The sequence below is a fragment of the Eurosta solidaginis genome, chromosome 5, assembly GCF_040869045.1.
Source record: "Eurosta solidaginis isolate ZX-2024a chromosome 5, ASM4086904v1, whole genome shotgun sequence".
Classification (NCBI taxonomy): domain Eukaryota; kingdom Metazoa; phylum Arthropoda; class Insecta; order Diptera; family Tephritidae; genus Eurosta; species Eurosta solidaginis.
The window spans coordinates 207,882,365-208,385,729 of NC_090323.1; the positions used below are offsets into that span (position 1 = coordinate 207,882,365).

Consider the following 503,365-nt stretch of genomic DNA (forward strand, 5'->3'; position numbering starts at 1 on the left):
CTGCGTATAAAATATAGAAAAATATCAGATATCAAATGACAAAAATTTCGACATAGTATCGCATTGTATCGATCTGTTTCAGGCAGTAAACATCGCATGATTTCCTTATTATATTCTAACAATCTTATCATTGCTTGTTTAGGTCGCTCTGCTGACACTGTGCACCACTGATCTAAGTCAAATTGCTTTTCTCATAAATAAAAATGTTATCCATTCAAACATTGTAAATTCGAGATCGAAGTCTCTAAACATATACATACAACATACATTTATGGCGTTTTACATTATTGAAAGCGAAGTAAGTAACGCCTTTCATTCAATTAAGTCTTACTTGTGATAAAGAAAAGACGTTCGTTGCCGTCATATTTTACGTCTCAGCACCCGGAAGCCATACAAAATTTATCTACTTTTTAAGTGGCGCAACGCTTAATCGCTTTTAAGCTTACTTTACTAAAGTTGCCACACTTGAGATTTCGTCAACATTTTTTCATAATTTTTTATACTCCGCTGAGCAGAGCTCACAGAGTATATTAATGTTGTCCGCATAACGGTAATCCGTAACGGCATAAACTAATCGAGATAGATATAGACTTCTATATATCAAAATGATCTGGGCGAAAAAAGAAATTTATTTAGCCATGTCCGTCCGTCCGTCAATGCGATAACTTGAGTAAATTATGAGGTATCTTGATGAAATTCGGTATGTAGATTCCTGGGCACTCATCTCGGATCGCTATGTAAAATGAACGAAATCAGACTATAAAACCACGCTCACTTTTGTGATATCGAAAATTTCGAAAAACCGAAAAAGTGCGATAATTCATTACCAAAGACGGATAAAGCGACGAAACTTGGTAGGTGGGTTGATCTTATGACGCAGAATAGAAAATTAGTAAAATTTTGGACAATGGGTGTGGCACCGCCCACTTTAAAAAGAAGGTAATTTAAAAGTTTTGCAATTTGGCAGTCATTGTGACTCAAAAATATAAAATAACAGTCGTTGAAGATATCATGATGAAATTTGGCAGGAACGTTCCTCCTATATGTGTGCTAAATAAAAATTAGCGAAATCGGATGACGAACACGTCCACTTTAAAAAAAAGATTTAAAAGTCAAATTTTAACAAAAAATTTAATATTTTTACAGTATATAAGTAAATTATGTCAACATTCAACTTCAGTAATGATATGGTGCAACAAAATACAAAAATAAAAGATGTATATTGGAACGATTTTCCGTCATCCCTCGTCAAATTTGGGTTTGAGACAAACCTGTTTCGGCGTTGTGCCATCATTAGTGTCGATTTTCGTTCTCGAACGACATTTATCCACCCTGTCGGAAAATCAACAAAACAAAATAAGTCACAAAAATAAAAGAAAATTTCAAAATGGGCGTGGCTCCGTCTAGTCTAGAATACTTTTAATGCCATAAGTCGAACAAAAACTTATCAATCCTTGTGAAATTTGGTAGGGGAATAGATTATATGACGATAACTGTTTTCTATGAAAATGAGCGAAATCGGTTGTAGCCACGCCCAGTTTTTATACACAGTAAACCGTCTGTCCTTCCACTCGGCCGTTAACACGATAACTTGAGCAAAAATCGATATATCTTTACTAAACTTAGTTCACGTACTTATATGAACTCACTTAATTTTGGTATAAAAAATGGCCGAAATCCGACTATGACCACGGCCACTTTTTCGTTATCGAAAACTTCGAAAAAAAAAAAAAATGCCATAATTCTATACCAAATGCGGAAAAAGGGATGAAACGTGGTGATAGGATTGGTTTTTTGACGCAAAATATAGCTTTGGAAAAAACTTTGTAAAATGGGTATGACACCTTAAGCGCCGAGATCCAAAACCGCTCAGCTACAGAGAAACTCATCAGCTGAGAAATATAGATTCACAAAATACAATAGACTAAAAGTATAAACATTATTTTTTAATTATTAAGAGAAGATAGAACCGTCTTTTTTATGGCAAAGAGCGAGTCCGAGACATCAATTATTCTCCAGTGAGAGTTATAATCTTCACACAAACATAGAAAAGGTTCGTGTAGTTGGAAATTGCTTCTGCATTGTTTAAGAATTATAGGTTTATAATGCCTTGAAACTCGGCATGGAACATTCAAGTTTACTTCGTTCAATAGAAATGGGCTTGAAATTGATCCATTTAAAAGTCTAACCATAGAATTTGATAACGCGGATTCCAAATTATCGATCCATATTCTATCATATTAAGTAGAAGAAAATGAAAAAGTTCTGTAGGGCGACATCAAAAGCCCTTGGAATCTTGGCAGGAATCCTGTTCGTGGTATTACATATATTAATAAATTAACGGTACCCGACAGATGATGTTCTGGGTAACCCTGGTCCACATTTTGGTCGATATCTCGAAAACGCCTTCACATATACAACTAAGGTCCACTCCCTTTTAAAACCCTCATTAATACCTTTAATTTGATACCCATATCGTGCAAACCCATTCTAGAGTCACCCCTGGTCCACCTTTATGGCGATATCTCGAAAAGGCATCCACCAATAGAACTAAGGCCCACTCCCTTTTAAAATACTCTTTAATACCTTCCATTTGATACCCATGACATACCAACACATTCCAGGGTTACCTTAGGTTCATTTTCCTACATGGTGATTTTCCCTTATTTGGTCTCCAAAGCTCTCAGCTGAGTATGTAATGTTCGGTTACACCCGAACTTAGCCTTCCTTACTTCTTTTCTTTACCAGCTGCAAGACGCAGTCATGCTCTTGGAATAATGTACAACTCATAAACATAGCAATACTCCCAGCGATAGGTGTCGTCATGAATTTCACAAATTCTTTATAACACTTTTTATAAAAAAAATATTTTTTTCTGTTTATTGCTGCACAAAAAGTTTTTTATTTTGATAAGAAAGCCATAAGCGCTTGCATTGTTGCAATGTAAAGTGTTTGTGTTTTTGTTTTTGTATTTTAATCACTGCTCTGTTGTTAAGTGCTGCATTCCTTAATACCTCTTGTTAATCTTGTTTGTTTTGTTTTTCGTTTTTTTTTTTTTTTTGTTGTGCACATTGTCACACTTCCTCATAAACTCAACCTTTTCATAGATTTTGCAATCATTTACTTCTTCAAGCTTGAGACTTGACGCATTGACTTGGCTTAGCTTGAAATTATCGCTACCTGCAATGCATACAAATTATTGAATTGCGTTTATTAAATAACAATAACAAAAACGTTATTGAATGAGTTCCATCATTACTCTGTTACCAACTGTATGCAAACAAAAAAAGTTTACTGCAACGCATATTCTTATCTTTCTTTTATGAGCAGCTGCTGTCTCAAGAAGTGCTTGGTGTTGTCTTCGCTGCATTTGCAATGAGTTTGAAAATCACGTGCGTATGTATTATAGTTTTGTACGTATGTATGTAATACATGTGCTTTTGCACAGTATCATTTACTAAAGGCGGTGACACAATGACATTTTTCATATAGATGCGTTTAACACAAGCTTATGCATTCCAATAACATCGCCACAATCAACCAACATGTTGCGTTTGTAAATATGGAGGAACTTCAGACTTGGCAATTAAAGTTTATTACGCCTTGCCGATTCACATACAAAATTTCGCGAAGTACTGTTGTAAACATTCTCCCTATACCACAAAAATACTTGCTAACATATTTTGTGTCGTATTCGATTGTTATACTGCAGTTTTTAATTGTGAAAAATGTTAGAAAATTTACCAACCAGTGGGAAAAATAATTTCACTTGCAAAGTGTGCCAACACCCTTAGCCAAAGCAAATGTCAAATTCTTCTTCTTATGATTTCCTTGGAACAAAATTGGGGAATTGGCTACTTTTTAATATCAGATGGCGCTAGTGTCGCTCATTCTACCATTCTCCGAAAAAATACATGCAATCTACTCATAATGCATAAGCATGTGTTAAACTCATTTATATGAAAAACTGCTTATGTGTCGGAGCTGTAAGCATGTATTTCCTTCATATTCCTGATTTGGTCCTCTTTCCTCTTCAAACATTCGCAAACAATTTCAGTTGCTGTTGGCTTTTTGCTAAATTTGTAGCTTCAATTTTATTTGCTTCAGTTTATGGCTTTAAGAGCTTAAGTTTTGGTCACTTTTCTAAAGCAATTTTCCGATAAATAGCACTTTAAACATTTTATTTGAGATTTTCCAGGATTGAAGGTCAGGGTAGATAACATAATTTCTGGCCTAGAAGGTTTTTTATTTAAAATGTAAATATTTCGCAAACCAAAATGCAACGTTGTACACTCTGTTTTTAAACTATCAGATAAAACGGACATCGAGTTCTTGTAAAATTTTCTCAAAATTTCTAATTTTTTCGAAAACGGTTTTAAATCTCGTTTGCATAGTTTTAGTTACAAAATCTACAGGGTCCCGCCCATTTTCAAAATTTTTTTAAGTTTTGTTCTTAGCTCAACCATACCACTACTAAGGCAGAATGTCAGCCAAATGTAGTTAAATACCATAGAGTTATTGCAAACTTTGTTAAGGTTGGAACCTTAGAAAAAGTGGGCGTGGTCTTCTATATGGTCAGTCTATATACATAATTTGGCAAGGATAGTGTCTCTGCCAAATTTCAGTGTAATAGCTTTTACGGCTTTTGATGTACGGCTTGTTAAACTAAAAAATTGTATTCTCCAAAAAGGGGATGGTGACACGCCCATATTCCAATTTTTTCTTATAATTTGTGTTAGCTTAGCGGAAATCGTTTTTTAATTTTCTAAATTTTCGATATCGAAAAAGTGGGCCGATTTCGCTCATTTTCAATACCAATCTATTCTGGCCCTTATAACGAATTTGGTAAAGAAATTTCAATGTTTGCTGAATTTGTCGTGTTAAAGGATGAACCGACGGTCATCGCTTGATCAAATTATTTTTCCATACTGATGGTTTTGATATATGTAAGTCTATATTTATCTCGATTCCTTTATACTGTTATAGCCGTTATCCAATCAAAGAATACCCTGTGTACAAGTACAGCTGGGTATAAAAGATAGCAAATACCAGGCGCGATATACCTCTGAAGGGATTTGAGCCGAGCTTCTTTTCCAATTTGCGTCGGGCTCGTTTTAATTTTTCCTCCAAATTGGCGGTAGGTGGTAGGTCCCATATATGTTTCACGGCGACTCCAAACGGCATCTGCAAAGCTGATGAGTTTTTATTGAAAAGCTTTTCATGGCAGAAATACTCCCGCAGTGTTTGCCAAATAACTGCTTAGAAAAACTTTTTTCAAATTGAAAAGACAGATTACTAAATTTTGATATTACTTTGACTGAGACCCACTCTTCTAAGCACGCTACCACTATACCACGGCGGCATGGTTGCGGCTAATACCTTTCATTATTCGCATGGAAAGGTAAACATAAGCGCTTTTACTATATCCCTTATCACGAACCCTAACCAAAATATATTGCCGCGTTCCCTACAATGCCCTACAGGGCTTCAGCATTACAATCAATAGCAAGATGGCTGTTGTTCCAATCGATGATGGCAACCAGAGCTACCGTTCCACTTATTCAGTAATCTTACAGTGCTAGCTGTGTCCACTCCGTTCCAGGAGACAAGAGTCCCATAGAAGAGTATCGACTTGACCACGAGTTCATAGAGCCAAAGTAAAATTCTGGACGAAAGTCAGCAGCTCTTGTCGGTGACATCCCTAACTCGGTACAAGGCCCTATCCTCCACGAGAAAAGGTTGCAGTCCTGTATAATTCCGAGATGTTTAAACCTACCAGTCGATACCAGTAGTACTCGTCCAATCTACAGCTGGCTAAACGAAGGGATATTATATCTTTTAGGAATAAATCAAAAGTTAATTTTTCAGGATTTGCTGCCAGTGCACTGCTCCGCCTAGCCATCATAGTTTGACGAGTCCATCCCTGGAATTAAGTGTGTTGTGCTACAAAGGTTAGGTTCAAGTGGCTGCCGTCCGCATCGAAGCCGCACACCTACGCCTTTATACCACACGGAGTTGTTCCTACTCTCCTAATCAAACCACTTCGTTGAGTTTGTGGAGCTAACTAAGCGTCGTGTATTGACCTTAGCTATATCAGTCAGATCTACGAGAAACATCTTGCACATAAAACGTTGCGTTCTTCTATCGAGCGCTGGACATTCGCAGAGTAGATGCCTAACAGCTTCAGGCTCTTCTTCGTTGCCGCAGCTTCTACAATAATCATTAAATGGAGCGCCAATCCTTTCTGCATGCGGTCCAATACAAACGTGACCAGTGAGAAGACCTACAACATAGGAGAGATCCCTCTTACGGAGGGTGAGAAGCTCTCGCGATGTCTTCTCATTCCATTCCGGCCATGGGAGTTTTGCCGTATGGCATCTATCATGATACCTCCACCTGGCTTCCGCTTCCATCAGTAGAGCCTCTTTTATCTTGTGCTACAAAAAAAAAAAAAAGCAAAAAAATTTAAAACCGTATATTTGAACTTTTTTTGCACAAATCAATCCACATACCCCACAGTACACCAGTGGTCAACTAGATATAGTTGACTTCTCGTGTTTAGTCGCTTGACAACTTGTGCAGCTGTAAATAAATTTTTTCCACCAGCAACATTCTTGCCACTCCATAAACTGGTTGAGCGACTCTTAAGCGCATGTTGCAGGTTACAGGTTGTTGCTTGCAACGTTGATCGTGCCGTTGACGGCTTTGATTGTTATGGTAGCACTGTTGGTTGTGGTTTTTGACTTAACGACTTGGCTTGCTTATCTTAAAGCTTGTGGTGCGTGTCTGCATGCGTGCGTCTGCGCACTATTTACTGTTCAGCCTTAACAATTTTTAACAACTGACTGGCTGACAGACTCTAGACTACCGGTTTAATATATAAATGGCGTCTATTTGTCGTGGCTTCGATTGGTTTTAGATTTGAGAGTTGGTTATTTTTGTTCGATTTTTTTCTTTTGGCTTGATTGTTCTTTTTTGTCCATAGAAATTGTGGTACAAAACTAAATTTTGTTCGTACAAAATGTAACAAATTGCTGTTATGTAATTGCTTCATATAGCTTTCTATTCTGCAATCTAGTTGATGTAAATAGTAGTTTGTTAATATAAGACCGTTATATTGGATAGTTACTTAAATCAAGCTAATGTTACTCAAATCATGCCAATGTTCGCACAAGACCGTTAAATTTTTGTTTAAAGTTTTATTTTTTTTCGCTGAACTGATTTTCAGAAGTCGAGCTTTTCTTAACATGCTTCTTGTGTTCACTTTTTTCACTGTTTAAATTTTGAACTTACAAGATTGGGTCACAGTTATGTTGTAAGGGAATTAGGGGTAATATATAATCAGTTCGCTGACCTTAGGCTTTAATATTAAGCAGGCAGATTCCATGGTAGCTGGAGCAGTTTGCAGGATCGCTTTCCTTATAGGCAGGGCACACTGAAGTTGTTGCCTCCTTCATTATTTCCTATAATGAAGCGAACTACCAGAGCATTTAAATTTAGAAAATACATACAGCTCTTTTTGTAAACTATTGGTTTAATAAATAACTTACAGCTTATTAGCAAAGTTTTCCCAGATATAGGAAACAACTGACTGAAAAACATTATACATCAAGCGTGCCCAGGAAACGAACTAAGGGTGCCCTACAACAAAGAAGTTATCTCCAAAACCCTATGCCAAACAAAAAAGTGTACGAAAAACAAGATGAAATAAATAAATACAACATGTCAAGTTGTGAAGCTTACCACAAGGTCTCGGTGCATATTGAGAGTTTTTATTTGTAATTGTTCCACTTGAAGCTAGGAACCTCTGTATATGCACCACTGGGACCGTTTGACATAACGGTGTAACGCAGGGTTTGTCAACCCTAAAGAAGGAAAGGGAGAGAACATGGCAAACAACACGGACATGACAAATGTCGACCATATTGGACATCCACGTCGATGCTATAACGCTACCGACTGTCTTACACCCAAAAATATGACTGGGTATGACGTTCGATCAGGATATGCATTTTGACGAGCATACAACCGCAATTGTATTTGAAATCCAGAGCCGTAATAAAATCCTCAAATCTGTAACCGGCAGCACTGGGGCATGCAGACAAAGAGACGCTAATTACCACTTACAAAGCAATTTACAGCCGCTTGCATGCTACGCGTCCCCGATATGGTCGGCAAACCTAAAGGTTACTCACTGCAAGAAAATACAGGCCTGCCACAATACCGCCCTCAGAACCGCCACGGGTTGTCTTCTTATGTCCCTAGAACATCATCTACATAATGAGGCGAGAATACTCCCCATTAGGGAGAGAAATGAAATGCTAAACAAACAGTTTCTGCTGAATACCCAGAAACCTGGGCATCCCAACAGACATCTGACTGAAGAGGCCCCGCCGCTCAGGCGCTTAAGACGTCATCTCCGAAAGCATTGTGAGGAAATACGGCACCTAAGAACACAGCCGTGTGTAGAAGAACAGCACAAACGGGTCCTCCGTGATATCCACAAAAAGTCGTCGGACCTCTATGCCATGAATTGTCCGGCGAACCCTGTTCTTATAGATAAATACCCTGAACTCGCAGAAGAAGAAAGCATTCTCCATATGGAGACGAGCGTCACTCTAGCTCAACTTCGACCTGAATACTGTAGCAGGTTAAACTCTTACCTGCCCAAAATAAACTCCGCCATACATAATGTATGTCCTGCTTGCAGCGTGTTCGCACATGATACCAACCTGGCCCTAAAAACACATGGTCGCCTGGTCCTAAAAACACATACCGGAAAAGGCTGCAGAACTGTCAAAATGCTGCAACCACAACTGCCACGGGATGTCTTCTTATGACCCCCGAACACCACCTACATAGTGAGGCCAAAAGAGCTCAACATTATAGAGCACAACGAAATGCTGAACAGTCAGTTTTTGCTAAACTGTCACAAACCGGGCATCCTAGAAAAAAACTGCTTGATCTAGCCTAACCTCCACGGGAGTTAAGGGAACATCTCTATAAGTACAATGCGATATCTGGCACCTGCCAACGCAGCTGTTTGATCCAGACAAGCATAAGCAGGCCCTAAGACAAATCCACATAGAATCGGTAGACGCTTTTGCTAGGATGCGCCTGGTGAACGCTGCTATCAATATACATTATCCTACCCTTGCAGAAGAAGAAAGCACACTACCAAGGGAGACACCAGTCATCCTGGCCCAACTTCGTTCTGAATACTGCAAGAGATTAAACTCTTAACTTGTCCAGAGTCAACCTCGACATACGGTATGACATGACACCAATCATATTTTCAATTGTAATGCGGCACCTACGCCTCTTAACACCAAACTCCCTATGGTCCGCCTCTGTTGAAACTGCCAGTTTCCTTGGACCACAGTTAGAGGACTTTGATAACAATTTGTGAGGGGTTGTGCCCATTGAATGAGGCGAAGCACTGTTAACACAACAACAACAACACCAAACATTTTTTGAACTGCAATGTGGAACCAACGTCTCTAACACCCCTCTCACTCTGGTCCATCCGTGTGGAAACTGCAAGTTTCCTTCAACTCCCGTTAGAGGGTATTGATGACCTGCTACAACAACAACAACATGACAAACGGAAAGAGAGAGAAAAGGCGTAAGGACTGGCATTTAAACAAAAACTAAATAAGGGGTGAGCCATGACGATCAAGATGGTACAAATAACTTAAGTCCACCTCACGCAAGATTAGAATATGTGATCTGTAGTGTCATCGTGCACTTTCATGTTCATTGGCAGCCCTGTCCTCTCACTTCTATTATTATCTACTCATTCATTCTTTATATTCATTCTCTCTTTACTTTGTACTGAAATATTATTCCGAGCTTAAGTTATATCATTTTATGAAATGTAAATGAAGTCATTCGTTAAACTGAATTCAATAAAGTTGGTCATCCAAAACTGTTGTAGTGACAGTATTTAATGCTGGTAAAATTGTTCTAATTGCGAGAATATTTTCGAACTCGTCCCAACCACATCTGTCAAGTCTGTAAATAAGTAATAAACGTTTCCGCCGTGATAACACATCACCTGGAGTAGTAGCAAATGCAAATCTTTGGTTTTTACGCTTCACTCACTCAAATCACTTTTTAAATTTATTACCATACACCTGCTCACTGCTGCGAAGACGCTTGAGAACTGCCAATTTGCATTCTACTTTGGCACATAATTTCAACAAAACTGTCTACCATTTCAACTTAAGACATTCATTCATCCACTAGAATATATACATATATATAACATTTCACATGTTAAACTGATATACATACATACGTACATATCAACTTTAATACACTATTACACTTTAAATGCCATCCCAAGGTACACACATGTTCTCACGGCTGTGCTGTGCTGTTTTCTATTTTCATTTCTGCGATTTAACCAGAAGTTATTTAAAGTCAAAGCCAATTGCGCTGTGATTACGAGGTCGAAATCGCTCGTTGCATTGATGGAATTTATTGTATAGCGGAAGACCATACAACGAACAGACCATCTGACCCATCAAGTGATTTCTTGACTTTGTACTGAAATGAAGATATTTAACTTGGTACGTGTTATTCTCTTTTAGTTTAATTGCATGGCTTTAACTAATTAAAATCTGCATTCCATCACATTCAGCTGACGGTGGAAGTTGTGCGCTTTGCTATATTTAATTACTTTTGTTAACGACCTTACAAGTAATTGTGAATAATTTTTTCTTGTGATTTTAAAACATTTTTCTATATCCAATTGATGTGATTATCGCACATTTTGTAATTTCGAATAACTCAATTAAATCGGTGAAATAGTTCTTGCTAATGAAAGAATTCCATATTTTACTTGCGAAATTGTATCCACTCTTCGAAGGCTGGACGAACATACCAAGGGATTTTACAGATATGTTTTATCAGGAATTTTGGGTGAGTGAAGAAACAAAAAAAAAAAAACACGAAAAAAATTTTTTTTATGTAAATGTGTTAAATTCAGAGCTGGGCGTAAGGGATTATCATTACCAGTAGTAACCCTTAATTGACCGAACTATGATCACGATTACAGCAATTGTTATGTGATTTATCTGTTAAGCTTACTTGAACCTTGATCATATTCCAAAAGCATGGACGGATAATAAAGTAGTCTTTATCCTTAACGGGAAAGGTGTCATAACGCGAACTCAAAGCATTTGAGGTCGGTATGTTCCACCTCGGCTCGCTACAAAAGATGTAAAGTACATCACAAAAACCGTTCCAAATGGCAGAATGAAAAAAACTAAACAAAATTCGGCGGAAACTGCGCTGCACGTCATCATAATTGAGATAAAAAGGTTCGCTTTTAACGACTACGTTGACATATAGGGAACCTGTTTACCGTTCTACCAACGGCAGTGGTCGTATCTCTGATATGATGGCAGAGATACACTACCAGATGTGCTTCTAGAGAAGGGGTCTGCATTGCATGGCACAATTGTGCTCACATTGGGTGTGCGAAAGAGTAATCACTTTAGAGGTACTTCTCATGGGGATGCTCCTCTTCTGACTCTGAAACGCTGCACGCCTCGGTCAAAAAACAGTTGATTACTTAGAAAGGCAGCCATAGGTGGGCCAAGACACATTTAGCCACACACCGTTCTCTTTTTGACTCTAGTAGATAAGAGTGTCTATAAAATGTGTGTTAGGTAAAGCGATAGACTGCTATGCTCCCAATAGGAGCTCCCTTGCAACAATTAGAAAATCTCTTGAAGTTATAGTAAATCTTCTCTAAAAAGGCCAAGACAGGCCCAGCGCCGATAAGAAGGGCATCAAAATAAAAAAAAAAAAACGTTCACCACCTTGATCAAATGATACTGATCAGATGTTGTAATACATTTCTGTCAAATAGAGTTCCTGGGATGGGCAAAGGAAAAACGTCGAAAAACTGAACCCACATTCCGTTGCAATATTTTTTTTTAACGTATATGGTAATCACAAAAAAAGAAGCCGCTGGATAGTTACCCTCACAAAACGTACTCTCCACCACAATCTACTCTGTAAGCTCTGGAAACCAGGCTGCTATCAAAGCACTACAGGGAAAAACCACTTCTTCTATGGTAGTAAACAACAGATGTGGTGGGTGTCTCCAGACAGAATGACTTTACTGACTGGTTTATCAAATGGTTACCAAAAATCAGTAAATTGACGCCTGTAAGCACACCCGTCTGTGTCTACTCATCTGTAAACACAAGCCAGATGGGAACTTCTACGGACAGACTACGGAGGTACATGCACAGACAGATATATTGGTTTGTTAGCGGCATGTTATCGGGTTATTATTGACAGATTACGGATGTGTCATCGATTTTATATTGAAGTTTTGTCGGTATCTGATTCAGAACAAACTTATCTGTTGACTTTTGATAACAATAGATAACACGTCGATAACAAATTTGTCACACTTCGATAACAAAACAAAAACTTCGTTAACGAATCGAAAATAAATCGATATTTTTCGATTTCATATCGATAACACGCGGCTAACAAATTGATAATACTCTAATATCAAATCGATAACTTTTCCAGAACAAATCGATAAGCGTTGTTATCAATAGAAAATTTGTAATACTTTGATAACTCGGCTATGTCTCGTTGATCACAAACCGATAACTCGTCGATTACAAACCGTTACTATACCTATAACGTTACGCTACACTGTAGTGACTATACTAACGACTACGTTCTGTATACCCCCATTCAGCTTACCAGTACTACCAACACTACGCCACACTCACAGTCTATATTCACCCCTGTAGCATACATCTTTCAAAGTCTATACTTTCGCTTACACTTATCTTCTGCCAACATTATGGATTACCCCATACCGTAAGCAATAATTACATAAAATTGTGTTCGTACTAAATGGGGAGCTTACAAAATATGACTTCAGCCGCAGCTGAAGAGATCAAGATGCGATGTGTAGGATACTTTCCTTCTCAAGTCATCCATTTCATTAGTTGGACGTCAATGCACACTTACATTTTCGAACCATGGGCCGAATCTTAACATACGATCCGTGATCGAATGCTCTTTTTTAAATCACAATAGCTCCGAAATGGTGTATCGGATTAATGATTTTGAAAGCGAACTAGGGACAACGCGTACTCTCTAGATCCATAATATATTTTTTTTTTGGATAGCCCAATTTTTATCAATTTAGTGAAAATAGTTTTCGATCCGTGATCGTTTGTTACGATTCCATAGTAGTTTTAAAGTAGTTAGAGGGTGAGAGAATGCTCCAAGTGCAGCCGGCTAATCCCACTGATGCACATTCTCAATCCACTGAAATGCAGAAACCCTGAAGTATACTCCCAAAGAAAAAAATTAACAGCCTCATTCTGTTTGGCGAACGAGACTCTTGACGAACGAGAGTCTTGACGAACGATACCTGCGTTGGCGATATCGTCTGCTAATGGTAATTTGAAGCTTACGTCGCTTTGGACACGATATCTTCAAAGGTAATGAGGCGGTATGTTCGTCATCATTATCTTCAACAGACACCCCAGCGCCTGATCCAAAGTCATTTGCGTGCAACCCATCTCAATATTTGGTTTACGTCGCTCATATAAAGTGGAGAAACACCTGTGTTTTTAAATTTTCGGCTCAACCTGAGACTTCCACAGAATTTGAACCAGTACAATTTATTTAGGGATGATGTTGGTTGCACCCAATTAAAACGATATAAGTTATTTTCCTTCGACTAGTTCTTCTACCCGCCGCTGGGACAGGGATAGGAATAGCGAAGCGCAACAAATCAAAATCAAGTCGAATGTGCTTGATATTACAGTTTGGTGCTGACTGACATTAGGTAGGTAGGTAGGTGAAATAGCTGCGACCCTGGTCGCCCAAGCAGCTATTTAAAGCCGTTTTGATGCCATGTAACTCGTCTAAAAACCTACGGAATGTTACGCTCAATGTATTACAACCAGCCAGAGTTGTTGATAAAATTAAGAATGTTCGGGATTGCACAGATAACCCTCTGAGGTCTTCTAGAAACGGGTTTCCAAGGAACCTTAGCCGGGCTCTAGCTAGAGCCGGGCATTTACACATAAAGTATTCTACTGTCTCCCTGACATTAGTAGCTCCATTAAACCTTTGAATACAACCAATTTCAATTACATAAATCTACTTGATTACGAAAGGAATTCAAAAACTGCAATTTACTTACTGATATTATAAAATTTGTACATGAACCTACCCCGAAAAAGGGAAACCAACAAATTAGCTCGAGGTTATTTATGAAATTTAAATGAAAGTGTATGACAAAACCAATTCAATGTTATAAATTTGAAGTTGCATTTACCGGATGTATTGTGCATGACGCATGCGTGTGGTCATGTTTCAATTTGTTGTTGTTATCATCGTGCTGCGTCCACTGCACCGCAACCACTTTAAAATGGAACAAATTGCATACAACAATCTATATAATATAACTTATCTTTGTTGCATTATCAGCGCGACTTCGTATTTAGCTAGTCAATACATGACAAACAAAAAAACCTCACAACGGATAGTCAATTAATGTCATTACAAAGTATGCTTATGAGTACATCATAACCTTACTTTTTCGTTTGGTTTTGTTGCATTTGGATTATATTCGGTTTTTTTGTGCGCTCTTGCTTTATTGTTGCACCACCCTGACAGTGACACACGCCAATTATTTGAATTTTTTTTGTATATTTTTTTTTTCGCTCGATAAAGTTGTCATCCTTCCTACGGCCGGAAGTTTCTATGTATGATGTATGCTTCATAAATACATCATATTTCGCATGCCACAAGGTTTGTGTTCGAAACACACCCATTTTCTGAGGTAGTTCGTAATAATGATTCAAACCACCGTTGAACTTGTGCCACATGAGCCAGGGACACACAATTTCCTCTTCCCATTCTCTTTGCCTACATGTGCTTCTTTTATACCCAGTAGAGGTGTAGAAGCAGAGTTGGGCAAAATTTTTTCAAATGGCGAATGAAATATAAAAAATATTTGTGTCTTATAATTAAATTAAAGTAGTACAGACGGCCATTATGTTAAGAAACTGTTGTATTGTTTGATCCTTGAATTGTCTACATCGCCTAAATAAAACTTACCGTGTATAGTGGGTACTCTTCCCCTCTCCTTATTGCTACGCCCCTTAACTTATCGAATTATATTCTTGTCATTAGTTCTTGATAGATAAATAATTTTTAAAACAAATTTTACAATTAAAAACAGAGCGCCTCGCCTCCCCTTCTCAGCGCTGTGCTATCTCGGCGGCCAGCCAGTTCGATAACGCCGTATCCCAGGATTTTTTTTTTAAAAATGCCATATGATATGTCCCATATCTAACGTTACAATGTATTGAATTTAAGCTCAGCTATCAAGATCGGACAATTTTGAACAATGGTGTTCTCGGAAAAAATATTGTAGTCAGGCATTTTTTGAAAGTTTTCCCAGATCACCGCTTAAAAGGTCTACCGACCAAACGAGTTTTCCTCCTTGCAACCTTAGACACTTTCGACAGTGCGAGCTGGGCAGAAATGCTGTCTATCTTAGAGCAACGCTTCTAAATGCCATGCTTTCTACGGCGCGTCATCAAAAGCTATCTCATCCTTGCCTGCGGACAGTGAAAGTCACATGCATCGCAGCACAGAGAGAACACACACTTTTGAATAAGAACCGCTGTAAATAAACATCTAACATCTGTACAGAGAAACCACTGCATATCACTGTATCAGGACCAGAAACCACATTGACCTATCAGCGTATGAAAGTCTCTAGCAAAGGGCAAAGAAAAGCTTAGGCTGTTGCAAGAACTCTGTGAAATGAATAATGAGGCGTTCATCTGCTTCTGCAAAACCAATGAAAGATTTCAAAGCATGGATCTTCAGAAGCTTTGGCGAAGTAAATTACTACGTTACCCAAATGCTCTTGAACATGGGTACTATAAAATACAGAATAAAAAAAGCAGAAATGCCTATGTGCGTTTACGAGACATTGCTAAAAGTACATTCTTCAAATGTTCGTGAAGGAGAGGACCGACAACTGTACGCAGAAACAACAGAAAGCTCTTAAAAACGAGATGAATGAAACGCCACTCTGAAGTAATACGAAAGCGGTTTTGGGTTGGAGGAGGGTTCTAAATGGAATGCTTTTTAGTCCACTCGCAAACGGCTACTGCGACGGCGGTAATTATGCGGCATTGGACATTTCCCATCCCAAGCAGCAAAAGAAAAAAATTTTTACATCGAATCCGCCTTAACATCATCGAAGATGTAATGCCCCAAGTTATAGTTACTATTGTCTTTTTATGTTACCGAAAGTGAAATTATTGCAGTTTTAGGCCAAAAATCGGTTGTTATCGACGGGTTACGATGATTACTTATCGATAAATAACCGATATTTTTTAGATTCAAATCCATAACTTTTCGATAACAAATCGTTAACTTTTTGATAAAAAATATATAGCTTTCTGATGAAGTATCGATAATTTTTTTATGAAATATCGACAACTTATTTATGACAGATAACTTTTCAATAATAAATCGAAAGGTTTTCAATATCAAATGGATACATTTACTTTGAAACGCCATAACAAATTGATAAATCCCCGATAACAAATCGATAACTTTTCGATAATAAATCGATAACATTTCGATAATAAATCGATAACTTTTTGTTAACATATCGCTACTTTTTCCTTTAATAGTCGATAACTTTTCGTAAATAAGTCGACAATATGTCAGTAACTTTTCGACAACAAGTCGATAACTGGTATAATAAAAATGTATAAGTCATCGAAAACCTTTGTTATGGCATATTTATCACACTTCGATAACAAAACTCGTCTACACCTCGTCGATAACACACCTATAGTAAACCTTTCATCTCCTTTCCTTGCCTTTGATTTGCTGTCTGATTTCGCTGATATCAACTCTACCACGTTTATTACTCCTACGCTTAGGTACCGTGAGCAAAGATGTTGGAACATCAAAAAACCATCTACAATATACCTTTTTATCAAAGACTTCAAGCGCAATCTCAACTGTCCTTTCGATTCCGATATTATTCACTATTGGCTATATTATGTTGACTTTCCACCTACATTTTGCTACTGCTTAATTTTTTTGTTGCTGTTTTTCTGCAAACAATGCCATGCAATAAGGCAAACGCTGATTCATACAACAAAGCTTATGATAACTTTCTTTACTTTTTTCATGCTTCCTTTGCTCCCATTTTTAATTGCCTTCAGCATTTCACTGTTACTCCAATGCATTAAACGCTTAACCACCCACCAGCTGGTTTGTAACTGCTTGCTTCGTCTCCGCATCGGAAGTACATGTGCATGTATGACGGTGGTGGTCGGAGGCCCTTCAGCTGCACACTCCTTTTTGTCTGCGGTCATTTGGTCGTATGTTGTAGCGTTGCTGCGCGTTTATTTGCTCTGTTCGTTGTCGCTACTTCGTTCATAAATATTTCAATTCCAATTCCAATCTAATTGCTTGGCGCTGCTGGGGCGCATTTATGGTATGGGCTGTTGGGCGTTGTTGCTGCTGCTGGTTTGGCCTTTAATGAATGCCCATATGCAGATCTATGTATATATAGCGCTAGTTCAGCCACTCGGTACACTAAGTGGTTTCCATGCAATTATGCCAAGCAGCGTGCAGTAAAATGTTTGTATGTAATTAAGCTACTCTGCTTCAGCAGTGCCAAGGGGCAATCGTCACAAAAATGTGTGGTTGCTGCAAGGAGGGGAAATGCTGGTGGGAACTTGCAGTTGCATGCTTGCCTAGCCGATGTCGATGAACTTGTTGAACATATTTTTTGTAATATGACTGTTTTTAATTTTTTTATTTCACTTTTACTTATACTAAATGGCTTTTACTTTTTTTTCATCATTTTTTTTTTTGTAAGTACATATTTTTGTTTTATCGACTGTCATGCGAAAATTTCTTCTAACGGTCAATTAAAGTATCTACGGATGATATGTTAGCAGTCTGCGACCAGCTGGAAGTTCAATAAACCTTCTTGAACGTAAAATGTAGTAGGGAAAATCGTAAAAATTATTCGGTGCGAAATGTATTTGGATTGTGGGTTCGCGAGGCTAGAGCAAACGCAGTTTTGTTGTGGTTTCACATTTATTCTTGAGTACACATTTTTCTGAACACGTTTACATGACTAAAGAAAGTGAACTTAAATCCCCAATAACCTCGTAACTTCATCAACTTCAAAAAAGCTTGCTGGATGAACTGCAAGGCTCCCACGCCGCACCCGCACTTTTACTGATGCCCGTCAAACAGAAAACTTTCGTAAGACCAATACTGCTTAGGGTCGTTGCGTACAAAATGGCAGACTTTCTTAAACTTCCTTAGTCTTTGCAGGATAAATTGATCTCGACCCAGGGTTCACTAAATAAATTACTTCTTTATAGAGATCATGGACACAAGTAGACTAAATCTGAAAAAAAACTTTTAAATCAACTACAGCTCGCCCCGGGGTTGCAACTAAACCACAACAGAGGCAACTTTACAAAAAAACAAATAATTTGGGGTTGAAAAGAGATCTTTTCTTCTTATTGGTGACAACCTAAGTATGCCGACAAGTTATTGTGCTATTAACGGTTTGTTATCGACAGGCTACAGATGATTCATGAAGTCATATTGAAGATTTATCGGTATTGTTTCATAACAAACCGATGTGTCGTCAATAACACGTCGATACAAAATCGATAACTTTTCTATCTTTTTTTAATACAAATTGATAACTTTTCTAACAAAATTGGTAACAAATCAATAATTTTTTGTTAACTTTTCGATAAACAGTTGATAACTCTCTGATAATTAAAGAATAACTTTTCACAATGAATAGATACATTTTTGGTAAAAATCCATAACTCTTAAATGGCAAATCGATAACTTTTTGTTGAATAATCGATATTTTTTCGATAATTTTTCGATAACAAATAGATAACTCGTCTGTATAGGCAACAATAATTTTTGTTGCTAATGCAAAATACCGACAACGATGTTAATAATTACGATAATTTAAGTTGTTGTTAGGAACTCAATAAGAAAAAACGATGCGCTGCTGGTTGTGGCTTACGATTCAATGATATTATGATCATTTCTTATCTTTTCTCTCTAATCTTAGCACTAATTACAGTACTGCTTACTAACTAATATATTCAAATAGATATTTGTAATAAGGACAGTACGAGTAATTAGTATATGGAATATACAGCGACGTTTACTTAAAAACTATTAAGTAAAATTCAATTGTGACCGAACATCTCGTCGATAACACGCACCTATGAAAACATTTCCTTGCACTTCCTTTCTTCCCTTTCCTTTCCTTTCTTTTCCTTTCCTTTCCTTTCCCTTCCTTCCCTTGCATTTTCTTTCCTTTCCTTTCCTTTCCTTTCCTTTCCTTTCTTTTCCTTTCCTTTCATTTCTTTTCCTTTACTTTCCTTTCGTTTCCTTTCATTTCTTTCCTTTCCTTTCCTTTCCTTTCCTTTCCTTTCCTTTCCCTTCCTTTCCTTCGTTTCCTTTCCTTTCCTTTCCTTTCCTTTCCTTTTCTTTTCTTTTCTTTTCTTTTCTTTTCTTTTCTTTTCTTTTCTTTTCTTTTCTTTTCTTTCCTTTCCTTTACCTATATTAACTATACCAAGAACGCTACCACAATATAGTGCTTGTGGCGCGGGATCTGTGAAAAGCTTTTGACAGGGACAACCTTAATACGCTATTACACGACATTGAATAATTCGCCAGTAAAAAAAGCAGATTTTGGTTCAAGTACCGCATATATGTATTTTAGGATTTCTTTGAGCATAAATTCAATCAGGTTATGAAAAAATTTCTAAAGTAGATCGTCCTTGAAGCGAATTCTTAGTTAGGGTGATTTGAAACAAATTCTGAAACGGGGCGTTTTCCAAAAGTGTTCTGAAGAAGATTGCTTTCGAAGTGGCCGCCAAGATAGAGGGGTGTGTGTGTTAGGGCTGCAGGACTGCCTACTGAAAAAAATCTAAAAAACTCTAAATACAAGGGTCGAATCTTTCGTAAAATTTTCTTGAACTAAAAAATTTTTTCGAGATTGGTTTGCAAAGGTATACCTACAAAATTCATACATAGGATTTTTTCCTAAACTATCGAAAATAAAAACAGAAGAACTTAATTGACGAAATTTGCGAGAGATTGGCTATGTTGTTTTTCTGTTCGCTCCTGAATAGCTCATACTTAAGCGCTGTTGGTACAAGTGTGGCTGCCAACTGTACCACTGTGCATCTGATTAGAACCAGTTGGAAATTAGTGATTAAACTGCCTCTCCTTTTTTTTGGAATATTATCCTTTTTCTTTTTCCCAGCTTCGTCAGAAATTTATGTGTTAATTTCACCAAGTATTTGGCTCTGAATAAGCTAAACAATACCAATAACTACAAGTTCAGCCATTTTGCCGAGCGCAAAACACTAGTGCAACATTTGTTCCAGAATAGAAAACGCCATCATTGAATTATATGTCAATATTTGCTTATTTTAGTTTTTTTCTTAGTTTTTTTCTTATTTGCTTTTGAACATTTGTTTCTATTTACTACTAATTTACTTTTCTACATTTGACGCTAATTTGTTTATTCATTTCTTAGCTTGTTGCTTTGTTTACTTGCACTTTGCGTGTTCACCGAGTCATACTTATAAGTACTCGTCATTTATTTTACCCTACCTGGCACATGGCAGACTTATGTTCTTTTTTGAGACAATGTCAGAAACTAGCACACTAACCCTTATTACAGGCCGTTTACCTACTGTATGTGTGCTCCTAACTGGCAGTAACAACGAATATTGATTTAATAGAAATGGCACATAAGTAACTATTTACCATATATATGTAAGTATCTGCGTAGCTCTAGCGGTAGTCTGGAAGGAGTGCCTTAAAGCATATCGATAAATTAGACAAGAAGATTCACTCTTTTTCAGATTTTCTGCATAACGAAAACAAGATATTTCCATTTGCTTACAAAATGATTTTCATATAGGCACACTTTGTATGAGGTCAATTGACAACTATTGTAAAAGTGGATAAGTTCTTGGTTGGGGCTGAAAATTGTTTTAATGAAACTGTCATGTGTGTATGTTCGCTGTCAACCATTCAGCGAAACCAATTCCTCACATCAAAATGTTGAATTAGATCAAATGTATTACCTATACCAATACATGTAAGTATGTATGCATTTTCATTTCATTCGCTCTTTAAATAATTCCAGAATGTGTAACTTGGTCTCATAAGTTCGTTACTTGAAAAATTTCACAAAACATCATACAAAAGTGCCCTTTATTTTATGCCTTTACAACCCAGTTCCGTAAACGCCGAGACTAACCGTGACAGTTTCTTCTGGATTGTTGGTGTTGATAGCGCTATGATTTTTAGGTAAAGGCACTATTGAAAAACAACGCCTGAGATTTGAAAAGTACTTACGTAAGTTTTATAGTTAGTTGCTGTGCTGCCCGGTCGGAGAGGCTGGGTCCAAGTATCACTTTAGGCACCATTTTGATGTGTTAATCACACCATCTACCTCATTGTTTTGACTCAAAAATTAAACTACCCCTTTCTCATTTTTATACCTTTATATTAAGTCGCGTTCATGTTTGTCCCCTCATTTCCATACGAAGTTTTGACCCACGGAAAAGTATTTTTCGGTAACTTCCCGTTGAGCTAGACACTTGGTACTTAGAACATAGTTCAGATCTGAGAGACATTACATTGCAAGTGAAGACAAAATCCGCTAGGTGGTGCACTGATTGAGATATACAGAAAATTACTTTTAAAATGGAAATTTTGCGATCAACTTTTAACTAACTTCTCGGTGATCCGGAGACTTGAAACTCAGCACATAGTTTGCGAGACGATTGCACTACAATTCGTGGAAAACAAAATGCCGCCAGGTGGCAGATGAATCGAGATAAACGAAACTCCCTGAAAATCCCTGAAAAACGCAGGGAATCTTGCGATCGATTTTTAAGTAACTTCCCGGTGAGCTAGAGACTGGAAACTTCGGCCGTGAGTCAGAACCCGGTGACAATGCAATATTTGATCAAAAAAATTTCGCTAGGTGGCGCTTGGATCAAGATATTAAGAAAATTTTGTTGTTTTTGCGGTCAGTTTTAATTAAATATTAGTAAGGGTCGTAGGCTACTTAGACCTAATTATGTTTGGTGCAAATAAACGCTTTATTTCACCTTCTTGCCCAACGTTTCGCTGAATATTCCAGCATCATCAGGGGCTACATTATTTATTTTTCATAAAAGATAACAAACATTATTGTATATGTATAAACATTCATAACATTTAACATGTAGAACAACCAATTTGACTTACAATAACAATAAACAGTATGAACACTTAAAGATTAATCATCCGTACCACCTTGCGTGGTAGTTTTGTCAATACTAAAATTATTACTTAAACATAACATGTATGCAGCGCCTATGCAGTCGTAGTCTTCTTTTTTGTTGATCGTCTTTTCTCTATTTCTCAATATGTGCAAGCTTTCCAATCTGTATCTGGTCAATTCTCTTTTTTCCTTATCAATAATTTTGGTGTTGTTAAAATCAGCTGTATGGCCACTGCTTATTATGTGTTGGGAGAGCGCAGTGCTTGGCTTTTGTTTTTTCACGTCTGCTTTGTGTTCGGCTATTCGTATACCAAGCTCTCGTTTTGTAGTTCCGATATAAATCTTATCACAGTTTTCGTTCTCTTTTCCATTGCATTCTATTTTGTATATCACATTGTTTTGTTGTAGCTTGTCTATTGGATCTTTTGTTCTTGTGTAAATTTTGGATAATGTGTTGTTGGATTTGTAGGCTAAGGTGATGTTTTGTTCTTTTAGTATGTTGTGGTCTATTGTACTAAGCTTTGGGATATATGTGACGCTGTAATATTTCTTTATTTCTGTTGTTGCATTTTGTGGTTTATTGTGGGGGTTGCTATTTTTCATGATTTCCTGGTTTATTAGTTCATGTATCAAGTGGTCGGGGTAATTATTATTTTTCAAGATTGTGTGTATTTTTTCTATATTAGTTTCATGGAATTTTTCGTGGCTAATCGTCATTATTTTTCGTATCAGATTCTTCGCTGTATTGATTTTATACTTTCTTGGTTGGGAGGATAAAAAATTAATCAGGCGACCAGAAGATGTTGGCTTCGAGTACCAATTTAAAATAATACTATTGTTGGCTTTGTGTATGCGAACATCTAGAAAAGGGATGCTCTCATTTTCTTCCATTTCTATTGTAAATTGTAGTTTGTGGTGGTATTTGTTTAGTGTCTCGAGGATTATATTCACGTCTTTGCGTTTCACTATTGCAAAAATGTCGTCTACATATTTGGTGATAAATTTAATGTCAATACCATGTTGTTGTTTTAGCTCCGAGATGGTGTTGTCAATTAGGTCGTCCATGACAATATCGGCTATTGTTGGTGAGAGCGGATTTCCCATGGGCATTCCAAAAGTTTGAGTGTATAGTTTATTATTGCACATGAAATAATTGTTTTCTCTGAGGCAGAAGTCAAGTATTTGTTGGAATTTTGCTTTTGTGATGTTAGTTGTGTGTTGAATTTTGTCCCATTTTCTCATTATTATTCTAATTGCTAACATTATAGGTATATTTGTAAACAACGACACGACATCAAACGAAACTAGTATATCTTCTTCACAAACATTAGTATTGCTTAATCTATCTTTCAAAATGTATGCATTTTCCACATTATAATTATCAGATATAAGTTGCTTAAGAGTTTTTCCGATAAATTTTGATAGGTTGTAACAGGGCACCATAACTGAGGAGGAAATGGGTCGTAAGGGCATATGCGGCTTATGAATTTTCGGCAGTCCATATAATCTTGGTGCCGCGGCGGCTGTGCAAGTTAGTTGCTGTTTCTCTCTTTTGCTGATTTGTTTTGTTTTGTAAAGCTCTTCGACTATTTTGTTGTTTTTTCGCTGTAGTGTGTTGGTTGGGTCTGTTCTTGTGATTTTGTATGTTTTTTTGTCTTCCAATAATGTGTTCATTTTTTCTTTGTATTGCGATTCGTACATTGCTACTGTCTTGTTACCTTTGTCCGCGTCTGTTATTATAATATTGGTATGGGATTTCAGAAATGATTTGGTTTGATTAAATGCTGCTAATTCTTATTCTTATTAGCAGCATTTAATCAAACCAAATCATTTCTGAAATCCCATACCAATATTATAATAACAGACGCGGACAAAGGTAACAAGACAGTAGCAATGTACGAATCGCAATACAAAGAAAAAATGAACACATTATTGGAAGACAAAAAAACATACAAAATCACAAGAACAGACCCAACCAACACACTACAGCGAAAAAACAACAAAATAGTCGAAGAGCTTTACAAAACAAAACAAATCAGCAAAAGAGAGAAACAGCAACTAACTTGCACAGCCGCCGCGGCACCAAGATTATATGGACTGCCGAAAATTCATAAGCCGCATATGCCCTTACGACCCATTTCCTCCTCAGTTATGGTGCCCTGTTACAACCTATCAAAATTTATCGGAAAAACTCTTAAGCAACTTATATCTGATAATTATAATGTGGAAAATGCATACATTTTGAAAGATAGATTAAGCAATATTAATGTTTGTGAAGAAGATATACTAGTTTCGTTTGATGTCGTGTCGTTGTTTACAAATATACCTATAATGTTAGCAATTAGAATAATAATGAGAAAATGGGACAAAATTCAACACACAACTAACATCACAAAAGCAAAATTCCAACAAATACTTGACTTCTGCCTCAGAGAAAACAATTATTTCATGTGCAATAATAAACTATACACTCAAACTTTTGGAATGCCCATGGGAAATCCGCTCTCACCAACAATAGCCGATATTGTCATGGACGACCTAATTGACAACACCATCTCGGAGCTAAAACAACAACATGGTATTGACATTAAATTTATCACCAAATATGTAGACGACATTTTTGCAATAGTGAAACGCAAAGACGTGAATATAATCCTCGAGACACTAAACAAATACCACCACAAACTACAATTTACAATAGAAATGGAAGAAAATGAGAGCATCCCTTTTCTAGATGTTCGCATACACAAAGCCAACAATAGTATTATTTTAAATTGGTACTCGAAGCCAACATCTTCGGGTCGCCTGATTAATTTTTTATCCTCCCAACCAAGAAAGTATAAAATCAATACAGCGAAGAATCTGATACGAAAAATAATGACGATTAGCCACGAAAAATTCCATGAAACTAATATAGAAAAAATACACACAATCTTGAAAAATAATAATTACCCCGACCACTTGATACATGAACTAATAAACCAGGAAATCATGAAAAATAGCAACCCCACAATAAACCACAAAATGCAACAACAGAAGTAAAGAAATATTACAGCGTCACATATATCCCAAAGCTTAGTACAATAGACCACAACATACTAAAAGAACAAAACATCACCTTAGCCTACAAATCCAACAACACATTATCCAAAATTTACACAAGAACAAAAGATCCAATAGACAAGCTACAACAAAACAATGTGATATACAAAATAGAATGCAATGGAAAAGAGAACGAAAACTGTGATAAGATTTATATCGGAACTACAAAACGAGAGCTTGGTATACGAATAGCCGAACACAAAGCAGACGTGAAAAAACAAAAGCCAAGCACTGCGCTCTCCCAACACATAATAAGCAGTGGCCATACAGCTGATTTTAACAACACCAAAATTATTGATAAGGAAAAAAGAGAATTGACCAGATACAGATTGGAAAGCTTGCACATATTGAGAAATAGAGAAAAGACGATCAGCAAAAAAGAAGACTACGACTGCATAGGCGCTGCATACATGTTATGTTTAAGTAATAATTTTAGTATTGACAAAACTACCACGCAAGGTGGTACGGATGATTAATCTTTAAGTGTTCATACTGTTTATTGTTATTGTAAGTCAAATTGGTTGTTCTACATGTTAAATGTTATGAATGTTTATACATATACAATAATGTTTGTTATCTTTTATGAAAAATAAATAGTGTAGCCCCTGATGATGCTGGAATATTCAGCGAAACGTTGGGCAAGAAGGTGAAATAAAGCGTTTATTTGCACCAAACATAATTAGGTCTAACTAGCCTACGACCCTTACTAATATTTAAGAAAATTAGTTTTGATTTGGGAATCTTTCAATCAATTTTTAACTAACTTCCCGGTGACCTAGAGACTTGAAACCTGGAACACAGTTCGAGGCTTCGTGACAATACAATATACAGAAAACTGCTAGGTGGCGCGCTAAGTGAGATAACTACAAATCCTTGAAAAACGAGCGCTAAGTGAGATAACTACAAATCCTTGAAAAACGAGGGGAATCTTGCAATCGATTTGTGAGTAACTTCCCGGTGAGCTGGAGATATGAAACTTGAGCAGTAAATCAGAACCCGGTGACAATGCAATATTTTATCAAAAAAACTCCGCTATGTGGCGCATGGAACGAGATATTAGGAAAATTAATTATAATTTGGGAATATTTCAATCCATTTTTAACTAACTTCCCGGTTACCTATAGACTTGTAACTTAGCACATAGTTCGAGAGCCAGTGACAATACAATTTATAGAAAACAAAGTTCCGCTAGGTGGCGTGCTAATTGTGATAACTACAAATCCCTGAAAAACGAGGGGAGTCTTGCGATCGATTTTTTGAGTAACTTGCCGGTGAGCTAGAGACTTGAAACTTTGGCAGTGGGTCAGAACCCGGTGACAATGCAATAGTTGATCAAAAAAAATTCGCTAGGTGGCACACGGTAGAATTCCACCTCGTTGAAGGCCCAACTCAATGCACGTCCTTGCATACTTTTAGTCGTACGCGACATTCACCACGATTATTTTAGACTTTCAGGCGTATGCGAATTTCACCACGATTTTCAGCTGTGCAAATTAAGTAGCTGACAAACGAGATGGAATTCTCTTGTTATGATGTGAGGTGGAATTCTGTTGTTTTTGAACAAATAAATAAAGATAGGAATTTACACTTAGGAATTACTTAAATTACTAATCAAAGTTGCAATCGCCTTTTTGTAGGCAGTACTAAAAAATTGAAAATAAAAAGATGATGCAAAAATTTTAAGGACTACCTTTATATAAATGAACCACAAAATAGAAGGCAATTTTTCCTTTAATACAGACATAGTCTTGTTGAATTCTGGCTAAAAAACTTTAACAATAGCTCTTGTAAAAGGATTTTGTGATTTAAAATTATAAAGGTAGAGCGCGTGTTTAAATTTTAAATAACACTACTCGAGAAAAAAATCTTCAAAAATAAAATAGGCCTTTCCTAAAGTAAAATTTTCTCCTGGTTCCGAATGTGACTTCCATTTTCCTGTGGCAGATCTAGTTTCCGAGATATCGGCGAAAATATGAAAATTCCCATTTTTGCAGAACACTACTTAATATAGGTAGGGCAAAAATTTGTAGTTTTAATTTTTTCGTTTTAAACTGTTGAATTATACATTATACTAATTCCCATAAACTTTTCTTGCCTTCAGCTCCTTTCAGTATCTTTAGTAGTTTGGCCACTATGCCAAAAAACTTTGAAAAAATTTTGAGAAACAAAATTTTTTTTTTACAAAATTGCAGATTTAACCACTTTAAAATCGGAAAAATTCTATGGGCGAAAAAAAGTTAGCCCTCCTATGTTGTAGGTAATTTAACTACGAAAATTTTAAGCTTACCAGTACAACAATCGGACGTGCCGTTGAGGCTATAGCCCGTTAACTTGCAATCGTCTATCCTAAAATTTTAGTATTACTTTGATAAAATTGGCGAGACATTTCATTTGGTTACTCTACCTTAGGGTCTAATAAATTTAAAAAGACATCAAGTGTTTAATTGTCACTACTGTTTGTTGTAAATTTTGTTTTGCAAATTGTAGTGCAAATTTATACATACTATATCGGTAGATGTGTTTACGAAATGGCTTGTTGCAAAAAAGATTTTAAATGTAAAAATAAGCCGGATGGTTTTTGCTTTATTTGCGGACATTATATTTTCGGAAACTCATCTCGAAAAATAACTAATTCTGTCAAAAATGCATGCTTTCATTATTTCGCTTTCCGTGTAAAAAATCTCGATATATCTTGGACACCTCATTTTATTTGCGCCTCCTGTAGATTAACTTTAATGAGATGGGTATCGGGTAAAGGTCATACCATGAAGTTTGGTGTTCCAATGATGTGGACTGAATGAACCCTGTAACCACGACCAGTGCTATTTTTGCGTGATAGACCTTAAAGGTAAAACGAGAAAAAAGAGGAAAGAAAGTTATCCAAATGTGGCATCAGCTAAAAAAACAAAAAAAGGTGCCTTCAATATCGCAAACCCGCCTTTAGTAAATCCCGAACTAGTTATTTTGCCAGTACTTCACATCAAATTAGGAGTAATGAAAAAGTTTGTAAAGGCTTTAAATAAGGGCGCGCCATCCTTCCAGTACCCATCGAAATTTTTCCCTAAAAAAACTCAAGCCAAATTAAAAGAAGGTATATTTGTTGGTCCGCAAATTAGAAAGTTGCTGAAAGACGAAAATTTTGCGAATCATTTATCATCAGTAGAAGCAGCGGCTTGGGACAGCTTTAAGCAAGTCGTTAGTGGATATCTTGGCAACAACAAAGATCCCAACTATAGAGAGATGGTCAAAGCCTTGTTGAAAAACTACAGTGCTATGAAATGCAACATGTCCCTCAAAATGCATTTTTTGCATTCACATTTGGATAATTTTCCCGCAAACCAGGTGCTGAAAGTGATGAACAGGGTGAAAGGTTTCACCAAGACCTCATGATTTTTGAAAAGCGTTACCAAGGTTTTTGGAATGAAGAAATGGTGGGAGATTATTGCTGGACAATAATACGGGAGACAAACCCAGAAAATTATAAACGGGTAGTTAAAAGTACCCACGTCCCTCACTATTGACCACCACGGTAAAATCGCTCAATTTGACTTTTTTTAGATGTAGATATGTATGTATTTAATGTTGTTGTCGTTGTTGCTTTTTACTGAATTGCTGATTTATACTCATATTACTCAATTGAATACAGTTTAACATGCAAACATATGTCTATAATAAAACGTTATAAAAAAATAAAACCGTAGTTTGAATAAAAATTGTCTCTATAAAAAATTGTAAGATAGACCCTTGCAAGTTAACGGGACTATAGTCTCAACGGCACGTCTGATTGTTGTATTAGTTTGCTTAAAATTTTCGTTATTAAATTACCTACAACATAGGAGGGCTAACTTTTTTTCGTCAGTAGAATTTTTCCGATTTTAAAGTGGTTAAATCTGAAATTTTGTAAAAAATTTCGTTTTTTTCAACATTTTTTGAACGTTTTTTGGCATAAGGGCCAAACTACTGAAGATACTTAAGGGAAGTGAAGGCAAGAAATTTTTATGGGAATTAGTGTAATGTATAATTCAACAGTTTAAAACGAAAAAAAAATGAAAAATACAAATTTTTGCCGTACCTATATGAAGTAGTGTTCTGCAAAAATGGGAATTTTCATATTTTCGCCGATATCTCGGAAATTAGATCTGCTACAGGAAAATGGAAGTCATATTCGGAATCAGGAGAAAATTTCACTTCAGGAAAGGCCTATTTTATTCTTGGGGACTAAAGTTGATCAAAATTTGTTGAGTAGTGTAATCAATTAGTTAATCCCAAGTAATTGGTTTGCCTTAAATTGAAAGATTGCGCTCCAACTTTTTTGGTTTTAAATCCCAAAATTCTTTTACAAGAGCTATCGTTAAAGTTTTTTAGTCAAAATTCAACAAGACTATGGCTGTATTAAAGACAAAATTGCCTTCTGTTTTTTGGTTCATTTAATAAAGGTAGTCCTTAAAGTTTTTTTATCATCTTTTTTGTAAATTTATTTTGATTGCTTTTTCTTTAGTAGTAATTTGATATTTATTCTCTACTTTGACTATTTCTTTGTTGTGGTCAGTTAAGACCATTATGGCTTACTTTTGTGTTTTGTGTTGACCCGCAATACAAAAGTGTGTCTAAAAATTACAATTACCGCTTCCTATTTTCTGTTTTAGTTTGGTGTTACCCCCATACAGCTTATCATATGGCTTCGTGTTTTACACGCTTTCAATTGTGTCGAAAATTTAAATAGATTACCTGGCTTTTGAGTGTTAAAAAGGAATACAATAACCACTAAACTACAATATGTTGTACTCACTTATTTCCTGCCAATTGCTGCTTGAATAGCCAACATATGGTTCTTTTATAAACTTTAGGGTGGGCTGACTTTCTTTAAAAGAATTTTTGTGGAGTGATGTAGAAATATGTAAGTTGTCGATTTTTTGTAATATTTCTCAGCTACAACTACGTAAATACTAGGTAAATCACGTACTTCTTGAACCCATAACCAAAATCTATCTCTGTCTAATATTTGATCCTGGAATACATATTAACCATTTGGTAGTGTGGTCCCGAAATTGTCCCTAAACAGTGCCAAAGTTATAGCAGAAATTGTTTCGAAATTTTCCGCATATATCATAAAATGATCAAAAGATGGTTTCAAAATTATTCCAGGACAGGCTCCGAAATAGTAGCAAAATGATCTCTAAAAATCCCGTAATAAGCTTTAAACAAAATCGAATTGTACCTTAGCAGTTATATAATGATAAAAAAAATCCCGACATGGTTCTTTAAAATATCCCGAAAACGATTCCGTAGATTTACTAAAATAGTCGTGAATAATTTATCTCTAAAATAATAAGAAATTATGCCTAAACAATTCTGAAACCATCCCAAAATTATCTCAAAAACAATCCTGAAATAGTCCCAAGATCATCTTTAAAACAGTTATGAGTAGTGTACGTGAATTAAAGGATTCTGTATTTGTATAGCATTGGCAATTTCTATCAAGTTGCGCGATTTAAATTCTCTTTTTTTTTTTTTGATATTTTAAGAAAAGCTTTGAATTTTTTAACTGAAACTTTGCAAACCAATTTCAAAATTGCTTTCGAAAAATCAAGAAAATTTTACGAAAATTTCAATGTTTTTATTTGGAGTTCTCTGCATTTTTTTTGAGTAGAAAGTTTTGTAGCCCCACCAGTTTTAGTCTAACAAAGTATAGGTATCTCAAAATACGAATCGATTTAAAAAAATTTTTTAACGTAGGACATTTGAGATTTTTTTCATACAAAGTGTGAAAAATGGTTTTTATATGGAAGAAAGTATGAAACACCCTTCGGAAAAGAAAAATCAATCCCTTTCTTCGCTGTTCTCTACGTTTCTTTCTCTCCATCCCTCTCTTCTATCTCCTCTCTATCACTCTGTCTCTATATTTCTCCTTTATTTGTTATTACTTTCTCACGTCTCTTTTTCCAAATTTCTATCAACCTGCTTCCAAAAAAAAAACATGCGATCATTAATTAGATTTTTTCGCACCAAATAGTCCCTAGTCTAAAAAAAAAAATAATAAATCGAAGGCGCGATAACCCCCCAACAGATTTTAGGCCGAGCTTCTCTTCCAACTTGCGTCGTGCTCCTTTTAATTTTTTGGGACGGGACCGGCATGTTTTACGTCGACTCTGAACGGCATCTGCAAGGCAAATGATTTTTCACTGGCAAATTTTCATGGCGGGAATACTGCCGAGGGACGACCCCGCTTAGAACGACTTTTCTAATTGAAAAAACTTGTTCCTAAATTTTTGATGTTGCTTAGTCCGCGGCTTGAACTCACGATCCACGGCGGCCGCAAGTCCCTAGTCTACTTCCCAGAAAATTAGTGTCCTAAGCACCTCATACTGTAGACAAGAAGCAGATACATCATAAATATGATTTTTTTAGAATTTGGTCCGCTTCCCAAAAAAATAAAAATAACTTAACAAGAACTCTTAGAGTGTGTATGTTTCTGTTTTGGAAGTTCTAACCAAATCGGTGGACTTAATATTGTATTTTACAAATCAGCATAAAAATTGGCTTTGCGCCTGGTGGACTGTTTGTTTCACAGCGAACATACACACAAACTGTGTTAAAGTTAAATTTCCAGTACGATATATTTCAATCGTGTTTCGTTTTTGATTTCATGCTCTGTAAACTAAAACCAATAAGTTGGATCAAATCGCAGCTATTCGCTACACTCAAACAAGTGAACCTTATCATTTGTGTACTACCAGATTTCCTAAAAGCCATATTTTCCACAACAAACCACAGCCTTTGACCTACCGCACATTCAACGCGCTATTTTTGGTGTTTAACTGTTGGTGTGACCGAATTTGTTAACGAGTTACGTTGCTGCTGCTACAGTCCGCTATTTATCGATTTTTTATCGCCGGTGTAATACATTACGCTCTCTATGTAGTAACAACAATTACATACAACCAGTGAAGCAAATGCAATACTGGTGAGTGACGCCTATCACCCACGATGTAAATAGACACATATGTTTCGCAGCGAAATAAACAAATATGTAAGTAACTTTAGATACATACATATCTATTTACATTTATGCATATGTGTTTAACAAACATAACAATGTGCAGTACTTTGCTAAGAGTTCATTCAGTCGGTATATATTTTGACAGCTGCCATTTGTTACCATCCAATGCTGCCCCAATAATATTGCATGTTGCACGTACTTTTTGTTGTATGCAGCACGTTTTAAGCACTGTAAATTACGACTTTGCCACTTTGTAATCAGTGTGTAAGACTTGTTTTTTATTTTACTCTAGTTTATTTTTCGTTTTTGTGTGAGTTCGTTTGCTCTATTTTCCAGTAGCGTTGAAAGTATCAAACATTTCGCCTCCGCTGCCTTACACTGTTTTTTGGCGCATGTTTTCCTTTCTTTTTTATAATTTCTATTTTAGTGATACAGATTTGCAACACAATGTAGTGCGGCAACCCTACAGCTGTTGTCTTCATAGCATGCAGCTGTAGCAGAGAACGGCGTCGTGTGGTCTACGCCTCTGTCTACACAAACGTACTGTCAGTGTACGGCACAATTGCTCTGACTAACTCCATTTTTGCCTAATTTCGTATACTGTATTTTTTTATTTTTGAAACTTTTTTTATGTGGTAAGTGTATGATTCTGTTCTATTGACTTGGAGCATTTTGTTGTACCGCAATTTTCTGCATTATTTTATTTCCTGCATGGTTTGTTTTTTGTGAAGCAAAATTGCGGTAAAACATACCTACACACGCTGAGATAAAAAAAGTAGCAAAAATTATAAACAAATTTTATCAGTTATTTTTTATTTTATTAATTTAATTGATTTTAGAAAAAAGTAAATGGGTATGTAAACGAAATGTAATCTCGCAAACGTCTTCGAAAAAACTCGAAAATCTAAATTTTGTGAAAAATCTGCTAATTTGAGAAAACGTTTTTAATTTCTCTTATAACGAAAAATAATTTTAAAATCTTTTTCGAAAAAGCTCCAGCATTGAAGATATTTTATTTCATTTGACTGGCTTGTTTGTTGTGCAGAAAAATTGCGGTATAACTACGCATAGTACATATCACAAACCTACACACGCTGCGATAAAAATAGCAGCAAAAATTATTTACAAATTTTATCAGTTTACGTGTTTTTTATTAATTTCATGGATTTTAGAAAACGTTTTCGAAAAAATTCGAAAATCTAAATTTTGTTAAAACCGGTTAATTTAAGGAAACATTTCATTTTAATTTCTCCCATAACGAAGAATAATTTCAAAAACTTTTTCGAAAAAACTCCAAAATTGAAGAAATTTTTAAAAATCTTCATAAACATTTCAAAATGTATACTTGTAGTCAAACCAAACCCGAATTGTGTTACAGACATACACCAGTAAGCATGAAAATACAGTAGACTCGCGAAAAAGTTAACCAAAATGTCCCAAGGGTAGTTTACTTTTCCGAAATATTAACTTTAACAAGCGGTTTCCAAATTTGAAAAAATGCTGTAATAAACAAAGTTTTATTCAAATGGCTTTGTTTTAATCATTACAGAGCATAAACTTAGATTTAATTTGTACTGGCTGATTTCAAGTCCACAGAACATATATACATATTAATTTATTCACATTGTAAATATCGATATGCCATATGAAAACTAACACTTTAAAATTTTTTTACAAGAAATCCTATGAAAAAAATTTTGTAAGTGTTACTTTTCGTATGGAACGTCGATATGCACTTATTAATTTGTAAGAGCTGGTTTAAAGAAGCATTCGAGATTTCTTTGTTTTTTCCTTTGTGTAATAGCTTTTGACAATTTTCGCCCGCATATTAATATGATCTGATTTGTATCATTATTGTTCTCATACCACTTTATCAAGGATTCATGCATCCAACTGCTTCCGAAAAACACACGTTCTGTTGTTGCATATCTTGCTCGATAACTGATTCTTCGTTATCATTATCGGACTTTGCAATCTTCGTCATCTTCCGTAATTTGAACGTCGTTCCAATTTTCAATGTCGTCAATACTGACGTCAACGCCACCCACCTTTGACAATAATACAGAAATAGGGGAATACCCGCACTTGTTTTTATTGCCAAACAAACTTTTGAATTTAAAAAAAGCTCAGAAAAGTTAACCAGTGGTGATTAACTTTTTAGAGCGCTACGTGGACGCTCAAGATCGGTCAACTTAGCCGAGCGTTTAACTTTCTCGAGAGTTAACTTTTTCGCGATTCTAATGTCGTAACAATTATTATTAACAAAATGTATCAGTTATTTTTTTCTATTATCTAATTTCATTGATTTTAGAAAAAATTTTATGATTTTTAAAGTAAAATTTTGGAAACATTTTCGAAAAAATTCGAAAATTTGAAAATTTTGTTAAAATATTTTAATTTGAGAAAAATATTTTAACTGCTTTTACAACGAATATTAACTTCAAAAACTTCTTTGACAAATTCAAACACTGAAGAAATTTTTAAAAATCCTCATAAAATTTTCAAGTTCTGTAAACGAAATGTAGTTTCGAAAACATTTTCAAAAAAATTTTAAAACTTTTTTATATCTTTAATTTTGAGAAAAACATATCTTATTTTGTAACGGAAAAAATTTCAAAAACTTTTTCGTAAAATTCGAAAACTTCAAAGTTATTAAGAATTATTAAAAATTTTCATAAACCAAACACACAAATAGTTTCTGAACGCTTAAATAAAAATTTGGAAAATTTTATGAATTTTTTCAAAAACTCAGGTAATTTTGCGAGGGATGCAAATACTTTTTAAATTTTTTGGAATCCGTGGAAAAAATCACTTTAAAAATACTTGTATAAACTGTCCTAAATATTACATTCTACAATTTCTTTGCACACAACTGTACTCTTAATTTTCTAGTGAGTCAATGTGCTGGAGTAGGCCCAGCAAAAGTTTATTTCCTTTTTGCTGGTGCGTGTTTTCACTTTGTTATTGTTGTGGCTGCCAAGCTGCAATCATCATTTGGCATTGTTTTGTGCAAAGTAAGCACGTTTCAGAAGGTTTTAAGCATAATAGTTATGATGTAATATTAGTATTCAAGTAGATCCTCAGAAAGCTTTCTGAATCTTTGCTAAGTTCTTTTACATTTAATTTCCGGTTATATGAATGAAGAAGAAATAACTGTGTACATGAATCCAAACTTAATTTAACTATGCTTACAAAAGTCAAAAGGTTGGAAAACTTATGTATTTTTTCTTTTCTTTCATTGCAGGTAAGAAGCGATTAATGATGTGGACTAAAAAAATATGCACTGCCATCGCCTATTCCTAGGGCTTAGCAGGTTTGAGGCGAGAAACAAAAACTTTAACATAATATCAGGAAATTGTATACATAACACTCAGTAAAGTTATAACCCGTCAAGGCCCACAAGTCAGTGAAGTTAAGATGGATTAGAGGAAGATAAGATAACTGTTTCCATTTTCTAAGGTCTGACGTTGGAGGCCGATTACTCACGAAACATTGGAGCAATACAGCGTTCCTAAAGAAAATTGGAACTTATTCTCAAATCGAGACAATTTTACTTCACTGATCCAAATCTAATGTATTTCTTTGATGATATTCTGAAGTGAAATGAATTCCCTTTGTTGAGAGTTAAATTTTTTATCGAAACGAAATGACACTAATTTCCAATCAAAAGAAGTACTCTGCACCATAGAATGCTGCTAGAGAACCCTGCTTGGTGGCTAGGCAGTCTGCCTGTTAATTACCTTCATGTCCCTGATGCCCGCAAACCTATCTTAATAAAACTTTGTTTTTGGCTCCCAGTTCATTGAGGACTCCAATGCACTCATCTGCTAGCATAGAGGTAGTTGTGTAGGACTGCAAGGCACGCAAGGCTGCCTGGCTGTCTAACATAAGAAGGGTACTCCTCCAGGGTAAGCCTTTCCTTAGACAATCTCTACCGCAAACTTCCATTGCATAGATTTCTGCATGACATATAAAGAGGTGGCATGCCAATGGTATCGATTTCCTGAAGTTAGATACCAACTCCCATTTTTCAGCCATCAAAATTCGATCCATCCTTTAACCAGACCTCTGAATCAGCGTCAGTATATGTATTCTCTATTTCCTGAAAAAAGGTTCTGTCCACAATGGACACCTCAAAGTTCCGTGAGAATCTGAGCGTATAGGCCATTGCATCATGTAGTTCTAATAAGCGATTTTAAAAGAATTTTGTTTCATTTTATTAACAGTACAACAAGAGGATGTCTGAGCGAGCAAAAAACCATATTCAATCTGGTAGGTGTTTCAAAACGTGCCAAATTCTTCAAAAGTTTGTCGCCTGTTTTGATCGAATAGATTACGTTGCCGCTGACCCTTTCGAGCAACGTTTGAGTCGAAGCCATCGAAGAAATTCGCAAATTGAACATCAAAACAAAACGAGGTGTCGCATTCAAAAAAATAAATTTATGGGTCTCAGCCGATCCGAGGGAAGCCCTAGATTTCGAGTTAGGTGATAGAAACTCTTACAAATCGCTTAAGCCCGCAATTCACACAAACTTTTAGGGGCGTGCGAGGCAAATGGACCCCACAGATTATTTCGGGATTATTTTCGATACTATCCGGATCATTATGGTTTAATTTCGGGACTACCTTCCCATTATTTCGGGAGTGATTTAAGGATCGAATCACAGCTAGTCTTGGTTCGTTTCGCAACTATTTCTGTATAATTTCAAGACTATCTCCGGCTTATTTCCGCACGGCTGACGTTATTCGGTTATTTGAATTCAATTCAAATTCTAATAAAAATGTTTAATTACTTTCAGAATAATTTAGCGACTATCTTCATATAATTTCAGGATGTTTTTCGAAATCATTTCTCGAACTTTTCGTGATCATTTTCGGCACATTTTGTGATTGTTATGGGGTGATTTCGGGACTGTCTTAAGGATCAAATCGGGACTATTTCTAGGTTGTTTTTATAATCTTTTGATATGAGGATTGGCTCTGAACTATTCATAAATGTACTTCTCAAATACTCAAACTGCAGTTTAGTTACACTTGAAAGGCATCACGCAATCTCTTCGCTTCTTATTTGTTTTTTAAACTAGTGTTTATTTTCACTATATTCCCTTTCCCAATATTCCTAAAACTCTCCCCTTGCCTTTCTCTTTATTAGCAAATAACGATATTCATTGATAAATAATTTAGGAAGAATTACTGCTATTAGCAAGCTAATGAATTAGTTATACAACTTTAATGTCGCAAGCATCATAAAATTCAGTTTTTAAATTGTGCCATCATTCAATTGATTCCACTGCAGAGCAAACAAATGAAAGTGTTAATAATTAATTTTATTTTCCTCTTTCATTCATTCGTTCTATTTTTATTAACTCGTTTATTTCGTATTGCTTTATTAATCGATTAACTATTTTATTTTATTGCTAATTTTTATACGAGAAAGTGAATATGTCTCTCTATTTGTACTCATTCAGCTCCTCACTCAGGCATTTGTGCGCCGCATCAGAAAAATCTTCATTAACCGTTAAATACACGCCTTCTTCGCATCGGTCATTTGTTTTTGTGTAGTACATAAATTTGTCAATAACGCTGTCACAAACGCTCTTTATCCCCTAACTTTCCTGCTTAGGGTGTGTTTCAGCTTATGCATTCAATCAGTTAAGCAAGCAATTAGAATTGCACGTTACAACTACAAAGTATTTACTCATTTAGCTGTATGGTATGTGTCATCTGGGGAAAATTTATGGCTTTCCTGTGCTGCAGCAACACGTGTTTGACCGCAAACCCCTCTAGAGCTGTTAGTTTTATAGCTACAGTTAATTGAAAAAATGGGTTTTTCAAATTTTAGGTTCTTTTACTGCCTCCACATTTTCCCTTTTTGTCACAGCATTTTAGTCTCAAACCCAGGGTCAATTGAAGTGTTGTGACTGCTGTTGCAATAAGTTTTAATTGATATTGATTGATTGAATAGTGCATAATTGAAACTTTTGACAAATTATAAGCCCGTAGAAGTCTGCGTTCATATAAATTTAATAAATTTTATGCTATTGATATTAGAGGAAAATTACATAGCTATACCCCATGATAGTTGCTAGGACATTTTTCAATCGCTGATTCCTCAACCGCTAAATTTCCGCGTACCATAAGACAGCGGTATAAGCGCGCCTAAAAGTATTCCCCATAATTTGTGTTCTACACATTATTAACAACACTACTTTGGTAGTATTAAATTACTCGCGTACTTTACGCAAAGCGGGTTAAAATCAAACTAATTGATTATTCCTCAGCTTGCGCTCCTTTTATACTCTCTGTTGCCTCGTTCACAATTTTTCCAAGAGTCTAGTTTTTTCATAAACAGCCTTCTCGAACATCTGCTTATTTATTTCCCATTCCTGCATCTGATATTCCGGTTCTCTTCTAGTTATTTCTGTGAGTAATACCTTCTGCTAGGTTATGATTATATGATGCGTGATTATTTATCTTTTTTCCTCGCTCTTAGTTTCTGACTACATGTGTTTATGTGAAATGATCTCTTCGCTCTTAGCTGTTTACATGTATGTGTGGCTGCTTGCTTTGCATTTGTGTTGTGTACTTATTAACAGCATAGTGATGTATCTAAATGCTTATATACGCCATAATATGTACTTAAGGTATGATGATCTCATGTTATTTGCGGCCATGTTTGAATAGGCAAGGAACAAGCTTCCTCCTCATACCAAACAAATCTGCTATAAAATTATATACGGACATCATCAAAGTCACTTTGCTATTGCACCGATGCTCCGAAGATGGCGGATACCAACAAAGCTCCTTCTGCAGAGGTTGTCAGGATGAAGAAGAAAATGAGTAGATTCGTCACTCTCTCTATCGATGCTAAGGCCTGCAAACAAGACGACTAAGATTTTTATGCACACGGTCTTTCGACTTTCTGAAGGAGGTAGGAAAATTGGATGTTTCGCTCCTACTTAGGTACACAAGGGAAGTTGAGGGTTATTTATGAAATATCTGGTTAGAGAAATTTTCCCCCAACCGGAACATACCGAGGTTATTTATAATGTACAAAACGTTTCCGAGCTAAAGTGCAGGGAAGTTTCCCATTCCCGTTCTCAACCTAACCCAACCTTCCCTGATCCCAAATTAGGTATCACTGGTATAGGTAAAACTGCAGTCGATGTGAGCTGTTTGAATAACATGCTAGGTAGAGTTCTACAAGCTGCCTGTGGTGCTATCACTTTGGCGATCGGACAATGCTCTACAGCAGCTCCAATCAAAAGTGTTTTTCGCTTGTGTGAACTTCTAACACAGTCCGATCCTCCGTCATACATAAATACTTCAATAGATTACTGCAAACTCTCTCGGCAAATGAATCAAGAGTTGGAGAAAAAACAACAACAAAACATTAAATTTGGAAAAAAAGTGGAAAAGACGACGTCAAAAAACTTGTTCCACGTGATGATGCTAAACAAGCGCATCTTCACGACATGAAATGACTTAAAAGTAAATGCTAACGAATGGATATGAGTAAAAACTTGTGTTAAACGTGAATAAATGTACATATACTCATATACATATGTATATTGTCCCCATATTTGTACAAAGTCAAAATATGTAATATGGCAACCTTGACCTTACCGACAGCAAGGAGGGCGAGCAGGGAGGAGTCAATACAATATGTTGTGTAGCACGATAACACAACGAACCCCATGTAAGGGATTGTCATGGTGATGCTGCAAATTTGAGTTTTACCTTGGAGTTGGGAATTGTACGAACAAGAAAGATAGGGAAGTTTAGAAGCAAGAAATAGTTGTGCAGCAAAATAAATTTGTGGAATACAAGATTTTTAGAAAAAAATTTTACCCAAACCTTACGTATCTCGCAGTATGAAAAGAAAAAAACATAGAAGGAATGAAAATATATATACGGATTTATACAGGGTGCGTAATTAAGCTTTTTAAAAGTATCAAAGGGGAATATAATAGGCGTAAAACAAGTTTATATCGATGCTATTTAACTTCTAAAGTTTTTTTATACCAAGAAAATGAATAAACAACAAATTTTTGAGATAGGGAGAGGTAGAGAAAGAAAGTGAAGGTGGGAGTGGTAGGGAGATAGAGGGAAAGGGTGTGAGGGAGGAAAAGTCAGGGTGAGAGATATAGAGAGGAGGGAGGGAAGGAGGGTGGAAGGGAGAGAGAGCGATAGAAAAGCAAGGAGAGCGGGAGAGGGAGAGAGAAGAAAAAGGAACAGAAGGGGGGGGGGGGGGGGTGATGGGAAGGGGAAAAAGCAGACAAATGAAAGAAGGGAGAGGGAGGGAAAACGAGAGAGAGTGAGGGACAAATAGTGCGAGGCAGGGTGAGTGATGAAGAGAGAGTGAGCAGGAGTCGTGGAGAGAGTGAGATAGGGAACGGAATGGAGAAGGGGAGGTAAGGCGAGGAAGAGAGATATATTGTGAGAAAGAGGAGAGGGAGAGAAAAAAGGGAGAGAGTGGTACGGAGGGAGAGGAAGAGACTGCGCGAGAGCAATTGGGAGAAGAGGGAGAGCGAAGTAGATATAAATAAAGTGATCGAAGGAGAGAGCGAGGGAGAAAAAGAGGTAGAGAGATAAAAAAGGTAAGGATAGAGGAATGAGGAACAGGTGACAGGAGGTTGCAAGGAAAATTTTTTAAATATATGAAAACCAAAGTTCAGACAAATTAAAGTCTGCCGGTTCCGCTAGTTCTACAATAAAGTAGGTGAAGATATTTTATTAAGAGTTTGATCTGAACTCAAAAAAAGCTATTAACCTAGAACTATTAGAACCTCATCACTATCAATAATTGGGGCCTAAACTCCTAGAAGATTTTAGACGTTTCGAAACAAGTCACGTCAACTATCCCAGTTTCTCGATAACTGACATCACCTGGGAGCACCAAGGGAGATCAAGCCTTCCTTTATCTGCCCCACCCAACTCAGTAGCCCCTTTCCTGTGCTTCCATACAAAGATGTCAACTGGAATAATTTGGTTTTATCGATACGAGTAATAGGACAGGGATGACTGCTAAAGAGCAAATACACGGATTTTTTTGGATGACAGCAAGTACTTCGTCTTGTCATCTTAACGTCTACATCTATTATTATACTCAGTTGAGCAGAGCTCACAGAGTATATTAATTTTGATTGGATAACGGTTGGTTGTACAGGTATAAAGGAATCGAGATAGATATAGACTTCCATATATCAAAATCATCAGTATCGAAAAAAAATTTGAATGAGGCATGTCCGTCCGTCTGTCCGTTAACACGATAACTTGAGTAAATTTTGAGGTATCTTGATGAAATTTGGTATGTAGATTCCTGGGCACTCATCTCAGATCGCTATTTAAAATGAACGATATCGGACTATAACCACGCCCACTTTTTCGATATCGAAAATTTCGAAAAACCGAAAAAATGCGATAATTCATTGCCAAAGGCGGTTAAAGCGATGAAACTTGGTAGATGGGTTGACGTTATGACGCAGAATAGAAAATTAGTAAGATTTTGGACAATGGGCGTGGCACCGCCCACTTTTACAAGAATGTAATTAAAAAGTTTTGCAAGCTGTAATTTGGCAGTCGTTAAAGATATCATGATGAAATTTGGCAGGAACGTTACTACTATTACTATATGTACGCTTAATAAAAATTAGCAAAATTGGATGAAGAACACGCCCACTTTTTAAAAAAAAAATTTTTAAAATTCAAATTTTAACAAAAAATTTAATATCTTTACTGTATATACATATGTAAGTAAATTAAGTCAAAATTCAACTCCAGTAATGATATGATGCAACAAAATACAAAAATAAAAGAAAATTTCAAAATGGGCGTGGCTCCGCCCATTTTCATTTAGTTTGTCTAGAATACTTTTAATGCCATAAGTCGAACAAAAATTTACCAATCCTTCTCAAATTTGGTAGGGGCATAGATTCTATGACGGTAACTGTTCTCTGTGAAAATGGGCGAAATCTGTTAAAGCCACGCCCAGTTTTTATACACAGACCACCGTCTGTCCTTCAGCTCGGCCGTTAACACAATAACTTGAGCAAAAACCGATATATCTTTACTAAACTTAGCCCACGTACTTATCTGAACTCACTTTATCTTGGTATAAAAAATGGCCGAAATCCGACCATAACCACGCCCACTTTATCGATATCGAAAATTACGAAAAATGAAAAAAATGCCATAATTCTATACCAAATACGAAAAAAGGGATGAAACATGGTAACTGGATTGGTTTATTGACGCAAAATATAACTTTGGAAAAAACTTTGTAAAATGGGTGTGACACCTACCATATTAAGTAGAAGAAAATGAAAAAGTTCTACAAGGCGAAATCAACAGCCCTTGGAATCTTGGTTATTCGTATTGCATATATAAATAAATTAGCAGTACCCGACAGATGATTTTCTGGATCACCTGGTCCACATTTTGGTCGATATCGCGAGAACGCCTTCACATATACATATAAGGGCCACTCGCTTTTAAAACCCTCATTAATACCTTTAATTTGATATCCATATCGTATCATTCTAGAGTCACCCCTGGCCCACCCTAATGGCGATATCTCGAAAAGGCGTCCACCTATAGACCTAATGCCCACTCCCTCTTAAAATGCTCAGTAACACCTTTCGTTTGATATCCTTATCGTACAAACATTCTAGAGTCACCCCTGGCCCACCCTAATGGCGATATCTCGAAAAGGCGTCCACCTATAGACCTAATGTTCACTCCCTCTCAAAATGCTCAGTAACACCTTTCGTTTGATACCCATATCGTACAAACATTCTAGAGTCAGCCCTGGCCCACCCTAATGGCGATATCTCGAAAAGGCGTCCACCTATAGACCTAATGCCCACTCCCTCTTAAAATGCTCAGTAACACCTTTCGTTTGATACCCATATCGTACAAACATTCTAGAGTCACCCTTGGTCCACCTTTATGGCGATATCTTGAAAAGGCGTCCACCTATAGAACTAAGGATTACTCCCTTTTAAAATACTCATTACCACCTTTCATTTGATACCCATATCGTACAAACACATTCTAGAGTCACCCTGGCCCACCCTAATGGCGATATCTCGAAAAGGCGTCCACCTATAGACCTAATGCCCACTCTCTCTTAAAATGCTCAGTAACACCTTTCGTTTGATACCCATATCGTACAAACATTCTAGAGTCACCCTTGGTCCACCTTTATGGCGATATCTTGAAAAGGCGTCCACCTATAGAACTAAGGATTACTCCCTTTTAAAATACTCATTACCACCTTTCGTTTGATACCCTTATCGTACAAACATTCTAGAGTCACCCCTGGCCCACCCTAATGACGATATCTCGAAAAGGCGTCCACCTATAGACCTCATGCCCACTCCCTACTAAAATGCTCAGTAACACCTTTCGTTTGATACCCATATCGTACAAACATTCTAGAGTCACCCTTGGTCCACCTTTATGGCGATTTCTCGAAAAGACGTTCACCTATAGAACTAAAGCCCATTCCCTTTTAAAATACTCATTACCACCTTTCATTTGATACCCATATCGTACAAACACATTCTAGAGTCAGCCCAGGTCCACCTTTATGGCGATATCCCTAAATGGCGTCCATCCATAGAACTATGGCCTACTCTCTCTTAAAATACTCTTTAATACCTTCCATTTGATACACATGTCATACAACCACATTCCAGGGTTACCCTAGGTTCATTTTCCTACATGGTGATTTTCCTTATTTTGTCTCCATAGCTCTCAACTGAGTATGTAATGTTCGGTTACACCCGAACTTAGCCTTCCTTACTTGTTTTTCTTTTTCTTTTACGGAATATCGCGTTTGTCTGTCGTACATAGAAATGAATAATGCAGCCGCATTAATAATTTACAAAATAATGATGTTCCATAGTTTAGCTCAACACACTGTAAGTAAATACATATATTGATGCCTGCATGCGTTACGGAGCGCTGAATTGCCGTGGGACCCTCTCAAGTGCGAGCAGCAGAAGAGCCATTTATTTTAAGGAAAATACAGCAGATACGCAGCCTATAGGATAACAACATTTTCTACAAACTTAATAAAAATATGCAACGATTTGAAGAAGAGCTACAATAAAAAAAAACAAGTAAGGAAGGCTAAGTTCGGGTGTAACCGAACATAACATACTCAGTTGAGAGCTATGGAGACAAAATAAGGAAAATCAATCTGGGGTAACCCTGGAATGTGGTTGTATAACATGTGTATCAAATGAAAGGTATTAAAGAGTATTTTAAGAGAGAATAGGCCATAGTTCTATGGATGAACGCCATTTAGGGATATCGCCATAAAGGTAGACCAGGGCTGACTCTAGAATTTGTTTGTACGATATGGGTATCAAATGAAAGGTGTTACTGAGCATTTTAAGAGGGAGTGGGCCTTAGGTCTATCGGTGGACGCCTTTTCGAGATGTCCCCATTAAGGTGGACCAGAGGTGATTCTATAATGTGTTTGTACGATATGGGTATCAAATGAAAGCTGTTAATGAGTATTTTGAAAAGGAGTGATCCTTAGTTCCATAGGTGGACGCCGTTTCGAGATATCGCCATAAAGGTGGACCAGGGGTGTCTCTAGAATGTGTTTGTACGATATGGGAATCAAATGAAAGGTGTTACTGAGCATTTTAAGAGGGAGTGGGCATTAGGTCTATAGGTGGACGCCTTTTCGAGATATCGCCATTAGGGTGGGCCAGGGGTGACTCTAGAATGTTTGTACGGTATGGGTATCAAACGAAAGGTGTTACTGAGCATTTTAAGAGGGAGTGGGCATGAGGTCTATAGGTGGACGCCTTTTCGAGATATCGTCATTAGGGTGGGCCAGGGGTGACTCTAGAATGTGTTTGTACGATATGTGCATCAAACGAAAGGTGTTACTGAGCATTTTAAGAGGGAGTGGGCATTAGGTCTATAGGTGGACGCCCTTTCGAGATATCGCCATTAGGGTGGGCCAGGGGTGACTCTAGAATGTTTGTACGATATGGGTATCAAACGAAAGGTGTTACTGAGCATTTTAAGAGGGAGTGGGCATTAGGTCTATAGGTGGACGCCTTTTCGAGATATCGCCATTAGGGTGGGCCAGGGGTGACTCTAGAATGTGTTTGTACGATATGGGTATCAAATGAATGGTGGTAAGGAGTATTTTAAAAGGGAGTAATCCTTAGTTCTATAGGTGGACGCCTTTTCGAGATATCGCCATAAAGGTGGACCAAGGGTGACTCTAGAATGTTTGTACGATATGGGTATCAAACGAAAGGTGTTACTGAGCATTTTAAGAGGGAGTGGGCATTAGGTCTATAGGTGGACGCCTTTTCGAGATATCGCCATTAGGGTGGGCCAGGGTGACTCTAGAATGTGTTTGTACGATATGGGTATCAAATGAAAGGTGGTAATGAGTATTTTAAAAGGGAGTAATCCTTAGTTCTATAGGTGGACGCCTTTTCGAGATGTCGCCATAAAGCTGGACCAAGGGTGACTCTAGAATGTTTGTACGGTATGGGTATCAAACGAAAGGTGTTACTGAGCATTTTAAGAGGGAGTGGGCATTAGGTCTATAGGTGGACGCCTTTTCGAGAAATCGCCATTAGGGTGGGCCAGGTGGACTCTAGAATGTGTTTGTACGATATGGGTATCAAATGAAAGGTGGTAATGAGTATTTTAAAAGGGAGTAATCCTTAGTTCTATAGGTGGACGCCTTTTCGAGATATCGCCATTAGGGTGGGCCAGGTGTGACTCTAGAATGTTTGTACGATATGGGTATCAAACGAAAGGTGTTACTGAGCATTTTAAGAGGGAGTGGGCATTAGGTCTATAGGTGGACGCCTTTTCGAGATATCGCCATTAGGGTGGGACAGGGGTGACTCTAGAATGTTTGTACGATATGGGTATCAAACGAAAGGTGTTACTGAGCATTTTAAGAGGGAGTGTACATTAGGTCTATAGGTGGACGCCTTTTCGAGATATCGCCATTAGGGTGGGCCAGGGGTGACTCTAGAATGTTTGTAGGATATGGGTATCAAACGAAAGGTGTTACTGAGCATTTTAAGAGGGAGTGGACATTAGGTCTATAGGTGGACGCCTTTTCGAGATATCGCCATTTGGGTGGGCCAGGGTGACTCTAGAATGTGTTTGTACGATATGGGTATCAAATGAAAGGTGGTAATGAGTATTTTAAAAGGGAGTAATCCTTAGTTCTATAGGTGGATGCCTTTTCGAAATATCGCCATTAGGGTGGGCCAGGTGTGACTCTAGAATGTTTGTACGATATGGGTATCAAACGAAAGCTGTTACTGAGCATTTTAAGAGGGAGTGGGCATTAGGTGTATAGGTGGACGCCTTTTCGAGATATTGCCATTAGGGTGGGCCAGGGGTGACTCTAGAATGTTTGTACGATATGGGTATCAAACGAAAGGTGTTACTGAGCATTTTAAGAGGGAGTGGACACTAGGTCTATAGGTGGACGCCTTTTCGAGATATCGCCATTAGGGTGGGCCAGGGGTTACTCTAGAATGTTTGTACGATATGGGTATCAAACGAAAGGTGTTACTAGCATTTTAAGAGAGAGGGGGCATTAGTTCTATAGGTGGACGCCTTTTCGAGATATCGCCATTAGGGTGGGACAGGGGTGACTCTGGTATGTTTTTGTACGATATGGATATCAAATTAAAGGTATTAATGAGGGTTTTAAAAGCGAGTGGCCCTTAGATGTATATGTGAAGGCGTTCTCGTGATATCCACCAAAATGTGGACCAGGTGATCCAGAAAATCATCTGTCGGGTACTGCTAATTTATTTATATATGCAATACCACTAACAGTATTCCTGCCAAGATTCCAAGGGCTGTTGATTTCGCCTTGTAGAACTTTTTCATTTTCTTCTACTTAATATGGTAGGTGTCACACCCATTTTACAAAGATTTTTCCAAAGTTATATTTTGCGTCAACAAACCAATCCAGTTACCATGTTTCATCCCTTTTTTCGTATTTGGTATAGAATTATGGCATTTTTTTCATTTTTCGTAATTTTCGATATCGATAAAGTGGGCGTGGTTATGGCCAGATTTCGCCCATTTTTTATACCAAGAAAAAGTGAGCTCAGGTAAGTACGTGGGCTAAGTTTAGTAAAGATATATCGGATTTTGCTCAAGTTATTGTGTTAATGGCCGAGCGGAAGGACAGACGGTGGACTGTGTATAAAAACTGGGCGTGGCTTCCACCGATTTCGCCCATTTTCACAGAGAACAGTTACCGTCATAGAATCTATGCTCCTACCAAATCTGAGAAGGATTGGTAAATTTTTGTTCGACTTATGGCAATAAAAGTATTCTAGACAAACTAAATAAAAATGCGCGGAGCCACGCCCATTTTGAAATTTTCTTTTATTTTTGTATTTTGTTGCATCATATCATTACTGGAGTTGAATTTTGACTTAATTTACTTATATACAGTAAAGATATTAAATTTTTTGTTAAAATTTGAATTAAAAAAAATTTTTTTTTAAAAAGCGGGCGTGTTCTTAATCCAATTTTGCTAATTTTTATTTAGCACATGTAGAGTAATAGTAGTAACGTTCCTGCCAAATTTCATCATGATATCTTCAACGACTGCCAAATTACAGCTTGCAAAACTTTTAAATTACCTTCTTGTAAAAGTGGGCGGGGCCACGCCCATTGTCCAAAATCTTACTAATTTTCTATTCTGCGTCATAACGTCAACCCATCTACCAAGTTTCGTCGCTTTATCTGTCTTTTGTAATGAGTTATCGCACTTTTTCGGTTTTTCGAAATTTTCGATATCGAAAAAGTGGGCGTGGTTATAGTCCGATATCGTTCATTTTAAATAGCGATCTGAGATGAGTGCTCAGGAACCTACATACCAAATTTCATCAAGATACCTCAAAATTTACTCAAGTTATCGTGTTAACGGACGGACGGACGGACGGACGGACATGGCTCAATCAAATTTTTTTTCGATCCTGATTATTTTGATATATGGAAGTCTATATCTATCTCGATTCCTTTATATATGTACAACCAACCGTTATCCAATCAAACTTAATATACTCTGTGAGCTCTGCTCAACTGAGTATAAAAAAACAAGTAAGGAAGGCTAAGTTCAGGTGTAACCGAACATTACATACTCATCTGAGAGCTTTGGAGACAAAATAAGGGAAAATCACAATGTAGGAAAATGAACCTAGGGTAAACCTGGAATGTGTTTGTGTAATATGGGTATCAAATGGAAGGAATTAAAGAGTATTTTAAAAGGGAGTGGGCCTTAGTTCTATAGGTGGACGCCATTTTGGACAGGGGTGACTCTGGAATGCGTTTGTACGATATGGGTATCAAATGAAAGGTGTTAATGATTATTTAAAAGGAAGTGGGCCTTAGTTCTATAGGTGGATGCCTTTCCGAGATATCGTCATAAAGGTTGACCAGGGGTTATTGTAGAATGTGTTTGTACGATATGGGTATCAAATGAAAGGTGTTTATGAGTATTTTCAGAGGGAGTGGGCATAGTTCTATAGGTGGACGCCTTTTCGCGATATCGCCGTAAAGGTGGACCAGGGGTGACTCCACAATGCGCGTGTACGATATGGGTATCAAATGAAAGGTGCTTATGAGTATTTTCAAAGGGAGTGGGCCTTAGTTGTATAGGTGGACGCCTTTTCGAGATATCGCAATAAGGGTGGACCAGGGGTGAGTCTAGAATGTGTTTTTACGATATAGTTATCAAATTAAAGGTATTAATGAGGGTTTAAAAGGGAGTGGCCCTTAGTTGTATATGTGAAAGCGTTTTCGAGATAATGGCAAAAATGTGGCCCAGGTGACCCAGAACATCATCTGTCGGGTACCGCTAATTTATTTATATATGTCATACCACGAAGAGTATTCCTGCCAAGAATCCAAGGGCTTTTGATTTCGCCCTCCAGAACTTTTTCGTTTTCTTCTACTTAATATGGTAGGTGTCACATCCATTTTACAAAGTTTTTTCTAAAGTTATATTTTGCGTCAATAAACCAATCCAATTACCGTGTTTCATCTCTTTTTTCATATTTGGTACAGAATTATAGAATTTTTTTCATTTTTCGTAATTTTCGATATCGAAAAAGTGGGCGTGGTCATAGTCGGATTTCGGTCATTTTTTACACCAAGATAAAGTGAGTTCGGCGGCCACCGTGGTGTGATGGTAGCGTGCTCCGCCTACCACACCGGATGCCCTGGGTTCAAACCCCGGGCAAAGCAACATCAAAAATTTTAGAAATAAGGTTTTTCAATTAGAAGAAAATTTTTCTAAGCGGGGTCGTCCCTCGGCAGTGTTTGGTAAGCGCTCCGGGTGTATTTCTGCCATGAAAAGCTCTCAGTGAAAACTCATCTGCCTTGCAGATGCCGTTCGGAGTCGGCATAAAATCATGTAGGTCCCGTCCGGCCAATTTGTAGGGAAAATCAAGAGGAGCACGACGCAAATTGGAAGAGAAGCTCGGCCTCAGATCTCTTCGGATGTTATCGCGCTTTACATTTATTTATTTTTATAAAGTGAGTTCAGATAAGTACGTGAACTAAGTTTAGTAAAGATATATCGATGTTTGCTCAAGTTATGGTGGTAAAGGCCGAGCGGAAGGACAGACGGTCGAAATTTTCAATATCGAGTGGGCGTGGTTGTAGTCCGATTTCGTTCATTTTAAATAGCGATCTGAAATGAGCGCCCAGGAACCTACATCCCAAATTTCATCAAAATACATCAAAATTTACTCAAGTTATCGTGTTTACGGACGGACGGACGGACGGACATGGCTAAATGAATTTCTTTTTTCGCCCAGATCATTTTGATATATATAAGTCTATATCTGTCTCGATTAGTTTATGCCGTTACGGATTACCGTTATGCGAACAAAGTTAATATGCTCTGTGAGCTCTGCTCAGCTGAGTATAAAAACAGAATACTGTGGCTACGCACGCGCAGCACTAATGAAAATGCGACGCGCGTTGGGAAGTCAATTAGCAAATTTTTTGAGCTGCTCATACTGTGTCAATGTTGCAAATATTATTGAAAGCAAAAAAAAAAATGTCAGCAATGTGCCGGCACTTGGGCGGAGGTTGTTGACGATAAATAAATTCCAAACACCGCGATGGCAATGGCGCATGCGCACAATTTGATGAGTCTTAATTTTTTTTTAAATAAATGCAAAGCGCAAACTTGTCTTGTGACTTGTTAGGCGCAAATATGTGCATGTAGATATGTATATTATTTACATATGCAGTATATACCATTTTTTGATGTACATAACTCCGCGCGTTGTTTAATGAATTTTTTCTCGTTAAATAAAAAAGGAAAAACATAAATGGAAAAATGGTTACTAAATAAATTTAAGTTGAAGTGTAAAAAGAAACAAAAAATGCAGTTTTGGATGACGCAGTTGATCTCTTTGTATGAAGTTGCAAAAAATGTCTTTTTGGAAATAATAAATCAAATAAAGCATTTATAATTATGTGTGCAATAAAATAGGGGAAATTTAACGACTGCGTGTCATTGAAAAATTCACATTTTGTTGCATCCGTCCTCAACAAAGTTCATTCTGTTTATGGTTTCACTGAATTGGAGTTTTATTTGCGGGTGGTTATACATATATCAGCAAGAACTAAAAGAAAGTAACAAAAATATAAATACTTATTCTTTTTTAAAGGTTTAGTAAAGTTCGTTTTGCTGATTCGAGTCCTTTCAGGAACATACAGTTGTAAACACGAAAAAAGAAGAGGCTTTTGTTTTTTAAATTTAGTCAATTAATTTCCTCTGTTTTTAATTACGATAATTTAACAAAAAACTTACATAAAATTTGTAGTTGTTTGCAAAAAAAAAAAAAAAATTATTCATGAAAATTTTACGAAAATTTCTAAATCTTTATTTAGAGTTTTTCGAATTTCTATGAATATGCAGTTTTTTATCCCAAAAAAGTACAAGTTATAGGTCCCTCAAAACTCATCGGAATTTTTAACAATTTTTTCCGAAGCGTATTTCAAATTAACATCCATAGGAAGCTTTATTTTTTTATGAATGAAAATTTAAAAGAATTTGTTAGACACAAACTGATCAGACCAGAAAACTGCTTTCTCAACAAATGTTAGAAAACTCTCAATATAAAGCTAAACTTTTTCGAAGATGTTTCTCGAACTTTCGGAAACGTTTTTACGATTGGTTTGCATAGTTTCAGCTATATTATTTAAAAGAACACAATAAACAAAAACAAAAACAAATTCAATACTAAAACTTTCCATCGAACTAGTATAGCTAATCTTCTTACAGAATCAATTTTTTATTCCTTGTGTTTTGCTGATTTTAAATAGAAAATTGAAGTGTATTGGAATAATTCTCTATTACCCCTTGCCTTATTTAGTTTGGAGAGAAACTGCAACTCTATGTCATCTGCAGTGTCACAACAAAAAAATTACACTGAGGATGGCACACCGCCGTAACCTATTCGCCTCCAAGCCATGTTTGATAAGCGATGACAAAGCATCTAAAGAATAACTTGAAACGGAGAAAGAAAAATGGTAATATTTACGTCGAGAGGCTTCGAAATGGTGTCTAGGCTTTGTGAAACGAAATATTCGTCAACATTTAAAGACCGCTTCTTAATCGTTTTCGCAATCATTTCATCATTCTTTCTAGTCATCTATGGATTGTTTCAGGATCACTTCTGGATAGTTTTCGGGATTATTTCAGGAAGATTGTCGAATTACCTGCGGGATTGTTTTGAGATCATTCTCAGTACCAATGCAGGACTATATCTGGAATACTTTGAGGTTATTTCTTAATCATTTTGGGTCAATTTCGTTATTTTTAAACGGTTTTATTTAGCTTGACTTGACAGGATATTTCTATTGATAGTCATAAATAAGACCAACTGAACCTTAATCAGGTTATGCTACGGCTCACATTTTTAGAAATTTCACGCGCCCAATGCTTTTATTTAATTGTCTGATCAACGCCCTAGATTGATGAGGAGTGTGATAACTAGTACCTAGGACCTACCTAATTATTTTCTAGCTTTTAGTATTATTATTACTTCATGTAAGTATTGTTTTCAATAAAACCGTTTAACTTAAAAAATTTGTTTACATTATTTTATTTAGATAATTTTTGGGATCAATGCAGTTATTTCAGGATTGTTTCTGAAATAATTTCGGGTTATTTCGGACTGCCTTGGCATCACTGCCGGGTCTCGTCTGGACTATTTCCAAGATTTTTTTAGGTTAATCATATTCGGGATCGATGCAAAATTATTTCAGTATTAGTTTCGGAATGATTTCAAGTTATTTCTTGATCATTTCGGGCTGTTTTGGCATAACTGTGGAGACCTTTGTATACTGTTTTCCGGGATTATTGACATAATTTTCAGGATCAATGCAGAACTATTTCAAGATTTTATACAGGACAATTTTGTTTTTGTAATAATTTGATGCTATTGCTTAATCATATCAGGCTATTTTGGTATCATGGCTTCGCCTTTTCAGAATGTTTCTTAGATAGTGTCGGGATCGAAGCAGATTTGTTTCAGGATTGCTTTTGAAATAATTTTGGTTTAGTTCTTGGCTGATATGGCATCAATGGAGGGCATTTTGGGGACTGTATTGTGGGCTTCTTTTAGATCATTTTTGGGATCAATGCAGAATTATTTCATGATTAGTTCACGATTGTTTTTGGAACAATTTCGAGTTATTTCTTAATAATTGCGGAATGTTTTGGCGTCATTGCGGTACCTTTTAGGGATTTTATTCCCCATCCCGAAGCATTCAGGGATAACACTGGAACTGCCTGAGGAATAATTCGTGATAACTTTGGGAACATTTCGCCATTTTTGGGGGTTATTTGGGATTATTCCAGATCGGAATCAGTGGTAGGATCATTACTAATTGCGCAATCGTACTAGCATTCGGCTTAAAAGTGGGCTAGCTTCAATTTTTTCGCACCCTCACTTCAAACTTTGTTAGAAATCATGAATAGATCCCACATGAAATAGTAATTTTTTAAAATTTTGAAAATCGTACTTTTTTATCCCTTAAATTTATTTATGCTAATAGTAGAGTGACTACGTCACTGATTACGATTCATACCCGCAATAAAAAAGATAATTTCACTGAAACTTAATCACTTGTTGAGGAAATTACATAAGCAAATAAGTTGAAACCTAATCGTTGCCGCGAATCTCATAAAGCTAACGTAACAACCTAATAAACCAACATCAGTTGAATAAAAAATGAGAAATTTAGAAAATTGCCCAGCTACCGAACGTATCGTAAATCTAAGGCACGTCATAGCGATTGCGCAATTTCCCCCCTCAATTAACCAACGTAAGACAGTAAAACAAAAAAACTGGAGTATTTGATTAATGAATATTGAGTAGTGAATAAAATTATATTAAATATTGACAGATAGTTAACGGCACGACTAGTGAGAATGTGGTACACAGGAGTATTCGATGAAAACAAAAAAAAAGTGGGAAGTGTTGAAAGAAAGGCTAGGACGCTACAGCAGCGATAACTGCGAAAATGTGGTTCAAATATATTCGTTTAAGCATAACAACCACAAACCTCAAACAACTTAATATGTAATTTACTAGAAATCTTGTAGCAAGAAATTGAAAAAAATTGTGTCAAAGCTGCGTGCAACATTTGTCGGAAGGCGATAATTTTTTGTGATGGTGTTGTAATGCAATAAATCGAACGCTGCTGCTTCAACAATAAAAGCGGCCAGTAGTGCATGAAATAATGGTAAAGTACGGAAAGTACAACACTAATAACAATGACAACGACTAACAACGAAAATATCAGTAGCGGTAATAAAAAGTTAGAAAAAAACGGTCTAATTTCAAATTTCAAGCACGGCATGAGTGCATAAAACAGCTAGGAAAATACAGGGTGTTTTAGGAAAGCATTATCGCTCCGAATTTGAAATCAAACTTTTCCATAACAAAAGTTGGTGTATGTATAATGCTAAAATTGTAAACACTCTGAGATCCATGCTTGTTTATCTCACTTAGAGTCATTAATAACCTTGAGAGTCTAGTAGTCAAGACAAAAGAGGGTCAGGAGGCCGTTATGAATGTAATATTATACTTTTTAAAGTATATGAACAATGCAAACATACACATATGTATATGTCCGCTTACATAGCAGCTGACCCAAATCACAAAGAAACATAGAGAACTTATGTTACAAGTCAACCCTGGAATAATATTGGAAGAAATTAATATCAAGATTTGGCAATCTCTTCACATTAAAAATTAACTGCGGTGATTATCTTATTGTCGTATTGCGGATTATCGTAGTGGTATTAACGGAACCGATTGACTTTTGGCGAACGTTATTTTATTGGCTGATCTCATCTTTCTGCTTGTGGAGGTGCCTCGGAGGCGCCTTTTCTTCTAGCGCATGTCTTAGGTGTTTCCCCGAACTCCGACAGCCAAGCCTCTTTATAGCAGGGATATCTTCTCTGAGTTGAGAGTACAGGCGGAGTGAGACTTCGAATTTATGTACCGAGCAACCAAACTACTGTTTTAATAAGAACAACAACCACGTCTCGTATCACTAAGCAGCTTTGATGCGCACAAAGTACGAAAATTTTGGATCAAATGAACTTATTTTTAAGATTTTAAGTTACCCTTTCTAAACTAGTTCGTAGACATTTCTCAGAATTGTCCTAAGGTGAGAAGTTCCACTACGCGTTTCTATGGTATACAACTAAATTTAAACTTTTATTACCCAACAAGCGGAAAATGTTGAGCAGTGATAAAATTAGGAAGGAATAAGGGAGGTGTGGAGCAACTGTTGTACCTTAGAATGTATTCAGTTCGGGGCGGACACATGTGGCTCTAAGGTATTGGTTAACTCATTTTGCTGTAAAAACCCCTTTTTTCTTGATAATAAAGCTTAACTTTGTCTTCAGAATATTTCACCAACCAGTTGAAAATTACAAGCGAGCTCAATAGTCAATGAATGGAACGAAAGAAAAATGTTCATACCTTGAAACGCTTAAACACAAAGCATTCCCTAGACATTTGTCATTTGATAAGAAATCGATAACTTTGCGATTGCAAATCGATTAATTTTCGAACAGAAATCGATACATATTCGGTAACAAATATATAAATCTCCTATAGCAAATATTAAACTTTTCGATAATAAATCAGTACATTTTCGAAAAAATACCGATAACTTTTCGATAACAAACCATAGTTCATCGATAACATTTGTTTACCTTATTTAATCTGTAACAATTCCATAGCAAATTTATAACCATTCCATAACAAGTTAATAATAATTCAATAACAAATTTCTAACGAAGCAATAACTTTTCGATGACAAAACAATAATTCATCGATAACATTTGCTTTCGATAACCAATTTGTAAAACCTCACACCTTTCGATAAGAAATGTGTAACAATTCGATGACAAGTCGATAACTCGTCTGTTCCTCATCGATAACACGCCAATATCTGTAACAATTCAACGATACTGCAAAATTGACAAGATCTCTTCAAATATTTATTCCTCTTTCCCAAAAAAATATCATTAGAAACCACGTAGTGTAAAAAGAATAAATGGTATCTAATCAATATTGGATCATGCCGGTTCGCAATTCTTGATACTATTGTCATTGTATTGACGGGTTGTCTTCCCAATATGGTCCCACGCTTACTTCGTGACCCTTCTTCTTCGTCTTCTTCTTTATCTTGCTGTAGCGATAAGGAGCCTATTCGAGATTTAAGGAGTTATATCGAAGTAGATGATCTTTTGCCATATATTGATGCGGTACGTTTTGTTTAATAGCACCAATATGATACTAGCCCGATCTACTCGGGAACGATTTTAAATAAGCACGTTGAGCCTTTATTTTGTCATCCAACCAACCCCTTCCTGAGGAACTTGGGGTCGCCAGAGCCTCACCTGCCAAATAAACATGATTCGCCACGGATAGGTGAAGTTGACAATTGGGTTGGAGAAGCTAAAAGTTGAGCTTTGAAAGGTTTGTGGTATGCAACCCCTGCAATCCTGCTTCGTGGTTTTGTTATAAAGTTATGCGCTGTGATGTATACCATTATCAGATATTATTTTGTTGTAAAGAAGTCCAGGCTCTATGTCATTTTCGAAATGGGCTGTAAACTTCATATTTTGATGAATGAAGCGCTTGATGGATTTTGTGTGTTGGCCCTCTTCTCATCAAAAAAAAAAAACAAAATTATTACAACAGTGTTTTGTTAGCACATTTTTTTTATCAAACACCCTGTATATATACGAAAGTTTACATGCGCTTTATTGTCTATATAGTATGTGCTTGTGTCTTCGAGTGTAAGTGTTCAATGTGGGAACACTCACAGATATAGAGCAAATAAGTAACAAAATGAAACAAAGTGACAGACATGAGATCGCATACGGTGGCTGGGGTTAAAAGGGGGAGAAAATATGGCGCAAAAATTGTAGTTAAATGCTTCAAAGTGAAGCTGTCTAGCGTGGAGATCCGGCATATTTCGCGGATCAATTTGATTTTGTTACGTATATCTCATTCATAAACATTTTCGTTTTTTTCTCCTCCATTTGTATATTGCTAACTTTGTTTTTATTATTGCATTGATCTCTTTTTATCGAGTATTGGAGTATTACGTTAGTCTGCATGCAGCTAAATACTTTGTTTGCTATGGGTCGTTGCGCTTTGTTGCCCCGCGACAACACTAACTTAGAATAGTTGTGGCTAAAATATGCAAAACGTAGTGGAGGAGGAGGTTTATTGGAGGCTTGCCACATGCAGTAGCACAAGGTGGTTCAGACTGTATGGAAATGTAATCGTCATGTTATTCAATTGTTTTAACGCATATTAAACACGAATAGTGATTTGCAAAATTTAAGTGGCTCAACTATGTGTGCGCTTGTGTATCTAGCCGCCATAAAAGTTATGTAGCAATGTATAGACAAACTTTCATACACATTTGACAAGATATCGCATGTGGGTTGTTGATTGATTACTTAGGTGTTCCGCTGCCAACTGTTGAGCTATTTATTTTTTAAAAACACAGAAGCGATGTCTAGATAGTGCATTTAATATTTGTTATAAATATTTTAAGAATTTATTGCTGTTAGATCAGCAGCTTTTATAGGTTGAGAATAGCGAATTTTTTAAACGCCTCAAAACGTAGACAGGTGTCGGTACTTATTCATGAGGAGCTAAACATTAGGACTGGAAAGGTTTTTTTTGTTTGGGTCCACAGTTACGAAAGTGTTAGATGGGTATCATTCACGGTGCAGTGAAGAGGTGGATATTCCACATCGAAGTTGGGGAGACTGTCTCTCTCGGCAATCCAGAACATGAAATCATGGAAGGTATAGAGAGCAGATGAGATGACTGAGCTGATGGTATGAGCTTTACGTAGATATGAAGATAATGCAAAAAATAAAAGCCCAAAGGTTTCGCCGGCTATGTAGTTTTATGCGGTTGGACGAAGGCGCTCCGGCTAAGAAAGTCGATCGACAACCGCATTTGAAAGCAGAGCAAGGGAGACCTCCACTAAGTTGAAAGAGGCAGGTGGATTGGTGCTACCAATTGACGTCAGGTATCGCGTTACCAAGCGGCCAAAATAGCTTAGGCAACTAAGCACCAATTAATGGTGATGGCGTTATTTCCTCCTCCATATTAAGAAATTGACTAAAGTCGATTGAACGATTATTTTATGCACAGCCAGATCTCATCGACCTACTCCGGGTTGTGCATCCTCACTTAAGAAACGGTTACATTTTAATTTGCTTGAAAAGGGCGGCTAAGACGGACTTTAAACTTGTTCCATGGCATTTACATACTAATCAGACTGTAAAAATTTATGTACCAAAGATTTTTTTGCATAGAGTATGACTGTAGGTACTGAGGTTCGGAATACATTGCCTGAAAAGGTAGCTCATCAAGAATTGGTAGTACCGTATGTAGTATCAACAACAAATTTATTTAAATAATGAGCGTGGCGGTTAGGCTAAGTTGCACTGGCCGGTCAATAAAAACCTCACATAGACTGAATGTGGTCATAGTGTTACCAGAATCAGGTACCAGGACTTATGTTATAGAACAACTCCGTCCTCCAAATTCATGGAGTTTTCTATGACCTAGCTTAAATGCGGCCTCGAGATCTGGGAACCCCTAAATCTGGAGCCTTGACCTAGCGAGCACAGGACCTGAACTTGGCGGAAATCAAAAATATTCTTAGAAGAGGGTTCGCTCTTTTCAAACTATTTCAATGAAATTGGAGTTTTTAAACCTCTGAAAACCTCTTCTTTAAAAAAAAAAAAAAATCGGGTAAAATAAACCAAATTAAAGGTCAATTCAGCCAAATTTTTTGCCGATTTCTATCAATCGCAACTAGCTGTAGAAGTAACTGAGGACCAATTGGTGATTTTTAATTATCCGTCAATCAACAAAAAAAAAAAAAGGCGTGAGTACTCGTAAGGTTCGATGTGTTAACATGCAGGTGTATGTCTAGAAAACTTGTAATTTTAAATTAAGTAGAGCTCGCCCAGGAGTTAACCAGGGGCATTAATTTCGGAAAAAATGTATATCTAAAAGTTATTCTTTTACTACTGGCCTATTTTCGATAGCGAACTATTAGCGCCGTGTTAGCTATCAGCTTGTTATCAGGCTGCCGATATGGCGGTAGCGCGCTCCGCCTACCACACCGAAGATTCTGGGTCCACGCCCCGGGCAAAACTTCAGAAAAAAACTTTTCTATTAGAAGAAATTCGGCATAAAACAAGTAGGTCGCGTCCCACCAATTTGTAGGAAAAATTAAAAGGAGCACGATGCTAATTTGGAGAGAAGCTGGGCCTAAAATTTCTTCAGAGGTTATCGCGCCTTATATTTATTTATTTTCATCAGCTTGCCATCGCTGGTTTCTTATCAAGTTTTATCGGTGGCTGTTTCATAACAATCCGATGAGTCGTTGTTAACAAATCGATAAGACGCCGATAACAAACTGACAAATTCTGATAACAAATCGAAAATTTTGACAAAAAAATCTGTAAATGTTCAGTAACAAATTGGTATCACACATATAACTAACCGATAACTTTTAGATCCCTATCGGTAAATTTTTGATAACATATCCTTGTTTCTTCGTTAATAGATCAATAACACTTTGATAACCATTCGATAACTTCTCATAACATATCGGTAGTTTCTCGATTACTTTTTGTCATTATTTCGATAAGCTTTTGACAAATAATCGATACATTTTTTGATAACTAATATATATCTCATAGCTTTTGTTCTCGATAGCAAAAACTAACACTTCGATAACAAACCGATAACTTTTTTTTTATAATTTATTTAATAATTTGGGAAAAATTTAAACAACGTGACATCAGGACGGACAAGGCGACAGCTGTTTCGATTATACCTTGTAAATCTCTTCAAAGCCTTTTCTCCCGGGAGTTGGAGTCGAACCCGCACTCCTACGATAGTTGAAATGGTTATAAACGCATTCAGCTACGTCATGCCTTAGTTGTTGTAAAGTTTTTCCCAATTGCCTTCTTTTTTGCATATTTTAATCTTTTACACATTGCATACTTCGTATGCAATTATGTGTTAAAGCTATGCTTGGTACGGCGGTTTTCAAAGAAACTTTGTTTTTTATACTCAGTTGAGCAGAGCTCACAGAGTATATTAACTTTGATTGGAAAACGGTTGGTTGTATAGATATAAAGGAATCGAGATAGATATATACTTCCATTTATCAAAATCATCAGTATCGAAAAAAAATTCGATTGAGCCATGTCCGTCCGTCCGTCTGTCCGTTAACACGATAACTTGAGTAAATTTTGAGTTATCCTGATGAAATTTGGTATGTAGGTTCCTGGGCACTCATCTCAGATCGATATTTAAAATGAACGATATCGGACAATAACCACGCCCACTTTTTCGATATCGAAAATTTCGAAAAATCGAAAAAGTGCGATAATTCATTACCAAATACGGATTAAGCGATGAAACTTGGTAGGTGAGTTGAACTTATGACGCAGAATAGAAAACTAGTAAAATTTTGGACAATGGGCGTGGCACCGCCCACTTTTAAAAGAAAGTAATTTAGAAGTTTTGCAAGCTGTAATTTCGCAGTCGTTGAAGATATCATGATGAAATTTGGCAGGAACGTTACTCTTATGACTATATGTCTGCTTAATAAAAATTAGCAAAACCGGAGAACGACCACGCCCACTTTTAAAAAAAATTTTTTTTTTAATTCAAATTTTAAAAGAAAAGTTAATATCTTTACAGTATATAAGTAAATTATGTCAACATTCAACTCCAGTAATGATATGTTGCAACAAAATACAAAAATAAAAAAAATTTCAAAATGGGCGTGGCTCCGCCCTTTTTCATTTAATTTGTCTAGGATACTTTTAATGCCATAAGTCGAACAAAAATTTACCAATCATTGTGAAATTTGGTAGAGGCTTAGATTCTAGGACGATAACTGTTTTCTGTGAAAAAGGGCGAAATCGGTTGAAGCCACGCCCAGTTTTTATACACAGTCGACCGTCTGTCCTTCCGCTCGGCCGTTAACACAATAACTTGAGCAAAAATCGATATATCTTTACTAAACTCAGTTCACGTACTTATCTGAACGCACTTTTTATTGGTGTAAAAAATGACCGAAATCCGACTATGACCACGCCCACTTTTTCGATATCGAAAATTACGACAAAATGAAAAAAATGCCATAATAATATACCAAATACGAAAAAAGGGATGAAACATGGTAATTGTATTGGTCTATTGACGCAAAATATAACTTTAGAAAAAACTTGGTAAAATGCGTGTGACACCTACCATATTAAGTAGAAGAAAATGAAAAAGTTTTGCAGGGCGAAATCAAAAGCCCTTGGAATCTTGGAAGGAATACTGCTCGTGATATTACATATATAAATAAATTAGCGGTACCCGACAGATGATGTTCTGGATCACCCCTGGTCGATATCTCGAAAACGCCTTCACATATACAACTAAGGGCCACTCCCTTTTAAAACCCTCATTAATAACTTTAATTTGAAACCCATATCGTACAAACACCTTCTAGAGTCACTCCTGGTCCACTTTTATGGCGATATCTCGAAAAGGCGTCCACATATAGAACTAAGGCCCACTTTTTTTTCAAATATCCATTAACACCTTTCATTTGATACCCATATCGTACAAAACCAATTCTAGAGTCACCCCTGGCCCAACTTTATGGCGATATCTCGAAAAGGTATCCACCTATAGAACTAAGGCCCACTCCCTTTTAAAATACTCATTAACACCTTTCATTTGATACCCATATCGTACAAACCAATTCTAGAGTCACCCCTGGCCCACCTTTATGGCGATATCTCGAAAAGGTATCCACCTATAGAACTAAGGGCCACTCCCTTTTAAAATACTCATTAACACCTTTCATTTGATACCCATATCGTACAAACCAATTCTAGAGTCACCCCTTGTCCACCTTTATGGCGATATCCCGAAAAGGCGTCCACCCATAGAACTAAGGCCCACGCCCTTTTAAAATACTCATTAACGCCTCTCATTTGATACCCATATTGTACAAACAAATTCTAGAGTCACCCCTGGCCACGTTTATGGCGATATCCCGAAAAGGCGTCCACCCATAGAACTAAGGCCCACTCCCTTTTAAAACACTTATTAACACCTTTCGTTTGATACCCATATTGTACAAACAAATTCTAGAGTCACCCCTGGTCCTCCTTTATGGCGATATCTCGAAAAGGCGTCCACCTATAGAACTAAGGCCCACGCCCTTTTAAAATACTCATTAACACCTTTCATTTGATACCCATATTGTACAAACGCATTCTAGAGTCACCCCTGGTCCACGTTTATGGCGATATCCCGAAAAGGCGTCCACCCATAGAACTAAGGCCCACTCCCATTTAAAACACTTATTAACACATTTCATTTGATACCCATATTGTACAAACGCATTCTAGAGTCAAACCTGGTCCACTTTTATAACGATATACCGAAAAGGCGTCCACCTATAGAACTAAGGCCCACTCCCTTTTAAAATACTCATTAACACCTTTCATTTGATACCCATATAGTACAAGCAAATTCTAGAGTCACGCCTGGTCCACCTTTATGGCGATATCTCGAAAAGGCGTCCACCTATAGAACTAAGGCCCACTCCCTTTTAAAATTATCATTAACACATTTCATTTGATACCAATATCGTACAAACAAATTCTAGAGTCAGGCCTGGTCCACCTTTATGGCGATATCCCTAAATGGCGTCCATCTATAGAACTATGGCCCACTTCCTCTTAAAATACTCTTTAATACCTTCCATTTGATACACATGTCATACAAACACATTCCCGGGTTACCCTAAACATGGTGATTTTTCCTTACTTTGTCTCCACAGCTCTCAACTGAGTACGTAATGTTCAGTTACACCCGAACTTAGCCTTCCTTTCTTGCTGTTGCTATTTTTGTTCTATTTATAGAACTACAACGAATTAACCAATTTTGTCTGTTTGTATGATTTAATAATCGGGGATTGCCCGTATTGCTTTTTTTTTTAAATGTATGAAAACATTTATGTATTTGAAGCAATTTTAAAAATTTTTTTTTTATAATTTATTTAATAATTTGGGAAAAATTTAAACAACGTGACATCAGGACGGACAAGGCGACAGCTGTTTCGATTATACCTTGTAAATCTCTTCAAAGCCTTTTCTCCCGGGAGTGGGAGTCGAACCCGCACTCCTACGATAGTTGAAATGGTTATAAACGCATTCAGCTACGTTTAGCTTGTTTACACCTTATCGATAACAGACCTATAACAAACTTATCTTCGCCTTGCCTTGCACTGTTACCATATTATACTATTGTGTAGTGACTAGATTTACGCTTATTTTTACGCAATCCCACACACTACACACTATGCTTACATTCTATACTCCCCCATACAGCATACCCATACCACACACAACGCATTTACATTCTACATATATATATATCCCGTATAACATTCAACTTACAAAGGCTACGCTTTTGGTAACACTTACGCTTACGTTCAGGGCTCACCCATACCGTGACTAAAGATGATTACACATCAAAAATTTGATCATACGTTAGCCATAGCTCTGTTAACTTAACAATTCTAACTTTCGCAAGAGTACTAATGAGAACTGTTCAATTAAAAGTTTTTCTACTATATTAGAATAACGGCGAAGGCTGTTGGTATGACAGATTTCTGCGGCACCGCGGCCATAAGGCTGACGACAGAGCTATAAGCTATTCCAGGCGAGGAGCAACTGTATTTCTATATATTTTACAAGCCTGAAACGTTTCTGGCACTCTGACATCTTTTTAAATTTTCCATTAGGAATAATTTTTATAGCTTTCTATCTTTATTATTATTCAACGCTTTTCCCTTCCATTCTGTTGCCAGCCTAAGAGATTGGTAGGGAGCGCCGTGAGCGTATGTTTCTCTGATGCTTTTGCATAATATTATTTCATTCATTGACTAATGAAATCAGAAAAATAAGTTAGATTGATTTAGAATCACAAATTTCTACAGAATATTGCTTCTTAATTTAGCAACAGTTTCTTTTCTGTTGAAATAACCAAACAGATTTGTTCTTTTCAATTTTACCGAATGTCTGTTAATCCAGGAATAAACCTTATTCGTTGATTTTACTAGCGTCATTTCCTTCGGTGTTGTAGGAGTTTAGCTGCACAAATGAAAGTGCCTAGAAGTTAGGATGCTGTTAGCTAAATTATATTTGTAACTTGATCACGCTTCATGGTTGCCTGCGGGAGCTGATGGAGCCAATCATTTCAGTCACACTTAGGCTTCCTGATTTTTGCTTTGTGTATAGCCAACCAGATAACTGAGAAGCTCTTAGTTCGAGCGCAGTTTGTTCTTTCTAATTGCGGACTTTGGTGAATGCAATTAAAAAGTAAAAGTCTCGGCAAACGAAAATCATGCTCTACAAGTCACTTAACGTACACGTCCTGCTATATGGTGCAGAAGCATGGACCGTGACAACATCAGATGAAGCGACTTTGGGAGTGTTCGAGAGAAAAGATCTTCGAAAGATTTACGGACATTTACGCTTTAGCGATGGCGAGTACCGAAGAAGATTTAATGATGAGCTGTACGAGTTTTACGCAAACATCAACATAGTCAAGCGAATTAAAGCGCAGCGACTACGCTGGCTAGGTCATGTTATGCGAATGAAATATGACGCTCCGGCTAACAAAGTATTTTTGTATAGTATATATATAGTAGTATATCAGAGAAAGAGCGCGACTTCTACTCCGCTGGAAAAACCAGGTGGAAAACGATGTAAACTCCCTTTGGTGTGACCGATTGGCGCCAGTTGGCAGAGCGAAGAAGCGACTGGCGCACATTGTTGGACGGCCATAACCCTTTAAACAGTTAAGCGCGAATTAAGTAAGTAAGTAATTCCGTGTAAGCCTCCTACTAGAAGCTGTGAAGCCAAACATCTCGTTGAAATGAAATGACTGAATGCTTGTTTATAAATTCAACACATATTTCATTATTTGGTAAAAGTGCTTTCACAGGACGGTGATGTTGCAACATTTAAAGAAGAAAATTTAGAAACGAAATCGGGGCCCTGCAAATTATGCATTCCCATCACATACTTATTTCTGTTCGCTTACCTGTCTTACGCACCTTCAAATATTTATTTACATACCCAGCAATTACATTGTAAACATGCCTTAAGTACATTGTTTGCATTTAAATGTAAATATTAGTATTAGAATCTCATAAACAAAGAAATGTTGCAACCGCGTTGGCGGCATTACGTCAAACTTTCACTGAAAACCACAACACTCAGTAGGCTTTTGCACCATGAACGTGTCTAAAAAAACAATAAGCAAGTATGCAAATGAGATTAAGTAAAAGCGCAGTGTAAACAAATCGCTCTTACTGCGCATGCCCAAAAGCCAAGGTGAGGTGCTGCGTACGCGTATGAGCATGCGTGTTGGCGCATTTCTATTTGGCTTTTGGCATTTATTTGTTTGTGTTAACGCCGTCAAAGGTGAAAAGACTGTGACACCTGTTAGTTGACTGCTGATAAAATAGACAATAAAATAGAAATTAAAGATAAGTGTTAAGGCGTTTAGTTGCCACTAGCTGTCCCTTTCAATACATAATTTATAATTAAATTACTCAAAAGCAGTTTTTTTGTTATATTTTTTAAAGAGTGTTTAAAATAAAATAAAAATAATTATAAATCACAAAATACGAAAGTCGTAATTAAGTTGCGTTGATGACAAATGTTACTTAAAAGTTTTACTAAATGTTAGAGCTATTCATTATTGCATTTGGTGAAAATAAATTTAACAAACAAAAAAAAAAAAAAACAAGAAGCACATTGTAACCCAGCAAAAAAAGAAGAAAACTTTCAAATTTAAATTTGTGTAAATGCCACAAGACACTGTGCAGTCTTATGCCACTAACGAATTTCTATGACACCATAAGGGTAATAAAAAAATACAATTAAAATTTTCGTTGCAAATGAAGTCAACAAGTGTGAGCACTTAAATTTGTTTTTATTACTGCAACAATATTGGGAATATGTATATCAAAAGGTTATTGAACTATTTACTGCATTCTATAAATGGTGTTGCCACTTTATTACTTTAAAAATATAGCTCAAATAAAAATAAAATAATTTAGAAAAATTTTTTAAGTTAAACGGTTTTATTGAAAACAATACTTACAGTACTACTAATAATACTTAAAGCTAGAAAATACTTAATTAGGTAGGTCCTAGGTACTAGTCATTCCACTCCTCATCAAGCTAGGCGTTGACCAGGCAAATAAATAAAGGCGTGCGCCACGTCAAATTTGTATTGATAGTCAACCGCTCATTACTTTACAAATGATATTTTCATATATGTGACCCGGTCTATGAAAAGGTGGCTTATGTCTAAAAAAAAAATTACTACTACTAAGAAACTGAAGAAATGCATGGTTTATCTTTAACAGCTGTTTCTCGTAATTTTTTTTTGAGTCATAAGCCACCTTTTCATTGACCGGGTCACATATGTACAAGTAAGACGAACTGAACCTTATTCAGGTCATGCTACGTCGTTTTTAGAAATTTCACGCACCCAATGCTTTTATTTATTTGTCTGATCAACACCCTAGATTGATGAGGAGTGTGATGACTAGTACCTAGGTTCTACTTAATTATTTTCTATCTTTTTGTATTAGTATTACTTAATGTAAGTAAATAAAAAATAAATAAATGTAAGGCGCGATAACCTCAAGAGATCTAAGGCCGAGCTTCTCGTCCAATTTGCGTCGTGCTCCTCTTGATTTTCCTACAAATTGGCCGAACGGGACCTACATGTTTTATGCCAACTCCGAACGGCATCTGCAAGGCAGATGAGTTTTCACTGAGAGCTTTTCATGGCAGAAATACACTCGGAGCGCTTGTCAAACAGTGCCGGGGCGGCGACCCCGCTTAGAAAAATGTTGTTCTAATTGAAAAACCTTATTTCTAAAATTTTGATGTTGCTTTGCCCGGGTTGTGAACTCAGGGCATACGGTGTCGTAGGCGGAACACGCTACCATCAAACCAGCGCGCCCGCCCGCTATAGTAAAACCGCTAAACGGTTTTTTTTTATTATTTTATTTGAAGGTTTTTACTTTTGATTCAAATGCCTATTATTTCTCATTATGTTCAGTTCATTTAGTGCCTCATTATTACAAGCACTCTTTCCTGACAATTTGTTACAATCTTACTCCTCAATACATAATCCTTCTAAAGACTACTCGACTCAGCTCCACCCAAATCGGACCACAAATACGAGTTTTTTTTGAATATCTTGATCCTTGCGCCGCCTAGCGGCGAATTTATTTCATAGGTCGCTTTCTATTCCTCTATGTAATATGTGTTTCAAATATGAGCCAAATCGTACCACATACGATTTTTTGAAATACCTATATCAATCCATGCGCCACCTAGCGGATTTTTTTCGATCCGTGCGCCTCCAAGCGAAAATTTATGTCATCGGTTTTGCACTCCATTTGAAAGTATTTTATCGGTGCTCTTAACTGTGTGTGAGGTTTTAAGTTTGAAGCTAAACAGCAAGTCTCTCAAGACTTATAGCATTTTTTTTTCTGAAATAAATTGTTGCCTAAGTAAATGGTAAAGCCTTAATAGAGTTACTCCTATCCCAGAAAATTTTGAACATTTATAGTGCATACAAAGAACATAAATGGCTACCCCGTGTATTAACTGATTTTCACAAACGATAATAAAAATTCATTAGCAATTGTTTCCTTCATTTCAATTTTCTTTGCCTAAAAATATGTGAAGTTGCGAAAATAAATTGTCACGATCAGCTAGTTTATCAGAGTTGCACTGGCACACCGCCATTTTATGCAGGATAAAAGTATAACGCTTTGCGTTGCGAGCAGGCAACAGATTTCACAAAAGAACGAAATACCCCGTAAAGGCGTTACCTGCTTTTTAGAACAGAACAAAATATATTTACAACCCTTGCGCGGCGTACAAAAAGCGTAACACTTTTGCCAGAAAATAAAACGCTATTAATTGCAATATTTCCCCGTTTAGTACTAAATTTCGAATAATCGCGCTGCGAGCGCTACATATCGGAAATATTTTTTTATATGCATTGTCATCGAGTTTTCAAGATTTCATCCGATCCGTATGACTTTCGTAGAAGTTTCCTCAAAACCGATCCCATCATTCTTAATCTCGTATGAATGTTTTAATCGGTGGTTTTGCCCTGAACTACACTGATAGAAAAATACTGGTGAGGTCAACCGAAATACGGGTCAATTCAACTGAAATTTCTGTAAATTTTTATCCATCGCAACAAGATAAGTAAAACTTTTGCAACAAGAGGGCGCAATTTTGCATTTCGCTTGGACGAGAAGTTGCAAAATTGTACCCTATAAATAGGTGTCCCGGTATCCCATAATTTTTGCGCAGTAAATTCAAAAAAGGGTTTTTTGTTTTGTATTGATAACTGAAAAACTAGTTTTTTATTGTTTTACAATTTTGTGTGTTTTTTCGATTTGATGGTTTTCTTATTTTGGTGTTTTTTTTTTACCAAGTGGCACCATCGTCATAAGTACAAAGTAGAGAGCGCAGTGAGCGTAAAATTCCCTTTGAAATTTGCTCATGTATTGACAGTTGATCGCCGTTGAAATGACCTGTAAGATCAGTTGTGTTAACAAAAAAAATAGATTGATTAGGAATCTGTCAATTTTACAAAATTTTGTTAACTTAAGAGCGACAATTTCTCTTCTGTTGAAATGACTAAACTAATTTGTTCGCTTGACAAGGAACTCGGTCGAATTAACCATAATTCGATCAATTTCACCGAATCTCCGTTAAGTCAAGAACACCACAACCGATTTGTTGATTTTACTGGCACCATTTCTTTCAGTGTACATATGTGTAAGTTTTCTAAGGCCATAAACATATCGATGAATGCCTTTTATCCTAAACGTCGTGTTCCATGCTCCACACCAGGACTAAGCAAAAATTCAGCTTCATAGAAGCCGTTTACACACGAAGACTCGAACTCGGCAAAGAAGCAAGTCAATTTAATCCTATAAAAGAGACATATACATCAACTGTTATCCAAAATCTTACAAGTGAAAATGAGAGAAAACATCACAGATATTGAGAGTGCGCGCTCTCTTTGCGGAGGTTATTATATTTTTCCCGACCTTCTCACAAAATTAACCAACTCTGCCGTATGACTCCTAATCAAGGTTATAGTCAAGTTTTTTCAGTTTTGAAACTAATCAATTAACCCGTGCTATTCTTACTTGGTTCTTTCCTCGTGTAAACAGCGGCATAAGAACTAATGGGATTTGATGGCCGGCTTCAGCATCTATACCGTAGGGGGTGTCAAATGGTGGTCTATGCTGATGACCTGGCAATATTTGTCAGAGGAAAAAAAGGATGTTTCACACTTGGGCAATTTGATAAGTGAATGAATCATTCGGATTGGCTGTGAACCCTAGTTAAACGGAGCTGTCTGTGTTCTTTCTTGAGCTTTGTGTTAGATGGTTATTTAGGTTGTCCGATCACTACAGGGCCTTCCAGGAAGACGTCAGATAGTTTAGCAGCTATCAAAGCACTAAGTTCTGCCACCGTAAGGCAACCGGTTCTTTGTACCGGAGTGACTGGAAGGAGGTTTTCCCGATCAAATACGCTCCAAACTGAACTTCGGTTTGGGGATTTTTATAAACATTTTTGAGGTCAAGGGCTTTCTGGAATGCTTGACCTTAATCGCAGTGATATCGAAGTACATTTTGATAAAAATTATCTAGGTGCTAGGGCATAAGAAAATCCCTGGAAAGTGCCACTCTGAAGGCTAGACCCGAGCAGGCACTTGTAAGATGAATGTGCCATCTGATGAGAACTTTGCGATTCCCCTTAGCGCTTGATGTCTGCATCTAGACAGGTAGCCTGTTAGTTAGAAAAGCAAGTCTTGGACCGACTCCACGATTTCGAGCTATTTCTGCCCAACACACAAAATGTAGTGTTAACAGGGCCTGCCCAATGGTCGTGCAACCGGTGTGCCTTATTATGATGGACAGTCCCAATTGTCTATTATAGCGACGAGTTGAAATAATATAGTCACTTTTTAGAAAAAAAATCATATCACAAGACGTGTTCAAAGCCGTGCTTTTTGCTTTTGATGTTACCTTGGTGAATATGTACTTCAACTCTAATATCTATTTCACGTTTTTCTGCATTTTTCTGAATGCTTTAATATTGCAGCACCCACAACAAAAGCGGCTCGAAGTGACATAACATATATGTAAACAATTACCTACTATATATACAGCAGCGAACAGAAAAATAACAGTGTAATTTTTTTTTTAATTTCGTCAATTAAGTTTTCCCGTTTTATTTTCGTTATTTTTTGAAAAAAATTCCATTAATTTTGTTACTGAAACTCAACCTCAAAAATGTTTTCGAAAAATTTCGAAAGCTCGAAAACATTTCACGACAGTTTCGAACTTTTTATTTAGAACTTTCAGAGCTTTTTTGAGTATGCCGTTTTGTAGCTCAATAGATTTTAGTCTAACAAAGTATAAACTAAGGTCTTTCAAAATCCTCATTGATTTCGACAATTTTTTTCCAAACGGTGTTTTACATTTTTTGACATACAAAAATAATTGTGACACTCTGTATGAAAAAAAGATATACGAATTTCGAGATACCTATAACTTGTACTTTGTTAGACTAAATGTAAACATTTCTAAATTTTCGTAAACATTTCTCGAATTTTCGAAAAAGTTTTCGAGATTGGTTTTCATAGTTTTAATTACAAGATTCATAGAAGTTGCTTTTTCTAAAATATCGAAAAAAAAAGAATTTAATTGACGAAATTTGATAAATAAGTCCGCTGCTATTTCTTTGTTTGCCACTGTACACCGTAATGCCGCTGCATAACTTTGTGCAGAAGAATTGTGTGAAGTGTGGTACATAAGAAGAGACACAAGTCTGCTGTGCCAAATTCGAAGCACTTTTTTCTTTTTTCAAAAGTTTTTTTTTTCTCTCATCATAATTTTGAACAATGCCTGTATTTGTTTAAATACTTTTGCTGTCAACTTCTGTGCAGCAGCATTACCTCCTTTTTCATTCATATTCACTAAATTCATTACAAATACACTTCCGCTCGGTCTTTTGCACATGCTCTACTTTTAGTTTCTTTGCGGCTTTTGTAGGCCTTCACATGAGTGCGCATAAAGTGTGTCTGTAGTGTGCTTCGCCTGCTTCCCTTGCCTGCCCGCCTCCTCATGCAATTGCGTACCTTCACCTCTTGATCTAAAAACGTTACATGCTGTCGATGAGTTTTTATTTTGATATGCCGTAGTTTTCTGCAATTTTTCGTCTATTCAACAAACGAATGTTGTTTTTATGCCTTTCATGAACATGAAATGGTATATTTAACTTTGGTCCGATGTTTGTAACGTTGAGAAATATAGAAGATAGACTCACCATTAAGTATATCGAATTGATAAGGGCGACGAACTGAGTTGATATAGCCATGTCCGTCTGTCCGTCCGTCCGTCTGTCTGTTTGAACGCAAACTAGTTCCTCAAATTTTGAGATATCTCAATGAAATTTGGAACAAGGATGTATTTTTGTATTATATTAGACATTTGTCAGATCCGGTAGAATCGGACCACTATAACATATATCTCCCATACAACCGATAGTTCAGATAAGACGATTTTGGTCATTCCTGCCGCAATTTAAAAAGTATAAACGTGAAACTCGGTGATATATATATTCTAATATATCATAGAAGATATCCTGAAAAAATCACTTTGATCGGAGTTATATATAGTATATATCCCATACAACCGATCGTTCAGATAGAAAGATTTTTGGCCATTTCTCCCTTAGTTTCCAATATAAAAACGTGAAACTTGGTGATATATATTCTAATATATCATAGAAGATTTGCTGTAAAAATCATTTCGATCGGAGCTATTATATATAATATATATCCCATACAACCGATCGTTCAGATAAGGGGGTTTTTTGCCATTTTTTTATATTTATCTTAAAATCGTTAAGGTATGTACATCTGTTCACTATATACATATTTCTTATATTATACAGCGCATTATTTGGAGATTACAAATGGGATAAGATTATTGTTCAGCCCCATTCATGAAGGGTATGAAGTCTTCGGCACAGCCGGAGAGTGTCCCGTCCTTACTTGTTTTTGGTTGTTTATCTGTCAATTTTGACACGCACAGAAAGCGAACCAAAAGCGATTATTTGATATGCTGCTTGAGAGCACCGTCAACAAGTGAATACTTAAATGCTTTGCGCGCATGAAAGCGTAATAAAAACGCCCACCAATTGCTATTCACAGCGACCAAAAATAAATGTAAAAGTAAAAAAATTTTAAAAATCTTTGAATAAAAATACCAAAATAAAAATGTAGTTAAACAACGTTGACACGCTGAGACGCATTGACTTCGTCAATAAGTGGTCTTGGACATGCGCGAAACTAATATACAGTCACTCACCATCAAAATGGGATCACCATGGAATTTGTTGTCATACTTTTGTTGAAACAAAAAAATTTTAAATAAATTAAAGTTCATTCTGTTAGTCATTAATAAAGTTAAGTGTTTATAATAAATTGATAACCTCGATAAAAAATTGATATCCCGCCTATAATAAAATAAAAACGCTCATATAGTAAATCGATATTTTCCCGATAGCAAATCGATAACTTTTCTATACAAATTGGTAACATTACGATAACAAATCGACAACTTTTTGATAACGCATCGATCGCAATCGAATATTTTTCGAAAATAGATCGGTTACTTTTTGATACCAAAGTGATAACTTGTCAAAAAAAAAAAGATAAAAAGACATCTCGTCGATAACTTCTCTTCTCAATCGCAAGTTATAAAATTTCTATAACAAATCGATAATTCGCCTATACCTCGTCGATAACAAAGCAGCGAACAAGAAAATAGCAATGGCAGTTTTTATCAAATTTACTCAGCTAAATTCGTTTTTTTTTTAGTTGCGATGATTTGATTAAAATTTTCATAAATTTTGTAAGTGGAGTTATGCAAACCAAAAACTGTTTCGATAAATTTCGAAAATTCGAGAAAAATGTATGAACATTACGAAATTGTTATCTAAATTTTTTTGAAATTTTTTGATTATGCCGCTTTTGTAGCACAGCCCTATCAATTTTACTCGAACAGAGTATCCAAAAGCGTATACCTTCGTATACCTTTCACATTTTTCTAGACTTAAATTGAGGTTGACTAAATTTATTAACTAAACAAAAACTTTACGGTAAAAACACACTGTTCCATTTTGTCTATGATTAACTACGATTACCTTGTCTCTTACACACATGTGCGATAGCGTGTTGTACACGGTCAAATTCCTATACCGCTTTTTTCTTTTTTTGTAGATAAAAAGCCACTTGTTGGTATTATCTTTCCGATGGGATTGCCTCATCATCGATGATTTTGTAATTTAACTAAGTTGGCCGCAAACACAACGTTAATGAGGTCTTGAGTTTTGTTGTTGCTATTACTGCCGCGGTTACAAATTTAATTGTCTTCAAATTAAGCGTATAATTTGTGTCCTCCACTCGATTTCTGGTGTTTTTGACTTTCTGTTTTTGTTGTTGACATAATTTGCTGCAAATAAACAGTCTTTAAAATGAAAAAAAAATAAAAAATAAAAAACCAAATTTCGCATAAAACATAATGATAAATCTTCATAAATTTTTATTTAAAACAGTACTCATAGCTTGAATTTCCTCGGCCACGCTTCTGTTAGACAGACCATGAGAAACATATAGACCGATATACACCCATATATCTTTTCACCAGCCTTCATGATATTAGCCAAATTATTGTTCTCTTACTATAACGCTACTTTTTATACTCAGCTGAGCAGAGCTCACAGAGTATATTAACTTTGTTCGCATAACGGTAACCCGTAACGGCATAAACTAGTGGAGGTAGATATATACTTCTATATATCAAAATTATCTGGGCGAAAAAAGAAATTCATTTAGCCATGTCCGTCCGTCTGTCCGTCCGCTCGTCCGTCCGTCTGTCCGTCCGCCCGTCCGTCCGTAAACACGATAACTTGAGTAAATTTTGAGGTATCTTGATGAAATTTGGTATGTGGGTTCCTGGGCGCTCATCTGAGATCGCTATTTGAAATGAACGAACTCGGACTACAACCACGCCCACTTTTTCGATATCGAAAATTTCGAAAAACCGAAAAAGTGCGATAATTCATTGCCAAAGACGGATAAAGCGATGAATCTTGGTAGGTGCGTTGACCTTATGACGCAAAATAGAAAATTAGTAAATTTTTTGACAATGGGCGTGGCACCGCCCACTTTTAAAGGAAGGTAATTTAAAAGTTTTGCAACCTGTAATTTCGCAATCGTTGAAGATATCATGATGAAATTTGGCAGGCACGTTACTCCTATTACTATATGTGTGCTAAATAAAAATTAGCAAAATCGGATGACGAACACGCCCACTTTTAAAAAAATTTTTTTTTAAGTCAAATTTTAACAAAAAATTTAATATATTTACAGTATATAAGTAAATTATGTCAACATTCCACTCTAGTAATAAAGATATGGTGCAGCAAAATACAAAAATAAAAGAAAACTTCAAAATGGGTGTGGCTCCGCCCTTTTTCATTTAATTCGTCCAGAATACTTTTAAGGCCATAAGTCGAACACAAATATACCAATCCTTGTGAAATTTAGTAGGTGCATGGATTCTATGACGAGAACTGTTTTCTGTGAAAATGGTCGAAATCGGTTGAAGCCACGCCCAGTTTTTATACACAGTCGCCGGTCTGTCCTTCCGCTCGGCCGTTAACACGATAACTTGAGCAAAAATCGATATATCTTTACTAAACTTGGTTCACGTACTTATATGAACTCACTTTATCTTGGTATAAAAAATGGCCGAAATCCGACTATGACCACGCCCACTTTTTCGATATCGAAAATTGCGAAAAATGAAAAATGCCATAATTCTGTACCAAATATTAAAAAAGAGATGAAACATGGTAATTGGATTGGTTTATTGACGCAAAATATAACTTTAGAAAAATCTTTGTAAAATGGGTGTGTCACCTACCATATTAAGTGGAAGAAAATGAAAAAGTTCTGCAGGACTAAATCAAAAGCCCTTGGAATCTTGGCAGGAATACTGTTCGTGGTATTACATATATAAATAAATTAGCGGTACCCGACAGATAATGTTCTGGGTCACCCTGATCGACATTTGGGTCGATATCTCGAAAACGCCTTCACATATACAACTAAGGGCCACCTTCCTTTTAAAATACTCATTGACACCTTTCATTTGATATCCATATCGTACAAACGCATTCCAGGGTTACTCTAGGTTCAGTTTGCTAAATGTTGATTTTCCCTTATTTTGTCTCTCAGCTGAGTATGTAATGTTCGGTTACACCCGAACTTAGCCTTCTTTACTTGTTTATTCTTAAATCATTCTCTGAGATAGAGTTATTTCGAACTGGCAGCATAGATAAGGCGATATCCAATCAACATTTTCGCTACTCTGACCCATCTACTCTGCTATGCCCATTCCATATTTTTACAATTTAATTATTTATACAATCAATATAAATTTTCCTCACATTTCAGTGTTAACAGACAGCAATGGTTATTTTATTATTTATGAATTCCAGCACGAATTCCAATTTTATATGCAATTATTCATATTTATATACATACATAGTATATACACATAAATAAATTTTCTATAGATAAATTTGGCAGAAAATTGTACGATTTATGAAAGTTAATTGAATTTATGTGACACATGCATACAAACTCGTACATATACATATGTATATTCGATTATTTACCTTGTCTATATCATAAGCAAATGCCTGAAGTTGTATTAGGGCAAAGAAAATGGTAAATATTAAATTAAAATTCAAGTATTTCTTCAGTAGCGATTACCTTGAAAAAAATTTAAATTTTAAAACCATAAATTTCCCAAAATTGAGCTCTCTATGTTTTAAACGAGTGAATTCGTTTGACCTACGAAGGTAGCGTGCTTCGCCTACCACACCAAAGATCCTGTGTTCACGCCCCGGACAAAGCAACATCAAAATTTTAGAAACAAGTTTTTTCGATTAGAATAAAATTCTTCCAAGCGGTGATCGCCCCTCGGCAGTGATTTGGCAAGCATTCGGCGTGTATTTTACGAAAAGCTCTCAATGAAAATTCAGGACTGGAAAAAGGACTGGACCAACATGTTTTATGTAGGTCCAGTTCTGCCAATTTGTAGGACAAATGTAAAAGGCGCACGACATAAATTGGAAGAAAAGCTCTGCCTAAAATCTCTTCAGAGGCTATCGCGCCTTACATTCATTTATTTTTATCTAAGAATAAGACTTAAGCCAGCAGACACTCACTTTTCTCGGAGCCGGACGCAGCTATAAATTGCCAATAAATGAGATATAAATTATTTAATATATAATATTGTTGTTTACTATAGTGTGTCTGCCACCTTAATACGACCCTTTGACCACATTATAACTGTACAAAATTCAATTAAATTAATTTGGGCAATTGGGAAAAACTTAACAACAACTAAGGCGTGATGTAGCTGAATGCTTTTATAACCATTTCAACTATCGTAGGAGTGCGGGTTCGACTCCCACTCCCGGGAGAAAAGGCTTTGAATAGATTTACAAGGTATAATCGAAACAGCTATCGCCTTGTCCGTCCTGATGTCACGTTGTTTAAATTTTTCCCAAATTATTAAATAAATTGTTAAATAAAAAATTGATTGAAATAAATGTTTTCATACATTTAAAGCGATACGGGCAATCCCCGGTTAACTCATACAAGTAGACAACATTTGGTTAATTCGTTGTAGTTCTATAAATAGAACAAAAACAACAACAAATACCAAGTTTCTCTGAAAACCGCCTTACAAACAGGCATAACTTCAACACATAACTACATACGAATTATGTGATGTGTGGAAGATAATATATGCGAAAAGAAGGCAATTGGGAAAAAATTTACAACAACTAAGGCATGACATAGCTGAATGCGTTTATAACCATTTCAACTATCGTAGGATTGTGGGTTCGACTCCCACTCCCGGGAGAAAAGGCTTTGAAGAGATTTACAAGGTATAATCGAAACAGCTGTCGCCTTGTCCGGCCTGATGTCACGTTGTTTAAATTTTTCCCAAATTATTAAATTAAATTAAATGAAATGAAAAAAAAAATTAAGTAAAGAAATAAATTAAATTAAATTAAATTTAATAAAACAAAAAAAAAATAAAATAAAATAATTAAATAAAATAAAACCCAGTAAAATAAAGTAAAAAGATTACATTAAATAAAATACAATTAAATTAATTTATTTTTGTTATTGATGTTAGAGAAAAATTACAAAGTTTGTAGCGTTGGTTACTAAGACATATTTCTGAATTTCACTTCATGTCCTGGTAACCACCGCCGTTTGTAATTTTTTTCTAATATCTATAACAAAAACAATTGAATAAAGCAATATGAGCATGTCTCGCTCATTAAATACAGATATTAATATTGATACGATCCGGATCCTTGCGCATCTTGCGCAACCAATATAAAAGTCGAAATCAGTTGTTCTATCAATCAATTAAAACTTACAGCTTGCGCTGCTATCTGGCGTATGGTAGCAACTGTCGGTAATGCAGTTCACTATTCACAATAGTGCCATAGTACAAATAGATTTCTTTGTGTGCTCACAATCGTTTATTTTTAACAAATTATTTTAATAAAATATAGCTAAACAAACGCACTACGACCAAAATTTCCCAAAGCTCTCTAATATCCCGAATCTCCATCTTTACAACCAAAACATTATTTATAGATTTGGATTCCAGATAAGAGCGAAAAGGAGACGCGTACATAAAAATAGCAATTAGAAATAATATATATGATAATAGTAACCAGCGAAAGTACTGCTTATAAAAGCAGTGCTATAAACCCAATGTTACTAAGCTTTCGATAGCGTGCCTATAAGTATTCCACACAATTAGAATTAAAAACATATAGAATTAAAATGCCAATGGTGTAAAAGAATAGCAACAAAAAGCCAATACTTAGAGACCAACCTTTGTAATTTTTTCCTAATATCAATAACAGAAACAATTGTGTAAAAATGAACATGTTTCGCTAAATAAATACGTATTAATTTAAATTAAGTTTAATTTAATTAAGTTTTGGATAATCATCGAAAAATTATCAACATGATGTCGATTGATTGTCGTTTTGCTATCGGATTGTTACCAATTTCTTATCGAAGTGTTATCTAAAAGCTTTTTGGTTTCACAGGATGATAATTATAACTAATAATATGCACAATACATGTCCCATTTGCGCAGCAGAATACGCTAGAAGTATGAAGGCTATAGTGTGTGTGAAAACTAATACAATTGTTGTTCTCAGTTTGTCCGCTTCAATATTCTATTTTAAATTTTAAATTAAATTATTATCTAAATAAATATCTTAGTTAGTTTAGACTGTGCGTCAGCTGCATATTTTGCTTCAGTCATATTTATTTTTATATACCATATATATGATCAACATTCTGTTTTTAAATTTAATTTTTCAAATCACACTTGTGTATCTAATTAAGTAATTAACGTAACTATTTAAATTTATTAACTTATTTTTATGTTTTTATTTACAGGACCAGTATGAAAATATATCGTTACAGACGAATAAAGGCATTGAATTTCTGGAAAAATATTGCAGTTTCATACAAGATCGTTTAACGATAGAAAAAGAATATGCCTCCAAATTGCGGTAAGTTTTAGAAAAATAATATTCCGTATTATTAACCAGGAAATATTAGGATATGAAATGACGTCACAAAATATCTATGATTTATACTCCATGTGGAAGAGAGAACGAAGAGAGCCTCTGGGACTGTATGCATGCTCTCCCAAACTCTAATTGGGTATTGTCAAGCCCATACTTTACTACGGGGTACTGGTTTGGTGGAAAAAAGTACGTATATCGAAAAACTAGAGAGGTATGCAGGTTATCAATGCTAAGCCAAAAACTACCCCGACGGTAGCATTGCATGCCATTCTGCATATCGCACCCGCAGCGCCAATGTCCAAAAATATAGTGTTAGCCTAAGCTTGGAGGGGTAATCCTGCAAGAAAAATATAGCACAAAGTATCTAGGCGTCATACTAGATAGTAAGTTGTCGTGGAAACTCTATGTGGCAGAAAGAGCGAAGAAAGCCTCCGCGGTATTGTATGTATCTGCATAACGCGCCTGCAGCTCCAATGTTCAAAAATATAGCGTTTGCATCTGCAAAAAGGTTTAAAAAAAAAACTAGTAAAAACTGCTATTTATAACTTTGGTACATCACTAACCACTGTTTTCTCGCCGGAATAATCTTAGTAAGAAAATGTCAACAGCGTGTGTGGGTCAGATGTGTAGTTTGTATTTGCGGGCCGAACGCGATGAAATGCGCTGAAATTAGTAATTTCGGAACCGCGATTTGTGTGAGGAAATGTATCGCATTTGGAATTTTTGTCCAAAATGACGCAGTGTAAATGTCATATTAGGGTTTCAAGGCAGCTTGAGCGCAAGCCGTATTGCCATAGCAGTATAGCCCCATTAAATAGAGGTTGAACGGACTACACGGTTTCGTGCCTGAGCTTCGAAAAATATCATGGGGTCACAATAGAGTGGCGCAAGGGTGGGGAAATGGCAGAACACGTGTATACCGATGGTTCCAAATTAACAGAAGATGGCGCGGCTGCTCTTTACTGTATCGTTCTAAAAATAAGCATATCCTCAAGGCTGCCAGATCACTGCAGTGTCTTAAGCGAATATTGTTGCCATGAAAAGAGCACCATTAATTCTTGAGGAAGCGTGCTTAAGCTGCAGTCGCGTCAATATATATAATGATTGTCAGGCGGCGATAAAGGCAATAATCACAAACAGTACTTCTTCAAGAAGTGTCTGAGAATGCAAAGAAACATTAGATATATTTCGCTCAGGCCGGACTACATATCTATACTGGGGTCACGGTCATAAAGCTATAGAAAGTAATGAAAAGGCCGATGAGTTGGCAAAGGAGAGTGCAGCACTCCATGAATCGATGGACGGATTGGACCGTTTGGGAGAAATCAAAAGGAGACAGAAGTTGCTCATGATCCATCAAGCAGGAAAGGCGTGAACCGAAGCACGGTGCTGCAAAATTTCTAAGATCATGTGAAAATCTTACGACGTTGGACTAAAAAAATTGGTCATATTTCTAAAGCGACAATACTTTAAGCTTCCGATGAGCACACTAACTGGACACTGCCTTATGGCGTCACATGCTTATAAGTGTGCTCTAATTCAGGACAGAGTAATTCTACGTATAGCATAAGTCCTGTTACCTGGTGATAACATTTTGAATACATTCGTTCTATGTGAGGCCCTTATTGACCGGCCTGTTCAACCTAACCTTATTTTACTTCAATTCGCGTTCGATTTTCCCAATACGCAGTAATAAGAAAAGTTTTAAAAAATCTAGCATTTACATAAATTGTGTCACCCTGTAAGTAATATTTCTATTTGTAATGGTCACGATGCTTAATTACCTTTGTTTGTCGTTGGCATTTATGCTACATGCCACTCCCTTCCCCACAAGTTGTATTGTAGTGTAATTGATTTGGCGACATTATTGACCAAAGCATGTGATTTAACGACTCTTTTTGATTGGGTTTTTGTGTTATTGCTCAATCTGCCACAAACCCGAAAGCCGTTAAATTTGGCAACAAAATTCAAAGCTTCGAAAAACATAAAAAAAATCGATCAATAATGCCTTAAAATGAAATTAATATAATTTACTGACAATGATAATTAAATAAAAAAAAAAGTATTAAAAAAACAACCAAAAAATAAATAAATTAAGCTCAGCTTAACCATGGACAGTTGCGACCAGGGTTGGGGTTATCGAAGTTGTTAAGAATGTTATTGCGACGCTGAGCTGCTTATGCACCGCGCTCATTTTTACTTCAAATAAATAGTTAAACGTGAGCAAAAGGAAAACAAAAAAGTCAATAAAGCATGGCTGCAACATACCTAAGTGTGGCTTAATCGCCACCTGGATGCTGTGAATAGCCACAGTATGTTATATCGCTTCGGAGTATCTATAAAAATATGTTCTCAGCATTCATTCCTACAAATAATTCTAAAGCTTTTAGAAAATATGAGAAATTTCATGCTATATTTTTATGTTAATGGTGTAAAGTTGACTTTATACTTTTACGATCTTAGCCCCTTTTTCTCCTTAAAATAAATATACTGGTCCTTCTTGTTTAGTAGTTCCTTATTTTGTAGGCAACTTTAATCATTGTCCTATATGTATCGGGCTAGGTTGAATTGTCCAGCCAATGAAGACCTCACTTAGGATGAATTGGTTCATAGTGTTACTAGAATTTTTTTAACGGCCAAATCAACAAACAAAATTAAAAATACAGAACGAAAATTTCCCCTGAAGATGGAACGCCGGAATCGGAGCAGTTCAGGAAAGTGTGGCTTAATCTGGCAACGACACAGCATGACCACAATTTGTGCCCCACCATATCTTCCTGCAGCTCGCATTTTCAAAATCTGTAGTCATCATCAACATCCAATTTATATAGTGTGATGCCAAAAGGTAATGAACCTAGTAGAACTTTCATTATAAACCTTCTCTCTTTAGCACAAGACTAACCTTGTTACTTCAATGTCTAAAAACTTGCATGACTTGTCTTCTGCGTTTAGTTCCACGCCTTTTCGAATATGGGAGTGGCACAACCCACATTTGGAAGAAGAAAATTTGGCAGCTTAATAAGCCGTCAAAGATACTACATTGAAATTTGGCAGATACTATCCTTGCCAAACTAGACTGAGTGAAGATAATCAAAATAGGTTAAACACCAAGCCCACTTTTCATAAAAGTCTAACCTTAACAAAGTTTGCAATAACTATATGGTATGTAACTACATTTTACTGATATTCTACCAACAACAGCGTTTCAAGTACACATCTGGGTATTTAATGTTCGGTTTCACCCGAACTTAGCCTTTCTGACTTGTTTTTTGTTAATTTGTTATCTAAATAACTTCATTGGTGCTTCAAATTCCCCCTTGGCATTCACCAATAATTTATCGTTAATTCACTAATTATTCTTCTAAAATTAAGTAACCAAAAAATTAAAAAAAAAAAAAACAAAAAAAAAAATACACAATAATATCATTTGAAATTCTCAGTCAATAGAAGACAACAAAACATGACAGCTTTGGTGGCGATTGGTACAAAATAAAAAATTGTAAATATTTTATTTGAAACAAAACGCAAAACGAAAGAATAAACCGAGCTCACACAGTTAAGCAACCGAAATCACCAAAATTGGCACTTCGTTCCAATGCAAATACGGCATTCTATTTTATGGTGCGCCACTGAGCGCGGTTGATGAATTCATCGATCGGCAATTCAAGCTACCAAATTAGTTTAACCGGCAAAGCTGACGACTGGCGGGCTTGAAAGGTGGACCAAGCGTTTTTATATGTGAAACAATTACTTGTTTATATTTAGTTGTAAATACTTAGCAGTAAATGTGTGAGTCGAGTTTTGCTATTTTGCTTGTCGTAAAAGCACCAATTGAATTGAAAATATGTAAGTGACGGACAGCTAATTTGAAGGTCAACAGCATATTAAGTTGGTCTTTTACATTGACTTGTACAAGTATACACTTACGTATGGCATGTTTGTTTAATTTTGGCTTTAAAGCACTTCGCGTTATGCACTGTAAGTTGTATGTTGACTGTGAGATTTTCGCTAAATGCTGTGGAACATAATTGCTATTGAAAGATCTCACTAAATTTAATTTGCACTAAGGGGAATGGTGGAATGATTATTATTTGAATGGCTGAAATCAAAGTTTTTTTAATTGAGAGAGTTTTGGTAACTGACGTAAAGAATGTGCTTAAGTTGTGGAGGGAACACTTCTCATTGCCAGCTAGCGAGGAAGAAGACGAACGCGATACCCCAATCGCCCATAATGAAAAACGCGTTCCGGCATCCGACTATGACAAAGTGAGAATGGCAATAACCCGGCTAAAAAATCACAAGACGCCAGGAAATGACGGAATACCCGCCGATCTGTTCAAAAGCGGTTTCCGCGGTAACTCATTCATTCCAAGTCTGTTTTAAGTCCTTCTTCTCTCATATACAAAAAGCCTATAGTCCTCATATTTTTCATCATCGTTATTTGAGAATTTTTTTATTACCTTCATCCTGTGTCTGGCAACCATCGTGGTGTGAAGTTTTCTTTGTGCGCTCGCCCTTCGAGAGTGATTTGGCAAAAACTCCATGAAATGCTTCTAAGCAAATTGTAGTATTCCTTACGGGTCCTGTCCTGCCAAGTTGTAGGAAAAATTAAAATTGTAGTACAACGAAATTCGGAAGAGAATTCGGCATAAAATCTCATAGTTATACTATATTACTACTCCAGGCTTCGTCCGCATGAAGAATTCATAATTCAGAACTGCGTTGACTTCGACCTGTTTCGGATCCACTTACCACATATTAATGATAAAAATGCTTTTTCAAAGCGGGTACTAAATTGGGTAAATAGTCCCGATATTATGCTGAAAATAATCGTGAAAAGCTCCTCAAACTATCCCAAAATACTCCCAATAATATCCTGCAATAGTTCCAAAACAGTATTGAAAATAGTAATCTTCGAAATGATCTCTAAATAGGCCCGAAATGATTTATAAAATAGTACCCAAACCCTCCATTGATAATCCTAACATGATCCGAAGATGTTTTCGCAATGGCCTCGAAAATAATTTAGAAACTATCACGTGTGATCCCGAAAATAATTACAAAATGATGCGAAAATAGTCCACAACTGAACTAGACATCGTCTCGAAGTGATCCCGAAATATCTCCAAAAAGATACCGAAACACAATTTTAAATGATCCGGGAATAGTCTCTTAATTATCACGAATCACGAAACTATCCCCAAAATATACCGATAATATCCTGAAATTGTCCCGAAAGTATACTGCAGTTTCATAACAGTCCCAACAAGATCCTGATAACAGTCGCAAAATGATACGAAAATAGTATACAAATAAACTAGACATCGTCTGGAAGTGATCCCGAAATAACCCCCAAAAGAAATACCCAAACCAAAGTCAAAATGTTCAGAAGATTGTCTCTTAATTGTCACGAATCATTCTTGAAATGTACCTCTAAATACACCGATATTATTTGAAATAGTCCCGAAAGTATACTGAAAATAGTTCCGAAAAGATCGTCCCGAAATGATTGCAAAACTCATCCAGCAAAGATCCAGAGGTATTTCCGAAATGATATCGAAGTGGCTACGAAATGATTCCGAAACTATCCTGAAAACAATTCCGATATTATACTGTTCTAAACCCGAAATTTGCTTGAAATCAATCCAGAAATTTATCTGGAAATGGTAACGAAATTATCATAAGCACGTCCCGAAAGAAACCCGAACTTATCCTAAAACAATTGTTGAAGCATACTCTACCCACTTTTCCAAAATTGCTTCAGTATGCTTCTCCACTTCTAACTACAATTTGGAAATATCTGTAGTTTCCATAACGGCTCAGAAAGTCTGCATCGAACTTTGAGGTTTTTGAACCGTTTGTCTTGAATGATTGAGTTTGAACTGGAATAACTTTTGAATTTTTGAAAAAAGCCAACTTTCGACGAAGGAACAACATTCTTTTTTGAAACAGTCAAATGTTATAGATTGTACATATTTCCATCTTATAAGAAATAACTATCTTTCTGCAGTAGAATTAGAACAAAATACTAAATTCTACTTAGTTTCTTTTGCTCCCACCTAGAATTAACCTACATCCCAGTAATATTTGCATGTATACCCAAATGTAAATAATAACAAAAACAGAATGAAAACCAAAACAAACATCCAATAATTGCTGACCATCTAAGTGACACCACCAATTCGTGGTTGTTGGTTGCTACAAAAACAATTTGCTGTTGACAAACGCAATCGTGACTATTCTATTTGTTTATTCATTTGTTTTATTTATTACATTCAACCGCACGTAAGCTTTGTAAAGCGAATCCCCAATGTAATCACATTACAGCACCGCAATGATAAAACATACAAACATATGAAAACTGAAAGGGTTGGATAATATTGTTGAAGCAAGGAGATGGAATGACGCTGAGAGTAGGATTGTGGCGCTATCAAATTTACATGATTAATATCGCATGTGTGAAGTGTGGCCAGCACATAAAATTGAACCATGAAAATGGGTACGGCACCCCATATTAAGATTTGTATGTTCAAAAAATTTAGAGGACATGCTGCCTTAACTAACATAGTTTCGAACCTTTTATCTATGTACGCAGGTGTTAAAAAGTGCACTCTGCCTGATCCACAAGAAAGGCGAACCCACAAACCGCGCCAATCAGCCAACTTAATATCGCGTAAAAGGTTATATTTAGCGTAATGTGCGAAAGACTGAAGCCCATAGTCAATAAACTGATTGAACCTCATCAGTGCGGCTTCCCACCTGGTACATCTACTATCCACCAGACCGATCTTCACGATACGCCTGATCCTGGAGAAGACACACGATAAGAGAATCGACACTCACCATATTTTCATCGACTTCAATGCAGCATTTGAAACCGCGAAGCAGCAGCTATGTCTAAACCTAAGTTCCCTACAAAATGAATAAAGCTCTGCCAAATGACATTGAGCAACATCAAAAGCCCCGTAAGGATTAAGCAGAACTGCTCCGAGCCATTCGAAAGAAAACGGGGTTTCAGAAAAATCGACTCCCTTTCATGCGATTTCTTTGACATAATGCTGGAGAAGATAATTCTAGCTACAGAACTAACTCGTGTTAAAAGAGTGTGCAATTACTGGCGTATGCTGATGATATTGATATAATTGGCCTGAACGAACGCGCTGTGAGTTCTTCCTTCGCGAGATTAGATGAAGAGCCAACAAAAAATTGGTCTTGCCGTAAATAAAGACGAGACGAAGTACTTCCTGCATCCAAAGAAGAATCGGAGCATTTGCGCATTGTCAGCTCCATCACGTATATTTTGGGAGCCAGCATTAACAGAAAAAACAATGTCAGCGTAGAAATCGAACGGAGAAAAACTCTTGCCAACAAATGCAACTTCGGACGGAGTTGGCAACTGAAAAGTAAAGTCATCTCCCGACGATCGAAAATCCTGCTCTACAAGTCGCTCATTATACCTGTCCTGATGTATGGCTAATAAATGGTGTCGAGAAAAGATGAGATAACTCTTCGAGTGTTCGAGATAAAAGTTATCGGAAGATGTATGGTCCTGTCCGTGATACCAACGGGGAGTCGAAGGAGGTATAATGATAACCCCCATGCAGATATGACGATAGTGCAGCGAATAAAACCCAAAGGCTCTGCTGACTAGATAATGTTATGCGAATGAACGACGGCAGTCCGGCTGAGAAAGTATCTTAATCGACACCACAGATTGGAAGCAGAGAAAGGGGATTACCTCCATTGAGGAGGGAGAGGCAAGTGAGACTTGAACCTCCCTCGGTGCTCCCAATTGGTGGAAGTTATTGCGAAATAGGGATGGGATAGTCAGTTGAGCGCTAATTAATGTTGTAAATAAGTGTCATATGCTTGAGTTAAAATAAACTCTGTAATTTGTGATAACCAATAATTATAAAATTTATCAAAGAATCGATCAAAATTAATAAAAACAAGTAAGAACGGGACTGTCTTCGGCTGTGCCGAAGACTTCATACCTTTCATGAATGGGACTGAACAATAATCTTATCCCGTTCGTAATCTCCGATTAATCGGATGTATAAGATAAGAAATATATAGTGAACAGATCTGCATACCTTAACGATTTTTAAGATAAATATAAAATAAAAAACAGGTAGGTACTTTGTGTGAGGATGCAAAGTTTCTGGTTTTTTGTGGTCTGCGTGTAAAAACTATGACTACGAATCACGTATTTCAACAATATATGACGTAAACGTAATTATTTGATGAAATTTGATGAATTTTGAAGCTTCTAGCCGTAAAAAGGGGGCAAAAATTAGAGTTTATATGGGGTATATAATATATATACCACCGATCTCTATGATTTTTTCAGACAACAATATATGCTATATATGTAAGCATATGGTGAAATTTGAAGCGTCTAGCTGTTAAAAAGGGGCAGAAATTGCGCAAAGTTTCTTAACTGAACAATCGGTTGTATGAGATATATACTATATATACCATCGATCTCAATGATTTTTTCAGACAACAATATATGTTATACACGTAAGCATTTGGTGAAATTTGAAGCTTCTAGCTGTTAAAATGGGGAAGAAATTGCGCAAATTTTCTTATCTAAACAATCGGTTGTATGGGATATATACTATATATACCACCGGTATCTATGATTTTCTCAGACAATAATATATGCTATACATGTAAGCATTTAGTGAAATTTGAACATATCTAAACGATTTTTAAGATAAATATAAAATAAAAAATAGGTAGGTAATCTGTGTGAGGATGCAAAGCTTCACGTTTTTTGTGGTCTGCATGTAAAAACTATGACTACGAATCACGTATTTCAAAAATATATGACGTAAACGTAACTATTTGATGAAATTTGATGAATTTTGAAGCTTCTAGCCGTAAAAAAGGGGCAAAAATGACAGTTTATATGAAGTATATAATATATATACCACCGATCTCTATGATTTTTTCAGACAACAATGTATGCTATATATGTAAGCATATGGTGAAATTTGAAGCGTCTAGCTGTTAAAAAGGGGCAGAAATTGCGCAAAGTTTCTTAACTGAACAATCGGTTGTATGAGATATATACTATATATACCATCGATCTCAATGATTTTTTCAGACAACAATATAATTTATACACGTAAGCATTTGGTGAAAGTTGAAGCTTCTAGCTGTTAAAACGGGGAAGAAATTGCGCAAAGTTTCTTATCTGAACAATCGGTTGTATGGGATATATACTATATATACCACCGGTATCTATGATTTTTTCAGACAACAATATATGCTATACACGTAAGCATTTAATGAAATTTGAACATATCTAAACGATTTTTAAGATAAATATAAAATAAAAAATAGGTAGGTAATCTGTGTGAGGATGCAAAGCTTCACGTTTTTTGTGGTCTGCATGTAAAAACTATGACTACGAATCACGTATTTCAAAAATATATGACGTAAACGTAACTATTTGATGAAATTTGATGAATTTTGAAGCTTCTAGCCGTAAAAAAGGGGCAAAAATGACAGTTTGTATGAAGTGTATAATATATATACCACCGATCTCTATAATTTTTTCAGACAACAATATATGCTATATCCGTAAGCATTTTGTGAAATTTGAAGCTTCTAGCTGTTAAAACGGGGCAGAAATTGCGCAAAGTTTCTTATCTGAACAATCGGTTGTATGAGATATATACTATATATACCACCGATCTCTATGATTTTTTCAGACAACAATATATGCTATATACGTAAGCAATCGGTGAAATTTGAAGCTTCTAGCTGTTAAAATGGGGTAGAAATTGCCAAAAGTTTCTTATCTGAACAATCGGTTGTATGAGATATATACTATATATACAACCGATCTCTATGATTTTTTCAGACAACAATATATGCTATATACGCAAGCAATCGGTGAAATTTGAAGCTTATAGCTGTTAAAATGGGGTAGAAATTGCGAAAAGTTTCTTATCTGAACAATCGGTTGTATGAGATATATACTATATATACAACCGATCTCTATGATTTTTTCAGACAACAATATATGCTATATACGTAAGCAATCGGTGAAATTTGAAGCGTATAGCTGTTAAAATGGGGTAGAAATTGCGAAAAGTTTCTTATCTGAACAATCGGTTGTATGAGATATATACTATATATACAACCGATCTCTATGATTTTTTCAGACAACAATATATGCTATATACGTAAGTATTCGGTGAAATTTGAAGCTTCTAGCTGTTAAAATGGGGCTAAAATTTGCCAAAAAAATATATATATATATACTTTATATATATACTATATATATATACTATATATATATACTATATATACCACCATATATATACTATATATACCACCGATCTTTATGATTTTTTCAGACAACAATATATGCTATATACCTAAGCATTCGTTGAAATTTGAAGCCTCTAGCTCTTAAAATGCGGCAGTAATTACGAAAAGTTCCTTATCTGAACAATCGGTTGTGGGGGATATATACTATATATACGACCGATCTCATCAATTTTTTCAGGCAACAATATGTGCAATATACGAAAGTATATGGTGAAGTTTGAAGCTTCAATCTGTTAAATTGGGTAAGATATTACAAAAATCCTGTTTTTCTGAAAAATCGGTTGTATGGAGGATATATGCTATAGTGGTCCGATCCGGTCGGTTCCGATAAATGTCTAATCGGACACCCAAATACACCCGCTCACCAAATTTTATCAAGATATCTCAAAAATTGAGGGACTAGTTTGCATACAAACAGACAGACGGACAGACGGACATGGCTAAATCAACTCAGCTCTTCAACCTGATTATTTCGGTATACTTAATGGTGGGTCTATCTATTTTCCTTTAAGGACTTATAATTTTTGGTTTCGTGACGAAATTAATATACCATTTCATTTTCATGAAAGGTATAATTAGGGCTCCTTATGCATATTTTAAACGGTATGGGGGTGTATATTTCTTCCACAAAATGGTAGTCAGACAAAATTCATCCAGATTAATTCATAGATAAAAACGAATATATTGTTACGAATATTAGCAAAACTAAGGGGTGCTGCCAACTCTAAGCTAAACAGTGATATCATGCACATCCATAGATCAATCATTATGTATCTACTACATAAACGAATCAATAATTGCGTCTACACATATATACGTATACGAGCAGCGGAGAAGCAATGCACAAACACATGCATATATCTTATCTGAATTGCTCGCAAGAGAGGGCAATAATTTGTGCAAGTATTTTTCAAATGAGAAGTTATAAACGTAGTTGTGGCTGGTGATTTTGTAGCTGAAACTAACTAGTAAGTTCTGGAATGGAAAAGCCTGGAAGTATGCAATGAGAAATCAAAAAGTATAAAAGGCGCGACAGTAGAGGCGAAGAGTGAGTTTTATTTGAGCTATCAATCAGTTTGGTTGTTAAGGAAGCTAGTTGCAAAGTATAAGTGTTATTGTGAAGTACTTTAATAAAGGCCATTTTTCCATTATTCAATATTGGAGTTGTTTATTCAACAGTTTAGTGATTCGAAATTAGCAGAAGGGCAAATAAGAGGATTTGCAAGTAAATTCGTTACAATATGTAGAAATGCACATATAAAACATATAGAAGCTAATGCCACATGACTGGGAGCTAAAACGTGTTTAGCATATAAAAACTGACCTTGATCAAGATTGCAAATAACTGATTGCAGAGCAGAGTGCAAGTCAAGTTGAAGTTGAAAAGGGAAGAAGTGGATGGCGCAGTCGAAGTGGAGTTTATGTAGCAAAGCAGTAGAAGTAGCAAGAAATTGGTATTGGAAAGGATGTTAAATTATATTTGTTGAAAGGAAATTACAAATGGGAGTTGGAGTGTTACGATAAGAAAGGTGTGACAATACAATGTAAATTGGGGTGAATAACACCTGACGTTTAGTTAAAGTATTTGATTTCTCAGTTTGTGCACAAGTTTAGCGCAGAGCAGTGTGTGTGTGTAGGATGGGGGTGTGTAAGATGAGTAAATTAATGACTCTTAATGAGTGGAAAAGTGCAAAAATTCTATCTAAATTTATTTTTAGGGTTACTTCAAAAGACGATGATCAAAGAAAATATAAAAACTGAGCAAAGTTTAAGTCATACCAAATTTTAGTTGATATAATACTATTATGTAACCCTGCAGGGAATATGGGAGACAGTCACACAGTACTGCAGTCTGAGATTAATGTACTTTAACTAGTTAATCATATTTCAGAATCACATACAGCTGAACCAGTTAAAAACGCATTCAAAAGTTCTGCGAAGAGGGGCAATTGCCATTTCATAGGACATGACAATGTTAGAAGTGTCCGTTGTGTCAGAACTAATACCGTTTCTTAAAGAGATAGTTTTGCTCTTGTTCGGAACTAGTGCGACTCGCTGCAGGGTATTATTCACTTAACACCGATTTTCTCACAATACTGGTATTCAGAGCGTTTTTAGAAGCCAGTAATGTGATCCAGAGGTGAAAGGACTTGAGACTAACGTGTTTCTGGAGGTCACAACCTATAAAAAAGCAGTCTTACTGTTTGCTACTCCATCAAAGAAACAAAACCTGGATTAAGGCATGTTGGTTATTTTGTGAGAAGCATAGCTATATAAGTAGAGGAGAGCGTTTTAGAGTTCTGTAGTCCTACTTCGCTACCTATTTTAGACTCGACCAAGAAAATGCAGTATCAACTCTCTGAGTTAATTTCGTTTTATAGGCAAATTGGTTCCGGCGTTGAGCCATTTTCAGTTTACATAGTTTGGTAAACTGTTACTTTTTTGTTTAAAAATTCTTGCTGCAAACTTGTTTTTATTATCTACTTACGCTGTACATCAAACTGTGTGTGACCCGATTAATATAAAAACAATTTATTTTATACATTTAAATTTTTATTTCTTTTAATCTTTGGGTTTTTCATTTATACTTATAAACTTGGCAACTTCATTTCTTTCTTAACTTACTTTCATAATTTCTTTTTATTTATTACTAGCTTATGCCCGTGGGTTTTACCCCACGTTTCTATAAAAATATGCAGGCTATGCGTAACTGGCTATGGGTAAAACATGAGTTGGTAAGATTGACTTCTGCTAGAGCTAATGACTGTTGTTGTATGATATATTCATATTTGTAACAGGATTCCCCTCGCTTAGGTGAGGTTGACAATGGAATTGCAGAAGCTCTGAAGCTTTAAGGGTTTGTATTGCGCTCATCAATCCCTTGATTCGCAGCTAATGATCGTACTTGAGCTTCATTGAATAGAAAATTTAAGGCGTTTAAAATTGAAAACACCAATCTATCGATATCAATGGAATCCTTGGTTTTAAACTTTTTTGTTTTCGAAATTTTCCGATAAATGAATTGCTTTTACATGCGTAAAAGTTTTGTGATGAAAATCCTTGTCCTTCCGAATACATAAGCGTGGGGAATCGAAATAACGAAGCATAAATATTGTGATATTATGGGCCTTTTTTAAGGATCAATCGATGAGGAGATGTTTCTGATGGCTCAAAAGAGCGAATAAACTCAATCGGATAAGCACACCTTGGGACTCTTCCACGACTTTGTTAATATAATGATAATTTGTATTGGTTGTAGTGATATTAACATCCTCATTTTAAGGTGCCTAAAATGCCTTTTCTCAAAACCATTTATAGTTTGGCGGCCACCGTGGTGTGATGGTAGCGTGCTCCGCCTACCACACCGGATGCCCTGGGTTCAGACCCCGGGCAAAGCAATATCAAAATTTTTTAGAAATAAGGTTTTTCAATTAGAAGAAAATTTTTCTAAGCGGGGTCGCCCCTCGGCAGTGTTTGGCAAGCGCTCCGGGTGTATTTATGCCATGAAAAGCTCTCAATGAAAACTCATCTGCCTTGCAGATGCCGTTCGGAGTCGGCATAAAATCATGTAGGTCCCGTCCGGCCAATTTGTAGGGAAAATCAAGAGGAGCACGACGCAAATTGGAAGAGAAGATCGGCCTTAGATCTCTTCGGAGATTATCGCGCCTTACATTTATTTTTTTTATTTATAGTTTGTAAATATAGATTCAATATTTGGAAGAAACATTAGCTATTAAAGCTTCAGGTGATGCCATAACTTCTCAAACACTTGCAGGAAAAGAAATCAAATCTGTTGGTAAAGAAATAGGAATTTTGCCATAATTAATTTCAGGAAGTTGGTTCGCAAAAGCTGCTGCTGAAGTGTTTCCGCCAAAATGCCGTCTATAGACGAAAAAGCACGCATTTACTTCAACTGCGGCTGTTCCAGCAAGTAACAGGAAAGCACCACCTTTGGGACGATCATTACACCTTAAATTCTTAAGGGTTCGGTCTAAAACTTGCAGCGACTGTTTATGAGTCATGGTGCACACATCGCACACCCCCACTTTCGCCTGACCGTTTGCTTATATTGCACATCGGTGTATCAGATGTTTGCAGACAGTGGTCATTCAAATGCCGAGTTGTACATCCACTACACAAAGGGTATCCGCCGTATCTGAGAAAGCAACTGCCATACTGATTTATCTTTTTGCTCTTACATCAATTAATATCAAATTACACAAAAATGTTTTTTTCCGGTTCCTCCAGGCGTCTCAAAAAATATCAACCCTAAAGATAACATAAAAGAATACTAAAGGAATAACAGCCAACCCCAACTCTGCAATCAAACTTTACGTGTTGATAATTATGGTACAAAATACATTATAATTGTTTCTATGCATGCACTTGCTAAGGTTTATATTTACGTTCATAACATTTCTGCATCTATTTGCAAATTTAATTGGGCCAAGAACGTGTGAACATACATACATACCTAAATTTATCATATGTGCTACCAAACACCAGTATTTGCGATGTCATTTGATTCAATTATTGCGAAGGTTATAAAATTATCTTTTATATGTACATTAGAGTGTTTCAATTAAAACATTTCTCGTATTTTTGATATACCTCAAGGCTTTGAGGAGATCCGAACTTCTCTTCTAATTGGCGTCGTGCTAACAGAATAAAATAATTCACAGTAAAAAGCGTGGGTGCTTGATATTGAATGTCACAATCATTCTATTGGCAACTATCTGAAAGGAAAGATATTAAATGTAGTCAAATGCACCCACGCTTTTTACTGTGAATTATTTTATTCTGTTAATAACTTAAATTTTATTATAATTTTATTTTGAGGTGATTAACTATAAATGATTGTTTGACCTTCTACTACTGTTATATAAACTCTTTTTAACTGAAAATTATTTTCTATTTTTTAGTTCGGTTAGCTATAAAAGCCTGTTTTTTTTTTAGTTTTTTAAAACTATTATTTATTTTTAATTTTTTAGTTCAAGTAATTTTAAAAGTTTTAGTCGAGAGTGATGAATCCTCGAAACGCCAGCGGTCCATGGATGAATCCAACCCCACGGCACCGAAAAGGGCCAAGACGCAGGGGGGCTGGACGCGTCTTTCGCAGAAATTGCCAACGGTCGGCAGATCATTGGCATTATAGACGAGAGCAGCGAAGATGGCAGGATACCGAAACAACAGTGTAAGTGGATCGAGGCCGCGCTCACTACGGTGGCCGTTAAGGTTAAAAATACAACCCTGGTCCACCGCCATCTTACACCGATGCAGGGTGGTTTCAGGGCAATGTCAAGCTAATTGCCTGTGACGACGCCAGGTGGGTCAACCCCTATAAGGCCGCCGTCACGCTGATAGGGGTGGTATATCCGGGCGCGCGCCTCAAGGTAGTGGCGGCGCGTGATATCCCCTCACGACCAAGGGCTAGAGCCTGGGTTCCAGTGACGCCAACGGACCCAGCTGACATCCTGGCGCTGCTCCAGGAGTACAACCCGCCACAGGTTTGGAAGTCAACCCGGATAAAACCGAGCTTGTATTCTTCACGAGGAGGTACAAAGTACCAAATCTTACACCGCCAAGAATTTGGTGTACGTTCTTAGCGTTTAGCGATCAAGTCAAGTATTTGGGAGTCATTCTGGATAGGAAGCTATTATGGAGTGACCATATAGTGGAGCGATCCAAGAAGGCAGCAGCAGATCTGTTCACCTGCAAGAGGGCAATTGGCACCTCCTGGGGATTCTCCCCTAAGGTGACCTACTGGATTTACACAGCCATTGTGCGCCCGATTCTTCTTTATGGTGCCTTGGTCTGGTGTCCTGCACTAGCTAAAAGTACCTATCTTAAAATGCTTCAAAGGGTGCAACGGAGCTCGGAGCTCTGCATTACCGGGGCTCTCGGCTCCACTCCACATTCCGTTACATACATACATGGATACATAGATACATAGATAGATACAGGCCAAGCTAATAAAAGCGTGTTAAAAAGGGCTCCAGTATGCTTCTTCGCATTATGTGCAAAATTTCAAATCTATGGCCATTTGGGGTGGTCATAAGTTCAATTGACCTTATGTCCGTTAACCTGACACAACCCACCATCACATTATTGCATTGTCATTGAGCCTTGATACGTGTGCAAAGTTTCAATCAAACGTATGGCCATTCAAAGTGGTAATAAGGCCAATTGATCTTATGGCCGTTGACCTTATGTCACCACACCATCACATTAATGCATTGCCATAGAGCCCTGATACGTGTGCAAAGTTTCAATCAAACTTATGGCCATTCAAAGTGGTAATAACGCCAATTGACCTTATGGCCGTTGACCTTATGTCTCCACACCATCACATTAATGCATTGTCATCGCGCCGTGATACGTGTGCAAAGTTTCAATCAAACTTATGGCCATTAAAAGTGGTAATAAGGCCAATTGACCTTATGGCCGTTGACCTCATGTCACCGCACCATCACATAAATGCATTGTCATCGAGCCTTGATACGTGTGCAAAGTTTCAATCAAACTTATGGCCATTCAAAGTGATAATAAGACAATTGACCTTATGGCCGTTGACCTTATGTCAGCACACCATCACATTAATGCATTGCCATCGAGCCTTGATACGTGTGCAAAGTTTCAATCAAACTTGTTGCCATTCAAAGTGGTAATAAGGCCAATTGACCTTATGGCCGTTGACCTTATGTCACCGCACCATCACATTAAAAAGTATTTTGGAAAGAGTAACAAAAAAGGGGCGGGTCAAGCACATTTTCAAAATTAGTTTTGTTCTTAGCTCAGCCATACCACTACTGAAGTAGAAAATCAGTCAAATGTAGTTAAATACCATAGAGTTATTGAAAACTTTGTTAAGGTTAGGCCTTTAGGAAAAGTGGGCGTGGTTTTTAACCGATTTTGATAATCTTCACTCAGTGTATATAATTTGGCAAGGATAGTGTCTTGGCCAAATTTCAATGTAATATCTTTAACGGCTTTTGATTTACGGCTTGTTAAACTTCCAAATTTTCTTCTTCTAAATGTGGTTGGTGCCACGCCATATTCCAAACTTTTTGGAATTTATGTTTTGCATTTAAAACCAATCCACCTACCAAATATCATTACCTTACCGGTATTCGTTTTCGAATTCTCTAACTTTTTCCATTTTTCTATATTTCGATAGCGAAAAAGTGGGGGTGGTTATCGTGCGATGTCGCTCATTTTCAGATCCAATTTATTCTGGATCCAGATAAGCCCTTATACCGAATTTGGTGAAGATATCTGAATATTTGCTCAAGACGGACATGGCTTAATCAAATTTTTTTTTCGTCATTGATGATTTTTTTTTTATATGGAAGTCTATATCTATCTCGATTCCTTTATACCTGTACAACCAACCGTTATCCAATTAAAGTTATAATACCTTGTGTACAAGTACAGATTGGTATAATAATGAAATATAACATGTTTCCAAACTCCAAACCAATTTGAATTATGATAGTCAAACAAAATCAATACATCCGCTTCTCACCATTCACCTTCGATTTTTTTTTTTTGGATTGTTGCCTCTAGCCATCATACAGACTTTCATTCACCAACATTTTAATGCAGTAGCTCAAGTTGTCAATCATCTCAGCATTGATTATGAGAATTTCTCAAGCGGTAAAAATTTATTTTAAAATACATGCTGTTATTGTAGCAGTAATTTTAAAAGTGTTTTAAAATACATATTTGTTTCTCTTAGTCATCTTTATTATTGAACGTTTTTTAACATGCGATTAAGTAAAAGTTTCACTATATTTTAGAATAAAAGGCATAAACAATTGAGATATTTTTACCAAATTCGGTATATGCGCTTATCTGGACCCATATAGGTTTGGTATTGAAAATGAGCGAGATAGGACGATAACAATGCCCACCTTTTCGATATCAAAATTTAGAAAAAGGAAAAAATTAGATAATTCCAAAAAGAATACCGGTAAGCTAATGAAATTTGGTTTGCTTATAAATTCCAAAAATTTTTGGTATATAGGCGTGTGCACTGTAGGGAAAAGATTTCTTACAATAATTTTTATTGACATATTTTCCCAAATATCAATTCTTTGATATTTAAATTAAAATCATATTTAAAACTCATTTTAATAAATCATTAACATCACACGAATCAATAACAATTTCATATCTTACTTACTTACTTAATTGGCGCTTAACCGTCTAAACGGCTATGGCCATCCAACAAGGCGCGCCAGTCGCTCCTTCGCTCCGCCAACCGGCGCCAATTGGTCACACAAGGGAGTTTTAGTCGTTTTCCACCTGGTCCTTCCAACGGAGCGGGGTTCGCCCTCTACCTCTGATTCCATAGGCGGGTTCCGATAGAAACACTTTCTTGGCCGGAGCATCATCTTTCATTCGCATAACATGGCCTAGCCAGCGCAGCCGCTGCGTTTTAATTCGCTGGACTATGTGGATGTCTGCGTAGAGCTGGTACAGCTCATCATTAAATCTTCTTCGGTACTCGCCATCGCCAACGCGTAGAGGTGCATAAATCTTTCGAAGAACTTTTCTCTCGAACACTCCCAAAGCCGCTTCATCTGCTGTTGTCATTGTCCATGCCTCTGCCCCATATAGCAGAACGGGTACGATAAGTGACTTGTATAGTATGATTTTCGTTCGCCGAGAGAGGACTTTACTTTTCAATTACCTGCCTAGTCCAGAGTAGCATTTATTGGCAAGATTGATTCTTCGCTGGATTTCAGTGTTGCTAGTGTTGATGCTGGTTCCCAAATAAACGAAGTCTTTTACTATTTCGAAATTATGGCTGCCAACAGTAGCGTGGTTGCCAAGGCGCATATGCGCTGACTCTTTGCTCGATGACAGCAGGTACTTCGTTTTGTCCTCATTCACCATCAAACCCATCTTTACCGCTTCTTTTTCCAGTTTGGAGTAAGCAGAACTAACAGCGCGGTTGTTTAGCCCGATGATATCAATGTCATCAGCATATGCCAGTAATTGCACGCTTTTATAAAATATTGTTCCAGTGCGGTTAAGTTCTGCAGCTAGTATAATTTTCTCCAGCATCAAATTAAAGAAATCGCACGATAGGGGGTCACCCTGTCTGAAACCTCGTTTAGTTTCAAACGGCTCTGAGAGGTCCTTCCCAATTCTGACTGAGCTGATGGTGTTGCTCAGCGTAATTTTGCACAGCCGTATAAGGTTTGTGGGGAAACCAAATTCAGACATAGCGGCATATAGGCAGCTCCTTTTCGTGCTGTCGAAGGCGGCTTTAAAATCGACGGAGAGGTGATGTGTGTCGATTCTCTTTTCACGGGTTTTTTCCAAGATTTGTCGCATTGTGAAAATCTGCTAGATGGTAGATTTACCAGGTCTGAAGCCGCAGGTCAGTTCAATCTTTCGCACAATACACTTGAAAGGACCTTATATGCGATATTAAGAAAGCTGATTCCACGATAGTTGGTGCATTTTGCAGTATCCCCCTTCTTGTGGACTGGGCAAAGAACACTTAGATTCCAATCGTCGGGCATGCAATCGCCCGCCCATATTTTGCTAAGAAGCTGCTGCATGCACCTTACCAACTCCTCGCCGCCGTACTTGAATAGCTCCGCAGGCAATTCATCAGCGCCCACGGCCTTGTTGTTTTTCAATCTGGTTATTGCTATTCTAACTTCGTCATAATCGGGCGGGGGGACATATATTCCATCATCATCGATTGCGGGATCGGGTTCGTCATCTCTGCGCGATGAAACGCCGCCTCCATTTAGAAGAGCAGAGAAGTGTTCTATCCATAATTTAAGCACTCTCTGGACGTCAGTTACAAGGTCGGCGTTTTCGTTCCTACAAGAGTTTGCCCCGGTCTTAGAACCTTCCGTCTGTCGCCGTATTTTTTGGTAAAATTTTCGGGCGTTATTCCTGGTGGCTAGCAGCTCAAGCTCCTAGCACTCACGCCTTTATGCTTCTGCTTTTTGCTTCCTGAAAAGGCGTCTCGCTTCCCTTTTCAACTCACGAAGCGTTCACACACTCCTCTTGTTGCGCTCGCTTTTAACGTAGCCCTGTAGGCAGCATCTTTTCTTTCGATTACAACTCGGCATTCTTCATCGTACCAGTTGTTTTTTCGCGGCCGCCGGTAACCAATTTTTTCCTCGGCGGTAGTACGAAGTGCTTTGGAGATATGCTTCCACTGCTCCTGTATTCCTTCAGGCTGAGTTGTGCTCTCAGAGAGCAGGTGTGAGAGTCGTGTTGCGAAATCATTGGCAGTCTGTTGTGATTGAAGCTTTTCGACGTCTAGCTTTCCTTGTATTTTTTGTTCCTTGGTTTTAGCCGCGCTGAGGCGGGTGCGTATTTTGGCTGCAACGAGATAATGGTCCGAGTCGATGTTAGGTCCTCGGATCGTACGCACATCTAAAACACTGGAGGCATGCCATCCGTGTATCACAACGTGATCGATCTGATTGCGAGTATTTCAATCAGGAGACAGCCATGTAGCTTGTTGTATCTTTTTATGCATGAACCTCGTGCTGGATATGACCATGTTTCGAGCGCCGGCAAAGTCAATCAGCCTCAGTCCGTTAGGAGAAGTTTCATTGTGTAGGCTGAACTTTCCGACTGTAGGGCCAAAAACACCTTCTTTGCCCACCCTGGCGTTAAAGTCTCCAAGCGCGACTTTTATATCATGACGCGGACAGCGCTCGTATGTGCGTTCTAATTGTTCATAAAAAGTGTCTTTCACCTCATCGTCTTTCTCCTCTGACGGCGCATGGGCGCAGATGAATGATATATTAAAAAAATTTTGCTTTTATTCGGATAGTGGCGAGACGCTCGTCCACAGGCGTGAACGCCAGAACTTGGTGACAGTCTCTCTCCCACCACGAATCCGACGCCGAAACTGCGCTACAATTTCATATCACCCTCAAGCAAATAAAGGAATCAACTTTTCATTCCTTATCAACAACTTGGACATATGTACATTAGGCAGAGTACAATTATATATTGAACATATATTCTGCAGAATACAAATTTTTTAATTTTTTAATGATTATGCACAAAAACTTGCAATCTATTATCATTCAACCTCATCCTATGTTCTTCAGTCGCATTATTATAAATAACTAATATTAATTCACATTAAACTACTACATGCACCACCCACATTTAGAAGAAAAAAATTTGGAACTTTACCAAGTCGTAAATCTAGAACCGTTAAAAATTTTACATTGATATTTGGCAGAAACGCTATCCTTGCCAAATTATATAGACTGAGTGGAGATAATCAAAATCGGTTAAACACCACGCCCAACACTATGGCATTACTGATATTCTACCTCAGTAGTGGTATAGTTGAGCCAAGAACAAAACTTACACAAATTAGGAAAATGGGCGTAATGCGCCTCTTTTTTTGTTACTCTTTCCAAAATACTTTAAATGCCATAAGTCGAACAAAAGTTTTCCAATCCGAACGAAATTTGGCATAAACATTTTTTTCATAGCTACAATTGTTAATCTGCAGTTTTACCCTCTCAAGTTTATTAGCGGTAGACTCTGTATCCTTTTTACTTCTTTTGAACGAAAATGAGTTCAGAATGGAATCATATATGTATTATTGCGCAGCCTTATAACACTATTAACCACACAAAGTAAACAACAACAGCATTTCAAGTGCACAGCTGGGTATGTAATGTTCGGTTTCACCCCGAACTTAGACTTTCTTACTTGTTTATTTAGAGTTTAAGAAGTATGCAGTTTTGTAGCACAATCAGTTTTGGCTTAACATAGACGAAATTATAGGTCTTTTGAAATTCGCGTTGTGTTTTGATAGTTTTTCCGAAGGGCGTTTCATGTAAATTTCTTCCATACGAAGAGCGCATAGCTTGTAAGAAATTCGAAATTTTCATGCAGACATCTAGAATTTTTGAAATTTTTTGAAAACGCTTTTGAAATTGGCTTGCGTAGTTTTACACTAAAAGAAATCGTGCTAGTAAAATCAACAAATCGGTTCTGTTGTTCTTGACTTAACGGAGATTCGGTGAAATTGATCGAATTATGGTTAATTCGACCGAGTTCTTTGTCAAGCGAACAAATTAGTTTAGTCATTTCACCAGAAGAGAAATTGTCGCTCTTAAGTTAACAAAATTCTGTAAAATTGACAGATTCCTAATCAATCTAACTGATTTTTTTGTTAACACAACTGATCTCACTGGTCATTTCAACAGCGATCAACAGTCAATACATGAGCAAATTTCAAAGAGAATTTTACGCTCACTGCGCTCTCTACTTTGTACTTATGTATGCTGTGCACTATGTGTATGCACATATTTACGTATGCATATGGCGGCCGCCGTGGTGTGATGGTAGCGTGCTCCGTCTACCACACCGAGGACCCTGGGTAAAGCGACATAAAAATTTTAGAAATAAGGTTTTTCAATTAGAAGAAAAATTTCCTAAGCGGGGTCGCCCCTCGGCACTGTTCGGCAAACACTCCGAGTGTATTTCTGCCACGAAAAGATCTCAGTGAACATTCATCTGCCTTGCAAATGCCGCAACATAGGTACTTTCGTACAAAGCTGTCGCAACAACTTCTATTGTTCATTTCACTACTAAAACGGTCAATTACGAATCAACGATTTGTGCGCAGTTGATTCAACATCTTTTGTTGCGATGGATAAAAATTGTCAGACATTTCGGTGGATTTTACCAGTTTTTTTCTTTCAGTGTAGTTACCCAATTCAATCAATCTTTTCTTTAAATTATCGAAAACAAAAAAGAATGTAATTGATATAATTTTCTAAAAATTGTTACTGCTATTTTCGTGTTCGCTACTGTATGCATATATGTGTGTATATAAATTTGCTTATGTTGTATTTGCGCAATGCTTATTCATAGCTTGATGTGAGAAGCATTCCAACGTTGCGATATTATCGCTGTTACCGTCTTTTTGTTGCCTTGACTTGTGACATGTCTATGATTTGAATTGTGCATTGTTTTTATGCATCTCTTTAGCTACTTTATTTCTGTGACTGTTTTTCTCACGCAAAATATGCAGATTAGATGTGTTTTTTTTTTTTTTTAAATGATTCCCATGATTATCTTATGGTGAGCATTTGTCCCAAACCACACTCCAACCACAACATCAAAGTCACAACTGAACGCATTTGAACTCTTTAACTGCGGATTAGATAAATATTTTTGATTTTTAAAGTTGAATGTTGGCATTTGCTAAAATGTTCTTGACTCGTTTTAAAATATTTTTTTTAATAAATAATGAAAGTGCGGGTTCTAATTGAATAGATTACAAGGTATAATCAAGACAGCTGTCGACTTGTTTGTCCTAATGTCACGTTGTTTAAACTTTTCCTAAATTATTAAATAAAAAAAAAAAACATGACTTTTCCACCATTTGCGACCTCCACTCTTAAAGAAGCAAGAGAGGAACAGTTGGGATAAACTGCAAATATGTTTTGACATGATTTTCCTTCTTCCTTGTCAAAATTTGTTTGGAGGGTAACTTCTTTCCACGTTGTGCCATCTTCAGTGATACTTTTCGTTTTATCAAATAAATCTCCAACCGAATCCGTTCTCTCAACGCTATGAAATGAGGAACTGAAACCAAGTTTAAGAAGTCTAAGTAGGCTTGTATATAAGTATCTAAGAAGAAGCTCAAGAAGATCGAAAGAGTGCTTTGAAAGAAAAGTCATATATCTGCATATCTACAGGTATCGTAATTTTTGTCAATAGTCCCTGCCGTTTTCAAGACAACAGCTTCACTAACCTCTTTAATGGTACAGTCATAGCAGACATTCATTTTATTTGAACCCTCATTTAGTTGATCGGTCTTATTCGAAGCTTTCTCGATTGTATTTCCCAAATCGATTTGGCCGTTAACTGCATTTCACTTGGAAAATATTTAGTTCAAGAGGTATAGAAATAGAAGCAATACAATCTGACATCAATACAATCTGACAGAGTGCCATACTTTTGTTATTGGTCCATCATCAGTCTTAATAAAAACCCCAAACCCTCCACACTCTAGACGGGCTTTCTTCTTTACTTTGTTATTGCCATTTGACAGTGAAAATAATTTGCTGAATTAAATCACGATTTTGGCTTCTTTGCCAATTCTGCAACAACTCGCTAATCATCCAACCAAATAAACACGAACCATCCATCCACTGCCAAATATTCACTCAGTTCGATTGCTTACTCGTTCAAGCATTTACCATCCATCATTAACTGATTTATATTGATGTCTATGCATATCTGGTTATTGTTAAGATTCATGTCATGCGGGCGCGCGCATGCGCACAGCGAATAGCGCTACTGATGCTCATCAACAACACACAACACAATTGGCGCCACGCATGCGCATGCACATTTGCTTTTTGCAAGTTAACTTATGATTTTTTGTGGTATATGCTAAGGCATTAGAAAATATATGGAAATATGTATATAAATTTGCATAAATTAATCAAGATAACGCACAATTAAATATGTATGCACATTAGGGTGAAACTCTTTTTTTACGCCTTTGTCCTACGAAGCAAGACACATTCGAAATGTTAGTTTGTCAATAATGTGATCTGCAGTTCAACTTTAGTAGAAAAGAATCACTAAAGAGGAGCTCCAAACCAATAGCCAATAATTAAAATCGGACAGGATCGAGAAAATTAAGAAAATATAATCAAAAAATGTTATGTATTAGTACAAACACAACTTTTAAATGTGAGTTTTAACTAGTTTAGACTAATCATCCTTATACTTTTCAGTTGCTATCTTGAAGATACTGAAAGGGGAATGTGAATTTATCAGAACCCGAAAAAAATTGTATGTGTACTTATTGCGTTTTGATAAGAAACACTTCAAATGAACTTTTTTCACAAATTTACACTTAAAGATCAACGCGCAATACTTCCCCGCTTATGCTTGTATGCCGCCTTCTATAGTCTGGCAGAGCTACAGTAATTTTTACTTTAAGCTTTTACACATTTATGGGTTGGTTGGTTGGAGCGGCGAGTCCCAATTTACTCCAATTAGCGCTCATGCGCCGTTTTGATACCACAACTCGTGTGTTAACCAATGAAAGCGTGTTGCAAGAAGACTGATAAGAATTTTCAAGCGCTTCAGGGAAACGCGCCCCCCTATATCCATCCCGTAGAGTTTATAAATTTGAGAAGCTCTGCCGGCCTAACAACCTTGAGTTCTGGGAGGCTTTCGAAAACGGGCTTTCCAAGAAACTTTATTCTGCTTCGACAGTGTGCTGGGCATTCGCACAACATATGCTCAACCGTTTCCTCCGCTTCCGGACGCTTCCAGCTGCGACAGGTTTGTGGGTTATTTGGCCATCGCATTTTAAAGGGCGATCCAATATAGCCTTTAAATATTTTCCCATATATTCCTAGTACAAAACGAACACATAATATTATTTAAATTTTTTGAGATTCGTGCAACTTTTTCCAGAAATCGGCGTTCAGAGCTCCCAAGGCAGCCAATTGTCACTCATACCCTCTCGATCGATTGCGAGCGCATTTTTCATCGCAAAAGTATCAGATATGGCAAGTTTGAAAAGGCCTTTGCATTTCTGGAACTAACGGCATTCTTTAGCTTCATAAATGAAGTTAAGGTCTGACTTTCCCAACGTGCCATATCTTTCTACGATAAAAAAATACGCTCGAAGTCGACCGAGATGTGGTTTTTCACAATCGCCTGAGGTTTGAGCAACGATTTCTCGTAAAACTTGCAGGCAGTAGGCTGAAGCATATAGAGTTTATCAAGACCAAAAACCAACATATCAGTTTTGAAAATCGGATGTCAAATAACTAGTTACCATCAAAAAACAATCGCAAGGATAAACGAAAGAACATTTATTTTTTTCAAGACCCTCATATTTAGGGAAGGTCTTTTACAACTTTTTCTTCGATCCACTCTATTGTGGAAGTTGGCAGAAAAGGTAAATGCTTATAACAATTTTTTGATGATGAGCACACGAGTTGCGTTTTTTTGCATACAAATTTCACTTGAATTTTTCTTACTTAAAAAAAAAATATTTTCTCTATTACAAACAATTAAAATAAATTTGTATTAAACATGTTTTACAGCAATTTATTCCGCTGAGTATTCAAATATATTTCTTTTTCATTTTACTTGCAGCCGCTTAGCGAAAAATTACCAGCCCAAAAAGAAGGAGGAGGAAGATAATGAGTAAGTTTATATGTATTTTAACATTTTCACCATCAACTTGTATTACTAACACATATTTTATAAATAAAGAAATTTATTTAATTTATTTAGTTAGCTTTAATCAAAGTGATCTTAAACACGAAAACTTTACATTGTTATGTGGAAATATGAAATACGAAAAAAAAAATATGAAAGTCAAGTAAAATTGCAACCTTGGTGGCGCACAGTGGTTAGGGCGTATATGAATAAAATTAAAATAAAACAAGTAAGGAAGGCTAAGGTCGGGTGTAACCGAACATTACATACTCAGTTGAGAGCTATGGAGACAAAATAAGGAAAATCACCATGTAGGAAAATGAACCTATGGTAACCCTGGAATGTGGTTGTATGACATGTGTATCAAATGGAAGGTATTAAAGAGTATTTTAAGAGAGAGTAGGCCATAGTTCTATGGATGGACGCCATTTAGGGATATCGCCATAAAGGTGGACCAGGGCTGACCCTAGAATTTGTTTGTACGATATGGGTATCAAATGAAAGGTGTTACTGAGCATTTTAAGAGGGAGTGGGCCTTAGGTCTATCGGTGGACGCCTTTTCGAGATATCGCCTTTAAGGTGGACCAGGGGTGACTTTAGAATGTGTTTGTACGATATGGGTATCAAATGAAAGGTGGTAATGAGTATTTTAAAAGGGAATGGGCTTTAGTTCTATAGGTGAACGCCTTTTCGAGAAATCGCCATAAAGGTGGACCAGGGGTGACTCTAGAATATGTTTGTGCGATATGGGAATCAAATGAAAGCTGGTAATGAGTATTTTGAAAAGGAGTGATCCTTGGTTCCATAGGTGGACACCGTTTCGAGATATCGCCATAAAGGTGGACCAGGGGTGTCTCTAGAATGTGTTTGTACGATATGAGAATCAAATGAAAGGTGTTACTGAGCATTTTAAGAGGGAGTGGGCATTAGGTCTATAGGTGGACGCCTTTTCGAGATATCACCATTAGGGTGGGCCAGGGGTGACTCTAGAATGTTTGTACGATATGGGTATCAAACGAAAAGTGTTACTGAGCATTTTAAGAGGGAGTGGGCATAAGGTCTATAAGTCGACGCCTTTTCGAAATGTCGCCATTAGGGTGGGCCAGGGGTGACTCTAGAATGTGTTTGTATGATATGGGTATCAAATGAAAGATGGTAATGAGTATTTTAAAAGGGAGTAATCCTTAGTTCTATAGGTGGACGCCTTTTCGAGATATCGCCATTAGGGTGGGCCAGGGGTGAATCTAAAATGTTTGTACGATATGGGTATCAAACGAAAGGTGTTACTGAGCATTTTAAGAGGGAGTGGACATTAGGTCTATAGGTGGACGCCTTTTCGAAATATCGCCATTAGGGTGGGCCAGGGGTGGCTCTAGAATGTTTGTACGATATGGGTATCAAAAGAAAGATGTTACTGAGCATTTTAAGAGGGAGTGGGCATTAGGTCTATAGGTGGACGCCTTTTCGAGATATCGCCATTAGGGTGGGCCAGGGGTGACTCTAGAATGTGTTTGTACGATATGGACATCAAATTAAAGGTATTAATGAGGGTTTTAAAAGCGAGTGGCCCTTAGATGTATATGTGAAGGCGTTCTCGCGATATCGACCAAAATGTGGACCAGGTGATCCAGAAAATCATCTGTCGGGTACTGCTAATTTATTTATTGCATCACTAACAGTATTCCTGCCAAGATTCCAAGGGCTGTTGATTTCGCCTTGTAGAACTTTTTCATTTTCTTCTACTTAATATGGTAGGTGTCACACCCATTTTACAAAGTTTTTTCCAAATTTATATTTTGCGTCAATAAATCAATCAAGTTACCATGTTTCATCCCTTTTTTCGTATTTGGTATAGAATTATGGCATTTTTTTCATTTTTCGTAATTTTCGATATCGATAAAGTGGGCGTGGTTATGGTCGGATTTCGGCCATTTTTTATACCAAGATAAAGTGAGTTTAGATAAGTACGTGGGCTAAGTTTAGTAAAGATATATCGGTTTTTGCTCAAGTTGTGTTAACGGCCGAGCGGAAGGACAGACGGTGGACTGTGTATAAAAACTGGGCGTGGCTTCCACCGATTTCGCCCATTTTCATAGAGAACAGTTACCGTTATAGAATCTATGCCCCTACCAAATTTGAGAAGGATTGGTAAATTTTTGTTCGACTTATGGCATTAAAAGTATTCTAGACAAACTAAATGAAAATGGGCGGAGCCACGCCCATTTTGAAATTTTCTTTTATTTTTGTATTTTGTTGCATCATATCATTACTGGAGTTGAATTTTGACTTAATTTACTTATATACAGTAAAGATATTAAATTTTTTGTTAAAATTTGAATTAAAAAAATTTTTTTTTTAAAAAGTGGGCGTGTTCTTCATCCAATTTTGCTAGTTTAGCACATATATAGTAATAGTAGTAACGTTCCTGCCAAATTTCATCATGATATCTTCAACGACTGCCAAATTACAGCTTGCAAAACTTTTAAATTACCTTCTTGTAAAAGTGGGCGGTGCCACGCCCTTTGTCCAAAATCTTACCAATTTTCTATTCTGCGTTATAACGTCAACCCATCTACCAATGGCAATGAATTATCGCATTTTTTCGGTTTTTCGAAAAAGTGGGCGTGGTTATAGTCCGATATCGTTCATTTTAAATAGCGATCTGAGATGAGTGCCCAGGAATCTACAAACCAAATTTCATCAAGATACCTCAAAATTTACTCAAGTTATCGTGTTAACGGACAGACGGACGGACGGACGGACGGACGGACATGGCTCAATCAAATTTTTTTCAATACTGATGATTTTGATATATGGAAGTCTATATCTATCTCGATTCCTTTATACCTGTACAACCAACCGTTATCCAATCAAAGTTAATATACTCTGTGAGCTCTGCTCAACTGAGTATAAACAGTCTACAGTTTTCTTCGTGGCATGCTCTTAAATAAAGCCTGTACCTTTACTGAGTACATTTGAACAATCTCTAATTAAAAAAAAAAAAACCAAAAAAAAAAAAAAATAAAACAAAAACAAGTCTAGGTCCTGTCTAGAGGAGGTCTTCTTTGATTTTTAAGAAAATTCTTATACAGCAATTGTTCTTATAGCTCAGACAAAAATTAGGCGCCACAGCGGATTAAGCAGACTAGAATATTGCCGGGTCGATAGAGGCGACTAAACAGTCACTAAGTGATCCAAAAATGGCCCCGTATTGTTCCAAACCATGCACTAGAGAAAAACGCCGTTCTAAAATCCAGCACCACAGGACTCAATTCAAGATTTTCATGTTCTTACTTTTTTGTTCTTGAAAAAACGACCGACCTGTTCTCAAAACAAAAAGAACTGAACTGACAACCATTTCTTGAAAAAAGAACGGCTGGTCTTAAAATATGAACAAATGTTCTCTTAATGAGAACAATGTTCTTAAATTAACAAAAGAAACGATACAATTCGTGTGTACTACAATGTTAAATACAACATTTGGCGAAAGCTATCAAGCAGCTGTAGTGGCCCAGAGCTCACAGAGTATATTGATTTTGTTCGCATAACGGTAATCAGTAATGGCATAAACTAATCGAGATAGATATAGACTTCTATATATAAAAATGATCTGGGCGAAAAAAGAAATTCATTTAGCCATGCCCTTCGTCCGTCCGTCCATCTGTCCGTAAACACGATAACTTGAGTAAATTTTGAGGAATCTTGATGAAATTTGGTACGTATGTTCCTGGGCACTCATCTCATATCGCTATTTAAAATGAATGAAATCGGACTATAACCACGCCCACTTTTTCGATATCGAAAAATCCAAAAACCGAATAAGTGCGATAATTCATTACCAAAGACTGATAAAGCGATGAAACTTCGTAGGTGGGTTGCCCTTATAACGCAGAATAGAATATTAGTACAATTTTGGACAATGTGCGTGGCACCGCCCACTTTTAAAGGAAGGTAATTTAAAAGTTTTGCAAGCTGTAATTTGGCAGTCGTTGGCAGACGATAACTTGAGCAAAAATCGATATATCGTTACGTTTCACGTACTTATCCGAATTCACTTTATCTTGGTATAAAAAATGGCCGAAATCCGACTATGACCACGCCCACTTTTTCGATATCGAAAATTACGAAAAATGAAAAAAATGCCTTATTCAATAACAAATACGAAAAAAGGGATGAAACATGTTGATAGGATTGGTTTATTGACGCAAAATATAACTTAAGAAAAAAGTTTGTAAAACGGGTGTGGCACCTACCATATTAAGTAGAAGAAAATGAAAAAGTTATGCAGGGAGAAATCAAAAGCCCTTGGAATCTTGGCAGGAATACTGTTCGTGGTATTACATATATAAATAAATTAGCGGTACCCGACAGATGATGTTCTGGGTTACCCTGGTCCACATTTTGGTAGATATCTTGAAAACGCCTTCACATATACAACTATGGGCCACTCCCTTTTAAAACCCTCATTAATGCCTTTAATTTGATACCCATATCGTACAAACACATTATAGAGTTACCCCTGGTCCATCTTTATGGCGTTATCTCGAAAAGGCGTCCACCTATAGAACTAAAGCCCACTCCCTTTTAAAATACTCTTTAATACCTCCCATTTGATACACATGTCATACAAACACTTTTCAGGGTTACCCTAGGTTCATTTTCCTACATCGTGATTTTCCCTTATTTTGTCTCCAAACCTCTCAGCTGAGTATGTAATGTTCGGTTACACCCGAACTTAGCCTTACCTGCTTGCTTTAACTTTTATTTTTCGTTCAGTTCTATTCACATATGCACAGGTAATTCTCAAACTTCTTACGAAATATTTTAAATATATATTCTGATTGCATCATCAATAAGAAGAATTTCTCAATAAGAGAAATATATTAAAAAATTCATACAATGCGTTTTTTCTAATCTTTTGGGCTTAGTAATAGTTTTTTTTTTGTTATTAATATTTTTTATTAATGACAAACAAATTATTTATTAATAAAAATATATAAATGGTACTTTCCCACTCCCACCAATGATCAAGCCGTTCTTAAATTGAGACCGAAAATTGTTAAATCGACGATCGAGCGTGAGAACGAAAAATCATAAATCAAGCCCAAGTGGTGCTTGAAATGAACACAGAAGGTTCCCACATCAATACCAAAGTAGTCATAAAATAAGAGCGGTGTGCTTGGGAAAACTGTTCTTAAAACAAGCCCATCGGTCACGAGCTAAGAAAAACGTACTTAGCAGACTTTTGTCAACGAATTTTCTTAAATTTGAACTTGTTTCGTTCGTTTTAGAACGATTTTTTCTCTGAGTGTACGATATAGAACATGGTGGGTGTCACCAAAGACCCCAAGTAGTCTTAGAAGAAACCCAACTGCAAATCGCCACTTCATTTACATATGTTAGTTTAACTTCAATCCGTATGATGGATTAATGGTCTAGAAATGGGGGTAGGGCTAGTATGCATACTAAGTACATGGATAAATTGACACAGCTCGTCGTTCTGATCATTTCGATACACTTATTGTTTGACCCTTTTTTTCTTCTTCTAGTACTTACAATTTTCGTCCAATTACTTTTTAACTTTGGTTGAACATCAGACTACTGGCCCGTGTAAAATATCCTTAACAAGCCATTCCATGTTCGCGAATGGGACAAGAAATTAGTAGATAGGTTATTTACTTACTTACTTAATTGGCGCTTAACCGTTTAAATGGTTATGGTCGTCCAACAAGGCGCGCCAGTCACTTCTTCACTTTGCCAACTGGCGCCAATTGGTCACACCAAGGGAGTTTAAATCGTTCTCCACCTGGTGCTTCCAGTGGAGTGGGGCCGCCCTCTTTTTCTGCTTCCTTAGGCGGATTCCGATAGAAACACTTTCTTAGCCGGAGCGTCGTCTTTAATTTGCATACCGTAGTCTAGCCAGGTAGCAGCTGTGTTTAAATTCGCTGGACTATGTTTATGTCTGCGTAAAGCTCATATTGCCATCTCCAACGCGATGTCCATAAATCTTTCGAAGAACTTTTCTCTCGACCACTCACAGAGCCGCTTCATCTGATGTTGTCATGGTCCATGCTTCTGCGCCATATAGGAGGACGGCTACGATAAGTGACTTGTAGGGCATTATTTTCATTTGCCGAGAGAGGACTTTACTTTTCAATTGCCTACCTAGTCCAAAGTAACATTTATTGGCAAGATTGGAGATAGGTTATTTAGGGTCCTAAGAAAACTTCCTTTGTTCAAACTTAACGCTTTTCCTTTTTTAGTTCGTAAGTATAACTTAGACCACTGTGTGGCGTGCAAACTTCGTCTCAGATGGCTGCTCGTGTCTTCTCTTTCTTATAATTCGTTTTATTATGCTTCACTTTAGTTACTATTACTATTTTTTTGTGTTAACTGTTTTCATTTTAGCTATTAGACGAAGCAGTTTTATGCTCTAATTGCATTGGCTAGCACCATACATTTTTTCCACAGTCATGATTATTTAAATAAGTTTACTTTTGTTTGATGGCCATCTTATTTACATGTAATAAATAAATTTTGAAGATAGTTTTTAAGTGCTGAGATTTGTTCACAAAAAGTGTGCCTGCCAAAATTACTTCGCTATAGTCATATTTCTTGTCATATGTCTGATCAGAGATATTATCTATTAAAAAAGACCGAATCCCACCGGAGCACTGAGTGCATCGGGAGAATGCCTTTAATTGCTTTAGCGTCCTTGCTGACAGCAAGAGGAAGATCTAACATAGATAATTTTATATTGGAACGGTTTCGACGTTGTGCCATCATCAGCAACGTCATCAGTGCAAGCTTTTTTACAACCAAAGGTTAATGAGGAAGAATACCCAGAAGTTTTCCGTTTTGAATTTATGAAACTGTAAAACTTTTTTGGATTTTCAAAAAATTTAGCTTTACAACAACTTAAGTAATCTTTATAACAAAGCTGATTAGGACGGTGAAAGTTAGAACGAGCTATTAGGTATTTAGAGAAGTTTGCAGATGTTCCAGTTTTCTTGAATCTCTTATAAAGCTTAGATTTTATGTTATTAAGTCTGAGGCGGCTTATTCGAACGCAGGGTATAGCGAGTAGGAATACAGGTATCAAAAAAGCTGTGACGTGTACTGTAAAATATGGAGATTGCCGAATCGACATCAGTGCAAGCATAGAGATCCGACCAATCATGGGAAGCCAACAGATCATTAAGCATAATGAAATTCGCTTTGTAGAAACATCTAGAACGGGGTCGATCCTGTACTTGAATCCTGCGGGGTAGACTGATATCTAGTGATATCTCAAGCGTAGTGTGCAGAGGGTCTTCTGGAAGGGATAAAGGTGGAATCTGAGTAAGGGCAGTACCCACCGAGCCATCCACAAATACTAAATCCAGCATTTTGTTTATACTATTTGGAACGTTGTTAATCTGAAGAAGAGATGAGTCTAACAGGCAATTGAGAAAATCGTGTTGAGCAGTGGGAGTTAAAAAGTTTGAATCACTCATATTAACCCAACTAACTGCTGGCAAGTTAAAATCTCCAACAACAACAAGTCGATCATTATCACCTAACTGCGAATGCAAATCGAAGATGGCCGAGCTATGACTAGCATAAACATCCATATCCGAACAAGGTGGAATGTACGAACAGCAAACAATTACGCTAGAGGTACCGAATGAAAGCCTAACTGCTATAAATTCGATATGAGAGATATTGTCCAGCAAAATCAACTCAGATGAGAGGTTAGAATCAACAGCAATAAGGACACCTCCCGCTCTAGAAATATGGTCACGCCTATAAACAGCATATTTATTTGGAAATACCTCACAGTTGAAATTATCAGGCTTAAGCCAGGTATCCGTAAAGGCGACTACTTGTGCCGTAAAAGTGAAGCTATTAAGGAAAAAAGGGGCGAGTTTTGATCGTAGGCCACGAACATTTTGGTAATTAATGATGAGATGGGAACAATCAATAATTACCTTTGTGTTGTTGTTTCTGTGTTCGACATTACGTTTAGCAGACAAGAAAATAGTTAATAATACAAAATACAAGAGGGAAAGGGTTAGCGTTAGGGACGGCTATGGGAATATATATATCCCATCGCCTTTGCTACATACGTGATTTTAAGGAATTTAGTGTGATGAGACGAATCATATGTCCCGAAAGATCATCATCATCGTACATTCATCCACTTAAAAGTGATGTCTAGAAGATCTTGGTTAGCAGACGAAAACACATGTCTCAAAAGTTCGGCCTAGTAGCTACTCATACGATAGCACCAATATTAAGGCGAGAATATATTCATAACTTGCAAAAGCCTTGGCTGATTACCATGAAATGTAGAGGTAGAGGTACTGATAGAGTAAGAGGTAGAGGCTGACGAAGACGGGGCTGGAAATGGCTAGCAATAAGACAGAAGTGGTTTTGGTGAGCTCAAACTGGACTGTGGATAAGTTAGTCCTAACCATAACAGCCTGTCAAATAAATTCAAAGCTTTTTTTGAAATATTTAGGAGTAAACACTGACTCAAAACTAAACTTTTAAGGAGCTCTTCAGGGCGGTGGGCGAGAACGTCTCTAGAGTAAGTGGAGCCCTAACGCGAATAATGCCCAACATCGGCGAAACTACCCGTTAGATTTTGTCCAACAGTTTACTGTCAAGTGAAATTACCGATCTGTATGGCATTGGAATCGGCCGACCATATGAAGATGCCAAGAAAAGTGCAAGGTCACGAACAATAGTTAGGTGGGACGCCTCGAATAAAGGGCGCTAGACATTCATGCTAGTTCGGAATATAGCGGAATGGTACGAGTGGAAACACGGCGAACTAAACTACCACCTCACACAGATATTTAGCGGACACGGTAGCATCAAGGAATATCTATATAAGCGTAGTATATAGGAGGATCCTTTCTGTACACATCATCCCACCGAATTGGAAAACGCAGAATACGTCATGTTTCACTGCACTCGTTTTGACGTCAAAACAATCTGTACACAGAGTTTTTGGAGAGGAGCCTTCCATTAGGAAAGTAGTTCCCTAAATGTGCAGACAAATAGATTGTTGGAATGCTGTGAGATGGCCTTTCTAGTTATGACGCAATTGATGCGTGCTGAAAGGGAGGGCAGAGAAATGCGCACGCGAAGCAGTGGCGACCAAATCGCCTTTCCCCCAGTGACAGGATTAGCCTGGTTTCATTTAGGCACTTGAAGGCAGTGCGCTACCCCAGCGTGCAATAAAATAAAAAAGGGAAAGGCAGAGGCATAGGTAGACGTAGGTATTGTGGTAGAGATGAGTTGGTAGTTGAGGTAGAGGCACCGGTAGAGTTAGGAGGAAACTCTCCTAGAAAGACTGAGCGAGTTGGAATAAGAGGGGATTAAGAAGAGAATGAGGGAGAGGGTTATAGGCCAAGAAAGAGGAGCTGGTGAGGGGAAGATAGATAGATAGATGTTGTGAGGTTAAGCACTGCGACCTATTGGTCTATTGTGCCCTCATTCTCTTTACAACACCTCATCGAAGTTTAGTTCTCTGAGAAAATCCAGAATGGTTCTCGGCTTGAGAGAGCGTATGTGACCATTTTCTAATTTGGATGATCCTAGGATCCTAAGTCTTCGTCTCGCGACTGCATCACATTCCTTCAGGATGTGTTCTGCAGACTCATCTTCGACATCACAGAATGGACAGAAGCTACTAGACGATATGCCCAATTTATGCATATGGCTCTTCAGCCTACAGTGACCTGTGAGTTTATCTGTTGAGGGGAAAAAATCAACTGTAAAAGAAGGGGAAATGGGCGCTGAGCGCTGAGGGGCGAGAAACAGGAACAGATAGAACCTTGTGAAATTTTTTTAAAATTATACGTGAGAACCATACATCGTGCGAAACAACTTTTGAAGTCTACTACTGCTTTTATTAAACTATTCCAAACTCACGCCAGTGTAGAGACATGCAGATTAAACTTTAGTTGGATGAAAAAAATCTGCATCTCTGCATATATTTGCGCTTCTATAAATCCTCTTGCAGAAAAATTGGGATTCGGTTCTTATCGGATGCAAAGCAGCGCAGCTGGCAGTCATGGCTGGTGTGCACACTTTTACAAACAGCGCTATAGTTTGAACTATATGTATTAAAATTAATTAACGAAAGGGAGCGATTAGCTCAAAACCATCTACGACTGAAGCAGTTAAGAACGCGTTCAAAAGGATTATAAAGGGTGACAATCGCTATTTCGTAGGACGTCACAGTGTTAGAAGTGTAAGTTAATAACACTGCGAGGAGACAAAACTAGAAATAGGTTTCCTAACGCGATAGTTTCGCGCTCTCTCACGCTCGGGGCTGTTAAGATTTTTAGTAAGTTTGGATAGGACTCAAAAAAAGTGTTGTTGATGTTGTTGTGGCGATAAGGACACTCACCGAAGGGCTTGGGGAGTGTTATCGATGTTGATGGTCTTTTGTCGGATGCAGATACGGTACGTCCCGTAACAATCACCATTAAGGCACCATCCCGACCATCTCGGGAACGATTTATTATGACCACATAAAACCTTCAAGGCCATACCGCCCTCCCACCCCCTAGATCCATGAGGAACTTGGGGTCACCAGTGCCTCGGCTGTTAAAGTAACAGGACTCGCCACGGGTAGGTAAGGTTGGTAATTGGGTTGGAGAAGCTATATTTTGCGCTGGCAACACCTTGAAAGGCTTGCGCTAGATAACCCCTTAAATCAATTTGGTATTTTAGTCGCCTCTTACGACAAGCATACCTGCCGCGGGTATATTCTAAGCTACTAACCCGCTGGGGGTCAATAAATGTGTGTAAAGGCGTGGTGCCAAAGTGTTGGGAGGGTTTTCACCAAAAGGTGCATACTCAAAGAAAATGATTCATTCTTATGTGGTTAAATCCGATGAATTGGTGGAAGAATTGAGTAATCGCAGCTATTTCAAAAGCAATCCAATTTCGATTTGATAGCCTTTATGTATATCTGAACTGCTTATTCATGATTATAGTGCCCACTCTCTAATTTGATTCCCACTATATTTTTTCAGTCAGAAGGAAAGTTCAGATATTGACAGTACAAGGTACAAGATTATCAAATGCGGGTATCACCAGTGCCTACCACACCGAAGATCTTGGTTTCAAGCAAAGCAAAATCGAACACTTAGAAAAAAAATTTCACTAGAAAAAAGTTTTTCTAAGCGGGGTCGGCTTTCGTCAGAGATTTGGCAAACACTGCGAGTGTATTTCTGCCATGAAAAACTTCTCAGTGAAAGTTCATCGGCTTTGCAGATGCCGTCCGGAGTCGGCATAAAACATGTTTGTATGTCCCGTCCCGCATATTTGTATGAAAAATTAAAATGACCAAGACGCATATTGGAAGAGAAGCAGATTATCGTGCTAATTTTTATATTGACAGTCAAGCAGCAGTTAAGGCAATAATCTCGCATACCACAGCATCTAAATGCGTGTTAGAGTGTAAGCAGTCCCTGGAGAGAATCGGGACAGGGAGAAGCATACATCTATATTGGGTCCCAGGGCATATGGGAATAGATGGGAATGAAAAAGCGGATGAATTAGCTAAAAAGGGTGCATCCCTTGAAGCTTGCTCCGTAGACGTCCCAATTAGACTGGGCGAAATTAAGCGAAGGCGAGAGGTGCACATGATCGACCAAGCAGGAAAGGCGTGGGTTCAAGCGCGGGGCTAACAAAGTTGCTTCTATCATTATAAAGAGAGGACTGTAGACTCATGACGGGTATTCTGACTGGACACTGCCTTCTGGCGTTACATGCCTTTAAATTAGGCTTGGTCAGTGATAGCAGATGTAGGAAGTGCGGGTTGGAGGAGGAAACGATCGAGCACGTTCTGTGCACTTGCCCTGCTCTTGCCAGGCTAAAACTCCAGCTATTAGGAGTGAAACAGCTGTCGGATCTAGAAGCAGCAAGTGGCTTAAATCCTAGGAAGCTTCTAGTATTTGCCAAGAGGACGGAGTTATTTTATAACATAGGTCCTGGTTTTTGATAGGGTTTTTCAGTTTGGTCGTTAAAACAAACTTCTGGTAACACTATGGACTTATTCAGTCTGTGTGAGGTCCTCGTGGACCGGCCAGTTCAACCTAACCTAACCTCGCGCCCTGCATTTCTTTATCTATGTAATTAGAATAACCTGCTAGAACTTTTTCCTTCTAGATTTGATAAAAATATTCCTTGCATATTTCATATATTACCTTTGTCATTTAAATAAATAAATGTAAGGCGCGATAACCTCCGAAGAGATCTAAGGCCAACCTTCTCTTCCAATTTGCGTCGTGCTCCTCTTGATTTTCCCTACAAATTGGCCGGACCGGACCTACATGTCTTATGCCGACTCCGAACGGCATCTGCAAGGCAGATGAGTTTTCACTGAGAGCTTTTCATGGCACAAATACACTCGGAGCGCTTGCCAAACACTGCCGAGGGGCGACCCCGCTTAGAAAAATTTTCTTTTAATTGAAAAACCTTGTTTCTAAAATTTTGATGTTGCTTTGCCCGGGGTTCGAACCCAGGGCATACGGTGTGGTAGGCGGAGCGCGCTACCATTAAACCACGGTGGCCGCCTTTGTCATTTATTCATGCATATTTGCAATAAGAGAAACAAATATTGCTACTTCTATTCTAATCACTCAAAAAGGTTACATGAATATGACAGCGCGGCTTTTGAATGCAAATTAAATGTGTGCTAATTTGTCACGCTTAAGTCATTCGCAAAGTGAGGCGTATTCTCATGTCAATTGTAATTGTGACAAGCCAACCCCATATATGGTGTAAGTTGAAGAACGCACACGACTTGTATAATTAAGTAGAGGCGGCATGCATTCCTATATGTAAGTGCATTACATAGAACAAATATACATACAAACGAATGTACATACCTATATGCACAAATCAAGTAAGGAAAGAATTAAAGATGCGCTGGCGTATGAGTAATGTGACGTCAGAGACCTCGATGGCAAAAGCTACCGAACTGTGGGTAAAGCATATGGCGCCATGTGTAAATGACAAGTGCATATTAAGTGAAAATACATACATACATACATACATAAATACATTTTCAATAAAAAATTATGTATTTGTAGAAATATATGTAAACTATCCAGCAAAAAATAGTGCGACTAATCCCTAAAGAGCGCGGTCTCCGATTGATCTCGTTTGTTGTCCACATTGCGGCATAATTGATCCCCTCTAGTTCCTTTTGGGATTAGTAAGGTTGAAATCTATGTAGCCCATTTGAAGATACGTAAAAAAGTGCCAACGAAGTGAATTATTTAAAATAAATGCAGAGCCCTATTCCGAGCCTAAATGACTTGGACCATATGTTCCATTATCGTCGGCCCATATCTCTTGGAATGAGTTGGCGACTTAATAATTTTTTTTTACATAGATGTATCTAAGAATTTTTTGCAAGCTTTAATATTGCCTTTAAAATGTACTTAACCTCGTATCATACGAAAACTAACGCTTTTTGATGATAAAAGCGATTAGTCTTCATTCGTTCCCATATGGGTACAAAGTGGATTGGTGCTATCATTTCCGTTCGGGTATAAATGGAAGCAATTAGTCTCTTTATAGGACATGCTCAAAAAAAAAAAAAAGGGAACAGTTCAACGCATACAAAGAGATCAAAACTGGCATTAGTTGCATACTCCTTTGCGACTCATCCCGGACTCACTCTAGACTAATCGAATTTTTTCAGGGTAGTTTATTGCGAATCTGTGCATCATGAAAAATGTAGAATTTAAATAGTTAGTAGGAGGATGACAAAAAAATGTGTTAAATTGTTTTGAATTATACAAAATTTGTATAATGAATGTTCAAAGAAGGCGCCTAAAATAATAAAGTTTTAACAAAAAAATGTTTATAAAGTTTTTATGTGTTCTATTTTTATACCCAGCTGTACTTGTACACAGGGTATTATAACTTTGGTGGGATAACGGTTGGTTGTACAGGTATAAAGGAATCGAGATAAATATATACTTCCATATATCAAAATCATCAGTAACGAAAAAAAGTTTTATTATGTCATGCCCGTCCTTCCGTCTGTCCATTAACACGATAACTTGAGCCAATATTGATATATCTTCACGAAATTCGGTATACGGTCTTATGTGGACCCATAATATTTATGTATTGAAAATGAGCCAAATCGGACGTACCGAAAATTTAGAAAAATGGAAAAAATGAGATAAATCAAAAACGAATAGCGCTAAGGTAACGAAATTTGGTAGGTTGATTGGTTTTATAACGCAAAACATATATATTCCAAAAAATTTTGGAATATGGGCGTGCCACCATCCATATTTAGAAGAAGAAAATTTGGAAATTTAACAAGCCGTAAATCAAAAGCCATTAAGGATATTACATTGAAATTTGGCAGAGACACTATCGTTGCCAAATTATATAGACGTGAAGCTAATCAAAATCGGTTAAAGATCACCCCCACTTTTCCTAAAGGCCTAACCTCAACAAAGTTTGCCATAACTCTATGGTATTTAACCACAGTTGAGTGATATTCTACCTCAATAGTGGCGTGGATGAGCTAAGAACAAACCTTAAACAAATTTTGAAAATGGACACGACCCCCCCCCTCCCCCCTTTTTTTTTTTTTTTTGTGTTTTGTTTTACTTTCCAAAACACTTCAAATCTGAACGAAATTTGGCATAACAATTTTTTCATAGCTACAACTGTTAATCTGCATTTTTACCCGCTCAATTTCATTAGTGGTAGCCTCTGTATCTATTAACCACACAAAGCCAACAACAACAGTGTTTCAAGTGCACAGCTGGGTGTGTAATGTTCGGTCTCACCCGAACTTAGACTTTCTTACTTGTTAAATTAGCAAATTACACCTACAACGAAATGTTTTACCAGCGGAAAATGGACTAAATTGCTTGTCATGTTTTATGCGTTTGATGAGTATAATTTGGCTTAGAGTATATTTATATTATTATTTCGCATAAATATATTCCTAATAAAATTTCACAACCGCATAAAAGTTTAATTTTGTTTTCAAGTAGCAAAAGCCCACGCAGGAGACCGGCAATTACGTACAAGTGATGGCTGTGCAAAAGTTTTGCATATATGAATACAGTGGAAAATGTAGCATGTTGTTGTTGTAGCAGTGCTTCGTCCCCATCCAATAGGTGCGATCACTAACAAACTGTCATCAATATCCTCTTACAGGAGTCCAGGGCTGGACCAAAGTGAGAGTGCTGTAAGAGGCGTTGGTTCCACATTGCCATTAAAAAGATGGCGGTGTGACACCTCCCAGTTGAAAAGGTTGGCCGCATCCCTAGAGTGTGGCAATACAAGTCTGAAATTGCAGAATGATCTTAAAACAAACTGATTGAAATTTGAGCGATTATATAAACAAAGATGGTTTGTGTCATGTTAGAACATACATTATGTGTGTCGGAGTTGATTCAGGAGAGGTAAGATTTTAACCTATTACAGTATCCAGAACGAAGTTGACCTATAGCGACGCGCGTCTCCCTAGGGAGAATGTTTTCCTATTCTGCGAGTTCAGGGTATTTATATTCATGAACGGGGCTCACCAGACAATTCCTGGCATAGAGGTCCGACGCCTTTTTGTGGATATCACTAAGGACCTGTTTGTGTTTTTCTTCTACATACGGCTGTGTTCATAGGTGTCGTATTTCCTCATAATGCTTTCGAAGATGACTTCTTAAGCCCGCGGGAGGCGGGGCGTCCTCAATAAGATGTCTATTGGGATGCTTAGGTTTTTTGGTACTAAACAAAAACTGGTTTGTCAGTATTTCCCAATAGGGAGTACTCTCGCCTCACTGTGTAGGTGGTATTCTGGGGACATAAGAAGACAGCTTGTACTGATTCTGGTATCAGTATTTTGGCAAGCCTGTATTTTCTTGCAGTGAGTAACCTTTAGGCTTACCGACCATATCGGTGACGCGTAGCATGCACGCGGCCGGCTAATTGCTTTTTAAGTGATAATGGACGTCTCTTTATCCTTACCCCAAGTTCTGTCGGCAAGAGATTTGAGGATTTTATTACGGCCCTGGATGTTGGGTACAATTACTGTTGCATGCATGTGGCATCATCAAGATCATTATTGGCGCTTAATGGGGTAAGCGATTTTACTCGTTTCGTCCCAGGTCACCTCAGCGACTCATGTTACGAGATAACTGACGCCAATTGGATGCACCAAGGGAGGTCAAGTCGGCCTGTACTTGCCTCTCCCAACTCAGCGCAGATCACTCTTTGCATGTGCTTCAAAATGGCGGTGTCGATTGAAATACTTTCTTGGCAGGACCACTTTCGTCCATTCAGCGAAGCCTTTGAGCTCTTTTATTCGTTGCACTGTCTTCATATCTGCGTAAAGGTTTTATAGCTCATCATTATACCTCCTTCGATAATCGCTGTCGGTATCACCGAAAGTCCGAACACTCCAAAAGCAATCTAAGTCGCCGCTTGGCAGTGATTTGGCAAACACCTTGTATTTCTGCCATGAAAAGCTTCTCAGTGAAAATTCATCTGCCTCGCAGATGCCATTCAAAGTCGGCATAAAACATGTAGGTCTCCGTCCCGTCAATTTTGTAAGGAAAATTATAAGGAGCATGACGCAAATTAGAAGAGACGCTTGGCCTTCATCTTCTCGAAGGTAAATCGCTCCAACTATTTATTTTATTTATATATTAAGGGATTTTGGTTTTCCGGCTTCTTAAAACCAAGTCGAATAATGCTGTCAACCGGGTTGGTATTAAGAATTTTTAATAAATACATGCAACAGTTTGGGTAAAATGCATTTGTATAGTACAAAGTCGAGGTCAATTGAACTCAACATTGAGTTCACCTCACAGTTTTTGGCATGGTTTACGTTAAGTAAAAAATTCACCATACATATGTGGTAGCCCCAGTTCGCCGTTTTTTTCATTCTGTACTTATTTGAACAGGTGTAAGGCGCTTGCTTATTTTTGAGATTAAATATATATGTATGTACACTAGGCTGGGTCGATTTATTAATCGATATCGCGCCATCGATTTTTCGATAGAATTTGGGCTGAGGAAAAAAAGTTCCCCTACGCATACCCAAAAAAAAAATTTTCGAGCCTGCGAAAAAAAAATTGGCGAAAGGGTAAAATTTTCGACCAAAACACTCCCCAAAACCCAAAAAATATTTTTTTTTTCAAAAACTGTTATCGCCAACGTTTTTACAACAGTTGTTAAAAAAAAAAATATTTTTTGGGTTTTGGGGAGTGTTTTGGTCGAAAAATTGACCCTTTCGCCATTTTTTTTTCGCAGGCTCCAAAATTATATTTTTTGGGTATGCGTAGAGGAACTTTTTTTCCTGAGCCCAAATCCTATCGAAAAATCGATGGAGCTATATCGGTTAACTTTCGTCTATACAAATCGACCCAGGTTAATGTACATATTTATAGATAAACGAATGTCTTATTTTGTGTGATTTGCTGCTAAAATATATAATTTTTATATTTCTATTATTAACGATAGAGCTTATGGAAAGTACGAATAAATTGGATTATGGCCAATAAGTTCAGAATAAATAAAAATGTGTCTTTAATAATAGATACAAATATGTATGTACAGCAACTGAAGGCCGCATGATATAGACGTAGACTGGTCTACCATACCGAAGGTGCTACGGTCAAATCCCGGGAAAAGTTAAATTAGAAAATTCCTCCCAGGGATATAACTGACATGAAAAGCTTCTCAGCATAATTCATCTGTCTAGCACATTTTGCTCGGAGTTGGAAGTATATGGCGCCAAGCTATTATTATTCAAGCCAGAGAAAATAGAAATTATGAAATAAAAAATCACAGGTTGGCGAGTCGCTTTTTCTGAAGTCTTGTTTGGCTACGAGCGGCCCGAGAAGCTCCTTCTGTAGTAAATCCGGGATATTCGCGTTGTCGGTTGGCGCAACGTATATTCCGTCGTCAGGGATAGACGTATCGGGTTCGATATATACTGAGTTTTGGCTTCCATACGCATCGTGGCCTCATAGGCAGCACCGTCTTCAGAAGTAGCGCGACGTTCCCCATCGATAGGTTGAATATTGCTTTCAGCTGACCTTGGAGCGGAATGGAACCATTAGTCTGTTCCGTATGCAGCTTCTCAATAGCAATGGAGGGCTGCAACGAGGTAATGGCCACAGTTGATATTTGATGCTCATAAAGTACAAACATCCAGAACACTGGCGCTTTCGAAGTCAATCAACCTCAGCCCGTTTGGTTGGATGTTTTATCCTCGAGTCTGAATGTTCTGACTGTGAAACCAAAGACCGATTCGGTTTGGTTTATTGAATTTTAAACAGGCTGGATAATTGATATATATTGGAACGATTTTCCGTCCCCCTTGTCAAATTTGGTTTGCAAACAAATCGGTTTCGGCGTTGCACCATCATTCGTTTTATTTGTCGCCAAATTTGACACGAGATTACGGAAAAACGTTCCAATTTTCGGAAAATGCCATTGCTGATAGCGCAAGGCCGAAACCGGTTTGTCTCCAAACCAAATTTGGCAAGCTATGACGAAAAATCGCTCCAATATAGACTAAAGACGCCTTCCTCGCCTATGCTGGCATGATTATGGCTAACACCTTGTTAGTCTTTTTGAGTTTTATATTGAAATGGTTTTTATTGACAGCAGCCGGTTCATATAATGGTGCGTAGGCGCAGATAAATGTAGAATATCAACCAGCCGAACAGCGATAGCTTCTCTTTAAAAATGTCCGGCATGCCCGTAAATTAAAGTACTTACAACGTTTGTGACGGTCGTCATCACAAACAAGAGTTGTGATGTGCTTTGCACACAGAGTATATTAACTTTGATTGGATAACGGTTGGTTGTACAGGTATAAAGGAATCGAGATAGATAGACTTCCATATATCAAAATCATCAGTATCGAAAAAACATTTGATTGAGCCATGTCCGTCCGTCCGGTAGCACGATAACTTGAGTAAATATTGAGATATCTTCACCAAATTTGGTACACTAGCTTATCTGGACCCAGAATAGATTGGTATTGAAAATGAGTGAAATCGGATGATAACCACGCCCACTTTTCATATATATAAAATTTTGGAAAACACAAAAAACCTGATAATTTAGTAAATAATACACCTAGAATGTTGAAATTTGACATGTGAACTGATATTGAGACTTTTGATAAAAATTTGGAAACATTTTTTAAATTTGGGCGTGGCCCACCCATTTGTGATAAAATCAATTTTACAAATATTATTAATCATAAATCAAAAACCGTTAAACATATCGTAACAAAATTCGGCAGAGCGGTTGCCTTTACTATAGGAAATGCTTTGAAGAAAAATTTACGAAATCGGTTAAGGACCACGCCCATTTTTATATAAAATATTTTTAAAAGGGTCGTGGACGAATAAAATAAGCTATATCTTTGCAAAAAAGAGCTTTATATCAATTGTATTTCATTTCCCAAGTGTATTTATAACAATAAATAGGAAAACTTCAAATTTTAAAAAATGGGCGTGGCACCTCCCCCTTTATGACTAAGCAATTTTCTATGTTTCGGGAGCCATAACTCGAAGAAAAATTAACGGATCGTAATAAAATTGGGTACACAAATTTTTCCTATAGCAGGAAATAGTTATGGAAAAAATGGACGAGATCGGTTGAAGGCCACGCCCACTTTTATATAAAAGATTTTTAAAAGGGTCGTGGACGAATAAATTAAGCTATATCTTTGCAAAAAAGAGCTTTATATCAATGGTATTTCATTTCCCAAGTGGATTTATAACAATAAATAGGAAAACTTTAAATTTAAAAAAAATGGGCGTGGCACCTCCCCTTTATGACTAAGCAATTTTCTATGTTTCGGAAACCATAACTCGAAGAAAAATTAACGAATCATAATAAAATTGGGTACACACAGTTTCCCAATAGCAGGAAATATTTCTAGGAAAAATGGACGAGATCGGTTAAAGACCACGCCCACTTTTATATAAAAGATTAAAAGGGTCGTAGACGAAAATAATAAGCTATATCTTAGCGAAAAAGAGCTTTGTGTCAATAGAATTTTACTTTCTAAATTGAATTATAATCTTAAATTGGAAAACACTAAAATTTTTGAAAATGGGCGTGGCACCGCCCCTTTTATGACTAAGCAATTTTCTATGTTTCGGGAGCCATAACTTGAAGAAAAATTAACACATCGTAATGAAATTGTGTACACGCATTTTCCTTATTTCTAGTAAAAATGGACGGGATCGGTTAAAGAGCACAGCAAATTAGATATATGTACATAAAACTAGTTTAGAAGGGTCGTAGACTAGAATAATAAGCTATAACTTAGCAAGAAATAGGTTTTTTTTTTGTTTCTTTATTGATAACAGCATTCAGAGTGAATCAATAATATTTCTCTTATCAAGTTTTACTGTAAGAGGAAATGGGGAGACATTTTTTTTTTTTTTTTGTAAATGGGCGGCGCCACGTGTTATGTAGAAAAGTAAATTTATCTGAAATGAAATGTACAATTGAAGCTCACGCTGAGTATATAATGTTCGGTTACACCCGAACTTAGACACCTTTACTTGTTTTGTTTACTTTTTAGCAATTTGCCACGCCCTTATATTATATACCTTTAAATTATATTGCAAATGTCCATCTCACGTAGCTAAGCTTTCAAATGCAAAAAAACCGTTTTAAAATCGGAGCATTCTGTCTGAAGTGATGGGCGTTCAATAGTTTTTAGCGACTTTATCTTATAAGATTTAAAAATTTTATTGGCCTCATAATTAGGCTATGAGTGCAACTATGGTGTAACCCGTTACTAAAAAAATGCTATGTCCTCTGCCTCTCTTGGTCTACCACTGTCGTTTTTAAAAAAAGTGGATTCCTCCTCAATTGGATTGGAACTTCACACCATAAAGAGAACTAAAACGGGTATAAATTGCGGGTTACACCAATTTTGCGTTGATAGCCTCAAACATCTTGTTTCTGTTTCATAAATATGTCAAAATTTATTCTTGTTTTTCTTTCAGATTTTCATCCTGCCAAGCCTTTCGCAATGTTCTAAAAGAAATCAACGATTTAGCGGGTCAACGTGAAGTAGTTGCGGAATCACTCGAACAACGTATCGCACAAGGCATTCAAGTGCTGTCCAAAACGTTACGAGATGAACGAAAAGTAAGCATTTACATAGATAAATTATACCTTACTGAAAATAATGAGTGATTCTACATTCGATTTCTTAATAGCGCTGTCTAAATGAAGGCACATCCCTACAACAGACACTCACCGCACAGTTGGGCGCATTAGATCGCGCTAAACGCAATTATGAGAAAGCTTTTCGTGAATCGGAAAAAGCTGTTGACAATTACAAGAAGGCTGATATGGATCTAAATCTGAGTCGCGCCGAGGTGGAACGTTATAAGAATATAATGACTGCAAAAATACAGCAATCGGACGATGCGAAAAACGAATATGCTAATCAATTGCAGAAGACTAATAATTTACAACAACAACATTATAGTACACTGTTGCCAACGGTTTGTAAAAATTGTTTTTAACCTTTTGCCATCAGATCAATTTTAAAAAAATTCGGCCGTATAATATTTTGCAACCACTAAATATTTGTAATTTTTAGGTTTTCAATCGCCTGCAAGAATTAGATGAAAAACGCACAGGTGGCATTCGTGAATTCATTATTGGTACCGCAGAGGTTGAATCGGCGGTGGCGCCCATTATTGCACGATGTATGGAGGGTATTGTTAAGGCGGGCGAGTCAATAAATGAAAAGGAAGATTCATTTAAAGTCATAGAAAGGTTCGTTACTGTTATTAAATACTAGCAACGCAAAAGTGGCTTAACTACGGCATAAAAAAACTTTTAAGATCGCGGGTTTGAATCGAGCTCAAGGCCTAACAATATTTATTTTATCATTACACTATGCGACAAAATCAACTTTTTTTCTGGGTATTGGACCAAACCAACTTTTTTGAGGAGATTGAGGCTTAAGTATAAAAAGTACTATCTCCGTTTTCGAAGTTAGCCTCCAAAAAATAGATATCGGCTTTCGAAGTTCGAAATTCTACATTTCGAAATTTAATTTTTTTTTTTTTTGTTAAGGCGTTCAGCAAATTAAAAAAGTAAAGAAAGCTAAGTTCGGGTGTAACCGAACATTACATACTCAGCTGAGAGCTTTGGAGACAAAATAATGGAAAATATGAATTTAGGAAAATTAACCTAGGGTAACCCTGGAATGTGTTTGTATGACATGGGTATCAAATGGAAGGTATTAAAGAGTATTTTAAAAGGGAGTGGGCCATAGTTCTATAGGTGGACGCCTTTCGAGATATCGCCATAAAGCTGTACCGGGGGTGACTCTAGAATGTGTTTGTACGATATGGATATCAAATGAAAGGTGTTAATGAGGGTTTTAAAAGAGAGTGACCCTCAATTTTATATGTGAAGGCGTTTTCGAGATATCGACCAAAATGTGGACCAGGGTGACCCAGAACATCATCTATCGGGTATCGCTAATTTATTTATATATGTAATACCACGAACAGTATTCCTGCCATGATTCCAAGGGCTTCTGATTTCGCCCTGCAGAACTTTTTCATTTTCTTCTACTTAATATGGTAGGTGTCACACCCAAGTTTTTTCTAAAGTTATATTTTGCGTCAAAAAATCAATCCAATTACCATGTTTCATCCCTTTTTTCGTATTTGGTATAGAATTATGACATTTTTCGAAATTTTCGATATCGAAAAAGTGGGCGTGGTCATTGTCGGATTTCGCCCATTTTTAATACCAAGATAAAATGAGTTTATATAATTACGTGAACAAAGTTCAGTAAAGATATATCGATTATTGTTCAAGTTATCATGTCAACGGCCGAGCGGAAGAACAGACGGTAGACTGTGTATAAAAACTGGACGTGGCTTCAACCGATTTCAACCCATTTTCACAGAGAACAGTTATCGTCATAGAAGCTATGCCCCTACAAAATTTCACAAGGATTGGTAAATTTTTGTTCGACTTATAGCATTAAAATTGTTCTAGACAAATTAAATGAAAAAGGGCGGAGCCACGCCCATTTTGAGACTTTCTTTTATTTTTGTATTTGGTTGCACCATATCATTACTGGCGTTGAATGTATATACAATTTTTGTTAAAATTTGATTTAAAAAAATTTTTTTTAAAGAGTGGGCGTGTTCCTCATCCAATTTTGCTAATTCTTATTTAGAACACATATAGTAATAGGAGTAATGTTCCTACCAAATTACAGCTTGCAAAACTTTTAAAGTACCTTCTTTTTTTTCTTTGCCACGCCCATGGTCAAAAATTTTACTAATTTTCTATTCTGCGTCATAAGGTCAACCCACCTACCAAGTTGCATCGCTTTATCCGTCCTTGGTAATGAATTATCGCACTTTTTCGGTTTTCCGAAATTTTCGATATCGAGTATAGTCCGATTTCGTTCATTTTAAATAGCGACCTGAGATGAGTGCCCAGGAACCTACATACCAAATTTCATTAAGATACCTAAAAATTTACTCAAGTTATCGTGTGCACGGACAGACAGGCGGACGGACGGACATGGCTAAATGAATTTCTTTTTTCGCCCAGATCATTTTGATATTTTGAAGTCTATATCTATCTCGATTAGTTTATGCCGTTACAGGGTACCGTTATGCGAACAAAATTAATATACTCTGTGAGCTCTGCTAAGCTGAGTATAAAAATTAAAAATGTGGTCATGGTCCGCTCTTTTGCCTTATTTGAAGGGTTGAAGTCTTTTTTTTAAGAAATTTAGTATAACAGCTGTTATACGAGGTGGAAAGTCAGATAGTCCCATAATAGTGGCTATTACGAAAACGAAAATGTCAAGTGATGCTATCTGTTAGATTGCTAAATCTTACTTAAAAAGAGACGGTGAAAAGAGCCCTAAGAGTCACTTTTTTATGCATGCCAAGTAAGTTTCTTTGTGTAAGAATGAACATATTTTTGGATTGCTCACGTTTGCTCAGATAGCCTTAATTATTTAAAATTTTTGTTCTTGCATTCGAGTTGTATTAACCAATTTCATATTTTTCAGATATCAATCGGGCTTCACACCACCGACTGACATACCATTCGATGATTTGTCAAAACAAAATCCTGATTCATCACAGGATTCCCGTGTACTCTCAAGTCATTTTACAGTGAAGGGTACCATTAGCACGAGGGTCAAGAAACGCCCAGCGATCTTTAGCTTCTTCGGCAGCAATAAGGTATGTGCGAAATTTACAATAAAAAGCGACGACCAATGTATATTTAGGTTGTTTGAAGATTGATGAAGATTTTTTTTATATTGGAAATACCTCATAAAGCTCGCAGCTAGAACTAATTTCCACATTCAACTCGATGCGAATTGGGGTTCATAAACTCGATTCCAAAAAACATAACATAACTATGGATATTAAAAACTATCAACTAGAAAATACTAGTATATAATAGCAAAATTAGCGATATGGCACCGCATCGTATCGAAACATGTGCCCCTCTCTGAGATAATACATTTCAAATTGACATTTCTGGGGATGTTGTTAGCTTTTCGATGCCTTATTTTATCCTTCGAGATATTTAATATGATTTTATGTAATAAACATCCTGTGTCGATCGTTTTTCAAACTTCAATCTTGGTTCGTTACTCCTTTTGACTATTTAACCGGTCAGGTTAGGTTGGACTGGCCTGCTACATATTTTGAATGTGTGCAGAATATTACCAGAAATATGTTGACGGCCATGTGGCGAAACCCTATCCTTTTTCAGAATTATGTTGAACTGTTAATATGGCTAGCGCAGGACATGAACGGAGAACTTGCGCAATTTTTTTCCCCTGCAACCTCAACTTACAGTTGACGAGGTTTGATTTTTAATCGCGTGACGCCAGAACACTCATAATGAGTGTTAAGTCCTCTTATTATGATTTTTTTGTTGAAATTATGTTTTAGGAGTCATAAGTGTTCTTCGCAACTTTGCAGAACCACACTTCGTTCCGCGCCTTTCTTAAAACTCTTCTCTTCTTTTTAATGTGCTACATCTGATTGCGTCAACCACTATATATGCGTCAAGGGCCGTGTATTTTTTCTCTAGCTCATCATCAATTTGCCTATAGATGTAAGTTTCTCCCTGTTCAGATTTTGTCTGGTACTTCTATTAGCCTTTTAAGGGTTCAAAGCGGAAAAGATGTTAGGGTAATGGCGGTCTTTGACTGATCTTTCTAACCTTTTGTAGAGAGATTACGCGAGCTGTCTTCCGAGAGTGCGACACATGCTTCAATCTTGTGCACTCATAAAAAATTATGTTGGACCATTCTATGATCGTTCTCCTCGACATTTATAGCATGGTAGGAAATTAACCATCTTGGCTTGGAGATTTAAACCTAGACTGAGTTTTTACAGCACACTAACATTGTCAGTACACGTTCTGAGCTTTGAATGTAAAAACACTATCCGCTTCTTCGAATCATAATCAAGGGTGTTATGGAATCCAATTGCTGTCGGAATAGGATTTCAAACCATTAAATATATCTGCCGTGGAGTTAAAACTTTTCCCATTGTTGTTGAAATTAGATTTATAGAGCAAAGTTTGTATACTCTTATTATATTAATATTCATTTGTTTCAAATCCGTGATACCCCTGAATAATAACTTGGCGCGATATACATCCGAGGGTATTAGTTCCACGGTTATCTTCCAGTTTCTGTGTGTTACCCTTTAATGTTTTCTGAATATTGGATACATACATACTTCCGCATAATTCCAAGCTCTTTCTCCACCATGGCGACTTTACTTTACACGCTGTTCTCCTTAGAGAGTAGGATTAACTCTACGTATTTTCAATCGTCTTGTTACCGTTATTGCTCGATTCTTCCATTTGCATTGCAGCGGTAACCTCCATAAGTTGTCCACGTTTCTTGTGTCTATACCTTGTTCAATTCATTCCAGCCCGTTGCTCTAAGATATCTAAAGACTTTGCCATTTTCCAAGTAGACGCTGGAGCTGATATGTGCTTAGTACCCTCAAGTCATACCTAAGTACATTATGCTAGAAGCTAAACGTAATATTAATACTTCAGATGGCTACTCGTAAATGACTTTAATTATATAACCAAACATTGCCTAGTCTCTATGGTTTGCTTCACCACCTCCTCACACGTTTTGATGCGCATTGCATCAGCGCGTAGCCTTTTGAACTCATCTAGTGGAACCACCACGTTGTCAGCCATGTGAAAGGATGTCAAGATAAGGGTTGAATCTTTTGATCCCAGCAACCTTTCCTTCAGATATGAGCAGGACTCCTGAAGAGGCAAGAATCGTTCGCTTGATACCTTTTTACTAAGCTAAACTGGGATTCGTTTCTATAGTTTGCATCACCACGCGTTGCGATGCCGACTCGCATCGGCACGTAGCTTTTTGAATTCTTGTTGACGCCACAACAACAACAATCTCAACGTTGTAACCTAAGTAGTAGAATGTCAAGGTAATGACTAATTTTCTTTCTGCTAGCTAGCTTCTGTCGCTTAAAAGTAATTTCTTAACATATGTTTGTCCAGTTCTCACATTTTCGCGTTATAGCTTGTATATCTGCTGTCGGAATCAAAAACCTTTCCTCCAGATGAGAACGACGGCTAGTGGATCAGCTTCATATCGGACAAATACTCCTCGCGACTCAGGAGGAGTTCCCTTGAGGTCTTTTTACTGTGCAGGTGCCATCCGTTACATCATTCAGCTGTTTGTCTCCCTCGGTCGTTCCCTATCGGCGAGTTGACACATCTAATTTGTAGACTCCTTAGATAGGCTCAATATTTGGCGGAAGCGATTATTCCGCTTTTTAAGTATCAATCATGTCACCAAAATAATATTTTAGTGATATATGAGATGATGCTATGTTAGGTCAAAGAACGTAGCTCGAGACGAGTCGTGAACTCGTGTTATCATGCTATCTGTTCGCAAGTAGTGAAAGGCATTTCCTTTCCACGTGGTAAAATTTTGGTATTTTGTACAAAGTTATGTAATTCCATCGATTTGTATATAAATAGCCGGAAATTAAGGTCTTCGTTTCAGAAAGTACACTCCCCTAGTTATGACAATTTAAAACTTAAGACCCCTGCTTAAGACTTTGATTGCGAAAATCCAAAATATTAATTAATTCTTAAAACTTGACCAAACTCTCAAAGGGGAGTGCGTTTGAGAGATCATTCACTTTGCAGACGTTATGTAAATACCCATCTGTTATACATATTTAAAAATGTAGTTAAGTTTATTACCGTTGTCTTGTAGCGATTTCCAAACATAATGTTAGTGTACAAACTCCTCATACAAGCATATTGCGCCTCCTCAGCCAAATGTCTACCCGTTCAAAAGCATACTTGTCATCATTTGTACAGTGACGGACTGAAGTATACATACACCCCCTACTAGAAAAGAAAAAAAAACATTGCGGAAAAATGTGCACATGCAGTTTTGTTTTAATTCTTTTTATACTCAGCCGAGCAGAGCTTACAGATGATATTAATTTTGTTCGCATAACGGTACGCCGTAACGGCATAAACTAATCGAGATAGATATATACTTCTGTATATCAAAATGATCTGGGCGAAAAAAGAAATTCATTTAGGCATGTCCGCCCGTCCGTACGTCTGTCCGTGAACACGATAACTTGAGAAAGTTTTGAGGTATCTTAATGAAATTTGGTATGTAAGTTCCTGGCCACTCATCTCAAATCGCTATTTAAAATGAACGAAATCGGATTATAACCACGTCCACTTTTTCGATATCGAAAATTTCGAAAAACCGAAAAAGTGCGATAATTCTTTACCAAAGACGGATAAAGCGATGAAACTTGGTAGGTGGGTTGACTTTATGACGCAGAATTTAGAACTAGTAAAATTTTGGGAAATGGGCGCGGCACCGCCTACTTTTGAAAGAAGGTAATTTAAAAGTTTTGCAAACTGTAATTTGGCAGTCGTTGAAGATATCATAATGAAATTTGGCAGGAACGTTACTCCTATTACTATATGTGTTCTAAACAAAAATTAACAAAATCAGAATACGGACACTTTTCCAAAAAAAAAACTTATTCAAATTAAAAAAAAAAAAAATTTATTCAAATTAAAAAAAAAAAATAATTATGTCAACATTCAACACCAACATTTGTTGCCATAGCTCTTAGCTGAGTATGTAATGTTCGGTTACACCCGAACTTAGCCTTCTTTGAAAGAAATGGACAAAAATCAAGAAGTTTCTGCCCAAAAACCAGGCTTCTAGCACGCTGTTCTAAAAGAACGTATCATAGAAGCTTGGAATAGTATAACACCTGCAGAGTTAACAAATTTAGTAGCTTCAATGCCACGACAGCTTGGAGCTGTTATTGATGCTAATGGTGAACCCAATAAATACTAAGGCCCGGTTTTTCAGCACAAGTTCAACTCAGTTTGTCAGTTAAACTACGCTTAAACATTTTCTGCAGTTTTTCAGTCTACTTTAACTGAAGTATAAGCTGAGCTTAAGTTGCCGATCTGGCAGGATTAACCTATAGTTAACCTATCGGTAATTTGCGTTCGTTCGAAATGGCGTCGAATATAACCAACAAGCATTAGGGCTTGAGTACCATTGGAGCTCATTTTGATAACTAGCATACCTCTAAAACCTCAAGAGTTGTCACGAAACAGTGGCTCAACTTGAGAATCATAGTGTACTCAGCAAAAGAGGGAATTTATTATAAAGCGAAAAATGATATTAGTTGATAAAATTATATTTCCGAACTTGTGGTTCTTTGACTGGACTCCAGTGGAAGATTCCAATACTACAGTAATTTCACGAAAATAAAACAAAATATATATAATTTCTTTTTGATAACTTACGTTTCATTACCGCTGTCACTCAAGTGTTTATTTCTCACAATAAATTGTTCTTGGTTTTGGTGGTTCCACCTTGGAGATTTTCTTTCAAATTCACCTCAACTCGATATGCAGTGTAGGATATAAACTGGAGAAACGTGTTGAATATTCATTTCAGAAATGCGCATTTCTCAAAATCTCTCAAAGGTTGGTTTATCATTTGAAAATGCGTTGGAGATCAACTCGAGAACTACAGATTTTACAAAAATTCTCAAAGGTTGGATAGTGATTGGAGAATGAAGTTGTGTATCAACTTGACAACTATCTGGTTTAAGAATAACTAGATAATGATGTTGGATACCACCTCCGGAACTAGATATATATTTCGCTGGAGAAATATATTTTAAATGTTTGTTGGGTAAGCAAAATCCAGCTGGTGTCGTATCTACAAATTATCTAGATAATTAAAAACCAATGTTGCCGTACAAAAAACTCTACACCAACGGCGGCCTTAAACTGTGACTGAAAAACCGATCAGTAGTTTAACTGGAGTTCAGATTTGACTAGAGTTTAAGCAAACGTAGTTTCAGCTTAGCTTAACCAACTACTGAAAAACCGGGCCTAAAAATATAAATGTAGTTAAACAAAACTAAAAAAACACGCAAACATGGTGCGGTTTTAGTATCTACAATCCACTTAGATATTTGATGTTGATAGCACCGTAGCACAGAGATTCGTATCTCCGCTATTTAGCACAACTAATTGCCGCTAGATGTGTCTAGCTCTCCTTTGTGCGCCTAGCCTAGAGAGTTACATACAAGCATACCTACAAGTGAAGCTAATATAAGCGCGTTAAAAACAATATTATTTAGTGTTACGTGAAGATGTCATACTAAAACAGGTTATTTGTGTACTGTATGTAGACTTTTTCCAACGTTCTTTTTACGCTTCTTTCCCATAACTTTGCTGTTTTATATAAATGTAAGAATTTATTGAAGTTTATTATGATTATAAAAAGGTTTAAAATAAAAGGTTTAATCATATTTTTCAGATAAGTTATTAATCTTTCAATCCAGCGGAAATAGGGGTGTATGTAGACTTTTGTTGCCCACTGTATGTCTTCCTTGTTCTTGTATCCGTTTTCATCTTTGTACCGCTTCCCTTGCTCACCTATACTGTATCTTGTAATATAGTACATACATCCATAACTACATACAAATATTGTAAATTTAATTATTCATTCAATTTGCATCTAAGTTTTCTAAATTTTTGTTTAATTTCTTCACTTTCACGCTTTGGTTAATATGATGAGCTTAAAATTTTATTTATCTTATAATGCTTTTGTCTCTCTTTATTCCTTTTGTGTTCAAATATTACCGTATTGGGTTCGCATTTCAATTTCTACAAATATAAAAAAATATATAAAATTATTTTTGCTAATTTATGGAAAAAATTTAAATAATTGGATATGCCATGCGTTAACATTCCATATTCCATACAAAAAACGCCGTAAAAATGTAAGTAAAAAATGTGTGTACAAAAGTCTAACTTCATAGATTAGGTTATCATCATACATACATACATACATACGTGTTCTCTACAGTCAATTAAATTGTTTTAAAATATCTATCACTAAATTATTGGTATCCATAGCTCATAAGGTTTCTTTCATATTTCATGTTATTCATCAAATCATCAACTTTCGGAAATTAGTTAAAAAAACTACATCCACTTGTCATTTGTGTGTATGTATGTTGATAACACTTTGTGCAGTTATTGAACCGTCTTCACTTTCTAATCAATTATTGTTTGTTCGTCTTTAACATATTTCTATGTTGTTTGTGTTTTTATGTTATTATTTATCTTCATTTTATATTTTATATTGTTTGTAGCTTGATTTATATGCCCTTAGCAGATTTTTAGTAGCTTTGAATAAAATAAAGGGAAATGAAAATAGTCTTGATATATCCATTTTGAAGAAGCTTTTTGTAACAATAGCCGTGCTGCTGCCCATTTATCCAAATATGTATTCAACTGTATCTGTAGGATGCATACACCCAACACTATTGTTTCGAACTTCGGGTATAGGTTTTAACGAATTAAGTCTCTATATTTCCTGAAAGCCGTTGAGCGCAAACGTTGATCAATTACTGGTTTAAATTGGTAATTGGTACAAGTTTCCATTGTGGTGAGGTAGTCAGTCTTTCGTCAGTTTTCTAAGCAGTGCGCCTCTGAGCTTATTGCTCTAGGTTTGTAATAAGTTGCTCCCTTTTATGAAGTTTTATACCAGCTTACTTACTTATTTACTTACTTAATTGGCGTTTAACCGTTTAAACAGTTACGGTCGTCGATAAGGCGCACCAGTTGCTTCTTTTGAGGGTTAACCGGCGCCAATCGGTCACATCAAGGGAATTTAGTTTATAGACCAATTGGTCACACCAAGGGAATTTACACCTCGTTTTTTCAGCGGAGTAGAATTTATTGGCAAGCATGATTCTTTGCTGGATTACAGAAAAGATGTTTTGCTTGTGTTAATGCTGGTTCCCAAATAAACGAAGTCTTTTACTATTTCGAAGTTATTGCTGCCAACAGTGGCGTAGTTGCCAAGGCGCAAATGCGCTAACTCTTTGCTCGATTACAGCAGGTACTTCGTTTTGTCCTCATTTATACCCGCTTACGTTGAAAAAACTGAATACTTTTATTTTCTGTTATTCTAGCTAAGCATATAGCGTGAGATGTGTAGCTAAAAGATTCAAAGTTCGCATGAACCTTATGATGTGTTAAAGGCTGAGGTAGCAAGCACTAAGTCAAACAAGGTTAAATTAGAGGCCCACAAGCCCCCACAGAATAGAAACATAGTAGAAGCCCAGCAGATTTTCGTACCAACAAAGTGGGCAGCGAGAGAGCGAGTTGGTCTAACATTACAATATGCGACAGACAAAACAGTTGTGGCAGAACCGACAAGGGTCGTATCAACCACGGAGGGTTTCATGACTGCAACAACTGGGCGGCGCTATTTTAGCTGACGAATAACGATCGTCATAGCATTATTTATCCTGTGCAATGGCCGCTCCTCCAAGCGTAGTCGTGTTAGGCCGGGTAGTGATCTACAAAAAAACTAGGAGGGATCGCATTAGTGCTGACACCCTGGCAGGGCACCTCACTCGCAACGGCCGGCTTACGGCCGAAGTAGAACTAAGAAGGTCACCTGGTGTTATGGGCGGCGACTCCTTCTCATCAAAGTTTGTGGCAAGTAGCCTAAGATTCGCTTGTAGGTCTTAGCTATGTGACAGATGACCCGTGCCATGACAAGCGGGCTCTTCCCCACCCACTGTTTTCCTTACTAAATTAGCGCTAACCGTTTAAATGGTTATAGACGTCCAACAAAACGAGCCACTCGCTTCTTCGCTCTGCTAACTGGCGCCAATTGTTAACATCGAGGGAAGTTAACTCGTTTTCCACCTAATCCCGGACAACAGGCGATGTAAAAACTCAAAAGCTGTCCCCCTGTCCTTACCAAAGTGTAGGATGACAAGCGCAATAACAATAGACCATCCACGTAGTAAGCTAGCAGGAGCAGTGATAACTTATGCTTTAAAACGCGTCCCCTCACTTGATGTAGAGAAATAAAATTCACTTCATCGAAATGTGTTCGCCTGTGGGTCGTCGCCTCATGCTTGCTTAGTTATTGTTTGCCGCTTGTTGCCCATCTTGTCTATGTTCGCCTCTTGCTATATTGCAGCAGAGTTTCAGGCGCAGGTGAAGTTACAGTAGGGTTCGTACTTATGTAATGCTACTTTACAACATCTATCATTCTATACGAGGAAAATGTTCGATGCTTATTGATTTGCTCTGGTTTTCCAGTGCTCAAACTATATCGTATTTATATCAGAAGTTATGTAGGGTGAGATATCGTGATTCTGCCCGAATGGCTTTAGTAGTGTCGCAGAAATGCAGGTGTTGGACGCTGCAACGTGTGTGCTTGTCGAATGTGGCAACCTTGTAAGTTGGCAGCTTAACTTGAGTTTATAGTTCAATGGTTTTCTAGTTTTCCGTAGCTACTAGAACTGGACTCGATTCGATTCTCAAAAAAAAAAAAAAAAAAAAAAAAAACAATCTATTAAATGGAGTCGAAAAAAGTTGATGTCTGCTTAATTGTTTACACGATTTTGATCGTTGGTCGTCCCATCGGAGTGGGATTCATACTGAAATATCATAATCTTTGTGTTTTCTTTTTTTTTCAAATTTATTTATAACAGTAGTAGAGGAACCGACCTCGAGTACCTAGGAGCATGAACAATTTTTGTTTAAGATATTCCAATTTTTTTGCGGAAAAATTTCTTCAGTAAGTTCTGCCTTCCTTGCAATGTTGTAATCATACCTGTTTTTATTTATGAGTCAGAATCATAGATAGGATGGCGTACACTGGGTACGAGATAAAAGTCCTGCAGCCGATTTATGATCTTTTCCATGAGGCCAACCGCTAAGTCATATTAAGACAATGCACCAAGATGCTCTGGCACAGATAGTATACCTATCGGCACCCTTAGTTGGGAATAGACGATAATATTTATTGATCAAAAAGGGGAAAATTATATTTATTATGATTTTTTATTAAAAATGGTTTCGACTTAATTTAGAACCATAGTTTATAATGATGAGCCATTCTTCATTATTTAAACAAATGATCAATTCAAAATCGAAATGGAATCCAGCTCTAGTAGCTACAATCGCTTTGAGATATACATACGTATGTACCACAAAGGTATATATGTATAATTATTTTCAAATTATTATAAAATATAAATATCATATACATAATAATATAATTTTTGCTGTTGTATATTTTCTTCTCTCTCTTTTTTACCCTTACACTTTTATTATTTTTCTTGTGTTTCTGTGTTTTTTTTTTTATTGTTTTGAATGCGGCTTTACTTTTGTTTTGTAATTTCGCAAAACTTTCAATTGTACGCAAATAAAAATATTGAAATTATTTTTTACGCAATAAAATTAATAATTTTCTTACTCTTTTTACTAAAACCCAAACTTTCGATATCACACATATTATGTTGAATACTGCAAAACACTACAACTACAAAAACACTTTTATACCACATGCGTTTTAAAACATCACCGCAAAATGCCACAACCACAACGTAACGCTTAAAAATTATACAAAAAAAACTAAAATAAAAACAAAAAAAATAAATATCGACTAAAAATAAATTGTGATACAATTTCAAAAAATTATCTGTCAATAGCCACAGAAGATTTATGAAGCCTGTATCACCATGAAGGTATGAATGATTTTACGCTGCTTTTTCTAACATTTCTAATAAGCAAAATTAACCATTTAACAATAACATTCACTGTAACCTACTTTTAAGCGTATTTCCATTTTATTAATCTCAACATTTAGCGCTAATAACCTACTAATTGTTTCAAAAAAAAAAAAAAAACAACTGTATCTTATAAAGTTTAACAAAATTAATAAATTAATTAAAAAAATATTTCCGAAAAAATTTATAAAAAAACTAAAAAAGTTGGAAAACTAAAACTATTGCAAAACTGTAACAAAGAGAAGAAAAAATTAGTTTAATTACCACTAATTTAGTTCTCTGCTATAACTTTGTCACTAGCCACTACTGTAGTTTTGTTGAAATTGCATTCAAACATTAACACTTATCAATTGTGTACTCACATAGCTTCGCACAGTTTTTATACATTAATATCGAATAGTTAGAAATAATTTCTATATGTATGTGTGGACTAGACTGGTTCGATTTATTAACCTATATCGCGCCATCGATTTTTCGATAGGATTTGGGCTCAGGAAAAAAAACTTCCATTACGCATACCCAAAAAAATAATTTTTGAGCCTACAAAATTTCAACGATTTTTTATGCATTTTTTCATTTTTAAGGCTCCAAATCATTTTTTATGTATTTTATTTCGTGTCAGTTGACAAATGCAAAATTGGTAAATGTAGTTTTTTGAAAAAAAAAAAATCTTTTATGGAGATTTAGAAGAGTTTTGATCGAAAAATCGATTTTTTTGCAGGCTCGAAAATTATTTTTTTTGGGTATGCGTAGTGGAACTTTTTTTTCCTGAGCCCAAATCCTATCGAAAAATTCGATGGCGCGATAGAGGTTAACTTTCGTCCATACAAATCGACCCAGGTTAATGTATACCCAGTAGTTTTAACAGTAATTGAATTATAACGTGGCTTCAAAACTCGTAGAGAAATCGACATACATATGTATCATTAGTAGATGGCAGCCTAAATTTTAAACCATTTAAACACTTTCAAACATTCTTCACCTACATTTGAAACCTCTCAATTATCTGCTCTGTTTCGTAATTTTTTTCAGCTTAAATCTTAAACTTAACTGAAAAATATTGTTTTAAAAACAAACCAAACAAGTAAGGAATATACTGTGCCGAAGACCTCTTACCTTTCATGAATGAAGCTGAACAATAATGTGTTGAAATTTCAAAAATTTATAAAATCTGAACAATCAGTTGTATGTAGGGCTGTGAACTGCATCCGGATTTTTCAACTATACGAACAAACCGGATATTCGAATAACCGAATAGCTAAGCAAAAATCCGGCTATCCGGATATCCGGATTCATAAACGGGAAATCCGGATATCCGCTGTTCGGCTATCCGGATACGTAAACGGAAAATCCGGATATCCGTATGTCCGGATACTGGAATATAAAAGTCGAATATCTGCATATCAGAATTGAACGAAGCAAACATCGAAAAATTATTCACAAAATATGTTTGTAGATTATTAAATTAACGTCAAAAATTAAAAAGCTACAATTTTACAAACAAGTGAAACTAAGAACAGTGCCATTTGTTTATATTGTGAAGAAAACGCTGTTGATTAATTTAAATGCCCCACGAATTTATTTTTATTGATGTGAAGTAAACATACATGGTACATCAATTTTTTGCTTTCACTGGATATCCAAAACTACGGTTATTAACCTGATCTTCATAAATCCGGATATCCGGATAGTTTCACAAATGAATATTAACCGGATTTTATCCGTGTCAACGGATATCCGTATGGATATCCGGATATTCGAATATACGGATAGTCCCAGCCCTAGTTGTATGGGATATTTATTATACTAGAAGACCCGGCAGACGTTGTCCTGCCCTTAATTTGGCCTATCTGCATACATTTTAATAAGCTTTTTCCGTCTGACTCTGCCCTCCCCCTCTTTACTTTTTCCTAATCCTTTTATTCACTCCTCCCTCCGTCTTTTTCGCTTCATCTATCTCCATCTTCGTCTCATTCTATCTCTTTCTAATCACCTTCTCTCTTTTCTCTTCTCTCAATTCCTTCTCATTCTTCTGCATCCCTTATTGCCTGTCCCAGAGGGTGGTATGTATTTTATTCCAGTCCCAGTCCCAGTCCCACTCCGAGTCAGTTTAATATACATATATAGATTTTTATTTTTCACACTTCACTATAATATTAAAACGAAATGCAGATATTCGTTGCTTTTGAAATTCTCTTAAATTTTGCACAATTTGCTTAAAAATTGCACATAGAACAACTAAAGACTCTCCTGAATTAAAAAAAAAATGTCTTAGAAACCCCGGGCCCCCGTCTCGCCGGCTCTAGTGATGTGCTATATATATATATATATATATATATTATATGTATGTAAAGTTAAATAAGCACGTGTACAAATATATCCATACCAACTGAAAAGAGGTGCACCACTGCGTATACGTAACATTTTATTATTACGTATAAACAAATAAAAAAAATTTGCAATAAAATAATATTGCGCCTATAAACTGAGATATAACCTATCCTATATTTCAAGTTACATCAAACTACACACGGGGTGCAAAACAAATTTAAAATCGGTTCAGTAGTTTAGGAGTCCATAGGCCTCAAAGGTGTGACACGTGTTTTTATATATTAAGATATACTACCGACCTTGACGATTTTTCCAGACAACAATGTATGCCTTATATGTAAACAGCCTGTGAAATTTCATGCTTCTAGCTGTTAAAATGAGGAAGAAATTACGTTAAACCTCTTATGTGCACATTCCGTTGTATGGGATATAATTTTATATATGACCGATCTAAACGATTTTTGAACAAAAAAAAAAAAAATGTCAAGCTTCTAGCGGCTAAAATGAGGAAAAAATTACGTCCAACCTCTTATCTGAACAATCGTTTGTGTTGGATATACATATGTATATAGTATACATATATGACCGATCTTCACAATGTTTTCCGACAGTAATGTGTGCCTTATATGTAAACATCCCATGAAATTTCAATCTTCTCGCTGTTCAAATGAGGAATACATGACGAAAAATCTCTATTGCGAAAAATCGTTTGTATGAGAAATATATGCTATAGTGATCCGATCCGATCGATTCCGACAACATCCAGACGTCCATATGTACCCTATCACCAAATTTCATCAAGATATCTTTAAAATTGAGGAACAAGTTTGCGTTCAAATAGGCAGAGAGACGGATATGGCTAAATCAACTCAGCTCGTCATCTCGATCATTTCCTTATACTTATTGGTGGGTCTACCTCTTCTCCTTTAAGGACTTACAATTTTGAGATTCGTGCTGAACTAAATATAAAATTTCATTTTCATGAAAGGTATACAAATTTTAAAACCATAAATAGGTTCTTGAAGAAGAAAGGTATGCTTCTGGTTATAAGTAGTAAAATTCGAAAATCTAACAATAGAAACCTTTATTCCCCTCTGATTTGACAAAACCAAAAAGTTTAAACTTACGGTTGAAAATCTTAAAATTACATTTTTTTTGTAAAAACTGCTGCAAGTCAGATTTTTTCCATAACATTTTGTTGCGCAGCGCACGCCTCTGATCCAAAGCACTCGAAACCTGAAGACTTCTTCTGGTTTAAAATCCAAACTTTTCGCACTCATTGTCAATGTCATATGAGCTGCTTTAAAGGGAGCGATATCTTCTTATGTTTTCCTCCTTCTTTTCCCAAATACGGGTGTCGATAGAAATACATTCTGGGTGTTCTATGCGGCAAGCTCTTGTCTTGTATAAGTCATGCGGAGGGTTTTGTCGAAAGCTGAAGTAACAGTCAATCCACTTTCAAGTAAAGATCATAAAAACCCCAACCCCACAGTATTTAAGTGCTAAGATCGAATACATACAAACAGACGGCTGCAAGTGCCAGCTCGGACTTTGTGATGCGTGGGCTGCGGGGCATCAGCACCATGATTCATGCTTCGTAGAACCTCTTGGCATTAGTGATTTAACAGCTCAGTGAGAAGTCTGGCGCTACGCGACGCCTTTTCATTCATTTGAAGGATTTTTTTTTTACTTTTTTAAAATTATAACGGGATATTTTAGTCACTACCTTCGAAATGCATATGCGTAACTTTTTTTTAATGTTTGGCATAAAAAAGGAGAGTTGCATATATACAAATATACAAGTAAATCTAGTATATATAATAAAGCGTGTTAAAAAAGTTACTAAATCGATGAGGAATGTTGGTGTATAGAATTTTTGTAAAACAAGAGCTTTTGTGTCTTCCAATAATATGATAACCAAAAATTACTACTGGGTATATGTATCGGTATTGCTCGGTAGGCCTGACCCACTTTATCACTGGTTTGATTTTATTTTATTAGCAACTATTTCACGACTAAAAACATAATCACACATAAAAACGTGCTTTGAAAACACTTGCACAATATTTTGATTTATTGATTGCATAATTCTAGGCGCCTTTTTATTTAATTTTAACTTTTATGCATGTTACATATATATTCGATTTTTTCCCTACATTTGTACAAATAAAAATGATCACCATCAATCACATCCTGGAAACATATTTACCTTGATTAAATCGAAAAAAAAAAAAAATTGCGCAAAACTGGGCTATAATGAGGGGGTCTCATTTATTTGGTCTCGGAAAGCTCTTTAATTTGTTCTGAAGACGTTTACGCACAGTTTTGGCTGCCAACCGAGTTGTAGTCCCATAAAGTATGCTTCTTGCTTTTCACCAAACTGTGAAAAAGAAATATACCAAAACAACTACAGAGCTCGATGGTACATTAGAAGGAATTGTAGATTCTCAAGACCACATAAATGACAACAATTTTGAAAATCAAATCGTAAAGTTGCAATAAAAACACACACTCACACAGTTTAAACTGGTTTGGAATGTTAAAAAAATTGTTTGTTCTGAGATCTAACATAAACCTCAAATTCAGGGGCGCCCTTTGCAATTTTTTATACTCAGTTGAGCAGAGCTCACAGAGTATAACGGTTGGTTGTACAGGTATAAAGGAATCGAGATAGATATAGACTTATAGACTATAGACTATAGATCAAAATCATCAGTATCGAAAAAAAATTTGATTGAGCCATGTCCGTCCGTCCGTCTGTCCGTTAACACGATAACTTGAGTAAATTTTGAGGTGTCTTGATGAAATTTGGTATGTAGGTTCCTGGGCACTCATCTCAGATCGCTATTTAAAATGAATGATATCGGACTATAACCACGCCCACTTTTTCGATATCGATAATTTCGAAAAACCGAAAAAATGCGATAGTTCATTGCCAAAGAAGGATAAAGCGATGAAACTTGGTAGGTGGGTTGACCTTATGACGCAGAATAGAAAATTAGTAAAATTTTGGACAATGGGCGTGGCACCGCCCACTTTTAAAAGAAAGTAATTTAAAAGTTTTGCAAGCTTTAATTTGGCAGTCATTGAAGATATAATGATGAAATTTGGCAGGAACGTTACTACTATTACTATATATGTGCTATATAAAAATTAGAAAAATCGGATGAAGAACACGCCCACTTTAAAAAATTTTTTTTAAAGTAAAATTTTAACAAAAAATTGAATATCTTTACTGTATATAAGTAAATTATGTCAACACTCAACTCCAGTAATGATATGGTGCAACAAAATACAAAAATAAAAGAAAATTTCAAAATGGGCGTGGTTCCGCCCTTTTTCATTTAGTTTGTCTAGAATACTTTTAATGCCATAAGTCGAACAAAAATTTACCAACCCTTCTGAAATTTGGTAGAGGACTCTATGACAGTAACTGTTTTCTGTGAAAATGGGCGAAATCGGTTGAAGCCACGCCCAGTTTTTATACACAGCCGACCGTCTGTCCTTCCGCTCGGCCGTTAAAACGATAACTTAAGCAAAAACCGGATATATCTTTAATAAACTCAGTTCGCGTACTTATCTGAACTCACTTTATCTTGGTACAAAAAATGGCCGAAATCCGACTATAACCGCGCCCACTTTTTCGAAATCGAAAATTACGAAAAATGAAAAAAATGCCATAATTCTATACCAAATATGAAAAAAGGGATGAAACATGGAAATTTTATTGGTTTATTGACGCAAAAAATAACTTTAGAAAAAACTTTATAAAGTGGGTGTGACACCTACCATATTAAGTAGAAAAAAATGAAAAAGTTCTGCAGGGCGCAATCAAAAGCCCTTGGAATCTTGGCAGGAATACCGTTCGTGGTATTACATATATAAAAAAATTAGCGGTACCCAACAGATGATGTTCTGGGTCACCCTGGTCCACATTTTGGTCGATATCTCGAAAACGCCTTCACATATACAACTAAGGGCCACTTCCTTTTAAAACCCTCATTAATACCTTTAATTTGATATCCATATCGTACAAACACATTCTAGAGTCACCCCTGGTCCACCTTTAGAACTATGGCCGACTCCCTTTTAAAATATTCTTTAATACCTTCCATTTGATACCCATGTCATACAAACACATTCCAGGGTTACCCTAGATTCATTTTCCTATATGGTGATTTCCCCTTATTTTGTCTCCAAAGCTCTCAGCTGAGTATGTAATGTTCGGTTACACCCGAACTTAGCCTTCTTTACTTGTTTTAATTTGGTTTTAGGATCCAGTCCCGTTCATTATCCATCGACAAAGGTGATGTCTATGCAAAACAAAAAACCTTTTAAGTTTAAGTTGTTCCTTATTTCGTTGTTTAGTGTTTGTTTTTGTGTACCTTTTGTTTCGTTCAATCACGAGTTTATTGTTCCAATATATCTACATAAATGAAACCCCATACGCACTTATGAGTTCTGTTAAAAGATGAGAGTACTTCATAAAATAATGTTTATCGCCCACATACATAATTTTTGTCAATTTAACTTATTTATACATTCCCCTTAGAACTCACTAACGGCGGACGGACAAAAGGAAGACTTCAGCGATTTACCACCAAGTCAACGACGTAAAAAATTACAAGCTAAAGTTTCCGAGTTACAACATAAACTCAATCAGGAAATTGCCACACGTGATGGTCTCATGAAAATGAAAATGGTGTATGAGTCAAATTCTTCCCTGGGTAATCCAATGACAGTTGAAGGTCAACTAAATGAGTCGGAACATAAAATGGAGAAACTGCGTATGGATCTGAAAAAGTTTCAAGGTTATTTGGAGAGTGCGAATCAAATACCATTGGCGAGTAATAGCCCGCAAGCAAGTCGTAATTATATACAAAATGGACACCGAACATCAAGGTCAGTACTAAGCAGTAATGTAGAGCGAAAAACTTGATTATCAACTTTCAATTTGCTCTGCAGACATTCCAATGGCAGTGCCGAGGATCATAATGATGATGGCGAAGATCATCCCGATGATGGTGGCAGCTTAAGCAGGTCAGGTTCTGAGGATAATGTGGCGCAAATACAAAATGGGCATAATAATAACAATAACGGGTACACTCATAAGTCTATGTTGAATAGCTTTGTAGAATATTTGCCATTTCATTGCCTCAAAACACACAACTTCTTTTTGAAGCGTTCCTTTTTTCCATTCTTTGTCCATGCTTACTTATATTTGTTGTATACAAAAATTAAATTTTTCTGTGGCAAATTTCATCAATTTTATGTTTCTGATTTTCTTTAATTTAAATAAATTTGAATGTATTGTATAATGAAATCTATGTTAACCAATTACTGCAAAGTTTTCGAAAAATTTCGAAAGTTCAAGAAATTTTTAAAACTCTTGATGAAAATTTACAGATTTTTATTTGAAATTTTAGGAATCTTGAGCATGCAATCTTATAGTACAGTTCTTTTAGTCCCAAATGGTGCAAACAAGTAATTTCGCCTTTTTTCAATGTTAGCCTCCGAAACATTGAAATTATTTTTCGATGTTCGAAATTGGACTCATTCCAATAACCTTTTTGATTTATTTTGTTAAAAAATTAAAAAAAACCAATATAGAGCTATTCTTTTTCTATTTGAGCCGTATAATTTTTTTTTTTTGCTTTTTAAGCTTACATAACAAATCCGAATCCGCCCTAACCTCAATAGTAGGCAAACAAATTTTGGCAATTAGTGCTTAAAGGTTAGGACAGAACAGTGGCCGGCTAGGCTAACTCTGATAACAGATTCTGATTCAGCTCTTCAACATGCATGGGAATACAGGTGTGGGATTACCAAATCCGCCAATTTTTTTAGGTGGTTGTGTAATTTATCGCTTTTAATATTTTCGAAAATCTGTTTATTAAATCTCTATACCTGCTGTCTAATGGCGTTTTTTTCTACATGCTTCCACTTGTTGCATATTATTTTAAGAAAAGAAAATGAAGGGGTCAGCCCACATTTTTTGTTATAAATAAAAAAATGTAATTGGATGGCTCGAAATGTTTAGAGTCAACCCGAATTTCAAAACATTTGAAACTTGTACTTCGTCAGATAAAAATAATCGGAATACACAACAGCATACTTCAAATTTTACTCATGAAAGTTGGCAAAACATTTTCGAGTTTGGTTTACATAGCTTTGTATACAATTTACTAACTTTTGTTAACTAACGAAAACAGAAAAAAAAAACGATACAATTTGCAATTTATTTTGACAAATAATTTTCACACGCAGGTGTACTTTTAGTTTAGTTATTTTTTGTAGTGACCAATATAAACTTCCTTTTTTCCCGTGTATAGCTTTTTAAGAACTTCCAAAAACAGATTTTTTTTAAACTTGGTGTTGACAAACTTTGTTGTTGTTGTTGTTGCGATAAAAACGCTCCCCGAAGGCTTTAGGGAATGTTATCGATATTGATACTCCTTTGCCTGATATAGATCCGGTACGTACTGGTAACAAGCATCATTAAGGTACAAGCCCGACCATCTCGAGAACGATTTAATAAGATCAAATTGAATCTTCTAGGCCATCCCGCCCCGCACCTCTTACTTCCATGGGAACTTGGGGTTGCTAGAGCCTCGACTGCTAAATAAACAGGATTCGCCATGTATATTTGAGGTTGACGATTGGGCTGGCAGCCCCTTGAAAGGGTTGGGCTTCACAACCCCTTGAATAATTTGGGTGTTTTAGTCGCCTCTTGTTTTTTTTTTTTTTTTTTTGCTGGGAGGCTGAAAAATGCCTAATGCACCATAATTGCTGCCGTCGCAGCAACCGTGTGTCCGTAGACTAAAAAACAGCCCCGTTTTGGAACCGTCGCCTACCCCGGCACCACTTTCGCATTACTTCAGGGTGGCGTTCCATATTTCTCATTTTTTAAGAGCCTACTGTTGTCCCTGCGTCCAGGTTCCCGCTATTTGCTCTGAGTGTCCATTTAATCGCCACTGCTTCGCATTTCTCTGCGCTCCCTCTCAGCATCCATCAGGCGTGTCATTACTATAAATGCCATTTTGCTCACTGCAGTCCAGCACTCTTTCCTGTTGCACATATGTGATACTAAATTTCTCGTGGTAGGTTCCTCCCCAAAGACTCCATGCAAGGCGAGTCTTTCTTCGTGGAAACGGGGGCAGTGGAACATGACGTGTTCTGCGTTTTCTAACTCCGTGGTACACATTGGGCAATGAGGATCTTCCTCTATCCTACGCTTCCATAAATACTTTTTGAAACCGCCATGTCCACTCATTATCTGCGTGAGATGGTAGTTCAGTTCGCCGTGCTTCCACTCATTCCATTGAGCTACGTTCTAAACTAGCGTGAAAATCCAACGCCCTTTACTCGAGGCCTCCCACCGTTCTTGCCACTTAGCTATTGTTTGTGTCATTGCTCTTTTCTTGTCTTCTTCAGATGGTCGCTCGATATTAGTGTTATACAGATCGGCCATTTCGCTTGTCAGTAAGTCCACTGGGATTTTCCGGGTTAGAACCAGGATCGCGTCGTCGGACACCGTCCGATAAGCACTTGCTATTCTTAAAGAAGCAAGTCGGTACGCAGCTAATATATATTTTTGATGGGTCTGTTTAGATCCATACCACACTGGTGCTGCGTATAGTATTATTGAGCTGGTTACTGTGGACAATAGCTGACGTGTAGCTTCGCTCGGACCACCAATGTTAGGCATTATTCGCATAAGTGATCCATTAACTTTAGTAATTTTCTCCCCCACCGCTCTGAAGTGCTCTTTGAAAGTTAACTTAGAGTCAATGTGCAGTCCTAAGTATTTTAAGGAATCCTTTGAAGTGATTTGATGATCCCCGACAGTTAAGACTAACTCGATCGCCGACCGTTTGGAGCTTACTAATACCACTTCCGTCTTTTGGCTAGCCAACTCCAGTCCCATATTGGTCAGCCATTCCTTTTTTCTTGCTATGGCGTCATTACATAATGCTTGAAGCAGGTCCAGTTTCTTGGCCACTACTACCACTGCAATATCGTCAGCATATCCCACAATTTGCGTGTTTTCTGGTAGATCAATCTTTAGCACCCCGTCATACATTACATTCCAAAGCGTTGGACCGAGAACAGATCCCTGTGGGACGCCTCCTGTGATTTTGTACTCTTTTGCTCCTTGATCCGTGTCAAAAAGAAGTACTCTGTCTTTAAGATAGCTACCTATTATTCTGCGTAAGTAAGCTGGAGTGCCGAAGCTTTGCAGCGCTGCCATTATCTGCATCCAGTTCGCAGTGTTAAAAGCATTATTGATGTCCAACATAATCAGTGCACAGAACTTCCTTTTATTTTGTCCTCCAGACATAGCTTCTCTAGCTATATTGACAACTTTTTGTATTGCATCTACGGTGGATCCTGATTTGCGAAATCCATATTGACTATTCGATAAGCCACCTGGTCTTTCTAGAGTCAGCTGTAGGCGCTCACTAATTATACGCTCGAAAATCTTCCCTAGGGAATCCAGCATACAAAGTGGCCTATATGAGGATGGTTGGTCCGGCTGTTTACCACGTTTCAGCAATAGGACAAGTCTTTGTCGTTTCCACGGGCGAGGGAACACGCCTTCTTGCATACAGGCATTAAAAAGATCAGTAAATAATGTAGCCCTAGTTGTGATTAGTCGCCTCTTACGACAGGCATACCTGCCGCAGGTATATTTTAAGCCCCTAACCCGCAGGACAAACTTTGTAATTTCCAATTCTTAACCAGAAGCAAAAAATGTATTAAACGTTTTTTTCTGTTAAAATATTTTTGATTGAGGTTGAACTGCACTTCAGTTCTATGAGTCCTTTAAGCGTGCTGGCCTATTAATTGTAAAGCACGTGCTCAAGGAAAATTTTATCTCCGACATTGGACATCAAATTCCAGAACCAAAAAAAATTAGTGAAGATGACAACAGATGATAAAAAATAGTTTCAATCTACATTTACTATCCAAAATTAATCATTTGTTGTTGTTGTTCTTGTTGTTGTTGTAAAAAGACAGCCCGTGGCGGTTCTGAGAGCAGTATTTTGGCAGGCCTGTATTAATCAGTATTCCAGTTCTATATGAGCTGCCTATATATAATGAGGTGTTAATCAATTCATGCCTCATTATTTTATTTTATTCCAATCCCTATTCTTATCCCTATTCCCATCTCTCTTTCACTATACCTTTCGCTATTGTTCTCTGGTCGCAGGCGCTTTCATGGCAAACAGTCTGGTAATATGTGGTTTTATTGGCACATTTAATATATATTTGAATTTCACTTTAAAGGTCTCTCTATACCATTCAGGGGAACTAACATGTTATTTTAAAATTTAAATAATGGAAATCCACCCAGTAGTTTGGCTGATTTGAGTATTTCAATTTTGTATGTAGTAAGAATTTTAAAAATTCCAAATACGCTTAGAAGCAACAAAAGTGTTTGTGAGCATTTTTTAGTTATGCTGATACTTTTTATTTATTATTTCCATCTCACAATTTTCACCAACTAACCAAATCTCGAAATTTTTCCTTATCCTCCTTTTGACCATTAATTTCATATGTCATGTATTCTTTCATGTATTTTCCACCATGCCTTTGCACAAATGCAATTATTATTAATTGTTTTCATATAATTTTGCTACTTATGTATATTTTGAAATTTGTTTAGCTGCCACATTTTCTAAAATATTTTTTTTTTCAAATACAAAAAAAATATATATAACTTAACTAATTTTCGAACTACATCCAATCATTATAAATTTCAAACTAAATCTTCTTTTCGTTTTTCCATCTGTTCTTTTGTTTCGTTTCATTTATGGCACTTTATTGCTTATTGCTGCCTCCACAACAAAAAACAAAAACAAATCAAAATCAAAATCATACGAAATGCTACACAAATTTACTCTTTTGCATGCGCGGCCTACAAAATCAGCAGTTCGGCTAGTCCCGAAAGTGGATTGGGTACATCGCACACCTCACTGCCGGGCTCAGGACAAGGTAGTGCGAATGATAATCCCATCGGTGAAGATGGTTATGATGATACAGAACCAGAGGTATTGCAGCCGCTAGGCACATGTCGAGCGCTCTATCCATTCGAAGGTAAATTAGTATTTGTAGTGATTTTTGTTTTTTCAACAAACATTAACTTATATACATACATAATTCTACTTTGCTTATTTTAGCGACAAGCGAAGGTAGCATACCAATGATTGAAGGCGAAGAACTGCAAGTTATTGAAATCGATCAGGGTGATGGTTGGACGCGCGTTCGCCGTGCTAATGCCATAAATGGTGGCTGGGATGAAGGATTTGTGCCGACTAGTTATATTGAATGTACACTGTATGCATAAGTCAATTAATTAATTTCATTATTCAAATTTAAAAAAATATATATATTTATTTTAATTAATTAATTTGCCTTAATTTAAGTTTGAAGCAATTAATGCTTCAATTAGTTTGTTAATAATCGTACAAGTACTATACTATATTGGAAGTTTGTTGGACTTAAAAGTTTTGATTTCGTAATTTTGCTTTTGAATTGATTTGCAAAAACATATGTATGTCTTTTTATAAATGCATATGTAGCATAATAATTTAATTGCTCTGTAAAAAGTGACTTACTAATTTAAAATTCTATATATATATACGACATACCTACCATTTATGCTACATACAAACATGATCATCTATATCGTTGTCTCAACTTTAATGTACATACAACAAATAACAACAACAATCAATTTTAGTCCATACATACATTTTATTGAAAGCATGGCATTCATTTATAAAAGTTCCAGTTCAGAAAAAAGTTTGGTGGACGTTGGCGAAGGTGTTGCTGAGTCAAGTTCAAGCACAGCAACTATTGAATTATTTGAAAAAGAAAACAGTAATGTGGCTTAATGTGTGAAAATATCTGATCCTTTGTTCACTTTGCTTTCTATGGATCAAACAAAGCGTAATTGCCGTAAGTTTTGAAGCGTGGAATAAAATTAATTAGTTTGTATTGCGTAATGTATTTAATTTTAATACTTTATTTGTAGTTTAACTTTTGGTAATACTTCTATATAATTAACTTAAAATGCTGTGAAAAAATAAAATAATGGACAGTGATAGTTATCATTTTATAATTGTATAATCGCAAATATATATGTTAATGTAATATAAATAACATGAACTGCAGTTAATTTGAGTAAAATTTTCGATTTAGTATTTAAAATGTGTGTAAAATTCATTGGAGATGAATAAATGCAATTACAAGCTTCAACTATTGTAAATACTAATCAGTTTCTTTGGACTATAGCAACTAGCTTGTGACTTTTCAATTCTCTATTAGTAACTCCACAATTATTTTTTTGTAGAATCCATTCTAAGGATGTACAATTATTTTCTAATTGATATGGCTATGTGTTATTCTTGAAGGTTTTACTAAAATTAAAGAGTATCTAAAAAGTATGTGCTTGAACTTTTTGTAAAACAAACATCACATACTATTTTTCCATGAATACACGCAACAAGTAAGCAAGGCGAATAATTGACTACTAACACAAGAAAAATCATAAACATTTATAAAAATGCGTTCTTTTTTTTTAATTAGAAACAGAATTAAAATATATAACGCCAAACTCATATACAGATAACCTTCACATTCACAAAGTGAAGCCTCGATGCAGTGAACATGAAAAAATATATAAATTAATTAAATCTAGTTTTTTTTATGTGCACTGAAAAAGTTAACCATACGAATATGATTGATCTTTAGATATAGAAAAAGAGCAACAAATTGCGAGCACTTCATAATCCCGCCAAAAGACTTGGGCAAATTATGTATAACGCAACGAGTCATTTCTTCTCGTGTGAACCAAAATATCTGTGCTATAAGAGCATTCATTCATTTTAGTGAGTGACAGTAAATCTGAATGAAATTATGAAATTTTTGTATTATAAGTGACTGCGACGCAAAGTGTCACGCTGTCATACATAATTTGGCCCTTAATCCCTTGAAGACCGATCTAAAACTCGGCCATAACATATCCCTTTTTTTAGTAAAGTGTTCTAAAATAAATCGATAATTTTATGATTTGTTTAGCTATCTATTGTTAAGACTGCCTGGTCGGCAGGAAGAGCCGGCACAAAGTTAAGTCCAGATTTTATGGATGGTCTCTTGAATTTCGGTGTTGTGAAAGCAGGAACAACTATAACATACATCCGAGAACTATATTTCTTTTTGCTTAGTTGCTGAAATTTTCCTGTTTTGGTAATTTTGGCTACAGCGAGGTTTCACTTCAAACAACAAAAAATATATATATTCACTAACTTACATCACAATAAAACATTTAATTTTCACAAAATCAAAAAGGCACCCAAACGGCACCATCAAATACTATTAAAATATGCAAATATCTTATTGAACCTATTCTCAATTTTGACGTAACCAACAAAATTATTGACTGCATTGTTTTTTTTTTGCTATAAGATGAACGTCATTAAATTAAGTTAGAATTTTTCTTCACATAAAAATTTTTCAAAAATGTTTTTATATTATGAAACTTACTTAAACTCCGTTTTGAAGTAAACAGAATTGACGTCAGAACTCATATATAAATTTTACAGTTTAAATATTTTTTATTAAAAATGTTGCGAATTTTTATTTGTTGGTTACTTTAAACTTGTCGTAAGTGCACGATATTGTCGTAAAAACAATATAAGGCATAAACATAAAAAAATAAAATATTTCTATAGAGATATGTAACTCATTATTATCCATCAATTGCAAAAAGCATTGAAAATTAAAATGGACTAAATTTAACTATTAAATACAAAAAACTTAAATTTTAAAATTAAACTATTCATAGGGTGTGGTAAAACTAGAATGAAAAAGTGGAGTGAGTGATTTACAAAGCGCGAGAGCAGATTAAAAAAAAAGTTTAATAAAAAGTAATTCATTTAATTCAAAATAATTTGCAAAGAATCAAATATTTTGTATTGCTTCCGTTATTTGATGACTACTTTGGGTTTTTATTTATGATATTGATAGGTTTTAACTTTTTGGATATTGAAAACATGATTTGGATATTTTTTGTTTTTGGATTCAAGGCTTATAGCTTTATAGCTTCAGAGCTTCCGCAACCTGATTGATAACCCCATATAGCCGAGACGAATCCTGTTACAAATATGAATGTATCACACACAAATTCGGTAGACGAAGCTCTGGCAACCCCGAATTCCGCATGGAACTAGTTTGAGGGGGGGGGGGGGGGGGGGGGGGGGGCGGCATGACCCAGAAGGTTCAATGTGGTCATAATAAATCGTTATCGAGATATCTTTAGAATCTTTTATAAGCGTATTAAAGACGCTTCGATGGTTTTTTCGGGATATTTTCGTGTTAACTTCGTACCTTTTCGAAACAACTATGAAAAAATTATATTAAAGCTTTCTAAAGTTCACTTCTTTACCATTTCAAACTATTAAAACAAAAACACAAATCGGATTTCAGAAAGGATAAAGGTAATTTTTTTTAACGTTTTTCAAAACTCAATTGATATCACTAAAATCAATATGAGATTTTCTAGAATGCAATCGATTTTTTATAAAATCAGTTCGTTTTTCCAAAAAACATTTCTAGAGTGCAACTGAAGGTTTGGGTTTTATCGGAATGACCTTTTGGCGGTGATTAACACGGTAACGAGTTATTCCGGAAAAATCCCGAGCTGAACTTGGCAATAGTTTGACATCCCGAAGCATGTGAAATAATAATGCATAAAAAATATCTCCATACATTGATCGTACACCTATATCGGTGATATAATCAAAAAGGCTGATGAGTTAACAAAAAGCGTGAAGCACTCAATGCATATGCGGCAGGATCCTAAGGCATTTGAGCGAAATAAGGAGAAGTTACAAATTGTAATTGATAAGCGACACGAAGTGAGGTAGACTGCAGTTATAACTGTTCAACGCGTTCTGTGTTCGTGTCTGGGCTCACGAGGTTAACGCTTCGCCTACTAGAGACGGTATAGCTATTATTAAGTAAGCTGACCCTAACATCTTCGAGTACAGAGTAGAGAGTCTCAAACATTTTCGGTACGGTTTGAGTACAAGTACATAATCAAAATGAGCCACAGTCGCCGTATGAACTTTGCAAGATTTGCAATAATTTTACGATCTTTAATGAGCTGCGGTTTAAGTTTTTTCAATTAATTAAACAGTTTTTAACATTATTTTACAATTTCATTCGCTAAACATATAAATGGGTGCTTTAAGGAGCTTTTAAGCTGATCTTTGGTACTTTTTTTACGCGTTTCGACACAATTTTGCGACTACAGTCTTCCTGATGAAGGCTTGAGCCTTGCGTCGGAATGCGTAGATGAAAATCAAATTTTCTTTATTCCAAAAATCGGCCTAAAAGTTTCAAAACCAACGCACTTCAAATAAAAAAAAAAATATATATATATAAAATTATCTTAATTAAATGTTCTTAATTTGTATGGCATTCAATAAGCTTTTGTACAGTTTCATTTAGCGCTTAGTTAAAATTGAATGTTGAAGCATAAAAATAAATTGATTTTAACTTAAGTCTTTTTTTTTTAATTATATATATTGTATACAATACAACTAAAGATGCGACTATATTTGAAATCAGGCGATAAAAAGTATTATAAAAATATCCATAAAAGTGCGGTAAAAAAATAAAAAGGCAGTAAAAGCTGGACTTAGCATTTTTTCCCTTAAAATATGGACTTATCATTCTTTTTTATATGAAGCAGACATACCGGATCATTCAATTCAGAACGATTTCAGGATCACTTGGGGACTGTATTAGGTATCATTTCAGGATAACTTCAAAACCATTTCGAGACTGTTTCGTAACAATTTTCGGGCAGTCGAAGCATCCTTACGGCTACACTTCGGGATCATTTTTGAAATCATTTCGAAACTATCTCGGGACAAATTCGGAATATCTTCAGGACAATAGGATCATAAAAAATAACTCAAAACTATCTTGAAATGGCTTCCAATTGGTCCCAAAATAGCCTCAAAATGATTCCTAAATGATCCTGTCACTGCCCGGAATGGTTACGAAATAGTCTTGAAGTTATCTTGAAGTTGTTCGGAAATGATACCCAAAAAACCTGAAGTGTACCCGAAAGAATGCTTCAACTGCCCCAAAATTGTACCGAAAGAGTCTCGAAAAGGTTTGAAGTTATCTCAAAACGATACCTAAAATAGACCCAAAGTGGTCCTGAAATTGTTCCGAATTCAATGATCCGGTATGTCTGCTCCTTATGGAAAAGAAGGATAAGTCCATATTGTAAGGGAAAAATTTATAAGTCCAGCTTTAACTGTCGTTTTATTTTTCACTTTAAATAAATGCACTTTTTATCGCAGCCCTTTCATATAAGTGATTTTGAATTTTCAAGATTAAGAGGAGAAATTCCAAAAAAAAAATTTTAAAATATGCAAGAAAGAAGCAATTAACCACAACAGAGCGCTGAGCTAAAATCTATAATAACAAGCGCTTTATTAAATATATTTTTTAAGTTGTAAGCTATGTAATTTATATTTTAAATAAGAAGTTAATTAAAAACAAAACATCACCGGAGTTAGACAAATCAACTGAAAATAAAAACTTTACATATATCAAATACATAAAAACTATATATTATAAGTCAAACACGTATTTACGCTCCCACACTACACTACATACATACAGCTGCGGTCAAAATCTTAGTAGTGGACATACTTAAAAAATAATGGATTAAAAAAGTACCGTAATCGCATGTATAAAAAAATGTAATTTTCCCTCAGATAGTCCAAATATCCCACAAATTAAATCGTAACACAATTTCAATCTTAATCTTATTTTAATAAGATAAAAAAATATTTAGAAAAATTGCAGCGAACTTCGTGCGGTCAAAAACTTGTAAGTAAAATGTTGACATAAGTTTTATATAAGGGTGTTTTTTTTATATAGGGTGTTGGCTAATATTCAAGCCAGTATTTAGTTGCACCCTAATTCTTCAGAGATACAGCACAGCGACGTGGCATTGAGTCATTAAGTTGTTGGCATCTTTAAACTGAACGACTCTCATTCGCTTTTCTCAGCTTCCTATAGTTTCGGCAACTGCCTTCTTGACATCAACGCACAAATTTTCAATGGGGTTTATGTCTGGTGACTGTGACGGCCATTCCATGACGTTGATATGGCTTTCCTCAAATCATCTTTTTGCTATTTTGCTCGTGTATTTCGGGTCGCTGTCGTGCTGGAACGTGCAAACAAGTGGCATTTGGTCTCTGGCATATGGCAGTATAAAGTCCTAGAGTATATCAACATATGAAGCGCCATTCATAATTTCCCTAACCCAATGAATGTGTCAAACGTCTAGCCAAGAAAAACATGCCAAGACCATAATACTGGAAACTTCATGCTTTACGGTTTTTGTTGTATACTTTGGATGGTATTCGGTATTAGGTGGCCGTCTTATAAATTGGCGTGATCCCTTTGCACCATGTTTGACAATCTTCGACTCGTCCCATCATAAAATGTTTCGCCATTTGGTCGAAGGCCAATTCAAATATTCTTTTGCAAATGGATGTCTCTTTTGTATATGCGTTTAAGTCAACAACGGTACTTTGCTTGAACTGCGGACATCCAGGTTCGTGCTCGCGCAAACGCCGAAGAACAGTCTCAACGCTTAAAGCCATTATTAAGGGACCTTTGATCTCAGTAGCTGATGTAAATGGAAACTGCTTTGAGTATCTGACAAGGGATTTAACTTCTCTTACCGACATTACTGGCTTTCTTCCACGCCTTTTTGCCACTTGGTTGGTACTTGATGGCATTACGTAACATTGTTGGTGAGCAAACTAATGATATTGTGACGAATATTGGCATCACTAAGCTGATACTAGCATCACTAAGCAGCCACTCGTATGTACGTAAACAAATCAATCATCATTTACACACATGCATACAAGGCAACGAAGAGATACTCACAAACACATGTAATCATCAGCCGAAGTAGTACTCACGCATACACCCGCATATGGCTATAAGATAAACATAAACTACAAATGTAAATGTATATAGAAATTAGCAAGTAGGAGATACAACTATTCTTGAAGGCGAAACGTTTAGACCTTAGTAGAAATATGCAGACGAGCCAACAGAGAGTATAAAAGCCGCTCAACCTGAGGTATGACTAATCAGTTTGATTTAAGCACGCTGTTGTGAAGTATAATTGTACTATTCCCAAAGTAGGCTAAATAAATACCATATTGCAAAACTGAATATTGGAGTGCTTTATTCAGCAGTTTAGCGATTCTAACGTTAGCAGAAGGTTTTGAATAAGCGGAATTTCCCAAAACTCGTTCCAATATTGTGCACTTCCTCATAAGTTTTGCCATCAATTTTTTATAAGAGCGCGCTGCGCAGGTTGCAATCTTCTTTTTCATTGCTGAATAAGGATGCGAAAAATTTGGTCATCTCACCGTTCCTTTTGAATTCTTTTACAAAAATAGTCGCAATAATATAAATTTTGTATACAAAACAAAGAAACTTAAGTTTCATACAAATTTAACAAAACAAACATGTTTGTTGTTGTAGCGATAAGGACACCCCGTGAAGGTTTTGGGGAGTGTTATCAATGTTAATGGTCCTTTGGCGGATATAGATCCGGTACGTTCCGGTAACAAGCACCATTAAGTTACTAGCCCGATCATCTCGGAAATGATTTAATATGATCACATTGAACCCTCTAGGCCAACCCTCAGAGGAATTTTGGGCCGCCAGAGCCTCGCTTGCTAAATATGTGTATGATACATGCGTAGGTGGAATTGACAATTGGGTTGCGGAAGCTATAAATTGCGCTTATCAACCTCAATTGATTGCACGTTTGAAGCCGACTTCTTCGTCTCATGAATTTTACAGTGCATACCGAAACATTTTTGCAATGAAAAAAAACCTTGGCCACTTAAATGAAATGAGCCGTAAGTACTACTAAAATTTCGACCGCAACTGTACATAAAAAATAAAAAAAATATTAAAATTAAAATAATAAAAATCGCGATTAGATGATCAGAATGAACGAAACTAAATTTATATATGTGTACTATAATGGTCCCACGCCCTCACATTGAATTCAACTTGTATAGAAATTATATAATTTATAATTATATTTAACACTACAAATAAATAAGGTTAGTTAAGCATTCAAGCTATAATTTTATACAAATAAATATGAATACATATGTATGTAATTATCAGTTATTTGAACTTACGCTCTTGTGTGTGTCTTTGGTTTGCCTGCGCGCCGCTTTGCGTTTATAAATAATTTAGTTCTAATTTTATAAATATTTATATTAAGTGCCGCATAAGTTAAGCCGTATTTTATGTGAAAAAGCGAAAAGTTCATTATAAGTCAGCTACGAATGAGCATTATTTTTTTATCTTACCTTTTTGAGTTTTTAAATTCATAGTTATTATATAAATAATCTAAACATCAGTTATAATGCAATCCAAAATGCAAAAGAAAAAAACTTTTACTAAAAAACTGACTAAGCAAAGTTGGCGTAGTAACCATAAAAAATAATGAAGTGCAAAGTAAAAGCAGAAAATTCCAAAATTTTTAAAAGAAATGCAAAATTTAAATGTATCACCTATACATGCATACTTACATACTTATAAATATAATAAATTAGTATAAAAAAGAAAATGGAAATAAAATATATTAATAAAACTAAATACGAAAATTGTATTAAAAAACCGAATATTCATTGTTTGCTTTTCAAAAGTTTGGTTACTTGCAAATTTAACATTTAAACGAATACGCACGGTATATGAACGAGTAAGAAGCATCTATATCTTATCTATCTATCCATCTGTAAATCTTATAAAATAAAGTCGCTAAATGCACATAACTTCGCACAGAATGCTCCGATTTTAAAACGGTTTTTCACATTTGAAAGCTTAGCTACGTGAGATGGTACAGTTAATATAATTTGAAGGTATATATTATAGGGGCGTGGCAAATTGCCAAAATGTAGTGGTAAATCATAAAATTTTTGTTTACACAGCTATAACTCATAAAAGGATGGATGGATTTAAAAAATTTTACTTTTCAGTAAAACTTTGAAATAAAATAAAAAAAAAAATAATAATTGATTCCTTTCTTATATCAGCCAAATTGTTTAAACAAAAGTAACATTTTTACCAAAAAATTGCTTTTGAGTGCGGCAGGCGACATATATGTAGCATTCGCTGCGTTATTTAACTTCGGGAGTACATTTATATGTATGAATTTTTGTATGCATTTTCATATCATACAGGCATGCTTAACGAACGAAACGATATCATTTCGTTACGATAATCAACGCTAATAAACGAAAGTCACTTCGTTTCGTTTATTAGCGTTGATTATCGTAACGAAATGATATCGTTTCGTTCGTTAAGCATGCCTGATATCATATCAGCTTGACATATGTATGTACATACATATTTATGCGTTGTTGCCAACTTAATGCAACATAAATGGTTAAGAATGCAAACATCTCTTGAAAAATACTCTTTCGTTAAAAATATTGAGCATTTTCTTAAAATTCTTAAACAAACGTTTTATTTTTTGGTATTTTTGCATGTATATGCCAATATTTGTGCACTAAGGAAATTTAATTCTTCAATATATTTTTTATGCTAAGGTAATCCTGGGATGTGTTTGTACAATATGGCTATCAAATGGAAGCTGTTTATGAGTACTTTGATACGGGGAATTTTTCGTACCCCTTGGTGACTAGGGTCTCTAGATATAGGCCAAAACGTGTACCCGGGTAACACTACAATGTGTTTTTACATTATGAGCATCTAATTGAAGCTGTTGATGAGTGCTTTAGTACAGGGTAGTTTTCATACCTATTGGTGACTATGGTCTCGAGATATAGGCCAAAACGTGGACCCGGATACCCCTAGAATGTGTGTGTAATATGGATATCAAATGATAGCTGTTGCTGAGAGCTTTAAAGTAATTTTCATTGTGATATTCGATTTAGTCGCATCAACCTGGCAATACTGATAAATATGCATGCGAAGCCGAAATAAAGACATGAATTAATAATACCCACATACCTATTTGCAGACGTGCTATTAGATTTGCCTGAAATTTGGCATATAAATTTGCCTATATTAGTATTTACGATCCTTTTTTCCGGGAAGTAGACCCCAGACGGACTGGGACTGGGTTTAGGACTAGGGCAGGGACTGGGACTCGGAATGGAACTGGAACAAAACAGATACCGCCCTCTGGGACTGGCAATAAGGGATGAAGAAGAACTTGAGAGAAGAGAAAAGAGGGAAGGAGAAGGAGACTGAGAAAGAGATAGAGTGAGACCAAGATAGAGATAGATGAAGCGAAAAAGACGGAGGGAGGAGTGATTAAAAGAACAATGTCTGCCGGGTCTGCTATCTTAAATATATTTAAAAAAAAAAACAAAAATTCTTGATATTAATTTTTTGTTTTAATTTCAGATTTCAACAAATTTGTAAAAATTATACATTTCTTACTCAAATCAAGGCAAAGTCAGTACCATAGTACAGGTTTACAAGTATGATATGTGTGAGAAGGAAACAATTCCTTTCTCTTTCTAACACACTGCAGTTTGAGACTTCGGTCAGTGTCAAACTAGCGTGGAACCCAGTGGAACTTGCGTGGAACATGCGTTTGACACTGAACGAAGTGTCAAAGTTACCGGGGTTGCTGTCGTGGAAAGCGACACAGGGAAACAAAAAACGGAGCGGAATATCAGATATGGGTTGCTGTGATGGTACATTTTTTTGAACGAATTTAGTATGAAAATGTAGTGCACCTATATGGGTCCTACAGAAAATTATACAAAAGTCTTGAATTGGGGTATCTGAGGACTCGCGGTTATTCCAGTATTAAGAATACAAACACGGGTGCTAAGTTTTTCAACCCGTTCAAAAGTTCTCCGCGAAAAACGGTTTGAAACGCAGGTCGATTTCAATAACCCGTCCCTAAATGTGGAAAGAGAAATGAAAAGACACGTTTTGCTCTGTTATGAATAGTCCAAAGGCGAAAAAGTATTCGAGTTATTGGAAGTGAGGCAAAAACGCGTCTATTAATACCTCCCCCGACGGTTTTGGTCGTGTTTTAGCAATCGTCTCCGGTAATAAAGTATCACAATTTGTTAATTAAAATTGTCCAAAATATATGTAAGATGTAATTAAGTGCTCGTTTTAAAGTAAATGAGGATATTTCTTTGTAATTTTACAATAAAAATTTTACGCAATTTTCGATAGCAGCTAATATAAATTTTTTTGGTCGTAAGAAGTACAACAGTGCCAAATAGCATCAAAAAAAAAAAAAAAAACGAACTAGAACAAGCATTTTATCCGGTGAGCGTGGCTGTGTATGTGCGTGCTGCTACATATCCTACTTGTAGACCTTTACAGTGGTTAGTACCAGGTGTTGTTATTCCAATAGCTGATTGCTTCTTCTTGATTATTTTCCATACAACGCCTCGTACTACAATATGTCAGCCAATGAAAATTTTCATTTGATTTGAAATTCTTCTGCACGGGGATTTGTTTGGAATCGCTTTGCCATCACCGTGTATAGATTCGCTTTAGGTTGAGTATAGAAAATGCAGAAACCGTAGAAAATTGTTCACAAATGTATTTCGTTGTTGCGTGTAGAAAATGTTGGATAGTAAAATATAAAACTTTCTACGTTTTCTGTGGATTCTAGACAGAGAGAATACCCCAATTGTTTTCATTTTTACTACTCAGGAATTGCGTAGCTCCAAATCAAAACGCAATAATTATAATCGATCACTTCCGGGAAAATTGAGAAAACGTAATCAGAGAATGTACGGTCTCAGTACAAATACACATTTTTAATAAGACCTTACCTTACATTTTTATGAACAGTCTGGAAGATATTGAAAATTAGAAATGGTTATATCATATATTAGTACCTGGGCGACCGAGCTTTGCTCGGCAATCTTCGAGTATGCCGCATAACTTACTTTGTTCTACATGTCATTATTAATCAAACTCTACTTTTTTATATGCACATATATTATCTTTTTTTACTTACCAATATTTGATTTCCTTAAAAATAGATTTCAAAAACATATCAAACATATCAAATACTAACCTTGCGGAACTGGGATGAAAAATTTGAAATGGGTAATTCCAACCTATAGTATAAGGGATTGTTATGACAGTTAGTGAAATCGATAACTAATTTATTTAGGTCGAATATCTTCATGCGCCGAATTATTAATTTTAAACATTTTTTAGTTATACACTATGAAAGTCTCACAATTGTATTACATTCCAAAAACTTGTAAATTTCACGAATGACAACTATCAGTTATGACAACTATCAGTTAGTTTAATTAAATGTCAACTTATTTCCCTAAGCGCCATCTGTTGGTAAGTAGGTAAATGGTTAGATGTCGTTTTCAAATTGAACATATGCCTCTAGTGTTCAACGGTAGAAAATTACCTTGGTGTGATATCTTTTTGCTACGGCGAGAAATCTTTCTAATAGTAATCTGTGAGAAATTGCAATTATTCATTTCATATTTGCCAAAAATATACATTTAAATATATTTTCCTAGAATTTGCCACGGTGCCTTGATATTGTATTTAAATTTTATTAGCGTGTATGAAATTTAGAAAATTAAGTCGAATCATGTGTAAGATTTTTTTACGAAGATTTTTAACTTTAATGTTCCCCTTTGGAGCTTTAATAGAATATGAGTAAGTAAAATACTACTTCGTCTAACTACCCCAACCCTAAATGGTAACCCTACTAAAAAATTTCCCTATTGTAATGTGTAGTGAAATACCTTTCGTTTGATACCCATATCGGCATATCTCATGCAATTTTTTTTTATTTAGAATAGGTGGCAACCCAAAATGGCAACCCTACTCAAAAATTACCCTATTGTAATGTGGAGTGAAATACCTTTCGTTTGTTACCCTTATCGGCATATCTCATGATTTTTTTTTAATTTCGAATAGGTGGCAACCCTAAATGGCAACCCCATTCAAAAATGTCCCTATTGTAATGCGGAGTGAAATACCTTTCGTTTGATACCCATATCGGCATCTCATGCAATTTTTTTTTAATTTCCAGTAGGTGGCAATCCTAAATGGCAACCCAACTCAAAAATTTCCCTATTGCAATGCGGAGTGAAATACCTTTCGTTTGATACCCATATCGGCATATTTCATGCAATTTTTTTTTAATTTCGAATAGGTGGCAACCCTAAATGGCAGCCCCACTCAAACTTGTCCCTATTGTAATGCGGAGCGAAATACCTTTCGTTTGATACCCATATCGGCATATCTCATGCAATTTCTTTTTAATTTCCAGTAGGTGGCAACCCTAAATGGCAACCCCACTCAAAAATGTTCCTATTGTAAGGCGGAGTGAAATACCTTTCGGTTGATACCCATATCGGCATATCTCATGCAATTTTTTTTTATTTCGAATAGGTGGCAACCCTAAATGGCAACACCACTCAAAAATATCCCTATTGTAATGCAGAGTGAAACACCTTTCGTTTGATACCCGATACCGGCATATCTCATGCAATTTTTTTTTAATTTCGAATAGGTGGCAACCTTGTGCAACATTCTGAGTGGCAACACCTAGGTAGAAAGTCTTAGAAGGTGATACATTATCTCCGTGCCAAATTTCATTTAAATCGGTTGAGCCGTTCCCGAGATCGTTCCGCTATACAAACAAACAAGAATTGCTCGTTTAAAGTTATAAGATATCTGAAAAAAATTGTATGTACACTTGTTGTGTTTTGATTTGAACTCCACAATTATAATAGAGTTTTAGGTGTTTTGGCACACCATGTACAGTGGCTGTTGTGGCTTATGGCTAAAACAACAACAACAACATTCATAGTATTCGATTCGACCGCGCTAGCGTCAAAAAAAGAAGATAAAGCAATTTATAAACTTCCCTTTTTATAAATGGTTCAAAGCACAGCAGACAACTTGTTCTTAAACACAGAAATAGGGTATATTTGAGCCGCCAAATAATAACAGCAGTATTGTTTAAGTGCTACTTTATTGCTACAATCTTACTTATATTCAAGCTTATAATGTGCTGCAATAGCATTTGATTTGCTGTTGATAATCAATAAATGGACAGTCAACATTTCACGAACGCGCGACGGTGCCACAGCTGGTCAAACTTTACCGCAGGTCATAATGCTTTGTCATAAAAAGTAACACTTCTGCAACAACTTCAGCTTGAACACAACCACCCTAGTGCGTAAGTACACGCTGGCTATTAAAATTTAAGTACAGTTGGTTGTAATATAATAAAAAACATTTCATGGTCAGCGTCGGATTTTGGTATATTTTTTTTGTTGTTTGACTTTCAACCAGCTGTTCCAGGCAGGTTTGAACGCAACACCCCTCCAAGAACATACAAGACCTGCATCTCCTTCGTACTATGCATATTGGGGCGTAGTATACATAAATTGTACCTAGCACATTAACTTTGAATCGACTAAAGGTTTAAAATATTTAAATGAAGGAAGAACCTGAAACACTACCGCACACTCTACTTGACAGATCATTGAAAGATTTCTGTTCAATATAAATAGCGTAACCACAGTTTGAGAAAATGGCCTTAAGTCTCTAAAGCTGTTGAGGTTCGCAATTCAAAAGTCGTAACGTTTACTGAGCTACGTGGGTTAATCGGTTTATGGATAACTAATGATCTTGCTTGGTTCAAGAAATATGGGGGAATTTAGATCCCGGGTCATTTGTGTGCCGTTGAACTCACATTTTTGCCTTGAAGGGTTAATGATGAAACTTCATATCAAATTGTAGATTAATCTAGAAGTGGGTAGCTATATAAAACAAGAAAAAGGTTCCGAAAATCTTGCTCGGTTCAAGAGATATACACGATAATCAGTGTATCGACAACTACTGAAGACCAAACCGATTATTGTGTATATCTCTTGAGCCGGGCAAAATTGCAAACTTTTTTTGTTCCATTATATAGGTACTCACTCACGTTCAATAAAGATTGCAAATTGTTTCACACAATTTCTAGAATACCCGACGGTAGTAAAATCCTTCAAATAGGGCTTGTTTCGTTTTTTTCTGGCAGTGACAAGGAGCCTGACAGATCCAAAATTTACTTGGAAGTTGAAAACAGTTGGAAATTTTGCAAATCTTTTATATTCTAATAGGAGTTCAGAAACTCTGAACAAGCGGCAGCGGTAGCAATGCCATTGTAATATGCTCCTAAAAGTATGCTACATATTAACAACATAAAACGGAATCGATTCCATTGTATGTCTTATTAAATATCATACTGCGACAGCTGAACACAATCAGCCCAATTCTAAACAAAAATTCCGTGCGAGTATTTTCCCTTCTCCCGTTCCTGGTATTCTAAATAAAAATCCCTTGTGAGTTTTTTCACTTATCCCTTTCCTCCTATTCTGAATAATGTTCGAAAAAGCGGAAGCCGGTTATTGGAGAAAAGTAGGTATTCAGCCCATTTCTAAACAAAAATTCCGTGCGAGTATTTTCCCTTCTCCCATTCCTAGTATTCTAAAGAAAAATTCCTTGTGAGTTTTTTCACTTCTCCCCTTCCTCCTGTTCTGAACAATGTTCGAAAAAGCAGACACCGGTTATGGGAGAAAAGTAGGTATTATTAATGTGAGTGAGAGGGAGATTTCTCTGCCATTTCATAGGAGTTTTTTCACTTGTTTAATTAAAGGGAATGCATCAAAATAATTACAGGAAATTGGTTCTTTTAAGAAAGAACACTTACTTGTACAAATCTGTGCTAAAATACGTACATTCTACCACAATATTCTTTATTTTAAGTCAAAAAGTATATCATAAGCAACGGAAGAGCTCTTGGTATATTTGATGCAGCCATCCAGAAATTGCGCAAGCATTTTTTAAGAAGGCTTAAATAGATTTTGGAATATGACGAAACACGAATTCAACTCGACTTGGCCCCCAGAAAATTGCTTTGCTGAATGGCAGGAGGCAACTCCGGCGGATATGTGTTAACCCGCCGTCTTCTTCTTATGTACCTCTGTTGATGTTGCTGTGGCACCAACTCATTACTCACATGTGCATTGTTTATATTTTATTTTTTAATTACAAACAAATTTGCAACAATAATTAAACTTTTCAATTTTTTAAACAAAATAAGAAATGCGCAACGAAATTTCCATTCAGATAAATTGCCGATAAAAATTAGAAAGTTAATCAATTTGAACTGGCAAGTTCCCAGAAACCTGCTCCTCAAAACAGGCAACTGATGAATGCAGCCTCGTCACTCAGGTCAATAAGGCTTTATGTCCGTAAACAAAATGAAGTGCGCTATCCAAGAACTAATCCCATTAATATGAAAGATAATAAAAAGGCTCCCAGCCTTATCTATGCACCGTCGGCGAATTCTTATGGCGAATTAAGCCCTGCAAGCCATCTCCATAGAGTTTACTACCCATTTCTTACATAAGAGGAATCGCGTGTCACACTGGCCCAATTTCGATCTTAATATTGGAACATGTTAAACTCTTATTTATGCAGAATCAGCCCCGGCATGCGGAGGAGGCAATACCTGATAAATCGGGTGATCTGAACGCCAGTAAAAATCATAACACTGATGCGCCCCAGAATATTCCATGTTCTTAGAGAGCAAATTGATTCATGCTTGTAATTTTTTTACTTACAAATGACACCATTCATATTCTTTTTTAATTACACGCATGGCGGAACTATACAAAGTGGCAGCATGATGACATACCTACAAACATAAATAAAAGTTCCATGCACTTTGTTTTTGTAAATTCGATGGACTAATGTCAAATTCGTACTGCGCCGGAAGTTGATGTATCAAATCAAATAAAAAGAGTACACAATCAGCTGTCCCGTGCTGCCCACCTTTTATGATTATATCAGCGGATGGTTCTTTTACTGAAATACTGAACAATTGTAACAGGCACTCAGATACGAACAACAAGGGGCACCGGAAATAATATTGTAACGAATTTCCTGCAAATCCTCTTAAAATCAAAAGTACCTGCGAGAGAAACACTGGCATTGACAAAACCTAAAAGACGCAGGAAAATGAAGCAACGAATTTTCGAGAAGGAATGCGAGGGTAGTTTCAATCCAGAGCGCACTACTGTGGGGAAACGTGGGAACGATACTGATTATGCAAAGCAAATCCGTCCAGCGCAAGCTCTACGAAGTAGTTCATCGGCCAAACAACAGAGTGTAAAGGAACGAACCAGGGTATTGAGTGGTACGATGAAACACAGGTACCATGAGAACAATAATTCGGAAAGTTTCTTGGCGGGAGATTTGGTACTGTTATACAACCCTCACCGGCGGAAAGTTGTTCCATCCAAATTTCGGTGCAGTTGGGAAGGCCCGTACAAGATTGTGAAGAAGCTCAGTGATACCATCTACCGCATACAAAGCATTGAGAAACCACGGAGTAGAAGAGTGGTACATTTGGCAATGCTAGCAGCGTTTAGATCAAGAGATTTGTCTGATCGGGACGATCAGACTTAGGTGGAGGGCAGTGTTACGAATATTAGCAAAACTAAGGAGTGCTGCCAGCTCTAAGCCGATCTAAGCAGTGACGTGAATGCACATCAATAATTCAATCATTATGTATCTATATAAACGAATAAATAATTGCGTCTACACATATGTACACATTCCGACGAGCAACATTTACATACAAGGCAGCAAGAGATGAGATGTCACACACCGATGAATTTACTTATACGCTTATGTGTGTGCGGGAGACTGTAAACTACAAACACATGCATATACCTTATCTGAGTTGTCACAAGAGAGCATGGCGCAACGATACAAGGTGGCAGCATGGGACAGCTGATTTTAAGCTTTTTTTATTTGATTTGATACATCAAAATACGGCGCAGTACGATTTTGACATTTGTCCATCGAATTTACAAAAACAAAGTACTTGAAATTTTTATTTATGTTTGTAGGTATGTCACCATGCTGCCACCTTGTATCGTTCCGCTATGCAAGAGAGAGCAATAATTTATTCGTTTATATAGATACATAATGATTGAATTATTGATGTGCATTCACGTCACTGCTTAGATCGGCTTAGAGCTGGCAGCACTCCTTAGTTTTGCTAATATTCGTAACAATATGTTATTCTTTACTCCTAAAAGTATGCTAAGCATTTTCAAAAACTGAAGTATGTGAGTAAAGGTGCGTATTTAATTGTGTAGCAAAAGCGGCCAAGCCACCTTTTCGTTAAAACTTCGTGTATGAGCAAATGCTCGCTTTATTTTTCTTGAGAAGAATGTGCGGCTATCCAGATTTCTAAATCTACATATGCCAGATGAACCTTGGGGAAAATTAAGTAAAGGTGTGAAGAACTTTGACCTCCCATAGAGATACTCACGTTTTGTTATTGAAGGGCAACAGCAACGACATATCCTACAATAATGACGGAGGGGTTACTATCAGCATCGTAGAATTCCTATTGCACATCCGCACAGGACAGGTCATTGGCTCTCCGTTCTACCTTAAAATGACTGTATTGCTCCCTATAGCAACACGAATTTGCTCAGGGCGACTTTCAATACATCTAGGAGGCGTGTGCTAGCATTATAAGAGTCGAAATGCGCAAAGGCTAGTAAGTGTGCTGTCACAAAGGCTAGAGGCTATGACGCTATGATATGTATTGCTTTCTGACTTAGAGCACTCCAGCATTCCTATCAGCTACTTCTTTATTCTAAGTAAGGCAGATGCTACACTCCCTCTGGTAAACTAGTTCACGGTTAGATCGAAGTTGGAATGAAAATTGGTAGCAAATTTTCTGTGAGGAGGACACAAGTTAGAATATTAATTAATTAAAACTGTAAAGGTCTTCAAATCAACTGGTTGATGGAGCCTCGCATACAAGGAAAATAAGGTGACATGTCCGTAAACACTGTGAAAGAGATCGGCATCCAAAAGTGCATACGATTAATCTTACGACTTTGAAAACACCATAGAAAGAAGTCAGCACCTGGAATCGGATGATATGAACGCCAGTGCAAATCATCATAACGCAGGCAGTGTGAAACGTACCGGAATATTCCATGTAATTGACTTATTCTACGTTTTTACAAATGAAGATTTCCCGTTCGTTGGTTGTCTGTCTCTTTCAGTCACGGTCCATAATGAATTGCGGACGACCCTTTTAGTAAAGACTTATACTGTTATCACACAGACGGCTTATTGAATAATAAAGGCAGTTTTCTACATTAAGACGCTTATTGAGCTCAACCTTCCCTACAAAATTCGAATCTATTATTATTTCATTAGTAGCTAATCGAATGCCTAATGAAGTCAAAAGCACAATGCAACTCTGTTGGCAGCGTTCCGCTTCCGTTTCCGCTTCTTAGTTTTCAAAGCAAATGTCATTGTCTGCATGGCGGAACGATACAAGGTGGCCGCATCGAACAGCTGATTATAACCTTTTTTATTTGATTTGAAACATCAACTACCGGCGCAGTACGAGTTTGACATTTGTCCATCGAATTTACAAGTACATGGTATGTCACCATGCTCCCACCTTGTATCGTTCCGCCATGATTGTCTGTCTCATCCTTCATACTAATCGAGCAGTTACTTCTGTGTGAAAGCAAAAAATTTACGATTTCATTAGCAGGTGAAATGAGATCATTAAGTTTCTGTGTGAAAACAGTATTACCATTGTAACAGGTACTCAAATACGAACAACAAGCAACACCGGAAACAAAATGTTATACATTGCTCCTAAAAGTATGCTACGTTATAACAAAATGTTGCATTTCATCTTGCCGTGTGTATTATTGGCCTTCCATATAAAAATCAAGCATTTTCTCAGACTCGAGTGCGTGAGTAAAAGGTGCGTATATTGTTTGTGTATCAAAAACAAGTGAAACTACCTTCAATATTTATACAGATGTGTGTATATGCGGCTAAAGTGACTTGATGGAGACAACCTCGATTTTTTTTTAGTCCACTAAATGTCAAGCTTATATGTTATTTACTACATCTTCTAATAGCAATAAAATAAATTTAATTTTTCATAATTTCTTTATTTAATATATTTTTTTAATAATTTATGTAACTTACATTTTTTATGTATGTATGTCTTAAATCCAATTACACATATTCCTCAATACTTAATTTTTGTTTAATTATAATTATAACACAATTATTTATACATAAATAAATTTTTATTTTAAAGTATTGTAGGTAAGAGTATTTTTTATATGCTTTTTTTATTAGTTGTTTTAGTTTTTTTTTTTGCATGTGAGTCACACTTAAGAATACTAGTACTTTTTTGTTTTAGATTTACTTTTTAAATATTTTTTTTTTTGTGCAATATTTTTGAGACACCATTTTCTCAATAATTATGTAGTTCGTACTTGTTTATTGTATATTTCACCTCACTTGGCTACAAACAAACTAATAGCCTTTAATATGGTGTTATTTTTACAGTATCAACTTTTTGTTCAAATGTGATTAATTGATTTTTGTATATCGCATGATTTTTTAGATTGTTTCTTACTATTTTCAAAGAAACACTAAAGATTTCCCGTAAACTCACATGGATAAATTTTATAGCTATTTTGTATTAAATTGGGGAACAAAACAATTGTAATTTTAGTATAAGTTGATACATTAAAACCAATAGAAAATTATACGTTGCACAGTGGGTCGTATAAATATTCTAGGTGAACATTTTGAGTCTTCTTAATCTATGAGTTTGGATAGTTTTAAAATATGTATTAACCGTTTCCAATTGGGACCGAAATTTATATGTGTTATCGCCAACTAAAGCGTTATCTATTTGGAGTATAAAAATTTTAAGCTCAAATTTAAATTGTTTGAGCCTTCATAGAGCAATCATCAGTAACCCATATGCGACAGCCCTTAAACGTCACAAATCTGTATCAAAATTATATGTGATATTTTTTATCTAGGTAATACCGTCCGAAGAGGTGAGACCACCCTTATATATATATACGTATATGTTTCATTATAAGGTTGGGCGTGATCGAGCAGCCAAATAACAACAAAAGTGTTGCTAAGGAATTGATGGAATGTTGCTGATACTCAAGTTAATAATGTGCTATGCTAAATAACATAGTGAAAATCCTTATGTTGTGGTCGATTTTCGGGTGATGAGCAATAGATTGTTAACATTTCGTTTAACGAACGCGCGACGTTGGCACAGCTGCTCCAACTTTGCTGAAGAACAAGGAGTGTGATTGTGTGAGTCGTAAATCAACTGTTCTTTGTTTATTCCGCTAATGAATTGGTTTGTTGTGTACGTTGTTCATTTCACCATACATGTAACGCCTTATATCTTTTCATATAGGTACAAGCAAAATAACAAAATTAAAAATTCAGAGCGCAACTGGGCTGAAACATATGGATGATGAAACATTTTGAACGTAAACTATGACAAACCGCATTAATCCATGAATTATGATTACGCGTATTGTATAATGGTAAGAGAAGAAGTTCATTTAATACTGTAAAGAATTTAGTGAAATTCCTCTTATTTGCAACCTTCTACTAACGTTCGTATCGCCAAACAGTTGAATAAATAATTCCAATATTCAATGATGCAAAATGGCCTTTATTAAAGTACTTCATAATAACACTAATACTTCACAACCAATAGCTTGCTTAAATCAAACTGAGTCGTCGTGCCTCAGCTGGTGCTGCTTTTATGCTCATCGATTTTTTCGTTGGCATATTTCTAGGCGTTTCTATTTCTAGAATTTACTAATTGTTTACCAGCTATAAACTCACCAGCTATAAACTACAGATGCACGTTTATAGCTTCTCATATGCGTGTGTATATGTGAGGGATACTTGCACAAATGATTGCCTACTTTTGTGAGCATCTCAGATATATGCATGTGTATGTGTGAGAAATACTTTGCAGATTGCATACTTTTGTGAGCATCTCTCCGCTTCTGGCATGTACATATGTGTAGACATAATGATTGATTTGTTTATGTACATACAAGTCACTGCTTAGTATCGGCTTAGAGATGATAGTATCCCTTTGTGTTGCTAATATTTGTCACAATACGATATTGCGGTTTGTGATGCTAACTAATCAATACTTGGTTGATTTAAATGATGGAAATATATACTAGGCTAATAATAATTAAGAAAGAAAAATGTTTTACTTCAAAACTCTAGCCTTAAGAAAAAGCTATGTACGCTAGGACAAGATTAATTTTCGAGCTTTGAATTTGAGACTTTCGTCTACCTAGAATGTTCAACCGGTTTCACTGTGCGATGTCTGTTACTTCTCAAAAATATCAAGTGCTATCGTAAACAGTAGCATAATCTTCGTTACATGTTTATGCATACATATATATTTGAAATAAATTTGTTAGCACATAAGGCTATGTATTTGATAGTTCTTGGCATATCTATAGATATAAATTTAAAAAAATCTTGTTTTTTTTTTCTTCAAAAAAGAATTCAATATATGATTTTAGCATTTAATATTTACTGTACAAAGATATCTAACACTTTAAAAGCTAAGTATAGAAGAAGGTATATATGTGAGTTAGTCTAAGTACATATGTAGAATGTGAACTTGCATTGACACAACACTTGTTTTCTCGCAAGCTCCTAGTTTAAGTTCTAAATAGAATTTTTGTTTTTAGCACAACCATATTCGTGTTTGAAACGTTTCTTGCTTTACTGGTTTGAAAGAGAAAACGTTTCGTAAAATTTTACAAAATCAATATTAACAACTTAGCTTATAACTAGAGCGTATAGTATAGTTCATACAAATAATATATGTAGCTATTAGCTTATTATTTTCTGATTCTTAAAGTACTGTCTACCATCTACTTAGTATCTTCAAACTTTTGACTTGACTTTTATTTCGAACTTAGATCTTAATTTGTAGGAATATGTATATTAGAATGTGATATATAACGCAGGCCGATAAAATTTGAATAAAAAGTTCAGACCCAGAAATAAGCTAATATTTTTCACAAGGTCAAGGGTTCACTGAGTTTAAAAATTACGTTTTTTGTTCCTTTCTATACGTACTTTTGCCCCGAAAAGCAAATGTCATTAAAAATCTACATATCGCCGGCTTATATTCAATATCCTCAATCAACAAAACCCCAGTTTTTCAGAAGAGAAGAAAACCCGTTTTGACAGTTTTATTGTGAATTGATATTAATAACGAAGTACCCAATGAGTTATAACAAGTCCCGTTATGTATTCAAATCAGTTTTTTGCTCTAAATTTATTTTAAAATTCAGATAGAAGTGGCCAAATAAAAATTATTTTTATAAAAAACTATCAGACCCGGCAGACGGTGTTCTGCCCTAAATTTTGTCTATCTGCATACGTTTTAATAGGCTTTTTCCGTCTAACTCTGCCCTCGCCTCTCTACACTTTTTTCTAATCTTTGTATTCACACCTCCCCCCGTATTTTTCTCTTCATCTATCTCCATCTTCGTCTCATTCTATCTCTTTCTCATTCTCCTTCCCTTTTTCTCTTTTCTCTTCTCTCAAGTTTTTCTCATTCTTCTTTATATCTTATTTCCAGTCCCAGAGGGTGGTATTTATTTTGTTCCAGTCCCATTCCGAGTCTCACTCGAGTCTCAGCCTCAGTCTCTGTCCCAGTCCTAGTCCTAATCGCAGTCCCAGTTCGTCTCTGGTCTACTTCCCCGAAAAAAGCATCGTAAATACTAATATAGGCAAATTTATATACCAAATTTCAGGAAAATCGAATAGGAAGTATGTAAATAGGTATGTGGGTATTATTAATTCATGTCTTTATTTCGGCTTCGCATGCATATTTATCCGTTTTGCCAAATTGATGCGACTAAATCGGATATCATAATAAATTTTAGAGCTCTCAGCAACAGCTTTCATTTGATATCCATAATACACACACATTCGGGTATCCGGGTCCATGTTTTGGCCTATATCTCGAGACCCTAGTCACCCAGCGGTGCAAAACTTACTCTGTACTAAAGCATACAGCAACAGCTTCAATTTGATACCCATAATGTAAAAACACTATCTAGGCGTTCACGGGCCCACGTTTTGGCCTATATCTCGAGACTCTAGTCACCCACGGCTATGAAAATTACCCTCCACTAAAGCACTCATCAACAGCTTTCATTTGTTATGCATATTCTATAAACACATTCTAGGAGTACCCAGGCCCACGTTTTGGCCTATATCTCGAGACCCTAGTCACCCAGGGGTATGAAAATTACCCTCTACTAAAGCACTCATCAACAGCTTTCATTTGTTATCCATATTCTATAAACATATTCTAGGGGTACCCGGGTCCACGTTTTGGCCTATATCTCAAGACCCTGTCCGTCGATCCTGAATTTTTGCTATAAACCTCACGGAGCCCGAGACCTTTACAACGAATGCAAAACCGTGGAAATCGGTTAGTGCGTTCTGGAGTTATAGCGGAAGGAAGGAAAATCCGACTTATTTTTATATTATAGACTAGCAGTCCTGGCTGACGTTGTTCTGAATTAACTTTGGTCTAGCTTTTAAGAAGTTTTTACCTCTTACTTTCCCGCCCCTCCCACCTCCTTTTCCTTTTATTCACTCCTCGCTCGGCCTTTCTCCTTCTCTGCTCCGCTTTCTCACTTTCCGTGTTTTGCTTCACTTTTACTCCGCTCTATCAATATCTCTCTCTTTCGTTGTCTAACTCTATCTCTTTCTAAGACTCTTTCCTTTCTCCTTCCCTGATTTTGCTATTGGATTTGCTATTGATACACAAAAAAAAAAAAAAAAAAAAAAAAAAAAAAAAAAAAAAAAAAAAAAACAATTATTCCTGAGAAATTTGGTAAACAAGAATTAATACCATTTGAGCTAAGTTTCAAAGCTGGCAATAATGCCAGAGATGAAAGTTGAGACATATAATGTTTTGCTATCTAAAACTCGTTTTCGTCAAAATTGCTGATGGTATTGAATATAAGCCGACGACGCGAAAAAGCTTCGAAAATGCCAGGAAATCGTTTTTTAGCACTTTTTGGTACAAATATCTCGAAAGCCAGACCCAATTCTGACTCCGTGTTCAGATTCAAAGTACTGAAGGTCTTAAGCCAATTTCTGAGTCTAAAATTTGTCGGCCTCTGTAGTTTTATAGGTTTTGTTAAGCTGTGTGCATTTTGGATCACGTAAGGGGACTTTGGCTAAATTAATATTTTTTTCAAAGTTCAGGTAATGTAAACGGTTCGCTTCGACCCAAATTTATTCAAAAATTTGCAAATAATTTTTCAGATCTAGGCTTGGTTGGTTTTTTTATTGATATAGCATGGAACTTAGCAAATTTTTATTATAACCTAATGATGGAACTTTACGCAGCAACGGAACAAATTCTAAGCTGAATTCGTAAGTTCTGCTGTTATTTACTGCTATATTTTGCAATAAGCTGACTATTTGTTTGTAATATAGCAGTTTCTGTGACAAGAGCTGTGAATGCGTCTATGATTGCCATTATTGGTAATGGGTCGAAATGCATAGGCCGTTGCAGCCCGTAAGTTACAGCGATTTATTAGCTGTCACTGTGATTTACTTTGATAATTTATTCGTAAAATTTAATGAGTTTTAGACGTATAGCAAAATAATTTGTTTACAATTGAAAAGATTAAACATACTGGTGGCTGATTTTATAGCTATTTCAGCCCTACCAAAGATCTCTTCGGATTTATTCCCAGTCGTGAAGCTTCTAATCCTGCATATCGAACAATCATAATCCAAATCTCGACCATTCGCATTCCTAACAAGACTGAATACGGAAAAATATAGCAACAAAAACCTCGACCAGGGAGGAAAATTCTTGATCTGTGATATGGTGAATGAAAACGTAGTAAACAATTACAGCAAAGCAAAATACGGGTACCTGTGCGTATACGTAACTTTTTTTTTAAATCAGAGTGGTAAAACCAGCTTCAATTTTTACACCACGGTATATGTTCCGTTATTAGTAGAGCTTTAGATTTTCTTCGCACATTTTCAAGCAGCCCGAGCATTCGAGCAACGAGCACTCGTCCACTTGCTCAATGCTTATTACTCGAAAATTGTCGAGCTTGAGCTCGAACATATAGAACTTTATCGAAAACTTCGAGCAATGCTTCTTTGACTTAATTGTCAGAAGTTTATACTAAATTACTAAAAATTATCTTAAGACAGTATAAAAATTGTTGGAAAGTTAAGTGGTCGACTAATATATTTAAAGAAGGACAAGAAAATGTACTGATTCTCTAGGATTAGCCAATAAAAGTTGGAGAGTTAGCAGCTGTGTATGTAAGAGTGGTTAGAATTGTATGGAAAATGGTTTCATGTTGAGATTCCCAACACACAAGCAAAAATTGCTTGCATATGGAACTATTTCCTAATTCATAAATCAAAGATAGTCTGCATAAGAGATTAATAGGCACTCCGTGTAGGTTATGGATTAGTTAACTTGTAGTGTGCTGCTTTTTTAACCATTAAATTTCCTGAGTCGAAAAGATGTAATTTAATGCCTAATGCTTTGTTCATTTCCAATAACGCCAGTCCTTCTCTGGCTGGGTATTGCTTTTAAGCGGCTTTTTACTATTTTGTTACTAATATTAGAGAACAATTACCAAATTTGTACAAGGCGATGGTAACTAGGAAATGTTTCTAAATTTTACTTCCCCGTCATCTAGCTTATCGGGAGCTGAATTTTGAACTCGAAATCTACAATATCCATACTAGTGTAAAGGGAAAAAGAAGCGATAAAGATGGGTTTGATGGTGAATGAGGACAAAACGAAGTACCTGCTGTCATCGAGCAAAGAGTCAGCGCATATGCGCCTTGGCAACCACACTACTGTTAGCAGCCATGGTTTCGAAATAGTAAAATACTTCGTTTATTTGGGAACCAGCATCAACACTAGCAACAACATCAGCACTGAAATCCAGCGAAGAATCAATCTTGCCAATAAATGCTACTTTGGACTAGGTAGGCAATTGAAAATAAAGTCCTCTCTCGGCGAACGAAAATCATACTCTACAAGTCACTTATCGTACCCGTCCTGCTAAAGGGGGCGGAAGCATGGACCATGACAACAGCAGACGAAGCGGCTTTGGGAGTGTTCGAGAGAAAAGTTCTTCGAAAGATTTATGGACCTCTACGCGTTGGCGATGGCGAGTACTGAAGAAGATTTAATGATGAGCTGTACGAGCTATACGCAGACATCAACATAGTCCAGCGAATTAAAACGCAGCGGCTACGCTGGCTAGGCCATGTTATGCGAATGAAAGACGATGCTCCGGCCAAGAAAGTGTTTCTATCGGAACCCGCTTATGGAAGCAGAGGTAGAGGGCGGCCCCCACTCCGTTGGAAGGACCAGGTGGAAAACGATTTAAACTCCCTTGGTGTGACCAATTGGCGCCGGTTGGCGGAGCGAAGGAGCGACTGGCGCGCCTTGTTGGACGGCCATAACCGTTTAGACGGTTAAGCGCCAATTAAGTAAGTAAGTAAGTAAAGGGAAATGCTTTGTATTGCTTTTTGTTGCTATTACTTTTACACACTGTCTATCTACATATGTATACTATACGTTTTTAACCCTAACCTTTTAATCCAATATGTATGGAATATTTTCAGGCGCGTTCAATAGACCCATTTGTAACAGTGGATGCTTAGCAATGCGTTATAAAGAATGTTTCTGCAATTTCGCTGGCTTGTCCTATGTTTATCGCGATCGTTGTACTTAATGTTAGTCGCATAGTCTTAAACGGAGCAACTCAGAAGTTTTAAGCTATCGCTTGTAATTTTAAAATACCTTGAGGTGTTAAAGTGAAATGCGTAAATTTTAAAAAGATTTGTTGTTTATTAATAAAAAACAAAAAAAAAAAAAAAAACAATATTTAAAGAGAAGCTGAAAATATGGCAAATGAACCTTCCAATTTTTATTTGGCAGCTCGAATTGTTCAAGATGTCGTAAATTTTGAGCAAAAATTTGGGTAGTTGAGCAAGTTTCAAATGAATATCGAGCTACTGAATCTGTTCGATTTCCGGGTTTCTAGAGCACTAGAGTTTTGTCCGGATTGTGTCTCGACGAAATTTGCACTGTCGGGTTTTTGTTATGACCGGCCTGTCTGGATTATCATATCGGAGTTTGAAATTTGAAATTTTTCGCGATTCTGAAAGTCGAAATTATGAGTTGCACTCAGATTTTTTGTAATAAACATTTAACTATACGTTTAATACATTTATACATTTAATACATAGAATTTTCTTTTTGTTTTTAAAGTGGCAAGTGTTTTATGTTTTTCTTTAAAATTATTAGCTTAGTTTTGATGGTTTTTTCTTACTTATTTGTATACAAGGAATTATTGGGAATTTTTTTTTAGGCTTCTTGTTTTTGTTGTATCGTTTAGATATGACTATTATAAATGTGGTATTCAAAGGATTGTATTATTATATTCTATTAATTTTAGTTCTAAATTTATGTAAACAATTGTTTAGTATACGTACATATGATTTTTGACAGCCATTGAAAGTGAAGGTGTTTTCCTTCTTATTCTTATAGATATTAGTAAACATAAGTGGCGATTTCGAGTTGGATATAAAATTTCACTACACTCTGTGATTTTCATACAGAAACCATTGATCTCTTTGCTAAGGAAATAATAATGTCTATTTTGCTATAACTTAAAACTGTTAGAAGCAGGTATGTGAACCGGGTCGGAAATGAGCTGAAAATCATATTTTACAAAGTTATTTAATACGAACAATAAAACTCAATCATTTTTGGAATATGATCTGATGGACTTCACATCTGCCTTTTGGTATTGCATGCCTTCGAACTGATGAGAGAAAGCAAGGGTGATTTGTATGGTGTCTCCCTAGGAAGAAATCTTGAACCTGTTTTATTCTTGTTGTTTATTAAAGATCTTCAGTTATTCTAAGGCCCGGGTTTTAAAGCCAGTTTTAGCTAGTGTGAGTTAAATCACACATTAACCTTGCCAATTTGGCAGTTTGTATTGAATTTTACTGCTCATATTAGTTTAAGCACCAAAAAGTGGGCCTAAGCCATAAACGTACGAGGACTATCTTAAACTATTGATACCTATCCGTACGACAGGGGATCAATTATGTCTTCGGACTGACCTAAAAATACTGTAAATACTTAAGTTTATTAGGAATTTGTCCATATTCATAACTATCTTTTACTCTCGGCGCCATCTGCACGTAGAAAATATAATGCAAAATTATTGCGATACATGCATATATCCCCGATATAATCCTGAAAACAGTTCAGAAGCAGTCCTGAAAGGATCTCGGAATTACGACACAAACAATCGTGAAACAGTCCAGAGATAAACTCCGAATGATGACAAATTAATGCGCAATTATTAAAAAATCAATCGCAAAAATTAACCGTTGATAGTCCTGAAATAGTGAAATGCTAAGATTTATGGGTGCCAGTCAACACGGCTTTAGAAACTTTAATAGCTACTTGCTATATATTATGGGCGCCTAGTACACAAGCAAGGATGGTCGGTCAGTACGACTTTACTTTAGCAACGTCCCCAGTTACCTGCTGCGTTTTGTGGGCGCCTTGTCCACAAGCACGGATGGTTGGTCGCTATGTAGAAAATAAAGGGTAGTCGGTCAATACGATTTAATTTAGTAATGCTCCCAGCTACCTACTTCATTTTATGGGCCCCTGGTCCAATAGCAAGGATGGTAAGTCGGTCGATATTGCTTTAGCAACTTTACGAGCTACGTGCTATATTTTATGGGTGACTAGTAGTACACAATAGAGGTTGGTCGATCAATACGACTTTACTTTAGCAGCGCTACCAGATACTAGATACGTTTTATGGGCGCCTAGTCTACAAGCAAGGATGATCAGTCAAAACCACTTAATTTTAGCAACGCTCCCAGCTACCTACTACGTTTTATTGAAATTCCCTATGTGACAAAAAAACAGTTGCTAAATTATCCAAAATACTCGTAATCCTTGAGTCGTACTTGATGTTACACTGCTCGTTTTTCCACAAGTCATAGCTTTAATCTAAGTGACATAAATACCAAAAATGTATAGACCATGAGTAATGCGGCCTATCTACCAAATATTATGGGTCTGACGTATGTACATATATGAATTCAGAGCTATAGCGATTTAAAAAAGGTTACTGGTGGTTGGGAGGGGGAAGGAAGCGTCCACGCCATTTCTGGCCTGTATATCAAATATTATAAGTCTGAGGGCATTCAAAGTTAGGCGATTTCTAAAAAGGTTTCACGTCTATTAAAAATTGTTAAAAGGGGAGAGAAGGGCTTTTCGGAGGCGTGTACGTTAAATATTAGCCGTGCTTTTTTTTTTTTACACGCGTATACGTTTACGTTTGCGCGTAAAATAAAACGTTATCCTCGCTTATACAATGCTTAGGAGACCCATCTAGCGGCAGTGGTTAAATAACTATCTACAGAACAGTGTGTACCTAAAATCGGAGACACAAACCTCTGGTGGCCATAATGTATAACATATAGCTGAAACAGTTGCGATGAATAGTGGACACGCATAGAATACATTGAATTAGTTTAGAGGGTGAAACATAGACACATATTTCAGTTACATCTGAGTATAATGCGTATTGAAATTTAGTAGTACAAATTTTATGCGCAGCAATTTCAGAGGTGTATTTAAAGTTTGACGCTTAGCAGTCCATATAAAGTTTAAGCGGAAACGTCTATAAATGTAAAAAAAAACACAGTTATTATTGGTGTAGGACAAATAAAGGTAGAATTATAGCAAAATAATTAAAAAGTTACTAAAATGTTACTATTCCAAAATCATATAGGACTTTACTCCCTCTTTTTCAAAAAATATAGCCAGTAGATTCCACGCTAAACATTTTATTAAAAGCAAGAGACCGTTAAGTTGAAGGTCTAGACCATTACTGTAACCATACTAGAGTCGTCTGAAACTTATACACCCACCCATCTTACGGTGTCGGCGTGAAAAATTCATGCAGTTCTATTCATACAAAATTTACCAGAGGAGTGGTGATTTGACTGGTTTTGCTACGTGGAATTATGTTTCGCGTTTACTTCAGGCATTCTAGACTTTTTCAATAACTTTCCGTAATCACATGTAAATCAAAGTTTTATATAAACAAATTTTTTTTAACAATTGTTTTTGTTTTTATCGGCCTATTGATAAATGATTCAAGGCTGGATTCGAGTTCAAGGCCAGAACAATAATTTTTTTTTTTTTCTAATGATAATTATTGTTTATAAGTGGTTATTTGGTGACCTTTTACTTTATAAATATGTTTTTTAGCTGGCTTGAGGTCCGGCGATGATAAATTAAAACGCAACGTTTTTATCGAAATGGATCTATCTGCGCAGCTATGGCAGCTTGTCTGAAAAATTTTATACTTACTATTCCAAAACCAAATACAATTTTTCAAATTTAGAAAAATTAAAAAATAACAATAATTATCATTAGAAAAAAAAAATTATCTTTCTGGCATTGAGCTCGAATCGAATCTTGAATCATTTATCAATAGGCCGATAAAAACAAAAACAATTGTTAATAAACCATGAGCACTTGGAACTGTCAAACAAAGTAATTGACAATAAACAAATCCAGCATTATCAGTGATTTGCAACAGATGGCGCAACACTGAATAATTATAGCTGATAAGAAGGAATAGAAGTAGTAAATGGTTAGCGCAAAGTGTCTAAAGCGTACTGATGATGAAGGCTTTGCACCCTTCGAAATGGATCTATCTGCGCAGCTATGACAGGTTGTCTGAAAAATTTGCTACTTACTATTCCAAAACCAAATACAATTTTTCAAATTTAGAAAAATTAAAAAATAACAATAATTATCATTAGAAAAAAAATTATTGTTCTGACCTTGAGCTCGAATCGAACCTTGAATAAAATTTTTTTAGTACATTCAACGGTTCATATTCCTGCTCAAATACATAAGTAGATAGAATAGCAAATCAATACTTAATATAGTGATTACTTTAAGTAAAATAAATTATTTTTATGTGGTGAGTGTTTCCTTACTTCATCTTCTGCTCTCAACAAGCTAGTATTATACAAATCTATTTAAATTTATAAATTGAAATACGCATATTTAATCTTATTTTATATATATAATTAATTTAAATATATATGTATTAGCAAAGAAACAGCCTCAGAGTATTTGAAGATCCCATGGAAATTCAAGATAACAGCAATAAATTGATCTTAATTAGTAAATAGTTGCATAGAGTTAAACTTCTAAGTCTAGAATGTAGAAAGAATCGATTAAGATTGTCAATTTTGAATATAATTTCCTAATTATTTCGGAATTTATGCACATATTTCGCATTATCGTATAGACTGTTTTGTAGTTTTTATAAACTTTTGGTTTTATTTAAATATTTATTTTTTTTTTTAGATATAGCTAAGTATGTATATGTAAATTTATATTGTGTATGCTTTTATGCAGATATTTTTTTTTATCTTGTACATATATATACATTTATTTTGGTTACGTACATTTGCATTCCCAGAGCATTTTTGATATCAATATAGTTAAGTTTGTTAGTTTAGTTATATATTAACAAATATTTGGATTTTTACGAAAGTTCTATTTCGTGTGAAAAATTTATATACCATTTTAGTTTATTTTGGTTTTTAGGCTCAAAAATTGTTTGAAGTGCTTCAAAGGCCGAAAACATAAACTATTTCTATAACTCTATGACTTTACAACCTTTGTGGCGCCCTTTCAAGCCTCCCAATACTTTTTGAATTGAGATGGATTTATGTTATTTCTTTAATATGAAAAAGTATAGAAGATTTCTCATTTAAAATTAAAGGGAATATTCAGGGCTGTCATGGAATTCAGTTGTTGTCGGAATCGGATTTAAAAACGACAAAATATTTACTTTGGTGTTATGAAATCCACTGTTATCGGTTTAATGTTCGAATTGGAATTAGTGTCGGTTTTAGGTGTCACAGAATCCAATAATATCGATTTTGCAATTGGAAACAATCCAATCAGTTAAATGCTGTTGGATTTAATTTTTTTCTTGTTGTATTTCTCTTGCAGTTGAGTATTTTCTAAAAATGTAAGTAAATAAAGGTTTATTTTATAAAAATAAATGTAAATTTACATATATCTTCATTCTTAATAGGGAAAATATATAAATTCAATTCAAAACAGTATTTTGACTGAATTTATAGAGAAACATCCAGATATTGCGAAGGGCTTCACGAAGCACATCATCTAAAATCGTTGACACCGTGCTTTTACCTACACTCATGCTAGAATAATTGCTAATTGACCTTTGTTAGGGTCCTTCAGCTAAAAATCGTAACGTAGCTGTTAGTTGCAGCACTGGCAGTATTTTCGAGCGAGTTAAGCGTACTTCAATGGTGTCCAATACCATTCGAAAAGCCTCTTTGTTTATGCGATAGTATGAAATGTAACTGCAAATACACTATAAATATTTAGAAACCAACATTAAGAAATATTTTTAATTACGCTGTCTCTGGAAACTCAAATGGATTGCTGCGATCTCTTAAAATTTTCCTTTTGACCTTCTTGGAATTTTCTTCTTCCAATAATATAAATGCTACAACTGCTGATGCCATTTTAATGTGAATAAATTTGTTTATTTCTGTTTAAATGCACAAAACAACTATTTTATAAAATTTTTCCAAAAAAATTAACATCAAAATTGTCGGTGCACCGCAAAACAGCTGATTCGAACATCGGTTTTATTTGCATTCGAAAAGAGCAAAACCAATACGGTTTTATGACACCAATTTAAATCAATATTGGCTTGTAATTCCGACAAAACGCAAAACCGACTTGGATTCCACGACGGCCCTAATTAATTACAGACGGCGTATTCATATTTGAAATTTAATACGTACTTAAAATTGTTCGCACCCCTTTGCGCCATTTAGTTCAAAGGATAATTCCATAATTATTTCACTGTAACTAAGTAAATACATATATTACACTTAGCGATGCGCTTCATTTTCAAATAAAACATTTGTAAACTACATATATTTGATACTACTTTGTGAAAGTACTTACAATCAAACACTTAGTTTTTATTTTCAATATCCTAAGAAAAGCTTGTATGCATTTTGTAACTGAAACTACGCCAACCCGTCTCGAAAACGTTTTCGAAAATATACGCAGTTTTTTTTTTGGGACCCGTAAGATCGCAACAGCAGGTCCTTGCCACAAACAGGGCAGGACGTTTTTCATTGCTGATGTCTTCCCACATCGTAGCTTAAAGACCTGGAAAGTGACAGAACCGAAAAAGGACGCGGTTTTAACATTTATACCGCCGAGCGATTTAGTTGCAACTCCTGGATACGACCTCTCAAAGAGTCAACTTCGGTCTCTATTTTTGCCTTAAACTGCATTATTTTATCGTCCGCACGTGCGCCGAGCTTTAATGATATACGAACTTCGTAGTTAGTCCTCTAGCTGTGCAGCGATTGAGCAGACATTTCGTATATACTTTCCTTTTGCGCTTTCGGTTGAGATGTTATACGTGTCTTCTCCTCGTCTTCAATCTAGGATGTTATTTGTGATGACCACTTCTGAAATACTTGTCTCCTATGCTTTCGTCTGCGAAGAAATTGTGGACGCTTGCGCAGATATTGCAGCCGATATCAAGTCTTTGCTGGTCATCGTCTGCAGTGTTTCGTTTTTTTCTTCTATTTAACTTGTTGCTTCTTCCCCATTAGGATGAAAGACGATTGTACTTTTTTAAATTCATTTCTTATGCCTCAATAAGATGTCGTAGTCGTGTTTGAAGCTCGGATTTATATCCGGTTTTTTTCAATCCACAGTTCTTCAACTCCTTTTTCAGTTGCTTCATCTTCAATTGACTCAACTTGGTCACGTCCTTGTTGTGATCTGAAGCTGTGGAAGTTTTTTAACAATTACTCTTCTCACAGTAATTGTAGCGAGATAAATTATCGATAAATCTGCGCCTTCTGTTATCGTTCGAGTCACTGAACGGTAGAATAAATAAAGTCAAAAAATCTGTACATAAAATAGTCTTTATTTGCAGCACTACTATGGTTGTAGACCTTCACAATGTATTCGCGTACTTCACTAATAATGCGTTACAATAAAACTGAGCATCACTTAGACTGCGCTGCTTTTATACTCTTTTTTAGATTTTTCGCGAACAGTCTCATCGATTACTTGCTTATTTACTTTTCTCGTCTAATGCCTCTCTCTTATTCGCTGTTGCCTTCTGTATTATGTGTTAGCAATGTCGCCTACACTCGCAGCTGTTTTTACATGTGTGCGTTTGTTGTCTCAGCTGCTTACATTGCACTGTGGTTATGCAGCATTCACTTATTAGAGGCATAGTGACGTGTCGAAACTGCTAATATTTCCCACATTATTTTAGGCAATTTTTTCCGAAGGGTGTATTGAGTTTTATATATGGCAGAAAATCTGAAACATGCTTCGGAAAAATCGTCATAAATCAATGTGAATTTTGAGAGACCTATTACCTGTACTTTCTTAGACTAAAATTGACTTAATTTAAACCTACATATTCAAAAAAATTCAGAGAAATTTAAATTCGAAAAATTAAAAAAAAAATTTTTTTTCGAACACGTTTTTGTGATTGTTTTCCTTAGTTTCAGGTACGAAATTCATAAAAGTGTTATCTTAAAATATCAAAAATATAAATAGGAATTTAACTGACGGAAATGGAAGAAAAATTTCACTGCTATATTTCTTTTCGCTGCTGTATTGGCCAACAGAATTCTATGCTAAAGTCTCTATTTTTGATTGTTTTGTTAATTTCTGCTTTCAAAACTAACCACAAATCTTAAATATTTTAAATTTCTATCTCTTATCAGCATAGCAGCTTATTAAATTATATCAGGTTGTTTTAATACAAATATTCAGAGTTATTTTGCTATTTTTAGCATTGACGTTCATATTTACATATATATTTCTGTTAATTAAAGTACAACAAACTTTTTCTGATAAAAGGGTTTATTTTTTATGTATACGAATAGCTGTATTTTAATCACAATTCTTTGCAACAACTGCCACCCACTCACTTAGTTTGTTATATAAACTTTTTAGTAGCAACAGCATTAACATCAATTAAGCGTATGTATGCATGTAAGTATATTTGTGTGTGTAAAGTGTTCATTAAAATCACATGCAATTCATCAAAACTTTTGCTCAGCCCACTCACTATCTAATAAGGTTTAAAGCGCCTAAAAATATACTTTGAAACGTTTTTATATATCTTTCATATTTCTCTCACTCAAATGTTTAACTTTACTTGTGTATTTTCATTTAAGCTTAAAAAAAAATTTGCTAAAATATATTTTTATACATTTGTATGTGTTATGTAAGCTTTGGTGTGTATTAACGGTGCTTTCGCTGGTGTTTTAGTTTTTCATTTGCTTTTGTTGCTTTTTGTTGTACTGCTGTAATCTGTGCTTCAGTGCTCTAAGGTACGCAACATTCCTGATAATTTAATTTATATTTTTTGCTTATGCTTTTATTGTATACACATTTAACCTTTTAACTTTTTACTTTGAACAAGCCATACTTATTTATAAACGTACAACATTATTTATTTTGTTTTGATGTATATGTATGTATGCGTTTAGTATGTATGTAATTAAGTAACAATTTTTATAGATAAGCGTAAAATTAAATAAATATATATAAGCATTCTGGATCAGAAAAAGTTAATTGAAAAATTTTATTTAATATAACAGTACATCACTTTTGGGGCGGAGTGATACTAGGAACTTTATCTAAAATGGTGCAGAGCATATGGGGTATTCCATCCCATTTCGACCAATTTTGAACCCGACCCCTTTAGAATTGGCTGAAAGTTTTTCTTCTTTTTCTAGCTTACGAAAGACGTTTTTCAGAATTTTTTCATCCAACTCAAAAAAAGTTATGAATTTAAAAAAAAAATACCGTTTTTGTTTTCAAAATGCTATAACTTTTTCAAAAATTGACCGTTTGGGATATTTTTTATTTTTTTTAATTTGTTTTTAAATGTACTTTTCGGAAAAAATTCTAAAAAAATTGCGAGACATTGACTTTAAATTTAGATGCGGTCCGTCACTATAACAATAACCTGCTAGATCAGTCAAATCCAAAGACGTGCTTTAAATCTTATAACCTTCGCAAGAAAAGAACCCTGTAGTCTCCACTCTGGGTCATGGTGGTCAGAGTTGAACTCTTTGAAACTGTGTCTGCCGAATGTTTGGCACAGTTGAATAGAAACACTGGCAGAAAAAGTTATCTAGATAATTTGGTAAGGTACGGAGAGTGTGGCTCATTAAGTGTCTTTTTGTCGTGGATGGATTGCTATTTAGTTTTTATGTGTTAAGGTTCTGAGTTCGTTAATACGTTTTTGACCGAATAAATGTATGTGAACCGTACTACCTGGCTATAAGGCACAAGAAGCCCATGTGAAGATGGATTTCCCACTTCTGATCTCTATCTCTTCCTTGAGCCCTACGGGGACTTGCTGAAGCCGATAATATTATACCTCTTCATCGCATGAATTTTTCAGGGTATAAAAACCGTATAGCCGTTATTGCATGTTGTACCTCCCTGAACTCCTCACATGTGAGATACAGTGACATTTTGATATTAAGTTTCACAGTGAAAGCAGATATCAGTAATTTTTTGCTTGCAGTAAGAAAGGGTGCGATATAACTCAACTGGTTTATCTCGGTCTATTAGTAATTTTCCTCGCTAGTTCGTTGGCAGCGTAAATATCAAATGCTCTCCGTGATGAATTTTAGTGCTGGCTAAAATACAGTACATTAGCTCGGCTGCCTTATACTTTAGAATTGCGAAATATCGGGCAACATTTCATATAAGTTTTGAGCCATCCGCGAAGAGGGTCATAGACTGTGCGTCTAGAGTAGCGATATCGTCTGACTTGTAGGTCTACTGGCATAAGATTAGGCGCTACCTTATTAACTTCGTTGGAAATGAAATTCCACATTTTAGAATTCAAAAAAAAAAAAAAAAAAATTTAGATACATTTTTATCCTGTTATCACTACTCCGCTCCCAAATGATAGTACAGGTTTACAAGTATGATATTTATGAGAAGGAAACAATTCCTTTCTCTTTCCGTTTGACACTTCGGTCAGTGTCAAACTATTGTGGAACTCAGTGGAACCTGCGTGGAACATGCAAATATAAACCGATTCCCCAAATTCTTAAATGGGGACGAATTTTCCGAACATACGGAATGAATATGTTAACATGCTCAATGAGTACATTTCGTTATGGCATCTCCGATATTTACTAATTACATTTTTATTTAAATCGATTTACTAGTCGAGTTTTTGATGTTAAACGATGAATTTTGAAGTGGTTTAGGTTTCGTGTGTTCATAGGATTACGAAAGGGCACGATTCCTTAATGTCCGTACTTTTCAAAAAATTACCTATGTTCAACCACACTAATAGATCTTGGGATAGTTAATAAATTCATCATAAAATTAAAATAAATGTTCTAAGGAATTATGCAGTTCATTACTTATCGGGGATTTGTGAACTGATTGCTTCCTATTTCTACTACTAATATTTTTCGAAAAATTGCAAAGAAACAACACAGTTAACGGATGTCAATTCGATTTGGGAGCAAAATGGCTGCAATTGTCAAAAAATTCGTCTGTCGAGCAAACCTCTTCTGATTGAATCATGGACCTGTACTATGCTCCCAAATAACGAATTTAATAGACCGGAAAATTTATTGCACAATGTTCAGTGTTGTTTTGTTTTGAAAGAATTCTAAGAATTGATTTTTAAGTTCGCTTTCCCATGCATGCGTAAAAACTTGTGTATGTATTAGTGTTTATGCTGCAATTGTTGCTTTTATCAATAACCATCCAAAAAATTTTTTAAATAAATTATTTGCTACTTATTTTCCAATTATGTACTGAATTGAAGAGTATTTTTGTATATTATTTCATGATTCTGTATTTTATAAAAACAATTTGCCTTTTCCTACCCGCCCCACTAAGCCCTAGGGACTTTTGTCAGTTTCTGTGCCACTACCGCATTTAATAGTTTTTGTTTATTAATAATTAATTGTAATTGTAATATTTTAATAGCTGCCATTTGAAGCCATTCAATGTCATTAGTGTGCCTTTGAGCATTTGCTATTGATAAATTATGATAAATAATTAAATTAAATTTATTATTATAATTATAATTATTACTTTTCTTAATGTTGAATAAATTGTTTATTGGTGTTTTAATTGTATTAGTTAATTTGCTTCTTTTTGCATTGTTTATTGTTTCAATATTATTTTTTGTGGTGTCGTTTTTATTGTTCATTGTTGCTGTTGTTGCTGTTGATTGACGCGTGATCGGTCAAGGAGAATTATCCGAATCAGAGCCGCCAAGCGAATGCATCGGAAATAGCGGATACCAACCACCGATTCGTTGGGATGCATTGATTTTATCCAGATTGACTTCGGTACCGCCGAGACCTTGATTATGTTCGAAGCCAACACAACGTTGCCAGACCATAATGACAATGTTGCGGCCAAAAACATCTGCACTCTGGAAAAGAAAAAAATATTAAAACAAAAATTTTGTAAAGTACATTTTTATTTAATTTACCACAAAACCTTAAAATAAAAAAAGAGACAAAAATAGTGAACCTTCCTTTTATATATTAAAGATATTGAAGATCTATAAAATGCCCCCTCGCGGAACTTTGGGGTGACACCCTTTAGGCTCTGTAATATTTTTTTAAATTTTAACTCTCCAGGAAGTTACACAATATTATTGGAAATATTCCAAATCTCTTAGGATTCTTTTTATTCTTCGACTCGTGCGCCATCTAGCGGAATGTTTTCACCTTTTGTTTCATTTCCTTGGTTCTCAGCGCTATGTGTGAGGTTGCAAGTTTTTAGCTCAGCGGAAAGTTTATTTAAACTTAACTTGAAAAGTTTCACGACTCTAACTTATCCGGAAGCTAGTCTCATATTGAATTTTCTATATCTCCGCCATCTAACGGGGCTTTTTAATTTTTTTTTGCATTGTCGCGGTGCTCTTAGCTGTGTGTGAAGTTTCATGTTTGTAGCTCACTGGCATTATTCTGCATTAAATAATTTTTCCAAATACCTTGCACCTTCTAAATGAAGTTTTTGTTATAGGTATTGCGCCTCTTTAGCGGCCGCCGTGGTGTAGTTTTCTAAGCGGGGTCGCCCCTCAGTGATTTGGCAAACACTCAGAGTGTATTTCTCTCATTAAAAGATATAGGTACCGCCCGCCAATTTGGGAACATTTTTGGAAAAATTTAAAAGAGCACGACGCAAATTGGACGAGAAGCTCGGCCTTCGGATGTAATCGCGCCTTGTTTTTTTATTGCAGTCCGTTTGGCCCCTAAAATATTTTTGAAACATCGAGCCTCTTCCTTTACAAGAAGTTAAACAAAAATCGATGGAAAGATATTTTATCTTGTACGATTTTCTTATTTTCTCAAATCGTGCACCACCTAGCGGAATTTTTTTGCCTTTTGTTGCAATGTCTGAGTCCTCAGAAATATGCGTGAGATTGCAAATTTGTAGTTCAAAAGTTTCTTAAAACTTAATCACAAAACTCTTCCGTTTGGTAAACAATTTCCAAACTCCTCACCACGGGTGCCCCATATATCAGTTTTTCCCCTTAGTTTATGTATTGTCAACGAGTTCGCAACAAGGTACTTTTTATAAAGTTTTTTAGCTAAGCGGAAAGTCACTACAAAATGCATCGCATGATTCCATCCGATCAGTACGCATTTTAAAATTTTCTAAATACGTGCCATTGAACTCTGAACCACAGTTTAAATAGCAGGTCTCTAGCTCACAGTGTCACAGTGCACATTTACTTATAAACCGATCTCCAAGTTTCAAACCTAGTAAAAATCTTCTGCATATCTTGACCCATGCGCAGCCTAGTGGAGCTACTTTCATCTTTCCTTTCTAGCCAAAAGTTAACTTAAAATCGCTGTCAATATTCCACATGCTTATAATGGATTTTCTAAAAATCTTTAAATATTTCTACATTCTCCCTCGACCCACCTAAATAATTTTTTATACGAAATACTAGCAGACCCGGCAGACGTTGTTCTGCCCTAAATTTGGCCTATTTGCATACATTTTAATAAGCTTTTTCCATCTAACTCTGCCCTCCCCCTCTTCAATTTTTCCTAATCCTTTCTTTCCCTCCACCCTCCGTCTTTATAGCTTCATCTATGTCCCTCTTCATCTCATTCTATCACTTTCTCAGTCTCCTTCTCTCTTTTCCCTTGTCTCAAGTTCTTCTCCTTATTCTTCATCCCTTATTGCCTGTCCCAGAGGGCGGTATGTATTTTGTTCCAGTCCCACTCCGAGTCTCAGTCCGTCTCTGGTCTACATCCCGGAAAAAGGATCGTAAATACTAATATAGGCAAATTTATATACCAGATTTCAGGCAAATCGAATAGGACGTATGTAAATAGGTATGTGGGTATTATTAATTCATGTCTTTATTTCGGCTTCGCAAGCATATTTATCAGTGTTCCAGGTTGATGCGGCTAAATCGAATATCACAATGAAAATTACTTTAGAGCTCTCAGCAACAGATTTGATTTGATATCCATATTACCCACACATTCTAGGGGTATCCGAGCCCACGTTTTGGCCTATATCTCGAGACCCTAATCACCCAGCGGTATAATATATTACTCTCTAGTAAAGCATTCATCAACAGCTTTCATTTGATATCCATATCGTATAAACACTGTCTAGGCATTCACGGGCCCACCTTTTGGCATATATCTCGAGATCCTGTACGTCCAAGCCTATGTAATAACCACCACGTGAGGTAAACGCCACTTGTGTGAGAGCTGGAACAAAATCGACCGACGCATTTCTTCAAACACCGGCGACCAACTAACACAACTTTAGCCTTTCTTTTTATATAATATTAAAGCGAAATACAGATATCAGTTGCTTTTGAAATTCGGCTTAAAAATTGCACCAGGAACAACTAGAGACTCTCCTGAATTAAAAAAATGTCTTAGCACCTATAAATCGCGGGCCTCCTCAGAAACCCCGGGCCCTGGGATTTACGCGTAAAATCAAAATACATTCAAGTAAAGGGCCGGTATTATCCACCTTTTGTATTCGTATGGGGGCTGACCCAATCTAATGGACAACCAGGCCTATCGAAAGCGAAAAATTATCACCAGTAAATTTTTTGAAAACTGCAGAATATAAGAGGATATTTTGCACGAGTGTGAGTGTTTGTATGCACTTTTATGTGTGTTTAAAATTAACCAACCAAAAGCTGGCAAGCCCATTTTTCACTCTCCCGCTCACGCACTTTAAGTACTTGCAATAAATGTCCCTTTATGGTAGCTTTACAAGTGGCAATAGTGACCTACATTTGTGATTTCATAAAACACTGCAATTAAAGCTACGTTTGGCCAACCTACGGGCACTTATTTGAGGGTAAGTTGTATGCCCTCGAGTGCCACCTACAGTTGATGAGTTACCTCATTGTGAATTCACTCAATAATTCAATTACATACAAACTTACTTACCTGATACTTGAGTGTCTGTTTGTAGAATGGTTCTGCCGAATGCTTCACTACACGCGTTTTTTTCTTATGCCTCAGTCGATCACCATCTCTAACGTAGCATTTTACGTATGTGTCCGGTGGCGTTTCGCAATCTACGGCTACAATGTTTCGTGCGCACATTACCTGCAATTACAAAAAAAACAAAACACACAAAATATGAACGTCGGCTGTAGTTGAGAGCAAAATTTGAAATAAATGAAATGGTAATATAATGCGGTAAAATTATCATTAATGAGCATGTTCAGGGTTCTTTGTTTCAATGGACAATACTTATTGATGGATGATATCCCGGCAGGTGAGGACACACTTCTAAAAATATTCAAGACGCATATACAGATATTAAAAGCTGATTGTTTTTGTTTTTTTGGCAGACAATAGAAGAGGTAAAATATGCATTGCCTAAAAATCGGAAGATTCAAACAAACTGTGGAGCCTGATGGAAAAGGAAACATCTCTAAGAAAGGAGTTGGCTTACTTGGAAAGAGGAAGAAGCGCAAATACCAAGTTTCAAGTATAAAGTCGCTATCTAGTTTTATTGATTTCATTAAGGCTTATCTCTCAAGGAAGGTTCTATCAATGGCTCATCCAATATCTACAGCCAAAAAGGCTGCATTCTTAAAATGTGTTGCCGAGTGTGTGCTGCTCTGAGTGAAGTGTTTTGGCAGGCCTCCAGATTTCTCTAGTGTGTGTCACTTACGTTGAGATATCTGATTATTTTGTTAAGGATTTGAACTGTAAACTGAGACTTTTATCGACCAGTCCTAATACTATCTAAACCATGTTCCGCTTCCTAGGGGAATAGGGGCTGCCCTATTTGCTGCTTCTTCCAAAGGCGGATTTTTATAAGTTATCCTTCTTGAATGGATCATCTTTTATTTCCCTAACATAGTCTTACCAGCGTTGCCGCTGAGTTTTAACTAACTGGACTATGTTGTTGTCAGCGTAAAGCTCTTAAAGCTCCACTTTAAATATTTTTCGGTACTCGATGTCGCCCTATGCGCTGGCACGTAAAGCTTTAGAAGAATACTTCCAGAATCGCACCATGTTTCTGTGTTAAGAATACCTTTTTCCGGTGAAACTCCTCTCCTGAGCCGGGGCTAGGTACGATACCTTCCTGAAACAAAAAGTCATGGAACAGTCCCGCTAAAAGGCGCTATTCTGTGGATGACAATTTTGTTTCGGTATATAACAATTAGTTTCGGGAAAAGGCGTGATACCGGAATAGCTTAAGTATCTAGTTATTAGTTCACATTGTCATCTCTAACCTGAACCTAAAATTATGTCCAGTACCTTGTGTGTTGTAGCGTGTTACATGTACCATGTATTTGTTGCATGCTGCATTCAGCAAAAAGTTAATTGGGCATGCAACTGCACACAAAATTTCATTTATATTCCATGAGCTCTTATCATTTTCAAACGCCACAAAAGCGCTATAGGGGAGCTGAGTAGTCAATGTAAGTACTTGTTTGAGCTTGATTTGCACACAATGACCTACTTATATACATATGTATGTAACACTGCGAAAACACGCAAATACCTACACAAAAGAACGGACATTTTCATGGTATTCTTTTAATTTGCATTTACCTCCACCTCTACAACGCCTTTAATTTTTGCAAATCCCATCTTAAGTTCACCATGCCGCACCGTCGTCAAGCGATAACCCTTTGGATGTATTTGGCCTGGTCCCATTTTCAAACCATAATCCGTGTCGATGCCAGTTGTGGCAATTGTTGTTACTGTTGTGGATGTCAAACTGCTTAGACTGCCAGAATTGTTGACATGACTCAAGCTCTTTGTGCTCGCATTGTGTGGTGCCACACTTTGTTTGCGTTGCATAGATGGGCTATCACTGTTGTTCACATTCAACATGCTACCCTTACGCAGTGTAGGCGATTCAGTGTCCCCGCCTATCGTCCAACCACCACCACCACTACCACTACCTGTGCCTGGATAAACGCTGCCTTTGCGTTGTAGTGAGCCGCTGCCAATATTGCTGCCCGTAGTCCCATGTTCCGCTGTATTATGCCCATAAACGCTTCCTTTGCGCTGCAACGCTGTATTTTCGTTATTGCCAGCAGCTGTCTTTAAATTAATCATGCTACCTTTGCGCATTTGCTTGGGGCTGTCAGTGCCACCCACGCTAAGTATACTACCACTGGTGCTACCACTATGCCCTTGCATGGCTACATTTGTCGCAGATGAAGCTTGCTTTAGCGCAGATAATGCTTGTTTAGCATTTTGTGGACGTAAGTTACTAACCGAGTCTTTCCATTGTGGAGTGAATTGTTTATTTTCTTCATCCGAGGGTGGGCTGGTGGCTGCATTACCAACACCCATTGGTAACTGTGGGATTTGATGTTGTTGAGGATGCTGTTGCAGATGTTGTTGTTGTTGCTGTTGAAAGTGTTGATGGTGTGTTTGTTGTTGCAGTTGCTGTTGGGACTGTTGCTGGAATTGATGTTGCTGCTGCTGTTGTTGCTGTGCGATATCAAGTATGGAGCCTTTGCGACTACTCGGATTGCTTGGTAAACCAGCGCGACTAGCTCCTAAATGAGTATGCATTTGAATTGTGGTGAAAAATATGAAAAATAGAAAATATTAAATTCGTAGTTCTCAATACGGCAAAGTCTGACAGACAAGTTAATGCCACTCAAGGTAGTTCTCTGTGGTACTTAGTGTACTCCTGAACGTTGTAGAATACTCTTAAACGCAAACAATTTTAATACACATACATATATTAGATTAGTATAAATAAACTTTAGTTAAAGATTTTTTTTTAAATAAGCATAAATTTTAAAAAACCCAAAAGCCAAGAAGTGAACTTGAAATACAGAATTCAATTAAAACTGATTTTGTTGCATAAAGTTTTTGAAAATGCATAGAAGTTGGTAGGCCAGTTTAGTATGTACATATTCATATGTGTAATAGAAACAAACAAATTTACAATAGTTTGAATATATGTAAGTAACAATATATAAAAACATGCAAATTTATAGTACCTAAATGCGAATTTTATTAGTAGACTAAAGTGCATGCTATGGTGAAATGTGCAGGTGCTTCAAAAGTTTTATGCAGGGACCTTAGCGATTCAAATCAATTTCTATTATAGTTACACTGTTCAGCAAAATGTAAAATTTTTGATTCAACTGAGTAGCTGTTGTAATTTTCATAAGCCGGACTTTCCAAAGATCATTTTTATATTTATTTTTTCTAAATGAGCGCACTGCCCTCAAGTGGCCCAATGAAACCACGCTAATCCAGTTCACGGGATCGATTTACATCTTTATATATCACCCGTCACATTGTTTGTCCACGATGGACTCCTAAACTATTGAACCGATTTTGAATTTGTTTTGCACCCCGTGTGTAGTTTGATCTAACTTGAAATATAGGATAGGTTATATCTCAGTTTATAGTCGCAATATTATTTTATTGCAATTTTTTTTATATGTTTGTACGTAATAATAAAATGTTACGTATACGCACCGGCACTCATATTTTCAGGTGGTGCGGATATATTTCCGTGTAATTGGTTGGTGTTTAATTTAACAACGTGCTTATCAATAAAAAATATTATAGCGAATGATATCAAGTATAGCACATCACCAGGCCCGGCGGGAGGGGGCGAATGGGGGGATTACCCCCGGACCCTGGGTATATGAGGGGGTCCGTGATTTAGAAGTACTAAGACATTTTTTTTAATTCAGGAGAGTCTTTAGTTGTTCCATGTGCAATTTTTAAGCCGAGTTTCAAAAGCAACTGATATCTGCATTTCGCTTTAATATTATAGTGAAGTGTGAAAAATAAAAGTCTATATATATAAAAGGAAAGGCTAAAATGTGTGTTAGTTGGTCTGGTGTTTGAAGAGATGCGCCAGTCGATTTTGTTCAAACGTGGATCAGGCTACCCCTAGAATGTATTTATATAATACGGATATCAAATGAAAGTTGTTGATGAGTGCTTTAAAAGAGAGTAATATATTATACCGCTTGGTGACTAGGGTCTCAAGATATAGGCCAAAACGCAGACCCGGATACCCCTACAATGTGTGGGTAATATGGATATTAAATGAAAGCTGTTGCTGAGATAGCTCTAAAGTAATTTTCATTGTGATATTCGATTTAGTCGCATCAACCTGGCAAAACTGATAAATATGCTTGCGAAGCCGAAATAGGTACATGAGTTAATAATACTCACATACCTATTTACATACGTCAAATTCGATTTGCCTGAAATTTGGTATATTGCCTATATTAGTATTTACGATCATTTTTTCCGGGAAGTAGACCAGAGGCGGACTGGGACTGGAATTAGGACAAGGACTGGGACTGAGATTGGGACTGGGGCTGGAACAAAATACATACCACACTCTGGGACAGGCAATAAGGGATGAAGAAGAATGGGAAGAACGTGAGAGAAGAGGAAATAGAGAAGGAGACTGAGAAAGAAATAGAATGAGTCGAATATGGAGATAGATGAAGCGAAAAAGGCGGAGGGAGGATTGAATAAAAGGATCAGGAAAACGTGAAGAGGGGTGGGGGGAGGGCAGAGTTAGACGGAAAAAGCTAGGCCAAATTTAGGGCAGAACAACGTCTGCCGGGTCTGCTAGTATATGTATATAATAACTTTGTTTTTTTTTTTTTTTGCCGAGTCTTTGATCTGAGACTGCTCAGCTACAGAGGAGGTATCATCAGCGAAGCGAAATTCGTTCTACATTGTTTCAGCAGAAGAGTTTTGAAGTGTCTCGAAGTCCGAGAGAGAAAACAGAAAAGCTCACGTCGTTCAGAAGGAAAGAACATACCTGACAGTCCAGCACATCTGCGTTCTTTTTTCTTTACCCCTAAAGATTACGGATGACAAGGGGTCTTTGGTCAAGTTTTAAAATAATATATAAGAGTTAAAGCTTTGGTGTCCTGAAAAGTATTACTCCTTGTACGGTGCTTAACATTTCATAGTAACACTTAAATTCCACACGACTAGTCCTTCCTTACTCTTTTTAACCCAGAATTGAAAATGTGTAGTAAGTATTAAACAACATGTTGCGTCGACACGTAACAAATTTCTAATGTCTCCGGGAAATTTGTGAAAATGTGGTGAAAGGAGTAAAGATGAAATTTCCATGTATTAGTAAGATTTACTAAATATACTTTAAAGTTTAACATTCCTGAGGAACTAAAGCTCAAACTCTTCACAATTCTGCACATATAGCCTGAGAAATCCGAGTGACCAGTTTAACCTGAAAATGCAAATCAAAAGTAAACTAGATAAGCTGCGCTAAAAGTTTGTGCAGTAAAATTTATTTGTGAGCTGCCACGTTTCAGATAAATTTAATTTGTTGCAAAGTTACTGTGTTACAGTATATTATTTACTGTATATATTTACTGTGTTTAGTCTTGTACTGTAAAAACATAGCTATTGTTGAGTTCTTCATTAAAAAGTTTGAAAGACAAGTCTCGAAAACCGAAGTTGTGCAAAAACAGTCTTGAAGATCGATTTTGCACATTCCGTCCGGTCCGGTTTCTCAGTAGTTGGTTAAGCTAAGCTTAAAATAAGTTTGCTTAGACTCTAGTCAATTTCAAACTCCAGTGAAAGTACTGAGCAGTTTTCAGTCACGGAGGTGATATCCAACATCATTAGCTGTGTTTTTTTCACATCTATATATGTTTACGCTTAAGCTTTATATGGACTGCTAAGCGACAAACTTTAAATACTCCTCTGTAATATCTACGCATAAAATTAGTACTACTAAATTTCAATACGCATTATACTCAGATGTAACTGAAATATGTGTCTATGTTTCACCCTCTGCATTAATTCTATGTATTCTATGTGCGTTCACAACTGATTCAGCTACATACTATACACAGAAATACAACAGATGGTTGTGTCTCCGCTTTTCAGTACACCCTGTGCTGTAGCTAGTTGTTTAACCACTGCCGCTAGATGGGTCTCCTAAGCATTATCTAAGCGAGGATAGGCGTTTTTTTCACCCGCAAACGAAACGTATACGCGTGTAAAAAAACACGGCTATTATTTAATTATTCTTAAACCAGATAGTTCTCTAGTTGATATCCAACTTCGTTCAACAATCACTATCCAGCCTTCGAGAAATTTTGTAAAATTTAGAGTTCTCGAGTTGATCTCTTACGTTATTATCCTTATCAAACTATTATCCAACCTTTGAGAGATTTTAAGAAATGTACAGTTCTTAAATGAATAATCAACACATTTTTCCAGTTGATATCCTACATTGGATATCGAGTTAAGGTGGAGTTGAAAAAAATCTCCAAGGTGGTACCACCAAAACCACAGCTGTTGGTTCCTGTAAAAAATAAACACCTGGTAGTATGGAACGTAATTAATCAAAAAAAAAAAATAAATATATATATATATATATATATTTTGATATATTAAAAAAATACTGTAGTATGAAATCTTACATTTGAGTCCAGTTAGAGAACCACAATTTGGGAATTAAATTTTTTCAATTTAGTAATAGCATTTTTTGCTTTATAAAAAACTCCCTCTTTTGCTGGGTACGCTATGGTTCTCGAATTGAGCCACTGTTTCGAAAAGACTCTTTAAAATTTAGAAGTATGCCTAGTTATCAACATGAGCTCTAATGGTACTCAAGCCCAAATGCTTGTTGGGTATATTCGACGTCATTTCGAACGAACGCTGATAACTGATAGGTTAACTAGAGATAAGCCTACCAGATCGGCAGCTTAAACTCAGCGTAAACTTGAGTTAAAGTAAACTGAAAAACTGCAGAATAACTTTAAGCGTAGTGCAAACTGCGTTGACCTTGAAATAACATAAATATAGTTTAAGATAAAATAGTTAAAATTTTTTTTAAGTAAAACGGTGTTATTGAATAAAATACTTACATTAAGTAGCAATAATACTAAAAGCTTGAAAACAATTAGGTAGGTCCTAGGTAGTGGTCATCACATTCACCAATCTAGGGCGTTGATCATACAATTAAATAAAAGCATTGCACGCGTCAAATTTCTATGGATAGTCATAAGAAAGACCAACTGAACCTTAATCAGGTTATGCTACGCCTCATATTTTAAGAAATTTCACGCGCCCAACGCTTTTACTTAATTTTCTGATGAACGCCCTATATTAATGAGGAATGTTTATTTTCTAGCTTTTAGTATTATTATTACTTAATGTAAGTATTGTATTCAATAAAACCGCTTAACTAAAAAAATTTTTATACTCAGTTGAGCAGAGCTCACAGAGTATACTAACTTCGGTTGGATAACGGTTGGTTGTACAGTAGGCCGGGTCGATTTGTGGGGAGGCAAAAAAATCGCCCATTGCTCTCTGAAAATCATATTCTAGGGATCAAAATAAGAAACTTTGCCGAAGGAACCATACCTCTAAAACGAATTCTGGTATCCCCCAATTTGGGTCGAACTTTTCGGTAGGGGAAAATTTTGAAAAATCCCACTTTGACCCATTTAGAGTGATCCAATCGAGTCCAAATGTCTGACCGACCCCCACTAACTTTGGAGGCCCGACCCACCGATGCCAGTGACACACCCCCTGGAACCCCTCGGGGTTTACCATACAAACATTTCAACGATTTGATTTTTTCATGTAAAGTGCAAAACCGGCGATTTTTTGAAATGTTTGTATGGTGAACCCCGAGAGGTTCCAGGGGATGTGTCACTGGCATCGGTGGGTCGGGCCTCCAAAGTTAGTGGGGGTCGGTCATACATTTGGACTCGATTGGATCACTCTAAATGGGTCAAAGTGGGATTTTTCAAAATTTGCCCCTACCCAAAAGTTCGACCCAAATTGGGGGACACCAGAATTCGTTTTAGAGGTATGGTTCCTTCGGCAAAGTTTCTTATTTTGATCCCTAGAATACGATTTTCACAGAGCAATGAGCGATTTTTAAATCGACCCGCCCTATTGTACAGGTATAAAGGAATCGAGATAGATATAGACTTCCATATATCAAAATCATCAGTATCGAAAAAAAATTTGATTGAGCCATGTCCGTCCAGTCCGTCTGTCCGTCTGTCAGTTAACACGATAACTTGAGTAAATTTTGAGGTATCTTGATGAAATTTGGTATGTAGGTTCCTGGACACTCATCTTAGATCGCTATTTAAAATGAACGATATCGGACTATAACCACGTCCACTTTTTCGATATCGAAAATTTCGAAAAACAGAAAAAGTGCGATAATTCATTACCAAAGACGGATAAAGCGATGAAACTTGGTAGGTGAGTTGAACTTATAACGCAAAATAAAAATTAGCAAAGTTTTGGACAATGGGCGTGGCAACGCCCACTTTTAAAAGAAGGTAATTTAAAAGTTTTGCAAGCTGTAATTTGGCAGTCGTTGAAGACTAAGTAAATTATGTCAACATTCCACTCCAGTAATGATGTGGTGCAGCAAAATACAATAATAAAAGAAAATTTCAAAATGGGCGTGGCTCCGCCCTTTTTCATTTAATTTGTCTAGGATACTTTTAATGCCATAAGTCAAATAAAAATTTAACAATCCCTGTGAAATTTGGTGGGGGCTTAGATTCTAGGACGATAACTGTTTTCTGTGAAAATGGGTGAAATCGGTTGAAGCCACGCCCAGCTTTTATAAACAGTCGACCGTCTGTCCTTCCGCTCGGCTCTTAACACGTTAACTTGAGCAAAAATCGATATATCTTTACTAAACTTAGTTCACGTACTTATCTGAATTCACTTTGCATTGGTACAAAAAATGGCCGAAATCCGACTATCACGCCCACTTTTTCGATATCGAAAATTACGAAAAATGAATTGGATTGGTGTGTTGACGCAAAATATAACTTTAGAAAAAAACTTTGTAAAATGTGTGTGACATCTACCATATTAAGTAGAAGAAAAGGAGAAAGTTCTGCGGGGCGAAATCAAAATCCCTTGGAATCTTGGAAAGAATACTGTTCGTGGTATTACATATATAAATAAATTAGCGGTACCCGACAGATGATGTTCTGGGTCACCCTGGTCCACATTTTGCTCGATATCTCGAGAACGCCTTCACATATACAACTACCACCACTCCCTTTTAAAACCGTCATTAATACCTTTAATTTGATACCCATATCGTACAAACGCATTATGGTCAACGCTGGTCCACCTTTATAACGATATCTCGAAAAGGCGTCCACCTTTAGAACTAAGGTCCACTCCCTTTTAAAATACTCATTAACACCTTTCATTTGATACCCATATCGTACAAACAAATTTTAGAGTCACCCCTGGTCCACCTTTATGGCGATATCTAGAAAAGGCGTCCACCTATAGAACTAAGGCCCACGCCCTTTTAAAATACTCATTAACAACTTTCATTTAATAGCCATATCGTAAAAACGAATTCTAGAATAACCCCTGGTCCACATTTATGGCGATATCTCGAAAAGGTGTCCACCTATAGAACGAAGACTCACTCCCTTTTAAAATATTCATTAACACCTTTCATTTGATACCCATATCGTACAAACAAATTCTAGAGTCAGCCTGGTCCACCTTTATGGCGATATCCCTAAAAGGCGTCCACCTGTAAAACTATGGCCTACTCCCTCTTAAAATACTATTTAATACCTTCCATTTTATACGCATGTCATACAAACACATTCCAGGGTTACCCTAGGTTCATTTTCCTACATGGTGATTTTCCCTTATTTTGTCTCCATAGCTCTCACCAGAGTATGTAATGTTCGGTTACACCCGAACATAACCTTCCTTACTTGTTTAAAATTATTTTATTACTGTTTTATCTATCAAAATTTTTAATTCTTTTATATTAGGTCGGTTAAATGTTTGTCGTCTTTTTATATAAATCTTGCAATCGATTTTTAAGTAACTTCTCATTGAGCTACAAACGTGAAACTTTACACATAGGTTAGAACACCGTGACAATGCAACAAAAGGAAAAAAATCCGTTAGGTGGCGCACGGATCGAAATGATTAGATAAGAATTTGAAAATTTTCAAACCAGCATTTAAGTATCTTCTCGATGAGCTAGATACATGAAATTTCAAACTTAATTCAGAGGTCGATGACGCGATACAAAAAGATTCGCTAAGGGGCGCACGGGATGAGATATTTAGAAAAATTGTACGAAACGGAGGGAAATTTGGGATTGATTTTTATGTAAGTTCTCATTGAGCTACCAGCGTAAAACCTCACAGATAGGTTAAGACACCAAGGGCCGTGGAGAGGGGGGGGGGGGGAAGGGTTTTGGGGGCCCGGCAACGCAAAGCAGTATTGACAGTACTCTAACTAGGATTTCATAGATACGTACATATTTTGTTGCTACAGAAAATTGTTTTAAAATTGAAAATCACTAAACTAAAATCACAAGCGTCTTAGTCAAATAAAATGTGATTTTAAGTTAGATAACGTTTTTGACACAATTTTATAAGCGCTATCTGTCAAAAATGCTTCAACTAACTTAAAATCACATTTTATTTCGACTATAACTATGCCCCTATCGGTTTGGTCGTATTGCTTTTTCATTTTTGTAAAAGCCAGCGACATCTGTAAATACAGGCTGATAATAAACTAGAGCGTTAATTTGAAAAAATTAGTACACTTGACTTGTTTTCGAAGCGCAAATTTGTGCAAACATATGAGGACGCCGTGGATAAGTTTACATAGCACATAGGTCATTGATGAGTTGAAGAAGTTCAGGGATCAATGGTCGATCATACTTCAAGAATGTAAGGTTCAGGGAGTATAGGAGTTGTGAATACCTTCGCAGAGAAAAGAAGGAAGATAAGAAAGCGCTAGTTCGATGAATTACCTGGCGAATCACCTGAGTGTGACTCAATTCAAACAGCAAGTTTTTTAAGTTCTTTTGGACTGCTTGATTGGTAACATGGCAAGATGTTTCGAAGCCGTAAATGACATTGCGCTTAAATTAAGTTTTTTGTGGAAGTATCACGATCTGACGGAAGAAGAGCTCAGAGAAAAGGCAGCGGCATTCTGCACGATTTATGGCATCGATATTTCTACGGATCTGATAGATGAAATCATTCATCTCAAAGCCATCTACTTAGCAAATTTGGGATGGGATTCGCTACCACCATTTCAACTTCTGAACAAATTTCGTGACTTGAAGATGGAAGTATTATTTCCTAACATCTGTATAGCATTAAGAATATTTTGCACATTTCTAGTCAGTGCGGCTGAAGGGGAGCATTCTTTTAGTCTATTGTCTCGCGTGAAAAATTTGTTACGTTCTACTATGAGCCAAAATCGCTTGATAAGCCTCGGAACATTGGCATTGGAGTCCGGCCTTGCTCGCAGCATTAGTTTTGAATCGGTAATTTCCATATTCGCAGATCAAAAAGCACGGAAGATTTCCTTGGCTGCTTCAAGCTCTTAAAATGTACATATTTAGAAAAAGTTAATGTAAGCAATCAAACAATGAAATCTATCATTTCATTTATGTAAGTGTTCCAGTAAATCTTATTTTATATGAAATAAAACTGAAAATGTGAATTGAAAAATTAATGTATGTTACGTTATTTTTTTACTGGATTGAGTTTATTTTTTAGGGGGGCCCGTGAACGCGAACTGTCCCAGGGGCCCGGATCAGCTCTCTGCGGCCCTGAAGACACCTAGAAAATGTAAGAAAAGGAGAAAATAAAATTAAAATAAAAAAAGATGGAGCGCAATTGATTGACTTATAATATTTCCTTTCCTACCAACTTTCCAATCCAAGTAATGTGTGCTCCACTTTTACATTTTTACTTGTCATAAATATTTTTACAATTTCTATGTCTAAATTTAAAAATCAAACTTTAGCAAGAATATGTCTTTTTATAAGGAGATATTTTTCGCTGATTTTTGTCCATTTATATAAAGGAAGTGCTTAAATTTTTTTATTTTATTTTATTATTTTTTTGAGTTGTTTCTTTGGGTAATAATTTTATTGAAACTGCTATAATAATCTTGTATGTTATGAGCTTCGAAACCAGTTTAAGGAAAACTTGCATTGATGATTTGGATATGCACCAACTTAAACCCCGTAAAGGCGTTACCTGCTTTTTAGAATAGAACAAAATATATTTACAACCCTTGCGCGGCGTACAAAAAGCGTAACACAATCACCTTTTTAACCAATTTGCTAACAATATTTACACACACACAAATCTATAATTCAACAAATACACAAATGTGAGTTATTCTCTCCTTATAAATCTATTATTTTTGATTGCATCTTCTTAGCTGCTTTGTGGTTATTAACAATTCAACGAATGTATGTATGTATGTAATACTCTGTGTCTAAGTACATACATATGTATGTATGCATGTCATCTATTAACCACAAGGCTTTCAGATTGCTGCTTCACTGAACTACTAACACCATTACATTGCTATTCAGAATTTCATTTTGATAATTTTAACCTGGAAGCCATCACTTTGTCCGACAATTATCTACTTTAAAGTCGATTGAAGGTGAATTGTATGTCATATTGGAACAAGTACAACGAGATGAGCATATTAAGAGATACTGATATTAAATGATTTTGAATTTAATTGGTAAATATGCACTTATGTATATGAAATGATTTAAAACTAGAACATTTGTGACGAGGGTTTCACGATTGTTGTCGGCTATATATAGTCGCCCACTAACCAGAAGCATGAATGTGCAATTTTTCCGATTTTGTGTTATAGGCCTCGTTATATTACCCTTTAGATTATCTAGGTTCTATTTAAATCTAGAGCTTCCTACGCACGTGGAAACTCCAATAATTTGCAGTGCCATTTTCATGAATGTACAATTCAATCACACAAAGTTGAGCCAGAAAAATGAATGTAGCACATTCATATAGCACATTCATGTTTCTGGCTGACAACAAGGTAATGATTTTCCTGTTTGTATGACAAATTCGTGTATATAGCTCAGCAATTTTTGAAAAAAAGTGAGAACAGCACACACTCGTATGTTCGAATGTTCCGGTATACGTGCCTGAATGTTGGGCACCAATTCGTAACTCACCAAAACTTTTCGAGGTTCACACACAATTGTGTGACGACTTCTTTATTTATAATTATTTTACTCAGGGAGCTATAAAACTACCCATGCGATATATATGGGGTATTCCATCCCATTTCGACCAATTTTGAACCCGACCCCTTTAGAATTGGCTGAAAGTTTTTCTTCCTTTTCTAGCTTACGAAAGACGTTTTTCAGAGGTTTTTCAAACTTTTTCATCCAACTCAAAAAAAGTTATGAATTTAAAAAAAAACACCGTTTTTGTTTTCAAAATGCAATAAGTTTTTCAAAAATTGACCGTTTGGGATCTTTTTTTTTTTTACAAAAATTTGTTTTTAAATGTAATTTTCGGAAAAAAGTCAAAAAAATTTTTAAAGTTTTTTTTTTGTAATTTTTCAGTTTTTCGAGATTTATCGAATTTCGCCCTTTTTTTTCTCATAAGAAACTTCAATCAATTCTGCAATCATCCCCACTAATCCCGGTGTGGGCGGAGAATTTTTTTTTATTTAATTGAAAAAAAAAACTTTACAATTTTTTTTGTATTTTTTCCGAAAAGTATATTTAAAAACGTATTTAAAAAAAAAAATGATCCCAAACGGTCAATTTTTGAAAAAGTTATAGCATTTTGAAAAAAACACCGTTTTTTTTCAAAATATTTAAAACTTATTTTGAGTTGGAAAACGGTGTTTTTTTAAAATGTTATAACTTTTTCAAAAATTTACCGTTTGGGATCATTTTTTTTTTAAATATGTTTTTAAATGTACTTTTCGGAAAAAATACAAACTTTTTTTTTCAATTAATGGGGATGATTGCAGAATTGATTGAAGTTTTTTATAAGAACAAAAAAAAAAAAAACAGGCGAAATTCGAAAAATCTCCAAAAACTAAAAAATTACAAAAAAAAACTTTAAAAATTTTTTTGAATTTTTTCCGAAAATTACATTTAAAAATAAATTTAAAAAAAAAAAGATCCCAAACGGTCAATTTTTGAAAAAGTTATAGCATTTTGAAAACAAAAACGGTGTTTTTTTTAAAACTTCATAACTTTTTTTGAGTTGGATGAAAAAATTCGAAAAACCTCTGAAAAACGCCTTTCGTAAGCTAGAAAAGGAAGAAAAACTTTCAGCCAATTCTAAAGGGGTCGGGTTCAAAATTGGTCAAAATGGGATGGAATACCCCATATGCTAGTTGAGATACACAAACGATGAGCTGTATAAGGTATTCTTCATAAAATATTATACCGACGAAGAATTTTGAATAGCTTAATATCCGAAAAAAGATAGTTGTTTAATTGAAGACAAACCGATTTATTCGAAGCCGTTGCCTCTTCTCGAATCAAAAATAAAATACTTGAACAAATTGTGTGAAAAACTGGTTATATAAAAAGAATATCATTCTTTTTATAAAAATCTTGAGGGCAACGCTTTACCCAAACCCAATATTTAAGAAGATTCTGATTCTGATGAGAATAAGAACTATTTCTAAGTTTACAATAATATCTTAAATAAAAACACATTAGTGTATATGAAATTGAATTGAATGTATAACTTTTTCATTTACATACATACTTTCGATAAGTCAAAGCCGCAGATCTTTTCCCAGGTACTGTGATGCTCCGAATCCCAATCTACCAACAGAATTGGCCTAGCAGGTATTGGCTTGGCCCTAACATTATTTAAAAATAAATCTGCAGTGATTTTTTTTACGTGTTTTGAGGTTAAGGTCATACCATGACCACTTTGGTCAAATTTTATAGCGTATTTGGATTCAGCGCATCAAAATGTATAGAAAACATGAGTCGCATTACCTGATCCGATTACTTTTAATTTTTTTGTATAGCTGTGTTAACAAAAAATTAGATCAGTTTTTAAAATTTTTGTTGTGCCAGAAAAATGAATGTGCTAAATCTCGGAAAATAGAAAGAATGCGAGCAGAGCAATTTTATCAGTTGAAAGAGCATAGTGTGAGTATAATATGTAGATACACTTTTACATAAGAAACTAATTCTTCTAATTTTGAGGGAGCAATAAACTTTGAAACTCGATTTCCCAACATATTCATTTTGGCACATTAATGCTTCTGACAAGCGGGCGACGATATGGTGCTTCATCGCAAAGTCGAATTAGATAATTTTGGGCGTCGAACGAAAAACTTTCTGAGTCGGAGCGTCTCAACCATTAGCATAACATGACCTAGCTATCGAAGCTTATGGGCTTTTATTCATACAGATGCCATGTTGACATTAAAGGAAGTACAATATATCTCTCCGTGAACATTTACCTTGAATATTTCTTCCTTACCCTCCTTGATTCTGAGCCATACATCAGCACCTATGTATATAATTAGTGATTATGGAGCGTAATTTTTGTTCACCAAAAGAAAACTTTGCTTTACAATTGCATGTATTATGTGGACCTCCGCAAACTTCTTGATAGTCAATGGTTTGTAAATTGTGTTACTTCACACCTTACGCGTTTCAAATAAACGTTTCGTTATCAGTTTAGTCAGGAACTTTTCCAAATTTAGAAATGAGTTTGCATGTTTATAATGTTATGTATGATAATATGATATTATCATAACAAAAATATACAATCACTATAATCCAATGTATTAAGGTTTATAAGTGAAATTCATATGAAATTCAATTTCCTTCTTCTGCCCACATTACAGTTGCAAAGCAAAATATCAGCGAGCCAAAAGGTCAACAAAAAACATAACAATCAATCAATCAATTGAGTAGAAAACTTATATGAGTGTAATGAAAAACAAAAAAATTTTCCTAAAATCAAAACAAAGCAAAATCAACCGAGCATTAAACTGAAAATTGCACAACCTCAAATTATCTAATACACGCACGCACGTACATATATTTTCGAAAGTTTTGTAAATAATGGTATTGTTGCAAAAACAAACCGATAGACGCATACCTCCTATCAAATAGGAAGCATTGCCAGGGTAAAGAGCAATTAACTTCAAATAAACATTTGGACATTAAAGCTCAAAAAACTTTTTAATACACACAGATTTTTAGTTATTGGTTTCTAGGCAATATCTTATTAAGTTTTCATTAAAAAATCATATTCTCATACTTATTGAAATACTCATTTGCAAACCTTGTTCCTTGTTCTCTGTTGATTCGTAATAGACAACGGACGTAATTAAAATTGTGCCCAACGTGGAGCTTATGGGCACAAAGACCAGCTTCTAACTGACAGTTTTATAGATACATAGATCCAGCTGCGTCAGTAAACAATTTGAAATACAGCAAAAGTTCTTAGAGAAAACGAAATATTATATTAATGGCGTAAAGCTCTATATATTTCAAACTCATTCACGGAGCTCGTGAGGAGTTGTTCCTGAACACTTTTTTGTTGAATATTTCTTTGCGTGGCTACTATGCGGTCGTGGTATGGCTTCGTCTCCATATGAGGTATCTTTAAGGGAATATCTCGAAAAAACGCTGAATCTTAGTGACAAGACATATACATATATCGACTGCAGAGTGAAGTATCATCCTATCTTGGCCATTGATACCAAAAAGGCCCAATCCCAGCAAACTTTTGAACAACGCCCTATTTTAGAACTTTTCCCTCATCCTCATTTCCAAACCGTCCTATCACAGCATAATTAAATTCGCGTCCACCTCTAATTGTCTTGTGTGCTTGAAATTATTTTTCTCCGGTGAATACTGTTTTTGTGCTGTACTGTTTAAAAAATATAAGCACACTAGCCAGCGCGTTACTGCAGAAGGAAAAACACTTTCAGGCATTTTAAATTTTTTGTAAAAAGCTATTTTTTTGTTGTGCCTTATTGTTGCTATTACATTTCGCACTCTTACTCTTCTTTTTCGCTCTCTTTTCACTCACTATTTTTCTAGCCTTTTCTTCGTCCCTTTTCCTCGCCTTCTCCTCTCCCCTTCCTCTCAATATTTGTTGACACCTACATCTGGTTCGAGCAATTCCTTGTCCTGTCCCATACCCCATCGCTGCTCTCCCTGCGCTCTATCTCCTTTCAATACTTTTTCCCTCATCCCACTCAATTATCCCCTCCCTATACCCCTATCCCTCACTAACCATAAGTATTCCCAATACTGAACTAGTAAAGAAGTAAATCACATCTTACAGAAAATAATATTGCTGCCTGGGTAGCCTCCCAGAGTTTTTACAGTGCCCAAGAACTGCTATGGCTAGCAACTACTTTGCAAGAACGGTTGCGTTCGCTCTCTTTCCGGCCAATTGGTAAAAGAGAAGTTTGTTGCAGGCAATTTGTATGTATCAAGAGCGTGATTGAATGCTCTGCTATGAGAAGAGAATAAGGCCGAACTGCTCTTCCTATTTGCGTCGTGCTCCTTGCAATTTATTCTATGAATTGGCTGGACAAGATCTACATAGTTGATGTCGACTGCGAACGGCAGCTGCAAGGCAGATGAATCTTCACTAAGAAGCTTTTTATGGTAGGAGTGTTTGCCAAATTACTGCCGAGAGACGACCTCGTTTAGAAAACATTTTTTCTAATCGAAGAAAATGTTTGCATAGTTGGCAAGCAGTTGTTTTAATATGTCTTTATTAAAATTACTTATAGAAATACTTCTAAATCGATTGGGGGCAGAAATATGTATTTTAAGACTTAAATTATGAAAGTCAGTCCAGTTGATCGGTGGTTTTGCTCGAAGGTATATATGGTCTTCAATTTTATGTGTAGCATAGGAATGCAAAAAAGCTAATAAACAGAGTCACGCGAATAAACTAAATGTATTTTGAGCCGAAATACGGATTAAATGAAGAAAATTCTGAAGTGGGGTGTTCTTCAACCGAATTCAGGGCCTTAATTGCCTTTTACGATTGGCGACTGAAAACTATTTTCACTAAAAAGATAGATAAGCACCTGTCAAACTACTACTTTTAAAATTATAATAAGTTATGAATCTAACGAGTACTAGAGTACTTATTTTTTCCTAGTTCACATATGTCATTAATCCGATCCACCATTTCAGAGGTCTTGTGTTTTGAAAAATGAGTTTCGGTTACGGATCGTAAAACGTAATACGGGTCCATCTTCATTTTAAAGATAAATCTTTACTTGTGGCAATGCTGCTCAAGGTTAGGTTAGGTTGAACTGGCCGGTCCATGAGGACCTCACATAGACTGATTGAGTCCGTAGTGTTACCAGAAGTTTGTTTTAATGACCAAACTGAAAACCCCTATCAAAAACCAGGACCTATGTTATAAAATAACTCCGTCCTCTTGGCAAATACTAGAAGCTTTATAGGACTTAAGCTACTTGCTGCTTCTAGATCTGGCAGCTGTATCACTCCTAATAGCTGGAGTCTTAGCCTGGCAAGCGCAGGACACGAGCACAGAACGTGCTCGATCGTGTCCTCCTCCAGACCGCACTTTCTACATCTGCTTTTACTTACCAAGCCTAATTTAAAGAAATGTGACGCCAGAAGGCAGTGTCCAGTCAGAATATCCATCATGAGTCTACAGTCCTCTCTTTTTGATGATAGAAGCAACTTTGTTAGTCTAAGGTTGTAAGACATACACATAATCTTCGACACTTTACAGCCCCGCGCTTGAACCCACGCCTTTCCTGCTTGGTCGCTCATCTGCACCTCTCGCCTTCGTTTAATCTCGCCCAGTCTAATTGGGACGTCTACGGAGCAAGCATCAAGAGATGCGCCCCTTTTTTAGCTAGTTCATCCGCTTTTTCATTCCCATCTATTCCCATATGCCCTGCGACCCAATATACATGTATGCTTATCTCTGTCCCGATTCTCTCCAGAGACTGTTTATACTCTAACACGCATTTAGATGCTGTGCTATGCGAGATTATTGCCTTAATTGTTGCTTGACTGTCAACATAAAAGTTAACACGGTTGCAGCTTAAGCTATTTTCTTCCAGGGTTTCTACCGCTTTGGTTACGGCTAATATTTCCGCTTGGAAAACGCTACAGTAATCCGGCAGCCTGTAGGATCTGTTTATTTCCGGATCAGCACAGTACTCCTCCCATTACTTTGGAACCATCTGTGTACACATGTATCGCCTCGTCCGTCATTTGAGCACCCTTGCGCCAACCGTCCACCTCTATTGTGGCCTTAAGATCGCCCTCGAAGCGCAGATAGGGAATCAGGTAGTCTGTTCGTCTTGTGATTGATGACGCTATACTACTATGGCCGTATGGTCGGCGCTCAAGCTGCCCCGAGGCACCGAGCCTGGTTGCAGTTGTTGCTGCTCAAAGGCAGAAAAACAAAAATTAATCTTGCAGATTTCTCTCATTGTACAAGTGTAAGAGTAATTTGTGAAGTATTCATTAGGTCGAAAATGATTGAATGAATGAATGATGAGTTAAAATTAGTGGCAAATCAACCTGAACTTAGTTTCAAGAATTTATGTGTGTACGAATGCGTAAGAACACTTAAGTGTAGTGGTTGAAGACAGATAAATTGGGCATTGATTTGTGGTCGAACTTAAGCAGCTTAGAAGTTTGCCAAATAAGCAACAAGTAGATATATTTGAGTACTTCAATTGGGAATATGTTGAGATTACTTAAGTCTAAAGATATTGCTTCTGCTTTTCAACTTTATGACTTCCATTATTAAGAGGGTTTAAGAATAAGAAAAATAAATAAAAGAAAATGGATTCCGTACAATTTATCTATATAGTTATATCTTCTAATTCTAATTAATATATCACGCAATGTGAAAATATTGCACGTGCTCAAAGTTTGATGAAGAGCATTATTAAAAGTTTGTGCGAAACTTAGTAATTTTTGGGTGTTGAGCTCTTACTGCCACTTGATGAAAAATCTTTTCGCTGAGACCCTTAAAGTTTTTTCATATTTGCATATATTATTGCTTCTTTGTTTGCTTTTTATACTCAGTTGAGCAGAGCTCACAGAGTATGTTAAGTTTGATTGGATAACGGTTGGTTGTACATATATAAAGGAATCGAGATAGATATAGACTTCCATATATCAAAATAATCAGGATCGAAAAAAAATTTGATTGAGCCATGTCCGTCCGTCCGTTAACACGATAACTTGAGTAAATTTTGAAGTATCTTGATGCAATTTGGTATGTAGGTTCCTGAGCACTCATCTCAGATCGCTATTTAAAATGAACGATATCGGACTATAACCACGCCCACTTTTTCGATATCGAAAATTTCGAAAAACCGAAAAAGTGCGATAATTCATTACAAAAGACAGATAAAGCGACGAAACTTGGTAGATAAGTTGAACTTATGACGCAGAATAGAAAATTAGTAAAATTTTGGACAATGCGCGTGGCACCGCCCACTTTTAAAAGAAGGTAATTTAAAACTTTTGCAAGCTGTAATTTGGCAGTCGTTGAAGATATCATGATGAAATTTGGCAGGAACGTTACTCCTATTACTATATGTACGCTTAATAAAAATTAGCAAAATCGGAGAAGGACCACGCCCACTTTTAAAAAAAAATTTTTTAAAGTAAAATTTTAACAAAAAATTTAATATCTTTACAGTATATAAGTAAATTATGTCAACATTCAACTCCAGTAATGATGTGGTGCAACAAAATACAAAAATAACAGAAAATTTCAAAATGGGCGTGGATCCGCCCTTTTTCATTTAATTTGTCTAGGATACTTTTAACGCCATAAGTTGAACAAAAAAATCCTTTTGAAATTTGGTAGGGGCATAGATTTTATGACGTTAACTGTTTTCTGTGAAAGTGGGCGGAATCGGCTAATGCCACGCCCAGTTTTTATACACAGTCGCCCGTCTGTCCTTCCGCATGGCCGTTAACACGATAACTTGAGCAAAAATCGACATATCTTTAATGAACTTAGTTCACGTGCTTACTTGAACTCACTTTATCTTGGTATGAAAAATGAACGAAATCCGACTATGACCACGCCCACTTTTTCGATATCGAAAATTACGAAAAATGACAAAAAATGCCATAATTCTATACCAAATACAAAAAAGGGATGAAACATGGTAAGGTAATTGGATTGTTTTATTGACGCGAAATATAACTTTAGAAAAAAACTATATAAAATGGTTGTGACACCTACCATATTATGTAGAAGAAAATGAAAAAGTTCTGCAGGGCGAAATAAAAAACCCTTAAAATCTTGGCAGGTATTACATATATAAATAAATTAGCGGTATCCAACAGATAATGTTCTGGGTCACCCTGGTCCACATTTTGGTCGATATTTGGAAAACGCCTTCACATATACAACTACCACCACTCCCTTTTAAAACTCTCATTAATGCCTTTAATTTGATACCCATATCGTACAAACTCATTCTAGAGTCACCCCTGGTCCACCTTTATGGCGATATCTCGAAAAGGCGTCCACCTATAGAACTAAGCCCCACGCCCTTTTAAAATACTCATTAACACCTTTCTTTTGATACCCATATCGTACAAACATATTCTAAAGTCACCCCTGGTCCACCTTTATGGCGATATCTCGAAAAGGCGAACACCTATAGAACGAAGGCCCACTCCCTTTTAAAAATACTCATTAACACCTTTCATTTGATACCCATATCGCACAAACAAAGTCTAGAGTCACCCCTGGTCCACCTTTATTGCGATACCTCGAAAAGGCGTCCACCTATAGAACTAAGGCCCAATCCCTTTTAAAATACTCATTAACTCCTTTCGTTTGATACCCATATTGCACAAACGAATTCTAGTCACCCCTGGCCCACCTTTATGGCGATATCTCGAAACGGCGTCCACCTATGGAACTAAGGATTACTCCCTTTTAAAAAAACTCATTAACACCTTTCTTTTGGTACCCATATTGTACAAACGCATTCTAGAGTCAACCCTGATCCACCTTTATGGCTATATCCCTAAATGGCGTCCAACTATAGAGCTATGGCCCACTCCCTCATAAAATACTCTTTAATGCCTTTCATTTGATACGCATGTCATACAAACACATTCCAGGGTTTCCCTCGGTTCATTTTCCTACATGGTGATTTTCCTTATGTTGTCACCATAGCTCTCAACTGTGTATGTAATGTTCGGTTACACCCGAACTTAACCTTCCTTACTTGTTATCCATAATATTGTTGTGCAAGGGAGAGTGACTTCAAAAGTTAATTTCAAGGTTGACCAGGTTTTTATTTTATTATCAATCGATAGGAAAAACTAAGACTACATACATATATTTCATCTCCCCTTTTCAACAAATAACATTTTGCTTCTTTTTTGCCATTTTTATAACCAGCTGTACTTGTATACAGGGTATTAGAACTTTGATTGGATAACGGTTGGTTGTACAGGTATAAAGGAATCGAGATAGATATAGACATGCATACATCAAAATCCTTAGTATCGACAAAAAAATTTGATTAAGCCATGTTCGTCCGTCCGTCTGTCAGTCTGTCCGTATGTTAATACGATAACTTGAGTAAATATTGAGATATCTTCACCAAATTCGTTATATGCGCTTATCTGGACCCAGAGCAGATTGGTATTGAAAATGTGCGAAATCGGATGATAACCACGCCCACTTTTTCGATATCGAAAATTTAGAAAAATGGTAAAGATGATATAATGAAAAAACGAATACCGCTAAGCTAATGAAATTTGGATTGTATTTGTGACGCAAAAGATAAATTCCAAAAAAATTTGGAATATGGGCGTGGTGTGACCAACATTTAGAAAAAAAATTTTAAGTTTAAAAATCCGTTAAAGATATTACATTGAAATTTGACAGGGACACTAGCCTTGCCAAATTATATAGACTGAGTGAAGATAATCAAAATCGGTTAAAGACCACGCGCACTTTTCCTAAAGGTCTAACCTTAACAAAGTTTGCAATAACTCTATGCTATTTAACTAAGTTTGACTGATATTCTACCTCAGTAGTCCTATGGTTGAGCTAAGAACAAAATTTAAAGGAGGCGTGACCCACCCCATTTTTTGATACTCTTTCCAAAATACCTTTAATGCCATAAGTCGAACAAAAATCTCCCTATAGAAACAAAATTTTCCATAAAATTTTTTTTCGTAACTACAACTGTTAAACTGCATTTCTACCCTTTCAAGTTCATTATTGGCAGCCTTTGTATTTACCCTGCAGTCAAAAGCCCAAGTAGTCAGAAAACATTCTAGTGCATTGACTGGAATTTTGTGAGGTTATTCAACTATTTAAATAATTAATTCGACTAGAATTTCGTCTGTCGGACACGAGGAAATGTGTACTTCAGTTGACAATGCTAGATATCGTCCAAACCAATGGGCACATAAACACAAGCATGACGGGTGGACCCTCACCGTTATCTTAACAGAGGTTAAACAAGCCATTGAAAAGGCCACGCCTTCCATATCAATCGTCCCGGACGGAAAACCTATACCGATGACAAAACATCTTGGCCATGAGGGCATCAGCAGACTAGCACATTGTTTCTACTTGTCGTTAAAAGCCTTTGCCATTCCGGAATAACAGAGAAAGATGTGGAACCCAGCCAGTATCTACCGATATTATCCCTTTAGTCAGTGACGAAAACATTTAAAGCCGTGAGGATTCCCTCAATTAAAAGGAATTCTTCGGTTATCCAGCCATCACATGAGTTCCTTAAAGTGCATATCACTACCACCATTCTGAACTCCATTAGCACTTATCATAGGAGGGTGGTAGTGCAGTATGGCCTGTTTTGACACAGTCAACCACTACTGTTTTGTTCCTTCTTCGTTAAATAGGTAGATAATTTATTGAGGATTCCACTGCGACCATTGGTCGGTTGCGCCCTTACATTCTTCACACCACCCCATCCAAGCTGACTTCCTCGATGAACTCTAGCAGTTCTCTTGGCTGGAGGGATTTAATGTGGGAATGTTCTGGTCATGGTGAACCAAATAAACTTAGCCCTGCGTCTTGAGATTGTGCCACATTCCAGGAGGATATGGTCCGCCGTCTCCGCTGGTCGATCACAAAATCGGCATGTGTTATTCCGTTACTTTTTAATTTTTATATATATTTACGTATTTTTAAGTATAATGTATTGAAGTGATACATTTTAAAGTTATATGTATACGTATCTGTGTTTAATTGGCGAGATAAGCTCATATTGCTTTATACAATTGTTTGTGTTATTCATATTAAAGAAAAATCGCATATATGTGTATATACATTACTGTGGGTCGATTTGTATGGACGAAAGTTAACCGATATCGTGCCATCGACCATTGTGGATAAAACAAGTGTCATAACTTCTGCATAGACGTCAAAATTACTAAATAGAATGGACCACCTGATTTGTAGTTGACTATCGCTGTTTCATTCTGTATCTCTTTCTATCACCCGCTGATGATAGCCGGCCCTATGCGCCGCCATATTGAACACCCTGTCAAAACTCTAAAAAGTAGCCACATTGAACACCCTGTCAGGCAGTTGACAGATAAGATATCACACTTGTTTTATCCACAATGTCATCGACTTTTCGATAGGATTTGGGCTAAGGAAAGAAAGTTCCACTACGCATACCCAAAAAAATAATTTTCGAGGCTGCGAAATTTCATTTTTTTTTTTTTACTTTTTTTTCGACTTTGATTTTTAAGGTTTTTGTCATGACTTACTAAACCTTTATTTATTTTTTTTTTTAAAAAACTGTTATCGACAACGTTTTAGCGGACATTTTTGTGTCGGACAGGGTATACACGGAAATTTTACAATCAAATGAAAATTTTTTTAGTAGGTCATGAAAAAAACCTTAAAAATTAAAGTCGAAAAAAAGTAAAAAAAAAAAAATTTTATTTGACAGGCTCAAAAAATATTATTTGGGTATGCGTTGTGGAACTTTTTTTCATGAGCCCAAATTCTATCGAAAAATCGATGGAGCGATATCGGTTAATAAATCGACCCAGTCTAATATACATACTTTTTATGTATATGAAATATAATGAATAAAATAAATTTGAGCTAATTTATTAATTTTTAAGAAATTGTTCAACCCGATGGGACTAGTATATTAACTAGTAGGCTGCTGATGCAAATATCGACTAGTATATCTACTGGTGTGTTAAAATGATGCATAGACTGTGTAGTATGCCAACTGGTATGTTTATGTTGAATACAGTAGCTATTATGTCAATTGGTAAGATATTGATGTATATAATAATTAGTACGCCAACTGGTATAATGCTGGGGCAAAGGCTTACTAGTATGTTAATTGGTATGACCCTGATGGATATGCTGACTAGTATGGCATCTGGTACGATGTTGGTGTATATAATGACTAGTTTGTCAACTGGTATGATGCTGATGCAGAGACTGGCAATTGATATTTCGTTCGGCATCGCCTTGTTACAAATACCAGTTGCTATTATGGAAAAATTACAGAACTCATACTAATTGGGATTTTTGGCAAACTAGTATTCGTCTAGTATACAACTAGTTGGTTTGACTGCAGGGTATTAACCACACAAAGCAAACAGCAAAGGCGTTTCAAGTGCATAGCTGGATATGTAATGTTAAGTTTCACCCGAACTTACACTTCCTTACTTGTTTTAAAGTTGAATTAAGAAAATCTGTTTTGCCTTAGAAATTATAAATGCTATAGATTTTGGTAGAGTATAAATGAACCGTTTAAATGTTGATAGCTTTTCTCTATGCTGAAGTTTAGTATGATTTGTAAGAATATGCAACTTTCACGACAATCTTCATCACAAAACAGCAAGTCAATGAACAAAAAACATACCAAAGGAGTTCAGAATTTTATGTATTTGATGTTGGAAACGTTGCTAGAGCAAATTAAAGTTACGGATTGTGAACAACTGGTTTTCATTTTCAATTTTTTCTTTCCATATTTTGTTTTGCTTTGACAGTTGTTGATTTGCTATACAAAATTGAAAAAATAAACTACGGTTTTTGATGTTGCGTATTTGCCATGACGTAGCAAATGCATAGCCATGTATTTTGTTAGTGTATTGTAAAAAAAGTGCTACACAAATTTGTAATACAAAGGTGCCAGACCATTTGCACAAAATCCTGAACTCCCTTATTGATTGAAATAACTTGTAAAACAAATTATAAAAGCTGAAGCGGCTTGAAACTTAGTTCTCACCATAAAACTGATATAACAGGAGCATATACATATGTATTATTTGAGTATATGGTTATTTTTACACAAGTATGTACATATGTATGTAAAATATGTACGTATGTAAAAAAAATGTCAAAAACCAACTTCTTCGGGCATTAGCAAAACAGAACAAAACTCTCAACAAACCAATAAAACAAAAAAACTTTTATGTAGGTTTGTATTTTCTTACCAGTTTGTTCACTTGTTGAGGATGTCAATTCTATTGAATCTTTGTTTGGTTTTGTGTTAATTTGTTATTATTTTCGTTTTATTGTTTTTAAATTGAAAATTTTGCCAATTTTAGTTATGTGAATTAAAATTTTTTTGTTGGTAATTTTACTCACTCAACAAATTATTGTATAGTGTTTTTGTTGCAATAATTTGATAGTTATTGTTGCTATCATTGTATTAGATTTGCATGAGCCTTTTGTCAATTATTTATATGTATATGTATGTTAATAAGTATTTGAAATGTGCTTGATATGTATACAGTAGGGTTCGTAAAATTATTCGATTAATCGACTAACTGGTTAACTGATTATTTGGCCTTAAACCGTTAGCATGCTTACTAATCGGTTAGCGGTATTCGAATAGTCGCCTAGCTTCGACCAATCGAAGAGTCGCTTTCCTTCGACTATTTGAGTCTGAAACCGTCTTTGAAATTTTTGTAACATATGTAAAAAAAAATTGAATACACAAACAACAGCTGATTGCTTTTTCTTGCTTATTTATGATACAACACCTTGTAAAACAGTATGACAGTTAATCGAAATCAATGAAAATTTTCTTTTGACTTCACATTCTTCTGCACGGCGAATTTGGTGAATTCCCTTTACCTTCACTTTGCACGGATTCACCTTGTAACAAATGTAAACTATTTTGTATACATTCAAAAATATACATAAATACGGAAGAAAAAAAGCAGCGAAATGTGGTGGCATCTTGTGCAATAATTTGGTGTGGAAAGTCGCCCACGTATTCGCGTCAATTAGAGCTTCTGAATTAATCAATAAAAAAGTTAGAAGAAATTTGTAGCTGCTCAATGACGTATTGAGTTTTAATTCCATCAGTGGCTCATAAGCGCCAATTGTGAAAATCTGGGATTAAAATACACTCGTTGAGTTTAGAAGGCGCGTATGAATGGACCTGGCTAGGGTAGTCGCAAAGACTCCTGCTCTCACACCACAAAAGTTCAAATTTCTGAGTAAACTCTACGTATTTCCAACCAGTGAAGATTTGAATTTAATGTTTTGAGCCTCTAATTGCACTTTAACTGCATTCCTCTATCCGCCGTTGTTTAAAAAAAAAAAAAAAAATCTGCGTTGCCAGAGTCCGACCTATATATACCCTATAAAGTTGAATGAAGCGAGAAGCTCTCATAAGTTATGAATCGCTCTCCGTGAAATTTAATTATATTTCAGCAATGTGATTTTATATTTCAGTCTTCTTCATGTCGTCACGTACCAAAAGCCTAATACTTGGTAAATACCGCAGTAATCCTTCACATATCCCTACTATCCATCATAATAATGGTTATTTCGTTATAAAAGGTCACCGATTTCTACAGACTATACAGGACTACAATCTTTTCTACTTATTACTAGTTATAAAAAAAAGAGATTTTGATAAAACAGAAAACCCGAGCATGCTCAGCTGCCATCTCATGTCCGCGTATATTGTAATACGTAATACTACTGCACCAAAATTAAGGGAAAGCCTTGTCGACTAGCCAAATCTTTATATATTTTTCTGTGCATAGTTTCTAGACCGGACAACCACCTTTGAAATCCATTTGGATAAGTTGTAATGAAACTGCCCCCCAAAGTTCCAATATTTAACAAATAATATGCAGAGTTAATTAGGAAATAATTTGATGTTAGTGCAGTTACATTTCTAAATGTAAAAATCTAACTAAATATATATTCGATTAAAAGAAAATAAACGGTTAACCGAATAATCGAAAGTGAATGGTTCGCCGAGTAGTCGACAGCTTTTAACTACTCGAATATTGTTAACAGAAAGCATTAGGCGACTTCTGTCACAATCGAATAAATCAGGTAATCGATTAACCGATAAGTGCGAGCTCCCGAGTATGCAAATCAATAGGCATGTAATAGACAATCATACAAATTTGTTGGTAAATACATAAAGGTATATACTGTGCTCTATTGTGATTTTAGTGACTAACAATAAAGTTGAAATTTAGCAGCAAAATAATAATATTTGAGTCAGTGTTGTTAAGGAATGCATTCGATTTGAATAATCATTTCTTTGATTGATTGATTAATTTTTGTTAGGCCGAAATAATGAATTAAAAATTTTAGGCTTATTCTTTTATGCATTCCGGACTAATTGCTCTTTTTTATTTCCCTTATTTATTCCATGGATTGCATTAAATGGACTGCAATACACGGAGGAATGCATTCTGTAATCATTTTCCATTCCTTTTGCTTTTCAATATTATTATTCATTTGCGTAAGTTAATTTTGTTGTTCCATAAGAGGAAACCTTTTAAATTTTATTAATCTTCATAAGGAATGCAAACAGGAATATTTAGTACGACTAACGAAAACGAATTATGACTAAAAAAATGTAATCATTATCAAAAAAAAAAAAAAAAAAAAGGAATAAATGCCGAAATCCAAAAGTGCTAATTCGGGAATGGGATTGCATGTGCTGCATTCAGGCGGGATTGCATTCCTTAACAACTCTGATTTGATTGCAGTGAGTACTTTGACATTTGTGTGATACACTCATTTAATTCTACAGAATTTAATTTTTTATTTTAATATTTTACAGAATTATTATTTAGCACTTTTTTTATTAATTTACTTTTTGTTTAATCAAATATTAATGTTGTTGTTTTAGAAACTAACATTGTACTAATTTCGATAATGCGCATTCATTTAGTGCACGTCCAAGTGTAAGGCGTATCTAAGCTTTGATAATGCGACACCGTTATTGAGGCTAAATAAATTAAAAAAATTTAAGGTGTTTACCAAAAGAAAAGAAGTCAGCAAAGTAGTTGAAATAATTTTGAGAGGAGCATTTGTTGATAGTTGAGTTGAAAGTGAAAGCAGGTGCGCAAAAAAAGAAAAAGATAAAGAGAGATAAGAGCATATTGCATGGAAGCACGGAAAGAGAGAGAAAGAAATAATTTGTAGAATTAGCAATTAGTAGTAAAAATAAAATAATTTTTTTAATGGAAATTTTCAACAAAAAAAAAAAAAAAAAATTTAATCATGTTGATACATAGCATAAAAAAGCAAAGGTGTTTAAGAAAATCAACAGAGAGAAATACAAGAAAAAATTACATTTTTAGTGTTAAAAAAAATGATAAAAGCTTAAAGTTGCATTAAATAAAACAAAAAAAAATCAATTGCACTTAGTGTCAGTATAGCATAAATATAAGATAGCGAGGGAATTGAGAGAAATATACATTCTAAAACATTGAACCTTTTTTTTCACGTAATGATCCATGAAGTATACTAATTGCGTTGTCTCGAAACTGATTTGGATTCTTACTGTGGTCATGTCCGAGTTACTCTTTTTTTGCTCTTGCTTGAGGTTTCTCCTAGGTATCAAAACAATACTGTAAATAATGTGACAATTTCTCGATTTAGCAGCCCAAGCGCACGACTAAACATTGGGGTACCTATTTATCCGGTTGGAGCCAGATACCGAACGTGCCACGCAAAACATTTACATGTAACGCATACAAAGACGATTTTCGGAATCAGTACTGCAGGATTCCCGATGAACAACAAACAGTACCAACGCGGCAGATGAGACGTCTGAATAGACATTGCGATGATTATGTTACGCTTGCAATGCTTCTAAGTCACGCAGAGTAACGTTGAGGGGAGAAAGGCAAGTATACTATTAGAAGAATGAAATCGCAGAGCTGCGTAAAATATGCCACAAGTCGCAAAGGGTAGCACAGCGTGGTTGGCCTGAGGCTATGAAAAAGTCGAAAGCGTACAAAGGAGTGAAGAAAGCTCTCGGTAATGTCAGCACGCACCCCTTGACCTATAAAAGACCCCCAGCGTATTAGGGGACTTAGAATGTACCTGCGGTAAGAATGCCTAACGTAAAAGGCGTCTAAAATACCTAAATGATCAAAGCGGTTGCCAGCGCAATTAATTTTCTCCAACTAAATATTCAAATTCACCTACCAGTGGCGAATCCAGTTTCTTCCGCAGGCGAGGCTCGGTTGACGCCAAGCTCCTCATAGAACAAAGTGGTTGGAGGCGGCATGGCCTAGAAGGCTGCATGTGGTCATTTTAAGTCGTCCCATAGATGGTTGGGCTAGTACCTTAATGGTGCTTATTGCCGGAACATACTGGAACTACATATATCCGATCAACATCGATAACACTCCCCGAAGGTTTTGGCTACAAAAACAACCACAACAAATCTTGAAAAGCGAAGCGATCGGGATAGCTGCTAATAATTGCCCAGATAGACATAGATTGCATATGAACAAAAAATGTATCGAAGCTAGAACATTTGTCAGCAGGTAAAAGACAACACTGGTAGTTCTCAATCTAAAAGCGAGCGGAGACCTCAACTCCACATAGTCTTTAAGCCCACTGTACATTTTGGGCATTGAAACAGTGCCTCACGGTAGCAATATAGGACGGGGCGGCTGTCCAAGCGACCTAGGGTTTCCGGATAAGGCAGTTCACAATATAGATGCTAAAGCAGAAAAGATAGACTCCGCTAAGAAAGCAAAACAGTACACCATGAAGCAAGACGATGATGTGCGTAGGTCAAGCTGGATGTCAAAAATGCTTTTAACTCAGGCAAGTGCGACGACATGCTTGAGGTACTAGAACCTTATTAGAAAGTACCGCAACGTCTGCCAGAAATCTTGAGGGACTGCTTGAGAGAACAGTATCGAATTTACCAATGCGCTAACAGTCAAAAAAAAAGAAAGGACAACAGACATAGTAGCCCGGGATTCGGTAACAGGTCCCGATATCTGCAATATTACTTCCGACAGCCTCATTCGGTGGGATGCCAGAAAGCACCTTCCTTGTCTCTTTCTAGACGATGTGGCAGCTGTCATAATACACCGAGCTGTGGGTTGACGCAGCTTAAACTTCACCAAGATATTTGCTGGCTGATCACGGTCTTAAGCTGGCAATAGCAAAAACGGAAATCGTAATTGTAACGGAAATGCGGATCCCTACTGTCACTAACATGACGGTTGCGGACTAGCAAATATAAACACATATTTCCACGAAGTATTTTGGTGAGATATCTGCGCAGATGCAATGAAAAATCTGAAAAAAACGGAAACGCCCCTACCTCAGATCAACGAAGAGAGGCGCTGCTAATAGCTCTGGATTACCGCATGGTATGGGATATCTCTTCAAACGTGGAAGATAGTGGGGCTTAAAACATCTCGATAAGTGCATAAAGCATTTCTTTTTTCCACGAAGCTAAAAAAACACTTCAGCTTATTAACGAATTTTACTTGTGTGACCTCCCTCTTTTATAGTCAGGAATTATACGTCTCTGGATTGTTCGCCATGTTTCAAATATTGCGGTTACTTCCTTTCTGCACACACGTGAATGTGCAGTCTTCGTTATCCCCATTCTGTTATAGGTTTTTTTTTTGTTGCTGTAGCAGTTTTTGTTAATTAAGTGCGGAGGTAAGAATAAAATAAATCTCCGTGGACCGACGGGCACTAGACACAAATATCATGTCCAACACTAATTTCAAAGCAAAGACGTCGCCGCAGAAGCGGGAACTACACTGGTATAAGTCGTATTTAACACGGCTCTGACCTTTTATTTTAGTATGACCCTGTTTGGGTTGTCAATTTCTGTTTCCGAGTGAATTCTCAGATAAGAGGTATGACATGTGATCTTCAAGTAACCCATTAAGTTTAAGTTAACAGAAGATTTATATCATTCTCAATTCCCTCGCTTGCCATTTTTTCGAAGTGACAAACTTTTTCACGGCTCATACTTCAACTCGTTCATAAGCATATACTACACTTATATGCACTCACACATACATACAAATACATGTACACATGTAAGTATGTATATAATAATATACATATGACATGCACATTTTCATTTACACAAAACCCATATATATTTACAAATGTACTTACGTCTTGATCCTGCTCTCTTTTGTTGTTCTGTACCCAAACTCATTGCACGACCAAGTTCTCCTCTCACTTGTTTCAATGATTTCAAAATTTCATCTGGATCACGACGTGCCACCGATGAACGTCTTCTACCCACATAATATGATGACGGCGGCGTTTGTATTGCATCTTCTTCGCGTATCTTATCAGGATCTTGAAATGACGAACGTCGCGATCCGGGCAATGAACGTGAAAAATCTTTACCCAATTGATACACCTCCACTTCGAGCGTTTCCGACTGCGAGGAACCACGCCTTGAGCCAGCCACCCAGGCGGCATCGGGATGCAGCAGCGAAGTGCCATCGCCGATCGAATCGACATCATCCGATATGGAACGTTGCATATTGTAATCGCGCCTTAATAAACGTGACACATCACCGCCCGGACAGCCGGCGGCAATGGAGCCGCGCGGTGAGACGCTTGGCGATTTGGACATGCTAATGCCGCGCAGCCCCTTCGGATCGTCTAGTCGACACCAAATGGCGCGATCATCGATAAATGCTTGCTGTAATTCGACTGTACATTCGCCAAGAAATATAGATTCAGTGTGGGGCACAAGATCCCATAATTGTACGTCTATGTAGCGATCCATGAGGCTGTCGGCATTCATATGTGAAAAGGATAGCGTTGCATTCCAGATCGGATTTTGTGTGGGACGACTGACTTCGGTTTGTTGATAACTGCCGTCGCCACTGTAAAAGAATAAATGAAAGGTGGGTAGTAATTTTTTGCGGCAAGAAGCGGCAAAGAAGATTAATAGCTTTATGGTTTGGAATTTTAAAAGTGTAGAACCCGAAAATATTGTACCATTTTCATTTCGTCTCAAAGGGACATATTTTGTTAAAGTGCATTATAGGTTTTCTATGCAATAAGATTCAGGTTGATATTTACTATTCGAAATTCATATAATTTTTATAATAAAAATTAAAATTTCTGTGCGTATGCCCATTATGAGCTTCCACAAGCTTCAGTTGATCTCCGTGAAATTCTTAAGTTTGTTGTTGTATAGTTTAATACTGTTCGCTATGTTTGGGACTAGAAACGAAAACACAAGTTTCATTGAAAGGTGGAAACAAGCCAACGAAGGAACCAACCCTTTCCAATGATGACCTTGAAAACATTCCAAAGACTATTTATAGTGTCAGGGTATGGACCTATTATGCCTAGACCCTTAATGAAAAGTAGTATGTTGTTGATGGGAAGGTGCATACCAGAAATGCGATGATTATACCAAAATTTCAAAACTGTCAGGTCCTGCGGAGATTATGGAATTACTGTGCACAGAGCTAATGAAAACAGACTCCGCCTGCAACTACTATCGGTATGAGTTGTCAACAAGGGCCATTTTTAGATCAGCCCCAAAACTATGGTCTACAAAACATTATTCATTTGCGCTTTGAATATAAGAAGGAGTGTAAGTATTCGAACTACGAATGTAGCGGAGCATATTTTTCACTTATTCTGATTTGCCGCTAAGCAGCTTATAGGCCCACGAAAATTATCGTGACACCAAGAGACAAGAAAGACGCCTGTTCGAACAAAGAAAAAAAAAAAAACAATTTTGAGTTCCTGCTCGAACAGCATTGCCGATGACTTGAACGACGCATAGAGCGTTCTGAAATTATGGATAGATCACTTCTCATTGATTCAAATTGAAGGGAATAGTAATCTTGAAATGTCACGAAGTTACGATGTATGGTAACTAGTTTCGACTATCGAATAACGCGCTCCACCATTTTCTTGGTACAGTACAACTTTGGTAATGCGTACAGGCGCTCTTGTCTTTGTGCCTCTCTGGCTTTGCGGAAGAGGACGACAGCCCTTGGAATTTATAACTAGCATGTGTCAGTAAACGTTAAGAAAAATTAACTTACACGCTTTTTTGAATTCGGTGAGGTTAGAAGGGTCTAGTAGCAAAATATATAAGAATAATTTCGGGATTGTCTCGGAAAAGTTTACGGCAATATTTGCTAGATAAAATAAACTTTCTTCCGAGGCTGCAAGTGATATTTTGGGACAATGTAAGGCTTTGCTTCGGTTTCATATCGTATATTGCACAGACTGTTGCCATTTTTAGATCAGCCCCAAAACTATGGTCTACAAAACATTATTCATTTGCGCTTTGAATATAAGAAGGAGTGTAAGTATTCGAACTACGAATGTAGCGGAGCATATTTTTCACTTATTCTGATTTGCCGCTAAGCAGCTTATAGGCCCACGAAAATTATCGTGACACCAAGAGACAAGAAAGACGCCTGTTCGAACAAAGAAAAAAAAAAAAAAACAATTTTGAGTTCCTGCTCGAACAGCATTGCCGATGACTTGAACGACGCATAGAGCGTTCTGAAATTATGGATAGATCACTTCTCATTGATTCAAATTGAAGGGAATAGTAATCTTGAAATGTCACGAAGTTACGATGTATGGTAACTAGTTTCGACTATCGAATAACACGCTCCACCATTTTCTTGGTACAGTACAACTTTGGTAATGCGTACAGGCGCTCTTGTCTTTGTGCCTCTCTGGCTTTGCGGAAGAGGACGACAGCCCTTGGAATTTATAACTAGCATGTGTCAGTAAACGTTAAGAAAAATTAACTTACACGCTTTTTTGAATTCGGTGAGGTTAGAAGGGTCTAGTAGCAAAATATATAAGAATAATTTCGGGATTGTCTCGGAAAAGTTTACGGCAATATTTGCTAGATAAAATAAACTTTCTTCCGAGGCTGCAAGTGATATTTTGGGACAATGTAAGGCTTTGCTTCGGTTTCATATCGTATATTGCACAGACTGTTGCCAGATCATTCTAGAATCACTTTTGAGTTCGGCCTATTTCTAAAACATTTCGGCATTGCTTCCGGAGCTATTTAGAATCATTAAGAATTTATTCAGAATTACAAAATATGAGAAAGGGAAGAATAAATTCCAGTCAATTTGTTTTTTTTTTTTGATGAGTCGGATCTGACATGCATAACATTGAAGAAGTTTCAAAAGGTGGCGTTATATATTCAATTTTAAAGCAGTTAATATCCCAATTCAATGACAGCGGAGTTATCTGCTGTCTTCTGCTATGTATAGTACTATTTTTTAGAGTTCTTTTCCTTTCACACAATACTACATGTGTATTAATAAGAAATGAAGGGCTTCATTCTGTATTGCGAACGATAGCTTTGACGAACTATTCGCCGCCAAACGATTTCGTCTAGCAATTGTATTTTCTATCATTTTCGTTCGAGCTTTACGTTTTTTACTTTATGTCAAACATGAAGGCGAGAAAGCAAGGGTCAAATGATATGTTTTCATCGTTTACATAGTGCAAATATACTAGCGATTCGTGTTTGATGCGAAACGAACGTTCGTTTCGTAACATAGAATGAGGCCCTAATTGAGCATCAAAGTAAAAACACAAACTTACCATTTGGGTAAAATTCGCACTTTAGCATACGCCTCTGGTAGATTGCCATGTCCATAAGCCTCATCGCGTAACGCCAAATCATCAGCAGCCATAAGTGAAACCACCAATTCATTGCGATCATTGTTATACCAAACTTGTAGTTGTACACGACCAGTTACTTGCTTTTCACGTGCAATTTGTTCCTGTACACATACGTTGACGTGAGAACGAAAGTTGCAGGAAAAAAATATATTTCAAGAAAAACAGTTTATGAAAACTTAAAGAAAAATTGATGCAAAATAATGTAATATTGTTTAAATAATTAGTGCTGGATAAGTAACGTAGGATCTAATTTTTGGAATGGAATATTTAAAAAAGATTAAACTAAGCTTTAATATATGATTATAACAGTAAAGGCGCCTACCTACGTATATATTTAGCTATTTAAATAAGTTACTCTCTTCAACAGCTTACTTAACAAGGTGGATAAATTCTGGTTGATTTGATAGCATTCAATTCCTCTTTTGCTGGTAATCTTTAAGCAAAAAATCTACGTAATCCAATACGATTACTTTAAGGAGATTTGCACTAAGCAAAACAATGGTTGTTGTTTTATTGTGTGTGAGTTTATGTATCTACGTTTGTTTATATGGTGTATAGTTTGGCGTGTAAAGGATTAAATGAAGTTTTTTTGTGTGTAATAGTAAAGAAAAATACAATGTTAAATAATAGTAAAATAAATTGGCAAATTAGTGAAAATAAATCAACAAAAAAAATTAAGTTAGAAAAAAATCAAGAAAAAAACTTAAACTAAAATACAGCAAATATTGACTCCTACATTCATTCATGGTGACATACTACGTTCGTGTATAAAATTAACATAGCGGATCTATTAATTAAGCATAAAAACATGCACTATGACTAAATGGAAACAGTTACATATACATATACATATATACTTATATACAATTTTTATATTGTTATTTTATATAAATTTGTATGGCAACAAGTTTTGGAAAACAAAAAAATTGGAACAAAAATAGAGAACATATCCCCTACTAGCTGGAATATCATCCGTTCTCACAAGCTAGTTTGAAAAAGCTTTATCTGAGATCTTTATAGACAAGTTGTCGGTTTGTTATCGAAAAGTTATCGATTTTTTAACGATTAGTTATCGAAAATTGATTGATTTGTTTTCATGATCAAGTGTCAAGAGTAAAATTAAAAGTTTATGATTTGAAATCGACTAGTTTTCAAAAAATTGTCGATTCACTGTCAAAAAAATATCGACTATTTATCGAAAAGTCGTAGATAGACATGCATAAGTTATTGATTTTTTACTGATTTGTAATCGGAGTGTTACAAGTTATAGTTGTTATCAATGTGTTATCAATAGGTATTTGATTTGGTTTAAAACGTTATCGATTTGTTATCGACTTATTATAGAAAAGTTATAGATTAGTTACTGAAAAGTGATTGATTTTTTTTTTCAAAGTGTTGTTGATTACACTGGATCACAAATTCCAATTTTTTTTCTGCACAATTTTTATAGCAAATTTTATTACCTCTTAAAAGCTTCAAACCGTTTTGGAATTGCTCAATTCGTTCTTGAGATATATATGATTAAGTGGACCCAATTTTTTTTTTTTGGAAAAAAAACGTTATTCGTAAATATCTCAAAAACGTTACCATGGAATTAAAAATAACCTTGATTTTCGAAATCAGGGGATGATTTTACATAGGAATTTCATAATGGCGTCTCTGGTGAATTTTGGCTGTAAACCAGTGTTATCTATTAAAAAGTTGCCGATTTGGAATCGACTAGTTTTCCACAAATTATCGATTTTCTGTCAAAAAATATCGATGATTTATCGAAAAAATTATTTGCAATCGGAATTTTAAAAAATTGTTATCAACGTGTTCGATTTGCTTTTAAAAAGTTATCGATTTGTTATCGAAAATTATCGATTTAACGTAAGAAATTTACCAATTTGCTATCAGCATGTAATCGGTGCTCTAACTATGACGCATCGCTTTGTTCTGACTATACATGCCATGACAGACTATAACATGCCGGTAAGCAACCAGAAATAAACCGATGACCGGGCGATAACAAATCGATAGCAAATCAATATCTCGACGATTATTACTCCCTCTCTATAATAAGACGATGATAAAACAATGATTTATCGGCATCGCTTGTTATCGATAAGAATACGACGAAGCGCGTCACGAAAAGCCCGATATTATTTGTTTATGGTAAAGTTACCTCTGTCGTAGTTTTACCCTCAAACGCCGTGCGAATTCTCGCTAATTTTACAACAATATTCTTTTAGGTGTACGCCTAAATGTTTACATATCGCACTTCACAAGCACTTGGTATTCACGCTCTTTTTTAAACAAGCGACCTAAAAGTTTCAACGTGGTCATATCAAATGGTTATGGTCAGGTTGGTACCTTAATGATGCTATTTTCCTGAGCGGATCAATATGAGGCAAGGGACCATCAATATCGATAAAACTCCCTAAAATCTCGGGTGAGTCTCCTCATCATTACAAGAAGAAGAATGAGAAAACAAGGAAGAAGAAGTAGCAGTATCATTTTGGAAATCAAACGGACAAAAACTCTTGCCAACAAATCCTCCAATTCGAACAGAGTAGAAGAGTAAAGTTAGAGTAAGAGTAAAGTATTCTCTCGGCTAACAAATATCACGTTCTTTTAGTCCCCCAGCACGCGTGTATCTCTCGGAATTATGGACCATGCCAAGAAACAATGGGTTAGTCTTGTTTCACATATTATCACTTCGTGTGTTTCTATATATATATTGGGTCTACCTCTAGGACATTATTATATTTAACGACTACATCTGGATAACAAGAGAGAGTGAGAAGTCGCACAAAACTTGCAGACAAGAAAGCAGCAACAACAAAAACATGTTATCCATTTTACAGTTTGATACATTCTGCGATAAATATTGTGCACTTGCAGTTTTAATTAAACTCTAGTCAAGTAGTTAAATACAAAAAAAGTATTCATATTAAATTTAGAAAAAAGGAGCAATAGGAAGTATGTGTTACTGTTTGCAATGCGATTCGTACTACCCTCATGTTATATTTATTTTTAATTTCTATGCTAAAGTGAACATTTCTACAAACTCTATGTATTTACTGTCATAAGGATAACAGTAAGCTTAAAATTTATGCAGAAGTATGTATGCTCTTATAAGCCCGTTGTTATATTAAGTTAATGATTTTGTTAGCACAGCTGCCCAGTAGTTAAATATACAAATACACAAATACATTTGGCACAATAATAGGCTTATATGTACTATGAGCTTGATAGTGAAAGCCTGCTGCAGTTTATTACCATTTTCTTTTGTGTTCCGATACAGTAAATGTATGTCCACATATACATACACAAGTATGAGTCCTTTTGCCACTTTATGGTGCTGCTGTATTATTTATCTACATGCTTATGTAATGCTTTTTTAGTACATGTTGGCACGGAGTTTTGTATATTTTCATTTAAGCTTGAATTTACTCAATGATTATTGTGCTTGCTTTTCGCAGGCGAATTTATATTTGTTTATATCGCACGCTTCATGGTAATAATACTTGGAATAAATATGATGAGGCTGGTTGGTGGATGCTGAGGCACTCGTACTTGCATTTAAATGTACATGTGAATTGTTATTATAGTAGAAATTCTTTAACTGAGTACGTAGCTTATAAAATCATCTTTACTTTGTATGTATGTGGATCACACTTCACGTGACTGTTAGCCTTAAGGGCTTCTATACACACATGGCTTATTTCCATATTCTTATATTGTCAATTTCGGCTCGTGCATCAATAATAAACAAACTAGGTTTACGTGTTATTGTTTGAAATACAAGATGTGGACGTGATGTTATCATATGTATGTTATTACTCCAATTTACTTATAGAGCAGCGAACAGAAAAATATCAATGGAAATTCTTCTATTTTATATTTTCGATATTTTAAGAAAAATGTTTTATGAATACTTTAACCAGTGCTGCTCAAAATTTTTTATATTGAAGTGGAAATCGCAATACATGTACAAAATTGTATATAAACTGACATTTTTTTGGACATATAAAAAATTTAACAATTTCGTAAAATTTTTCCGGATTTTCGATTTTTTTTCTAAATTTTTTTCGAGATTGATTTGCATCCATTGGCCACTAACAAAATTCATGCTTTTTCCTAAACTATTAAAAAAAAAAAAATTATAAATTTAACTGTCTAATTTGATAAAATTATCACTGTTTTTTTCGGGTTCATCATTATAAGTACAAACAAGCTAACTATCCAAAAAGAAAAAAAAAAAAAAAACACAATCAAATAAAATAAAAAATTTCGTTATTGAATATCAATAGAAGAAAGAAAGAGAAAAAAATTGCGTGAAGACCAATCTTTAATCTTTAATTTTTTAATCCTTAGTATTTAGCATTAAACTTTAAATTGTGATGTTTAATCATTAGTCCTTAACTCTTTTATTTAGTTAAAAAAAAAAATTATTCTTGAAATTTGAATAATCACGCATGCATGAAGGCCAGGTCAACTGAAACTGCTCTCCATGTGCTCATTGGTTCTGTCGAGCGATCTTCCACTACATACCGGACACCCTTGCAGCTTTCTGAGATATAGACTTAACAACATAAAAACCAGTGCTACTGTCAACTACATTTGCAAGTTAACTTTTTAACACAGATTAACCTGACATGAACTCGGAGCTAAAAAAACTGCCCATTCTGCAAGTGGGCCTTAAGGTAATACCACTTTGATTATCCCTTTGCGTCCCTTGGCGCGGAGGCCTCGTGTCGAAGGTAGGAGAGCTAAAGTAGAAGTGCGCATTGTACAACTCTCACAAAAGCTTAGATATTCATACACCTAACCCGTATTGTTAATGAAACTATAAGATCTCATTAAAAGCACACAATACTTTAAATATCGTTAATTTCCTGTTTTTTCTTTCTAATAATTAACAAACGCGAATAATTATAAAAAAACAGTTACAAGGCTCAAGAAGCCATAAGAATTTTATCGCAAATGTATACTTTCAGACATACTACGAACATATTATATGCAAGTTAGTCCAAATGAGGAGTTCTAAGCCAAAACGCAATAAGTGATTCATAACAAGTGCCTATATAATTGAGAAAAAGCGTTTTTCCGCTCATGGACGCTTTTCGACATTTTTTTTGTGATAGGCGTCGTATGGTCAGAGTTTATTAGAGTTAAAAATGACGCCGGAAAGAGTTCCATTAGAATATAATATGAGTTGTTTAAAAGCCTTTTTAGACTTATATCGAAATCTTATTGAGACTCAAATATATATATGTTAATAGGCTCATATAGGATGACCATTACAAGAAGGGAAGGCCTTCCAAATGAGCTCATAACGACTGTAAACGCTCCAATTTAGATATTTTTGCTGATTAAAATTAATTCAACCGTTAGTGCAATTGATAATTACCGACCATTGTTTTACAAATCGGGTACATTTTGGACTGAATTTGAGTGTTTATTTCCCATATTTTCCAAAAGATTATTTGGGTATTTACCTATTTTTTTTACCTTATATAACCAATTTGCCGGGTATTTACCAACTATAAAATTGTGCAATTGTAGTTACAGCTGAGAAGTTTGAGAGCTGCTGGACTAGTAGATTCTGGAAGCGCCTAGAAGATGCGAACGTTGAAATCCGAGAGTATAAAAGGCAGCTACAATTGCCGCAAAAGGCGCTGGAATTCAGTTTGATTTGAGATTTCGATTAAGACGCTATCTAGCGAGCAAGAGCAGTATTATTTTGAATAGCAGAGTTTCATTTGAGCTTTCAATCAGTTTGGTTATTAAGCAAGCTATTCGTTGCACAGTTTGAGCGTTATTGTGAAGTACTTTAATAAAAGCCATTTTTCCATTATTCAATATTGGAGTTATTTATTCAACAGTTTAGTGATTCGAACTTAGCAGAAGGGCAAATAAGAGGATTTGCAAGTAAATTCGTTACAATTGGTGTCAGAAGAGGAATTGTTAAATAAATTCCAGAGGACAACAAGGAAATGGCAAAGTTAAGTGAATTGAAGATCCCGCAACTGAAGAAGGAGTTGGAGAACCGTGGATTGAATACAACCGGCATTAAACTCGAACTTCAGGAACGACTACGAGAGGCAATGGAATTAGAAGGAATTGATGTGGAAGAGTATGTCTTTCATCTTGATGGCGAGGAGACAACAAAAATTGAAGAGAAAAACGAAACATCTCAGACATTTACCAGCACAGACTTGAACATGATATTCGCAGCAATAACTGCTCAAACATCGACAGTAACATCCATGATGGAAGCGCAAGACACACGCATGACATACAAGATGGAAACTCAGCTGGAATCGCAGGAGAACCGTATAACAGCGAAGATTGAAGCACAGGAGGCACGTATTTCAGAAATGTCATCGCAAATGTCATCTCAACTGGAAGAGCAGAAGACATATATGGCATCCCAGCTGGAAGACACGTATTTCAGAAATGTCGACACAGATTACATCAAAGATGGAAACACAACTGAAAGAGCAAGAGGCGCGTATATCATCAAAACTCGAAGCGCGTATGAACGAGAAAATAACGCAGTTTGAAGAAAAATTCGAGGCAGAGGTGGATGCTTTGAGAGGTCTTATACAAGAGTTGCAATTAAATCGCCCAGCTGTTTCAGCAAGCAATCCAAAGGTGGAAACACCATCCTTTGACAGTTTTGTTCCTTTCCAGGTCTTCAAGCTACAGTTTGAGAAGACCGCAGCAGTGAACAACTGGAATGCGAAAGATAAAGTTGCTGCACTGTTCGTGGTATTGAAGAGGCCAGCAGCGGAAATCCTACAGATGATTCCCGAAGGAGAGCGGAATAATTATGAAGCATTGATGGCTGCTGTAGAACGACGTTATGGAAGCGAGCATAGAACACAGATATACCAAATGGAGTTGCTGAACCGCTTCCAGAGGCCTGGTGAAACATTGCAAGAGTTTGCGTCGGATATTGAAAGGCTAGCACATTTAGCGAATGCGGACGCACCCGTGGAGTACACTGAAAGGGTAAAGATTCAGAGCTTTATAAATGGGATACGGGACGTCGAAACAAAGCGAGCTACATACGCAAACCCAAAGCCAACATTCGCAGAAACGGTGTCACAAGCTATGATTCAGGGAACTGTGTCGCTTCTTTGTAAGCCAGTTTTCAAAGCACGCCGTGTGGAAGTAGAAAGGCCAGAGTGGGTAGACGCAATATTGGAGGCGCTGAAAGGATAGCAAAAGCGGAGTGAAAAAGTTACCAAATGCTTCAAATGCGGGAAGTCCGGTCACATTGCACGTCATTGCGATCTTGGTCCTAATAGTTCCAACAATGGGGGTGGCCGTAAACGCAAAGCTGGAGGAAATGAGAAAGAGCTTGTCGGATGTAAAGAACGAAAACTTGCCCCGGCTATTGAATGTCCTGTGATATCTGTGTCGCAAATTGGAAGGAAATCAAGCAGTCTTACCGTCAGAGGGAATGTGGATGGCAAGGAGCGTGTACTGACTGTAGATACGAGCGCATCTCATTCCTTGATCCGATCTGACTTGGTCAACAGGAGAGTAAAACCGTTACCTGGAGCGAGGTTGCGTACGGTCTCTGGCGAGTATAACCAAGTCCGGGGAGAAGTGATCTGTGAAGTCTTAATTGGGAAGGTAATGGTTTTACACAAATTCGTTGTGGCGGAGATCGTTGATGAAGTTATATTGGGAGTGGATTTCTTGGTTGACCATGACATCAAGATCGATATGCAGAGAAGGGTGATGCGTTATGAGAACCAAGATGTGCCACTTAACTTCAGTTTGGAAAAAAGGGTTCAGCAGTAAGCGAGTGCTGGTGGAGGAGATTCGACAGAGACCACGAAAGTCAAGGAAAGTAGATCGAACAAAGGTTGATGGATCGAATGGGCCAAATAAAGCGAAATCAAAAGTACCTGCGAGAAAAACACTGGCATTGACAAACCCTAATGGATGCACTAAAACGACTGAAAGAATTTTCCAGAAAGAATGCAAGGGTGGTTTCAAGCCAGCGCGTACTACTGTTGTGAAACGTCAAGACGATACTGATGATGCAGTCAATCCGTCAAGATCAAGCTCTGCGAAGTAGTTCTTCATTGGCCAAGCAACAGAGTGCGAGGGAACGATCCAGGATAATGAGTAGTAAGATGAAATACAGGTACGACAAGGAAAATAATTTGGAAGGTTTCCGGGAGGGAGATATGGTACTGCTATACAACCCTCACCGCCGGAAAGGTGTTCCATCCAAATATCGGTGCAGTTGGGAAGGCCCGCACAGAGTTGTGAAGACGATCAGTGATGTCGTCTACCGCATACAAGCAATTGGGAATCACGAAATAGAAGAGTGGTACATTTGGCGGTGCTAGCAGCGTTTAGATCGAGAGATTTGTCTGATCGGGACGATCAGACTTAGGTGGAGGGCAGTGTTACGAATATTAGCAAAACTAAGGGGTGCTGCTATCTCTAAGCCGACGCTAAGCAGTGACTTGAATTCACATCCATAGATCAATCATTATGTATCTACATAAACGAAACAATAATTGCGTCTACACATATGTACCATGTACGTATACGAGCAGCGGAGAGTCAATACACAAACACATGCATATATCTGAGATACTCCTGAAATTATGCAATGAGAAAAACTATAAAATTGTGCAATTGTAGTTACAGCTGAGAAGTTTGAGAGCTGCTGGACTAGTAGATTCTGGAAGCGCCTAGAAAATGCGAACGTAGAAATCCGAGAGTATAAAAGATGGAAATTGTAGAGGCGCTGGAATTCAGTTTGATTTGAGATTTCGATTAAGACGCTATCTAGCGAGCAAGAGCAGTATTATTTTGAATAGTAGAGTTTCATTTGAGCTTTCAATCAGTTTGGTTATTAAGCAAGCTATTCGTTGCACAGTTTGAGCGTTATTGTGAAGTACTTTAATAAAGGCCATTTTTCAATTATTCAATATTGGAGTTATTTATTCAACAGTTTAGTGATTCGAACTTAGCAGAAGGGCAAATAAGAGGATTTGCGAGTAAATTCGTTACAATATATATATATTGAGCTGACGTATACAAACTTTCGTTCATAGCAAAAAGCCGTTAAAGTTTACAACAAAAATTGTTAACAACAAAAATTGTTTACTTACTGCCTTTTTGGAATTTTAATGTCAATAAATGTTTGCCATTACAATTTGCTCATTAACTAAACCAATACTAATTGAAAAGGCACGTTGAGACATAAAATACGATTTTAAATTTGATGTTTACTTAAAAAATCATAAATTTCTCAAATAAAAATAAAATTTTATCCAATTTAACTTTTAATACTTTACTGGCTTTTGGCTTTGGACGACAGTGTAGAAGCATGACTTTTTAATCTAATGTTTAAATTTAACAACTTCCCTGTCAAATGAGTCATATGTGACTCACAATAGCGTATTGAAATAAGTTCATGAGTCACATGTGACTCATTTCTTTATACAACTTAAATACGCTTTCTTGGTATGAACGTGTCGTTATATATTTGTGAATTCTATGTGAGCGTATATCAAAAGATCTAAACTTTAGGAAAATGAAAGTAAATTTCGAAATTTTTTTTCTGATCTTTTTCTCATTTTCTTCAATTTTTGTATATACGCTAAACTTCAATTAAACAAAAAAGCACACTTTTGACATTTATATATCAATTTACCGTTATTGTGATTCGAAAACTTAAATTATTTCTTATGGTCCTATATGTTCACATGTGACTCATTGAACGTGGTAAACAAAATTGTTTTTGCTACGTTCAGGAGTCACATTTGACTCATAAAATAAAATAGACAAAATAAGGTAAATATATGTCAAATTATTTATAAAAATAATATTTTATAATATATGTTCATATTATTCAATTAGGCAATACAAAAAAGAAATGGGCGTGGGGCATTCTCAAAGCGCTTTGTATGGGGACAGGGAAGTTGTTAAGTATACATTTATTAACAAAAATAAACATGCTTTTAAGACATTTTTGTGCTCTTGATAACATCATACTCAGAATATCTCCTAACCTAATAGCAGCTATTGTTATATAGTAAAGTTATTCTATTCATAATAACATTAGCACGCCAAAAAGTTTTATTTACTTTTTCGGTTCGAATTGTTGTCATTTTTCTTTATATTAATTCAGAGAATACCGACACTTGTTGACTTTGAGAAATCACAAAGACCGTTCTGTAGCTTGATATTTCAAACTTCAAAAGTTTTTGCCAAAGTTAATAAATTGTTGATGGATTTAATTCATTTGTATATGTATTATGTACATACTAACACGTGTATACAATGCATGTATGAATATTTTGTGAAAGAATTCAGTGAAGCCAACTGCTTTATGGTCGCCTGGATCTGGCTTATGTGCCCCCGCTTATTCAATCGAAACTTTTTAAATTATTTGCTTTCACAGTTGACACCTGCCAGTGGCGTTGATTCGTTGATGGAATTTTTGGTTTTTTAAGATAAAGTGTTTGGTAATAACTGCCGTAGATTTTTTAATTGAATTGTCAAGAAAATAATAGAATTAAATGAAAATTGTTTTAGTTGGTTGTTAAATATGTGCCGCTTCGCATTTTAAATCATCCTCAGTTGTAATTGAGAATTGTCAAGTATAAATGAGAAATCATCGATTGAATATACAAAAGCGTCATTTGCAACTAACAGAGGCCAAAACATTTTTTTGTTCATTTCAAAAACAAAAATTCTTGAAAAATTTTTTGAAAACTGTTTTTTTTTACTTTTTTTAAACAGTTTTAAGTTATTTATGAAAACGTAATTGATTACTTTTGCCCACCGATTGTACAAGCTAATACCGATTTCACGCAGAAACTTAATAGAACCACAATTTTGCTCAATGGAAAAATTAGTTTTTTCCTTTCACACAGTGCCTTTCGCTTCATTAACGAACATCGGTCAGCAGACCCAAAAAAATACTATGCTTTTTACAAAATATATTTAAAATGGATATCAGCCATTTCCTCTTTACCTTAAAAAACAATCAAAATAAAATACATGCATAACTATTCAAAGATGTTGCACCTAACCCAATATGTGCCTTTTTCTAAAAAACAAAACGTATAATCTTTTGCTGTAAATTCTGCAAAATTAAAAATTTGCGTTTTTCTGATAATTTTCGTAAGTTATTTTGGGTTGTCATTTGTTACATTGACAATAGAATTCGAAACATAAAGCAAAACCACCTAGAATTTTCATTCCATTGGGCATTCAACAAAGCAATATTGAGATAATTAAGAATTTGAATATTGTATGGAAGATTGAGTTCAATAAGGGATTTAATGTAGAAAAACTTCATTCATTAGGTCTCTGTCTGAAATTTGCATAAGATTGTTATGCTGGTTAATTGGTCCTTATTGATATTTGTCACTTGTGATATTTGTCACTTTTGACAGTTGTCATTATTGACATTTATCACCATTGAAATTTGTCACTTTTGACATTTATCAGTTATAGAGTTTTTTTTAACATTTTTGTTTTGGTATTTTTTCATGTGCTCTCGAACATTTTTCTTTTTTGCTTAGCGATGAAATTCAAATGTGGTTGTGTTTCAAAATAGTTTAATCAAATACGCTTATAGTGAAACAATTTAAGCTGACACGATCTGCTTGGAATTGTATCAAGTCGGCTTAGACATCGTTTTTCAGTGCGAATTTCAACTACAGTGAAACTGTACTAGAATTTAATCTTGCAATTTTTCTTGATTAGGCTTAATTTGATCCTGTCAATATGGCCGTTTACAATAACTATCACTGCTCATCGCTGTAAGAGGAACAAAGGAGGTGGTTTAAAGTTTAGTTAACTTAAAATACTACTGAAAAACCAAGATATAGAATACCTACGAGAAGAGTTGCCAATAAATAGAGCAGAGCTCTGTTCAGTTCTTTGTTAAACCCGATCTACTGGATCTTTTCAAAAAATTTATTTTGTGTGTTGTATTTTAGGAGGTAGAGCATTTTTTGTAGCGTCAGTATCCGGCTTTTCTAAGCTAGTGGATGAGTTACATAATTTTTTTTTTCGTTTAAATTTTACTCACTCGTTAAAAAAATTTGTCTAGAACTGATGAAACAAAACCATATTTAGGAAAAATGCTTGGAAAAATTGAGGAAAGCATACATATAACACAAAATTATTGCTATTTTCTGCTGGCTGTTTTAATAAATTTATGTGAATTTTTTTTAGGCATACGGGACGACCCGCCCCTTAGTTACAATACAAATAAACTCTTAATCTAAATTACACCTAAGAATGATACCATATATAAGTATACATATGCATTTAAACTTTATATTGAACTCATAAGTCCATAACTCTATCTACACTTATGAACTTCTATATTTCAGTATGCATTAAACTTAGTTGCAACTGAAATGTGTCTCTCCATTTTATTTTTACACTATTCTCTACTTCTATGGCCGTAAGTGTGTTTCCTTGTTGTGTCGCAATCGATTCAGCTATAGGTTCTACACTATGACCAACAAAGGTGCGTGTCTCCGCTATTAAGCACGCCCCGTTTTGTAGCGAGTTTTTTAATAACTTTTGCGAGTCTTCAATATTAGCCGCTAGATGGCTCTCCTAAACATTATCTAAGTGATAAGCGTTTTTTTACTCATAAACGTAGATATATATAATGTAAAAAAAAAAAACACGGCTAAAGTTAACTGAAATACAGCTAAAAGACAAAGCATAGCGTTATCACAACTAAGGCATGCCTTTAAAGTTAGAGAACAACTAAGATAGAGACATTTCTTACTGACATACATATAAATGAATTTAAGTGCAACACATACAATAATTAAGAATATATGGTTGATACAATTTGAAAATGCATTGTTAATGTATAAAATTCTCTACAATGCTTTGCATGTTTTTCTTTATTGCATTATCTTTGATTATATAAATGAATTATTATGATTTAAAAAAAAATTTGAGAATACAAATTTGCAGCATTGTATTATGAAACTAATCTATCTCTATTATGAACTATGAAACTGTAAAATAACTTGTGTCATTACATTCAAAATCTAGTGTGTGTGCGTTTGTATGCTTTTAAGAGGCTAAGAAATGCATTGGTTTTTTTTTTTTTTCAAAAAAGTATATGTTAGGGGCAAATTATGTATAACGCAACGAGTCATTTTTTCACAGGTGAACCAACATTTCCATCATGTATAAGTAGCATTCATTCACTTCAGTAAAAGTGTATGCCCTTATGAAATTTTTGGACTGTGACGCAACGTGTAATGGCGTCATACATAACCCGGCCCTTAGTAAAGTTTGTGAATTAATTTCTTGCATGTATTGAATTGCATATGCAGTCAGGTACGTTTTTTGTTTTCATAATTATATTCCTTCAATTTTTCATATGATTACATAGATGTGTTGTGCAGATTAGACAAGAAAGAGTGTTACTTTAAATAAATTTTAGGCAATAGTATTCTATATTTGTAGCATTAGTTTTTCATATTTTATGTTTTAGCTTTAAAGGCTGCATATTGGCATTCATTGTTGCATGTTCTCAGAGTTATATAAGCACCATTTCTTAAAATTGTTAAAAATTTATATTAAACTCATTCGTCTTCATTAGCAGCAAACATACTAGTAACTCGTGCCAGCTGGGGATACATTTTTATTTAATATTTTTCAATAATATCATTCACTTTATGAAAAGTTATAAAAATAAAGTTAATTTGAAGAAATTCTAAAAAAAAAATTTTAAATATTAAATTAAATTTAAAATATTTAAATAGTTTAAACAATAAAAAAACTTTTTAAAAAATAAATGAAAGATAAAGTAAAAAAATGGTACGGAAGAATTAAAACAAAAATTAAAGAAAATGTTGTATAAATGTTATATGTGTGTTGGGATTGTCGTGTAGTGTTACATGTAATTTTTACTTTTTAGTAGTGTAGTCAATTTAAGAATGAATATTCGTACATCTACCTTGATATATATCATAAAAAAGTATACATGTGAAGGTATACATACATATATTTCAGAAGGTTGTCCCTATCGCTTTTTATATCGCAAGATTTTTGTCAATCCTCTTTCCTGAAAAATCGGTTGTATGGGGGATATATGCTATAGTGGTCCGATCCGGACGGTTCCGACAAAAGTCTAATCGGACACCTAAACATACCCGCACACCAAATTTTATCAAGATATCTCAAAAATTGAGGGACTAGTTCGCATACAAGCAGACAGACGGACAGGCGGACCTGGTAAATCAACTCAGCTCTTCATCCTGATCAGTTCGGTAGACTTATTGGTAGGTCTATCTATTTTCCTTTAAGGATTTACAATTCTGATATTCGTAACAAAGTTAATAACGAATTTCATTTTCATGAAAGGTATAAAAAAATAGGTAGGTAGTTTGTGTGAGGATGCAAAGTTTCACGTTTTTTGTGATCTGCATGAAATAGCTATGACTATGAATATGCTATCTCTACAATATATAACGTAAACGTAAGTATTTGATGAAACTTGAAGCTTCTAGCCGTTAAAATGGGGCTGAAATTACGAAAAGTTTACAAAATGACAGTTTATATGGGGTGTATAATATATATACCACCGATCTCTATGATTTTTTCAGACAACAATATATGCTAAATACGTAAGCATTTGGGGAAATTGGAAGCTTCTAGCTTCTAGCTGTTAAAATGGGGCACAAATTACGAAAAGTTTATTATCTGTTGTAGGGGACATATGCTATATATACGACGATCTCTTCGAATTTTTCAGACGACAATATCTGCTATATAGAAAGCATGTGGTGAAATTTGAAGCTTCTAGCTGTTAAAATGGGGCAGAAACTACGAAAAGTTTCTTATCTGAATAATCGGTTATATGAGATATATACTATATATACCACCGATATATAAAATTTTTTCAGGCAGCAATGAATGCTCTATACGTAAGCAATCGTTGAAATTTGAAGCTTCTAGCTGTTAAAATGGGGCAGAAATTACGAAAAGTTTCTTATCTGAATAATCGGTTATATGAGATATATACTATATATACCACCGATCTATAAAATTTTTTCAGGCAGCAATGAATGCTCTATACGTAAGCAATCGGTGAAATTTGAAGCTTCTAGCTGTTAAAATGGGGCAGAAACTACGAAAAGTTTCTTATCTGAATAATCGGTTATAAGAGATATATACTATATATACCACCGATCTATAAACTTTTTTCAGGCTGCAATGAATGCTCTATACGTAAGCAATCGTTGAAATTTGAAGCTTCTAGCTGTTAAAATGGGGCAGAAACTACGAAAAGTTTCTTATCTGAATAATCGGTTATATGAGATATATACTATATATACCACCGATATATAAAATTTTTTCAGGCAGCAATGAATGCTCTATACGTAAGCAATCGTTGAAATTTGAAGCTTCTAGCTGTTAAAATGGGGCAGAAATTACGAAAAGTTTCTTATCTGAATAATCGGTTATATGAGATATATACTATATATACCACCGATATATAAAATTTTTTCAGGCAGCAATGAATGCTCTATACGTAAGCAATCGTTGAAATTTGAAGCTTCTAGCTGTTAAAATGGGGCAGAAACTACGAAAAGTTTCTTATCTGAATAATCGGTTATATGAGATATATACTATATATACCACCGATATATAAAATTTTTTCAGGCAGCAATGAATGCTCTATACGTAAGCAATCGTTGAAATTTGAAGCTTCTAGCTGTTAAAATGGGGCAGAAATTACGAAAAGTTTCTTATCTGAATAATCGGTTATATGAGATATATACTATATATACCACCGATATATAAAATTTTTTCAGGCAGCAATGAATGCTCTATACGTAAGCAATCGGTGAAATTTGAAGCTTCTAGCTGTTAAAATGGGGCAGAAACTACGAAAAGTTTCTTATCTGAATAATCGGTTATAAGAGATATATACTATATATACCACCGATCTATAAAATTTTTTCAGGCAGCAATGAATGCTCTATACGTAAGCAATCGTTGAAATTTGAAGCTTCTAGCTGTTAAAATGGGGCAGAAACTACGAAAAGTTTCTTATCTGAATAATCGGTTATAAGAGATATATACTATATATACCACCGATCTATAAAATTTTCTCAGGCAGCAATGAATGCTCTATACGTAAGCAATCGTGTGAAATTTGAAGCTTCTAGCTGTTAAAATGGGGCAGAAATTACGAAATGTTTATGAACAATCGGTTGTATGAATATATACTATATATACCACCGATCTCAGCCATTTTTTTCAGATAACAATGTGTGCATTAAACGAAAGCATATGGTGAAGTTTGAAGCTTCAATCTAATAAATTGAGGAACATATGACAAAAATACTCTTTTCTGAAAAATCGGTTGTATCGGGGATATGTGCTATGGTGGTCCCAACCGGCAGGTTCCGACAAATGTCTAATCGGACAATGGAATCACATGGATAAGTTTTTTTGAAATAACTGCTATCTCACTTGATATCACAAAAACTTAATGATTACAGTAGTTGTCATCATAAAAACTATTGCAATTATAATTGTTATGTGCTGTGAGCGTAATCGTCAAAAGTACGATTGGTTGTTACAATTTTAGAAGTAAAGTAATCGTTACAATGAAAAATACACTATTATGATACTGAAAAAATTCGTCATAATAATTAAATCAATCAAAATCTAAGTGGAACATATACGCTGCAGCCAATCGATTTCTTTTCGAACCAGCGCACGACTATCGCTACAGCAACGGCACTGACACTTTATACGTTGTTATGTCCGATGGTCCAAAAAAATCCCTCACATTCATGCATAGTTTTACCATTGTTTCCTGTTTCATAACAATTCAAATTACTACTAATCCTAAGCAAAGTTCAACAGTTCTGCGTACAAACAAAAATAAGTGAATATACTATACAATGGACTCCTCTACAAGACCTGCAACTTTTTTCGTAAATAATGCTTTCATAAACATGACCATTAATTTAGAAACTAAATAAGTATACAAGCAAAATTAAGCTAATTAGGTTTATTTACAGTTTGAGTAAGACGAGGACGTACATTAAGTTTTATGTAGGGTTAAAATTTAGCAATGTACAGTATAAGTGGAAAAGAAATACATGAAGAGTTGAAAAAATAAAATAAAAATAAGACAGCGTCAAAAGAGTAAACAGCATAAAGAAAGCTGTTACAGAAAAGCAAAAAAAAAAAAAAAAAATACTTTTGCTACAGTACTCAAAAAAAAATTTACAAAATATTATATCATACTCACTGATTAGCGATTTTAGTTACAAATACAAATATTTTACAAAGGAGGGTAGGTTTTATAGGTATTTTTTATTTATTTCTGTTTGCTTTGAGAGGGAAAATAAAATATATTTTTCGACTATGATTTTAATATATATATCTTTACGTTTTCATGAAAATACATTTCGCTGCTACATATAAATCAAAAGCTTAGTCTAGATAAATGAAAAGAAGGGGGGGAAGGGGGGGTGGCTATATAAATAATTTTGTTCATTTACCGTTTTTGGTTTTTCGAAATAAATGTTGTCTCCACCTGCTAAAATTTCCAGCGCGAGTTCTGTTTGTATTCTCTTTGTATGCTTTGAATTCCATTGTAATCGAGCAGTTTGTGTGGGTGTCTTTGCTCTAGCTTTGAATGCATAATGGCGCTTTGCGTTCTAGCTTACAAAAGCTGTCGATCTATTCTAGGGTGGGGTAAGTTTTGTTTTTGTGTTCACTTTATATACAGCCGCGAACACGATTATGTTTCTGTTGAAAGAGCCTAAAACTACTCCCCACAATTTGGATTAAAAACGTATAGTATATGATACCTTATTGTGTATAAAAAAAAAAAAAAAATAGAAACCAAAAGGCTATACGTATAGATAACCTCAAAAACATTTTCGAAAAATTTCTAAAACTCGGGAAAATTTTACAAAAATTTGTTTAGCGAGAAATCCATTTAGAGCACTGTAGCCAAATATAGTGTAGTCTAGCAAAATACAAGTTATAGGTCTATTGTGATGATTTTTTACAGTTTTTTTTCGAAAGGTATATTATATTCTCTCATACGATGGCTTTGGAAAATATGTTTTACTTTGTCAGCGTAAAATTGATGAGGCTACAAAACTGCATACTCAGAACAAAGTCCAGAATGATCTAAATAAAAAGTCGAATTTTAGAATACATTTTTGAGTTTTGCCTTGCTATTTCTTTTATACACAACTAGATATAAATGTACTATATGTTTTTAATGCGAATTGTGAGGAATATTTTTAGGCTCGCTCAACAGAACTTAATTAATGGAATTGCAGTTTTGGAGATTGGTTTGCATTATTTCAGTCACAAATTTCTTAGAAGATTTTTCTTAATTATCAGAAATAAAAAAATATAAATTTAACTAATTAAATTTTTTAAAAATTATCACTGCTATTTTCGTGTTCGCTCTTGTAAATTAATATAATTTGTAAAATAAACAAGCCGAAATCAATTAAATTTTTTGAAGTTAAATAGAGACTTTATTTTCAAATTTTTAGTACATTTAACGCACGTTGAGTTAGTTTTATTTTTAGAGTTCACATTTTTTAAATTTGAGTTTCGTTATACATTTGGGTTTTATTGTATATAGTATATATATATATTTTTTTTCAATTTTACAGACTAAGCAACTAAACAAACATATTTCAATATTTCACAAATTTCATTGTAGTTACATATGGGGTATTCCATCCCATTTAGATCAATTTTGCACCCGACCCCTATAGAATTGGCTGAAAGTTTTTCTTCTTTTTCTAGCTTACGAAAGACGTTTTTCAGAATTTTTTCATCCAACTCAAAAAAGTTATAAATTTAAAAAAAAAAACGGTGTTTTTTTGCAAAATGCTATAACTTTTTCAAAAATTTACCGTTTGGGATCTTTTTTTTTTTAAATTTGTTTTTAAATATACTTTTCGGAAAAAATACAAAAAAATTTTTGAAATTTTTTTTTTGTAATTTTTCAGTTTTTCGAGATTTTTCGAATTTCGCCATTTTTTTTTCTCATAAAAAACTTCAATCAATTCTGCAATCATCCCCACTAATCCCGGAGTGGGCCGATTATTATTTTTTTTTATTTAATTGAAAAAAAAACTTTAAAAATTTTTTTGTATTTTTTCCGAAAAGTACATTTAAAAACAAACGTAAAAAAAAAGATCCCAAACGGTAAATTTTTGAAAAAGTTATAGCATTTTGAAAACAAAAACGGTGTCCAACTCAAAATAAGTTATGAATTTAAAAAAAAAAACGGTGTTTTTTCAAAATGCTATAACTTTTTTAAAAATTAACCGTTTGGGATTTTTTTTTTTTTTAAATTTGTTTTTAAATGTACTTTTCGGAAAAAATACAAAAAAATTTTTAAAGTTTTTTTTTCAACAATTGTTTTTGGTTTTATCGGCCTATTGATAAATCATTCAAGGTTCGAATCGAGCTCAAGGCCAGAACAATAATTTTTTTTTCTAATGATAATTATTGTTATTTTTTAATTTTCTAAATTTGAAAAATTGTATTTTGTTTTTGGAATAGTAAGTAGAAAATTTTTCAGACAACCTGCCATTAGCTGCGCAGATAGATCCGAAGGGTGCTAAGCCTTCATCATCAGAAAAAAAAAATTATTGTTCTCACTTGAGCTCGATTCGAACCTTGAATGTTTTTTTTTTTTCAATTAAATGAAAAAAAAAAAAAATAATAATCGGACCACTCCGGGTTTAGTGGAGATGCTTGCAGAATTGATTGAAGTTTTTTATGAGAAAAAAAAATGGCAAAATTCGAAAAATCTCGAAAAACTGAAAAATTACGAAAAAAAACTTTAAAAATTTTTTTGTATTTTTTCCGAAAAGTACATTTAAAAACAAATTAAAAAAAAAGATCCCAAACGGTCAATTTTTGAAAAACTTATAGCATTTTGAAAAAAAAACACCGTTTTTTATTTAAATTCGTAACTTTTTTGGAGTTGGATAAAAAAATTTGAAAAAATTCTTAAAAACGTCTTTCGTAAGCTAGAAAAAGAAGAAAAACTTTCAGCCAATTCTCAAGGGGTCGGGTTCAGAATTGGTCGAAATGGGATGGAATACCCCATATGCATGTATATAAGTATGTATGTATAACTAGATATATGTATGTACATACGTAGTAGTATATATGGCTGATTCCGCGGAAGTTCAGCCACCATAATCATAGATTTTTCTGTTATACTTTGTAAACAAGTAGTTGATTTTTTTTGTTTGTTTTGCAACATTTCATTTAAGGAGCACCTACTAAAGTACAAGAGCACGCCAATTTCAAGGGGAAATAACTGAAAAATAGTTGGTCCCTGAACATTTTTTACAGAGGTGTCGTCCTGCCACACGTAGAAAACTAAAGGCCATGAGAAATATCACACGCTTGCCCTTAAGTAGGGGTGTCCTGCCACACCCAGCCGAAAGAGTATACTTTTTATCAACATTCAACACGTTACAGAACTTGGGGTTTACTTTTTCTCAATAACTCCCACATTATATACTAAATACCTTAAGAAATATCTAACGAAGGAACTTGATAATGGGCATGTTAATAGGGCCATGAGAAGGTGCTTGTCGCATTGGCTATCCTGCCACTGCTAGAACAACAGGTATGGCTTTGGGTTTAGTTCAGAACTATGAGCATTTAAAGCGCCGAATGAGCGATAGAAACCAACTTTTCTTTTCCCGTAAACATTTAAAATATATAAATAAATAAAAATAAAAAATACGTGTCAACTATCTTTTGACAAAGCACATACAAGAAAAAAATAATAACAGAGAAATTTATGATTATAGTGGCTGAGCTTCCGTGGAATTAGCCATAGGTAATTTGTTCGAGTATATTTTTGTTTGCTCATATAAGATTGATTCACTCAAAAGTTGTAGATTACTTACATTTGTGTATATATGTGTGGGTTTCTATATAAAAACTAGGCAGTAACAAACAATTTGCCATCTTCATTAAGTCTATAGCTTAATTAACTCTTGTGGCGTTTTCTTTGCCGAAAAAAATGTTGCCCTCATGTTGCACTATTATATTCTAACTTTTGAACAAGATCACTTGGCGCTATGCAAAAAAGCTGCATTTGTAGGATATCGAACATATTTTTTATTCAGTTGTAAAAAAAGCAATGCTCAAAATCACGCGAGAGCTGCGAAGAACTAACGGGGCGACATTATTTTCAGAAAAGAAAACGCCACTAGTAATTTATTTGGCTTTGCTTTAACTTCATTGTAGCAACTAGGTATAGTTGTTTAATTTCATGCGTATATTTCATGTCCATTAATTAAATTAAAATTTATAAAATAGACATAGTAAACTAGTGTATATGTTTGTATGTTTGTATGTTGCATATGTTTTTTTTTGAATATTTGGTATGTCTTTGTTTGATATCTTTTAGTTAGCTTATTTCGTATATGATATTACCCATTTACATAAATTTTGTTTACATACCATCGCATGTATTTACATATGTACTAGAAATGTTTTTAATTGTACTAGTATATGTTGGTATGTATTTGTTATTTTTTTTATTTTTTGCACTACTAATTCTTAATCAACATTAAAGCATGATTTTACTTGACTCGAGCGTGTTTGTAAAATTTATATTAGACTAATTAAAATTTTTTCTTTATAATTTCCAAACTTAAAAGTTGCAAATTGGTGTTAAAAAACGGATTATTAAACTACCAGAACAGTTGGATTTTCTCAAGATTTTTTTAAATTTGCTGCTCAAGAACTTTAAGAGAAACCATGTAAAGGTCAACTGCCTGCTATTAATGCTTAATAAAAAATGTTGATCAATTTCAAATTGAGAAAAAGCTTTACTCTCTTTTACGCTTAGTAGTGTTCTCAAACAACAAAATAAAAAAGGAACTTCTCAAATTAAAAGGTTTAATTTTCTCAAAATCATGTTAAAGATTAATGGAATGAAATGGAATCGAAACCAATAATATTTCGAAAGAGAGAGATCATCAATATCAGATCACAAACAAATAGCAGACTTGTGAATGATTTTTCGCCGCCAAACCAAATTCTTCCTCATAACAGCGGAAGTTTTCTAAAAAGCAGAAACCCTGTTTAATATGAATGCAAAAATTCTTGGTTATCAAAGAGTTCGCATAATAACTTGAGGAAACATTTTCTATGGCTAAAATGGAATACAATTTTAAATGCTCTGTGAATATTTGTGGCCTGCTGGGGTGAACGTTCGGTCTTTTCGTTTTTTTCCCCAAAAAGGTAAAGCAAACGAATTGCCCTTAATTGCCAGTGGCAATAGTAACCTTCTCAACAAGCAACTAAATATCTATTTTCAAAATGCTTCTGGCATCAGAACAAAAGCACATAATGTTATGTCGCTGAGCTCGCAGTTAGAGTACAATATCTCTGTCATTGTTGAAACTTGGCTGACTCCAGATTTTTTTGATGGCGAATTCTTCGATCCCAATTTCTCTGTCGTTTTCTGTACAGATAGGTATGCAGAAAAACTGGGCATTCGCGAGGTGGGGGTGTACTTATTGCAGCTCAACGCAAGTATAATGATTCCCTAATTCAGCTGGATAATAACGATTTGCTACCTGACCAGCTCTGTGTTAATGTTAGTGGCTCTACGTACTCCGGCTCTCTATTCTTGATGGCATCTTATGTTCCGCCGAATAGTTCTGAAGATTTCTATAAAGCTCATGCTGACAATATTTCGTCTGTAATTCGTAATAAGCTTGGTGATAATCATGTATGTATTTTAGTTGACTTTAATCTAAGTAAAGTCACTTGGACTCAAGGTTTCTGTGGCTTTTTTAGATAACATGCTAAGCTTAATCGTGCTGCAAATCAATAACTTCACTAACAGGCTTGACAGAATATTAGATCTTATATTCCTCAGTGATAATATTAATTTTAACATATCCGAATGCCATGCACCGTCGTCGGATATGCATCACACTACTATGATGATATCGCTTTTAATTTTGCACGGTGCGACATGTCTATACTTAACCATGTTTTCTCGGAAATTAACTGGGCTGATCTTTTTTCCTCCTCAGATGTTAGCATTTGCTATGAAATATTTAGATCAACGCTTTTTGACCTATGTTTAAGGCATGTTCCAGTCTTTATGAAAAAACCATATAAATTACCTTGGTATACTAAGGGTTTAAACAAATTGAAGAATTTGAGAAACAAATACTACAAAAAGTTTAGGCAGACCAAGAATCTGTTCTTTTACGAGAAGTATCAGCAGTATCTAAAGGAGTTTAACTGACTGGATAAGTTTCTTTACAAAAATTATATTCTTAGCTTTGAGACAAACACTAAGTCCAATCGTAAAACATTTTGAAAATTTATTAAATCTAAAAGGACCTGCTCCTCGGTTCCTGCTTCTGTGTTTTATCAAGATAATGTAGCTAAAAATCCTAATGCGGTAGTGAACCTGTTTGTGGACTATTTTAGTGCTAATTTTGCATCCTATGATGATGCCCCTTCTTTCGACTTTGCATCTGATTTAAATCCTTCTCTGGATTTCGGTTCAATGTCAATTTCATGTGACGATATCTGAAGTGGTTTACTAAATTAAAGCAATCGGTCAAGGCAGATTCTGATGGTGTCTCAAGTGCCTTGATTAAAGGTTGTCCGGCCTTAGTTTTTCCTCCTGAGATCCTTTTTAATATGTCACTTCAGTGTGGAGAGTTTACTGATGCTTGGAAATTTGCATCGATAACTCCTATCTACAAATCTGGAAATAAGAGTGATGTCTGTAACTACAGACCTATATCAAAGCTCACTAATATTTCGAAGTTATTTGAATGTGTTGTAAAAGACAAGTTATACTTTTCAGTGAAGAGCCTAATTTGTGCCAAGCAGCATGGTTTTGTTGCGGGACGTTCGACGGTCACCAATCTAGTGGAGTTTAGTGAGTATTGTATATCTGCTTTTGCATCTGGATACCAGGTGGATTGTATTTATACTGACTTCTCCAAAGCCTTCGATAAGGTATCATATGAGATCCTTATTCATAAACTTTCCTGTCTTGCTTTTCACTCAACTTTTGTGCAGTGGCTAAAATCTTATTTAATTAACAGATGGTGTATTGTCTGTATTGATGGTGTATCATCCGATCCATACCTTGCGACTTCCGGCGTTCCGCAAGGCAGTTTTCTTGGCTCCTTGCTCTTTGTCCTGTTCATTAACGACATCAGTGCTTGCTTTTCGTATGCTAGGTTTCTCTTGTACGCTGATGATCTTAAAGTTTTCTCCATTATAAAGTCTTCGAGTGATATGTTCGAACTTCAGTGTGAAATTAATAGTCTCTGGTTCCTGGTGCGTTAGATCACACCTTTCTTTAAATATTAGTAAATACTTTCACGTTACCTACTCTAAATTGCGCTTTAAGTTTAATAGTTCATATACCATTGATAACAATCCACTGCAGGCTGTTGATAAAATTAAGGACCTTGGTGTGGTTTATGATACCAAATTTTCTTTCAACAGCCATGTAAATTTTATCATAGCCAAATCGTATGCAATGCTTGGTTTTCTTCGGCGTAATAGTTCAGAGTTATCTGACCCGTATACACTTAAATTGCTCTACAATTCATTTGTACGATCTCATCTCGAGTATGCCACTATCATTTGGCGACCGTTCCAACAGTTTGCAATTAACAGGATTGAGCGAGTTCAAAAAGTTTTTCTTAAATACTGTCTGCGATGACTTAGATTTACTAGCCTTCTTCCCTCATATAATGCACGTTTACTTCTTTTAAATCTTAAACCTTTAGAAGCGAGAAGGTCTATTCCTTCTTTGACCTTTTTATATTGCATCATCCATGGGGATACAGATTGTGCTGCTCTTCTTGAGAAAATTAATTTTAATGTTCCAAGAGGAAAACTTGGAAGCTTTTACCCTTTTTATGTCATTAATAGTAGAACGAGTTAATCGAGAAATGCCCCAATTACCCGCGCTATGAGTGAATTTAATAAGATCTCATATTTTATCGAGGTTGATTTCTCTTTGTCGAGGAATGTTTTTATTAATTTATTAAAGTGTGTTTTTCAGTTACCAATAGTTTTATATTAGTCTGTAAGTGCTAGTTTTTCATTGACTTGTTAACTTTTTTGTATGAAAATTGTTAGTAGTCTGTAAGAATTTTGTTAATAATATGCTGTATAATTTTTTCATTGGTAGTCTGTAAGAACATGTGTTCATAGACTTAATAAATAAATAAATATAATGCCCGAATATAATTCAGGTGTCAAGCGATGAGCGATTGAAACGCACTTTTTAAATGCTTCTCAACTATTCAACAAATTTAGAGTTATTGACTTAGAGAGCTTGATAAATTGCGCCGAAAACCAGACAGATGCTGAAAGCAAAGAATCGCGTGAAGTTTAACCTAACATAGAAACAGAGCTAAGTAGGTTCTAAACCAAGAAAGACGTGATAATTACTTTGTGATACTGCATCAGCAATGTTAATTTCTTATAAGGAATTTACTGATTTCGGTTTAGTGTTAAGTAGTTATAATTTCCAGCATTCAACTTTTTTACACCAAACTTGAAAATTTTCAGTTTTTTTGGATAGACAGTTTTTTTTTTTAAATCAGTCTAATGCAAGTATGTGTAACACATTTTATTTCATGATATTTTTTTCTTTTATTAGTGTGTATGCGTGTGTATGAAATAACGGAAATAATATCTGTAATTAATTAAATTTTTTTTATTAATTTTTTTTATCACCCAACTGACAAGAGTTACATTTTATAAAAAAAAGTAATAACTGTATACAACACGACATAAATTCGTTTCTCTTTTTCCAACCAATTTTCTTTTTTTGTTCCTTTAAGGAAGTATATGAGTTCATGATAGTTCCGCATTGCAAATCTATTTTTGATGTGTTTTTAAAAATTATTTCCTTAGCAAAAATACTCAACAAAAGCGAAGGTGATTTGTGTCACAAGAAAATGATGTAAAAAAAAAAAAAACAAACAAATTGCATAGCAAAATTCCTACCACTTTTTCTACTATTTAAATCAAATTAACCTTTTTTTCAAATCAAATAAAACTTTTTTTCCAGGTAAACTAAACTATCTTTATGTCAAATAAAACTTTTTTCAAAATCAATTGAGCATTTTTTTCAAGTCAAATAAAGCCTTTTTCAAATGAATCGATTAGTTTTACAAATCAAACTAAACTTAACTCAAACCAAATGAAACTTGTTTCGTTTCAGATTAAACTTTTTTCATAACTAATTAAACTTTCTTCATTTCAAATAAACTTACATTTAAATAAAGCTGTTTTTGATCAAATGATTGTTTAAATTAATTGAAACTTTTTTAAATGAAATAAAACTTTTTCAGATCGAAAGAAACTTTTCCCAAATCAAATGAAACTTTTTTTAATTTCAAATGAGTCTTTTTCAAATCAAATAAAACTGTTTTCAAATCAAAAGATAATGTTATAAAATGAATTGAAACTTTTTTCAAATCAAATGAAACTTTTTTCAAATCAAATGACACTTTTTTTTAATGCAAATGGCATATGAAACTTTTTGTTTTCAGATCAAATTAAACTTTTTTCAAACCATATTAGAATTGTTTTCAAATCAGACGAAACTTTTTTCCTATAAATAAATTTTTTTCTAATCAAGTTAAACTTCTTTTAAATCACTTCAAATTATCTTCAAATGAAATTAAACCTCTTTTTAAACCAAATGTAACTTTTTTTCATTTCCAATGAAACTTTTTTTCAAGTGAAATCAAATAATTATTAAACTGTTTTCAAGTCAAAAGAAACTTTTTTCAAGGCAAATGAAATTTTTTTTTAAATTTAATTTGTCTTGAGGAATGTTTTATTTGAATTGATAAAAGTATCATTTGACTTTAAAAAAGTTTCAATTTATTAAAAACAGTTAGTCAAATTATACTTTTTGCAAGCCAAATATATGTAGCTATTCTCAAATCAATTGTAACTTTTTTTTTTGAAAAAATTTCATATATTATAATTTTTTTTAAGTTGAGCTATGAATTAAAATAAATTTGTTAAACCTTTTCATTATTCTTCATCAAAGTATACAAGCAATTTATCGTATTAAAATATTGCACAAAAAGCAGCAGTAGATAAACAACATATATAAATTTTTAATATTGTAATTGCCATAAAATAATAAAAAACCTTCTTTTATTAAATTTTTATGTTCAATGCTCTCTCCACTTGGCACTTGAAAGTTTACTGCGTTTCAAATAATTGAATATTTCTTTAATTTACTGTTTATTAATACTCGAATGTGTTGTATGTAGAATGTTTTCATGTAAGTATGAGTCTATCGCTTAATTTTGTTCATTAAATATTTAATTTTATTATGATTTTGAATATATTTTTTAGCTACTTTTCTTAAGTTTCGCATAATAATTTAAAGCATTTGGTCTTTTTTGTGTAGTTTTTCCAATATTTACTTTTTCACCGCTTAAAATTCTATTGTTGGTGCTTTGTTCTTACACTGAGAGCAATTGAATTACTCTTCGAAAATACGGTATTTTACAAAAAGTGAAATAATAATTAACATAAATACAGTTACAGTCACACCAATAAATAAATCGAGAGTAGTGGCTAAATTTTTGTTAGTACAAATGAGGTGTTTTTGCCATTATAATTTTAGCTAAAACCAAACATTTTTTACTGATTAAGGGAATTTAATTTAAGTTTATATACCTTTATCTGATGTGTAAAGGCCACCACCATCGCTTATAATCAGATACACGATTTTTTTCATGCTCACCCCCTCAAGTGGTTGTACCTAAGTCAAAAATATCATAAATATATTTGGTCCCGATTGGAAACGATTAAAGCGTGCTGTACGGGGCCCCAAGCTCAGAATACCCCATGAAGATTCAATCAAATATTAAAATGTGAAATGTTGTCACTCTGAGATACCCTTTTGCCGTTTCTTATTGAGACCATAATTCATATGTGATAATACTAATCATTCCCCACCGGTTTACCCTCCAAAGCCCGCCCAACCAACATGAGGGGTGCGTCCGCATGACACGCGGTCTTGTAATTTTTGTTTGGGGATAATGCGAACTATAGCTTGATCCATTTTGGGTATTAAAAACCGAAAAGCTAGTATAGTTTTTCGCATGTACATAAAGAAAATCTTAACTTTGACCATTGTGCAACACCTCTTAACAGTCTTTAATCGGGACCAAAATTTAGAAATTATATTTTTTTACCTAAGTTTTACGGTTTGTAAGGGGGAGTTTGGAAAAATCATTTATTTGAATGATAGAGACCAACCTCACCTTTATATAAGATAATTTATTTATAGAAACTAAAAGCGTTGTCTGAGATTTTAATGAAAAGCTCATTGATATTGATATACTCAGTTTTGCTTTTACTTTTAACTACTTTTAACTATCTTGATCCATTTATCTCATATTGCAATTTTTTTTCTTCAAGTGCCGTTGTTACCGAGTCTAAGGATATTCTCTAAACTTCAAATAAGCTGAGTGCAAGGTTACCTTATTCTTCATAACACGAAGCTATCAGTTCTGAGTTTAAAAATTTCGATACGTGCGCCACCGAGCGAAATATTAATCTAGCGCAGTATTACATCGAGTTTGAACGCATTTTTAAAAATTTGTTAACCTGTGGTCTAAGATATGTTCTGAGGTTCAAATCTCTAGTTGAAAGAGAAGTTCTTTAATTTTCTCGGTTCGTACGCCACCTATCGGAATTTTTGATGTGTATTGATGTGTGAACATCTTTGCTCACGGTATGGGGGAATCCATAATGTAAGAGTAAGGTAAGTGCTAACGTAAGCGTAGTCTTTCGTAGTAGTATGCTATCTAAAGGTAGGCATAATGTATCGGAATGAAAGTATTTTTATCGGAGCCCATATATGGCAGCAGCGGAAGAGGGCGGCCCCACTACGCTGGAAGAACCAGGTGGAAAACGAATTGAACTCCCTTGATGTGACCAATTGGCGCCAGTTGGCAGAGCGAAGAAGCGACTGGCGCGCCTTGTTGGACGGCTATAACCTTTTAGAATGTTAAGCGCCAATTTGTCTAAGCAAGTAATGTATCGGATTGGTATACTAGCGGAATACAGAATGTAAGCCTAAGTGGAGTCACAAAATTGTTAGAGAAAAATGTTCTATCTCTAGTTAGGAAAAACCGATCCATGTCATCAAGAGGTGTTGCCAAAATAGCCAAAATCTAAAAGTATTTTCTTTGCACGTTTGAGACCAGGTATCTAGTTCTATTGCTTGCAGTCTGGAAGTGACATTCCTATTCGGAAAAACCCGAACAAATAGAAAAAGCTTGACAGAAAGGTATTGATTTGGAAAACTATTCATAAATGTAGGCAAGTTGTTCCCTACGATGATACCCATCAACACAGGAGTTAAGTGAAAGAGTTTCTTCAAAAACGTCTTTCGCAATTCCTACGCCGTCATAATTGTCCATTTATATTTTGTCCAGACTTGGCTCCAGCACACAACGCATGTGTCATCAAAAAGTGGTTTGAAGATAACAATTTAATTGATATTAGAGAAAAATTACAAAGTTTCCAAACGGCGATGGCTACTAGGGCATATTTCTGAATATCAGTTCTACATCAACTAGCTTCGCGGGAGCTGAGTATTGAACCCGAAATCTCCAACATTCATACTTTATACTAGTGTAAAGGCAGATGCCTTTATATACTCAGCCATATGAATGTTGCCTTTTTGTTCCTATTCCTTTATTCACCATTTAGGTACATACTAATTCTATAAGCGTTTTAATCTTAAATGTGTGGAATAATTATAGGCGCGCCCTAAGAGCTTGATAACAGTGGGTTTATAGCATTGTTTTTATAAGCATGCCCTAGTAAGCATCACCGTTTGCAAACGTTGTAATTTTTCTATTCAATAACAAAAACAATTGTATACACCAATTTTAGCATGTCTCGCTAATTAAATACAGATTTACAGATTTTACAATTAAAATTATCTTAGGAAAAACTTGAATACACCCAACCTGATGCCTGAGTTGCGGCCAATTGAGCGATATTGGGCACTGATGAAAGCAAAATTTTCAAAATAGGGATGCCTATAAAAGCCGTTAGCACAAAAACTGTGGTGAATGTGTCGATAAAACTGAATAAAACCTTTATACAAAACTTGATTTCGGGTTACTTCAAAAAAGTTCGGTCATATAGACAGCAACGAATGAATTGATAACATTTCTTTACCAGACATTGATATAAATAATAAAAACAAATGTAAAAAAAGTAACTTTCACTACTTTATGAGCATTTTTTAATTTGCAGAACTGTTTGTTCAAACACGAATCTTTATATGAAAAGAAAACTAGTTTTGGAAAAACACCTCATTTCATTCTAGTGTAGATTTAGAAAAATGCATTATATAACATTTACCTTAGCATGAAATAAATATTTTAGAGAAAAAAAAAAAATGAATTTATATCGGCAGCAGCGACTAATTTTATACTGCAAAACTTGGGACTAGTTAAATATAATTATGCGTAAGTTTTATCTATTTTTTATTGAATTTAACTATCACTTAATTTGTTCAGCATTAATTACGCTAACTTTTTTTTTATAACAAACATTTACTAATTATAAATACTATAACAATATAAATAGTAAAAGTATTTAATATTAATTCGATATAATAAATATAAACAGCTAATAGCTACAAACACCAAATATTTAAATATATATGCATTGTATATATGCTCATTTTTTGATTGCACGAAAAGGAAGATAAAAGTGGCTTGGAAGGCAATTGAGGGTTAAATATAAAGCTATTAAGGTTGTAGCATAAATAGGGTAAAGATGGATGTAAAAGAAGGTTGCATCTTATAATCAAATTAAAAAAAATTGAAGGCCATTGAATAGAGAAACAAGTAAAACATTTTCCAAACACCGGTTAGCTACAAAAAAATTTGCAAAAAAATAAATATGCGAGGATTATAAAACGACAGTCACATTTTCTCTCCCAAAGTAGTAGGAAATTAAAAAAAAGCGTTTTTGTTTTGGTTTTTTTTTTCCTTTCTTGTTATCATTTAACATGTAATATCACTTAAATTACTTGATTTGTAGAATACTTAAGTTTGATTCTTTTTTTTCAAGTTTTATTTTAATATTGTTTAGTTTGATTTTTGATTTTTTTTTGGTTTAGTTATACTTGTTTTTTTATTTAGTGTACACTCATTAAAATTTTATTTTATGTAAATATATGAATACGTTTGTTTTCCTGTTTACTAGAATTTTGCCATTCAGCACATACATATGTATAGTTGTTGTATAAACAGTTTTGTGAAAATATATGTATAAGTTTATAAATATAAATATATATATAAAAGTATAAAAAGATAGTTTCATAGTTTTGGAATAATACTTCAACTACGCACAGTTATTTATAAAAAATAAATGAAATTGTTTTTTAGTTAAATTTAAATACAAATTCTTTAAGTTAATACTACAAAATTACTACAAAATTTCATTGAAACACAAGAAAATTACAAATAAAAAACTCAAATATAAAAAACAAAAAAACTGCATTCAAATTTTGTCTTAAAAAGGTTTCAAACAAAAAAGATTATTAAAATTTACTAGTGCTTTAACTTTTACACACTTAATCAATTTTTTTTTAAATTTTAGCGTTAAAAAAAAACATTTAAATTAATGCAACAAAATTTATTTTTACTGTTATTAATATTTATTTCAACTGGGCTGTAAATCGGTATTGAACCCGAACTACTCTTGCACTGACCACTAATAATGGCCATAAGACCAACTTAGTTTATGACGAGCATAAAAGCAAAAAAAGATCCGCACGATAGACCAAACATTTATTGAATATGTTCTTCTTATTTAACATATGTGACCTGGAATCATGAAAACGACCCTATTGTGCGAAAATACCATTCTTCACTTTTTGAGTGATTCTTATAGGAAATTTAGCAGTTTTCTAACTTTCTTAGTTTTTTCCCAAATCGCATTTAAAGCCAAATCGGACCAAAAATACGATTTTCTGAAATATTTCGATCCATGCGCCACCTATGGGAGATTTTTTCTTATTATTGCATTGTCATCGGGTTCTGAACTATATTCCAAGTTTCAAGCTTGTAGCTTCTCGGGAAGTTAATAATCTTTAATTACAAAATTCGTTCACAATGGCCAGCCGCTACACTGAGTCAAGCTAAACAATAACTTTAAACGCGTTTTTCTCGAAAACTTGTTTTCGCACAATAGGGTCGTTTCATGATTCCAGGTCACATATGTAAATCCTCACGTTAAGCTTAATTTTTATAAATGGTCATAAAATCAAACTTGAAAAGGTCATAAAGTAAAGTGGTCTTAACCATTTAAAGTTGTTATAACTCCAGTTGACGTTGTGGCCGTTTAAAGTTGACACACATTCAATTGACCCTATGGCCGTTGACTTTATGTCACCACATCACGTACGAAACCAACACAGGACGAAATGAAATCACCACGTTAAAGTTAATTTTCATAAATGACCATAAAGTCAATTTTAAAAAGGCCCTTGTGGTCATGTGGTGATGAAGTTAATTGACCTTATGGCAATTGACTTTGTGTCACCCCTCCACGTACTACACCTAGGGTATGTACAGAAAGAAAATTCATCGCAGCAATTTTTGTTTCGGCATGATAAACGTATAATTTATTTGCGGAACGGAAATAGGTAATTGTAGGAGTATCAGTTTACTGTATTATCTACTGGTACTATGTGGTGGGTATAATGTAATCTATTTTCTTACTGGAGCAGTATATCGCGATGACACTGTGCAATAAACTAGTTGTAAGACTGAGGATAATTAGCTGGCACGTCTTGTCGCAATATATTGTTCCTGTGACGACAGCTGTCATTGAATTTTGAATAAAAGTTAAAAAAATCTTCGACTTCATGTGATTTCAACACGCACTTCGTTTTAAAGAGGTGTGTATGGATGTCACTTAACAAGAAGTGATGTGATGCAAAGCGACAATGCAAGATTAGATGTAATATTATAGAATAACATTTGAAGTGACATGATTATCACATGACGAGAGTTTTGTAGGAGTGTATGCCAGAAATGATGTGATATCACAACATATCATGCAACATGATTGTGCATGATATAATGTAAATAACCTGCGACTTAACATGCAAATCGCTTAAAATCTGTATGTGTGATGTCATATAATAAGAAGTGAAGTGAGGCAAAATTAAATTGCATGATTTGATGTAATAATATGTGAAATGATATGAGTATCACAAAATGCAAGCTTTGTGGAAGTGCGTGTAAGATGTGATCACGCGTGTGTGATGTCATGTAATAGGAAGTGATGTGAGGCAAAATTAAATTTCACGATTTGATGTAATAATATTTGAAATGATATGAGTATCATCACGTTGTAGAAGTACGCGTCAGATGTGATATGATATCAGATCACATCCTGTAAAATGAGTATATATGATGTGATGTAAACTCACTCATTTTCCTGTGACGAGAGCTGTGGTTGAAGTTTTTGGGTTGCAGCTAATTGAAAAGAAATCCACGACTTTATGTGATCTGAGCACGCATTTCGCTTTAAACAGGTGTGTGTAATGTCATGTAGTAAGAAGTACTGTGGTGCGAAGTGATATTGATATGATTTAATATAATATACACACATAATTAGAGTTTTGTAGAAGAGCATATCAGATGTGATATGATATCAAATCATATCATGTTATATGACTGACTGCGTATTATGTTATACTAAGTAGCTCTTTTTGTAACGGTGGGTATGATTGAAGTTTTTGCATGAAAGTTAACTGAAAAAAAAATCTGCGGCTATCTGATCTTAATATATAATTCGTTTTAAACAGTTATGTGTGATTTGATTTAATAAGAAGTGATGTGATGCAAAGTGATATTTCGTGACTTGATATAATATTATTGGGCGATAAAAGCATTTTATTATTTGATTTGACATGAGTTTTTCATAATGAAAGATTTGGAGAAGTGCATATCTGAATACTGGAAATAAATAACCGATGTGATATATCAGATCATATCATGTAATATTATCGCGTATGATATGATTCAACCTAGCTTATTAAGTTCCAAAGTGGAGTCATGCTTCGCAAAGCAACACACACAGTAAGTCTTTTGTTAACTGCTAGTACATCGTAGAAGAAGTTCATACCAGAAAATTTAAAATAAATCCGCGAAGTGATATCGGATATCATGTAATATGACTGCGTACGATGTGATGTCACCTATTTCATTAAAGGGCAAAGTGATATGCAAAGCATTAAAGAGATATGCAAAGCATTTTCAATGAAATTTTTAGTAACTGCTACTAGAACCCAGTTTGGGCAATCTTCTAGATACATTCAGTCTATGTGAGATGCTCACAAGCCGATCGATCAGTTCAAACTAACTTAGTATAATAACGGGAAACTAAATCAGCTTAAAAACTATTACTGGAAGTCGTGTAAATTTATTAAGTATCAAGATTGAAATCATATGTTATTGTCAGTGCAAAAGGCGGATATAAAAAATTAAAGAATAAATGATTCCATATCATACCGAGAACAAACTTTTGGTTGAAGATGGCAAAAACTTCACTTCGGGAATTTTCCCCGGTAAAAAGTACTACCTACATTGTTGGAACCTCTGAAACAAACTTCACACAATTTTAACCGATTTACAGCCCTATTTTCAACACACAAAAGACTCATAAATACTTTATCCAAATAAAAATCTACTCTGAGTTAAACCTCACCCATTGTCGGCCGCCAGTTCAAAAACGTCGTAACCAAGAATATTTCCAAAACGCCTTATCTCGTATCAAAGCGTATTGTATTAATGCTTCGATATGGCGGTTTTGAAATAAATTGTGAGATAGCGCGTTTTTGGTTAAAATTCCGAAGAAGGACGTCTTTCAAAAAATTTCCTGAGATGGGATGTTTTTGAAACAGCAGCCGAGATAGGATGATATTCCACTCAGCAGTCGAAATACTGAATAAATAAAATAAAAACTCCGCTTAATTGTTATTATAACTACTAATATAATATTTCTACCATACATACCACTAAAATTTTAAGATAACAAACTTAAAATGGAAATCACTACAAAAACTATAAATTTTGCTAAAATTAGTGAAAGATTTTTAACTTGGGGTTAAAAAGCACTTGGAAAGTATTTAGTGACTTATGTGAAAAGAATATGAAAAAAAGTTTTTTTTTTTTAACGAGTAATTTATGGTTGTGTAGAAATCTGCAATGCATCTGGGACAACGTATGCTTTTACTGATTTGCGTAGTTCGCTTCCTACTCACATTTTAAATAATTTTCTTATTACTATGCTCTCTTTTTGTTAATAATACTGAAAACAAGTTACATTATTTCAACTCTAGCCTCGCTTTGTCGTAAAACCTTAAGTAACAATGAAATTTGTTGGCTTCCACTTTTCCATTCAATCACTTTTTGCTATAATTTTTTTTTTGCTTTGCCTTCATCACATCACAAGCAGCGTGACACACTTGTGCTTACACAGCTCAGAAAAAGTTGAATACTCTACTACACATACATACATACAAGTGTAAAGCCAACATAAAAATTTTGTCATAAAATATAAATCATAAATCTTTGTTGAGTTATTAAAATTTTGATGAGAATTTTATACCGGAGTTTTGGGTAATTTCCGTCTGGTTGGCGAGGCCGGTGATTTGTCTATTGTTGTTTCAGGGTCTGTGTGCATGTATGTGTGTGTGTGTGTGTGTGTGTGTGTGTGAACATGTCAAGCAATAAATAAGGTTAGAGTGTATATAAATTTAAAAAAAAGATGTTTAGTGTTAAAAAAACAAATTAATTAAATAAAAAACAAAATAGTCCAAAAAAATTAATCAAACAGCATGTAGTTGGCATGTAAAATTGTAGAAGAGAAATAATTTAGACAAAAATAGAAAGAGTAAAGAGAAAAATATTTTTGTAAATTGTTCGCAATTTTGTTATTTTTACTATATAATCATTCAACAATAAAAATATGGAATATCTTCAACTTACCCGCAATTAAGCCCAGTCCGACTGGACCATCACCTGAACGTCTCGGTCCACTTGAATTGCCACTGTTGCCAGGTGGTAAATTTTCATCGAATAAATCACACATTCGAAAATCGGTGGCATGTTCCACAAGCAGTTCAACAATGTCGCCGGTGCGATCCATTATGGAGCAGACTTCCTCAAAGCTGCGATCGATCAGCGACATGCCATTCCACTCGAGTATCTGCGTAACATAAGCAAGATGTTTTTTGAATAATCAGCTTAAAAATTTGAGGAAGTATAGCTAAGAAAAACTTTTCCTAAAGTATTAGTTACGTTCGGATGACATATTATCCGTGCCACGGCGCTTGTCATGTTATACTAAGCTACGCCTTCCGTACTAGGAAACATTGCGATTAGTTATGTTGTGTTTTGTTATTTTATGATATAATATGCTATTCTATGTAATGTTATGTTATTTTATGCTATGTTATATTATAATATGTTGTTTTATAATATGTTATGTTATGCTATATTATGTTGTTTTATGATATTGTGACGAATATTAGCAACACTAAGGGATACTATCATCTCTAAGCCGATACTAAGCAGTCACTGGTATGTACATAAACAAATCAATCATTATGTCTACACATATGTACATACAAGCAGCGCAGAGAAACGCATAAACACATGTATATATCCAAGATACTCACAAAAGTATGCAATCATCGGTGGGGGTATCACTCACATATGCACCTGTAGTTTGTAGCTGGTAAGTTTATAGCTGGTAACTAAGTAGTAAACTCTAGAAGAAGAAACGCCTAGAAATATGCGAACGACACAGCAGAGGGTATAAAAGCAGCGAAAGTTGAGTAAGCATCAGTTTTTTTTTGAACACGCTATTAGTTGTGAAGTGCAATATAATCGTTAAGTAGTCTAATAAAGACAATTTTGCCATACAGAATATTGGAGTGTTTTATTCAACAGCTTAGCGATACGAACGTTAGTAGAAGGTGTAAAATAAGCGGAGTTCCACTAAATTCGTTCCAATATTTTATGCTTTGTTATGTTATTTAATGTTATGTTATGTAAAATATGTTGTATTACATTACGTTGCGTTATTATATATTTCGTTATGTTATGTTATGTTTTATTATTATATACAATGTATATTATGTTAAGTGCTAGAAAACGCTTTGCGAGGAGGTGTATCTCGACCCCTAGGACAAGGATATAGAACAGTAATGATGAAGTTCCGTTAACAATACCAGGTGATGGACGAGGTTAACACAAGAAACATAGTCGACGTTCTCTTTCCCACCAAACCACCGAGAAAGGATGATCGCGTTACTTTAGAAGACCTTAACGTAGAACTATTCCAGTAAGGAAAATTTAAAACTACCCTGCGCACTATGAAATCTAGATAAACTCCTAAGCCCGACATAATACCTGAGATATCAAGCTAGATTCAAATAAATATATAGAGCTTATATAACACATGTACAACAAGTGCTTGGGGAAAGAACTTGCTCCATCAAATGGCAAACAGCATGTCCAGTTTTCTTTCTGAAGAGCAAAATAGCCCCCAACCCTCTATGGTCTTACCGCACACTCTGCATGTTGGACACCGCAGGTAAATTGATAGATAGTCTTCTGAAGCGACATCTCACTGGCGCAATAGTGGATGAGGGAGGACCGTCCTACCGAAAGAATGGTTTCGGGAGAGGGTACTCCATATTGGATGCCACAGCAGAAGTGATAGATACAGTCAATCCGGCAGTATACTACAAAGTAATATCGATTGTCTTGCTGTTCATGTTCGACGTCTAAATTGCTTTTGACTCAGGCAGGACAAATAATATGCTTGACGAACTAGAACGCTCTTTCAAAGTACTGCAAAATCTGCCTGAAATATTAATCTGAAAGACCTGTATCTGACATACGAAATCAACCACTGTCAAAATAAGATAAACATAACAGGCGTAGCAGCTCAGGATTCAATGTTAGGCCCCAAAAACTGGAATATTAGTTACGACAGTTTTCTTTGATCGGACATGTCAAAGAACATTTTTCTCGTCGCTTTCTCGGACGACGTGAAAGCTATCATAACAGCGCGAAGCTATGAGCTGTCACAGGTTAAGTTAAACAAGGTCATGCGCAGTGTAAGCAGGTGGATGGCTGATCACGATCTTCAGCTGGCAACAGAAAAAACGCAAGTCGTCATTCTCACGAAGAGGTGGATCCCCATTGTCATTAGCATGACAGTTTGGGATTAGAAAATAGACTCACGCACTTCAACGAAATATCGGGGGTGAAGTTAGACAGTAAGCTCACCTTCTCGGAGCACATCCGAAGCCGGTGGAAGAGCTGTGCACACAATAGCGGATATGAGTAGAATAATGTCTAACGCAGGCGGTATTTTTTCGATTAAAAAATACAAACTTATATCTTTCATAAAAATTTTATTGTCACAATGTAAAAATGTCAATAAAATTACTACCTACATTTTAAAGATGTCGTTTTCTACATTTATTTTCGGCAAATTCATCAATTATATCACCAATATTGATTTTGTTCAATAAAACTGACTCAATGCAAAGTATACCTTACATCTCGAGTCACTCTTGTCGCGTTGTAGCTCTTTCAGCAGCTTTGATTCTTTTTAATTGCGAGAAGGATCGTTCGGCAGAACAATTTGTGATCATTAATGTTAAAAAAATCCGAAGTTTTTTTGTGCATGCATCAGTGTATCTGGAGTTCACGTAACTTTGAAATTGTTTCATTTCAATCAAAAATTCTTCCAAATCTCTAGAATAAAAACGAACCAAGTTATTTATAACTTCGTGGAGGTCTCCACCATTTAGAGAAAAGTTGATGAGAAATGAAAATCTCTCTGAAACTTCCATATACACTTTCGCACGTCGTTTGATTTCACTGTGAAGATTGTCGACGATTTCGAGGAAACCTTTTGTCCTAATATCATCACGAGGCGAAAATTCTACTTCTGGAGCATTTCCGTCATAAGGTTGTTTTTTTCTACGATGAGTACGTTTTACGAATAGGTGTACTAGGCCCAAAGTAGACTAAATAAAGACCATATTATAATACTGAATATTCGAGTTATTTATTCCACATTTCAGCAACACGAAAGTTAGCAGAAGGTGCAAATACATTCATTCATTTGTCATCCATCATTAAACATTCACTCATTCATCATTCTAGTTGAAATTTCCGCTTGAAGGCTTCTACACACTCTGATCCAAAAATAATCGAAATTTTTCAAAATAAAAACAACCAGTGTACATTTTGAGATAATTTTTTTTTATTATTCAGTATACTCTCCTTTCACTTCGATACACTTCTTTGCGTGCTCATAAAATTTGTCAAATGAATCGGAAATGTCCATTTAAGAAATGTTCTAGATCGTCGGTCGGCGCCTTTTGAATGCGGTCAATTGAGTTTTATTTATTTGAGTAAAATTTATTTTCAGTTCTGATTATATTTTTCTTTCACTCTCTAGAATTTTATGTTTGTAAACAAATTTTAGAAGTATGTTTCATTTTTCGGGGCCCTCTAAAATCGGGGGCCCCAGGCAACTTCCTATTCTGCCTACTTGTTAATCCGACCCAGGTACAAAGTCATGTACAAGGAAGCTGATTGCATCACCAATGGACGCTATACTCTTATATAGTGCGGAAATATTGGTGGACGCAATGAAATAAGGAGGCACCGAACCGCCATCATCTCGATCCGCCGTAGAGGGTGCTGCCAATTGCTTCGACTTACCACACGGACTTCGCTGAAGTTGTCTTGGTAATTGCGGGAACTATCCCGATATATTTTCTAGCTGAAGAACGATAAGCAATATAATACAGCGGAACAAAAGCGAGTAGAGATGCCGTTGGCATGCAGGCACAAGAAAAATCGAACTGACTCTGGCAAGAGAAGTGTAGCAATAGCACCGTAGGAAAGTGGACCAGAAAAGTAGCCCCTGAACTGAACCCACGGTTTAGGCGACCACACGGAGAGGGCAACATTGACTCAGTTTCTAACCGAACATAGAATGTGCAAGATTGAAAACCCGAACTGCCTGTACTGTGGAAAACTAAACGATGTACACCACAGCCTCTCCGAATACGAACACTTCGCCGAACAGCTTGGGAGGTTAGAAGATATGCTTGGCGACCTTTCCCGGGCAGATCATCATCAATAACATGACCTGCCGAAGCGACAGATGGAATACTTCTCAGCAAACTAGAAGATGGATGCCTACCTCATTAGCGTGCGAGTAGCCATAGAGCTCACACACCACCATTATTTTACTCGCAACTGTACATATTTAAAAATATTATTGCTATTGCTAGAGAAATATTGATGTATTACTCACTATGCATTAAACTCTGCAATATTTACTTGCTAAGTAGTTATTTAGTAAGCTAAAAGTGGCTCATAAATAACAATAAAGCTTAGAGGTTATGAATAAAGAATGTTCGACAATGAGCTTTGGTTGAGTCCGCATATTAAAGTTTGAGAACTAAGTTAGTTTGAGCATTAAAAAAAATGTTCATAAAATATTATGGCCACTTAAATTCACAACTGCATTGAAATCCTTTTAGGGGCTACGCAGACGTAGTTTAATTGAAAATAATAAGAAATGAGTAAAGAACATCAAAGAGTCATGGAACAAAAGTAGATGCAAATAGTTCAAAAAACGAAGCCAAAAAAGAGCTTTTATAAGAAACCAGAGCTCGTACAGCACTACAAATGTCAACACAAAAATTGGTTGTGCATAAATGGGTGGCATAGACAAAATTTTGTAAAGGTAGTAATAAAAAGTATACGAATTCATATAATTTGCACTTGAATTAAATTAGCGCTTTTGTTATCCCTTCAACAATTTTGCCATGTTTGTGTTTTTGTGCTTGTTTACTGGATTGCCTGCTAATGCTTTCGTTCACCGCCTAGCACTTTGAAACGCATATGAAGTATTCACGTTTAGTTATGCTACTACAAAAAAAAAAAAAAAAATTAAATGCCAAGCATACCTAAAGGCTTTACATGCAAATCAGATTACCCGTTGATTTCATACTTCAACAAACATTGTCTTCTCAAAGCTTTTGATGACAAACAATTTAAATGAATTACCTTATCGCCTTGCTGTAGTCCATTCTTTTCCGCTGATCCACCTGGTACTGTCCACACAATATAAGCAAAGAGACGGCCATCAGCACCGGTTTTGCCACCAACAACACGCATACCAAAGCCACGTGCTAGAAATAAAAATGCGTGAAACGTGATGTTGAAGTTGATAGTTGAGCATAGATATTTTTAAAATATACAAGTACTTTTCGCTTAATTAAAGTTTTAATTTGTAGGTTTACTAAGTAATTGCCATTTTAAATTTCAAGTTAAATTTATTTGTATTTTAAATATTCATTGTACGAAATCACAAGGATGCGTGTCATGTCATGTAATAAGAAGTGATGTAAGGAAAAATTATATTGATATGAGTATCACATAATGAGAGTTTTGTAGAACTGCGTATCAGATGTGACATGATATCAGATCACATCCTGTAATATGACAATATATGATGTGATGTAATGTATATGATGTGATGTAAACTAACTCTTTTCCTGTGACGAGAGCTGTGATTGAAGTTTTTGAAGTGATTGAATCATGGTACAAAATATTCTTTTAGGATAAAAATTTCAAATCTCCGAATAAAAGTACATATATTTTACAGTCTTATTTTTATATTCTGGTATGTCAGTTTCTGAGCCCTTTAGGCCTTTCGCTACGGCAGGGACACTGATAACTCACAGCATGTTAACTTGGCCTTGAAGCTTGCAATTTTCTTTTGATACTCAAGGAAAAAGTCCCCGTCAGTAGCTGTTAGCGATAATGGAATCGTTCATCAGTAAAATATCACATGTCCACCCTTGGGCAAAAATTACGTTTTAAGAGCAATGTATTCTATTAATCAGCACTTTATTGTTGGCGAAACGATGCATTTCCACATTTACCATATACCATTTTATAGGCGATGGAAATTTGCGTTAATTGTTTAAAGGGCTCATGTTCGCGACTTAGAAATTTACCACGTGAGACATAAAAGAATAGTATGTGACGTTGATTTCTCCCACAATTCGACCTTCTTAGGTTATGCGGTATCGACTATTTTTTACCATTTCACTTTGATGACCATAAAACAGTATTTTCCAAATAGGCATAGTTACCTATCATGTGATAGATATTTTGGGTATATAAAAAAGTTTAAAACGAGTACATCGAATATATAAACCGAATAAAGAAGGTGCAATGTGGTCATAATAATCGTTCCCAGATGGTCGGGCTGGTACCTCGATGGTACTTGTTACCGGAACGTACCGGATCTATATCCTGCAAGGGACCACCAACATCGGTAAAGCTTCCCAAAACCTTCGGTGATTGTCTCTTTCGTTAATACAACAACAAAGCCAACTTCAATATTCACACATAATCGACGAATCATCTAATAATAAAAAATCAATTCTTCTGAAAAATAATGACATTATTTTGAATTTTAATAATTTGTGATCCAAATATTAGAAAAACTCAATTTTCCACAGAAGGTATACGAACTTCACGCCTTTTGAAATATTTGCCAAATTGTTTCCCAGAAGCATGTCTTTGAACAGCGCTCGATGCACTAATGAGAGGTAGTGAGAGGGATATAGTGGTAGAACATCACGGAGTCAATGCTGCTCCGTAATTGGCACATATCTGAAATGAGCTATGTTATAAAAAAATTAAAGATGGAATTGGGAAAGAGTTTCTACGCCCTGTCATTGTAAAGGCGTGCCGCATAATAATGGGTGGTGTGGAATTGACAGAAAAAACCACAAAATCGTTTCTCTTTGCATGATGAAAGCTGCTGTTAACACTTGGGTTATATATTCGGAGCTCGAAAAAGAAAAATATCCCTTCATGCAAGTGCTTGTAGGAGTTGCTGAGTCACTTATTCAAAAGGGAAAGGAATAATCCTTATATATAAACGATTTCCTCGGTCTAGAAGATAAATGAATAATGAGAGGTGAGAAGTGTAGGGGACAATTTAACCATAATAAAATAAATAAATACTTAGCGCCATTTACCTCCGAGGAGATTTAGGCCCAGCTTATCTTCCAATTTACGTCACGCTCTTTTTAACTTTCCCTACGAATTGGCGTTATGGGACCTAAATGTTTGATGCCGACTCCGAACGCCATGTGCCGCAGTTTTCACCTGAGAAATTTCTCATGGCAGGAATACGATCGGAGTGTTTGCCAAATCACCTCCGAGGTGCGACCCCGATAAAACTTTTTTTTAATTGAAACAACTTATTTCTAAAATTTGTGACGTTGCTTTGCTCTGGACCCAGTATCTTCGGTGTGGTAGACGAAGCACGCTACCAGCACACCCCAGCGACGGTTTATTGGGCATATGCCACCCTTTAAGAAGTGTCACAAACTCAAGTACAGACATTTTTGCTTATATTACTCTAAAAAAGGTATCAAAACTTAAACTTTTTATTTGGGCTCGTGTTTCCTTCGGGTGTCATAATCCCAGTTAGTGCTATATCAGTTTTGAAGGAAAAACAGAGTACTGCAAGTACCGTTTGAATCACGTACCCGGTGTTAAATGGGTTCAGGGTTATTTTTCTACGAAGCGCGTACGAAAGCCTAAAAGTAAATAGATTAGCCGATAATTAACTCAAGACTGATTATTATTTATAATTGTAAAATGATGGTTTTGTCCACTGGTTTATATTAATATAGTGCTGGATTGAATGAATAACGAAGCAGGAGGTATTCACATTGACACCCGAATTTGTCAGTAAGAGGCTAGCGACGCCCTTACTTATTTCGATATGACCAGTGGTTAGTGCCTTGAGTACCCTTTCTTTTTCTCCCTGACGTTAAATAACGCGAAGAAGGGCGCATGGTTTCATACGAGATGACCGAAATATCCTAAACCGTTAATTGCCAAATTATGATGAAGTAATGATGAGCATTCGAAACTCTAGTATACTCTGAAGTTGACCTTAAGCTCACTCTTAACTAGTGGTCTTCATTTTATATCACAATTGTGCTCTGTTTGCGTATGCGAGAGGGCAATCAGTTTCAATTTTTATAGACCCATGCTCTAGACGCTTTTCATTTGAAGTGCATGTTTCCACTCGCTCGTGCGCTGCCTTTTATAATCTAAGACGACGAGAATTTTCCTTCTTCAAACCTATTTTTCGAATCTAACCCATATCGATTTACAATCAGGCAGGCCTTTCTGATTTTCAATGGTTGGGTTTAATTTAGTATTGTAGAGTTATCAAATGAAAATACAATAGCTTTATAAGTTCATGGATGTACCTGATAGAAGTGAGAAATCGGATATAGCGGGCGCACCCTCACGTGGAATGCTCATTTGGATGCTATCCTAAACAAGGCAACAAGAGCTGTCTTCGCCTGTACTCGTCTCTACGGCAAAACATGGGGGATTTGTCCAAAAATGGTATACTGGACATTTAATACTATCGTAAGGCCAATAGTCACCTATGCTTCTCTAGTTTGGTGGCAGAAGGCCACGCAAAGAAAGGCAACGGCTAAACTAAGCAAACTGCATCGAACAGTTTGCGTTGGCATAACGCGTGCGATGAGAACCGCCCCTGCTGATGCACTTAGTGCTTTAGTGGGAATACCTCCCTTCCCTATTCTTCTAGAGAAAGAGGCAACACTAGGTGCACGAAGACTTCCAAATATTTCTCAGTTGAAAGAAAGGAAATATGATAGGGCATATGAAAGTAATAAGAAAATTCATAGGAAATCCCTCATTACAACTGCGTGACGTAATGTCCCCTAAGCTCAGAATCTCAAGGAACTTTGAAGTGTCCATTGCGGACAGGACCCACTGGGAAATAGGGAATCCTTATAACGACCCTGACTCAGAGGTCTGGTACACGGATGGATCGAAATTCGATGACGGAAAAACGGGAGCTGGCATCTATGGGCCAAACTTCAAAAAATCGATACCAATGGGATGTTACCCCACCATATTTCAGGCAGAAATTCATGCAATAGAGGTCTGTGGTAGAGAATGTCTGCGGAGAGGCTCAACATCGAAGAGCATCTAAATTATGTCGGACAGCCAGGCGGCACTGCGGGCCTTACAATGCTACATAGTTACATTTAAGCTGGTGGATGAATGCACTGAAATCCTTAATGCCCTGGGAGCCAAAAACAAGGTTTTGTTGGGATGGGTTCCCGGACATCAGGGACATGAAGGTAATGAACATGCAGATTATCTAGCAAAGCAGGGTGCTACATCAGTATTCTATGGTCCTGAGCCCTTTTGTGGACTCACAAAAGTACACACCAGGGAAACTATAAGTAACTGGGAAACTAAACAATTCAGACGTCACTGGATTGATTGCCCAGGGCAAAAGCAGGCCAAACTGTTTATACTTCCGGCAACGAAAGTATCAGCCAAACTCATTAACCAAAGGAGGGAGGGCCTAAGAACTCTTACTGGGTACTACACTGGACACTGCGGTCTACGATATCACCTAAGTAAATTAAATCTATCTGATACCCAAATTTGTCGTTTCTGTGAGCTGGATGATGAAACGGCGGTTCACATTCTCTGCGAATGCGTCGCTCTAGGCAGAGACTATCCCATCTAGATGGTGGGACTTTTAATCCCTATGTGATATGGAGTAAAAAGCCTGAAGAGGTACTTAGATACATCAAGAGCCACCAGATACAAAATTAAGCTGAAAGGTCTTGCACAATAGATCTGCACAAAGGTCGCAGTGCTTCCAGACCAATTAATAATAATAGCGGGCGCTCTTTAGAACACATGATTTAGATGAAATGTTAGAAACCACAACATAACAATTACGTAAGTTGACGGGCGCAGTCAGCCGTAGCAAAAAGCCACTTCACAAACTTTCATTTCATTATACGCTCATCATTGTATACTTAATGCACACTTTAGCAAATCTATCAAAAAAAAAACCCTAATTACTTTAACGGTTCTTGTCTCTAATCAACACTAAACAATCCAACTAACAAACTAACCCATGCGACTAACCGAAAATCTATTAACCCTGCAATGCTGCTTTATCGCTTGTAAAAAGGCTTTAATCAGCATTTAGGTTGAGAGCTTTATACTGGGACTTGCCTATTTCAATTTCAATTTGTTCATTTATTTGTTTGCTTTTTATGAACCGTAAGCATGTTTTTTATTGTTGTCGCTGTTTTTTGCATCGACTTTAACTAGTAGTTTTTGCTGTCGGGTCTATAAAATAACCATTATCCTTTCGCTTTTGCCAATTTTCGTTTATCGTATTACATGTTTTTTTGTGTTCAATACTCAAATTGTTAGAGTTGCTTGGGTGTATGCATGCTTATTCATACGTGCATAGATATATACAGGTATATAGTAGACGCATATGTATTGATAAATTCGTAGGTATACATGTACATAGGTCATATATATGTATTTATTGGTTTTAAATTCGTATTTTATATTTGTGGGTTTTTTATTTCCTATGCAGCAACTGAATCAATATGAGCTATATTTGTTGAATTTTAGGTTCTTATTGAATTTTGTATCATTTTGTGAATAGTAAAACAGGCTAAAGAAAAATGCTGTGCAAAAACTAAAAAATATCAAATCATGTTGTTGGGGAGACAGAAACAGGTTAAACGTGTTTTTTGTTGTTTGAAATCATGATAAAATATACATGTGTTGGTTTGAACAATATTTTTGATTTGACTTTCATTATGGAACAGTGATCTAATTTACTCCTTAGGTATGGTATCGAAAATTAACTTAAATAGTACCGAATTCGATGATATGGCATGTTGTTGTTCTTGTATTAACGATAACGACACTTCTAAAATTTTGGGAGTGTTACCAATGTTCATGGTCTTTTGCCGGATATAGATCCGGTACGTTTGGGTAACAAGCACCATTTATGCACTAGCTCGACCATCTCGGGAACGATTAATATGACCATAGTTAACACAACAACAGCATTAAATTTCTTTCCTTCCATGAGGAAAAACCTTGTTCGATTTAAAAACTTTATCAAAAACGTTGCTTTGTAATAATTTTCAAACGAAAATACCGGTAAATTTTTTGAATAATAATCATAAAGACAAGTTTCAAAATCCAATTGAATTAAAAGCTAATACTTTACACTATGGCAGAACGATACAAGGTGGCAGCATGGGACAGCTGATTATAAACTTTTTTTATTTGTTTTGATACATCAACTTCCGGCGCAGTAAGATTTTGACATTTGTCCATCGAATTTACAAAAACAAAGTACATGGAATTTTTATTTATATTTGTAGGTATGCCGCTATGCTACTATGCGCTGATTTATTTCCTCATACGAAAAATTAATCCATTACTCTTCAGTAGAAATAAAGGAAGCAGGGTGGATTTGCAGGCCAAAAAGCACGCCAAACGACAGCGTAAAATTTTATTTACACATTTTGGAGCTATTCCAATGTTTTTGTAATAGAAACCACCGCATATGGGGAATATAAAAGGCCTGTTCCTCCATAAAACGACACCTTCCCAGACTTAACAAACCAATTTACTACCGACTGTTTCTAAACCTAAAGAAAAGACTGCACAGTAAGACACTGAGGTCAAGTGGAAGGTCACCATCCAAACCCAGATATTGAAAGCCTTATTAAAAGGGGTAAAAATTTAGAAAAACACAATGAGTTTAGTGCATCAAGCTTAAATAAGACCGTAAACACAAAATCTGGCTTTCAGTGGCAACGCTCGTGACTTCAAATACACCTGCTGATCTGACGGGTGCCGATTTCATTGTCATGATATTTGTTTTTTGTTAATGTTCTTTATATGGGACCGGTTTCATGTTTACCCGCAAATTGGGGAATTTTCAATAAATTTTTGAGTAACTTCCCGTGGAGCATAAGCCCTGAAACTTCAGAACACGATGACAATGAAATACGAGTGAGCTAGAAACTTGAATTCTTGCACGTAGATCATGACACTGTGTCAATGAAACAAACAAACTAAAACAATGTCGCTAGGTTGCGCATTGATATGGACACTTTGGAAAATTGTACGGATCGGATGGAGTCTTGCGACCAATCTTTGGAATACCTCCCACTGTGGTAGAAACCTAGTATCCTTCACGTAATTGAGAACCAGATAGCAAAGCAAAGTTTCATACCAAACGGTGTGAATCTTGCGATCAACTGTTAAGAAAATTTCCATTGATCTATAAACCTGAGACCTTACTTATAGTACAGAGGATCGCTAGGTGTCGCATGGGTCAGCTAGCAGGCACGGAGCTAAATTTTTAGTATCTGGGCGACCGAGCTTTGTTGAGTATTCTTCGAGTATCCGCATTATATACTTTGTTCTATATCTCGTCATTATAAATATTCAACATTTTTTATTACATATATTCTTACTTACTTTTGAGCTCTTTTAAAATAGATTTCAAAAACATATCGATCATTAACCGCGGAAAGAACTTGAAAAAAGAAACTTGGAATGCGTGATTACAACATAGAGTCTTGGGGACTCTTGTTACAAGTATCAAAATCGAGAATCAAGTTATTTTGGTAAATTTTGTGGTTAGAGTTCGATATATAAACGAAAACTTTGGATTTCAACTTTATTTTTTAAGAAACTGTTCGCCATAATATTAAATGTTTTTTAAGATCAAAACTTCTAAACCAATTCTTCCTTCCACACCGTGTTCCGTGAACGTTTTTGAGCTTCCTTTGGAAGAAGTACTTTTAAAGTAGTCGCTTAATGCTAGAAATAGCCATCCCGTGCATGGAAACATATTAACCGAATTATCGACGGCGTTATGACCCTAAATTATACCACTTAAATTCTCTATTTTCTCACGAGCAAGCAATTTACCGAAAACATATTTTTCCGAACTTACTGCAATTCCGCTTATTCCAAATCTTCTATTAGCGTTCGAATCACTAAACTGTTGAATAAATAACTCCACTCTTCAATAATGCAAAATGGCTTTATTAAAGTACTTCACAATAACACTTATACTTCGCTGCTTAACTCAAACTGATTTTCAAAATAATACTGCTATTGCTCGCTATATAGCGTCTTAAATTCAACTGATTATCGCGCCTCTACTGTTGCTGCCTTTTATACTCTCTGATTTCCTCCTTCGCATCTTCTAGGCGCTTCCATTTCCAGAATCTACTAGTTGGCCATCAGCTATCAAATTTCTCAGTTGTAACTACAGATGCAAGATTTTATAGCTTCTCTCATTGCATACTTTCGGGAGTATCTGAGATATATGTATGTGGTTGTGCGATGCTTCTCCGCTGCGTTTACGTACATATCTGTAGACATAATGATTGATTCGTTTATGTAGATACAAGTGATTGTCTGCTTTATTGTTGTTGTGACTTCATTTACTTAGCATCAGACTTTTTTTTTTTTTTTTTTTTTTGCGGGGAGGCTGAAAAATGCCTAATGCATCATAATTGCTGCCATCGCAGCAACCGTGTGTCCGTAGACTAAAAACCAGCCCCGTTCTGGAACCGTCGCCCACCCTGGCACCACTTTCGCATTACTTCAGGGTGGCGTTCCATATTTCTCATTTTTTAAGAGCCTACTGTTGTCCCTGCGTCCAGGTTCCCGCTATTTGCTCTGAGTGTCCATTTAATCGCCACTGCTTCGCATGCGCATTTCTCTGCGCTCCCTCTCAGCATCCATCAGGCGTGTCATTACTATAAATGCCATTTTGCTCACTGCAGTCCAGCATTCTTTCCTGCTGCACATATGTGAAACTAAATTTTTCGTGGTAGGTTCCTCCCCAAAGACTCCATGCAAGGTGAGTTTTTCTTCGTGGAAACGGGGACAGTAGAACATGACGTGTTCTGCGTTTTATAACTCTGTGGTACACATTGGGCAATGAGGATCTTCCTCTATCCTACGCTTCCATAAATACTCTTTGAAACCGCCATGTCCAGCCATCACACTTAGCATCAGACTAGGGATGTGAGTATCACTTAGTGTTATTAATATTCGTCACAATATGAATGGAAATCGGCCCAACCTCGATGAGCTTTGTAACAAAATAAACAGATATCTCCTTGATCTCTCCAGTTTCCTCGCCTTGCGAAACCTGACATTGTCACCAACTAATCATCAAACCTGGGCATCCCAACAGACATCTGACTGATGAGGCTATACCGCCCAGGGGCTTAAGAGGTCATCTCCGCAAGCATTATGAGGAAATACGTCACCTGAGAACACAGCCGTATGAAGCTAAAAAGCACAAGTAGGTCTTCAGTGCAATCCACAAATAGGCATCGGACCTCTATGCCAGGAATTTTCCGGTGAATCCAGTACTTAAAGAACAATACCCAGAACTAGCAGAGTAGGAACGCACTCTCCCTAGGGAAACGCGAGCCACTCTAGCACAACTTCGATCTTATCTATCCAGAAGCAACCCCGACATACAAAATGTATGTCCTGCATGTAATGTGTCACCACATGACACCAACCATCCTTTCAACTGTATTGTGGAGCCAACGCCTCTAACACCGCTCTAATTATAGTTCACCCTGTTGAAACAGGATGTTTCCTTGGACTTCCGTTAGAGGACATTGATAACAATTTGTGATTGGTCGCACCTATAGGATGAGGCGAAGCACTGCTACAACAACAACAACAATATACATATACAATTAGGAGAGGGGGCTCTTTCGTTTGATATCCATATTAGCATATCTCATGGAGATCTTTTTTGTAATTTCAACTAAATGTTAACCTTGTGAAAACAACCTCAGTAGCAACATCTAGGTAGAAGATCTTGGGACGTGACGACTATCTATGTTCAAAATTTTGTTCAAATGGGTTAAGCCATTCCTGCGATACTGTTGAATATAGAAAGAGATATAAATTAAAAGGAGATGTGGCAGCCCTAAGTGGCCAAAAATTTCTCTATTGAAATACGGCGTATCTCATGCATTTTTTAAATTTCAACTAAATGTTAACCTTGCGAAAACACCCTCAGTGCCAATACCTGGATGGAAAGTCTTAGAATGTGATACACTGTCTATGTACAAAATTTTATTCAAATGGGTTAAGCTGTTTCCGAGATCGTGCCGTATATACAAACCATTTTAAAGCGTTTAAAGAAATCAGATTTAGCTTTCAGGAAAGTTAGAGGCTTAAAGTTTTAAACTTGATTTAGACTTCAAAGGGCGTAGAGTAAATGTCACATGGAGTTCGGCGGTCGCATTCGGAAAACTCGTATGAAAGTGAAGGAACTCTGATATCAATAGTGAAAAACTTGCCATTAAGCTGCAATGTTGAAACCTCATACTAAGCTTAGAGCGCGGAGAAAATGGCAAAAAAGGAGGAAATATAAAGAATTGAAAGAAATTTAAAACACTTTTTTTAATAAATCAATTTTGCGCTACATTAACAGTTATATTTCTGATAAACTGATTAAAACATTTGTGTCCTCCAGATACCTAAATAGTCTCATATATTTATATGTATGTATGAATGTTTGTATGTATAGATCCTATTTAACAATAAAACACACGAAATCTTTTTCAAAAGTGAGCTTAAACTAACAGAAAGTTGCGCAGCCAACTAAGATTTAATTAATTAATTTGAAACTTTGTTAGGGTGCAGCATTTAGCATTTTCATTACGAATGGGGTGAAAGTACTGCACAATGACCTACCTATACAATGTTGTTGCAATTTGTTGGCATTGCAAGTAGGGGCAGCAGCAGTCATGGAGATATATTTTGTAAGATAGCGAATGAACTTGAAGTCTCTTCCAATAAGGGCGGAAGCCAAAAAAGTTGAAATAAAAATAAAAATAAAAGCAACACAAAATAAGAAAGAAAATTAAGCATTTATCAAGTACACTACTCGACTTAAAACAACAAAAACAAAGCAGACTAAAACAATGATGTCTACTTAGAGCAACAAAAAGAATAAAAAAACAAGTAAGGAAGGCTAAGTTCGGGTGTAACCGAACATTACATACTCAGTTGAGAGCTATGGAGACAAAATAAGGAAAATCACCATGTAGGAAAATGAACCTAGGGTAACCCTGGAATGTGGTTGTATGACATGTGTATCAAATGGAAGGTATTAAAGAGTATTTTAAGAGAGAGTAGGCCATAGTTCTATGGATGGACGCCATTTAGGGATATCGCCATAAAGGTGGACAGGGCTGACTCTAGAATGTGTTTGTACGATATGGGTATCAAACGAAAGGTGATAATGAGTATTTTAAAAGGGAATGGGCTTTAGTTCTATAGGTGAACGCCTTTTCGAGAAATCGCCATAAAGGTGGACCAGGGGTGACTCTAGAATATGTTTGTACGATATGGGTATCAAATGAAAGCTGTTAATGGGTATTTTGAAAAGGAGTGATCCTTAGTTCCATAGGTGGACGCTGTTTCGAGATATCGCCATAAAGGTGGACCAGGGGTGTCTCTAGTTGTACGATATCGGAATCAAATGAAAGGTGTTACTGAGCATTTTAAGAGGGAGTGGGCATGAGGCCTATAGGTGGACGCCTTTTCGAAATGTCGCCATTAGGGTGGGCCAGGGGTGACTCTAGAATGTGTTTGTATGATATGGGTATCAAATGAAAGATGGTAATGAGTATTTTAAAAGGGAGTAATCCTTAGTTCTATAGGTGGACGCCTTTTCGAGATATCGCCATAAAGGTGGACCAAGGGTGACTCCAGAATGTTTGTACGATATGGGTATCAAACGAAAGGTGCTGCTGAGCATTTTAAGAGGGAGTGGGCATGAGGTCTATAGGTGGACGCCTTTTCGAGATATCGTCATTAGGGTGGGCCAGGGGTGACTCTAGAATGTGTTTGTACGATATGGGTATCAAACGAAAGGTGTTACTGAGCATTTTAAGAGGGAGTGAGCATTAGGTCTATAGGTGGACGCCTTTTCGAGATATCGCCATTAGGGTGGGCCAGGGGTGACTCTAGAATGTTTGTACGATATGGGTATCAAACGAAAGGTGTTACTGAGCATTTTAAGAGAGAGTGGGCATTAGGTCTATAGGTGGACGCCTTTTCGAGATATCGCCATTAGGGTGGGCCAGGGGTGACTCTAGAATCTTTTTGTACGATATGGGTATCAAATCAAAGGTGGTAATGAGTATTTTAAAAGGGAGTAATCCTTAGTTCTATAGGTGGACGCCTTTTCGAGATATCGCCATAAAGGTGGACCAAGGGTGACTCTAGAATGTTTGTACGATATGGGTATCAAACGAAAGGTGTTACTGAGCATTTTAAGAGGGAGTGGGCATTAGGTCTATAGGTGGACGCCTTTTCGAGATATCGTCATTAGGGTGGGCCAGGGGTGACTCTAGAATGTTTGTACGATATGGGTATCAAACGAAAGGTGTTACTGAGCATTTTAAGAGGGAGTGGGCATTAGGTCTATAGGTGGACGCCTTTTCGAGATATCGCCATTAGGGTGGGCCAGGGTGACTCTAGAATGTGTTTGTACGATATGGGTATCAAATGAAAGGTGGTAATGAGTATTTTAAAAGGGAGTAATCCTTAGTTCTATAGGTGGACGCCTTTTCGAGATATCGCCATAAAGGTGGACCAAGGGTGACTCTAGAATGTTTGTACGATATGGGTATCAAACGAAAGGTGTTACTGAGCATTTTAAGAGGGAGTGGGCATTAGGTCTATAGGTGGACGTCTTTTCGAGATATCGCCATTAGGGTGGGCCAGGGGTGACTCTAGAATGTTTGTACGATATGGGTATCAAACGAAAGGTGTTACTGAGCATTTTAAGAGGGAGTGGGCATTAGGTCAATAGGTGGACGCCTTTTCGAGATATCGCCATTAGGGTGGGCCAGGGGTGACTCTAGAATGTTTGTACGATATGGGTATCAAACGAAAGGTGTTACTGAGCATTTTAAGAGGGAGTGGACATTAGGTATATAGGTGGACGCCTTTTCGAGATATCGCCAATAGGGTGGGCCAGGGGTGACTCTAGAATGTTTGTACGATATGGGTATCAAACGAAAGGTGTTACTGAGCATTTTAAGAGGGAATGGGCATTAGGTCTATAGGTGGACGCCTTTTCGAGATATCGCCATTAGGGTGGGCCAGGGTGACTCTAGAATGTGTTTGTACGATATGGATATCAAATTAAAAGTATTAATGAGGGTTTTAAAAGCGAGTGGCCCTTAGATGTATATGTGAAGGCGTTCTCGCGATATCGACCAAAATGTGGACCAGGTGATCCAGAAAATCATCTGTCGGGTACTGCTAATTTATTTATATATGCAATACCACTAACAGTATTCCTGCCAAGATTCCAAGGGCTGTTGATTTTGCCTTGTAGAACTTTTTCATTTTCTTCTACATAATATAGTAGGTGGGCGTGGTTATGGTCGGATTTCGGCCATTTTTTATACCAAGATAAAGTGAGTTCAGATAAGTACGTGGGCTAAGTTTAGTAAAGATATATCGGTTTTTGCTCAAGTTATTGTGTTAACGGCCGAGCGGAAGGACAGACGGTGGACTGTGTATAAAAACTGGGCGTTGCTTCCACCGATTTCGCCCATTTTCACAGAGAACAGTTAGCGTCAGAGAATCTATGCTCCTACCAAAGTTGAGAAGGATTGGTAAATTTTTGTTCGACTTATGGCATTAAAAGTATTCTAGACAAACTAAATGAAAATGGGTGGAGCCACACCCATTTTGAAATTTTCTTTTATTTTTGTATTTTGTTGCATCATGTCATTACTGGAGTTGAATTTTGACTTAATTTACTTATATACAGTAAAGATATTAAATTTTTTGTTAAAATTTGAATTTAAAAAAAAAATTTTTTAAAAAGTGGGCGTGTTCTTCATCCAATTTTGCTAATTTTTATTTAGCACATATATAGTAATAGTAGTAACGTTCCTGCCAAATTTCATCATGATATCTTCAACGACTGCCAAATTACAGCTTGCAAAACTTTTAAATTACCTTCTTGTAAAAGTGGGCGGTGCCACGCCCATTGTCCAAAATCTTACTAATTTTCTATTCTGCGTCATAACGTCAACCCATCTACCAAGTTTCATCGCTTTAGCCGCCTTTGGCAATGAATTATCGCATTTTTTCGATTTTTCGAAATTTTCGATATCGAAAAAGTGGGCGTGGTTATATTCCGATATCGTTCATTTTAAATAGCGATCTGAGATGAGTGCTCAGGAACCTACATACCAAATTTCATCAAGATACCTCAAAATTTACTCAAGTTATCGTGTTAACGGACGGACGGACGGACGGACGGACGGACGGACGGACGGACGGACGGACGGACGGACGGACGGACATGGCTCAATCAAATTTTTTTTCGATCCTGATTATTTTGATATATGGAAGTCTATATCCATCTCGATTCCTTTATATATGTACAACCAACCGTTATCCAATCAAACTTAATATACTCTGTGAGCTCTGCTCAACTGAGTATAAAAACTTTCGAGCAGCGGATTTCCGTTTGTGCTCTCAAGCGACAACAACGCAGCGAAGTGCTCGCCACACCTGTGTGCTATCGTAATACGAGCAGACCGTTTACAGTTAGGACGCAATACATATATATACATATATAGATAATGAAAGTTGCCCAAAGAGGGCTTAGTACTACTATCGCTCACGCATTGCAAGCAAGTAAGCGTATAGCTCAAGAAGAAATTTTGATCACTTCGGATTATTTTCGAAATGCCAAAGCAAAGCTTGCAAAATTTTTAAGTTTTTGTGTTAAAGCAATAGAAGTTTCTTAGAAGAGATAAAAGCATATTTTCTAGCGTAAGTAAGATAAGCAATAACAAATACTTTTACTATAACAAAATTGTATTCATTTTCTACAAATTGAGCATCGCTCCCCATTCGGTGAACTATGCTATCTAGCGCACAAGTAGGAATATAAATAGTTGAGCGTTTATGGCGCATGACAGACAGTTGACAAAGCTAAAATGTTGAAAATTGGAAAAGTAGAATAGATTAAGTGCTCTTAGAAGCAAAAAGAGGGGAGGACCAGATTCAAACTTAGGGGAGGGTTTGATATTTTATAACGAATCAGTAAAAGGTAACACGCTTGTATTAAATTTGCTTTTAGCTGAAAGTAGCAACTTGCGCTAATACCAGAGTTCGGATTTTAAAATAAAAAAATTATGAAAATGGTGACAATATTTAAGAGCAACTTTAGTGATCAAATGAATAAAGTGAAATATCCATTAGTTTTAAATATCTTATAAGCATCCCATAATTGATATCCTTGAGTTACGTCGAATATATGCCAATATACCAGATTTCGTTGAAGAAATTAATTGTGCGACCATTGTATCAAAGAAATGTATGGAGATCGTAATTTGTTGTGGGACGATCGCAGATTTCAACATACGCTTTAGGCCTGACTTGTAGCAGTACTTCGCCACACCCGCTCATCGTCATCAATGTCCCCTAACGGGAGTCCGAGGAAACTTTCAGTTTAAAAGGGGTTGGACCAGAGAGATAAGGATGTTAGAGACGTTGGTTCCATATGCAATTGCAAAGATGTATGGTGTGATGAGGGGACACATCACAAGTTTGACAAATATTGGGTATATCGGAGCGTTTAGTATAAGGGTAAAGATTAAATAAGGAGTCCCATTAAAAATTTCTTACGGCAAATGTTAAAAATAGTTTTTTTTTATTGATTAAAGCCTGTCTGCATGGACTCGATAGCGAGAGTTCCAGATAATTGAGCCGTACTCTCTAATATTGGCCTAACTAATGTTCTAAAAAGAGCTTTAGTAACATAAGGGTCTTTAAACTCTTTTTACCACTTTATTTAATAATTTTGGAAAAATCTAAACAACGTGACATCAGGACGGACAAGGCGACAGCTGTGTCGATTATACCTTGTAAATCTCTTCAAAGCCTTTTCTCCTGGGCTCCTGCGATGATTGCCCACCGTTTAACAAGAGCAAAAACACCCTTGACTTTATGGACTGTAGAACTAATATGAAGGTTGAAATTATGTTTGGAATCCATCTTGACTGCAAGTCAACAAAATTATTTACAATCTCAAGACTATAGTTGTATGCGAAGCAGGTCGCAAATTTCTTTGAGAAAAACACATAAATTTAGTTTCTTTTAAGATTGCGCGGCATATAACTTGCGTTGCACCAAATAATTAAATTCTTCAAATCCCTTTGAAATAAATAACGTCCCTAAATCGACAAGTAGGTCTTAAAAAGTTTTATATCGTCAGCATACATTACGACCTATACGCAATATATATGTAGCTTATCCAACCCAATTGTCAACCTCACCTACCAGTGGCGAATCCTGTTTCATTAACAGCCAAGGCTCTGACGACCCCGAACGCCTGATGGACCAAGGGGATGGGAGGGCGGTATGGCCTAGAAGGTTTCATGTGGTCATAAGAAATCGTTTCCCGAGATGGTCGGGCTGGTACCTCTATTGTGCTTGTTACCAGAACATACCGGATCTGCATCCGGCAAAGGACCGTCAACATCGAAAACACTACCCTAGGCCTTCGGGGAGTGTCTTTATCGCTACAGCAACAACAATAACAACAACTTTTGAAAATTCTACTGTATTAGCAATATCATTTATGAAGAGCAGGAACGGAATTGGACGAAGATAGATGTATGGTGACGGAATGTGAGTTTTTATATGTAAATTACTTTTTGAGTACGATCACCGAGATAGTAAGATAATATCCAACCATGACGAGTTTCTTAGAAAAATGCTTTAGCAGATGCAGTTCGGAGTGAGCATAACAAAAAAAAACAAAAACAAAAGTAACATGCTATCACGCCATATATTACTAGAGAAGCTCGGCCTTAGTTTGCTGAGTGATATATCGTGAATAGTTTTTAAACGGGTTTATTTAGCATGACTTGACAGGCTGGTTGGTTGGATGGCTGGTCGGCTGGCTGGCAAGAATTTTGTAATTGAAATTCAAGTAACTTCCCGATAAGCTACAAGCTTGAAACTTGGAATACAGAACCCGATGGCAATGCAATCATAAGAAAAAAATGCCGCTAGGTGGCGCAAAGATCGCGATATTCAAAAAAATCGTATTTGTGGTCCGATTTGGTCCATATTTGGAACACATAATACATACATGGATAGAAAGCGACCTATGAAAAAAAAAAATTGCCGCTAGGTGGCGCAAAGATCGAGATATTCAAAAAAACGTATTTGTGGTCCGATTTGGTCCATATTTGGAACACATAATACATACATGGATAGAAAGCGACCTATGAAAAAATCGCCGCTAGGTGGCGCAAAGATCGATATATTCAAAAAAACCGTATTTGTGGTCCGATTTGGTCCATATTTCGAACACATAATACATACATGGATAGAAAGCGACCTATGATGTCCGATTTGGCTCATATTTGGAACAAATATTACATACAGTCCGGTAGAAGTGGCATCAAAATATTTTGGAGTTGGAGGAGGGACAAGCATACGTGGGGCAGAGTCGAGTAAAGTCTTTGGAAGGATTATGTATTGAGGACTTATATTGTAACAAATTGTCAGGAAAGAGTCCTTGTAATAATGAGTCACTAAATGAACTAAATAGAATGAGATATAATAGGCAATTAAATAAAGACTAAAAACTTGAAAATAAAATAATAAAAAAAAAATTTTTAAGTTAAACGGTTTTATTGAAAACAATACTTACATGAAGTAATAATAATACTAAAAGCTAGAAAATAATTGGGTATCTCCTAGGTACTAGTCATCACACTCCTCATCAATCTAGAGCGTTGATCAGACAATTAAATAAAAGCGTTGGACGCGTTAAATTTCTATTGATAGTCATATATAGGACCAACTGAACTTTAATCAGGTTATGCTACGCCTCACATTTTTAGAAATTTCACGCGCCCAATGCCTTTACTTAATTGTCTGATCAACGTCATAGATTGATGAGGAATGTGATGACTAGTAACTAGGACCCACCTAATTATTTTCTAGCTTTTAGTATTATTATTACTTCATGTAAATATTGTTTTCAATAAAACTGTTTCACTTAAATTTTTTTTTAATTATTTTATTAATATTATTTTATTATTGTGTTCATACGTACAAACAAAAGAGGTAAATTTTTTGCTTTTTAGTTGACAAGTGTTTATTTACTTTAACGTTCGCTTCTAACCTTCAAACATCAAACACGTAAGTACACCCAAGTTTGCATTGCATCCAAATCTACACCATCACACAAAAGCTTAGCAACTGGTGAAAGCTACTATAAATTTAATATTTTAAGCATGCTTTCACCTTGACGAACATTAAAAAATATACTCTGATATATACACAAAACATGTATGTATGTATGTATGTATTTCGGGTTTATCTCTTTGTTATTTGTTACAAAGCAGAATATTTTCATTAATCTTTGTTGCTTTTGTGTTTTTTCTTTACAAGAATTTGGTTATTTGTAATTTTTTTTTAACTTTTTCAGCTTTTAGGCTGTTTAAAATTAAACAAGGAAAAAGTAAAAGCATCAGGAAATACGTAATCCCTCTTTTTCTCTATCGCATGTTTTATGTTTATTGCCAGTCCAACTGTTTTCTCATTTTTATAATGCAATTTGTGGTTTATGTTTTTATGAAAGGTCATTAGTGATCTAATAAAAGCAAATGAAGGACTACTGGATTATATCTTAAATGCTAAGGGCAATTAATTTTATTGGACTAAGATATAAAAGCTTACATAACTTTATTGATGTGTTCAGGCGAATTGTATCTAAGAAAAATATGTTGTACACTTTCAAAACTGTCAAGCATATCATCGCACTATATAGTTAATTAGATAGATAAAATTGATGCTTCCCAAATCGCTGAAGTATAACTACTTTAAAGCTGATGGCATAGAACCCGTCTACACCTACTAAGGTGATGTATGGACTTTCGGTATTATTTAGTCATTGGATTATGCATGGGATATTTTCACAGTTTCATACTGTATGGGCACTTGAGGTGGCAGTAAGTAATATATTCGAAAAGATTTGAAACTATTTTGGTACATATATTTTAAGAAAGACGTTGGTAAAATTCTGTTACAAACTCGGCATAAGTTAACCAGCTTTAACTTTCCTCTGCATATCGTAAAGCTGATAAAAAGTTTATTGGCCAATCGTTATTACAGTGTAGGTTTAAATAATGAATACTCTGACTTAACTGAATTACCCGCTGGAGTTCCTCAGGGATCCTTGGCCCACTGTTATATATTATTTACTATTCAGATTTTCAACAAGTTGAAAATTGCCAATATGGGTGATTCTCCGCGAGCTTACAGTTGTGTGTCTTTTCGAAATTTTAAATATATTGTAACGAATTTACTGCAAATCCTCTTATTTGCCACCTTCTGCTAAGTTCGAATCACTAAACTGTTGAATAAATAACTCCAATATTGAATAATGGAAAAATGGCTTTGTTAAAGTACTTCACAATAACACTTATACTTTGTAACTAGCTTGCTTAACAACCAAACTGACTGATAGCTTAAATGAAACTGTTTACTGCGCCTCTACCATTGGTGCTTTTATACTCTGTGATTTCCTCGTTGCATCTTCTAGGCGCTTCCAGAATTTACTTAGTTACTGCCATATAATTATAACTACAGATGCACGTGTATAGCTTCTCAGATGCGCGTGTATTTGTAAGCGACACTTCCACAATTACCATTGCATACTTTTGGGAGCATCTCAGATAAGATATCTGCATGTGTTTGTGCGTCCCTTCTCCGTTGCGTGTACGTACATATGTGTAGACATAATGATTGAATTATTGATGTGCCTACAAATCACTGTTTAGCATCGGCTTAGAGATGGCAATACCCCTTAGTGTTGCTAATATTCGTGACAATATTAAAGCATTTTCTATAAATTAAATTATGTAATTGAGTTAAAATTATGTTTATTTTAAAGTTTCATGTTGAATTTTATTGACTTGTTATCAGTTTTATTAAGTTATGGTTCATAATACACTGAAAGAAATGGTGCTAGTAAAATAAAAAAATCGTTTCTGTTTTTCTTGACTTAACGGAGATTCGGTGAAACTGATTTTTCTGTTAACACAACTGATCTCACTGGTCATTTCAACAGCGATCAACAGTCAATACATGAGCAAATTTCAAAGAGAATTTTACGCTCACTGCGCTCTCTACTTTGTACTTATGACGATGGTGCCACTTGTTAAAAAAAAACACCAAAATAAGAAAATCTCCAAATCGAAAAAACACACAAACTGGAAAAACAACAAAAACTAGTTTTTTAGTTATCAATACAAAACGAAAAAGCCCTATTTTTAATTTACTGTGCATTACACCGCGAAAAATTATGCGATACTGGGACAGCTATTTATCGGGTACAATTTTGCAATTTCTCCTCCAAGCGAAATGCAAAATTGTGCCCTCTTGTTGCAAAAGTTTTGTTTGAGAACACGATTTTTCCAAAATTAGTAATATTTTGTTCAACTTTTTACGAATTTTCACTCACGCGAACGAATCTAATGAGATAATAAAAAACATCATTTTTTAATGTTGATATTTCCGACAACATAAAAGTTTTAGTTGTTTTGGAATCGTTTCAACCTAAAGTGTTACGAAAATGAAACTTGCCGAATTATATGTAAAGTTACTCCAGTGGTGAATTGCCTTCACGCGATTTAATTCTATACTTTTCTATAACTTACAAGTTCTCTATTTAAAATGTTATATCAAACATTTATACTAAAAGTTTTGTTCGAAACAATCAAGTGTGGCAACTACATGCGAGAGAAGAAATTGAGAATGAGCTGAGGTACAACTGAAAGAATTGAGAATCAGTTTTGTGACTTCTATTTTCATTTCTATTTGAAAAGCGAAGTTTAAAACTATAAATTAAATAAATTATAACATATAAAATTTGGTGAAAGTGCGTTTAATAAAACAAAATAATAAGGTGTATAATGTTTAATGTGTGCCAGCATATTTGATGTACGCATAATTGAAGTTCGGTGAGTAAGTGCGTACATATGTATGGATATGTAGCAAGCATGCGTATTTATTTATTCACATATTTACATATGTATATGGCAACATAGGTACTTTCGTACAAAGCTGTCGCAACAACTTTTTTTGTTCATTTGACTACTAAAGCGGTCAATTACGAGTCAACGATTTATGCGTAGTTGATTAAACATCTTGGTGCGATGGATAAAAATTGACAGAAATTTCGGTTGAATTGACCCATATTTCGTTTGATTTTACCAGTCTTTTTCTTTCAGTGTACCCTACAAAAGTCACAACCGTGGCATGTCCACAACCACATTTTTCATAAAATTTTAGATGGTAACTTTTTTAATCTTTAATTACACGAGTAATAAACTGTCATTTATTTATTTATTTATTTAAAAAATGTTATTCAAATCGTTAGGTTGGTACTGCTTTATTGCACACTGGTTTGTGACATGTGAGTGTAAATTTTGATCAGCAAGTGTCCCCTCATATTTCCATGTTAATGTTTGCAGTCTTAAAATAACTAATATCCACTAAACACTGAAGAACTGGAAAAACGGTACGTATCAAAAAATCGTGTCACAACCGTGGCACTTGTATCTTTGTACTTTTAAGTTAAGTACCGTCTATTGTACCATTTTTCTTTAAAGTTTGCTTACATAACCTTAAAATTTTACGAAAAATCTTGCGACCCATACTAGCTTTTTTAATGAGCAATTTATTGTCAAAATGCCACAACCGTGGCAGGTTTCAGTATCAAGAACAGAAATTAATAGCTGTAGCTCGTCCACTTTGAGAATGTTTTTAGCTATAAAAACTCATAGAAAAATGATTGAAAATATTTGAAAAGCGAATATTTTTTTTTTTCAAAATTTTTGGTTAGTAAAACTGAGAGCTCGCGGAGAATCGCCCATATGCTATGTACGCTGGCGATATTCTATTCGCAATCGCAATCGGCAGTGAAATTGTAGCAAAACTGGAGCGTGCGGTACGTAGTATTTCTGACGATATGCATTAGGCCGGGTCGATTTGTGGGGAGGCAAAAAAATCGCCCATTGCTCTGTGAAAATCATATTCTAGGGATCAAAATAAGAAACTTTGCCGAAGGAACCATACCTCTAAAACGAATTCTGATGTCCCCTCCTTCGGGTCGAACTTGCAAATTTTGAAAAATCCCAATTTGAAATGCCTATGTTTTTCTTTTTGTAGTTTATTTTTCTCTTTATAAATTTATTTAGTCAGAACATATGTAAATGAAAAAATGCATTTAACTTAGTAATAGAAAAGAAATTAAAAAAAATTATTAGAAATTAGTGTTTTTACAACCCTTTTAAAAACAAGGCGTCACTGTGATGCATTTGCATGTCGTAAACATAGTTGTGTGGGTTTTTTATTCAACCGTTTTAAAAAATGAAGGTATCACTGCGACACAATTGCAGATCGTAAAATTGCATGTGTTGTTTTTTTAAGCCACCACAAGACACAGCAGGTAGAATTGAAATTGCCCCTACCCAAAAGTTCGACCCAAAGGGGGGGGGGGGGGGGGACATTAGAATTCGTTTTAGAGGTATGGTTCCTTCGGCAAAGTCTCTTGTTTTGATCCCTAGAATACGATTTGCACAGAGCAATGAGCGATTTTTAAATCGACCCGCCCTAATATGCATAATTTTAAAATTAAGCTGAATGCTGGAAAACTACACGCCATCTTTTTCACCATAAAAAGAAGTCCTTGTTATCTACGTAGCACCAGGTTAAGGCTAGGCGCTCATCAAATATCATGGGAGAAACCTGTTAAGTACCGCGGAGTAATTTTTGATAAAAAACTCACTACAGGGAGTTTATTTAACAGAAAAAGTTAATATAGCTATCATAGCATTAATATCTTATTAAAAGGAACTCCAATTGGTGCATTGGTAAATTTGTAATCTACAATTCTATTTTCCTATTTATAATATTATATGCTTGCCCAGCATGGGGCATAACTGAAACTTCGCATATTAAAACAAGTAAGGAAGGCTAAGTTCGGGTGTAACCGAACATAACATACTCAGTTGAGAGCTATGGAGACAAAATAAGGAAAATCAATCTGGGGTAACCCTGGAATGTGGTTGTATAACATGTGTATCAAATGAAAGGTATTAAAGAGTATTTTAAGAGAGAATAGGCCATAGTTCTATGGATGAACGCCATTTAGGGATATCGCCATAAAGGTAGACCAGGGCTGACTCTAGAATTTGTTTGTACGATATGGGTATCAAATGAAAGGTGTTACTGAGCATTTTAAGAGGGAGTGGGCCTTAGGTCTATCGGTGGACGCCTTTTCGAGATGTCCCCATTAAGGTGGACCAGGGGTGATTCTATAATGTGTTTGTACGATATGGGTATCAAATGAAAGCTGTTAATGAGTATTTTGAAAAGGAGTGATCCTTAGTTCCATAGGTGGACGCCGTTTCGAGATATCGCCATAAAGGTGGACCAGGGGTGTCTCTAGAATGTGTTTGTACGATATGGGAATCAAATGAAAGGTGTTACTGAGCATTTTAAGAGGGAGTGGGCATTAGGTCTATAGGTGGACGCCTTTTCGAGATATCGCCATTAGGGTGGGCCAGGGGTGACTCTAGAATGTTTGTACGGTATGGGTATCAAACGAAAGGTGTTACTGAGCATTTTAAGAGGGAGTGGGCATGAGGTCTATAGGTGGACGCCTTTTCGAGATATCGTCATTAGGGTGGGCCAGGGGTGACTCTAGAATGTGTTTGTACGATATGTGCATCAAACGAAAGGTGTTACTGAGCATTTTAAGAGGGAGTGGGCATTAGGTCTATAGGTGGACGCCCTTTCGAGATATCGCCATTAGGGTGGGCCAGGGGTGACTCTAGAATGTTTGTACGATATGGGTATCAAACGAAAGGTGTTACTGAGCATTTTAAGAGGGAGTGGGCATTAGGTCTATAGGTGGACGCCTTTTCGAGATATCGCCATTAGGGTGGGCCAGGGGTGACTCTAGAATGTGTTTGTACGATATGGGTATCACATGAAAGGTGGTAAGGAGTATTTTAAAAGGGAGTAATCCTTAGTTCTATAGGTGGACGCCTTTTCGAGATATCGCCATAAAGGTGGACCAAGGGTGACTCTAGAATGTTTGTACGATATGGGTATCAAACGAAAGGTGTTACTGAGCATTTTAAGAGGGAGTGGGCATTAGGTCTATAGGTGGACGCCTTTTCGAGATATCGCCATTAGGGTGGGCCAGGGTGACTCTAGAATGTGTTTGTACGATATGGGTATCAAATGAAAGGTGGTAATGAGTATTTTAAAAGGGAGTAATCCTTAGTTCTATAGGTGGACGCCTTTTCGAGATATCGCCATAAAGCTGGACCAAGGGTGACTCTAGAATGTTTGTACGGTATGGGTATCAAACGAAAGGCGTTACTGAGCATTTTAAGAGGGAGTGGGCATTAGGTCTATAGGTGGACGCCTTTTCGAGATATCGCCATTAGGGTGGGCCAGGGTGACTCTAGAATGTGTTTGTACGATATGGGTATCAAATGAAAGGTGGTAATGAGTATTTTAAAAGGGAGTAATCCTTAGTTCTATAGGTGGACGCCTTTTCGAGATATCGCCATTAGGGTGGGCCAGGTGTGACTCTAGAATGTTTGTACGATATGGGTATCAAACGAAAGGTGTTACTGAGCATTTTAAGAGGGAGTGGGCATTAGGTCTATAGGTGGACGCCTTTTCGAGATATCGCCATTAGGGTGGGACAGGGGTGACTCTAGAATGTTTGTATGATATGGGTATCAAACGAAAGGTGTTACTGAGCATTTTAAGAGGGAGTGTACATTAGGTCTATAGGTGGACGCCTTTTCGAGATATCGCCATTAGGGTGGGCCAGGGATGACTCTAGAATGTTTGTACGATATGACTATCAAACGAAAGGTGTTACTGAGCATTTTAAGAGGGAGTGGACATTAGGTCTATAGGTGGACGCCTTTTCGAGATATCGCCATTAGGGTGGGCCAGGGTGACTCTAGAATGTGTTTGTACGATATGGGTATCAAATGAAAGGTGGTAATGAGTATTTTAAAAGGGAGTAATCCTTAGTTCTATAGGTGGACGCCTTTTCGAAATATCGCCATTAGGGTGGGCCAGGTGTGACTCTAGAATGTTTGTACGATATGGGTATCAAACGAAAGCTGTTACTGAGCATTTTAAGAGGGAGTGGGCATTAGGTCTATAGGTGGACGCCTTTTCGAGATATTGCCATTAGGGTGGGCCAGGGGTGACTCTAGACTGTTTGTACGATATGGGTATCAAACGAAAGGTGTTACTGAGCATTTTAAGAGGGAGTGGACACTAGGTCTATAGGTGGACGCCTTTTCGAGATATCGCCATTAGGGTGGGCCAGGGGTTACTCTAGAATGTTTGTACGATATGGGTATCAAACGAAAGGTGTTACTGAGCATTTTAAGAGAGAGGGGGCATTAGTTCTATAGGTGGACGCCTTTTCGAGATATCGCCATTAGGGTGGGACAGGGGTGACTCTGGTATGTTTTTGTACGATATGGATATCAAATTAAAGGTATTAATGAGGGTTTTAAAAGCGAGTGGCCCTTAGATGTATATGTGAAGGCGTTCTCGTGATATCCACCAAAATGTGGACCAGGTGATCCAGAAAATCATCTGTCGGGTACTGCTAATTTATTTATATATGCAATACCACTAACAGTATTCCTGCCAAGATTCCAAGGGCTGTTGATTTCGCCTTGTAGAACTTTTTCATTTTCTTCTACTTAATATGGTAGGTGTCACACCCATTTTACAAAGATTTTTCCAAAGTTATATTTTGCGTCAACAAACCAATCCAGTTACCATGTTTCATCCCTTTTTTCGTATTTGGTATAGAATTATGGCATTTTTTTCATTTTTCGTAATTTTCGATATCGATAAAGTGGGCGTGGTTATGGTCAGATTTCGCCCATTTTTTATACCAAGAAAAAGTGAGCTCAGGTAAGTACGTGGGCTAAGTTTAGTAAAGATATATCGGATTTTGCTCAAGTTATTGTGTTAATGGCCGAGCGGAAGGACAGACGGTGGACTGTGTATAAAAACTGGGCGTGGCTTCCACAGATTTCGCCCTTTTTCACAGAGAACAGTTACCGTCATAGAATCTATGCTCCTACCAAATTTGAGAAGGATTGGTAAATTTTTGTTCGACTTATGGCAATAAAAGTATTCTAGACAAACTAAATGAAAATGGGCGGAGCCACGCCCATTTTGAAATTTTCTTTTATTTTTGTATTTTGTTGCATCATATCATTACTGGAGTTGAATTTGGACTTAATTTACTTATATACAGTAAAGATATTAAATTTTTTGTTAAAATTTGAATTTAAAAAAATTTTTTTTTAAAAAGTGGGCGTGTTCTTAATCCAATTTTGCTAATTTTTATTTAGCACATATAGAGTAATAGTAGTAACGTTCCTGCCAAATTTCATCATGATATCTTCAACGACTGCCAAATTACAGCTTGCAAAACTTTTAAATTACCTTCTTGTAAAAGTGGGCGGGGCCACGCCCATTGTCCAAAATCTTACTAATTTTCTATTCTGCGTCATAACGTCAACCCATCTACCAAGTTTCGTCGCTTTATCTGTCTTTTGTAATGAGTTATCGCACTTTTTCGGTTTTTCGAAATTTTCGATATCGAAAAAGTGGGCGTGGTTATAGTCCGATATCGTTCATTTTAAATAGCGATCTGAGATGAGTGCTCAGGAACCTACATACCAAATTTCATCAAGATACCTCAAAATTTACTCAAGTTATCGTGTTAACGGACGGACGGACGGATGGACGGACGGACGGACGGACGGACGGACGGACGGACGGACATGGCTCAATCAAATTTTTTTTCGATCCTGATTATTTTGATATATGGAAGTCTATATCTATCTCGATTCCTTTATATATGTACAACCAACCGTTATCCAATCAAACTTAATATACTCTGTGAGCTCTGCTCAACTGAGTATAAAAATGCAAATATGCCAAAACAAAGTTCTCAAAATGATGCTAGGGCTACCTTGGGATTTTTCCACTAGAAGACTGCATAGCGAGTCGATTGTAAATATGAAAAATATACAAATTCAAAAAATGACTGAACGGTTTAAAATACCCTGTAGTATGTCTGACAATACTTTAATCTCAAATCTTTTTAATTAAGGTAGAGTATTTTATGTAAAAATAATCAAACTAGCTTCTAAGATTTATAGCGGAGGTTTTTTCATAGTAGTTTTTTTCCCCCGAAATAGCCACCTATAAAAGTACTGAAAATCTGTGATAACAAAAAACATGTTGTAGAATTAAGGTTTAGTTACCATATTCTGTAAGTTTAATAAAAACACAATTGATTGATAGACCAAGCTTCCTCCTTTAAATTTTCCTACAAATTGATGGCGGAATGGGACCTTAAACATCGAAGAATTTTCACTGAGAAGCTTTTCATGGCAGAAATATGCTCGAAGTGTTTGTCAGATCACTACCTAGGGACAGCCTCGCTTAAAACCTCTTTTCTCATTGAAAAAACTTGTTTCTAAATTATTGATGTTGCTTTGCCCAGGACTTGAACCTAGGATCTTCGGTTTGGTGGGCGGAGCACGCTACCAGCACACCATGGTGGGCGGATTTCGTGTTCACCCCGAAGTAGATGGAAGTCGGAACTGTTTTCGTAACTATTTTGGTACGTCTGAAACTATGTCGGGAATATTTTAGAACCATTTCGGTACAACTTTGAGACGTTTTGATGGCTTGTCCTCGTTAATAGTCGATATTGACGAGCTGTTCATATTGTCGATACTGAAATTGTCAGGGTGTCATCGGCTTTGTTTCTTACCGGCTTGTAATCGATGGGCTATCTATTCGTTGTCGGCAGAGTTGCGTGCTTTTCATTTGAATGAACCACAAAAATATTTTTTATTTGCGATGTAATCCTTCAGCCGAATAAAATATATCTAAGATTTGATCCGCCATTCAATTTAAAGATACTTTTATTATTTTGTCTGTCTTTGGTGGGTATGCTTCACCTTGCACACACTGGTGTCAAACCAAAAGTATACTCAAAACTGCTTGCACCCTCCCTCCCATGCTGGGTACAGCCTTCTCGTGGTAACAGCTGGTGACGCTTCGTTCTAAACCCTATAATAATCAGGTTTTTTGTGTTTTCCAAAATGTTATATTTATAAAAATGGGCGTGGTTATCATCAAATTTCTATCGTTTTAAATAGGGATGGAATATGAGTGCGCAGGAATCCATATACCACATCTCCATAAGATATCTCAATATTTACTCAAGTTATCGTGATCACAGACAGACGGACGGACATGGCCAAATCAATTCCTTTTTCCATCCCGAGCAGTTTGCTACATGGAAGTCTATATTTATCTCGATGCGTTTATGCCCTTACGATCAACCGTTATGTTACCAAAGTTCGTAATACCGAAACATATCGAACGCTTCAAGTTTTAGGTATATTTCCTTAAAATGTAGATATGTCAAATAAAGAGCAGTGTTAATCCAACTTCGGTTACACCCGAACTTAAACTCCTTTACTTTTTTGGGAAGTGGGTATGAGATCAAAGGGCTCGTCAAAGACAATTTGCTAGAGTGGTCCGATTGGGTCGGTTCCGGCAAATGTTTAATCGGACAACAAAATATATCCGCTCAACAAAATTCATCAATATGTGTATCTCAAAAATTTACTGAAAGATGTAAGAACATTCATTGCTACATACATTAGCTCAGATCGTCCTCCTGAACGTATTGGTATTCTCTTTTCTCCTTTAAGGACTCACAATTATGAGTTTCGAACCCAATTTAATATACCATTTGATTTTCATGAAAGGTTTAGAAAGTATCTTTGATTTGGTTGAAGAATCAAACGAACCGCCAACAAACCGATAACTCGCCGATAAAAAAGCGATAATACTCAGAAAACTAGTTGATGAGAAGTTCAAATCTTAAACTATGAGGTGGGTTTTGTCTAAGGCTGGGGTAACGCTCAGTCAATCCAGAGTCGAGTAGAGGTTCCACAAACCCCTACTGATAAATACACAATATTTATGTGTTACGAACACACGCACACACGGCTGGCGATATTAGGCGGACAGCAGCTTTCCGTCGCAAGATGGCGAGGGGGCGGAGCGGCGGCTAACGGTCGTTGGAGTAGAGGAGGTTCGGTAGGGCGGTTGAACGGTCGGGTAACGGACGGACTCGTACGGTGGTACGGAAGCAGCGGCGGGATAGAAGCAGCGGCTTAACGGCGGTAGGATGGCAAACGGCCAACGGTCGTCGTAGCAGCGGCGTGACGGATGCAGCGGCGGGATAGAAGCAGCGGCTTAACGGCGGTAGGAAGGCAAGCGGCCAACGGTCGTCGTGGCTGCGGCGTGACGGATGCAGCAGCTTAACGGCGGTAGGACGGCGGACGGCCAACGGTCGTCGTAGCAGCGTCGTGACGGATGCAGCGGCTGAACGGCGGTAGGATGGCAGACGGCCAACGGTCGTCGTAGCAGCGGCGTGACGGATGCAGCGGCTGAACGGCGGTAGGATGGCAAACGGCCAACGGTCGTCGTAGCAGCGGCGTGACGGATGCAGCGGCTTAACGGCGGTAGGATGGCGAACGGCCGACGGTTGGTGGGACAGCGGCGGCAACAGCAAGGCGGGATGGGCACGGCAGTAGTATGGCGGACGGCCAACGGTCGGCGTAGCACCGGCGGGATGGAAGCAGCGGCGGCACCAGAGGGGCGACGATGCGACGGCAGCGGCGGTGGGCTACGGAGCGCGTACCAGGGCCGGGGAGAAAGGGGAATTAGGCTAGCAATGGTGTTTGCCTGGGCAGCGGTGGCTCGTTCCGGGCGGGGTCGGTTGACGGTATCGGCGGGATCGGATTGGTCGGCAGTCTTCGGCAGAATCGATAATAGGCCGGTCGGTCACCTGGGGAAGAGACTGCGGGGACTCGTTAGTGCTGGTTTCACCGCTGGACACCCCCGCCTCCCTACTTGCACACTAGTAGAAGGTGCGTAAGGGGGGCGGGGTTGTACCAGCCGATACACCGTGGGTCGACCCGTGGGCGGAGGGGAAGTGCACCTTAACGGCACAGCGGTAGCCCCTGTGCGCACGCATCGGCTCACGGCCGGAACCAGTGTTGAGAGGAAGGGGTGGAATGGTCATTAACGCATCGGGCCGCACAACACCGAGGAGGGCGCGGGGGGCAAAGTAGCACAAGGCATCCTCCCCGTCGTCCTTACCCACGTGAAGGGTGACCCGCGCCATGACAGCGCCCCTTCCACTTAGCCAGCCTAAGCTAGAACTGAGGGGAAGGGGTTAAATGGCCATGAAGGCGTCGGGCCACTCAACACCTAGGAGGGCGCGGGGGGCAAAGTAGCACAAGGCATCCTCCCCGTCGTCCTTACCTAAGTGAAAGGTGACTCGTGCCATGACGGCGCCCCTTCCACTCAGCCAGCTAGCAGGAGGGAAAAGTATGTCTTAAAAATGACATCCACACCCGCTGGCTCACCTGCGAGGACTGAATTGCAAAAATGCAAATTCGATGTTATATGGGTGGTGCCGCAAACTGGTTGAGAAGTCAACACACCATTATTGTGATTTTCATTGGTTTGCTATTTAGTGGTTGTTGACTATGCTATAAAAGAATAAGTACAAGTGGTTGTTGGTTATGTTATAGAAAAATAAGTACAGGGAGGTTCAGGTTTAAGTAAATAAGGAAATACAGGGAGGATTTACGTTATTGTAACGCTACGTTACAAAACACTTAATAGGTTAATAACATTCGCTAACACGTGCATATCGCGTCGATAACACTCCGATAATAGATAAAAGCCGAGAATAAATTGATAACAATCGGTTGATAAAAACCCGATAACTTATCGAAAATGAACCGATATCAAATCGATAACACGCCGTCCATTTTCGACTACGGTTACGGTTTTGCTTTCTCATTATTCGATCCGTTCGCATCCGTTCCTTTTCTATTTTCCTTTCCTTTCCATCCACCACTCCAACACATTACGGCAAAAATTACATTCAGTGTTCCCCCATACAGCATATCTTTCAAAAACATTACGCTTACTCTTACACATTCTTAACCTGGAATGTGGTAACCTGAATTTCAAAAATTTCTACAGCCTCGTATCTTTCTTTGCAACAACTGTAAGATATGTTGTTCAAGCGGATACTCTTTGAAAATATATGTTTTTGGTACGCAATGACCTTCTACCTAACTTAAACATTTTCTGAGGTACATATGTGTATTGGAAAAATATTAAAAAGAAAAGTAAGTAAAAAAAGTAGTTTTGGCACTCTGCCTTATATAGTAAAAGCATTGAAAAAAACCAAAACTAACTATTGGTCAAGCTATGAGCATGGACGTTTAAAGTTCGTAAAAGGCAATGATGTGTAAATGATTCCTTGGGAATTTTTTTGCTTGATAATCAAATACTTTTGCAGAGAATATGCCGTTTGTGTGAACTATAAGTAAATTAAGAAAGTATGTAACTATGTAGATTCGAAAGAAGGAAGCAGACATATTCATATTAAGGTGTCGAAGAAAATTGGAAGTTGGAATCTGGTCTTTTTTACAAAGAAGAAAAAGGTGCCAAATCGGACTAGTCCTTAAAATAGCTTTGACAGTCAAGCAAAATATAAAGCAATAACCTGTAATAGCTCAACATCCAAAAGAGGGAATCGGAATGACTAGAAATGTACATCTTTAATGCATCGCCAGGCATAAGGCAATAGATCAGTGCTGCACAACGTTGACAGAGCTTGGAATACAAACGCCACTTTTTTTGTAGTAGTATTTGTTTACATGCGAGAATGTTCACGTATGAGATTTATACTAGTTGAAGTACCGGCTAAAACTAATTGACTTCTTGCTTTACTCAATCTCTGTCGCTACGTCAACACGACATGTAGGAAAAAGCGTGTAAACTAGACAAAAAAGGTCATCACTAGAAGCTTGTACGGTAGATGTACCAAACTTATTACTAAAGTCTCTGTCCCTGTAGACTCATAATAAGCGTTTTGAGGGGGCAGTGATTTTTGGTTTTAGATGGTTCTAAACTAGGTCTCTAGAAAACTATCTACTACGCTCTGCGTTCGTCTCCGCATATCGGTAAGCCAATAATTCAGTTAATAGGAGTGATACAGCTACCAAATCTAGAAGTAGCAAGTGGCATAGAGCCAAAAAACGTCTAGCATTTGCACATGAACACATCAGATAAGAACGTAGACGACATTACTCACACGCATACACAGTAACAAAGAGCGCAGAATACATTAATTATACAGTTTGATCGAAGTTAACAGAAACAAGTAAGGAAGGCTATGTTCGGGTATAACCGAACGATACATACTCAGCTGAGAGCTTTGAAGACAAAATAAGGGAAAATAACCAATTAGCAAAATTAACCTAGGATAACCCTGGAATGTGTTTCAAATGGAAGGTATTAAAGAGTATTTTAAAAGGGAGTGGACCATAGTTCTATAGGTGAACGGTTTTTCGAGAAATCGCCATAAAGGTGGACCAGGGGTGAATCTAGAATGTGTTTGTACGATATGGGTATCAAATGAAAGGTGTTAATGAGTATTTTAAAAGGGAGCAGGCCTTAGTTCTATAGATGGACAACTTTTCGAGATATCGCCATAAAGGTGGACCAGGGGTGAATCTAGAATGTGTTTGTACGATATGGGTATCAAATGAAAGATGTTAATGAATATTTTGTAAGGGAGTAGCCCTAAGTTGTATATGTGAAGGCGTTTTCGAGATATCGACCAAAATGTGGACCAAAATGTGGACCCAGAATATCATCTGTCGGGTACCGCTAATTTATTTATATATGTAATACCACGAACAGTATTCCTGCCATGATTCCAAGGGCTTTTGATTTCACCCTGCAGAACTTTTTCATTTTCTTCTACTTAATATGGTAGGTGTCACACCCATTTTACAAAGTTTTTTCTAAAGTTATGTACATTTTGCGTCAAAAAACCAATCCAATCACCATTTTCATCCCTTTTTTCGTATTTGGTACAGATTTATGGAATTTTTTCATTTTTCGAAACTTTCGATATCGAAAAAGTGGCCGTGGTCATAGTCGGATTTCGCCGATTTTTAATGCCAAGATAAAGTGAGTTCAGATAAGTACGTGGACAAAGTTTAGTAAAGATATATCGATTTTTGCTCAAGTTATCGTGTTAGTGGCAAAGCGGAAGACAGACGGTCGACTGTGTATAAAAACGGGGCGTGGCTTCAACCGATTTCGCCCATTTTCACAGAAAACAGCTTCCATCATAGAAGCTATGCTTTCACAAGGATTGGTGAAATTTTTGTTCGACTTATGGCATTAAAAGCATTCTAGACAAATTAAATGAAAAAGGGCGGAGCCACGCCCATTTTGAAAATTTATTTTATTTTTGTATTTGGTTGCACCATATCATTACTGGCGTTGAATACATAATTATGATTGACATAATTTACCTATATACTGCAAAGATATAAAATTGTTTGTTAAAATTTGACTTTTAAATTTTTTTTTAAAAAGTGGGGGTGTTCGTCATCCGAATTTGCAAATTTTTATTTAGCACGCATATAGTAATAGGAGTAACGTTCCTGTCAAATTTCATCATGATATCCTCAACGACTGCCAAATTATAGCTATATTCTTTCTATTCTGTATCATAAGGTCAACCACCTCACGAAGTTTCATCGCTTTATCCGTCTTTGGTAATGAATTATCGAACTTTTTCGGTTTTTCGAAATTTTCGAAAGTGGGCGTCCGATTTCGTTCATTTTAAATAGCGATCTGAGATTAGTGCCCAGGAACTTAAATACCAAATTTGATTAATATACCTCAAAATTTACTCAAGTTATCGTGTTTACGGACAGATGGAGGGGCGGGCATAGCTAAATGAATTTCTTTTTTTCGCCCAGATCATTTTGATATATATAAGTCTATATCTATCTCGATTAGTTTATGCCGTTACGGGGTACCGTTATGCGAACAAAGTTAATATACTGTGTGAGCTCTGCTCAGCTGAGTAGAAATATGAGATGGATCAGATGAGAGAAGTAAATAAACACCTAACCGAGCAGGCTGTTCCCGAAAAGTCTAGCCGAAGGGGGCAACTAAGAGTTTAAAAGCGGCACAACGTACGCTATATCCGTTCAGTTTGATTTTAGCATGCTATAGGTGAAGTACGCGATTCTGCTACCATAGAAGTACTGCTAATAAAGAACATTTTATTTTCAATTATTCGACAGTGCAATGACTCGAACGATAGCAGAAGGCACACAATAATCGATAATTCTTAAGATTCGCAACAAAATGCTATTCACGGCTTCTTTTTATTTCTGCTCAAACTTTGTATTTCATTGGTCCGTTCATAAAAATCCAATTTGGTTTTTGTTTGTCCACCCTAATGTAAATGTACGTCTGTATGTGTTGCTAACTGTTGTTGTTGTTATTTAAATTATTATTTTACTGACGTTTTCGAATTCACAACCGATCTGGACGACAAGGGGGTATTTTTTCAATTGAAAGGAAATTTAGGTTTGCGTGACTTAAGTTGTTATTTGAAAGTCAATAAAAGTTACTATCATCGAGTTGATCAGTCAGCAATTTAAGACAAGGCAAAAAAAGGAAAGTAAAGAAAAGGAAACGAAAAAGGGAAAACAGATTAAAGTAAGTATTGGAAAGGAGGAAGGAGAGAGGTAAGAAAAAATAAGAGTTAAACCGGGAGCTGAAATCGAAGCCGGAACCAAACGGGACTGCGTGTGAAGTATTATCGCTGAGCTATCGTTCGCTGTCAACGGACCATGGGCGTATTTCTTAGTGACGTATGGACTAGTTATTTATTCGAAATTGAAATGTTCTCAATTTGATATGTTGTTGTTGTTGTTGTAGCGATAAGGTTGCTCCCCGAAGGCTTTGCGATGTGATGGTCCTTTGCCGGATACAGATCCGGTACGTTCCGGTAACACAGCACTATTAAGGTCTAGCCCGACCATCTCGGGAACGATTTATATATGGCCACATTAAACCTTCGGGCCATCCCTCCCTCCCCATCCCCAAGTTCCGTGAGGACCTTGGGGTCGCCAGAGCCTCGTCTGTTAGTGAAACAGCTATATATTGCGCTGGCAACCTGAAGGGTGCGCTACACAGCCCCTTGAATATGGTATTTTAGTCACCCCTTACGACAGGCATACCTACCGCGAGTATAATCTGACCCCCTAACCCGCTGGGGGTCTCAATTTGGTATCGGTAACAGACAGGTATTGATATCTAATAAGTTACCGATTTTTTATCTACAGTATTTTACCGATTTATTATGAATAAGCTATAGACAATTCTTTCGAAAAATATCGATATGTTATCAACAACCGATTTACTATCGGAGTGTTAGCAATTATTTATCATCAATTTATATCTTTTTGAAAAAATCCCCATTTTTTTTGCCGAAAAGTTAAAAGATTTTTATCAAATATTTTTTCGGTATTTTACCGAAAAATTATCGATTTATTTTGTCTTCCAAAAGGTTGCGCTAATCTTTCGAAAAAATATCGACACGTGCTTTCGGATGTCTATCGATTTTCGATTTGCTATCGAAGTGTTACCAGTTGTTTACCGTCGTGTTGACGATTTGCAAGCGACATTTTATCGATTTGTTATCGCAAAGTTTACGATTATTATACAAGGGATATTGGTTTGATATCGAAAAATTGTTGAATTCTTATACAAAAATTTATTGATTTTTTATCCGAGTGTTACCGATGAATCATCGGTTTGTTATTTCAATAAAAAAATCGATGACACATCTATAACTCGTCAATAACAAGTCTGTGAGAAACCCACAAGCAGCCAATGACTCGCCTATAGCAAATCGATATCTTAAAGAGAGTAATTCGCTAGCGATAATAAAATTATAATAAAACAACTTGTCCGTATCAACTGTTACCAATAAGAAGCCGATAAAGGTCTTCTCAAACAGTCCATATTTATTTGGTTCTGGTAAAGTTATTTTTGATGTGGTTTAACCTTAACCCCTGGGCGAGTCCTAGATTAATTTAAAAACATTAGTTTTAACTTCAAAAGTACTTTGTACTCAAAAAACTTGTTCTGCCCTTCTTATGAGTGCAAGGATTGCAATCTTTGAACAATTTACATTAGACTATTGTAAAAAGATTTGATCTAGTAAACATTTTATTAAATACTAATCATCGATTGCAATCGATGCGATTATAAGAAATTTATTCATAGAAAAATCAAACAAAACAATTGCAATCAAAAAAATTTGTAATTTATATTTTTGTAATTTTTGTTCCCAACAATATCTGACAGATCTTTTATTCTTTATTGATTGAAAAGTGATCGTTTTCAAATTTGAACGCTATCATTTTTTTTTAAATGCTTGAAATGGAAATGATTGCAATCAATATTATGATTGCAATAAATATTATTAGGATTGCAATCAATAACGCGGATTTTGATTCTAAAGACTGTTATAAAATAGATCGTTATCAATTGTAATTAAACAATCACTGAAACTGAAATCTAAAATATTAAAAAAAAAAAATAGAAAAAGAACAGACAGAGGACCGGCAAATCCTACTCAATATTCAAGCAGCAAAGAAAAAAAAAACAAATAGATTTGCCTTCAAACGAATAAACGCTTTGAATTTTTTTTTGATACCTTGCAAGTCATCCCTTGACTTTTTTTATTTATTCGTACTCAAAAATCTGTTCATTCAAATGTATGCATCAGCACTTAACCACTTAAGACGCCGTAAAAGCATACTCAATAGGCTTTCCGCTTAGACTGAATTGCAAACGACGCAAGGAAATTGTGTAATCGTAAAAGCATGTGACTAAAACCAATTCAAAAGCGAAAAAAATATGTGAAGGTGAATGGAAATAGTGTGAACATTAGGATACCTACAGCACTGCCAATTGAGCATAAACTTAAGACATCCTGCGTGCCATCATACTCAACCTGTTCGAAGGTGAAGTATTGGAATATGAAACGTCAGCTAGAGTAGAAAAGCTCACGATACATGCGGTGTTTCTCAAGGCTCCGTGCTCAGTTCACTGTTTGGGACAATATGTACGTTGAAGTATTGCGCCTCAAAGTAACTAATAGGGGAACATTAACGGTATCATGGTCGATATCTCATTGGTGGTCACGGCAAAGCACTTAGGCGAAATGTGCGCAAAATCTATCGGAAGTATAGCGATCATTCAATCGTGGATTATTCAAAATGGACTGCAGCTGGCGAAAAAAAACAAAAGCATTCCTTATATTAAGTAGAAAGAGGGTGAAACAGGTCACTATAAAAATGGCAGCCATGACATCGACACGCTGCCGGCAATAAAATACTAAGGGATTAGAGTTTACTAATGAAAACGCATGATAAATGCAAGAGGACCAAAGCAACGATGGTGCAACTACTCGCTGGTGTTGTAAAGGAGCCAGATACTTTACTGGGCTCCTATCTGGCACTATGCCTCCGACTATCAATCATACTTCCTTAGGAATAGGCAATTCTATCGTCTGTGTGCGCTACGCGTGTGCAGCGCATTTCAAACTGTCTCTGATGATACAATTCTAGCCATCGTAGGAATGTGTCCCTAAGTCATATAACAAAAGAAGCGGTGCTGATTATTCAGGATCAAAAGTCAGGTAACGGAGTACGAGCATATGTGCAATACATCAACAAAGGGACGCTGGACATACAGATATATCTCAGATATTAATATGTGGCTATATAAAAAGCAACGCAAGGTAGATTTCTATCTGACTTAGTTTCTAAGTGTCCATAGATGTTCCAAGAATCGGTCGCTGTGGAGGCGAAGTAGTAGAGGATGTATACCAAGCAGTTTTCGTCCAAGATTCTATAGCTCTAGATGCAATATACGCAAAATTTTGGTAGAAGATTATACTCCCGAAAAAAAAATTTGTTGGTTTCATGCTACAAAGCCAGGAAAAATGGTCAGCGGCATGCTTCATAGCGGAGACAATAAAGTGACTAAAAAGCTTCGACTTAGCAGCGCACATTAAACAGCCCAATTTTACGGATGGAGAACAAACTTCAACGATGGCGGCGATTGAATTACGTACGGATTGGAAAAAATAACCCCACAGCCATATAAATAGCGGCGAGGAAGATTAAGTAGGAAATTAGGGGACGAATTGGTGACAGGCCCATCCAACCGTTCGAAAACAACATCCGCCCTGTGAATAAAGTATGGATTGGAGACAAGGCCTTTCCAACTGTGTGATCAGCAGTAGTAGAGTGATACTCGAACTCAAAAAATATATCCAAACCGCGGATGGGAAAAAAGGCATTTCCAATCATACAAGAACGAAATAATGAAGGAAACCGTAAGGGCATAGCTACGGATTGGAGACAAGGTCTTTACAACCGTAATAATTACGACGTAAGAGTAAAGGCGCGCTAACTTCACTTGCAGTGATTGTCTTCACACGGATTGTGGAGAAAAAAAAAAAAAAAAACAAAATAACAAAAACAAAAAAAAACACGAAGAGATAAGAAACAAAAAACAGAAAAAGCCAAAAGAGAAAATAATAAAATAAACACTCTTAAATACAAAATGACGGGAGTACCAGAGGTTTAGTGCGGTTAAAGTCCCACACTGACTTTGAGCCTTTCAATGCCTCCTCCTCTGAAAAAAGAGACTTCACAATAAACCTATTAAGCCTTAGCCAAAATTTTAAAGCAGTTAATGATTGAACGTCAAAAACTCGGCCAAAAATGGACTCATGTATAAAGTGCATTCCTAAATACAAGATACATATGCTATACCGCAATGTTGTACTCATTGAGGGTATACGTGTTTGATTTCGAAAAGTTATCGATTTGCTATAGATTTATTATCAAAAACTGATCGATTTTTGTTGAAGAAATGTGGATCTGCTATCGAAATGTTACCAAATACTTCGAAAATTTATGTACTTGCTATCAAAAAGGAATCGACATGTTATCGATAAGTAACTTGTTATCTAAAAGCAATCGACATGTTATCGGAGTGGCATCCATTTTTTATCGAAGGGCTTTCGGGTTGCTATTAAATGAATTATCGGCTGGCTATCATAGTGTTACTTATTTCTAATCGGCGTGTTAACGACTTCTTATCGACGACTGATCCGTTTGTTGCCAATACAACCTCAATCCGAATTTGATGAAACGTCTCTAACACGTCGATAGGAAATCAAATAAAAGCCGAGTATTGGCCCAAAACAAATCGATAACGCGATTATAATATTTTACCATAAATAATAATAATTTTTTTCTATCGATAAAAAGCCGACGGAGATCTACTCAAAAAGCCCGAGATTATTTATTTCTGGTAAAATTACCTTCATTATGGCTAAACGTGAGCCCCTGGGGGAATTTTAGGTAAATCAAAAATCCTGTTTTATTGAGGTCAAAGTCATTTTAAGTACTCTTGTAGCTGTTTTCTCAAGTTATCTTTGAAATTTATATGCCATATTTTATTGACAAACTTTTTTTGCTTGACAGATCAACCTTAGAGTTTACTTGAGAATCTGGTGCTTAGTGTACCAACTGAAGAAGTTTATGCTAAACTGCATATTTTGACATACTTTTATGATTTCTCTTTTAGTGTTGAACGGATTTTCAACGAGTTTTAAACTTGGCATACATATGTCAGTTCACCTGAATTTGCATTGAAAGTTGTGCTGCAACCTGCAGCTAACTTCTGATCCCGTTAACCTTGACGCAAAAGTGCACTTGACAACTGTGATTTGAAAATAGAAAAAATATGTTTGCATACATTGATGAAATTTAAATTTTGCAGTGAGTTGTAATGTCTCTTTCTATGAAATCTAGGAAAAGTATAAAGAACTTTGAAGAGAAATTTACTTTAAACCCTAAGCTAATTTTAGTAGATAATTAATACTATTTATACGGATAAAATGACGTTTCAAAGCTTGTATGTTCAGATAACTTTAAGAATAACCGATGCGAGATAATATTCAAATGTTTTTGTAGTGTCCGATCCCCGAAATTTAGGCGAATATTGCGGATGAGGGCGGTACTTTGCCTAATATGAAACTGGTACACTCCGGTAGTAGTAACTTCTGGTACTTGAGAACTGACTGCTTAGGTTGGGTTTGGTTGAATTGGCCGGTCCATGAAGACATAACTGTATTAGTCCGTAGTGTTACCAGAAGTTTGTTTAACGACCAAACCGAAAAACCCCATCAAAAACCAGGACTTATGTTATACAATAATTCCGTCCTATTGGCAAATACTAACAACTTTCTAGGACTTATGCCACTTGCTGCTTCTAGACCTGAGCGCTGTATCACTCCTAATAGCTTGAGTCTTACCCTGGCAAGCACAGGGTATGAGCACAAAACGTGCCCGATCGTTTCCACCTCCAACCAGCACTTCCTACTAGGACTGGGACTATCCGCATATTCGAATATCCGGATATCCATACGGATATCCGTTGACACGGATAAAATCCGGACGGCATGGATATCCGGTTAATATTAATTTATGAAACTATCCGGATATCCGGATTTATGAAGATCCGGTTAATAACCGTATTTTTGGATATCCAGTGAAAGCAACAAATTGATGTACTATATATGTTTATTTCACATTAATAACAATAAATTCGTGGGGCATTTAAATCAATTAACAGCGTTTTTTCACAATATAAACAAATGGCACTGTTCTTATTTTCACTTGTTTGTAAAAGTGTAGCTTTTTAATTTTTGACGTTAATTTAATAATCTACAAACATATTTTGTGAATAATTTTTCGATGCTTGCTTCGTTCCATTCTGATATGCAGATATTCAACTTTTATATTCCAGTATTCGGGCATACGGATATCCAGATTTTCCGTTTACGTATCCGGATGGCTGACAGCGGATATCCGGATTTCCCATTTGTGAATCCGGATAGCCGGATTTTTTGCTTAGCTATCCGGTTTATCCGGATAGTTGAAAAATCCGGATGCAATTCACAGCCCTACTTCGTACATCTGCTATCGCTGACCAAGCTTAATTTAAGGGCATGTGACGACAGAAGGCAGTGTCCTGTCAGACCCGTTATGAATATAAAGTCTCCAGTCTTGTCTTTTCAATGATGGAAGCAACTTTATTAGCATAAGGTTGCAATACCTACACATAATCTTCGACACTTTACAGCCCCGCTCTTGGACCCACGTCTTTCGCCTCCACTTAATAAGGCCCAATCTAATTGGGACGTCTACGCAGCAGGCTTCGAGGAATGCGCCCTTTTTATCTTTTTCATTCCTCTGCTCTGCGACTCAATATAGATGCATGCTTTTCCCTGGCACTATTCTTTCCAGGAAGTGCTTACACTTTGGGATGCTGTGCTATGCGAGATTATTGCCTTAATTGCTGTTTGATTGCCGATATAAAAGTTACACGGCTGCAGTTTAAGCTATTCTCTTCCAGTGTTCCTACTGCTTTGATTACGGCTATTACTTTCGCATGAAAAACGATATAGTAATCTGGCAGTTTGTAGGATCTGTTTATTTTCGGTTCAGCACAGTATACCGCATACCGTAATCCTTCTACTACTTTGGAACCATAACTGAATGCTTTATGTAGAGACTTTTTTTAGCCAATTTAAAAAATTTCGAATTTAACAACAGTTTTGAGCTTAATTGCCCACGACAAGAAAATGACGACGAAAACAAACACCGAGGATTAAGGAGAGTATAGCGAATGTGAGCAGTCCAGTGCTGGTAGCACTTTCTGTAGCAAGCCTTAGGAAAGACTTTTTCGCTCAAACCTTTAGGTTTATGTATTTTATTCGCTTCCTAAAAATGCATGGCTACCGCGGGTATTTTCTAAGCCACTTAACCCGTTTCGGGTGAGTTACGTTGCGGTGCCAGTGTGAGTCAAACACGCGACTGCAAAAAAACATTCGAGTCGATTATGCATTTCCATGCAATCTTGAAAATGACTTCCGATTGAAGTCGAAATATCGACTAAATGAATGTATGAATATATTAACATAGTATTTTATTCAAAGCAAGGCCTCGAGCTCACAAAATTCTACATTTTTTATAAAAACATTCCGGAATTATTCTGGCTACTTAATTCTTATAAAGAATATCATCCAAAGTCTCAGTCCGAAACCACTACAGCAGAAAACAAGACTTAATGAAGACTGCGGTCATCAGGTGAGAAAGCTTTTCATGTAACGAAGTTAATCAAAAGCTAATTTATTACTTATTTCATGCTGTGGTCTGTAAGATGTTTTCAAAATTATGAGCTCGGTTTGTAAATATAAGAATAGAGACACAGAAAATGCATATTAGGCTGGGTCGATTTATTAACCGATATCGCGCCATCCAAAAGTTCCAATACGCGTACCCAAAAAAATAATTTTCGAGCCTGCGAAATTTCATTTTTTTTTGATTTTGTTAGTTGGGTCAAACTCATTCATTTTTTTGACTTTTTATGGAGTCTCTTTTTAAGGTTTTTTCATGACCTACTAAAAAAATTTTCATTTGGAGAGGGTATACATCGTCTTTTTCGTAACACACACATTCAAACGTCTCTAAATATGCATTTAACATCTGTGACTCTACATGGCATTACCATATGAAAACGCCTTATTTCGTATGCAAATATGCATTATGGCAAATGTCGAAAGTATTTTTCTCTGCATTGCCTAGTCTGGCATGTATGTAAATACACATACATGCATAAAAACTTGTGTGCATGTGTGTGCTTTCAAAAAGTACGTGATTGCCCATAAGCGGCTTAACTTGAATAAAACAGCAAAGTACTTTGTAAAATTTATGTTGACTTTAAATCAGAGCTGAATGACAATAACCATTTTCCGCTTTCTTTACCTGAATTAATGACTTTTTTAATACCAACACTTAAAATTGCTCTAATGAATTTTGAAAGTAAGTATTTATACTCAGTTGAGCAGAGCTCACAGAGTATATTAAGTTTGATTGGATAACGGTTGGTTGTACATATATAAAGGAATCGAGATAGATATAGACTTCCATATATCAAAATAATCAGGATCGAAAAAAAATTTGATTGAGCCATGTCCGTCCGTCCGTCCGTCCGTCCGTCCGTCCGTCCGTCCGTACTTCCGTCCGACCGTCCGTTAACACGATAACTTGAGTAAATTTTGAGGTATCTTGATGAAATTTGGTATGTAGGTTCCTGAGCACTCATCTCAGATCGCTATTTAAAATGAACGATATCGGACTATAACCACGCCCACTTTTTCGATATCGAAAATTTCGAAAAACCGAAAAAGTGCGATAATTCATTACAAAAGACCGATAAAGCGACGAAACTTGGTAGATGAGTTGAACTTATGACGCAAAATAGAAAATTAGTAAAATTTTGGACAATGGGCGTGGCACCGCCCACTTTTAAAAGAAGGTAATTTAAAACTTTTGCAAGCTGTAATTTGGCAGTCGTTGAAGATATCATGATGAAATTTGGCAGGAACGTTACTCTTATTACTATACGTACGCTTAATAAAAATTAGCAAAATCGGAGAAGGACCACGCCCACTTTTAAAAAAATTTTTTTTTTTAAAGTAAAATTTTAACAAAAAATTTAATATCTTTACAGTATATAAGTAAATTATGTCAAGATTCAACTCCAGTAATGATATGGTGCAACAAAATACAAAAATAAAAGAAAATTTAAAAATGGGCGTGGCTCCGCCCTTTTTCATATAATTTGTCTAGGATACTTTTAACGCCATAAGTCGAACAAACATTAACCAATCCTTTTGAAATTTGTTAGGGGCATAGATTTTATGGCGTTAACTGTTTTCTGTGAAAATGGGCGAAATCGGTTGATGCCACGCCCAGTTTTTATACACAGACGTCCGTCTGTCCTTCCGTATGGCCGTTAACACGATAACTTGAGCAAAAATCGATATATCTTTACTAAACTCAGTTCACGTACTTATCTGAACTCACTTTATCTTGGTATGAAAAATGAACGAAATCCGACTATGACCACGCCCACTTTTTCCATATCGAAAATTACGAAAAATGAAAAAAATGCCATAATTCTATACCAAATACGAAAAAAGGGATGAAATATGGTAAGGTAATTGGATTGTTTTATTGACGCGAAATATAACTTTAGAAAAAAGTTTATAAAATGATTGTGACACCTACCATATTAAGTAGAAGAAAATGAAAAAGTTCTGCAGGGCGAAATAAAAAACCTTAAAATCTTGGGAGGTATTACATATATAAATAAATTAGCGGTATCCAACAGATGACGTTCTGGGTCACCCTGGTCCACATTTTGGTCGATATCTGGAAAACGCCTTCACATATACAACTACCACCACTCCCTTTTAAAACTCTCATTAATACCTTTAATTTGATACCCATATCGTACAAACTCATTCTAGAGTCACCCCTGGTCCACCTTTATGGCGATATTTCGAAAAGGCGAACACCTATAGAACGAAGGCCCACTCCCTTTTAAAAATACTCATTAACACCTTTCATTTGATACCCATATCGTACAAACAAAGTCTAGAGTCACCCCTGGTCCAGAAAGGCCCACTCCCTCTTAAAATACTCATTAACTCCTTTCGTTTGATACCCATATTGCACAAACGAATTCTAGGGTCACCCCTGGTCCACCTTTATGGCGATATCTCGAAACGGCGTCCACCTATGGAACTAAGGATTACTCCCTTTTAAAATACTCATTAACACCTTTCATTTGATACCCATATTGTACAAACGAATTCTAGATTCACGCCTGTTCCACCTTTATGGCGATATCTCGAAAAGGGGTCCACCTATAGAACTAAGCCCCACGCCCTTTTAAAATAATCATTAACACCTTTCATTTGATACCCATATCATACAAACAAATTCTAAAGTCACCCCTGGTCCACCTTTATGGCGGTATCTCGAAAAGGCGAACACCTATAAAACGAAAGCCCACTCCCTTTTAAAAATACTCATTAACACCTTTCATTTGATACCCATATCGTACAAACAAAGTCTAGAGTCACCCCTGGTCCACCTTTATTGCGGTACCTCGAAAATGCGTCCACCTATAGAACTAAGGCCCACTCCCTCTTAAAATACTCATTAACTCCTTTCGTTTGATACCCATATTGCACAAACGAATTCTAGAGTCACCCCTGGCCCACCTTAATGGCGATATCTCGAAACGGCGTCCACCTATAGAACTAAGGCCCACTCCCTTTTAAAATACTCATTAACACCTTTCGTTTGATGCCCATATTGTGCAAACAAATTCTAGGGTCACCCCTGGTCCACCTTTATGGCGATATCTCGAAACGGCGTCCACCTATGGAACTAAGGATTACTCCCTTTTAAAATGCTCATTAACACCTTTCATTTGATGCCCATATCGTACAAACGCATTTTAGAGTTACCCCTGGTCCATCTTTACGGCGATATCTCGAAAAGGCGTCCATCTATAGTACTTAGGTAAACGCCCTTTTAAAATACTCATTAATACCTTTCATTTGATACCCATATCGTACAAACGCATTCTAGAGTCAACCCTGATCCACCTTTATGGCTATATCCCTAAATGGCGTCCACCTATAGAACTATGGCCCACTCCCTCATAAAATACTCTTTAATACCTTTCATTTGATACACATGTCATACAAACACATTACAGGCTTTCCCTCGGTTCATTTTCCTACATGGTTATTTTCCCTTATGTTGTCACCATAGCTCTCAACTGAGTATGTAATGTTCGGTTACACCCGAACTTAACCTTCCTTACTTGTTTTATACTCAATTGAGCAGAGCTCACAGAGTATATTAAGTTTGTTTGGATAACGGTTGGTTGTACATATATAAAGGAATCGAGATAGATATAGACTTCCGTATATCAAAATAATCAGGATCGAAAAAAATTTGATTGAGCCATGTCCGTCCGTCCGTCCGTCCGTTAACACGATAACTTGAGAAAATTTTGAGGTATCTTGATGAAATTTGGCGATAATTCATTACAAAAGGCAGATAAAGAGACGAAACTTGGTAGATGAGTTGAGCTTATGACGCAGAATAGAAAACTAGTAAAATTTTGGACAATGGGCGTGGCACCGCCCACTTTTAAAAGAAGGTAATTTAAAAGTTTTGCAAGCTGTAATTTGGCAGTCGTTGAAGATATCATGATGAAATTTGGCAGGAACGTTACTCCTATTATTATATGTACGCATAATAAAAATTAGCAAAATCGGAGAAGGACCACGCCCAATTTAAAAAAAAAATTTTTTAAAGTAAAATTTTAACAAAAAATTTAATATCTTTACAGTATATAAGTAAATTATGTCAACATTCAACTCCAGTAATGATATGGTGCAACAAAATACAAAAATAAAAGAAAATTTCAAAATAGGCTTGGCTCCGCCCTTTTTCATTTAATTTGTCTAGGATACTTTTAACGCCATAAGTCGAACAAAAATTAACCAATCCTTTTGAAATTTGGTAGGGACATAGATTTTATGACGCTAACTGTTTTCTGTGAAAATGGGACAAATCGGTTGATGCCACGCCCAGTTTTTATACACAGTCGTCCGTCTGTCCTTCCGCATGGCCGTTAACACGATAACTTGAGCAAAAATCGACATATCTTTAATGAACTTAGTTCACGTGCTTACTTGAACTCACTTTATCTTGGTATGAAAAATGAACGAATTCCCACTATGACCACGCCCACTTTTCGATATCGAAAATTACGAAAAATGAAAAAAATGCCATAATTCTATACCAGATACGAAAAAAGGGATGAAACATGGTAATTGGATTGATTTTTTGACGCGAAATATAACTTTAGAAAAAACTTTGTAAAATGGGTGTGACACCTACCATATTAAGTAAAAGAAAATGAAAAAGTTCTGCCGGGCGAAATCAAAAGCCCTTGGAATTTTGGCAGGAATACTGTTCGTGGTATTACATATATAAATAAATTATCGGTACCCGACAGATGATGTTTTGGGTCACCCTGGTCCACATTTAGGTCGATATCACTAAAACGCCTTCAGATATACAACTACCACCACTCCCTTTTAAAACTCTCATTAATACCTTTAATTTGATACCCATATCGTACAAACTCATTCTAGAGTCACCCCTGGTCCACCTTTATGGCGATATCTCGAAAAGGCGTCCACCTATAGAACTAAGGCCCACGCCCTTTTAAAAAACTCATTAACTCCTCTCGTTTGACACCCATATTGCACAAACGATTTCTAGAGTCACCCCTGGCCCACCTTTATGGCGATATCTCGAAACGGCGTCCACCTATGGAGCTAAGGATTACTCCCTTTTAAAAAACTCATTAACACCTCTCTTTTGACACCCATATTGTACAAACAAATTTTAGGGTCACCCCTGCTCCACCTTTATGGCGATATCTCGAAACGGCGTCCACCTATGGAACTAAGGATTACTCCCTTTTAAAAAACTCATTAGCACTTTTCTTTTGACACCCATATTGTACAAACAAATTTTAGGGTTACCCCTGCTCCACCTTTATGGCGATATCTCGAAACGGCGTCCACCTATGGAACTAAGGATTACTCCCTTTTAAAATACTCATTAACGCCTTTCATTTGATACCCATATCGTACAAATGCATTCTAGAGTCAACCCTGATCCACCTTTATGGCTATATCCCTAAATGGCGTCCACCTATAGAACTATGGCCCTTCCCTCATAAAATACACTGTAATACCTTTCATTTGATACACATGTCATACAAACACATTCCAGGGTTACCTCGGTTCATTTTCTTACATGGTTATTTTCCCTTATGTTGTCACCATAGCTCTCAACTGAGTATGTAATGTTCGGTTACACCCGAACTTAACCTTCCTTACTTGTTATACTCAGCGTGCTTTGCACACAGAGTATATTAACTTTGATTGGATAACGGTTGGTTGTGCAGGTATAAAGGAATTGAGATAGATATAGACTTCCATATATCAAAATAATCAGGATCGAAAAAAAATTTGATTGAGCCATGTCCGTCCGTCCGTTCGTCCGTCCGTCCGTTAACACGATAACTTGAGTAAATATTGAGATATCTGCACCAAATTTGGCACACGAGCTTATCTGGACCCAGAATAGGTTGGTATTGAAAATGAGCGAAATCGTATGATAACCACGCCCACTTTTTATATACATAACATTTTGGAAAACACAAAAATCGGATTATTTAGTAAATAATACACCTAGAATGTTGAAATTTGACATGTGGACTGATATTGAGACTCGTGATGAAAATAAAAAAAAAATTCAAAATAGGCGTGGCACCGCCCGCTAGTGATAAAATCAATTTTACAAATATTATTAATCATAAATCAAAAATTGTTAAACCTATCGTAACAAAATTCGGCAGAGAGGTTGCCTTTACTATAAGGAATGCTTTGAAGTAAAATTAACGAAATCGCTTAAGGACCATGCCCACTTTTATATAAAAGATTTTTCAAAGGGTTGTGGACGAATTAAATAAGCTATATCTTTGGAAAAAAGAGCTTTATATCAATGGTATTTCATTTCCCAAGTGGATTTATAACAATAAATAGGAAAAATTTCACATTTACAAAATAGGCGTGGCATCGCCCCTTTTATGACTAAGCAATTTTCTATGTTTCGGGAGCAATAACTCGAAGAAAAGTCAGCGGATCGTAATAAAATTGGGTACACAAATTTTCCCTAGAATAGTTTTCTATTTCTAGAAAAAATGGACGGGATCGGTTAAAGTTTAAAAGGGCCGTAGACTAGAATAATATGCTATAACTTAGCAAAAATAGTTTTGAATCAATGATATTTCACTTATCAAGTTTTATTTGAAGAGGAAATGGGAGACATTTTTATTTAAACGGGAGGTGCCACGTGTTATGTTGAAAAGTAATTTATCTGAAATGAAATATGCAATTGAAGCTCACGCTGAGTATATAATGTTCGGTTACACCCGAGCTTAGACATCTTTACTTGTTTTTGTTTATATTTGGTCTTACTAGGCCCTGATGCCCTTTTGCATACGTAAGTATGTCAATGGTTTGTAGGTATATACATATGTATAGTATTAGGCTATTTATTCCTAATCTGAACGAATTAATAGTCACGTAACATAGGTAATAGTGAATCTGTTTTTCTAGAGCAACACATCCCATTCTTCGAAATTTTTTCAAAAACAATATTCCGAGCTATCCAGAAGGGCACCATTCGATAAAAACAGTTTTTAAGTATAAAATTGAGCCCTAAGAACAATTTTAGTTTCACGAAATTTACAGCGGAACGTATTTAAAGTTCGAGTCCTAATACCACTGAAGTCAATGAGCAACTTACTTATATAAGAACAGATCATTTTTTTAAGAACCGGATGCCTTTTTCGGATTCTGATACTTTTCAGAACCGGTTACTTTTTCAAAACCGGGTACTTTTTTAGACATGGGTGCTTATTTAGAACTGAATATTTTTGCGAGTTTGATCACTTTTTTTAGAGGCTTCCTTTTGAATAACCGTGACATTTTTAGACCTCATCATTTTTTCAGTATCGTGCACTTTTTAGGACCGAGTGCTTTTTCAGAATAGGGTGCTTTTTTGCCGCAAATCATTAAATAGTTAAAACGCATTTTTTACTAGCTCAATATCGGAAAAACAAATTTTTGCGCTTCTGAAAATATTTCAACTATAATTTTTCAATATTAAAAATTATAAACTTATGTAATTAGTTCAAAATACAATTTTAAAATGTTAGATATTTTTACAACTAACGCTTTTAAAATAAGCCAAAACAATATTACCTACAATACTTATATTCCCAGAATTTTTTTTTGGGACCGGGTACTTTTTCAGAATCAGAAATAAGAATGCACAACGGGTCTAATAATAGTTGTTTAAAACCAAAAGTGGCGAAAGTTTTACTATTTGTCTCAGATCATGAAGATCCGCCTCGAGAAAAACCTCATGGCAGGAGTTCTACGCCGCAAATTGCTATAGCACGGATTGCTAGTTGAAAAATTTTAAGGTAGCATTTTAATGGAATTAGGGTTTGCAGGTTTGGTCCATATATACAACCACACGTTCATCCACTACCTACTGTTTAATTTTTTCATACATTTTGGAGGGACTTTTTTTTTTTGCCTGAGACTTAAAAACACTCTACGGAGTCGTACGGTGTCTTTATAAGTCGTGTTAAATTCTCGAACTTTATTTCAGAGATATTTTGTATTTTGAGTGTTCCAAAGAGGTCGCAAATGGAAGGAGGTATTCCCACTAACACCGATACAGTTCAGCTAGTAATTCTAAGTGTTTTCAATTTCCATCATCATCATAATAGCTTGGGTTATTTTGGTCGTTGCATAGCAAAATCAACCCGGTCATCCTTATTTCAAGACAGATGAGGTCGATGGCCGAACTAAAATACTTTTGCGTTCGTTTTGCGTTGGGCTCCAAGTACGGATGTTCACAGAAATAGTATATGGGCTTTAAAAGGCCCGGTGTGACCCGTTAAAACGTATATGTGGTCGACCCTGCTTTCTCTGCCTTTTATTGTGATATAAGTACGTTTAGATGAAAATCAGAAACTAAGTTGATTTTTAAGTTTAGATTAAACTGGCGGGCAATAGAGACCTCAAACAGAGCGCATGTGTCAGGTAAGTCCATTTAAGGTTATACGGATGTTATTTGTATATTAAATTAGGAAAAAATGCTCCCAAACTTAAGATACATGAATTAGTTGTTGTTGTTGTTGTTATAGCGATAAAGACACTCTCCGAAGAAGTGTTATCAATGTTGATGGTCCTTTGCCGTATGCAGATCCGGTAAGTTCCGGTAACAAGCACCATTAAGGTACTAGCCCTACCCTGGAACTATTTGGTATGATCACATGAAACCTTCTAGAACATACCGCCATTAAAGAAACTGGATTTGATACGGGTAGGTGAGGTTGACAATTGGGTTGGTGAAGCTATATATACCCCCTGAAAGGGTTGCGTTACACAACCCCTAGAATAAATTTGGTATTTTAGTCGCCTCTTATGCCGCGGGTATATTATAAGTCTCCTAACCCGCTGATGGGGGGAGGCTTAGTCGTTGTCTCTTGGTAATACACTCCTGGCGCCTGTTAAAAAGAAAATCACACTACAGGATTTTATAAAGAAGAGCCGCACTTTTTTGTTTCGTCGGATCTACACAACGACGGAGGCTGAAATTTGCATTCAAAATACTAGTCGTTCTACATAAAGTTCTCGTAGCAGCTTACTCGGTATTGCTGGCCATTCTTGAAAGCCTAATATCTGATTTAAGTTACAGCGGAGTTGAAGCACAGAAAATTTCTAGCCATTACGTTCTTTTGAAGCAGGCTAATGACAATAATGTGTTTGTTCCATGTAAAGTGATTGGGTAGCAATGCCACAACTTGGCTGCAGTATCATATACACAATGTTCGTAGCTGCTTAAAAAGGCGTCCAGAGGATGTTTGGCCTACATATACCCCTTTACAATTTCGACTTGGAAAAGTATTCACTATGATTTTTAGTTTTAGAAATGGCTCCGTTCATTAGGATGACTGATTAGAGAACTACTTGTCCAAGTAGGCGGATTATTCCCAGAAAGTAGAGAAAACGTTCATTATTAACACACATATTCAGACCACAATTGACACTGCTGTATCCCTTATGTACATCTTTAAATACTATTCTCTGGATTTCATTTATTTTTTGCTCAATCTGAAAAAAAAAGGCGCGATAATCCCCGAAAGGATTTTAGGCCGAGCTTCTCTTTCAATTTGGATTGTGTTCCTTTTAACTTTTTCCTACAAATTGGCGGGACGATACCTACTTGTTTTATGCCAACGCCGAAGGGCATCTGTAAGGCGGATAAATTTTCACTGATAAGCTTTTCATGGCTGACATACACCCGGAGTGTTTGCGAAATCACTGCCGAGGAGCGGCAACGCTTAGAAAAATTTTCTTCTAATTGAAAAAAAAAAACGTGTTTCTATAATGTTGATATTGCATTGCCCGGAGCGTGAACCTAGGATCTTCGGTATGGTAGGCAGAGCGCGCTACCATCAAACCACTGCGGCCGCCAACCTGAAAGGTATATATAGTACTTAAAGTCTTTGAATGCTTCGTAAGTCGAATTTCCAAAGTTTGCGATATTTACGCTTGCCCCAATTACCGCTTGGATTAAATCAAATTTATGTGTATTTAATTATTTAATTGCCCAAATAAATATTTTCGCTGCTTTTACTCTTGACAGTCACACCGACAGTCACAAGAACTTCTTACCAAGCAGACAAAATTCAATTACTTTTATTTACATTAAGTGACATTAGTTGAGCAACCGCTTACCAACACACCTGCTCGCGCTCTCACTCATTCACAATTTCATTCCCACACTCATTTTTCTCAACTGCATTCATCATTACCAATGCAACAATAACTTAGTTGTATACAGTGTTGTCACTCTACCACTATAGTGGTAGATCTACCACTATTTAGCCTAAAATCTGGATCTACCACTCCTACCACTTTTTTTTTTAAATCTACCACTTTTTTATTAGCCTGCATTTGACTATGTTCTTTAAGTTGCTCACAATGACCTAAAATTAAGGTTTTTAAGTATGTTGAAAATTAAATGTAAAGTACACTCTGTATAAGTTTTTCAAAATTTCACCAAAGAAATGTGTGATTTTTATAATACTTACGTACCTTCGAAAGAACTTATACAATTTTATGTAAAATTTAACTTTATTGATGGTAAATTCGTGCCAAAAACTTTGTAATAATCTGATATTTCGACTGCTGAGTGGAATATCGCCGTATCTCTGCCGCTGTTTCGAAAACGCCCTATCCCAGAACATTTTGGAATAACGCCCTATTTCAGAACTTGTTTCAAAAACGCTCTATCTCAGCTTAAATTTAATAAATTTGTGACATAAGCTGGGACGTTTATGAAAAACATTTTGGGCGTTCTTCAATCGAGTTCTGAGATAGGTCGTTTTCAAAAGAAAAACTGAAATATGATGTTTTTGAAAAACATTCTCAGATAGGGCGTTCTCGAACTGGCAGTCGATATACGAGCGATATTCCACTCAGCCGGCGATTGCAGTATCCGATGGATGCCTTCGATGTCACGGATGTAAGTTGTAAGATTTAAAAAATAAATTGTTTTAATGCACAAGACTATTTCATTAGATTCGGGCTATTGGTATTCGTTGGATACCATTGAAGTAATTTGTTATTTTTTTAAGGTTTCTTAGTAGCATTATTTTATGTTTGAACTATGTGTCATGAAAAATGGAATATTTGGAGACTGTAAATCAACTTTAGTCCTATCCACACATGGTTTGTTAAAGTTCTTGATCTTTAGTTCGCATTTGATTATCAATTTCAGCTGTTAAGGTTTTTGTAGTAACAAAAATTTCAAACTTTTAAGACTAGTTCTTTGATACTTATTATAATAGTTTATTAAAAAAAAAAACGCCTAAAAACTACCGACTACTAACTTCAGAATTAAAAACTAGGTGAGAGTCCCACTATTATTTAACTATATTTTTTTATTTGATAAGGTCTAAAGCCTATACAGTATACACATACTCTTCATACAAATGTTTATAGGTATGTTGTTAATGCACTTGAAGTTGTTATGCTCGTTTTAATGGTTGAATAATCATAATTTGAAAAAAAAAAATGGTTTTAATGTTTCTGAAAATTCTACCACTATTTTTAGGCGATCTACCACCCTTTTTTTTAAATCTACCACTAAATAGATTTTAGAAGTGACAACACTGGTAGTATAGAGTACTGGCGTGCAACACGTATCCTCGCTATGCGGTTACTACAAATACAACAATATCATATTATTTCACATTTGCTGTAATATACGTTTCTCCAGCGAATTGTTGCGCTAAATTGGAATGCCAATTGCATTAGTGCAAAATTTAAGTGCACAGTTGTTGTGCAACAAGGTAAAAATATATACTGCGTATATAAGTATGTTGTTGTTGTTTTTTTGTTACTCACGCCAGTTGTGGCATAACGCGTTAATACATTATGTATGTATAGTATTTGTTGCATAATTTACAGATTTTTCGTATGCAGGTGCACGTGAATTTCTCCCTCTGCGTCGAGTTGTACATAAATATTTACGTCGTTAAGTGGGTACGCTTCGTATGAGTAACTTCACTTAAATTAGAACATACCGCATATTTAAGTTTTTCGGGTAAATAAAAACAAATACTGGTATAATTTACCCATTAAATAAGAGAAGGTTGAGTACAAAGTACTCGTTAAGTTCGACACACAGGTGTACGTTTAGAAAACTAAAGTTTTTAAGTAAATGTTAACAGAGGCAACTTTAGCAGAAACAAATTATTCCGGACGCTTTGAGAAGAGCTTCTTTGTACTCTTAGCGATAACAACCGATACCGACAAGTTATTTAAAGAAGATATCACAACGATAACTTTTTGATAACAAGTTGATAACTTTTCGATAATAAAGTGACATCTTTTCGATAACCAGCCGACAACCTTACCATAACAAATTGGTTGTAGAAATACAACTTGTTGATAATATTATTACTTTTCTATAAATAATCGATAAATTTCCGATAATAAATCGATAAATCTGCGATATCAAAGCAATAACTTGTCAATAAGAGATCGATAACTCATACAATTACATTTTTATCGATTACAAATTTATAAGGCTTCAAAAACAAATCGATACCTTTTCACCTCGTAGATAACATTTCTCTAACAAATCTTTCTTTTCCTTTCATTTCATTTCTTTTTGTCTCCTCGCTAACATCAACTCTAACAAGTATGTATATTGTTCCCATATTATGCTACACCGGTAATTCTTTTTGCATACTTTTTTCTCTATACTTTCGATAATTTTCCTATCACTTTACTACGCAGACCAACGAGGGAGCTGAAAACCTCAGACTGCTCAGACTTATATTTAGAAAACGAAATTAGATCAGCCGGCAATTACTCTCCCTGCATCAAGTCTACCTTAACCAGGTTTTTGCAACTCAGAAAAAGTCTGCCTTTTTGCTGCTAATTTGGCCGAGAGCTATGTATACTGAGCCAGAGCTTCGTTGTCCAATTGCCTATTACGGCTCATCCCGAGAACTCATTAACTTTTTACGCACTATATAAGAGTAGAGTTGTAGCACATCCATGAACTGCCTTCGACGCCGCTAGAAGAACAACAAACCTCCCGTAAAACCTTTCACCCGAAAACTCCAGACGACATGCCATTCTTTGGGTTTTATCCATGTTTCCGATCCAAACACAAATAAAAATATTGGTATGTCCTTTCGCGAAATCATATAATTTTTCTAGGGATTTTAAATTCAGAGATTTGACAAAGCAATAGGCACTGACAACTAAAGTGGGTATTTGCTGTGATATAGCCTTGTCTATGAAATACTGAAAAGATATGATAAATTAATTCTTTTTGCTTACTTTCCTTCATCCCTTGTCAAATTTCGTTTCGCGACACAAAAATTAAAGGGACACTGAAGATGGAACTCCGCTGACCCTGGTTTATCTGACTTAAAATAGTTGCAATAAACATGTGATCGGTTTGTTGATCTGGACTTTGTTATAGATTTACTATGTCTGAAGCGATTCTTATAACGTGATATGAGTTCGCTGATTTTGGGTTTATGGTATCCGCTCTGTTATCTCTATCGCTGTTTTCTTCAAAACTTAAGTTACTACGTCTCCAATGTCATTCTTGTAGAAATATGCCTGGTCTTGAAAACTTTCTTATCTTTCTTGTAGAATTTGCAGCGGCTAGTACTATACGCTAGAATTGGATCTTCTAGTAAATGTTTCTTATACTAATTAGGCGTCTCGTTTCTCCTCTCATATACGCCTCGTGCTAACTGGCATACGTCGCTGAATGCCTTTAACTTTGCAGTCACATTTCAAAGGGAATGACTAATGGCTCCCACTGATAGGAGGTAATCAAAACTTTCATCACATTTAGTCGCCTTATGATGCGCAGCGACGTCCGTCAGCCACATCTTGTTTGAATTCGGCAGCTTTGATTTTGATGTCATGGTGAGGCAGCTATGGTATGTTCTTGCAGCAGTGTTTCGTCTCATCCTATAGATGCGATCACTCATAAATTGATAATTTGTTGTGTGTGAAATATTTTGCAAAAAAAAATATTTTTCAAAACCATATTTAATAAATGCACACTTGGATATATTTTATGTACTCATACATTGAATGTCAAGGCAAAAATAGTGACTGCCTGAAATGAAAATATGTACAAGAATCGTGATGTTATTCAGCGTGGTAGGAGAGAGAACAATGAGCAAAATAACAATGCATTTGCAAAAGGTAAAAATATTTATAAACAGAGTAAAGAGAAAAAGCAAATATTAGCTGACAAGTTGTTACAGCGGAAATACGAGCAGGCACCACCACAAGCTGACCGTGCAGTCAACCAACCGACATAACGTAACATGACACTTATGCAACCAGTGTTGCCAGAACCTTTCTGCTAAAACGCACAGAGTGACAAAATCACGGCTAAATAACGATTCTTAGACTTTTCCTGTTGTTATTGTTGTAGCGATAAGGACACTCTCCGAAGGTTTTGGTGAGTGTGATCGATGTTGTTGGTCCTTTGTCATTGAGGTACTAGCCCGACCAACTCGGGAACGATTTAGTATGACCACATTGAACTTTCCGAGCCCATTTTGTGGTTATTTCTATACTATTTGGGGATAACTTTGGGATCAGTTCAAAACTTTTTCGTAGAATCATTGGTATCAATCCGCGATTATGATAAGATAATTTCGGGATTATTTTGAATTTTTGAGCCATTGTTTTAGGAACTATTTCGATATCCATTTTGGTTTGTTGATCTTCCGACAGGGTGGAAAATTAATGTATTTCCCCATCATTCCTTGTCAAAATTTGTTTTGTTGTGGTGTTGCGCCATCAGCGGTGTCATTTGCGCCAGGCTGCAGAAATGACAGAACATACTATACACGTGTATACCGATGATTCCAAATTAACGGAAGCGTTCAGGTCTGCTGTTTACTGTGCCGATTCAGAAGTAAGTAGATCCTTCAGGCTACCAGATTACTGCAGCGTCTTTCAAGCGAAAAGTTTAACCGTGAAAAAAGCAGCAGTGATTTTGGAGGAAGGGAGGTTAAGCTGCAATCGCGTCAATATAGTCAGGTGACGATCAAGGTAATTATCTAACACACTAATTCATCAAAAAGTATACTGGAATACAAAGAAGCATTGAAAAAACTTCGCGCAGGATGGATCATACATCTGTACTGGGTTCCAGGTCATAAATGGATAGAAGGTAACGAAAAGACGATGAGTTGGCAAAGGAGGGTGCACCACTCGGTAAACGTCCCAAACCGTTTTAAGAGAAATCCAAAGGAGACAGGAGTTGAATATGATATATCAAGCAGCGGAAAAGGCATGGGGCACGAGCTACTGGAAGAAATGGTTGAGCACGTCCTGTGTTCGTATCCCGCGCTCGCCACGGCAATGCTCCATCTGTTAGGGGCGGGAGAGCTGCCATGTTTCGAGGCAGCAGTTAAGCTAGGTCCTAGAAAACTTCTAGTATTTGCCAAGAGGACGGAACCCTGGCACCTGATTGGAGTTTTTCCGTTTGGTTGTCAAACAAATTCTGGCAGCACTATGGACATATATACTTTTATACACATAGATAAAAGTACATACATACATACATTTACACATACACAAATGTTGCTGTTCGTAGAGTGGGAGTGTGAGTAACGCGGTTGTTGGCACGTACAATTTCCTTATGCTCACAATAGCTACGTCAATGTGTACACTCTGCACGTAGTCATATATAAATTTATATACATATGTATATCAATATCTCAAGTAGTTTCAGGATTAAAACGTTTTTCATTTAAAGCCAGCACAAAACGAGGAAACTGAAAGGGTGTTAGAAGTGAAAAGAAATTGGCTATTTGTAAATTTTTTTTGTAGTGCAATAACAATACTCGAATGGTTGAGTTTCAAGAGTTTTAAGTTTTAAAGGTTTTATCGAATTTTATTGAATGCGAACAATAAAGTTTAGGTGAGGACAAAAGCCTATATTGACTGCTGAGTGGAATATTTCGGAATTTGTTTCAATCCTGCCCTATCTGAGCACAATTCGTTCAATACGTTTTGACATTAGCTGTGCCGTTTATGAAAAAAATTGTGAAATTGGGCGTTATTAATACTTTTTCTGAGATAGGGCAATTTCGAAACTGCAGCCGGAATATTCCACTTAGCAGCCGATATTATATACCCGAGGGAAGGGTTTGAAGGATATCTAATTTATACAAGCGGGTTTAAGAGGACTCTGCACACATACACATAAATTAAAAGCTAGAAATTTCTACCTGAAAGACGTTGAAGCGATTTGACAACCTGTAGGATCTATTTATTACTGGATTGATACAATAAACAGCAGATCCGACACCTAACGTGCACTGTGTAACACTGCGGTGGTTGCGAGGAGCCGGTTGAGAAAGATCCATAACTGATGGAAAAGTAACCGGTGGACAGTGATAGTGTTCCCAAACTACATTCTCAAAAAAATTTATAGAGTTATAAATAAAAATTTGGAAATATTCGTACAATTTTCTTGAATTGTTCCTTTCCCTCTCCGTTTAACTCTTCCTCTCAAAAATTATTTTATTTATTTTGATGGCCCTTATTCTTTTACTTTTGCTATGCCAATCTCCCATTTTTATACCTTTATATTAAGTCGCTTTCATGTTTGCCCCCCATTTCCATAGAGCATAGTTCAGATCTGGGAGACATTACAATGCAAGTGAGAAAAAAATCCGCTAGGTGGCGCATGGAACGAGATATACAGAAAATTAATTTTAAAATGGAAATTTTGCGATCGACTTCTAAGTAACTTCTCGGTGATCCAGAGGCTTGAAACTTAGCACATAGTTTGCGAGTCGATGGCACTACAATTCATGGAAAACAAAATGCCGCCAGGTGGCAGACGAATCGAGATAAACGAAAATCCCTGAAAATGCCTGAAAAAACGCAGGGAATCATGCGATCGATTTTTAAGTAACTTCCCGGTGAGCTAGAGACTGGAAACTTCGGCCGTGAGTCAGAACCCGGTGACAATGCAATATTTGATCAAAAAAATTTCGCTAGGTGGCGCTTGGATCGAGATATTAGGAAAATTAATTATAATTTGGGAATATTTCAATCCATTTTTAACTAACTTCCCGGTTGCCTAGATACTTGTAACTTAGCACGTAGTTCGAGACGCAGTGACAATACAATTTATAGAAAACATAGTTCCGCTAGGTGGCGTGCTAATTGAGATAACTACAAATCCCTGAAAAACGAGGGGAGTCTTGCGATCGATTTTTGAGTAACTTGCCGGTGAGCTAGAGACTTGAAACTTGGGCCTTGGGTCAGAACCCGGTGACAATGCAATAGTTGATCAAAAAAAAATTTGCTATGTGGCGCATGGATCGAGATATTAGGAAAATTAATTATAATTTGGGAATATTTCAATCCATTTTTAACTAACTTCCCGGTTACCTATAGACTTGTAACTTAGCACATAGTTCGAGAGCCAGTGACAATACAATTTATAGAAAACAAAGTTCCGCTAGGTGGCGTGCTAATTGAGATAACTACAAATCCCTGAAAAACGAGAGGAGTCTTGCGATCGATTTTTGAGTAACTTGCCGGTGAGCTAGAGACTTGAAACTTGGGCCTTTGGTCAGAACCCGGTGACAATGCAACATTTGATCAAAAAAATTCCACTAGGTGGCGCATGGATCGAGATATTAGGAAAATTAACTTTAATTTGTGAATCTTTCAATCCATTTTTAACTAACTTTCCGGTGACCTAGACACTTTTATCTTAGCACATAGTTTGCGAGTCGATGGCACTACAATTCGAGGAGAACAAAATGCCGCCAGGTGGCAGACGAATCGAGATAAACGAAAATCCCTGAAAATGCCTGAAAAAACGCAGGGAATCATGCGATCGATTTTTAAGTAACTTCCCGATGAGCTAGAGACTTAAACTTGGGCCGTGAGTCAGAACCCGGTGACAATGCAATATTTGATCAAAAAAATTTCGCTAGGTGGTGCATGGATCGATATATTAGGAAAATTAATTTTGATTTGGGAATCTTTCAATCCATTTTTAGCTAACTTCCCGGTGACCTAGAGTCTTGAAACTTGGCACACAGTTCGAGGCTTGGCGACAATATAATTTATAGAAAACAAAGTTCCGCTAGGTGGCGTGCTAATTGAGGTAACTACAAATCCCTGAAAAACGAGGGGAATCTTGCGATCGATTTTTCAGTAACTTGCCGGTGAGCTAGAGACTTGGAACTTAGGCCGTGGGTCAGAACCCGGTGACAATGCAACATTTGATCAAAAAAAAAAAAAAAATTCGCCAGGTGGCGCGAGATATTAAGAGAATTAATTTTGATTTGGGAATATTTCAATGCATTTTTAACTAACTTCCCGGTTACCTAAAGACTTGAAACTTGGCACTTAGTTAGAGACCTGGTGACAGTATAACTTACAGAAAACAAAGTTCCACTAGGTGACGCGCTAGTCAAGATAACTGCAAATCCTTTAAAACCGTGGGAATCTTGCGATTGATTTTCAAATGACTTCCCGGTGAGCTAGAGACCTGAAACTGGGGCCGTGAGCCAGAACCCGGTGGCAGTGAAATATTTTATCAAAAAAAATTCGCTAGGTGGCGCATGGATTGAGATATTAAGAGAATTAATTTTGATTTGGGAATTTTTAAATCCATTTTTAACTAACTTCCCGGTTACCTAGAGACTTGAAACTTGGCAGTTAGTTAGAGGCCTAGTGACGATACAACTCACAGAAAACAAATTTCCGCTAGGTGGCGCGCTAGTCAAGATAACTGCAAATCCTTGAAAAACGAGGGGAATTTTGCAATCGATTTTTAAGTAACTTTCCGGTGAGCTAGAGACTTGAAACTTGGACCGCGAGTCAGAACACAAAATTCCAAATGCCTTTTTGTAGGCAGCACTAAAAGAGTGAAAATAAAAAGATGATAAAAAAATTTTAAGGACTACCTTTATATAAATGGACCAAAAAATAGTTGGCAAATTTTCCTTTAATAAAGACTTAATCTTGTTGAATTTTGACTAACAAGCTTTAACAATAGCTCTTGTAAAAGAATTTTGGGAATTAAAATTATAAAGGTAGAGCGCGTGCTTAAATTTTAAATAATCAATTAGTTAATCCCAAGTACATGGTTTGGCTTAAATTGAAAGATTTCGCTCCACCTTTATAGTCTTAAATCCCAAAATTCTTTTACAAGAGCTATTGTTAAAGTTTTTTAGTCAAAATTCAACAAGATTAAGTCTTTATTAAAGAAAAAATTGCCTACTATTTTTTGGTCCATTTATATAAAGGTAGTGCTTAAAATTTTTTTATCATCTTTTTATTTAGTCCTTATTTATAAATCAATACCGAATTTGTAGTTGTGATTTGGAAGACGAGTTTCACTTTGCAGAAGGGTATAAAATTAAACCTAAAATGAGAAAGTGAAGGAGAGTGCCAACACCACGTTGATTTCGGAGTCAAGCAGAATGTGGATTTTCAGGATTTTCTTGAAAAAGTATGAATGATATCTTTTCTGGATTTTTTCAGCTACAAACATGAATAGAATGCGAGGCTCTACATCCTTTTGACACCTGCCTCTTCCAACCTCCATTGAAATATCTAAAATTCTCTCACAAGATTTTTTGTTAAAATTTTCAGTTGTGCTATCAATATTATATTGTAACGAATTTGCTTGCAAATCCTCTTATTTGCGCTTCCGCTAAGTTCGAATCACTAAACTGTTGAATAAATAACTCCAATATTGAATAATGGAAAAATGGCCTTTATTAAAGTACTTCACAATAACACTTATACTTTGCAACTAGCTGGCTGAATAACCAAACTGATTGATAGCTCAAATGAAAACTGACTTTCAAAATAATACTGCTATGGCTCGCTAGATAGCGTCTTAATCGAAACTGCTTGATAGCCCAAATCAAACTGAATTCCAGCGCTTCTACATTTGCTGCCTTTTATACTCTCTGATTTCAACGTTCGCATCTTCTAGGCGCTTCCATTTCCAGAATCTACTAGATGCCATCAGCTCTCAAAATTTTCAGCTGTAACTGCAATTGCACGATTTTATAGCCTCTCTCATTGCATACTTTCAGGAGTATCTCAGATATATGCATGTGTTTGTGCATTGATTCTCCGCTGCTCGTATACGTACATGGTACATATGTGTAGAAGCAATTATTGTTTCGTTTATGTAGATACATAATGTTTGATCTATGGATGTGCATTCACGTCACTGCTTAGCATCGGCTTAGAGATAGCAGCACCCCTTAGTTTTGCTAATATGAGTAACAATATCATAAAATGTACTAACTTATCTGTATTTCATCAATATAATACAGCATTATCTATTTATCACAGTCCCCATTAACTTTTTCATCTACGTCACTAATAATTCACAATCGGGAAATCTTATTATTACAAAGAAATCAAAATTAGTAAAACCAATAATAAAACCAATTATTGCAGTCAAGTCTATTCATTTACTAATAACTGTTTATTTTACAATTCTTGTCTTTATTAGAGCTTCTACTTCCACCGTTCGTACTAGATACACACCCCCAAAATAAAATGAAGCTATTAAAATGTTATTGCTGCACACTAAACTCATTTCAAATTTCCGGAACGCTTTTACCCGAGATGGTATTATAAATAGAATTGTTGTTATTGCAATATAGCTTGCTTTCGTATGCTAATCAAGTACGCTACGCTGTTGTTGCTCCCACTGTGCAATGGGAAATATGTTTGTATTGGCAGGATATATAAACTTAGTTGGGCTTGTGCCAGCTCGGCTATCTGCCGTTTGTACTTCTTATAGCAACAACAACAATATTGGCAGCAAGGCTTATAGAAATTCAAACAGGTACCCTGTAGCATTGTAATGCGTATAATAATAATTTAAATTGTTACATATACTTAATGAGCAATTCAAGATAATGAGAATTGTTGCACTTGAAGTTACGTAAACGACGTGGAGGCGGAAGAAAGGAATTTCGGCAGAAGTTTTGCTTGACAGATGAAAGTACTAACTGTTAAAAACGATAAGTGGCGCAAAAATTTATATGGTTAAATTAAAAAAAAAATTTCATATTTTTAAAAGACGTTCCACATAGGTAGATTTTAGACATTTAGGCGGCCGTAATTGAATTTCTGAAAGTTGCCACAATTACAAAAAAAGCACTCCCACAGCTTCAGATTAGACAGAGGAACAATAATTCTACCCCTTCCCAGCCATCGCATACCTGGTACTAGCTGTCAAGTAATCGGAATTTAGCTATTTCTGAAACACGTGTTATATTTTTTTTAACCTATGTGAAATCACATGATTTAACGTGAATATTTTAAGTTTTAAGATAATTGAATTGAGTAATTGTGATGAATTCTGATATTTCAGGTAAATACTAACATTATTAATGGTGTTTGTGATTTTTAAAAGTTATAAATTGATAAAGAACCTATTTTATTTAGGATGTTAAACAAATTTTTAATTATTATTGTTTTTTGATTTTCGGTGTTCAAAACCAGTTTTGTTATGTTTCCAAGTCCGTCCAAGTTAAAATTAGTTTTGAACATGGTACTTGGCACAATCAGATTGCCAACTGTATTAAATTTAGCTGCAGATACTTGCAGATAGGGGGTTAGATAGAGGGTTTGATACACCCTTGTTGCTATACAACAAGAAAAAATTAAAGAAAATTAAAGACAAAAATAAGCTTTTATTATTTTGGTTAATAAAATTAACTAAAAAGTAAACAATAAATTGACTCTAAAGAAATATAACACTTTATAAGTTCATTGTAAGCTTAAACGATAATTAGGCTTTTTCGTCTGCGACAAAAAAATTCTATATTGTACATAATTATATATTTTTAACATTAAAACTTTACACCTAAATTATTAAATCTTACAGTTTATATCACAGTCCTAATTGTTCTAATTATTTAGTTCGTTTTATTAACAAGTAATAGAAGCTTGTTCTTAGAAAAGCTTTAAATATAAGTATAGGGGGTGAAACAAAAACACATATATCAGTTACATCTGCGTATAATGCGTATTGGAATTTATTAGTACACATTTTATGCGCAGCAACTTCAGAGGTGTATTTAAAGTTTAAAGCATTGTAAATATAAGTATTGAAGTCATGAGCCTGGGCATTCGCGCAATTTTAGTGATGTAAATTGCATGGCGCCAGCGCCAATGCGGTGCCAGCTCAATGGTAGCTCATTGACGAAATTACTCCAAGCGAATTTTTGACGCTTCTTAGTAGTGAGTGCGTAGTACATTTTACTTGCGCTATTGAGTGAAACGACATTTGTGTGTCAGGCACGAGTTTGGTGTTATTAGCGCTACTGGCAATGATGACACTGAGCTGTTGACGGTAGCGCTGGTAGTTCAGATTTTGAATCAGAGAAAGAATTGATGACCCGTGTGAATTATTATGGCTTTGGCCGTGTAAATTATTATGGTGTATTTGTATATTTTAGATTTAATGCACAATTAATATTTGTGTGTTTGAGCGGCCAAATAATAACAGTAGTATTGCTAAAGTGCTGCTTAGTTGATGGAATGTCGCTAATTTCTTAGCGATGATCAGCAGATTGTCAATATTTCGTTCAACGGACGCGCGAAATTGCCACATCTGCTCAAATTTTCCAAGATTTTCCATTCTTGATTTAACTTAAGCTGCTATGCCAATATTTTTCAGCCAGCTTTTTTCAAATAGGTAATTTTTCCAAAAGCAAAATAAATTACAGAAAAGATTACAGAGTTAAACAGCCTTAAAAATTCAGCTATGTTGGTTATACACATAAATACAACAGAGGGTTGTGTCACCGCTTTTCGCAAGCGTTGAGATTCACCACGCGTGACACGCGTGATTCACCACGTCCAAATATCACAATCCACGGATAGGTACCGGCGGGTTTGTATGGGACTTAGGCTGTTATGCCAAAGTAAATACAAATCTTTACCGATAACTGTGTTATCGATTAATTTATCGAATTCTAACAAAGTAATATTGTATTGTCGTCGGAGTTATACATGTGTGCAAAATTTCAGCTCAATCGGACACCGGGAAGTGTATCAAATTTAACTTGCAAGATTCCATTACAGACAACAAAAGTGAAACTAAATAAAAGCTTATAAAAATAGCCTCGCTGCGCAGGTATTTTTTAGTGTTACACAGTGCAATATCTATTTTTTTAATATAACCGATTAATTACACAAATTATTATAATTTTTCATTTATTAAAGAGTTTTAAGAAGATATAGGCAATAAAATATTTTTGGCCGCCTAAAACTTGTAGATTTATGTGCGTTCCTTATAATTTAAAAGATATGCATATGTACGATATAGTTAAAAACATTTAATTCGCGAAGAGTAGGACACGATACCAGATTTTTACAGAACATCAGAAATCAGCTTGGACGTTATTGAAGCTTTTACAGCAATGGTGTATGGGGGTTTTGTATTTTTCCGTCAGGTTTAGGTCGCGTGACAAAGCTTCGCACTACCACGAGGGTGAGATTTATTGATAAGTTACCTATTTCCGAACAATATCACTTCATTTCTGTTTCCCTGAAGTGAAGTCAGTAACTAGTGATACGATTTTCTAGTTCGAAACTTAATCTATTGTGCCAAATAAGTACTAGTACGTCAGCACCTAGATTTGCTCCAGTTATAAAATCGACAGTTTGGATATTTATATTTCATGTTAAACATATATTTAAGATATAAGCCACCAAAAAAAAAAAAAAAAAAAAAAAACTGCTAGAAACTTTAAGGAGTTTGACTATGAGTTTGCTTTTCCCACCAGTTCAGAAGTATTAAAAAAAGGGATAATATCGAAATAGAAGCAGCATGTAGATTTTCGGTCCGGTTCGGAGCCAACGAAATTACAAAAAAAAAAAAGAACTAGATTTTAGCTGCAAATTTTTACACTAGTTCGGCAGTAACGAAAAATAAAGCACCAGCTATAAGGTGGAAATTTTTATTTAGTTGGGAATTAGTGAAAAGGTAATGCAGCAGGGACAATTTCCACCGCCTAGGACATCTCCATGTTAAATTCGCCAGTTGAAAGCACGTAAAAGCGACAGATGGCCAGGATTTGTGCCTAATAATATGATAACCTACATGCCCCCTGTCATCCCTCAGTATACGCTGCTAGCTGTAAATGAGATAGGTCCAAGTACATACTATCTTCGCTCTCTACCCCACATTAAGTTTCGACGATAGCTTGCTTGTCTTAATTAAGATCTAGTCCAAATTCGAGACACTAGGAGGTATAGAGCGAACAGGACCAATTTCAATTTCATTGGAATGCAAAATGAAGCTGACACATCTTGTCAAGGATAAAAATATGCTATTCAGTAAAACTAAGACCATCCATAAACGTCCATTCGGAAGTATTGCTGAATAGCTCTCGAGTATCAGGGTAAACACTTAGCACATAATCTGCGTATTCCAACAATTTCTCTTTGTTTAAAGCTACCTTATGTATACCTATATCTACTGACTTCCCTTAGCTGTTCTCAATATATTTTGACCTCTCAAGGGGTTTCATTAGGAAATTTGTTTGGGCTAATGATCCCGTAATATGTAGGATAAATTTTCACCTCGAAGCTTTTGGTGGATGAAATTCACTTGCGAGTGTTTCAAAAAAAAAAAAAAAAAAAAAAAAATAGCGAGGGGCGACTCCTTTAACAAAAGGAGTGACCCAGTTCTGTTGTTGTTGTTTTAGCGATAAGGACACTTCCGACGGTTTTGAGGGGTGTTATCGATGTTGATAATTCTTTGCCGGGTTTAGATCAGGTACGTTCCGGTAACAAGCACCATTACAAGCGCGAATATCTCGGGACTATTTTAATATGACCGGATTGAACCTTCCATAATTTTTGATTATAAATCGATAATTTATAACTTAAATAACATATCGATCACTCACAATTATAAATTGGTAGTAAATTGGTAAATTTTCGATAAGATATCGATGACTTTTAATATCATATAGAAACAAATTTCAATGAATAATCACAAACTTCGGACAAAAATCGAGCGGGTTCAAATTCCACTCCCATGGGAAAGGGTTTGAAGAGATTTACAAGGTATAATCGAAACAGCTGTCCCATTGTCCGTCATCATGTCACGTTATTTAAATTTTTCCCAAATAATTAAATAAAAAATCGATGACTTTTCGATAAAAACCCGATAACTCAACGACAAAAAATCGATCATTCATCGAAAACTCTTATTATCAATAGCAAATTGTTAACACTTCGATAAAAATTCTATAATTCGTCGATAACGCACCTATAAAAAATCGATAGCACATCGATAAAAAAGCGTTATCAAACTGTTTCTCTAACATCAACTTTACCATTACATTACACTACAGTCTAGTGACTACGCTTACGTTGAATTTTTGTAGTCCCTCATATAGCGTATGACTTTCAAAGACTACGCCTATACTAACGAAGCGCTTACAGTCTAGATTCCCTTATATCGCAAGATGTTAACGCATCAAGAAATGTTTTCTAAAATATTTTGATATTTCTTTTCCGTGACCCTCGGTAAGGGAAGTGGAATATATTTAGAGTGCAACTTGTTAAATGATTTTGATAAAATATTATGGAATCGTCCAACTATTTTACTGGTTTAGAGATATTTTCAAGTTTCATGTTTAACAAAATGTTTAAATGTTTTTGCCGTTCTCTGCTCTTTTCTTGGGGAGGCTGAGTCCGAGAAGGATGATGACCTAGTCTTACTCCAACTCGATAACTACTACAGTCATGTGCTATGGAAGTTACTCACAAGCACTTTTTCGATTTTCTGCGATACACTGATATATAAATTAAGCCTTTTAGCTCTGGCCTCTATTACCCAATGAAATAAATTACTCCAAATTGTTGGATAACAGTATTAACAGCTAAAGCTTGCAAGTAGGATAATTCGATGAACAACAAGTATGAACGGTTCGAGCCTTTCGCTCTATGCATAATGAAAATGTTGTTTTTATTATTATTGGGTAATTTTCCCCGATATTTATTTATTACTATTTAAAGTGATGTTACCGTGGTGTCACAGCAAAAATATATTTATTAAATTTCCACTTGGTGACTTTATTTCCATTGACGTTAAACTAATCAGCATTATACAATCTAAAATACAAAACAAATCTACGAGTAAAATTTACATAAGCAAACATAGATCACTACTTATGTATTAGGGATGCATCGAATGTTAGTTTTTTGAAATGGGAGTTGGATTTGCCTTATCGGAATCGTAACCAAATCGGAAGTTGAAGCAGAGTTCCGAAAGACAAATACTGAGTTAAAAGTAACGAGTAATGAATTAAGCATAGCTATTGGTGCATTTTTCGTACTGCTACATAATGGCACCAACGCCAAGGTAGGTGTCAATTCAGTGACACAAAGCGAATTTTCGAAGCTGCTTAGCAGTGAGTTGGTGCCATTAGAGCCATTATCAAGAAATGTCCTGGAATGCAAATTAGCATTGGAAAAACTTCGCTGAGGCCGGACCATACATCACTACTGGGTTCGCAATCATAAAGGGATAGAAGGTAACGAAAAGGCCGATAAGTTGGTGAAAGGGATGCAGCAGTCACTGTATCGACGGAAGACGTCCCAATTCATTTTGGAGAAATCAAAAGGAGACAGGAGTTGGACGTGATATATTAAGCAGAAAAAGCATGGAAAGAAGTGCGAGTTTGCAAAATTTCTAAGATTATGTGCAAATTCTACGACATTGGCCTAACAAAATGGTACAGAGAGAACACTCAAGGTTCACAATGGCCATACTAAGAGGACACTGCCTTCTGGCGTCATAAGCTTATAAGTTAGGTATCGTCAGTAACAGCAGGTGTAGCAAGTGCGACCTACAGAAAGAAACGGTTGAGCACGTTCTGCGTTCGTGGCCTGCGCTCGCCAGGGTAAGGCTCCAGTTATTAGGGGCGGCAGAGTTGTCAGATCTTGAGGCAGTAATTAAGGTTGGTTCTAGAAAACTTCTAGTATTTGCTAAGAGGACGGAGCAATTCTACAACATAAGTCCTGGTATCTGATTGGCGTTCTTCCGCTTGGTCGTCAAATTTATACCCATTTTTATCATTATTATTCATCATAAGTAAAATTTTCAGATTCCGAAATTATAAAAATAGTCTTACTTCATATCTACTTGAATGCGCAAAATTTATTAAGCTGATACGAGCTACCAGCTTAGTATATACATAGGGTAGATGGATGTATGTCTTAAACTCAGATAGCTTGAGTGGTTTCTTAGTAAAACACAGCGAAGAGAATTAAGCAAGTGTTAAGTGTGTTTTAAAGCTAATTGGCAGAAAGATTAAGGAGATCTTTGATGACCACGACATTGAAAAAAACCGCCTTGTTCTTAGGTAAGAAGAGTTTTCTGACATTGAATTGCGAGAACCTAAAATTATATTCACGTCACAGTGGTCAAAAAGTTCTAATCTAGCGTGCTTTGCTAGAGTTTGATGCAGACCCCTTTTCCGGCTCGAATTTCATTTACCTGCAACCCCACTAAGTCGGCAACGAAATCGAACACAGAATCAATCGAAAAATATGATTTTTCTGAATCAGATTCGAAGCTCCGTTGTATACGCAATATATATTGATACGTCGCCTTTACTTTAGGAACTGCCACATTTCATTCCATTTGAATGCGCTTGATTGCGCTTTACTAATCTTTCCAAGAAATTTCTTTGAATTGCATTACGCGGATGTTGAAAATTCAATTTATTCAAAGACCAACACTTGACAAATAGAAAAATGAAGTAAAAACCTTTCATGAACAGCCATCAGCGAGATCCGTCGAAAACAGCAATAAGGTGCATTGAGTATTTGCTAACAATACAATCAGACAAGTATATATGTATGGGTGTATGTTAGGGTAGCCATCAAAAATAAAATGAAAGTTACTTTTCGGTATCACCCTTTCAATTGGTATAACCTTGGCCAAATACACATCGTCGCCCCCTTGATAGAATTTAACTTTATATCAATTTTACATTAAAACTTCAGTGGGTAAATTTATAAATCGGTAACGCCCAGGTATTACAGTTTTCACTCAAAACGAGTTGCTAATACTGACCAAATGGAGAAAGTTTTCTTTATATGGTTGTAAAAGAAAGGGGATGCCCATAATTGTTTAAAAGTACCAAAAAACCCTTTAAACCACAACAAAATATTAAAAGCTGCCTACACCATATATTTTCGAAAGGTTTTTAATTTTCAACGTACACATTCCATTGCGGGTATTCGTTCTACCGTAAAATTTTGTTGGATGGAGTAAGCACATTTTACAGATTAGCTGCCGATAACGCTGTTATCTATAACAAACCGATAACACCTCGATAACAAGTCATTATCACGCATATAGCTCATAGATGGAATATCGACAGCACTCCCATAGCAAATCGATAACTTTTCACTAACAATTCGGCAAATAACTTTTGGGTAAAAATCCGATAACTGGTCTGTAATAATTCGGTGCGGTGTCAATTAAATTCGATAACGCATCGGTAACAGTTGTCTCCTATAACAAATTTATAACGCACCGATAATGTCTCTCTTCGATAACAAATTTCTAACATTTCGATAACATATCGATAACTCGTCCCTACCTGGTCGATAGCACGCAGATAAAAAAAAACTGCAACAAATGTAAAACAGACAGCAAAGCAAAATGATAAACAATTGGTAACGTTTATTGTTATAAGCACATCGTTAAGACTGCGATCACAAAAAACACAAATCGATATAAGGCCGCCGATTTCGGTTCACGTTTCGACTACAGTTCCGGTGGGAATCAAGGGTGTGATAAGCGCAATACAAATGTTAATGTTGAATTTATCATGCACATATTAAGCTTGCGAGGCTCTGGCGATCCCAAGTTCCTCAAGGTACTGGAGGGGGGGGGCATGTTAATCGTTTTCGAGCTAGTACCTTAATGGTTGCTTTATCACTGGGACGTATTAAAGGACCATCAACATCGATAACACTCCCCAAAACCTTCGCGGCGTGTCCTTAATTAATACAACAATGCATTTAGGTTTCTCATCTCCCTCTCCACCCTCTTCCACCTCTTATTAACTGTCTTTTCCTTTCCTTACTCACCCTACACTTTAATCTCTGTATTCCTCCAAATACCATACCACTGCCATACCTTAAGCTTGCACATTTACCTTATGCTTACATTTTGTATTCCTCCCTAAATTTCTAGATACAAGGCGCGGTAACCTCAGAAGAGTTATAGGCCGGTCTTACAACTTGCGTCGTGCTCCTTTAAATTTTTCCTACAAATTGGCGGGACCTATATGTTTTATGCCGACTTCGAGCGACATTTGCAAGGCAGATGAGTTTTCGCTGAGAAGCCTTTCATGACAGAAATACACTAGGAGTGTTTGACCAATCTTTGCCAAGGGGCGACCCCGCTTAGAAGAACATTTATTTTTTTGAACCCGAAAAAACTTGTTTATAAATTTTTATGTTGCTTTGCCCGGTGAACGAACCCAAAGGCTTCGGTGTGGTAAGAAAATAATGTCTGTTTTTGCTATTTAAGAGCTGCAGCATACGTCCGGTTCAATTTCTAGCACTCGTTTGTTGCTTCCTGTGAGTTATTTTATAGATTGTTGTTCTTCGACTGTATATTTGATTTAACTGCCTTAGCTTTGGCATTGAATGATTTTCAATACCTTACCAACTCATCAACTACTAGATATTTTCACTTGTCTGGACATCAAGATTGAATTACAATAACTCAAGCAAATAACAAACAAAATGTTCGTTGCAGTCAATTCATTTTATTTTATGTCTTTAGCATCATTTGCTTTTCTTTGTTCTCATTAGCGCTTGTAGTGATGGTCTGTGTTCATTTGAAATGCTACTCTTGAATATTTAGCTTCTCAAAAGTAGAAAATAGTAGCTTGGTAGCTTCACTTAAGGGCTAAAAACTAAGCAAATTTTACAATGATCCGGGGTTCCAATCATTGCGGTCTTAGCCTAAGTTAAAATAAATGTGTGGAGATCGACATTCTCAATTTCTCCTCAGCTTTATTTTGCTCTTTCGATCTTTCGGTCGTTCTTCTTTTCTATTTTTAACCCCAGGGCCATACAGCCGCGGGGAGTGGGATTGTCACATGTACCTGTGTGCCGTGCTAATGTAGAGCCTGAGTCATGCGCATAAGCGGTCAACCGATATAAAAAGGAGCTGATTATATTTACGAGGATACAAGATTTAGGAATTTAGACCAGCCTAAAGCGAAGAGTACCGTTGATACACTCTGACAGGGTTAAATACTTTGAGATTTGGCAAGCTATCACGGCAGCCTAATATGAAGAACAGGGCTTGAAAGCTGTAACTTGCGTTGTAATGTAGGAAGGGGGCAGTTGGCAAAAATTGGAGATTCTCATCATGAATTCAGTCGATTATAGTATTTGTAGTATTGGTCTGCTGATCAATACCACACATTTGTGGTACGAGACCCTTGGTGACGCGGCATATAAGCTCGGGAATCATGCTAGGAGCAACATTACTAGCGATCTATGACTTCAGCGGATGAATGTGTTTTGTTGGCTTGGACAAGAGTATTTTGCTAGACGCTCGATTTCGGCCATAAGCCTATCACTGGCAAACGTCTCTTAGCCTAAGCGGGCGCTTGCGAACTTCACCTTAAAAGAGACTACGAGATTCCAAAAAAAAAATTCTTTGGTTAGAAAGAAGCTTAGTTTTATTAGAATAAAGTTTCATTTGAAAATAAACTAAATTCATTAGAAATTAAAAAGTTTCATTTGATTTGAAAAAATTTTCATTTAGCTTGAAGAATGTTTCGCTTGACTTGAATAAAGTTTCAATTGAAATGAAAAAAATTTTCGTGGTTTGAGAGAAGTTTAATTTCATACAAAAAAAGTTTCTTTTGATTTAGAAAAAGATTCATTTCATTTGATGCAAAAAAATAATCATTTGATTTGAAAAAAGTTTAAATTCATTAGAAAAAAATTTCGTTTGACTAGAAAAGTTTAATTTCACCTCAAAATTTAATGTGTTCAAAATGTGAATGAAATAAAAATGAAAACTTACTGCGATGCGCATTGTCTGTTGGGTCTCTGCGTAATACAATTCTTCGTTTCGAGGAGCAAATAGGACCCGAATCCACGTCATGAATTACAATTTTAATAGCTTCACCATCCATTGAGGTTTGACGTCGAGGCGCTTCTAGATCTTCCAAATTGGGGCCAGTAAAAGCGGCAAGTGGAGGTGGTATTGTGGTTGGTAAGTTTGTAGGTAACGCGCCACGTTGTTGTAGTGCTGCCAAATCGGGACTGAAAAAAGTAGAGAAAATTTTAACAAATTGTTATTACATATTTTAAGGCGTAAAACACTATAGCATTCAAAATTTTACGCAATTTCAAGTGAATTTTAGAAAATAACGTTTTAAAATAAAATAATCTATAATATTCATAAATCATGTAAAATTCTATAGCTAAGCTTTCAAGCTTTTTTGATTTGAGATACATTCTATTCTATATCATACTTACAGTTGCGAGCCACGTCGCCGCAAGCGTCTATCATCATCCACTGTTAGCACAGGGCTACCTTTGTCAGGGCTTGGCGATTCGTCATTTTGCAGATCTTCGGATGGATTCGGTACACGAAAAGAAGGTCGGCGCGAACCAGGTAAAGCAATTTGTGGCGCCATACCATCGCCAGGTGAACGCTGAAGTTGCGTGGCGGCTGGGGTTATACCTTGTAGCAAATTTGGCGCAAACACGTCATATGCAGATTTTCTACAGAGAAATTGTAAGTTTTAACAAAGCAAACTTAATATATGTATGTATGAACACTTCTATGTTAACTTACCTTCTTGGCATTGCCGCCGGTATGCCAAGTCCAGGCTCACCGCCCGCCATACCTAGTGCGCCAGCTGTACCACCTGACGCCGCCGCTGCCATTAAAGCGATATTCATATCATCGTCATAGCTGTGTTGACGTGCCACACGTGAACCACGTCGTGATGCAATACGCGATAGCGGCGCACCAAAAGGCGGTTGTTGATCCAGATCTGATTGTCGTGGCGGGCTTGATGAACGACTAGGTGCCATGCTGCGTCCACCCTTTCGAAAGTCCAAATCACCGCCTGGTGTTTTATTGCCCTTCAACTGCTTTTGGTTTTTGCATATTTGCATAAGAATGTGGATTGGGTGCGGGTGTGGCGTGGTTGTGTTATGGGTTTCACCAGAGTGGTGTATGCAGGCATCACGCATATAGTGATACCATAAGGTATGTATGTATGTATGTACATGGGTACAATTTTATTGGTACAAAAGCAAAAGTACGGAAGGTACGATAGGTAAATTGGTTTCAATTTTTTGATAGTTGAATTGGTTCTTCCACTCGTTTGCACACGCACCCAAACACAAACACATTTATATACATAAATACGAACTAAGGCAAACATAGCACAAATCAACACATAACATAATAAGAGCAACATAAATAATAGCAACAATAACATAAATAATAAAAAAGCACAAGCACAATAGCAACAAACACACACACAATCAACGATTAGAAACTATTTTCAAATACCTTTTCAAGTTCTTTCAGTGAGGCGGGTGATACATCCGAATGTCGGCGCACTTCGGGGCTACGTGGTGGTGCTAATGCTGCACCATTTGCCGGTGCTAGCGTTTGTGTTGAGCCAAGTTTTGCATCGGAGTGTCGTCGTTGCAGCGCCTCAAGCACAGGCACGTCCAATGAGGAATCGGTTGAGTCTTGTGGGATGCAAACACGTGATGCCATCTTTCGTCGACATACACTGCAACGCCACATATTCTGAAATGTATAAGAAATGTGATTGATATTATTTATAATATTATTGCTTGTATAGTACCGCATATGTGCATAATAGAAATAACGGTATGATTAATTATAAAGTGATAAATTTAAATGAGTAATTATTGTATATATTTATATGTCCTCTCAAATCTCCGAAACAGCTCAGCCGTATAAGATTTAAACTTCGTACCAAGTCAGTACACTAACTCCCATGTTTTGGGAGGGTGGGGTGGCTTAGAATGTTCCACGTGGCCATACTGAATCGTTCGCGAGATGGCTGTGATAGTAATGGTGCTTGTTACCGGAACGTACCGGATCTATATCCGGAAAAGGACAATCTACTTTGATAACACTCCACACAAACTTCGGGGAGTGTCCTTATCGCTACAGCAACACCAGCTGCTATCTATATATAACAAGTAGGGAAGGCTAAGTTCGGGTGCAACCGAACATTACATACTCAGTTGAGAGCTATGGAGACAAAATAAGGAAAATCACCATGTAGGAAAATGAACCTAGGGAACCCTGGAATGTGGTTGTATGACATGTGTATCAAATGGAAGGTATTAAAGAGTATTTTAAGAGAGAGTAGGCCATAGTTCTATGGATGGACGCCATTTAGGGATATCGCCATAAAGGTGGACCAGGGCTGACTCTAGAATTTGTTTGTACGATATGGGTATCAAACGAAAAGTGTTACTGAGCATTTTAAGAGGGAGTGGGCAATAGGTCTATAGGTGGACGCCTTTTCGAAATGTCGCCATTAGGGTGGGCCAGGGGTGACTCTAGAATGTGTTTGTATGATATGGGTATCAAATGAAAGATGGTAATGAGTATTTTAAAAGGGAGTAATCCTTAGTTCTATAGGTGGACGCCTTTTCGAGATATCGCCATAAAGGTGGACCAAGGGTGACTCTAGAATGTTTGTACGATATGGGTATCAAACGAAAGGTGTTACTGAGCATTTTAAGAGGGAGTGGGCATTAGGTCTATAAGTGGACGCCTTTTCCAGATATTGTCATTAGGGTGGGCCAGGGGTGACTCTAGAATGTGTTTGTACGATATGGGTATCAAACGAAAGGTGTTACTGAGCATTTTAAGAGGGAGTGGGCATTAGGTCTATTGATGGACGTCTTTTCGAGATATCGCCATTAGTGTGGGCCAGGGGTGACTCTATAATGTTTGTACGATATGGGTATCAAACGAAAGGTGTTACTGAGCATTTTAAGAGGGAGTGGGCATTAGGTCTATAAGTGGACGCCTTTTCCAGATATCGTCATTAGGGTGGGCCAGGGGTGACTCTAGAACGTGTTTGTACGATATGGGTATCAAATGAAAGGTGGTAATGAGTATTTTGAAAGGGAGTAATCCTTAGTTCTATATGTGGACGCGTTTTCGAGATATCGCCATAAAGGTGGACCAAGGGTGACTCTAGAATGTTTGTACGATATGGGTATCAAACGAAAGGTGTTACTGAGCACTTTAAGAGGGAGTGGGCATTAGGTCTATAGGTGGACGCCTTTTAGAGATATCGCCATTAGGGTGGGCCAGGGTGACTCTAGAATGTGTTTGTACGATATGGGTATTAAATGAAAGGTGGTAATGAGTATTTTAAAAGAGAGTAATCCTTAGTTCTATAGGTGGACGCCTTTTCGAGATATCGCCATAAAGGTGGACCAAGGGTGACTCTAGAATGTTTGTACGATATGGGTATCAAACGAAAGGTGTTACTGAACATTTTAAGAGGGAGTGGGCATTAGGTCTATAGGTGGACGCCTTTTCGAGATATCGCCATTAGGGTGGGCCAGGGGTGACTCTAGAATGTTTGTACGATATGGGTATCACACGAAATGTGTTACTGAGCATTTTAAGAGGGAGTGGGCATTAGGTCTATAGGTGGAGGCCTTTTCGAGACATCGCCAAGAGGGTGGGCCAGGGGTGACTCTAGAATGTTTGTACGATATGGGTATCAAACGAAAGGTGTTACTGAGCATTTTAAGAGGGAGTGGACATTAGGTCTATAGGTGGACGCCTTTTCGAGTTATCGCCATTAGGGTGGGCCAGAGGTGACTCTAGAATGTTTGTACGATATGGGTATCAAACGAAAGGTGTTACTGAGCATTTTAAGAGGGAGTGGGCATTAGGTCTATAGGTGGACGCCTTTTCGAGATATCGCCATTAGGGTGGGCCAGGGGTGACTCTAGAATGTGTTTGTACGATATGGATATGAAATTAAAGGTATTAATGAGGGTTTTAAAAGCGAGTGGCCCTTAGATGTATATGTGAAGGTGTTCTCGCGATATCGACCAAAATGTGGACCAGGTGATCCAGAAAATCATCTGTCGGGTACTGCTAATTTATTTATATATGCAATACCACTAACAGTATTCCTGCCAAGATTCCAAGGGCTGTTGATTTCGCCTTGTAGAACTTTTTCATTTTATTCTACTTAATATGGTAGGTGTCACACCCATTTTACAAAGTTTTTTCCAAAGTTATATTTTGCGTCAATAAACCAATCCAGTTACCATGTTTCATCCCTTTTTTCGTATTTGGTATAGAATTATGGCATTTTTTTCATTTTTCGTAATTTTCGATATCGATAAAGTGGGCGTGGTTATGGTCGGATTTCGGCCATATTTTATACCAAGATAAAGTGAGTTCAGATAAGTAGGTGGGCTAAGTTTAGTAAAGATATATCATTGTTTGCTCAAGTTATTGTGTTAACGGCCGAGCGGAAGGACAGACGGTGGACTGTGTATAAAAACTGGGCGTGGCTTCCACCGATTTCGCCTATTTTCACAGAGAACAGTTACCGTCATAGAATCTATGTCCCTACCAAATTTGAGAAGGATTGATAAATTTTTGTTCGACTTATGGCATTAAAAGTATTCTAGACAAACTAAATGAAACTGGGCGGAGCCACGCCCATTTTGAAATTTTCTTTTATTTTTGTATTTTGTTGCATCATAACATTACAGGAGTTGAATTTTGACTTAATTTACTTATATACAGTAAAGATATTAAATTTTTTGTTAAAATTTGAATTAAAAAAATTTTTTTTTAAAAAAGTGGGCGTGTTCTTCATCCAATTTTGCTAATTTTTATTTAGTACATATATAGTAATAGTAGTAGCGTTCCTGCCAAATTTCATCATGATATCTTCAACGACTGCCAAATTACAGCTTGCAAAACTTTTAAATTACCTTCTTGTAAAAGTGGGCGGTGCCACGCCCATTGTCCAAAATCTTACTAATTTTATATTCTGTGTCATAACGTCAACCCATCTGCCAAGTTTCATCGCTTTAACCGCCTTTGGCAATGAATTATCGCATTTTTTCGGTTTTTCGAAATTTTCGATATCGAAAAAGTGGGCGTGGTTATAGTCCGATATCGTTCATTTTAAATAGCGATCTGAGATGAGTGCCCAGGAATCTACATACCAAATTTCATCAAGATACCTCAAAAGTTACTCAAGTTATCGTGTTAACGGACGGACGGACGGACGGACATGGCTCAATCAAATTTTTTTTCGATCCTGATTAATTTGATATATGGAAGTCTATATCTATCTCGATTCCTTTATATATGTACAACCAACCGTTATCCAATCAAACTTAATATACTCTGTGAGCTCTGCTCAACTGAGTATAAAAATCAAATTCTTTGTGTGTATGTATTCGCTATGAAAACGTATTTCTCACATTTCAATCATCACCGAATTTTGGTTATAGGTTCCTTCGATCAACGGGAAGGTTTTAGGCTAAAAATAATTTAGATATATAAAAGGGGAGTGGCACCTCCCATACAAATGGAATATTTGGTACCTTTGAAGGTATACATGCCAGAACATTGAAACTCAGTAAGGAGTTATATGAGGTCAATGCCTAACACCAACAAGAGAATATGGAATTGGTGAAAAGGGGGCGTGGCACCTCCCATACAAATCTATATATATAAAAATCAAATTCTGTGTGTGTGTATGGGTGTTCGCTATGGAAACATATTTCCCACACTTCAATCATCACCAAATTTTGGTTATAGGTTCCTCCGATCAACGGGAAGGTTTTAGGCTAAAAATAATTTAGGTATATAAAAGGGGAGTGGCACCTCCCATACAAATGGAATATTTGGTACCTTTGAAGGTATACATGCCAGAACATTGAAACTCAGTAAGGAGTTATATGAGGTCAATCCCTAACACCACCAAGAAAATATGGAATTGGGGAAAAGGGGGCGTGGCACCTCCCATACAAATATATATATATAAAAATCAAATTCTGTGTGTGTGTGTGTGTTCGCTATGGAAACATATTTCCCACACTTCAATCATCACCAAATTTTGGTTATAGGTTCCTTCGATCAACGGGAAGGTTTTATGCTAAAAATAATTTAGATATATAAAAGGGGAGTGGCACCTCCCATACAAATGGAATACTTGGTACCTTTGAAGGTATACATGCCAGAACATTGAAACTCAGTAAGGACTTATATGAGGTCAATCCCTAACACCACCAAGAAAATATGGAATTGGGGAAAAGGGGGCGTGGCACCTCCCATACAAATCTATATATATAAAAATCAAATTCTGTGTGTGTGTGTGTTCGCTATGGAAACACATTTCCCACACTTCAATCATCACCAAATTTTGGTTATAGGTTCCTTCGATCATCGGGAAGGTTTTATGCTAAAAATAATTTAGATATATAAAAGGGGAGTGGCACCTCCCATACAAATTGAATATTTGGTAGCTTTGAAGGTATACATGCCAGAACATTGAAACTCAGTAAGGACTTATATGAGGTCAATCCCTAACACCACCAAGAAAATATGGAATTGGGGAAAAGGGGGCGTGGCACCTGCCATACAAATCTATATATATAAAAATCAAATTCTGTGTGTGTGTGTGTGTGTTCGCTATGGAAACATATTTCCCACACTTCAATCATCACCAAATTTTGGTTATAGGTTCCTTCGATCAACGGGAAGGTTTTAGGCTAAAAATAATTTCGAAATATAAAAGGGGCGTGGCACCTCCCATACAAATGGAATCTTTGGTACTGCATAACTTTGAAGGTATACATGCCAGAAAATTGAAATTCAGTAAGGAGTTATATATGAGGCCAATCCTGTATGTGTGTGTGTGTGTGTGTTCGCTATGGAAACATATTTCCCACACTCCAATCATCACCAAATTTTGGTTATAGGTTCCTTCGATCAACGGAAAGATTTTAGGCTAAAAATAATTTCGAAATATAAAAGGGGCGTGGCACCTCCCATACAAATGTCGTAATGGTAGAATAATGAAAATTGGTAAGGAGTTATGTGACGTTAAGTCCTAACACCTGCAGTAAAATGTAGAATAGGGAAAAAAGGGGCGTGGCACCTTCCCTACAAATGTGATTTTCCAGAGTTATGGCTGCCGTACAAACTTAAGTTATTTTAACACCTAAAGTTTGACTGCATTGTTGAGTTTGGCTGTTATGCCTTTCGGACGTTTAGTAATCTGCCGCCGTTAAAAAAATTGTTTAGCTTCAGTATATCTACATCTTCTATAAAAATCAAATTCTGTGTGTGTGTTCCCTATGAAAACGTGTTTGCCATATTTCAATCATCGCCAAATTGTGGCTCTAGGTTCCTTCGATCAACACGAAAGTTTTTCATATTTCATATTAAGAATTTCAAATTTAAATGTTTTGGTTTTTTAATAATTTGGGAAAAATTTAAACAACGTGACATCAGGACGGACAAGGCGACAGCTGTTTCGATTATATCTTGTGAATCTCTTCAAAGCCTTTTCTCCCGGGAGTGGGAGCCGAACCCGCACTCCTACGATAGTTGAAATGGTTACAAACGCTTTCATGTTTTTGTTTTTTTTGGCTATGTGAACGAACTATCTTAGCTCCCAAAAATGCTCATGTTAACAAATGCAATGATCGCATTCAAAACCAATTTCCTGGTGAAGTGACGAAATATAAATCGATCGACATAGTTACAGATAAAGATAAAATTGTGAATTATCCAAATTAATTTCTAGACTCCTTAGAACCAAAAGGAATGCCTGCGCATATATCAACTTTGTAAATTGGCTCACCAATGATGCTTCTTCGGAATTTAAACCCACCAAAATTGTGCAATGGAACCAGACTTTGCGTTTAGAAATTAATGCCGAATGTAATCGAAGCGACAACCATCAGCGGTAAAAGCGAATGTAAAGATATGCTCATTCCACGAATCTCAATGATTCCTACAGATTTGCCATTAAATTTTATGCTCTTACAGTTTCCTGTACGCCTTGCTTTTGCAATTACAATCAATAAAGCACAAGAACAATTGCTTACTGTTGCAGGATTAAATATAGAGAGTCTGTGCTTTTCCCATGGCCAGCTATAAGTTGCTTGCTCTAGAGTTGGAACACCAAAAAATGTGTTTATCTTTGCACAGAACGAATAAACCAAAACTATTGTGCACCCACATGCATTACAATAAGATACAAGAATAAAATGTTTTAACAGAAAGTTTCACCAAATATGCGTACAAAATTAAATTCAATTTACAGAACAATAAATTAAATTATCAACAAACAAAACAGAAAAAATAACGCAGCATTCATTCGATCTCGGACGTTACAACGTACGCCGGGTAAAGCTAGTACTTTATGAGTACAAGCTTTTACTGGCTGTTGGAGAAAAACTAGTTTCAAAATCGGTTGCTCAACTATCTGCTCATGGGATTATATTTTTTCTCTATTACTATCCTCACTTTCGCCATTTGCCAAGTCCTTCTACCTCTGTCCCTGAGTGCCCCTCTTTTCCTTACAATTAAGACTACTGCGAATGGCCACTGTATAGAGTATACAAATAGCATTGATAAAGGGGTACGGCGTAGAAGCTCAATTGCAATGTAGCACCAATATCTATAGCACCCTAATGTCTTTGGTCTAATCCTGCTGAAACTGCAAGTTATCTTAGACGCCTGTTAGAGGATACTGATGGGAAAAAGCACCTCAACGAGGTGAAATTGTTATAAAAATCAACTCAATAATTCCAGCTGACCTAGGAAAAACCAGCTAATAGTTTGTGGAGACTTCGATGTTAATCTGCTTGTTCGTGAAACATATAGTAATAGTATGTTAAATTATGTATCTAGTACTGGTCTAAGTGTTGTCAGTAACAATGTGCCAACCAGGTTTGGTGTTAATTGTTGTCCTAGTCTTCTGGATTATTTTATTGTGTCTGACCCTTCAATAGTTTTAAAATTTGACCAGATGCCATTTTTATCAGGTCTTGACTTTATATTTTGTTCCTTAGATATACAATTTAACCGCTGTGATACTGGTAGTACCTTTAGTTTTAGGGATTATCGCTTACTTGACTATAATGCTTTGTGTTCTGATTTGTCCTGTGTTAATTGGAGTGATTGTTGGTTACTAGTTTCTGCTGATGAAAAACTTGAGTTTCTTAACAGCAAAATCGTTAATGCCTTTAACATACATGTGCCTATTCGCTCAAGTAGACCTAGAAATGTTTCGTGTACGTGGTTTAATGGCCAAGTTCAAGCGGCAATAAAAGCACGAAGTAGGGCATACCAATCGTGGAGGAGGGGTAAAAGTACTGTTGCATGGCTTGCCTATAAAGCTGCCAGAAATATCACTACTAAGATAATAAGGAACGAAAAAAGTAGATTTTTTACCTCAGTGCTAAACCCTTCGCTACCTCCAAAAACTCTTTGGCATAATCTAAAAAGCTTGCGAGTATATGGAAGGAACAAATATGTATGCGAACTAAATGCTGACACCCTCAATGATGCGTTTGTGAGTAGTCATGCGGGCGCTGTAAGTCCTACTACACTTTTCCCAAACGTTTCTGAGCGCTACGGTGGAGAAAATTTTGAGTTCAGGGCGGTATCCGAATGACACGTGGTAAGGTGCTTGCTTAAAGTTAAATCCAATGCCATCGGGGTTGATGGTATACCAATGAAAGTTGTAAAAATTATTCTACCATTTATACTGAGTACCTTCACACACATCATCAACCATTGTATCACAACTTCTCGGTTTCCTGAATCGTGCAAATGTGGTACGGTAAGACCCGTACCGAAGAAATGGCTTGCAAGCACGGTCTGTGATTATCGACCCATTATCATATTACCCGCGCTGTCGAAATTTTTTGAAAGGCTTCTAGCAGAACAAATAATTTTGCACATTTCTAGAAATAACCTGTTATCACCGTACCAATCGGGCTTTAGAGCCAAGCATAGTTGTACAACGGCACTACTTAAAATTCTTGATGACATACGCATACCTTTCGATAAAAACCAACTAACTCTGCTTTGCCTATTAGATTTTTCTAAAGCTTTTGATTCTGTTGACCATGCGTTACTTTCTTATAAACTTAAAACATATTTTGGATTTGCTAACAGTACTTTGATGGTAATGGAGAGTTACTTAGGAAGATCACAATTTGTTAATACTGGCTGCGAAATATCGGGGATCAAGCACCTACCCCGAGGTGTTCCGTAGGGTTCCATTCTTGAGCCTTTGTTATTCAGTATTTTCGTAAACGATATTTTTTCGGTTTGTCAGCACATGAAAATGCACGCATATACAGATGACATACAATTATATTCGTCTGGTAATTTCACTGACGTAGCCAACTTCTCTCTTAAAGTAAATAATGATTTATTGTCAGTACAGAGCCGGGCCAATAATAATTGTCTCTGCCTTAATGCAACTAAGTCGTTCGTCTTGCCCATTTCGAAGAACAGGTCCGTTAATGCCCTTGCCTCACCAATATGCATTGGTAACACGGCTTTACAAATTGCTTATAGAATTACCAATTTGGGTTTCGTCATCAACTCTAATCTAACTTGTGAAGACCATATCAATACAGTCATGGGTAAAGTGTATACCACATTGCGCAATCTTAGGCAATCTGCACCTTTCACACCTCCGCATATTAGAAGAAAACTGGCCCTACAACTTTTTTGCCAATAATAAACTATTCAGAGCTCGTTTATAACAAGTTGGACTCATGTTCTACACACAAAGTTCAGGTCGCCTTTAATAATGTAACTCGTTACGTTTTCGGGTTACGAAAGTTCGATCATATTTCGGCTTGGAGGTCCAAACAATTAGGATGTAACATATTTGACTACCAAAAAGCTAGATGTGTGATTTTTTTGTACCGCTTGATTGTCACAAAATCACGAGCACATCTTTTCGAGAAATTGACATTCACTAGGTCTCCCAGGACCAGTAATCTAGTTGTGCCTAACTTTAACTTCGTTGCCTCGACAAGGCTGTTTTTCGTCAACACCGTACGTATTTGGAACTCAATCCCAGCTGCAATTAGGAATAATGTAAACCAAAGCAACTACAAACATATCTTTTTCAGTTATTTTTCTAGTCAACAAACTTAAAGGGGGCATTTATTTTATTCTTATTTTATCTTAATCTAATTTAACCAAAATTTAAAATTTAAAAAATTAAAAATTTAAAGTTTTGTAGTGTTGTTTTGAAATAATTGTTATCTACCATTTTTATACCTTCCATGAAAATGAAATGGTATGTTAATTTCGTCACGAAACCCAAAATTGTAAGTCCTTAAAGGAAAATAGATAGACCCGACATTAAGTATACCGAAATAATCAGGTTGGAGAGCTGAGTTGATTTAGCCATGCCCGTCTGTCCGTCTGTCTGTTTATATGCAAACTAGTCCCTCAATTTTTGAGATATCTTTATAAAATTTGGTGAGCGGGTGTATTTGGGTGCCGATTAGACATTTGTCGGAACCGGCCGGATCGGACCACTATAGCATATATCCTCCATACAACCGATTTTTCAGAAGAAGAGGATTTTTGTCATATCTTACTCAATTTAACAGATTGAAGTTTCAAACTTCACCATATAATTTCGTATATTGCACATATTGTTGCCTGAAAAAATTGATGAGATCGGTCGTATATATAGTATATATCCCCCACAACCGATTGTTCAGATAAGAAACTTTTCGTAATTACTGCCCTATTTTAAGAGCTAGAGGCTTCAAATTTCAACGAATGCTTAGGTATTTAGCATATATTGTTCTCTGAAAAAATCATAAAGATCGGTGGTATATATAGTATATATATGGTGGTATATATAGTATATATATATAGTATATATATATATATATATATATTTTCGCAATTTTAGCCCCATTTTAATAGCCAGAGGCTTCAAATTTCAACGAATGCTTACGTATATAGCATATATTGTTGTCTGAAAAAATCATAGAGATCGGTTGTATATATAGTATATATCTCATACAACCGATTGTTCAGATAAGAAACTTTGCAATTTCTGCCCCGTTTTAACAGCTAGAAGCTTCAAATTTCACCAAATGCTTACGTGTATAGCATATATTGTTGTCTGAAAAAATCATTGAGATCGGTGGTATATATAGTATATATCTCGTACAACCGATTGTTGAAATAAGAAACTTTGCGCAATTTCTTCCCCATTTTAACAGCTAGAAGCTTCAAATTTCACGAAATGCTTACGTGTATAGCATATATTGTTGTCTGAAAAAATCATTTAGATCGGTGGTATATATAGTATATATCTCGTACAACCGATTGTTGAAATAAGAAACTTTGCGCAATTTCTTCCCCATTTTAACAGCTAGAAGCTTCAAATTTCACGAAATGCTTACGTGTATAGCATATATTGTTGTCTGAAAAAATCATTGAGATCGGTGGTATATATAGTATATATCTCGTACAACCGATTGTTGAAATAAGAAACTTTGCGCAATTTCTGCCCCATTTTAACAGCTAGAAGCTTCAAATTTCACGAAATGCTTACGTGTATAGCATATATTGTTGTCTGAAAAAATCATTTAGATCGGTGGTATATATAGTATATATCTCGTACAACCGATTGTTGAAATAAGAAACTTTGCGCAATTTCTTCCCCATTTTAACAGCTAGAAGCTTCAAATTTCACGAAATGCTTACGTGTATAGCATATATTGTTGTCTGAAAAAATCATTGAGATCGGTGGTATATATAGTATATATCTCGTACAACCGATTGTTGAAATAAGAAACTTTGCGCAATTTCTTCCCCATTTTAACAGCTAGAAGCTTCAAATTTCACGAAATGCTTACGTGTATAGCATATATTGTTGTCTGAAAAAATCATTTAGATCGGTGGTATATATAGTATATATCTCGTACAACCGATTGTTGAAATAAGAAACTTTGCGCAATTTCTTCCCCATTTTAACAGCTAGAAGCTTCAAATTTCACGAAATGCTTACGTGTATAGCATATATTGTTGTCTGAAAAAATCATTGAGATCGGTGGTATATATAGTATATATCTCGTACAACCGATTGTTGAAATAAGAAACTTTGCGCAATTTCTTCCCCATTTTAACAGCTAGAAGCTTCAAATTTCACGAAATGCTTACGTGTATAGCATATATTGTTGTCTGAAAAAATCATTTAGATCGGTGGTATATATAGTATATATCTCGTACAACCGATTGTTGAAATAAGAAACTTTGCGCAATTTCTTCCCCATTTTAACAGCTAGAAGCTTCAAATTTCACGAAATGCTTACGTGTATAGCATATATTGTTGTCTGAAAAAATCATTGAGATCGGTGGTATATATAGTATATATCTCGTACAACCGATTGTTGAAATAAGAAACTTTGCGCAATTTCTGCCCCATTTTAACAGCTAGAAGCTTCAAATTTCACCAAATGCTTACGTGTATAGCATATATTGTTGTCTGAAAAAATCATTGAGATCGGTGGTATATATAGTATATATCTCGTACAACCGATTGTTGAAATAAGAAACTTTGCGCAATTTCTTCCCCATTTTAACAGCTAGAAGCTTCAAATTTCACGAAATGCTTACGTGTATAGCATATATTGTTGTCTGAAAAAATCATTTAGATCGGTGGTATATATAGTATATATCTCATACAACCGATTGTTGAGATAAGAAACTTTGCGCAATTTCTGCCCCGTTTTAACAGCTAGAAGCTTCAAATTTCACCAAATGCTTACGTGTATAGCATATATTGTTGTCTGAAAAAATCATTGAGATCGGTGGTATATATAGTATATATCTCGTACAACCGATTGTTGAAATAAGAAACTTTGCGCAATTTCTTCCCCATTTTAACAGCTAGAAGCTTCAAATTTCACGAAATGCTTACGTGTATAGCATATATTGTTGTCTGAAAAAATCATTTAGATCGGTGGTATATATAGTATATATCTCATACAACCGATTGTTGAGATAAAAAATTTTGCGCAATTTCTTCCCCATTTTAACAGCTAGAAGCTTCAAATTTCATCAAATGCTTACGTGTATAGCATATATTGATGTCTGAAAAAATCATAGAGATCGGTTGTATATATGTTATATACCCCATATAAATTGTATTTTTTTGCCCCTTTTTTACGGCTAGAAGCTTCAAAATTCATCAAATTTCATCAAATAGTTACGTTTACGTCATATATTGTTGAAATACGTGATTCGTAGTCATAGTTTTTACACGCAGACCACAAAAAACCTGAAACTTTGCATCCTCACACAAAGTACCTACCTATTTTTTATTTTATATTTATCTTAAAAATCGTTTAGGTATGTAGATCTGTTCATTATATATTTCTTATCTTATACATCAGATTATTCGGAGATTACGAACGGCATAAGATTATTGCTCAGCCCCATTCATGAAAGGTATGAAGTCTTCGGCACAGCCGAAGACAGTCCCGTCCTTACTTGTTATTTATTTATTTATGTACAAACATACATATTTATTTTATCATACATATTTTAATTCATATATTTATTTATTTTTTCCATATCGGCAACATGTACTTAAATATTCTGACTTACTTTACGTTATATTGAGTTTTTGTAATATGATTCCCTTTGGTCGTTATGAATTATGTTTGTTGTACTACAAAAGACAATTTGTCTTACTGTACAAATGTATATTCTCTTAATAAATGAAATGAAATGAAATTACAAAAGTAACTCGACTAGTTGTACACAATGAGTGTATAGAGAAAAACACAATGGATGGCTTATCAAGATTTCACAGCCCAAAGATGGCGATCTCCAACTAGAGATAAGATCAAAGTTAGATAATCCAAACATATAACTAGTAACAATGTTAATGTCAGCCAACTATAATATCGACGGGTTAGGGGGCTAAGAAAATATCCGCAGAAGGTATTTCTGCCGTAAGAGGTGAATAAAATACCCAAATGATTCAGAGGGTTGTGCAGCGCAATCCTTTCAAGGGATTGCCAGCGCAATTTATAGCTGCTGCCACCCAATTGCCAACCTCACCTACCCGTGGCGAATCTTTTTTCTTTGGCAGCCGGGGCTCTGACGAACCCAAGTTCCATGGAACTATGGGGTAGGGAGAGGGATGGCCTAGAAGATTCTATGTGGTCATATTAAATTATTAACGAGATGATCGGGCTTATACCTTAATGGTGCTTGTTATCAGAACGTACCAAATCTATGTCCGGCAAAGTACCATCAAAACCGATAAAACACCTCAAAACATTCGGGGAGTGTTTTAAGCGCTACAACAGCAACAACAACATCGGAAATATTAGTTAGATTGCAAGATTAGGGGTTTTAGACCAGCAGTTTTAGAGCCAACTTTGACACACTGAGATCTACCCGTCAGATAGCACCGCATGAGACGCGTTTCAGATTACACAAAACTAAAATAATTTTTCAATGATAGCCGGTCAACAATTTTTTGTATTAAATTTTATATGAGAATAGGCTTTTCTTGACCATATGGTTGCTATTTTTAGTGCAAGTAAAACTTCACTATTGCGACCCAACGTTTCGCTAAGCACCTTAGCTTCCTCAGGGGCGAAACTGCATTTATTTAACAATATTTTCATCACAAAACATTGAAGAATTACATGAAATTATAAAAATTTTGAATTTTGTTAATATACCGAAACAATAAAGCGGACATTAGAAAGAAGAAAACAAACACAGCTCTCTCACAGCACACCACAGTTAGTGGCCACACAGCTGATTTACAAAATGCCAAAATATTAGATAAAGAAAAACGGACAAAGATCAGATACGCCATAGAGAGCTTAAGAATAATGCAGAAAAGGGACAAAACAGTAAACATAAAAGAGGACACTGATTGCATTGCAGCGGCTTATTTGCTTTGCATATAATTTTCAATTTTAGTTGACAAATGTACCACGCACAGATGGTATCGATGTGTTAGTTGTAGTTATGCAAATTGTGATATTTTACGTCCATATATTTGTAAGTGACCTTATACATAAGTTTTATTGTTTCGGTATATTAACAAAATTCAAAATTTTTATAATTTCATGTAATTCTTCAATGTTTTTTGATGAAAATAATGTTAAATAAATGCAGTTTCGCCCCTGAGGAAGCTAAGGTGCTTAGCGAAACGTTGGGTAGCAATAGTGAAGTTTTACTTGCACTAAAAATAGCAACCATATGGTCAAGAAAAGCCTATTCTCATATAAAATAATTTTTTATCCTATTACAAAGCAAGTCATGACTCACAGAGTCAAATGATTTCGAAAAGTGAAGTAATCAAAATAACGTCAATTCATTGTTGCCAAGTGATCCTCTAATGTTGTCTAAAATTTTTAATAAAGCCGTAGAAGGTGTGTTTCTGACTGAAACCGAACTAATAAGGGGAAATAGGGTAAATTTGTTAAAGTGGTCATGAACTTGTTCGGAAAATGGGATGTCGAATACTTAAGAAAGCGCCGACAAAATAGTTATGGGTCGAAAGTCACTGCGACAACACGCAGGCCTTCTTTTAGCAATGTTTTGAACCGTGTAAACTTTCCAGGTATCAGTAAAACATGAGGTTCCAACACTGTGATCTATAATATCAATGAGATTAGGCGAAATATAGGGTTCAATTTATTTAACGAACTTTATGTGTATACCGTTCTCGTCGATTGCATTACACCTTATCTTACTTATGCCTTATCTTACAAAGACTTGGTAAGCGGATGCAACAGAAGAAGGTGAAAGAGTTTAACTTGATTAGGACAAGGTTGCCTTCTCACCGGCACAAAAAAGCACCAGACTCGTAGTCAGGATAGAGGCAACAGGCAGGACATCACTTATGTATACGGAGATTTTTATGTTATGACATAGAACATGATCTTGTAAGGACGTGTACAACATTCTTCTATGTATTTGCTCTTTTCTCGCCATATATTGGTAGTAGTCTCATTTCAATGTATAATACAGAAAACTTGTCGGAAACAATTTTCTCTTATATAATTTTTTGAAGAATGATTGGCGGGACCTTTAACCGTCGCATCTATAAAACAAGCCCCAGGGCTCAAGTATGAGAACTGCGTAGAGCAACTTTAGCTACTCTTGTATTGAGCACAACAATATATTTATTTTACAATATTGGTCGAAAATTCTTCGTTACACGCAGTATAGTGTTCCGAAACCTTGTTAGGTAACCGGCAAGTAAGGGGATTCATGTTGTAACAACAACAGTTGTATTAACGATAAAGATACTCCACGAAGGTTCTGGGGAGTGTTATCGATGTTGATGGCCTTTTGCCGGATAAGCACCGTTAAGGTACTTGCCGGACCATGTCAGGAACGATTAATATGACCATATTAAACCTTTTAAAGATAACCCTTCTCCCATCCCCTAGTTCCAGAGCCTTGACAGCTTGATATGTGTGTGATACATTCATATTTGTAACAGGATTGCCCTCGCATAGGTGAGGTGGACAATTGGATTGCACAAGCTCTGAAGTTACAAAGCTTTGTATTGCGCTTATCAACACCTTAAATCCTCCCTCTCATTGCTAATATATAAACCTGGTAATATCATATTAACCCTAATTTATCATAGTTTGTGATGAGCTGATAAAATAATTGTGATCTATTCCTCTAGAAGATATTTCTGGTATGCTTTTTTTGAAAAATTATGATCGGCGCTTACAAGATTTTTCGCGATTGCCCCTTAACCGTCGGATCTGAAGCTGACTTATAACAAATCCCAGGCCTAAAGTGTGAGAGCTGAGTGGAGCATCTTTATATGTGCTTGTACTGAGCAGAATTGGTTCAACAAATGAAAAAATATGTTGGAAAATTGGTCGCACATTCTGCGTCGCACGCAGTGTAGAGTCCCGAAACGTTGTTAGTTTAACGGCAAATGAGGGGATTCATCATATTTCTTGCCGATCGACAGTGTATTGTCGGTATTAAAGTCTCATCTCTATTTTGGTAATATGCCACCCCAGTGCGATGGTAGCGTGCTCCACCGACCACACCGAAGTGCCTCGGTTCTCGCCCCTGGCAAAACAACATCCAAATTTTAGAAACAAGCTTTTTCAATTAGAAGAATATTTTCCTAAACGGGTCGCCCCCCGGCAGTGTTTGGCAAGCACTCCGAATGTATTTGTGCCATGAAAAGCTCTCAGCGAAGGAAGTAGGTCCCATACATGTATGCAATACGCAATACATGTGTTTTTTTTTTTATAGATTAGCGAGTTTATATTACTTATTTTTGCTCGGTGGGCGAGAGGGTACAACTCTTACACTTATCGTGTTCTAAATTTTAATAAGTCATATCAAACAAAAGCAGTGTTTTGTGCTTTTGACTATGGCAAATACAAAAATTGAGATTTATATTACAAACTCAATTCCCGTAAATACACTCTTGCAGAAAAGCCGCAATAAATCTGTGAGAACAATGGATTAAAGTAACCTGCAACTAACACCTTTGAAGTTTTTCAAATGCTATTAAATAAAGTAAGTAATCCATAAACATAACAGGAAAAGAAAACGGAAACAATGAAAAGCACATGTAAAATTAATTAGCTTCCACCGTACACGACTTCCTAACTCAAATGAGCAGAACAAGAGCAGAGAGATGTGAAGAAAAGGATAACAATGGCTTATAATTTACTTGCATGAGAGAACATTTTCTATTTGCTCGTCTTCAAACGCGGAGCAAGTACACCACCTACACAGCTTGGTAAATAAGTGAGTATAAATGAATGAAGGTAAACTGCGCACTAGCTCAGTGAAAGACGAATGGTGCAATGTTTACACGGGCAACGCAATGGGCTTCGAGTTCTACACCATGGCGTATACGTAACATAACTCATACTCATACTCGTAAAGCAAACAATGCAGTTGTGGTATGTTATCGCTGTATTTGACCAACAGTTTGGTTTCAATGCATTACTAACGAGATTTATATGTACATTTGTAGTTGTAGATAGTTATTCTAGACATGTCAACTCTTACATGTGTGCACATAAATTTGAGCACATACAAGCACACAAACACTCAGCGTAACTGAAACCATGTACTAAGCGAATATCAGAAATGACGGTTTGCAAAATATTTTGCAGTTTTAATTAAATAACTCGAAGGTAAGGAGAGTTGAGGGAGTTTTGAAGAGCTGGTTAGTGTATATGTGCAAAAAGGTCAGAGCTTCACTTCTTTGATACCCAGTAGTGACAGACCACTATAACGGTAGAAGTAAGAGTAAAGCAGGTACATACTACATAGTGTTGCATATTTGTCTATACTTTTATTTGTTCGCCATCTCTATTGGAAATAAAAAAATATGCCGTTTGACAAAATGTGAGGAAATGACAGATTTTACAGCTCGTGCTTTAAAAGATATCTCAACATACTTTAAATTGAGACACGTAAATCTATCACTACCACTTGAGTTAAATTGGTTAAACCGAACTGCGGAACCGGTAATAAATCTTCCCTTTATTCCTTTCAGTTTGAGTTTGGAACAGCCAGTACCAGCGACCACTCTATTCGATAAGTCATAATCTACATTCTACAGCGGGCTAGGGTGTTTATAATATACCCGCGGCTGGTATACCTGTCGTAAGAGGAAACTTAAATAGGGCGATATCAACGCAATTTATACCATCTCCACCCCAATTGGCGAATCCCATTTCTTAAGCAGCCGAGTTTCTGGCGCTACTTTGGGGTGGTGGGGCGGTGTGGCCCAGAAGGTTCAATGTGGTCATATAAAATCGTTCCCGAGATGGTCGCGCTTATACCTTAATGGTGCTTCTTACCGGAATGTACAGGATCCGGCAAAAGACCACCAACAATGATAACAATCGCCAAAACCTTCGGGGAGTTTCTTTATGGCTACAAAAACAACAAAAACAAATTTACGGTGGAATACGATAATTTTTTTTGAAGGAATAAAAGGAATCCAACCTAAACCAAACAATCTGTGCCTCTTTTAGGCCGAGTACCGATCCACCCTAAACTGCTGTAAAATATTACGTCGGAACGCGGCTACATCTCAAGTCTCCACGTTCGTTTGGCAGTATCGAAGTACGGAAATTAAATTTGAAAATAAAGCAAATCACTTGAAGAGGGAGCGGGAGAGTAGGAAGAAATAGAAGAAAAGGTAAAGAGAGCAGGGGATTGAGATAAAGGCAGAGGGAGAGAAAGAGAAGGAGTGAGATGAAGAGGCTGAAAGAAAAGAAAGTGACAGAAAGAGGATGAGGAAGAGGTACAGGAATACGAATAGGCTGCTATCAGCACTCAAAGAGGGAGCGGAAGAGGAGGAAGAGAAATAAGAAGAGAGAGAAGAAGAACAGGAGGTAAAGAGAGAATGAGCAAGTGAGAGGCAGGATATGATGAGGGATTAGAAAAGGGAGAAAAACAAGAGGAAGGGATGAGGAGGAGAAAGTGGAATACGCAAAGGAATAGGAACAAATTTCAAGACGATATCATCTCTCCCTACTCATCTAGCACTTCTTTTTTGTGTACTTGTCGTGGCTTGCTGAGCAGCTGAGCTGTAAGAAGGTAGCGGAGAGCAGCTGACGCCCAGACTACGGAACGTCCTAGGTGAACAGCAAGATGCCATACAAGATTTGTAAAAATTACGGAGTTGACGGGTTTTGGGATCTAGTACAGAACACCCCGTACGATGAAACCATCCCAAACACGTAACACACTGGCAAGAGTGTGACCGTCTCAAAAAAGATTCTTTTTCGGCACACGCAGCGAAAACATTTTTCTGGACCGGGATCAGGTACTGGCCTAGGATTGAGTTCCATACCTTCCCTGAGCAGAAGAATATGGCACAGCCGCTGTAAGGATATGCTGAAAGGATGACAATTTGCGAGAGGGATGCAACAAATTAAACGGCGTTACACTGAAAAGACAGCACATGGTTGGCAAAAGTCTCGAGTTGCTCCGGTACATAGAACCGGCTAACTATGGAAGTCCTTTTCTAATTTCCCTTTCTATGTTGCTTTACAGTTCTTTACCTCAACGAAACGGACTTCATCTATTAGCCTAGTTCCTTTCGTATCTCTCCTCCTTATATTCCCACCTTTTTGTTTTCCCCTTTCCAACTCTCTTTTGATTCAATAGGAATAATAGTGAGAATGAAAACTTTCCAGCACAGCCAGAGCTACCACGTTCTTTAGTAGATTGGCAACGTTCTGTAAGTCAAGCAGAAGTTCTATAATCTAAAGTAGCTATAATAGCTTGATCTACCTCCATATCTAGAAAACTTGATCATCTGTTATTAGCTTTTGGATGTAGAAACATTTTCTTTATATTTTTGAAAAAACTCCAGCTTTCTACCGGGTGTATGCTTAATGTTAGCTTTTGCCAAAGCTTTAATTCCAGTTATTTTATCTATTTTAAAAGAAAGAACGTTGATGTGTATTAAAAGTAAATATATACATCTCCCGTGTGTGTACGTTTATAAAAGTTTGAAAAATTATTTGGTCGCTTTGTTCTTGTATAACAAGAATGGGTCATAAACACCACGCCAACTGCAGATTATCAGTTTGAAAATCTACTTACAATATATTATACAAGTTGCGCCCCTAGGTCGTACATTAGACACATATACACATACATATACATATGTATGTAAGCGAGTATGGGTAGAGGATGAAGCATGTGAAATTACGAAGTTAATTTTTTATATTGCTACGACAAGCACTGCACCCACTCAAACATCCTGTTAGGCATGTACGTGACTAGTATGCCCTGAAGGAAGCTTTGGATTACGAGCCACTGAGTAACAAACTTATAGAATATATTTAGTAATATTGTTTGATTATGATTTCATAAAGACCAAGCAGACCATGGTATAAATATTACCAGGTAAAACCATTTACTCTTCCTGGCGGCCATAATGGTTTTGTGATTTAAAAAAAAAATTTAAAATCACTGTCTTAAACTTTGTGGAAATGCCAGACCAAAGTAAACACAAAAAAAAATTGTTGATTTGACATTTTCATTTTTTTTAATACCAAAAAAATAGAATGCTTATGAAATAAGTGAAAAAATATTTCGAAAAGTTTTGAAATCGGTTTTTATGTATATGGCAAAAAGATTAGTTACCAATATAATGGATGCCTTAACACGTGCTATTTTTCAAAGGGAAAGAAGAACGAATGTTGGAGACCACCCGTATCGATTTTTCGTTCATCCTTCTTCACTTGGTTGATACGTCTTTAACCCTTAAATATGCTGAAACTTCACTTTATAAGAGATCACCAGTCTTCGCTACTGCGAAAAAAATGATCTTGGAGATATTCTTTGGTTTGTTTTGGTCCTTTTCCTCGCAGTTGGAAGATACATTTTTTAATTGGCGCTTAACTGTTTAGGAGATGCTGCTCGTTGCGTAACAAATCACTCCAGCTAACCCTGTTTCGCGATAACTGACGCCAACACGGGGCACCAAAAGAGATCAAAGTCTTCCCACACCTGCTTCTCCGAACCCAGTGGAGATCTTGCCATAACTTGCACACGTCAGCAAAAACGCTGCAGCTCTTCGCAGCTTAGCTAGACATCATCGTCCAGTTGGAGTATGATAGTTCCTGGAGGCTGCACTTACCGGCTGAACGGTCAAAGTCTGCTGCCGTGGTGTAGAGCTAGTGTGTTGGCCTATCCATCAAAAATATTTAAGAAAATTTGTATAAATGGTATTGATTGTCCCTTGGTATTACCTTGGTACCAAAAATTCGTCCGAATTAGCAGATACATTTTTGAGTCGGCACAAAATATGTATTTAGGTGAGACAGTTCGTAGAAAAACGATTACACATAAGTAGCCTTGGAATTGGATGGAAAGCTAGACCTTAATCTCCTCAGATATATACACCAAATTGTTATTATTAGTAGATATGTATCCCTTCCGTACACCTTGGCGGTAGGTCGGGTTTTTCTTCTCGTCGCGCATACGCTGGTACATTTCGAAACAATTTGTTGAAGAAAATTCCTCAGAAGAGGATCGTGGCCTGTTCCTTCCTTTTGCGGGAAACCACAATACAATTCTTGAATTGAAAATTCAGGAATGCGGTTGACCGTTGAGAATTCTTATTTTCTGGTTATTTCCACCAATAAAAAATTCGGTTTAAAAAAAATTTCGGGATAAAATATCATAACATAATTGTTAGAACGCAAAAATATATGGTAATTTATACGACAGCTTGACACCGGTAATACGCGTCCAAAAATACCGAGAGAGGTGTCAAAAGACTCGTGTTGTCCTCGAAAATAATAATCCGCGGGCGAAAAATAAAAATTTTAGATCGCTCAAAAGATATTAACGAAAAACCGAAAAATGACCCCGGAGTACTCCAAAACCGAGGGTGGGATCCATAGTATTTTTGCCCAGAACACCTGCATTGGGGGCCTTTGGCTGCGCTTATAAAAAATTACGTTGCGTGCGTTCAACACGGCTTTGGAGACCAAAACTATATCCGCGGAAAACAATTATGTTCACATTTTTTTTTGTGGGCACCACAAAATCATCAAAATTACAACAATACATGACAATTTTCAAAATTTCTTTTGCAAATATCTCTTGACATACCCAAACTTTTTTAACTCCGCTTTCGGATTCGCGATCATAGATCCAAAACACGCCCTTTGATACCCCTCTTGATATTTTTGGACGTGTATTAAGAGTGTCATGCTGTCGTATAGAATTACCAAATATATTACAGTTTGTTATATTTCTATTACGAAATCAAAACCAAAATAAAAAGATAAAAATGTGAGAGCAGTGAGAATTTAAAAATTTTTTTAAACGTCATTTCGGCTCTCACCGGTTTTACCTTGTAATATTTATACCATGAAGCAGACAACTATTTCAAGGACACTTAATTGTCGATTACATTGATTACAAAGAGCAGGATTTCAGGCAGACATGGTTATTCGTAGCTCCAGCGCCATACTTCAGTGTGAACATATGCCATTCATGGTTTGCATTTCCTACAGGGTACATAGTAAGTGCTACAGGTGTTGGCCTTTAGCTTAGCTATCGTTGTTTAATAAATGGATTTCTCAAATAAATATTAGCGCGCAACAAGAAGAAAGTAACAGGCAACGTGTGGGAGATTAATGTTTATATCGTGCCATGTATGACACGGCCTACATACATACCCTGCAGTAAAACCAACTAGTTGTATACTAGAAGAATACTAGTTTGCCAAAAATCCCCACTAGTATGAGTTCTGTCTTTTTTCCATATTAGCAACTGGTATTTTCAACACGGCCATGTCCTACGTAATATCAATTGCCAGCCTCTGCATCAGCATCATACCAGTTGACAAACTAGTCACTATATAAACCAACATCTTACCAGATGCCATACTAGTCAGCATATCCATCAGGGTCATACCAATTAACATACTAGTCAGCCTTTGCGCCAGCATTATACCAGATGGCATACTAGTTATTATACCAATATCATACCAATTGACATACTAGTCAGTGTATTCAACATCAACATACCAGTTGGCATACTACTCAGTCTATGCATCATTGTAATAACAGTTGATATACTAGTCGATATTTGCATCAGCATCCTACTATTTAATATACTAGTCTCAGTTGGGTTGAAAAATTACTTGAAAATTGATAAATTAGCTCAAATTTATGTTATTCATTATATTTCATATATATAAAAGGTATGTATATATGGGGTATTCCATCCCATTTCGACCAATTTTGAACCCGACCCCTTTAGAATTGGCTGAAAGTTTTTCTTCTTTTTCTAGCTTACGAAAGACGTTTTTCAGAATTTTTTAAAATTTTTTCATCCAACTCAAAAAAAGTTATGAATTTAAAAAAAAACACCGTTTTTGTTTTCAAAATGCTATAACTTTTTCAAAAATTTACCGTTTGGGACCTTTTTTTTTTTTAAAATTTGTTTTTAAATGTACCTTTCGGAAAAAATACAAAACAATTTTTAAAGTTTTTTTTTTTTTTTCAAATAAAAAAAATAATCGGCCCACTCCGGGATTAGTGGGTATGATTGCAGAATTGATTGAAGTTTTTTATGAGAAAAAAAATGGCGAAATTCGAAGTCTCGAAAAACTGAAAAATTACAAAAAAAAATTTTTTTAAATTTTTTTGTATTTTTTCCGAAAAGTACATTTAAAAACAAATAAAAAAAAAAAAGATCCCAAACGGTCAATTTTTGAAAAAGTTATAGCATTTTGAAAAAAAAACACCGTTTTTTTTTTAAATTCATAACTTTTTTTGAGTTGGATGAAAAAATTTGAAAAAATTCTGAAAAACGTCTTTCGTAAGCTAGAAAAAGAAGAAAAACTTTCAGCAAATTCTAAAGGGGTCGGTTTCAAAATTGGTCGAAATGGGATGGAATACCCCATATATACATATGTATATAACTTTAAAATTTATCACTTCAATACATTATACTTTGGAATAAATTTTAATAAAAATACGTACATATATATGAAAAATAAAAAGTAACGGAATAACACATAAATGTTACGCAATCTCAAGACGCAGGGCTAAGTTTATGGGTTCACCATAGCCAGAACATTCCCACATTCAATCCCTCAAGCCAAGAGAACTGCTGGGGTTCATCATGGAAGTCGGATGGGATGAGGTGCTGACCAATGGTCGCAGTGCAATCCTCAATAAATTATCTATATATCTAACGGAGAAGGAACGAACCAGTAGTGGTTGACTGTGTCAAAACAGGCCAACCTGCACTAGCGCCGTCCTGTTATGAGTGTTAATGGAGTTCAGAATGGTGGTAGTGATATGCACTTTACGGAAGTCATGCTTTTGGCGGGATAACCGAACAATTTCATTTAATTGAGGGAATCATAACGCTTTAAACGTTTTCGTTACTGACTAAAGGGTCGGTAGATACTGGCTGGGTTTCTGGTCTTTCTCTGTTATTCTGGAAAGGCATAGGCTTTTAACGACAAGTAGAAAATATGTCCTAGGCTACTGTTGCCCTCATGGCCAAGGTGTTTTGGAATCGGTATAGGTCTTCCGTCTGGGGCTATTGATATTGGAGGCTTCGCCTTTTCAATAACTTCTTTAACCTTTGTTGAGGTAACGGTGAGGGTTGACTCGTCATGCTTGTGTTTATGTGCCCGTTGATTTGGACGATATCTAGCATTGTCAACTGAAGTATGCATTGCAAATTGGCTACAGAAAGCACTCGCGCATTTCCTCGAGCCGACAGACGAAATTCTAGTAAAATGAATTATTTAAATACGAAGTAGTATTAATAACACCACAAAGTTATAGTCAATGAACCATTCTAAAACTGACCAGTATGATGAACGCCACAATATTCTAGTCAATTAACTACTCATGCACTAACTAGTATGAATAACACCACAAAAGTATAGTCAATGAACTAGAATGTTTGCTGACTACTTTGGCTTTTGACTGCAGGGTTATACACGTGTAAGCACTACAAGCAAAATTGTTGCACAAAAATAAAAATAATATGAAAGGTATTCGAATTTCATTTCAAGATTAAATAAAAATAATTTCTTCGAACAAATTATATTTAATCTTTGGCTCAAAAAAAGCGGCTGTAACAAGGCTAATCAAAAAACAATACCAATATATTTATATCCTTCAGTGAAAATAAGAAAAGTTTGAAATAAAGTTTTGTACTATCCACGAAGTAGGCGAATAAATCTTCAAACAAACTTCAGCCTACAACAAAAAGCGCAAAAATTCGTAAGTTAGCCCAAATATTGATGCTTTTTAAAGCCTTTTGCAAAATTTTGCCATATAATTCTAAGCAAGTTATCGGCATGTTGCATACTTAAAACCTAATTCTTGAGGTACAAGCGGTATTTGATATTTGCAGAAAATTGGTGTTCGATATCGTTCTTTTTTATCGGTGTGTTATAGATTTTTCATAAAATATTTAATCGAAAAATTATCGGTCTTTTAAATTCTATATATCATCGAAAATTTATCGGATATTTATCGAAAATTTATCGACTTGTTGTCGCATGGCTAAAGATTTGTTATGGTAATTTATTGATTTGTTATCGATTTGTTATTAAAGAATATGTTGTCGAAAAATAGCGGCTTATTAAAATAAAATTATAGAAAAGTTATTCGATTTTCAAAAAAAATTGTTTTTTTTTTTGTTTAAAGTTGGCGGATATACCTGTTTTTCGAAATGCCTATTTTTAGGCCCTTTTTAAAACTTTGATGGAAAAAAAAAATGTTAAAATATGTGCTCCGTCAAATTAACAGTAGTTATTTGTGAAATATTCAGTTATCTAAATTCATAAAGTCTACCTGCGTCCAGCCGCAACTTCACTTTTTACATCAAATAAAGTTAAACAGCCTTGGGCATAAATACGCGCCTGAGCAGGTATATAAAATTCAGTACGGCCGTAAGGTCGTTTTTGCTATTGGAACTTGTTAACAACATACATTTTTTTAGTTACGAATTGTATACCTAAAATTCGTTTTAATAATTTGAGTAGGTATATAAAGCTACCCATCATACAATGCACATTACCGTTCGTCTTTTGGAGATTAAGGAACTAAGTATTCTGTTTACTTAAATAAAGTGAATAGTATTTTTGAATATAGTTCACAAATTTATATTTAGTCAGATACACTCGAAGCCAATTCTAATATGTATCTAGAAAACTCGAAACTATTTTCGGTGTTTAAATCTACAAAGTCAAGACGGGACTTCGTTGAGGCTATTATGAGAGAATTAGCGAGTGAAACAAGCATTCAAGAAAAGGAAGGCCTGGAAGAAAAAATTGGTTTACAATACATTATGATAGAAAGAAAATGGAAGGACGTCTATCGAAAAAATTCGAAATTTCTAAGTAAGCATGAAAAGTGGCTAGCTGATAAAACTTTTTTGGACGAAGAAACGCCTAGCACGTCAACCAATCCAACTAGAGGGAGACCAACAAAACCCATAGAAGAGTGTTCTACTTACACAAGGAAAAGGAAGCTGTCTGATACCACAAAAGCTATGGCCACGACTCATCTTTCAGAAGCACTGGCTATTAAATATAAAAAAGACGAAGAAAACACTGGCTATTAAATATAAAAAAGTCTCATATAACAGAAGCAGTTGCGGTAGCAAGTCCAGTGCGACTGACGAGGATCAAAAACAGCTTTCCCACACCACCAAATGCGCTACCTAGGAAATACACTCCAGAAGAAGCTTTGTCGCTGTTTATGGATATCGGTTTAACGAAGAAAAAATATATTATATTGCGTAAGTCATTATTGCAACGTAATGCCGATATTTTACCTGGATACAAAAAAAATACTCAAGCCAAGAAAGAAGCAGTTCATCTAAGTCCCAAAATAACCGAATATCAGCTGAAATTGAGCTACAAAACCTAATGGATCATACGTCTACACGACTCCTTCAAAGTTTTACTGAAGAAAAGTTGAAATCACTGCCAAAGGAGCTAGCATTGATAACTAAGTGGGGCTGTGATGGATCATCAGGACAAAGCGCATATAAACAAAGAATAAATGTAGACGATGAAACAATTACAGATAGTAATATGTATATGGCTTCTATTGTTCCATTACGACTAAAAGATGAAGCTTCAGAATATTGGAAAAATCCACGTCCGTCATCAACTATATTGTGCCGCCCGATATTATTTAAATACGAGAAGGAGTCTTGAAAATCTTGATGATTCAATAACTGACGAACTAAATTATGAGTATGGAATATCTCCTTTGCATGCTAGGACAAGATGTATGGAATTTGTTTTGAAGCTGGCTTATACACTATCACAACACACAACAAGGAGAAGTTTTCGACGACAATACAACATGTAAGGAGAAACAAAACAGGGGAAAAAAATAATTCAGGATGCATTCTATAAAGAGATTTTCCTTAGAGTTGACTGTCCAAAGTATGGATACTGAAATACAAATGATGGTAACTCCTCAAGAAAATGTTTTGAAAACGATGAAATGACTGCTCGCATAACAGGAGTTGATAGAGATATTGTGAAAAGATTGGGAGGAATTTTAAATATTTTAAACTGCCATGGAACAGCTAATAGACCCACATTTGGAGAATATGCATCTAAAACTACAGAGTTGCTGCATCAAAAGTAACCTGAGAAGAAACTTACACCAACGGTACATAAAATTTTAGCACATGGAAAAGATTTAATAGAGTACCAGTGCTTGCCATTAGGAGAATTGTCTGAAGAAGCTCAAGAATTTAAGAACAAGGACTACAAAAGATATAGATGTATGAAAACCTGCAAAGTATCACGAGTTAGACAAAACGAAGACCTTTTCAACATGTTAGCTATCTCTTCTGATCCAGTCATATCATCTATGAGGTATGTAAGAACACAAAAAGATCTTACAGATGCGTATAGCTCAGAAATGGTTCCAGTGATGATGACTATGTTAAGATAAAATAAGTTTCTCAGTTCTTATCACAATAATGAAAAAGAGATTTACTAATCAATTTTGTTACTTTACTGAAAAATAAGATATCTATGTACAAGTTAATTTTTGATTTCAAAAAAAAAAAAGAATTAATTTAGTAATTTATAAATATATACTTTTCGTCATTGCATTTCTCTAAAGTTTATCAAATTTATTTTAAAGCTTAGGCATTTCGCCTTTAAACGAGTATTAAATGTTTATAGAAATCAATACGTCTACCGAGTTTGGTACAAATTGGTAAAGCGGTTACTAAGATCAAACTCTTTAGCATAAATGGGCAGTGCCACTCCCTTTTTCCAAAATTCGTTAGCTGTTTAATTTTTAGCTCAAATAAAATTACATTGAACCACTTTCAATAACTTTTGGTTATTAATAAAATACATATTTGGCTTGTAAATTAAAAAAAAAACATGTAAAATTTTACGATGAATTTTGAAGCACCTTGTTATTGTGGCACCAAAAACGGACATTTGAGTTTTATAAGAGTATTGCCATAATACGTCTATCGATTTTGGTAGTTATTGATTACGTGACTACTTAGATACAACTTTTTATCATAAGTGGGCAGCGACACGCTATCTTATCAAAATCATTAGTTTATCTTATTTAATGCTTAAATAAGTCATTATAAGACAAATCTCATTTTATTTTTTTTTTATTTTTTACTAAAAACATTTTGTTTTTGCATTTTTCTAAAAATTTTCGATTTTGACGCATTTTTTTGAAGCACCCTGTATCTGTGACATTCTGAGCGTTCACACAATAATTAGCTTTCATTTGCATTTTAAATTTTTAAAATATCTTTATTGGTTCAAAAGTTATGATTTTTGCAAAGAAAAAACTCAAAAGGCGCCACTGTGCGTCGATACGAAACCGATAAGGAACCATTAAAAATCCGTTGATTCGGCCATAACTAGCTGGTAATACGGGGATAATTTCGTTTTCAATAAACCGATGATAAACCGATAATAAAACAATACCTTTTCGGTATTGGTTGTTGTCCATAAGAAGCCCACGAAGCTCTTCTCAAATAGGTCGAAATTATTTTTTTTTGGGTAAAGCTCAGACAGCTCATCATTAAATCTTCTTCGGGAGTTATATTTTGTTAAAGTAAAAACACTTGTTTCCTGGACGTAAGTTTACGAATCAAAATTCACAAGTAAGTTCTTGGTACTCAGGCCTCTTCTTCGAGAACCGGATTCGAAGCCTTTGCTAAGAAGTAAAAACACGTGGCACAGCGAGAAGCTGCCGGATAGAAATAAAGTCCGATAAGGAAGGTTTCAAGACAGGGACGGATTCCAGCAGTAATGATAATTGCGACTTTTAACTGGCAAACAGAGTAGGCTTTAGCAACGGAGGAACTTTTCTCCATTGCTAGATAATAGGGGGGAAAGACGAACTCGCTACTCTAATCGCTGTTGAAGGAAAACGTTTTTCATCACACGCGGAACGAAGTTCACAAATCCTCGCAAATTTTCGATTTTAAGAGATTTTCAAATAACATTCTCCACTCCTGCATTTTCTGCATTCAACTGTAATCGTAACCTTTCATATTAGTATTGTACTACTTTACTGTTAGCACTGCACTGTAATTTGTTTTCATTGCAACAAATTAAATTTATTCTACTCGTTTCGCTTTCAATTCAATTTCAATTTACAACACTTAACACTCCGTCACACACCAATGGTCACACACTTAAGGGGACATGGACGCTGTGTTTTGTTATAAACACTTTGCGCATTTTCTTCACCACATTCTTTTAAGCGTTACACGCATACGTATAAACATGTACGCATTTTCACTTACCGCATCCTCATTCTCCTCCAGTTTACTGTAACTGGCACAATCTTCGCACACGCGTTGCTGACACTCAAAGCATGTCTTGTGATAGTCATCGGGTTTGAAAGATTTCAGACAGACGCGACACGCTCCCGCACGTCGTCCAGGTTCATTTTTCGATGAGTTTGCGCTACCAGCACTGCCACCTCCTGTTGTATTATTATTATTGTTATTTGTCTGATTGGACGTATAGGCGTCCTGTGACTGATACGTACTGCCATAGCTACCATCTTCGGTGGGCGCTAACGAAGGACGTGGTGACATTTTATTCACTGCAAATACAAAAATGAAAGAATAGTGATTGCAAATTAATATTAATAAAACGGTATTATTTTTGTGCGTTTGCATCAGAATAATTAAATTTTGTTCATTATTATTACACAAGTTTACAAATTGAGGTCAACTTTTGGATCTGAGCAGATAAGAACGATTCTTAAGTAAATTTGATATGCTGAATTCGAATCTGCATTCAGTTTTTTAAGATTGATTCTAGTTTCCGAGTTCTCGCATGATAGCACCATTGTGCTGTTATAGCAGATTTTAAATAGTGGCACTGCTTGAGTTATCAGCAAACTATAAAGAAAAATGCGGACAAATAAAGAAGTCAGCTAGAAAGGATAAGAGAAAATGGGTTGACGCATTAGCAAGTCGAGCCGAGATGGCAGCTAGACTAAATAACATGAAGGAACTATATGGCATAAGCAGATAACTCACTGGGAAGCATTATAACTGACCAAAACCAATTAAAGATACAAATGGAAATATTATCACTAACAGTGAACAGCAAATGAAGGTATGGGTGGAGCACTTTAAGAATGTTTTGAATAATCCTTTAGGTGCTTATAGCGAGGACGCGGGCAACAGTGATATTATCTTAAACTCCAGCAACCAACCCCACTTTAGTGAACTGAACAGTTCGCCACCCACCAAAAATGAAATTATAACTGCGATCAAGTCCCTAAAGAAAGGTAAAGCACCAGGAATTGATAACACATATGCTGAATACCTCAAAGCAGATCCAGATACTGCAGCCGAAGCTCTGCTTCAAATTTTTCGTCAGATATGGGAAGAATAATCCTACCTTAATCAATGGAACGAAGGCATTCTTGTGAAAGTGCCAAAAAAAGCAGATGCTTCAGATTGTAACAATTACAGAGGTGTCACTTTACTCCCTATTCCCAGCAAAGTATTCTCTACGATTTTACTAACGAGAGTTCAAGAGGCCGTGGAAACAACGTTACGGGAAAACCAGTTTGGCTCTAGACAAAACAGATCCTGCGTTGACCTAATAAATACTGATCGAATTATTGTTGAACAATGCTGCGAATATAGAACATCTGCCTATTTACTACTAATTGACTTCAAAAAAGCCTTTGACAGCCTTGACAGGCAATTCAAATGGGATGTATTACGAAGCCGAGGTATGCCCACTAAAATATTCAATATTATAAAGGCCATGTATGACGAGTTTAAAAGCCGTGTCAGTCATGACGGATGTCTTTCGGAACCCTTCGATGTCAAATGCGGTGTACGGCAGGGTTGCATACTCTCTCCGCTTTTGTTCATCGTGGCATTGGATGAAATTATGAGGCGTGCGACAACCGGAAAGCATGGAATACAGTGGACACCTTTCGGTCAGTTAGAAGACTTAGAGTATGCAGACGATGTATGTATGCTAAGTCACAGAGGCACAGACCTACAATATAATTTAGAAGCCGTGGACAGATACGCCAAAAGGGCCGGGCTAAGTATCACTAGCGACAAAACAAAAATCATAAAATGCGGTTATAATGTTTCAGGAAGACCAACAATGTTCACTGTCGATGGAAACGAAATTGAATGTGTAGAATCCGCAGTTTACCTCGGCAGTATTATCTCAAAGAGAAGCGATGCGTACGAATACGTTACATCCCGCATAAATAAAGTAAGAGCGGCTTTCGGCCAACTGACAGAAGTATGGAAGTTCAGTCATATATCATTGAAAACTAAGCTGCGACTATTTAATTCAAATGTTAAATCAGTGCTCTTTTATGCTTGTGAGACGTGGAAAAGTTCAAGCTTAATTGAGAAGCGCCTGCAAGTTTTTATTAATAAATGCCTACGCCGAATCTTCAAAATTCGATGGCCCGAAACAATAACAAACGACGAATTGTGGCGAAGGACAAGCCAAACAAAAGCAGTCACAGAAATTGCAAAACGCAAGTGGTCGTGAATTGGACACTCGATTAGGAGGCCTCCAGACCATATAGCAAGGCAAGCACTGCGGTGGAATCCGCAGGGAAGCAGAAGACCCGGGGCGTCAGCGAAAACCTGGCGTAGAACGGTCGATAAAGAATTGGAAGATGCAGGTTACACGTGGAATGATGTCACGAGGACAGCACCAAATAGAATAAAATTCAAATCGGTTGTCGAGGCCCTATGCTCCATTAGGAGTTAAGGAAGGAAAGAAGGAGAGACTGCTTGATAAGTCATTTCAACTGTAACTGTAAAATAATAGAAGTGATTAAAGCAAACAAAAAACAAATAAGGAAGGCTAAGTTCGTGTGTAACGGAACATTACATACTCAGTTGAGAGCTGTGGAGACAAAGTAAGGGAAAATCACCATGTTGTAAAAAGAACCTAGGGTAACCCTGGAATATGTTTGTATGACATGTGTATCAGATGGAAGGTATTAAAGAGTATTTTAAGGGGAAGTGGGCCATAGTTCTATAGATGGACGCCATTTAGGGATATCGCCATAAAGGTGGGCCAGGCCTGACTCTAGAATTTGTTTGTACGATATGGGTATCAAATGAAAGGCGTTAATGAGTATTTTTAAAGGGAGTTAGTTCTATAGGTGGACGCCTTTTCGAGATATCGCCATAAACGTGGACCAGGGTGATCCAGAACATCATCTGTCGGGTACCGCTAGTTTATTTATATTTGTAATACCACGAACAGTATTCCTTCCAAGATTCCAAAGGCTTTTGATTTCGCCCTGCAAAACTTTTTCATTTCCTTCTACTTAATATGGTAGGTGTCACACCCATTTTAGCAAGTTTTTTTTCTAAAGTTATATTTTGCGTCAATAGACCAATGCAATTACCATGTTTCATCCCTTTTTTCGTATTTGGTATATAATTATGGCATTTTTGTAATTTTTCGTAATTTTCGATATCGAAAAAATGGGCGTGGTCATAGTCGGATTTCGGCCATTTTTTACACCAATACAAAGTGAGTTCAGATAAGTACGTGAACTGAGTTTAGTAAAGATATATCGATTTTTGCTCAAGTTATCGTGCTAACGGCCGAGCGGAAGGACAGACGGTCGACTATGTATAAAAACTGGGCGTGGCTTCAAACCGATTTCGCCCTTTTTCACAGAAAACAGTTATCGTCCTAGAATCTAAGCCTCTGCCAAATTTCACAAGGATTGGTAAATTTTTGTTCGACTTATGGCATTAAAAGTATCCTAGACAAATTAAATGAAAAAGGGCGGAGCCACGCCCAATTTGAAATTTTCTTTTATTTTTGTATTTTGTTACTACATATCATTACTGGAATTGAATGTTGACATAATTTACTTATATACTGTAAAGATATTAACTTTTCTTTTAAAATTTGAATTAAAAAAATTTTTTTTTTAAAAAGTGGGCGTGATCGTTCTCCGATTTTGCTAATTTTTATTAAGCAGACATATAGTAATAAGAGTAACGTTCCTGCCAAATTTCTCATGATATCTTCAACGACTACCAAATTACAGCGTGCAAAACTTCTAAATTACCTTCTTTTAAAAGTGGGCGGTGCCACGCCCATTGTCCAAAATTTTGCTAGTTTTCTATTCTGCGTCATAAGTTCAACTCACCTACCAAGTTTCTTCGCTTAATCCGTACTTGGTAATGAATTATCGCACTTTTTCAATTTTTCGAAATTTTCGATACCGAAAAAGTGGCCGTGGTTATTGTCCGATATCGTTCATTTTTAATAGCGATCTGAGATGAGTGCCCAGGAACCTACATACCAAATTGCATCAAGATACCTCAAAATTTACTCAAGTTATCGTGTTAACGGACAGACGGACGGACGGACGGACGGACATGGCTCAATCGAATTTTTTTTCGATACTGATGATTTTGATATATGGAAGTCTATATCTGTCTCGATTCCTTTATACCTGTACAACCAACCGTTATCCAATCAAACTTAATATACTCTGTGAGCTCTGCTCAACTGAGTATAAAACAAGTAAGGAAGGTTAAGTTCGGGTGTAACCGAACATTACATACTCAGTTGAGAGCTATGGTGACAGCATAAGGGAAAATAACCATGTAGGAAGATGAACCGAGGGAAACCCTGGAATGTGTTTGTATGACATGTCTATCAAATGAAAGGCACTAAAGAGTATTTTATGAGGGAGTGGGCCATAGTTCTATAGGTGGACGCCATTTAGGGATATAGCCATAAAGGTGGATCAGAGGTGACCCTAGAATGCGTTTGTACGATATGGGTATCAAATTAAAGGTATTAATGAGGGTTTTAAAAGGGAGTGGTGGTTGTTGTATAGGTGGTCGCCTTTTCGAGATATCGCCATAAAGGTGGACCAGAGGTGACTCTAGAATGCGTTTGTACGATATGGATATCAAATGAAAGGTGTTAATGAGTATTTTAAAAGGGAGTAATCCTTAGTTCCATAGGTGGACGCCGTTTCGAAATATCGCCATAAAGGTGGACCAGGGGTGACTCTAGAATGTGTTTGTACTATATGTGTATCAAATGAAAGGTGTTAATGAGTATTTTAAAAGGGAGTGGGCCTTAGTTCTATAGGTGGACGCCTTTTCGAGGTATCGCAATAAAGGTGGACCAGGGATGACTCTAGACTTTGTTTGCACGATATGGGTATCAAATGAAAGGTGTTAATGCGTATTTTTAAAAGGGAGTGGGCCTTAGTTCTATAGGTGGACGCCTTTTCGAGATATCGCCATAAAGGTGGACCAGGGGTGACTCTAGAATGAGTTTGTACGATATGGGTATCAAATTAAAGGTATTAATGAGAGTTTTAAAAGAGAGTGGTGGTAGTTGTATATGTGAAGGCGTTTTCCAGATATCGACCCAAATGTGGACCAGGGTGACCCAGAACATCATCTGCTGGATACCGCTAATTTATTTATATATGTAATACCTGCCAAGATTTTAAGTGTTTTTTATTTCGCCCTGCAGAAATTTTTCATTTTCTTCTACTTAATATGGTAAGTGTCACACCCATTTTACAAAATTTGTTTCTAAAGTTATATTTTGCGTCAATAAACAAATCCAAATACCATGTTTCATCCCTTTTTTCGTATTTGGTATAGAATTATGGCATTTTTTTCATTTTTCGTAATTTTCGATATCGAAAAAGTGGGCGTGGTCATATTCGGATTTCGTTCATTTTTCATACCAAGATAAAGTGAGTTCAAGTAAGTACGTGAACTAAGTTCATTAAAGATATGTCGATTTTTGCTCAAGTTATCGTGTTAACGGCCATGCGGAAGGACAGACGGACGACTGTGTATAAAAACTGGGCGTGGCATCAACCGATTTCACCCATTTTCACAGAAAACAGTTAACGTCATAAAATCTATGCCCCTACCAAATTTCAAAAGGATTGGTTAATTTTTGTTCGACTTATGGCGTTAAAAGTATCCTAGACAAATTAAATGAAAAAGGGCGGAGGCACGCCCATTTTGAAATTTTCTTTTATTTTTGTATTTTGTTGCACCATATAATTACTAGAGTTGAATGTTGACATAATTTACTTATATACTGTAAAGATATTAAATTTTTTGTTAAAATTTTACTTAAAAAAATTTTTTTTTTAAAGTGGGCGTGGTCCTTCTCCGATTTTGCTAATTTTTATCAAGCGTACATATAGTAATAGGAGTAACGTTCCTGCCAAACTTCATCATGATATCTTTAACGGCTACCAAATTACAGCTTGCAAAAGTTTTAAATTACCTTCTTTTAAAAGTGGGCGGTGCCACGCCCATTGTCCAAAATTTTACTAATTTTCTATTCTGCGTCATAAGTTCAACTCATCTACCAAGTTTCGTCGCTGTATCGGTCTTTGGTAATGAATTATCGCACTTTTTCGGTTTTTCGAAATTTTCGATATTGAAAAAGTGGGCGTGGTTATAGTCCGATATCGTTCATTTTAAATAGCGATCTGAGATGAGTGCTCAGCAACCTACATACCAAATTTCATCAAAATTTACTCAAGTTATCGTGTTAACGGACGGACGGACGGACGGACATGGCTCAATCAAATTTTTTTTCGATCCTGATTATTTTGATATATGAAAGTCTATATCTATCTCGATTCCTTTATATATGTACAACCTCTGTGAGCTCTGCTCAACTGAGTATAAAGAGATAGTGTTGCAAAGTTGATTCAAAGTGTTTCTGTTACGTTTGTGGTTGTTATGTGATTAACAAAAGTGTCAAAATAATAACAAATGCGCTCAAAGGTACGTATCTGCACTACTTTGATTTCAGAGTAGCAGACACTCATATTTCATATTTCAACAGGTAATTAGCATCTTAACTGGGATGCAATCTGGATTCACCAAATTTTGTTGTTTTTTATACTTGTGGGATAGCCGCGCAACTGAACATCATTATGTCAGAAAAGAATGGCAAAGTCGCACTCAATATGAGCCTGGACAGCAAAACGTCTCCGCTGAACCACTTGTAAATCATCAAGGCATTTTCCTGCCACCTCTTTTCAATAAACTAGGCCTCATAAAGAACTTCGTCAAAGCATTAAACCGCGAAGGACCGGCTTTTCAATTCTTAGTCAAGTTGTTTCCTCAATTGTCATATGCAAAAATCAAAGAAGGAATATTTGTCGGACCTGATATTAGAAAATTAATGGCTGATAAAAAATTTACAAAATGATTGGAGCTAGAATGTCTCTAAAGATGCATTTTCTGCATTTCCATCTCGATTTTTTCCCGAAAACTTGGTTGATACGAGCGATGAACAAGGAGAGCGCCTACGCTAAGATCTAGCCAACATTAAAAGATGATACCAAGGATTTTGGGATGAAGGCATGATGAGCGACTACTGTTGGACTCTAATACGTGAAACAGATACTAAACAATACAAAAGGCAAAGTTCCACCAATCTTCATTTCTGATTTGTTACTTTTAAGTTAATAAAATGAATATTATTTTACAAAAATCTTTAAAAATGAATTTATTGACTGTATTAAAAACTAGAACCCATCTTAAAAAACGGAATGAAGAATCGGATTCAGCGTCATAAATTGTCTTAAAAGCCACTTTTAGTTGCCTAGATCCAAAACAGTATATACTTGTGTTATTATTACTAGGCCTGGAAGCACTGCGACTTTTGTGCATATCTATTGTGCATGACCTTTCAGCCTAATTTTGTATTTGGAGGCTTTTGATATATCTAAGTATCTCTTGAGACTTTTTACTCCATATCACATATGGATTAAGAGTCACACCACCTAGATCGAGAGTGCCGGCCTAGCCAAAGCGATGCATTCGTAGAGAATGTGAAGCGGCGTTTCATCCTCCAGCTAACAGAAAAGACAAATTTGAGTATCGCATAGATTTAACTTACTTAGGTGATATCGTATACCACAGTGTCCCGTATAATACACAGTGAGAGTTCTTAGGTCCTTCCTGTTTAGATTAATGAGTTTGGCTGATGCTTTCGTTGGCGGAAGTATAAACAGTTTGGCCTGTCTTTGCCCTCGGCAGTCAATCCTGTGATGTCTGAATTGTTTTGTTTCCCAGTTACTTATAGTTTCCCTGGTGTGTGCTTTTGTAAGTCCACAAAAATGCTCTAGACCATAGAATACTGCTATAGCACCTTGCTTTGCTAGGTAATCTGCATGTTCATGTCCCTGAGATCCGGCAACCCATCCTAACAAAACCTTGTGTTTGCATTCCAGGTCATTAAGGATTTCAGTGCAGTCATCCACTAGCTTAGATGTAACTGTGTAGGATTGCAAAGCACGTAGGGCCGCTTGTAGATGCTCTTCGAGAATGAGCCTCTCCGCAGATATCCTCTACCACAGACTTCAACTGAATGGATTTCTGCTTGAAATATGGTGGGGTAGCATTCCATTGGTATCGACTTCTTGAATTTCGAACCAGACCTCTGAGTCAGGGTAATTATAGGGATTCCCTGTTTGATAGTGGGCCCTTTCCAAAATGAATACTTCAAAGTACCGTGAGATTCTGAGCTTAGTGGACATTACGTCACGCAGTTGTAATGTAGGATTTCCTATGAATAAATTGTGTTCATAATTTGATATGAACTGAAGGCTATTCGGCCCAGCTTCAATATTTTTATTGACGCTAATTCACTGTCTATTAGAAATATACCCGTATGGTGCTTGAATTAGTAGAGTACTTGACAAAGTAATAAAATTGGTTTTTAATCCTGACGATGACTTCAGACTGAAGTCGAAATATTGAAAAATAAAACCAAAATAAAATACACATTCAAGCGTTTTATTTAAGAAAACCTGGCCTTGAGCTCAACCAAAAATTTTAGTTTCCTTTCATTTGATACCCATATCGTACAAACACATTCTAGAGTCACCACTGGTCCACCTTTATGGCGATATCTCGAAAAGGCGTCCACCTATAGAACTAAGGATCACATTCTTTTAAAATACTCTTTAATACCTACCATTTAATACCCATGTCATACAAACACATTCCAGGGATACCGTAGGTTCATTTTCCTACATGGTGATTTTGTCTCCAAAGCTCTCAGCTTAGTATGTAGTGTTTGTTTACACCCGAGCTTAGCCTTCCTTACTAGTTTTTAACTTGCTCACACTGCAAAAAGCAACTAATACCATAACCTCATTTTTGAAGCTATTCTTAAAGAGTACAGTTCGAATACAACAAAAACAAATATACCTTTTAAAAGGCTATTCTAATAAGAGATACTAACGACACATTTGGTGACAAACTTTTCACTTAAATTTTTTTTATTTTTGGCCTATGGAACCGACCACTGTGCGCTGCGATGATTTCTAAGAAGGAAAATACGCGCTACAAAGCGCGACAAATGAGCACGTAAAACTAGCAGATTAGATAGAATAACACGACAAAACGTCGTTATGCATATCGGTGCATCTCCGATTTGAAGCCCTGGCTATTGAACTCATGGCGAAGTTTCTTTTTTCTACCTCGTACAGCCCTTAACCTGGCATGTATGTTTCAAGGACTATCCTCGCTGGTTTAAACGCGAGGAGAATGACATGCGCGAGCAATGTAGACGCGGCATTATAGAGGGTGTAATCCCATGTCGTCTCTGAGTGTCAGGATTCAAAATCTGACCCTAGACAACAGCAGAATATTTGTATAATGCAAAACCAGCGAGAAATGCAAGTAGACCAACAGCAGCGTCGACAATTTCCTCACCTGCATCGCATAACATTTTATCGAATTGCAATGAATTAAGCGCACATTATATTTCTGTATAGCTCTATAATTTTATCTATATAGTAAGGCGTCTTGTTTTGTAAATTTCTATACATCATTTGATCCACCTGCTAACTTACAGATCAGTAAATACCGCCTCCGCCATCTTCTTATTTCTATTAGCGCGGCTCTAAGCTTTTGAGCTTTTGAGGAGCCTTGGAGAGCTACTATACACTATACTCCATTCCGAGCTCCTATACCGTTCTGTATAGAAAATACAACTTAGTTTTAGTCCTTTTAATATCTTAGGAGGAATAAGCTGCAGGCAATACTAGCTAATCCGCCATCTATTTTAATGATAGGATGTAGACACGTCCTTTCCTTGCTCTTTCGCCTAGCTATGTTGGCATGGATGCATGCGAACAAGAGCTATCTTTGTCACATTTAAGGGATCTTTTATACAATCAACGACATTCTTAAATCTGCCAATTTTTGCTCTAGTTTACAACTAGCAAAAAACCAGCATCTGCTGCTATTCACCGAAAGTAAATTTGCGCAATATTAGTAGCTCTCACTTCGGCTCAGCTACTGATCTGATAATGGTACTCTCTTTTTTGCTGTATCGCTACTTTTCGTGACAACTACGTCGCTGCTCAATTTCCGTCGTTTGCTTCCTGAATTGGATGCGCTGCAAAAGACTTGAAGTGTGCTGTTACATTACATCCGCTTTCAACGTATATGTCTGCACTTTTCCGACCCTGTGAAACAACTAGACACAGGTGCCCCCAAATTTGGGATTTCGACATGCAAAGCTCAAAGCTGAACACAAACAAGCCACATGTTAAGAATATCTTAAGAACTGCAACCTCTCGGCAGGCTTTGGTATGTTGTGACTAACCGAAAATTCGCTGTAAAATCAGACGAAAAACAAGGACAAAAAATTTTTTTGGGACGAGATATATATATTCGAAGATATAATGCTTTCTCACTTGACAGATCTTTACTGCGAACCAGCACACACTCGCATACCCACCAGCGGGGCGAGACGAGGTTAGAGTGGCCACCGGTGCGAGCACCAGTGCACTTAGGCGCAATAGGTCGCATTGTGATACCAAGTGGATCTCTCCCCTACTCAAACCAACAGGTCGATTCAGCAAATGTCAGGTATTTCTTGGGTTCAAACTTAACCAGATCACAAAGATCTCCAAAGAAGGGAGATCCCAGATATTCCTTCCTCTTGCGCCAAAGCGCAGGACAGTCGCACAGAAAATGCTTGACTGTTTCTATCTCCTCTTCGTATTTTCAGCTCCTGCAGTAGTCTTTATAAGGAGCACCCAGCCGTTGTGCATGCTTCCCGATTGCTATGTGGCCGGTTATAAGTCCAACCACCAGAGATATGTGCTCCTTCTTAGAAGAAGGAGACTTCTTGTACGTCTCGCATCCCATTCAGGCCACACGAGCTTAGTGTGGTAGCAGGATACGAGATTGCTCCATCTCACACCCGCTTCCCTAAGGAAAATTCCTTTCAAAGTGAGATTACAGGTAGCGAGCGGCATGCTCAATCCCTGCAAGGACGATGAAAACGGATGCGCTCGCTCTTGCAAGTTCGTCAGCCATCTCATTGCCCGGTATTTCTGAGTGTCCAGGCACCCATACCAGACTAAGGGAAGTTTGCTCAGCGATCTCGTTAAGAGATTTGCGGAACTTTTCCACTTTCTTGGACTTACGTGGACCGATCCAAGCTTTTAGTGCAGCCTGGCTGTCAGAGTAAATAGTTGAGGTGCAAAGACCCCGCTGCCCACCTTTTTATCCAGTTTGGAGCCGTCAGTATAAATCTGCAGACTATAGCTCAGGTCCGGCGGCTCCTTCGACCAATAATCCCTATCCGGGATCAAAACATCGTACTTTATATCAAAAAATACTTTGGGAGCGTAATAGTCCGACAAAGACGAATCCAGATTCTTAAGGATAGCCAACCACATTGTATCTCCAGCCGGATAACTCCCGCAGCCGTAGTGCAGAAAAGGCCGCACATTGCTGGTCTTACTTACACATGAAAATATCATTTGTAAAAATATGAGCGGTATTGTTTTCAATTAAACCGTTTAACTTAAAAATTCTTTATTAATTATTTTATTTGAATATCTCAATACTTGCGGCACCTAGCGTGATTTTTTTACTAAAGCGGATTCTCTACTGTATGTCATATGTGTTTTCCAAATATGAGCCTAATCGGAGCACAAATACGATTTTTTGGAATATCTCGATCCTTGCACCACCTAGCGGCGTTTAAAAGGGATCGAGATAGATATAGTATCGAAAAAAAATTTGATTGAGCCATGTCCGTCCGTCTGTCCGTTAACACGATAACTTGAGTAAATATTGAGATATCTTCACCAAATTTAGTACACGAGCTTATCTGGACCCAGAATAGATTGGTGTTGAAAATGAGCGAAAACCGATGATAACCACGCCCACCTTTTATGTATATAACATTTTGGAAAACACAAAAACCTGATTATTTAGTAAATAATACACCTAGAATGTTGAAATTTGCCGCGTGGACTGATATTGAGACTCTTGATAAAAATTTGAAAAAATTTGATGAAATGGGCGTGACACCGCCCACTTGTGATAAAATCAATTTTACAAATATTATTAATCATAAATCAAAAATCGTTAAACCTATCGTAACAAAATTCGGAAGAGAGGTTGCCTTTACTATAAGGAATGATTTGAAGAAAAATTAACGAAATCGGTTAAAGACCACGCCCACTCTTATATAAAAGATTTTTAAAAGGGCCGTGGACGAATAAAATAAGCTATATCTTTGCAAAAAAGAGACTTATATCAATGGTATTTCATTTCCCAAGTAAATTTATAACAATAAATAGGAAAAACTTCAAGTCTGAAAAAATGGGCGTGGGAGCGCCCCTTTTATGACTAAGCAATTTTCTATGTTTTGGGAGCCATAACTCGAAGAAAAATTAGTTCAGAATATAATCAAGTATATGTATTATAATTCGCAGCCTTGCAACACTATTAAGCACACAGAACAGACAACAACAGCACTTCAAGTGTACAGCTGGGTATGTAGTGTTCGGTTTCACCCGAACTTAGACTTCCTTACTTGTTCCAAGGTCGCTTTCTATTCATGTGAGTATTATGTGTTCCAAATATGAGCCAAATTGGACCACAAATACGATTTTTTGAAATATTTCGATCCATGTGCCACCTGTCGGAATTTCTTATTATTGCATTGTCATCGGGTTCTGAACTATATTCCAAGTTTCAAACTTTTAGCTTATCGGGAAGTTACTTAAATTTTAATTACAAAATTCTGTTCGCTACACAAAGTCAATCTAAATAACCGTATACAAATAGAGAGAACACCTATTCGTTCTAGTGCTCCCTATACGTCATCATAAACGAACAAACACACACTGACTGGGACGAAATATTTGACCGCTCTAACTATCTATACAACTAACTTCATTATTTACTGTGAAAGTTCTCGTGCTCCACCTTAATGTTTTTGTTTCTGCTAAGCTATTTACAGTAGCTTTTGTTAAAACTTTTAAATCAAAACTCACCAACGTTAGGTCTGTATTTAAGGACTCATTCCTTGTTGCCTTTTGTATACATTTATATAAAACACGTATTTCAAATGTTGGTATCTTTGTATCAATTTTTTTTTTAATGATGTAACTAAATGCTGAAACATTGTATTATTATACGAAACATAATATATCGCTTTCTAATTGTTCAATTAAAAGTTTTCGACATGCTAATGTAATCTCGTTGACAAGTCATCAGCTTACCAGCAATGTTATGGATGTGATTAAATGATAACGGTTGATGGCTGTCAGTTGCAGTTTGGCAAATTTATATAAGCTCTTGACATATCATTTTTGCTCTATTATTGAAATATATCCAAATAAACAGAATTGCATAAATAAGTGAGCACTCAGTTATGCTGCTAACAAAGCAAGTAAAATTTACATACACGGTGATACAAAAAAGCGGGTCTATATATTTAGCGTACGTACCAAGCTAAATCAAAACAAGTAAGGACGGGACTGTCTTCGGCACAGCCGAAGACTTCATACCTTTCTTGATTGGGGCTGAACAATAATCTTTTCCCATACGTAATATCCAAATAATCGGATGTATAAGATAAGAAATATATAGTGAACAGATGTATATACCTAAACGATTTTTAAGATAAATATAAAATAAACAAGTAAGGAAGGCTAAGTTCGGGTGTAACCGAACATTACGTACTCAGCTGAGAGCTTTGGAGACAAAATAAGGGAAAATCACCATTTAGGAAAATGAACGTAGGGTAACCATGGAATGTGTTTGTATGACATGGGTATCAAATAAAAGGCATTAAAGAGTATTTTAAAAGGGAGTGAGCCATAGTTCTATAGGTAGACGCCTTTTCGAGATATCGCCATAAGGGTGAGCCAGGGGTGACTCTAGAATGTGTTTGTACGACATGGATATCATATTAAAGGTATTAATGAGGGTTTTAAAAGGGAGTGGCCCTTAGTTGTATACGTGAAGGCGTTTTCGAGATATCGACCAAAATGTGGATCAGGGTGACCCAGAATATCATCTGTTGGGTACCGCTAATTTATTTATATATGTAATACGAACAGTATTCCTGCCATTATTCCAAGCGCTTTTGATTTCGCCCTGCAGAACTTTTCCATTTTCTTCTACTTAATATGGTAGGTGTCACACCCCTTTTACAAAGTTTTTTCTAAAGTTATATTTTGCGTCAAAAAACCGATCCAATCACCATGTTTCATCCCTTTTTTCGTATTTGGTATAGAATTATGGTATTTTTTAATTTTTCGAAATTTTCGATATCGAAAAAGTAGGCGTGGTTATAGTCGGATTTCGCCCATTTTTAATACCGAGCGGAAGGACAGACGGTCGCCTGTGTATAAAAACTAGGCGTGGCTTCAACCGGTTTCGCAAATTTTCACAGAAAACAGTTATCGCCATAGAAGCTGTACTCTTGGAATAATTTCACAAGGATTTGTAAATTTTTGTTCAAATTATATCATTAAAAGTATTCCAGACAAATTAAATGAAAAAGGGCGGAGCCAGGCCCCTTTTGAAATTTTCTTTTATTTTTCTATTTGGTTGCATCATATCATTACTGGAGGTCAATGTTGACATAATCAACTTATATACAGTAAAGATATCAAATTTTTTGTCAAAATTTGACTTTTAAATTTTTTTTTTGAAAGTGGGCGTTCATCTGATTTTGCTAATGTTTGTTTAGAACACATATAGTAATAGGAGTAACGTTTCTGCGTATCCTTTCGTGATATCTTCAACGACTGCCAAATTACAGCTTGCAAAAGTTTTAAATTACCTTCTTTTAAAAGTCGGCGGTGCCACGCCTATTGTCCAAAATTTTACTAATTTTCCATTCTGCATCATAAGATCAACCCATCTACCAAGTTTCATCGATTTATCCGTTTTTGGTAATGAATTATCGCACTTTTCGGTTTTTCGAAATTTTCGATATCGAAAAAGTGGGCGTGGTTATAGTCCGATTTCATTAATTTAAATAGCGATCTGAGATGAACCTAGGAACCTAGATACCAAATTTCACCAAAATGCCTCAAAATTTACTCAAGTTATCGTGTTTACAGGCGGACGGACGGACGGACGGACGGACATGGCTAAATGAGTTTCTTTTTTCGCCCAGATCATTTTGATATATAGAAGTCTATATTTATCTCCATTAGTTTATGCCGTTACGGGGTACCGTTAGGCGAACAAAATTAATATACTATGTGAGCTCTGCTCAGCTGAGTATAAAAACAGGTAGGTACTTTGTGTGAGGATGCAAATTTTATATGCTATATACGCAAACATTCGGTGAAATTTGAAGCCTCTAGATCTTAAAATGGGGCAGTAATTACAAAAAGTTTCTTATCTGAACAATCGGTTGTGGGGATATATGCTATATATACGACTGATCTCATCCTTTTTTTTTCAGACAACAATATGTGCAATATACGAAAGCATGTGGTGAAGTTTGAAGCTTCAATCTGATAAATTGAGGAAGTGTGACAAAATCCTCTTTTTCTGAAAAATCGGTTGTATGGAGGATATATGCTTTAGTGGTGTGATCCGGCCGGTTCCGAAAAATGTCTAATCGGACAGCTAAATACACCCGCTAACCAAATTTTATCAAAACATCTAAAAAATTTGGGGACTAGTTTGCATACAAACACACAGACGGACATGGCTAAATGAACTCAGCTCTTCGTCCTGATTATTTCGGTATACTTAGTGGTGGGTCTATCTATTTTCCTTTAAGGACTTACAATTTTGGGATTCGTGACGAAGTTAATATACGATTTCATTTTCATGAAAGGTATACAGATAAGTGTGTGTAGGTATATACGCGCGTGAAAGGTAATACTTTTTTGGTATCATTAAAAAGTATCGAATACTAATCTATTCGAATATATCGGGCTCGGAAAGAAACTTAAGAGAAATATTTTTCGGGTCGCTGCACAGTGTTTCGTGTAGAACAAGCTAGCTGGACAAAAACAAAGTTCTTATTCCAAGAAAAGTGTAATGAGAAATGAAAGAAAACAAACAAAATAACAGGATATTTGCTTTTTTTTGATATTTTTGCTCATATATATTTAGTAATTGAAGTAACAAGGTAGGAGTGGCCGTAAAATGCATTGATTAATTTGCAAAATTCTTGTTGAATATTAAGTCTCATATTTATTTTAAGTGAACACTTTTATATAATTTTTTTGATGGATTCTAAGCTCCAAGGTAAATGAAATTGTTTAATAGTAATTCTTTCGCAATTAGAGTATTTTCAATATATTTAACATTCCGTTATTAAGAAGAAAAGCTTTTTTTTCTCTATATTTTTAAATTTAGGGACAAAAAAGTTACACACATCCGCAGACATCCGGGCTAAATTTTACATATCTTATAGTCGCAAGTATTCTCTAATAGTCGAAAGATAAAACCATTGCGAATTCTTTGCACATCTATTTTTAATTTTTTTTTGCAGATTTACTTATCTCTACAAATAAAATAGGATGTATGTACGTACCAGCTCCGACGAGATATTTGAACCATTAAAGCATTACAGGGAACAAACACGTAGCCATAAAACGCACAAAAATAAACGCGAAAGGTCAACAAGAGCACACCAAAAGCAAAAAGGCGAAGATCACTGAGTTCAACCTGCCACAACTTACCGCACCAGTCACCAAGGCATAAAAACAGGTACATACAAAGCAATTCTAATGCAGGTATAACCACACAGGAACGCTACACAAAACAACCCCATTTGGTAGCATCTACGCCAATACCTGAATGTAATATAAATACTGCACAACTTGGATTGATAGTAGATAAACCAAAACCAGGTTTCGGCAATACCAATGACGGCAATACTGCTCGTAGGTTTTTCGAAAATTCTGAGGCTAGTGCTGAGATTACGGGATTGGATGTTACATTCATCAAAATATTCGACACTCTCCTTCGCGCATTAGCATCTGGGTACAATATAAATATCCAAAGATTTGAAAAATTTGCGGTCGAGACTAAAAAACTATACATAGATCTCTATCCATGGTTTAATATGCATGCTACAGTTCACAAAATCTTAGTGCATAGTACTGGTATTATAAAATCAGCAATTTTACCTATTGGTCAACTTTCTGAGGAAGCAAAGGAAGCCCGTAACAAAGATTTGAGACGATTTAGGGATGATAACAGACAAAAGCAGTCGCGTGAAGCCACGAATAGAGATCTTATGAATATGTTGCTTATAACATCGGATCCTTTAGTTAACAGTTTTAGGGAGATACGTAAGAAAAAATTTAAAAGTCTGACTTCAGAAGTCTTAAATTTACTGTCCCCCCATAATGTTGAGGAGTCAATAAATACCCCAGTTGTTTTAAGCTTTCACAGTAGTGTTGTTGATGCTCATGACTATTCCACAAGTGACTCATCGAATGAAAGTGATGATAGCGAATAATAACATAATTATGAAAGATAACCTACCCTATAACTTTTTCTTGGATCAGGTTTTATTTAATTTAAATCTATAGTCTTTTCTACTGTATATGATACTTTTCTTTTAAGTTTTTGTAATAAGCAATTTTCACATAATTAATTTAATTATTTACATTGTTATTATTATTATTGTAATTTACTTTTACATTCCTGACTGGTACTATAAAATAATTTTGTAAAAATTGTAGTGCCAGGATAAATACTCAAATAAATACAAAATATGTATGTACATTTGTACAGTCACTCACATAAATAAGTAGACACCCCTTTTTGGACAATTCTTACAATTTTCGCTTTCGCAAATTTATTTTAACTAATTTTTCATAAGAAAATTTGTTACGATCTATAACAAAAACTAAATTATATTTAAAAAATGTTTGAAAAATTCGACGAATTTTCATAAAAAATTTTAATTTTTTTTCGGAATTTTTTAGAGTATTGAGATTTGTAGTCCATCCAATTTAAGTGCAATAAAGTAATATTCTTAAGTCCTTTAAATTTTTTTGTATCTATGTCACTTACTCACATTAGTTACTGTATATGAAATAAGCAAATGTATGCATATGAAGTAAAATTTTGGAAAAAAAATAAAAAAAAGAATATATGCCTGAAAAAAATGACGTAGTTGTAATAAATGACTACATATGAAACGGAAAATCTCATAAAATAATTTTGTCCAGCTAGCTTGTTCTACACGAAACACTGTGCGCTGTGAAGCTATCCTGCAAATTTGAATAAATTCGGCGGAGCGGTTTCGGAGTTCATAAGCTGCATACAAATATAAGTATAAACACCAATCTCTATGTATATAGAAAGACTAAATCTTCTTAGTTCACAAATTTTGGCATATATGTACACTTACGTTCAAAAAACAAGCCGGCGAGATTTGCTTCCCTATAATGTTTTTTCTACGGTCTATGGTGAACTTCATTTAATTCCTTAGCCCATTGGGTTATATTTTAAGACAAGGAAGTTAGAAAGTCCCTCTAAATTTTCATAATAGCAACTATATATCATAAAAGTAATAATTTTATATTTCAAGAAAAAATGTACATAGTTGTCTACAAAGGACAAATCAAGTAAGATGGGCGCAGCGAAGGCGGGGTTCATTCCAATGAATTACCCTTAAGGAAATTCTGAATGCATTTCATTTAATCGGCGATGCTATCCCCTGTTCTCTAAACGGACGACCACGAAAGACTACTGAAAGCGATGATATGAATATCGTCAAGATAGCCTTTTCACTGAATATATTCAAAACTGCTCCAGAAGCTTCCGCGAAATGTAAACTTGAAAATTAGAGTCTCATTGGTGCACCGCCAAGTGAGGAAAAACCATTAGATGGCCACTGAACGATAAAAAAAAACAGCTTGTTATTATGGCGATCGCCGTGGTGTGATGGTAGCGTATTCCGCCTACCACGCCGAAGATCCTGGGTTATTTTTTATTTATTAAAAAAGACCTCACCGCTATGCTGATTTATCGATAAGCGAACGATTGGGGACGAGTTATATTCTCTGCTTACACTACTCAACAAATTTTGATCAACTTTAGTCTCAAAGAATAAAATAGGCCTTTTCTAAAGTGAAATTTTCTCTTGATATCGAATATGACTTCCATTTTCCTGTAGCATATATAGTTTTCGAGAACTACTTCATATAGGTACGGCAAAAATATGTATTTTTCATTTTTTCGTTTTAAACTGTTAAATAATGCATTACACTAATTACCATAAAAATTTCTTGACTTTGCCTCGCTTAAGTATCTTCAGTAGTTTGGCCACTATGCCAAAAAACGTTAAAAAATGTTGAAAAAAAACGAAATTTTTTACAACATTTCACATTTAACCACTTTAAAATCGAAAAAATTCTATTGACGAAAAAAAGTTAACCCTCCTATATTGTAGGTAATTTAAATACGAAAAATTTAAGCATAGCAATACAACAATCGGACGTGCCGTTGAGACTATAGCCCCGTTAACTTGCAAGCGTATATCCTACAATTTTTTATAGAGACAATTTTTATTCAAACTATGTTTTTAGTTTTTTATAACGTTTTATTATAGACATATGTTTGCACGTTAAACTGTATTCAATAGAGTAATATGAGTATAAATCAGCAATTCAGTAAAAAACAACAACGACAACAACATTAAATATATACATATCTACATCTAAAAAAAGTCTAATTGAGCGATTTTACCGTGGAGGTCAATAGTGAGGGACGTGGGTACTTTTAACTACACGTTTATAATTTTCTGGGTTTGTCTCCCGTATTATTGTCCAGCAATAATCTCCCATCATTTCTTCGTTCCAAAAACCTTGGTAACGCTTTTCAAAAATCATGAGGTCTTGGTGAAACCTTTCACCCTGTTCATCATTTTCAACACCTAGGTTTGCGGGAAAATTATCCACATGTGAATGCAAAAATGCATTTTGAGGGACATGTTGCATTTCATAGCACAGTAGTTTTCAACAAGGCTTTGACCATCTCTGTACGGTTGGGATCTTAGTTTTTGCCAAGAAATCCACTAACGACTTGCTTAAAGCTGTCCCAAGCCGCTGCTTCTACTGATGATAAATGATTCGCAAAATTTTCGTCTTTCAGCAACTTTCTAATTTGTGGACCAACAAATATACCTTCTTTTAATTTGGCTTCGTTAGGTAATTTTTCATTAATCCTAATTTGATGTGAAGTGCTGGAAAAATAACTCGTTCGGGATTTACTAAAGGCGGGTTTGCGATATTGAAGGCACCTGGTTCGTGCTCAGCTCTTGGTGGCCAGTTTTCCTGAATATAATGGGTTTCTCTAGCACGGCTATCCCAAAGACAGAGAAAACAGCAATATTTAGTGAAACCTTCTTGAAGTCCGAGAATTATAGCTACAACCTGGGATGTATTTCATATACTATTTATTTTAAATTGTACCACCGAAACTGCTTACCTTTAAGTCCGCACAAATTTTCCAATTAAATTGTTTATATTGAATGAGCTCTAGTAAATTGGATATGCTTATATAAGTTTCTTTAGTATTCGCAGAATGTGCCACTGGTATTGACGGTAACGAATTTCCTTTATAGAGTAATGCTGCTTTTAAACTATGCTTTGAACTGTCTATAAACAAGCCCCAATCATCCACTTTATTTTCAAATTTTAGTGCTTCAAATATACCTTGAACGTCATTGCAGTAGCAAATATTTTCACTTTTAGTAAAAAAAGAAGAGAAATTCTTGTGTCTATTTCGAAATTTGGAAGTATTTGTCGAAGGGCCCAGGCTGTCCCATTGCTGCAAACGAGATCCTAGAACTTCGCTATTAAATTTCGATAATTTCAAATTTCTGGCCAATTCATTAAGTTCGGCTTGTGAGACTCGATGTGAGACCTCTCCTTCTTGTTCACTGTCTGAATTATCTGCTTCCGAGTCACTTTCGCTTGAGGCTTCGAAACTTATAGGCGGCCTAGGTATGGGTAAGGTATGGCCATGTAGTTTTGGTTCTTTAGCTGATGCCATATTTGGATAACTTATTAATTTCCTCTTTTTTCTCATTTTACCTCTAAGGTCTATCACGCAAAAATAGCACTGGTCGTGGCTAAAGGGTTCAGGCCACATCATTGGAACACCAAACTTCATGTTATGACCTTTACCCGATACCCATCTCATTAAAGTTAATCTACAGGAGACGCAAATGAAAATGAGGTGTCCAAGATTTATCTAGATTTTTTACACGGAAACCGAATTAATGAAAGTATGAATCTTTGGCAGATTTAGTTATTTTCCGAGCTGAGTTTCAGAAAATATAATGTCCGCAAATAAAGCAAAAATCATCCGGATTATTTTTACATTTAAAATCTCTTTTGCAACAAGTCATTTCGAAAACACATCTACCGATATAGTATGTATAAATTTGCACTGCAATTTGCAAAACAAAATTTACAACAAACAGTAGTGACAATTAAACACTTGGTGTCTTTTTAAATTTATTAGACCCTAAGGTAGAGTGAACAAATGAAATGTCTCGCCAATTTTATCAAAGTAATACTAAAATTTTAGGATAGACGCTTGCAAGTTAATGGCGCTATAGTCTCAACGCCACGCCCGATTGTTGTATTGGTATGCTTAAAATTTTCGTAGTTAAAATACCTACAACATAGGAGGGCTAACCTTTTTTCGCCCATAGAATTTTTCCGATTTTACAGTGGTTAAATCTGAAATTTTGTAAAAAATGTTTTTTTTTTCTCAAATTTTTTTCAAAATTTTTTGGCATAGTGGCCAAACTACTGAAGATACTGAAAGGAGGTGAAGGCAAGAAATGTTTATGGGAGTTAGTATAATGTACAAACAACAGTTTAAAACGAAAAAATGAAAACTACAATTTTTTGTCCTACCTATATGATGTAGTGTTCTGCAAAAATGGGAATTTTCATATTTTCGCTGATATCTCGGAAACTAGATCTGCCACAGGAAAATTGAAGCCATATTCGGAATCAGGAGAAAATTTTACTTTAGGAAGGGCCTATTTTAATTTTTGGAAATTTTTTTTGTCGAGTAGTGTTAGCGGCAAAATTAAAATATACAGTTTAGATTCATATTGCATGGTTAGCCACAAAAATACAGAAAGATCGAGTCACATTCGCGTTCAGATTACTGTGCTCACTTAGCTCAAGCTCGTGAAAGGCCGTCTTTAATTCAGTCAATGTATACAGTGGAGTTAGCGTAACATTTCATTAACAAAATCTAACCAACTGACAGGTTTTTTGTAAGCTACCACACCACTGCATACAGAGATTACTCCACAGTTATCTAAACGCAGTTGTGACTCAATCTTCCTCTATTTTTGGAGCTTATTATTATTATTATATAAATTTTAACGGAAGACAATACATTCCTAAAATATAACACATATATAAATTTTTTTTTAGTTTCATAGATCTTTTCGACAGACCGGTGCTCAAACCTCGCATGCCCACCGTTTGTCACTTATCAAAACTCGGTCGATTGACACCGCATTTTTATACCTTTATGAAAATGAAATGGCATATAAACTTCGTCACGAAACTCAAAATTGTAAGTCCTTAAAAGAAAATAGATAGACCTACCATTTAGTATACCGAAATTATAAGGATGAAGAGCTGAGTTGATTTAGCCATGTCCGTCTCTCCGTCGGTCTGTTTGTATGCAAACTAGTCGCTCAATTGAGAACATTTTTTTAGTAAGTCATGAGAAAAACCTCAAAAATCAAAGTCGAAAAAAGTCAAAAAAGTGAAATTTCAAAGGCTCCAAAATTATTATTTTTGGGTATGCGAATTGGAACTTTTTTTCCTGAGCCCAAATCCTATCGAAAAATCGATAGCGCGATATCGATTAATAAATGGACCCAGTCTAATATATAGTATATATCTCATACAACCGATTGTTCAGATAAGAAACTTTTCGCAATTTCTGCCCCCTTTTTTACGGGTAGAAGCATCAAATTTCATCAAATACTTACGCTTACGTCATACATTGCTGAAATGAGTTCGTGGTAACGGTTTTTACATGCAGACCACAGAAAATGTGAAACTTTGCATCCTCATTTTTATTTTATATTTCTTTTAAAAATCGTTTAGGTATGTATGTCGCCAAACGAGCGTCTTGCCGCTATCCGAAAAAAAAAATAAAAATTATATCATTCATCTGCGCCCATGCGTCGACAGAGGAGAAATACGATGAGGTGAAAGACACTTTTTATGAACAATTAGAACGCACATACCAGCTGCCCCTGTCATGATATAAAAGTCGTGCTTGGCGACTTTAACGCCAGTGTGGAAAAAGAAGGTGTTTTTGGCCATACAGTTCGGAAAGTTCAGCCTACACAATGAAACTTCTCCTAACGGACTGAGGCTGATTGACTTTGCATGTGCTCCAAATATGGTCATGTCCAGCAAGAGGTTCATGCATAAAAGGATACATAAAGCTACATGGCTGTCCCCTGATCGAAATACTTGCAATCATATCGATCCCGTTATAATAGACGGGCATAGCGCCTCCAATGTTTTAGATGTGCACACGATCCGGGGACCTAACATCGACTCGGACCATTATCTCGTTGCAGCCAAAAGTCGCACCCACCTCAGCGCGGCTAAACCCAAGGAACAAAATACACATGGAAAGCTAGATGTCGAAAAGCTTCAATCACAAAAGACTGCCAATGATTTTGCAACTCGACTCTCACAACTGCTCTCTGAGAGCACAACTCAGCCTGAAGGAATACAGGAGCTGTGGGGGCATATCTCCAAAGCATTTCGTACTGCCACCGAGGAAAAACTTGGTTACATGCTGCCACGAAAAAACAACTGGTACGATGAAGAATGCCGCGTTGCAACCGAAAGAAAACACGCTGCCTACAGGGCTACCTTAAGAGCGAGCGCAACAAAAGGAGTGTGTGAACGCTATCGTGAGTTGAAAAGGGAAGCGAGACGCCTTTTCAGGAAGAAAAAACAGAAGCAGAAAGGCGTGAGTGCGAGGAGCTTGAGCTGCTATCCACCAGGAATACCGTCCGAAAATTTTACCAAAAAATACGACGACAGACGGAAGGTTTTAAGGCCGGGGCAAACTCCTGTAGGAACAAAAAACGGCGACCTTGTAACTGATGTCCAGAGAGTGCTTAGATTATGGAGGGAACACTTCTCTGCTCCCCTAAATGAAGGCAGCGATTCACCGCGCAGAGATGACGAACCCGATTCCGCAATCGATGATGATGGAATATATGTCCCCCCGCCCGATTATGACGAAGTTAGAATAGCAATAACCAGATTGAAAAACAAGGCCGTGGGCGCTGATGGATTGCCTGCGGGGCTATTCAAGTTCGGCGGCGAGGAGTTGGTAAGGCGCATGCAGCAGCTTCTTAGCAAAATATGGGCGGACGAAAGCATGCCCAACGGTTGGAATTTAAGTGTTCTTTGCCCAGTCCACAAGAAGGGGGATACTGCAAAATGCACCAGCTATCGTGGAATAAGCCTTCTTAATATCGCATATAAGGTTCTTTCAAGTGTAATGTGCGAAAGATTGAAGCCCACCGTGAACTGGCTGATTAGACCTTATCAGTGCGGCTTCAGACCTGGTAAATCTACGATCGACCAGATTTTAAAAATGCGCCAAATCTTGGAAAAAAACCCGTGAAAAGAGAATCGATACACATCACCTCTTCGTCGACTTTAACGCCGCCTTCGACAGCACGAAAATGAGCTGCCTGTATGCCGCTATGTCCGAATACTTATCCGGCTGTGCAAAATGACGTTCAGCAACACCATCAGCTCAGTCAGAATTGGGAAGGACCTCTCCGAGCCGTTCGAAACTAAACGAGGTTTCAGACAGGGTGACCCCTATCGTGCGATTTCTTTAATTTGATGCTGGAGAAAATTATACTAGCTGCAGAACATAACCGCACTGGAACAATATTCTATAAAAGCGTGCAATTACTGGCATATGCTGATGAAATTGATGACATCGACCTAAACACCCGCGCTGTTAGTTCTGCTTACTCCAAACTGGAAAAAGAAGCGGTAAAGATGGGTTTGCTGGTGAATTAGGACAAAACGAAGTACCTGCTGTCATTGAGCAAAGAGTCAGCGCATATGCGCCTTGGCAACTACGCTACTATTGGCAGCCATAATTTCGAAATAGTAAAAGACTTCGTTTATTTGGGAACCAGCATCAACACTAGCAACAACATCAGCACTGAAATCCAGTGAAGAATCAATCTTGCCAATAAATGCTACTTTGGACTAGGTAGGCAATTGAAAAGTAAAGTCCTCTCTCGGCGGACGAAAATCATACTCTACAAGTCACTTATCGTACCCGTCCTGCTATATGGGGCAGAAGCATGGACCATGACAACAGCAGATGAATCGGCTTTGGGAGTGTTCGAGAGAAAAGTTCTTCGAAAGATTTATGGACTTCTACGCGTTGGCGATGGCGAGTACCGAAGAAGATTTAATGATGAACTGTACGAGCTATACGCAGACATCTACATAGTCCAGCGATTTAAAACGCAGCGGCTGCGCTGTCTAGGCCATGTTATGCAAATGAAAGATGATGCTCCGGCCAAGAAAATGTTTCTATCGGAACCCGCCTATGGAAGCAGAGTTAGAGGGCGGCCCCCACTCCGCTGGAAGGACCAGGTGGAAAACGATTTAAACTCCCTTGGTGTGACCAATTGGCGTCGGTTGGCGGAGCGAAGGAGCGACTGGCGCACCTTGTTGGACGGCCATAACCGTTTAGACGGTTAAGCGCCAGTTAAGTAAGTAAGCCTACATTCTATTATTTGGATATTACGAATGGGATAAGATTATTGTTCAGCCCCATTCATGAAAGGTATGAAATCTTCGGCACAGCCGAAGATAGTCCCCTCCTTACTTGTTTTAATGGACGTTGGGTCAGCGCGTTGCCCCAATGAAACCAGGCTAATCCTGTTCACGTGATCGAATTACATATATATAATAACGTTTTTTTTTTGGGCCGAGTCTTTGATGGGCAGCAGTTTGTCAAGCGTCGAGATATGAGACTGCTTCGCTACAGAAGAGATATCATCAGCCAAACGTAATGCTTAGAACAGAATCAAGCGTTTTATACATGAATTATTCAGAGTATTTAGAACAGTCGTTTTTATAGAAAAAAGGGAGTCCAAGCTGTGAAATGTGTTTGAGTGAGAGTTATAAGCTTGGTATAACCAACGAAAAGGTTCATTTAGTTCGAAGTTCGTAAAGATTTGATCAATAACTAGACATTGAAAACTACGCTAGCAATCGACCGAAAAGTGATGAGTGATAAGCCGCATACATGAGAACTTTGAGCGCCGGTTTCTCGAAAAGTTTTATGAAACTAAAAAAAAATTATGGCGAAGTATTGAAATGCAATATTGGATCACGCTGTATCAGACATGGTCATTAACACATATTCAAGCAGGCACATACTATATACATATATACATTTGTGTTGATATATTAATTTTTCAGTTCAGGAATATCTCTAATTCAATTAAAAATCCATTTATTTTCCACGTTATCTTCTGTTGACATTATTTCTAAATCGCATTCGGTTGAATGTTTGTGTGTATAGTTACTGTATAATTTTAAGCTACTACTAGATGCTATATACGTAACCCTATAATATTTAATATATATGCATTTTCATTTAATTCGATATCTTACTGTATATTGGAACTGTATATTGTGGGAATAGCTAAAATTTGTTCTACGTGTAGTTGCTGTATTTTACAAGTCACCCCACATTGGATTGTTGTTAAATTACTGAATTATTAACTTCTATATAAAGGAATTTGGATTGATATGAACATAGATTGTGTGCATAAATTTATAAATAACTGTGCACACCTAACTTACATACATACATACTCATATAAACTACACGGAATTATCAAGTTTTAACCATTTATATAATTTCAATAATTTTTTCATAAAAATTTAAATCGATTCCACACGGAAACTTAATGGCATTACAATTTCGTTTAATGAAATAATTTTTCTGACTCAATTCACAGCGAACAAACAAACAAGTTTTTCCCATATTTTGGAAAATAGAAAAAAGGGAAATCAACTCAGAAATTTTAGATTAAAATTTCCGCAGCTATTTTTCTGTTTTGATTCAGAGTGAACAAACACATACATTTTTGTTAAATAGCATTCTTGTTTACACAATTTTGCTTAGCTTGGAGAGGAATCAACTATTTTTGGGATACAGAATGAGAGTAAATATGCTTAAGTAAAAATCAGAAACACTTTAATCTAGTTTATGTTTTTTTTTTATTTTGGAGCTATCTAAGAAACACTTACCTTAATATTAGCATTTCGATACATCACTATGACGCTAGTAAATAAATGCACAACAACAGCAAAGCCAGCAACACATATGCACACTTAAACATAAAAGCAAGTAGTCACACATACATGTAAAAAGCGCAGCTAAGAGCGAAGCGATTATTTCACATACACACATGTCATCATCACTTAAGAGCAGAAGTTATTACTCACATATATATACGCATATAACTAGAAGACAAACGTGAATAAGAGAGAAATAAATAAGCAGCTGTTCGTGAAAAGTGTATACCCTTAGGAATAAAAGAGAGTATAAAAGCAGCGCAAGCTGAGGAATAATCAATCATTTTGATTTTAACACGCATTCGACGTAAAGTAAGCAAGTAATTTGATTGTGAAGTACTCCTGCCAGAGTAATAAAGCAAATCAATAAAGAAAATTTTGCTATACTGAATGTATGAGTAATTTATTCGACTGTTGAATGATTCGTACTATAACAAAAACTGCAGAATAATCAAGGATTCCTATAATCTCTTACAATAAGTTTGATCTATAATGTAAAATATCGTTTTAAAATCGGAGTTTTGTGTGCTTAATTAATACATTTGCTATGTTTTTAGCGACTTTATTTCACTTATATAAATTCTACTTACAGCCCTGTTCTGTGCACTTGACAAATTGTAAATAAGTTGACAAGTAATCAAGATTTTTATCCAGTTGACAAATATTTCTATTCTGTGCATAACTTGACAACTCTAAAAAGCTCTACAACCTGTGCTTTTCATCATATTGTGGTGAAATAAATAAAGTAAACAGAAATCAGCTGTTTAGTGCAATTGGAGCGATATGTCTCATTTTATGCTTCTAACCGCGAAATGGGAATAGGAAAAAATAGTCCGCTGAGTTTTTGGGGGTCATTTCGGAATGGCTTTGGGGACTCCCTCGGGGTCATTTGGGGCCATTCCTGGAACGTTTTGGTTACTCCCTCGGGGTCCTCTCGGGGTCATTTGGAGACTCCCTCGGGGTCATTTGGGAATCATTACGGCACGGGTTTAGGGTCTCCCTCTGGGTCCCCTCGGGGTTATTTGGAGGTCATTCCGGGATCTTTTTGGGGACACACTCGAGGTCATTTGGGGGACATTCCGGGATGGTTTTGGGGACTCCCTCGGAGTAATTTGGGGGTATGACCCCCAAATGACCTCGAGGGAGTCCCCAAAACCTTTCCGGAATGACCCCAAGAGAGTCTCCAAAAACATACCTGAACGATCCCTAAATGACCCCGGGAGGATCCGATGGAGTCCCCAAAAAGATCCCGGAATGACCTCCAAAATAACGCCGAGGGAGTCCCCAAAAACATCCCGGAACGACCCTAAATGACCCAGGGAAAACCCCGAGGGAGTCGCCAAAAAGATCCCGGAACGACCCCTAAATGACCCCGGGAGGACCCGATGGAGTCCCCAAAACCATTCCGGAATGACCCCAAGAGAGTTTCTAAAAAGATCCCGGAACGACCCCTAAATGACCCCGGGAAGACCCGATGGAATCCCCAGTCCAATCCCGGAATGTCCCCCAAATTACCCCGAGGGAGTCCCCAAAATCATCCCGGGAGACCCCCAAATTACCCCGAGAGGGTCCCCAAAAAGATCACGTAACGACCCCCAAGTGACTCTGGGAGGACCCCGAGGGAGTCGCAAAAACCATCCCGAAATTACCCCCAAAAACCACAGGAGGATCTCCCCACAATAATAGCAAAAGTAATAAATCTTCCATTTTCTCTCGATCGCACAATAACAGAATTCTAATTTAAGTTTATCCTTATAAATTAAATTATCAAGAGCGTTTGACTTTTTGACAATTTATCAGCGAAAAAGCTTTTTAATATACTCAGTTGCGCAGAGCTCACAGAGTATATTAAGTTTGATTGGATAACGGTTGGTTGTACAGGTATAAAGGAATCGAGATAGATATAGACTTCTATATATCAAAATCATCAGGATCGAAAAAAAATTTGATTGAGCCATGTCCGTCCGTCCGTCCGTCTGTCCGTTAACACGATAACTTGAGTAAATTTTGAGGTATCTTGATGAAATTTAGTACGTAGGTTCCTGAGCACTCATCTCAGATTGCTATTTAAAATGAACGATATCGGACTATAACCACGCCCACTTTTTCGATATCGAAAATTTCGAAAAACCGAAAAAGTGCGATAATTCATTACCAAAGACAGATAAAGCGATGAAACTTGGTAGGTGGGTTGAACTTATGACGCAGAATAGAAAATTAGTAAAATTTTGGACAATGGGCGTGGCACCGCCCACTTGTAAAAGAAGGTAATTTAAAACTTTTGCAAGCTGTAATTTGGCAGTCGTTGAAGATATCATGATGAAATTTGGCAGGAACGTTACTCATATTACTATATGTATGTTTAATAAAAATTAGCAAAATCGGAGAAGGACCACGCCCACTTTAAAAAAAAAATTTTTTTAAGTAAAATTTTAACAAAATATTTAATATCTTTACAGTGTATAAGTAAATTATGTCAACATTCAACTCAAGTAATGATATGGTACAACAAAATACAAAAATAAAAGAAAATTTCAAAATGGGCGTGGCTCCGCCCTTTTTCATTTAATTTGTCTAGGATACTTTTAATGCCATAAGTCGAACAAAAATTCACCAATTCTTTTGAAATTTGGTAGGGGCATAGACTTTATGACGTTAACTGGTTTCTGTGAAAATGGGCGAAACCGGTTGAAGCCACGCCCAGTTTTTATACACAGTAGTCCGTCTGTCCTTGCGGATGGCCCTTAACACGATAACTTGAGCAAAAATCGACATATCTTTACTGAACTTAGTTCACGTACTTATCTGAACTCACTTTATCTTTGTATAAAAAATGAACGAAATCCGACTATGACCACGCCCACTTTTTCGATATCGAAAATTACGAAAAATGAAAAAATGCCATAATTCTATACCAAATGCGAAAAAAGGGATGAAACATGGGAATTGGATTGGTTTATTGACGCGAAATATAACTTTAGAAAAAACTTTGTAAAATGGTTGTGACACCTATCACATTAAGTAGAAGAAAATTAAAAAGTTCTGCAGTGCGAAATAAAAAACCCTTGAAATCTTGGCAGGTATTACATATATAAATAAATTAGCGGTATCCAACAGATGATGTGTTGGGTCACCCTGGCCAACATTTTGGTCGATATCTGGAAAACGCCTTCACATATACAACTACCACCACTCCCTTTTAAAACTCTCATTAAAACTTTGAATTTGATACCAATATTGGACAAACACATTCTAGAGTCACCCCTTGTCCCCCTTTATGGCGATATCTCGAAAAGGCGTCCACCTATAGAACTAAACCCCACGCCCTTTTAAAATACTCATTAACACCTTTCATTTGATACCCTTATCGTACAAACATATTCTAGAGTCACCCCTGGTCACCCTTTATGGCGATATCTCGAAAAAGCGACAACCTATAGACGAAGACCTACTCCCTTTTAAAAATACTCATTAACACCTTTCATTTGATATCCGTATGGTACAAACAAAGTCTAAGTTACAATACCTCGAAAAGGCGTCCACCTATAGAACTAAGGCCCACTCCCTTTTAAGAGACTCATTAGCACCTTTCTTTTGATATCCATATTGTAGAAACGCATTCTAGAGTCACCCCTGGTCCACCTTTATGGCGATATCTCGAAAAGGCGACGACTTATACATCGACCACAACTCCATTTTAAAACCCTCATTAATACCTTTAATTTGATACCCATATAGTACAAACAAATTCTAGGGTCACCCCTGGTCCACCTTTATGGCGATATCTCGAAACGGCGTCCACCTATGGAACTAAGGATCACTTCCTTTAAAATACTCATTAACACCTTTCGTTTGATACCCATATTGTAAAAACAAATTCTAGGGTCACCCCTGGTCCATCTTTATGGCGATATCTCGAAACGGCGTCCACCTATGGAACTAAGGATCACTTCCTTTAAAATACTCATTAACACCTTTCTTTTGATACCCATATTGTAAAAACAAATTCTAGGGTCACCCCTGGTCCACCTTTATGGCGATATCTCGAAACGGCGTCCACCTATGGAACTAAGGATCACTTCCTTTAAAATACTCACTAACACCTTTCATTTCATACCCATATCGTGCAAACAAATTCTAGAGTCAACCCTGATCCACCTTTATGGCGATATCCCTAAATGGCGTCCACCTATAGAACTATGGCCCACTCCCTCATAAAATACTCTTTAATGCCTTTCATTTGATACGCATGTCATACAAACACATTCCAGGGTTTCCCTCGGTTCATTTTCCTACATGGTTATTTTCCCTTACGTTGCCACCATAACTCTCAACTGAGTATGTAATGTTCGGTTACACCCGAACTTAACCTTCTTTACTTGTTTTTTACATAGAATAGCAATTACTTCATAAATTATCAAACTTGACAAATAAGCAAGATAGTCAATTTGTCAAGTGCACAGAATAGGGCTGTTAATATATTTCGACATAAGTTAAGCACACGTTTTAGTTCCTTACATAAAAATTTCTTTATTATCATTACCATATTTCTATCGATATGGAATCAATGCATCAACATAATCAGCCATCATACATTAAGTAAATATTAACGTAAAATCCTCCTTACGCAATGAAAACGCAACGTCCTAAGCGCATTTACCAGAGAAAAGATTCTACACATTTCTCACGATAAGGCGGTGACATTACAGATCGCGACAAAATCTATAATTGCAATGCAAATGCAATTTCCCTAGCAAAAACTACATTTCGTGCACGTACAGCACAGCATATCTACACATACACAGCTATGCATACAAAAATATATTTCTACTCCTTATGGAGATAATGCATAAGTGCATAAATATATATAAGTATATTTTTTATAGGTATGCATCTATAATGCAAGAAAAGTGATTGGGGATTGAATTTAAGGCGAGCTTAACAAATGTAAATACTAAGTATGCATGCATTGCATGACGAGCACAAGTACCAACAAAGTTGACGATTGAAGAAAATTATTGGTAGATGCTTAAGAAAAAATAAAATAAATCATTTTCATGCTTGTCACGAACCGAAGTAAGCACGCAAACGTGTTCAAAAGCGTATGCTCATGAGAGCCAATTGGATTTTAGTTAGACATGAAATCAGCTAAGCAAACATTTTAGTTAAACGAGTGAAAAGAGGAACCAAAGAAAGTAGTTAACATTGTATTTGTTCATTTAGAAATTACTCTGAAGAACCATTTTTTCTTTCTTTTTTCTTCTTATAAAAGGAGCTTACCCGCTCTTGCGATTGCAGTTCAAACTCAAGTACCATTTACTATCAGCGATCTCAAAAAGAAGTTCCCGATAAGGATATTTACCATTAAAACAGTAATTTTACTATCACCCTTTCAATATCTGTTAAATGCCGCTATTGCTCGTTTTGGTATCTTACAGAGAACGACCTCTATGCAAGCAAAGTAAAAGGAGTGGTCAGTAAAAGGAGCGGTCAGGGAGAGTAAATAAGATAGAAAGGAAAAAAGGAAAGTAAAGAGATTAAGTAGAGGAAAGAAAAGAAATGGAAAGGAAACAAAACGTAAGGAAAGGATAAATATCGTTATCTACGAGCTATCGGTTTTTTATCGGTGAGGTCTAGACGAATTAGCAGTTTGTCATCATAGAGTTTTAAATTTGCTGTCGATAGCAAGTGATATCGATGATCTATCGTTTTATTGTCGAAAAAATACCTATTATATAAAAATCATATAAAGAAATATGAGCCTGTATTGTTTATTAAATGCTGAAATTTCGATTTGTTATCGAAAAATATCGTATTCATCGAAAATATATCGATTTATTATCGAAAATTAAAAAAAAATATCGAAAAGTAATCGATATTTTTCCGACAGCAAATCCATAACCTTTCGACAACAACTGAATATTTTTATGATAACAAGTCGATAGCCTTTCGATGATAAACCGCTAACACGTCGATAATTCAACAATAATATACCGATACCTATTCGATAATTTTTGTTGTCGGTCGCAAACCAATAACATGCTGATAACAATCCGATCATAATAACAGCTTGATAACTTTTCGCACTCATAAAAGAGTTTTCCCCATAGGTTCCGGAATGATCCAGAAATAGTTGCTTACATAGTCCCGGAATATTCTCGTAATATCTTCAGAATAATCGTACAACACCAAACGTTAAACAGCCTCGACATAATCCGAAAATGATTCCGGGGTAGACATGCAAATAATCTGTTCTCTAACACCTTACTAAAATAATTTCGAAATAGTACCTAAACAATCTCGACATTACAATTTCAAAACGGTTCTGGAGTTGTCACTGTAAGACCCCAAAAATATGCCGTCATTTTTTGATTTTCCTGGTTTAAATTTTGAAGAGTAACAATTATTTGCAAATCATAATAATAATATTATGTTAATTTATGTTTGTTTAATGGTGTGTTCAATTTATACTTATATTTAAGAATTCATGAGCTTAACACCGGCTTATAATAATTGAATTTCAATTATTATTTTTTCTAAGAGAAACTGAAGTGTTAAACTCATGAATTCTTAAATATAAATATTATGTTAATTTATGTTAATTCTAACTGAGAAGACGAGAGATTTGCCATTCCTGAAACTTAATAAACGTCTTTCATGCGATGCGTCCGCACATGAAACCAACCATCTTTTTAATGGTCATGTGGAACCAAAGCTGCTAACAACATCATCATTCATCATTGGAACTACTTGTTTTGTTGGACTTCCGTAAGATGACTTTTATGACAATTTGTGAGTGGTCGCGACGACTGTTAACACAACAACAACAACAATGGTTTGAGAGCCTTTTGTTGTCTCTACAATTCCGGTGTCGCTGGCGGGATTTATTACCACTAGTTTAATGCGCACAGAATTGTTGCTAAATCATTATCAATGGTGAATTGACCGAATCTTTGCTCGATCATTTGTGTACTCAGCATCATCGTTGTCTCCATCACAATACACTCACTTCGCATGTTCAAACTTCTGTACATAGTAAATATATTTCAAGAAGTCCCACTGTTCTAAGGGCAATTGGTTATCGAAAAACTGGTAATTTACCATTCGTTACCAGTACGAGAGTCTTTCTTTCAATTAAGCAAAGTTCTCAGTGGTCGGCGGCCACCGTGGTGTGATGGTAGCGTGCTCCGCCTACCACATCGAATGCCCTTGGTTCGCACCCCGGGCGAAGCAAAATAAAAATTTTAGAAATAAGGGTTTTCAATTAGAAGAAAATTTTTCTAAGCGGGGTCGCCCCTCGGCAGTGTTTGGCAAGCACTCCGAGTGTATTTCTGCCATGAAAAGCTCTCAGTGAAAACTTATCTGCCTCGCAGATGCCGTTCGGAGTCAGCATAAAATAAGTAGGTCCGTCCCGCCAATTTGTAGGAAAAATTAAAAAGGAGCACGACGCAAATTGGAAGAGAAGCTCGGTCTAAAATCTCTTCGGAGGTTATCGCGCCTTACATTTATTTAATAATTTTTCCTTATTTCTGGTTAACACCTGTAAAAAGCTTTTGGCCGACACCCTACTAGGCCGATGCAAATTATTTCGGTGATCATTTGTATGGTTCTGATATGATGCGATAAAAGAAGTTTACTCTCAGTGCTGAGGATCGCTGTATGAACTTACAGCGATTCTATGTCTGGAGCATGTTCTTCCACATTTCGGAGCCATACACTAGCGTGAATTGGTTGATGTGTATCAGCAGTTTCCTCTGGCATCAAGAATTTTTGGCTGTGCTGCACCCAATTAACGTTCGTGTGCTGTCTGGGATTTGTTATATGAGAATTTTTCTTTAAGATAGCTCTTTTAACGCGTTGTAGATGACGTTGGATGTAGAACCGTTGCTTTATGGCGACCAGTCTATTTGACCGGCACGCGTTGTTAAATCCATTCTTTTGGCAATTTCGTTAAGAACTTTTTCTAGAATGCTGCTGGGACAGGTTTGAGCGCTTTAGTTCTTAATTTCAAAGTGTCAGAATTTGCCTATCATAACATACTGTGGCGAATATTAGCATCACTATGCTGTTAGTAAATAATCACAACAACAAAAACGGCAACACTTATGTACAAGGCAGAGAAGAGATATCTCACACACACACATGTAGTATCAGCCGAAGTAGCTACTAAAGGTTTACGCCGATCACCTCATCGGCGGCGGCGGCGGCGGCGTGGGCCGTAATATTTAAACTTGGTTGATAGGCTATAATCAATGTGATTCACTCCAAGGGACTAGTTTTCGATAGGGCCGACAACTTTAGGAAATCTCAAACCGGGAGACTTGGGTGTTGAAGGATTAAGTGTGAAAATCAAAATTAACATTTTAACCCTCTTGTATAGTTTCGCAAATAGACAACAGATGTTTGAATGTAAGCACAAGTGTTTTTTCAAACCCTAATACGTACATATATCCTCAACTTAAGTATGAGGTAAGAATCATTTCAAAGGAGTGTTTATGCCGCTAGAACCTTCTAAAGTATTTTGCGTCACTGATTTCGCTTATTCTTTCAGCCAATCGCAATACAAATTTTTTTTAAATCGGCACCTTTTTTGGTTAATTTGTTTTTTTTTTAACAACTTGAGGACAATTTGAAAACATGTTCGCCTTGGGTCATTTTATTTGAATTCATTGTTCACTATTAATTTTTTGGAAAATATATGCAAAGTAAGCATATGCATTTATTAGATATATAACTTTTCTATTAGTGTTTTGTTTTAATAACTTTGTGAATTGGGTGATGCAAAGTCCATGTTAAGCTGACATCGAAAGCGCCTGTTTTTTTTTAAATAACTTTTGAACAGTTAGAAAGAGTTAGATTTCGCAATTAGTTTCTTATAACTGGCAGTGATGCGCATCCGTTGACACTACTTTCGACCATATCCGACCAATTTTCGATATGAACAATAAGTGGCCTAAACAGTCTTAAACGAGTAGAAAATATAGTAACGCGCCGGACGCCGCCGCCGCCGCCGCGCCGATAATTTTTGACATTCGGCGGCGGCGTGCGAAAAACGACCCTAATCGGCGGCGTATATCTCTAGTAGCTACTCGCACATACACACGCATATGGCTACAAGAAAAGGATAAACTACAAATATACATGTATACAGCTGGTGAACAAGCATGAGATACAATTGTTCTCGAACAGATTTTCGCGAAATGACTAGACCTTAGGAGAAATTGGTGAACGAGAAAACCGAAAGTATAAAAGCAGCGCAAGCTGAGGAATCACTAATCAGTTTGATTTAAACACGCTTTTGTAAAGTACCTGATATTCAAGTATAATTGTATTATTCCAAAAGTAGACTAAATAGAAAGCAATTAGCTCAAATACAGGGACAGTGAAAAATAACAAACACAAAAAGTCAGCTGTTGTGTTAGGCACTAATAGTAACACGGATCTCAATGTAGCCGTTCGTAAATCTTGGTTCCATTTATCGTCATTCACCTCGTCTGTTACTAGTGATGATATTATTAAGTACGTCTCTCAACACATTGGCATCGTAGCTGGGGAACTCCTGTGTTTCAAGTTGGTTAAGATAACTGGCGATAACTCATCTCGAAAGTGGTTTAATTTTAAACTTGGTCTACCTGCCAAATACAGCGACAAGGTCCTTAATGCATCAGCGTGGCTTAAAAATGTTAAAATCAAACCTTTTTTTCAGAAACGTGGAGTGACAGCACCAAAAACCCAATGGAGTCCTACATCGGAAATAAATTGCCTACGTCATCCACGTACGTTTGAGAACGAAAGCGGATATTGTTAACTCGTTTAGTGCGCAAATGGACTTTGATATTTTTGTTATAGTCGAAACTTGGCTAAATTCAGACTTTTTTGATGGCAAATTTTTCGACCTAAACATATACGATGTCTTTCGCAAGGACAGACATCCTTCCAAGACTGGCTCTCACAGGGGCGGAGGCGTTCTTATCGCTGTTCAACGAAAGTTTCGCAGTAATTTAATTACGCTTGATAACGACGACTCTCTACTTGATCCGGTATGTGTCTGTCTGAAAGACTCTTCCAGATCCTTCTATATTGTGGCCTCTTTCATCCCTCCGAATTGTAATCATGAACTTTACAAAATGCATGCAGATAACATTATATCTCTGGCAGAAAATATGTAATGGATGATAATTTGTGCATTTTAGGATACTTTAATTTAAGTAATGTCCACTGGTCTGAAAGTTCCTGTCTTTCATTTCTTTCGCCATCCAATGTAACTGCCTCTCACGAGACATTCTTTATTGATTGTATGCTAAGTCTTAATCTTAAGCAAATCAATCTGTTTTTTAACAAACTAAACAAAACCTTAGATCTCGTTTTTGTTAGCGATAATATTAGTTACAATATTTCGGAATGCTTGCTGCCTATAAGTCTATGTGACAAGCATCATGTACCTTTAAATATAAGTATTGATTGTTATGAATACATTTCTACTAGTCAAACTACTAGTGATGTGATCGCTTTCCAATACAATAATTGTGATTTTACTGTTTTAAATAATTTATTACAAGAAGTCGATTGGACTGCTCTTTTTTCATATTCAAATGTTAATAATTGATTTTCTAATTTTAAAAATTTTTTGTATGACTTTTGTTTAGAAAATATAGGAGTTAAAAAGAAACGGCCGCATAAAATTCCGTGGTACACTAAAGATTTAAAAAAGCTTAAAAATCTGAGAAATAAGTTTCACAAAAAATTTCAGACAAAAAGGAATATTTACTTTTATAATAAATACTAGCAGACACGGCAGACGTTGTTCTGCCCTAAATTTCGTCTATCTGCATACTTTTTAATAAGCTTTTTCAGTCTAACTCTGCCCTACCCCTCTACACTTTTTCCTGATCTTTTTATTCACCCCCCTCCGTCTTTTTCGCTTCATCTATCTCCATCTTCATCTCATTATATCTTTTTCTCAGTTTCCTTCTCTATTTTCTCTTCTCTCATTTTTTTCTCATTCTCCTTCATCTCTTATAGCCAGTCCCAGGGGGTGGTATGTATTTTGTTCTAGTCCCATTCCGAGTCTCACTCCCAGTCCCACTCCGAGTCTCAGTCTCAGTCCCAGTCCTAGTCCTAATCCCAGTTCCAGTCCGTCTCTGGTATATTTCCCCGAAAAAAGCATCGTAAATACTAATGAACACAAATTTATATACGAAATTTCAGGCAAATCGAATAGGACGTATATAAATAGGTATGTGGGTATTATTAATTCTTGTCTTTATTTCGGCTTCGCATGCATATTTATCAGTTTTGCCAGGTTGATGCGACTAAATTGAATATCACAATGAACTTTAGAGCTATCAGCAACTGCTTTCATTTGATATCCATACTGCACACACATTCTAGGGGTATCCGGGTCCATATTTTGGCCTATATCTCGAGACCTTAGTCACCAATAGGTATGAAAACTACCCTGTACTAAAGCACTCATCAACAGCTTCAATTTGATACGCAAACTGTAAAAACATTGTCTAGGCGTTCACGGGCCCACGTTTGGCCTACATCTCCAGACCGTAGCCTCCCAGTTGTATGAAAATTATCCTGTACTATAGCACTCATCAACAGCTTTCATTTGATATCCATATTGTATAAACACATTCTAGGGATACCCGGCTCCACGTTTTGATCTCAAGACCCTAGGAACGTAGCGAAAAAAAGGTAGACGTCGGCCGATTTTCAGACCTACCCAATATGCTCACAAAATTTCATGAGAATCGGTTCAGCCGTTTCGGAGGAGTTAAGCCTCTAAAACCGTGGCAGAAGAATTTTATATATTAGATAAGTATTTTGCCGGCAAATTTAACCGGTTAGATAAGTTTCTATACAAGAATTACATTCGCTGTCCTGAGCGCAGCATTAAAAGTAATCCGAACTATTTCTGGACCTTTATCAAATCCAAATGGTCTCGTTCTTTTATTCCCACGTCAGTTTTTCTCGACGATAAATCTGCTCAAGGGCCCGGTGAGGTAGCTAATCTGTTTGCTGCTTTTTTAAGTCAAACTTTTCTACTGATGAGAATTCGTCATCTGCAAACTTTTCTTCGAACTTTAGCTCTTACCTAAATTTTGATTCTCTTGTATTGTCTGTTGAGGACATAGAGATGGGTCTGACTTCACTGAAGCCCTCGTCTGAGACCGACGTTGATGGCCTATCGGCGATTTTGCGAAAGAAATGCCCAGCTCTCATCGAACCTCTTAAAATAATGTTTAATTTATCTCTGATTGGAAAGTAGCACACATAGTTTCGATTTTGAAATCTGGTAAAAAGAATGATGTTCGGAACTATAGACCCATCTCAAAGCTCTCTTCCGTTTCAAAACTTTTTGAGTGCATCGTAAAAGACAAATTGTTCTTTGCAACCAAGTCGCTTATTTGCCATAATCAACATGGCTTTGTACCAGGGCGGTCCACAGCCTCGAACTTAGCTGTGTTCACCGACTACTGCAATACTGCCTTTTCGGCTGGATTCCAAGTTGACTGTGTATATACAGACTTTTCAAAAGCCTTTGATAAAGTTTCTCATATAGTACTACTTAAAAAACTAGCATTTATGGGCTTCCATTCCTGCTTTTTGGAGTGGATAAAATCGTATCTTACTGATAGACGTTGTGTTGTTACCTTTGATGGTGTATTCTCACAACCTGTCATTGCCTCTTCTGGGGTGCCGCAAGGGAGCGTCTTAGGCCCTCTACTATTTGTTCTGTTCATCAATGACATTAGTAGGTGCTTTTCCTTCGCACATTTTTTACTTTATGCCGATGACCTCAAAATATTCGCCAAAGTCCAAGATGCCTCTGATGAAGCAAAGCTTCAATGCGATATCAACGCTGTTCATTCATGATGTCTTCGTTCTCGTCTCCCTTTAAACATAAAGAAATGTTTTAAAATGACATTTTCTAAAATTTTGCATTTTCGAAGTACGTCCTACCACATTTCTAATACTGTCCTTCAGAATGTTGTCGAAGTAAAGAACCTAGGAGTTTTTTTTTGACCCGAAACTGTCTTTTAACAAACATGTTGATTTCATTATTGCGAAGGCCTACTCTGTTCTAGGCTTTATTCGTCGGAACTGCCCCAAGTTCTCAGACCCTTATACTCTTAAAATGTTGTATATAACTTTTGTTCGCTCACACCTTGAATATGCAGTTTTTGTCTGGAGGCCGTATAACCAGGTATCAATAAAAAGAATAGAACGTGTTCAAAAGGTGTTCATTTATTCCGCTTTACGATCCCTCAAATTTGATACTCCCATTCCACCGTATGCATCCCGTATTATGCTACTTGACCTACAATCTATCGAAACCCGTAGGTCAATCTTATCTTTGACTTTCATGTTTAATGTTATTCATGGTACCATAGATTGTCCTTATTTTCAAGGCGAAATCTTCGCGTCACCTATCCTTTTCACTGGAAAAAAGTCAAAACTAAATTTGCCAGTAATGCTCCTCTTGCAAGATCTTTGCGCGAATTTAGTATTCTATCTCAGAGTATCTCCCTTGATTTTTCCTTGGGAAAACAAGCTTTTTTGAATATTTTACTCTCTTATTTTAAGTAGGTATGTTTCATTTTGTAACCTACACCATTGTTATTAGTCTGTAAGAAATGTTCTTTCATAGACAGTATTGAATAAATATAAATATAAATAAATACCGTATTGCAATACTGAGTTATTTATTCGATAGTTCAGCGATACGAACGTTAGCAGAAGGTGCAAAATAACCAGGATTTCCCCAAATTCGTTACTATACTTTTTTGCGCCCGCTACTTTCGAAAATGCAAATTTATTTGACCCATACTAATGTTCGTACATTGTATTCATTGTTAGTCTCAAATTTATATACAACAACTGGTGTTTTTCTTTTGTTTTTTAACCCTTTGAAATTTGCATCATCTCTCTTGGGCATTGGGCTATGTTGACTATAGACAAATGTGCTGATTGTTTTTAGTAAAAGCAAAAGGTTGACCTGGCGATTGTGTACTTTTGTATGTATGTAGTAAAAATAAAGTTTTCCTGCTAACAGTAAAAGTTTACTGCCATATATACTTCAAAAATATGTCCTTAATGCCTGCGTGAACTTCGGAGTTTTCAATAATGTACTCAAATGCCTTACGAAGTTTCTTTGTATGCATGTATGTATGTGTGTATATGAATTGTGAAGACTTTATACCTGTAAAAGTTTATGCAAAATAATTTTGCAGAGTGGGGTTCATCACTTTTGTAACAAACTGTATAAATATATACTGAATTAATAACCAAGTATCGGGTTGGTTATTAGTTCAGAGCAGAGAGAGACATTGTTAGTGGCTTATATATATTAACCTGGGTCGATTTGTATGGACGAAAGTTAAGCAATATCGCGCCATCGATTTTTCGATAGGGTTTGCGCTCAGGAAATAAAAGTTCCACTACGTATACACAAAAAAATAACATTCGAGCCTGCGACCAAAGAAATGGCGAAAGGGTCATTTTTTCGACCAAAACACTCCCCAAAACCCAAAAAAATATTTTTTTTTTTTTTTCAAAAAACCGTTGAAAAATGTTTGGTGATTTTTTTTTGGGTATGCATAGTGGAACTTTTTTTCTTGACCACAAATCCTATCGAAAAATCGATGACCCGATATTGGTTAATAAATCGACCCAGTCTAATATACATATATGTACTGTTTGTGTCATGTATGCAGATAAGTTCGTTTGTGTGGCTGCATGTGCTCAATTTTGTATGAAAAATATGAACAAGAGCAACCGTGTTAGGGATATTACTTCAAAAAAACTTGTACTGAAAAATTTTGTTTTGAAAATGCCGATGTTTACAAATTAATGAAAGGGGTCGAATTTTATCTTTACTGTGTCGATACATAATATTTAGATCCTACGGGCTACCAGATCACTGAGTTCAAGGGCATAAAAGGGCGAAAAGGCTGATGAGTTGGCAAAGGAAGGGTGTAGCACTCTAAGAATCTACATTAGATATCCTAATCAGCTTAGGAGAAGTAAAAAGCAGATAGAAGTTGCATATAATCTATCAAGCAGGAAAGGCGTCGAAAGAAGCGCGTGGCTCTAAAAGAGATACACTGCCTACTGGCGACACATGCTTGCAAATTAGGTCTTGTCAGTAAAATTAGATATTGGATTGTAAGCCGTAATCGTGTCCTGCGCTCACGAGTTCAAGGGTTAAGCTTCTAGTTGCGGCAGACTTACCAGGTCTCAAGGCAGCAATTAAGCGAGGTTTTATAAAGCTTCAAGTTTTGGAATGGGGATTTTCTGTTTGGTCATCACACAACTTATGGTAACTCTATCGACACATTCGGTCAATATGTGGTCTTTATTGATCTAAGTTATGATGTCTTATCCAACATTTCGATTTAGATTTCATGTACTATGCCCATGTTTTAGATCGCATGGCTGTTATCTAAATATTTTTGAAGCATTAACATTTTTGCTCTTTAGTACGAAAGAATACGGTATGCAAGTTTAGCGTAGTTGTAGGAAAGCAAAGAAAAGTAGAGATAAGGAAAAAAGGGAAAAGGAAAGGAGAGATAAAAAAACAAAAGCGTAACCGAAATTGAATACAGACACCGTGTTATAAATTTTTTATCGGTTTCGGTGACAACCCTTATCCATTTGCAACCTGTTATGACGGAATATGGGCGCGCTATCCGTTACTTTTTGACGAGTTATCCCCCTGCCATAACAAACGTTATCAACGAGTTATCGGTTTTTTTATTAATAGGATAGCGACTTCTTTCATCGATATTGAATAAATACTTTCTTTTATCGAAAACCTATCGTTTTGTTATTGAAAACTATAGCAATACAATCGATTTGTTGTTTGATTCTACCGATTTGTTATAGATGAGTTATCGGCGTGTTTTCGATATATTGTTTTATCGATAACTTATTAGTATGTTATCGAAGTGCTATCTGTTTGCTATCAATAACAACGTTGTCGACGGCTCACAAAACAAAACGATAGCACTGTAAGTATGATCCCTAGCCGAGCGCTTAAGCCTAAGGCCAATTTTGACGATGTTCATCGAAAACTTTCAATAGCATACACGTGAGCCTCTGATAAAATTTCAGATTTTAAGCTTTTAACTAGATGTTTAATGCCGACTCCGAACGGCCTCCGCAAGGCAGATAAGTTTTCACTGAGCAATTTTTCATGGCAGAAATACACTCGAAATGCTTGCGACATCACTGCCGAGGAGCGACCCCGCTTAGAAAAATATTCATCTAATTCAAAAAAGTAACACCAAAAACTTTAGAAACAAGTTTTTCCAATTAGAAGAATCTATTTCTAAGCTGAGTCGCCCCTCCGCAGTGTTTGGTAAGCACTCCGAGTATATTTCTGCCATGAAAAGCTCTCAGTGAAAACTCATCTGCCTTGCAGATGCCGTTCGGAGTCGGCATTAAACAAGTAGGTCCCATCCCGCCAATTTGTAGGAAAAAAAAAATAGGACCATGACCAAATTGGAAGAGAAGCTCGCCGTTAGATTTCTTCGGAGGTTATTGCGCCTTACCTTTATTTAAAATCTCAGAAACATTATAATTTCAAATTTTCTTGCACATATTGTGAGTTTCTTGTGTCTCTCATTCTAGAAAAGTTTTTTTCTACTTTTCATATTCGCAAATTCACAGATTTTTTTTGAAAAATCAATTTTCCGAGCTCTTTCGTTTTCAAAAGAGAGGACTGCCAGTCCACTTAATCGCTCACTACCCATCGAAGTTCGCAAATACACTAATAGTAGCTCATTCGGCACATTCGAAACGCCGATTTTTGCTCATCCACAGTTCAAAATTCAAGGTGAAGCAGAGAATTTTAGTGGATGGCCTAAATCGACGTTTAGTACGTGTCGAATACGGTATTTTACTCAATTTCTATCCTAGACGTCCATCCCGATATCTGCTTTTGGAATAGAAAGTGAAGAAAATTTATGAAAAATAAAAATTTTCCCATAAATTAGTGTATACATTTTTCGGTGAAACTTTTGCGGCTCGGGGGTTTCGGAGCCCTCGTAGCAGGGGGCCCTGGTGCACTACACCGCTTGCACCAGTCTCGGTACGGCCCTAATGGCGTGCTTTAGTTTTTCATACACGACACCAGATAGATGCAAAGATTTCGATTACTCGGTCAATAATTGTCGATTTATTTTATAATTTGGAAAAACTTAAACAACGTGACTTCAGGGCGGACAGGGCGACGGCTGTTACGATTATACCTTGTAAATCTCTTCAAGGCGTTTTTTCCTTGGAGTGGGATTCAAACCCGCACTTCTACGATGGGGGAAGGGTTACAAACACATTGAGCCACGTCATGCCTTAGTTGTTGTAAACTTGACTTGTCGTTATAAACTCAATTAATTTTGCTATAAAATGCAGAAGGGAATTACATTTTACACCAAAATTCATTCCAGCTTAATTTCGGATAAGTTCTGATATCTACTCGCCGGACAAAAAAATTGGTTTAAAAAAATTCATCTTACAGTTTTAAAATGTGGTTCCACAGAAACTACGTCTTAAGTTCAACTTCGAGACAATTTCCTAATTCTAATTCATTTGCAAATTAGCCACATAAGAACAAGTTTACTACATCACAACTTCTTTTACAGTTTTGTCCCTTAATTCATTTTCTGTCCATTTGCTGCACAAACTAGCTTTACAATTTAATTACAGCAACATTTTCAATGACATCGATTTGTGACACTTTATGAACTAAGTTGACACAGTTCTAACTGCTTAATGCAGAAAGCACTGCACCTAAACTTGCACATTTTAACATACTACACACACACACACACACATTTCCATTTCCATGCTGGACATATTTTGTTCACTTAAAACATTAAAATTGACTTGTTGTTTATAATAAAGTTGCAAATATGAAAACTTAGTTTTCAATAAATGTCCGACAAAGGCACTTTAAGTAGTTTTGCATGTGCATAAAGGATATCGATTGTGCTTTATATAATCGCAATAGTGAGTATGTATGTATAACAGGTGGAGCCGTATATACGAATATTTTTCGACATGTTCTCTTTTCGGTTGTTTTAACATTTGTTGCGCAACTTTAGCATCGATATAACGACAAAACCTATTTCTAAAGGCGCGCAAGGCCACTCATTCACCTAAGCAGGGTACTGGCTGATATGAAACGATGTATAAAAAATAATTAAAAAAAATTGTAAGTTAAACGGTTTTATTGAAAACAATACTTACATGAAGTAATAATAATAATAAAAGCTAGAAAATAATTAGGTAGGTCCTAGGAACTAGTCATCACACTCCTCATCAATATAGGGCGTTGATCAGACAATTTAATAAAAGCGTTGGATGCGTGAAATTTCTAAAAATGTGATTAGGGTTCAGTTGGTCTTATATATGATTATCAATAGAAATTTGACGCTTCCAACGCTTTTATTTAATTGCCTATTATTTCTCAATCTATTTCGTTCATTTAGTGACTCATTATTACAAGAACTCTTTCCTGACAATTTGTTACAATCTAAGTCCTCAATACGTAATCCTTTCAAAGACTTTACTCCACTCTGCGCCACGTATGCTTGTCCCTCCTCCAACTGCAAAATATTTTCATGTCACTTCTCCGGGCTATATGTAACATTTGTTGAAACAAATATGAGGCAAATCGGACATCATAAGTCACTTTCTATTCATATATGTATTATGTGTTCCAAATATGAACCAAATCAGACCACAAATACGATTTTTTTGAATATCTCGATCCGTGCGCCACCTAGCATCGATTTTTATACTCAGCTGAGCAGAGCTCACAGAGTATATTAACTTTGTTCGCATAACGGTAATCCGTAACGGCATAAACTAATCGAGATAGATATAGACTTCTATATATCAAAATGATCTGGGTGAAAAAAGAAATTCATTTAGCCATGTCCGTCCGTCCGTCTTTAAACACGATAACTTGAGTAAGTTTTGAGGTATTTTGATGAAATTTGGTATGTAGGTTCCTGGGCGCTCATCTCAGATCGCTATTGAAAATGAACGAAATCGGACTACAACCGCGCTCACTTTTTCGATATCGAAAATTTCGAAAAACCGAAAAATTGCGATAATTCATTACCAAAGACGGATAAAGCGATGAAACTTGCTAGGTACGTTGACCTTATGACGCAAAAAATTTTGGACAATGGGCATGGCACCGCCCACTTTTAAAACAAGGTAATTTAAAAGTTTTGCAAGCTGTAATTGGGCGTCGTTGAAGATTTTCTGATGAAATTTGGTAGGCACGTTCCTCCTATTACTATATGTGTGCTAAATAAAAATTAGCGAACTGGGATGACGAACAAAAAAAATTTTTTTTTTAAGTCAAATTTTAACAAAAAATTGAATATCTTTACAGTATAAAAGTAAATTATGTCATTCGACTCCAGTAATGATATGGTACAACGAAATACAAAGATAAAAGAAAATTTCAAAATGGGCGTGACTCCGCCCTTTTTCATTTAATTCGTCTAGAATACTTTTAATGCCACAAGTCGAACAAAAATTTACCAATCCTTGTGAAATTTGGCAGGGAAATAGATTCTATAACGGTAACGGTTTTTTGTGAAAATGGGCGAAATCGGTTGAAGCCACGCCCAGTTTTTATACACAGTCGACCGTCTGTCCTTCGGCTCGGCCGCTAACACGATAACTTGCGCAAAAAACGATATATCTTAACTAAACTTAGTTCACGCACTTATCTGAGGTCACTTTATCTTGGTATAAAATATGGCCGAAATCCGACTATGACCACGCCCACTTTTCCGATATCGAAAATTACGAAAAATGAAAAAAATGCCACAATTCTGTACCAAATATGAAAAAAGATATGAAACATGGTAATTGGATTCGTTTTTTGACGCAAAATATAACTTTAGAAAAAACTTTGTAAAATGGGTGTGACACCTACCATATAAGTAAAAGAAAATGAGAAAGTTTTGCAGGGCGAAATCAAAAGCCCTTGGAATCTTATCAGGAATACTGTTCGTGATAAGTCATATATAAATCAATTAGCGGTACCCGACAGAAGATGTTCTGGGTCACCCTGGTACACATGTTGGTCGATATCTCGAAAACGCCTTCACATATACAACTAAGGGCCACTCCTTTTTAACCCTCATTAATACCTTTAATTTGATACCCAAATCTTACAAACACATTCTAGATTTACCTCTGGCCCACCTTTATGGCGATATCCCGAAATCTCGTCCACCTGTAGAACTATAGCGCACTCCCTTTTAAAATACTCTTTAATACCTTCATTTGAAACCCATGTCATACAAACACATTCCAGGGTTACCGCAGGTTCAATTCGCTAAATGTGATTTTCCCTTATTTTGTCTCCAAACTCTCAGCTGAGTATGTAATGTTCGGTTACACCCGAACTTAGCTTTCCTTAATTGTTTTCATATGTCACTTTCTCTTCATGTATGTATTATGTGTTCCAAATATGATCAAAATCGGACCACAAATACGATTTTTTGAACATATCGATCCTTGCGCCACCTAGCGACAATTTTTTTCTTATTATTGCATTGTAACTAACATGTGAACTATATTCCAAGTTTCAAGCTTGTAGCTTATCGGGAAGTTACTTAAATTTCAATTACAAAATTCGTGCCAGCCAGCCAACCCGTCAAGTCAAGCTAAACAAAACCGTTTAAAAATAGATAGGTAGTTTGTGTGAGGATGCAAAGTTTCACGTTTTTTGTGGTCTGCATGAAATACCTATGATAATGAATCACTTGTCTTAACAATATATAACGTAGACGCAAGCATTTGCTGAAAAGTGAAGCTTCTAGCTGTCCAAACGGTGTAGAAATTGCGAAAAGTTTCTTATATGAACAATCGGTTGTAGGGACATATGCTATATACACGACAAATCTCTTCGATTTTTCCAGAAAGCAATATCTGCTATATACGAAAGCATATGGTGAAATTTAAAGCTTCAATTTGATAAATTGAGGAACATATAACAGAAATCCCCTTTTTCTGAAAAATCGGTTGTATGGAGGATATATGCTATAGTGGTTCGATCTGGCCGGTTCCGACAAATGTCTAATCGAATACCTAAATCTACCCGCTCTCCAAATTTTATCAAGATGTATCAAAAATTGAGGGACTAGTTTGCATACAAACCGACAGACGGCCAGAGGGACATGGCTATATCAACTCAGCCCTTCATCATGATTATTTCGGTACACTTATGGTGGGTCTACCTTTTTTCCTTAAGGACTTACATTTTTGGGATTCGTGAAAAAGTTAATATACCGTTTCATTTTCATGAAAGGTATATATAATTATATATAATAATTGAATGATGCTGTCTTAAGAAAAGTTTTACTGAAACTTAAAATTGAGCCAATATCGAACAAAAATTTAGTATCTTCACATATGTAACTATTTAAGCATTTTCAAATTTTTTTCTTTCCTTTGTAAATGTTGCTCATAATATTCTAACTTTTTTGTTACATGTGCTATTCCATTACAAAGCGTGGATTAAATAAAGTTATATTGAACATTATGTCACAACTCAAATATGCACCAAAAAACCACATACTCTCTTGTATACACTAGTTGCATATACATATATGTAAACATATTGATTTTTATCAAAAACCGTTGTTGAACATTGTATTACAACATAAGTTCTGTTACTAAAAGTGCATACACAACTTTTACGATCACCAAGGAAAATGTTACCTCTGCGTTGTTACCTCTCTGAATATACATACATACATATGTACATATGCACCTGCATATTGAGCTAACGGTAGTGCGATATGATATTATTGTAAATTATTGTAAGCCCTTTTAAATTGGGTTGAATCCTATCTCTCGTGTCGTAAATGTAAGGTCGTTGTTGATGGGTTCTCACCGCATTCGTTCACTGCGACGTCTGGAGTTCCTCAGGGTAGCATATTGGGTCCACTTCTTTTCATTTTCTTCATAAATCATATATCCAGTTGTTTCAAGTAAACTAATTTTCTTTTGTACGCTGATGATTTAAAGTTGTATTCGTCAATTACAAGTAAGGAGGACGTGTCTAATCTCCAATCTGATTTAGATAATGTGGCGATTTGGTGGTAACGAAATAATCTCAATTTAAATATTAAAAAATGCTCACATGTCTCCTACTCTAAGTCTCGCTGTCTTCTGCCTACATCTTACAATATTGATGGGCTTCCACTATCCACTTTAAGTGAAATTATTGATTTTGGTGTTGTATTCGATTCCAAATTTCTGTTTTTTAGCCATTTGAGCTACGTAATTGCAAAGTCATATTCAGCTCTTGAATTCATTAGACGATTTGGCTCTGACTTTTCGGATCCCTACACTTTAAAATTGCTATACACCTCGCTTGTGCGTTCCAAATTAGAATACGCTGTTTTTATCTGGAGACCATACTATGATTGTCACATTAAGATGCTTGAGCGAGTTCAAAAAGTGTTTGTCCGCTTTGTGTTGCGATCCTTAAACTTCAGAGCCCCGATTCCTCCTTATAGGAGTCGTTGTTTGCTTATTAGCTTAAAGTCCTTAGATACTAGACGGTCCATTCTGTCCCTCACTTTTGTGTTCGACTTAATAAGTGGATTAATTGACTGTCCCTTCTTGCTTGAGAGAATACGTCTTAATATCCCGCAGAGGAGTTTACGGAAGCACGATATTTTCTGGTTGGACTTTGTTAGAACTAATTACGCAACTAATGCTCCTATTTTTAGAGCTTTGAAAGAATTTAATTCGCTTATGAATCCTAGAAATCTTGATTTTTCCTCTACGAAAGATGTACTTAAACAAAGATTGAATGAACTTTTTCTTAGCTAATTAGTTTTAAGTTAAAATAATTATGGTTGTTATTTTTTAGATGCTTTTTCTTCTTGTAATTTGTGTGAAATTTTTTTATATTTTCTAGATTAATATTGAAATAAAAAAATAAATAAACACCACATATCACGACTAAGAGAGAAGATAGCATATACACTTTTTAGACCCGCGTACCTACACTCATTGCGTGCATACTCTGAATTCAATCCACCTGGTTGCAAACTACTGCACTACTAGTATGCATGTCTACCTTAACAGGCTAGTTAACTGTATATTATTTCCTTTATATTAGGCCGGCTGAGTGTTTGTCCGCATTTCGGATACAAATCTTGCCATCGATTTTTAGGTAAGTTCACCGGCCAGATCGACCTAACCTAACTTTTCCTGAAAATTGGAATTATTTTGTAAAAGCTACTTTGTTTGTCTTTCCCACTTCCCCGTCCTTGTCATTTCCCGAATCTCTACATAATCCTTTTTAATACATTAATATAATTTTTTCACCTGTCTCTCTTAATCCCGCTCTATTTGGTACCTCTTGTATCTCACTAATGAATAAATTTTTTTAGTATAATTCTATCCCTGATCTAAGTATTCCCAATATTCAATTCAGGCATAAATCACACCCCTTTCTAAATAACATTTTATGGAAAAGGCCGGTCGCTGGTTCATTTCCCGGAGAAAACAACTATATGTGGTTTGCTTAAGCCATCTCAGCAAGAATTCATGACTTTGCTCTCTCGGCAACCAATCTGTAAAAGGGAAGGTCTTTGCGGGAAATGTATATACCCTTGTGAACAGCGTCATTGGTCGCTCTGCTGTATTATCATAAAAGCAAAGAGAAGAAAAGAGAGCAATATGTCGTTTGTTTATTTTTTAAAGCATAACCTATTTACAGCAAAGCAGACTAGGTATTGCGCTGCCCAGTTGAAAAATTTAACACAATAAAACATGTTTTTTATTACAATAACTTTTAAAAAATACCCCTATGCAAATTATGGGCTGCCACTGCGTCTTCACTGTATCCTTATACATGTCTCCCTTCAAAACTCAATCTATACCTACGCTGTTGTTGTTGCAATAAAGACACTCCTATAAGGTTTTGGGGAGTGTTATTTGGTACGTTCCGGTAACGAGTACCATTGGGGTAGTAGCGTGATCAAATCGGGAACGATTTTATAGAACCACATAGAACCTTCTAGGCCATAACGTTCCCAAACTCCCACCTTTCTTGAGAAACTTCAGGACGCTAGAGCTTCGCTTGCTAAATATGTGTATGATACATTTATATTTGTAGCATGATTTTGCTCGCGTAGGTGAGGCTGACAAAAGTGCTGCAAAGCTGTGAATCACTTATCAACCCCTGAATCCCCTCTACCTACGTCATCTCCTGTTCCACAAGAGGGTTTTTTCCCTCCCATATCTCTTTTTGTCCGTTTTAATCCCTATCTGTCTGCGTCCCGATATCTTGACAAAGGGTTGTCAGCGCAATTTTTTTTTCTTCTACAACTCAAGTGTCAACCTTACATAGTCATATCTAACTGTTATCGAGATAGACGGACTAGTGCTTGAAATAAGCTATTTTACGGTACACGCCAGTTCAATACCGAAGAAAAGGCCATCAGCATCGACAGAACTCCCCGACGATATAACCTCCACAGCACGTTTTTCTCTATAAAGAAATGGAGGAGCTCCTTCATACGATAGGAATGTTATAATTTGTCAAGTTTCTTTCAAGTAATTTGATAATGGAGAGCTTTTGTTGTGAGTTAACACTTTATTTACAAAAAAGGCTTCAACTTCCATGCAGTCAAAAAACTAACTATCTAACGTCCGATTGTATTTTGAATTCATTTTCTCTAATTTAAAGCTTCATCAGGAACTCTCCCTCTCTCATTTATGTACTTATAGAGTAACTTTTTCAATTTCTTAAGTAGCGTCACGTGAGTAGACGTCGCGAGCGAGGAACCCGTAAAGGAAATCACTCTTACGAATGCCTTGAGGAGTATGAGACTGAGATTCGTACTTTGAAGCCTTCTTTTCTAAATATTTTTAAAGAACATTGATTTCAAGCAGTACTTTGAAGATACCAAAATGCTCTCAAAACTGTCAAAAATCAAAGCAAGCATCATAGGGTACTCTTTAATATCACTGCTTTACTGATTAGATCTATAATCTTAGCGCCAAACGCATTGTTGGCCATTAAGACAACTTTTTTAGACTCCGAAGAACGAACAAACTACCAAGTTCCGTACCTGCGCGTCGAAGGGGCTCAAGATACAATGGATGTGGATGGTAGGCGCTAGGGATCCCAATTAGCAAACGAGGCGATAAACGTGTACACGGATGGTTACATAGTAAAGGAAGGAGTAGGGTCTGCGGTGTACTGTGCTTATCCGGAAATAAAGAGATTCTACAAGCTGCCAAATTACTGGAGCGCTTTTCGCGGATGTAGCTGCCGTAAGCAAAGCAGCAGAAACGCTGAAAGAAAATAGCTTAAAATGCAGCCGTGCTAACTTTTATATTGACAGCCAAGTAGCTATTAAGACAATAATCTCACATAGCACAACAATACAAAGTGATTGTTAGCAAACCCAGGAGAGAATCGGGATATTGAGTTTCAGGACATACGGGAATAGGTGACAATAAAAAAACGGATGAGCTAGCTAAAAATGTACCTGCTCCGTAGACGTCCCGATCAGATTAGACGAGATAAGGAGAATGCGAGACTATTATCATTGAAAACAGAGGACTGTGGCCTCATAAGGAGTACTATGATTGGGCAAAGTATCATGACGTCAGGCTAGGTTAGGTTGAACTGCCGGTACATGAGGACCCCACATAGACTGAATATGTCCATAGTGTTACCAGAAGTTTGTTTTAACGACCAAACTGAAAAACCCTATCAAAAACCAGGACCTATGTTATAAAATAACTCCGTCCTCTTGGCAAATACTAGAAGCTTCCTAGAACTTAAGCCACTTGCTCCTTCTAGATCTCACAGTTGTATCACTCCTAATAGCTGGAGTCGTAGCCTGGCAAGTGCAGGGCACGAGCACAGAACGTGCTCGATCGTTTCCTCCTCCAACCCGCACTTCCTACATCTGCTATAACTGACCAAGCCTAATTTAAAGGCATGTGACGCCAGAAGGCAGTGTCCAGTCAGAATACCCGTGATGAGTCTACAGTCCTCTCTTTTTAATGATAGAAGCAACTTTATTAGTCTAAGGTTGTAAGACCTACACATAATCTTCGACACTTTACAGCCCCGCGCTTGAACCCACGCCATTCCTGCTTGGTCGATTATGTGCACCTCTCGCCTTCGCTTAATTTCGCTCAGTCTAATTGGGACGTCTACGGAGCAAGCTTCAAGGGATGCGCCCTTTTTAGCTAGTTCATCCGCTTTTTCACTCCCATCTATTCCCATATGCCCTGGGACCCAATATAGATATATGCTTCTCCCTGTCTCGATTCTCTCCAGGGACTGCTTACACTCTAACACGCATTTAGATGCTCTGCTATACGAGATTATTGCCTTAATTGCTGCTTGACTGTCAATATAAAAGTTAACACGATTGCAGCTTGGGCTATTTTCTTCCAGGGTTTCTACTGCTTTAGTTACGGCTAATATTTCCGCTTGGAAAACGCTATAGTAATACGGAAGCCTGTAGGCTCTGTTTATTTCCGGATCAGTACAATATACCGCAGACCCTACTCCTTCCACTACTTTGGAACCATCTGTGTACACATGTATCCCCTCGTCTGCCATTTGAGCACCCTTGCGCCAACTGTCCACCTGTATTGTGGCCTTAAGATCACCCAGGAAGCGAAGATAGGGAATCAGGTAGTCTGTTCGTCTTGTGATTGGTGACGCTATACTACTATGGCCGTATGGTCGGCGCTCAACCTGCCCCGAGGCACCGAGCATGGTTGCAGTTGTTAACGCTATGTTCTTTGCTACCAGGTCTACAGGTGGAATGTGCAGAATGGCATACAATGCAGTTATCGGTGTTGTTTTCAGGGCTCCCGTTTTGCTAAGCATAGATTGTCTGCATACCCCCTCTAATTTTTTGAGGTATGTTGTTTTTGTGTGGCTTTCCACCAAACAAGAACTCCATAGTATTGAATAGGGCTTACAATCGCTGTAAAATCCTAATGAAAGAAAGAGGGCGATAAGCCCCACGTACACGCCAGCATTCTTTTACATCCATAAAGTGCCGTTGAAGGCTTCTTCATCCTCTCCACCACGTTGAGCTTCCACGACAGCTTACTGTCTGGGATGATTCCTAGATATTTTGTGCAAGGTTTCTCCTGTAGGGTCACCCCTCCTAACTTAGGCCTGATCCAATTTGGGACCTTGTACCTCTTTGTAAACAAGACCATATCCGTCTTATCCGCGTTGACTTTCAACCCGACATTTGATGCCCAGATATGAATATCCCAAAGCGCCCGATCCATCAAAGAGCTAATCGTTGGAAGGCACCTTCCACTTATGACAATTGTAACTTCATCCGCGTAAGCCGTGAGTTTTACGGGTCTCTCATCGAATCGCCTGAGCAGTTGGTTGATGACCAGCGTCCACAGCAGAGGTGATAGCACCCCCCCTGCAGTGTTCCCCTGTCCACTGATTTCGTGGCCTCGTATAATCCCCATTGTGATGTAATCTTCCTGCAATTTAACATGTAGACGATCCATTTCGTTAAGGCTGGATGTACTTTAATGTAATAAAGACCATCCATAATCGCCCATTTAGAAACATTACTGAAAGCCCGGCAATGTCTAAGAAGACTGCTAGAGCATATTCCTTATATTCCAGGGATTTCTCTATGCTTATTACCACCCTATGCAATGCGGTGTCTACCGACTTCCCTCTAGTGTACGCATTCTGTATTGTGGAGAGCAGCTTTTCATCCACGTTGGACTTTATGTACACATCTATCAGCCTCTCAAAGGTTTTGAGCAGAAATGATGTTAAGCTAATGGATCTATAGTCTTTGGGATACACGTTACACATCTTCCCTGCCATTGGTAGGAAAGCTATACGAGCAGTTCTCCAAGAGTGCGGTCCATGATTCAGTCTTATGCACCCATCGAATATTATTTTAAGCCATTCCGCGACCGCCCTACTTGTAGCATGGTCGGGAATATACCATCTGGGCCCGACGATTTAAACTTAGAAAACGTCTTCACTGCCCAATCAACCTTGGTATCGGTAACCAAGCCCGGCACTACCCGCTCCGTGATCGAAGTGTGAGAGCTGTCTGCTGGCTCTTCTAAACCATCTCCCGATGGGAAATGTGTATCGAGAAGTACCTCAAGGGATTCCTCACTATTACGTGACCATTCCCCGTTCTCTTTCTTTATTAGTCCCTGGACTATGTTTCCCCTTGCTGGGACTTTTCTCAACCGTGCTGTTTCGCTGAAGCACTCTATGTCCGTACAGAAACTTTTCCATGAGATTCTCTTCGCCCTGGAAATGTCACGCTTGTAGATCCTCAGTAGATCCCTGTACTCGTCCCGATATGCTTCGCTTTCCGCGGTTTTTGCTAGCTTAAACATTTCTTTTACCTGTCTTCTTAAAAGAATCAGCTCATTGCTCCTTTGCTTTTCCTCTGAATCTTCTTAGAGGGCAAGCTTTGGTATACGAAGTCATAACCGTCCTTGTTTGGAATTCATTCGACTCCTCCAGTTCCTTCACATTGGCAACCTCTTTGGGTTGTCCCAGTTTTGTTTCTACCTGTTTCTGGAATTTAGTCCAGTTCGTTGACCTAGGGTTTCTAAAGGTTCCTCCCTTCTCTACCCTCTTTAGGGGAATACTGAAGCTGATATACGCATGGTCGGAGAAGGATGGTCTATCAAGAACCATCCAATCATACTTGATATATCACGCTCGGAGCTCGGTGTAATATCCAGAACATTGCTGGATGTTGGACCAATGCATGTAGGGACATTTCCCCTGTTGGCTATCTGCAAATTGGTTTGGAGGATGTTACAAAATAGAGATTCGCCTCTCTTTTTCGTATCTGCTCCTCCCCACGCATTGTGGTGCGCATTTGCATCTGCGCCTATGACCAACCGCCCTTTGCGCCCTTCCTCCTGTACTAGCCTTTTGCACTCCATCGGTGGAACCTCCGCAGCATGGGCCATGTAGGAGGACGCCAGGATAAATGCCTGCTTATTCTTTTGCTCAACAGCCACCACTACGAGGTCCTCAGTAATGTAATTAGGCAGCATATATGAATGCAGCTGTTTCCTTACCTTTACTACAGCTCGCACCCGTCCTTCCGTTTGCGCGTAGTAAACGCCAAACCCGGCGCGCTAAGTCCAGAAACCTTTCCTCCCAATGAGAGCCACGGCTCCTGGTTCGCTAGACTCCACTTTACTGTGTCTATAGGACTCGCAGCACCATTGGGCTGTTTGTCCCCCTCCAGCACTTTCGCCGTGACGTCGTCGTCCTCCCCTTGTCCTTTTGGTTTAGAGTATTCGAGGCCCCCTTCAGCCTCGCCGGGTGTTCTTCTGTGCGAGTCACAGCACCATTGGCGGTTGGTCCTCTTCTAACACCTTCGTGTTGACGTCGGGGATCTCCACCTGTCTCTTTCCCTTCGGCTTTTGAGGTCCTTTTCGACTTTGCCCACCTCTACCGTGTTAGGATTTTTATCCTCGAGTCTTCTTTTCCTGTGTCGCATGTAAATTTTGCCAGTGCCAAAGGACATTTTGCTAGGCTGCGTGTACAAAATATCCTCCGCCTGCTTGTTTATTTGGAAAATGTAGAACTGACCTTCCTCGGTAGGCCGAGATACAGTAAGTACCTTCCAATCCTGTGTCGGTATGTTCGGATACTGATTCTGCAGAAGTCGCATTGTATCCTCCGACTTCATCACGCATGGTATCCGCACCCTATACAATGTGATGTCTACCGACTTGCGTTTGGTGTACGGATGTTCAGTTGTGGAAAGCAGCTTTTGATCCACGTCGGACTTTATGTACACACCTATCAGCCTCTCAAAGGTTTTGAGCAGAAATGGTGTTAAGCTAATGGGTTTATAGTCTTTGGGATACACGTGATCGAACTTCCCCGCGTTTGGTAGGAAAGCTACATGAGAATTTCTCCAAGAGTGCGGTAACTTATTCAGTCCTATGCACCCATCGAATATTATTTTAAGCCATTCCACGACCGCTCTACTTGAAACATGTAGCAAGGCCGGGAATATACCATCTGGGCCCGGCGATTTAAACTTAGAAAACGTCTTCACTGCCCATTCGATCTTGGTATCGGTCACCAAGTCCGGCACTACCCGCTCCGTGATCGAAGTGTGAGTGCTGTCTGCTGGCTCTTCTGAACCATCTCCCGATGGTAAATGTGTATCAAGAAGCACCTCAAGGGATTCCTCACTATTACGTGACCATTCCCCGTTCTCTTTCTTTATTAGTCCCTGGACTATGTTTCCCCTTGCTGGGACTTTTCTCAACCGTGCTGTTTCGCTGAAGCACTCTATGTCCGTACAGAAACTTTTCCATGAGATTCTCTTCGCCCTGGAAATGTCACGCTTGTAGATCCTCAGTAGATCCCTGTACTCGTCCCGATATGCTTCGCTTTCCGCGGTTTTTGCTAGCTTAAACATTTCTTTTACCTGTCTTCTTAGAAGAATCAGCTCATTGCTCCACCATGGCGGCTTTGCTTTTCCTCTGAATCTTCTTAGAGGGCAAGCTTTGGTATACGAAGTCATAACCGTCCTTGTTTGGAATTCATTCGACTCCTCCAGTTCCTCCACATTGGCAACCTCTTTGGGTTGTCCCAGTTTTGTTTCTACCTGTTTCTGGAATTTAGTCCAGTTCGTTGACCTAGGGTTTCTAAAGGTTCCTCCCTTCTCTACCCTCTTTAGGGGAATACTGAAGCTGATATACGCATGGTCGGAGAAGGATGGTCTATCAAGAACCATCCAATCATACTTGATATATCACGCTCGGAGCTCGGTGTAATATCCAGAACATTGCTGGATGTTGGGCCAATGCATGTAGGGACATTTCCCCTGTTGGCTATCTGCAAATTGGTTTGGAGGATGTTACAAAATAGAGATTCGCCTCTCTCGTTCGTATCTGCTCCTCCCCACGCATTGTGGTGCGCATTTGCATCTGCGCCTATGACCAACCGCCTTTTGCGCCCTTCTTCCTGTAGTAGACTTTTGCACTCCATCGGTGGAACCTCCGCAGCATGGGCCATGTAGCAGGGCGCCACGATAAATGCCTGCTTATTTTTTGCTCAACCGCCACCGCTACGAGATCCTCAGTGGTGCAATTAGGCAGCATATATGAATGCAGCTGTTTCCTTACCATTACTACAGCTCGTATCCGTCCTTCCTTTTGAGCATAGTATACGCCAAACCTGCGCACGCTAAGTCCAGAAACCTTTCCTCCCGATGAGAGCCACGGCTCCTGGATCAGCGCCACGTCAAACGAACCCTCCTCAAGGGTTAAGAGGAGTTCGCTCGACGCCACTTTACTGTGTTGGAGGTTTATCTGTAGGACTCTCAGCACCATTGGGCTGTTTTTCCCCCTCCAGCATCTTCATCGTGACGTCGTCGTCCTCCCCTTGCCCTTTTGGTTTAGATTATTCGAGGCCCCCTTCAGCCTCTCGTAACTGTTGTGCCGGGTGTTCCTCTGTGCGAGCCACAGCACCATTTGGCAGTTGCTCCTCTTTTAACACCTTTGTGGTGACGTCGGGGACTCCACCTGTCTTTTTGCCCTTAGGCTTTTGAGGCCCTTTTCGACTTCGCCCACCTCTAGCGTGTTAGGGTTTTTATCCCCGGGATTTTTTTCCTGAGTCGCATGTAAATTTTGCCAGTACCAAAGGACATTTTGCTAAGCTGCGTGTACAAAATATCCTCCGCCTGTTTGCTTATTTGGAAGATGTAGACCTGGCGTTCCTCGGTAGGCCGAGATACAGTAAGTATCTTCCAATCCTGTATCGGTATGTTCGGATTCTGATTCTGCAGAAGTCGCAGTGTATCCTCCGAATTCATCATGCATGTTATTCATACCTTAGCTTTTGGTACCGTGGGGATTTGCGCTTTATCAACCACCTCAAACCGAGCATTCGTGCCTTGCCTTTGGAGGTTTGGAACCACTTCCTCCAGCCACCGCAAGCTCGCGATGTTGTCGCACGCTATCATCTTCACACCATTATACCATCCCACCGATTCAAAGGTTGGAAGGGGCTTACTTGGTTGTTCCCACATCATCTTAAGCATTAAGCTAATAAGCTCCCTTTACACAGATCTCCACCTTTCAGTAGTCATCTGTTCGAAAGCACTGCTACGATCAACCAGCGCCACACTCAGTGAGTGCTTTGCCACATCACTCATCTTCCCGGGAAAAGCCGAAGTCTTAGCTTTAACTCCCTTTTGCACCTCCGAGAAAGCCGGAGTCTTAGAGATATCTCCCTTTGACTTATCTCCTACTTCCGTAGTTGGAACTTCCCTCTGACACGCAGCTTTCGAGGTGGTTGCTACCTCGCTATTGGGGCACATCTGTCTTACAGTTTTGGGCCTACTTGTTTTGTCTATGCGACTGTCCTGCCTCGCGGCTCTGGGAGTGGGTCCTTTCTGCCTCTTGAAAGCAGGTTTGTCGCCTTCCGCCGAACGTTGCCTCTTCATTCTGCCATTCGACGCTTCTTCCTCCTCGTACCGGTTGCAGAACCGAGGGTTTCTCGCAGCAAACCTTTTGAACTGCTTTCAACTTACTTCTACCGCCTCATGGGCAAATTCCAAGCGCTCGATCTCCACTTCTGTTGGGTAGACCACTGCTCCCAGGCTTTGGACAATTTTTAGTACTGCACGGTACTGCGAGAGAGCTCTTTTACTGCTCCATACTCTTCTCCACTCTTCTACAGCTTGTTCATTTGTATGCTTTTCCAACACAGAGTTCATTAAGTTAGCACTACTCTCACTCTCCGAGTCCGACGTATCGCTTAATGGTAATGAGTCATACATCTTGGTCGTACGACCACCTGCCCAACAAGGCGGGCTCAGCGGTCCAGTATTATATACGGGGAAAGAACCGCCAGTCACAGCAGCGCCACTTACTGTGGTAAGGCCATCAATACTTCCCGAGGTGGCCTGGTATCGGGAAGGCTCCTTTCGAATACAGCCGAATTTATCCCCTGGCTGCAAATCGTTCAATAGGCACGGTCCGCATAACACCCTGGATTAGGGGTTGGCAGTTCTTGGTCGCACATCACGCCGCCCTCCTGTGAGGCGAAACGGCTTAGATGCCAGTCCTAAACAGCTACGCGTCATAGTCGGTCGCTATGGAGATCGGCTAAGCCCTCACACCAACGACAAGGTGCCTTCCCTAGTGAGGGCCATGGCGTCACATGCTTTAAAATTATGCTGAGTCAGTAGATAGCAGGCGTAAGAACTGTGTGGTTGAGGAGCAGACGTTCGAGCACGTTTAGTGCTCGTGTCCCGCGTTGGCCAGGCTAAGGCTCCAGCTATAAGGAGTTATACAGCTATCAGATCTAGAAGCAGCACTAGCAGCTTAGGTGCTAGAAAACGTCTATTATTTACCAAGAGGACGGGGTTATTTTATAGCAAACGTCCTGGTTTTTGATATGGCTTTTGACTTATTTTGTTTTGTTTCCAATATACATCACTTTCCAATATACATCACATTCAGTCTATGTGAGGTCCTTAGGGACTAGTGGTGGAATGATTTTCGAATTATATTCGAATAAACGTTACTCGAATAAACGAATAAATTTATTCGTTTAAAATAATCCGAATAATATTTATTCGAATTTTTTATTCGTTTATTCGCTTTCGTTTATTCGAATTCCTTTCCTTATTATTCTTATAATTTGAATAGTAAAATAAAAGACAATGCGTTTATGTTACGCTCATCGTTTGTGCAGACTATCCGAATAATAAGGAAAGGAATTCGAATAAATGAAAGCGAATAAACGAATAAAAAATTCGAATAAATATTATTGGAATTACGAATACCTGGCGAATAAAAAAGTTTATTATTCGATTAATTTTTATTCGAATAGTCCCATCCCTATTAGGGACAGACCAGTTCAACCTAACCTAACGAAGACTCTAGAAACTCGAACATCATTCATTGCTTCGGTAGCTTGATTTATTTTTATATTATCAAAATTGATTTGAGTCAGAATATTGTACTAGTAACAAAAAGTCTATGTTTTACTAGGCATGCATTTACACACGCACACATTCACTTCAATGTACATGTATATGTTTATATAAAGCCTTACTTCCACATATCTTGTGCAGTCATTAGGAAAAAACCACGAATTCACACAAGGGGAACTCGCTGCCAACGGGAAAAGTTGCAGCTGGCGGAAAAATGAGAGTTTAATGCAAACACATACATATGTAACATAACAAGCATACACATATACACAAGAGTACATACAAATATTTAAGGTGAAGACGTTATTTTGCGCAGAATTTACACATTTATATACTTCGTTGCAGATGTTTGTCCTTCGGGTAAATATTTCTGAATCTCTGTCGTTTCACAACTTTTTCATTTCTGTTTTTGTTGATGCAAATACCCGTAAGTTACGCTTCAATTGTCTCAGTGCAGGTACAACCCAAGGTGACTTTTTTAAAATTTTGTTATGCCGTGCAATTTATACTCCTCTTTATATGCAATTTACTCTCTTTTTGAAAGCATTTTTTTTAGACTTTTGTAAGATTATTGAATTTTTCAAGTGCTGAATATGGTCTTCATTGACTTTGTGTTGCCAACATCGCATGCATTGATTGGAATTTTCCACGCTTTCAGACGGAATGGCTTTTGTTCATTGCCAATGTCCCCGCGAGTGTCACCCATTCTCCCCCACAGATATTTCTGAGGTGGTACTAACTAAACAATACATAGAAGAGCTGCATAGGGAAGGCAAAAGAGGAGTCATGAGAGCAACACTGTGAGAACCATGAGAGAAGAAATGAGACATCAAGACATCCTCAATTAAGTCTTGTGGCTTATGGACCGTTTCTAGCCAAGAAACTTTGGAGGTCTTGATGGTGGCACACATTCCGGAGTGCACTAATGCTTCAAGCATGACTATGCCAGAAAGCGGTGCTTATTATTTGGAAACAGACTTCACAAATAACGCAGAACAGGAAAAGATACTATGGGCTATAAAATAATTCGAATATTCACCCGTTTTGGCAGCCGCTGGCGACAAATTGATACCCCATCTACATGGTATTTTTTCAAGATGTGTACAAGATGGTTTGGCTCTCGAAACCCCGAAAAAGGTACGGGTAGCCTTCATTCTTAAGAAGAAAACGAAATAAACAAATACTACGGGCCTTCTCTTTTCTTTTAAAACATTGTAAATACTTACCAGCCTGCATACAAGAGCTCAACACACATACCAAAAAGGCAATTCGGTTGGAAGTACCCTTCGCGAGGTAAACAGCGGCATCGAGAAATCACTGAATTGTAAAGTGTTCATCCTGGCAGGCTTCCTCGATCATTTGGGTGCCTTCAACAACGTTCAAACGGAGGTCATCTACAGGGCGCTTAAACAACATGAAACCCAAGTCTCTATAGTTGCATGGATCGATTATATGCTCATTAACTGGCTCGCCAAAGCACCTCTAGCAACTGGCTCGGTATGTTAAATAATTAGAGATTGGAAATGACAAGGGGACGACTAAACAGGGCCATAACGGACCTATCGTCTGACGCCGAAAATACCACTGCGGTTGTTAACTTCTAGGTGAAGAACGTAAGATATCGATCGAGAGAGTAGTCTGAGAAAGGCCTAGGTAGTGGTAGGGACATAACAGTAATCAAAGACGGATCGAAAATGGAAAACGGAACTGAAGCGGGATTGTGCTCATATGAGACGACTGAGGCAGTGTCTTCCAAGCGAAGGTCGATGCCATCAAGAATGCAGCTAAATTGTTCCAGGCCGCCTTAAGGAATCTGCGTAGATGGAGCATTACTGAAATATATAACGCATCTCAATATCCAATATCTCCCTTTTCTGGGTATTTGGGCATATCGATATTGAAGGGAATAAATTTGCAGATAAGATGGCCTGGAAGGTTTACGAAATGGACATAAGAGTGGCGGTCAGCTGTGTATGACCACCACAGAGTGGCGAAGAAAATCTAGGAATAAAAAAACAACAGTAAGGACTTGCTGTGGACAAGTCCGGATGAATACGGGGAAGGAAAGGAACTAGTTAGCTTCTCAAGGTAACCAAATCTGCACCGATGCTCCGACAATAACACTAACCACCAAGCTAGCTCTGCTTATGTCCGTATGGAGAAGTATAGAAGTAGATTCATCACTTTCCCTGCCGTTGTCCATGCAGACAAGACGAGTTAGATTCCTAGGTGCCCGGTTTTATCGACAGTCTAGCAAATGTTGGGAAATTTGATCTTTTGCTTCTATTTACATTCATCAGAGATAGCAATGTTTTTTTTTTTTTTTTTTTTTTTTTTTTTGAGGACTACTATGAAGTTATCCGATTAAACGCATGTAATTCCACCCGGAACTCACTAAGGGCATTCACAATGGACAAAACTGTATCCGACGGGTAGTGCGAGAAGTTCTCATGCACGCCCTCTTAGCCTAACTTAACCCCATTTTGTAACCAATTCATCCTAATGAGGTTCAATTGGAACCGTATTGATTTTGTTCGCGAAATTTCGACGTGGTTATAAAAATATGTAATCCGTTGCGTAAATGCAAACCAAAGTTTGGACATAGAATCGCGGCAGAATCTCTAGTAATTAGCGAAACGCTTAGCATCAATAAATGAGCCTTAATGACTCACAAAAATTAGGCTTAAGTCCTTTGATTTTCCCTAAAAAATTCTTGAAGTCTTTATCACTTTTAACTTTTACTTTTTACTTTACTTTAAAAGCATCGAACCTCCCCCTGCCATAGCTTAAACTCTCACTATGTATTTTACATCGAAAGGTTTCATTAAATAATTTCAATTTTGTCTTTTTCATTTTTACTGTCCCATTTGAACCGTATCTGCTGTTCATATCTCTACTCCACCCACCACTTACCTCTATCCTGCGCAGTAAGCAAGGACGATGACAGCGTCTGCTTTAGCTTTCCAAAAGTGCCACCTGCATCGGGTTGATTTGGTGTGGATGGCGTCTCATCGGTGGTGACCATCTGTAGAAAAAAAGAGCAAAATCGAAAAAAAAAATAACGAGTGAATGTGGTTTGCGGGGAGAGGCATAAATATACATTTTTGTCATTGTTATAAATTCTTAAATTGCAAGTAGATAATTGAAAAATCTGATGAAAAATGTGTAGTTAAACTGCAAATGGTGCGCCGTTACCGTTATTACGAGGCGTGTAGATATTGATATTACCGTTGTTGGTATGTTTGACTTTAAGATGTTGTTGTTGTTGCTATTAAACTTGCTCTTTTATTGCGTCGCAGGTGCATTATTTTAATTAAATTTTAAAGGTAAAAAAAATTTAGCTCACGTTCTTTTGGTTATAAAAAATGCTATAAAGTGGGTGTGTATATCTATAGCTTATCGAGGAATTGTTGTGCAGTAACGGTGTGCTTGTGTGAAGGCTCCAATCATGTGTAAATGCTGAAACGACCTGAAATTTTTCTGTTGTTTGATCTATGTGCTTATACATTTATATAGTTCTTAAACGTTTTTTATGGATTGATTTCTGAAAAGAGGACAGAGTTTGATGTATAACCAAGTTTACTGCTTTTTGGAAAAGGATTGCATGGAATATCTACTTAGCATCCGTTAACAGGGCCGTAAAGGCTGAAAGTCCCCTTTTCCATACAGTCGGCTGCATGGGATATACCACATTTATATCACTAATTTTTTTCCATTTCTCCGGAAAACCCACAAACCTGCAAGTGTCCTGCCGAGTACGTCGAAAAGGCAGCTGGAAAGGCAGAATAATTTTTGTTGAGAAGCTTTGATGACAGATATATCTTACAGGGACTGCCAACCCACCGCCAAGTGGAAACCTCGTTTAGAAAAATATTTTTAAATATTTTAGAAGTCTATGACGTACCGTCCATAAAACTACTCGTATCCCAAGAAAAATTTTCACACTCCGTAAACGCAACATCGTATATCTTTTCTTGAAGCTTGTAGTAATGAACCTCCACCATAGATATGCTTGGTACCTTCCAATTCTATGCATGTATGTTCGGCTTGTGGTACTGCAATGGAAGCAGCGCATGCACACACTTCGCCACACAAGATATCCATACCTAGGTCTTTGATATAAAGGGCTCAACGTGGCTCCAGACGTCTTCAATAGTGCCACTAGAGTTTTGAAAAAAATCCCCCTAATCCATAAAAGCACGCGATACATTTCCATTTTATCAATGTGACCCCACTGGAACCTACTTTGAATCTAAGAGACACAGAACCTACTTTTTCTTGCAGATCTAATCCTCTATATCAACATCTGCCGAAAAGAATTTGTAACATCAATTAGCTTTACAGCCCGGTACTACCTTACCTCGTCTCTCATCTTCTGAAGAAAATTCGGAAGCAGATCTTTAAATTGTATTGAATCAATATAAATACAAGGCCAGAAATACATTCGAGAAGATTTGGAACTCATATTTCATTTTTGCTAAAAATTGGCGGCACTGGACCTTAATACTTTAAGCCGAATTCGAACGGCATCTGCAATAGATGAATTTTTTCATGGCAGAATTACACACGGAGTGTTTTCCAAACCACTGCAGAGAGGCGACCACACTTCGACCGTTTTTTTTTAATCGAAGCCTGTTTTTATAAGAATTTTTTGAAAAAGTTTGTCTTTCCCAGCCTCCAACCCAGGAGCAAGCACGCTACCACCACACCACGACGGCCGTCACTAACTCACATTTCTTCTCCGAATATACCTAAAGGAAGTTACCTTCCATTGGTTTATAACTTGCCTCATCTGTTGTTATCTCTTTCCTCAGCAAATCTCCAAATTTGGCATCATATTTTTTCTGTGCAGTTTGCGCCCAATCTGTACTTTATTATACTCAGCTGAGCAGAGCTCACAGAGTATATTAACTTTGTTCGCATAACGGTAATTCCTAACGGCATAAACTAATCGAGATAGATATAGACTTCTATATATCAAAATTATCTAGGTGAAAAAAGAAATTCATTTAGCCATGTCCGTCCATCCGTCCGTCCGTCCGCCTGTAAACACGATAACTTGAGTAAATTTTGATGCAATTTGGTATCTAGGTTCCTAGGTTCATATCAGATCGCTATTTAAAATGAATGAAATCGGACCATAGCTACGCCCACTTTTTCGATATCGAAAATTTCGAAAAACCGAAAAAGTGCGATAATTCATTACCAAAGACGGGTAAAGCGATAAAACTTGGTAGGTGCATTGACCTTATGACGCAAAACAGAAAACTAGTAAATTTTGAGCAATGGGCGTGGCACCGCCCACTTTTAAAAGAAGGTAATTCGTTACCTAAGACGGGTAAAGCGATAAAACTTGGTAGGTGCATTGACCTTATGACGCAAACCAGAAAATTAGTAAATTTTGGGCAATGGGCGTGGCACCGCCCACTTTTAAAAGAAGGTAATTTAAAAGTTTTGCAAACTATAATTGGGCACTCGTTGAGGATATCATGATGAAATTTGGCAGGCACGCTGCTCCTATTACTATATGTGCGCTAAATAAAAATTAGCAAAATCGGATGACGAACACGCCCACTTAAAAAAAAATTTTTTTAAAGTCAAATTTTAACAAAAAATTTAAAATTTTTAGAGTATATAAGTAAATTATGCCAACATTCAACTCCAGTAATAATATGGTGCAAGCAAATATAAAAATAAAACAAAATTTCAAAATGGGCGTGGCTCCGCCCTTTTTCATTTACTTCGTCTAGAATACTTTGAAGGCCATAAATCGAACTAAAATTTACCAATCCATGTGAAATTTGGTGTGTGCATAGACTCTATGACGATAACTGTTTTCTGTGAAAATAGGCGAAATCGGTTGAAGCCACGCCCAGTTTTTATACACAGTCGATCGTCTGTCATTCCGCTCGGCCGTTAACACGATAAATTGAGCAAAAATCGATATATCTTTACTAAACTTAGTTCTCGTACTTATCTGAACTCACTTTATATTGGTATAAAATATGGCCGAAATCCGACTATGACCACGCCCACTTTTGCGATATCGAAAATAAAAAAAAAAAAATAAATGTAAGGTGCGATAACCTCCGAAGATATCTAAGGCCGAGCTTCTCTTCCAATTTGCGCCGTGCTCCTCTTGATTTTCCCTACAAATTGGCCGGACGGGACCTATATGATTTTATGCCGACTCCGAACGGCATCTGCAAGGCAGATGAGTTTTCACTGAGAGCTTTTCATGGCAGAAATACACCCGGAGCGCTTGCCAAACACTGCCGAGGGGCGACCCCGCTTAGAAAAATTTTCTTCTAATTGAAAAACCTTATTTAATAATTTGGGAAAAATTTAAACAACGTGACATCAGGACGATTATTAAAAAATCATACAAACAGACAAAATTGGTTAATTCGTTGTAGTTCTATAAATAGAACGAAAACAGCAACAAAAACCAAAGTTTCTTTGAAAACCGCCGTACCAAGCATAGCTTTAACACATAATTGCATACGAAGTATGCAATGTGTAAAAGATTAAAATATGCATAAAGAAGGCAATTGGGAAAGACTTCACAACAGGCATGACGTAGCTGAATGCGTTTACAACCATTTCAACTATCGTAGGGGTGCGAGTTCGACTCCCACTCCCGGGAGAAAAGGCTTTGAAGAGATTTACAAGGTATAATCGAAACAGCTGTCGCCTTGTCCGTCCTGATGTCACGTTGTTTAAATTTTTCCCAAATTATTAAATAAATTATAAAATTAAAAAATTGCTTCAAATAAATGTTTTCATACATTTAAAAAAAAGCAATATGGGCAATCCCCGATTATTAAAAAATCTGAAAAACCTTATTTCTAAAATTTTTGATGTTGCTTTGCCCGGGGTTTGAACCCAGGGCATCCGGTGTGGTAGGCGGAGCACGCTACCAATCGAAAATTACGAAACGGAAAAAAATGCCATACTTCTGTACCAAATATGAAAAAAGACTTGGATTGGTTTTTTGAAGCAAAATATAACTTTAGAAAAAACTTTGTAAAATGGATGTGACACCTACCATATCAAGTAGAAGAAAATGAAAAAGTTCTGCAGGGCGAAATGAAAAGCCCTTGGAGTCTTGGCAGGAATACTGTCCGTGGTATTACATATATAAATAAATTAACGATACCCGACAAATGATGTTCGGGGTCACCCTGATCCACATTTCGGTCGATATCTCGAAAACGCTTTCACATATACAACTAAGGGCCACTCCCTTTTAAAACCCTCATTAATACCTTTAATTTGGTACCCATATCGTACAACACACATTCTAGAGTCAGCCCTGGCCCACCTTTATTGCGATATCCTGAAATTGCGTCCACCTATAGAACTATGGCGCACTCCCTTTTAAAATGCTCTTTAATACCTTCCATTTGAAACCAATATCATACAAACACATTCCAGGGCTACCCTAGGTTCATTTTGCTAAATGGTAATTTTCCCTTATTTTGTCTCCAAAGCTCTCAGGTGAGTATGTAATGTTCGGTTACACCCGAACTTAGCCTTTGTTACTTGTTTTTAGTTGTGAATGTCTTTTCATTGCGGTAATCCTCTTTTATGACTCTGGGACTAGATACTTTCTAACGTTTGGAAGCCCTTGTATAATTCAGCCGATCGTAGCCCTTAAATACTGCCAGAAGACCCTTCCGCCCTGCCAAGCCCTCTGCCATTCACTTGTAGTCCTGAACAACTCGCAATGTTGCCCGGTAACGAGAGAGTGAACTCAATAACACTTTAATACTATCGATCTCCAAGTCCATCTTATCGCAAGTAGAGTTGTAATCTGTTGTGGAATTCACTAACTTATCACGATGCGATTTGTCGAGATTTTAGTTAACGATTTTGTCGCTTGCCTTATCGATTGTAAGATTTACTAACTTAGTTTTAACGACTCGAAATAAGTGGTTTTTAAATTTCGTTTTAATAGTAGAGAGATGGCAGCACAGCTTAACGAAACCTAAAAAATGCGAAAAGCAGAAAAGGGATGCCAAAAATAAATAAAGGTCATTATTGTGCAATTTTTTACACATTTTAACAAAAGGTAAGTAAATGCGGTGTTAATTTCTTGTTTTTTTTTCTCTGTTGATATTGGAGTTATTCTTGTACCCCTTAATTGACTATCAAGTTCAGAAATAATATCATGAGCCAAGTCTGGGGTTAGTCGGTACCGCATTCGAAACTCCGTTGCTTTCAAGTGGAATGGGTTATCTACTTCTCAAAGAAGGTGTCTATTCACTGGCGATGGACTTAATAATTCTTATCCTGTTATATAACGTTCGCCAAGTACTCAAATGCGATATGATTTATAAAGCAGCCTTTCGTGTTTGAAAATATTTAATTAAAGTTCCGATTTTCTTTTTTAACTAAAATTGCTAGAAATATTAATTTCGTGATTTTTAACGCAGCCAGTTTACTTGCCGTTTGTTTAACAACACAGCTGATGGTCGATAAACAAATATCGATACAAAATAATTACTGAATAACGAAATCGTTATAGTTATCGATTCGCAAATAAAGCGATGGCAAACGTGGTTAAAAAGTTAGTGAATTCCACGTCTGACTTTTGACGATTCTCCCTGTATCTACGTCCTTATCTTCGTCAACAGTTTTTTGTTAAGCAATTTGGTCGAAAAGGCGAGCTCATCCGTGCCATATTCTATATGGAGACGAGTAACCAGGGATCCGTGCTGTGGTAAAGCCGGCGTTTCCTCCCAGTGCGCTTGATGCGGAAGGAGCCCTTCAAATAAACCCGAATAAACATTGTGGCTGTAAATCAGCCAATAACGTTTTCGCTTAAGAAGAGGGTCAGTAGTTGTTCGTTTCTGACCTCCTGTGGCCGTATTGTGTTGCAGGATCCTATAAATACTTGCGTTCAGAAAGTACCATGCCGATGCAACAAGTGCTCAATTGGCAAAGGATCTCTTCTGTATAGTATCTGAGAAAAGTACATCATTTGAACGATGCATGAAGATAATAAAAATTGTGTAAATAATAAGCGTGCTCAAGACGCAGTCGCGTCAATAAATATATTGATAGTCCGGTGGCCATTAAGGCAATAATCTCACAAAGTACTTCATCAAGAAGTGTTACGGAATGCATTGGAAAAACTTCACTCAGGCTGGACTATAGATATATATACTGGGTTCCCGGTCGTAAACCTATCCCAGAAGATAACGAAAAGGCCGATGAGTTGACAAAGGAGGGTGAAACACTAGCTGAAATTACGATAGACGTCGTAATCCGTTTGGGAGAAACTAAAAGGAGACAGGAGTTGCATATGATACATCCAGCGGGAAAGATGTGAACAAAAGCGCAGGGCTGTTAAATTTCTAAGATAACATGCAAAGCCTACGATAACTGACTCATAAAGTGGCTCATATCTCTAAAGAGAGACAACTTAAGGCTAACAATGGGCATACTAACTGGACACTGCCTTCTGGCGTCACATGCTCATAAGATGGGCCGCGTCAGTAACAGCAGGCATAGGAAAAGCGAGCTGAGGAAGAAACGGTTGAGCAGCACGTTCTATGTTCGTGTCCTGCGCTCACCAGGTCAAGGCTGCAGTTATCAGGGGCGGGAGAGTTAACAGATCTCGAGGCAGCAATTAATCCTAGAAAACATTTAGTATTTGCCAAGAGGATGGAGTTATTCTGTAAGATAAAAAAGTCTTGGTACCTGATTTGGGTTCTTACGTTTGGTCGCACAACGTATTCTGGTTACACTATAAACACATTCAGTCTATGTGAATTCTTTATTGACCGGCCAGTTCAACCTAAGCTTACCTTTTACGGGATGGAATAGTTCGTGCAACTTCACGCAGCTTGAAAGTATCCATATGGGTAGCCTCATGGTGTATTTAAACTAGATTTTTATCAGATGTGATCTGCTATTTATGGATTGAGCTTCAAACAATCTTTATCAATGTTAAACCACAACAATATCTTTAAAGAAGACTGGAAAGAGCTTCATAAGTCTCTATGAATAGAAGTCTTCCTCAATAGATTTAAAGCAGAAGTCTGGGCAATGGAATTATGCGAAGAGAAATGTCGAACAACCCAGATATTTGGGGCTATGTATTTGCTTTATAGTAATATTTGTGAAACCCAGAGCTGTAAAACAATTCTACCTTTTTCTTTTCCTTAGGTTATTTTTAAATGCACCTCTGGTAAAATAACAATCCAGGAGTATTGCACAGTGATGAAAAGTTTATATTGAGTCAACATAAGTTAGTCTAAGCATGGTCCTTTGTAAAACACTTCTAAGCCAACTTCAATGAAGACTTAAATTCATATGTGAAATATTTGGCCTAGGTAGTGCCGTCTGAAGGGGTGAGACTGGAAAAATTCGTTTATTTGATTTATACAGGCCACTCTAATGTACATATTTAAGAGTGTAGATTTTCACAAAACGCAATCGATTTTTTCGTACCTTTTATGAAGTTACGACTACAAGTGATTTGTGAGCAGATAATACGACATTTTATGACATTAGTTGATTTTATGATGCAATTATTTTTGGTTAAATAAAAGAAGAAAGAAACATTAAAAAAAAAAATACCAACGGAAATATAACGCCTACATGCACATTTACGTGAACTCAATACATAAAAACCATGAAAAGAAAATTGAATTTGTGGACATATCTGTGGTCAAAAGTCATAATCGCCTAAGTGGAGATAAGATGATTCGCAAAATTATATCTTTTGATATCTTATTTTACCCACTAAATAAACACTGACGATTTTAGATTTTTTAATTTATAACAGCCCATATTTGAAACATTGATCTTGAGTGATATTTGTGTATATTTCACGTTTATATTCGATATTTTAAGCGTTTTATACAACCTTTTTGACGATGTGATTTTATACTTAGTTTGTTGTGACTTGTGACCAAAGATGTATGCATGGATGTGTGTCTACTTCACTTCATTCTACTTCACTATCCTTTGTGTGAAAAAAGTACGTAACTAAATTTAGCGACGTATGTATGCATGTGTGTGTATAAATTTTGTGCACTCGTCACACATCTACTCTTTGACAACATGGCGGACCACAAACCAATGTGACCCCATTAATGACGATTAAATTAAATTAGAAAATAGTTTGCTTGTAAATTGGAAATATGAAAAGAAAGGCGCGTTCTGCGCCTTAGTACAAATGAGCATATCGAGCTTAGTAGGTGGTAATCAAAATTGCTTAAATCATAGTCAGGGCTTTCCTAAGCGACTAGTATTTATTTTACAGTATTTCCTTATAATGGCCTTATTCTTAAGCAATATTTAATGCAGCTAATAATTGATTCAAAAGCTCGTAGTTTTGTAGATTCTACGGAATTCTGTTACATTCATTAAAAAAACTATTTGTATTAATGAGTTTGGAATATAGCGTTGCATGCCACAGCTGCAATGCTCCGAGCGTGGACTCCATCTTTCAAGAACTAGAAAGCAACTCTGTCGAGGTGGATAGAAATTTCGCGTAGTTTCAAGTGAAGCTTAGAATACTATTACATCAAGCCTACAGAGTTTTTTAGTTAGGTAAACTTAACGAGTTGAAAATAGTCCGACAAAACTTTTCTCTTGTCGCTGCTCATTGTTCATGTTATGAGATATATTATTGAAGCGGCGAGGCAGCGTAAGTTGAAGTCAGTAAAGGCTCTACGTGTCCTCCAAAAAATAAATATATTATTCCCTGTTTTTAAGGCTAAACCTGCTCGTGTTTTGCTACTGCTACTAAAATTCTTAACACTACCTCTTTTCACACTTAAACTTCTAACCTTGCCCAATTCTGGCTAACCATAAGCTAGCCCCTTAATAAAAAATGTTCCCTTGAAAAGGATGAGCTAATACAAACTTTTAGGAGATGTCTTGAATATAAGCGAAAACTAATAACTAACACTTACTTAGAGGTTCCGTTTAGCAACCACGGCGTATAAAAGCTTACTTACGGATACCAACACAGTTTTATAGGACAAACAGGATGGCAAACAACAACGAGGTTCAATACCACATTAGAGATTAGAACAAAAGAACACCAACTTTGCGAATTACATGCTCGAAAATGAATGTTCCACAGAAGACATCAATAAAACAGTCAAGATTCTTCACATATAAGCAAAAGGCCGACGTATGAACGTACTCGAAAACATAGAAATCTACAAACAGAAAGCATTCGACGGTAGAAGAATAAACGAACATACAAACACCATTTCTGCCACAATATTTGAGAATTGAAGAAAAAAATAATCACACAGGTACAATAGAAAAACACACAAGAACAAATAAACACAAAACAAAGCTCACAAAGAAGGAAAAACTACTATAATTACTGATTTCTACCTGCCTCAGTCGGCCACACAAATCGATCAGTAAAAATAACCCTCGATTCTGAATGAACTTTACGAAATTTAAATACAAAACAAATGACAACAACAGATCAGAACGAGAATCGACACTGATGATGGCATAATGCCGATAACGGTTTGTCTCAAAACCAAATTTTACAAATAGTTCCAATATCTATCCGGAGTATCAATTCTCTTCAAATAGCAAAATGTGATTCAAAAATGAACACTAAATATTTTCGGGTACTTTGCCATAATGACAATTTAACGAGTTTAATAAATCAAGCACTTTTTTGACAAGTAAGTCAACTAACCTACTTGATTCTGTAAAACAAATAAAAAGTAAGAAACTAAATAAACTACTTATCGTGTAGAAAAACTCAAACCCCAAGAGTGTTAAGTGTATTAGAGAGTAGAGCAACAGTTGGAAAGCAAACATTTACTCAGTAATCGTGGATAAAATCGCGGCGTAAGTCTTATGTCTTTAATGTACACAAAATTTAAATGAGCACCTACTTGTCCTTGTAATGAGCACCAATTTATGGAATATACAAATGTACTCACTGTTACAAGCGCGTAACTGCTTGTACACACAAATTTAAATAAGCACTTTCTCTTAAGTTAATGATGCTCGTTGTTGCGTATACGCCATGGTGTTCGCAATTTTGCAGTGTCAGTACATACTAGAATGGATAATAGTGAGACAGTTTTAAAATGGCCTTAAATTTTACAATATTCATTTACTTAAGATATTACAATTATTTTAATATGCTCAAGACAGTAACAGTATATAAATATCAGCTTTTTATGGTGTTGCTTTTCTTGTTATGGGCTGAGGCATTTATTGTTTTATAGGTGAGTTTTGGTTAGGTTAGTTTGAGTAAGATCAGCTAAAATTACTTAGAAAATGAGTGCATAGCGGCGTCGAAAACCATTGGTGTCTTTAATGATTTAGCCTCAAATGTGATTGGCCTCGACCATATAAGTTAACACAGCAGTATGTATATCTTCACTTTAATTCATTACAAACATACATACATACATATATGCCCGTACAGCAGTGGCTGTACGCCGGCATTCAATTGCATTTTGCATGCAAACATAAATATCATCACACAATGCTGCTGTGGCTAACTAAACACTTCGCTTAAATACGCTTTTGTCATACCGACACTTCGGGATAACCGAAGCAAAATCGTCAGTCAAGAAAACTTGAACAGTTGGTCGATAAAAAGTACTTAAGCGAGGTAGTTTCCTTAGAAAGGCAACTAGAATTATTAAAGTGGAAAAAGTGTTTAGTGAATAAAATTAAATAAAGTGTTTAACTAAAACAAAGTGTTTCATTTGTGAAGCGGTTTCCAGGCACCAACCAAAGAGATCAAAATTTCGATCCAAAGAGATCAAAAACTTGTGCCCTGGAAACAGCATTTACTAACTGGCGCCCAACTCAAGTGGCTTTCGTCACCCAATAAAAAAAAAAAAAAAAAAAAACTTTTTGCCTGCGCTTCGGCCAACAACAAACTTTGAATGTGTACTATGAAAACAATACATGTGTAAAAAATAGTTTGCGCTTTATAAAAATTTACGGCCAACAAGAACAATACGTGCGTGCCGAAAAAAATGAAAAATAGTTTGCGCTTTACAACAAACAATACATGTGTGAACAAATTGACATATTTTGCGCTTTATAAACGGCCAACAACAACAAGTTTTACCTGTGTACCGCCCAAAAATAGTTTACGCTTTATAATTGTGTGCAAAAACATATAGTTGCACTTTATAACAAACATTACTTGCGTGCCAAATTTTTTTTGCGCTTTATAAAATTAAGCGGCCAACAACAACAAACAATACTTGTGTGCCGCCCAAAAAATTAGCTTAACATTAACTATGTGCAAAAAATTATATAATTTGCGACTACCAACAACAAACATTACATGTGTGGAAAAAATAGTTTGCGGCTAACAACAACAAACATTACTTACAAAAAATATAACGCGCCCTATAAAACAAACGTTATGTGAGGTGTAGTAGCTCAAACACTCGAGCCCAATAAATCCTTTGCGGAATGTTGCGAAATATAAACTTTTTGCAAGCAAAAAGCATGTGCTAAAATCTGAATGTCAAATTATTCACTATAAAGTGAATAAGTGCATCACAAAGTAGTATTATAAACTGAGCCATTTTAAACACGTGGAGACGAGATTGTTCGTAAACACAAATATATGAACAAGCGTGGAAAACCAACAACACTCAGTTCAACAATATTAAAAAAGGAAATTTTTTTTAAATACACAACCATCTTTAACCAAAAAGTGCATAAGCATATCAGAATATTTGAAAATTAAATACACCACGAGTGTAAAATCATCTTTAACCAAAAGCATATCAGAACCCGTGGAAATTCGATCTGCCGGAGCATTGAAAAAACAGAGCAAGGGAACAACTTACAGCATAATATATAGAAGATCCAGCGAATCGCAAGTTACCTAAAAGACAGTGCTACTATTTTCGGCGTCTGGTAAGAATACGACATTTACATTTTTTTTGGGTTTTTCAATGTCTATGACTAAATTGTGCAATTAATCAATATAATTTTGTTGAGTGTAAACAATCGTTTATAGAAACAATATTTAGAGACTAACGAGGGCGGTGGTAAATAATTTTTATTTATTTTTCTCCAATTAAATAAAATATTAAGCGAGTTAATTTGGTAAACATGGAGCGCAACGCAGTGTTATCTCTAGTAGAATCGGTGGTCGAAGTCGCCAAGACCGAATTAGATAATAAAATTACACAAATTACTAGAGCTTTTGAAAACTTGTCTCCCTCACAAGAGGATCGTTATCCACCTGTCACAATAGTCCCTGGTGTGCAAAACACACATACTGATCTTAAAAACAAACCATCAAACCAATTTAGCCAACAACAGCGCGGAAACAACTCGAACCAAGCCCAACTTCGTACGGAGCAACTTGGTTACGCGCAACAACAACAACCAAGTAATAATCCTAAAAGAACGTATACCGGCAATAATTCTACGCAACTACCATACAATAAAATACAGCGAATAAATACAATGGAAAACGAGTCATATTACTCCGAAAACTTTGAAACCCAATCAGTGGAGGAAGTTAATTTTTTAGAGTAAATTCGAACTTGCCACTTCTAAAACGTACCATCTCGGATGGGCGAGTTCTTCAATTTCTCATAGATACAGGCACTTCTAAAAATTATGTTAAAAAACTCGATTTCTTTAAAGGTATATCAAAATTAGATAAACCATTTCAAGTCAGGTCTATAAACGGTCTGAATAAAGTGGATGAAAAATGTCAGGTTTTTATACTGGGAGAAACAGCTACCTTTTATATTTTACCCCAACTAAAGAGTTTCGATGGCATCATCGGCTATGATTTTTTAAGAGCAATTGAAGCCCGACTAGATATTAAGGATAGCCTTCTTTTCCACAAAAAAGGAAAAGAAAGTTTTTATCATTTTCACTGCCAAGAGGTAAATACTATCATACCCATTAATAGAGACATATGTAGTAATATTCAAGAACTGATTAAATGCAACTCAAAGGCATTTGCGTCGCCAGATAGAGCTCTCCCTTTCAACACGCGAGTAATCGCAACCATTGAAACAACAACAGATGCACCCATCTACTCGCGAAGCTATCCATATCCTATGTCTGTAGCAGGTTTTGTTAACAAGGAGGTATCAGATTTACTCAGAGACGGCATAATCCAAAAATCTTACTCGTCGTATAATTCACCAATACACATAGTTACAAAAAAGGGGTTGGATGATGAAGGCAACCAGCGTTTAAGAATGGTGATCGATTTTACAAAACTAAACAAAATTTATATTCAGGCTACCGTCCAAAAAGATTAGGTACGACCGTAATGATAAACGGTAAAAAAATTCACAAGGACAACATTAGATAATAATGCAAATACGTATTAACTTTTGATAAAATCAACATGTAAAAAAAAAAAAAAAAAAAAAACACTAAATATAAATAATTGTAAAACTAAGAATTTTTTTTTATATAAGACCACAAAAATTTACATTACTATTAATGTCATATACTTTTGCCTAAAACAAATACATATAATGTATAGGCGTCAATCAAAAAAGTTAATTAAAATTTAATCCAAATTGATTAATTAAATTTTTTTTTATATTCATGTGATAACATTAAAACGTGAAAATTTTTCATGCCATTTACAAAAAGTTTATAATGAACTTTTGCCTGAAACAAATACATATAATGTATAGGCACCAATAAAAAATTTTTGTTAAAATTCAATTCAAATGAATTCATAAATTTTTTTTTAATATTCAAGAAAATTTTTCATGCCATTTACAAAAAATTTATAATGAACTTTTGCCTAAAACAAATACATATAATGTATAGGCGTCAATCAAAAAAGTTAATTAAAATTTAATCCAAATTGATTAATTAAATTTTTTTTTTATATTCACGTGATAACATTAAAACGCGAAAATTTTTCATGCCATTTACAAAAAGTTTATAATGAACTTTTGCCTGAAACAAATACATATAATGTATAGGCACCAATAAAAAATTTTTGTTAAAATTCAATTCAAATGAATTCATAAATTTTTTTTAATATTCAAGAAAATTTTTCATGCCATTTACAAAAAATTTATAATGAACTTTTGCCTAAAACAAATACATATAATGTATAGGCGTTATTCTAAAAAAATAATTACAGCCAAAAACTTTATAATTTAAGTTAACCAAAAAATTTTTTTTAAGTATCTTTGCCGAAAGCAAATACATATAATGTAAGTGTAGACGCTAGTCTTACAACAATTTCATAATACTCAAACAAATTCAAGAAATTTATCTAACTTTAGTATAAAAAAAAAAAAAACTTTTACAACACAGAATCTATAAATTTATGAATATAGCCTTTTCTTGCAACTTACAAATGGTAATTGTAAACATAGTTTAAGCATATCTATGCATCTCTTATATTTGCATAAGCTTTTCTATACAAAGAACAATACAACTTTTTTACAACGTACATAGTTATAAGAAACAAATAGAATTCCTATTTTAGGTTTATTAGAGTCTGTCGGATCGAGGACGATCCGAGATTAAGAGGGGGAGGAGTTAACACAGCAGTATGTATATCTTCACTTTAATTCATTACAAACATACATACATACATATATGCCCGTACAGCAGTGGCTGTACGCCGGCATTCAATTGCATTTTGCATGCAAACATAAATATCATCACACAATGCTGCTGTGGCTAACTAAACACTTCGCTTAAATACGCTTTTGTCATACCGACACTTCGGGATAACCGAAGCAAAATCGTCAGTCAAGAAAACTTGAACAGTTGGTCGATAAAAAGTACTTAAGCGAGGTAGTTTCCTTAGAAAGGCAACTAGAATTATTAAAGTGGAAAAAGTGTTTAGTGAATAAAATTAAATAAAGTGTTTAACTAAAACAAAGTGTTTCATTTGTGAAGCGGTTTCCAGGCACCAACCAAAGAGATCAAAATTTCGATCCAAAGAGATCAAAAACTTGTGCCCTGGAAACAGCATTTACTAACTTATATAAGCCCTTCGGTGATCGGAAATAATTTAGCCTACTTTTGAAAAAATCTGGACAGTCTAGCATTCAGTACCCTCCAACGGATTAGGGGCTAATAATATTCGCCGTGAGTAGTAAGCGGCGACTAAAATTCACAGAAAAAAAATTAGAGAAGTAACAAAAAAAAATCTTCTCTAGCGAGTCAGGCGTCAAAGGAGTGAATATTTTTGCGGCTGCAACAATAACAACCGCACTGCAAATGTTAGCAGAAAACTTAACCCGAAATACGTGTGCCTGGAATCATCGACAAGGGTAACCTGGAATTGATCTCTAACCACCTTACTGAAAATGTGTTTTGCCAATGGTGAAGCACTAGTGGAAGATCCGCCGTTCTGCTTACTGAGCCTTCCCTTCTGGAAACTGCATTCGTTCACATCCTTTGAGCGCTTCCGCTTCGTCGACTGCTGCGTGTTTGATCATTGTTGCTGTTGTTGTTTTCGCTGCAACGCAAACTAGTTTGCTAAGGTAATTTCCTATTTTTATCTTCGACATCGCCCTCATGGATCTTGCTTATATCTGAGTTTTCGGCGATATTCTTTACATAAAGTATAAATAGCTTTCAGGTAAATTTATTTCAGCGGGAACCCGACAACTTGCAGTGCTGGTTGGTGCTTGATTGGGCATGAAAGGGGCACAATAGATGGTGCTCTTCACACCCTTTAGTTTAACAGGTGGTCGCCCTCCAACAGTATTCTCCCTTTTTTGGTAAAATTATTCTTATTGTTGGTTACTAAGCCTAAGCTGGAAAAGGTTGGTCCGCCCTTGCAGAGTCAGCATACCGAGGTCGGGCAGTTGTTTCAACCGAACTTTCCTGGGCATAGGAGGGGACCGTTCGCGGGCACCTATTCAATAACCGCATCTGATCATCTATTCGTTGAAAAGGGTACCTCAGAACTTTGACTTGGGGGTCTAGTTCACGGATGGATCAAAATAAGATGACGGAAAAATGGAAGTTGGCCTCCAGTTTGTGGTAAGGAATGTGTACGAAGGGACCCCCAATGATCTATAAGCCAAAAACAAGGTTTTGTGAGGATGGGTTCACGTGCATCAGGTTAATAAACATGCAAACAACCTAGCCAAACAGAGTGCTATAGCAGTATACTATAACTCAGAGCTCTGCTGTCATCTCACAACTCCGCACTCTAGGGAAATCATAAGTAACTGGGACACAGTAAATTTCAGACAACATTGGATTGAATGCGCAAGGTAAATACAGGCCAAATTAGCTAGAAACGAGAGTAACGAACTCATTAATCTTCGCACAGAGCTCCTACGAGCTCTCTCTGTACTATAGAGCTATCAAATACACAAATCTGTTGTTTTTTTCAACTGGCGGATGTTACGCCGGTTCATATTATCTGTGAACGCGTCGCTCTGTCAAGATACTGTCCCATCGTAGTGGCGTGATATTTAATCTCTTCATGGTATGGAGTAAAAAGCCTGAAGAGATACCTAAATACATAGAAGCCTCCAAGCACAGTAATAGAATGAAGGGTAAAGCAAAGTAAAACTAAATAAAGATCGCAGTGCATCGAGGCTTAATAATAATAGCGTGGTGATGGAGTGGCATAAAAAGGAGTGGTGTATCCACATCAGCACGTGCGAAAAAGCTGTAGGAAATATGGAGCTTTTCTCTTAGTTTGTATACAATTGGACCCTCGCAGGGATTCCAATAAAATAATACTTAAGCTCCAACATTGATGGAATCAATTCCATAACAAGGGTTTCTTAAACAAAATAAAAAAACTTGGCGCGAGTTACCTCCGAGAAGATTAGGGCGAGCTCCTTTTCAAATATGTGCCACGTTCCTTTTAATTATACCTAAAAAGGCCAAAGTGGGTGAATTTTTACTGAGAAGCTTTTAAAGGCAGAAATACACTCGGAGTGTTTTCCAAACCATTTTCGAGGGACGATCTGTGGTAGAAAAACCTTTCTCTTATTGAAAACTCTAGTTTCTAAATATCTGATGTTGCTTTGCTCGGGACTTGAACCCAGAATCTTCAGTGAAGTAGGCGAAACACGCTAAGACCACACGGACTCCGCCTTCATTGATATTCGTGACTTTTCTTTCACTATTCTGGCAATATAGCTTGAAATAAAATTAAATAATAAAATTCTGGCAAAAAAAGCACAGAAATGCAAACTAAATCGTGCTGCCCCTCAATTTAATTATTTTAGCACAACACTTATTATCAATTATGTTAGTGGCGTCCTTCACACCAACCTAATATATTAAGTAAATTAAGAGTCGCTTGTTCAAAAATAATAAACTTTATTACTAACAGCTTAAGCTTTTCCAAAAACTAAAATTGTATTCACTAAGTACTTATTACACACACACTCGCATACATACACACACAGACCACACAGTCACAGATACATACAGTTGTGTTCGAGCGACCTTTTAATACTTCAGCCCCAATTATTTTGTCCACTTTAATTTTTATTCTCTTCCTCATTCAAAAAAGCAGAGAGAAGTTTTAAATAACAAATGGGAAAATAAAGCCCACAAATAGCCAGATTCATTGTGTATTGCATGGGGATTACGTTAAATGCTCGTCTACACAAATTTCCATTTAATTCTATGTAAAATCACAACTCGCAATGAACAATGCGAACGCAACACACACCAAATAAATACAATAGCAACAAAGCCCATTCATACATTTCAAATCTAGATTATGTATATTCCATACAAGCCGGATGTTACGTATACGCCATGGTGTGTGCCCATGTGGATTTACACACGAGCGCACATTCAAATGCATATGAGCTCGCCGCAAATGCAATTACAAGGGAGCAGTATGTAGTTCCGTTGTTACGCTGGGAATGTGTCCACTAACGTAGCTAACTTGCAAACCAAATAAATATGCGCATACAAATATATAAAGCATTTTGTTAATTAAACTTGAATGAAAGTCGATTGCTGGAGTTAAAATATGGGAAGGTGTAGTGATAGGATGGCTGGTGGCACAAGCAACCTGTTTTTGGAAGGCTATTACCGAAGTTTTTTACTTTGTACATTATTCAATTACATTCGCTGATAATGTGCTAACGCTTTAAAGAGGTCAAGGTTTGAAATTTGGCATTGAATAAACGAAATATTTCATATCAAACTTCAATGTGATTTGAAGAGACTGCAAATTGTATGGACTTAGTAGTATTTTACTTTAATGGATCGGGCACTTCGGGATATTCATACCTGGGCATCAAATCTCGGGTTGAAAGTCAACGAGGATAAGATGGATATGGTCTTGTTTACAAAGAGGTACAAGGTCCCAAATTGGATCAGGCCTAAGCTAGGAGGGGTGACCCTACAGGAGAAACCTTGCGCAAAGTATCTAGGAATCATCCTAGGCAGTAAGCTGTCATGGAAGCTCAACGTGGAGGAGAGGGTGAAGAAGGCTTCAATGGCACTTTATGCATGTAAAAGAATGCTGGGGTGTACGTGGGGCTTATCGCCCTCTCTTTCTCATTGGGTTTTTACAGCGATTGTAAGCCCTATTCTATACTATGGAGTTCTTGTTTGGTGGAAAGCCACACAAAAAACAACATACCTCAAAAAATTAGAGGGGGTATGCAGACTATCGATGCTTTGCATTACGGGAGCCCTGAAAACAACCCCGACGGCTGCACTGTATGCCATTCTGCACATTCCACCTGTAGACCTGGTAGCAAAGAACAAAGCGTTAACGACCGCAACCAGGCTCGGTGCCTCGGGCCAGTTTGAGCGCCGACCATTCGGCCATAGTAGTGTAGCGTCATCAATCACAAGACGAACAGACTACCTGATTCCCTATCTGCGTTTCGAGGGCGATCTTAAGGCCACAGTGGAGGTTTACGGTTGGCGCAAGGGTGCCCAAATGGCGGACGAGTCGACACATGTGTACACAAATGGTTCCAAAGTAGTGGAAGGAGTAAATTCTGCGGTATACTGTGCTGATCCGGAAATAAACAGATCCTACAGGCTGCCGGATTACTGCAGCGTTTTCCAAGCGGAAATATTAGCCGTAACCAAAGCAGTAGAAACCCTGGAAGAAAATAGCATAAGCTGCAATCGTGTTAACTTTTATATTGACAGTCAAGCAACAATTAAGGCAATAATCTCGCATAGCACAGCATCAAAATGCGCGTGAGAGTGTAAGCAGTCCCTGGAGAGAATCTGGACAGGGAGAAGCACACATCTATATTGGGTCCCAGGGCATATGAGTATAGATGGGAATGAAAAAGCGGATGAACTAGTTAAGAAGGGCGCACCTCTTGAAGCTTGCTCCGTAGACGGCCCAACTAGACTGGGCGAAATTAAGCGAAGGTGAAAGGTGCACATGATCGACCAAGCAGGAAAGGCGTGGGTTCAAGCACGGGGCTGTAAAGTGTCGAAGATTATGTGCAGGTCTTACAACCTTAGACTAACAAAGTTGCTTCTATCATAAAAAGAGAGGACTGTAGACTCATGACGGGTATTCTGAGTGGACACTGCCTTCTGGCCTCACATGCCTTTAAATTAGGCTTGGTCAGTGATAGCAGATGTAGGAAGTGCGGGCTGGAGGAGGAAACGATTGAGCACGTTCTGTGCGCTTGCCCTGCACTTGCCAGGCTAAGACTCCAGCTATTAGGAGTGATAAAGCTGTCAGATCTAGAAGCAGCAGGTGGCTTAAATCCTAGGATGATTCTAGTATTTGCCAAGAGGACGGAGTTATTTTATAACATAGGTCCTGGTTTTTGATAGGGTTTTTCAGTTTGGTCGTTAAAACAAACTTCTGGTAACACTACGGACTCACTCAGTCTATGTGAGGTCCTCATGGACCGGCCAGTTGAGGCTAACCTAACCTAGTAATATTTTAAACAAGGTTGCGATATTTACGTCCATATCCATGAAATATTTAAATAGACGCCATTGCTTTGCTGAAATATTTTTTTGAGAAGGATCATACCAGCCACTCATTTGACAATATTTGGTCCATGATGCAAGTAACCAGACGAATGAAGTCAGTACTATGAAATGGAGTCGCATTTGACTCACCCCCATACATTAAAGTATTGCTTTTTGACTTGTTTGCAATGTTGCTTTACATTCATGCTTTTCTAAAATATGAAGTAACATAATCAGCATAAGACCGATTTTCTGGGAAAGTAAACCAAGTAGTTTTTTTTTTTTTGGTCGAATATTGCAAGCACTGGGATCTTGCGGGGTTCATGATATATTATAGTAGCTGTTGAAAATACTGTCATTCAATTTTAGTCGTTTTAAATTAACCTTTCGCTCTTTTTATAAAACGTTGTGAATAAAAAAAAATATGGTCGGAAGTAGTTCAGCAAACAAAAAGGTAAATATAACGTGTTTGTTGCGACTGAATTTAGCAGTTCAAGTTTTATCTATTAGAAAATTAGCTATAATATCATAACACGTAAAGTTTTTAAAAAAGTTATGTTCCAACTAGCAGTTATGTGAAAAATAAATATGCCGCAAAAATCGTATGCAACGTTAGCAGTGCAAAACCAAAAAAGTTTTTTTAAAACATGTTAAAATACGTTTTAATTTAATTTGTTTATATATTTTTTAATATTACACGTATATCTCACGGTTTAATTAAAAAAAGTTAAATTTCCAAAGATTTGAAGACATTGTTAACTTAAATAATATGTAACGTTAGCAGTGATTTTTTATTTAAAATAAAATTGTTCCTTTCCGTTCTCTTACACAGGAGAGGAAAGCTCAGCAAAATAAAAAATTTAAAGAAAACCTGAAGAACTCGCCTCAATATGGGGACTACAAAAAAAAAAACAACAAGCGGTATTATTGAAAAAATATAGGGAAAAAAGAGAGCAGATGTGAAAAAATTACCACTGAAAGCTATAAATGAAATTCAAAAAGCAAATCGAGAAGCTGTTCGTGAGAGGGTAAGAAAGTGTCGGGCAGGAATGAGATTGGCTAGTCAATCATGAAAATGTAGCTGTTAGCGACGATGATAAGAGTGAACGCCACACGGCCTACAAATCTGTCCAGTCGCTAGGAAAGGCTGTCTCTAAAGCAGTTCAGGCCCATCTACGTTCGCCAACGAAAAAAACCGAAATTATTTCGAGAATAATTAAATTTGTTTACTCAATTTTCGTAACTGTAACGTTCCATGCTTTGTGTAATACAATCACAACCAGCCTTGTCACACCCATGCGATATATCATAAAGTAAAACTAGGATGAAGGTCTCAATGAATCTTACAAACCTTATCCATTTCCCTCCAATATTTAAGGAGATATCTCGGAAACCATTCGAGATATTGAATTTAATAGAATTACTTATTGCAGCACTCATCAGTACCTTTTATTTGATACCCATATTGTACTAACACATTTTGGATCACCCTTGGTCCACATATTGGTCGATAACTCCAAAATTGGTTGAGCTATCGAAATAAGGGATATCTCAAATCTTAAAGTAGACATCTAGTAATGCAATGGTGAAAGTTTCATTCAATTCCATCATTCCAATTTGTAGTGACCCGCGCACAAACATAAAGACAGACAGACAGTAAGACCGACAGAAATTTTAAAATTGTTCATTTGGATTCCACTGGCTCCTTTTTTTATTTTCTGTATATCTGCAATGTACAGAGATCAACGGTTACAATTTTATTATATGTAGAGATACTCAGTTTTCGTACGTGTAACGTTAGCAGTGCTTTGTGTAACGTAGGCAGTGCCTTATTTTATGTTAAATTACGTTAAAAAATCCTAAAGATTTTTGTTAAGCGGTATGCCATGACCTTGTGGCATCCTTGCTATATAACAAGAAGTAAAATTGGGATGATTGTCTTAGCAAGTTCGCAGACATTAAACCAAACATGATCTGTATCTTGATCTCACTTCCAAATGATGTAACGTTAGCAGTGCGTTTCACGCGCTTATAACTTTTACGGTATGGCAGTCATCAAATTAATTTTACTCTTAAAATGAAGGTATAGGTCTACCTGATAGCATAAGTAGAAGAAACTTTGACGTTTCTAACATTTTTGTTATTATTTCGTATAAACTAAATAAAAACTCCATGCGAATGTAACGTTAGCTGCCGGAAAATTGGCCATAAGTTGGCGCTTAACGTCCTAAGCGATTTTGGCCGTTTCGTAACAAGTCACGCCAGCTATCCATGTTTCGCAATAACTGACGCCAATTGAGAGCACCAAAGGAAGTCAAGTCTACCTACCTTTCCCAACTCAGTGGAGGTCTCCCCCTCTCGCTATTTCCAAACTGCGGTGTCGACTGAAACACTTTCAAGGCCGGAATGTATTCGTCCACTCGCATACCATGACTGCATGACATTGGCTGCATTATCGTCATATCTGCGTGAAGCTCAAACAGCACATCATTAAACATCCTTTGAAACTCGCCGTCGGCTTCAAAGACAGGCCCATAATTCTTCGGGAGAACTTTTCTCTCGAACACTCCAACAGCCATCTCATCTTCTCTTGACAACGTCTATGATTCGTAGTCATCCATCACTACTGGTATGATGACAGACTTTTGGAACGTGATTTTTGTTCATCGAGAGAGTACTTTACTTTTCAGTTGGCTACTAAGTCTAAAATAGCATTTGTTGGCAAGAGCTATTGTCCGTTGGGTTTCCAAGCTGACATTGTTTTTGGTTTTAATCCTCGTTCCCATATATACGAAATCCTTCACAGTCTCAGGTATATCCGTCGACATTGACGTGACTGGTAAGGGACGAATGCGCTACTTCTTTCTTGCATGGCAGCAAGCGTTTCATCTTGGCCTTATTTACCGCAAGACCTATTTTTTTGCTTCCTGATCTAATCCCGATAAGGCAGAGTTCATAGCACGTTTGTTCAGTCCAATAATGTAAATACCGTCAACAACCGCCAGTAATTGTACGCCCTTATAATATATTTTACCATTACAGTGTAGTTTAGCTGCTAGATATACTTCTCCAGCAAGTTGCACGAAAGACAGTCGCTTTGTCTACAGTCTCACTTGATTTCGAATGACTGAGAGATGTCCTTCGTAATCCTTACTGTGCTGGGAGTGCAACGCCATTTGGCAATGCCTTATAAACTTTGCAGGGAACTTGAATACAGACATAGCAGAAAACAAGCAACTTCTTATCGCACTGAAAAATGCTACTGTGAAGTCAACGAAAACATGTTTAGTGTGGATTCTCTTATTGTGAGTCTTCTCCATGATCTAGCCCATCGTAAAGACCTGGCCGATAGTAGATTTACCAGAACTTGAGCCGCTCTGATAAGGTACAATAAGTTTGTTGCTTTTTTGCTTCAGTCTTTCTCACAAAACGCTAGATAGAACCTTATACGCAATACTAAGCAGGCTGATTCTGCGGTATTTGGCGCGGTTTGTGGAATCGCATTTCTTGTAAAATGCGCAGACTACACTTAATTTCCAATGTGAAAGCATGCGCTCGTCCGACAATATTATGCATAGGAATTGATGTGTGCTCTTTGCCAACTCTTTGACTTCGGCTTTGAACGGGGTATCCCGTCATAAGCTGGAGCCTTGTGATTTTTGAACCGGGTTATTGCTTTGCTCACTTCGTCATAGTCGGGTACCGGATTGTGGTTTCCATCATAGGCGATTGGGGTATCGAATTCGTCTTCTCCCACCCTAGCTAGCCAATGAGGCAAGGTATTCCCTTTAATACTCAAGCATACTCTGTACGTCAGTTACGGCAGGAATCTGCTACGGTCTTGATACCTTCCGTCATACGCCAGATTTTTGGAGGAGTTTCAGGCTTTATTTCTATCAGCCAGCATCTGAAGCTCCTCGCAGTCATGCCGTTCGGTCTCATGTTTTTTTTTTCTCGCACGTACGCAGCGTGGTCCTATAAACAGCGTCCATCTGGCACAGTTATCGAAAATAGCAAAAGTGGTATGAAATCGTGTGGCATTGTCAGATAAGACGGCCGTTTCTAGAAATAGCCATTTATCCAAAAAGCAAATGGTGTGAATACTAAGCACACACACAGGTAAATGTCTAGAAAACTAATGTTTTTAAACTTTTGTTCTAACATAAAGGTCCATATCTTTCTCGATTAGCTTATGCCGTTACGGGGTACCGTTATGCAAACAAAATTAATATACTCTGTGAGCATAAAAAACAATAATAATTTAAGGCTTTTGAGAATACCTACATCGGCTTCGTAACGGTAGCAACATTACCGATAAGTGGTTTTATGCCGGTTGATTGTCATCAGCGTCACATCAACGTCGAGATATTGGTTTGTTATGGGCTTATTATCCAGTTGTACAAAGCTTGATGTCAGTTCTCATCACGAAAAATCACTCATACGGGCATGAACGAATAAAATGATAAAATTTCTTTACCTGTCATTGATATGTTTATCTATTTTTAAAACAATTTAAATAAAAGGACAAACAAAGCAACTATTAGCACTTTATGAGCATTTTTCAATCTGCAAAACTGCTTGTATCAGTTCTTCTGTTAAAATGCTAGTGCAGTTCTCTTAAAGAAAATGCTGTTTTTACTGAGAAAAAAAAATTTGTATTCCGAAGTAGATTTGCAATTGCCTTTCTCCAGTGTTTTTAGGGAAAGCTTTCTTTCGGTGGCGGCCACCGTGGTGTGATGGTAGCGTGCTCCGCCTACCACACCGTATGCCCTGGGTTCACACCCCGGGCAAAGCAACATCAAAATTTTAGAAATAAGGTTTTTCAATTAGAAGAAAATTTTTCTAAGCGGGGTCGCCCCTCGGCAGTGTTTGGCAAGCGCTCCGGGTGTATTTCTGCCATGAAAAGCTCTCAGTGAAAACTCATCTGCCTTGCAGATGCCGTTCGGAGTCGGCATAAAATATGTAGGTCCCGTCCGGCCAATTTGTAGGAAAAAGCAAGAGGAGCACGACGCAAATTGAAAGAGAAGCTCGGCCTTAGACTTCTTCGGAGGTTATCGCGCCTTACATTTATTTATTTATTTTTTCTTGATCTTTTTCTTTATTACTGTATGCCAAATCCACATCTTAACATTGAATACGAATAGGAAGAAAACAAGTAAGGACGGGACTGTCTTCGGTTGTGCCGAAGACTTCATACCTTTCATGAATGGGGCTGAACAATAATCTTATCCCATTCTTAATCTGCAAATAATGCGCTGTATAAGATAAGAAATATATAGTGAATAGATGTACATACCTAAACGATTTTAAGATAATTATAAAAAAATGGCAAAACCCCCCTTATCTGAACGATCGGTTGTATGGGATATATATTATATATAGCTCCGATCAAAGGGATTTTTTCAGAACATCTTCTATGATATATTAGAATAAATATCACCAAGTTTAACGTTTTTATATTGGAAATTAAGGGAGAAATTGCCAAAAATCTTTCTATCTGAACCATCGGTTGTATGGCATATATATTATATATAGCTCCGATCGAAATTATTTTTACAGGAAATCTTCTATGATATATTAGAATAAATATCACCAAGTTTAACGTTTTTATATTGGAAATTGAGGGAGAAATTGCCAAAAATCTTTCTATCTGAACGGTCGGTTGGATGGGATAGGTATATACTATATACATACAGCTCGGATCAAAGTGATTTTTTCAGAAAATCTTCTGTGATATATTAGAATAAATATCAATAAGTTTAACGTTTTTATATTGGAAATTAAGGGAGAAATTGCCAAAAATCTTTCTATCTGAACGATCGGTTGTATGGCATATATATTATATATAGCTCCGATCGAAATGATTTTTACAGGAAATCTTCTATGATATATTAGAATAAATATCACCAAGTTTAACGTTTTTATATTGGAAATTTGTGGAGAAATGTCCAATAATCTTTCTATCTGAACGGTCGGTTGGATGGGATAGGTATATACTATATACATACAGCTCGGATCAAAGTGATTTTTTCAGAAAATCTTCTGTGATATATTAGAATAAATATCAATAAGGTTAACGTTTTTATATTGGAAATTAAGGGAGAAATTGCCAAAAATCTTTCTATCTGAACGATCGGTTGTATGGCATATATATTATATATAGCTCCGATCGAAATGATTTTTACAGGAAATCTTCTATGATATATTAGAATAAATATCACCAAGTTTAACGTTTTTATATTGGAAATTAGGGGAGAAATGTCCAAAAATCTTTCTATCTGAACGGTCGGTTGGATGGGATAGGTATATACTATATACATACAGCTCGGATCAAAGTGATTTTTTCAGAAAATCTTCTGTGATATATTAGAATAAATATCAATAAGTTTAACGTTTTTATATTGGAAATTAAGGGAGAAATTGCCAAAAATCTTTCTATCTGAACGATCGGTTGTATGGCATATATATTATATATAGCTCCGATCGAAATTATTTTTACAAAAAATCTTCTGTGATATATTAGAATAAATATCACCAAGTTTAACGTTTTTATATTGGAAATTAAGGGAGAAATGGCCAAAAATCTTTCTAACTGAACGATCGGTTGTATGGGATATAACTATATATAGCTCCGATAAAAGTGATTTTTTCAGGATATCTTCTATGATATATTAAAATATATATCACCGAGTTTCACGTTTATACTTTCTAAATTAAGGGAGAAATGGCCAAAAATCTTTCTATCTGAACGATCGGTTGCATGGGATATATGCTATATATAGCTCCGATAGAAGTGATTTATACTAAATTGCGGCAGGAATGACCAAAATCGTCTTATCTGAACGATCGGTTGTATGGGAGATATATGTTATAGTGGTCCGATCCTACCGGATCCGACAAATGTCTAATATAATACAAAAATGCATCCTTGTGCCAAATTTCATTGCGATATCTCAAAATTTGAGGGACTAGTTTGCGTTCAAACAGACAGACGGACGCACAGATGGACATGGCTATATCAACTCAGTTCTTCGCCCTGATCAATTCGGTATACTTAATGGTGAGTCTATCTTCTATATTTCTCAACGTTACAAACATCGGACCAAAGTTAATATACCATTTCATGTTTATGAAAGGCATAAAAAATATATTAAGGTGGATGTCAGTGAATTTAATCTGTCCATGTATTTTTCTACGCACATTACCCCCCGCTGAAAGTATTTTTGAATAAAAAACTTTTGAGTTTTATTTAATCAAATATGATTTACCTGAACTTCAAATCAAAAAAAGAACGTGTGGCACTCGGGGTCTGCCGCGGTAAAGCTATTGCATATTATCAACTTATGCAATTATAATATTTATGCAACATTTTGTTTTCTTTGATATTATTTCAAATTTTTTCTTTGATATTAATTCAAGTCACACTTTTTAAGCGTGGTGACCGATAAGAAACTTTAACTTTAACTTTAACTTTACTTTAACTTTAACTTTAACTTTACTTTAACTTTAACTTTAACTTTAACTTTAACTTTATTAACTTTAACTTTAACTTTAACATTTACTTTAACTTTAACTTTAACTTAAACCTTAACTTAACTTTAACTTTAACTTCCATTTTAACTTTAACTTTAGCTTTAACTTAAACTTAAACTTAAACTTAAATTTTAACTTTAACTTTAACATTAATTTTAACTTTAACTTTAACATAAATATAAACCTAAACTTTAACTTTAACTTTAATTTAAACTAAAACTTTAACTTTATTTTTAACTTTATCTTTAACTTTAACTTTAAATTTAACTTTAACTTTAACCGTAACTTTAACTTTAACTTTAACTTTAACTTTAACCTTAACTTTAACTTTAACTTTAACTTTAACTTTAACTTTAACTTTAACTTTAACTTTAATTTTAACTTTAACTTTAACCTTAACTTTAACTTTAACTTTAACTTTAACTTTAACTTTAACCTTAACTTTAACTTTAACTTTCACTTTAACTTTACCTTTAACTTTAACTTTAATTTTAACTTTAACTTTAACCTTAATTTTAACTTTAACTTTAACTTTAACTTTAACCTTAACTTTAACTTTCACTTTAACTTTAACTTTAACTTTATGATAGAGATCCAATTTTATGTATTTTGCCTGTTGCTAACACTGAACCTTTTTTGACAAATATCCGTTACGGTTTTTTTTGATTTAGTCGCCAAGCCCGCGATAAAATCTATGCAATAGCTTAAAACAAAAAACTATTTATCAAGCTAATGCTCGAGCTTATATATGTCTATAGAATATGTATTATCGCATTTAATATTTTTACATTCATAATACTTATCTCAATTATAATACTCAACATTTCCATTTTTGTACAAAGCCCTGATTAATATGCAAATTCCATATCAACTTTATTGTAATTTGTATGCTTAAAATTCACAAATACGCAAATATTTTCGAAACACAAACAAATGTAAAATATTAACTGCTTTTCACTACTTTGAGAACTTTATTTAATTTTATTTCAGCTGTGTTTTCTTTCCATATTAGTGCTTTATTGAGTGTGTAGTTTATAATTCGACAAAATTCATCAATTTTTTACCAAAACATGCTTGGCAGGCATAAAAGCTTGAACTCGAATTTGTGAAGGCAGCTGTTGAGCTGTAGCACAATATGTTTTATCTTTTACTTTCTCTTTTTTGTTCTTTTTACTTTTGCTATTCAAATTTACTAGAAAACATTGACAATATTGCCAAAGTTTAGACGCAGTGGCATTCAAACATATTCACTAGGGTGGAGTGATTTTATTTTTTTTCGAAATAGCTTTTGGATGACCTCCACAAAGTTGCCTTTCTAGACCAGAAATAAGGTTGAACATTTTTATTTCACTCATCGATGTTTAGAGGTGCCCCAACGCAACTAAATTTTGAAAAAGACGGTAGGTACAATTTTTTTTTTATACTCACCTGAGCAGAGCTCACATAGTATATTAACTTTGTTCGCATAACGGTAATCCGTAACGGCATAAACTAATCGACATAGATATAGACTTCTATATATCAAAATGATCTGGGTGAAAAAAGAAATTCATTTAGCCATGTCCGTCCGTCCGTCCGTCCGTCTGTAAACACGATAACTTGCGTAAATGTTGAGGTATCTTGATGAAATTTGGCACGTAGATTCCTGGGCGCTCATCTCAGATCGCTATTTAAAATGAACGAAATCGGACTACAACCACGCCCACTTTTTCGATATTGAAAATTTCGAAAAATCGAAAAAGTGCGATAATTCATTACCAAAGATGTATAAAGCGATGAAACTTGGTAGGTGCGTTGACCTTATGACGCAAAATAGAAAATTAGAAAAATTTTAGACAATGGGCGTGGCACCGCCCACTTTTAAAAGAAGGTAATTTAACAGTTTTGCAAGCTGTAATTTGGCAGTCCTTGAAGATATCATGATGAAATTTGGTAGGCACGTTACTTCAATTACTATATGTCAACATTCGACCCCAGTAATGATATGGTGCAACAAAATACAAAGATAAAAGAAAATTTCAAAATGGGCGTAACTACGCCCTTTTTCATTTAATTCGTCTAGAATACTTTTAATGCCATAATTCGAAAACAAATTTACCATTTCTTGTGAAATTATGGTACGGTAAGGGCAGCGCCTATAACTGTTTTCTGTGAAAATGGGCGAAAGCGGTTGAAGCCACGCCCAGTTTTTATACAGAGTCGACCGTCTGTCCTTCCGCTTGGCCGTTAACACGATAATTTGCGCAAAAAACGATATATCTTAACTAAACTTAGTTCACGTACTTATCTGAAGTCACTTTATCTTGGTATAAAATATGGCAGAAATCCCACTATGACCACGCCCACTTTTGCGATATCGAAAATTACGAAACAGAAAAAAATGCCATAATTCTGTACCAGATATGAAAAAAGAGATGAAACTTGGTAACTGGATTGGTTTATTGACGCAAAATATAACTTTAGAAAAAACTTTTTAAAATGGGTGTGACACCTACCATTTTAAGTAGAAGAAAATGAAAAAGTTCTGCAGGGCGAAATCAAAAGCCCTTGGAATCTTGGCAGGAATACTGTTCGTGGTATGACATATATAAATAAATTAGCGGTACCCGACAGAAGATGTTCTGGATCACCCTGGTCCACATTTTGGTCGATATCTCGAAAGCGCCTTCACATATACAACTAAGGGCTACTCCCTTTTAAAACCCTCATTAATACTTCTAATTTGATACCCATATCGTACAAACATATTTTAGAGTCACCACTGGTCCAACCTTATTGCGATACCAATAGAACTAAGGCCCACTACGCTTTAAATAATCATTAACACCTTTCATTTGATACACATGTCATACAAACACATTCCAGGGTTACTCTAGGTTCATTTTGTTAAATGGTGATTTCCCCTTATTTTGTCTCCAAAGCTCTCAGCTGAGTTTGTAATGTTCGGTTACACCCGAACTTAGCCTTGCTTACTTGTTTTTGTCATTGATTTACTTTCGCTTGTTGTTATTGTGCTCATTGGTTTCAGTGTAAAACTCTTACTTATACACTTGATTAGAAACATACTATTATCAACAAAAAACTGTAAAACACCATTTAAAATTTGTCGTTTTTAGTTATAAAATGTAATTTTACTAAAGTTATGTATATTAATCCTAAACGGTCATCCTTCGTCAAAACGACTACGCACGATCTTATTTTCGCTGTATAAATATGTTTTTATTGTTCGTGTTGATCTCCGCTTTCGTACAGCGATAGTCGGTTGTTTACTCTCTTTGAATGTACGCATATAGAGGAGCATGGAAATCGTAAATAGATCTTTTCTCGGTTTTGTTTTATGGCGTAGTCAAATTGACGAAGGATGACGTTTATGTAACTTTCAGGTTTTTGTGGTATACTTTTCATGATCGACTAGTGATTTATTTCGCTTCCCGTGACTACTAAGCTACTGTTAAATGATAAGGAAACCAAGAAGTTTCCCCGATCGATGACGAAGAGTTGCAAAGCGAAACTAGTGAATTAAGTCTTGACACAGAAGTAGATCAAGATGAATGCACCCAAAATACAAGCTCGTCAGGTGAAGAAACTGAGATGGATGAAGACGAAGTTCCCCTTAATATTTTAAGATCAAATTCTAATATAATACCATGCTCTAAATTAATACGAACAGGTGGCCATTATGCCAATTTTTGGGTATGTTGAACATTTCTTGTATAAATATATATGTTATTTACACACACAATATGTTTAAAGTCGGACAAAAGTCGGGTAGATTTTATGAAAACGCTTTTAACTAGCCTTATAAATAGTCATTTAGATGACAGACTTAATATGCCAACTATTAGCACTACGTTAAGAAATGACATACTAAATTTACGTCCTCATCATGCAAAAAATGGATCTGAAAATATGATACCGGCAACAGAACTAAAAAACGGAAGACACACACTAAGGTGATATACGCAAAGTGCCATAAACACGTTTATGGAGAGCATAAAGTTGATGTTTGTACCTCCTGTCTTATATGAGATTAGAACTTTAAATGCTGCTTTTCCTACTTACGTTTAATTATTTAGTTTTAAGACACTTAAGGACTTGTATGAGACTTCCTGCCACAAATTGTGATTTTTTATTTTTTAAAAGGCAATGCCTTAAAGCTGAAGCCAATTGATAGAAGAATGTGAATTATTCAGCCCTATTCTGCATTTCGACTTGGATTGGAATTTTTTCGATTAGACAATTTTGGTATTCTGTGTTCCAATATCTTTTGATCCAACTTCGAATCGTTGATTTTTTGTATTCTGCATTTCGATCGTAGTTCCGTTTTTCTAAGTTGCAAATTAGTTGGCGGAAAAATATTTTCTTTTTATTTTTTTATTAATTTATAACACAATTTTAACAAAAATGTAAGTAAAACTTGTTAAGAAACGTAGAAGGCTTGATGATGATTGTTTTTTATATGTTCCCAGGTCAAAAACAAGATGTCGATGTCGAAGTCCTTGGACGTATTTGCCCAGCAAAAGTATCTAACACATACTTGAAAGCATCCTTGTTAAGTAGAAAGTTTTTTTTTTGAACCTAAATAAGAAAATAAGTCATTCAATTTTACCACTTTTAAGTTCAATTTCTTACAATTCGTCACTCATCTCAAATGGATTACACAAATTTCGCAATATTTGCCTTTCCATTCTCGCCTGGCAATTTTCGTATGTGCTGCTTTCCAACTCCATAAATAATGCCGCGGCTATTGATTACATTATAATAGACAGCTATAATTTGTGTCTGTTCGTTGTGTCCAGTTATATGCCAAAGCAGGCTGCCGGCATAGAGGAAGGTGAAGCGAAGCATCTTTAGAATTCAGAAAATGTCAACTATATTCGTGCAGGAATCCGTTTTAACAAAACTTGGTGGCCACGGCAGGGAATTGGCCAAAAAAACGACAAAAACACACTTACAATTATGAAAGCACTTCACTCAAAAAAATATAACACTGCGGCAATATATTCTATTGCTTTTTTTTGTACAAAATGGCGTGGATAATAAAATATAAACGTTTTTCAGTGTTTTTTACAAATCTTCTTTAATTTATTTTGTTCCAATGTTCACACATTCCATACCAACTGCTGATTTCGAAAAATCGTTTGCTCTTCCTCTTCTCTTTACGATTCCGTCGTAGTGCTGAATATCAAACTTCGATTGAAGCGGAGCGTAGAACGGGAACGTAACCGAAATGCAGAATAGGGGTGATTATTAATTTTAAGTTAAAAGAATATAAGTTTTCCTTTTTATTTTTGACTCGTATTTATCAATAATGAAATTACAAAAAAATAGAACGCGTTTATTATTTCCACCCGCACCCTTCTGAAAATGGATTTAAAATAAGTCGTCGTCATAATGACGAAGGATGACGTTAATGTACAAAAAATAAGGATGACCGTCCAGGGTTAAAAAAGAAATAAAATAAATATGTAAATAATGAGCTTTGTAAAATCGCGATTATTTTGCTCAATTTCTTGGGGCTGGGGCACCTTAAAACGCCATCCTACGAAAATAATATTAGGTGGTTTTGGTTAACTCTTATAAAGACAACTTTTCATTGCTAGGTCATTACAAAAAAAAAAAAAAAAAAAAAAAAAAATTCATAGGGTATCACTCCACCCTAATAGTCATGCTTACTTAGTATGCAAGAAAAGTTAATAAGAAAAGTTAATAATCTTACCTTTTGCGCAATTCATTCTTTATCTTCGATATTTTATGGCTATTTGTCTTATTTTGAGTATTTTTTTATCTTGACCTGCCAAATAAAAGTTTGAAAGGAATTTTTATGCCCAACAAGCAGTTGGTTGCCAGAGGACATGACAGGGCGTACACGTAACTTTTTTCTTTGTATGTAGATGAGATTTAAAAGCACTTTAAACTTTTTTACGAACATCACAGATGGAGTTTCAATATTCATACACACCCACAGACTATATATACAAATATATAAATAATACCGACAAGAGATAAGCGAGTTATTAAAATTTTAGGGCCTAAGTAAATATGGGCTGTAAGTGAATCACTGTCTCAATGAGCCTATGGTTATCTATTTTTAATTACGTATAAACTTTCAAGCATTTTATACAAAATAATGTTACTCAAACTCTCAAAAAAAAAACGGTCTCAGCTAAATACACTTTTAAATCAATATATATTTTGAATCCAAAACCCTTTTATGAAGTTAAAATATCTTGTTAAGTGTAGAATTATGTGCTGTGTTGTGCGGCGCACTCATACTCTGTAAAGGAGTAAGATTTCAAAAAGTCGATCGAAGTTGATTTAAGCGCCTTTTGTGCTGTGTGACGTAGCATATACTTCACGACAATATTCACATTCTCATTCCTCACACTACATACAATCCCATTTGAACATATTGTAACGAATTTAATGCAATTCCTCTTATTTGCAACCTTCTACTAACGTTCGTATCGCTAAACTGTTGAATAAATAACTCCAATATTCAATAATGCAAGAGGGCCTTTATTAAAGTACTTCACAATAACACTTCTACTTCTCGACAGATAGCGTGCTTAAATCAAACTGTCTCATCGTGCCACAACTGCTGCTGCTTTTATACTTTTTGGTTTCCTCGTTGATGTATTTCTAGGCGTTTCTATTTCTAGAATTTGCTACCAGCTATAAAATTACCAGCTATAACGTAACTACAGATGCACGTTATAGCTTCTCATATGCGCGTGTATATGTGAGTTATACTTCCACAGATAATTGCCTACTGTTGGGAGCATCTCAGATAAGATACATGCATGTGATTGTGCGTCCCTCCCCGCTGCGTGTACGTACATATGTGTAGACATAATAATATATTCGTTTATGTAGATACAAGTGACTGGCTGCTTTATTGTTGTTGTGGCTTCATTTACTTAGCATCAGACTAGTGATGTGAGTAGTGTCACTAATATTCGTCACAATATGTATGTACACATTTACTGCCGTGCCTACCTACCGACACACATAGGTTAGGTTAGGTTGGGTGGTAGCTTCCCTGATAGAGGAAGCTCACTTGGACAACATGACGGTCCGTTGTGATACCACATATAATAAACTAAACTAACGGTGACGTAGATATAACTACTTAGAGAATCGTTGGGTAGCAACGATAAAGTTCCGAATGATCCCGATCTCAACCTTGGATAGCTCCTCGGGAGATCCAAGTGAGTCACGACCGAAATACTTTCGCCTAGTTCTGGCAAAAGCTGGGCAGTCAAGCATAAAGTGATTTGGTGATTCCACCTCATCATCCTCCATACAGCTGCAGCAGGATGGAGTCTCCAATATATTGAGACGTACCGCATGGATACCCATGGGACAGTGCCCTGTCAAAACCCCAATGACCATTGATAGGTGAGCCTTAGTGAACCCAATTATTTCAGCAGACCTCCTGCCATCCACTTTCGGCCAGAAAGATCTTGATATCCTACAAGACGTAGTGTCCGCCCAACGTTTGCTGAGCTGACTCGAGGCCCAGCTATGGAAGAGCAATCCACAGGTGGCTAGCGGAATCCCGAAATCCCTACAGCCATCTTCATCCGGTTCAGTTGTACCGATTCGGGCTAAGAGATCCGCTTGACAGTTACCCGGAATATCACTATGGCCCGGGACCCAGATAATCTTAATTGTAAAATAATTCGATGCAATCGCAAGTGTGGTCAGGCATTCCCAGACCACCCTCGATCGCACTGTAGTTGAGCTCAAGGCCTTTATAGCCGCTTGGCTATCAGAGTAGATGTTAACTTCCCTAACCGTAGTAGCGCTGGATAGCATTTCATCCACCGCATCCTTAATCGCAGCAACTTCCGCTTGGAATACACTGCAGTGATCAGCCAACTTAAACTTGCGGCTTACATTTAGCTCTTGACAAAAGACCCCCCCGCCAACCTTTCCGTCCAACTTCGACCCATCCGTGAACAAGTTAACCGGTCCCATGCCCCAGATAATTCCTCTTCTCCACTCCTCCCTCGGGGGAATGACTGGGGTGAAGGTTGTATAGGGAGCGGCCACCGGCATGCAATAGTCCGTCCTGTCCGGGATAAAGTCGAAACTAGTAAGAAGGCTAGAGTGTCCGAAATCATAAAGCATATAACCCATATCACGAAGCCTGACCAACGACCGGGCCGCGGCTGCCTTTCCCGCAATATCTACTGGATGTATATTCAGCATGACATTCAGTGCCAAGGTAGGTGTTGTTCTCATAGCGCCACTGATACCGATAAGCGCCGTCCGTTGCACTGACACTAGCATTTTGGAGGTGCTCGCCGTGTCCAGTGCTTTCCACCAGACCAGCACCCCATATAGCAGAATCGGTTTGACCACCATCTCATAAAGCCAGTGTACTACTCCTGGCGAGAGCCCCCATCTCTTTCCGATAGCCCCCCTGCAGCAGTACAAGGAACCGCGGCCTTCCTGGCCCTATCTTCCACATTGGGCCTCCAGGACAGCTTCTTGTCCAGAACAATTCCCAAATATTTAACCCTGTCAGTAAGTACCAACGGTACCCCTCCAATCGAAGGAGTTCTGAAGTCGGGTATCTTATATCTCCTTGTAAAAAGAACCAATTCTGTTTTTCCCGGGTTGACCGCCACTCCACATGATTCAGCCCACCTAGCCACAGTATCCAGGTATCCCTGCAGAACATCGCGCAGGGTGCCCAGAAATTTGCCCCTGACTAGGATAGCGAGGTCATCTGCATAGGCAACCACCCGACAGCCATTGGCTTCCAGCTCCACAAGTAGCTCGTTGACTACCACAACCCAGAGCAGAGGAGATAGGACACCTCCCTGTGGCGTGCCCCTGCACACCTTCCTCCTTATTATGGCTCCTCCCCACTCCGCTGCGACAATTCTGCCGCATAGAACTTTGCTAATAAATTCAACCAGAGCCGCTTCGACTCCTAAACCCACCAGAGCTCTTTCGATTGCCCCCGGTAGAACATTGTTAAAAGCCCCCTCGATGTCTAGAAAGGCACCCAGAGCATACTCTTTATGTTCTAGAGACCCCTCTATTTGCTTTACAATCGAATGGAGAGCCGTTTCCGTCGATCTGCCTTTGCAGTACGCATGCTGTGAAGCCGACAGTAACCCCCCAGGTATCCTTTCTCGTAGGTACAGGTCAATCAGCCGCTCAAACGTCTTAAGAAGAAACGACGAGAGACTGATTGGCCTGAAATCCTTAGGTGACACATGAGAGCCCCTGCCGGCCTTCGGAATGAAGATGACCCTAACCGTGTGCCACGACTTAGGGATATAGTTAAGCCTGAGGCAGTTAGTGTAGATGATGGCCAACCAGCGGCAGGAAATCCCTAAAGACCTTTGAAGTTGCGCAGGAATGATGCCATCCGGACCGGGTGACTTATAGGGCTTGAACGAATTTATAGCCCAGGATATTTGACTTTCCCGTAGTGGGATGGCAGGCATTTCTGCATGGCCAGCAACCGCCGACCACGCAAGCGAAGATCCCTGCGCAACTGGGACATCGGGAAAATGATTGTCCAGTAAAAGTCTCAGGGACTCCTCGCTACTCATCGACCAGTCCCCACCATCATCTCTCAGATACCCCCGAGGGGCGGGATTCCTAGAGAGTATTTTTCTAAGCCTCGCGGATTCATTGCAGCCCTCTACGTTTTCGCAGAAGCTTCGCCATGAATCTCGCTTGGCTAACCTTATTTCATATTTATAAATCCCCAGACTCACCTTATAGAGCTCCCAGTCCGAGGGTAGTTTACTCCTCCTGGCTCTATTAAAGAGCCGCCTACTGGACGCTCTTAGGTCGTCAAGGGAATCAGACCACCAGGGCGGCTTGCCCTTCCCCTGTAAGTTTTCAGTGGGCAGGACTGTTGAAAGGCGCTATTGCTTGCCAAGGTGAAGTTTTCCACCAGACCGTCTATTTCAGATTCGGACAGGTCCGAACCAACGATAGGCGCCTCAGGCAATAGCTCTCCCAACTTCCTACAATACAAGTCCCAGTTGGTACTTTTAGGGTTCCTAAAAGATATTTTACCGGGACGTTCTTCATTCAATGCAATTCCTCTTATTTGCAACCTTCTACTAACGTTCGTATCGCTAAACTGTTGAATAAATAACTCCAATATTCAATAATGCAAGAGGGCCTTTATTAAAGTACTTCACAATAACACTTCTACTTCTCGACAGATAGCGTGCTTAAATCAAACTGTCTCATCGTGCCACAGCTGCTGCTGCTTTTATACTTTTTGGTTTCCTCGTTGATATATTTCTAGGCGTTTCTATTTCTAGAATTTGCTACCAGCTATAAAATTACCAGCTATAACGTAACTACAGATGCACGTTATAGCTTCTCATATGCGCGTGTATATGTGAGTTATACTTCCACAGATAATTGCCTCCTGTTGGGAGCATCTCAGATAAGATACATGCATGTGATTGTGCGTCCCTCTCCGCTGCGTGTACGTACATATGTGTAGACATAATAATATATTCGTTTATGTAGATACAAGTGACTGGCTGCTTTATTGTTGTTGTGGCTTCATTTACTTAGCATCAGACTAGTGATGTGAGTAGTGTCACTAATATTCGTCACAATATGTATGTACACATTTACTGCCGTGCCTACCTACCGACACACATAAGAACTGGTACAAAAAGTTTTGCAAATTGAAATATGCTCATAAAGAGTAACTTTGTTGGTACTTTTTTTATTAGCGTGGAAATACATATTTTAAATCAACGACACGTTAAGAAATTTTATCATTTTATTCGTTGCTGTCTGTATGACCGAACTTTTCTGGAGAGACCGGACATCAAGTTTTATACAACTGTTTTATGCACTTTTCATCTGAGCCCACTACCGCTTAATTGGCCGCAACGAAGGCACGTTGGATGGCTTAAAGTTTTTCCTAATGTAATGCACATTGTTATCTTTGAACCACTTTTGGGTGACACGGCCATAATGTTCTAGAGCCAAGCCCGTCCAAAATATACACTAAACATTATGGCATTTACAGAATGGCAGAAGACAATCTTCACGTGGATTTATGCCTACATTAACAAATATTTGGCCAAATCAGACCTTTCTGCCAAACTTCTCTCCCGACTGCAAGCTGTAGAACTGGGTACCCGGCTGATTTCTTTGGGCCATTTTCAAAGACGTTTCGTCGTCCAAAATAACACAAACAAGTTTGTTTGCCTATTTGGTCTCTCAAAGCTGACGTGCAAGGAAAATGCCTCTTGACATCTGTTTTTCACTTCGCTTTACTTTTGCAGGTTTTAATACCCTTTCTCTGCTTGATTCGTTTGACTTGCACAAATATGCTTTTAGCTATTATTTGGCGGATACCATTACCTTGCTTGGTACTTTCGATCGTGTTCGAAGTGGGCGACCTTGGTCGCTTCCTTTTGGTGTGTCCAGGGAGTAGTGAGTGAGGAGATTTAATTTCCATCTCACAGTTTCCCTCCGACACTGGTGAGTCATCTCCCCATCTACGGGAAGATACCACCAAATAAATTGGGTTCAGTAACTAACTCCCTATTCAGCGGAAATCACCACCTTATTAATTGGTGACGTGTATGGGTTTCACCAACCTTTGGTTGCTCGGAAATCGATCCACCATCCGGCTCACCATAGTCCACCAGCTTGTCAACCAGTGACTTATATCGGTTTCAGCAACCTTCGCTTGCTGGAAATCGATCCAACGATCCACCTGCCGTGTCCAACGACTCACCGGAGTCCACGAGTTTGTCAACTAGCCCGATGCAATCCACCAGCTGCCCACTTGTGACGCGCATCGATTCCACCGACCTCCGGTCGTTCGGGGAAATCGATCCACCGACTCAACAACCTTCGGTTATAGTCCACCTTCCATTCCTCGGCCAGGTCTACCTCTCTGCGACGGTGTGTGTGTGTGTATTATCAAAATACCAACAACAAACCAACGTGTGTTAATTTCAAAAGGAAATAGGTGTCCTTTTTCAACTCTGGATTGGCTGAGTGCTACCACAGCCTTCGACGAAACACACCTTACAAAATGAAACTGAAATTAAATAGCTGTAAAGTCCTAGGAAATTTATTAATAGCCCTGCTGGTGCTACTTTGTTGGCTAAATCTGTATATATGTTTTCCATGGTTAACAGACAGAGCGTGTAAAATATCTAAAGTAAAACCACAGCCGTATAAATTTGCGCTTTTCAAAAATTGCTTAAAATTGCTTTATAGATTACTTACTTGTACAAAATTTAAATTGAAATGGCTTAATATTTCTATTAAATTTTTAATGAAATTTTTGTAGAAACATTGAGTTGGTCCAAAAAAGATTATTGTTTAATATTAATTGTTATAAAAATATTATTGCTCATTAACCTTTTTTTGCTTCAATGACAAAATTTTGAACATTTTAAGTGGCAACCTTTTTCTGCTCACAATATTAACTATTCACTTTAAGTACAGTCATTAGCAAAAGGATAATGTCGATTGTGTTTAGTAGAAGTTGATACAAATATAGATTAAAAATAGCCATAAGGGTTTTTGCCTTTTTTAATCTTTTCCATATCTATTACAATTCGCATTGGAATAAATAAAAAAGAGACATTTGAAAGCAAAAGTCGGTGGATTCTTGAAAATTACCACAAAGCAAACTATCTTTGAACTATTCCCCACCTCTTGATATATGAAAAATAAGTAAGTATATTTGAAGAGAGCGAATTACGCTTATTAAAGTGGTTATAATGGATAACTGTTTGGCTTACTACTTTTCGCAAACGAGTCTTAAACCAGCTTCCTTTTCTTGATTTCTATGAGCTAGGGAGCGCAGTTTTCGTTTCTTTTTCGGGATTGAAGGTGGCAGCAAAAGATAAGACATTTTTTAGTTGCAATTTTGGCCTCAACCAATGCAGGTAATGGAGGTAAGAGGGTGCTAGTTTAAAGAACTTTACGGACCAGAAAGCAAACAAAAGCTTTCAACAAGTAAGAAAATCTAAGTTCGAGTAAAACCGAACATTACATACCCAGCTGTGCACTTTAAACGCTGTTGTTATTTGCTTTATGTATAGTTAAATACCATAAAGTCATTGCAAACTTTGTTAAGGTAAGACCTTTAGGAAAAAAGGGTTATCTTCAATAAGTCTATATAATTTGACAAGGCTTGTCTTGTCCCTCAATGTAATTCCTTTAACGGCCTTTGATTTACGGCTTGTTAAACTTACACATTTTCTTCTTCCAAATGTGGTTTGTGCCACGCCCATATTCCAAAGTTTTGTGGAATGTTTTGCGGCACTCTCATTTTGTATAATCTTCTTTTTCTAAATTTATAGTCCAATTTCGCTCATTTTGACCCCATATAATCTCGTACACCGGATTTGGTGAAGATGTCTCAATATTTGCTCAAGTTATCGTGTTATCGGACGGCCGGACGGACGAACATGGCTTAATAATTTTTTTTTTTCGATACTAATGATTTTGATGTATGGAAGTCTATATCTATCTCAATTCCTTTATACCTGTACAACCAACCGTTATCAAAATTATAATACCCTGTTACAAGTACTGTGTATAAAAATTGTTTAAAATAAACATATTGGTTGGAAAGACTGCGATTCGTGAATTTTTCTCTATTACTTGGTACAAATAACAGTACAAGTGAATCTTACATAATTACGTAGTGATCTGGTGACCGATGTCGAGAGTATATAGATCACGAAGGAAGCACTTCTCAGTCATATAAGGTTGAGAAGGCAAAGACACTTCGTGGGAAAACTACCGCAAGACCGTAAATCAGGAACGACTTCATAAGTGTTGCCACCCAACTAAAGCGTACTGAGAGTAACGGTGATGAGCATGCAGAACATGGATGGGCAAATGCATGCATGTTTGTTGTAACCTGGGTGTGACCTACCAAAAACACACAAAATAAAAGTTACCAGTAAATTTCAAAGAATTTCACGAATCAACGCTCTTAATATTGCGCATTAGGGTGAGTCGATTTGTATGGATGAAAGTTAACCGATATCGCGCCATCGATTTTTCAATAGGATTTGGGCTCAGGAAAAAAAGTTCCACTACATATGTATAAACAAAAAAATAATTTTCGAGTCTGCGAAATTTCATTTTTTTTACTTTTTTCGACTTTGATTTTTAATGTTTTTTTCATGACCTACTAAAAAAATTTTCATTTGATTGTAAAATTTTCATGTATACCCTGTCCGACTTAGGGTATACATATACAAATTTCTTTAGTAGGTCATGAAAAAAAACTTAGAAATCAAAGTCGAAAAGAGTAAACAAAATTAAATTTCGCAGGCTCGAGAATTATTTTTTTGGGTATGCGTAGTGGAACTCTTTTTTCCTGAGCCCAAATCCTATCGAAAAATCGATGGTTCGATATCAGTTAATAAAGCGACCCAGTATATTGCATATAAGTTCAACCGAAAGACTGAAGCAAAACATTGCATATCATACTTAAAAAGCTGATTTGATTTAGTTATTCCAATTTCAGATCTAGTAAGATTGCCTCCACTTTTTATAAAATCCCTAAAGTATGATTGTCATACATCTTTTGTTATTATGAAAAGAAAGTGACTATGTTTAACCATATCTCACAAAAGGAAGCCTTCATTGTTATGAGATCGGAGTTTGACAATTTAGTGCCGCAAATGACGACTGAAGTTTTCCCATTGCATTGCACTGCTGGGTGCATTGAGTAATTTTAACGTTCTGGGACTCACTGTAGTGGAAAATGTTACAAAGAAAGCGGAGAAAAATCTCCCAGTTATTTAGTTATTTGTTTTTCTACGTTAGTTGCAACAAAGTTCTCTAGCTATTATGTTTTTCAACCTTCAAAAAACTTATTTCAAATCAGCGCCTTTTGCAACATTATACGTTAGAAGATGGTGATGACAAATTTCTCTGTGAAGGTAATCTAAACTTGCTGCATCTGCAACCCTACCTCACTTAAACTTTTCGCTTGGTACAGCGTGCGTGTTATTATGCAACAAATCTTAAATGCACATACTATCTGGGAAAAGATTCACTATACAATACCAACCGTATTTTAAATTGTAGTGTGAAACGCACGCCTCTAACGCTTATGTTTCTATGGTCCAACTTGGTTAAAACTGGTGCTTTCTTTAGACTTCAGCTAGATCACATCGCAGACATCAACATAGTCCAGCGAATTAAAACGCAGCGGCTGCGCTGGCTAGGCCATGTTAGGCCAATGAAAGATGTTGCTCCGGCCAAGAAAGTGTTTCTATCGGAACCCGCCTATGGAAGCAGAGGTAGAGGGCGGCCCCCACTCCGTTGGAAGGACCAGGACGAAAACGATTTAAACTCCCTTGGTGTGACCAATTGCCGCCGGTCGGCGTAGCGAAGGAGCGACTGGCGCGGCTTGTTGGACGGCCATAACCGTTTAGACGGTTAAGCGCCAATTAAGTAAGTAAGTAGATCACATCGATGACAGTTTGAGGATAACCGCACCTATTGTACAGATACACTAAATGCAACCTCGATCTTTCTGTGTAATCGATGAACCAATGCTATCTACCTTTACCACGTTACGTGTGTGGGAAAACTTTTTTTTAATAAATTTTTTGCTTTTGTTATTTGTTTTACATTTAAATTGAAAGTTTTTTTAACGAAGCGACGACTTTAAAGGTTGAGATCTAAGCTTGGGTTAAAAGGGATTTGAATAATCACTGTTAGGGGTTACAATTATAAAAAATTTAACGGGTTTAAACGGTTTCTGTTCCCATTTTGTAAAATGACACCGTCTTAACTGTTGCTTGCAGTCAGGGTTACAGCTGAGGTTACGTTAACAGTTAATGTAAAGCTGAAGGTTAGAGCTGAGGTTACGTTTACAATTACTGAAAAAATTACGATTACAGCTTCAGCTGCATTTAAAGTGGAATTTGAATGCGATTTTTTACATGAACTTAGTACAGAAGCGAACAAAAAAATAGCAGTGCCATTTTTTTTTTTTTTTTAAATTTCGTCCATTAAAATCTTTTTTTATGTATATTGGAACGATTTTCCGTGATCCCTTGTCAAATTTGATTTCGAGACAAACTGGTTTCGGTGTTGTGTCATCATCAGTGGCAAAAATCGTTCCAATATACTACACCATTTATCCACCCTGTCGGAAAAGAAACAAAACAAAATAAGTTTTTTCTTCGTTTTAGATATTTCGAGAACAAATTTGAAATTTCTATACATTTTGTAACTGAAGCTCGAAACTCGTTTAAAAAAAAAATTTGAGAAAATGTTATGAAAATATCGAACTTTTACTCGGAGTTCCAAGACTTTTTTAAGTATAAAGCTTTGTAGCCCAGTCAAAAAACTTTAAAACTTTAAAAATCAATGAGTTTTGAGAGACGTATAACTTGCACTTTGCCAGACAAAAATTGACGGGGCAGCAAAACTGCATACTCGAAAAAATTCGTAAAAAAAAAAAAAAAAAAAATTCCGAATTTTCGAAAATGTTTCGAATAATTTCAAAAACGTCTTTAAGAATATTTAACCATTTGTTAAAAAATTGGCAAAGCGAGTTTTCAGAAATTACTTGTGCTTTGTTATAATAAAAATGATTTAGCAACAAAACTGCATAATCGAACGAATTCGTAGAACTTAAAAAAAAGTTCGAAATTTTCGAACAACATTCGAAAATTTTTCGAATAATTTCAAAAACGTTTTTGAGATCAGATTGCATAGTTTTAGTTACGAGATTCTTAAACGCTTTTTCCTAAGATATCGAAAAGAAAAAAAGAAAAATATAATTAATGAAATTTGAATAAAATGCCACTGCTATTTTTCTTTTCTTGGCTGTATGCACAAGGTACATATGTGTGTGTAAATTTACGTGCATAAATAAAATACAATTTTGATTAAACTCACCTTTTTCATAAACGTCATTACATTGGTGGGTAGCATTTTGATGATTTATTTCCACTTCCTTTAAAATTATTTATGTGCAGTTGCGTTGCTTGAGTTCCCTACGTTTTCTTACTTTTACACTTCAATGCACCAAAGAGTCAGTGCCTGATTTCAATTATCTTTTTTTTTTTTTGTTGCAGTTATTATTTTTGTTTTAATTAAAGTTTTCGTACCTCTGCCATCGTTTATTATTTTCGTTGCACTTGATTGCACAAATTTTTAATTATGCCAATGTTAATGCAAAAAAATTTCGTAGCAGGTAAGATAATGAAGTTCCAAAAAAGGAAAATTATTTCAATTTTCGCCTTTGCCACATTCGTTACACTGAGTAAATATGTACATTGGTATGTATGTACGTAACGCTACGTAATAAAAATTACAGCAAGTTCAACCACTCTGAGTGTCATTTAACGTATCGGCGGTAAAAGTGTGAACATTAAACGAAAAGCGTGGACATGCAAATTTTAATAAAATCACCATCAAATTTCAGACGCTGAGCGTGCATATCGTTGGCTAAGTTAAAAAACATTGATTGTAACTAAGTTTGGTGGAGGGCTACGAGCGAGCGCTTGTTTCCAGTTCTGTTTCTTTCTATGTGTTTTGGTTCTATGCAATGCGGAAAGCTGAAATACGATTTTTTTTACTTGCAATCCTTGTTTTCTCTTTACTCGCTTTTGCTAGTTGTTCTTTTTGTTGTAATGTAAAAATGTCTTTACGTGCTTGTTGTCAATACCACTACGCGCGCAAAAGTATCGAAAAAAGTGTCATAGTTATGGCTACATATAATATCACATCGATTTGGTCATATTCTGCATCGCAAAGCAACGAATTGGGATTGTTGTTGTAATACGCGATTTGTTATTGACTGCAATGGGTTAGGGCGCTAATGCGATATGACATGTTTGCCTTTACGTATTTCCTTCCTTCCTCCCTTCCTTAGCCTCTACTCACGCAAAATATATGTAATTCCGTTGGGTTTGCTCGTTAAAATCAAATTGTACTAAGTAAAACATGCAAGTTGCATTTACTGTTGCACGAATATTTTATATGTTCCGTCATTGTTGTTGTTGTTATTTTGTATGCGGTTTTGCTGCTATTGTTTATTTTAACAGTTTATTATTGTGTTAGTGTAACGTTTGTTTACTGTTTTCTTTTACAACTTTTGGTGCTTGTTTACTTTTTTACGAAGAAATTTTCTTTTGCGTTTTCAATACATACTCACACATTTTATTTACTACCAATTTCAACACTTGCGCATATCAAATGTTGTTTTTTTTTGTTTTTTTTTTGTTGTTAAAGCATGCATTATTCACGCGCTACTCGTTGTTATTTCTTATTGTCGAACTGCTTGCTTAACTCAGTCATCATCAGTCCAGTTGACTTTATTCTTATGCACACTCCCATATACTTGTACTTCCTCTTATATCATTCTTTTATAGCTGCCTTATTTGGTTTTAACTTTTGGTTTATTTTACAACAGCTTTAACTTGTTGTTGTTGTGTTTTACTTTTGCATATTTTCTTTTGCATTTTTATTCAACTTTTAAAGTCATTTTTACGAGAGGCTCGTATTGTTTTTGACTTTTCGTTACATTGTTCGTGTATGACTTTTCGGTTTAACTTTCCTAAATTCATTTCTCATTCTTCTTATATTTGTGGTTATTATGAAAACTTTTCGCATCAAAATAACAATCTGCCAACAACAACTTTCATTTTGGTGTAACTTTTCCAGTGTATCATAAACGTTTCTTATCCATTTTGGTGCCGTTACAGCATAAGTTGCGAGCTTTTTGTTTACTGCAAATAAAAAAAATTTACATATTAGAAAAAACTATGCCGTCAATTTAAGTACACGTTTTGGAATCTATCTTTATATATAAAAATCACGTGTCACAATGTTTGTCCGCGATGGACTCCTAAACTACTGAACCGATTTTGAACTTGTTTTGCACCTCGTGTGTAGTTTGATCTAAATTGAAATATAGGATAGGTTATAATTATCTCAGTTTATAGTCGCAATATTATTTTAGTGCAATTTTTTTTTTTAATTTTCATATGTATTAATAAAATGTTACGTATACGCACCGGCACTCATATTTGCAGGTGGCAATTCCGTGTAATTGGTTGGTGTTTAATTAAACAACGTGTTTATCTATAAAAAATATTATAGCGAATGATATCAAGTATAGAACATCACCAGGGCCGTCGAGCCGGGGGGGGGGGGGGGGGGGGGGGGAGGAGGAGAATGGGGGGGATTACACCGGGCCCGGGTTCTTTTTAATTTAGGAGAGTCTTTAGTTGTTCCATGTGCAATTTTTCCACACAAGTTGCGTATACCTCAAGCGGTGGTTATTACATAGCTTTGATTGCGATCGACGTACAGGGTCTAGAGATATAGGCCGAAAAATGGACCCGGGTACCCCTAGAATGTGTGGGTAATATGGATATCAAATGAAAGCCGTTGCTGAGAGCTCTAAAGAAATTTTCATTGTGATAGTCGATTTAGTCGCATCAACCTGGCAAAACTGATAAATATGCATGGGAATCCGAAATAGGGACATGAATTAATAATGCCCACATACCTATTTACATACGTTCTATGCGATTTGCCTGAAATTTGGTATATAAATTTGCCTATATTAATATTTACGATCCTTTTTTCAGGGAAGTAGACCAGAAACGGACTGGGACTGAGACTCGGAGTGGGACTGGGACTGGGACTAGAACAAAATACATACCACCCTCTGGGATAGGCAATAAAGGATGAAGAAGAATGAGAAGAACTTGAGAGAAGAGAAAAGAGAGAAGGAGGAAACTGAGAAATAGGCATAAAGAGACGAAGACGGAGATAGATGAAGAGAAAAAGATGGAGGGAGGAGTGAATAAAAGGATTAGGAAAAAGTGAAGAGGGGGGGGGGGGGGGGGGTGGGGGGGAAGGGTAGAGTTAGACGGAAAAAGATTATTAAAATGTATGCATATAGGCCAAATTTAGGGCAGAACAACGTCTGCCGGGTCTGCTAGTAAATCATATAAAACAACGTCGCTAAATATCGTTGTAGGCCCATTACTTCACACAGAATGCTCCGTTTTTGTAACGGATTTTTGCAGTTAAAAGCTTAGCTACGTGAGATGGACCATTGCAATATGATTTGAATGTATATTAAGTGGGCGTGGCAAATAGCAAAAATGTAGTAAAAAATCATACAATTTTTGTTTACACAGCTATACATTCAAAACGGATTCGTTCATTTTAATATATCATCTTTGAAGTAAAACTTTGAAGTATTTAACTCCGTTCTGCACACAAAAAAAAAAAAAAAATACATGATTCCCCTCTAATATTATGAAAACAAATCAAAAGTAACTTTTTCCCAAAAAAGATGCAGTGTGTGTGTTTGTTCGCCGTGAACTGTGCGAGCGAACTTGCTTTGAACGTCATACACATACTAACATACATGTGAAATTAGATCGAATTGTGAAAACAGCTAGCATTCGCTAGCCTTATTTCAATTCAGGAGTAGGTACATTTATAGATTTGTATGGATGTGCACTAAGGAGATTTAGTCTATCTATCTCTATATGGGCAAATCCCAAAAACTTTTACTTTTTTGGATAATCGGGTTTTACACACGGGCAAACAACTTAAGGCCAGAAAAAAGTACAAGGACAATAAATTTTACCTTTTGACTATCCGATCTGATGATTTTCAAAATCAAGAAAGTTGATAGTAAGTTTTTGCAGAACTTCGAAACGTAAAAAAACGTCGATTTTTGCACTTTTTCAAGCGATACCCTTGATTTTTTTTTTTTGAATTTTTTCGATAAAATTTTGAGGCATCGCTGAAACGCTATGGAATTTAAACTGAATGTTGCTTCTGAGACGGAGATTCCAAAAGTATGAGCAAAATTAATGTGCCTCTCCAATTCTCAAAACTATCATCAATCAAAGTAGCGATACTCTTTTTTTTGTCATTTTCAATATTGACAGTTTTTTGCTTATAGCTTTTTGAGGCAACTGAGTATTGAAATTTGGATTATGCACGATAATAGCCTATCAGGGACTAAAAATACCTGGGGCTTCAAATTCGATATGGCCCTTTCAGTTTTGAAATTAGAGGCAGAAAAGTGGAAGCACTTGCTTGCGTAAATTTTTTTCAGGAGCATGTTTTTTTTGTGGGATAATTTTACTTTTATCACTTCATACCCATCTGTTAATTTTTTCTTTATACCACAGTAGTATACGATTAATTGCCTCATCTTGGAATATTCACGCAAGGAAGGAAGTTTGTACACGGCGCAAATATGCGAAATTTCCGACAAAAATTGGCAATCGTCAAAAAGTGTAGACAAATTTTTTCTTTTTTTTTTTTAAACCAGGTTTTATTTAAAAGCAAATGAAAAGAAACACAAATTTGGTATAAAAATTAAAAAAAAAAAAATTAAAAATGTTTCTACACTTTTTGACGATTGTCAATTTTTGGCGAGAATTTCGTACATTTGCCCCATGTACAAACATAAATAACTTTCCTTGCGAGAATATACCAAGATGAGGCAATTAATCGTATACTACTGTGGTGTAGAGAAAAAATTAACAAACAGGTATGAAATATTTGATGGTTACCCGGTTTCATATTTTTGCCGATATCTCTAAAACCGGGTTTCGGGTATCATCCGGTTAAGAAGTGTTTAAATAAGTAAAAAAATTTAAGGTTTTCCGGGTTTATATTTTTATCAATATCTCCAAAACCGGATCTCGGGTATTACAAATGTTTTACCTAAACATACTTCGTTCACATATCTATATGCTTTTAAAGTTTCAAAAAAATTGGTAGAAAGGTGCTAAAATAAATGTGTTGCAAACTTTGCAGAAAAAAATATTTGGCGTTTATTCGGTTTTATATTTTTACCGATATCTACAAAACCGGGTCTCGTGTATCAAAAAAATTTTACATAGCTAACAGCTGCATATATCTCCATATTTTTTTAAAATTTCGTTATAATCGATACAGATGTGTTGAAATAAATTTATATTAACATTTCGACCTCAATTTATATATATTTTGCTCGATCTTTTGACTATACATTTTTGAGGCATTATGTAAGACGAATAACGGCGATGTACTATAGCTCCAATTTACCCCTCAATGTTCCTAACAAAAATGTATTTGCGTGATATCATGTTTCAAAAAAAAATTGTTTCTCCAAAAAACCAAAGTTTGGCGGAATTCCCCATATATATAAAAAAGGATGTATGTTTGTATGCAGCTTATGGACTCCGAAACCACTACCCCGATTTTATTCAAATTTGCAGAGTCGCTTCAAAGCAAACCGAAGAGTGTTCCTGCTGTAAAGTGTTTCCCCTGAGGTGGAACAGGGACCGATCTTATCGAACAAATTCTATTCAAGGTACGATTTTTCTGAATTTTGATATATGATAGCGATGTGGCTAGATTAGCATTTTCTTTACTTCTATTTCGGGAAATGTACCAGGGACCGACTGGGACTGGGACTTGGATTGGGCTGGGACTGTAACTGGAACCAAGGCTGTGAGTATGGGATGGAGAAGAACTAGAGAGATGAGATAGGAAGGAAGAAGAAAGAGACTCAGAAAGAGATAGTTAGACGACGATAGAGAGATAGGGAAAGATGGAAAAGATGAAAAGAAGTGAGGGAAGAGAGCAGAGAATAAAAGGATAAGGACAATTGGGAGAGATGTAGAAGGAGAGTAAGAGGTAAAAACTTAAAACTTATACAGATAGACCAAAGTTAGGGCAGAACAACGTCTGACGGATCTGCATACATATGTTATACGTAGTTTAAAAAAATGTTTAAGATTTGTAAACATTCACAACTAGGTTGCTAGAATACTGATCGTTAGTTGCAGTGCTCAATTTTATCACGTTATTCCCACAACAATGTGAAACGCAATCTGCCTTGCAGATGCCTTTCGGAGTCGGCGTAAAGCATGCAGATCCCGTCCCGCCAATTTGTATAAAAAATCAAAGAAGCATGACGCAAATTGCAAAAGAAGTTCGGACGTTAGCGTGCCTTGTATTTTTTTTAGCTATTATATCGGTGGCTCTATCTCTTCTCTTTTAAGGACTTACAATCTAAAGATTCGTGATAAATTTAATATACAGTTTCATTTTCATGAAAGGTATAAAAAACAACAAAAGCTTAAAATTTGTGACGGTCTATGCCATTACAGTCTAGAGTAAAATAAAAAATTTTAGTTTATAAAGCTGATCTAAAATAAATCATTCAAACACATTTTTGAGCTTATATAAAAAAGGGTCTGCTTTTGTTATTGAGCCATTCTATGGAAGATAGAGCACATATCACTTTTCATCAAATTACAAAATTTTCATGATCCTAATGTAATTTAGACAAGTAAAATACAAAAACCGTATGTGAATTCTAAAATTAAGTTGGTACAATTTGAAAGCTTTTACCTAAATTGTATGGTATTATTAAATTCTTTTTGACCTTTATCAACACAATGCATTAGTACAGCAATTTATGTCAGCATTCTTCTAATGTATTTACAAAACAATAAATGCAAGCTTTACAGAAACGCTTATTCCAACAAAACAAAAAAAAAGTAAACGTATGCCAACCAATACTTTAACTTAAAAAAAGCATTCAAGCGGTCAAATATCACATCAAATTGTGTTCGGGTCATTTGACAATTTCTATGGAGATGCCAAAGTAAGATGCGATTTGCAGTAGGTGTTATAGCATGGATGTGTTTGTGTGTGTGTGTGTGTGTGTGAGCGGTGATTGAAGATAGTTAAATTTTATGCACAAACACATAAAAGTAATCCGAGTAGGGTTCATATATACTTATAATGGTACATAGTTATATATATGCATATGCATATAATATATGCTAATAAAATTTGCCACACAAATACCAATAAGTAAAGACTGGTATTTAAGAGTTCATTAAGCTGAGCTTAAGCTAAGTTTGCTTAAACTCTAGGCATATTTAAACTTGAGTTGAATCACAAAGCAGATTTTCAGTCAAGTTTTAAAGCAGCCGTTGGGGCGGCTTTTTTGTACAGCAACATTGGGTTTTTATTATCCTTCCCCAATCAACATCCAAATTTTAAGAAAATTTGTAAAATTTATATTTCTAGAATTGATCGCCAACGTCAATTGCAAATTATTCAACAAACTTTTAGAGGTTTGGGAAATATATACATATCAAGCTATCAAATGAATATCCATCGCATTTATCCAGTTGATATCCTATCGTACCCGTCCTGCTATATGGGGCATAGGCATGGACCATGAAAACAGCAGATGAAGCGGCTTTGGGAGTATTCGAGAGAAAAGTTCTTCGAAAGATTTATGGACCTCTACGCGTTGGTGATGCCGAGTACCGAAGAAGATTTAATGATGAGCTTTACGAGCACTACGCAGACATCCACATAGTCCAGCGAATTAAAACGCAGCGGCTGCGCTGGCTAGGCCATATTATGCGAATGAAAGATGATGCTCCGGCCAAGAAAGTGTTTCTATCGGAACCCGCCTATGGAAGGCAGAGGTAGAGGGCGGTCCCCACGCCGTTGGAAGGACCAGGTGGAAAACAATTTAAATTCCCTTGGTGTGAGCAATTGGCACCGGTTGGCGGAGCGAAGGAGCGACTGTCGCGCCTTGTTGGACGGCCATAACAGTTTAGACGGTTAAGCGCAAACTAAGTCAGTAAGTAAGATATGCATTATGAGATATTCCATTTGTATGGGAGGTGCCTCGCCCCATTTTTCCTCACCCGACATTTTCTTAGTTATGCTAATGATTGTGGTGTCAAAGATTACATTTGTATGGGAGGTGCCACGCCCCTTTTGTGTTTCGAGATTATGTTTAGCCTATGTATATAGATTAAGCATACGCTATAATTCTCACATTGATCCACTGTTTCGAAACAGCTATTGAGATTTTAGAAGCTTGCCAAAATGCTCGCTGGGTAAATTCGACGCCATTCCGAACGAACGCAAAAAGCTGATAGGCTAACTAGAGTTTAACCCTGTCAGAACAGCCGCTTATGCTCAGCTTAAACTTCAGTTAAAGTGGACTGAAAAACTGCGCAATAAGTTTACGCATAGTTTAACTGACAAACTGTGTACTGAAAAACCGAGCCTAAGACTCCATCCTTCCTAACATTTTCTCACAATATTCCTGCAATGCTCGGAACGCTAAATATCAAGCTACACTTTCACCCACCCATACTTGTTTATCCGCTTAGTCTGTCTTTTCAAGTCTGAATGCAAATATTAAAGCAAATCGAATAAATTGAGTGCGTAAGTGAATGACAGTTAGTTGTATGTCAATGTGTGTACATCCGTAAGAGTAAGAGTGTAGGTGTGAGTACGCAGGTTGGTGTATATCAAAAGTAGTCCGTTCAACTTTTGCATAGCTGGACATTTGAAGGATGGTGATTGAAATGTCGTTGAAGTATGTTGATTGAGGGATGCAAATGGAGACTAAAAGTCGAGCTGTGAGAAAGAGTTTCTAGCTCAAGGCTTTGAAAGCAATCTAGGTATTTACATATGTTTGTGTTTGTATGCAGATAGCACATTTATATGTTTGTATATTTTTTGTTATGTTTGCGTACTTGTCCGTCTTCCTTATGCTTTTGAGTACTGTTTACGCTATACAAATGAATGTCAAGTATTTGTTCAAATCAAACTTTCATTCTGAGGCTAAGTTGATACTTTTTTTTCTGCCGTAATTTGAAAGTGGCCATATAGGTATGTATGTATGTACGCATTTATGTACACATAAAAGTACGAAAGCCTTAGCGAAATTCAGCTGTATAAATAATGAGTTGGAAAATAAATTCAGATTTGAAATCAATTAAGCAACGCAAATGATATCCAAATAGTTGGGGATTTCTGAATCAATCATTTTCATTCCAATTGCATTTTATATTAAAATGGTGAAATTTATATATTACTAGCCTTTACCCGCGGCCCCGTCCGCAAGGAGAAAATGAAATATATACATATGCTATTCACGTTAGCCGGCTTATCAAGTTATCTGTTTACATTTTTGTTTCTGTGTAATGCATTTTATATTTGTAATTGAGTAAAAAAAGAACGAAATGAGCTGATAACCTGATAGGATCCCAAAATGATCCGGAAATTATCCATAAAAAGCCACGAAATCACCCTGACGCTATCGCGGACGGATCCCTAAAACCATCCAGAAATGCCTCCGAAGGGTTTCAAAAGTTCCCGGAATAGACCCAAAAAACCCGAAATGACAACGACACGATTCTAGACTTATCCAGAGAACCACACAGAAATGATCCCAGAAGGGTACCAAAATGATCCCGAAATAGTCCCGAAAAAGTTCCGAAATGGCCCTGACGGGCTCCCGAACGGATCTAAAAAACCATCCAGAAAATCTTCCGGAAGGGTTCCTAAATTATCCCGACATAGTCCAGAAAAAGTTCCGAAATGACCCCGAGGGGATCCACGACGTATCGCGAAAATCATACAGAAATGATTTCGGAAGAGTCCCAGAATGATCCACAAATAGTCCGGAAATGAACCCGATGGGATTCCGCACGGATCCAGAAATCATCAAGGAAGGATCCGGCAAACTCGAGAAGGAAGGGTCCCCCATATGATCCCGAAATAATACAAAAAAAGTCATGAAATGACTCCTAAAGGATCTCCAAATGATCCCGAAATAGTCCCGATAAAAGTCCTGAAATTACCCTGATGGGTTCCCGTACAGATCCCGAAATCCATCCAGAAGTGATGCACGAAGGGTCCCCAAATGATCCCGTATTAGCCCTGAAAAAGTTCCGAAATTACCCAGGCGGACTCCCGGACGGATCCCGAAAACAATCCAAAAATGATCCTGAAATAGTCCCGAAGAAGTCCTGAAATGACCTTGACGGGATCTCGAACGGATCCCTAAATGACCCTGACGGGATCACGGACAGATCCCGAAATCCATCCAGGAATGATCTTGGAAGGGTCCCAAAATGATCCTGAAATAGTCTCGGAAAAGTCCAGAAATTACCCTGATGGGATCTCGGACGGATCCTGAAAACCATGCTTAAATGATCCCGAAAAAGTCCCGAAATGAACCAGACGTGATCCCGTACGGATCCCGAAAACCATCCAGAAATGATGCCGGTAGCTACCCCAAATGATCCCGAAATAGTCCCGATATGACCCCGATTGGATCCCGAAAACCAATCAGAAATCATGCCGGTAGGCACCCCAAATGATCCCGAAACAGTCCCGAAATAATCCCGTCGGGATCACGGACGGATCCCAAGAAAGTCCCGAAATGACGCCGATGGGATCCCGGACGGATCCCGAAAATCAACCAGAAATGTTTACGGACCGATCCCAAGAAAGTCCCGAAATGAACCCCGATGGGATCCCGGACGGATCCCGAAAACCAACCAGAAATGATGCCGGTAGGTACCTCAAATGATCCCGAAATAGTCCCGAAATAACCCCGTCTGCATCACGGACGGATCCAAGAAAGTCCCGAAATGACCCCGATGGGATCCGGGACGGATCCCGAAAACCAACCAGAAATGATGCCGGTAGGTACCCCAAATGATCCCGAAATAACCCCGTCGGGATCACAGACGGATCCCAAAAAAGTCCTGAAATGACCCCGACGGTATCCCGGACGGATCCCGAAAACCAACCAGAAATGATGCCGGTAGGTACCCCAAATGATCCCGAAATAGTCCCGAAATGAACCCGTCGGGATTGACGGATGCCTAAAACTATCCAGAAATGATGCCGGAGAGGTCCCCAAACGACCCCCCTAATAGTCCCGAAATGACACTGACGGAATCCCGGACGGATCCCGAAAACGATCCAGGAATGATGCCGAAAGGGTCCCCAAATGATCCCGTATTAGTCGCGAAAAAGTCCCGAAATTACCCCGACGGGATCCCGGACGGATATCCACAACCATCCAGAAATGATGCCGGAAGGTACCCCAAATGATCCCGAAAAAGTCCTGAAATGACCCCGACGGGATCCCGTACAGATACCAAAATCCATCCAGAAGTAATGCCTGGAAGGGTCCCCAAATGATCCCGTATTAGCCCGAAAAAGTCCCGAAATGACCCCGATGGGATCCCGGACGGATTCCGAAAACCAACCAAAAATGATGCCGGTAGGTACCCCAAATGATCCCGAAATAGTCCCGAAATAACCCCGTCGGGATCACGGGCGGATCCCGAGAAAGTCCTGAAATGACCCCAGACGGGATCCCACACAGATCCCGAAATCCATCCAGAAATGATGCCGGAAGGGTCCCCAAAAGATCCGGTATTAGCACTGAAGAAGTCCAGAAATGCCGCGGTCTCGAACGGATCCCTAAATGACCCTAACGGGATCACGGACAGATCCCGAAATCCATCCAGGAATGATCTTGGAAGGGTCCCAAAATGATCCCGAAATAGTCTCAGAAAAGTCCAGAAATTACCCTGACGGGATCTCGGACGGATCCTGAAAACCATGCTTAAATGATCTCGAAAAAGTCCCGAAATGAACATGACGGGTTCCCGGACAGATCCCGAAAGCCAACCAGAAATGATGCTGGTAGAAACCCCAAATGATCCCGAAATTACCCCGTCGGGATCCCGGACGGATCCCTAAAACTATCCAGAAACGATGCCGAAACGGTCCCCAAATGATCCCGTATTAGTCGCGAAAAAGTCCCGAAATGACCCCAAGGGGATCCCGGACGGATATCCAAAACCATCTAGAAATGATGCCGGAAGGTAACCCAAGTGATCCCGAAAAAGCCCTGAAATGACCCCGACCGTATCCCGGGTGGATCCCGAAAACCATGCAGAAATTAGGCCGGAAGGGACCCCAAATGATACCGAAAAAGTCCCGAAATGAAAACAATGGGATCCGGATGGATCCCGAAAACCAACCAGTAATGATGCCGGCAGGTACCCCAAATGATCTCGAAATAGTCCCGAAATGACGGGATCCCGGACAGATCCCGAAAACCAACCATAAATGATACTGGTAGGTACCCCAAATGATCCCGAAATTACCCTGTCGGGATCCTGGATGGATCCCTAAAACTATCCAGAAACGATGCCGAAAGGGTCCCCAAATGATCCGTGTTAGTCGCGAAAAAGTCCCGAAATGACCCCAAAGCGATCCTGGACGGATACCCAAAACCATCTAGAAATGATGCGGAAGGTACCCCAAGTGATCCCGAAAAAGCCCTGAAATGACCCCGACGGGATCCCGGGTGGATCCCGAAAACCATGCAGAAATTATGCCGGAAGGGACCCCAAATGATCCCGAAAAATTCCCGAAATGACAACGATGGGATCCCGACGGATCCCGAAAACCAACCAGAAATGATGCTGGTAGGTACCCCAAATGATTCCGAAATAGTCCCGAAATGACCCCGTCGGGATCATGGACGGCTCCCGAAAACCATCCAGAATTGATGCCGAAAGAGACCCCAAATGATCCCGAAAAAGTCCCGAAATGACCCTGACGGGATCGTGGACGGATCCCGCAAACCATCCAGAAATGATGCGCGAAGGAACCCCAAATGGTCCCGAAAAAGTCCCGAAATGACCCTGACGGGATCGTGGACGGATCCCGCAAACCATCCAGAAATAATGCCGAAAGGGTCCCCAAATGATCCGGTATTAGTCGAGAAAAAGTCCCAAAATGACTCCGACGTGATCCCGGACGGATCTCGAAAACCATCCAGAAAGATGGCGGAAGGAACCCCAAATGATCCCGAAAAAGTCGCGAAATGACCCCGACGGGATCCCGGACGGATCCCGAAAACCATCCAGAAATGATGGCGGAAGGGACCCAAAATGACCCGAAAAAGTCCCGTAATGATCCCGGAAACCATCAAGAATTTATCTCTCAAAGGTACGCAAATGATCCCGAAAATACCCCGACGGGATCCCGAACGGATCCCGAAACCCATACAGAAATGATGCCGGAAAGGTCCCTAAATGATCGCGAAATAGTCCCGAAATGATCCCGGAATAGTCCCCGAAAATATCCAAAAATAACCCCGACGGGATCCCGGACGGATCCCGGACGGATCCCGAAAACTATAAATAAATGATCCCGGAATAGTCCAAAATGATCCCGAATAGTACCGAAAAAGTCCCGAAATGACCCCGGCGGGATCCCGGACGGATCCCGAAAACCATCCAAAAATGATCCCGGGAGGGCCTCGATATGAACCCAACGGGATTACAAATAAAGCGAAGCTAATTGTAGAACTATTTTAATAAGGCAGCAGGCGCGTTGGAGTGAATGAAGAGTTACAAAGAAACATACAGGTAAAGCTAATAAAAGCGTGCTAATAAAAACAATTGAAGGAGGGCGGATGGCGGGAGGAGAAGGACCGCTGCTCTTTTTTCCAAAATTGTCTAGATCTCGATCTCTATGTGCCAGATACCAAAAACTATTGATTTAGGAGAAAATGTATATTGAGTTATAACAATTTATAGATTTTACACCAAAGGGTGATAAAGGGGGGGGGGGGGGGGGGGGGGGGGTGCGGAGGGTGTCACTCCTTACTTTGTAAGCCCTCGACTTATTTGACCCCTTGAGTCTGTGATATTGGTGAAGGCCAGTATACGTAAAGTTATAATGTGTAAAAATTATTAAAAAAGTAATTGCTCGTAGGGGTCTTGGGACCCCTACCCCTTTCTCCATGTTCGAAAAAAATTTCGCTAGTAGACTACTGTCTGTGTCCCAAATTTCATCAAAATCCGTGTAGCCATTCTGGCGTGATTCAGTCGCAAAGACGAAAAAATATAATAATTAAATTATAACTGTTCCTAAGGGGCGGGGACCACGCCCCTTTTGAAAAATATATAGCTAGTAGATCCTTCTAGAATATTTGCTATATGCGTGCAAAATTTCATCCAAATCGGTCCAGCCGTTCTTGCGTTATTGAGTCACAAAGACAAACGTCTGGACAAACATCCAAACATCCAAACATCCAAACTTCTTCACATCAAAACTTTGCCATTTATAATATACTAGCCTTTACCCGCGGCCCCGTCCGCAAGGAGAAAATGAAATATGTGGGCTATTCACGTTAGCCTGCTTATAAAGTTATCTGTTTAAAATTTTTTTTCTGTCTAATGCATTTTATTTTTGTAATTGAGTAAAAAAAAGAACTTTATGAGCTGATAACCTGATAGGATCCCAAAATGATAACGAAATTATCCAGAAAAAGCCACGAAATGACCCCGACGCTATCGCGGACGGATCCCGAAAACCATCCAGAAACGCCCCGGAAGTGTTTCCAAAAGTTCCCGTAGTAGTCCCAAAAAAACCCGAAATGACAACGACACGATTCTAGACTTATCCAGATAACCACCACAGAAATGATGCCTGAAGGGTACCAAATTGATCTCGAAATAGTCCCGAAAAAGTTCCGAAATTACCCTGACGGGCTCCCGGACAGATCTCAGAAACCATCCAGAAAATATCCAGGAAGGGTCCCTAAATTATCCCGACTAACTCCAGAAAAAGTTCCGAATGGCTCCGAGGGGATCCACGATGGATCGCGAAAACCATACAGAAATGATCCCGGAAGGATTCCAAAATGATCCCGAAATAGTCCGGAATTGACCCAGATTGGATCCCGCACAGATCCAGAAATGATCCCGGAAGGGTTGCAAAAAACTATCCCGGAAAAGTAACAAAAAATCCCGAAATGGCTCCTACGGCATCCCGGGACGGATCCAGAAATGATCTCGGAAGGGTCCCAAAATGATCCCAAAATGGTCCCGAAATGACCCTGATGGATCCGGCAAACCATCAAGAAATTATGCCGAAAGGGTCCCAAAATGATCCCTAAATAATACAGAAAAAGTTACGAAACGACCCCTAGAGGATCCCCAAATGATCCCATATTAGCCCCGAAAATGTCCCAAAATGACCCTGACGGGATCCCGAAAGGATTCCGAAAACAATACAGAAATGATGCCGGAAAGGTCCTAAAATGATCCCCTAATAGTCCCGAAATGACCGTGACGGGATCCCGACAACTATCCAGAAATGATGCCGAAAGGGTCCGCAAATGATCCCGTATTAGTCGAAAAAAAGTCCCGAAAGGACCACGACGGGATCCCGACCGAATCCCAAAAACCATCCAGAATTGATGCCGGTAGGTATCCCAAATGATCCGAAATAGCCCCGAAATGACCTCGTCGGCATCCCGGACGAATCCCGAAAATTATCTAGAAATGATGCCGGAAAGGTTCCCAAATGATCCCCTAATAGTCCCGAATTACCCTAATGGGATCCCGGACGGATCCCGAAAACCATCCAGAAATGATGCCGAAAGGGTTCCCAAATGATCCCGTATTAGTCGCGAAAAAGTCCCGAAATGACCCCGACGGGATCCCGGACGGATCCCGAAAACCATCCAGAAATGATGCCGAAAGGGTTCCCAAATGATCCCGTATTAGTCGCGAAAAAGTCCCGAAATGACCCCGACGGGATCCCGGACGGATCCCGAAAACCATCCAGAAATGATGCCGGATGAGCCCCAAAATGATCCCGAAAAAGTCCCCAAATGACCCCGACGAGATCCCGGACGGATCCCGAAAACCATCCAGAAAGGATGCCTGAAAAGCCCCCAAATGATCCCGAAAAAGTCCCCAAAAGACCCCGACGATATCCCGGACGGATCCCGAAAACCATCCAGAAATGATGCCGGAAGAGCCCTCAAATGATCCCGAAAAAGTCCCATATGACCCCGACGAGATCCCGCACGGATCCCGAAAACCATCCAGAAATGATGCCGGAAGGGTCCCCAAATGATCGCGAAATAGTCCCGAAATGATTCCGGAATAGTCCCGAAAATGTTCCAAAATAACCCCGACGGGATCCCGGACGGATCCCGTAAACTATACAGAAATGATCCCGGCAGGGTCCCAAAATGATCCCGAAATAGTCCCGAAAAAGTCCCCGAAATTACCCCGGCGTAATCCGGACCGATCCCGAAAACCATCCAGAAATGATCCCGGAAGGGTCTCGATATGACCCTTACGGGATTACAAATAAGGTGAAGCTAATTATAAAACCATGTTAATAAGGCAGCAGGCGCATTGGAGCGAATAAAAAGTTAGATAGAAACATACAGGTAAAGCTAATAAAAGCGTGCTAATAAAGACAATTGATGGAGGGCGGATGGCGGGAGTAGAGGAGAGGACCACTGATCGTTCCTCCAAAATTGTCTAGATCTCGTTCTGTATGTACCAGATACCAAAAACTATTGATTTAGGAGAAAATTTAGATTGAGTTATAACAATTTATGGATTTTACACCAGAGGGGGAGATAAAGGGGGGCGGGCGGAGGGTGTCACTGCTTACTTTGTAAGCCCTCGACTTATTTGACCCCTTGAGTCTGTGATATTGGTGAAGGCCAGTATACGTAAAGTTATAATGTGTAAAAATTATGAAAAATAATTTCTCGAAGGGTCGTGGGACCCCCACCCCTCTTTCCATGTTCGAAAAAATTTCGCTAGTAGACTACTGTCTGTGTCCCAAATTTCATCAAAATCCGTGTAGCCATTCTGGCGTGATTCAGTCGCAAAGACGAAAAAATATAATAATTAAATTATAACTGTTCCTAGGGGCGGGGACCACGCCCCTTTTGAAAAATATATAGCTAGTAGATCCTTCTAGACTATTGGCTATATGTGTGCAAAATTTCATCCAAATCGGTTCAGCCGTTCTTGCGTTATTGAGTCACAAAGAGACAAACCTCTGGACAAACATCCAAACATCCAAACATCTAAACATCCAAACATCCAAACATCTTAACATCCAAACTTTCCCATTTATAATATATATTAGATACTAGCCTTTACCCGCGGCCCCGTCCGCAAGGAAAATTTTAAATATATGGGCTATTCGCGTTAGCCTGCTTATTATCTGTTTAAAATTTTGTTTTCTGTCTAATGCAGTTTATTTTTGTAATTGAGTAAAAAAAAGAACTAAATGAGCTGATAACCTGATAGGATCCCAAATGATCCCGAAATTATCCAGAAAAAGCTACGAAATGACCACAACGCTATCGCGGACGGATCCCGAAAACCATCCAGAAATGCCCCGAAAGGGTCTCCAAAAGTTCCCCGAATAGTCCCAAAAAAACCCGAAATGAGAGCGACACGATTCTAGACGTATCCAGAGAACCACACAGAAATGATCCCTGAAGGTGTTCCAAAAATGATCCCGAAAAGGTTCCGAAATGACCCTGACTGGCTCCCCGGCGGATCTCAAAAACCATCCAGAAAATATCCAGGAAGGGTCCCTAAATTATCCCGACTAACTCCAGAAAAAGTTCCGAAATGGCTCCGAGGGGATCCACGATGGATCGCGAAAACCATACAGTTATGATTACGGAAGGATTCCAAAATGATCCCGAAATAGTCCGGAATTGACCCAGATGGGATCCCGCACAGATCCAGAAATGATCCCGGAAGGGTGCAAAAACTATCCCGGAAAAGTAACAAAAAATTTCGAAATGGCTCCTACGGCATCCCGGACGGAGCCAGATATGATCTCGGAAGGGTCCCCAAATGATCCCAAAATGGTCCCGAAATGACCCTGATGGATCCGGCAATACCATCAAGAAATTATGCCGAAAGGGTCCAAAATGATCCCGAAATAATACAGAAAAGTCACGAAACGACCCCTAGAGGATCCCCAAATGATCCCGTATTAGCCCCGAAAAGGTCCCGAAATAACCCCGACGGGATCCCGGACAAATCCCGAAAACCATCCAGAAATGATGCCGGAAGGGATCCCAAATGATTCCGAAAAAGTCCCGCATTGATTCCGACGGGATCCCGAACGGATACCGAAAATCATTCAGAAGTGATGCCGGAAAGGTCCTCAAATGATCACCTAATAGTCCCGAAATGACCCTTAAGGGGTCATGGACGGATCCCGAAATCCTTCCAGAAATGATCTTGGGAAGGTCCCAAAATTATCCCGAAATAGTCTCGGAAAA

The 503,365-nt window shown here is 36.7% G+C and overlaps 2 protein-coding genes across 12 annotated transcripts; one reads left to right on the forward strand and one right to left on the reverse strand.

Annotated features, from left to right (window-relative positions):
* Positions 1–10,658: 10,658 nt before the first annotated feature.
* Positions 10,659–152,916, forward strand: Cip4 (formin-binding protein 1-like Cip4). Of its 10 annotated transcripts, none has more exons than XM_067787826.1 (12): positions 10,659–10,926; positions 78,851–78,966; positions 105,481–105,531; positions 126,579–126,723; positions 126,795–127,085; positions 127,184–127,362; positions 129,641–129,815; positions 139,689–139,724; positions 146,650–146,999; positions 147,063–147,197; positions 152,032–152,198; positions 152,282–152,916. In XM_067787826.1, the coding sequence occupies exons 1-12, from the start codon at positions 10,825–10,827 to the stop codon at positions 152,446–152,448; spliced, it is 1,914 nt and encodes a 637-aa protein (XP_067643927.1). In that variant the 5' UTR covers positions 10,659–10,824; the 3' UTR covers positions 152,449–152,916. The 10 variants fall into 10 exon arrangements, with proteins under 10 accessions (XP_067643927.1, XP_067643928.1, XP_067643931.1 ...); XM_067787827.1 differs by having other exon boundaries at positions 152,035–152,198; XM_067787830.1 differs by having other exon boundaries at positions 147,063–147,137.
* A 36,834-nt stretch (positions 152,917–189,750) lies between these two features.
* Positions 189,751–487,128, reverse strand: Fife (regulating synaptic membrane exocytosis protein fife). Of its 2 annotated transcripts, none has more exons than XM_067787840.1 (15): positions 485,299–487,128; positions 440,884–440,995; positions 376,515–376,819; positions 346,668–346,913; positions 345,939–346,192; positions 345,617–345,865; positions 345,159–345,400; positions 271,828–271,952; positions 266,704–266,923; positions 266,324–266,388; positions 230,498–230,679; positions 227,048–227,775; positions 196,398–197,359; positions 194,772–194,933; positions 189,751–191,761 (listed from the first exon to the last, which is right to left on the reverse strand). In XM_067787840.1, exons 1-15 carry the CDS (start codon positions 485,332–485,334, stop codon positions 191,570–191,572), a joined length of 4,080 nt encoding a protein of 1,359 aa, XP_067643941.1. In that variant the 5' UTR covers positions 485,335–487,128; the 3' UTR covers positions 189,751–191,569. The 2 variants fall into 2 exon arrangements, with proteins under 2 accessions (XP_067643941.1, XP_067643939.1); XM_067787838.1 differs by having other exon boundaries at positions 345,939–346,237.
* Positions 487,129–503,365: the final 16,237 nt, after the last annotated feature.

What these genes read in the sequence shown, in the direction of transcription:
- Cip4 (XM_067787826.1), top strand. Translation starts at nt 10,825, where the DNA reads ATGAAAGAATTCCATATTTTACTTGCGAAATTGTATCCACTCTTCGAA. An exon ending in CGTTACGAGATGAACGAAAA is followed by an intron (nt 126,724 to 126,794) that starts GTAAGCATTTAC and finishes ATTTCTTAATAG; the next exon opens with CGCTGTCTAAATGAAGGCAC. An exon ending in GCTTCTTCGGCAGCAATAAG is followed by an intron (nt 129,816 to 139,688) that starts GTATGTGCGAAA and finishes ATCTGTCAATAG; the next exon opens with CCACAGAAGATTTATGAAGC.
- Fife (XM_067787838.1), bottom strand. Translation starts at nt 485,334, where the DNA reads ATGCTACCCACCAATGTAATGACGTTTATGAAAAAG. An exon ending in AACAGACAATGCGCATCGCA is followed by an intron (nt 271,953 to 345,158) that starts GTAAGTTTTCAT and finishes TTTTATTTCTAG; the next exon opens with CACGTGGCTTTGGTATGCGT. An exon ending in CGGACTGGGCTTAATTGCGG is followed by an intron (nt 266,389 to 266,703) that starts GTAAGTTGAAGA and finishes ACATGCACACAG; the next exon opens with ACCCTGAAACAACAATAGAC.